The sequence below is a fragment of the Crocodylus siamensis genome, chromosome 13 (assembly GCF_052110815.1).
Source record: "Crocodylus siamensis isolate JL-2025a chromosome 13, ASM5211081v1, whole genome shotgun sequence".
Taxonomy (NCBI): domain Eukaryota; kingdom Metazoa; phylum Chordata; order Crocodylia; family Crocodylidae; genus Crocodylus; species Crocodylus siamensis.
This window is the reverse complement of record NC_143407.1, coordinates 36284763-36840429: the sequence shown is the minus strand read 5'-3', so window position 1 is coordinate 36840429 and position 555667 is coordinate 36284763. Positions and strand designations below refer to the sequence as shown.

The window sequence follows — 555667 nt, the reverse complement described above, 5'->3', positions numbered from 1 at the left end:
CCCCGTTTACCTGAAATAATCCCTTTGTGTTCATAGTCACACTGTGTCATGTTATAAATTTCCTCTGGTGTTTTTGTCTCTTGCCAAGCACTAAATACACCACTCTTTCATGGAAAATAAGGGTTGGAAGGGACCTCAGGAGGTCACCTAGCCCCAACCCCCTGCTCAAAGCTTTGCTTATAAGCCTCCAATTTTTCTTTTTGGTAACAAGGTTCTCAGGGCACCTTCAAATCTGTGACTGTGAGGTGCATGCTGCCTAAATTGCATTGGCTCTTCTCGGTGCTATATTGTGTTGTAACCTTGAGTAATGTGATGTCCTCTGCTCCCAGAAATGAATGGAGCTAGTTACTGAAGCAGTCAGTGTGAAGTGTGTTCCTGCACACGTACAAATGTGATAGTTTTTGTGTTGTGCTTCAAGCGTCTGGGAGTGGGAGTAAGGATCTTCTCTGAGGGTGAGCTACAGAGCTTTTGTAAATGCCACTGGGAAGTGTTTTACCCCCCAGATCTCTGAATTGACTCCCACTGCAGATGCATAATCGCTTCTCGGCCTCTTGAAGGCTCAGATCGAGCGAAAACATTTATACTTGAAAATTCCTGTCTGCCTGGATGCTGCTCCAGGGCTCTTTATTTCTTCTGTCAGAGGTTCACAGCTCAAACACCAAAAGTAATTCAGCTTCTTGAAGTGCTTGTGCAGCTCCCAACCCTTGTGGAAAACGCAGAGAGAATGTAATTTAATGTAAAGTTAAATGATCTCCTACAGACACTGTAGCACACATCCCCTTCACCTAGTGATGTTTGAATTCTTTCCTCGCCTTGCTTCACACTGCTTTCCAGGAAATTATTTTCCTTTTGATCCTCTTTTTTTCCTTCCCCACCAGGTTTTCATCCGCCTAGATGTGCAGCCCGACAGTTGCTTACACAGCTGGTTCTACTGCAGTTTTTCCTCTCTTCCCTTGTCCCCTTGCCATCACCAGCTGGCAAGACAGCCCTGCCACAAGCTTAGCTTTCATGTGTAGTCCCAGTCAGTCCATCCATCTCTGAGATTAGCTGTCTAAGAGTGATAGAAACAGGCTGCTTCCTTGAGTCATAGCCTGCATCTGTCCTTTCCCTTCTGACAGGCACTTTATTAAATAGCCAGCAGGCTCTTGCTAACTGCTTTTCATGTATGCAGAGTAGTGGATGTAAATTTTTTAATAGGCAAATGGTTTAGAGAGCTGTGTGTCCTCCTTTTTTAACAACTGCCTTCACTCAGCACCGCTCCAGCTCCCCAGGCTTAGGAGACTCAAACTTGCCTGTAATCTCAGGACACAAAGCTTCTAACATCTTGACTTTGAAATGCAATTTGTCCGTGGATGTGGTCATCTTTGAGCACTGATGTAGCAGAGCTACTTTGGTTCTAGCTTCTTATATTTTTCTAAGGGATTTGATTCATCAAAACGTAGGCAAATGTTAACTTTCTTCAACCAGAAATGGCCTGTGAAACTCCTACAGTCTGTTGAGCAAAGGCGTTCAGGGAAAGAAAGGATTTTTGGGTCAAGTGATGGGAATTCTGATATTTTGTCTGGAGACAGCCAGGTAACGCTGTTACTGATGTTCCAAACCAGAATGCAAGCTTGTGACCAGTAATGCTGCAGGGTAGGATTTTTCCAGCGGGGTAAGTTAGCCTCAAAGAGCAGATACTACTATCATCCCCCTTTTTTTAATCGTAGGATAGGAACCATGGATTTTTTCAGGACTAATCATCTTTTCACGGTGCAGAACTACATCCAAATGCAAACTACACTTAATTCCTCCCCATCTACCCTGCCTCTTGCCATTTCTCTCCTGCATGTGTTGGGCCCCCTCTGATGCAGGTTGCTCATTGTGAACTTTGTGGGCCTATTCTTGGTCTCATTTCAGTATGAAAAAACTCTGCCACATTTATGTCTGGTTTGGGTGGTGCAATACCAACACGGGGTTCGGTGGGAACATTTTGGAAAGGCACTCCCTTCTCTGTAAACCTGCCCACTAGGACACGAGACATTTGCCTTTTCAGAGCAGTCTGTGCAAAGTCCTGGAAAACACGGTCAGAAGTAAATGCCTGGTAGCAAAAGCAGATAGTCCAGCGATGAGCCGCTTGGCACGGGGCTGTGGAGTCTCGCCGGCTCTTCGTCCGAGGCCTGAGACGTGGAGCTGCAGCCACCTTGGAGAGCTCCGCAGCTGCGCCCACAAGATTCTGGCTCCAGGGAAGGAAGGCCGTGCACCGCGGGACTTGCTGTTGGCTTTGCGAGAAGTGGCGCGTAAAATTCCATCTTCGTTTGGAATAAAAAACCTAAATTATTAATCCAGCTACATCCTCTTTCCAGCTTTCTAGAGAGTCAATAATTTATAGTGGCACAAGAGGAAGGCTTTTCTTTAACCGTCAGTCTTCAGTAGGACTATTGTTCATCTCAAGAACCGGTGTCCTTCTTGATGACATCAAACGCAGCACATATTCATGCATTATGAATGAGCCGTGCTCCAGTTCGTTACTCCTACTGAAATTCTGCGAGAAGGTTTCCTGTTGAAAAAGGACTGAGCTTTTCACTGCATGCTCATTAGTGGAGACAGGAGGCATGTAGGATCTTTGTGCTTTCTCTGCTCTTTCCTTGAAAGTGGGGAAGCCTCTAGGACATGCAGCATCATGGGTTTCATGTTCAAGGGTGGAGAGAAAACCTCAACATGCAGCTGAGAGATTTACATTTTCAAAGAACCATCCAAGCATTGCTGTGTATCCGAAACATGGCTCTTCAGACAGAGACATTGCATAGGCCGTGCACGTTGCTTCACCAGTGGCAGTAGCTTGGGTTATACATTTATCTTGCCGCCTTTTGGAGCTGTTCAGAGCTGTCTTGTAAGTGTGGGCCCCTATGGATTACTCTCTCTTTCCAGCCTCTGCTGTTCATGTCAGACCATAGTGAAGCCAATGTCTCGTAGCTGAGGGGCCCTTTGCCGTATAGAAGATTCCCGTGCATGTCAGTTATGATAGGAAGGTGGATTATGGGACCTCCAGAGTAAAATCTCACTGCTTCATTACTATGAACAGTGTCCAAAAAATCCTTACTGGTTGCAGACAGTGGGCTGGATAAATCTGCAGCCCCCTTGGGTTAATGATCTTTTTGTGTACTTCGTTTCAGTCTTTCCTTTTTCATGCAGAACCTCCTGTCTCGATTGCCTTTCTCCTGCTGGTGCGTCTTGCTACCGCACCGCATGCTGCTCTATGTGGCCAACTCTTTTGAGTTTCCTGATCCTCTTCCCTTCTCTGTAGCCATCTTCCGTCTTCTTCCTGAAGGAGCCCTAAAGTTGTGCTAACTGTGTTCCTGTAGTTGCTAACTGTGCTTCTGCAGCCTGACTGTAATGAATGTCCCCCGTGTCCATGAGCCAGCACTTGCTGTTCTCTTATCACCAGTCATTTTCTCCTGGTGACTACAGGTTCCCTTGAGTGGGTCCCGCGTAAATCAGTGGTATGTTTCTGGTGGCATTTGTGATTTGTGTTTCTTGAGATCTCGCATCTGGGATGTCATTCCCTTTATCTTCCCTTTTCTCCAGCTGTTCATGCTGTCAGACGCGCTTTTCACCCTCCTGAATGTTTGGCTTCAACGCTGTGTTCCAGCCAGGGATGCACTTGTCCTGTCCCTTGTCGGAGTTTGATTGTTGTCATTTTGTCAAAACATTGCATTTCTTTGGTTTAATATTTATCACATTGTGGCATCAAGTAGCTCTGCTCAGGAGCCACGGCCTTGCAATGCGAGACTATCTGATGCATTTCAGGTGCTCCCTGTGCTTTTCATTAGTCTCCAGTAAAAGTCCATCTACACCTGTCAGAAGGCTTTCCTTAATGGCGCCTGGCACACTCGTCTTCCAAGAGGCAGATGAGTGATTGCTGGAGGGGGAGAGGTGTAGCTGGAGCATGCTGTAACCATCTCCCTCCTCGTGATGGTGCTTTCCTCACTTGCAGAGCGAAGGGAGCAGTGTTCCTGGGTGAGAATGTGGCGACGTTGCCACTTGGTGCCACAACCCTCTGCAGCACTTGCTCGCCTTGACCCCCTGACCATCTCCACTGTGACAGTGGCTCAGGCCACTGCCCTGGCACCCCTGGAAACTCAGTGTGTGCGCAGTACCATGCGTCCCTCAGCATGGCCCTCGCGGGCCCTCCAGGATCTGCTCCTGCTCCCAGATGTGCGAGACGTGCAGGGCAGGTGTTGTCCTGGAGCTGTAGCCCAAGGGTTGCGTGGTGTTGAGAGGCTCAGGTTCTCATCCCCCTGCTCGGCTGCCCTGTAAGGCAGCACTTTTCCGGGAGTGGTTTTGAAGGGCCCTGGGGCATCATCTCACTTCCCCCAGCAGGAGCAAGCTATCGGTGTAATGGGAGGCCTTCGGGATAGGCGGTGGGCCCTGCGGGGATGGGGCTCTGGGACTCTCTCCTGTGCATGTGGGCAGTGCGCTCTCGGGTGGGGGGTTTTCCAGGCATCGCCCACAGTCCCCGAAGAGCTAAGCAAGCTGCTGCCCTGCTGGCTCTTGCTCTCCCTGGCCTGACTCCATCCCTCCCACAAGCTGACACTCGCCTTCTGGGGAAAGCCGCGTGCTCTCCCTGCAGTTCAGCAGATCTAATTGCAGGGATATGGAGCCTATGCAGGGAGATCGCTGGCCTCCTTCTGTGCTGCTCTGTCAGGAAGGCTTGCGGTCCTGTTAGTGCCAGCACTTCCAGCAGGGACTGCTAGCGACTACAAGCTGTGCGTCCTGTTAACCCCTTGGAACTACGACTTCATGAATGGGGAGGTGGGGAGAGGAGATGGATGTGGAGGCCCTGCTGCAGCCGTGGGAACTCTGCTTCCTGCCTGTCAGCAGCTTCGGGGGGGTGGCTGCTGCCAGGCAGGAGCTGTCCCTGGCGCTGGAAATCTCCATGACTCGGCTAATCTGTAAAGCCAGGAGAGCCTGGCTTTCTCACCTGCCTCATCCCCTCTGTTTGTGCAGCCCTTTCTTCCCACACGATTTCCCACCTGCCCTAGTAGCAGATCTGCCCCATGCCCCTGTGCACCCTGGCCTGCCTCTCCCAGGCCACGCTCCTCCCTGCCTGCTCTGCCTCCTCTCCATTTCCAGGGCAGTTCTGTACATACTTCCTGCTGATGGAGCTGGGGAAAGGGGTCCTCCGGTGTTGGCTGAATCCTGGTGGGGAAGCTGGAGCTGTGTCCGTAAGTAAGTGCAAGCACCTTTCATCACAAAAATCCTGCAGCATGGGAGGGCGTCTTCAACACTTTGCTCTTGTTGGGCTTTGATTTTATTGTGGTTTCCTAGCTGCTTGAGCCCTGGTTCTGGGCCTGCGATGAATAATAGTGTGGCAGGTTAATTGCCCTGCCTTGTCCTGGTGCCCAGATGAAATTGAAATGATAATACATTTGCATTGATCCGAGTTGGGAAGGACTAGGCGCTCATAACGGGGGTTTATGAAACTGGGCCCGCAGTCAGATTGCTGCAGAGTGTAAAGCAGCTCCTACCTGCCTCCAATTAAACCCTTTGAAGAGGTGTTGAGAGAGACCAGGAGCTCAGGCGCCTGAGGCACTTCATTTTGAAGACTTTCCATATGTTTTTCATAGTGGAGATTATTAAAGCAAACAGCTTAGCCAGCTTGAAAGAGTCAGGCAGTTACTGGACCAAGAATAACATCTGCCTCGACACCAGTGAGGCTGGAAATGACGAGGCCCATCCATCTTCATGTTTCAGAGCGTAACCCAAGAGCTGAGCTCAGGAAGAAATCCCCGCTGCCAAGTGCGTTAATTTTTTTGCAACTATTTAGTTGGTCTAATAAAAGATATCACCCCCACCCAAGGAGTTTTGTCTGCCTATGGCCTTAGACCAACACGGCTACAACCAATATCCCTGAATTGAGGGGGAGATGTTCATCTTCCTTCAAGTGCATAGCAGTGACACCTGCCCAGATGCACACCCCCACTCGGTGACAGTCCCTCACTTTGCAGTTGTGTAACCCAGCCAGTAATCCCAGTGCAAGAGATGATGGAGACTGTCCTGGTCCCCTGGTAGGCTGCCAGCTTTAGCTCTGAAAACATGCTCTGCATGTGTGTATATATCTTCTTTGGTTAGTCTAGAAGGTGCAAATCTACCCTGTCTTCCACTTGGCTTCACACTAACTGGGTGCATCTACACATGCAATTAGTGCGACACAGTAAACTCGGTGCAGTTGATTGCAGTTCCCTGGGACTGCAGCACCTTGCGGTGGGGTGGAGCAGCCCCGGCTGCCAGGGGCCTAGGGCTGCTCCTCCCTGGCTCTGTGCTGTGGAGGGGCTGCCTGGGGGGAAACCGGTGCTCCAGTGCAGGGCTAGTCAGCAGGCAGCCCCCGCGCTGACGCATCATTGTACCCCAGCCAGCGCCGCCACTGTCTACATGTGCATTTTGTTGCATGTAACTACACTGCTGTAGGATAATACTTGTATCAGGTAGTACAATCCTGCAGTGGCCTTAATTAATTGACTGCGGCCTAGTAGTGCCACACATGTAAATGGTGATGCTTTACTGTGGAGCTAATTAGCTCCGTGGTGAAGTGTCTTGTGTAGATGCGCCCAGTGCGTCTCTGACATGGCAGCGCCTGGGCTGCGCGGTGAAAAGTCAGCTCTGCTCTAGGCCGTCCCGTGCTGAGCAGATTGCTGCGCTGTTGCTGTACGGCTGTCTTTGCACTCAGCGGGAGCGGGAGCCAGCTTCCAGGGGGCTGTGCTGGGCACGGGTGGGTGGTGCTGCATGTCACAGCTCAGGTGGACGTGCCGTGTGTGCCCAAAGCGGCGTGGCCAGACAGTTTGATTGCAGGTCATTCCCAGAGGTGCAGCTGCATCCTGGCGGGGGACAGAAAAGGTCTGAGTCTCTGGAGCCTGGAACTGGCAGTGGCAGAAAGGTCATTTTTGGTGTTTTTGCACGTGACCCAGAATTGGCGCAAATTCCTTCAGCAGTGAGGAACGTGAAGAGGCAAACGAGGCTGCCCTGAATGTTTGGTAGAAGCTGCCTCTGACATGGAAATTAGACGTAAACCTCTTGCCATTTCCTCAAAGATCTATTATTCATGGGCACTTTGGGTTGGCATATTAATAAAACAGGAAGCTAAAACATTTGGTATTCCCACCCCTTTAGTGCAGCATTTGGGAGGAGGCTGTCGGCTTCACTCTGTGCCAGCCCTGTGTTCCACATCTGGCCAGCTGTCTGAGCCTTCCCTGGCATAGCCCGTTGACGTGTCCTATTGTGGGTTTCCAACAGCACATGCTTCCCCAGTTTTCAGTGCATGCGACAGGGTCCTGCCCCGGCTGCACAAGGGTTCCTCCCTCCTGCTTCCCTGGGAGTGCTGAATCCAGCTGGGGTGCAGTGGTGCAGGGAGAGGGCCAGGGGCAGTGTGACAACCTGCCCTGCCACCCAGGGTTGTGCACAGAGATCTCCGAGCTGAGGCCGGCCACGCAGACTCTGCAAAGCTCTTCTCAAAGAGCCGCTCCGTCCAGATGACGTATTGTGCATGGGTTTGTAGTGGCAGCACGTCGGGGTCCTTTCTGTTACCCCCTGTTGCTAGATACAGAGCGGAGAGCCTATATTGGACTGTGGACACGTCTGAGTCTGCACAGGGCAGGCCCTCTTGTGCCTTAGGCGCCCTGAAGATTTGCACCTCATGGAAACAGGAGGGGAATGGAAGAGGTGCTCTTTCATCACTGACACAAACGATCTTGCATTTTAAACCTGAGAAAATCATTAGCACAGGCTTTGTGCCACACCTGGCTTTAACCTCGGCCTCTGGATATGGGCACTGGGGAGATGGGTGTCAATCTTGCTGCTCTTCTCCTCTGAAGGGAGGAGACTCAGCACAGCGGTAGCAGCTCTGCACTTTTCTTGGGGGGTGCACAAGGATTGGATCTAATTGCCTCTGAGGTTCTGAGTGCATGGTTTTGATTTTGCAGTAGAAGAAATTACAGCTCTCTTCTCTAATGAGGAAAGGAGCCTCTAGTGCAGTGCTGGCTGTTACAGGAATTGGCAGAATGGTGCCTTGCCTCAGCACATGCAGCCCGAGAGCTGGGGCTGAGCTTTCAGCGCAGAGACGTGATCCTGAACACCGCCTCTCTCCATCCCTACCCCGCATCCCTTTGCATCCAACCCAGTCAGCACATCCTAAGCAAAACCCCAGCTGCCAGTACTCGGACAAATGACGTCCACGGCAAGGCTTGCCATTGGGCTATTGCCACCTTGGCTGGAAATGCTGCACACTGCAGAGCCCCGAGTTTTGAGCTGCCTGGAGGAGAGCAGTCGTAACGCAGCGAGCAGGGTCTTGCAGCCCCAGCAGGAGCGGGTGACAGGCCTCGAGGATGGGGGTGGAGGGTGAAGCCTTCCGTAATTTGCCTGTAATCCGTCATGGTGCGGGGGGTGCCCCGCTGCTGTTTCTGCCCGGAGAGTCCTGCCTGCCAGCGCCTGTTCCAGGCAATGCTGTTACGTTCCCCGCTCGCCGCTTCGCCCCACGGCTTGCAGGAGTTTCCCAGATGTCAGCACTGCTGCCTCACAGGATGAGAGGGAAACGTTTTCTGTTCCATTCAGGCCATTGCTCTGATGGGCTCTGAAGCGGGTATGTTGGATCAGAGCAGTGGGGGGGATGACTGTTACCTTCTTGGCATAGGGAGAGCTGGTGAGCCCTGGGGGGCAGCACACAAACAAAAGCCAACACTTCCAGGCGGGGGGGGGGTTAATCACCTTGTGGGAGGTGTGGGACCTGGCCCGGGGAGGTGGGAGGCCTGCCAGATGCCCTCTTTAGCCAGGTCTCGAGATGAAGAGCTGGACAGGCACTGCGTGGGGCTCTGCTGCAGGGGAAGGAGCTGTGCAGAGACCTTCCTTCATGTCTCGCTGGCCGCCATCATCTTTCCTAGTTGATGTCCGCTGGATGGAGCGTTTTTGTTCACCTGGGGATGCAGCTGGAGGAGGGGGCTCGCAATTAACTGATGCACAGGCATTTGGGTGCAGGAGCATCAAACGGATATCTTTGCTTAACTAGGAGTTGCGCCTTAAATGCTACTGGGCTGTTAGAGACTGTTGTACTTGGTGCACAGACAGGCAGTCCAGTCTAGGCGCGCTGCTTGACAAGGCCCTCCTGGGACCGGATACATTCCCAAAAGTGACTAGGAATGGGGGTGCCCAGCTTACGAAACCTTAAAGGGACCTGATTTTCAGCACCTCCTGCAGATCCGTCCCCTTGCAGCTTTTTTAAGTTGGAGACCCAAAGTCACCAGTCACTGTTAAAAGTCCTGGCTGGATCCTTTGGTCTGTGCGAGGCTGCAGGAAGGTGAGAAATAGTCTGGGCTTTAACCTGCCTGGTGGGAGGCGTATGTCTGGGTCACGGAGGGAGGCCCTGTCACCAGCTAGGCTGCTTTCCCCAGGCGTTTGGTCTCCTCCCCTCATCGGGACTGCCAGAACTGGCCTCGGTCTTGCTTTTGGGCGCCTTCAGGTTTCAGGTGTTCTGCCTCTCGGGTTTGCAGATCCTTGATCCGGTTCCCTTCAAAGCATCTTTGTGGCAGAGCGGAGTACCTTGGCTGCAGAGCCCTGGTAAATCCTTTCCTTTGCAAATGTGACGGCACCCGGGGGAGTGAGAGGTCAGCTCTTCAGGGAGCGCCCCAGTAGCCGTCCTCTTAGGCTGGGCAGGACGCGTGGTCCGTGCAGAGAGCAGAGGAGCCGCAGTCGGGCGCAGCGCAGTTTTGTCCCGGCTCCGCTGTGCGGTATGGTTTCCCCGCCTCTCGCAGGGGAACGGATGCACTCCCCCGGCTCTGGGAAGCACTGCATAAACGCGAAGGGCTGTGATGGGCTGCGGCGCTGCACACTGGGAGCAGACACCCCTGCATACATTCAGTCCCAGCTCGCAGCTCATCCAGGAGCAGACCAGGCGCAATGGTCCCAGCTGCTCCACGTGGGAGGTTTCAGCGCTGCTTGCGCTGGGCTGACTCCTCCCGACGCGGACCCCTCGGGCTCCTAGCCCGGCGCAGGGGCGTGGGGAGCGCCGCATGCCGCACTCGAGCAGCTGCACTAGCTCACGACCAGCATGCGCGCCTCAAAGCCACAGCGGAGGTGGAGGGTGGCCGTGGAGTTGTGCCTATGTCTCAGTTCTTGCTGCCTTCTCTCTGCCACACGCATGGCAAGTTTTTTAGCCCCTGCTCCCCTCAGGGGAGGTGTGGGCTATTCAATGAAAACTCCCCCCCCGGCATGCCCTCTCCCTTTCCCCAGGGAGCAGCCTGGCTGGGACGTGGCCTCCACTTCCCATCCCCGCTCTTCCTGCCACGTCTGAAGGCCCCCTTCCCCACCAGGTGCAGGAAGCAAAGCCCAGGGTCCAGTTCCTATTTGCTCCTCACTTGAACAGAACGAGCCAGCTCACTTTGGACCATGCAGGTTATGTTTTATTTTATTTTTTTCTCATGCCAAGAAATACAAAGGAAAGTCTGAAAGATACAGTCCCAGCGCCCTGCTGGGAAAAGAGCCTTTATCAGCAGAAAAGAGCCCCGAGCTGGAACTGCTGACGTGGCCGTGCTGCTTGCAGGGAGTGCTCTGTAAATCCCTAGCGGAGGGGGATCCTTTGCACCCGTTTTCAGGACAGGGTGAGCTGGGAGCACGATGTGCTCACGGCAGCCACGAGGAATAGGCCACGGGCTTTGCGTAAAGGATCTGAGATCTTGTCATCCCCTAAAAAGGACCGAAACAGAAGTGACCTGCTTAGCAGGGAGGGCGCGAGGTCCTGAGCTCAGACCTAATTAAAGACGGCAGGATGCCAGCCCAGCGGAGGAAGTGGATAACCCAAGCTTGGGATTCATCCCTTCCACTCATCATTTGCTAGAACCAAGCACATGCTGAGTGCTGGTTTCTTTCCTTCCCATCTGTGCTAGAAACCCTTTAGACTCGTCTCTGGGCACCTCTGCACCAAGCCGACCGTGACAGCGAGCCGGCTGCGGCAGCCAAGTCAATTTGTGTAGAAGCTCTCGACCCTTCTTAAGCCCCTGGTCGCAGCATCCTGCCGGCACAAGAGCTGCTCCGTTCAGAGGGCCCGGATCCCTCCTTCGGGGCTATTCTTCATTCCAGCATCTCTCCTGCTGGCAAGGGACGGCCCTCCAAGCTTGTGGCGGTCAACTCGAGCCAAAACGAGCCGAGTCAGGGACTTACGTCAGTCCACACACACCTACTACTCTTGCACGAGCAGTTTATATCTACTGACATACAGACCTCCAGGACCTTGTGCTTCCCACTGCTACCTGACTGAATTTATACCTGCTTTTTCTACCTTTTCCTTCGCTTCAGCCTCCCACAGCCTGTTCTCAACATCAGGTGGGGCTGGATTTCCTCCTCCTGCCTCTGCCCCCCCTTGCCTTCACATGGATTCAGACCAGGAGACCCAGAGTAGGTGGTTTCCCATCAATTAATGCGTTTGAATGTTGGAGAAGTAACCGGTGGGCAGAGCTGCCCAGGCCCTGAGGCTGGCATAGCCCTTGCAGTGGGGAATGCTGACACGTGGGGCAGCAGCAAGGAGACGACGCTGAGAGATGGGCACAGGGAGGGGGAAGGAAAAGTCCTCTCCCTTTGTGTATTGTGATGAGGTCCTGCGTGATAACAGCTAGAGGAGCAGCACTGATTGCAAGCAGAGAAAGAGGTGATCTGATGGCCATGATCTGTTCTCAGTGGTGACCGCAAGGAGCAGTGGTTTCAAGTTGCAGCAAGGGAGGTTTAGGTTGGATATTAGGAAAAGCTTTCTCGCTAGGAGGGTGGTGAAGCCCTGGAACAGGCTACCCAGGGCGGCGGTGGAGTCTCCATCCTTGGCAGTTTTCAAAACCCAGCTGGACAAAGCCTTGGCTGGGATGATGTAGTTGGGGCTGGTCCTGCTTGGAGCAGAGGCCTGGACTAGATGTGACCAACCCTTGTTTTCTATGATCTATCCAGTTATATAAATGGGCACGGTTGGGGAGGGGTAGGGAGATACCAAATTCCTTCTGGAAAAATGCAGGCTCGTGTGTCTAGGCCGAGCAAATCAGGATGGCAGAGCTCAGTGGGAAGCTACACCAGGGATGCTAAAATGTGGAATGACCCAGGGAAGACGCAGGCAGGGCAGTTTGCCACGGGGCACAGTGGGAAAAAGATCAGGACAGGAGCATCGTATTGTAGAGCAGGGAAAAGGCTGGCAGCCTCCAGCAGCCGACCTCTACAGCACTGCCTGCCGCCCCAGGGAGCCGAGCGTGGATGAGCTTATAGGTGGCTCAGATTGAACTGGGAAGAACTGAGGAAGGAGCGAGAAGAAACTGGAAAGATGAATATATATGCAAGACTGGATGGGGGCATGGCCAAATGGTGAGCCAGTGACACGGGGTAAGCTGCTGGCAGGCAGCATCCATCTGTCATGCACCAGAGCATGCATTTACCTTTCTGGTAAACCTCCCTAAACCTCCTCCCTGGCTCACCTTGAGGTGCACCTGCAAGCAGCTGAGAGCTGTAGACCTGAGCGAGAGAGAGGTGACATTTGGGACTGGACAGGTGCGGTGAATGAAATGAAGGGCAAGCAGAGGAACCCCGGGCTGGCGCGTTAGGATCTGTTTCCAGACCAGAGCTGTCCCTGCCTGCCGTGCTCCCCTGGGGCCTTACACAGCGGCCTCGGGACCGCGATTGGGACTGACAGGGCAGCGTGCTCTGGACACAAGTGGGTCTAAGCACACGCGAAGGGCTGAGGAGGGAGCTTTGAAGTGCAGAGCACTTGGAAGGAAGTCTAATGGCTGGAGCAGCTTAGAGAGAAGAGTAAATCACTAAGGAACTTATTGCCTTAATTCTTCTGTGTTATTATATTTAAGAGTAAATCAAGAAGCTGTTGCCTTGGCAGTCTGATGATGCCCAGTAAGGCAGAAAGCAGAGCCCATTTGGAAGCATCCGACAAATTATCGCTGCAACTGTCTTCTGAAAGCTTTTGCTTTCGCATGCATTCAGATGAGTCCTGATTTCTCTGTTCCACTCAGCTTCATCAGACTGGAACCCCCTTCTCGAACGGATCGTTAAAACAGCAGCTGCCCGGAAGCCCATTCCTGGGTGGGGATGAGAGGTGTTTCTACAGTCCCCCGTCTGCACATACATCTCCTCTGCAAAATCCCTAGAGGAAACCAGGCATTCAGCCCTTTATGTTTTTCTAGGGAGGGGAATGCTCTCCTGGTTCCTGGAAGACCTGATAACTTGTGCCATCGGTTTGTGCAGCAGGTTAGTGCTCAGCTGCCTGGTGCGGGGCTGCGAGGCATACCGCGTTCGTGGTGGTGAAACGTGTCGCACGGTTAGAGCAGCGTTTCAGCACCTATTTAATAAATATCTGGCTGTCGGGCATTAGCATTTGCTAGTAAAACTATCCTTCTGTGTCAGCGCCTCCCGTTCCCAGGGGCTCTCTGTTCAGGTTCCCAAGTCACCCCCAAGCCATCCATCGGGTTGGCATGGGCAGGCCGAACACGGGACAGGGAGCAGCGGTCTGGTGTCAGGAGGGAGGTAAGGAGCCTGAGAGCCCTGTTCTGTGGGCCTACCAGCACAGGGGAGAAACTGCTCCCGGGAGCCCGCTCTGGAAGCAGGCCCTGCGTGCAGCCCTCCAGCAGCTCCTTGGTTGCCACCAGGTGAGAGAGGAGTGGCCGGACCAGCTATTTGCTTGCGTGAGGCATGTGGACATCAGCCCTGGGATGTTCCCCTCCCCTCCTGCCGCGGGCCAATGCTCAGTGAACAGCGGCTTGCCTACTTGCACAGAGGGACGGCTAAGCACACCTGTGCCCTGTTACGCTGCTCCCTTCTCTGCTAAGCTCAGCACCCTGCCCTCAGTGCCAGCAGGCGGAAGGAAGCTGGGCTGCATTGCAGGTGCTGTGAGATTGAACGGAGGGGAGGGAAACGTGGCTGGGGAAGTGGTGACAATGCCACCCAGGCCAGAGAGGCAGCGTTGCAGCGTGTCCAGGGAATTCAGCGTTGTTGTCACCCAGATTTTGAGCCACCCACCGTGCAAAGCAAACACGCTAATGAGGAGCGAGCCAGCCCGTGGCAAGAGACCTCCGAGCAGGGAAGTGACTGCGGGGGAAGCTGGGGTGCATGTACGGCAGGCTCGCTGGTCCACACCGAGTCCCAGCACAGACTCGGCGTGTGCTAAGTGGGAGGCCGCATGCCCCACCGCAAAGCGTGTCTGCAGGAGGCATCACTTTGGAGACCTGACAGCACCGTCGCTTTGCGCTCTGGCTTCCTGCGCAGGAACTTCCCCACGGGGATAAGCCCTGGGTGCCCGTAGCTTTGGGTCAGATCTTTCCAAGAGGCTCAGAGTTGCACCGGGGGGACAAGGCAGAGGAAACAGACTGTGCTTTGCTGCAACTGGGGGTGGCCTCTATCTGCCAGTGCAGGCCAAGCTGCCTGGCTCGACAGACAAAGACATCAGTCCTAGCTCCCCAGCCTGTGACTTAGCAGAGCATGATGGAGGGGGGGCTCAGCCAGCGTGGAGGCCGCAGGACATGGAGCCACAAACTAGTCCCTTGGACAGCGGTGCCAAAGGCCGGGGGCAGAAGAGGATGCAACCCCAGGGATTGGCGCACAGGAAGGGCAGAGCAAGGTGCAGCGGTGTGAGGCCACACGAGGGAAGGGGGCGGAGAGGCCAGGAAGCTGCCAGGGAAAGCGCCACGGGATGCAGCATGTTGCAGATGCTCGGGAAAGGCCCTGGGGAAGGTGTAATGTAAAACATTTAGGAACCAAACATCTGTGAGGCTGACCCTGCCTGCACACGTGAGGGATCCAGTTCCCGTGGGCTAGGACCTGGTGCCCATATCCTCTTTGCGCCCTTGAGCCCCTCCCCAGACAGTCCAGTCCAAGACCAGCCCAGTCAGCCACGGCAGCTGCTGGGTCAGGCCTTTAGCTCCTGCGGTGACGGATGTGACATCGGCGCTCAGCAGACAGACTTGGCTGCCGCAACTTCCGCAGCCCGCCGCCCCCGCCGCACCAGCTCACGGTTTGGGGCGCAGATGGAAGAACCGCCCTGTTTCCAGCAGAAGACATCGCTCCTCCCACGAGCACCCCTGCCAGGGCTCGGCTGCGGGCGGATCGCCGGCAAGCCGGAAATTCCTCGTGGATCGGGGCCGGGCCCTCCCAGCTCTGGGCTGCTTAAATGCTGAGAGCTTGTCTGGACAGCCCTGGAGCAGGGGGACTGTGAAGCTGCATGCAAATGGTCTTTGTCTTTTTTTTTTTCATCAAAAATACAAAACCCGCTGAAGCCGTGGTCGGCCCTGGTGCCACGGCTGTGGGGAGGCGCACGCGGTGTCCCCGGCGGCAGCGTGCTCCTTCCCCGCTCGCCAAGCAGACTTCATCTCCCAGTGGCAGCTGGAGCTTTCCCAGAGAGACGACTGGTTGATTTAAAAAAAACAAAACAAAACAGTGATTTGTGCCAGGATTGTCGAGAGGTTTCCTCAGAGGGTCCCATTCGCCCCTTTGCACCTTGGTGGCCCTTTTCTCCCCCAGATCAACCTCCTTCTCCCCTCCTGGTCTCCACCCCTCCGTGTTGTTCACTGGGCAGGATCGAGGTAGCGGATCTCCCTCTGCTCCACTCTGCTTGGGGTCGGAGACCTCTCCCAGGCCTTGTCGAGCTCGTGTATGCGCCGCTCAAGTTGTTCAGTGTGAAATCATTTTCCAAGAGGCTGAGAAATAAATGCATGCACTCCCTCAGACGATGCTCCAACAGCGACACTTCCTAGCGCCAGCCCTTGAAACGATCGCATTTTTGCTGCGAGGTTACAAAATAGAAGCCCCTGAAGGAAAGGTGCCTTCTTCGTCAGGGCGTCTGCATGCTAGTTCCTCTTGAAAACTGCAAAAGAAAGAGTGACTTAGAGCATCCTCCACTAGTTAGTGTATTTGCCCAATGTTCTTGGCCCGTTCCTTCTTTCAGCTAGCCTGAGTCTTGCGGGGTCTTTGATGGAGCTGAAGCGACTGAGCACGTTGGCCCTGGGGTAAGCAGCTTGCCTCTGGACTCGTTGAGTCATTGGTTAATACCCTCCAGGTCCAATGCTCCAGCCTGTTTTCTATCACTTTATAGTTCCAATCCTTACTTCCAAACATAGCGTTGGGATTTCCTTTCAGGGGGCTAGAAAGGGAGGGCACCGCTACCACGCAGCCCCGGTGTCTAAACATGGGAGGTCCTATGTTCTCAGCCACTTTACTTGCTACTTGGCACTTCTTATCCCTCAGTCTGCCAGCCCAGGTCCCAGCAGATCCTGGGAGACCTCGCCTGCGGGGCAGTATGCTGAGCCTTTCTAGCCCTTGATGCCACAGGGGCACAGGGTGAATTCAGGCTAGACGGGCACGTAGCACTCCTGCATGCCAGTCTGATCGCAAAGGGATTTGTTCCGCACACCTACAAGCCATTCCCACGCAGACACGACAAGGCTGATCCTTCAAGGAGCAGAGGAGCCTAATTCCCTTGATGCCAAGGGCACCAGCTGTCTGCATGCATTAGAGGGTGCAGGGCTGGGACCTCCCAGCATGCTGGGTGCCCCCTTGGTGAGCTACAGGGCAGGGCAGGTCTGGGGCTTCCTGGGGTGCATGCTTGGCTGGCAGGGGGCGAGAGGGGAGCGGGAGTTACCTGTAAAGTTGAGCGAGAAGTAGAGCACGATGATGATGGTTCCCAGGATGATGCAGACTGTGCTTATGAGCCTGGCCATGCGCCCCAGCCTCCAGGCCCCATCCATGTCCCCTTGCTGCCTGCTCTTCCTTGACTGGGGGAAAGGCACAGACACAAAGAGAGGCACTGGTGAGGGACTGCGGATCTAGCTCCTCCGCCAGTTTAGGTCAGTCCTGCCCCTTAACCCGCGAGAAGGGGGACCCCCTGGTTGGCACCATAGAAGCCCCTGGTCTCTCAGGCAATGGATGGTACGAGGCCGGTTTGCAATGGGAGACTTCGTTACCGTTCAGAAACCAGCTGCCGTGCAATACGGGGACTGACACTGCTGCTTTTTCCTGAGCGGCGGGGAGACCCGCTCAAACCTATGCATGAGTGGGTGGGAGGGAGTGGCAAGTACCCGCACGAGCTGAACCAGCGCCCAGGGCCGCTGGAAACCACAGCAGCCTGGCGTCTCCATAGCCGTGCTTGTTCCCGTGACGGCTACGTGACTGCCAGGCCCACCTGCATCTGAAAGGTGCACGAGTTACAGCTTTTCCGCTAAGCGCTGGGTTTCAGCTCACCTTGGAGTATGCCCGAGCACTTCGGTGCCTTCCCACCCTGTGTCCACTTCCCAGCCTGGTTTCAGCCTCTGATCTGAACAAAACCCGCCTGCAGTGGTTTCTTTCCTCTCGTGCTGGCTGCAGGGAGCGAGGAACTGGCTCTGCAGCATCTTTCCTTGGCTGCTGGTTTCGTTCTGCTTTTCCCTGCTGCTCTATTGATTTCTTAATGCAACCTGCTGGAAGCTGTGCCCTGCCTGGTAAGCAAACGTATTGGCTCCCCAGATGTGGCAGGGGTGAGCAAAGGGGAAGTGGAGGGAAGTCACTGGGAGGCACCTGGAAATGATTCACACGCAGAGTCACAGAAGTTTAGGGCTGGAAGGGACCTTGTGAGATCATCGTGTCCAGCCCCACTGCTCCTGGCTGTGTGGGGCTGTTCGAGGATGAACGGAGGTCACCAAGAGCCCCTTAGAGACCGAGTAGGGGCAGCCTCTTGCCAGTGTTAAGTCCACCTGCTGCATCCATCAGCAACTGAATTGGAGTCCAAAGGCTGGAGCTCATTAGTACAAGGTGAAGCAAACTGCAGAAGCCCTTGTCTCTGGATGTAACGGCAGCCCAGGGGCTCGCGGCCAGAGCCCAGAGCAAGATGGGGGCAGGCCTGGGTCCTCGGGCTGAGCACTCATGCCAGGAAGCAGAGCTGTGAAAGTGCCTTTCTTGAGACCGGCCACAGGGACCCTTTCCCCAGGAGTCAGGAAGCGACGGTTTCTGTGCCCCCGGCTGGAGAAAGCAGGGGGAAGGTCGGGCTCTGAACCACGTCGCGAAGGGACCTGTGAGCAGTGTCACCCTGGCAGGGCCCAGGCTACACTCCCCCCTGCACGAATCAGCGGGAGGGCGTGCATCCCTCATTGCCAGCCCGGCAAGGCTGGGGACAGGCCAGCCAGGAGCCGCGAGTTTCCAGGCTCCTTCCTTCCACCCTTGCCCCTCGGCAACTCAGGACAGATGTCCTGCTGGTTTCTGTGATGGGCTCCTGAGAAAACCACACTGAGACCTGATGGGGCTCCCAGGGGCCCGGTGGAGACGACCCCTGGCCAAGCAAAGAGAGGCCCGGTGTTGAAGAGCAGTGCACTCATGTGCCTTTACGGAGACCTGCCTCATCTGTGGTGCCCTACCGCTAGCAGGAGACGGCTCCCTCCACCAGGCCTCAGTAGCAACTCTTTCTCCAGCCCTGCAAAACTGCCATCCAGAGAAATGCGCTGAAAACGCCTCCTGCACCCGAGGCCTCAACACCAGGCGCAGGGCTCTAGTCCCAGGCTGGTACGCAGGGCAGTCGGGGGCTGCACGCGCCTCCACAGGGTGCGACTGATGAAGCCGCCAGGATCGTTTTGCCATTGCAGTTGGCAGCGACCTGGATCCCAAGCGAGAAATACTGGAGCCAAAAATTCCTGGTGAGGGAGGTGGATTAGCACAGAGCCCAGTCAGCAGTGTGCTGCTGCGGTGGGGTCGCTGTGTTTAAGCTGCATGCAACATGTCAGCACGGTTGCACGTGTGACGGGGGAGCAGGGGCCCCTCCATCGGCATGGGGGAAGCCAGCCATCTCAGCGGAAACCTCCCAGTCCCCCATGGACAAACCATTCACCGTGGACTCGAAGCATATTGATTTCTGGGAGGTTTTGGAGAATGAAAAAAAAAAAAAAGTCAGATCAGGAGTTGGAAATTAGGTTGTATAAAAACTGTCCGTCTTGGGGAGCTGGCCAGGGAAAGACAGAGTGTACCAGGATGCTGAAAGGCCATGTATCTGCCCGGCCAAGATCTCAATCTCTCGGCACCACAAAAATTAAATGCTGTGTTGCAAAGTTTGAGGTGTGAGGCACAAGGCATCGAGGAGGAAAATGTGAGCTGAGGCAGAGTGCAGAATCCGACTTCCCTCACCGCTCATACCTGGCACTTATTAAAATACATGCAGTAGTGGAGCAAACAGCACTAGCTGATATAATCCCATTCCCAAGTGGGTTTATCGCTAGCAGCATCAACCTATAGATGTGGCTGTCACTAAAGAGCCAAACCCGGCACACCAGACGTGCATTGATGTCGGCACTGTGCAGTTCGCAGAGCTAGAAACACAACTGCACACGAGCAACGCATCTCGGACTCTCAGCTGGGCTGGCCAGCTCCAGCCTATCCCAGCAAGTATTCTGCTCCCCCAGTACGGCCTGTCCCCAGCGCAGCCGCAGCCTGATGCAGCCTGCGCACGGAAGAGACGCTGTCTGAAATGAAGCTTGTGCATCCCGCAGCCTAGCTCCCTTACCGAACAGAAGGTGACAAAAGTCGGCCTCGTACGAGGGACGGGAGTCACTGACAGCTCGGCAACATTTGGGCTTTTTAAAGGCACAGGCCTTTGTAACCAAAGTGCGGTATCTTTGCAGGCTGAAGCAGGCTTCCAGCGCTGTCCTTTTTGTTCGGAAACACACCAAATAACGAATCCGACACCTACCACTAGAGCTTCTGGGTACTTTTTTCTGTCAAGTCCTCTGTTATGCAAGGAACACAAGCCTTTGCGGGGAATGCTTAAGCACTGATGTCTGCCCATTTATTATTCATTGGAATGGAGAGCTCTGATTATAATTTGCTAATGGCAGGAGTCGTGAATGAACAACAACCAAAAAAACCCCTTGTTGTACAGTGACATTATTAGCGAAGGAAAGTGCTTGGAAATGTCAGAGTTACTCAAGGGCCCATATGAGTGCCTTTCAGAGGCTGTAACAAGGAAGTCGGCGTTAAAATAAGCCATCAAGGGCTTGCAAATAATCCAAGAGTCCAGGAAGTGGAGGGCTGGGGAGGGGTGGTCCTGAGATGGCTGTCTAGCCTAGTCTCTGTTTTGAGGCAGTCTCGGGAGGATAAGGGATTAGGGAAGCCAAGGAAGGAGGAGACCTAAACCTTCCCGATGGCATCTCTCTCTACATCGTGCAAGCAGCCTTCGCTTGGAGCCCCAGCCCGGATATCCAGGGGCTCTTTGGTCACTGAGCTGTTGCAGAGATCCCGGGAGAAGGAGGGCTCCGCTCCCTCTGTGCGTCCCCACTGCACCCTCTGAAACGGGAGGGCTGGTGAGAGCAGGCTGCTCTTGGGCAAGCAGAGGCGGGGCTGGAGCGAGATGCACCTTAGCATTAGCAGAGCCGGCTCCCAAATGACCCCCTTCCAGGAGACTGGAGCGGAGGGAAGGAGGGAGCCCAGGGCTTGGGCAGATGAGTTTTCCGCTGGCCCAGGGCCCTGCCGACATCTGAGTGCAAGCATCTGAAGGGTGATTTATGAGACTTTCAATGCAAAGGCATTCAGACGCTTTCTTCCCAGCCACTGCTCCGTGCCCGGAAACGGCTTCATGTGCAGAAAGCATTGACTGGGGAAAGAAAGGCGCATTCCCCCAGTGACTGCGGGGAAGTCAGCACATGCTGCAAACGCCCTGCTGCCTCCCAGGCCGGCTGCAAGCGGAGTGCAGAGCGCGCTGCTGGGGGGAGTGCCCGCAACCCCTGGGAGCCCAGCTCCGTGACGGTCTCCGGCCCACCCGCGGAGCCTGCCGGCAGGAAGCCGAGGCTTGATGAGAACCGACTGCGGGGCGCTGGCGCCTCGCTAGCCTCCAGGGACGAAGCTCGTTTCCTGGGGAAGCCGCCGAGATGCCCGCTGGTGCCCCGGGGAGCTGGGCCGGCGCGCACACAGGCTGCGTTCACTTCCTCGGGGATGCCGGTCCGCCCCGTCTCCCCCCGCGAAGCAGCCACGCATGAGGCTGTCGCCCTGCTCGAGCCCTCGGAAAGCCAGGGCCGGTGTCCCCCGAGCCGTGAGGCTGAAGCGAACAGAGCACCTGCTCGCCCGTGGCACTGACGGTTTGAGAGGCACGCGTGTGCCCAGACGTGCCAGCTGGCGCCCGCCCGCCCGGCCCTGCTGCGGGGGGGCCGCAGCACCTCACGCTGCGTCTCTCCGGGCCTCTGGGGAACCGGCGCTCGCGGGCCCTGCGCGGCGTTCCCGCGGAGCTGGCCACGGAGGGGGCCCGGAGGGGCTCCTCGCCCGAGACCAACGCGGGGCTCTGCGCGCTGAGATGCCCGTGCCGCGGGAGGGACGCAGACCTGCAAGCGGGTGCTCCCCTGCCCGCACGTGGCGGGACGCAGTGGGGAGCGGGCGAGGGGTCGCCTCTCAGCCGGGAGAGGTCGGGGGCCGGCTGCTCCCGGCGCTGCGCGGGCTGGGGGCGGTTCCCTGGGTGACACGGAGCCCTTTCCCGCTACTGCTCGTTACCCAGCCGCGGGGGAAGTCCCCCCAGGCCGCTCCCAGAGAAGTGGCGCCGGGCGGAGGGGGGGTGGGCGCGCTCTCCAAGCCAGGGGTCTAGTCCGGCTCCCGCACGGACTCGCCGCACGCCGCGCTCTCGGCCTCTCCCTTTCTGCACCTGGTACTTCTACTTCCCAGCTGGGGATGAATGGCTGCGGGAGCGGGAGCGGTGCAGCCGAGGGAGGGTGATACCGGTGCTGCGTTCCCGGCCGTGGAGCCCGGCTAGCTCTCCTGGGCTGCAGCGGTGCCCCGGCCAGAAAGCTGAAGGCGGCCCTTGCCCCCTGCGAAGGGCCGGAGCCCGCTGCCCCCGCGCGGGACAGCCCCTGGAGAGCAGCAGCGGCCGGAGCCCCGCGCAGCGGGTCCCCACGCGGGGATCGCGCAGCGTCTCGGCGTTGTGCTCCGCCACGCGAGGGGCCGTGCGGGCCCGGGGCTCCCGTGAGCCGCGTCTGCCCGAGCTCACGAGGCGGTGAGCGGGCGGCCACCGCCCTGCTCCAGGGCTCGGGCAGACCTCTCCGGCCGAGCCCGCGGGGCTGTGCTAGTGCCACCCTGGCCCGCGTGTCCCGGGAGGTGGTGAGGTGTGGGTAGGACGGGGGCTTCCTGCTGCTAACGAGCATCAGCGTGGTGATGCCCGGGGAGCCGGGCAGCCCTGGGCGCTGAACAGCGATGCGGAGCTGCGCGGCCCCCGCCCCGAGGAGCTTAGCCCCCCGCTCTGACACGTCCCTGCGAGCGTGCCCGCGGTGCACCTCCTTGCCCCCCGCGAGCGCGCCCCCTCAGCCCCCGGGGTCGCGGGGTGCCCGCACGCGCAGCCTGGCTCGGCGCGCGTGGCGACCCCCGCACTGCCCCGGGCCACGCGGGTCCCGGGCGCTCACCATGATGGAGAAGACGAGCGCCACGACGTTGACGGGCCAGACGGGGCAGAAGCAGGCGAAGATGGCGAGCGGCAGGTAGTCGGGCGGGCGCGCGGGCGGCGCGGCGGCGGCGGCGGCCGAGCCCCGGCGGGACGACGAGGGCGACGGCGCCGCCGGCTGCAGCTGCCCGGCGGCGGCGGCGGCGGCGGAGGCGGAGGAGACGGAGGCGGCGCGGCTGGGCGGCCCGGGGGGGCCGGCCAGGCTGCCCGAGCAGGACCGCGACCCCCGGAGGCTGCGCTCCGCGCCCGCCAGCAGCTGCTCCGTCTCGGGCGGGTCCGGGGGCAGCGCCCGCTCCGCCATCGCCGCGCCCCGCCGCGCCCCGCCGCGCCGCTTTGAGCCCGAGCCCGAGCCGCGGGCGAGGGAGGGCCCGGCCCGGCCCGGCCCCCGGGATGCGCGCGATCCCCGCCCCGCGCCCGGCGCTGCGGGCCGTGGGGGTGCCCCGCGCCCCGGCCCCGGCCCCGCCCCGCCCCGCCCGCCGTTCCCTGCCCGGGGGCGCCCCCTGGCGGCCCCCGCGCCGCACCGGCACCCCGCCCGGCGGCGGAGAGGTGCAAGGAGAAAGACGCGCAAGCCCAGGACGGGAGAAGGAGCTTTATTGAGCGAGCGGGCGGGCGGGCTGCACGCAGCCGCCGGGGCAGCCGAAGGGGCTGGCGGCGCAGAGCACGCCGGGCGGCCAGGGCGCGGGTCGGGGGGAGAAGCGCGGCCCGCGGCTGGCGCGCAGACCCCGCGCCCGCGCCCCGTCCCGCCCCCTCCGGCCGGCCGGCCGCTCGCCTGCGGGGCAGCCCGGGCCCTCCCGTCCTGCCCGCGCCGCCCGTGCTTGCAGGCCGGCCCAGGCGCCGTCGGCGGGACAGGGCGGAGGGGAGGTGTTCGCCTCTGAGCTGCCCGCGGTGCGGCCCCGCCCGCTCCCGCTTCCCGAGCGCTGCCCCAGCCCCTGCTCCTCGCGGCGTTCACTGACCCGGGCCGCTAGCCCTCGCCGCGGGGCGCCCCGCCTGAGCCGCAGCCTGCCCGGAGGGAGAGGGGGGGAGAGACGGCGTGCGGCCGCGACCCCGGGCCCAGGCCCCGCTGCCCTCTTGGCTTCCTCCGCCTCGGCGCAGCGCCAGCCCGCTGCCCCGCGGGGCGCCGCGGCTGCGTGCCCCCGCGCCGCTCAGTGCGTGGCGGGGCGCTGCTGGCCGCCCGGGCCGTGCAAGCGCCTCGGCTGCCAGGGGCAGGGGCAGGGGCAGGGGCAGGGGCAGGGGCGCGGCGCCTCTCGGAAGCGGCCCGCGGGGCCCTGCTGGCCGGCGGCTCTGACGCCGAGGGCGCGGGGATGAGCCGGCCCAGAGGCGAAGCGCTCGTCCCCCGGCCGGACCTGCGTCCCGGGGCTGTGCCCGGCGGGCGGCGGGCGGCCAGGCGCCGGGGGCAGCTGGGGGGGCCGGGCGCGGCTGCCCGGGGCGCTCTCCTCCTGCCCGGGCCCGCGGTACCGGAGGCGGCACTCGGCGTGCGCGCAGGGCCAGCGCAGCGACACGGACAGGACGGCAATCCTGTGGATGGCTCTGCGCAGCGTGGCGATCTTGGAGAGCCGCTTGCCGCGAAGGTCGTGCTTGAGGGCCAGCCGCAGGGCGTTGAAGGCTTGGTTGTAGTCCAGGATGCGCTTGCGTTCCCGGACGTTGGCCGCCATCCTTCTCGCCTTGGAGCGCACTGGCCTGCTCCTCCGCCGCCCCTGGGGCTCCTCGCCCTCGCCGCCCGTGGGGCCCCACAGCGCCTGCCTGAGCCCCGGGCTCCGGGCCCCTCCCAGCTCTCCCTCCGAGCCGCCCGCGCCGGGCATGGCTTCGCCGGCCGGCACCGCAGCCGTCCCGCCGCCTGCGAGCTCGGGCGGACACTCCTGCGGCGCAGCCCCGGCCCTCTGCTACGGACTCGCCTGCCGAGCTCCCCTGCGTCACGTGCTTCCCCGCCCGGGCCCTTTATGACCTGCCTCCAGGTGTGCGGAGCCGCGGAGGGGCGCGGGCAGCGTGCGGAAGCTTGTCGGGCACGGCGCCGCCGCACTCGCCCTGAGCTGCACCGGGGCGAAGAGCACGCCCACGTGCTGCCCCGGCACCTCCCGTCCTCCGCGTCCTGCCCCCCGGCAGGGGCCCGGAGCGGCAGGGCAGGGCAAGGCCTCCCCTGACACTGCAGGTGCTGCACTGCGGGGCACACCCGGCCCAGCCCGGGCCTTCCCTCCTGCGGCCTCTCCCGAGCGGCTTGCCCTGCACTGCCTCTGCCCCACCGCTCCCCTGCCGCAGCTAGGCTTCAACTCTCCTGGGCCATAAGCCATGATAGGGCCAGGACAGATTTCCTGGGAAAGGGGGGGTTTGCAAGAGAGAGGAGAGAAGAGAGCAGAGGCATGGTGAGAGGAAGTGACTGGGCCACGAGTGTGTCAGCACCGGGGCCTGACACCGAGCCCTGGGTCCCGGGGGTGCCGGAGCGTGCGTCTACCCCTGACAGGAGGTGGGAGCGCGTCTCGAAGGGGGCTTGGATTGGGATGGTGGGCAGCGTTAGAGAGCCGTGACCCGCGGCCCTGCATGGTGGTGGAGAGAGAGATGGGTGAACGCCGCGGGCACCAGCGGAGGGGCCTGGCCTTGGGGGCGGAGATCCGTGGTGCAAGCAGCATCTGCCTCCTACTTTGCAAAGGGGCTGACTGTGCAGATGCTTCGGCCTCCTGTGAGCTAAGATCAAGTGTAGTACTGGCCTTTTATGGGCTAAGACTGAGCGTAGGGAGTGTCTGAAGTCCCGGACCGAAGAGTCTGGGATGGAGGATGCTTGCCTGTAGCATTGGATGCCTGCCAATGGACTTGGGAGTATATGAAGGCCCAGGGTGAGAGGTCTGGGTGGAGGATGCTCACTGGTTGTAGCCCCATACCTGGTGTTAAGAAAGATTGAGTTCTGCTTGCTCAGTTGATAGGGTTTGGAACTGATTTGGCTAATCTGACCTGGAACATGAACTATTATTTATATAGATATATATAAGACAGCCCCTGGAAGCAGAGGAATTTGGCTGGTGGCCGCAGGGCAGGAAGCAGGCCTGTGGCAGGGGGATGGGGTAGGTGATAAAAGCACCAAAGTGCTCCCTCCCTCCCCGGGGAGCAGGGGCAGGGCAGGCGCCTGGGGGCAGAGCTGTCTGGGCCAGGATTTATTCAGGGAAGACAGAGCTGCTGGGGAGGAGAGAGGCTCAAAGAGACCCATTGTTCCCCCATCCTCCTACCTGATCGGCCAGGCAGGGCCCAGGGCAGGCCTGCTGCTGTGGCTGTGTCACGGGGTCCTGGCCAGGCCCCAGCCTCGGCACTGCGGGGAGCCACAAGATGCCGCGAATGGCCGAGCACAGCTGCAGTCCTGGCCGCGGGGACCTGGGGCTGGGCGTTGTGGATCGCCAAGCACCCAGCCTGCAGGGACCCCAGGAGCTAACCTGGTGCTCCAGCAGTCCAGCCTCCCGCCAGGGCTTGGCCAATACCTCTTTTCAGGCTACATCTGCCCTCTTCTCTGCTCCTGTGCCTTGATGGGGGGTGAGCACCCCTCTCCCCTGCCAGGAGACAAGCCCCATTATGTCACCAGGCCATGGCTTTGCAAGGTGCTGGGGCAGGGACCTGCTGGGCATCACTGCCTGTTCACTGCTGGGCCGCTCTGTGCCACCCCGCTGTGGCACCGCTGGACGAGCAGGGAGGGGCCTGGGGGCGATGTCCACGCTCCTTCCCGGCACAGAGCACCCCCCTTGCCCTTAGAAACCAGGACCCGTTTGGTTGAGCGGAGTTTGGGAGCGCTGTCCCGGTCGGCGGGGCCCTGCCCGGCTTGTTGCCCGCCCTGTGTATGGTCAGCGCAGGTCAGATAACCCTCCAGGTGCCCGGCCGGCCGTCGCCTTGACAGACACTTGTCCTCGCCAATAGTTTAATTGGCGTCCGGCTGCGGGACCCTGTCAGGCACAGGGCAGCGGTGTGACAAACAGCCTCAGCCCCTGCGCGACGAAGTCCAGGGGCGCTGGCCGAGTGCGGCCCCTGCGGCCGGCCCCCTGCGTCAGCGCAGCTCTGGCACAGCTCCAGCAATTAGCACGGGGCTATTTGTCTATTGCCCTTCTCCCCTCCTGGCCCTTTGAAGCCACAGTTAATTTAGGGGCCTGCATTGGAGAAGCCCTATAAATCAGGGGCCGGGGCCTCGGGCAGGGAGGGGGGCCGGGGCAGCGGGACTTCAAAGGGGAGGCAAACGCTGCAAACATGTATGAGCGCCCACCTGGGCCCGCCCATACTGGCCCTTCCCACTGGCGCAGACCGGGATCTCCCCCTGCCCAGCAGCCGGGCCACGCAGGCCCAGGTGAACCGCCAGCCGCGGCGGTGGGTCCCCTGCGGCTGACTGCCCTGGACCGGGCACTCAGGGGTCCCGGGCAGTCTGTGCCCACCCCAGTATGGCCCCCTGGGCGCATCGTGGCCAGCACCCCGTCCCCGAGGCCCATTCCTGGGGAACCCCCCCTGCCATGCATGGGCCCAGGGCATCCCCGAGCCCCGTGGCTGCCTGCAGAGAGCGAGCTTGGGCACTGATGGTCCTATGGGCTGATCCGCCAAGGGCGAGTCTTACGTCCTCGCTTCTGTCCCGCCAGCCCCACGTGCTGGCTCGGCCGTGGGCAGCCTCCTCTTCCCCTCCGCTGGGGCACCGGCCTGGCCCAGGGGAAGTCCCAGCCGTAAATCAGGGCCTGCGGATGGTCCCCGCTGCCTGTAATTAGGGCGCTGGCGGCTTCCTCCCCGTGTGCCCCCGCCGCCGGGGGCTGCTCTGATTTATCGGCCTCCTGGAGAGATTTACGAGCCGAGGCAGGGGCCAGGAACACGGCGGGGCCCGATGCAGGACAGGGCTGCAATTATGCGGCACGGCCCGCCCTGCCGGAGGTGCTGCGAGGCGGCTCCCGCCTGCTTCCCGCCCTGCTCGGTGCAGCCCCCGTGGGCTGGGCACTGCCAGGGGCTCCTGCAGCCCCTCAGCCCCGGCAGTCTCCCGCCCTCCGGGCTGCATCCCGTGAGGTGCGGGGCAGCACCCACCCTTTGTGCTGCCCGGTCAGCCATGCACCCCCGGGCTGCTGGGACTTCCTGCCCTCGCTGGGCTCTTTGTGCCCCATGGCGCAGCGGCTGCTGCTCCCAAGCTTTTCCCCCTCTTGCCCTGCGGGGATTGGGCTGAGACCCCCCCAGTGCACTGAGGTGCCGGCCCCAGAGCTGGGGATGAGCCCTGCTGCATTGCCAGCTGCGTGCACTGTGATGGCTGCCCGGGGGCATCTGCCTGCCACCTGGGTGCAGCCCCGTCCCCACGGGGTGCGAGGGGAGAGAGCTTGGGAGCAGCAGCCCCTCCCCAGCGGGCACAGCCGGGCTCTCCGGCCTGCGCTCCCGGTCAGCGGCCGTCCCGCTCAGGACCTCACCGCGGAGGCCGTGGGCCCTGGAGACGGGGACTCGGCTGCTGGCGCGGGACACGTGGCAAGCACCCACGCACCCGGCCGGCTGGGCCCGGGGGCTCTGCCACGCAGGCTCCTCAGAGCTAGGGTTAGCCCGGCTCAGAGGCTGACTTCTTGCCATTAATTGTTGCTTTATGAAGTGCTGAGGCAGTGACCTGTGCCAGCCACTGCTTAGTCCCCGGGGCATCCTTGCCGTGTCGTGGCTCCCGCTCTGCTGCCGGGGGGCCGGGCCGGGCCGGGAGCCAGCACCCCGCGCCATCAGCGTCGGGCCGGGACCCAGGAAACCACTTAGGCTCATGACTCGCGCGTTCCTCGAGCTCGGAGACCTGCTTGGAAGTGATTCTGGCTTACCGGAGGCGTCAGGGCAGCCCTGGAAGGAGGCCAGCGCCGTGCGGCCGGGCCGGGCTGGCGGGGGGCTATCTTCCACGGAGCCCTTTCGCCCCTTGGCCGGGGCGTGGCGGAGAGGGGGACCCCGGCGGGCTGCTGCGGCAAGAAGTAATCGTTTCCTAAATGAGCGTGGCAATTAGACGGCGCGTTAACACGGGACCGTCTGTGGGCACGGGGGGCCGCTGGCGCCGGGCACGGCGTGCGGGGGGGGCAGCCGCTGCGATGGGAGACCCCCCGCAGCACCTCCTGCCCCACGCTGCAGGAGCCCCGTGCCCTCTGCCCCCGGGCACAGGGCTGCGCAGGGGCTGGTTGAAGGGCCAGGCAACCGTGCGGGGCGTGGGGTGCGTGTCCTGAGCTCTGCCCCCGGAGGAAGGGGTGGGCAGCTGTCCGGAGCACGTGGGGACAGGCGCAGATGCTGCGGGCGGACTCCTCAAATCCTTCACGGGAGCTCCGTGTGGGGAAATGCCGGAGCGGAGACGAGCGAGGTGTGTCGACAGCCGGGGCTGGTGGGGCTCAGGCGCGGCGCTGACTTCCCCCGCGCTTCAGCGCCCAGGGGCTGCGGGCCGAGGCAGGAGCGGGGCTCCGGGGAGCCAGTGCCGGCCAGACCGGGCCTGCCCCACCCCTCCGTGCGGGGAGCCCTGAGTGCGACCGCAGCACGGAGGGCGGTGGGAGTGGCGGTGATTTACAGGCGCCAAGTGGTGCCCGGTCCCTGGGCCTTTGCTGCACCGTCACGCCGGCTGGGCTTAATGCGGGGGCATCCGGGAGGACAAGCAGGGCGGGAACAGGCGGCCAAGGCACGCACCCCTTCGTGGCTGCGCGGGGGCGCGAGCGGGCCTGGCGCGGGCCGGGCGCCTGCAGGACTGGCCATGTGGGTAGCGGCACCCCTCCGGACGCGGAGAGCCGGCGGGAGATGCGGGGCGCACCGAGGCGCGTGCAGAGGCGGGGCACGTGGCTTCCCGTGTCAGCCCCATGCCGAAGATGCCTGCTTCTCGCTCTGCCTTGCCCCTTCCGGTAGGCATTTCGAAGGGTGCTGGACCTGCCCCAGGAGAGGAAGGCCCCCCGCTGCAGGGCTCCGCCGTTTACGGAGCCCGGACTTGGGGCCGGGGCCTGGCATCGAGCCGGGGTCGCGACGGGGCTTGAGGAGGACTCCGGAGCGATGCCCAGCTGCGGGGCCTGCCGGGCCTCCTCCGCGGCGCCGCCGCTGCTGGCCGCACGCCCCGCACGCCTGTGGCCGCCGGGGAAGGAAGCCGCGGGCGTAGGCAGGGCCCCGGAGGCTCGGGAGCCGGCGTGTGCCGTGGGCAGGCGGCTTTGCCCGGGCACGACGCCCCGCGGGCTGCTCGAGTTGCCTTGGTGCCCCGGGCACAGCCATGCGGGGCTTACCGGGCAGGCCCTGCCGGCGTGGCACCCCCCGCGCGGGTGAGCGCAGCCCAGCCCCGGGGCGCGGCCGGTCGCTAGCGCGCTGTCGGACGCTGCTCGGGAGCCCGCTGCCCGCAGCCCCCGCGGCGCGGCCGTAGGAGAGCACGGGGAGCGGCGGAGCTGTCGGAGCCAGCGCCCGCGGGGGCTGCGGGCGGCGGGTCCTCAGGGCACGGGGCCGGCGGGAGGCGCCTGCCTGGCCCTGGCGGGGGCTCTGGAGGGGTGCCGGGCGGCCTGGCGCTCTCGCTCTCGCTCTCGCTCTCGCTCTCGGCCGTGCCAAGTCGGCGAGGCGGGGCGCAGGGCCTGCCGCGGGTGCCCCGGCCCGGCCCCGGCCGCAGAGGCAGGGACGGGAAGGCGGCCAGAGGGAGCCGGGGCCGCGACACTTGGTGCGCTGCCACAGCCCTTCCGAGCGGCCGCGGCCAAGTCCCTTAGTCTCCCTGGGCTGCTGCTTTCCAAAGGGGGTCGCGGCGCCGGCGCCCCGCCCGTGCGGGCAGGCCGGGGCGGGGCGGGGCGCCGGGGCGGGGCGCCGGGGCGGGGGCGGGGCAGGCCGGGGCGCCGGGGCGGCGGCGGCGGCGGCGGCGCGGCGCGATGTGGGAGGCGGCGGAGCTGGCGCGGCAGTGGCGGGCCGCCTTCCCCGGGGAGCCGGCGCCGCGCCTGCAGCTGCGGCCGGGGCGGCAGGCGGAGCGGGAGCTGCAGCGGTGCCGGGCCGAGCTGCGGCGGCTGCAGCGGGCGCTGGCCCAGGAGCGCTTCAAGGTGCGCTACCTGGAGGCGGTGCTGGGCCGCGCGCCCCCGCCCGCCCCGGCCCGGCGCCGCGGCTCCCGCGCAGGTGGGCCCCCTCCCCTCCCCCGCGCCGCCCCGCCCCGCCCGGGCGAGGAGGCGAGCGCGGCGGGCCCCGGCGGCCCGGCCAAAGGTCTCTCCTGGAGCCGGGCGCGGGCGCTTGGCGGGCCAGGCGGAGCCCGTTGCTGGCTGCTCGCCCGGCCGAAGCGCAGGGGCCGGGCCCGCCGCGCCGTGCGGCGCGGCGCGGTGCGGTGCGGTGCGGTGCGAGGCGCCCGCTCTCCTTCCGCCCTGCAGCTCCCTGGAGGCTGCGGCTCCGGGCCGGCGAGCGTGCGAGCGCTGTCAGGGAACCGCCCTGCCCCTGCCCCTGCCCCTGCCCCTGCCCCTGCCCCTGCCCGGCGCGGCCTCCTCTCAATCCGCAGCCCACCCCTCCGGGCTGCTCACGTCTCCCGGGCCGGGCCGGGGAGCTCCGTCCTCAGGCGCGGCGCCGGCTCTGGCTTCCCGCCGCGCGACGTTTCGCAGGCCTGCTTGGGGCGGCCCGCCCGGAGCACGGTGCATGCGGCCCGTCCGCACCAGCGCGCCGGCCTTCACGGCGGGACCGCCGAGGCAGTGCAAGGGCACGGGGGCGTGAAAGCGTGCTCGCCGGGGTGCCGTGCCCGGGGGCTGCAGCGGGGCCCGAGCGAGCCGGCCACGGCTCCCCCTCGCTTCCCGGCCCGGGCTGGAGGCCGAGGCGCGGGGCTGTGGCACGCGCGGGAGGAAGGCCCCGCGCGTGGCAGGGGCGATGGCTGCGGGCTCGCGCCGCTGCCGTGCTGCTCGGCCGCTCCCCTCGGCCCGCGACGCGGGCCGCCGGGGAGTCGGCTGCGGCGCCCACAGATGCGGAGGGGCTGAGATTTAAAAGGCGGAGCTCCGACTTCTGGCATGCGGCCGCTCCTGTGCGCGGAGCTTCCCCGGGGCCCGCGCCCCGGCTCCCTCCGCGGCGCTGGTCCTGCGGGGGTGCCTCGTGCCGCGGTTAACGCCGGCGGGTGCTGCGTAGGCAGTGCGGCGGCCCGGGCTCGGCGGGGATCTCCGCGGGAAGCCGCGGGGCGCACGTGCGCGCCGCCGGCTGGGCAGCGAGGGGCCGCGGGGGAAGTGCCTGGCGGCGGCGGTCGTCTTTGAGCGAGCTGGGTCCCGTGCAGAGACAGACGAGGAAGTCCCCTGAGCGTCCCCGGGCTCCAGCAGCTGCTTCTGCTCCGAGCCGCGAGCCCCGGGTCGGGAGGCGGGCGGCTGAAGCTCCCGCAGCCGCGCCGGCGCCTCGTGCGCGTCGCCTCCCCGGCAGGCCTGGTGCCGCGCGGGGCTGCGCTCTGCCGGGGTCTCTGTCCGGGGTGAGGCCGAGCCGGCCGAGGAGTGGCCCTGGGGCCGGCGGCTCCGGGCAGCCCCGCAGCACAGCGGGAGGCACGGCTGCTGTGCGGTGCGGGGTTCTGCCCCTTTGGGAGGCCCCGTGTGCCCTGTTGGGCCTCCTTCCGGGTGAGGTTTTGAGCGCAGGCTTCTTAGCGTTTTTCCTCCTTAGCCTCCGTCGTGCCCCTCTGGAGCAGCACCGCGGGAGCCCGCGCGTGGGCCGCCGGGCCGGGCCGGGCCGGGCGTGTCTGGCTGCGGCCGCGTCCTGCAGCGGCTGCTTGAGAGCCGCCGTCCCGTCTCGCTGGAGTTACAGCTTCCGTACTGGAGCCGGCCGGCGCCCCGCGGCTTGCAGCGAGGCCTGGGCGTCACCCTGCCGGCCTGGGCGCTGCCGGGCCTGTGCCAGGGCAACGGGCGCGTCTCGGGCTGTCCCGCCGCCCGCCCTCCTTGCTGCGGCTGCAGGGTGCCGCGGGGCTGGGCCGCGCGTGGGCTCTGAGCCGCCGCCTCGCCCGCGCCTGTGGTGCGGGTGCCCCGAGCACTTGGGTTTCGCCCTTCGTCGCAGATGTCGCTGCTAGGCTGGATGTGGGAGATGCTCTCATAACGCTTCCCTTGCCGGGTTTCATCCCGCCGGCCTGCGTTGCACCTCGAAGCTTGCCTGCTTCCCATCCTCACAGAGCCCCCGTGGCCTGGGCAAAGGAGGGTGAGATGAAGGGCGCACTGCTTTCCCTCCATAGAAAGGCTTCTCCTTCTGCCTGGGGTGCCTCCACGCTGCGCCGAAGGACGGGTGAGATCCACCCCTTACACACAAGCTCTGCCACTGACTAGCTGTGGGGCCTTGGGCAAGTCATCTTGTCCTCCGTGCCTCGGTTTCCCCAACTCCAAAGCCAGGGTGTTCCCTTAAAGCGGCTGCGGTCTTGAGCGGTGGCAAAGCACTCCCAGACCTGTGGGTGCAGGAGGGGCCAGCGAGAAGACATGGGACCCTCTCGGTGGTTTTTACCCTCTCTTGGGGGGAAACACCTGGCTGGTTCTGAGCAGACTGGCAGTTCCTCGGCGAGTACTGACGTCAGGGTTTTGCAGTGTTTAATCATAACCACTGGATTCATCATCACCTCGATCTAAGACACCCCACGGCCGTGGAGCCCGTCACATACCTGCCCCGAGAGAGGCAGAGTCCAGGGAACTGCCGGCGAGCTCGGAACCAGCCGGGTATTTCCCCGAAGAGGGGGTAAAACCACAGAGAGAGTGATGAAGGCCCTGTCCTTGCTGCCCCCTCCTGCCCCCACCGATCTCGCAGCACTTTGCCACACTCGAGACGGCACCGCGTCAGCGGAGCAGACTTTCTCTGCCCACCCCCGGGTGAGAGGAGCTGGCAGGAAAGTGTTGCTAACGCAGCTTTCAACCCGCTCGCCCGTGCGCAGGTGGGGGAGAGGCTGGCGGTGCGCGGGAAGCCAGGGCAGGAGGGTCTCAGGCGGGTGAGAGGAGTCTCCTCTTGCCCCAGGCAGTGTGATCTGCTGGAAGACATTTAAACATGGGAGGCAGGTCTCCGGAGGAAGTTGATAGCAAAGGAAATGCACGGCTGGTGGGAACAGCTTTGTTCCCTGACGGCCTTTCTTGGGGGAGCCGGTGTTTTGTTCGCTGCTCCCAACCCCGTGCCGGGCACTGTGGGCTGGTGAGCGCCACCTGGGCACAGGGCGCTGTCGCCTCGTCTCTTCCTCACCCCTGCGGCACAGGTGATCCCAGGGAGAAGCTGCCCCGCTCTGGAGGGATGGGGGAGTTTGTCCAGGCCCCCGGAGGAGGGTGCTGGCGCATGCGAGCCCCCCGCGCGTAGCAGCTCCAGGGCGGAGGGGATCTCCCGCGTCACCGAGCCCAGCCCAGCCCAGCCCAGCGAAGTCCGTGGTCTGCTCTCCCCGTCTGCTAGGCGTTCCTCCCAGGGCTGTTTGTTTCCAGGAGACTGAGGCCGTGCCTTTGCTGTTGGAGTCTGCAAATATTGGTCTTGGCCCAGTCCACGGTGCTGGGCTTGGCTCGGGCCGAGTCCCTCTGACACTCCCACATTCGCTGCCCCGACACGGTGGTGGTGGGTGTCAAGCGACTGCTCGGGTCCCTTGCGCCTGCGTCTTGGGGGTGCGAGACCCGTGGCCTCGAAGCCAGTCCGGTCAGCGTGCTTAGCCCACGCTGCGGGTTTCCTCGGGCAGGACGGCAGTGCCGTCCGGCACGTCCCCTCGCCTCGCCTGCTGCTCTCGGGTGCCTTGCGCAGCGCTTTGCAGTACAACCTGCTTGCAGAACCGGCCGCTAAGAGAAGACAGGCGAGGCCCGGGTCCATGGTGGGTCCCAGCCCGTTGCTGCTGGCCCTGAGGGGGCTGGCAGCTCTGGGAAGGACTGGAGCAGCGAAGGCTGCCTGCTGTGAAGCCCTGGCTCCGGCCCAGCTCTGGGACATGTTGCAGCCCCTGTCTGGGTGCTTCTCAGTCTAACTCCTAGCAGGCTTCTCGGTCCACGAGGGCAAGGCCCAGTGTGATGCCATGGACCCAGCGGGGTGGGCACGCTTTTTGGATGCCCAGACTTCCTCCAGCCCGGGGAGTCGTCTCTCTGTTGTCCTGACCAGGAACGCTCCCCGCGGTCTGGGGGCGATGGCTGCAGGCCCTGGGTGTGAACGGCCCGCGGCGGCACTGTTGGGTCCCTCTGGGCTGGGTGTGTGCCAGCGTCCCAGAGAGAAGCCATCGGCCTCGGGCCGTGCTGGGGTGCATGGCTGTGACTCGAGGCAGAAGGAGCGTTTGAATCTCTGCCACGTTTCCTGTGAGAAAGCTCTAAAAATAGGGCTGGCTGGTATGGCCCTAATCCCTATATCAGTGTTTGCTAACCAGAGTCATTTGCATATGCAGATTGGGCCGCGGCGAAGGCTCCCGGCACTCTTCGCTTTAAACCTCAACGCAGAAGCCGGACAGTGCCTGAATCGCGGAGCAAACCCCCGTGGCGCGGCGGGGCGTGATGTGTTGGGGGCATCTGTCGCCGCACGCTCCCTCCGCAGGCATCTGGGTGGGGTGTGTGAGCACAGGTCCCCACGCTGTCCCCCAGCCCCCGTGTTCGCCCTCCACACCGACCAGTGAAATCGGGGGCTTCTCATCCAGGAAACCAGCTCCGTCGCTGGAAGAGCGGTGGCCGCACTCGTGCCGGAGGGCAGGGGCAGTGGCCTCCGAGTGGAGGCAGCCTCCCGCTGGCGCGACGGCCCGTGCACGGCGGTGACCCCCGAGCTGCCGGGCACGCCCGAGGCACTGCCCGTGGGCAGGCCAGAGCCACGGGAGCGTCCACGCGGCTCCAGCGCATGCCCACACGTTCCTGGCAGGGGAGATGCCGGGAGGTCGTTGTACTGACCTGGCCGGGGAGACGCCGTTCTTGTTGGCCGTGAAGGCAGGCTGACCCCTGCCAGAGTCTGCCAGCGCCTGCGAATGTGGGGATCTCGGCTACACAATTCCTGGCGATGGGGAATGCTCTCGGGCGTTCCTGCTAGCTCGGGCCTTTTGGCCAGGGCTCCGCAGTGATGCCGTCCTGCATCAGAGGCTGTCTCCGGCTCCGGCTCGTTCACGCTTTGCTTTCCCTGCATGTGCCCCATGCCGCCCTTCGACACCAGGACGAGCGTGCGATCTCCGCCGCGAGCGCCTGGATCTCGGGGCAGGAGGGAGCGCAGGGTGCTGGGGGACGGGCAGGCCCCGGTTCCCCTGGGGCGCGTTAGCTGTTTGTGTTTCTCGCTGGGCTTCTCCCCGGGCGCGGCTGCATCACACTTTCCCCGGTTCCAGGAAGGCCGGCTCTCACGGGCGCCAGGCAGGTGCGTCCCCCGGGTACCCCGCCGTAGGTAATGCTCTGTGCTCTGTGTCTGAAATTGGCTGCTCTTGGCTCTGAGTCACAGGCAGGGCCCCAGCGGCGAAGCCCCGGCAATGGCTCAGCGCGCCCATGAAAGCAAACGGCAGTCGGCGTGCTGGGCGGAGGTCTAGTTTGCTCTGGAGGGGCAGTGGCATCCTCCTCGCACCGGCTGCGGCTCTTGATGGGCCTCTGGGACTCATGCAGCAGGTCTTTCCCCTGCGGCTGGAAGGGCGCCGGGGCAGGTGGTTGCTCCCTGTGCTTGTCTTGCCCTGTGCTCAGGGGTAGCGGGGGGCGGGCGTAACCCAGGAGCCTCCTGTCTTCTCTGCCAGCCGGGGCAGAGAGCAACTCGAAGCCTAGGCCAGTCCCGGCTCAGCTCTCCCGGCCCCGGGTGGCTCGGAGCAGATGGGGTGAGCGGTGGGGGCTTGTCAGCAGGCTCTCCGGCCCCATCCCCCTTCCAGCCCTGGGCTCAGGGGCACGGGCGAGCCGGGGGAGCCACAAAGCAGGTGATGGGCAGCTGAAGGCGAGAGACTTGCACAATAGCCCCAGAAACAGAAATGCGTGGGTTGGCCAGCCATGAGTAAATGGCACGGGGAGGAGAGGGGCATCCTGGTCCCGGGCAGCTGCCACACCAAGCTCCCATGCCCTGGAGGCATGGCAGGGCAGGGGCACAGGTAGGCAGGGCCCGTGCCACGCGGCACTGGGGCTTGAGGAGGTGGCACCTGGAGCATGTCGGAGCAGCCCTCCGTGGCTGGCTCAGGGAGGTGGCAGGCGCAGCAAACAGGGTCTTTGGGGTCTCCTTGCCAGTGTCCCCCCTTCTCTTCTAGGGTCCCACTGGGCCTTTTTGCAGCAGGGGGGAAAGTGCCCCTGAAACCAAGGCCCCCTGCGGGCGCCGGGATGCACAGCGTGGGCGTGCAGCGCGCGCTGAGTGTCACCCTGCACAGGAAGCGCTGCAGCGGGTTGCGTCATGCAGCTAGCGAGCCCCGAGAGGCTGCACGGCCAGGTCACACGTGCTCCGGGCACGTGCAGGAGCGTGTCTGGAGCTCGGTGCGGGTTGCCTGCGGGTGGGCACCCACGGTGCTCGCTTCGCTGCCCGCTGGGCCGATGCCGGCTGGCACGTGCGTGGCCGGCACAGGCCCCTTTGGGCTCTGTCTGCGCAGCACGTGTGTGTGGGGACAGAGGGTCCTGCGGGCTGGGCCGGGGGGTGGCTGGACGGTAGCGGCACACATGTGTTTCCTGTGGGCTGCTGAGTGTCCGGCAGGCTCTGGCCACCCGGGGCTGGGCTCGAGCCCGCTGCCAAGAGGTAGCAAGCGGCTTTGCCCTTTAGAGGACTCCCCAGGGCCGCTTTCTCGCTCTCGTTTCTGCTGCTCTGGTCTGTGGTCCTGGCTCAGGGCTTTCCCCGGCTCCTTCCCGTCTCTGTGTTCCCCAAGCGCCCGAGCTCTGCCCCGGGCCCAGCCTGTCCCCGTGCGGGTGCCTCGCCCGGGTCTGGCTGGGCGGCGGGACCCGGCCTGGGGCCCCGGGGTGCTCCGAGCAGGGCCCTGCCCTCCAGGCCCGCGCAGCGGGAGCCGCCCCGCAGCAGGGCTGCCTGCTGTGGGGCGGAAGTGGGGGTGCGTGACCCGGCCCTGAACTTCCTGCCCTCGAGGCTGCGCGTGCGGGGGCCGCGGGAAGGAAACCGCCTTCCCCGAGGCGGCTGGCGGCCTAGGCTGTGGCCCGCTGCTGACCAGCCGGGCGCGCCCGACGCCCTGTGGCCGGCCGGGAGGGTGCTGTCAGGGCGGGGCAGGGGCTCCCTGCGAGCGGCCGCCGTGTGCTCGGCGCAGCCCGGCGGGCACGGGGGGAGGACGTGCCGGGGCGCTGGGTGCGGGAGCCCGCCGGCGGCACGGGGGACGCGTGGGCCCCGCTGGCGGCTCCACGCCCCGCGCAGCACGCGGCGCCTTGCCCCTGCCGGCTCGGGGGCCGCGGCCGAGGCCTGCCGGGCCACGCAGCGCTTCGTGCGCAGCCGCCCTGGCCCAGGCGCGACGAGGGGGCGGGCGCGTGGCCTGGCGTCGCCCCCGCGGGGGCCGGAGCGGGCCGCCAGGCCTGTGGCGCCGCGGACCGCTGCCCGCGCAGGCGGAGGGCCGGTGGGCAGGGCGACGGGGCCTCTTAGCAGCGAGGCGGTGCAGCGGGCGAGAGGCCCCGGGCCAGGGGGTAGCGGGCCGCGGGCAGCAAGGCGCCTTCGTGTCCCCGGGCCCGGGCCCGCTCTGTGCTGGCCCGCGGGGTTGCACCCGTGCCCCGCTTGGGGGTCCCCAGCCCCGGGGAGGCGCGCTGTGCCACGCGGGTGGCGGCTGGAGGCGGCCGGTGCCCTCGGGCCGCGGGCTGTGCCCGGCTCCGGGCGCTGGGCGGAGGCGGAGGCCACCCTCAGCCCCCCGGGCGGCAGGGGCAGGGGGCCGGGCACCCCCTCCCGCCGGCGGGGCCGAGCCGCTGCGGCGGGCGGCGCCCGGCCCCGGGATGCAGCCGCGTCTGGGGTGGAGCCGGGCGGCCGGGGCAGCGTCTCCCGGAGCACCCCCGGCCCTTGCCCATCCCTCATCCCGCCCGCCGCCGCTCCGCCCCCGCCGCCTTTGTTGTGCGGCAGCCGGAGCCGAGCCGGAGCCGGAGCCGAGCCGGAGCATGGAGCCGCTGAGCCACCGCGGCCTGCCGCGCCTCTCCTGGATCGACACCCTCTACAGCAGTACGCGGGGCCGGGCCGGCGGGGGGGGCAGGTGCCCGCTGGGGGGGGGCAGGTGCCCGCTGGGGGGTGCTCACCTGCCGCCCGGCTCGGGCCGGCGGGTCACACGGTGGGGGGGCCGCCTCGGTGCCCCCAGTGCGGCCGGGCCCCGGGCCCTGCCCCTGCCCCCGGCACGGCCGGCTCGGGGGTGCCCCGCGGCTCGGCCTGCGTGCGCCACAGGTGAGCTCGGGGCCGGCCCCGATCCCCCGCTCTCCGGCCCGGCCGGCAGCTCTGGGCTCCAGCAGCTTGGCAAGGCAGAGGGGCTCCCCGTCGTCTGAGCAGGGCCCTCGCCTCCCCCTTCCCCCGGCTGGGGGGCTCGGGGCTTCCCCCTGCTGCGGGGCCCTCTGCGGCAGCACAGGGCTCCTGGGTCCACCCCGGCCCCTCGCCCTGCAGCTCCCGGCACGGCCCTCTCCCCTGCATCTCGCCCTGGCCCCGGGGGTGCTGTGGGGCCGGGTGGGCAGCACTGCCGCCTGTGCCCTGGCTACCATCCCTCTGCCCTCCACGCCAGCACTTCTGCCCGCCCAGGAGGTCCTGCGCAGGACGCAGGGTGGCGAGCCGGGGCGGATGCGGGGGGAGGAGGGCTGCTGTCTAGAGGGCATGCGTAAGGGGACTGGTGCCCCGCACAGCGCTCTGGGGAGGGGGCAGCGCGCTGTGCCCGTCAACCCCATGCACTCGACGTGCCCCCCGCCGCAGGGTATGGCGGAGCAGAGCGCCCCGGTGCTGCCAGCACTGGCACACGCGTGTGAGCAAGGCAGCGGGTGAACGGTGGGGCAGGGCAGGCCCAGGCGAAGCAAGGACCGGGCGTAGGGGCAGCCTAGGGTGCGGGGGTGGCCGGCGGAGCTGCACGTGGAGCAGGGACCCGGTGCGGTGTGTCAGGACGGATGTTGGAGCAGGGGCGCGTTGCGTGGGGTGAGCGCTAGCAACGGTCACTGTGACCCCTTGATGGTGCCAACCCCCAAAGTGCAGAGAGGCGAGGGGGCGAAGGATGGCGGGCACCAGGCTGTGGCTCGAGGGCCTGACTTCCAGCAGGCTGAGCCTTGGGGCAGGAGTTGTAGAGGCCGCTTCCAAAAACATAGGACCCGGGGTCTGGCCTGAGGCCGTGCCGTGAGCGTGTGGCAGTGCCCGGACCCCAAGTGGGTGGTGCAGCTTGTCCCAGCCCAGAGCTGGGCTCTGCCTGCCCGTGTCCTGGTGCGGTCCCGGGGCTGTGTGCGGGTGGCAGAGCTGCGGGGAGCCTGGCAGAGCGCGCGAGCACCCCGGGCTGGGATAAGCCATAGGGCCTGGCTCTTCTAATGACCATGGAGGAGGCAGGCGAGTCCCCATGGCACCAGCTGAGCAGTGCCGTGCCATCCTGGATGGGCCAGGGCACCTGGTCTGCAGCCTGGCAGGAGGGTGCGGGGAAAGCGGCGCGGCCTGTAGCTCGCCTCAGGGCTCGGGGCCAAGGTGGGGCGCGTGAGGACAGGCGTGCGCGGCGTTGCCCGCCAGGCTGGCCAGGTTCACGCTCCCTGTCCCGTGTCTGGTGCCACCCCAGAGACAGAGGGGGTGACGGGCCAGGCCAGCCCTCCTGGCATGCAAGGGCCAGTCTCTAGAGGCTGGGACCAGAGCACAGCTGGGCCTGCTGGGCCAGCGAAGCACCCTACGCCGTGACGTCCGCGGGGGCAGAGCCGGATCTGCCTGGATCCCCTGAGCTCCCGAGCCAGCAAACCTGCTGGCCTGTTTGCCAGCTGGCGCGGGTGCCTGGTCAGGCTCTCGTGCCTGGGGAGGGGGCCTCTCGGGGCCACGGCCCGGGGGGCTGGAGGAAGTGGCTTCCACTCGCCTCCCGGCCAGCGCTGTTGGGCTGCATCCCGCTGGGCGCGGGTGGGCCACCTGCTCGCCTGGGGCAGGACACGAGCACCAGGCCGTACCCCCCAAGCCCTTGCTTGGAGCACGGGCCGGGGGGCAGCTTCGGGCGCGGGTGATTGCCCCAGCCCGGCTGCAACCGGAGCGCCTGGGTCGTGGCTCTGGCCCGCAGGGACTCCTGGGTTCCCCTCCTGGCTCCGCAGGTCTCTTCTTTGTGCCTCAGTTTCCCCACCCGTAGAATGGGCAGCCTCCATTCCCCTTGAGGCAACCCTGCACCTGAGCTGGGGCCACTGATGCCTGTCGAAGTGGGGAGGCTGGGCCCTGGGGCACTCCGAGAGCCGGAGAACGGGGGCTCGGCTCGCCTGCCCATGGGCGCTGCCAGGCCTCGGGGTCCGTGCGCCCGTGGTGCTTCTGCACGTGAACCTGCAGCCTTCGCCGCGTGCTAGCCGGCGCCGAGGGCAGCCCGCGCTCCCCCGGCCCCGGCGCAGCAGGCAGGCGTGTGCAGGGCGGGGGCCGGGGCGGCTGGTGTGGAAGCGACACGCTTGGTGCCGGGGGTCTCCAGCATGTGCCAGTCTGGGGCGGTGGGCAGCTGCGAGGCGGGCTGGGGCAGGCCAGTGGGGAAGGGGCTGCTCTTGTCTCCGCACTGGGGGGGGGAGCAGGTTTGGGGCGATGCCCCCAGGATCAGCCTGTCCCCCTGCCCCGGGGAGCCGGCCTCCCCCACGGCAGCCCCTTGCCGGCTCGGGAAGGGGAGGACACGGCTGCGCCCGCCCGCCTCCATCCCAGCGCTGGCCGGGGGAGGCTCAGCGCGCAGCTGGAGGATTGCATCAGGCAGGATCGTGCAGGAGCCCGTTGCCATGGAGACGGCGCCGGCCCCGAACCGGTGGGAAGCCGAGCACGGCGCTGCGCGAGCGCCCGGCGGGGTCAGGCGCTGGGGACGGCGGCCCCAGGCCCACGCGGGCCCGGCTCGGCCTGGGCCGGGCCGCAGATGCCTTCGGCAAAGGCGAAGCGAACGGGAGCCGTGGCGCCAGCCCCCGGTGCAGCCGTTCTGCAGCAGGCGGGAGCCTTTCGCACGGGCCTGGGCCTCTCGGGCCGGCACGCGAACACACGAGCCGTCCGTGTGCTTGGCGTGCCTGGCATGGAGCGCGCGTCTGGGCTGGGGCCTGGCGCAGGGCCCTGCTGTGCATGCCGCAGCAGCCGCCACCCCTGGGGCCAGCGTGCGCGTGCGTGTGGGGGGGCACAGATGTGTTGAAGGAGGTGCTGGGTCCCGGGGGCTCCCTCGCCACCTCTGTCCCAGGGCCGTGGGCTTTGGAGCCGGGCACATGGCCACGCGTGGCCGGGCTGCCACCTGCGCCTGGGGCTCTGGCTGCGCCGCACTGGTGTTGGCTCGCACGCAAACACCCCTCGTGTCCCGATCCCCTCCGCCCCTCCCCAGGACCCTGCCGGCCGGCGAGCTGGGAGCTGAGGCTCCATCCTACAGCCTCACTGGAGCTGATGGTGTCCCCGAAACGCCCCGTGGGGGCCAGGGGAGCACTCGGGGTGCAGCGAGGGCTGCCAGCTCCAAGCGGGACTGACGCGGGTCCCGTGGTGCCGCCTTCCACAAGCCTGGGAGCGGCCGATGAAATCTTCCCGAGGCAGAGGCTTCTGGCGAGGCCGAGGAGCCCTCATCTCTGTGGGCCTGGGCACCCCAGGGCGGACCCAGCGGGGCGAGCATTTCTGGGGCTCTCCGTGCCATGGCCTTTGCTCAGCTTCCTCTTGTGCCGGGCAGGATGGGGCCCGCAGCTTGGAGCCCCGGATGAGCCAGGCCGGCTGATGTTTTGCTTGGGCTGTGTCCTGAATCCCTCCTCCCTTGCCTCGTTAGCATCTCGGGGATGCCGCGTTGCCTGTGCCGTGCACCACAGTTTCCATGGCAACCGATTCGGTACCCCAGGTCCCCCCCTCCCCCCCCGCTGTGCCCTGCAGCCTGTGAGAGGGGCGGTGCAGAGCGCCGCGCAGGCCCCCGGGGCGCCGGCCGTCCTGTCGTCAGCGCCTTCACGCTTGGCCTGGCTCCCACCCCCCAGCAGCCGGGCTCCAGCATGGCGGGGTGCAGGGGTGGCGCCCAGTTGCTTCAGAGCCAAAACAGGGTGTTGCTGCCAGCACCGGTCACTGCTTGGAGCGTCGCGAGCAGCTCAGGCCTCAGCTGGTGCCTGGGAGACCCGTCCGGCCCTCGTCCTAGCCTGCGGGGTGCTCGGGGTACCAAGGGCAGCAGGGAGCACGCGGCTGCCGTCAGCGCGGGGTCGGTAATCCCTGTGCCCCCAGCTCGCCGTACTGCTTAGCAGGGAAACTGAGGCACAAAAGGGGCAGGGTGGCAGCGTCCCCGAGACCCCGCAGCCAGTCAGGGATGGAGCTGGGCAGACGACCCAGAAGTCCGACTGCCTCACCCCGGGCTTATAGGATGAGCAGGGGGCGACTGTACACGGCACGGATGCCAGGCCGGAGCCGATCCCTGCCTGGAGGGGCAGGGCAGGCAAGCGAGGCCTGTGGCTTCCAGCCTGCTGTTAATTATGCAAATATAAGGAAGTGTGTCGATGGCGGGGGCGCCTGTGTTGCGCTTGGCTGGGCAGGGAGCCCTGCCAGCAGTGTCAGCAGAGCCCTCGGTGCCTGGCTGGGGAAGGGGGGGAGGGCAACAGCAGGGACTGCGCACATGTGCTTCTGCGAGGCCCAGCCTGCGTGTGCCCTTGCAGGTGAGAGCGATGTTCACGCAGCTCCGGGGCCGGGCTGGGGTGGGGGCACCAGCACACCCCTGCCCAGGGCGCAGGCTGGGCACCCATGCACTATCAGGCAAGGGCTCTCCCAGGACCATGGGCCTGTGACTCCGCCCTCTGCCCAGAGACAGGCCCCTATTGGCTGCAGGAGTGGGGGCAGAGCAAGGGAAGTGACCTCACTGGCAAGGAGGCCCTGCCCACCTGGGCATATAAAAGCAGGGCCCTGGGGCCAGGGCAGGAGAGCGCTCCCTTGGCTCAGCCTGGGGAGGGAGCGGGGCAGCGCCATGGCAGGCAGGGGTACCGCACTGGCAGCCCTGGTGGCAGATGCTCACCGGCCTCTCCTCTTCCTCCTGGCAGACTTCAGCTATGGGGCGGACGAGTACGATGCTGAGGGCAACGAGGAGCCCAAGGCGCCGCCTGAGGGCTCGGAGACCATGCCCTACATCGACGAGTCGCCCACCATGTCGCCCCAGCTCAGCGCCCGCAGCCAGGAGAGCGGGGACGGCGTCTCGCCCACGCCCACCGACGGGCTGGGCACCGGGGTAGGTGCCTTGCGACGTCGCGCTGCCCGGGCGCCTGGGTACGGCAAAGGGGGGGGTCTCTGCTGCAGCTGCCCCACGCGGTGTGCAGCGAGGAGACGCCGACCCCGTGGGCCCCTACCCCGGGCGAGCCTCCAGGCCCAGCCGCGGCAGGTCGCGCGCCTGGGCTCTGGAGGCTGCGGCTGTTCCCCGCGGCGTCCCTGGCCCGGGGGCGAGGCCGTGTGCGGCTCTGGAGGGTGAGGCGCACCGTTCCTGCAGCGGGGGACAGGAGGGACCCGTTGCTTTGGGAGGCCTCCCCAGCGTCGCGGCGTCTAGCGGTGGAGGGTGGGACCCGGCAGCCTTGGGTACCGGGGGCCTGCGTCGGGCTTTGCGGGGGCCGTGCTGGAGCTCCCCCCGGTCTGGTAGTGTTTGGGGGGCCTTGCCCGGCTGCGGTCACGGCTGTAGCGTGGTTGTGGGGGGCTCTGCTCCCATGCGGTGTTGCTGTCAGTGTGAGGGTGCTGGGGGGGTGCTGTGGCCTGCATCCCCTTGCTCTGTGACCCCGGGGTCCTGCATCCCCCGCTCGTGGCCCAGCCCGTCTCCCGGGCTGCCGGCACCCCTGGCGGCAGAGGGCAAGACCTGGGTGCAGGAGCGGCCTTTGGCGTTGGGAGGGGAAGCTGGGGGCAAGCTGAAGTGGGGGCATTGGCACGAGCAAGCTGGACCCGGCCGTGCGGGGCCGGTGGCCAAGGAGAAGGCGCCCCGTGCCCGCTCTGCTTCTCTGCACCTGCTTGGTCCCGGGCGAGACAGCCCTGTTGGTCGGCTCCGCCGGAGCCGGGCCCGGGGCTTGGGCCGGGTGCAGGGCCCTGCCTGCGAGACGGGCACGTGTGGTGGAGCGCTGTTTGGCGGGCGCAGGCTCTGGAAACTCCCTGAACGGCACGGCCGCCCGTGCTGCCGGGGTCTTTCCAGGCCCGTGGACACAAACCACGGCCACCTCTGCTTCCCCTTCCTCGGGACCGGTGGGTGGGCACGGCGCACGGCGCATCCCTGATGCAGCCCCGGTCTGGGCTCTGGGCCTCGGTCAGGCTAGGCACAGCCGCAGTCAGGGCCTCGTGTCCCCGGCAGTCCCGTGCTGTTCCCTGGCCGGGTGGGGCTCGGTGCCCCCGTGCTGCGCTGCCCTCCTGCTTGGGGTCTCTGCCCTGGGCAGCAGCTGAGGAGCAGGGCAGAGGTGCAGGGGCTGCGGGCTTGTGGCAGCAGGACAGGCAGGCTCGGTGCCCAGCCGCGCCTCTCCCCGTCCCCTGGTCCGTGGCCGAGCGGGGTGCAGTGGGCACCCGTCTTCATGCCTGGGAAACGCCTGGCGCAGGGTCCCCGTGGGGCCGCGAAGCCAGCCGTGTCTGGACAGGGGAGCAGGGCTGGGGGTGGGACCCGCCAGGCACGTGGCCCCTGGGGAAGCCGCAGGGGCGCGGGAGCAGGGGGGTCTCCTGTGGGGCTCGTGGAGGGGGGGCCCAGCTGCACCTCGCGCTGGGGTGCGTGTCCCTGGCGGGTTCCCTGCCCCCAGCCCGTGCCCTGCTACTGCCTGGGTGGCTGACAGCAGAGCCGCTGGTTCCTCAAAAGCTCCTGCGCCCGCTGCTCTGCCTTGCAAAACCCGGTTGTAAAAAGCCAGCGCTGGCCACATGCAAAAGCCCAGCTCCACCTCGGGAGGCAGGCCGTCAAGACATGCATTTCCTGCATCGGGTAGGGCGGAGCTGCGAGGCGGGCAGGCACGGGCGCCGGCGGAGCAGCCAGGAAGGGTTAATCGGCCTGCTCTCCCCTCCGCGGCTCCGACAGCCCGGCGCTTCCGCAGAGGCTGGGGCTGCCGGGGGTTTCCTCTGCCCTGGGCCTCTGCAGCGTCGCTGGGGCAGGCGGGAGCGCCGGGGCTCCCAGAATGGCTCCTTTCATGCAGCTCCGGCTGGGCGCCAGGGCCGAGCCAGGCCCCGCCGGGCTGCTGGCCTAGGGGCTCCCCTCCCCGGCCCCTGCGGCTGGGCTGGCCATGGAGGAGGAGGAGGAGGCCATCGGGTACCTGGACAGGGTGCTGGAGGGTGAGGAGGACTCCGAGCCGGGCACCCCCACCAGCCCCGTCCCGGGGTCCTTGTTCCTGGCCTCCGAGAAGGTGAGACCAGGTCCGCCTGCCCAGGCTGGGGGGGTGTGGGGGTGCCGGCGGCATGCGTGCAGGCACAGGGAGAGGGTTGGGGCAGTGCCGTGCTCCGTGGCGGGGGGCCGCAGCCTGCCAGGCTTGGGGCCACTGTTTCAGGAGGCACAGGGCACCGTGGGTGAGCCGGCGCGCTGTCGTGGCCCCCAGCTCCCCACTGCAGAAGGGAGCGGGACTCGGGGGCACGGCTGGTGGCTGGGATCCGGGTGCGAGCGCGGGACGAGGGGGACGAGGGGACAGCCCCATCTCTGGCTGCACGCGGCGGGGGCCCGGTCAGTGCACTGCCCAGCTGTGTCTGTCCTTTGCTCTGGGGTGGGGAGGGGGCGGTACTGGGGCTGCCACTGCCTCTCTGCACGGCCTTTGCCAAGTCCCCTGAGCCCACGGGGACTCGGGCTGCCCCGCTGGCGACAGGCAGCGCAGGTGACCTTGGGGGCTGCTGAGCCACAGCCCTGCACAAGGGGACAGGGCCCTGCTCCCTGACGCGGGCCGGGGGAGGAAGGCCCAGGCCCCCGTCCCAGATGGGGACCCATGGGGAGCGCCGTCTTGTCCCCTGCACTCGCCCTGCTGTGGGGAAGCAGGAAGAGCGTGAGCTTCAAAGCAAGCACACGACAACCGCTGGCCCCCCCCCGGCGTCAGGCCACAGCCATGTCCTCCTTTAAAGGCACAGGCTCATCCGGGGGCTGGTGTGCAGGGGCGGGCAGTACGCTCGATGGGGGGGGATACCCCCAAGCATCCTGCCTGGGGTCCTGGGGTGGTGGGGGGCTGGCAGACAGCACCCCTTCCCCCCCCCCAGCTCCCTGTCCTCCCCAAGGGACAGGGGGTTGCTCCCCTGGGCAGTCGTGCCCAGTGGGAGCAGCGAAAGCCGAGGGCAGCAGACGCCAGTGTGAAGCTCGAGCTGCCAGCACTTCCTGGCACGACCGCCCGGGCTGCCAGCAGCTTCCTCTGGGCATCGTGGCAGCCGCGGCGGGGTGGGGCCAGCTGGGCTCTCGCCCTTGCTCCGCGGCCGTGGCCAGGCCCCGGTCACTCCCAGGTGACTGGCGCCCAGCCTGGGTCCCGGGCAGATGGGCTGGCTGGGGTTGGCCTGTCCCCTTGGCCGGTGTCCCGGTGCAGGAGGGCTTGTCCCCGTCACAGCTGCCTGGGGGAGGCTGTGGGGGCCCGGGGTGGGGCTGGCAGCAGGCGTGCTGGTGCGGCAGGCCCCGGCGGGGGCACCGTGGAGGCTGCGTGCCGCCCCTGCCTGTCTCCTGGAGCCTCCCTGGGCCCGGCTCGCGTGGGGCCCCCGGCTCGGCGCTGCACCACGTGCGCCTGCCTTGCTCTTCCCCTAGTGCCCCGGGGCCCCCGGCGCCCGCGGTGAAGGTTGTGCAGGGAGCGGGGCTCTCGCCACAGCTCGGGCCAGCCCCGCTGGGCAGTGCCAGCCACCCGGGAGGGGACGGTGGCTCCAGCGGGGTGTCACAGGGCAGCTCCTGGCACCGAGCAGATCTGGACCGGGATCGGCCCAGTTCCTGCCCTTGGGCCGAGGCAGGGATTTATCCCGTGGGTCAGGGTGGCCCGTTATAGGGCTTTGTCTTCCTCTGCCCGGAGCAGGGGGCTGGACCAGGTGCCACTTCCCGCAGGCGCTGGGGGGAGCCTTGCTGGGGCCGCAGGCACGTGGGTCCGTGCCTGGATCTCGCCCCGGTGTTCAGCAGCGGGGTGCTGGCTGTCCTGGGGGCTGTCCCTCCCGTAGCGCAGGGTACGCATTGCAAACGCAGCCGGGCTCGGCCTAGCGCTCCTCCCGTGGGGAGAGCCCCACTGGCCCGGGGAGCTGGCGCGCACCTGCCAGGTGTGGCAGGGGCATCCCCTCTCCGCTGGGCTGGTGACTCACGTCCAGACGCTGCGGACTTTGCTCCCTGTGAGACCGCAAACGCTCCGGAGCGCTGCCAGGACCAGGCTGTGCTGGGCTCGGACCCGCGGCCCGGTCCCTCCCCAGGGGCTGTGGCCGCCCTGCGGAGTCTGCCATGTCTCTCGTCCCTTGCAGGGGGAGCAGGATGCCGGGAAGGGGCTGGAGATGCGGAAGCTGGTGCTCTCGGGCTTCCTGGCCAGCGAGGAGATCTACATCAACCAGCTGGAGGCATTGCTGCTGGTGAGCAGGGGGGGCGGGGGATCACGGGGCAGGGAGCTGGCACCTCCAGGTGGGGCCTGTCCTGGGGTCTCGCTCCAAGAGCCCTAGAAGGTGCAGAGCTGAGGCACCAACGCCCAGGGGTCCAACACCGGCTCCCCCTGCTCGCTGCTGGAGCCGGGCTCCAGGAGCATTTGTAGCCCGGTCCCAGCTGCTTTGCCCCCCCACCCCCCCCAGCTCCAGTGGCTCTTACGTAACATCCTGGGGCACGGGGGACGGTCCTCCCGGGTCTGGGGAATGAGGAAGTCTGTGTCGAGGGACATGTGAACTGGCAGGCACCGTCTGCAGGTCCCACGCTGCCTCCCTGGCTTCCTCCCTCGTGCATGCAGATTTTGGGGGGCTGGGGCAAGGTGCAGGTCAAGCCCTGCCCTGGCGGTACCCCCTTCGTGCCCCGGGGAGATCCCAGCTCAGGGATCTCCTGTTCTCCCGTCGCCCTCCGCGAAGCCGGGAGGGAGGGTCACTCCTTGCTGCGCTGTGACCCAAACTCAACGCCGGGCACCAGGTGCGATGGAGATGGGCCAGCAGGCGTAGGTGCCACGCGTGCCTGGTGCACGGGTCCGCTCCCCTGCCCGGGGGCCAGGAGGACAGGAACTGTGAAGCGCCCACATCCTCACTGCCCTCCTCCCCGCAGCCCATGAAGCCGCTGAAGGCCACGGCCACCACGTCGCAGCCGGTGCTGACCATCCAGCAGATCGAGACCATCTTCTACAAGATCCAGGACATCTACGAGATCCACAAGGAGTTTTATGACAGCCTCTGCCCCAAGGTGCAGCACTGGGACAGCAGCGTCACCATGGGACACCTCTTCCAGAAGCTGGTGAGCGCCGGGGGGGTGGCGTGGGCCGCACCTCGCAGCTGCCCCTCCAGGGATGCAGCCCAGGAAGGAGGGGTCGAGCCAGCCGGACATGCCCAGAGTCGTGCTGCGGGGGGACGCGGACCCCCGTGCCCATGGTGGCAGTTGCGCCCGCGGGAGCGGCAAATGCCGAGGGCGGCAGACGCCAGCGTGGAGCTCCAGCCTGCCGCGTCCCAGCCCACCCCGCTGCCTGGCCAGGGTCGGACTGCCCCGCCGCGCGTGTGCTGCTCCTTGGGCACCAGCCCCTCCTAGCCAGGGTGGCCTGGGTGGGCGGCCGTGGAAACCCCTGAAGACAGCGGTTCAGAGGAGGGGTCCGCGTGCCAGGCCGCGGGGGGGTTGGCGTCCGGCGGGGCATCGCAGTAACCGCGCTGCTCGCTGCAGGCCAGCCAGCTCGGCGTGTACAAGGCCTTCGTGGACAACTACAAGATCGCGCTGGAGACGGCCGAGAAGTGCAGCCAGAGCAACAACCAGTTCCACAAGATCTCGGAGGTGCGCGGGGCCGGCGGGCGGTGGCCTCCCCCCTCCCGGCCAGCTCCCTCGGGCAGGCGCGGGGCTCTCGGGAAGTACCTGGCACGACGGGCAGGGCCCCCTGGTCTGAGCGCTGGAGCCCCAGTCCCCTTCCCGTGTCTGTGGGGTCTCCTTGACTCTGCAGGGTCCCTGGTGAAAGGGCTTTTGGGGCTGCTTCCCACGGGGCGCCCCACCGAGCTTTGGACAAGCCGTGCCTTCTCTGGGCTGGCTTCTTCAGGCCACGCTGGCAGGGAGCCCAGGCCTCGTGGGGGGCTAGCAGAGGGCCTGGCTGGGCCAGGGAGCTGCCCCATGCCCGCTCCCAGCAGCGCTGCTGGGTGCTGGGCCGGTGCTGGGGTGACCACAGCCCAGCGCAGCCGGGCTTCCAGCGACATCCAGCCCGTGAGCCCCGCTCCGGTTGGGTCGGCCCCCAGGACCCTTGTAGAGGGGAGCCTGGTGGCGGCCGGTGTGGAGGGGAGTCCGCGGGGCGGTGCTGTCCCTGCCCTGAGCCAAGCGCGGGGCTCTCCGTGACCTGTGTGGCAGGCTCCAGCACCCTCCGTGCCAGCCGGATGCTGCCTTTACACGTGAAGACCTGGACACCGGAGTCTGGGCGGGCAGCTCTGCCCTGCGGGTGTCGGGGTGTTGCCCGCAGCGCAGTCTGGCTCCTGGCCGCGAGGCATTTCTGGGGACATCGTCCCCGGAGTCTGGTGCGGATGCGGGTTGGGATCTCCGCCGGGCACTGGTGGGCCTTGGTGTGCCTGGGGCGGCTCAGCCCAGCGCGGCTTCTGCACCCGGTCCGAGTTGCCCGGGTTGCTGGCGACTCTCGTGCGACTGGGGGGGGCTGCACAGGCCACCTCTGCTCTCTTGGACGAGGGGGCACCTGTGCCCTGGTGCTGGCGTGCCCACCTGGCTCGAGAGAGACCCAGGAGGGCCCTCTGCCCTGCTCGAGCCTGGGCAGCGCGGCAGCTTCCAGCGTGGCCCCAGCCGGGGCAGCAGGAGGGGAACCGGAGCCGCCACAGCCAGTCTCCCTAACCAGCCTCTCCCCTGGCAGGAGCTGAAAGTGAAGGGCCCCAAGGACTCCAAGGAGAGCCACACGTCCGTCACCATGGAAGGTATCGCGGCGGGCGAGCGAGCGAGCGCGCGCGCGCGGGGAGGGGGCGCGCGGGAGCCTTTGTCTGCGACCCGGACCGGAGCGCGTGGATTATTGCTGTGCGGGAAGCGAGCCCTTTGTGCTCCCGCGCCCCTCCCGAGGATGCTAGCGGCGTCGGGAAGCCCCCTCGCCCCAGCCCCTCCCCCTGCCCGCCGCGTGTAAGGGAGCTGCCGAGGGGAGGCAGGGAGCCGGCAGACATGGCTGCACGGAGACGGGGCTGCCATGGAAATCCTCCTCGTTGTCCGGCTCTGCTGTAACTGCACCTACGGTGAGCGTGGGGGCCGCGGGCTGCCTGCGGGCAGGGGTGCAGGCTGACCTGTCTGGCTCCGGCTCCGGCTCCGGCTCCGTCGGGGCTCGCCGATGGGTGGCATTCGCGGGAGGCTGCCCGGGGGTCCGGGGGGGCGTGGTGCCGCTGCCAGTGGGGTGCCAGCCTTGCCAGGGCTGGGGGTGCCCCCTCCCAGTGCCCACAGGCGCTGCCTCCACACAAGGGTGGGCTTGGCTGCCCGAACTTGGTAGTTTCTTTGTTCCAGGAGCCGGAGGGCGGCTCCTCTTGCATCGCGGCGCGAGCAGCTCCTGCCTGGGAAGGGCGACAGCTGGCAGCAGATCTGGCCGAAGTGGGGCTGGGGGGATGCCGGGGGGCTGGGTGTTGGGAGGGGGTAAAGGGTGTGGGGTGGGGCGGGGCGGGGGTCTCCAGGTGGCATGGTGGGTTCAGGGGCACAGCTGGTAGGGGCTGTGGGCTGGGCACGGGTGCCTGGGATCATCCCAGTGCCCTGCTCCAGCTGCAGCCCGTGGGCATGGGGATGCTTGCAGCTGGGAACGCCTGTGGGCTAGTGATCTGCGGGGGGCGTGCCCCACGTCTGCAGCCTCCGGGCCGGGGCGGGTGCATCCGGCTACCTTTCTGCCCAATTCCCACCGCAACCACGGCTGCTGGGCGCCCGGCCTGCGAGGCGCCCGGTGCTCTGGACACTCCCCTGCCGATCCGGCAGACACGGGAGCCTCCGTTGTCACTCCCCTCTTGTGCTCGGGCTTTGCTGGGCCACAGCCCAGGAGAAAGGGAGCTGCCGGTCTCTCCCTGGTGCGTGGCACTGGGCAGGGTCTGCTGTGTCCCACTCCCCAGCTCGTCTGCTTCCCAGGGGGGTGGGGAGCGGGCACCTTGCCTCCCCCACATCCCACCGCACCAGCCTGGGTGCAAGGGCCCTGCCCGGCAGCATGACCGCCCCATGGGCTCGGCCCCCTTCCCCGGGGGAACTGGCTGGGAGTCTGCGTGAGTCAGTCCGGAGGTCGGGGGACCAGTTCCCTCTGCCTGCTGGTTTGGGGAAGTGGTGGGAGTGGAAGGGAAAAGCCGGCTGAATCGCGTCTGGGTATAAATAGCTTGTATGACCGTCCAAGCCCCCACCCCCACAAGCTCCTGGGCTCTGTCCACACCCTCAAGCTACCAGGGCTGGAAGCCCTTGCGGGGGCTGGAAGGTCTCGGCCCTCTGCCCCCCAAGTGCCAGGGTGCGGGCACGGGCCAGGCTGGGACCACACAGGCCTTGCCCCCCAAGGCACCGTTTGCGTCCCGGCGTCGGGGGACGAGGGGGTGCTGTGCGCCGGACAGTACCGCGTGTGGACACGCAGCTTCCCGCGCCCTCTGCTGGGGTCTCCTCCTGCCGCGGAGAGGAGTCTTGTGCCGGGCGCGCTGGCAGGGCTGGGCATCACTGCACCTCGGCGCTGAGCCCTGGGTGGCTCTGGCACGGGGTCTGTGTCGTTGGTGGGCCCTGAGCCCAGCCGGGCTGTGGTGCGGGGAGCCGGGCGGGATCTCCCCGCCTGCGTTGCGCCCGGAGTCGGGCAGGGTGCTGCCTCGGGCACGCGCTGCCTTGCACTGACCGAGGGCAAACCTCTGTTTGCTCCCTCCTTGGACCCCAGTCCCCAGCTTGGTGCCGGGCTGATGCCCCCGGCGGTGCTAGGGGCCACGGACATGGGCAGAGCCACGCAGGGGAGGCCCCGTGGTGCTTTTCGTGACATCGTGTGCCGCGCGGCCCCGTGCCGCCATGCACCTGCTCCCCCAGGAGGGACTGGGCAGAAGTCCAACTTGAAGGGCACAGCCTGGCTGTCCCACGGGCAGCACCTCTCTGGGACCCGTGCGTCCAGGCACAGGCATCTGGGATGTGCTGGGGGGGTTGGAGCAGGGGCGAGGCGAGCCGTGGCAGGCACCCCCTCCTGACGGCTGCGCGTTCCCCCGCAGCGCTGCTGTACAAGCCCATCGACCGTGTGATGCGGAGCACCCTGGTCCTGCACGTGAGTGTGGCACCCGGCTTGCCTGGGGTGCGGGTTGGTGCCAGGGCTGCTTCCTGCTGGGGACAGCAGGCAGCTGGGCGCTTTCCCGGGGGGGGGCCTCTGCTTCCCTGCCGCGCACGGGCTGGGCGTCCCCCCAGCTCTCCCCCGGGCCCGTGCTGGGGGTGCCTTGCTGGCCCTCACCGCCACCCGTCCCTTTCCCAGGACCTGCTCAAGCACACGCCGGCCGACCACCCCGACTACCCGCTGCTCCAGGATGCCCTCCGCATCTCCCAGAACTTCCTGTCCAGCATCAATGAGGACATCGACCCCCGGCGGACGGCCGTCACTACCCCCAAGGGCGAGGTAGGGGGCTGGGAGCTGGCTCCACAGCTGGGGCCCTTTGTCAGCAGAGGCAGCAGTGGGGGACCCAGGCACGGGGACGGGCCCAGACTCGGGGCTCATGCTGGGGCCCAGCACCTACTTCGCAGCTTGCAGTTGCTTCCCAGCTTGCGGGTCTGGAAGCTGCCTTCAGTGGCGGTCAGGGGAGGGCCCGGGCCCGGGGGGGTCCGACACCCCTGCTGACTCTGGCTCCGGCTTGTACGCTCAGGCCCGGCAGCTGGTCAAGGACGGCTTCCTGGTGGAGGTGTCGGAGGGCTCGCGAAAGCTGCGCCATGTCTTCCTCTTCACCGACGTGCTGCTCTGCGCCAAGCTGAAGAAGACGGGTGTGGGGTGAGGGCCGCACGGGTTGGGGCAGGGGCGGGGACACGCAGACCCTGTTTCTGGGTGCTTGGCGTCCTGGGAGGGCCCGGCGTCGGCTGGGGTCTCCCCGGCTCAAGCCTGCCTGTCGGCCGCAGAAAGCACCAGCAATACGACTGCAAGTGGTACGTGCCGCTGGCCGACCTGGTCTTCCCAGCGCCCGAGGAGACGGAGCCGTGCGCGCAGGTGCACCCCATCCCCGACCACGAGCTGGAGGACATGAAGATGAAGATCTCAGCCATCAAGAGCGAGGTGCAGAAGGAGGTGAGCGCCCGCTGGGCCGGGCCAGGGCCGCTCGGAGCCCGCGCGGAGCTGGGGGTTGGCGCGGGACGCCCGGGTTGACCTGGCCCCGGCACTCCCTGCTCCCTCCCTGCAGAAGGCCAGCAAGGGGCAGAGCCGGGCCATCGAGCGCCTCAAAAAGAAGATGTTCGAGAACGAGTTCTGGCTGCTCCTCAACTCGCCCACCATCCCCTTCCGCATCCACAACCGCAACGGCAAGGTAGGGCCGGCGCCCGCCTGGGCTTGGGGGGGCTGCGTCCCTGCCCAGCCGGCACCTCTCCCTCCCGCCGTGACGCTACCCGTCTCTTCCAGAGCTACCTGTTCCTGCTGTCCTCTGACTACGAGCGGTCCGAGTGGCGGGAGGCCATCCAGAAGCTGCAGAAGAAGGGTGAGGCACTGGGGGTGCTGATCCTGTCCTCCCAGGGCGTCTGCTGGGGCTGCCTGTGGGGCTCACGTTTCTTGCCCTGGAGGCTGTGGCCGCTTGCAAGAGCCCGTGCCCATGCGACGTGGCCTGGTGCTGACCCGCACCCTGCTGTCCCCCGCAGACCTCCAGGCCTTCGTGCTGAGTTCGGTGGAGCTGCAGGTGCTCACGGGGTCCTGCTTCAAGCTGCGCACGGTGCACAACATCCCAGTCACCAGCAATAAGGATGGTGAGCACCTCCTCCTGTCCTCTCCCGGCTGAAGTCTGGGGCTGGGGGGGAAACCCTGTGGCCTGGGTGAGTGCCTCTTGGAGCTCCTCGCTCGTCCCCAGCTTGGGCCCGTGTGCCATGGGCAGTGCCCCATGGGTGTCTCCGTTCCCAGCCCAGGGCAGGGCCACGTGTGGCCTGCCTTTCACGTGCCGTGGCCTTGCGGCTCCATGGCCCTTGCTTGACGCTAGGTGGTGCTGCGAGAGCAGGGCTGGCCCTGGGACAGTGGGATGGGAAGGATTTAAGCGGAGGTTTTGTGGGGTGGTATGCATGGGCTGTCTCCGGGTCGAGCATGGAGAGCCTGATATGGCCGGCACTATGGTGGGTGATGGCGCTGCCCCGTGCAGCAGATGCTGGCAGACCCAGGAGCTGGATGCATTCAGTTGCTGCCCCCGGGGAGGGGAGGCGGTGCTGGCGCCAGGCGCTGTAAGCCAGCGCCCTACCTGCTTCTGGGGCCGGGACTGCGGCCTGGTGAGCGCCTGTACTTCTCTGTGCTGCAGATGACGAGTCCCCGGGGCTCTATGGCTTCCTGCACGTCATCGTCCACTCAGCCACGGGCTTCAAACAGTCTGCCAGTAAGTGCCTGCCTCGCCCTGCCCCTGCCACCCAGCTGGAGCTCCCCGCCCTGGGCACGGAGCGGGGTCTGGCTCTGGCATGGAGGCCCTGCTGTGCCCACCCAGGCTCTCCACGCCTCCGCGTGTGGAGGTGGGCCCAGGGAGCCCTGCCCCGCAGGTGCCCGCGGTGCAACGGGTGCTCTGCCGGGGCTCCTGTCTCTGCCCCTCGGACGTGGCCCCGCTGGGGGTGTCCCAGGGCTTCGGGGTGCAGCAAGGGTCACCTTGATCGTCCGTCCGAGCCCTGCTGTCTCCTCCCCCAGACCTGTACTGCACGCTGGAGGTGGACTCCTTCGGGTACTTTGTCAGCAAAGCCAAGACCAGGGTTTTTCGGGACACGGCCGAGCCTCAGTGGAACGAGGTGAGAGAGAGGCGCCGGGAAGGGGCCTTGGGCACACGCAGGGACGCGCGATCCTGCCGGCCGGCCCCAGGCTCCCGTCCTGGCTCTGCCGAGGCCCCCGGGGGCCGAGCCCGGATTCTCCTGCACGGAGTCCTGCAGCCACCGCTCTTCCAGCTCGGGGCTCCCCGCGCGCCCAGCTTCGCCACGGCCCCTTGCTGGGCAGGCCCTGGATTTCTTGTGAACGGAGCCCCTTTCCCCGGCACCAGCCAGCCCAAGCCCTGCTCCCAGGAGCAGAAAAGCTGGTGCCGGTGCTGGCCACCTCCCTGCCCTGCCCTCTGTATCCAGCCTCGGTGCCCAGCTCTGCCGTCCCATAACTCAGCCCTGCTTCCTCCCTTCCTGCGGGCCAGGAGTTCGAGATCGAGCTGGAGGGCTCCCAGTCGCTGCGGATCCTCTGCTACGAGAAGTGCTACGACAAGACCAAGGTCAACAAGGACAACAATGAGATCGTGGACAAGATCATGGGCAAGGGGCAGATCCAGGTAAGGCCGTGCGGGGCGCGGTCCCGGTCCGGAGCAGCCGCAGAGCCGGTCTTTACCCGGGACACCGTGGCCCTCATCCCTGCCTGCACCGCCCCCGCCTGGGACATCCTGCCGCGGGCTTTCTGTCTGGCGCTCGCCGGATCTGCTGGGCTCCAGCGCCAAAGCCATCTGCGCGCTGGCGGCCTGCCCGCCTGCCTGCCAGGCATCCCCCACCCAGCGCGGGCCAGGCTGCCGGGATGGGGAGCTCTTCTGGGTGCAGATCTGGCTGACACGGGAAGGGAGGTGCCTGGATCAGGGTGGGACGGGGCAGCTGTCTGGCACGTTGCCTGCCCTCTGCCCAGCGGGCTCCCAGCACCAAGCCCCGGGATCGGAGGGTGCTGGTTTGCCCCGGCCCGTGGTGCTCGTTCCTCGCTTGGCCAAGCTGCCCTGCACCCCCGTGCTTTGCCCCGGGCGGGGAGCACGTCCCACCTTTGCTTCCACCGTGTGCTGCAGTCGGTCCTGAGCAGCACGGCCTTCATTCATCCCTGCCGCTGTTATAGCAACCAGTTGCTAGGGGAACAGCTCGGTCTCCTGGATTGGCTGAGGAGGATGCAGGAGGGAGGACGGAGCGGTGTGATGGGGAGGGTAGCGAGCTCCTGGCTGCCCCGGGCGTGGGGCTCCGGGCACAGCCAGCAGCAGGGCAGGGGCCGCCCGGGCGGGGGATCCAGCACCGGCTCCACGGCCTGCGCCTTGATGCTGGGCTGGGCGCACGTGCCCGCGAGCTCGGCATCCCCGGAGCAGCCGCCGTGCGAGGAGCTGCCAGGCTGGGGATGATCCCTGAGCCAGAGGTGCTTTGTGTGCCCATCGGGGTGGGGCAGGGTAGGTGGAGGGTCTCGGCCCTGCCCCAGGACCAGCCGGGTCCCATCACTGAGATGGACTGGGCCAGGCATGTCGAGGGATGGCTTTCGCTGGGCAGCTCCTGCCACTGAAGGATTAGCTGGCTGAAAGGGTCCTGCAGCCAGGCAGAGGCTCCCCCAGGCCCCAGCAGCAAATTGGGAAGCCTGGGGCCTTCCCCCCACAACCCCATGGGCAGGGCACCTTCCTGCTGCCCGTCCCCGGGCTCGGAGCTGGGCGTTCCCATCCTGGACGGGGCAGGTCCGTCCCTACCCGCTCCATGGGAAAATGCATGTGCCGTCCGGCCCCTGGGGAGCTGGGGGTGCGGAAACGCGGGGGTGAGCGCGGAGCCAGACCCCCCCCGTGCGGGGCGCGGGGCCGGGCCGAGGGCCGTGCGGTCCTGCCCCGGTGCGCGGGGAGGTCGGGGGCGGCAGGAGCAGGGCGCAGGCCCCGGCTGCCCTCGGAGAGCCGCGGGCGCTGGCCAGAGCGAGGGGGCTGCAGCAGCTGGAGGGCCAGGGAAGGTCCCGGCTCAGAAATAGCCTTGTGTCAACAACCAGGCGTCAGCCCTCGGGTCTGGGGACGTGGGAGCGGGGACAGGGACAGGGCCGCAGGCCGCCCCGGGGTCAGTGTCCCAGGGGCCGCGGTGGGGGGCCCCTCGGCATAACGCGTGCCCCCAGAGCAGCACCAGGCCGGCAGCCCCTGCGCGGTGCACGCGGGCTGCAGCTTCCAGCTTCAGGAGGTTGGGCTGGGCACAAGGGGCGCTCGCCGGGCTGCAGGCAAGAGCCCCTCGTGCTGGGGGGCTGCGGCTGGTTGCACGAGCTGGGGCCGGCGGCTCCTGGACCTGGCAGCCGCAGGTGCGTGGGGCTGGGGGCAGGGGGTCCTCCCAGGCAAGGATCCCGGCAGCCCCGGCTGTGCTCGGAGCCAGACCCGTCGTGGAGCCTGCGCCCCCGGGACCCCCGAGGGTGGCCCAGCAGACGGGGGGAGGTGCCCCGGGCGCCGCAGCCCAGCCGCCCGGGCCCGTGCGGGGCCCCCGAGGCGGGGAGCCGGCAACGGGAAGCAGATGTGGGCTCTGGGACCGACTGCGCTGCCCGCGGCCCCGTCGGGAACTCGCGGCTCCTCCGCGGGGCTTCGCTCGCCCGCGGGCAGGCCCCTCGGCGCCGGGCACGGGCAGGGCCCTGCGCCCCGCTCCGGGAGGGGGCCGGGGACGTGGGGCCACGGCGGAGCCGTGACGGGAGCCTGGGCGCAGCCGGGTGCGAGCGGGGCATGCGTGGGCCATGCGTGGGGGGGACGGGGGCGGCACGTGGCAGCGCCGCTAGGAAAGCACCCCCCTTGGAAACGGGTTGCCGTGGCAACGAGCACCGCCGGGAACACTGCGGGTGCGGGAAGCAGTGTGGGGGTATCGGGGGGGGGGGGGGGGGAGGCGAAGCCTAACCCTGCCGGGTGTCTCCTGGCTGGGGGGCTGGTCCTGAGCCGCAGCATCCCCCAAAGTGGGGGGCTGCGTGTCGCCCGCTCCTAGCAGGGAGAGCCCCCCCACCTTCCCCTGCAGCCTGAGCCCCCCGCACATCTCCCCGGGGGTGAGGTCGCCCGTGCCAGAGCTGTGACTCGCACACGCGGGCACCGCCCCCCCTGCACACGCATGTGAGCACTGGGGTGACACTGCTGCCCCCACTCAGGTGCATCAGGGTCTTGCCACATGCTGGCACAGCTGGGGGGCAGCCCCGCCCCCCCCCGGCTGGGAAGGAGTTAACAGCAGGGCTGAGCAAAACTTTCTGCAGCAGCTGGGCGGGGGGGGAGGGGGGCAGAGCAGCCTTCCCCTGTGGCACGGGAGGGGTTAACAGCGCGGGTGCGAGGGGGGGCTGCTTTGAGTCACTTCCTTGGAAGGGGAGGGCTGCTTGGGGCTGGCTGCTCGCACCCGCCTGGCTCACTCTGCCGGGAGATGCCTGCTGGAGCCAGAGGCAGCGCCGCCTGCCTGCTCCTGCAGCCCCGGGGCCTGCCGGCTGGGGGCTCTGGTGCCATGGGTGCCCCCCAGCGCCGCTAGGCCGTAGCCGGGGCAGCACCGCGCTCCCAGACCCGCCACCAGCTCCCAGCGATGACGGACGTGCTGGTGCAGCCGGACTGCAGCCCGAGCGCGGCCTGCGAGCGCTTGGACCACTGCTGCCTGGAGGCCAGCAATGAGCCCAGGGCCAAGCGCCCCCCCAACACGGGCGCCCGGCTCTGGGGCCGGGTGCGCAGCAAGCTGCTTCGCCAGAAGGTGCCTCGCTGGGCCCGGCGGGGGGTGCCGGGGGGGTCAGGTTTGCATGCAGCTCGCAGGGGTGCCTGGGGGCTCTTCCTTCCCAGGCCGGCGCCTCGGGGCTGGGCGGGAGATGCTTGCCGGGTGTCGGTGCATTGCAGCGCCGGGGGCTCCCGCGCTCTGCCCCCTTCCCCGGGCGGTGGAGGGGACACGGCGGCCGTCGGTGCTGGTGTTGGGACCGCGTCCCTTTGGCTCTGCTCCCCGCCAAGCTCGCTCAGCACCTGGCATGTGGAAAGGGACACGGAGGCCAAGCGCGTGGCGGCCAGCCCGTGGGCACGTGCCCGCTTTGGCAATGTCGGATGGGAAATGCTGGCATTGGACGTCCCCTGGGGCTGCCGACTGCCTACGGGGTCTCGGTGCCAGCTGCTGCCCGGTGCCACGGCGGTTCCCCTGCCTGAGCCCGTGGGAGCAGCTTGCACGTAAAGGTTGCTGGGTGTGGAGGGCCCTGTCTCGGGGCCCCTGCGGCCTGAACTCGTGGTCCCCGGGGACGTCCCAGCGGCTCCACACCCACGCTGCAAGAGCATTAACCTACTTCTTGTGCTGCCAGCGTGTTCGTGGCCAGGCCCCTCCCCGGGGAGGATTCGGAGCTGCCTGGCCTGCTGTGCCGGCCTAAGCTGGGACTCTGGGGGTCTTGCCATCTTCCGCTGGATGCATCCGCGGGGGAGCATCATTGGCTTCGCTGCGACGCAGGCTCCTTGCAGGGTGCCAGCCTTCCTTGGCACCTGCCCGGAGGCCAGGCGGAGGCCGGCTCCCAGCGCCTCCCTTGCCTGGCTGTGTGCAGAGCCCAGGGGATGCAGCAGCAGTTCCCCAGGGTTTGGTCCCCAGGGCGGCCGTGGAGAAAGTGACTTGTTTGGAAGATGCAGGATGGCCTTAATCCTCCGTGTTTGCTCGGAGGCTGCAGCTGGCTCCGGGCCCTAAGCACAAAGCGCATGTGTGTGCGTGTGCGTGTGTGTACACGCATGTGCCAGCCTCTCGGCTTGCTTCTGTGCCGGTGAGGCGGTGCTGTCTGTCAGGACTCAGGCTGCATCCCACGTGCCCGTAGCACATCTTAGCAGCTAACGCCCGGTCCAACGCCTGGTCCTCAGTCAGGGCACGGAGCTGGGGGGTCGCTGGCTGGGCTCTGCCGGTGGGCCGCAGCCTGTTGCTGTGAGGAGCGCAAGGGGGAGGCATGGGTAGCAGGTCTCACCGGGAGGACCTGTCCCTGCCGGGGCTGCGAAGGTGCGGGCTCAGCCAGCACGAAGGCCATCTCCTACTGCATGGCGGGTGAAATGGCTGCGACAGGCACGGGCAGTGCCCTTGTCCCTCCCGCCGTGGTTCTGCAGCCTCGTGGCACCGGAGTGGGGGATGCCGTGGGCTCCCCGGTGGCTGCCGATGCTGGGCTGGGCTCCGTGGCCGCGGTGGTCCCTGCCTGCCCGTGTCCCTGCTCGGAGCTGGGTGACGCAGGTGGCTCCCGGCCCAGGTTGGCACCGACTCAGCCCGGGGTCCCCGAGCTGCTCAGCAACGAACCCAACGAGCCAGTCTGCTCCGGGGGCGGTGGCACGTGGGTGCAGCGAGACCACTCTGCTCCTGCCAGCAGCTGCCAAGATGGCACGGCCAGAGCACTGGGGCGAGGGGCCAGGCTTGTGGCTGAGCCCCTGGGGGATCCCCAGCCCGTGCCAGCTCTCAGCCCCCCGGCGCGGTCTGACTTGCAAGACTTGCAGCCCATCACCAGGCTGCGGTGCCCCGGGCTGGCCGGGAGCCCTCCTGCAACACGGCGGTGGAAGTTGCCATCCAGATATTTGGTTTGCAAAATACTTATGCGTATCTGTGGCTGCGCTGCTCCCCGACGGGGCTGTGTGGGCCGGGGGTGGGTGCTGCCTCGGCCCCCCGGGGACTGTGGTGCCTTTGCATGCTCCCCACCCTCGGCTGCGCGCGCCCCGGGACGACCAGCCCCTGCTTCAGGGAGGCTGCGCAGGGCTGCTGCAGCCGGCACGGGTGGGGTGCAGGAACGCGCCTGGCTCTCGGGCAGGCCCCCGGCACTAGCAGGATGCTAACCTGGCTTTAATAAAGGCTGTGCTTGGGGGCCCACGGAAGCCCTTCCACATGTGGGCTTCAAGGGACTTCAAAGCTGGGGCGGGGGGTAGCGGGCGGGGAAGGAGCCTTACTCGGGTTCACCCAGCGCCGCGGGCTCAGATCACAGGGTTGGGGAGGCTGCACTGCGGGGCTGGGGTCCTTCGGGGTCACGCGGGAGCTGGAGGAGCCCTGCCCCCAGGGCAGAGCCGCAGCTCCCCGTCCACGTTGCCGGCTTGGCGGCGGGACAGGGCCGTGGTCGTGGTCGCGGTCGCGGGCGGCTCGTTGCTCCCCGGCCCCGGCGGGTCTTGCGCTCGAGGTCTGGCTGAAAAGCACCGGGGCGCGCTCAGCGGGGCAGGGGCGCGGGGTCGAGGGGCACCGCAGCCTCCAGCCTCGGGCTGGGTCCCCCGACGGGGCTCGGAGCGGCTGCAGCTCCTGTGCGGCTGGCTCTGGGGAGGGCCGGCTGGCAGTGGGGTGGGGGTTGCTCCTGTGTGCTGTGGCTGTGCATGGCGTGACGCGCTGTGGTGTGGCAGCCGGTGTCCTGGGAGCTTTGTGAAGTGGGGGTGGGGGCAGAGACCCCATCTTGGCAGGCGCGGTGGGCCGTGCAGCCAGATGGGCCGTAGCTGGAAGCACTGCCCTTGTGACCCGGCTCTGCAATCAAGGTGGAGGCCACGTGCTCTTCCCATCCTCCCGCTCCTGCCCTGCCCGGCTCCCTGCCAGCCACAGGGCTCCTCGGGCACGCCAGGCCGGAGGGCTGTTTCCCACATGCGCCGCCTCCCAGCCCGCTCTGTCCCTCCCTCCGTGGTTGGGGTCTGCCTCCGGGGCAGGGGAGGCCTGGATGCTGCCCCCGGGGCCCGTGGGAACAGCCTGGGCCTGGCCACAGCATCCCCCCGGGCTGCACGTGAGCGCCGCAGCCGGGCTCCTGTCCCCAGACGCCAGGAGGGCTCTGGCATCCCCGGGCAGGACCCGCACTCCTGCCCCAGGCCTGGCCTGGGTGCCACGCTGGGTGCCCGGGCTGGTGTACGTCTGCTCGCTGTCCACCCGGGAGCCTCCCCGCAGCGCTGGCAGCCAGGACGGGGAGCAGCTGGAGAGCGGGAGGCATCGAGCTGCGTGGCGCGGCCTGGCTCGGTCCCTGCCGTCGCCTCCCCGCTCCGGCTGCGCTGCTCCCCACTGTCCCGGGCCGTGCACGTGTGGCGTCTCTGCCCCCCAGGCTTCTGTCTGGGCAGCAGTGCCGGCGTTAGGGTGGCCCCCAGCCCCCTCCAGGTCCCTGGGAACGTGGGGCCTGGGCAGGAGCCGGCCGGGGTCCCCCGCCAGCCGGAAATAGCAGAGCCCGCCGTTCCCAGGGGCTATAAATAGCCGTGGCGCACGGAGCTGGGCTTCTGCGGAAAATGCTGCCCTGGGTCTGTTTGTCTTGTTCAGCTAGGGCCAGAAATAGCCTGGCTGCGTGGGGACACCGCTGCCATGGGGCCGCGGGGCCGCTCGCGGCACGGTCCGGCACTGCACCTGCTCCTTCGCCCCCGCTTGGCTTCCCCACAGCCCCCTCCTGCTCTCGGCTGCCGCTCCCGGGGCCCCCGCGCTGCCCACGTCCCCCGCTCCTGTGGGGCACGGGGGGACATCACCACCTCCCGTCTCTCCCTGCAGCTGGATCCGCAGGCCGTGCAGACCAAGAACTGGCACATGGACGTGATCGAGATGAATGGGGTATGTCCCGGGGGTGGGGTGGGGGGCTCGTGCTGGGGCAGGGAGACCCCACAGTGGGGATGCTCTGTGTTGTAGAGCAAGGCAACCCCCTCCCTAGGGGCTCCTGACTCCGCTGGCTGGGCCTGGATGGGGTCAGGGCTCCTCCGAGAGCTAGCTGCTGTAGCCCCCGCCAGACCCGGGGGACGCAACCCGGGGTCCCCGCCTGAGGCAGCTGCCTTCCCACCGCGACCGTGCTGCACCTCTCCCCGCAGATCAAAGTGGAGTTCTCCATGAAGTTCTCGAGCCGCGACATGAGCCTGAAGCGGACCCCATCCAAGAAACAGACCGGCGTCTTTGGGGTTAAAATCAGTGTCGTGACAAAGTAAGTGTGGGGCTTTCCCAGGAGGGGTGATGGGGCGTGCGGTTCCCCACGTCTCTGCTCCAGCTTGGCTTTCCCTGGGGCGAGCCCGGCCCGGTCCCTGCAGATGCCCCTGTCAGGCGGGGCGAGGCTGGCCACCACGTGGGCCCGGGCCGTGGCAGGCGGGGACGTGCCAGGCAGCCGTGCTGACCGTGCCCTGCTCTCCGCGCCAGGCGGGAGCGCTCCAAGGTGCCGTACATCGTGCGCCAGTGCATCGAGGAGGTGGAGAAGAGGGGCATCGAGGAGGTCGGCATCTACCGCATCTCGGGGGTCGCCACCGACATCCAGGCACTGAAGGCTGTCTTTGATGCCAGTGAGTTGGCACGGCAGAGGCGGGGGGGCACAGGAAAGGGGTTTAAACCTGGCACAATGAGCTCTTGGCTCAGCTCCCCTGGTGGAGCCCAGCCCTGCTGGAGCCCCCTGGCTCCGCGGCCCAGAGTCCCCCAAAGGGAGGGAGCACCTTGGCCAAAGTCTGTGGAGGCATCTGGTCCTCGCAGATCCCCTGTGGCCTGCGTCTCCTCAGGGCCACGACGGTGCTGGGTGTGCGGGTGCGGCCGAAAATGGGTGCACTGGGGTGACACGACTGCCACGTCCAGGCAGGTGAAGGGAACCCGCGCCCTTCCGCAGGAGCAGCCAGGGCTTGTAGCTCCAGCCCAGCACTGGGGACAGAACATGGGCCCTTGCAGCTGGGGCCTGGCAGCTGTGGCAGGGCTCCCCATCCCTGAGCGCTTCGCTGGCTCTGCCCTGGTTCCTGCGGCCGCTCCCTGCCTGGCCGGCGCTGGAGGAAACTCTGAGTCAGGGCAGCTTTGCAAGCCGATTTGCAAGTTGTTCCATGTTCCCGGCGCTCCGAGCTGGCTGTCCCCGTGCAGAGCTGCTGCCAGACCCTGCCGGGCCTCCCTGCTCCCCAGCCTCCCAGCCAGCAGGTCTTAAAGGGCACCGCTGCCCTGCTTTGCTCCGCGGTTGTAACACGGACCTTCCTCTGGTGCCTACCAGCTCGGGGGGGGGGGAGGGGGGGGTGAGAGCCTGCTGCCAGGCGGGATCCCCTCCTGCCAGCACAGCAGGCACTGCTGCGTGGGGCCTTAGCGGCACCCAGGAGCAGTGCCCCGTGTTCAGTCTCCCACAGAAGGCACGAGGCAGAGGAAGGCCCCCGCGTGCCCAGAGGGGCAGGTATTGGGGCCCGGCACCGGTCACAGCCTGTGCTCCCTTCCCCGGCACCGAGCACGGGTGTGCACGAGCTGTGGACTAGGGGCAGTGTGGGCCAGACCCCGCTGGGTGCACCCCATGCAGATGCGGGGGAAGGCGAGTGTGACGCTCAGCATGGTTTCTGCAGACAACAAGGATATCCTGGTGATGCTGAGCGACATGGACATCAACGCCATCGCTGGCACGCTCAAGCTGTACTTCCGCGAGCTGCCAGAGCCGCTCCTCACTGACCGGCTCTACCCGGCCTTCATGGAGGGCATCGGTAAGGCTCCGCAGCGGTGTCTCCTGGAGGCTTCCTCCTTGCGGTCCCGGAGGCATCAGAGCCGACTGCTTCCCACCCCAAGGGGGGAGGGTGGGGCACGGGGGGGTGGGTGTGTGGCCGGTCTCAGCGCCGCCTCCTCGTCCTCAGCCCTCTCGGACCCCGCGGCCAAGGAGAACTGCATGATGCACCTCCTGCGCTCGCTGCCGGACCCCAATCTCATCACCTTCCTCTTCCTGCTGGAACACTTGAAAAGGTAACACGCCGCGGCACCCGGCAGGGGCGCGCACAGCCCTGGGGTCCTGCGGGCCAGGCGGGGGGGGCTGCTGATCGTCCATCAGCACAATGGACACCCCGCCCGCACGATGCCCGTGCATTGCTGGCGTGAGGCCCCCCCACGGTACCGCGACCCGCCGAGGACCTGGGAGTGGGGAAGGCGCTGGGCTCCCGCACGCGGGGCCGGGCGGCTCGTGTTACTCGCTCCAGAGGCGTTTTGCTCTCTGGTTTGGCGCGAAGGAAACAGAACAGGCGGGGGAGGGGACAGCGGAGGGGCCTGGAAGGAAACTGCGTTCGGTTTCCAGGCTGGGAGCCGGGCACGGCCCGTTCCCACATCTGCTCTCCTGGCCGGCCCCGCGTGGGGGGAGCGCAGCTGTCTTCTGCTGTGGCGTGCTGCGACCCTGGTCTCCCTGGCGCTGCGCGAGGCTGGGGGGTCGCAGAGCCTGGAGGAGGCGGCGCTGGGGGTCCTGGGCTGTTCCCAGAGCCACTTCCCACCCCTCCCTGGGCAGAGAGGCCAGGTCCCAGCTCTCCGGGAAAGGTGGCCAAAGCTGTCCGGGCGCTGGCCCAGCTCGTGCCAGGCTCGGCAGCCAAGCCAGGGACTGGGGAGGGGAGGTGGGAGCTCCGCCCCCGCTGCCTGGGCCGAGCCAGCCAGGCACGGGGCCGATGCCTGCACCCCGCAGCGGCTCACGCACTCCCGATCCCCGCAGGGTTGCCGAGAAGGAGCCTGTCAACAAAATGTCCCTCCACAACCTGGCCACGGTCTTTGGCCCCACCCTGCTGAGGCCCTCGGAGGGGGAGAGCAAAGGGCACCCCACCCTGGCCTCCGACATCTGGTCCCACGATGTGATGGCGCAGGTAGGAGGGGGGGGATGCATTTCCCTGGGCCCCCAGTGCTCCCTGCTGGACACAGTGTGCAGGACCAGGGCTTGCTGCCAGCTCCTGGTACCCACCCCGTGCCACAGCCCCCCAATGTGGCACTTCCCTTGGGGTCCCAGCCTGTGCCCCACCGGCCGCCTGGGGCACCGTGATGCCCACCATGGGAACCAGCCGCTCCCTCGGAGGTGCTTAATCACCCAGCCTTGCCTGCTGTGGTGTCCCCGCCTGCCCGGAGCCTTCCCCCGTGGCACCCCTCACCCACTGCCCTCCCCAGGGGTGGAGGTTTTTGCTCCAGAGCAAGTGCCAGACAGTAGTGAGGGGTGGGGACAGCTGCCCGTTGAGTTGGGAGGGGGCCGTGCCCCTGCTGCAGGCGACGTAGGGGCCGCAGGCTCTTCCCCCAAGTGCCAGGATGGAACAGAGCCAGCGCTGGCCTGCCCCAGAGGAGGTGGACATGCACATGGGGCGACCCGGTCCTGGCTGGGCCTGCCGCTCGGGCGGCGACGCTCCGGCCTGCTCCACGCGGCCTGCCTCAGAGTGTGCGGTCCGGCCCCTGCCCGTACGTGCCTCATGGGGCAGGGCTGCTGGGTCCGCCTAGCCTGGGCTTCAAGGGGCGGGTGGCTCGGGGCAGGCCTGGCCCTGACGCGCTCTTCCCGCTCCGGCAGGTTCAGGTTCTGCTCTACTACCTGCAGCATCCTCCCATCTCCTTCGCCGAGCTGAAGCGCAACACACTCTACTTCTCCACGGACGTGTAGGCGCTGGGCGGCGCCGCTGCGAACACTCCCGGCCTCCCGCCGCGGGGGCAGCGCGGCCGGGGCGCGCCTCGGCAGGAGGGCGGCGTGCTCCTGGGACTGTGGGAGCTGCCCGCGGTGCCCGGCCCTGCACCCCCTGTACAGTAGTCGTGTCTTACGTACCTTTGTGTTCAGGAATCGTTCTATGTATATTTGGTCGACAGAAGAGGTCGTGACGGCTGCGGGCATGGGTGCCCCCCCGCGGCCCGCTGGCCCCCAGACTGTTCCTGCCCGCCTGGCACCCCTCCTCTTGCCCAGCTCGAAGCCTGCAGCCTCCTGCCAGCGCCTGTCCCCGTGCCTGCATGCGCGGCGCCGGCTTGCTTCAGCCGCTCGGAGGCCGAGGGCTCCCGGCAACGACCAGCTCCGCTTTGCCTTGCTGCCTGTGCGCCCGTTGGACCCCGCGACTGGACTGTGCTCCCCTGGTGAGCCGTGGCTCTGGGAGCGGGGGGGACTCGTCTCCCCTAGGTGCTTTGTGGCCTGCCCCGTGGCCCTGGCCTTTGCTTCTTGCCTGTCTGTTGTGTAGCACTGTGGTTCCCTCCCCGTTTCTCCTCTTCCTGTGGGGAAGGATGCTGTGACCCAGCCTGCAGCAGCTGAGTGGGGCTGTTGGGAGGGGGGCACCCACGTCCTCCCCTGTCCACCAGCTGCCCCCACAAGGGTGGGTCGCCCTGAAGCACCACGATCGCTGCAGGTCCCCCAGGAGTACGCCGGGGCCTTGCTAGTGCCAAGCGTGGGAGGACTGCCTGTCCCTGCCGGCCCCATCTGGGCCTTTGCCTTAGCTGTTTGCACATGTTCCTCTCCGGCCAAGCACTGCCACTAGGGCAGCCACTGGGCTGAGCCGAGCCAGCAGCAGCTGCCTTCCTCGTGTGGGTGTGAGACAGGGCCGACCCTGCTCCCGCCATGCCAGTGCCAGCTCTGGTCGGGCATGAGGAGAGTGGAGGTGCTGCCTCACTGCACCTTGGTGCTAGGCAAACATGGGTGGGTGCTGGCTCCCTTTGCCCCGCAGCAGGGTCACATCTGCGGGCTGGCCCCCCACTGCCCCTTTCTGCAGCAAGGCAGGGGGTGTCTGAGCTCCAGGGAGGGAAGTGGAGGCAGAGCTGCTCCAGCCCAGAGCTGCCATGGAGGAAAGCCTTGTGTGCTATAACAGGGCCCAGGGTCACAGCTAGAGCACTTCTCTGCGTCATCCCAGTCAGTGGCTCCTGGCCCTGGAGGGATGTCTGGGGGCTGCTCTGCCACCCTCCTGGGACAGCCTGCAGAGGGACGGTCCCCCCTGCTCTGGGAGGTCCTGCCCCATCTCGTGCCAAATGACAATGGACACTCCAAGGCTGGGCCCAGCGGCGTGGCCCCTCACCCTCACTGTTGACTGCTGCAGGGCGAGCTACCTGCCCCCTGAAGGCACCAGGTACGTCCCCAGCACACCGTTCCTGGGGCGACAGTACCTGCCAGCCCCCACACCAGCGAAGGAGGGGGAGGCCTTTCCCCCCCTCTCAAGGGCTCTCGCACTCCAGACCCCGCTCTGCTCAGAGCGGAAAGGAAACGACATTGTACAAAGTACCCAGGCCTCTCGCCCTCCCCTGGCGTCGGACTCCGGAACCGGGACGAGGGTGGAGCTGACTGCACAAACAGATCCCGCGTCTGTCTGATTTGTTACATGTGTCCAAGTCCCTGTCCACGATGGTGTCCTTCCACGTGGTGACTGTACAGCCAGCCAGCCCCCGTGACTGCCCATGCAGGCCCCGGCCCCCAGGGGTGGGGGTGGGGGGAGCTGGACTCTTGCAGCTACAGGTAGAATAGAACTGTTCATTCATATTGGACTTTTAACGAGCTGTTAAGGATATATTTTTTGTGTTGTTAAACATATGTAGATTCTGAACTTTAAATGGATGTTAATAAATGCAAAGCCCTGATGTTTGCACAAGCGGAGCCACAGTGTCCATGCTTGCGCCTGCTCCGCTGCCCCCATGTCACAACAGCTGCTATGCTTGGTGCTGTCTGTGTGGCCAGGCTGGGCTGCAGGGCAAGTCCAAGGGCCCAGAACTAGTCCAGCCTCAAGAGAGACTGCCTGCTGCAGCTGCTTGTTTCAGGGACACTGCAGCGCTTCTGGGAGCCAGGAGTGCTGGAAGGCAGCACAGAAACCCGGCTCTCAGACCTGCCAACCCTGCTCCACCCTGCAGCTGGGAGAGGAACTGATGGACACAGGAGACCAGAGAGCAGCCTCCTTCCAAGAGGAGCACTCAGCCCAGCACACGGGTGTCGCCACAACAGGAGTGGTCATGGGCCTGGCCTGCAGTAAGATGCCTCTCTGTTAAGGCAGATGGGTAAAGTGGTCCCAAGCCCCTGGGCCAGTCTTGCTTGTTCTTGCAGGGCAGCACTTTGCTTCCATAGCTCAAGCCCGTGTGGCCCCAGTTACTGCACTAGCATGTTGCTGTGCAACTCCAGCACTATGGGGAGGGCAGGGCAGCATCACAACCTGCTGCACACCGATGAAGAGCTTGCTGCCACCGCTCATCACAGCGAGCTGCAAAGGGCCCCTTCACCTGCCCCTTCCTGCAGGCAGGCTTAGCTGGGGCTGCAGAGCCACAAAAGGGAAGCTGCAGGGCATGTGGATGTGCCTACCCAGCTTGTGCTACAGCTGCCAGGGCAGAGCGTGGGAAGAACCAGCTGCCCATGTGTCACCTCAGCTTAACTGGGGGGTTTGCAGCCCACACGACCATAGCTGTGCTGTGCTCGGTGTCGCAGAGGCACCCTCAGGCACAGCAGATAGGCCTCTTGCAGTCAGGGCCCCCGCACTTCCCAGCTGCACCTGCCTTACCAGAACCTGGACTGGGGGTGCGGGGTGCAGGCTGCCCAGTATGTTCCAGCAGGCTCCCAGCCCCCTCTCCAGTCTCTTGCAGGAAGTGCTGCAACTCCTTGGTGGGTGGGGGCAGTGCTGTGCTGTCACGGGACTGGCTGAGCCACTAACCACCCACTGCGCTGCTGTTCCTTGACAAGGTGTCATTACTGGAGCCTCCCTGCCCTGCCGGCCAGGGGCAGTTATTCACTGTGCAGCTGCCAGGGGTTAATTCTGCAGAACCAGGCCTTCTCTCCATTAAGCTTTTATTTCAGTGTGACCAGTAATTAAGCAGCACAATGCCAGGAGAGGCCTTGCTGAACCCAGGGATACCCAGCTCCCAGGTACCTGAAACAAGATGACCTACGCAGCTGGGCACTGGCCGCGAGTTGGAGCCTACGAGTTCTCCCCCACGATATTGCACTGCAAACCAGGTACCATTAAACATCTGCAGCAAGTCACAAGATGGGTCAGCCGAGTCTCCGTATCCAGGGAGTGCCTGCAGGGATCTTTCCACATAGGCGATGCATTTGATAGCAGTCAGATCCCAGAGGGTCTGGAAGGCAGGGGGAAAGCAGGCTCTGTTCCTGGAAACGGACACAGCCGGCCAATTCATTTGGAGGATACTGACCACTGAGCCTGGCCCTGCTCCAAGAGGCTCCAGCAGTTGTGCCGGAAGGCAGCCTGCCAGCGCTACGGGCTGGCCGATTGTCAGCTGTGTAGGAAACGCAGCAGGCAACATCCAGCTTGCTCTGGTGGACAAGCGCAAGGCAGAGAGGCGAGGCTGGTGGCCCCACTGCAGCTGGGCTGCACTCCTCCGGACACCGCTGTTACCGCAGGTAGTAATCGATCACCGCAGAGAAAGCGGCAAAGCCACCACAGCCAAGGGCCCCTGCTTTCAAACCAGCTGCAATGCAAGAAGAGACCCCTTTCAGTGAAGCTCCCTGCATTTTGCTTTCACATGCATCCCATGTCGTACGCATGACCACAGAGGCCGAACTCGCATGAGGTACCGACTCGGCCAGATGTCGTGGTTTCTCCGCTCCAGAAGGGCTCCAAACGTGTTTTGCCAGGTCCAGAGAAAGGAGCATTTGACTGGTCTCAGGTGCCTTCATGGGGCTGAACACCACAATGGAGGCGGATAAAAGGACTAGCTTGTCCCAGGCAGACACAGATAACGAGCATAATTAGGGGAGTGCTTGTGGGCCAAGTGCTTTCCGCACCTATTTGTGGGTGGGTCCCTTTTAAAGAGGGGAGAAAACACCAGCTTTTCTAAAAGCGCCATAACAGCAGGATGTCCCCACAGGTGTTTCAAGCGAGCCGATGGGACCTTTCGCCCTCTCTCCCTGCCTACACGTGTCCTTGGCACAGCGGAGGAAAGCAAGGGCCAGAGCAACCCCTTGAACTCGTGAAGGGAAGTGGTTTGCGCGCTGCTGGGGCAGCGTCCCCATCCCCCCAAGAAGAGACCCCGCAGGGGATCGGGGACGAGAGACGCTCCCGGCGCCGACCAAGACCCGACCCACCTCGAAAGCCGATCGCTCCTCCCGTGATGCAGCCGCTGGCGACGCTGTTCTTCCAGTCGGACTTGCCGCGGTACTGCGGAGCGAGAGACGCGCGGGGGTCACGGGCGGGGACGGCAGCATCGTCGGCGTCAGATCGGCCCGGGAGCCGCTCGGGATCTCACGGGGTGCGGGCGGGGGGGCGCGGCACTCACCGACTCCACCAGGCACTCGGTGCAGGAGAACATGGCGCCCACGATGGCGAAGTTCTTGGCGTAGGAGACGCCGCGCTGCCCCATGTCCCGCAGCACCTCCCGCGCCGTAGGCGTGCGCAGCGGGTCCTTGGGGTCGAAGCCCACGTTGGTGTCGATGCCGGCCGTGAACACGCCGAACGCGCCGCCCAGCACCAGCCCTGCCGGAGCACGCGGGGGTCAGCCACGGCGGCTGCTGTACCCCGCCCCAGGGCAGCACCCCCCTCTTGGGGTACCCCCACCCCACGGGCACCCCCTTGGGGTACCCCCACCCCACGCCTGGGGCACCCCCCCTAGCAGCGGGGGGCGGGGGGGCACCTCCGACGCAGGCCAGCGCGGCCTTGAAGCCGCAGCTCTCGGCGAGGCGCTCCACGAGGCGGGAGTCGGCGGGGGGCGCGGCGGGCAGGACGCGGGGGGCGCGGTGCTCGCCCACCAGGTGCTGCAGCACGGCGCTGTATTGCAGCGGCGCCGCCTCGGCCCCGTCGGGCCGCGCCGGGTTGGACCCGCCACCCGCCGCCGCCCCGCCGCCGCCGCCATGATGGGGCGTGTGCCAGGCCCCGGCACCGCCCCCCATTGGCCGGCGCCAGCGGCAGCTCCCGGCCTGCCCTGCGGCGCCGCCCGCGCGGGGTCTCCTGGGCGTTGTAGTCCCCGCGCGCTGAGGGGGGGCGGACTACATCTCCCGAGGGGCCCCGCGGCGGCGGCGGCCCCTGGCGGCCGGGAGCGGCGGTGCAGGGGGCCGGGTCCTTGTTGCTGGGGAGCGTCCGGGAGAGCAGGCGGCAGGTGTGTGGGGCGCGCAGGTGGGCTGCATGGGGCTGTGAGGTGCACGAGGGGTGCATGGGGCTATGGGGTGCATGGGGGTGTTAGGGGTGCATGGGGCTATGAGGTGCACGAGGGGTGCATGGGGGTGTTAGGGGTGCATGGGGCTATGAGGTGCACGAGGCGTGCATGGGGGTGTTAGGGGTGCATGGGGCTATGAGGTGCATGAGGCGTGCATGGGGATGAGGGGTGCATGGGGGTGTTAGGGGTGCATGGGGCTATGAGGTGCATATGGGGTTATGGGGTGCATGGGGGTGTTAGGGGTGCATGGGGCTATGAGGTGCATGAGGGGTGCATGGGGATGAGGGGTGCATGGGGATGAGGGGTGCATGGGGGTGCACAGGTGCTGCCGGAGGCATAGGGATGCGGGGTGCATGCGGCTGAGGGGTGCGCAGGTGCTGCAGGGTACACGGGGGCTGGTGCACAGGTCACCGCAGCAGGCCCCAGCACCCCCCCGCAAGGCGCACCCGTGGCCCCAGCACGCTGCGGCGGGGAGACCAGCAGCGCGTGGGGTGGGGTGGGGTGGGGCGCTGGCGTGGGAGCCGGACCCCCGAGGCTGCCCCCGCCCCAGGCGCGGAAGAGCGCTGGGCCAAGAGCAGCCCCGTGCTGGCTGGCTGCGGGGGGTTTGGGGGCTGCGGCTTGCCTTGCGCTGTGCATAGGCGATGTTGGGCGGTCTGATAGACGGCTCCCGGAGGCGCCTGCCAGCACAGGCTCTCTGGATCGCGGTGCCCTTCGGGAGTCCAGGCTGCGCGTCCCCGCTCGGGGGCAGTCCGGCTGGGTCGCGTCGGCTTTCTGGTTCTTCGGTGCTCGGATGCTGCTGGGGGATCAGGGGGCGTTGAACCCCGATGCAAACCTGCTTCTGCTGCCGGTATAGCGACCCTTTGCCCTGCATCGATTTTTACTCGAATAAGAAAGGTCTTCGTTCGGGGGCTTGGCCTGGAGGAGAAGATGGGAAGCGACTGGGAAGATACTGACACGATGCTTTGATGCAGCACATGTCAGTTTTATCCAGCACCTCAAAAGATTGCTGAAACGCTTCATCTGCGGCAGTGACGGGGTCTCCCTGTTGCCATGTAGCAGGGTGGTCCTGGCTGCCCTGGGGCATTAGGTCCTTCGGAGTCACCGAGTCCTCTTGTGCTCGGCCCTGTGGCGTGTCCGTCAGGGTGCTTCTTAACACGCGTGTCGAGCTGGAGAAGCCGGTGACGCTAGGTTTGACGTGGTAAATTGATCCGGTTGCTGGTGCCTTCAAACGTTCACACACCAAGTTCGGCGAGTGTCCTGGTGGATTTCATCTGCCCCCTGCTGGCGGCTCGCGGCTTCTCTCTGCCACAAAAGCGCTTCAGCAGCTGCCAGCCTGCGGAGAGATGTCAAGACCTAGTGCAGCAGCCTCGTTACATTAACGAGAAGGAACCTCTAGCAGGATGCTCTCCATAGCGAGCACTGAAGTTCGCTCTTCCCTTCGATCCTAAATAGTCCACGTTGGCTGATCTCCGAGCCACACTGCAAAGCCAAGCTATTTCCTGCGATGTGCTGGGGTTGGGATTTGGGCACCAAGAGCTTGGCTGTGCGGCTGGAGTAGCGTTTTGGAGGTTTTCCCCTCCACTGTTGGGGAACATGCTGAATTGATGTACGTTCGTGTGTGCTGGCTTGGGTTGTTAATGCCCAGTGAAGGACTTGGGGTCCCAGGCGGGGCGTTCCTTGACAGTGCATGGGACTGAGATTTTCTTCTCATTCGGGTAGCAGAGATGGGTGTTTCAGGATTGATTTTTAATACCCCCAAACACATTGTTGGCTAAATCTGTGATAACGGACATGTTCCCTCACCCCCAAGAGTGTATGCACTAATAGTTTTCTGCTCTTTTCCCCACCATACTGATTTATTTTCAGTATGAATGTCACGATGTCTTTCTCCTCATCCCTTGCCTACAGATCTGTTTTCTGTATGCAGACGAAGGGCCTGACCCTCCAAGCATTTCAGCACGCGCAAGTCATCCCGTCAACTTCAGTGGACTGTTCTGTGAGCAAACCCAGACACTCGTGTATTGCTTGCAGGGTCGAGGCCAAGAGAGGACTGAAAGTTCTTGCAAACTTGGAATAAATGTAACCCTGCGCTTCTCGAGTTGCCCACACCAAACTTCTCTAGAAGCAAAGACCCTTCTTGCATGCTATCTCGTCCCAGCCTCTGTTGACAGGTTCTCTGTTTTTGTGCTGTATGTTCCTGATTTGAGTATTCCCAAATGCACTTGTCTCTTTTCCTGCTAATGCTTGGGAAAGCCCATAAAGGTCAGTCCTTACTTTATATTCCCAAGCAGACACATGCTGATTGTTACAGGTGTTCATGAGCTCTCTGCTCAGTTCCATTAGAGGGCAAACCACAGGAGCTCCTAGATGTGAACAGGCTTGGATTGGCACATTCATAGGAGACTGGTAGGGGGGACATGGGGGTGTATGTGCCCCCCTTGACGGGGACAGTGCCTCTCCTGACGGCCGACACTGATGCCCCACCCCGACAGGGTCCGTGGCTTCTGCAAGTGCCCCTCCAGATTCAGGAGGCACCGGTCGCTCACGGCAGATTTAGCAATGACATTCAACCTTTCACTGCAGAATATAGAAACATAGGGGAGTGCCCTCGGGATATAAAATGCAGAAATAATACTGCTGCCAGGAAGCCTGGTTCTGATGCATACTTTGCTTCTCATCTAGAAGCTGAGGCCCTCTTCTGCATAGTCTTGGGGTGTCATTTTGGGTATTGCTGCAGTGAAGGTCTTAACAGGACTCATCTCTGGTCTGTGAGCCAGTCATCTGAATCCCAGTATTGTTCCTGAAGTGATCTAACTGGGAGGGAAGTGGTTGCAGATGGAGACGGAAAGAATCTGGTTCTCTCATTCTTTTCACTCTCACTCCCACTCTTGTGCTCCCCTGGAGACAGACACAAGAAATGTTCTGAGCAGCAGTGCTGCCAGCTTTATAATCTTCTGGGACTGTGGACGGCTGAGCTACAAGCACTTCTGCATATGGGGCTATTTTTGTAGCTACCTGTGACTCGTTAAGCTGCCACTGCCTCTTTCTTGAGAGGTGCAAAACTGACTGAGCCGAAGTGTGCCCCATGCTCACGTACCCTTGCATGGTATTGCACACCACAAATACACAAGACCATGGTAGACCTGAGTGGTGCAATTGCCTTGACAAGCATCAGTTTTTAGAAGTAGCCCTTTTTATCTGCCTTCTGCTGATTGAGTTTTGAGGGGTCATGTTTTCCAGCTTTATGTGAATGCTGAGACTCTCATCTGATAATGTGGTTCTGGGAGCTGGGGCAGGATGCACAGTAAAATCCTGAGACCCGGCAGCTTGTAGTGGCAGATGCTGCTAGGCTGTTTGCTGAGGAACTCTCCATCGCCGTCATTTACTTGCCTTGCATGTGTATGAATGGATGTCTGCAGAGGCCATGGCTGGTATCCATTCCCTGCAGCGCTAGTGTGGGCTTGCACCTCCTCTGGAAGAGAGCGTGCCCTGTGCAAAGAGAAAGCAGTGGTGGCAGGTTGTACAGCGGTTTGCAAAGCATCTCTGCAGAGTCCTTGGCACTTGAAGCCAGATTTGCATGGGGATCAGTTTGTCTTCCCATCGGAGCCCCTGTCCCACCTCTTGTGGTAACTCATAACCTTTTGCAAACCTTTCTTTATACTCAACGTAGATGGATAACAGCGGAAATTAGGAGTTGGGACTTTTACTTTTGTTCCCAGTTCTGACTCACTTGCTGACCTTGGCTGTGTGTCTCTCCTCTTCTTCCTCTGTTTACTCATCTCTAAACTAGGGGTGATGATACTTCCCTAGCCCTCCCTTACGTTGTCAGCTTAACTACTGTTTACAAGGCGCTGGAGAGCCCAAGAGACAGCAAATTGCACGGTGAAATCTGCCTTAATTCAGTAGAGTTGCTCAAGTTTCTGAGCCACATGTGCGCTTTTTACAAAGTGCAAGCCAAGGCTTGGGGTAGGTCTGGGTGAGGGGTTGATATCTCCACCAAGCTAACAGGGCTTTCCATTCCAGTCACACATATCGTTGCTCTGCAGAACCACCATGCCCCTAAAGGATCGTGGCTCCAGAAGGCAAGCTTTGGGCGTTCAGGCTGCTGAGACATCCTAAGGCACTGCCCTTGTGCCCTGGGTTAGCACAAGGCAGTCTGCTGTCATGTCTTACCGTATCTTCTCTGATCTGCTGGGTCTGCTCCCCGTAAGTGAGTTTTGCGGTTTGGGGAGAAGGAGCAGGGCTTGGGGTTTTCTCTCTCTAACACACGCTAGCTTCCCAGCACACAGGTACTTCATGCATCCTCTTTTAGGAGACAGTTTCTTAGATGGCGTGGTTCTCCCACCCCAGTTACAGCCACTTAATTTCTCCTGGCCTCTGATATCAGACACAGCAGTGCTTTCTGCCATGGGCTGGCATTTTTTAAAGCACTTGTGTCATAACTCAAATGCTAAAAAAGATCTCTCTCAAGTATCGGCTGTCACCTCCCAGGGAGGTAAACTGTTGCTATAGAAGCCCGAGGTCTCTTTCAGGAGATCTGTGCTAATCTGGAGAGAAGCTGGCGTAGGAGGGAAAGTGCCTTTGGGAAAGATGCAGTGAAAAAGCAAAGGAATCCTCAGTTTGATAAGCAAGATGCAGATTTGCCAAGCAGGTTGGTTGCTCCTCGCACTGCTAAGAAGCAGTGGCTCTGTCCTGCCACCCCACTGCGTGATATTCCCATCTCTGTAGGTAATACAGCAGATTAGAAATCTGAAAAGGACATTTAATTAAATGTCCTTAGAAATGAAGAACCCTCCTAACTGAGCTATCCTGACACTCCGCGCTCAGAGGCATCTATGGTAGCTTGCTCTTGAACAGGCAACATGGCCCCATTGTCCTCGGGCCAAATTGAGAACACAAGAAAAACCCTTTGTAGTTGAATTTGGGAGTTATCACCTCCATTGCGCCTTTCCTTCCATGCAGGTGGAGCAGGTGTGAAGGGCCGGTGACTGGGGGAATATGCATCATCCATGCCCACCACAAATCACCTTTGCTGTCAGGAGACCCCCAAAATGAGGTTTGGTAACCAGGGTATCAGAAGCCCAGCCCCGGTGGCAGATCAGAAGCCGCACACGCTGGGATTATTTCTTCGGTAGCAGCAGGCCTTCTGTGTGATACTTGATCCCAAATCCCCCTTTTCAGCCTCAATGTCTGCATCTTGTAATACCGCACGGGACGATATTGTCAGTTTACAACGTGACGAGGTATACAATTCTGCATGGCTTCCCTTGATTGCACATAGGTTAAAGTCAATGACTGTTCAGACGCCCGTTGCTTTTTATTTGACAGTGACTTTCAGTGAAAGGATCGATGAAGCCACAGCTGTTGAAATGAGCCTTACAGAATCGACATGGCATTATGACTAAGGTAGCCTGTGATGGCTCATTCTGCAAGCTGCTCTTCCCTTTCAGATTTGGATCGAATGGGCCTTCTGAGTCAGACTCGCGGGTAGCTGAGGCTGGAAGAGCACCACACAGACTGCAGTGGACCTGCTTACACCCTTCGCAACCATGGCCCCAAGTCAGGTGCGCGTCCTTCCTCCTAAATCCTCCCGGTGTCCAGGAGCTGCGATTATGAGTGAATTGCCTTTAAATATCCATTAACTTTGTCACTATGGTAACTGCTGCAACAGATTTTCTGGCCGGCTGAAGGTTTCCCAGCTCCCCAAGTTGTTGTAGGTTAATGTTCTGCCTGCTGGATTTGCAGTTTGGAGGAAGTTATAAATGTGGCAGGAAAAATCCTGTTATTTTGTTTATTCTCGCTACAGTGCAGGTTAACGGTGGTGGAAGGAGAAGGCCTGGCCTCCTGGGATGCTTCTGCCCTCAAACTCTAGAGTAGGGACCATCCAGGTAGCAGCGGGACAAACTTCCCCTAGGCACAGCCTGCTTCTCCCAGGGCTCCAGTAAGAGTTTAATGCAGGCCCGGCTGCTGGGGTGGATTCATCCCTTGTTCTTTCTACCCAGACTGTTAACAAAGCCATCAAGCCGCGTTCCTGTAGTCGTGAGGGTGGCAGCAAACGTGGCTGAGACTTGCCAACCCGTTTCATACAGCTCGCCCTCAGATTGTAACACCTTCCAGTCACCCTTCAGATTATAACCAGGGAGCAAGGCTGTAAGGACCTGATCCAGAGTCCACCAAAGGTGATGGAGAGATTCCCATTGCTTTCACTGCACTTCGGATGTGGCCCTGCACTTCTCCCATCAACAAGAAAAACAGTTTCTGAGTTTCTTATTTAATTTGGAGAACAAGTGTTTCCTCTTTCTGTGGAAATGGGAAACTCACTGGTTCCATGTATTTAACTCTCTGTTTGTCCCCCCTTGTCTGTGTTCCCCAGAGGGTGCTTGAACTCATCAGTGGCCTGAACCAGGGTGCAGGATGTAGGAGCTCCTGGCCATGGACCAGACCACTGTGATGGTTGACTACCCAAGGCACATACTGTAGCTGCTTGCTTGCCTTTGCCTTGACAGTGGATGCAGAACAGTGATATCCTGCTTGGCAAGGCAGATGACGAAGAAGAAGGATTTTTAAGGTTGGTTTTGTTTTTCCCCAAAGGGGAACAAAAGTACAGACTTCCCCACCCCACAGCCTGCGAAAGGTTTCATGAGTTCATGCTTGTGGGGCTGGGGGAGGAGAGGCCCACCAAGGGCCTGTCCTGGTGAGCTGCTGGGGGTATGCTCTCCCCTCTTCTCTGGTTTCCAAACTGCTCTTTCGCGCTCCACTTCTCCAGCTGCCCTGCTCTGCCCTGCCCTGCCCTGGCACTAGTAGCTGAACAGCTCTGTCAGAGCCTGTTCGGTGACCCTTCCCTGTGATGACTCTTGGCTCTTCAAGGATGATGTCCTGCTTTTGCTTGCAGCAAAACTGCACAGATTCATTTCAACACTTCCTTTTTGGCCCAGTGATCTGCTCTTCTTGCAGCAGTGCTGTTGCTATATTTGAACCTTTTCAGCAGATGACTTGGAAAAAGTGACTTGCTTTCCAGGGACCTTGGAGGAGACCAACGTGCACATGTCCCAGCTCCAGGGAGAGTATGATTCTTCCAAGCTTGGTCTTGCAGCTTGAGAAATGGGGAGAGAAGATGTGTGAGCAGAATGATGAGTATTAAACAAGGAATTAGCCATGCTTCACGCTCTGAATGATAGTTTATATAACCAAATCATCCCAGCTTACCCTTCTTAATGTTATTGTGCAGCGTTGCTGACCCAGAGGTAGTTTATAGGCTGCTTATACAAGAGCCTTTGCAGGCTTTTGAGTTCTTTTGGGATTAAAGGACTTGTAGACATGCAAGAGGTTATTTTATTTATTAATCATTTATTAGCTTGCTGGGCCAGCTCTGCGCAACACCTAGTGTCGCCTAGCTTTCCCAGAGGCTCAAAATGTTTCTCTGCTCATCATGTCTGCTGCCCCTGGATTTTGAAGGGTGTGGGTAAGCGATATTTCTGGTCGTCTGTCAAACTCATGTTCGAGGTAACCGTGCTTTACAGAACGTGGGAGGGCTGAGCCACAGACCTTCTAGACAATGGGAATTTGCATTAATTTTCTGGGGCTTGTGTGTGATGACAGCTGCTATGACAGAAAGAGCTGGAGCAGATGGTATTGTGTACATCTGTAAAAATAGACTTGCCATGTGTCTGAAGGAGAAGCTTACACTGCTGACATGTGAATCCAGAAGCATTTGCTTCTAGCTTCTTCAGAGGCAATTAAAACGTGATCCACTTCCCACCTGGACATTCTTTCTGTTCAATATAAACATGTTCCCAGTTGATCTTTAGATGCTATAAGCTGCCTATTGTGTGCTAAATAACAGTGCAGTGGAGGTTCCAAATAGGCAGTAATGATCGTTATTTATCACGTAACACAAGGAAATATTTTTTTAATGGAATCATACATTTGGAAGCAGTTTCAAGCATCATCTAGCCCAGGTCTCCGCGCAGATGCAGGATTTGCTGTTCCAAACCCACCCCCAGCCACTCAGGCAGAGCCAGAGTCTCAGGATGGAATTTCCTTGCATTGCATAACTGCATATTTGTTACCGAGCTGTAATGTGAAATTATAGTTAGTTCTGGGAAAACCTCAACCTTTAGAGGTGTCAAGGAGGACCCCAAGTTTCGGGGCATGTTCCAGTTTCCCAGGTCTGTTCCACAGTCCTAGAAGCGGTTCATTCTGCAGGGCAGCTTTGGCAGGAAGACACGAGCACCTCTTTGGGCATAAGGAATTGCTAAGAAATCGTTCAGATCCTCTCGCTGATTCTCCGGAAATTCGCTTGCGTCAAGCAAAGGCCAAAATGTTCAAACTGCCCCTAGCTTCAAACAGCCCGAGGCTGATTTACAGAGCTGCTGAGCTCTGAGAACTGCACGTAAAGTCTCTCTGGGAACTGCGGACATTCAGCACCCCTGAAAATTAGGCAAGTATGTAAGTATCTCCTTGTCTCCATTTCTGTGTATAAAACGGATGCAGTCGATCAGCATCACCAGTTGTTGTGGGGCTTAATTGATTCCTATGAAGCTTTGGAAGATCCCGGGGTTGAGCACAGCAGAAGCTCAGGAATTTTATTTAGATAACCACAGTCCAGCCTCACAGTTAGCTGTTTGCAGAAGTCCCGCTCCATGCCATTCATCTCCGGGGATGTGACGTTTCTGTGCTTCGTCATTTTTTGTTGATAATTTGTCCTAGTCCTTGTGGCTGCTGTATGGAAGTTGTGCCCTGCAGTTCTGCTTCCGATCTGGGAATGTCAGCAGTTATGCGGGGAGTCTCTTCAAACCAGAACTGACAGATCAGCTCCTTGTGTTTGCAGCAACCTAAAAAGCACCATCAAATTTTGCACGTAGAGGCCCCTTTCCACCAGCGCACCAAATTCTTCATTTTCAAAGCAACCTCAGATCCTCATCTTATTCTCTTTTCTGCTCTCAGACCCGGTGGCCTGCAGCCGCAGCCGAATAAGATGATTTTTTCCAGGAAGGCTCCTGTCAGTGTCCATCCTGATTCTTTTCTTGCGTGAGCCGGAGGCGGGTGTTGTGGCCTGATAAAATATCACTTTTTCTAGTACCTCATTCTGGATAGCACAGAGAGAGTGCATCTGCCTGAATATCCTCACTACATCCTGGTAGGGCAATCGCTGTGGCTTTCAGCCTGGTTGTTCTCAGCTGATTGTTAATGAATAGTGGTAGCTCAGTGCAAAATTAGCAGATGAAGCGTTAAAGACTTGGGACCTCTGTTTTTTGTCAAGTTGTACTTGTTGTGCTGTGGTTTTTAGTTTTTCTTGGGACACAGCGGGTAATGTCCTTCCTTCATGCCTTTCCCAAAAAGCCCTGCAGGTGCACTCCTCCCTGGGTTGTAGCTGGACACTCACTTCACCTGTCCTTTTGAATGGCAGGGATAGAAACACTAAGCCACCCTTGCTCTGGAGAGGGTTTCCCCCTCCCTTGCCTGTGTTGGATTGTCATCACAGAAGCACGCCACTGCCTTCAGCTTTCTGTGATTCGTGTTTTTGTCAGCAGTGTAACCATGGTGCTGCTCAGGAAAACCTTGCCTCAATTAAGGCTGTTAAAACCAGGAGGGAACTTGTGTTTTATTGTCTAGATCTCGGTTTGCTTTGTAATTTGGCACAGCCTGGTGGTTCAGCTCTAGTCCATTGTGATCACAGATTTTAGCAACTGGCCTTGTTACTCCTCAGTTGGATTCCTGTGTGCGCCAGCCCCTGCCTGCGCTCTCTACCGGGGCTGTTTCCCTGCGCCCTAGGCTGCAGGTTATAACCTAGCCCTGAGACTGGCACTTCCTAGTTTTCCCTGTATCATCCCAACTGCCTGTGGATTGCCTGCGGCCACAACAGCATCTGCTGGACGTCCTGCTCCTCTGTGAACCCTTTTTCTGGGTCTGCTGTACCACTCTAGCACATGGTACTAGAGTGACTAGTGCAGGATGAGGCGTGCTGCCAACAGAGCAGCATCTGGAAATGGATATACCAGTTTACACCAGATCCATTTGCAGGATCCAGTCCTCTCTCTCTGTGCCCTGTCTCTGGACTCATCAGAAAACACTGCCAGTCTGTAAAGTGATGACTTTGGGTAAGTGAGTGTCCAGCTGAAGCTGTGAAGGAGGATGCATTAAAGGGCTTTTTAAATGCCTTGGTTCAGAGTGGAGTCCTCAACGTGTTCAAGTTGCAGTCTGCTGTTGCTTTTAACCTTTCAAACTGATCTCTGGAGTCAGGGCTGGTTTGGTAACTGAAGCGCATTTGGATGTGATGTTGCTTAACACACACAGTCAGGAATCATTTTCCCGTAGTTGCACGTGAATCGACGCAGCCACGGACTTCTGGACGATAAACGGAGCGGCACCGGAATTGGCGGCACTGCCAAGTACAATTGCAGCCTTATGTTCCTATGTGAATGTTGTGACCCTGCTTTGCGCCAGAACAAAAAACCCTTGTTGTGCAGGTTCATCCCCTCTCCTCATTTAACACTTTATTAATGAGATGATAAACCCCAGGTCAAGCCTTCTCCTTTGCCTTAGCTGCCCTTGGGATAAAGCAGCTCCAGACCCTAGGTTTGTCTTTCCAGAAGGGCTACTCTCTCTGTCCCCAGGTGTGTTAACGAGATGTACCCCCCACGGTGAATCAACAGAGCTTAATGATCATCTGCTCACAGGGTGCGTCCTTGCACAAAGTGGAAAGGACTTGTCTTTTACCTGGAAGGACCTGTCACACTTTCTACAGCATCAGCATGAGATGTTGAACAATCCCACCCACGTGTAGCAGAAAGCATTAGCTCCAGCCACAGGTCAAAGTTGATGGCTGTGGTACAGGCTGAGATCTTGGAGTGCACGGGTTGAACCTGAGACTGTATAGTATTTCCCTAAACACCAGGATTACTTGTTCTTTGTATACTTGGCTGTCTCGCGGACAACTTTAGGAGTTCACTTTTTACGCCCTTTCGATCAGCATTCTCTTGTCAACTGAGTGGCGGTTTCTTTTTTATCATCAAAATGGGAGTTGATTGATTCATTCTGCAAATGCTCTGCCAGCTATTTGAGCTTCCTTCCTGTCATCAGCAATGAAATGGAGCAAAGAAAAATAAAACAGAGTTTGTATGAGATCAGTACAGAGCGGGGAGGAAGGGGCAGGGTGACTAGTCACAAAGCCACAGCCCTACTACTGCCCTGGCTAGCGGCTTATTGACTTTCCCTTGTAATTACTGTACTTCTTGGACTTACATTTCCAGACAGTAATGTTCTGTGCTTCACAACAGAATTAGAAGCTTGCTAAGAAACTACATTGCTGTTGACAGATCATGGCTTTACTCAGGGCGTCTCTCTTTGCAACTCCTGCTTAAAAATGCCAGTCTTCAGCTGCAGTCACCCTGCTGTGTTCACTGCCCGAGCCCCTTTGCCAAGCCCTCTTCTTCCTCCCTACATCTGTGCACCTGCAGGTCAAATGAGAACCCAGCCCTCGACCGCCCATTACGTCGTGCCTTCTCCAGAGCTAAGGGGCAGGTACTGTGCCAGGCACGGCACACAATGCTTCATTTCCTGGGGTGCTCTGCTTTTCTGTGCTGCGTTGACGAGGAGGGTTTGCTCATCACGGTGCTGTTCATAACATGCTGCTCCAATTCTGTCCCTGCTGTGAAGCGATCACATTGTGCCTCGTGCAATGTCTGTTCAAGAAGATGATGGTGATAATACACGTGGGTGGCGATGGATTGGCCAGCTTGCATGCAGTTCATTAGCTCTGTCTTTGCAGTTACACGTTTCACTGGCATGCCACCCATCTCAAATGAATATCTTGGCAATTCTTTACTTTTGTCTCATTTTATAGACTCATTTCTCACCGTGGCTGGCTGAATGAAAGGCATTTGGTTCAAGGGACTGGACTGGGTCTCGGGAGAGCTGGGTTCATGGTATCCTCTGACACTTTCAGTGTGTCTTGAGCAAGTCGCATAATCTTCCGGTACCATGACTTTGTTAAATGGAGTGTCTTTTTCCCTATTCCATCAAGGAGTTGTGAGAATAAATTCATTAGTGCCTGTGAGATAAATAGCAATGAATGGTCTCAGGATAAATGAATACCTGTTATAGGTTTGGTTGACTTTGAGATGATGGTATGGCAGGGTTCCTCAGATCCCGACTGGCTTTAAGACGAAACTCAAGTGAGCAAGTGTTGTGGCTTTATCGTGCTCATGCCAAGCATTTTCAGTTTTGGGTTTTGGTCAAGTTATATTTGTCACGGCTAAAAATATCTTGGAGAACAAAATTCTTTTTTCCCCCCTTTTTTTCTTTTGGCTGAGGGATAGGAAAAACTATTGAGCTGACAGTCCAGTGCCGGTTTCTCACTGACCCCCATATGAAGTCAGCAGAGATGGCAAAGGACAGTGATGTGCTTCAGTCCAGAAACACTGCATATTTTCAAACAGGGAGTCTTTTCAGATGGCATTTTCTGGCCTAGTCCCTGTGCCATTTATTATTTTCAGAGTCTTACTGGAATTAGACCAAGAAGGCCAAGATGCCCTTTCATTTTGACACCGCCACCTTGTCGCTGACCCTTTCTGGCTCCGAAGGCAGCCCCGTAGCGAAATCGAGGGGAGATTTGAGTACAGTCCCTACATTGCATACCTGAGTGACTATGTTGTCTGTGCATGCATCACTGAAATAACACAACTTGCCTCTCAGGAGGAGCAACAGTTCGTTTAGACGAGAATATCCATTAGTCATTTGTTATCGTGAATGGCAGAAAGCTCTGCCTGCTGGTGATAGCTTGGAGCCGGAAGAGGTCAGAGCCACGTGGAAGTGGGCAATGGAAAAGTCCTGTTACCTGTGTTCACTTAGACTGGGCTGAGCAGACTGGATAATGTTTTTGAACAATATATGTTTAGGAGCCTTGTGTGCACCTCTGACCATCCAGCTGAGTTGTACACTTGCAAACCTCAGAAAAACGGAGCGTGATCGCTTCCTAAATAGATGCTGCTGTAGCGATTTCCGTGCCCAAAGGCTTCGAGACCTGAATGGGGCTGTCTCTGCTTCTGGGTGCATCCCGAGAGAGCTGGGTCCAAAACCTGGCCTCTTCTCAACGAGCTGGGACCCAAAGTCCAAAGCTGACTACTCTGCAGTAAAAACAGCCAGACAAAGGATCTTTTTTGTGATGAGCTCCCCTTGGTACCTCATTGGCTTCCCGTAGGTCTGCACCGGGACAACCTGGCACCTAGAATGAGGGTTGGAGGGTTGCATGGTCCAGAGGCAGCCACTGCATTTAGCCCTCAGTTGGAAACAGATAGCATGAAACCTCCCTGGTTATCTTTTATGATCCAACAGCAGCTGCCTTATAACTGTTGCTTACATCCTGTGTTCGAATTGCTGTGGAAAAACAGATGCCTCATCCTAAAGCTGGATGCAGACCAGCCCCCTGGGTCTGAATGTCCTAGGATGCCGGTCCAGATCAGAATTTTGCAAGTGCTGCTGTCTCTTTAAAGGCTGGAACCGAAACCCTGGCTCTGAGCATTCCCAAACTTCAGTGTGTTGGAAATCCAGACGTCGAGCTGAGTGTTTTTCTCCCCCCATCTCAGTTTGACCCTACATCTGCCTGATTCATCTCTGCAAAGATCTCTTTTGGCCTGCTTTCTCTCTCTTGGTGCACAGGATGTGCAGTCGGCATGGTGTTCTCAGCCTTCGACTCTCCAGGGAGCTGTGGAGTTCAACTCCTTAGCCCCCTTGCACGGTAGATCATGACTAAATCCCTGCTTTAATGTAGCCCCTTCCTCTCCCACCCTTACACACATTTTGGAGGCAATGTAGTGGGTGAGAAATATATTTTAGTGCTGCTGGATTGAACCATTAGGACTTTGGGGAGCATGAGGCCCTGGGGTTCAGCTCCTGTAACTTCCTGCAGAAAGCAACTCCTTTTGATGCCCACCTCCCTATTTTTTCCTGCAGTATACATGCCGCACAGTTCAGCTGATCAGATTATGCAGACTAGACAGGCTTATCATGCCATCTATCCAGTGTACACTTGTGCTCTGAGGTCTGAAGGAATACGTCCGGGAAAGGACCCCTTTCCTGCCTTGCTAACAGCACTGAAGCCCTTTACATCTCTGAGTTTGGGTATTAATGATTCCTCTTGGTACAATGGAAATATAATATTTCTCTTTCCCCTGGGCAAGCAAGTATGCATATGTGTGCGTGTGTGTGTGCTGAATGCCAAAAGCATTGGTGAAGCCAGCTTGCTTCCGTATGTGAATCATTTCTCAAGCAGCTCTCTGTGTCTCGTTGCAATGTGGTTTTCCTCTCAGGGAAGTGCTGAAGCCCTGAATTCTCAGTCTGGTTTGCACATGCTGTCAGAGGCTAGCGGGAGACGGTTTTCTTTTTAATACGAGGAGGAGAAAAGCTTTCGCTGTAAGTATTTCATCCTTTTTTTTTTATCTGTAAGGTGGGAATTAGATGGTCTCTAGCAGGGTTTTGTGGAGGGAGGTGCATTCTTAAAGCAAGCCAGACCTCGTTTGCTCAACACCTGGCTGTAATGTTGGACTCTAATTAATACTAGATTGGATGAAGCTGTAGAAAATGTATCGTGGGGAGCAGTCCTGCATTGGCAGGGAGTGGGACTGAATGACCTAATAGACATTAGCGATAGAAAAAAATCTGTGGTCTTTGCAGAGCTAGCTACTGTATATGCTTCTGCTGAGCTGCATAGAGTTATTGACTGAGAGAGGAGTAAAGCTGTCACGGTGCCTGCCTCTGCTTTCTGTTCTCCTTGGAGTGAGGGAGCGTGTTCCAGCAGCTGCATCAAACGGGAGAGCTAACGGGCTTTCCCTATGCTTTTCGGAGCCCAGAAAGGGCATGAGAGGAGCAGGCTGCTGAGCAAACGGGCTCAGGAGAAAAAAAATTGGCAGCCAGCTGCTCTGCAGTGACAAGCAGTACAGACACAGGGGGTGGCACGCAGGAGCCATGCCCTCTTGTGCCACCTTGGCACGGGGCTGGTGAGCATCTCTGTAGGAACCTCTGATTTCAGCAGCGTGGTAATTGTCTGTACAGATGTGCTCCGGGCTGAATCTGGATCCTAACAGCAGTCGCAGGTACGGTGTTCAGCATTTACATAACACGCGGCAGGTTTGCAGAGCTGTACAAATGCTCGTTAAGCCTCTGTGTTCATCACAGGCTGGCATCGGATGGCAAGCCAAAATCTCTTCCCTTGTTATGCCCAATCTGCTTTCTTGTTAGATGTGCCGCTTAAACTGGGCTGTTTTACTGGCGTGCTCTCTGCCTACAAACTGGAAATGGTTCTCTTACCCATTTGGGCCTGCGGTGAGGAGGGGGTATTAGACTTGTTTAAATGCACTGCTCTCCAGGAGCATACTCTGTTGATTATTTAGTAAGAGTCATCCTGTCTTTGGTGTGTTTCTGTCCTAGCCCTGGCCCCCTACCCTACTGCTTGGTTCTCTAGTGGCTCCATTATGCAGCCCCCCCAGAACTGGGCTTTCAAGTCCTTGGAGATCCACAGGTCATGGTTTGCAAATCAAAAGCCCCGCTGTTTGAATCCAGCCAACGCTGTCCATGTGCGGAGTGAACATTTAAAAAAAAAAAAAGGAGAAGTTTCGATGTTTCTCTTGCAATTTTACAATAGGCAAATGGCTTCCTCTTACCAAAGAGACCCTGCAGTCTCCTACAAGTTCACAGTGCTGCCCATTGATGATCATTTCAGAGTTAAAGGGCCAAGTATATTAACATTTTTAAATAGGCTGCTGCGTGCTTTTATAGAGTACAAATGTCTCCTTTCAGAGCTCAGTGCTGTGGGGGGGTTGGATGGAAACTAGGCACAGGGACTGTCCACCACATGACGGGCCAGGATTATTTACCCATGCTCTAGGAGTGGGAGAGGCTGACTTGCCTTTTTATTTGTGCTTCTCTCTCTTTTCTGAGGGACTCCTTAAGGCACGTGGGTGTTTCTCCCACATCAAAAGCTGATCTTCAAAACAGGCTTTTCAGTGGCTGAGACGTATCCCCATTCCACAGATGGTGAATTACAGTAATTCATAGGAAGGCTACACGACTTGTCCAAGGTGGCACAGGATGTCTCTGATGGAGCTAGAAATAGCTGGCCCATGCACCACATGGAAGAGAGCAGCTGGGCTGCTTTGCCTGGTACATGTAGTGGTTGGGATTATTACGTACTTGCCTGCTACATGCGGCTCCCAATCTAGAACGCGTGGCAATGCCTTTTCTCCCTTCTAAGCATATCTGCCCCATATGCTACAGGGTAAGGGCATATGACAAGGCATTGCTGAGCAAAACAGTGATGATTCTTCCCTTTTCTAGCCGTTACGCAGCTGCGGCCTATGTAGAGAGAGCCACCTTCTCCTTATTGTGGATTAGTAAAACGTACAGTATTAACCCCGTGTCTTCTGCCTCTGGCTCCATTGCTAGGATGGTAATCCAAAGAAATGGGCTCTGATGACTCCTTTACCCCAATGTTTTTGCAACCTGCCTATGTTATACTTCAGGGAAATTAAACCTTCTGCTCCAGCTGGGGATGTGTCAGAGAAAGCTCAGAGTGGCTTCACTTTTTTTTTTTTCTTTTAAGGTTACAGCCTGGATTTTAACTTCCGGCAGCTAGGAAATTTGGAATCCAGGTATGACTTTCCACCTCCCTGTCATCTTTTTTTGCCTTATGTCACTGAACAGGGGCCACATTCATTATATAATCTGAGACGCCTTCAGCCTGGGGGCCTGAACTGAGCTGAGCTGACGCGGGACTTGCAGCTGCAAAAGCGGTGTCTCTTGGCTTCTGTGGAATGAAACTGCCTCCTGAATGTAGTTTTTTTGTGCGCTGTGATTATGTTTGGCATAAACTGTATAGCCTTGTTGGCTGCACGCAGCCACCGCAGGCTCCGGTACGCACCATCGCATCCTGCCTGTGTGCACGTGCATTCACACTAAGGCAACTCTTGTTTTTCCCTCCTCCCTCTTCATGCTTTATCGATGCTTTATTGCGGCATTCCTCATGTGCCTCTGTCAATACTTGACTAGCACTATGTTCAAATGCAAAGCCTTGCCCCGGAGTAAGAAAAAGATTATACCAGCCTCTTGTTCAATCCAGCACTTGTCACTTCTTAACCAGGTCATGTAAACACCATGGCCTATTTGTACAGAGAGCCAGAAGCAGTATTTGACTTCTGCTCTAACAGATCACCAAGCAGCTGGTGGTTGCCGGCTGCCAAAAAGCTTTGCCAGCTTGTCAGGCTTTTGTAGCCTTATCGTGACTATCAAGTGATCAGGGTGGAGAGACGGACCTACTCCGGCAGGGTAGCCTGGGTTAGATAATCAGTGGCAGTGAGCAAGGGGAAGAGCTGACTGTCTGCGTAGAAAGGGGGATTACTGAAGTTACTGGAGGGGAAAACTCCTAGATGCTTTGAAATAACCTTTTGGCTTGACCCTCAATTGCTCTGCTAGGTGATGTGTAGACTTCTCGTCTAAGACAGATCCATGTGTTCTAGCTGATGAGTAGGAAACTCTTTTCCTGCACCCCATGTTATGGGCAGGAGTGGAATTGAATGCAAGAGAAATCAGACTGAGTATATCATAGAAAACGAGGGTTGAAGGGACCTCAGGAGGTCACATCTAGTCCAACCACCTGCTCCAAGCAGGACCAGCCCCAACTCGATCATCCCAGCCTCTTGTCCATATATCCCCTGTGCCCTTGTACAGAACGAGGCGTTTGGTTCCTTTCTTGTATCCAGCTGGAAAACGGGGCATATTTGGGAACAAGGAGTTCATATGTTGCAGGCTCAAGGGAAAAGCTGTGTAGAATGGGAGTGGGCAGAAGGCCTCCTTCGTTGCCTGCCCGGCCGTGTCCGTAAAATCATAGATGACCCCCTGGTAGCTGAAGGAAGGGTGTTTATACTAGGTACAACACTGAATCCATCCAGAGGTGTATAGGGCCTAGAAGTCTTGCTAGGATGGCTTATCTTAGTTGATACCTACCCTTTATGATTACTTAGAGTTTTTTCTGTCCTTGATTATAACGTACAGGCACTTCCTAAGGGTCCGTGGTGCCTTTGTAAATAAATACCTTTTAAGTATAAATGATGGAAAGGAGGTTACGAAAGAACATGATCAGCCTTAAACACACAAAAGATAAACAACGTCTGGAGACTCAGCAGTAGGCTCATGACCTAGTCCCAAGACCACCCCATCTACACATGGTTTCATGGTTATCTTTGACCATGGATAACCACCTCCAGTCATCCTATTGCTCTATCTGGGGGGTCATTCATTACCCTGAAGCTACAGAAGAGCTACTGTGGTCCAAAAACTTGAGCACAGGGCTAGGCCCCCTGCTCGTGACTCTACTACTGATGCCGTGTGTGGCTGTAACTCCTCTGTGTCATTTCCCATCCATAAAATGGTGACATCTTAATCTACGATTGTAGCGTATATCAACATCTTGGATTGCAATGTGCTTGTGAGTGTCTAGTTTCATCGTTGTAGCACGTCCTTCTGGACTCCTGGAGGTAAAAGGCTGTGCTTGAAGCATGGCTATGACTAACACAAACCTTCTTCTTGCTATTACTTGCAGGCTTTCAAGTCATTTCTTGTCTCTTGGTATCTTTTTAATGAGGCATATAAAGGCCCCTTCTTAAGTGGTGAAGAAATGGTGCTGGTTGGGAATTTTGACCCTGTAAGCTGGTTTGAGGTATGCAGTATATGTACTAGGTTTATGCTCCTCCCCAGTGCCAGTGCCCAGCAAGGGTCCTAAGAGCATTAGCTATGAGCTGCTGTTGCAGTGTGCGCGTTGCTGATGTGAGCTAAGCTTTGGGCAAGCAAAAATGCAGCCAGGTTTCCACTTGTGAGGATTACACAGGGACAGCCAAGGAGATGCTAAAAACTAGGCAGGATAATACAATTTAACCAAGAAGGAATGACATTGCCCTCTTGCAAGGGCAAGTGACTGTCTAGAATAAAGGGCGCAATCAATCTAGAACTGATGCACACTGGGCTGGGAGGGACTGGGGCTCTAGGAAAGCAGATCGAGATGTGGTTAGGAAAGTAACGGAAGGTTTTATTTTTAATTAAAAGCTCATCCTGGTTTTAAATGGTTTTATCTGTGCAGCCAGTCTCCAAGTTGGCACCTGTCATGTTGGACTGTCATTGTCTGTGCATTATGACCCTGGCTTGAGTCCTGGTATCAACTAAGAAGTCAAGATGAGTCATATGCAGGCATCTGTCAAATCTACAAGTGGTGCTTTTTAAGTGGGTTTGTCGGCAAGGCTGAAAAATATGTCCCCGTCGGCTGTGCTACCACATCACGTCCTACGCTCCAGCAGGGAATCCTTGACAGTCTCCCGGACCGGTTCAATCTCTCTCCCTTCCGGCTGATGGCAAAGCGAGGAAGGGCAATGGTTTAGAGGGACAGCAATCTAAACACAGCTCAGATTCAACGTGGGAAAATCCCAGAAGATGTTCTTGCTTCCGCTTAAAGGCCGTGTTCAAGGGGGGTTCTGGAGTGACCTGGTTCTCGGGTGTAATATAAATAACTGTGAGCAAGTGGGACTACGGATCTGATTTAAATCTACAGAAGTCACAGAATTGCGTCCTTCGTGAATCCCATCTGACCAGCAGGTAGTTGTGGCCTGGTTTTCTAAAAACACTGAATGTTCACGGCTCTCGTTGAAGCTGCCGTCTGGTCTGTTACTTTGCATACCTGGTGATTAGTTTTCATAAGAGCGTAACGTGAAGGACCCTGGCTAACTGAACTGCCCTGTTGATTAAGCATCACTGATTCAACATGTAATATGGGGAAGGAAGTAAAAAATGGAGGGGCTCTGCTTATAAGGCCTTGTTCAGAGCCAGGAACAGGACCTTTCCTCTGACACCAGTTGCCATACAATGGGCTGAAAGGCAGGGAATTTTAGATTATTGCATTTGCAACGTTTTGTTTGACTGCCTCTATATTGGGACATTGCTTTCTCTTACTGCCTTTTCTTTCTCTTGGCTTTCTCTGCGAACAGCCTAGAGATCAAACCACAATCTCTCTGGGGTCCTTTTGGAAGAAAATGCTGACACTTATTTAAAATACAGCAGACTTGTTTTTATCGATGTATCCGAGGCCATAGGGATCCATTGCCTGTTGGCAGCTTATCTTCACAAACACAGAAATACACGGTCTAGAGCCTTCTGTGCAAATAGGTATTGAACAACATCTCTTGTGACAAAGGAATATTAATAATGTGCCTTCGCATCATGCTTTTCCTCAAGGGGAATCATACATGTGCAAGTTATTCTCTAGGGGAAAGGGACACGGAGGGAAAGCTTTTTGCCTGTAAATAGATAGCAAGCTATTGATGGGTTAGGAATAAGATGCAGGGCTCCTGACTGTCCTTTGCTTTACTAAGAGGCCAGTCTACCTAGTTTGGCCAGGCTTGGAGGTGCAGCATGATGGTGGTATGCTGTCTCAAGCTCTCCCTTGACTAAGAAGCCACCTCTAATTTGCAGGGATGATATTTAAGACCCAGTCAGCTTGGCTGACATGTTCGTGGTAGTGACAAATCCAGCAGGCAGCCAGCGTCTGCTCACTGAACCTTGGAGGGGCGACACCTGCAAGTGCGTCCTATTCCCAAACTTTCATGTGGGCAGTTAATCACAGTCAACAGCAAGTTTTAATATTTTACGCCGTAGGACAGACCCTAGCTAAGGCTGGGTGGCAGAAGCTGCCTTTAATTCACATCCACCCTTCTCTCTGCCCTTCCACAGGCTTGTGTTCTCGGCCTCTGACCCAAAGCCACGTCATGGAAGCAGAAGGTGGTGTTTAGTGGTTGCGTTGTTCCTGACAAGCTGCTCTTTTGGTGCCGTGTTTGAGACAGAAAGGCTCTGAAGTGGCAAAATCCTCTGCCTGAGGATCTTCAGAAACTTCCTTCCTCTAGTTTATATTTAATGACACCGAGTCCCTCATCCTCTTTCTTATTTTTACATGTTTCAAACTTCTCCCTGTGCTGCAGCAAACCTCTTCTTTCAACTTTTTCAAACTTTAAACGTTCGTTGTCTGTTAGCTGGGATTCCCGATCAGTTGCCGGTGACCCTGAGGAGGTGGGTCCTTTTACTCAGGCTATCATCTCTTCTTCTTGGTGGCCAAAAGGCCTGTGAGCGAGGAAGGCAGCACAAATGAGATTTTCAAAGGCGTATACCACTGGCAATCTAAAAACATAGGTGGGAGATGTGTGCATTGTCTTCTGTCCTTTGGATAATGACCAGTCACTTTGGGGTACGTGTTAAAGGCATCACTTTTAAGTGCCAGGAAATACCCAAAACTCCCACATTGTGTGTCTGCTTTGTTTTAGGATTTGCATTTCATAATGAGCATGCATCAAAAATTAACTGTGGTCATAAAGCCTTGATGCAAACCTGCCCAGTGCCCTATTTTGCTATTGTTAGAGCTGCTTGCAGGCATTTCCCTGTCTCCACGCTCACCCTGCCATGCTACCCTCTCGACCTACAGCTGGCATTTTGACTTGTCTTTCATCGCCGACCGAGGCAGTTGAGGCCCATGACACATACCGTGGAGGGGATCATTATCTCCCAGAGGTTTCCCAGTGTTCCAGCTGCCCACGATTTCTGGTCCTGTATTTTTTGTTCCCATTCAAGAAGTTGCCCTCGGAGAAAATGAATGGCTGCTGTAGACTCCAAGGGTGGGTTTCCTGTCCTAACCAGAGAACAGCAGGGCATTACTTTTCTTTTCTTAGTAATTTGTTATTTTGTGCTGTTCTTGAAACAGTTCCTTTAAAAGATCATGTTGCCTGGCAGTGAAAGCAGCTTCACAGAAGATGGACAGAAGCAACCTGGTTTTGTTCTTTCCGGTGCATTGACAGCCCAGAAGCTGACATCCTCTTTATCCACAGCACAGCGTTGGTTGTGTGATTTGAAGACAGGTTTGTTATGTTGGGTCTTGCCAAAATCCCTCCTTCGTACCCTGGAGAGACTCTCTCAGGTGGCCCATTTAATCTCTTTGTGAAGGTGCCACAAAGTGTTGTGGTGGACTTGGTGATATGACCTGTTAGCCGCTAAACTAGGACGGTCGATCCCTTTTGTGTAGGGCATCAAAGGGATACTGAATTGTGCCAGATGCTGATCTCTGCTGACCCCAGTCAGATCTGGATCTGTGAACTCAAAATGAAAGGCTGTCTACTCCGGAAATTGTGCTATCTAGTTCTTCGTCTGCCCAGCTGTTCATGCACTTCGCTTGCTTCCTGGTCTCGTAGCTGGGTTGTTGATGATTTCGGCATAGCAGGCACAGAAAGAGGAATTCCCTGTGTGAAGCATAATGCCTGTTTCGAATTGGGGACTGATGGCTGCGTAGAAAGAAACATTTGCAAAAAAATATTTAGGACTGATATTCTCAGAACCAAGACCGAACTTCAGCCGAGCATCCGGGCCGGCTACTGTCTAATAGTTTCTAATCTGTTCTTGCTCAGAGGCCCCGTACTATATAGCGAGGATTTCAATGCATGTTGAATGTGCTTGGTAGATTATTTTTCTTTGTAATGGTTTTACACCTCTCTAGGTCCCTTCCTGAACTGAGAAGGGGCCTCATGATCAATCGGACCAGATCATCTGCAATGCTTGCTTCAGAAAGGCTAATAGGAGAGATTACTTCTTTGCCCTCCTCCCACCCCAATGTTGGTTGATGATGCAGTGATTTCCAGTTTTTGCCACATAAGACCCCATCTAAATAGACCTTGATGTTTAGTGATTTCCTTAGTTTCACCTGCATGGCCCAGTGAAGCATTAACATGGCAGCGCAGATATTCCTATTTATTGATTTAGCTTGTAGTATAAGCTACTGTTGCCTGGGAGGAAAGGGCAGGAGGACGGCTATTCAAATGGTAGCTGCCTTCGCTGAGGTTTATTCCAGCTCCTGCTCTTCTCTTTTCAACATGACTATCCAAGGGCTGTAACCTGCCCTAGCCATCTAAAATGTGCTGGCTGATTCAAGATAAAATCTGATCGGATATTGTTCACCAGAGAAAGGATCATGATGCAGCAGAGCTGGAGGGTGCTGAGCTAGGGCTCTGGAGAGGTCCACAGGGAACAGTCAGAAAATTGCAGCCGTAAAATCCACGTGTGTGTAAAGCCGGTGATCTCATCGGCATGACTATTTGTATGTGCAGTTGCTTGATTTGTACATATGAATGTCAGGAAGCATACGTCCATTAAAAATTAATTGCCCATTAAATACATTTCAATTGCCAAAAAGCTGCTAATGTTACTCTGAAATCATAGGGCACAAGATTACTTAAACGTGATTGTATACTGTGTTCTCTCCCAAACATGAATTGCTTTAGAAAATCAAGCATATGTACACAGTAATGGCCCTGGAAAGAAATAGGTTGTTTGTTTGTTTTTTTACATCGATGAGATTAGCTCATGCCCCTTTACCAAAAGGTTGGAGCTCTTAATAAAATTGATGACCACGCTTACTGAAAAAAGCTGGCAGGTTGTAGCCAAGGGAAAATAAATTGATTGTTTTTTTTTCCCCAGTGTGGTCCAAGAAAAAGTCAAGATCCTCTAAGGCAGAATAGGAGAATTGCTGCTTGCTTGCTCTGCTTGCCCTGAAACAGCAGCAAAAGAGAGCGTGAAGTTCTTTCATGCTTGTGTGCAATGGAAAACACCTTTAAATAGTACATCCGTGACACCTGGAAGGTGTGTAGGCACTGAATGCAATTAAGCCCTGAATAGATGGTCTCCCAGGAATCCACCTTCATTAACGAGGAACACAGCACAAAAATAATGCACAAATTAAATTGTGAGGCAGAGAGACTGAGCCCTTCTCATCATGGCTCCTGCTGCCTGAGTCAGGAGGAAGCTTCGTTTGACTCATCTCTTTACATTTCCTAAGACCATGAGCGTCCTGGTTTCTACTCTTCTGTGATAAAATTCAGTAGATGCTTAACAGCCATCGCTTCCTGATGAGATTAGCCTGGTGTCCTGTGGTTTCTGGGCACTTGTGTGCAGACACAAAGCAATGTGCTTGCATCAGAGCCATCTGCTCCTCATCACCCCAGTGTCCCCAGGGAAGGGGGATGAAGGGTGAAAAGTCGGGCATGTATGGATCTGCTTAGAGAGCCAGGCCAGCTTTTTAACCTGCAACTGGGGGAAATGGCAAATGGCTCTTGCTGGTACATCCAGTGTAATTGGTTGTACCCAGGAAGAGAGATTTGCTTCTGTTCTGCCAGAAGGATTTACTTCCCTCCTGAACTCATCCCTGGGGAATTCTGGACTGAATCCAGGCCTTGACTTTCCCTCTGCAGAGGAGTTGATTTTTTTTTTTTGCCTTGTCTCTTCTTAACATTGGTATTATGAAACCTCACTCCATCACTGTAGCAACACCGGCTACTGCTGCTCTCGATGAATCTGATGATCACTTAAAAGAAATGGGGGTCATCTGCTTGTGCTACCTGAAGGGATTATCCAAGAGAGAGGGAGGCTGGATTGACAATCTGAGAGGAAGTCCTCTCGTCATCCCCAGGACAGCTACACTGCAAGTATCCCCAGCAATTCACATGTCCCCCAGACTGTCTGTTCACTGTGTTTCAGCCCTAAAGTGGAGGTCTGGTCTCAGGGTAGAAATGCCTCTGGTGCACTTAGTCCTTGTCCTCTCCAGAGCTGATAAAAATGCAGCTTTTATGATGTGGGCACCTTTTCTGCCAGGCACTAACTAAGAAATTGGCTGCTGATTCATTTAAAATAGGCAATCCTTGGCTATTAATGACTTCAGAATTCAGAACATGATCAAATCTATTTCTGTATCTCCGGCACTGAAGTATATGATCTACAATCTGCAGGTTATAAATTTCCTTCTCTTCCGGCAGTTTTGACTTTGAAAGAGAAAGGAAGGCAGCTGGGAACCGGTTCTAGAGTATCAGTTTAAAACATTGGCGCTGTCTAAGTTTTTTGCACACTTGGAACTTGATGGTGATGGGGATATTAGACTAGTGAATACATCTTGTTGGGTCATCAGGACCCATTCCCTTTATTGGTGGTCCCCAACGTATGCAGTGGAGACTGGTTTGTCAAAGAGGTGGAGAGTCGAGGGAAAGGGCCACGCTCCAGGGCAAACTCATAGTTTTGCCCTCATGCGATTCGAGCATGATGAGCAAAGCTCGTCTTGCAGATCTGAAACCTGTGCTCTAAGAATAAGAACAGTGGCACCTGATTCAAAGCTGCATTTGCATCTTGGAAATGTGTGGGCTGTGCTTAATTGGTAGCTTCCATCTTCTTTTTTTAATATTGGCTGGGCAATTGTCTAAGACCATTACAGGTCCCAGCAAAATGCAACTTCCCCCCCACCTCTTTTGCATGTCGCAGTTGTGTATCAAAGCCATGAGTGGCCACAGGCTACTTTCTAAAGCGCTGTGTTTGGATGTATGATCTTGTGTATGAGGGCTGGGAAAGAATTAAGTATATCCGTTTCCGCCCTTTAAATTGATGCCAGGTATTTCCACTGCTCTCTGGTTTCCAAATGCTTTGAAACCATTAATATCCTTTTTCCTTTCTTTCTTGTGTTCTGCAGAGTGACCGTTCCTCTAGAAAGACCATGAAGAGCGCTGCCAAGCCTTGGAGTGCAGTGCCAAAGCAAGGGAGCCACGGGATTGACCGAGGAAAACCTCTTCCTGCTGCCTCCTCGGGCATGAAGACCTCCAAGTCCTCCACTTCGCTCGCTTTTGAATCTCGGCTCAGCAAGGTACTAGCCAGGAAGCACTGTGCCAGCGTAGCCAGATAGTGTGTCCCTGCACGCTGAATCAGGTTCATGGGGGCCCAATCCTAGTGCACAAAGACGGGCAAAGGGGTAGTTCGGGGCCAGGCAGAAGCCTCCCGCACCTAAAGGTGGAGCACCACCAGACTAATCCATGCATTGGATGCATCTATTGTGCATGTTGTATAGAGAGAGTTTAGTCTCAACACAGGGGGTGTTACAAGCTTGCAGAAGCTCCAAGTACCTTAGGAATGGGGTTTTTTTAGGCTAGGGGGTCCAGCCAGTCTGTATTTGTCACTGAAATACCATTCTTCTCAGGCACTGGTATTTCTGAGCAAATGCTGGGGAGGTGGGAATTCCAGGCTAGCTGTGGCACCTTGTATAGTGGATGGTGCATCCTCTTAAAATGTTGTGTCCCATCTTTAACTCCATCTGTGATCTGTAAGCTATTGAACACTTGGAAGTTAAAAGGTAACCAACGTGAGCAGGTAGCACGAGGCTGGGGAGAGATGTAGGCAGTGTGGTGATGTGTGTTTCTGCCATGGAAAGTGGTGAACGTGTTAAGAGCCACTATTAAAAAAACTTGGATGAAGCCTTTTCTAAAGGTCAGAAAGCCACATTGTTCTGTTTTAGTTTTAAAAATAGCTGGCAAAAGCACTGCCATCATGCAGAACTTCAGATGTCTGGTTTCCTGCAGTAGATCAATGCTTTGGCTATCAACACTTGTTTGCTTCCAGGGTCCAGGAAACCACAGACTCTGAATCAGATGAGGAGATGAAAGGAGGGAACAATTTAGAGTTGAGAGAGATTGGGTTTTACTTAAATGTGTTCCAGCTCTGAACCGACTAAACCGCTTAATCCTGCTCTTCAGAGACACCCTGCAGAGTTTTGCTTTTTAAGATGTTTAAAAGGTTTCTGTCTCTAAAGGGTTACTAATTAAAGCCTGAGCTACGGAGAGGCACAAATGGGGTAATGCAGATGACTGTATTCCAAGAGGGATTCTTTCTCCTTGCTTTGGACCAACATCATTTCAGGGTTTTCCTTGTGAGGCATCTGTTTGGGGTGGTTTGTGTTGCATGAGTTTCCTGAATTACGCCTTCAGAATGAACTTGTATTTACCAGCAAAAATAATTACCACTCTTGCTTATTCAGATGCAGTAAAGTTTATTGAGTAAACTATGGTGGTGGCAGCAAGAGGTGGATTTTGAATATTATCCTCCAGAGGGGAGCTGGCTAGGGGAATTTCAGGCAATAAAAATATGAAGGTAGTTCTTTGAATATCCCTTAAGTTTCTGTGACTAAAGTCTTGTAGCTCTGGGTGGCATCTTGCCATGTGGCTGGAAAGTTATGGTACTCATCCCCCGTAGTACACTGCAGTTTGATACTGGGAGAGGAGATGAACCAACTTCCAAGAGAAGTGGTGCAGGCTCCTACCCTGGGGGTGTTTAAGAGGAGGTTAGATGAACACCTTGCTGGGGTCGTTTGACCCCAGTATTGTTTCCTGCCATGGCAGGGGGTCGGACTAGATGATCTGCTCAGGTCCCTTCCGACCCTAGAAACTGTGAAACTATGAAACTACTCTTAACGGTGCCAGTCTTTCATCATAACAGAAAAGGTCCTTTTTTGCTCATTTTGGATGGGTTGTGCAAGTGTGTGCTCCATGGCTGTAGTATATTGTCCTGCCTGGTATTTCCCATCTCAACAAACAGTAAAGTCCCAGGCCCTGCGGGAGCTATTTCTGAGCACAAAATGCATTTTTTTTCCTTACAAAGGCACTGTGTTGTCAGAACTTTAGTCATGGTTTTACAAAAGATTTTTGGGGGCTTCGAGTAGGAAAACTTGATTCAAACATGTGACTCGGGAGTGTCTGAGCAGCTCCTCATACATCCTTCCATTTTAGGTTTGTAATTAGATCACTTGTTCTGAGGTCTCGCATCTGTTCTACCCCCACTCCTGAATGTCTGGGAAAGATCAAACTGCAAAAGGCACTCCCTGATCCACCCATGTAGTTAATTTCAGTGGTTCCTGCATTTTTGAGCATTTTTGGGTACCGTTTCTCTGCTCAGTCTTCTGAACAGAAGATCCTTATTCCACTCTCACTTGGAGACCTTGTAACTGCTGCACGGTTTCTATTTCCAGGGCAGTAACCACCTTTCTACTCGAATACCTTTTTAAGACAGACCTTGGAGGAACATGGCTTGTTTTTCTGCAGGGTTGCAGTGGTGACAAATTGCTTTGGCTGATATCTTTTACTGGACGAACTGTGTTGTTTGGAGAAATGGTAGATAAGTTTTCAGGAACCTTTGTACCAAAAGTGTGTTGGTCCAATAAATGATACTGCCCCTTCCCTCCCTACCAAAAAAAAAGTTCATGCCTCTCATATGTTTCCTGGACACTACAGCAAGCCTCCAACCATGCTATGAGATGTGTATAAAGTAATGTGGAGATTTCTGCAGCTTGTTTTTCTAAACCTGGGAGCTGATGCCTTCCTCTGCTGCGATGGATTTCATCCAGCATCCCCGAGAGCAAATCCCGCTTTTCCCACTTCTTATCGAGTCGCATCCTGCCGAGCAAGGACACTAGCAGCAGTGCCCACCAAACTGTTATCAGCCAGCTTTGCTCACTGCTGTTCAATAAATAAAGCCCCTGAAGGCGTAAACAGCCCAAACGATTTCAGCTTTCAGATGACATTTCCCTTCAGGGGAGCCACGTTACTCTGCTCTGCTCTTTCAGTGCAGCAGCATTGCAGTCCTCAGCAGGGCTAGATGCTGAGTTTTGGGGTCTGCTCAGCCCCTAGCGTGTGCCATTTGTTTTTCGAGAAGCAGGATCTGGTGCAGCTAAGCTTGGCAATTCTCTATTGACAGGAATAAACTGGCAGCCACTCTCCGCTAGAACCACTCCACCTTCCTGGGAGAGGAGCGAGGTCACTGCTGGAGAACAGCAGCATCCTTTGTGTCATAAGTGAGGATCCGGTGGGGTGTGTTGAGTCAAAGTTAATTCATCTCACTTGCTTCTCAACCCATGGGCTGTAGATAAATAGACTCACAGACAATGAGGGTTGAAGGGACCTCAGGAGGTCACATCTAATCCAGCCCCTGCTCAAAGCAGGACGAGCCCCAACTACATCATCCCAGCCAGGGCTTTGTCAACCAGTGTCTTAAAAACTTCTAAAGATGGAGATTCAACAACGCCTCTGCGTAGCCTGTTCCAGTGCTTTACTACTCTCCTAGCAAGAGGTTTTTCCTAATATCCATCCTAAACCTCCCTAGCTGCAACTTGAGCCCATTGCTCCTTCTGTCATCTGCCTCCACTGAGGACAGTCCAGCTCCATCCTCTTTGCAACCCCCCTGTAGGGAGTTGAAGGCCCCGCTCAGTCTTCCCTTCTTCAGACTGAATAAGCCCAGTTCCCCCAGCCTCTCCTCCTAAATCATGGGCCCCAGCCACCTAATCATTTTCATTGCTCTCTGTGGACTCTCCCCAATTTGTCCACATCTTTTCTGTAGTGGGGAACCCAAAACTGGACGCAGGACTCCAGATGTGGCCTCCCCAGTGCAGAATAGAGGGGAAGAATGACTGCCCTCGATCTGCTGGCAGTGCTCCTACTGATGCAGCGCAGGATGCCCTTAGCTTGCTTGGCAACAAGGGTGCACTGCTGGCTCATATCCACTGTCCACTGTCCACTGTCACCCTCAGGTCCCTTTCTGCATAAATAAATATGTTTGGGCATCACACGCCAAGGTAGGAAACCTTCCTGACTGTGGGGAGAGCACTCTTCTGGGTGCTCAGCAATGGCTCCTGACTGTGTTCCCAATGTCCTGTTTCCATGGGTTTCCTGAAAGAACTTTTTATCCCTCAAGGTTTCAGCACTTTCACCATCCACGTCTGTACCATTAACTTGTTCACCAACAGAGCGGAGAGTGCTTTCTTCTGGTTGCTCACAGGGTGGTTTTTCTTGCAGCTGAAGAGAGCCAGCAGCGATGACATGCTCACAAAGCCAGGGGTAACAGCAGGCTCTGGGGTCTCCAGACTGAAGAAGACCATTACAACAGGAGCAATTTCTGAACTTGCTGAGAACCGGCTGAAGCCCAGTACAGGTAGGAATAAATTGGAAGGCAGATCAATATATATGGCCTTTGTTATCGGTCCTGCTTACCGTCTTCTTGATAGGGCATCTAGGGGAGGTAATGAAGGAAGAGACATTTCTCTGCCTTGCAGAAAGCTTCTCACTAATAACTGGCACCTTGGGATCAGTTTTCCATGACAGTGCTGGAATCAAAGAAAGGTATCATTTTCCACACGCTTTGTCTGGAGAGTTTTGCTTTTCCTGTTAGTGATTTTAGGTTACAAGGCCCACAGTGGTGAATTTCTGCTCCTGGAAAAACATACTTTTTCCTGAATTTGAAGTTAAATAAAATGTGAAATAAATGGGAAATCAATCACCTTTGCCTTTGGGAGGAGGGAAGGGAAGGCTCAAAGAACACTCTTTGGTACAAATGTGATTCTTTTCCCCACCTGCTGTGCTTTCATTGCTGGATTGACTACACCTGTCTTGGCTTTTGAATGCAGATGTCAGCTATTTGATTGATTGAATTAATTTTCACCTAATATACCTTAAAGTCGGTGACTTAACCGTGGCATAAGAGGCCCTTAAAATTGCTGATAAATCAGGGCGTCTCCTGCCTTTTCAACATACACAGTTGTCTTTGCTTTCAGAGGGTTTTATTGGATTTGTCACGCTGTGTTTTTGCAGTACTGGTCGAGATAGATAACAATGAAAAATAACTCTCCTTGATATAATTCAAGGGTGGAAACAGCTTTTGTGAGTGCGGTGCAAGTTCTCGGTAGTGTCACTAATCGAATTGTTGTTCTTGGGTTTCGGGTGCGTTGTCGTTTTCAGTCCAGGGGCAGGAGAACCGCATGCACTTTGCACACTGCCGAGGTATGAAGAAGAGCCACGAGGTGGCAGCAGGAGCCGATCCTAAAAGCATCTCCCTCCTGATATCCTCAGTTCCTACCGGCATAAGCGGTTCTTCCATGCCGCTGTTGAAACCCAGCAGAGGAATTTGGGTCCTAGGAAGCGGGAAGCCTTCTCTGTCCCACCCGGGATGCATGCAGCAGTATGGTCAAGACCTCTTCAAAGCCTGGAGAGGAGTAAAACAATGAATTAAATAGGGATTCTCAAGTTATCCTTGCATGGCCACATCTTAGCAGAATGGTTGTCCCGTCTCCTGCTCGCAGCTGTGCATACCCTGCTATCCTCCTCCTCTTGGAAGAAAACCGAGGCAGGGAGAGGCCCTGACACAAGCAGTGGCCTAGCAGCCTTCATTATGGCGTGTCGTGTGCTTTCTCAGTGCTAACCCCCTCCTTCCCTCTGGCTTCAGTAGTACGCTAGCTTCCAAAGGCAGCGACGCCGCGTGCATACCAAATACCTCTGTGCAAACCCTGGCTTTGCCCGATGAGCTCAGCAAACACACGCTTTTGTCTGCTCTCTGGTGGCATTTTAGAGGGAATGTGAGACCTTATTAAATCTGACCGTGACCTCCCTCTTTATCGCGGCCTCTGCAGGGTTCTCCAGCGTCCGAGCCGTGGGGAAGGCAGTGTTGCTAACCAGCCAGGGATTAAAGCACTTCAAGAAATTTTCTTTTCCTCCTTCAGCTGAGTGGTGCATAATGTAACACTGTAAATTTTTCGCCGTAACCCAAACACAGATCCTATTCTTCACTGAAGCAAAGCCAAAGCACTAGAATTTAATGGAAGCTTGTCACATCACATCTAAAGGAGCTTGAGATTTGTCAGCTAACAAGGAGTTGTGATGCCAGACAAAGATCCTGGGGGGCTTAGTGAGAGTGGGAAGCAAACACATTCGGATATTGCAGCATGGGAGCTTGGGAACACAGCCGAGGAAGCAACACTGCCGGGGTCCCCAAAAGGAATATATAGGTGTCAGATATAAAAACGCAGGATGCGTCCTGAAGTGTCCACATCCCTGTGCCTACCTAGCTACTGTGGATGGGGGATGAATACCTCCATATGAAATTTCCAAAGGAGTTCATACCTGCATTCAAAATTTTTTAGGGGTCCATCAATGAAAAAAGGTTGAAAACCACTGATCTAGTGGGGATAGCTTCAGGTGCTGCAGAGATTCTGCATGTGCATATATGCATACGCAATGGGCCTGATCTCTTTATCATGTAAATAGTTAGATGCTGGAACTTTGTCTAGGACTTGTCGTTACGATTTACTCTATTTCTGGCTGTATCTTGACAATGTTTGCTCAGTGGAGTCGGGTGTTGGAAGGGTTTGGATGGGACTGGGTGTGTTTTTAGTGGGCAAAAAGTGGGAGAGAGGTTATAAAGAAGAGCACCCTTGTTACAAGGTCACATTTAAGGATGGATACCAAGGGGGATATTGTAATCCAGTGCAGCATCATCTATAGAAAGGTTAAGATTGGAAGGCACAAAGATCATGATGGTCTCCTGGAACCTCTCAGGTGTGGAAGGGCAGAAACGCATCATCCTTGTCCCACCAAAAAAACTTATGGCAGGACAAAACATGAGCGGGACAAAACAGACGACCTTTCCCCTTGTTGTTGTACAACAATTCCTACTAACAGCTTTTGCTGCTTTATCATCGCGAACGTTTATACATTTGGGCACAAATCCTCTGCAGGGGATTCCCAGGGTGGGCCCCAACCCAGCATTTCACGTTGCCTGGCTCGAACCCTGGGTTTGCAACTGCAAGCATGGAGTGGAGTCCCATGGGGAGTTCCTCGGGTTGGGGTCAGGCTCACAGGGCCGCAGGATCGAGCCCCTGGAGCAGCAGGGGACCAGTCCCGCAGGCCCCGGGTGACATCTGCACATGCCAGTAAAATGGATCAGATGAGCCAGGGTACATCTTGGGGCAACACATCCCAGCACAAAAACAGCATCTGTTTGTAGCCTAAGAAAACCTCAGTAGAAAGAGGCGTTAAGGTCTGGGCATAGTTGCTGCAGCGCTTCTGAAGAAGGTATTGCTAAGGGAGCTTGGGCAGTGGGCAAGCTAAGCTGTAGGCCCGACTGGAGAACCATGGGGAGTGTGTTTCTGTGGGGAATGTGGACACCAACCTCTTTTATGCACAAACAGCATAAAAGAGCCTATTGCCCACATGCTCAACAAACTTCTCTGGTTCCTTTTTTTCAGGCTCTGGTTTGACCGTTTCTGTTTTTTTAAACTGAGCCTCACTTAGAGCTTTTGTCTGCCTCTTTTCCCTTGGCATCTCCCTGCGTCATCATCCTTCTCCTTTCTTTTAAACCTCAGCTGAAGTTGGAGCTTTTTATCTCCTTTGCTTATAACCATTAATTTTGCCTTTTTTTTAAGTCTGTGGTGGGATGATTTGGCTCTACAGCAGTTTTAGCTGAAGGGCGCTCTGTGAAAGCAGATGAGGCACAGCGGTGGTTCTGTAACAGAACATCTCCGACTGAAAGGAAAAGAAACCAAGTTACAGAAACCAGAAATGCTGAGGTTGCCTGCTCCCCTGGGGGGAACCCTCCCGCATGTGTGTTGGTGACCTCGAGCAGGAGTGTGCGTTCCCAGCGTCACAGGTAATAAATAATTGACACCAGGCCTGCCTGTACAAACATGGTCTATGGCGTGTCGGCTGGTGGAGTTCAAGCCACTCTCCTGCCTTTTTGTGCTGACACAGGCTCCCCTGTCTGCCTCATTAGAAGCTGGCGCAGTAAATCACAGAAGGATGGGTCCAACCCCCCTGCCTCTCCATCACTGGGAAGCGGGGGCGAATCAATAGGACTGGAGATGGATGCAGAGCTGGAATTTGTGCCTTGTGATGCCTGGCCATGTCGAACGCACACGTAAAATGCAGTGCTCGTAAGGAGAGCTGCGTGGGTTCAGACTTCTGTGGCCCGGTGCAGTGTCTCACTGTGTTGTGCCCTGAAGCGGAGAAGCAATCTTACATAAAAGCCAGATTTCTAAAGCTCTTACAGCTGTTACTCAAAGTGTTGCCTTGTCCCAAAAGGGGATGGAGGAAAAGCAAAACAGGAGGCAGCTGGGGGAAGGGTGGCTTTGGAAACACTTATTGTTTGCATCTATGAAAACTGTTGACCCTATGAATCCAAACCCATATGCTGGTTTAGCATGTGGAGACATACAGGTATGGGGAGATGTTGGATTTGGAGACCCCTCTGCACCTGGGTGGCTGACGCGCAGGAAGGTCTGCATTTCTCAGATCGTGGTGATTTGTAGGTTTACAAGTGGAACTGGGTAATCACTTGTAATGTCCCCTCTCTCCTGCCACTGAGGAATTAGCACTTCGCACTCGGGGCTATTTGCTACCTTGGAGGACCATCACTGTACAAATGGAGGAGCTGAGGGATAGATGTGGGGGGAAACGCTGCAGCAAGTTGGTAGAAAACCGGGGTCTGTGTTTCCCACAGCTTCCTGCGAACTCCGAAGTCAGAAATGTTCCAGATTCTCCTTGTGATTTTCCTAAGGGCCATTTAGTTGAATCCATCTCACATTCTTCCCTACTGTTATTCTAGCATCAGCAGCTATTGCTCGTCTGTTTTACCCACCATGCACATATTTGTGATTCTTGTGCTGAATGGAAGACGCCGAAGCAGACTAGGGGGTGTGACTGGACTGGGTTGGGGGCATGTGCCAAGCCGAGCCAGGCACCTTCAGAGCATCCACCAGCAGCGAACACATCTGGGAGACATTCATTTATATCAAGCTCTGTCAGGCTCAGTAGTGTCAATGAGCCTCATAATGGAAATAGCAGGGAAGGGTTATTTATTTTCCTAAGCTGCGGTGCTGGCTCATTTACTTATTCATGGTGGGGCCTGAACATATATAGAGCTCTTCGATTTGCCTGCTTTTCTCCTCCATGCTGGCAGCCGTGTTTTGATTTTCTAATATACAGGAATGGTTTATGCCTGGAAACAATTAATATGAATATTGGAGCTCAGTAAAGATTATAACAAAGGCCAAAGATTTCTCTCTCCTTTCTGTCTCACTGCCATAGAGTAGAAGGTACCTGTATGGGGCCTAAATCCATCTGGTTCGTCTTTATTCTACACACTTCACGCCAGCTTTCTGAGCAAGTCTTTTCACCCCCGCTGAGGCATTATACCAGGAGTTACAATCAGCAGGGCCCTTGCACTCTCTGATCAAAAGCCTTTTGGCTATTTGTGTTTATTCTTAAATAGAGGAAACAATAATGGGCACTCTTTCTCAGCCAAGCACCAGGACAAGCGCATTATTGTCTGTGCCCGCGTGACTGCTGAGTTGATTAACTGTAATGGTCGGAGACAGCACCAGTGTGTAAGCATTCAGAAGGCAAGCCCTAAGGAAATTAAAGGTTTAAATTATCCTCCACATGTCCAGCATCCTCCTAAAACGAATCCAACCTGCGGGTTGCTTGGGCAGAAGTGCTAACAGCAGAATGAAGCATTGTTAGCGCAGTAAATGAAGTTGCATAATAAATTATGTTTAAGTGATCCCACTCTATTAAGAAGTGATTGATATGTATAGATGTCAGGTAGAGCTCTTTGGAAGCAGGCTTTCTGCTTCCATCCCACGTGGCTCTTCGGTTTGGGCTCGTTTTCCTTGCTTTCAGTACACTGCGCGTATAGAAACAGCAGGCCAAGCAAGGCCTCATGTTTAACAAGTTTCATGGCTTTCACTAAGCCAGCTTTCCACATTGGGACCGATGGCATTCAGATCTCATCAGTGCATCTGATGGCATTCAGATCTCTTCCCTTGCTTGTGGGAGCAGATAGTAGCTTTGATGTGTGCTGCCTCCCCTCTGAAACCTGGACCAGAAGGGTTCACTCGGGGTTGGTTCGGGAGAGGAATCGGACCATTAGTTGTCATGCTGTCATATTTCCTATGTTAATCCTACAAGGCATCTCTTCACCTTCAGCGTCACAAGTCCTCTTGATTGAAGGGCCCCTGAGCTTCATGCTTATGTACAGACTTGTCATCCCAGGATTTCCGCTGGCGCTTTTGTGTGGCCTTTTTGACCAGTGCTGCTTTTTTTCTCTCGCTCTCACCCAGAGTGCGGCGTTTCCTGATCTGGAGTGACTGTTTGTGCTAGTGTGAAGGCTTCTGGTCCACATTAGCTTCTCTGCGGTGAAAGGCTCAAAGAAAGAGCTGTAATACAGGGCTTTAAAAACTCCTTGACGGGTCTAATTGCCAATTTAATTTTTTCATAAAATGCTAATGGGCCCCAATTAGAGCTGAAAAACGGAAGGTGATCCCTTTTGAAGGACAGGTCTTAGTCAAGCTCGGGGCCTTTTGAACCCACTATACGTCAAGTCTGAAGGTGTCTGTTTCTTGTGATCTGTCACATCAAAGGGCTGTTGGGGGTTTGCAGCAGGATGACTGCACCTTGGATTCAGTCAAGCTCCTGCCTCATTTTTCCTGTAAAAGATAGACTGGGACTAGTGCGAGACTCACTAATGAGGACGATATGTGTTGATCCATAGCAAGCTCTCACTAGAAACCAAATGACCAATTTTAGCAGGGATTTCCAGGCGACAAAAAATATGCGCTTTCCTCTGGAAAGCTAGCTGGAGTCTACTGCCTTCTACATGGCAGGAGCCACTATTGCAATTTTTCTGGAGAAAAAGAAGAATATAGCTCTGGAAAGAAAATATAAAAACAGAATCCCCTTGGCAAAAGGGGATCCTTTCCGTAGTCGAACATTTGGAAAACATGTACCCCTGTGCAAACACAAGTACATGCATGCATCCACAGCTCTGCACTAGTAACTGTCCTGTGTTTAATAAATATATGCACATCTGTACATATTGGAAACATGCAAATTGATTCAAGTATGAAGGTTAACCCTGAAGTGCCCCCAGTTTATTTTAAATAACATCTTTTCTTTTCACCTCTCGTTCCCTAGGCATGATTTGGTTTAAATGCAAAGGTCAAATGTTTCAAAAGATGAAGGCCTGGGCAGGTATCTAACTTTCAAGTACTCCTTTTGAAAAACATTGCCAGTAACCTATAAATGGAGCTGGGTGTCTTTATTTCAGTACACATCCCTACAGATTTCACCCATAAAAGGAGATAAAGGAATAGTTCCTTCAGTTTTACAGGTGTAGCAAACTGTGCTTACAACACTTGCTGTCATCCATGCACTTCAGCAAAGAAGGGCTGAAATTTGGCATTTCCCCTTCGAGTCCCCTTCTTGCCACCATTCTCTTGTCTTTATCCGTGATGTTATTCTTTTAGTGCCAGCATGACTATTCACACTTGTATATTCAGCACTAATGCACATATTAAATAAAATTAACACCTGGAGTTATTTGAATGTATTACAACAGGCTATCTTGAATTGCCAGTGCTTGTCTTCCTTGCCTTTCTTACCATTACCTATGGAGGACTCTAGCTTTTGGGATTCACTGGACCTGAGCTGTTTAATGTTTGTGTCCTACAGAGATCTTACTGCCTCTTGAAAAGTGGGTTACCTGGTAGGATACTTTGAGCTAACTGGGAAAAAGATCAAGTCTTCCAGTGGGCCCCTTCTCACCTTGGCACACAAACAAAGGCTTTGCCTTCCTGAAACAAAGTTCTCTAATTTACTTTTCAGGATCTTATTGCCCAACTTTCCTAAGCCCAAAGGATTTACTGCTGGACCCTTTCCTTACCCCCAGAGGCGGCAGGGAAAGGATGACTGTCTTAACTAGAGTGTTGCTCTGTGCTACAATCTTTTTTACAAGCTCCCCAGTGGCTGGGGGACAGATTAGAGCAATGCAATGCAGTGGCTCTGCCAGGACCTCTGATAACTGACTGCTGTGGATAAATGGCACACCATCCCTTTAGAAGGCACCTTCCAGCCGGCTGGAGCCACCTGCTCAAGCAGGAGCCTTGTTTCCTGTGATGTGTCCCTTCTCACGTTGTTGCTGCCCCGCCTGAGCATGACGTCTGAGCTCCTCAGATGTGCCCTAATGTGTTTACACTCAAGTTTTAATACTTTGCCTGTGACTTATTAATCAAGCAGCTCATGTAATGAATGCCACTCTCTCCTCCGCCTGCATATTCCCCAAACCATCACTTTGCTGGCACAAGTCTGCCTGCTGGGATCTGAGCCATTTAAGAAGATGCAAGTATGTGGTGCGGATGCTGCAATGCTAAACCTTAATGACTTGACTGACTAAATATGTTGACACTTAATTGGCTCAAGCGAACACATTTTGGGGTGATACATTGCAGCTGTAAACATGTCAGCGAAGGTTGGAGAAACCCAGCTTAAGGCCACCATCTGAACAGAAGGGGAGCGTGCTATCATCCACCTGGAATACTACAAATCCCTTGGTTTGTTTCTGGTTATTCTTCAATCACTTGCAGCAGAGTCAACATGAATACCTGTATTAGATTAATTCTCAGCTTTCCTCCAGCTGGTTTGAAAAGAAGGGATCCTTAACACTGATCCCCTCTAGGTTTAAATGCATCACAACCAGGATGGCTTGGCAGGTTGCCATTGTGTTTGCACTCCAAGTTTGGGAAGGAGAGAGAGGAAAGAAGGCAGTGTTGGTCTAGTTTAACGCGTACATTCAAGAAAGCACTTGGTACTGCTTCTAGTTTTTCTCCTCCAGTTTCCAACTACTTTTGGCTCAGATTGGATCTCATACTTGGTAAAGGAAGAAGGAGAGTTGCAGCTTCTCAGATGAGTTTTCAGAAGGCTGTGGTTTGGTCGTGTGAACTTGGTCATGACCCTCCCAAGTGCCCTGACTGCAAAGATTGGTTTTGAACTCAATGGAAAATACAGCTTTGCCCTTTCTACGGGTTTCAGTGCAGACAGTGTGGCCCATTGAGATTTTTGCTGCTAATGAATTCCTCACTTCTCTGGGACATGCTATTGTGCATATTATAGATGAGACTTAATACAAAGTCTTGAAAAACCCTGGAAGCTAATACTGATCTCTAGATTGGGCACCACCTTAATGCTGGTATTCAAAACGCTCTCATGAGGCCCGGTCATGACACTTGAACCCCCACCAGAAAGGCCAGTCCCTGAAGAGTGAAATCTCAGCCCTTGCCCCCACTGCAGAGACCTCCAATGAGTTTGTGATAGCTGTGATGAGGTTGTGATCTGGACATCTGTCCACGGGGACCTGGCCTAAGGTGGGTGTAGTGGTATTTTTCTCTTCTGTGGCTTCTGCCTGAGCTATTAGAAGCTGTACTCACGTTGATTTTATTTTTACCTCCCTGCAAATGATATTTTCCAATATAACGCATGGCTAGAGGAATAGAAGTGTGTGGAGAGCAAGGTCCTACATTGGTGAGGAGTTGAAAAAAGTGTGTGTTCTTTCCTCCTCCCTGTGTGAAATCCTCACCTGTTCTTCACCTACAAAAAATATTTTTCCCCTTGGCAGTGCCATGCCTCTTAATGAGAGACTGACAGGCCACAGGACTGTGGAGAGGACTACATTAATTCTTTCTTGCTGCTGGAAGGAATTCAGGTTCTCTCGTTAATACATAATTTCAGAAGGGTAAAATGATTGGTGTTGTTCATTGGGGTTTTTTTCTGATTTTGTAACTACAGGGAAAAGTTAGGTAATGGATTTAGAAGCCTCCTGTTAACCCTGTTGTTTTGCTGCATCTCTTCACTGGAGAAGTTGCAAGTGTGCTGTCTGCACGTCAGGCTGGAAGTTGCCCCCCACCCCTGTTTTTTTTGTTTGTTTCTAACTATAGTTCGATGGGTACACCCACAAATGGCATTCCTGTCTCCGTGACTTCTGCTCAGGGTGGCTGTCTCTAACAGCCTTCAACTTCCTCTTCCCTGGGGCTTTGGGCTACTGCTGTTTGTCTTGCTGTTGTCAAGTTAACGAGTCATTACCTGTTATGACCCCACTGGAAAGTTAGATTTCAGGTGCGTCTGCTCCGACTCGGTGATTTGCTTTTTGCAAGCGCTGCCAGCTGCATGCAGCACTGCGCTCCACTCCATGGGACGTTCTTCCACAGCTGGTTTCATAGTAAAGATGGCTAATGTTACAGCACGAGAAGCAGATGGTGAAGTGTGAACTGCTCAGTGTCAGGATTTATTGATCCAGGAGGCTGTGTGTCGACTAATGCATTCCCCGTGGTCAATATTATTTCCTCTTGAAGAAAACCAGAAGTCGTCACACAGTCTACAAGAAAGTAAGATCTCCTTGTCTTGGAAGTGTTGTATTTCACCACTAGTCAGAAAGAATTCAGACCCATACCGTGTACGTGTCCGAACGTAGCATGGCTGGGACCCCAGCACAGCATAGCTATTCCCTGCGCTGCTTGGGCTAATGTGGCTGCTATTTCCTGTGGCAGGGCTTGCACGTACTCCAGCAGTTGGACTGTGATGACCTCTGCCACAAGCAAAGCCTGCTTCAGCATCCCATTTTCAGACCATTGCAAAAGCTACTGGTTTAGGCTGAGCGTGAGTGCCAAAACAACGAGCCAGCTGGTTTGTGACTGGTAAAGGCATGAATTTCAGCCATGTATTTAGAACAGGCAATGGGAGAAAGCTTCTCTCTGTGCTTCAGGGCCACGTGCCTATGCACGTTTCATGTCTCTCCTTCTCTCATTTTGCTTGCGTCGGGGGTCTCCCCTGGATTTTTTAAACTGAGGTTTTCTCTCGCCCTCCAAGCCCATGTCCTTGTACTGGATTTTCAATGCTGAGTTTATAATCCTCCTCTCCCCTGCAAAAAATAGCCTTGCATTTTGGTATCAAGCATGGCTTTGCTGTAAGGCCAAAAGTGTGGGTAATTCTTTTACTCGGAGAAAGACGAGGCATTGGCCTGAAGAGGTGACATACAGAAGGGCAGGGTCTTTCACCTTACTTCACTGACATCCTTGCATCCCATTTACCTAGTGATTTTTTTCCCCCCACCTCCTCTTTGGATTTGCACTAGTTCTGTATCAGTTTCCAGGTGATTTTTAAGGTGTTACAGATGCAAAGGAAATCCCAGATGGTGTGGGATGCACCTACCATCTGTCTGAAAGAGGCCTTCCTCATATTGCTTCAGTTCTGATAAATATGGAGGTTGTGGGCTTGCAAGGCAAACTAAGGAGCTTTGATGAAAGCAGAGATAAGGGTTTTTTTTTCTATTTTTGCTGTGTGGATGTTTGTGGATGGGGGCTGTTTGTGATTCTGACGGTGGTGGTTGGCGGTTATTGATCCTGGTTTGTGTGCACCGGTGTTTGAACAAAAATACGTGCAAAGAAACAGATGAATAGGGGGTACTAGTAACAACCTGTGGCAGTTCAGAGTACATATTTATATAGACAGTATTCTTTACAAGTGTATCCCAGGACACCATAAGGCTGTGACCGTAGGTCCTTTGCCGTGGCAGTTGAGTGCTACTCCGAGACAAAGGTCTCCCACAGTAGGAATCAAATGGCAAAATGTCAGATTAAAATAAGTGCATTGAAATAGGAAGAGGTATGGCCTCTAAGGAGGCACCCAAGGAAGAGGTTTGTATTGGGTTCCCAAAATCTACTGTCTGATGTCCCCCTTGCTGGACTGTGGATGTAACAAAATACACATTACTCTAGGAAAAGAAAGACAAAGCCAACCTCGACCTGGGTTCTGAAGGTTGTAAGCACGTTGTGCAAGGCCTCGGGTAGTGTTTCCAAAGTCCAGAATAAAATCAGGAAGATGGAAGGGGGCTTGGTGACTAAGAGGCCAGTAGCAAGGTGTGGAGGGGATGAGCGGAAGTTGTCACACTGCAACACCCACTGACATCATGGAAAACCCTAGGCAGAGAGAGACGGGGGGGACTCTGTTTAGCTCCCGATATCTAGGAGGTCAGAATATACCCTTAAACTGATATCCTACTTGGGAATCTCTGGGTCAGGGAGACCAGTACAGTGGTGGGAGTGGGGCTGTAGTGCTGTCCATATCCTTTTCACTGGCTCATGGAGGACTTCACCATTCTGGCAGTCCAGTGCCTCTCGCTACCAGAAAATTCACATGTGCAAAAATGAGAAGGCGCTGAGCGTAACTTGGGTGTTGTCAGCCTGGAGGTGCAGGGGGTTGAACGCAGGAGGAGCCTGGATCAGGAATTCATGCTGGAAATCTTCTGTAATAGTAGGAAGTCAAACCCAGTTGTACTGGTAGAGGATCTGGAGGCTGCTTGTGGCATTAGTCAGTTAGCTGAGCACTTTGTAGTGGAAAGCTGGCTGTTTTACCTGTACGGGAAGGTACAGCATGGGCTCAGTGGAGCCCGATATTGTGAAGACCTGTGTGATGCATGGCACTTTGTCTGTGCAGGCAGTAAGTGGTGCATTGATATAATGCCTTTTTAAGGCTGTATTGCATGCAAGGTCTAAACCAGACGATGTTCACAACATCCATTCATTCCTGATGAGCTTGTGTCCATATCCTTTAGCCTCCACCTCATGCTCCACAGTTCCATGTGATTAGCACATTTTTCTAAAGAAGTCTTCAGGATTAGCCCAGCAGCAGGTCACGAGACTTGACATGCGATGCTTGTGGGAGAAGCCCAGGACTGGGAATTGCAAGGGTGCCCTTTCCTTTAGGACTGAGATGCGGCAGGAACCGTGTCAAGATTCAGGACAGGGCTAACGTGAGATGCCACAAGTCATTATTGAGGTACCGTGGGCAGAGCTGCGAGTGAAATCTTGCAGAGCACCAGCCCTGCGTGTTGACAGACTATTTCTAGTCTGAATAGTCTCCCTTTCTATGCTGGGTTTCTTCAGTTCCCGGCAGAATTTCCTTCCTTTCCAAACCAGCAGCAGTTCATTGGTGCAACTGTATTAAACTGCAGTTTAGCATTTAGTCTGGTGATACCAATTTAAACATGACCATCAAACTAAAAACGGCCCATTTCGGGACAAAATCTGACATCATGGTTTTGTTGCTATCTGGAAGATATCAAGCAGGATCCCCAGAGATATCACCTGCACTGATCTCCTCCTGGCTTCCACAGACAGTTGGCTTGCATGAGCCCTGAATGACCTGAACTTGCTGTTTAGGTTTTATCATTATAAATCACTGCAGATAGACCTTGGATCACCACAGATGAGCTCTTTTTACAGAACTTATTCATTAATCAAGGCTTCTTATCATGTGGAGTGGGAGATGAAGGGAAAAGGGAGTTTCATTGAACAGTGTCCAATTACATGCAAACAGCTGCACCAAACAGCCTTGAGGATTTTAACGTCAACTGACAATAACAAAGAAGGTCAGGGTTAGGACTGGCACATAACTTGCCCCTCTAGATTGAGATATTGGAGGCATTTTGGCCCTGTCTTATTGTGCAGTGCCCAGGCTCCCAAATCTAGGCAGAAAAGGGTCTGAATGGAGTGGTGGTGTGAATTCTGCATTTCCAGGCTGTTTTCAGACCAAGGTGGACACCAGGCAGCATGCTAGAATTTGTGGGCGTTTTAAAAAAATTTCTTTCATTCATTTTTAAAACTTCTACTGAATTCAGGACTGTTTCTAAAAAAACAGAAATCCCCTTGCTGGAGTGGAAAAGGACCCCTGTGCAAGGTGAGAGTCCTCATTGCAGATACACTGCAGCTGCTCCCTTCACAAGGTGCTTTAGGGGTGCATTTTGTCTTCCTCTGAAGCCACAGATATCGGCCCCTTGCCACAGACAGACACAGAGCCGGACCTGATACAGCTGTTCAATGTACCACCAAACCATAAGCAGTTCCCGAATGGTCTAAATTTCAGGCCTTTCTATATAAGGTCTTTTATACCACATTTCAAATTGGCTTTCAGTTTGCAAGGTCATTCATTGCATTTAGTGTTTGTTTGTACAGGACTTAACATGTTGAACACCAGTCTGGTGGAGGGACTGGGTCCTACTGTCATGCAAGCAATTTAATAGTAACAATTACCACCCACCCCTACTGCTGACACATCTGTTGCCCCAGTTCTTCCTGTATCTTATAATGGACCTGGTTCTGCCACGTAACGATTCTTCCCAGTTCCTGCTGGGGAGGAGACAAATTGGGAACTGCTTTGCCCTTTCTGTGGGTTTCAGTGCAGACAGTGTGGCCCACTGAGATTTGGGAATAGTGGGTGCGTCTACATATTCATTAATGCACCATAATTGTGGGGCATTAAGTTGAGTACTTGTAATAGCAAGTACTAACTTAACGCGCTGTAAGCAGCACTACTAAACTGGCACGCGGTTTTAGGTGACGCTAATGCACAGTAGACTCATTCTGCTATACAGTAACATGCTTTTTGCCTGCCACGCTAATGCGCAGTAGAATGAGTCTACTGCGCATTTAGTGTCTCGTGTAGACGTGCCCACTCAGGAGCATCAGATTAGGTCTGGAGGGCATTAGAGCAAACTGATGCAAAGAGCAGAATTTTCTGAAGGTTTCAGCATCCAGCTCACATGTAAGCGTCTGCATTTTAAAGCGATTTCAGCAATATCTGTCACTGAGGCCTTCTGGAAACGTGGCCTCTATCTCCCAATTCAGCAAGGGCCTTAAGAGCAAGCCTAAGTTCATCCCTATTGGGCAGAGTCTTTAAGGACGTGCTTATGTTCTTCTGCGTCCCCGCACGCTCAGCACCGCAGCCTGATCTCTGGGCAGGGAGCTCGCTAGAACAGTGTACGATTCTTTTCTTTTACTCGATCGAATTTCATTCCCCAGTCCTCCAGGGCAGGACCTCTCTGCATCTGGTGCATGTTAATAGGATGGACTTGGTGAGGCCTTCTGGCCCCACTGGAGCGAATGCGTGAGAGCAGTCTTGGGTTTCTTGCCGGTTTTATGCAGTCGTTGCCTGCAGTTTGCCTGGCTGCCTCTGTGCGGCCTGCATCGCATGTTGAGTCATTCTTTCTTTCCCGTCTCCCTGTCCACACCCCCCTTCTTTTATTCCAGCATGCAGGCGGCTAATTAAGCACACAGGACGGCCTTCAGCGCATAATATTGTAATGAGGTAGGAGGGTTAGCCACAGCTGCCTTAGCATGAGCAGCAGGCTGTGTTCCTGGTGCCAGGAACTAGGAAGGAGCTGACTTTTCCTTTTAAGTTGACTAGAGCAGAAAGGTTGAAAGGCAGACAGGGGCAAGGTCTGCCTCTGATGCGGAGCGTGAGCAGGGCGTGGGGATCCTAGACCGTCTCTGACCGGAGCCAGCGGAGTTTGCTGAAGATGGGCAACCAGCCTGGGAGGCCCGAGGAGCAGGAGCAAGGTCTGTGCGCCCCGGGGAGGCTGTCCGGATGACCTGTGTACTGAATGCAGTTGTTTTTCTGCATCTCTGTCTGCATGCTTGCTGCACGCGTGTAAATTGTTCCCTGGACAGTTAGCTGTCCTGCCCTAGTGAACAGAAAGGAGAGGCTGCTGTCAGGGACAATGCCAGTCAGTGTCTTGGCATGGTCTCAGGATGCCCGTTGCCGGTGTTTACCTTGCCGCTAGGAAAGACCGGTGATTATTGGTGCATACTTGAAATCTTAGGGAGGATTTTTTGAATTTGCTTCCTGGAAGGAAGAGATTACCAGGAGGGACCTTTCATGCCTGACAGATATTGTTCCACGTCGCCTACATGATGCAGCTAAAAAGTTGTAAAGCTTATCTCTGGACGTACAACTTGTCAGGGGCTGCTGCCTCATTGTTTGTGGCCCGAGGCCTTGGCTTTTCGAGGCCTTTATAATTCAAAAGGATCCTTCTGTGAGCGGGTCTTTCCCCCATTGTCCTGGCTGCAGCCTGGTGCTTCAGCGCTTGCAGGTTTTACACAAAGCGGCGGGGGGGGCTAGAGGTAGGACATTCACCTTGAGCAGAGAAATGTCTATGCTGCATGCTCAGAAAAAGGACAATAACGTGTCTTTATTGCCTTATCACTGCCGTGCTACCCTGTGGTTCGTCCTGTGAGCCTCTGTCATTTGGTGCGGGGAGAACAGTACCTCCATTGATCTTTTTTTTTCCTTCCCCCCCCCCCCCCGCCTAAGTCCCATTTGAGCATAAATCCTTCTAATATTCGGGCTTATGTACTAGCATTGTTGCTATGGGGAGTTCATTCACAGAATTCCCTGTTTTGGGGAAGCTCTCTATAGCAAGATGAGCATAGCTGGCGATTTCAAATGCCAACACAGGTAGCTGACCTGTTGGCTTGGTGGAGATGGCGCTGCCCACTGCCTCCCGCCGTACCCAGTTAGGTGGAAATTCTTGAGCGGTTTGTTCATAACCAGTCTAATGAAGAACAGAAGCACTGCCAAGAGCCAGTCACCAGAAGAAATGCTGCCCCAGGGAAATGCCATGCCTGCCTCCACCCCACGCACCAAAATGCCCTACAAGTTTGACAAGTCTCTTTGAAGTTAAGCATGCATTACTATCACTGCAGCTGGGGAGAAACAGCACGATAATAAAGTTTAAGGTGTGGGGTGGGTGGCGGGGTTCCCAACGGGCTGAGATTTTCAGAGCCAGCAAAGGGCTTTGAACACCCCTTGGCCATTATAAACAAGGGGGCCCAAGTCTTCACATCCCCTAGGTGGCTTTGAAAATTTCTACCAGCTTTAGCGTTCATGTCTTAGGTGATATTTTCTGTGCTGAGGGGGCAGGGTTGCTGCTGTTCTCCACAAAATGAAAAGACATTTCAGCCTTGAAGTGGGGTCGACTAGACCAAACCGTGTCCTGAAATTTTGCTTCGGGGGGTTTGTAGGACAATGGGAAATGCAGTCAAAAGGTGCACGCATGCTTCAGTTGTAAACCAAGGATTCATGGCTCATTCTTGGATGTGGGGAAACACCCTTACCAGATCTCACAAAACAGAAGAAATTAAAGCCTGGCTGCAAACCTGGACTTCAGGGGCAAGCAGTGGATGCAGAGGTTGCTTCAGATAATGTCTTTAACTTGATGACGAGAGCGGGAGTTGACGGCTCTGCCCTTTGCTGCTTTGGCAGGAATGCGAGTGTGTGATGATTTCGTTTTTATTTAATAGAGATTGGGCCCAATTCTCTCATTTATTTTTCAAAATAAATTTCAATTTTTTATCTCATTTACACAAGTCTAAGCTAGACTTTGGTCTTCTGAGAGCAGGTATTTAAAGGTATTTAGGCAGCTAAAAACTCCTAGTGGTTTCTTTAGGAGCTAGTCTCCTACATACCATATAGAAATCTTGGATACTTAGTCTGGTGGAAGCCCAGTTCTTGACTGAAGTCCCTGTGCCCGTACATCCAGGAAGCCTTGCTAGCAGTCGGTGTATTTAAATAGGGTATTCCAGATTCAGTCCAAGTGGTAGTGTGGTCACAGGTTGGGTGAACAGGGAAGACCTATTAGACCAGGAACTACTTAAATATCATGCTGGGGTGAAACAAATGTTAGAATATGATCTGAAAGGGCTTTTCTGTTGTGAGCGAGAGGGGGAGAGAGAGAAATGTGGCCAGTGCAACAGGAATGTGTAGCGTTCGTCTGGCATGTCTCCAGTTTGTTTTTAGCCAGAATTGCCTTATATCGTAGTTTTGGAGTTTATCTTCCCCAAGTGCCAAAGGCTCAGATATGAAGTCTTTCATGGTACAGGTGGGATGATCCCACTTTCTTGCCTGGGTGTGCTGGTGCTGTCCAAGAGCAGGAAGAAAATACCCTTCCCCAGGCAGAAAAGTTTGAAAGAGCCAAAGTGAAGAAGGATCACCCAGAGAGCCTTAACTAGATGAGGATGTGATACTGGAGAGGTAGAATTAGAGGAGAGAAGATCCCAGAGGGGGATGACTTTTCACAAAGTGATCCAGTGTTGGTGTCTAATCTACTTGGAGATTATGGCTGTGACCAGAGATAAGGTTGTGAGCAGAGCATTAGCAGAGCTATGGTTGCTGCGGGAGAGCCCCTTGAATACTCATTCTCACTTAGGCTAGTCTACATGGTGCCACAGTGATTAGTGTCTAATGCAGAGACATGGTCGTTGCCTTACAGTCTCTCAGGCCCCGCACATTTTTCAGTCTCCCTAATTCCAGAATAATTTTGATCTCTTCTGCCAAGATTTGAAAAGCTTTTGTGTTGTAAAGCAGCTTGTGTCATCGGTGCCTTGTTCCCATCTGTAAAATGGGTACGGGGTAACTCTTATAACTCTGTCATATTACATTCATTATATTATATTACATAACTCTTATGTTGTATTATGTAACTGTGTCCCGAGCATTCTGGTTTGTAAAGCACCTGGATGTGTTGGAATGAAAAACCATGTGAGATGCAAGGGTATCATTGCTCTTAATGGGTACTTGTAATTTCCCAGTGCCAAGTGAGCCCTCCAGATCCCTGGAAAGCACGAACATAACCACCTAGTGTAAAATGAGGATGGAGTACCTGGCCGGTAATTGGAGATCATCACAGGATACGTACCAAAGAGTACAATATTAAGTCATTATTTGAGTCCCTCAAATATCCAGCATGTGTTAGCAGTAGGTAAGCAGGGTTGTTTTCCGAACAGAGGCTCTGTGTTTCCTTGACCATATCGGTGGAAACAGTGAGAGATTTGTGGTGTTTTTGTTTATACTCTTCAAATTAGCAAACAGTTTGATGATGAAGGTCATTAGGAGGAGGTGGAAAAAATGGTTCATTGAGTAGGAAACTGGCTTGAAAAGAGCAATGGTCTAGTGGAAATATTAATTGCACTAGCTGGAAAGGAGTGACCAGTGAGGTTATCCAGGGGTTAGGGATTTGGGGAGGGCAGGGGGGGATCTTGGTCTCTTATAAACACGTGTTTAAATAGCTTGAATGAGATTACCAAACATAAGCTCTGGAATAGAGTTGCTGCACCCTTTTCCACATCTGGCTGCACATCAGATTTGAGAAAGGATTCGTCTGGGTGGGTGGGATGTAGTTCGTAAGGCATTTGGGATCCCTCAAGATAAAAGGTACCATAGAAATCGGCTGTTTATCATGATTGTTCATTTCCTTTCTCGTGCACTTATTCCTTTTGATTCATTTCGGATCCCTCCCCAAATCCCTGCTTCCTCTGCTTCTCCCACATTCCCTCCTTTCATATGAACCCTGTGATGCGTCAGCATGTCACTTCTGCCAAAGAAGAGCTCGAGAGCCCAGATGCATTTAAAGAGGGCCCAGGGAGCCAAGCAAATGAATGAATCCTGCTAGCAGTTTGCATGGCTTGTTCTCCGGGAGCTCGGGCAGTGAGCTTTTGACTCTTCCCAGTGGACCCAGCAAATCGCAGTTTGCTCTCCAGTAAATGGATGCATTCTCTTCCTCTCACGATTTGTTCTAGCCGATTAAATGGTGCTTTCACAAATGCTCTCATTTGCCAAGGAGGCCATTGATTAAACCAGCCTTTCAATATTTCATTAGCCCAAGGAGAGTCGTTTTAATTTTAGTTTGACCTCTCTTATGGGGCCAATTAGTGTCAACCCTGATGGGGGAATTTGATGCGACCACTGTTGCATTTGACCTGGATAAATCACCCGACAAATGCTGATCTGCAGACAGCAAATGGCAAGAGTCACTTTGGTCTGTAGGCTAGTGGTGATCCACACCTTTCTTAGACCCAAGGCCCCTCTCAGAAAATGCCAGCTCTTAGCTTTCACTCATTTTTTGACTATGGGAAAGGAAGAGTACTGTAGTTCTTCTGCTGCAAAGAACTCGGAGCACAGCAGGTCAGTGTTCGCGACACCGTGGATTCCTGTATGACATCTACCTTGGGACTCACACGGGTAGGTGCTTGCACACCTAACGGTGCTGATACTGCACGGCTCCGCAGAGCACCCTTCAAGGACCTCCCGGCCCCCTGCCTGGGAATCGCTGGTCTAGACGGCGCTCGTTCCAGTTATCTGTGCATCACGGCTTGGAATTCCCCTTTGGAGACGCAGGGGTTTAGTCACACCTCTGACTAACTAACTGACTGTCTCCCAAGTGATGTGTTTGTGGCCACAAGTGATTACCTGCTGGTCATGGGGTTGTTTGTTGAAAAGCCAGATGGCAGCTGAGTTAGGAGAAGAGATCTGCAGGAGCCCCCCGGCGCGAGGGGAAAGGGCCTGGGCCAGGGCTTCTCGCCAGTGCTAGGTGGAATACCAGACTGGAGATACCTGCTGTGTGGGCAGGAAGAGGATTTGGGAGGATCCAGGCAGCAGGATGTGGTTAATGCGTCTTGCTTTGTGTTGGCCTGTTTGGATCCTGAAAAATAAACACATCCGTGGAGAAAGCGCTGCGATTCTGCTGCTCTTGGGACCGGCATCCGATGTGCAGGCCACTAACTTGGCCAGTCAGCTTCTCCCAGGATTAAAAGCCTCTGCATGTTGTGCCTGAGCTCTCCCGTGCTCCCCAGCTGGTGCGAGATGGTTTCTGTTACAGGGACAGAAAATAGGATTTCTGCTAGCATAAGTAAGGCAAAAACCCAGTCTCCTGCTAGGGACTTGATTGGCTCAGTGGTTCTCTGACTTTTTTTATCGAGTACCTTTTACATTGTTGTGCTGCTGTGGCCCCCTATGGTTCTGCAGATTGGATAACGAAGAATACTTTGTCACAGCAACCCAACTATAACCCCTTCTACAACCTGAGAAAGATGGGAGAGATTGCTCTTTTTTTTTTTTAAACGTTGTTCCTTTTCTTTTCTTTTATATTTCCCCCCCTTTCTCCCTTTTTCCATTCCCTCCTCTCACGTGTCCTCTGGAAATTGGCTGCATATCCTGAGGGGTGTGCACACCCAGTGTGAGAAACACTGGAGAGAATAATTAAAATGGCTGCAGCTGGCTCGACAGTGATGGAGTGAAAGGGAAACAGGAAAGGATGGGGTAGTGGTGTGTCTTTTTCATGCTGGCGCTGACACACTCTTAAATGATTCATCTGGGGGCAGTGCTTTGCTCTTGGAGGAAAGAGAAGGCTAACTTATGTTGCTTGCATTGCATTTAATTCCTCAAGGTCTTCAAGTTACAAGATTACTCGCTGAAACAGGATGGCCTGAAACTCCGTGTGAAGGACTCCCATCAGACTCCAGCTCTATGCATGCCCTTCTGATTTAAGGTCAAAGAAAATCTTGCAGTTAGAGCTTAAGTGTCTCAGTTTTTTAAATTTGGCTTCTTGGCTTCCCACCTCTTGTTCATGTAATCAGCCTTCATAAAATGTCCTGACTTCCCTTTGGAATTGAGCTTTCTGAGCCATCCAGCAGTAGTGGGGGGCACGGACAAGTAAGCGTGGCTCTGATTTGTTTCATTGGCACTGCACTTGCTTACACACAACGCGAATTGGGCCAGTTGTGTGTTTGTCACGGTAGCAGGTAGGTTTATTTGTACTACACCCTCAGTTGTAGGTCCCATTGGACACTCATTGAAGGTCCTTGATCACAGTGGACTGTAGTTCAGACTTGCCACATGTCTTAACATGCCAGCTTCGCTTTCTGCCCTGAATACATATGAAATCTATGCATATATGGTACTTGGCTCTCTTTCAAAAGGTGGCATTTGCTTTCTTCACTAGGGCAGCAGTATTTTTCCATGACCCCGTGCCTGGAGGGACCTTTGGAAGATATGGGTTGTATGTGCCAAGGTAGCTTCTTTTGTCTGAGTGTGCTGGCCTTTACACAGGGTGGTCTGTGACTCATCTGTCAGCCCATACAGCAAGAGAGCTGTAGATGTCTGCCCTTGTAATGAACATCGATTCCATGACTTTCAGCTAATCAATAGCAGTATGCAGACATAAAAATAAAGGGATGGGCCTGCTTTGGTGATGAGGGAAATGTATCCTTGGGGCAACCTAAGACTAACATGAGCTCACAGGGTCTCATGCTGAGTGCAAGCCTGGATGTGCTGCCTGCAGCAGGGGTGTCCAGCTCCCCATCCACTATCAATAGGGATTAGCTGCAAATACAGGAGACTTCGGTCTCTACATCTGCATTGAATTTGCCCAGTTGCTTCAGAAAAATACTGGAGCACAAGCTGAGTAAATAGGCGCTTGTCCTGGGGCAAAGAGTTGAATCACTTCTATCTCTTTTATGCATGCTCATCTTGCAAGTATTAGACCCTAAAGATCTAATACTGGGGATCCTGGGGGATTCTTGATCCAGTTGAAATCAGTGGGATTTTACCAGTTCTCTGAGGCCAAAACTTACCCTAAATATTCATGAGGTGGTACTCCTTCAGACCCAGCTCGCAGCTGGAAGTTTGGCTGACTTCTCCCCTACTCCAGTCCTGCATACTTATAACACCATTGTGCATTTACTTCCAGGGGCATTGCTTTCTGATGCCAGGGGTATTGAAGCTGTTCATGAACCTGGAAGCCAATTCCAACCCTCCACGTGACACAGAATGTTTGCTGCTCTTCCTTATTGTTCCTTGTAATGGTTGCGGTTTATTTTCCGTACTGCCGTGGCCCCTACAGACTCAATCAAAATGGTATCATTGGCTGCAGGAGCTAACAGTCTAGGACAAGACACCTGAGAATATAAAGGCTGCATCAAAGAGGACAGCAGTTAGTAAGCAGGATGGCTATATTTCCTCCAGAGTGCTGCTTCTCTATAATCACATACCTGCTGCTGCCTCTAAACTTTAATTTAGCAGAATAAATTGAGGCAGTGAAACCAAAATGCCTTAAGACCAAAGCTCTTAAAGTGCCACTTCCATGGGTAAATAATTGAGCGATAGCCATTTGCCCTTTGCTGAATGCACTGCAACCTTATCCAGGTAAATGAGGGAAGCCACCCTACACAGCAGCACTTCATGCTGCCCTGTGATGTGTGAGAAAAGCAAAATGCAAAAGAAATTCTTCCTGCACTGTCCTGGAGGAATCTCTGCTCCCAAAGCGTCACCTTTACACTGAAGTTGTTGTGATTCTTTGCAGTGCCGTGTGATTTAAACCTGATGCAATCACTTCTGTAGAAGCTGCTCCTTCAGTTGCGTGGATAATGATTAATCTATTGGCAGAGGGCTGGTTCTCTGCAGGACAAGGAAGGAAAGTGCATTGAAAAAGGAATTTTAATATTTTTTCCCACTGACAAGAATGCAAGTGTCTGCCACAGTAAAGCAGCAATAGGGCCCTGAGCTCACGTGGGACACCACCAGCTCACCAACATGGCTTATGAATCCCAACCCACAGAGAGACAAGGAGCCTAGCAATGGGACAGGACAGGGAAGATCCTATGTGCAAGCCATCCCTGCAGTGAGTGGGGTTCATCCCTATAGGGTGACAGGGCAGGGGAATAGCTCACCAACCACCTGCTTGCAGGGCCTCTGTTACCCCTTGGGTTTGTCTGTCCAGGGCCAAAATGAAGCCGTCTCTACAGCGCAACACAGGCAACAAAAACACGACCCTTTTCTCCATGTACAATTGTACAAAACCATTCCTCCCTATGGAAGAGATTTTGGGGAAAATCTCTGACTTATTTTTAAGTTTTTTTATTGTTATAAGCAGGCAGTTGAAGCTCTTCCTGGGTAAGCTTTTATAGACAAACTTCCCATTGCATGGTGGAGTACGTCTTCCTGCTTCCCTTTGGCCCTGGTTCCCACCTTCACCCTGGGTGCTGACTTGGTTTCCTTTGTTGGGCCACAGAGCCTGAGCTCGCTCTCTCTCACCTCTGGAAGTCATCGCCTCAGCTCAGAGTTCAAGCCCATTTGGCGGAGAGGGGAGTGCCCTGTGCACAGTGCATGTGCTGTTGCCGTACCTTTCCTGATCTTCGGAGGAGTTCGGCCTCCAGGGCTCTCAGCCCACCATGTTTTATCAGCGGTCAGTTATCTTTGTTCCAAAGGAATGGGGAAAAAGTGTCGCTTTTTAGCCTTCACAGCACTTGGCTTCTCAGCAGCTGTGTTCAGGCTCTCTCAGGAACATACAGTATGTCTAGAGATTTCAGTCTCCTGCATATTCATCTTGTTGGGAGATGGGCAAAGCCCCAAACTCCACTCCTAGAAATTAGCCCCGTGCAAGGAACCACGCTACGAATGGCCTCTCCTTCCCCTCGTGCATTGATTGCAGACTTGTTCGTGTTTGGCTCCCGTCTCTGTGTTGCTAACCTCCCGCATAACCTACCGCTCATGCTCCCTTTGTTATGGCTTTTTAAGAGGATATCTCTAACCTCCCTCTTTTTCTGCTACCCCCATCCCGGTTGAACTCGTCATCCTTGTAGCAGCTGCTGGATAAGGAGGTTACAAAGCGTTAGCAGCAGGCTGAAAATTACAATGCCACCCATTTATCACGTGATCAGTACCTGCGATAAAACGCCAATTCCGTCATTAAAAAAATGTGACGTCACAGCTCGCGATTTCAGCCAAGGGGGTGGGAGCAGGGCCAGTGTCTCTTGCTGTGGTACTTGCCGAATTTTGAGTGGTGCAGCAGATTGTCTCAGTGTGGCCGTTTGATCATCTTTTCTGTTGCCGAAGACGCATGTTTTTGTGATTCTAGTTTGGGGTCTGGAAATGCCGCAGCAGCAGCCCCTGCTTCTTGGGGGTGACAAATACGCTGTGCCCCTTGGAAGTGGCCGCTTGACTAACTGTGGAGCGGTGTTCAGGATTCGCAGTGCAGTTGCTATAGAAAGCAGCATGGTGCAGCACCAGGGCAGCTTAGTTGAACATCATGCGGCTGCAAAGCTGTGAATTTGATTTGTGCATTTTCCAGGTAATCTGCGCACTTGCCTCAGCATGAAATGTTGTCCGCCACTGCACTTATATTGGTATTTTGATGGCATGAAATTCCCCTCCTGGGACAAACAGAATTGTTTTGTGTTTCCTACCCGGCCCCCCCGAGTTGCACATATGCTCCCTACACACTGGCAGTGAGAAACATGGAAAATCCCAGGTGAACGGTGAATCACTTTGCAAATACGACCCGAGGTTGATGATTCTGTGGCATTGTGAAGTCTTTCTCCTTCTGTTTTGAGAGACCTTCAGGAGTGTTCTTGCGGTCACGGGGTATGGGATATAACTCTTCACGCGTGGGCTGCTTCTTCCCTTGGGCGCAACATGGGTCAGCGGGGGTGGAAGAAGTCAGGGTTAATTTTATCCCACAAGGTCCTTTTTTGCATCTTGTAATTGATATATCAAGTGTTTTCTAATGCTGTGAGTAACAAATTCAGGCTGCTTCCAGGGCTGTAGTGGTGTGGAGACAGCACGAAGGAGAATTTGATGGTGCCGCTTCCTTTTTTCTGGAGTTGAACTGCTGTAGCCACCTATTACTCCACGAGGATCATCGCTTGCTGACTTCCCGTAATCTCTCTGGGTTTGGTTTCATTGCCTTTATTTTCAGTGAGCCTGGGAGCCCTGAATGCTAATGTGCTCTTTCCTGTGCTATACAAGGAGCCAGGTGTCCTGTCAGCAGTGCTCGACGGAGTAATGAACTTGCCAGCCTGCGTCCTGCATGGGTTGAGGTTCAGAGGGTAGGTGGTGTTTGAAGGGAGGGAGGACCACCTATTAAGCAAAGCTTTGAAGCCCTGAAGATCCTGCCCTGTGCATTTTAATCACCTCAAACAGCCACTGGCCTCATCCCAACCCACAGGTTGGGAGATAAAGTTCTTGCTTTTCTCCCACTTCTGCTCAGCTGCTTTTTTGAGCAGTGTCTCCCTGGAGGAAATCAGTAGTCATCATGCGAGTCCCCAAAGCGAAGCTAGCCTTTCTCCAAACAGTGTGAGACGTGAGACTTTAGGATTGTTGTAAGAAGGGTGTTTGTGCCCGAAAGCTTGCAAAGAACAACTTTTCCAACTATTTAGTTGGCTTAATAAAATATATCGTGTCTCCCCAAAGAACCTTATCAGCCTGAGACATGAGACTGGCAGCGTAGGGGGGTGAGGGGAAAACCCTTGCATGGCAGAAGGCAGAAAGGTTGTGCATAGAAAGCTTCAGGCTTGTGTTTTGGCTTCTCTTCACTCCGTTATGCTGTTCAGGTGCCTTTGAAACCTAAAATGGGCTGACCTCTCTCCTCATCACGTCGCTTGGTGCACTTTTGTTTGCAGAGATCAAATGTATATGTGCAGTGTGGATTTTCCCTGAGAATTTAACACCTCCAATAAAAGCCTTGTTACTTAACTGCTGCTATTTCAGACCTTGGTGCCATCCATGTTCTTGGGATCTAATTCTGACAAGTAGGGTCACACAGGCCTTCAGCTGTTTCAGCAGGCCCCTCTGAACTCTGATTCCCAAAGGACCTTAATTGCATTTAGAGATGACGCTGACTGCAGCAGCAGCAACAGCTAAACCATGCAATGAAGCTGGACAAAGGCTGCAAATACACCTTTCAGGCCACACCACCCTAATCTCATCTCGTCTTGTGGTTCCCTCTTTGTCTCTCTCCAACGGTTCTGGAACAGGGGCTGGTTTCCCATGCGTTTCACTGCAGGTTTAAAACGATTGCGTCAGATCTAAGCAAACTCCCTTCCATTCACGAGGTGAACCCAAACGAGCCCTGAATTTTTGTATTCAAATCAGAACTTGCAGTGCAGACCCATGCCAAATGGAGCCATTAATCCAAATGGCCAAACTTTGAAGGAGGATGGAGCCAGATGCAGGCTTCAACTTCCTGCCCTGTTGGGCAGGAGTGTTCTCAACCCTGGGACTTGGTTTTGCTCATTCTCTTTGGCATCTCTTTTCCCCAATTACTGAAGGTAGAGCAGTCATTCTCAGCAAAGGTGCTGCCGCACTGTGGGGTGCTTTAAGATCCTGTCAAGGGTGCTGCAATGGTGCCATGCCATGTTAGGTGTGCCAGCATGATTTACAAGTTAAATAGAAGACAGGGTAGATTTGCAGCTTTTATCACAAGATGAACCCAGAAGAGATTTCCAAGAGGCATCCATAGTGCCCAAACCACTCTGGCCTGTTACGCTCCTTCTGAGTGCTTTGCAACAGAATCGCTCTATCCTATTTCTGTAGTCAAAAGTAAAGAGCTGGCATTTTCCAAGTGTGCCTTGGGTCTACCGAGGGGTGCGGCGAGTCACAGAATCATAGAAAATGAGGGCTGGAAGGGACCTCAGGAGGTCACATCTAGTCCGACCCCTGCCTGAAGTAGGACCAGCCCCAGCTACATCATCCCAGCCAAGGCTTTGTCAACCCAGGTCTTAAAAACCTCCAAGGATGGAGACTGCACCGCCTCTCTGGGTAACCTGTTTCAGTGCTTTACTACCCTCCTAGTGAGAGGCTTTTCTAATCCCCAACCTAAACCTCCCTTGCTTCAACTTGAGCCCGTTGCTCCTTGTCCTGCCACCAGCCCAGCTCCATCCTCTTTGCAACCCCCTTTGGCAGCTGAAGGCTGCTATCAAATCCCCCCTCAGTCTTCTCTTCTGCAGACTGAATCAGCCCAGTTCCCTCAGCCTGTCCTCACTGGTCACGTCTCCCAGCTCCCCAAACCATTTGCATTGCTCCCCACTGGACTGTCTCCAACTTGTCCACGTCCTTTCTGTAGTGGGGGGCCCACAACTGGACACAGAACCCCATATGTGGCCTCGCCAGTGCTGAATACAGCCGAGGGCTACGGGGGTAGAAGTGGCTGATGACTTTCTCTGTGGCTGGGATGCTGAGTCTGCAGGAGCTGGCGCGAGCAAGCTCTCCTGGCCCATTTTCAGGCCTTTCGGTATCTCATTTTGACAGGCGCATAGGCAGGAAACGTTCTGGAAGAAACAAATAAAGTCTGCAAGGGTCCTGGGTCAGAGAAATGCCTGTCATTTTTGCATGGTAATGCCCTAGGTATAGGAGTGCGGCTCAGTCCTTATAAGGATTACAAAAATACTTCTTTAGTCAGCCACGAACTACTCAAGATACAGAACTGGCAAATTAATTCTGGCAGTTGAGCAAGCGGAGGGCAAGTTTGTTTGACAGTCACCGGACTGCTGCAGATTGCACCAGAATAGCTGTGGGGAAGTGCTGCACTGAGGGGAATCATGTCTGTCCTCTGGGTTAGCAGCGAGCAGGTGAGTGGAGCTCTGGGGGCTGTTTTCGCAGCCAGGACTCGACCCACAGCCACTAGCAGAGCACGGTGCAGGCGGCAACATCAGAGGAGAGATGAGCACCTTCAGGCCCATATTTCCTTCTCGTTTCTGTGGACTAGGCTTGGGGGCTGACTTTTGTGCAGCCGTGCAAGTGAGGGCCTGGGGGTGGGGGCTTCAGGGTGAGGATTTGTGATTAAGTGCTGTACATATCTTCCTCCTGCCCGGTCTCCCCAGTGCACTTAGCAGCCCCCTGTTCCTGCTTCCTTGTATTTTCCTGAGCAAAGAATGAGTCCCTCTTGTACCAACACAAGAGCTGTGCTCATTTTGCATTGCAGTCTATACTTGGACCCTCGCACACATTTTCAGTTGAGATCCAAGTTCACTTTGAAGGCCAATCTCCAGTACCAAAAGCAAGGATGGGGAAACTATGCCATTTGCTGCCTGCATACAGTCCCTTTTGTTTTTTCTCATTCTGAGCCTCATCCAAAACTGACTGAAGTCCACAGAAAAGAAATCTGTTGACTTTAATAGGCTTTGGCTCAGAACTTGTATTATCCTGGTTCCGTGACGGCGACCACCACTTCCATGGAGTAACCACAGTATGACTTGAGCTTTTGTAACTCGGCCCTATTACGGATTAAATGAACTTGGTTGTTGGCACCATTAGTTGCTAGAGATGGTCACAAGTATGGTTTCCATCCACAACTGGCAGAAACCACCGCTTCAGATTCTGCTGAGTCCGTCAACCTGGACCCGAGATGTAGGCCGGCTTTAGGCAATGTCCCGAATCTGAGGAGTTGGGTTCTGTCCCTGTAGAAAGTTGTTTCCGTTCCAAGGTGGGGCATTGAACAACATATTTGGAAATGTCGGTTGCTATATCACTAGGCATTCGAGCTGACCGAATATGTCTCAAGTCTGTCGCTGCTCCTGTTGGGTCTGCATTCCTACCCTGGGGGGTGGGCACCTTTCAGAAGAATGCCCGACCTGTTCAGTCTTTTGCAGACTTGAATCGGTGGCAGTGACTCTTCTGTGCATTAGTCCTGGAGTGTCTAGAGCAGCAGCTCTTCTTGTATTCCCCTCACAGACAGTCCCTCTCAGCAGGGACCCTGTTCTCTTGGTCAAGAGCTAAATATTATCCAAGCTTTTTGAAGTCAGAAGTCTCTATATTCCCAAGCTGGCTCAAATTGAAGCACTTACTGCATCTTTCTCTTCTATATCTCTAGCGCTGACACTACAGACTTAGCAATCTGTTGTCCTGTAAGGCCAGAAGTCTTTCTCTTTGGTCGCCCCCTTCTATGCCACTGCCTCGGTCTCTTCCAAAGCGCCACTAGTCAAGCTGCTTTCATATTCCTGGACTTTATCATCACCTAAATCAGCATCTTAGTGCAAGTCTCCCCGTTTGCCCCGTCTGTTGCCTATTGTATTGCTGCCATGCGGAATGCAGGCAAACAAGCCAGACAATCGGACAAATCGCTGGAATACCTCAAAGACTGGAGGTCATGTTGTAACTATTTTTTTTTCCTTTTTTTAACTTTTTTCCTCATCCAGCCCAGAAAGCAAACGTTCCAAATAAGGAGGTGGGAGCAGCTGCTCCGCTGCCACAAAAATAATTTTAGCCTTAGTTCTCCCTGAGAAGGACTTTCGCCAGGCTGGAATGACCTGTCTGGCTTCAGAGGGTCGGGGAAATGAGAGAGATGGAGCCTTGGACCTTCCCAGGGAGAGGTGGAGGAGCTAAAGTAACTTCTGAGGAGCCTGTTTAATAAAGAAGGGTGGTGCCAGCACAAGTGTAATGTCGTGGCTGGGCACCCAGGCAGCTGTAACCCATGGTGGGGCAGCAGCAACCTCTGCCTGCCGCCCTCCCTTGGAAGTCGGTGCCCAGGGTGGCTGCCCCAGTCTCCCCACCCTAGTTATGCTACCACGTGCCAGTTCCCTCACGAATGGCAGGGTCTTATTATTCGTGCTACGTCGGCACGTGCAAGCTCCGGCCAAGACCGCACATCTGCATAACACATCCCATCCCAGAGCTCCTAGGTTTTCCGTGGGCCCCTACCTGTGTGCTTTCTTCTTCTGCTCATCCTATTGCAAGTTGCTTTTGCTCAGTTGAGCAGTTAGAGACCTTATCTGAGCCACTGGCCTTGTGCAGACTGGCTGGAGCAGTTCAGTGGCCATCTCCCCAGGGCCAGTTTTTATTTGGCTAGAGTCCTTTAGGGTCCTCCCAAGATTAAGGGTGTGGGCTGCATGACCGATATTCTCCAAACACGTCCATTTGAGGGAGACGTGCCCAGCCAAGCCTACCTTTACCATGTGCACTATTGCACCCAGGCCGGGGGCCAGGCGGCAGTGTCCTTTCTCTGGGTCTAGCCTGAGCAACAGAGGGAGAGCACCATCTGCTCCTGACTTCCTGAGATATTCCCAGTGGCACAGCCATAGAAAAGCATTGAAAAACACAACCCGCACAGCAGCAGGACGCTAGCTGTCGTTGTCCCCCTGCTTTACCTGGGCCACGTTCTGCACCAGTTAGCCCCATCACATAGCCACGAGACATAGAGCAGCCTCGCTCTGCCTTGTGCCTGTCATGAGGTTGACTGCATAGTTTTAGTAATAAGTTAGACAAGGATTTGTATGGGATGGTTTGGACAGGGGTGTTGGGCCCAGCTGCCATCCTTCTTGTTCAAAGCTCCAAGAAGCCCCGGCGCTGGTTTAGAGCTGATTTACTCAATCTGTGTCATTTCTCAGTGTTGTTTGTGCCCCGCAAGGTTTGATAGGGCTGTTAAAATATATTCTGCCAGCGCAGCAAGTGTAACAGCATTCACATGGAGGGAGCCGGGACTGTGCTAAAAGCTCTGTCTGTCTAGATCAGTGCAGAGCAGGGTTACTTGTGTGTCTGCCCTTCTGCTTATCAGTCACTAATATCTGCTCATTCCTGTGCCTTGATGGAGCATGTCTGTGTCCTGCCAGAGCTGGCTGCTAATGGGGTTGCAAAATCTCTGGGGAGCAAAGGAGTCATTTTCTGCCCATTGCAAATGCTTGAACAATGCGTTGTAAGAGATGAGAGAGGCCCTGTATCTGCCTGGCAGCGGCAGTGGAAATGGCTCACTTCTAAAATTGTCTGTTAATTAAAGTGCTTCGTTGCAGCACTGAACAGGAGCTGTACAAACACGTGGCCCAAGGCATCTGCCCTTGCACTGTATCCCAGACTGCGTACCATCCGCGTTAGCTGATTACTTAGTTGGCAGCCACAAGAACGTGGGGCCTGGAGCTTGGCAAGGGCACATGAGCTTTGCTGTGCTCTGGCACGAGTAGCCTTTTGGATGCTACCTGCTGCTCACGACTCCATGGGGTGTAACAGAGCAGCATACTGCTGCGCTGAGAGTCGGATCATAATTCTGCGCACTTTTATTGTGCCTTTCCATCAAGGGTCTCTGGGCTCCTCTGCATCTGTTGTGGGTTAACCTGTCTTGCATATAGACATGGGTCCTTTTGGTGGATCACCTGGTGTTTTAACACATGGTGGAAGCAGGTTGCAAAGGTAGGAGGTGCATGAACCTGCAAGACAGCGTGGGTGTATGTATCCCTACTCTGACAACCAGTGTGCATCTGCCATGTCCTCTGACTAGTACTACATGCTTCATTGCAGCTTCTCCGGGTCATCCTGCCTCCTTACCTATGTGCCCTCTGCTGCTCTGGGGCCATCTCAGCACGAGGTCACTGCCTGGCTGAGCTGTGGTATACGGCCACTTACTGTCCTCTGCACTTCCAGCTCAGAGCTCACATTTCATGATACTGCCTGTTATTTGGCAGCCGTGGTCTGCACCTTGGGGTGGTCCCACCCTGAGATCCTGGGCTTTGTTGCATTCAGGGCAGATACACATGTGCGTCCATCTGAACAGCAGTCGCTACTCACAGGGCAGCCAGTGCCGGAGCCAGCCAAGGAGCTCCAGCTTGGCTGTAAGAACACTGTAAGGACTCGGGGAGAGCTCAGATGACCCTCAGTTAGTTTGAGGAGCAGGAAGGCATGTTTGCTAAGAGCCCCCACAACTCAGAGCACTCATCCTGCAGACTCTCCATCTGATCCCGAAGTCTGGGTGAGCCCCAGGACAGGCACCCTGAATCGGCCAGGGAAGGGCTCAGTGGCAAAGTGGCTAAGGCCTTTTGCTACAGATCCAGAGGTGCAAGTTCCAGTTTTCCTGGAAAGCTGCTCCCTGAACCCTGCTGTAAATAGGACCTGGCCATTCAGGCTGGGGAATCCCAAGCAGCCAAATATGATGGTAGTGGCCTCACTTCTTTGTGCTCCATTGGCTACAGAAACAGGCGTGTGTTAATTATACCAGCCTGTAGGGCCACCTGCCTTTGGGTGTAACTTTGACCCCCCCACACACACATTGTGAGTGTGCAAACTCCATCTCTCTCACTGTGCAGACCGGTTGCTGGATCCTGGCACGCCCTGAGATGCTGCTCAATTGCCCCCTCAGGAGAGCGGTGCCAGGTGGGCTATCAAGGAGGCTGTCAGAAGAAAAGGCAGCTGTCTTGTCTCTGCAGACGCATACAAGGGAGAAAGGCTGGAATTTTTCCTGGCTTCTGGTTTCATGCCTGCTCTCAGCTTTCCACCAGCAGGAAGTATCAGGAGGTAAACTGCCCAGTTTGTGATACATGAACATTTAAAGAGGTGAGGGATTGCCTGGCATGGAGAAGCATGCCTCTCTGGGCAGCTGCCATGCAGAAGTCTCCAGTGCACAAAACCGCAGGTGTTAGCACTTGAGAGCTTCAGCCAAAGCTCATCTGTAATTTGAGGTAGAGACTTTATGGCACCCTGGCAGTCTCAGTCCTGCACCAGCTGTGTGGAAACAGGTTGTATCTCCTGACTTGCCACTGATTCTTCAGCAGAATACTTTCGTGCTATTTGGGCTTGCATCACCAGCTGATGTCCCCCAGAAGAAGGGCAGCCTTCAGGCTAAGATAAAAAGACTGTTGCTAGTATGCTTCTGATGGACCCCTACACCCATCACCACCCACCATCTCATGCATACACCATAGCTGGCATCCTCTTTACCTAGCCATTCATTCATTTTTGTCGGTTTTGTCCCTCCATCCCACCAGCATAAGAAAGGGAACTGGTCAGAAAAGGGAGGGAGAGAGTAAAAAAGGCAAGTCTGTTGCAAACGCAGCTTTTGGGGAGGACCATGGGACAGAGCCCATAAAAACACAGTGACTTGTTTGCAGACGCTTTTTGTCATTTTGCCGTGTTAATGACTTTTAACTTTGCAGCCCTACCATGCTTTGTGGCCATGCAGTAATTTATTTTACTGCTCTCGACATGCAATGTGTTCACTGTTGCTTGTTTAAAAAAAACCCAACCACGGAAGGTATCGTACCATTGCAGTCTGAGTCATGCACTGTATGGTTCACCGAATGTCCAGCCTCACTGTCTTAAAGTGCATGCATGCACTAAACTAAACCTCCCACAAAGCACACGGAAATACCCACGTCCAGCAGGAATCGTGGCCTTCTTGCACCTCTGAACCTTCGCAGGGGAAGACGTGTGGTCATTCTGATTAACGTCTTGCACAAAAGCGCAGGTATTCTTCACAAGTGACTCCTAATCTACGCATAGAAGCACGATGGATCTGCGTCCGTCCACCTGTAAGATTTTCTCCCTTGCTCTCGCAACACGCTGTGCAAAACAGAGTACGCAGCTATCATAAGAGGCAGATATTTCTTATCTGCCTCCCAGCTTTGCTATCAGGCATCCACTGGCTTTCTGCAGCTACTCAGGTTATAGTTTAAAAAAAAAAATGCTTTTTTCTGTGTTGCCAGCATACAATAACAGGCTTCATAAGCCAAGCAAGCAGAGGGTAAGATGGATCTGAGACCAGCTCTTGTGGCTTTAAGCATTGCCAAGATATTTGCCACCTTGCCTGGTCCTTGCCTTATCGGTATTAGTCATGTCTGCAACTGCCAAATCCCGCGGGCTTCATTTCTAAGCAGAGGCCTTAAACGAGGCAGTGATTTCAGCTGGCTTGCATTCCAGCCTGGAGCCAGGGAGTTGTGCCCTTCCACTGGGTGCCCCTCACAAGCTCCTGTGACAGATGTGGGGAGCTTAGCACAAAAATAGAGTGGAAGCATAATGAGGAAAAGCTGTGAAGTGCCACCCGAAGCATGCCTTCTAAGGGAGAAATGCTGCAGCAGGCCTTAGCGATGGGATTGAAATGGCTCCAGACCATCTTGAGGAGCCAAGCCTTATCTCATTAAAGTCCTGCTTCTGGCAAGAACTGAAAGGCAGGGAATATCCACTGGCAGGGGGTGCTGTGAGCTGGAGAAGGAAGCAGCAGGTGGGAGCCAGAAACTCTTGGTTTTCTTATCCTCCCCAGGAGACCTGCATTTTTACCTCCCTGTGCCTCTGTTTCGCCACCTCTAAAGCAGACATGACAGTTGCCCATGTCAAAGGACTTGAGGATAGCTCGGTCTGGTCATATTAAAGCACTTTGAAAATGCAAAGCAGTGCCTGAGCATCACGAGTTACTTCTGAATAACTGAATAGAGTAGCAACGGCATCCCAGGGCGAGAGCAGGCAGCCCCCCAGGAGCCAAGAGCCCTCACGACAGCACCTGCTCCGAAGGGCAGCATTGATCAGAGGCAGGTGGGATTTGGGGACAACAGGGAACCGGAGCTGTCCTGCATTTCCGGTGCTTTGGGGTGGTCCTCAGCCTGGCTGCATTGCTCTGCAGTGGCCTCAGGCTGCGGGACTGAGTAACCATGGGTCCGCTCCATCTGAGGTGGGGAAAGCATCCTCCGTGGAATGAAGTGTAGTGTGGTGCTTTGAGTGCACCTTGGTGTATGTTCTGGGGTGTCTCCCTTCCTCCCTTGTCTTTGCAACCCCACAAGGAGGCATCAGGCACGTGAACAGCAGGAGAAAGCAGGCAGGGTTGTCAGTGCTGAGAGATGGCAAACACGTGGTGATTTATAGGGAACAAGTCAGCAGAGCATGGAGCCTGAGAGCCTTGCTGGCACGTTCAGCTGGGTTTGAAGCCTGTGCTGCTTGGCACGCTGGTGAAGTGCAGCCTGTACTGGTTAGATGTGCTTCGTTTGGATACTTACGGCTCTCTTCTGTGAAATCCTCGTCATCGTGCGGTGGAACGAGAGGCCGGCTGGACCTGGAACGAGAGGCTGCCTGGGCCTGCCAGCAGAGCCGCTGCGTTGTTCTCAGGGACAGCGTTGTTTCATCGCAACGCCGGGCAGGTGCATCAGTTGTGACCACGTTGCTCCACATTGTGACGCAACCTCCTTGTTGGGATTAAGCTGGCAACGAGGTTGTGTCACTAGCTTTGAGGGGCCCAAACTTGCTGCACATGGAACAGCCCATGGCAGGGGTGATGCTCCCTTTCTGTCCTACCGTGGCTCAGGTGTGCCCTGATGGAAAAGTGGCTGTGTTGCCCAGGCCCGCTGGCTGAAATAGCCCATACAGTGCATCCTGCCCCAGCTCTGACTGTATGGTTTGCAACTGGCTGTAACAACCCCCATGCTTAATAACCATCCAAGAAATAACACTGGGCTTTAAATTCTCCCCTCGGCCTGTGCCCATCTATTTTCACCCCTAATGCATTTCCATGCCTGAAATCTGTGGTGTGATTATAGTTGCTTTGACCGTGCTCTACACACGTGGTAGGAAGCTGTTGGCTTCGAGCAATGCACTGTGGAGCATGAAAGGTTCGGCTAAGGTTTGGACAAGGCCCCTTGCCCTCTGGGGCTCCCGCATTTGAACCTCCGTTGGAGATAAATTGTATTAAGCTTTCCTCAGCTGGGCGTGACACTTGCCTCGCATCACACAGATCATTTTGTTTCCCTACATCCTCCGTCTTGTGGTCTTAGTTGCATAGAAACCAAGGGCCTCATTCTCCTCCTGCGCTGGATGGGAACGCGGTTGAGAGGTGCCAGCCCTTGGCTTAGATAGTGGGACCCTCCCATGGCTTGAACAATGCACCTGCACTCCCTTAATGTGACAAGGGAAGTGAGCGTGAACCTCCGGCACCCTTTGAAATGCAGTGGAAAAACAACCATCTCTGCTTGCGCTGCACTTCAAGGCGGCTCCCAGCTCCCTGGCGGGACGTGCTGCCTTCTCCAGCTGTAGATGACTAAATGCAGCCTGGCTGTGTGGGCTGTCTGCAGTTGGGCCAGAATATTCCTGCTATCTCTTCCCATAAACACTGCAGCCTTTGTCTTCTGCCTTATCATGCTTTGGCCATAACAGAGAAGTTACTGTGCTTCCTCCAGAGAAAAGCCCTCTCTGTACTTCAAGGGGTATTTTCAGCCTGCTCATCATTCCCCCCCCACAGTGCTTATTGTGCTGGCTGCAGTGCGGGTGTGCGTGGAAGAAAGGAGAAGATGCCCCTGGTTGTGGGGGTTTCATAAATGTATTGCATTCCCTGGAGAGCTGCTGAGCAAACACTGTGTGGGCAACCTTAACTCTTCAGCGCCCCGCCAGATCTTCGCTGGGGCTTTCTCAGTCCTGGGAGAATCTGGGCTCTACTTGTTGGGTAACACGGGAGCCAGAAAATCATCTAGCAGCTGAGTTTTAGTGTCTCCCCTTGGCACTAGTAGCCCTTCACATGTATAGGAGCTTCATGTGTGTCATCCAGCGAAAGGCTTCCAAATCCTACAAAACTTAACTTCTTCCAGTGCTTGGCTAAGATAGTTACAGTGCGAAAAGTTCTGGGTGAATTCCCTATATTGTTTTCTGCGTTGTTGTGAAGCTGCGGAGACAGCATTTTCCTTGTTTGCCTTTCCAGTGGTAAGACTTTCTCTAGTCCAGAAACCCTTTGTCACCAGCTCTGTATGAGGACCCAGCTCCCTTGCTGAGGACATTGTCTAGCTGTCAGGTCAAGATGTTCTCCAATAAGCACAGGACAGCATGCAAGAATATAACTGGGATGATGTGATTTTAAGATACCATCTCATGAACTTTGAAAGATGGAGGAAACTTCCATCTATTAGTGGAAAGCAGGGATTCCCGGCTTTCCAGTGAGGCGTGCCTTTGGTTTCTATCTTAGGTGGCTCTCAGGGTCACATGCCTTGAAATAATTGCTGCTTCCAACCAAAAAAAACAAATACAAGTCATCTCCCAATAAACCCAAGATGCTTTCTGTGCTGCAAGCAGCTCTCTGATCCATCTGCCCTTCGTGTAAGTCGAGCAAACCATTGCTCCATTGAGCGTGCTGGGAAGCAGTGCTAACCAGGTGGATTTTGGGCCCGTGAGTAACATAAGTTGCACCTTCCAAGCAGATTTTGAATTATTTCTTTGAACAAAAACCTGTCCCTGCCCATTATCCATCTCTACCTGTTGGTTTTCAGTTAATTTTCTTTCTCATTAAAACTCTCCAGTAGTGATTAAAATGCAAATATGCTAATTTTGTACACGCTATTAAAACCCATTTTGATAATGAAAGCCAACAGCCTGTCCTTGGTTAGTGGGCTTTCTTTTAGGAACCGTTAGTCAGTTTTTAATTAAGCATCTCAATGCAATTAGCATAATGTAATTAAAATAATCAAAGACTCCATTGTTTTTGTCATATAATTAATATTGTGGCATTTGGGGTTGGACTTTAAAAACGCTGTAGATTATGCTTCCCATTGCGCAACAAGCTAGGCTGGCAGGCTCTTCTTCTTTCTGGGGGAAGGAAGCAATACAACATAAATACGAACGTCCGTCAAGTAGAAATCCAGATCTCTGGCCAGGTGTGAAGCTATTCCGACACCCAGGTGTTTTCTCCTGCTGGCTCTAGGCCATAGCTGTGTTGTTATGGATCACGTAGATGTTGACTTGTCTGGCATATGAGGTAATTTGTCTCCTCTCTTCTGTCTTTTGCTTCAAGGAGCTGTTTCATCAGCCAAGCGCACAGGGATTCCAGCTCCTCGGGAAACCCCGTCCACCGTCTCCAGAGAGAGGGCAGTGTTGCGTGGACCAGCTAACACTCGGAAAACTCAGCCCAGCCCGACTTCTAGCGGCACGCCTACGCCTACCAAACACCTGCGCTCCTCGGCCAAGTCCAAGCAAGAAAATGAAACCGGGGAGAAGGCCGTTCTGGAATCCCAGGTCAAGGAGCTCCTGGCAGAAGCAAAGACAAAAGACTCGGAGATTACCAAACTCCGGAGTGAGCTGAAGAAATGCAAAGACAAAGGCTCACCTAACTCTGAAGGGGTCAGTGTGTTAGATCAAAACTTAGACATGTTGCCACTGTCACCTGGTGACATGGACCCGCTAATACAGACTCTTCAGGAAAAAAACAGGACTTTTCAAAAAGAGCTTGCTAGCCTGGGGGAAGAAAACCGCGTTCTGAAAGAGAAGCTGCTTTATCTGGAGAACTCCCCCCTCTCGGACACGACGGTGAGCAGTGGAGGGGACAGCAGTCTCCCAACCCCGACCACCCAAGAGTCGAGTTTTGGAAGCCCAACGAAAAACCTAGTAAGAGGTGAACCTGATGAGGCCAGGCATCGTCCAAACGGAGGGGCTTTACGCAACTCGGGTTCTTCTAGCAGTGACGTGACTAAAGCCTCCTTGTCGCCCGATGCATCTGATTTTGAACATATAGCAGATATACCTTCTAGGCCAGTGTCCTCAAACAGCAACCCCTTCAAGGGTTCCAGGTGCTCCACCTCAGGGAGTTCTCCAAATAACATCAGCGACCTTTCCGTGGCTTCGCTGACCGAGAGGATACAAAAAATGGAGGAGAACCATCACAGCACTGCAGAAGAGCTGCAAGCCACTTTGCAAGAGCTGTCCGACCAGCAGCAAATGGTGCAGGAGCTGACGGCAGAAAACGAGAAGCTGGTGGAAGAGAAGGCTCTACTGGAGAACTCCTTCCATCAGCACAGAGAGAGAACAGAGCAGCTGAGTCAAGAAAATGAAAAGCTCATGTCGCTCCTCCAAGAGCGAACCAAGAACGAAGAAACCAAAGCGCAGGAGGGGAAGGTCCTGGAGCTGGAGCAGAAATGCACAGAACTGCTCGAGAAAGCGCAGTTTGAACGAGAGAAGCTGCTCAACATCCAGCAACAATTAACCGGGAGCTTACGGAGCTTAGAAAGAGAACACCAAGATGCCCAGGAGGTGATCAAGGGCCTAGGAGAGGAAAACGAGAAGCTCAGTAGGCTTCTAGAAACAGAACGGCAGAGCAATAGCATGGTGACAAAGACTCTGGAGGACTGTAAAATCGCCTTAGAAGGCCTGAAGATTGAGAATGGGTCCCTCAAAACTCAGCTAGAGAGTGAGAAACAGAAGGCTGCAGAGATGAGTGCGGTAGGATGTACTACTGACAACTCTGAGGTGCAGGAGATGTTGAAAGTGGCCCATGCAGAGAAGGATCAGTTGGAGCTGGCTTGCACTGAGCTCAAGCAAGAGCTGTTGAAGGCAAGCAGCGAGGTGAAACAGGCCCAGGGGCTGCTGGCCAAGGTAAGGCAAGAAGAGCACTACACTTTTATGCTGTGTGCCCTCTTTCCCTGCACCAAGCAGAGGTGTCTTCAGGCCCCAAACACCAGTAATAAAGTAGAGGTCAATGAATAAGCTCTAGTGACCAATCAAGTCTATGAACTTTGCCTTCTTTTCTGGTGACAAATGATCTGCAGATGATTTTAGGGGATTTAAAATGTATTGCCTATTCAGAATTTGCCAGCTGAATAATCCCTCCTTGCTAGGTTGTTTGTGAGCAATTCATGGTATTCAAGATTTGGTATTTGAGAGAAGTGACTTAGTTTTGATGGCATGCACAGATCACGTGATATTGCCTACTCAAAAAACAGAAACACGTATAAACTCCTAGAATAGTTTTTGACATAAATAGTTGTTTTTACAGATACAGCATTTTCTTTCTGTAGTATCTGGCTTAAAATTCACTGTTTTCACATCAATTCTCGCTAGCAAATGCATTTACTGGAATAGTCGGGGAATGAGCAAACACTCAAAGCGAATTAAATGTTTCGTTAAAGAAACATATCTGAAAATGTTTTTGCTATTTAACCCAGCTCTGTAATCAAGGCAAACTCAATTGCTGAGGGTTAGTGAAGGACAAATGTTAAGTTCGGGCTAAATGGTGGAGACAGCTGGTTTATCAAATCATGAATTCCGTGACTACAGATCCCACAAATGTCCCTACGCATGAGAAAGAAATGGCCGGATGCCTTTGAGTCAATTGACTTCATGGTGCAGGGTCAAGCCCAAAACGAGATGTTTTGTAAAAGTAAGAATGTGCCAGTCTTCTAGTATCTTAATTAAATTCATGGGAGGAAGTATCGCATAGCACACTGGCAAACCTACAGGCTTCTGGTTAGAGTTACATGAGGCCTAAATCCTGTCTGGCAGGAGAATGGACTCGTTGGCTTGATTAGTTGCTTTCTTCTTAAATGGCATTGGTCTTGCTACGGGATGACTAGTTTCGCTTGCTGATATCGCTGCATCCAAGACAGTATGCTGCTGCCTCTTTTCATGAGTTTTCTCCTCCTCACACATAGCTTTCCCTGTGCTCGCAGCCCCCCGGCAGTCTGCTGTCATCAGTGGTGCAATTATCTGGACCCAGGTGTTGAGAACGTAGCTGCTCGGCGGGTTGTCACCGAGCAAGCGTAACTACAATGCGCGATAGCGATTAACATCCTGCACCGCCGGGGGAGCAACAAACAGCATCTACGGCGGTTCCTGGCTGGGGGAGGGCATCGTGGGAAGAACCATAGAGTTGACTAGTTGCAGAGGAAGAGAGCGGTGCCAAAAAGCACCTCCTGCCCGGGGTGATTTAGGAAGTCCAGATGTCCATTCGCCTGCATAGGTGACCACAGCAAGTGGGGAGGCTCCCGGGGGCTTTGGATTTCTCGCTGGGGCTGATCTGTATGAAGAAGAAATGTAAAACCTGTCAAGTGCTTGGTCTCTGCCCTAAATTTTTATTGCTGGGTTTTAAAACCACAGATTCCCTCCTGTTGAGTTAGGTTGTTTTGTGTTGCTGCACCTTTGTGCCACCCAAGCAAGACCACAGGCTCCTGAAGGCTTTTCTGCAGCCAGGCCCTGCCTGTGCTGCTCACTGAATGGGCAGCACCTGCCTTGCTTTTGTATAATCCACTTTTCCATTTGGCGGGAGTCTCTCACTTCCACGGTCCGTGGATGCGTGCTCCTGACGCCCGTGCCTAGGGGCAGCTCACAGGACTGTGTGCATTCATCCCTTCAGTAACTCCACATAGAGAGAGATTTTGATGATCCAGAGTGGCAGCAGGGAAATATTAATCTGGATAAAACAGCTCTCTTTTAGGCTCCAGTTTTTCCGCACCACTCTCTTAACGTGTGATTCATTGGTGGGGTTGTGGGTTTGCAGCTTCAGGAGAGAGCGTTGCTCTAGCAGGCCATATCTGCCGTGGTGCAGAGTGATTTCATTGAAGAAACAAGGGTGGACTTTGCAGCTTGCTTCCATTCCTTCCAGGTGGAGACAGAGTACAGTCAGCTGAAGGAGCTGTGTGACCGGCAGGCCGAGCAGCTCACCAGAACCAGCCAGAAGCTGCAAGAGAAAACTTTGGAGTACGAGGCCGAGATCAAGAACCTGAAGGAGACCATCTTTGATTTGGAGGACCAGGTGGAGCAGCACCGTGCCATCAAGCTACACAACAACCAGCTCATCAATGACCTGGAGAGTAGGTGGAGCAGACGTGGAGCTCAGGCAAATGTGTACAGGGGGAAGGGCTCAGACGCAGCTTGCAGAAATAACTGAGTTGGAAGATTTTCATGTTGGTAACCTCCAGCTGAAAGGAGGATCACACAGCCCCAGATGCTGGATTTTAAACTGGGCATGCTGGCCTCCTTTGTAGAGCACTTGTGAGGCTTACTGATGAAAAGCACTTATAAGTTAGCGGCTATTATTAATTTTCAAGGCACGGGAATGGGAAAGTGCCACCTGGTGGCCTAAGCCTCTATTTCTCCTGCCAATCTTATACGGTTGCAGTGTTGCCTGATTGATGGTCCGGGAAGCATGCAATAAGCAAGGGTTTTTTGGCAACGTCACTTATTTAAAACTGTATACGGTTGGTTCGATAAAAGAAGTCCCCAAAAACGCTTTGCTTCTTGCAGTGCTTTATGGAAAACTGAAAGTACCCAGTGGCTACATACCGTGCATTTGATCCTAGTAATTCCCATGTCTTGGACAATGTCCAGGAGCTGGCCATTCATTTCAGATTCACTGTTGATTCTGTCCCTGGTATACTAACAGCTGGACACAGCGAGTTTTATTCAGTTTAATACTCCAGTTCTGTTCCTGCAAACATAACCTAGAATGCCGCTTCGCCCTTTTCCTAGGCTGTCCTAGACAAAGCCTTGGCTGATCTAGGTGGGGCCAGGCCTGTTTGGAGCAGGGGGTTGGACTGGATGTGACCTTCTGAGGTCCCTTCCCTTGTCTGTGATTCTGCGACCAATGATTGCTCCATCATTGTCTGTGATTCTGTGATCATCCCACTTATCGTATTTTCCCTCCTGACTATTCCCAGGTAAAGTGATGAAACTGGAAGAGCAAAAGCAGGATCAGGAGAAGCAGCTGAAGACTCTGACCAAACAGATGAAGGTGAGGCTCATGCTCCTCACGCAGGTGAAGGCACCAGCTACACTTTCCCTGGAAGGCTAGCTTTGCCAGAGGCACAGCATGCTGCTTCAAGAGACTCATTCACAGGCTATCAAAACACCTAAACACACCTGTCCACCCCATTTTCACTCTCCTGTTTGGTTCCAGCTGAGTTTGACCCATTCTTTGGCTAAATGGGGAAAACATGGTAGAGACTGGTCTAGTCGCTTTGTATCATTTGGCTGGATAGCTTCTGTCAGTATGCTTGTTAAGAGGTGGCAGTCTCTTATCAGATGCCATTGCCCTCTGTCAGACACAGACTAACACACCCAAGTTTGTATCTGACTGGGTTCACCACTGCCAGCTACAGGTGCCTGTGCCAGCACCAAGGAATCAACCTATTACTTTGGCATCTCAAAAGCGTTCCTTTACAAACAAGTAAGAATAATCATTATCACTTGGCATATTGCCTTTCCAAAGCCCTGCACACGCAGAAGATAATAACACAAGAGTTCTTCAATAACAGATCACTGACCATCATGGCAAGCAAATCCCATTTGCAGTTGGTGATAGAGTAAGCTTGCTAAAGTTCTGCTACAGACCTAAAGATAACGTGGCTTTGTGTCTGTGCTCTGAAAAAGCCCATGTGCACACAGCCTCCGGCATCAGTAGGAGATCTGTGTGCTGACATGGCCCTTAGTCTCCCGAAGCAACTCCTGGAATAAATATACCCACAAAGTACTACATTCCCATAAAAAAAAATGCTAGTGCCCATAAAGATGCCCATACCAGGGTCTAGAATTGCCAGCATCACCTGGTTCCTGTGTGTCAGAGTACATCTTGTCCCCAAAATGGGGAGCAAGTAAGGGAGTGTTTGAAGCAGTTGAGGAATTGCATGAATGTCCCTTTCATTTGCAGCCACTGTCTTAAAAGATCCAGAGGCCTGGTGGTACTTTCCCCACTTTGGAATACCCAGTGCAATGTAGCTGTTGATGTGAAACAGAAATAAGCTCTGCTCCCCCTCACTTCCCATTTTGGCCATCCCGTCACACCTTTATTGAGTCCAAGCATCTAAAACAGGCTTAGGACTGTTCTGAGGCCTTTCACAGCCTTCATCAGTGATTACTGATGAAGGAATCAGTCGCATGTAATGCACCCAACTCTAGTGGGTCCATCCATCCTGATGCTCAGCTTCGATGTATCTGCCACATTTAGGAGGATACAGAGGAGTGGAGGCGTTTTCAAGCCGATCTGCAGACTGCGGTGGTGGTGGCCAATGACATCAAGTGCGAGGCCCAGCAGGAGCTGCGTGTGGTGAAGAGGAAGCTCCAGGAGGAAGAGGAGAAGAGTGCCAGGCTGCAGAACGAGCTGGACGATGTGAAGGGCAGCAGCAGGTTGGTCACTCACAGGGATCAGGTCCTTAATCTCCATGATTGCAAGTGTGCATGTAGACAGTGCTTTGCCTCTAACCATACTTTGGCCTGGACATGCATGCTGTCTGTTTTCAATCCCTCTAGCAGGTTTTGTCTTTTATTCTAAGATGTGTCTGGTTTTGTCTTTCTTAGGTCCTGTCCAGCTTTGCTAATAGGGCCTTGAGTGCAGGCTGTAGTCAACAGGCAGCTCTAGGATTTGCCTAGTGTAGCACTTAGTGTGGATGGGTCTAATCTTAACACTGTCGTGTATAGGCAGCAGAGTAGCTGAACATATTTTATAGGGTTCCCTGAAAATACATTGCTTTTTTTTGAGCTGAGAAGAGAGGTTGCACCGTATTAGGCTAAAATGGGGACTAATGCAGTGGCTCTGCGAATGTGGTATGTGCTGACTGAATGATCAATGTGAATTTTAGGAAATCATCACCTGAGGCAGCCCATCCCTCATGGGAGTTCCCCGTGTCTCTCTAGCTTAGCCAAGTGGTCTAAGTTTTGTCCCTCAGTCAGTGTTAATGTTTCATGCAGGCATCATTTTGTCTTGCAGTGAGACAGCGCTTTACCCAAGACTTTACCTAACACACAAGCTTCATACAATAATCATAAGAGAGATGTCACAGGCTGTGTGAGAAATGTACGCTGTGCTCTTTTGGTGGAAAGAGCTGCTTTACCAATACAGGACAGCTCTGAGTTAAGCGGAGTTGGAGTCAATGGAGGGGACTTTATATCAGGGCCTTTGCACAACGTGAACAGTGTTGTCTAGAGACATGGGAAATGGATGCATCGAGTAGGGGCGGTGCCCCTCTAAAGGGGAGCAGGGCCATGCAGTATATTTCTTGCTCACTGACACAGCCAGATCAGAGCTCCAGAGGCTTAAATTTCTATCGAGCAGTGAGAAGAGAGCTGCACATCTAAGCAACAGAAACAGTGGCACCATTTACCTGAAACATGCCAGGTTTTCTGTGCTTCTCTGGACCTGTTTGCTCATTCTCACCCAGTCGGCCCATAGAAGATGAATGTGGCAACCACTGGCCATTCCTTTCAGGGGACATAGGGCAAAGCTTGTGCTGCCTGTGTTTTTTTACTGCTCGCTGTCTGCAGGGCCCATACATAAGCCGGGAGAATATGAATAGAGTGCAACTGGTAAAGGATCAGGAAGCGGGAATCACAACTCCTGGCTTAGATGGACAGAAGTGCTTGCTAAAAGAATAAAAGCGTGTGTGTGTTAAGATCCAAGTTCAGTAACAGGGTCCCCAGTCTGTGCAGAGTGAAAAGCTACCAGCGAGTATATCTTGACTTAGAAGAAGAGGATGAAAATCATATCACCAGCCAGGACTCAGATTCAGAGTCTCCACTGCTGTTAACGATATCACAGATGCTTGGAGCAGGGCAAGGGAAACAGCTTCTTGTTCTGCTTTAGACATTAGCCCAAGTGCAACAGTAAGATTCGAACCAGCTCATAAGCAGCCCCTCTTTCAGTTCCCTCAAATTTTAAGGGAGGCTGGGGAAAGACTCTTGATTTCAGAACTGGGTTGTTTTTCCTAACTGTGCTATCACAGCTCTTAGGATAGAGCATTAATTCTGATCAACTGCCTAATTCTAAGAAAGTTTGGGGAGGAGCTGGCCTCTAACGGGATACATAGAAAACCTCAGTTGAGCATACGCTAGTTATAAAAGCAGAGTGCTATCTTTCAAATGTGCAAACGGTTCCAGAAGGGCCTGTTCAGACAGACTACCTTTCCTGCTGTGGTAATAAGAGGAGCTTCCAACCAAGGCAGAGAAGGAAATTCAGGTCTAATCCGATTCCCCAAATGATATGCTTTTAATTAAGAAGTCAATTCCAGCTTGTGTTTATATCTGTCTGTCTCTGTTTTGCTTGCCTATCTGTCAGACTTCCTTGTTGTATTACTTTGGACATGGAACCAGAAATGTAATCTCAAGTAGGCAACATAAATTCTTCGTGAAGGGAAGGTGTTGAGCTGAGTTTCTGCATCTGTCCCACATTTTTGGTAAGAGATTTGACGGGGATCACACGCCGCCTGTGGAGAAGCTGTTCGAGGTGCAGTTGCAATGCAGAGGGGCACACAGGAGACAGAAAGCAGTATAAATCCGAGTCTAGAACAGCCGACTGCCCAGTGCTGGGCAATGACATTTGAAAACTTGTACTGAGTTTTTGTTCAGCAAATCCCTGAAGCCCCCAAAGCTACTAGTGGTAACCAGTGCCACACTCCCATCTGCCCTCCCATTTCCGAGGCCACTAATCCTACCCAGGTCCCAATCCGCTTTTATTTGATAAGTCTTGGGGCAGCACTTGATCTCAATGCAGGCAGAGTCCGTAAGCGCTACTGCTCGGAGTCAACACTGAATTCTTGTCCATGCGGTGGCTTTTGCCACAGCCTGGGCCCTGGCAGAAACCTTCTGTAGCACAAACCAGATCTATAAAATATCCCTCCTGTTTGCTAATGCTGAGCAGCTGTGCATTCAGCAAGACATCAGACAGTCCCAGGTGAAAGTTTCCTGGGGAATGCACCTTCCAAAGAGTTTGCTGCTCAAAGGGGTTGTTTTTTTTTGGCAATAGCTCCGCCATCTCTCGAGGCTCTTTGGAACCCCTATCATAAATTGATCTTGAAGCCAGTTTACCTCCCAAGAGATCCTGCCTTTTAGCGTTGGCTTGTGGCTGCCCGAGTTCCTGTCTCCAGCTAAGTTTGGTTTCACCGTTACGTTCTTCTAATCAGAGAAAAAGTCATTTTTGGTTCAGGAACAGCCAAAGAACTTGCAGAAAATGCCCTGATGAGGTCATCAAAGCTCATCTGAATGAAGGTAAGAGCCTCTCAAAGACACCTTTAACATGGATTAACTGTCTAATTCTGTGACTAAGAATGTCGGAGGGGGCGGGGGGATAAAAGATAAGGCAAAGACGCGAGACAGGGAGTGGAGGAGTTACTTCAGTACTTCAATCCGGAATTAGTGTTAGCACGTGCCCCAACATCAGTCCAAGTGAAAGGAATAGGCCAGCACCCCTGCGTGTTTGGAACGGAGCTTTTTATGATGCCTTGCACCGGATGCATGGTTGTTTTCTGACGTAAAAAGCAGAAACTGTGCAATCTGCTGTTGCACAAAGTCCGTTCACGTAGGTGGTGATTTGTTGCAGTCTCATCCACTCAGAACACAGGCCTGAAGGTAGCTGCTCTATGACCATAAATATCAGTGCTGGAAAAGCCATCTGAGATTGGGTCCAGTGCCCTGCCAAGGGAAGCAAGTGTCCGCAGGACACGCGTAGGCCCAGTTGACTTACGTACGCACTGACACTCCGGACCCATTCTGCCAGTACCGTGGCCAGCAGCAGTAAAGCGTTGTCTTTCTCTGACCCTTGTGCTTCCTCGTTAAGGTGGCGAGGTTGTTCCGCCATCCCCCATGCATTGCTACATGTGCAATGGGATGCTAATACTATGCACTGCAAGTCAAACCCAGGCTGGAAACGGTTGGGCCAGGACGTTATCCTGAAGACCCACTTCCTAGAACAGAAGAGAACATGCAATTGCTCAAAGGGAGGGCATTAAAGAAGGACTCTCCCCTATCCCACTAATTTGCTTCCACCCTTCCTACTGTAGCCACATCTCCAATGCCGCAGCATGGCAGTGTTACATGCTCTCTCTCCTGGAATTAAACTTGTATTATCTGTGTATTAAACCCTAATGTCAGTCTGTATGTGCTGATGTGCTGCTCCTTTGTGCCTGTGTTTTTGCAGCTGTTCTGTCTTAAGAGGTTCGATCAGTTCACGTTGTTCTCTCTTAAAATGAGAAAACCAGGGGCTTCAGACAGGAGCCTGGTTGAGTTGTGGTTTGCTATACTGAGCCACTCTGCAGGGTTTGGGGGCCACATTAAGATTATCCCAGCCCTTTTGGTGTAAGAAACCAGAAACGGGAGCCCTGGCTGGAGCAGACAGAGTCTCATTGTAGTTCCTGAGTAGGTTCTACTGCCCGGGAGGAAGACAGCCAGGAAAATGCTCATAAATGCCCTTTAAAAATATACCTTCCCATCCAAGAGACATGTTTCCCTTGTTGTTCAGATCATGACTTGCTAATGGTGGCCCACTGATGCTGCTTGCCTCTATGGGACAGCAAGACAGAGCGACTTCAAGAAGTCTGCAGGACCATCCCAGTCCCAGAATGTCACCCCAACCACTGATCAGTATAAATGGGGAGATGTAAGCCTAATTGACTTTCCGCCTTAATGAATAAGGATTCTTAGATATAGGAAAAGAAGAAATAAATGAGGTCCCAATATCCTTTCAACTTTGATTTGAGACCTTTCTGACTTTCTAACCACCCCCCCAGGTCAGTGGTAGTCCAAGCAATGTGTGCCTAGGTGCCAGTAGATGACAGTATTGCTTCCCCCTCTGTATTGTTCACCATTTGCAGCCCACCCCAAGGGGGATCGTCCCTGGGGAATTTGGACAGTGCATTGTATTTTCCCTTCCCCTCCATCATCTGTGCATTGAAGAAGACTGGGTGAGGGGCAGGGGAAATGCAATGTAGCATGCCTGGCTGAGAAGCAGTCTCTTGGATAGTGTCTGGCCCCTTTAATCTCCCCTCAGGAGGAAAAAGCAAGTTGTTCTTGAATTGTAACCACTGCTCTGCTGCCCCTATGTTTAGCGGGGAAATGGGAATTATTCTAAAACACTGATGATTGCACTGCTGAGCTTTGTTTTATATAACTTGTTTTATAATTTGTCTTTGTTTCCATAGGTGCCTGATCTCTGCCAGTTAGCAGAGCCCTGGCATGCTGCAAAGCCAGGCCTGGGGGACTCCTCAGACAGTATCTTCAACCCAAAAAAAGGAAGTTTCAGCTGGAGAAAGCACCTCAGATTATCACTGCCCTGCAAAAGTCCAGTGCATCCCAAAGTGTGAATGCTGTTCAGACCCACCTTCTCCCCTGCGCAGGAGCTTGATCCTTTGCTTTCAGCAGGCTTCTGTCTCCTGAGGATGGTTTGAGGTGGAAACCCTTTTGAACCTATTTTAAAACAATGTCAAAGGTATCTTAGAAGCCCAAGCCTTGGGACTGAACTGCCTGTTGACTCTGGGGGATGGCGGTTTCTCTCAGGTGGAAATCTGAGCTTACCTTTTTTTTTTAAGTTAAAAAAAGAAAAGTGTTTCTGTGTGTGTGTCTCATCTGTAATATTTTGTGCACGCACATGTTATGTACTCGATATATAACATGGTTTACATATATTTTCTAATGGCTGTAGGGTTTTGCAGGTGGGTATGACAAAGAAGTGCAGATCACCCATGGAGACTAGGTTACTGGCCTCCGAGATAAAAAGCCACGCAGGGAGGTGCAGTGTTTGTTTGGTTGCCTGGGTGTTTCGGAGGCTGTGGAGGCAACGGTGACAACAGACTTGCCGCTAGGTGGTAGCATCTGACTCAAAGTACATTTGAGGTTTGGGCATTTCTCGCTGTGGACTTCTACTCAGAAGAAAGCATCCATGAGGTCAAGACAAGCTGTTTCTCCTGCCTATGTGGATGGCAGACAGAGCGATCAGGAGGAAAAGCAAGAAATGCATCAAGCCCTCAGGACAAGAATAACCCTCCCCTGAAAGAACCTCATTCTCATCCCCTTAACTCAGGTGATGTATACAGTCAGGGAAGATTAGCCATTGCAGTACCTGAAAGGTGAAGATACCAGGACAGCTTTCCTAGACACCAAGGAGGAACAGAGAAGTACCTTCTTCGTCATGAGACGGTTGGGATTCATTCCCTCGTGGGACTGGGATCCCATGATTTGGGCCTGCGGCGCCCACTCCTCCTTCAGGACAAGAAGACGTAGTGGGAGCCTGGCCTCAGGACAAGAAGACGTAGCGGGAGCCTGGCCTCAGGGCAAGATATTGTAGGGAAGCGCTAAGCACCAGCGTGACTTTGGCGTGATCTCTGTGCCACGTTACATGCGTGTATGTGCACTCGTGCTGCCTCTCTACCATCTGTGCTGGCAATTGTTGAATGTTTTTATATGTTGAAAAGTGCATTGAAGTGCAAAATAAATACGTAACTGTGTGGCAGTGTCTGCTGCTTGCTCTTGGCCTCTTTTCTGTTCTGTGTATTAGCTGCTGTGTGCATCTCTTCTTTGTCTCCCCTGGAAGTTGGGAGGATTCCCAAGCTGCTTTGTGATGATGGCAGTGTCAGGAAGTGAAACCAAGGAAACCACCAGCTCTTTTAGAGTACACAGTAACGCATTGCAGACAACATTGCTTGTAGGAGCCGGTCAGAGCATTACAAACAGAGCCCCCCCTCCACCCTCCCATCATCTGCTCTGCTTAGCCCCATAATAAACGCATTAAGCACCCTGAAGTTTGCACCTTGTTGACTCACTATTATTCATGTAATCCAGACCTGAAGAACAAACACAGTGACCAGCTGCTGGCATTAGAGGAAAGCTCATTGCCTCAACTCTCTCACACTCCTGGGGATCAAGTGAATGATGATGGTATGTAAAACCTCTCTTAATTCCCCTGCGGCTGAAGTGCTTTGGCTTCCTCTTGAAGCCGCTGCGCTGCAGCTAGTGGCACTTGCTGCCTCGAGCTGTGTGTAGCATTCATCTGTGTTTGAAGCAAAGCACGCGACCATAAATTACTGTTTTGCACAGGTTCTGCCCTTTCTGTAGGAAGGCTTCTTTAAGAAGACCCAGGATATCCCCTAAGTCTTTGCCAAACCTATATCGTGCACTGGGAAAAGTTGTTTTTGGTCTTCAGCTCTGGCTTGGCACTAATCTTACTGGGTCATGTTCTCATGCCATCTTTCTGAATTCTTTCCTCTTGCAAGATTTATTTCTGCCACCTTAAATTTTGAAAGCATGCTGGAAAGCCAGGTCCCCAGTAACATCCAGTCTTTACTCTTTTATATAAAGCTTTTGCTTGTGTTTTGAGTGAAGGGCTTGGCACTAAGGCACACAAATCTCATATTCCCCATTGCATCTTGGATTGGCTGGTGGGATGTGCATTGAAGCCGAGCCCAAATGCCTGAGCACTGCTCCACATGGCTTCAGTCTAGAGGTTTCCACTCAGGAGGACCTCTGTGTTGTGAAATGCTTGAGTTTAATAGCTTCAGGGTATGTGTATCTCTGAGTCAGTAGCGTTCACCCACAGCTCATGGTGTGCATCTCACCATGGACAAAACCTAGGACTGGCTTCCAGAGTTGGGCTGGGGCTTTGATCTATCAAGGCAAAACCTCAGCTTGGCTTTGCCCCCAAGCTGTCGCAGTTTTTTCAGGTCTGTGGGCACTCGCCAGCCTTTCAGACTCTGGTTATATGCAGTGAACTTCACTCTCACTCTGCCTTGGAGACTGCACAGCCCTTCTGCACAGCAGTCTCCTTTAAAGAAGTAAAGTAAAGGACAATGCATTGACGTGGCCAGCTGGGCATCCTGAGATGGGGCTCCGTCTCAGCAGAGGCCAGCCTCCTCTGGGCCTTTGTACCTCCTTACAAATAAAGTTCAGACACTGCTGCCTCTTAACAACTTGCTTGTGTTTCGTGAAGCCGTGCGGGGCAAAGGAGGTGGGAGGAAGGGGATTTAAGGCTACCCATCAAAACCTGGGATGGTATCCCTCTGACCTCGGCAAATGTCACACCCACTGTTTCCTTCTCTCCTTATTAGCCTAGCCAGAAAACGGGACTGAAATGGATTTTTCTTGAGCCATCTGCATCCGGAAGCCCCCGGCACGCAGGAGCCCGGGTGAACTAGCAAAGAAGTACCCAGTGTGCGCTTAGACAGCACATCCTTGAGCGCTGCCAGCAACACAAGCATGAGTCATTCTTCTCTGTCGCATTCACGGCACCTCCAGCCCTCTTGCATTTTGTAGCCTCCCGGTGATGCCAAAAGGGAGATAAAATTAAAGCGCCTCTAACTGCTATTTTTAGCCCAGCAGGAGTCATGCAGCCCCATAGGCAGTTTGAGAAAGGGCTTCGTCCACCGCTCCATTCTCAGTTCATTTCTGCCTGTTGACTACTTTTTGCACGCATCTCACCTGTTCATGGGGGGAGCTGTGGATCAGTCCACATAGCTTTGGCTGCTGGCAACCCCTGAACATAACGTAATACAGGCTTGGTTTGTAATGAATCGGTCTCAGCCACCTAACTCGAGCTTTTCCAGACCCAGCCTCTAGTTGACTGAGGTCCAAGTTGGGCCCCAAGGGCTCTCAGGAAAGTATACTCAGCTTCTGGGTAAGCAGGATGTTTAATATGAATTTATTAGTCTGTGTATAAATTCTGTTAATCTATGGATAGGTTCTCTGATCTTCTAGTCTGATCAGCATGACACAGAGCAAGGACTTCCCTGACTGTCCCTGCCTTGGGTGCGCTTGCCGTGCTTGACTTAGTGTGTGTGTTGCAGAAAGACAGGCGGTTTTGAATTACAGACTTTCAGTGTTGAATCAACCACAGCTCTTGGTAATCATCAGAACAGTTTAATTAGCCCCACTGCTAGAAAAAACAAACCCCTGTGCTTTATTTCTAGTTCAAACGTGTCCAGTTTGCTTTCCCACCACGAGCCTTGAGATGCTGGTGTCCACTAGACTGAAGAGACCGAGGTTCTTTTCCACATAAGGGCTTGTTGGTTGTGAACAAGACATACCTGAACTTCCTCTTGAATAAGCTGAACTGTTGAGCTCTTTACTATATTGTAAGGCAGGTTTTCCAATCTCTTAATCAATCTCCTTACTCTTCTCTGAGCCCTCTCCAATTTACCCGCATCCTTCTTGCATCATGGACACCAGAGCTGGACGCAGTATTCCAGCGGCGGTGTCAACACTGCCAAGCACAGAGGATACAGTAACGTGGCTAACTGCATTTGGGCAAGTCAGGTCTCTTCTCTCTCCCTCGGGTTCCTCACCGATGGGATGGACCGGTATTTCTGGCCGCACGAGGGATTTATGCTGGGCACTTTGAGGACAAGCAGGCAGAACTCGTGCTCCAGCAGTTACTTCCCTTTCCTGCCGTGTTTGAGGATCCTTCACCTCAGCCTTGTGCTTCCTGTTGCCTCTGACTTTGTTCTGGTTTCTGCTGTGCAGGCTGACCGCGGAGGAGGTGGACCCCACGGAGGCAGACACCACCAACCGCTGGCAAGGAGTCTGCGTGAGCAGGGCGTCCCCCACTCCCCCGGAGTCTGCCGCCACTGTGAAGTCGCTGATCAAGTCCTTTGATCTGGGCTGCTCAGGTACTTGAGTTCAGCACCTGGGGTCAGAGCCGATTTCAGTTTCTCACGGAAGTTACAGACACTTAGGACGCAGCAGTAAACAGCACGTGCTTATGACATCTGTTGCCCTCATCTAACTTCCCAATAGAAATTTTTGGCAGTGCTAGAAGTGCACAGAGGCTACTGGGTGGCTGCCAGTTGAATACCAGAAAGCCACTGGGTCCCTATTCTGAAAGGAGGGGGAGAAAACGTCATGCCCCGTTTTTTCGGTTGGATCTGAAAGGTTCCCTTTTGCCTTTTCTTCTCCTTCCAGGTAGCGCTGGGCAGAGCATCCCAGTTCACAAAGTCCCGCGGAGCCCTCTGAGTGGAATCCCAGTGAGGACGGCCCCGGCAGCTGCCGTCTCCCCTATGCAGGTACTAACAGATCTTGAGCTGGGTAATCGCAGGGTTTGCTCCGGTTGTGGTATACCTTCAGCACATCAACATGCACATGGCTGCCTCGACAGGAAAGGGAAGCCCATCTATTTATTTTCTGTGGAACATCAAACGCTGGAGCCCTAACAAAAGGGATCAAAGCGAGCTGGTTTTCGTCTCCAGGCGGAGGGTCCCAGTGGGCGGGTGTGAACTCCTTGCAATCCAGGTCAGAACTTTAATCAGCATTGACCAGAAAAGTAAGTTGTGATCGTTTAGATTGAGCTGTGATAAGCATCAAACTAAGCCCGGTATTTAGCCTGTGCGTTTGAGAAGGGTAGGGAGAAGAGAGATGACAGATGTGCCTGGGGAGCTATCCTGCAAGTGCCCATGAAACGAGCAGCTCTTCAGGGCTGATGGATAAGCTGTTACATCTTGGTTTCTTCCCAGAACAACCCTCTTCTGGGACGCGGTGCTACTGATTGTCACAGCATCAGTCAATTAGCATTCTCTTAGTAGCCTTCAGGGCTGTTATGTGATATTTCCAAAAAAAAAGAGATCTGTGGGAGTGATGGGAAAGCAAATACAGTGACACTCTCTGACTTTTGGCGGTAGCATGCATGCCATAACATTACCAGCCCCTATAAAAGCAGCTGGGCCTTTGTGCATCCGTTTGTGCTGGGGTCGTATGAAGTCTTTATGGATATTTAATGAGTGCTGATAAGGACTGATTCCAAAACAGTTTCTTTATTGAGAAGCAAATACAAAACAGGAATAAATTACCTATTCCCTGGAAGCCAATCGCCCCATTATTACCAAGCATTGCTAGTTGGTCAGGTTTCTAGTGATGGGAAGCAGTAGAATGACGAGTGGAAGTCAGGTGAGTCCTGGTATTTATTTACTCTACTATCTCCCCTTAGGGGAGTAGTTGCTGCCCCTTAACTTCCAGGCCTAAGCCTCTGGTTTTTGCTTTAATGCTGTTCATGTGTCACGGGATCAGATTAACTAAGGCAGGATGCTTGAATAAGGGCAGGTCTGCTTTAAGTACACCCAGAAAAAAGTCAAGGTCTGCTTCTCTCACACTGGTGTGCTGTAGCTAGTTAGTATGATGGACAGTTTCTCGGGTGATAGTTCCTCCTCATTGCCTGCAATTATTTTCCAGAAGCTGGAGTGCTTATTTTCCTGTATCAAGCCCCGCTGGTGATTATATAAAAGCCAGAAGCAGCTGAGTCGATATTCTAGGTTGACCAACTAGGGAGGCGTTCACTGAAAATCATGGGCCACTGGAAAAAAAAGACCATGACAGCTATGAGACAGGTTGGCAAATGAGCTCAGATCCCCAAAAAAGCAACCTCAAAACAGGCCATTTTTAAAAGTCTGGTCCTGCAAGCTGGTGAACTTCGCACCTCATGGGCTAAAACAGGACTTTGAGGTCCTTGCCATTTTCCAGGACCGAGGCCTAAATGTGTGACAGATTTCCCAAAAAAGAAGGCAGAGGATGCCTGTTTTGGTGGCTGCAAGCACGGGACATTGAAGTGGTGATTGGGAGCATGGGGGACCCCAGGAAAAGTACTTAGCAAGTGTGAGCGTGCATTTCCTTTGTTGACTCAGAAAAGGTAGCGAGAAGAATGAGATTAAAGACTTTACACGACTGGTGAGGCGAGGCTGAGGGAACTGGGCTTATTTAGGCTGCACAAGAGAAGACCGAGGGGGGATTTGGTAGCAGCCTGCGGTGGGCCTGCAAAGAGGAGGGAGCTGGACTGTTCCCAGTGGGGCCAGACGACAGGACAAGGAGCAATGGGCTCATGCTGCAGCCAGGGGAGGTTAGGTTGGATACTAGGAAAATCTTTCTCATGAGGAGAGTGGTGAAGCACTGGAATAGGTTACCCAGAGAGGTGGTGGGATCTCCATCCCTGGAGGTTTTTAAAGCCCAGCTCAGTAAAGCTTTGGGTGGGATGATCTAGCTGGGGACGGTCTTGCTTTGAGCAGGGGGTTGGACTAGATGTGACCTCCCAAGGTCCCTTCCAGCCCTCATTGTCTATGTTTCAATGATTAAACATGCCCTAGCAGCTTCTATTAATGCCAGACTAAGCGGGCAACACTAAGGGTGGGAACTGGGCCTGGAAGTGAAAAGGAGCTCTTTTGTGTCCGATTCCTGGGGCAGTAGGTGGAGGAGGAGAGACTGGGCAGAGCCCGCGATGTCCCCTGGGGCCCACAGCACTAAATTGTCTTTGGCATTTGGTTAAGAAAAGAAAATTCCTTGAAAGGAGCCAAACCGCTTGGTACTAATGGAAAAGCGTTATCCCAGGATCTGGCCAGCTGCAGGGCTCTGGGCAGGTTTATTTCAGAGTGCTCTTTGCCCTTCTTTCCGGTGTTTCATCCCTGGGTGAGGAAGACCTTTTCTCTGATTAGCCATTAGACACGCCGGGCACATTTTCTGATGGATTTTTCTATGCTTGCTTCTTTTGCAGAGACATTCTGTTTACAATAATGCAAAGCCAGCCAGCAAAGGAGTTGCCAAACACTCGGACCTTCCGGACCTTCCCCTTGCAGGTAAATCACAATACATACATACATACCAGCATAGCGTCTCTCAAATGCTCCATCTCCAGCTAGACAATCCTTCCACTTCATCTCTAGTCCAAGCAACACAGTGAAAAAGGAACAGTATCTTCAAAGTGCCTTTAGATTTGAGAGATCTTATCAATTTTACTTTGTTGCTGCACTCCCCTGAGGATTGGACCTCGAGAAGAGCTCTGGTATGTTATGCCAATGCAAACCTGCCCTCTTCACCCGAAAATATCCCCGGCACCTCCATAATCCAGCCAGTGGAATAGGAGATGATTGTGTTTGCTGCAGTATGCCTGTATCTGGGACAAGTCCAGAGGGTTTTCTTTGGGGTTTTGTTTGTTTTGCAGTAGGGTTTCAGCTGAAACGCACCAAACATCTTCAGCTCCAGATGCACCCATTTTAAGAGCCGTCCATCTGGGCTCCGAGTAAAGTCAGTTCCCGTAGTTCTCGAGACAGGCGTTTGTTTTTGTTTCACGCGCTGCTTTTTGTTCTCTTGTCACGTAATAGTCGTTTCTGCCAGCATTTGTTTTTCCTTCCTCCTCTGCAGTCCCTTATCTTTATTATCTCTACCTATTGTTGCTTCAGTATCAAAACCATTATCTATGAATTTGAAGGCCAGAAGGGATGTTCTGGTCATCTAGATTCATAGATGCTAGGGTCGGAAGGGACCTCAGTGAAATGCCCCCAAACTTCGGTGAGCAATGGACACTTGGTCTCCACCCCTTCGCTGGCAGAGGTGGCTTTGGGCATTTCTCTCTGTGCTGATAGCAGTTCCTTGCCCGGTTCTTTTAAATACCTAGTTAAGATTTCACTGTCACGGCTCAAGACAAACAGGTCAGAACAAGAGGAGTATGGCAGCATTGTCCCTGCTGCTGGCTTCTCCTGTCACACCAAGAACTAGAGGGTGGAGGTCACAACACCACTGGAAGGGCCTGGTTGCCTTTGAAACCCAACCCAATTCTGTCTGGGTTTCTGGAGGGCGTCTTGCCTGGGACTGTACATGCTGCTCATCAGTGCAGAAAACCAGTTTCAGCTCTTCCAGCTGTACACCGGTCCTTGAAAATAAATGTAGCCCCCTTTCACAGCTAGCCACCAGCAGATCTCTGAACTGGTCACTGTGCCTTTAAAATGTCATTTGAGTTGAATTTTAAGACTAGAGCAGTTGACAGCTGACAACTTCACAATGCACCAGCAAGCCAGTGCTGTTCTGTCCTGCAAAGCCAGGGCATACCAGAGAAAAGTGGTCTCTCCCGCACCACTCATGTACACCAATGAGTAGCTCTCAGCCATCTCCAAACCATCAAATGAGGAGGTGGTGGGGCAGTAAGATGGAGACTGCACATGGGCATGTCCCTGCTTCCAGCACAGAGCTCGGCAACTAGATCAGAAGTTAGAGTGGCAAAAAAGCATGTATTTTCATACTTGGGAGGGAAAATTCCTCTAATTAAGAAAATACAAACATTCAGCTTGGGACTTTCAAGGACTGCATGTCTCGAGGGAGAGTCTTTGTGATGTGGACAGTTGTCCAAAGGAAAATATGCTGCAACTAATACCTCATTCCATACAAGCCATTTATTGGCAGCAGCTCGTGGTTACTTATCAACTCTTCTACAAGTATCTCACGAACCCCAGTATCTCGCTGTATCTGGGGTTTATCCAGTCCTAGTCATCCTCAGTGAAGTTTCTCACAGAAATGAAATTGCAGTGGCTGTGTTTCCAATCTAAATAATCCCAGAAGGCAGTTGATCTAAGCCCCAAACAAACAGTACTGAATTAAACAATATCCCCAAGGAGATTCAGAGTGAGGCAGTCTCCATAATAATAACCTCCAGGCTGGCTCCGTTCGACTAACATCACAACAGGGTGCTGTGGGGTCCGTAATATGACCCAAATGTACCCAGTTGCGGATACATAGCTCATTGTCTATGAACAGAGCATTACTTTCTGGTGTCTGTCCTGCAGTTTCCAGCAGGAAACTTGTAGGCAGGGACAAGCTGGAGGAAGTGTGGGATACCTGGTGCAGTCCAGGCCTAAGGTGTAGGGTTGGTATCTCATTGCTGTCACCGTTCCAGGCAGTGCTGTCTCAAGCCTGATATCACCCAGCCCAACAACCACAAAGTCCCTGCACTGCAAATATCAGTAGATAGTTTGGGGGCGAGGTGCCCTCCCCTGTGTCCCATGCTGTCTGTAGCATTATTCCACCCCCTCTCCTTCCAGGGGGCTCCTCAGGTGTCCTGCACTCTTCCTTCTCGCTCTGCGTCTGGGTCCCTGGAAGCTCTCGTGTCTTCTGTGCCCATCCAGGATGATCTCTTCTCCTAACTGTGCTTGTACCACACTTTTCCCTGTGAATCCACATTGAGTTCCTTAGCGTGGCCTTCCAGGAGCCATCCGGCACGTTCATGCCAGTTCACCACAGCATGCATTTGCGGCTCTCAGACGCCAGCAAGAAGTTTTCATCTCCCTGCTTTACTTCTCTAATTGTATCAATTGCTGCATGTAATGTGGTATGTGCATTGCCATAGATAGGATATTCGTCTGCTTAAGGCAAGAGTCAGTCCATGGGTGTCCATCTGTTCTCTGTGGCTATTTAAATTGGGAGAAATGGTGGATGGTTTCCTGTAGATGAAGAGCAAGGAGGCTCTGGAGAAGCCAGGCACAGATGGAGTGCGTGATGGGAAACTGGCCAGCAGCACAGACGCAGTCTTCAAATAGCGGAGAGGGTAACGCCTGGAGGCTGCAGCGTGAGGAAACTGCTGGGCAATCGCTCAGAGCACATCAGGGCCAGATGTGCGGGGATGCTTCTGGACTTACTTAGTCCAGCAGAGTGGAGGGCTCTTTTGGAGTAATTCTGGTGTGAGCTCTTGGCAATGAAGGAAAGCCCAGTGTTTCTTTTCCCGCTTTCCTGCATCAAGCATTTAGAAATCGGGCATTTACTTTTCCCAGTTTCTAGGGAATTCAGGTGATCCCCAGTGGGGGACTGGAAGGAAAGGGCCCAGGTTTAAATAAGAACCAGGGGATCCAGCCCTGCCAAGGACAGAGTTTCTGGAGCCAGACTCTGTCTGGACTGACACCTTCCCCTTCCCATTGGCATTCGCAGTAGGGGTGAAACCAGTGAGTCCCGCTCCTCATGTGATGCCAGAGGGGCTCTCCCCACTTCTGTTTCTTCCCTTCCAAGTATATTTGCTGATGTGCCCACTGCTGTGAGTCCTGCTGAGCGCAGCCTGCTCCCTGCGGTTGGTGCAGAACTGCCTGCGGTTATCAGCGTGGGAGAGAGAGGCCAGCCAAGCAGCTGATGGGGTATTTCTCCTTCTCCCCCTGGAGATACCTCTAGTTCTAGTCGGGGTGTGTGGGGAGCATCAAGGAAACTAAAACAGCCCTGGAGCAGGATGAAGCCCTTTGCAGAACTGAAGGGAAAAATACTCCCCATAGAAACCATACCTGTGAGATGGAGTTGGGAGGTGGGTGGTTAAGTCCGTGGTTCTCTGTTAGCTACAGTGTGTGAAACCAGCTTTCTACGCTGTGCCGCATGCTGCTTGCCCAGAAATGTCAGTACGTCACCCCCGACGGGTGTTGCCCTCAATTGATTTTGCTTCCCAGAATAACAGTCGGCACAGGCAGACAGCAGTGTTTCTTCCGTAACAGCGCGGAGCCTGGGACAAAACCCAGCACCCGCGAGTGTAGACCAGGCTGTCAGCGGCATGCCCATGGGGTTGCTGTCGCTATATCTGAGGGGGGCTGTAAGCATTATATCCACCACCGACTGACTCCTGACGGGCCGGCCATGCGTATGCTCTGCCACCATTCTCGTAGCTTGTTGTGCCAACGAGTGCTTTGTACCTAGCTGGGAGGCTGCCCTGTCTGGGCAGAGCAGGGGAAGCCCCAACATTAGCTCTCGGCACTCCTTTCTTTCTTCAGACCTTATTTAAACACCAGGGTTGGTATTGCTTGCTAACACTCAGGACCTGTCCACGTCCTTGACGCGTCCCGGGGTGTCCAGCCAGACCACGTCAGAGCCATCTGGCTGGAAGCTAAAGAGAAAAGGACGGTGTTTAACGAGTGACCCCCAGCCCTGCCGACTGGGGCAGAAGGACAGGCAGAAGCTGATGGGAGGTCATGGAGGTGGTGGGGTGAATCTGGGGACTTTGTTCAAAAACCCTTGGATCCTTTCCAGATACACCTCTTCCATCTGACTTTTATCCCTATTCTTTTTCCCCAAGGCAGGCACTTGGGGATAGTTGAGACAGTAAAACTGACCACCAGAGACCTAGCGGAAGAGCCAGCCTAACTCTGCGTGGATGCTGTTGCAGAAAAAAGGCGACTCTAGACTGGAATAATTATTCCACTTAACTGTTCTGCTTCTGCCCGGCTATCTGTTTCCCATGTAAACAAGCCCTGAATGGAACAGCTTTACCGCTTTCTTCTGTGTACAAGAACCATTACCTTAATTGAAGGTATAAACACTTTGATTGCAAAGAGCAGGAGACCACAAGTGGCTGCAGTGGTTGAGTAAATAGTCAATAATGATCCAGGACTCTCCTGCCCTGACAGATGGTTATCAAGGTAACTGTTTACTGTAACAACAAACGATTAGGCTCTGCGGACTATTTGCTGTTTGGCTAGCGTTGCACACGAGCTTGGATAGAGTAATAGGAGTTCTGAGACTTCTATAGAGCTAAGATTAATCACCTGCTTTATTAACTCACGCTTTGAGTAAGAAAGTGTAAGGTCTTTTCCGCGCTCTCAGTACAGCCCTTGCAGGAGGGCTGCCCCCAAGCAAAAACTGCAAGCAGTTCTTTGGAGAAGGTCATGGGGGACTGGATTTAATGGCTAGCTTCGGCAGTGTGTCTCTTGCTTGAAGACCTGTCATCCAGAGGTGGCACTTCTAGGCGTGATGGCACAACGCAGTAGCATCCCCTAATTTGCTCTCTGGGCACCCAGTGGACCCTGTGACTTGGTTTCAGCTCTTGTTGAAGTGGAGGTGAAAAGAGATGGAAGCATCCAGTTAGTGTGCAGGTATTTCATATGTGCAGAGGGTAAAAGAGAAGAAGCAGTTAAATGTCCTGGCTTCAACGAGCTCTAGTGCTTGGTTTAAGTCATCCGGATTTACTGCAGATGATAGGGAAAGGCTTGACAGTCCTTAAGTTTGATTCTTGGTTTCCCTGAAAGAGACAGGCCAGTTAACTCGTGCAAGCTTTCCCTATGCTGCTGCCAAACCACCTTGGATTTGCATCTAGAGGGGCTTGGTCTCCATGGCTCACTTAACTTGAGTGGTCCTGCAGAGACCATCCCCTGGGAGCCCTGCTAGTGGTAACTGTGGTGTCCTCCTGATACCTCCTAGGAAGTGGGCTGAGACTTGCCAAACTCGTTTCCAGCTGAGCACAAGGAATTGGATGTTTTTCACTTCCACTGCCAGCTGGATTTGAATCGGCAGCCAAAAGGTGAAAGGCTCTTCACCAGATGGCTGAAAGGGTTGGCCCGTCCAGCTGTCTGGTGAAGATGCCTCAGTGTCAACTTCCGAACCTTTCAGATTGTAGATGTTGGTATTTCCCTGTATTCACCTGAGCCCCCGCCCCCGGCAGGAACATCAATCGCAGGAAGCCGGCCAGCTCGCGCTGGTGGAATCATCAAAGACGCTGCTTGTTACCGTCACCTCTATCTGCTCAAGGTTTCCTAACCCCGTGCGTGCTTAGCGAACAACCGAGTCCGTTTGTTTAGCATCAAAGCAACAGGCTCTAGATTACGTGTTGTCTGGCAGGCAGCGATTAATCAAACTCCTCAAGCCGGGGCCTGACAGCTTGTTCTGTTCCCACAGACCTTCTGAAAGGGAGAAGCGAAGATCTGAAGCCTGACCATTACCTCCGCAAGAGTCCCTCCCTGGAGTCCCTGAGCAAGCCCCCCTCCATGGCCTTCAACAGCAGAATGCTGACTTCCACCCCCAGCGGCCTGAAGCCCCAGAGCAAACTCAGGTACTGGTTCATGGGGCTGGGAAAAGCAACATGTTGGCAGGAGCCCCCAGCCAGTTGGCAGCAAAATGAGTGTTGAAGCCAGTGGTTCCCAGGCTCTTCCTGCTAGGCATGCTAGCTAATGCCTTCCCATTCAGATGGGCTTGTTCTACCTGGCCGGGGGAGCAGACTTCCCCAAGCCTCCGAATTTCTTACCAGAATGGCCACTACTGTACAGAAATCTCTGTCCTCTGCTCCTTGCCCTGGCTGCAGCACAGCTCCCATTGTTGCTAGCACCAGTGAAGAAAAAGGTGTGCAGATTTTCTTAAGTTTAGTCAGGAATTTATTCTGCGTGGACATGGCAGGAGATGAGTTCACTGCCCCAGAATCATTAGGGAGCTTCCTTCAGTGCTTTGCTCAAAAGCCCTAGTTTTACAGGCACCTTTTCAGATGCTCCTTGAAAATTTGCCAGTGTCTGAAGGGGTGAAGGCTGGTGGAAGCAGTGGTACAAGAGTCAGTCAGTCCCATATGAACCTGCTGGCATTGTACGGAGTGCTCCCCAGATGGGCGTGTGACGCAGACTTTGCTTCAGGGCTTTGTCTCCAGAGGTCCGTACCTAATTGTGTCCCATCTAAATGCAACTTGAGAATGTGTCTGACTTAGGACATCTTGGTTCCCATGAGAGGACCTGGTGCAGCTCTTTTATCATGGGCACATAACGCATACAGCCAAAGGAAGGAGGGACTTAACATATTTGCTACTTTTTTCCCCTTTTGATTAGTGTGGAGAGAAAGGACCCGTTAGCAGCCCTGGCCCGAGAATATGGCGGCTCCAAGAGGAATGCTCTGCTGAAGTGGTGCCAGAAGAAGACAGAGGGCTACCCGGTAAGGGGACACAAGGGTTGGTTTTTCCCCAGGATCTGGTTTGCACACTCCATGGTTTTCTGTGAGCTGCCGCCATATCAAAGACATGCCAATATCCCGGTCTGCAGCTCACACTGGTCCCTGGGCACTTTTCACCCTCCTTGTCTTCAGGTCTGTCTATAACAGTGGTTTTCAACCTGTGGTCCACAGACCCTTGGGGGTCGACAGACTATGTCTAAGGGGTCCGTGACACATGACTGTGATCAATCACAAGTATGTGAATACCCACACTTACAACTCAAAGGGGTCTGCACTTCTATTCAAAATTTCCAAAGGGGCCTGCAAATGAAAAAAAGGTGGAAAACCAGTGGTCTATAACATTTCTGTCCCCAGTGTAACATTTGGATAAAGTGCCTTCATTTTACCTGCCATCAAATGTCTGCTTCATCCAGCAGTTCAGTGTATCAGAGTAGTAGCTCCAAGGTTGTCTCAAATGCCTTCTTAACGTCTTTCCAGGAGTCTCCTTTCTAGGCTCTCGGGAGATGTCACTTCATGTGCTAGTCCACTGAAACCAAAAAAACCCTTCTGCAGGTGGTCTTACTTCGCTGATGGCCCCAGCTGATTGAGTCATCAAAATCATGGTAACCTGGAGAGGCAGTGTTGCTGTGTCATGCCATGATTGGGGTTTTGAGCTGCAGTCCTGTCATTGTCTCAAACAAATGTGAAGAAGCAAAAATGCAAAAGCTGGATTCTAAAGATTATTTGTTTCTCGGGAGCTGGAGAGGAGGCTAATAACCGAACGAATCCCAAAGGGTTGTCTGTCTCTGGAAGTATTGTGCAGAGTAGTATAAACTTCCCCTGTGCAATGAAACCTAACTTCTGCATTGACTGCGCAGAGCATTGCTAGTGCTCAGGCTTTATAGAGCAGGATATGAAAGGGACAGCGTGAAAAGAAATCTCTGATGGACTGACTGAGGTTCTGAGCATGCGAGTCCCCAGCGTAATCGCACTGGTCCGGGGCCTTCAGTCACCCCATTGCTGAAGAAAGGCATCGGTGTGTATCATCTTACTGATCCAGCTGTATTGATTTAATTTGTAATTTATTTTGCGAGGGTCTTTTGCGTGAGACCTCGCTGACTGAAGCCTGCCTGCAGCATGACATTTGGCAGCATACAAGTAGCAGTTTTCTCCCGTGGCCTGCTCAGAACTACCCCTCTTCCTGTGCGGTGCGGGATGGTGTGCGTAGTGTGTTTGCTGCCCTTATTGGATGCTGCATGTCAGTGTGTGTGCAGGCTGACTCACTGTGGGATGAAAGGCACTACAGAAAGTTTTTAGTAACCCTGAGTACCTGTGTAGCTTAGGAGCGATTCCACTTCTGGATGTTTTACAGTCTGTCTGTAAAGATTGTAGCACATTCTCATTCATGTCATGTCATGTTTTTCATCAGCATGTTCTTTTTGCATTTGCCAGTGCAAAAAGAGGTGCCAGGATGTGATGCCTGCGTTGAGATGGGATTTTAGCTGTCCCAGGTAGGAGATGTGACCTTGCTCTGCCTGCAGTCTGCTCTTCAGGGCAACTGGCATTGTGTGCAAAGCCAAATGGGCACTTGGAGTGGAAATGAAGGGCAAGTATGTGCCCTCTACCCAAGTGATTCATTTCCAGGCCGGTACAGTGTTGTTATTGCCAGGATCTCTGTGTCCAGACCAGCACTTGGTTTCAGCATTATAGAATTACGTAGTGAGAGGATTCCAGCTTCGCACCTGGTTCTTAATCACCTTTGTTGTTTCCATGGTCCCATGTTTCAGAAGCCAAACATGTTATCAAAGCTTTGTGCAAAGCAAGAGTCGATCTGGTAACCACTATAACTCTGGTATGTCCCTGCCTGTTGTCTCTGTTGGGCCTGGCTTGTTTGATTCATGCACTAAGGTATGTCTTAGGGCCTGCTTCTCACAGGGTTTTCGAGCAGTGCCAAGGTGTGTGGAAGCAAACAAGTGGTGGTTTGAAAGCTGCATGGGAAGTGCCCTGTGCAGCGCTGAGATTTTTCTTTCTTAATAATGTATTGTTGTTACTCAGGGCATGAGACAAAAAGGCGTCTCACACGTGCACCCAGCCAGAGAGCGAAGCTCATCGACACAAAGCAGATCTGTTCAAGCAAGCAAGGCCATGTTTTCTCTATGCAGCCAGCCCCTTCTGGGGCTCCCGGTGCAGGGGGGCAGCACTTTGGAAGGAGACAGACTGTAGCTTTTCCTCTTTATACAAACTGATTTGGACTCATTTTTAGTCTCACAGTAGCACTGGCACGTTCACTTTGCTGCGTGCATTCACTCTTTCCTCCTCAAGCAGCCTTTGCATGTCGCTAGGCGAGCTGTCGCTTTCCAGAAGAGCAAACTGGGCCTGAGGTGAATGAAGTGATACAGAACCTGGCTCAAGAGTGGCAGGGTTAGAAATCAGGTCTTGCAGGTTCCTGACATTGTGTTTCAACCAATAACCCCCGGGGCCTCCTGGACGGCTGGAAGTTCTGCGCGGGGCCGGGGGTTTAATTCTTCTTCAGTTTCCAGCAGCCTCTTGAGCTTGAAGTTTGTCTTTTCCATTCCGCCATCAGAAAACGCCAGATAGAAACTGGGCGTAGAAAGTCTGCATTGGGTCAGCAGGCCCATCTCCCGATGCAGATCTCTTCCCTTTAGGGTGGTCATGGCTTGTTTTCAGGAGCTAGATGTGATGGGCTTCAACTTTCTCATGGGAGAATTCTTCCCAGTCAGAGCTCAGTGTTAAAAGCTGTCTCCGATAGTCGGCCTGTATGTTCGTTTCCTTAATTTACTCTCATCGCTGTTGTTTTGGAACGATGCTGGTGCTTTTGGAAGCTAGAGCCCCTTTGTCCATGCATGAAGCGGGTCAGCACCTGCAGGTAGGAGAGAGCTACATGCTCCCGCGCTACAGGAGAACAAAGGGGCAAGTAAGTCCTGGTTTGCTCTCCTGAACCCAGGTGGTGGGGCTAAAAGATGCGGCGGATATCAGGCCACCCAGGGAACGTGCAGGACAGCCGGAGTCTGTTTGTTGTTTTTTCCTTTAGGAATTAGTCTCTGGAGGAAAAAATATTTGTGGTTTAACGGGTAGCGAAAGTCTTTGCTTTATTTATGGCTACTGGAGCGATGCTGCTACTGACCTGACTGCCCAAGTAGAAGTTCAAAGGAAGCTTTATGTCACTTTGGGCCTCTGGTCTGATGCGGCTCTTGTTGGCCCCCTTCCCGTCACTGTCCTCTCTGAAGCAAACGAGTTGTCAGAAGAAGGTGTTTGCAAGGGCAGCCAGGCTGCTTGTAAGCCATGGGTGCAACAGGGGAGGCCTGAGGATTTGGGAGTGGGAGGAAGTCAGAGAGGGCTTCGCTGCCTAAAGGCAGAGGTCTCGGAGCAGGCCAGCAGAAGGGAGAGGAGCATGCCGGTTTCCGTGATCTTCCTTCGTCTCTTCTGCAGCAGGCCTCATCCCTGCTGTACTGAGGATGGTGTTTTCACAGGGGCACTTGGACCATGTCTGCCCCTGAGCTCCGGCTTCCTGGGCCTGGGCTGATATCAAGCTTCACAGGATGCTTTTGGGATCCCCAAGTATGATGGATGCCATCCTCCCTCCTGCCTCACTTGCCATGGTCCTGCGAGATGACGGCAGAGCTCCCGTGCAGAAAGCTCAGGCCCCAATCTGCTCTGTCAGTGACTGGTATTACATTTCCCCTGATGGGAGATCCTGGGCCGCAAGACATGACTGTTCTTGAATGAAACCTAGTTCAAACCCTATCCATCCATTAGCTACCAAGGAAAGTAAAGAGGGGGCCTGCCATCTGACTGGGCCAGCTTTCAGTACTGGAGCATGGTGTCTTTTAAAGTCAAATATAGAGCTGTTGGGCAATTCTGGATTTTCTAGGGGTGGGGGGTCCAGCCCACTAAACTACGGGAAGTTCAAACTGCTTGAGCAAATGGGATTAGAGTAACTGGTGCTCATGGGACAGCCAGGAGTGCTCCCACCCAGGCCACAGATCCCCCAATGAAGACTGGATTAGTGACTGGGGACCAGGGAATGAGGTGCCAGCTTTTTCATGCGTTGACTACAATGGGACTATTCCTCCCGCTTTGATTTGAGTGCCTTCCCGAGAAGGAAAGCTCCCCAGACAGGGGGGAGGAGAAATTGGAAGGAGGTGAGAGAGGAGCAGCAGAAACGATTAGTGGTCTGGGGGGCTTGATTTAACCGTTAGCTTTGCAAACACCTAGACCGTGGCTGTGCTGGAGGAAGATCATAAAGCGCTGGCTGTACTGTCTGTCCTGAACCTGTGTGTGGTTTTTCTGAGACACCTGCCACGCGGGTACCTAAGCAGCTCTTGTCTGACCCAGAGCCTGTCGAACACAAAGGACTGCCCAGAGGAAGCCACTTCTGTCAAAATAGGGATTTTTTTTCTGTTGTCTGTTGTTTTTTGTCTGCCTAAAAGGGTTGTGCATGGTAGCAACAGCGCGAAGAGAAATGTGGGTGCCAGTTGTGGAGTAATAAGTCCCATTCCCCCGAGTCTTTGCTCTCGGAAGCTGCCGAGAGTCCGTTTTGTTGAATTATCACCTTCCATAATCATCTCATTAGTGACTGTGGTGTTATTTAAGTGCTCCAGTTCTGTTTACTCTCTGTGGAAACCATCTGTCAAGGGGCCAAACCTCTCCAAATTAAACCTATTACCAGCCAGAGTCGTATTGTGAGAATGCAGAACATCAAGAGGCACTTATCCCCAGGCCATTAAATATGAGGATATATGGCTTCTGCCGTGCACGCCCTCCCTCGCTGAGAGTGCTCGAGTCTCACCGCTGACTCGCTCTGCATAGTAACGGTGCACCCAGTACCAAGTTAATGAAAACTGGTGGCTTATAATAGCTATTCATTTCTGTGTTTTGTTTCCCTCCCACCCCCAGGTACTAAACTGCTGCCCTCTAGGATGGGGTGGGGGGCAGGGAAAGACATATGAAGCTGAATCCTTTCCACTCAGTGAACCCGGATGATCGTTTTTGAGCCTATCCCCCAAAGCTCTTTGTGGCCTCCTTGCTAAGGTAGGAACTATTTTTGAAGAGCCAGCGTCTTTGAATAGGGACTTCTCTTTGACATTTCTGCCCGAGTGGCGGGCTAGTGACTGGGCACCAGGCCCAGGAAGACAGCAGTTAGAGCTACCAACACCAAAGGTCTTAAATTCAGGTCAGATGGGAGTTTCCCACCTGCACACTCAGGCCATTGCATCACATCTGCCGTTGGACCGCAGATCTCTCCACATACGTGGCACGGGTGACTCGCCTCCAGCAAGGAGATCAGTGATCACCAGCAGTACTGGCTTCGGTCTGGGGGGGTTGATCGGAGTCCCAGGTACTTTTACACGTTGGCTTCAGCATGAGCTCTGCCCCGCCGGTCAGGTCCAGCACCGTGCAGAGGGCTCTCCGCAGCACACAGGAGCTGCCAGCAAAGAACGGCTGTTGTGAGCTTGCATCGGGCCAGACCAGCAGATCATTTTTAGGTCAGCCATAGATTGCATGTAGCCCAAGTTCTTGGTGGTCACCGTAATTGCAACCATGAGTAAAGCTGGCACACAATAGTTGTCTTCCTTCTGTGCTTTATGGGCTCATTTGACTGTGGAGTGAGTCATAAACACTGCAATTTTTAGGAAGTGCAATTAGGAGCTGTAGGAACTATGTATAGGACAGTCATCTCAAATACTGCATTGATTTCCACTGTTTAATTTAAATTAATGGAGTACGAAAAGCCACATGCCTACGGCTTTCCCAGCCCTTTTTTCTCGAAGTTCGGACATGTCTCTCGAGGCTGCCTTGCGACAGGCCCCAAGATTACCGGTCGGTGCCTTGGGAAGGTGGGAGGTGAAATACATCGGGGAGGAATCCATCACCCCTTCCAAAACACGTTGCTGCTAGAAATAGGAGGCCTGTATTGCTGTGAAGATGGACCGTGGGGACTTCCATGCCCAGGAACTGTAAGCACAACCCTCAAGCCTCCCATCAGGCTACTCCAGCTTAGAGAGAGAAATTTGAAACAGATTGCCTTCCATTTTCTGCTCCAAAGCAAGAAGTGTATCTGCTGAGTGCTCTGCCTGCCAGAGCTATACCTCCGGTCTTTCTGGACATGCATTAAGCCAGTAATTCAGGATCATAAGATATAGTCTAAATGCAATAAGGATGCAAAAGCTGACTGTGATAAGGCTGAGCTTGGGACTCTGGCAGTATTTGCTGTTTGTCAAGAAATTACGACCAGGGACTTGTACGACAGGCAAAAAAGGCAGGAAGGAAGACCTGGGAAACTATAGGCCGGTTAGTCTCACCTCGATCCTAGGCAAGCTGTTCGAGAAAATTATGCTGGCACACATCCAGGAGGGGCCAGCAGGGGACTGCATGCTGAGGGGCAACCAGCACGGGTTCATCAGCGGCAGGTCCTGTCAGACCAACCTGGCGGCCTTTTACGATCAGATCACCAGATCATTAGATGTGGGGGTAGCGGTGGATGTCGTCTTCCTGGACTTCCAGAAGGCCTTCGACACTGTCTCTCACCCCGTTCTCATTCAGAAACTGGGGGGCTGTGGTGTAGACACCCACACAGTCAAATGGGTCACCAACTGGCTGGTGGGCCGCACCCAGAGGGTGGTAGTGGATGGGTCCTTCTCACCCTGGAAGGACGTGGGCAGTGGGGTCCCCCAGGGCTCGGCCCTCGGGCCCGCACTGTTCAACATCTTCATCAGTGATTTGGACGAGGGGGTAAAAAGCACCTGTTCAAATTTGCTGATGACACTAAGATGTGGTGGGACGTGGGCACACTCGAAGGAAGCAACAGGCTACAATCAGACCTTGACAGGTTACAAGGGTGGGGGGATGAGAATAGGATGGGATTCAACACCGACAAGTGCAAAGTGATGCACCTGGGGGGGAACAACCGGCACCATACCTACAGGCTGGGGAACTCCCCTCTTGTCAGTGCAGAGGCAGAAAAGGATCTTGGAGTCATCATCGATACCAAGATGAACATGGGCCGGCAGTGTGGGGACGCGGTCAGGAAGGCCACCCGCGCCTTGTCGTGCATCCACAGATGCATCTCGAGCAGGGCCAGGGAGATGATCCTCCCCCTCTATGCGGCACTGGTCAGGCCACAGCTGGAGGACTGCGTCCAGTTCTGGGCGCCGCACTTCAGGGGGGATGTGGACAGCATGGAGAGGGTCCAGAGGAGGCCACTCGCATGATCAGGGGGCAGCAGGGCAGGCCCTACGAGGAGAGGCGACGGGACCTGAACCTGTTCAGCCTCCACAAGAGAAGGGGGGATTTTGTGGCCTGTTATAAACTAGTGAGGGGGGACCAGCAGGCATTGGAGGAGTCCCTGTTCCCCCGAGCACCGCCAGGAGTGACCAGGAATAACGGTCACTAGCTGGCAGAGGGTAGGTTTAGGTTAGATATCAGGAGGCGCTACTTCACGGTCAGGGCGGCTAGGGTCTGGGACCAGCTTCCAAGAGAAGTGGTGCAGGCTCCTACCCTGGGGGTGTTTAAGAGGAGGTTAGACAATCACCTCGCCGGGGTCGTTTGACCCCAGTACTCTTTCCTGCCCAAGGCAGGGGGTCGGGACTAGATGATCTGCTCAGGTCCCTTCCGACCCTAGAAACTATGAAACTATGACCCGGAGCTTTGGCAGTGGGCTACATGTGCCTTCTACTCTTTGGTAGCCAGTTTGAATCCAGTCCTGGCCTATTGTGTCTGAGACAGGGTGGCAGCCTACCAGGACAATTAGAATGGGAATGGCAGACAGGCTGCCTGGCCCGGTATGCTCTGGTCCAGTGGCCAGATACTTTACATCCAGACCAAAACCTGCATAATGGGCTAGTGTGCACCAACACGCCTGAGCTGGAAGTGCCTTCCCCAGTCCCAGGAAGCCAACGGCCTATGTCTGGAAGCAGGAGGTCTAGTTCCCTTTTCTGTGTCTTCATCGTGGGTAACATAACAGCAGCCCTTTTGCTGGGTCACATCATTCTGAACATTTTTCCAGTCCACATTAAGCATCTCGTCTTGATACATTATCCTTAAGTTGTCTCAGACTATATGGCAGTGGGCAAAGACCTACTAGAAAACCCCACATGAGGGGACCAACCAAACTGAATCAACCAGGGCTGAGACACATGGGCCATCCTGCTCCTGTTCTGTGCATGGCGTGGGATTTGTTCACCAGAGCACCCAGGTCAGCGCTGCCATAACAGACCTTAGTGGAAAAGCTCTGAGAACCGTCCGTGATGGCCATGCGAATCGCAGCAAAGCTGCATCCCATCCCTAGCAAGCCCCCACGGCGCTTTGGATCCTCAGACAACTCCAGCCTAGACTGCTTGGGGTGGTATGTTGGCTGTCTTCACCACTTTCACTTCCATCTTTATGCGTCAATAGGGCCTGATAAACCTCAGCCTGGTATTATTCTCTGTATCGTAACATCGTCAGCTGCATCCCTGACTCTCCACACAATCGATCGTTGGAGCGCATGAAGCAGAAGCGTTTCGCAGCTCGGTCGCAGTACATGGAGATGGGTGTGCGAGCCAGCCGGCCGCATGTTAGAACGTGCCTTTGCAGCGACAAAACAGTAGTAAAAAAAGAAGTGAACCCTGTTGCCTGTCGCCAGTGGTTTATGAGCCCTTTGGAAAGGCTGGACTTCCGCAGCTCTGTGGCCTGCACTCGAAAGCTTGCCAACAAATCAAGCGCATCCCAGCTAATGTGAATGGGGCAAAAGACATTGTGGAACAAAAATGATGCAGATTTTGCTGCCGCCCATCTCTCCACCTTCCGCACAGAGAACTTAAGATCGAATCGCTGCGCTAGGAAGCGAGAGACACGTTCTCTTGCTGCACCCTCTGTCTGGTGCCTGGAACCAGAGATCAATGCCTCTTGAGAGGTTGCTAATTAAATAAAAACCCTCTCTTTCTAAAAGAGTTTTTTCTGCAGATTAGAGTTCCACTTTTTTAACTCTACCGGCATCTTCTTCTGCTGACTACAAAGGACCTTGTTGGTGGTATAGCTCTTTCCATCCAAAAGGGGAATTAGCTTCATGGGTACCGGTGCCAAGGGCTGTCCTAGTGTGTCTGTTTAGGGGGAGGGATATATTTTTACCTGTTTTGGGGTTTTTTTGTACCAGCATAACTATTTATTTATGGCCATCGTTTGTGACATTGCTGCCTGAGGAGCGGATAAAACCCTTTGGTTCTTGTTCTGCCTCCCTGGCTCCAGTAACAAAGTTTTCAGCTCCTGGAAAAGGCTGCTAACCTCAGACAGGCTTTTCCTTTCCACGCAGAACATGAACTCCAGTTGTAAAGAGCCATGGTTCAGAGCCCCGCTGACACTTGCGGAGAGGACTGGCCATCCGAGGATTAACCGAGCCCCAGGAATGAGAAGATCTGGATTTTACCCCTAGCTTTTGCCACAGGCCCTCTCTGTGGCCTTGCTTATGTTGCTTGATGTCTCTGCCTCAGTTTCCCCAGTTCTGAAAGTAGTTGTGAAAACAGATACTACCAAGCCACTTACAGGGGAGCGGTGTGAGTCGGTGCTGTTTGGGAAGTGCTTGGAGCGCCTCTGATGCAAAGGCAAATTCGTTGTTCGTTTAAGATTTTAGAATCGCGTGCCCTGTATTTTTCCTTCTGCATTCACTTCCTTCCCAAAGCTCTTCCTTCTCCAGGGAAAGCGGTCCTCCTCCAACAACGCGTCCATCTGACTTCTCACGTGAGACACCTCCAAGTCTCCAGCTGCAGAGTGGGGGCAGGCGGCTGCTTTAGAAACATTTGACTTTGTAAGTGCGGCGGGGAAAACATGGCTCTTCGGGAATAATCGGGCCAACAACTGATGCGAGCTGCCCTCACAGCAACGCCCACGTGGAGATGTGCTTGTCTGTACAGTCCCCAGCCAGATTACTCCCCCTTTCACACAAGGGGCTTTATCCTGTAAACAAATACAAGCCTTTTAGTCGGCAGGACCAAACAGGCACCCAGACTGCTCTCCCCTCCACTGCTTTCTGTCCTGCTGGGTACTTTTCAAAATCGCATTTACATTCCCAGAGTCCAGGACACTTTCCTCGCGTTGCCTGGAAGCGGTGACGATCGGTGAAAACACTGAATCCATTGGTCCCTGGCTGGAAGAGCTCCAGTGCCTGATCCTGCAGGAGCAAGTCAGGAGGCTGATCAGGGATACAGGCAGGCAGTAGATTTCATAGATTTCATAGTCATTAGGGCTGGAAGGGACCTCGGGAGATCGTCAAGTCCAGCCCCCCGCCCAAAGGGCAGGAAGTCAGCTGGGGTCATAGGATTCAGTAGGTGTGTCATTGCGAGCCACAGGGGAGAGCTCGTTTCCGCCTGCCCCCTCTCCCCTAATATCTGTGTGGTCCCTGGAGCTGTTGATGTGGGCTCACTATTACAGCCACGGGAACACAGCCCAGGCTGCTGCTTTTTTTTTTCATTTTGGCAGAAAAGCAGTCCCCATTCAGCAGTGGCGTAACTCATGTGTAATGCGTGAGCTGGTCAGAAAATGGATGGAAGTATTAATTACGCGTCTGGCAGTGGGTTAGCTTTCAGCAGGTGAGCACGGCCAGCTTCGCTCGGGCTGAAGGCAGAGGGGAGGAACGTAGCTGGAACAGAAAGTCCCCAGAGAGTTACTTAATCTTACCCCTCTGTAGTGGTTCCCAGGCCTCCGACCTGACCCCTTCTCCCCTCCGTGCGTCTGTCTAGCACGCCCCATGAACGCCAGATGGGTGCATGTTGCATGACTTCAGCACTCACACCCCACGTACAGCTGCAGCCCCTGTTACCTCGCCCCTGACCTGACCCAGAGATGCTTGTGGGAGCTGCACGTACTCGCACCAGCTTGACGTGTGGGCCCGTACCTTTACGCATGGAAGAGCTCTCGGCGCACGTAACATCACCTCTCTCTTCCTGGTTCAAGGGGCGGGGGGATACAGCGAAAGACCAGAACGAGGCGTCTGCATAAACCGTAGGATTGTGTGGAGCATCAGTAACTGCTGGATGGGACCTCGAGCGTGAATTTAAAACAGGGAAATCACATGTTAGGGGGACAGCTTGGATGTGCCCCTCTGTTGTGCCAGCACTCCTCTGTTTTCTTTGTCTCCAGAGTGCCAGGGCGACTTGGCTGAAGACCTTGGACACGGCCCCGGGCTCGAATCTAGCGCCCTTTGTTTCTCATTTAAATGAGGAATGAGAAGCAGTGCAAGTGGGCAGCGGTGGAGCTGAGGCTTCTTTGTAGCCAGGAAAGCAGTAAGGTCATCTTTCCATAACCCGGGCTGAGCCATTGTCATCCCACTGTGCTTAAATCAGGTGGTCCCCACCCATTGATACCTGCACTGCACGAGGTATATTATGACCTGCAAGTATGATCAGCAGTAACACGTCTCTCTAAAGTGCTTGGCAGGGGAATGAGAAAGCAAGGTGGTGGGGATACGAGCACAGCGCGTGGACTCGCAAAGTCGGCCCCAAACAGTTGCCACAGGGGCTGCAGCGTGCTTAGTCATTTTGGTTTAATTGGCTGCTTTGGGTTGGTTCCTGGTGAAGGTGTTTAAGCCTGGAGGATGCCAAAGGGCTGAAGGTCTTTTGGCTTCTGCCCAGCCTTACCTGGCCATTTAATCTCTATGGTGCAGTATCGCTGCTGTTCAAGTTATTCTGGGTTTCTGTGTTTAATCCGAGGTGTGGGGTATTGTGTGTCGCATTTAAGGTGAAGTTCCTTTGTTTGAATGCGACACACAATACCCCACAACTCAGACTAAACGCAGAAACCCAGAACAACTTAGCAACAGCAATACAGTTTAATGGTAGCAGCTTCTGGGAGATCTGATATGCAAACCGTTGTAGCCTCCCCAACCACAGTTGTGTGAAGCTGCCTGTAAGTCATGCTGCTGCACTACGTAATTCTGGAGAAATCTGGCAGCTCTTAATTGCAGACACTCTTCCCTCTTGTCGGTGTTGACTGGATGCGACCACGCTCTTAACTGATTCATATTCCCAGTGGATGACATCCAGTTGCTCAGGCATTTCAAATCCCTGGTGAGACGCACCAGAGTGGAGTGTTTTGTGCACTGAGAAGACGGGGTCACCATAAAATGAGCAGGAGGAGCCCTTTTCGGCTCTTCCTGTTTCTCAAGGAATATTTAGGAGTTTGTCTAGCCGAAGTTCAGAGCCTGCACAACTCTCTGGATGCAGCTTCTGCAGCTGGAGGCTGCTAAAGTACCCCCCACCCATTATGAGCTAATAAAACCCAATTAGATTTGCAGTTTCGTGGAGCCATCGTTAACGTGGGCCTGGCTGAAATGATCTCTGGGGTTGCCTTTCAAAGCACCTCACCCAGATTTTACAAGAGGAAGGTCGAAGTTCCCAGGTGCAACTCTGTGAAAGGGAGGGGGGGTTTTCAGACATTCGCTTCTAAATATAGCTACCTGAAAGGCTTCCACGCTTTCGGTCGATGCAGATGTGGCTTCCCTGTTGGCTGATAAGGAAGGCAGGGCTCCAGCATGCGTTGCTGGTGAGATGCTATTAAAAACAAAAGATAATTTCCTTAGGTTTCTTCTCCGTATTTACTTTAGCTAAATCTGCGCAGTGTGTGTTAGTTTATATTCTGTCTGAGACTGAGCCTTGGTGAGTAGCCACCTCCCCAGTGCAGCCTTTCAAACCACTGGCTTGGGTGGCAGCAGGGAGTTTTGTACAGCAGGAGGAAGGGAAAGAGCATTCGCTGGGGATGTGTCTGTCGGTTATAATCCTGTTTTGCAATGAGAATGATGCCTCCGAACTCTTGCTAAGAGCACTGCCTGCCACCTGCCTGCACAGAGCGGTTTGTGGTAGCAGTATAATTTCTGCAGGCTAAGGAGCAGTCTGCAGCGTCTGATTTACCGTTGTTTCACATTCAAGGCCTGGAGTCAGAGGCAGACATTGAAATCTGAGCAGGTCATTACTTTTCCCCAGTGGTAAAATGAGAGTTTGTTTTTCAGTTGAAAAAAATTCACGCTGCTTTCCCTCTGTGCCCACTAGGATGGTGTTCGTCGGCAGGTGGGGTCTGGGTCGTGCCACGGGGACCTCAGATGAAAAAGGACCTAAATGTGAGGAGACCATCTGGTTGGGTTGGCGATGTGTTCGCTCCTTCCATCCATTTTGCATCTGGGTTATGCCGCAAGTGCCTCCTATACCGAGCCTAAATCACTTGGGAGGAATGTGTATAGGGTGCAGATCTCCCCCGTCTTCTACTTGACTTCAGACAAACATGGCTAACGACGTCATGCAAATGAAACCTATTTTGTTTCTGGCATGACCCCGGGGGGGGGCATGTTTTCCCCAGACTGAGTCAGGCTGTTCTGCGTTTCGACCCCAGTGAAATGCTTCCCCCCTGCCCTTGCGCTCATGCCGTGGCTCGAGGGTGGAGGAGCAGGGAGGTGTGGCACGAGGCTGGGATCATTTCACTGCCAAAGGAATCAACAGAAGCAAGTGGTTTCCAAGGTGCCCATCCCCTGAATCCCGCACTTGTGTCTGACGGCAGCGGAGGAAAGAATAAAGTGGAGCTCGCCGCTCGCAAACGTCACGCGAAACGGGGTTTAATAGGGAACCTAGCACGACACCGGAGAGCAGGTTGTGCCATGTGTGAAATAAGAGTCTGTTCAGAGAAAAACAGCAGCTTGTGGTGCTCAGGAGGCTGGAAGAGAGCGACTGGGTGGTCGTGTGTGCGTGGGACCCTTGAGTTGAAAGGACTTATGCTGGGCTTGGCCTTGAGACAGCAATTCGGGCTGGCCTTTATTTCCACTCACCCATTTCTCCCAGGTGGCTAATGAAGTCCCAGACACTTTCTAGCAGCTGCCCTTGTGTAGTGTAGTTGTTGTCAGCCCAGCCTGCTGGCTGTTTCCAAGATGTGGATGCAAGGGTTTAGGTTGCATACCTGTGCTGGAGGGGTTGGTTGGAGACACGAGGGGAATTTTGAGGTGCCTTTTGGGCTTTGGGGTTTCTGTCTTCTACATGTTGCCATCTGGGGAAGGGTTAAGCATAACTGAATCTACCAACCTAGGTAAAAGGGATCAGTGGGGCACAGGATGGTGAATTATTGCAGGCGGGCGATGTTTCATCTCTTGCACGCGTCTGCTGAGGCAGACTAGCGCACAGCCCATCTGAAGAATCCTGCAGAATTGGAAAAGAGGATTAAAAAGAGGATTCTCCTCTCCGTCCCGTCGCTTGGCTTGAGCATTAAAGCATTGCACGGGGTGAGGTGGTGGGGACTTTGCAACTTCAGACTCCCTGGTGTCCTTCCACCCTTCACTGGCACAAGGTTGAGGCTCCTGTGTGCAGTTCAGCTGGTCTGTCCTGCTCTCGTGGCCTCCCTGGTCCTGAACATCTCTTGGAAGCAGGGTCAGGGGCAAGGAGAGACCGTCGCAGATCCTTCTGCTGCACATGGAGGAGTGTCAGGCCGTGCATTGTGCTTTAAGGGGAAGCATTTGCTCCCCCGCCAGCTCCCAGCTGTGCAGCTTTTCCTGCCCCACCCACCGCACAGCTGCTTCTAATGTCGGAAACATCAAAGCGACTGGATGAGTTGGAGCGCTGCATGCGTCTCTCCTGGGGGCTTCTTTTCATTTCCTGTTCCAGAAGGCGAAGTCTTATCATTCCTCTCCACTTGTTCACAAAGCGTTGTCCAGCGCTGTGAGCCCCACATCCCCTTTTCGTCTCGCTGCAAGTGGAGGCTTGGATGTGAAGGTTGAGGTCTCTGGGTATGGGGCTTCCTACTTCTCCAGCGCAGGAGACTGAGCTCCTGAATGTATGGAGGGCAGAACTCCACCCCCCCGCCTGCATTGTAGCTGGTGTTTCTCCTAGCAGCGTCTAAAGCAGGTTCAGGAATTGGGAATATTTCAACCTGTTTGATTTCAAAGTGACAGCAGTTCGCTCTCTGGCTGGCTTTTGCTCAGCTTTTATTCAGATATACCATCCCCCATTAACGGAGGAGTTCTGCCATCCTGGGAAGATAACAGCACTTAACATGACAAGCCCAAACTTGATCCTCGGAGCATGATCATAAAAATGAAGAGGTGGAAAATACCTGTCATTGCATCTAGTGTGTCCCTCAGCCACTTATTTTCTGCAGGGTGCTTCCTACTGCGTGGCCCAGACTGATTTTAAACTTCTCGAGAAATGAGGCTGCACCGTTTCCCTAAGAGACTGTAATCGCACTGTTGGCTGAGGCTGAACGGTTGTTGGTAGAAGAGCATCCAAGCAGGTTGCCCCGCTGCCCAGGTCTACTGCTAGCAAGTGGGGAAAAACCAAATGCTGAGAAAAGTCAGACTTTGCTCATTTTCACTTCTGTGGTCACTAGGAGATGCAATCGCAATCTCCATGCTCAGCTCGAGTCATTTCTGTAAAATCAAAACGAGAACATGGTAACTGCTAGCGCAGGCAAGCAGACGGGCTTCGAGGACTGAAGCAGTGGATCTTTCCTCAGGCAACTGTAAATGGATTAATAGTGGAACTTGTTTCTCAGAAAACTGCAGGGAAGTAGGGTAATCCAATCTTGTCCGACCCCTTAATGCAATTAAATTGCTCTTCATTAAGGCTTGGAGGCTGGAACATGATCACCGGATAATGGTCTCCTGCTGGTGCTTTGAGGCTCAGGCTACATCAAGACACTTATTTTCATAGCAGGGGACGGTGGTCTTGTGACCGCGTTCAGCCCCAAGCTCTGTAGTCCTAGTATCTCAATCGGCGATTCCTTGCGCGACAGGTGACCTGCACTCTGAGTAGATTAGACGGCAGATCTGCATTTGTTTCAGCTGATCAGGAGCAGTCTTCTGAAGAAGAATATTTGGGGGGGGTTAAATTGCAAGATACTGCGTTTTTCAGCCAAAATCCTATTTTATGAAATGTTTGTATGGATCACGGAGTTCTGGTCAGCTGTTGCTGGGGTCATCTGACCCCAGCAGTCTTTCCTGGCGCTGGACCCGATGATCTCTGAGGTCTCTTCCAGCCTAATGTCCGTGAATCTGTGAATCCAGCACTTGAACTGGATGGACTGATTGCAAGGATACTGCAGTGAAGAGTGCACACTAAAACCCTCCTGTCTGTGTCAGTGGGGCACACTGGGGATATGCTGCTCTTAGGGTCCTTGTCTCTCTGTAAATGTTAGCAGTATGTGCAATACAGCTACTAAAGAAAGTGGCATAAAGTTTTTGTGTGAGGCTCTGTAGACCATTGCTGGAAGAGCCTAATGCAGTGATCCTCAGCCAGGGTGCCTTGAGATGTTTTCCAGGGTGCCGTGGAGTACCATTCAATAGTAGCGCAGTGACGTGGGCAAGCATGATTCATAAAGTAAACCCAGAGATTTCCGATAGGAATCCCTGGTGTTAAAGCCATTCTGACCTGTTGTGCTCTTTCTGAGTTTTTTGCAGCTGAAACGCTATTATTTTTTTCCATTGTCAAAAAATGAGTGAAAACATGATGAAGGGTGTTTGTGTCAGAAAGCGCTAAGGAGAATTTTTCCAGCTATTTGAGTTGGTCTAGTAAAATATATCGGATTTACCCAAAGAACCTTGTCTGCTTATGAACTTAGACCAGCGCGGCTACAACCTACACCCCTTAAACAGCAAAGAGCTGGCATTTTCCCAGGGGTGCCTTGGGATACTGCTGGTCTAGATAACTTTCGACCTACCTGCAGGGTGATGGAGATAGTCATTGCCAGCACGCAGTGACTGATGGGTGATGGAGGTAGTTGTTGCCAACGTGCTGCAAGCAGCTCAGCTTACACATATTGGCATCCAGAGCTGAGGCTTCCTGCTCCCCCACATCACTGCAGCTGCAAGAAGCTGACCTCTTTTGTTTGGTCTGTAATCAGCATTTTTGGACCACAAACTGTAGGTGAGAGAGTGCCTGGCAGACTGCCGTAGCTGTAGCGAGGCACCAGGAGCCTGAGAAGGGTCACGTGGTCGCAATGGTTGGAGCTAGCCCACAAGCATGTCTTCAACTCCAGATTTTCTTGAGAGGAGAGGCCCCATAGAGGCCCTTTGCTCCCTGGACACCGGCGCACTCTGTCTCAACAAACACGTTTGCACAAGAAAGTTCCCACATGGTTGTCCGGGGACATGAGGTCATGCCAGCATGTCACTTAAAGCCCTCAGATTACACTACCCAGCAGAAAAAGCATCTGCTCTGCTAATTGCACCCTTTAGGGCACAGGAACAGGAAGGAGAATGGACCTCCAGGGCTCAAGCTGTATCTACATTAGACCATTTGTCTCTTAACATGTCCCCACTTTAGCACTATCCATGCGGCTCTGCTAGCATTAGCGAGCCCGGGAATGCTGCTGCGTGCGGCCACTGACTTCTCCATAGTGGCGCCTTCAACACCAGCTCAGAGGTCGAGTTGCAGGCGCGTCTTCCACTGCTGCGTGTTGGGAGTGGTGGGGTAACGGGTAGCTGAGCTTCTGCACCGAGGTGCGCTCTGCAAGGGTCATTCCTGTTAGCAGAGGCACCCATGCATTTATTTTATGCTGATGCTGGTTAATAGGTGAGAGAGCGGCAGGAAACCAGCTGTCCTGCTGCCTGACCTTTGACAGGCCACATAACAGCCTGTGCCTTAGGCTCTGTGTGCTGCAGCTTTTGCAAAGCAAAACGTGATGCTCCGATGGAAGGTGCTGGGTACGTACAGGCTATGAGGATACAGGCACGCATGCATGTAAATGAGCTACATCTGTGAGGATCCTGGGATGCTGCCAGCGCAGGCTTTGACGCCACGTTCGCACGTTCCTGTTCGGTGACCACGTGCATCATTTATTTGGGGCTTACAGAGCAGCTGCTACTGCGATTCGGCAGGGCAGAGGCCCCTTGGCTGTTGCACTGAGCTGAGTGTTAACTAACAGTCAGTTTGCACGTTCTCACTAAAGCAGGGCTCTGGTATATGATGTGGTCACCCGTATCAGTGATACCAACTCCACCCCTCTGCGCACTGGTGACCCCGGTGATGTAGCCCAGTTGCAGGGCGAGAGGAAATGAAAAACCAAAAAGTGTTTTTCAGGGTGCCTGACTGCGAGTGGAGAATTTATGTCTTGGTTGCTGGAACAAAGTTACCAAGGTCACCATATATTATACGCAGGGTGCATAAAATTTTTCCTCCTGACAGCGCTCCTGCCATGCCACATTTTGCCTAGGGCATGTCTCGCTGTCTGGGAGGCACTGCCCTGACTTGGGTGGCATGTGGAACTAGGTTTGCTTTTCACACGAAACCCGCCACCTGGGCTCCTCCTCCTTCTGGGCTGAGTCTGGCAATGCCCCTGCTCTCCCCTCCCTGTCTGCCCAAACCCTAAATCAGTATGTGCTCCGTGCCCATCATTAGCACCTTTCAGCACTGGGTCTCGTTTCACCCCACAGAACATCGACATCACCAACTTCAGCAGCAGCTGGAGCGACGGGCTGGCCTTCTGCGCTCTCCTGCACACCTATCTGCCAGCGCACATCCCGTACCAGGAGCTCAATGGTCAGGACAAGGTAAGCAGGTGTGCTGGCAGGGATTGCCTTCCATTGTGCTGGTGCCACCCAGCTCAGGCGTAAAAAGCCCGGCATTGCTGCAGGCGTAACCTATGGGGGTGGGCAACAAAACTGATAAAAGCAAAAGTAACTGAAGGTGCACAAAGCAGATTGATGGGGAAGAAAGAAAGAGGAGGCCTGGAGCAGCAACAGAGTGGGTGCATGGCATCCTAGGGACTGGGAGTCACAAGGTTAGAGTCCAGCTTAGCAGGAGCTGAGCCCGTTCAGTGCTAAGTGCACATAGGAAGAGCAGTTCTAGCAAATGCTTCCACGTGCCTCCTCATAGCCTAAGAATGCACGTGTGGAGGTGGTTTTCTTCCGGCTACTGTTAATAACCCAGATGTCTCTGTGCCAGCCTTTCAGGGCCAAGCGTTTTTGCAACCCAGGTGTCATGTTTTGGGCCTCCTGACTTTCCACAGCGTTTCAGTCTCAGTGTGAGAGGGAGTGTTTATTGTCGAGCTGGGATTTCGAGCATTCTTGCCCCGTTACTGCCCTGCTGCTTGGGGCCAGCTCCCCTCCCTGTGATGCATGCTATGGCACTGACTCACTGCGGAGGAGAGATCCATCGTTGGGACTGTTTGCAGAACAGCTTGTCAAAAGCTAAGCCGCTTCAATGCATTGCTGTCACACGGCGCGCTTTCTTACCATTTGTCTCAGCCCCTTCAGGTGTAAATGTGCTACCGACAGGCTGTGAGTAAAGGGAGCCCAGGGTTTCCGTGATGAGCAAGTAGAGGGCAGAATATCGATTGTCCCGTGTGCTGGAGAGTTCTGAAATGTTAGATAACTCCTATCAAAAGCAAGCTTGCTCTCCACGTGATGACAAAGCCCCCCAGTGTCAGGATTTAGGGCGAAGCTTATCAGAACCAGCTGATAACCAGCTTTTCTGTTTTCCAAGGACCTTCCCCGCCCTTTGGACTGCAGGTTAAGAAAACTTTTGCTGGGAGAATATTTCAGGAGGGTGAAGCACATTGCAGTGGTTAGGTTTGCAGATGAGCTCGATTCTTGAGGGGGGAGGCGGGGTAGCAGAGGCCGCGGGCAGGACGACTGCATGGTACTCTTTCACAAGGGAAGGGGCAAGGGCCCGAGGCTCAAGTCTGTAAAGCGACTTGCAAATCTAACCCTTTTCTGTCTGTGTTCCCTGTGTCTCGCCCCTGTGAAGCAGGCTGCTCTCGAAGTTCAGCGGTTAAATACAATTCGAGCTTGGTCAGAAAAATCATGTGTGCCCATAACATTATGGTGTCCCATGAACCACTGAGAGCAGGCCTGTTACCTGCAACAAGCAGGCAAAGGAGAGCAGCGTGAGCCGAGAGCTAGCGTTGTGGTTCCTGATGGGAAAGGGGTGAATAGCACGTTAACCACGTTGAGAGCCCAGCCGGGCATTGCCTGCATGAAGCCCCCAGTACAGTCCTCTCGAGTGCGACAGTTAGCAGCGTTTTGCCTGGCAAGTAAGATCCACAGACCACAGGCTGCAGGTGGAGAGCTACAAACATTACACGGGGAGAGGCGAGGAAAGTTAATGCGAGAACAGCAGCAGCAACTTGTGAAAGTGGGAGGATATTGTGAGTCTGCTGAGACGGAAAAATGACAGCTAAGAAAGCTGCAGGTGCTTAAAACCTGAGAACCTTACTCATTTTGGCCATTGCTGGAGGACATGTCTCAACCCACAGAAAGTCCTTTGGCTGGATTAAATAGCTGGGCCAGAAATGTAATTCTTCCCCACCGCGCACATGTTCTGCTTTATTTAAAAAAAACCAAAAAAACCCCAGCATTACAAGCCAACTGCAGGAAGTGGTTCTCGCTTTGACTTATCAGAAGCAGCTCAAAGCGCTTACAGTTTCCAGACCAGCAGTGAACTTTCCACCAAGCAAAAAACAGAGAAATGAAAGCAAAGAATTTGACCTTGGGACGTAATGGATTGCATGTTGCAGGGATGGTTTTGTGAATGAAATCACTCATTAGGTGACTTGCCTTTAGTAAATCCCCTTGGAGACATGCAACATGTTTGGTGTTGCTATAAAACAGTACCCTTACCTGAGAGCCCAGGTAAATCCAGGCACTTAGAAATCCATGCCATGATAATTAGCCGTAGAGGAATTCAGTTCCCCTGCACCTGAGATGTTCTGATGTGGAATAGGGCTCCGCTCAAAATCTGGGATTGCACCTGAGGTTGCCACAATTCAGGAGCATCCTGAATTCAGTTGGGCCTAATTTCTAATAACATTTGTGTCTTCCTGCCCCACCTTTGCATTAATATTGGAACTCAACTGTTGATTCAGGCTGTCTTGTCTGGTTGAAGATCTCAAGCCTAGCATTGCAGATGCACTTGCTCATTAGGGCCCATTCATCAAGCCAGCCTCAGGGCAGGCTTTGGGAGCAGAGTGCACTTTGCTCGTCCTCCTGACAGTCTCTCTTGCTTTCTTTTCACAGAAGAGAAATCTGCTGTTGGCTTTTCAAGCTGCTGAAAGTGTGGGCATCAAACCCAGTCTGGTGAGTACCCAGGTTCTGGGCAGGGAAGAGATGTTCATCCTCCAGTACAGTGCAGCCCATTGACCTGCACCGAAAGTGTTCATGTATTATTACAGGGAAACTTTAGTCATGAGCCCAGGCTGCTAGTCTAGACTTTCAGGGCAGTTCCCAGCTGGTATGGATGCTCAGCTTCAGACTGAATTACACCCAGGCATTGAGAGCTTCTTGCTATAGTATAGATGGTCCCTGCTGTGACCTCCGCTGTGCGAGGGGCCCTGCCGGTCAGCCCACGTTCCACCCTGCTGCAGTGCTGATTTAACAACCTGGAGGAAAATGCTAATGTTTAAACTCGTGGTCTAAGATGCTGTGGGTAAAGCCTCGGGTGCGATGGCAGGTCAGGCACGAGGAGAATGACATGCAGAGAATGACCCTTCAGGGGGCCGTGATAAGGAGCTAGAAACATACCTATCTGCCCAACGGAGCAGGAGCTCGGGAAGGGCAATGGAGGAGGGTAGAGCATTCTCCGCGGATGGATGAGTTCCTTGCGGGGCAGCGGATGCAATCCATTTAGTGCTTTGCACAGCATAGTGCAGCTAGGCCAGCGGATAGTTTTGGCAGGCTGGAAGTCAGGATACATCTCTAATTGAAGCAGCTCTGGAATAGAATAAGGGCTTCTGCGTTAGCCAGCCGTGTCTGCTTCGAAGGTCTCGCCGCTGCCGGCTCTGGTGAGGCTGTGACTCCACCTTAGCAACACTGGGAAACTTTGAAACATGTCCATGGTAAAGGAGGCTTTTGCTTAGCAAACCTCTGCTGTGAGGGAGCAGGTGTTCAAGGCATATAAATGGTCTTAATAAGGGTGGCAGTTCTCCCTCGGGTCTTCCCTAGGGAGGGGAAACCTCCTGAGCGGTATCTGACCCTTTACGCTCTGTATTGCATCTGCGACGCTGAATGCAGTCCCGCACCCCTGGTGCTCCTGCCTTTACCAGGGCTACGTGCAAAACCAGGGTCTTCAGAAGCATTTGAGGAACTGGGCTCTTCATTTGTCTGAAGTACATCCCAGCTGCCCCGTGCTCCTCTGGGCATTGCAAGTTGGCTCTTGTTTGCCTCTTCAAACTGCACTGCCGTTCTTTGCCATTTGCCACTCCCCTGCATTGACTAAAAGGTGCTGGAGGTGCCAAGTGGCTGTTTCCCCTAACTGAAAGAGAGAGCATTGCCTTTAGCTACGTGCCGCACAGGCCCAGCTTTCCTCATCCCTGCTCTCCCCTACAGGCAGTGTTTCAGAGGGGAGGCAAGTGTTAAAAAGCCCAAAGGAAACACATGCAGGCAGAGCTTCCTGAGATGAGCCCTCTAGTAGTTTTTACTTAGCCTGGTAAGTGGTTAAGTGTATGAGCTAGAAGCCTGGTACTGAGAAAGGGCTAAATGCACGTTGGAGCAGGACACGAACGCAACCCAAAGCAGCTCAGGGAGTTGGGGGGAGCACGTGAGCAAGCAGCGCATCCAGGTGGGAGCCTACACTTGCTGCTTCCGTCTTTCTCCGAGCTCCTCAAGGTTGCTCGTAGGTTTTATCCTTTTAGAGAAAGTCCATGGCCTCGGGAACTTGTCCCCGTATTAACTGAGAAAGTGTGTGATGAATCAGCTTGCTCTGTGCAGCAAGAGGGCACGCTGCGCAACAGCAAGATTCCCTCGTTTCACAACCAGGTCTTGCTCCGATAAGGAACAAACCCACGGCAGGCCTCACTTCCCATGGGCAGGGAAAGCATTGGGGTTTAGGACTCTAGAGCAGTCTGCCTGGCTGGAGCCCTCGAGTCACGTGCCAGGGTTAGTCACCCCTGGCTGTCTGCGTGATGGAGTACAGCAGGGCTGCAGATCCTGGAAGCTCTTGACTGACCTGGCAGGCTCAGGCCCCTCCATGGGCCGACCTGATTGCCTGTCATAGTTTCATAGTTGGTCGGGTTGGAAGGGATCTGAGCAGATCATCGAGTCCGACCCCCTGGCATGGCAGGAAAGAGTACGGGGGTCAAATGACCCCAGTGAGGTATGGCCTTGTCTTAAAGCCCCCCAGGGTAGGAGCCTGCACCACTTCGCTTGGAAATTGGTTCCAAATCCTAGCCACCCTGACCGTGAAGTTGCGCCTCCTGGTATCTAGCCTAAATCTCCCCTCTGCCAGCTTGTGACCGCTATTCCTGGTCACTCCCGGCGGTGCTCGGGGGAACAGGGACTCCCCGAGTGCCTGCTGCTCCCCCCTGACTAGTTTATAACAGGCCACTAGATCCCCTCAGCCTTCTCTTGTGGAGGCTGAACAGGTTCAGGTCCCGTAGCCTCCCCTCGTAGGGCCTGCCCTGCTGCCCCCGACCATGCGAGTGGCCTCCTCTGGACCCTCTCCATGCTGTCCACGTCCCTCCTGAAGTGCGGCGCCCAGAACGGGATGCAGTACTCCCGCTGCGGCCTGACCAGCGCCGCATCGAGGGGGAGGATCACCTCCCTGGACCTGCTCGAGATGCCTCTGTGGATGCACGACAAGGTGCGGTTGGCCTTCCTGACCGCGTCCCCACACTGCCGGCCCGTGTTCATCTTGGTATCGATGATGACTCCAAGATCCTTTTCTGCCTCTGCGCTGACGAGAAGGGAGCTCCCCAGCCTGTAGGTATGGTGCCGGTTGTTCCTCCCCAGGTGCAGCACCTTGCACTTGTCGGTGTTGAATCCCATCCTATTCTCGTCAGCCCACCCCTGTGACCTGTCTAGGTCCGATTGCAGCCTCTTCCTCCCTTCTAGCGTGCCCACGCCCCCCCGCATCTTAGTGTGGGGGCCTGGGCCTCGCGCATTACAAGGGGTAGGGTGCAGGGCTGGTTGGCGGCTCACCTTGAAGCCACAGACTGGGAAGACTGGGGGTTCGCTGGCTTGGGTTTGGAAGCTGCTGGTGCTCCTGAAGAGCTTCAGAGCAGCCTGGCCTCAGCGGCACGTATGGGATTTCCTTGAATCAACAAATTAAGTGAAAAGAACCGGTTTTGTCAGAATTTTTCTGCCCACCTCTCTCAGTTAAACTAAGCTGGTCTTTGCTCCCAGGGATGTCTGCCAGCTCACAAACAGCTATCCAATAGATCCCCTGTTATTCCTGGCTATAATAGCCTATGCTCAGTGTTGCGAGTAAGACCAGACTCGTTACGTTCTCTTGTGTTGTCGCATGAAGGCTTTGGCATCAGCTCTGGCCAGCTAAGAAGGCTGGAGATCAGAAAGCGACTTTCTCCAAAAATTCACAGGACCCTGAGACCTGAGGGTGGAGATGCTAAGATGGCATTGACTCTCCTTAGCCTTTATGTAGTGCTTTGTATTTTCAAAGCACTACACAAAACAGTGCCTCATATTGTATTGCAAGGATCTAATGAAGTGGAGCCCAAATACTGCTCTCTGTTACACGGGGCAGTCCTCTTGACGTCGCCGGGCCTGCACTAGCTTAGCTGAGCTGAGCAGATTACATCTCACCCTGCCCACACTAGGGCTTGCAAGCACAGCTGTACCAGCAACCCCTTTGGGTGCAGACCCTGTTTCCACTGCTAAGAGGTATTTTGCTTTCCAGATCAAATTAAACGCTCCTGGCAAAAGCACTGGTGATGCCAGTTAGGGAGAGGGGTTAGCTATGTCTCTAGCATAGCAATGCCAACAAAACATGGTGTAGACCAGGCCTGAGTCACATGCCTCAATCAAAGCGTGGCTCAGAGAGCAATGGCACCTTTTCTCCTCGGGTCACAAACACAAGTTTGGCACAGGTGAGCGGTGACTAAAAGGGGGTCTGTGTTAAGTAAACTGAAGGGCTCTGTCCACTCCTGCGGCACAGGTGCTCCGTGGCGGAGAACTGCAAGCCCTGCGTTTACCACACTGGATGCGATCTTAGCGTGTGGCTGGCAGAGCAAGGAGGCTGCTATAGCAGTCTCTGCCTGAGGATCAGCCATGCAGGGGTGCTGTCAACGTTAGCCACGTTCGTTTGAGTCTGAGACCCCCGCGCTTCTGCACGGAGCCACGCGGAGGGGCCCCCGTGCACACCGATTCACTGAGACGCTGCGTACTGGGTGGAGCTTAGTTTGGGATAGGGTGTTACATGACAGTACTGACTCATTTTAGCAGGCTCTGATTGCCCGGTCCTCTTTACCTGTCCTCGCTGGACTCAGATCATGGCAATTCAGCTTTTCCAAGTGGAGATGTAGACGTGTTTCTCCCCCAGGCCTCTCACCTGCAAAGAGCCAAGGACAAATCGGTCCATGGGACGGCAGCTTTGAACTATAGGAGTCTAATTATAGAGAAGTAACGTTGTGCAGTGAAGAGCCAGTGCAGGGACTTCTGGCTGGACAAACACCTGCTTTCTTCTCCCACCCGGATGATGCTCTTAGCACAATAAGAGTTTGCTGTGATCTGGGCCAGGGGAGACGAGAACACATTGAGTGAAAACAAAGGATGTGGTTACTGTTCATGATGAAAGCGCTCTGAGGCCGGGCCAGGGAGAAATTCAGCTGAGCGTGTTCTGTTCAGATGTTTCAGAACTGAAATGTTTAACAGGAAAGGCTTGGTTTGGGCTAATTTCCCAACTAAATAGCTTTTCGTAGCTGCTTGGCTTTTGTACTGGCAGCTTGTGATTGCTTTGCTGAGAGGATACTGTGCTTCCAAAGTGAGGCACTCATTTAACGGTCTCTATTTTAATTCTGTAGTAGCTCCATTTCCCAGTCAGGCCGCACTGTTCATGCAAGAATGGTGGTATATCAGGGTGTCCTCGTTTTCCATGGCTCTGCTGAGGACTCTCTGCCCCTTTCTTAACTGTCTTTGTATCCCGTGCAGGAACTCAGTGAGATGATGTACACGGATCGCCCAGACTGGCAGAGCGTGATGCAGTACGTGGCCCAGATCTACAAGTACTTTGAGACCTGAGACCCAGGGCAGAAGGTGGACAGAAGTGGGGAGAGACTGAAGAATGCCACGGAAGCACTCGATCACTTTAAAACCCCTCATTTCTATTCCACAAGTCAGCCGAGGCTCGTAGGTGAAAAGAAAAGCTCTTCCACGGTTTTGATCACATCTGGGACTGCAACCAAATAAAGAACCACTGTCCACCTGCACAAACCAAATCCAGCTGTAAGTGTATTTCTACATGGAAACGGCAACGCATTTTATGCCAGCTGTGGGATATTTCTGAAGAAGATGCCCTTGTGTTAAATAGCAATTGTATCTCAAACCAGCCTCTGCCAGCCGGAGAGCTGCACAGTATGGAAGGACTCCAGTGCATACATACTCATTGGATGTCTGGACCAACGCTTGAGAGATGCTGAGAGAGGACGGCTAGTGCAGCAGCTCACCAGATGGCTTCTCTTGCACACTTACAAACAGATGCTTTGCTGCTCCTGAGTGTCGGTGCCCCCACCCAACCTGTTTTATATACCTGTTCCCTGAGCCACCAGGACAAACAGACATGTGCTCACACGCACGGTATGTGTAGGGCCTTTCGCACACACTGACTCAGACTTAGCTGAGCTTGCAGGGTCTGCAACAGGACCTCTTATTGCCCCAAAGGCTTTCTTGGCTCTGTATTTTCACCAGACGGCCACAGAGCACAAAGGGAACCGCTAGGTGCTATGACTTCATTTTGGGTCCAACAAAAGTAGCTTCTTTTATGATGAGAAAGATAAGCTCATGGCTCCAGTGAGCAGTGTGGTAGGAAGCTGGAGTCCTTTCATCTCTATGGGCTGTGCAGGCCCAGTCTTTTCAGCAGTGCTGCCTTTATTGCACAAGGCATAGAGGTGACAATTCTGGCATCTGAGCAGTATGGAGATCAGTATTACACCTTTGTCACGGGTCAGACGGGAGCAGCCACACTGCCTGCATAGAACCTGAGTGCATGGTTTTACTGTGTGCCTACCTGCCACATAGATACACGGTACTTACTGCCAAGGAGTCATGTGTCAGCTTGTGCCCTGTGCAATGAAGCACAGCCCATTGGACATTAGCAGGTGGTCTGAGCTGAAGTTACAACGCTTGATTGATGAATACAAATTGCAAGATGCAGCCCCATTCATTAAGCTACAGGAAGTCTAGTCGGCAGCTCTTCTCTGTCATGGAAACCACAGCAAAGCCTCCCGGATCCCAGAGAATAGCATTTTAGCCTGCACACTTCCTCCCTCTGCTCACAAAGGCATGCGTGTTTTAATTTGCAGTGTTGAGCATCTCTTTTATTTGACCCCCAGAAATGGGGAAGCTTCTGCCTCTGGGGCTCGTGAGAAGCCACAGGGAACCCTGGGCACAAATCTGATCAACCTGGCCAGACCTCAAGCCTGTGCTTTTGGTGGTAATCTTTCCTAGGGCGGCATGGCTGCTCCAGCTGGTGCTGCTGAAGAACAGTTGTTTGGTGACCACGTTTAACCCTGTGGGCCCATCCTAAGGCTTCGTAAAGCTGTGTGAGGGGAAGGGAGGCTTCCGCCCTACATAGGGAGCAGGGTGTGCTGGTAGGTCCCAAGCCTGCTTGCTTCACTGCAGTCTGGTGGAGCAGACACAGGCGCTGTCAGAGGAGTGTTTGCTGCTTTCCAAGCCCGCCGAGTACTCTTCCTTCAGCTCGGTTTCCCCTCCGAGTGCTTTGGGCTCCCCCAAACCAGCGAACCTTGCCTTCTTCCAGCTCTCCTCCTCCTCCTCTCCCCAGTGATGGATACCAGTTCCCCAGCCTGGGGGATATATTTAGAATGGGATTCTTTTCCCCTCGTGTTTATCTTACCATGTTTATCTTCAGCATCTCCCATTTAAGCCCTTAGCCCCACGAGCTCTGTCTGCAAATGGACTCAGTGCTGAGTGCATTGCCGTATCCAAAGCAGCTTCCAAAGCAGTGGAGATGATGGCACAAGCCACCCCAGGGAGAGACGGACCCACTGAGCAATGCATTTGTCTCAGGGGCGGTTTATCAGAGCTTGACCCAGGTGCACAGGCAGCAAAAATTTATCCGAAGTCCTCCTCTTCCTGGAATCGACTCAAAGAGCTTGATCCTTGGCAGACCTTGCTGCTTGCATGTGCTGAAGGGGGTGTTGGAGTGCATTTGTGAGACCCTGCGCATTGGTCCCCCTCCACTTGCTGTCATTCTTTTGAAATCAAGTCACTGTGGGGAGATCAGGAGATTTATTCTATCTAGTACATTCAGCTGAGACGTCTGAGCTCTAGCCAGGTCTGAAGGTAAGCAGTTAAACTAATCCTAGGGGCCCGATTTATCTCCTCAGGGCTAAAAGCTTTCAGGTGGGAGGACTTGCAAGGCGGGGGCGACATTGTTTTCTGCATTTGCTAGGTGTTGTCCTTGCACTGGGGCCCCGCTTTGCAGATTTCTGTTGTGTTGCTGGGACAACAGGATCTGAATCTGGAGTCAGTATGGCTTGATGGGAGGCAGCGGGAGAGGCCAGGGGCCTTTGAGCTGTGCCAGAAAGAGATTTCAGTGTGTTAAAGCTACTTGTTGTTGTGTCACTCAGTTGCTGGCCTTTGTGTCCTTAATAATGCAGCAAGAATTGCGGGGGTGGATGAGAATGGATATGGCCAGTGGGAGAGGAGGTTGGGCGAGTCTGGTTGACATCTCTCTCCTGAGAGGCGTGAAGCATTGCCAGACCCTGGCTCCAGTCTGCAAGTGTCCTGGCAATAGGGATAGGAAGTGACCCAAGCCGAACTCTTCCCCGGCGGCCTGCAGAAAGCACCTCCAGGCCAGGGACAGTTGTGTCTGCTGGGAGATGCCGATAGCTCAGGCTCCTGGGAAGCGCGCGTGCTCACGTGATGCGCTGCACAGGGCCGTCAGCATCTCTTGATCCAAGCTTTATTCTGACATGGCTCTAAGCCATTGCCCAAAGATCTGTCCCAGCCTTCGAGGTGCTTCAGCTGCTGCAGGTAGCTGCCTCTTTCTTTAAGCCAACCTGCCAGAGAAGTGTCTTTCCCGTCACCCTGCGCCTGTGGGATTCCCTCCCCGCAGAAATATTGTAGCTCCAGAATCAAGCAGAGCTCAGACGTGGCCCAGAGACAAGGTTTCTGTAAATAAAAACGTCACTTCAAGTAAGCTACCTTCCAGCCCGAGGCCCAGAAATAGAAGATTTTCCCGGGGGAAAGGTGGATGGAGACTCAGCGTCCCAGCGGGCGCTAGCGTTGCGGATGGAAAGGCCCAGCACATCTCCCCTTGAAGTCTGACATTCTGCGATCTAGAAAAGCCCTTTTGGTGAGGGTTTGTGGAGACAGGGGCTGTTGGTTTTACAAGTATTACCTTTGAGTTTTGATTCCCTTTGTGGTTTGCACAGCTGCCACTACGGATCTCGCTTTTCGGAGCCGGGTGATGGTTTCCTGTGCTTCCATGTCTGAATAGCCACGATCAGATACCATGTTTGAACTGCAGAAAGCGTTGCGCATTTGACCCTTTGAAAACAAGGCCCTTTTAGGGTGTCTCAGCTTAGGCGCCCAGAAATTGAAGCACTTGGGAAGACTAGCAAAGCCCGGGCTGTGCTGACTGCGGCTTTACAGGTTCAGGGTTACGGGAACCAGGCCTGATAAGATTGGCGAGTGAGGAATGTAAAACATCCTTGAATGACCGCGTACAGAGTGCGCAACGGGGTGTGAGAGGTTTTTCCCAGCAAGAGCGGGGTGTGAAGCGCATTGCTCCTCTATGGCTTTGCCTCTTGAAGCTAATACGTCCTTCCCAGAGCAAACACCGGTGAGGCCCACGCATCCTCACGGATGTACTTCTTGCATGCATGCCTATGCATTTAGTCAGCGTCGACAAGACGCTAGAAATTCAGGTGAACGCTACACGTTGGCTTGGGCTTGGCAGATGGGGAGAGGCGGGGAGACCTGTTGTGAGCTGGTCCCAGGAGGCCGGGGTGAAGGGGCCGTGCCGTGTGGCTCCCGGGCGGCCGCTGTTGGGGAAGCAGGGACATGCAGCATCTTGCTCCCGGGGCCGCCGAAGGTGCAAATGCTCGCGGCATGTGGGAGGGGAAGGCAGAGGTGAATTGGGAAGTCAGGCCGGGCTCTGGGCCTGGCAGGAAGGAGGAGAGGGCTTGTAGTAAAGCTGGCGTGCTGTTTCTGAAACAGTTCGAGAGCTCGAGTGGACGTGAAGGAAGCGCGTAGATGAGGCTGGGCCCGTGTGAGAGAGCGGAGGAAGCCGGTCCGCATGACCCCGCTGTTGGCTGCTTGGCTTCTTGGTCGTTGCCCCCTCTTGCGTTCCTCAGAGCAGCCGTAGGCATTGGGGTGCCGAAGGGGCCGCGCGTGCCTCTGCAAGGCTCCCGCCCCACGTGCTCAAACCCGTGACCTGGGATGTAATACGGAGGGATCGGCGGCAGAATCCGCCCCCTTCGTCCGACGCTGCAGCACGAAAGGTGGAAGGGCAGGCCGTCGGACGGTGAAATGCGCAGCTCGACTGCCCAGACTCCCCCGGTTCCCTCTTACTGAGGCACCTTCTCCCCTTGGGCAAGTCGTAGCAGTCTTTAGTTGGGAGGAGGGAGAAGCCAGCCAAGCTCTGCTGCTTGTCTCGGGCCCCCGACAGCCCTTTTACATCCTGGAGTGTCACCACGCTGCCGGGCTTCCCAACCAGACAGGACCCGCCTCGGGCCTCCGTGGGCGATTCTGCCTCTGTCGGCCCTGAAAATCTGCTGCTGGCCTCCCCGCGTGCCCTGCCGCCTTCCCTGATCGCAGGAGCAGGAGGGAGTTTCCAGATTTTGGACTTTCTCTTTCTCTGCTCCCGGCACCAGCACTTCTTCCAGGAATTGTCCAGTGAGGTCAGCGCTCTCGGAGCTTTCCCCCGTGTGTTAGGAAATGTAGGGTCTGTGGAGCATGAGACCGTGTTTTCCTGCCAAAAGAGACTTTCATCTGGCAGGGCTCAGGCCACCAAGCATCGTGACGCTTCCCAGACCCAGCAATAACTTCTGCCTCTCTGAACCTCGCTTGCTTTCCACCTCTTCTAGCTAGTGCCAGGTAAGCCCAGAGACCCACGTCTTCACAGAGTCCAGGCTGAAACCCACCCACCATTAACGAGTGTCATAACCAAGGAGCTCTTCCTTTTTAACTTGCACACGTGCCAAGCTTTGCTGGGCCGTGCTGAACACAGCACTTTTATTGCTTTATTTTTGTTGGTTTTTGGCCCAGGCTAGAATTTTGCCGAAGAGAAAAACCCTCTCTACTTGCCGAGTGAATTTTAGCTCTGTCCGTCGGATACCGTCGTTACACCGTGACCTAATTTATACGAAGAGCACATTCAAATGTATATAACTAGGCATTGCCAGGTTTGGACGTGCTAGTACAGATGTATTTAAAGATTAACATTATGAAAGCGTCTGATGCAGAAGCTGTGTAATATTTCTAATAAAGCCTTTTTGTTTCTGATGGCGCCCCTTGTTTTTTGCCTTCCTGATGTATTTACAGAGAACGGTCATAGCCCTGCTCCACTGTTGTCTTGCTAAGCCAGGCAAGTTGCATACCCTTAATTTCCTCCCACATAGTCCCCATGTTCTCCTAGAAGGCCCTAGTCTGCCCCGGTCTAGTTTGAATTTGTCTTTCTTGAATGTAGGTCACAAAAATGGCAGCTGGCATGCCAGATACAGTTTTACGAGGGCCTTGTATAATGCCATTAATATCTCCTGTATATCTGGAGAGACAGGGCAAGATGCCAGGTGCATCCAAGGATTGCTCTTTCTGTTTTCCTGGTTGCACGGTCGGTGGCTCTGTGTCATCCTGTGGCCAGCTGATACGCCCAAGTCCTTCTCCTCTGTCCTTTCCGGGTGGTGTGTTCCAGCTTATAGCAGACACTCTCGTCATTTAATTCCTTACTAACGGAGCCAGTAGACAGGAGGCCTTTGGGGGCCTTGACTGCGGGATGCTGGCCTGCCACGGAAGACCGCTGGAAAGAGATGGAGTCCATCTCGTACACAAGAGGAAGGACGGTCTTGGGTGGAGGCTTGCCACCTAGTGAGAAGGGTGCGCAGGTAGGATTTGAGGCAGCCAGTGACAAAAGCCCGCAGGTGAGAGAGGGAAAACAAGTGACCTGGTCGAAGGGCTGGGGTTGCAATGGGGGCACAGGAGAGGCAAGAGAGAATCACGGGACGCCCAAACAACCATCTGAGATCTGTCCAGACACAAATGCCGGGATTCGGGAAATAAATAGCAAGAACATGGATCCCCAGGACGCAGCCAGAGGCATGGGTGAGTTGGTGTCCCAGAGACGTGGGTGGAAGTGATCACGAAGGGCACGGTTCACGATTGTGAGGAGGAAGTGAGAGTAGCAGAAGCAAGGTAATGGATTTCAGCAGACTCGGCAAGTGGCAGGTAGGATGTGTGGGGAAGAGAATCGGATAAAGGAATTCAGGAAAGCTGGTACTTCCTGAAAGCCCGAAAAGGCACACTAGCCTGATGTGGAGGAGATAGGGGACAGTGCAAGGGCCAGTGTGGCAGCCCCTGGGCCTCTTAAATGACCAAGAAAACCAAAGAGCAGTCGAACACAAAGTGGAGACGAGGACGTGACTAGCAATGGGGAACGCACGCCGGCGTGGATAGACTGAGAAGCTGAGGCACAGAAATGAGTCCCAGCCAGCAAGAAGCAGGTAAAGCAGAAGGAAGAGGTTCTGCACCGTGGAAGTGTAGGTCTGTTACTTAGCAGGGGAAAGCAAATGTTGGACGATGTAAAGATTAGCTTAGAAAAAAGTTCATTATGGCCAAATACTTGATTAAATGCATTTTACCTAAAGGAAAGCAGCAGAAAACCTATTCTGGAGAGAGCAAGGTAAAGACTATTAAATGTATTCAAGTTGGCAGGGCCTGGGGATGTTCATCCTGGATTCCTGAAGGAACGGGTTGAAGCAATCTCTGCACCATTAGCAATTGCCTTTAAAAGCTGGTATGAAGTCCCAGTAGACCGGAGAAGGACAAGCATAGTACTTGGGTTGAAGAAAGGGGGGACCCAAGACGTAGTAGAGCGGTCAACCTAACTTCTGCACCTGGGGGAGATGCAAGGATAAATGATGTGTTTAAAAAAAAAAAAAAAAAATCAATTTTTAGCACGCAGCTGATTCAGCCATAGCCCACAAACAGCATGGACCGAATTGTAGAGCAGAAGGGCTGGAAGGGACCTGGAAGGGCTTGCCAGAAACGAGTTGTACCAAACCAGTCTGACTTCCTTTGGTAAAATGCCTGGGTAACGGGGAAGAGGTAAATGTGGTGCGTTCGATGTCAGCAAGGAGGTTTCCTCTGTTCTGCATTCTCCTGAGTCAGCAAGGAAACACGGGCCAGGTGACATCCCCACGAAGTGGGTGCACACCAGGTTTCCAACCCACACCATCAGAGCGCGCTTATTCCCGGGGTGCTGTCAAAGCAGGCGGCAGGGTGAGTCGTGGCCTTCCCGGGGTCTGTTCTGGGCCTGGCCAGCGTCCGTATTTTAATTAAACAACTTGCACAATGGATCAGAGAATATGCTTGCGAACCGGGTGGCCGTGCCAAACTGGAAGAGGTGGCTGGCTCTCTGGCGGACGGGACCAGAATCCCAAGTGGTCTCTGGAAATCGAAATGGAGCAGGTGAAATTCAATAAAGTTAATTAGACGACGCAGCCCTTGGAAGGCAAAATCCACTGCACAAATACAGCCCCCTGGCTAAGCCCCACTACTGCAGCAGAGGAGCTGGGGCCTGCCGCAGGTCGCAAACTGCATCTGAGTCAGCAGTGGGCAGCTGTTGCAAAAAGGGGGACGTTTTGACCCAAGAAGCATTGCCAGGAGCGTTTCCTGTGCACGGGAGGTCATTATTCCCTGCCATGCAGATCTCACGAGGCCTCAGCCAGAATCCAATACACGGCTCAGGGGGCCTCGGCAAATTGAAGTGCATCTGGAAGAGAGTAACAAAAATGATCGGAGGTTCAGAAAAAGTGACCTGTAGCCCTGCATTTCTATGAAGTAATGTCTAGCATAATGTAAATGTTCACTGTAAAGCTTAAAAGCCAATGGAGCGGGTCTGGACAGGGCTGCCCTGCATAACACGCGCATGTCTGCTCTGCCCCCATGACAGCAGAGCTGATTTTGAAGAGCAGGAGGCATGGGCCGAGTTCAGGACCCAGGGCCTTCTGAGTTTTGATCCCAGCTCCCACACCACCTTCCTCTGTGGCCCTGGAGAGGGTGGCTCAAATGCAGCTTGCACCTGCTTCCATACAGCGCGGGGAGGAGAAAGCGGTTCATACTGGGCGGATGTACGCTGTCGGTTTGTATTGCTCCAGCAGGTAAGTGCCCAGCAGTGCATCTGATGAGAACTATCCTTCATCCTGATGTGGATGGGGATCTCTCCGGCTCCGTGGAGGGGCTGGGCAATGGGTCCTTCGCCGATCGCGACAGTGAGGGCTCGGTGAGGGTTGCGTTTGCGTCCTGTAACCTCCTGCGCATTTCAGAGTTGCTGCCCGGTGCAGGACATCCTCTCCGCGAGCCGTCGTGCTCCCGTGAGTTACAAATGTCAGCTCTGCCGAGCCTGAGCAAGCCCCGATCCACTTTCCTTGTTCTCCGTGTTCATCCTGTCAGTCTCGCAGCAGAAGGGGCTATGTTGGCTCCTTCCAGCTTGGGACGCTGCTAGCCTGCAGCTGGGGCCCAGCAGCAGGAAAGGCTTCGTGGGTCCAGGTGAGCTGTGCCGATGTCCTCAAGCACTTGGCTGCTGCTTCTGAGCACTGGATTTGGTCAGGCAGGACAGGAAATCTCCCCAGGCCCGGTACCTCCAGCTCCCAGGATAGCAGTGCAGCATCTCACATCTCGTGGAGGCATCTGCATGCTTGTGGCCCGTCAGAACTGCAGAGACAGCCAAAGAAAAACTAACAGAAGCAACAGGTGACCCGCTAAATCCTTTTCCAGTTTCCCAAAGAGGTGCTGGGGAGGGAGATGCTATTAAATACCATCCATACGGGTTTGCCCCTTCTTGCCTGTCTGGTTTTCAGCTTTAGCTTTCTTAAGGCTAAATTTTAGCTGTTGAAACAGAGTGTTATCACGGCAAGCTGGGCTGAGCTTCTGTCCTCTGCCATGTCACTGGCAAAGAGGACCTAGTCCTAAGCCTGCAGCGGGGCTCCAAATAGGCTCCTGGCCCTACAAGCCGACGTGGGCACGAAGTTTGATAGCAACAGACTGCTAGAAGGTGCTCAGCTGGACTAGCCGGCTGTCTTGCTTTGTGTCCGGGAGTCGGCAGGGTTTTCTTCTTCCCCAAGCTGCAGGCAGCTCCAGGCATGGAGGTTGAGTGCACCGGGGTCTTTCCCTTGTGCTCGGCGACCCAGAGCCCGCATCTCGCCCAGAAAAGGACGTTCTTCTGTTCAGAGCAGCCGGGCTAGGATTCGGGTCACCTGGGTTCATGCATTGTGTGACCTTGGGCAGAGCACTTAATCCTCTCCCAGCCCTTGTTTACTCGCTCCACATGTGCAGAGAGAGGAGCTGTGCAAATCAGACCTTTCCTGTTGGCTCCCTGGTAGGTCACTACCCAGGAGCTGCCAGTGGCCCCCCGCACTTTCGTGGCAGGAGTGTGGCTCGACAGAGATCTCCCCTGGCCTCCCCTCCCCACAGCCCATGCAATCTTTTTGTAACTGCATCTGGAGGCCACGTTCCTGCCCGGAAAGCATGCCGTGAGTCTCTTGAGGCGGCGCCTGCCGGAGCTAGCCAGTCCTCTCTTCCCAGAGATGCTAACAGGTAGCAGGATTCCTGTCCTTGCACCCGCTCTTTGCCTTTAAAATAAAGAGATGAAACAAACCCCTGGACCCGGCAAGTCCCAGTGGTTTGAAACCTGCCGCTACACCCCGCGTTCGGGCTGCAGCTGCTACAACAGGCGAAGCCGGGCTGTTGCAAGTGACTCTTCTCAGCATCAGCCCGAACAGCAGCTCGTAAAATAAAATGTTTGCAGTGTTTTAGCAGAGACGTTGTCTGGGCTGCTGCACTCGCGCCGCTTTCCTGACCTTCTGCCAGTGCCTTCTTCGGGGCTAAGCCCAGGGCAGCTGGCAGCGAGCGCTAGAGGCCCGGTGCGGCCCGGGACCCGCTGCAGCAGGCTGCGCTCTGCTGCTGCATCGCTGTGGGGTCCCGGAGCCCGCCACGGACCAAGACCGTGTTGTGTGAGGCACAACGGGGATGTGGTCCCTGCCCCAGAGACCGGCCGCGGCTCCTCGCTGGGGCTCTTGGCCCAAAGAGGATCCGTTCGCCCTGCCCCAGCAGGCGAGAGCCAGGGGCTTGGGCTGGCTGGGACTTGAAGCTGCATGGGCTTAGGCCCAGCTGGGCCCGTGCTGCCAGTCCAGCCGGAGAGCGAGGACCCTTGGCCAGAGCCTCCTGGGTGCTGCTATGGCGGAGGAGAACGGGGGCTCAGTCTGGACGGAGGGGCTGCTTGGCACTAAATCAGGTTTCCAAGCTGCTTCCTGCTGGGCTCCAGGTAGCCGCTGCCATGCTCGTCTGTCTGGAGACCGCCGTTCCAGCCCTCTCCAAACAGGAGGGGACGCGGATAATCACGCAGATACTGCTGCTTCCAGCCTGTCTTTCCGCAGCTGCGTCACGCCCTGAAGTGCCAGGCTCGGGGATGTGAAGCAAGTGGGTAGTTGTCACAGGATGGCTGGGCAAGACAAAGGAGATCACCAGTGGAAATCTTTCTGCTGGGCCAAGACTTCCCACGGGGCCAGCATTCAAGATGCCGTTTCTTTGAGTTGGCTTTTCCGATGGTGTGTGGCTGGGGGAGATAAGTGGCTGCAAGCTGAGCCGACAGGATGTGGTTCCTTCCTGGCCCCGGCGCGGTCCGCTCCCACCCTGGGGCCAGAGCTCGGTTCCCGCGCGCGTTCTTGGGTTGCTCATCTGCCAAAGCAGCCGAGGTCCGTCAAGTGACTGCTCTGTATCTTTTTGCTTTGTAGGCTTCTGCTGGTCAGGCGGGCGGCGGGCGGACAGGAAGCTGAGGCGGGTGAGTTTTGGTTGAGAAATTCTCCTGATGAATCAGAGGCAAAAAAATCACACCGCTGGCTCTGCTTGGGCATTTGAGCACCATCGCGGTATATTCTGTAATCGGTATGGTGCGCTCGGGGGGGCTTTTGTGCACGTTTTTCTGGCTTTGCGCATCCCCTGCGATGAAGCAGAAAGCAGGAGGTCTGCTCTGGAGACGGGCACGACCTGGTAGGGAAGCTTTGTGCATCCTGATGGCTCATGCATGGTTTCAGGCTTGCAAGTGGGAAGCTGCTCGTCTCCGCTCTAGAGCAGGGAGTGCGCTTTTTCTATGGGTTTGAGCAGCACCAGCACAAGGGCACCAGTCCCGACCTGGAGTTTGGATGCTACAGTCGTAGGAATATTAGTTGTGAAATAGTCTCGTGACTTTGCCACGTGGCCGGGAAAGCCTAAGCAAAGGTGGTAAAACGTGCGCGCGTGCGTTGTCTCTGTGTGCGTGAGACTACTGGCTGTGGGGAGAGCTACTGCTACGCCAGCCGAAGGCACGGGGCTGTGTCCAGACTGTGCGAGCGCTGAGGTAGGGGGCTGGAGAAACCCCGACCTGGCTGCAGCAGGTTAGGAGGCTGGAGGTGGCTCTGCAGCTCGGGGGACCGCTATCGGCAGGGTTTCCCTTGGGAGCGTTTTCCCTGCCAGCACCCCCCGCAACATGGCACCAGGGTGCTGACTCGCTCCTCGCGAGGGGTGACTGTCTCATCGAGGTGTCTTGGAAGGGGGGTTTGCGGTCATAGTTCGTGGAGAAGCACCAAAAAGCAGCAGCCTTCCCGAACCGGAGCCTGGCTGCCCGGGAAGGTCAGAACCAGGTGCCGCAGCTTTTGTGCTTGCGCCTCGTGATCTCCTGATGCCCCTGGCTGCAGGCGTGAACCGGGGGTCCCGAGGCCCATGCAGGCAGCGCCCCCCAGCCCTGCTCGCTGCTGCAACGGTAGCGTGCTCGGCAGGAACGACGCGGGGAGTTGGGCCTGCGCGGGCCGTGCTCGCGCCTGTCCCAGGACACTGGTGGCTCCCATCGCGTTGCTAGCTCCCTCCCCCATGCTGGGCTGAGGCCGGCTCACGGGACGGAGCCAGGCTGTGACTGGGAGCGGGCGTCTTCCCTGGGTGCTCCGTGTCCAGGGGCAGCACGGGGGGCTGCCCTGAGCCTTCAGTGTAGAACAGGCTAGAAATCCAGTCCCTCCCCTGGTGAATCCCCCGTAAACCCTAAATCCCCTTCTCAGAGCGGGGCTTTCTCAGGGGAGAAAACAGTGGCGCCCGCGGCTTCAACCAGCTCCCGGGGCTGCTAAGGTTCTCCCCTGGGGACAGCCCAGCCCAGCCCCAAATCCTCCCCCCCAGCCCCTCCCGCGTCGCCGAAGCCCGGGAGGCGAGAAACCCTTCGTGACTCAGCGGCGCGCACGTACTTCGCATTTTCCCAGCAGGGCCTGCCTGCAAGCGGGGGGTGTCTCCCAGGCGCTGCCAAGCTCCCTGCACACCTGCCCGGGCTGCCTCTTCCACCCCAGCAGTGTCACCGCCTCGATCGTTTCACGCCCTGAGCGCAGTCTGAGCCGGCGGCCAGCCCCAGGGGCCCTGCAGGAAACCGAGCCGGCCCGTGCAGCCCAGCTCCGGGGAGCAGCCTGCGCCGGCGCTCGGCCGTCAGCACCAGCTTTGGCAAGGAGGCCGCGGGCGTAGTAGCCTTTCTTCCGCAGCCTGGCGCGTGCAGCCCAGCCCCCCCGCATGGCTTGGCCCTGCTGCTCGGCCCTCCGAGGAGGGACAAGATCTCAGGCTGAAGCTTACAAGGGAGCTTGTAGTATTAACCATGAATAACGTGCTGCTGTTTGAAGGGGGCCAGGGTTTCTTCTCTCCCTCCCCTCCAGTGGAGACGCTGTATTTCTTGCAACCAGGCCGCAAAGGGTTTCCCGTGCACTTCCACGGGCACGGAAATGGCACTTCCTTGGTGCCCACACTGCGGGTTTGATTGCCAGCTGCTGCCTGGAGCTCAGGCCTGCAGGGGAGGGTGAAGGAGGCTGCAGGACAAAGCTGGGGCCATGCCCAGGAAGAGAAGCCTCTTCTGAGAGCGACTTTGGGCAAGGCCTGGCACTGCGAAGCGCAGCCGCCCTACCCGCTGCTGCCCCACCTGCGCACCTGTCTGTCCTGCAACCTCGGCCCCCGGGCTGTCTCGGGCTGCAGGCGCCGCGGGCGAGCTGCCGGACAACAGCCAGCTGCCGAATGGCGATGGCCTCTGCAGGCCTGGGCTCTGGACTCAGAAGCTGCAGGTGGAAGGGAGCTGGGGAGGGCACGTCTAGTGCAACGCCCTGCTCCGAGCAGGCCCAGCCCCAGCTGCATCATCCCAGCCCAGGCTGCGTGTAGCTGGGCCTTAAAGACCTCCAAGGAGGGGGATCTGCCACCGCTCTGGGCGACCTCTTCCTGTGCCTTGTCACCCTCCTCGTGAGGGTTTTTCTTAAGATCCAGCCTCAAGTTCTGCAACGGGAGCCCCTTGCTCCTTATTTCTTACGGTTTTTCTTGGATCTTTCCCCCTTGCCTTGCACCCTGTCCCAGCTCCGTGCTGGGCTCCTGGAGCGGGTTTTCTCCACGCGCTTGTGCTCTGTTCCCCGCTCCAGCCTGGGCGCCCTTCCCCGCCGCGACGTGTGTCCGCGCGGCCTGCCCGCACCCCGCGGGCAAGGCAACCGGCGCTCCCGCGGCCCCGGGAGGGCCCCTGCGCCGGCCGCAGCCCGGGGGCGCGCCGTCTTGGCCTGCCAAGGGAGCCGAGCGCGGCGGCGGGCAGCGGGGGGCTTGGGACGGGCCCGGGGGCAGGGAGCGCGGCGCCGCCAGCGCCTCGCCCGGCTCCCGCCCCGCCCCGCCCGCACTCCCGCGGCCGGCGCTGCTCGGCGCCACAATACGGTAGCGAGCCGGGCGCCTCCCCCGCGCCCGCGCCCATGTGCGCATAAAGCCGCGGCCGCGGCGACGGGACCCGCCACCGCCCGAGGTGCGCCGGGGCCGGGCGGGGGCGCCGGCACTGCGGAGGTGTAGCCTGGGACCGGACCGGACCGGACCGGACCGGAGAGGTGCGGGCGGCGCTGGGGCCGGGGCCGGAGAGGTGCGGGCTGGGACCGGACTGGGACGGGGCCGGGGGCGGCGCTGGGGCTAGGACCGGGACGGGGCCGGGGGGTGCGGGCTGGGACCGGACCGGAGAGGTGCGGGCGGCGCTGGGGCCGGGGCCGGAGAGGTGCGGGCTGGGACCGGACCGGAGAGGTGCGGGCGGCGCTGGGGCCGGGGCCGGAGAGGTGCGGGCGGCGCTGGGGCCGGGGCCGGGGGGTGCGGGCTGGGACCGGACCGGAGAGGTGCGGGCGGCGCTGGGGCCGGGGCCGGAGAGGTGCGGCCTGGGACCGGACCGGGACGGGGCGGGGGGGTGCGGGCTGGGACCGGGACCGGGACCGGGACCGGGGCGGGGGGGTGCGGGCGGCGCCGGGCAGCGGCAGGGACTGGCGCCCTGCCCTGCCCTGCCCTGCCCTGCCCCTTCAGCTCTCTCTGGTCCGGGCAGGCCGGTGCGGCCGTGCCGCGGGGCAGAGCCGGAGGGGACCCGCGCGCGGCACGGAGCCCCGCCGAGCGGCGCGGATGGCTGCGCCTTGCTGCCAGGCTGCGGCCCCGGGGAGGCGCCCGCCGCGCCCCAGCGCCTCGCCATGAACAGGCCGTACATCGCGCTGGAGCTGCTCATCGCCCTGCTGTCCATCGCGGGCAACGTGCTGGTGTGCTGGGCCGTGGCCACCAGCCGCCAGCTGAAGACGGCCACCAACTACTTGCTGGTGTCGCTGGCCGTGGCCGACATCGGCGTGGGCGCGCTGGCCATCCCCTTCGCCATCACCATCAGCATCGGCTTCCGCGCCGACTTCCACAGCTGCCTCTTCCTGGCCTGCTTCGTGCTGGTGCTGACCCAGAGCTCCATCTTCAGCCTGCTGGCCGTGGCCGTGGACAGGTACCTGGCCATCAGGATCCCGCTCAGGTGAGGAGAGGAGGGGCACCGGGCGCCCCTGGGTGGGGGCGAGCGGGGCACGAGCTGGCTCCGGGGTCCCGTCCGCCCTGCCTGCTCTCCTGGGGGGACGGGTCTGGCCCAGGGCAGCCGGAGGGGCCTGTTGTCGGTGCATACGGCCGTAAAAGCCGAGGGGCTGTGGCTCGTAGCGACCCGGCGGCTCGTTTCGGCCCCCGAGCAAGAGCCGAGCTGTTTGTGTGCGTCCATTTCTCAGCCAAGAGCTGGATCGCGGCCAAAGCTCCCACTTGCCGCACGAGTCAGGTTGCGAGCGGCCTTGCGGTGAGTCACCTTGGTCAGAGCTCGGGCCCCCCGGGCTCTAGCCCCAGCCCCGAGCGGCTGGAAAGGCTGCCCGTGCTGGGCAGAGCGGTGCTGGGAGCACTCGCATACATGCAAGGTTAACAGAAAGACGCCGCCGGAGCAGGGAGGAGATGCAAAACCGGGAAACCTGGAGCAGATCTCTCCTTCCTCGCTGTCAGCAGGCTTCCTCCGGTCGGGATGGGATCATGTGAAAGAGAAACTTGTCACGGGCTGTGTAGAGGGGCAGTGTCATGCGCTGGGCCAAAGGGCCTTGTGAGCGGGGTTCAAACGGTGCCACAGCTTCCTAGTCGCTGGAAAAGTGCCACCAAAGCCGGGTCCTAAGGTCACAAGCGTAGCGAGCCTCGAGCTGTCGCAGAGCTGGCATGGCCGCACCTTAGCACGGGGGGAGCTGGCAGAGAGAGAGCCATGTGCCCGGGGGCTGGGGGTGCCCAGCTGCATCGTTGCAGTGTATCCACCCAGGGCCTTGCTTTGGTGGCCAGGATTCCCATGACGATGCGGCGGCCTTGAACGAGGCGACCCCCGCCGGCCCTCTTCCGGTACATCAGAGCGTGTCGGTGCGTTTGGCAAACGTGATTCCCCGTCAGGTAGGGCCGTGCGGCTGTAATGGGAGGGCAGTGCCAGAGAGATGCCGAGCAGGACAGCCCGCAGCGCGCCCCCTCTCCGGGAACGGGCCTGCGGCGCCGGCGCCTTCGGGAGGGCGACGGGCTTAGGGGGTTTCAGGGCTGCCGGCCTGCGCGAACCTGGCTAATCGTTTACCTGCTACCTGCTGCAGGGTAAGCAGAGGAAATTGCCTTTGGCCCGAGATAATGATTTATTGCCTATTCTGCGTATTTCTTTCTCGCTCCACGAAGTGGATCTACCAGCTCCAGAGGGGCTAAAAGGCAGCCTGGCTTTTTTCTGGTGTGCTGTGCCATGAAGCCCACCCCCTCCCTGCGAGACGTGGCGGCACGGGCCGTCCAGGAGAACTTCCTCGCCTCAGACCCCCAATTTTGTGTTTGGCTGGAAGGGACCTGGCGGGGGGCGGCGGGGTTCAGTCTCCGCCTGAGCAGAGGCGCAGCCGAGCCGGTGTTCGCCTGCCGCGGGGGGTATTTTTAACAGCTGGTAGGAAAGCAAATCGTTCCTCCCCCTTTTCTCTCCTCCTCGCTGGGCAGCCGGTTTGGTGGGACGGGGCAGGCCGATGCTGCCCCGCGGGATGCGACGGCCCCTTGTTTCCTGTTGGTCTCCGCTGCTGTCCTGTAAAACTGCGCATCACCTCTGCCGCCTTCCCCTCTGCACGGACGTCTTCGCGACCGCGGTTCCCCTACGGCCCGGAGGTGGGAGCCAGGGTTGTTTTCCCGGTCCCGGCAGCAGCGCAGGGCATGGCGGGATCTCCGTCTTTGCACGGAGGAATGTCCGTGGGCAGGCCGCGTGCGGGGAGTGAGAGTCCGTGGTGTGTTTTGGAAAGCGGGGAGCAGCCTTCCCACCATGGGGCCCTGCAGCGGTCACCCTCGCAGGGGTGCCCCCGGATGACCGTTCGGTGCAGGGCGCACGCAGGTACCTTGCCAGTGCAACGCTGCCACTTCAGGGACTGCGTCCCTGCCGGCTTGGGCGTGGAAGTACGCGGAGGCCTGGCAGCTGAAGGCAGCGTTGGTTGGCAAACCCTGGCAGGGAGGAGGTGTGAGGCTCCCTCCCGCTTCAGCCTGGCCGCGGCCCTTGGATAATCCAGCTCCCGACTCGCCCGACTGGCTGCTCGAGTTCAGCCCATTTGCTGCTCCTCTAAGGAGGCTGGAGACGGGGACGCAGAAAGCTAGAGAGGAAAGTGCGGGAGAGGTGCGGGCTTTGAGAAGGGCGCGTGCCGGGCGCTGGGCGGTCTTTGCTGCCAGGGAAGCGGTTTGCCGGCAGCTGCGGGGCTGGGGGGTTTGTCCCTCTCGTGCAGCTGTCAGAGGGTCGGTGTCAAGCAAACTCCCTCCAGCGTCCTCCCTCCAGCGCCTGGCCTGACAAGTCAGGGCAAAGGCACAGTGCCACCAAAATCCGGCTGGCTTTTTGGGGTGAAACAACAGAAACCCTAAACCCCGGCTCTAGCTTCGGCTCCACGAGGAGCGAGTGGCTTCGTTTACCTCGGGCTGGTTTAACCCTCGTTTCCTCTCTGACGTGTCTCCAGAAACGCCCGGCTCACGTGCCGCCTGTACTGTCCCAACCTCCGGGGCTTCCTGTGGCTGAATTGCATGGGGGAAGAAACCCAGCGTTTCCTCCCGACGGCTTTGACTCTCCAACCTCCTCGCCGCTCCGCCTGTCCTGAGCGACTCGGGCAGGGCGGGAGCCCGCCTCCCTTCTCCCGTCTGCTCTGACTGAGCCCCGTGCCCCGCGGCCTGTCCTTGCTCCGTGCCGCCCGCAGCGTGGTCAGGGCCCCGCGGGAGCGGTGAGCGTGGCGTGTGGGAGCGGGGGGAAGCACAGTTGCAAGGCGAGGAAGCTGCAGTTTTTCAGAGGAAGCTGATGCCATCCGGCTGCACGTGGCAGGGTGGCAGGGCTCCCGTCTGCAGTCAGGGCATGGACGTCGGGTGCCAGGCAGGGTCCCCTCCTTGAGTCACCGTGCCGCCCAGTCACAGCTGTGCGGGAATCGCGCAGGCTGTGGCGCGATACCTGCGGGAGGACGACTGGGCTTTGCCACTCCGCCGTGCGGGGAATCAGTTTTGATGCCTCAGAAACAGACGTTTCTCCAGCTTCTCTGGCAAGGCAAAGACGTGGCGAGCGCGGTCAAGGGACGAGCCACGGGCTGCATGCTGGGCACTGCCAGCTGGGGTCTGCGGCCCCTGAAACCTTCTCCCCAGAGTGCAGGTCTGGTCTTAAATGGCAACCGCCCGCTCCCACCATGAAGGGCAGAGTTGTTTGCAAAGACATTTCAAAAGCACCAGGTGTTCGTTTTTCAAAGGACTGTGCCCCATTTTTTGCCCAAAACTATTGGCCACGTTCAGTCCTGGTCGCCCCGCAGCTGCACAGAGCTGAATCCCCCGTCCCTGCTCTACCCAGGCCTCTTCCTACACCCAGCTCAGCCAGGCCCTGTGCTGCCCACCAGCCCTTCCAGGCACCGCCGCCCTGGGCTCGGGGTGCAGCAGGCAGCTCTGGCCTGAGAGCTGTCAGGAATTAGTGGCGCCAGCTGTGCCTCCAGATGTGCTGCCCTGAAGCCACTGGCAGGCTCGGGGGACTGGCATGTGCTGCTGATAACCCTCGCGGTGGTGTTGCTGCCGATACCCACCGGGGCTGCACTGCCTCTGCAGCCCCCGCCCCTCCGTGTGCACTGCGCCGCGCCGCAGGGCAGGGCTGTGCTGCGTGGGCAGGGCAGGGGGGTGTTGCCTCTGCGGGTGCAGAGGGCGAGCGTGTCGGGGCAGGCTGCATCTCCCTTCGCCAGCACGGAGGCTTGGAGCTGCTCCTTTCCGTGAGGGCGGGTGTGTGTGCCACCTCTCTGCGGCCTGGGACCAGATGGCTGGTTCTGGCCACCCTTTGGCTTCTGGGCTCCCCCAGGTCCATCCGCTGCGCTGCCCTCTGCTACCCATGGGCATCTCACAGGGGACAGGGGGCTGCAGGGAAAAAGCCCCAGGCCCAGCCACCACGGTGATGCAAGCTCCAAATGACCGCCCTGGTGCTGGTGGGCAGGCAACCCCAGCGGGGCTGGGAACCCGGTGCGAAGGGCACAGAAGGTGGGATCAGTGCGGTGCTGGGGGAGAGCCCCTGTGGGCTCCACCTGGGTCCCTGCTCCTTGTGCTTGTGCAAGCCCTAGCACGGGGATCCCCGCCACGCCACAAAGACCAGCTGAGCGGGAGGTGCCATGTGCTGAGCGGCTCGGCTCGCCTCCCCCAACTGGTAGCATGGGCTCGCGACGCGCCGTTCACCAGCTGGCTAGGCCATGTGGGCTCTGCCCTGCGCTAACCCGCCGTTATTTACTCAGCAGTTGAGCTCGGAGGCCTCAGGCCAGCGTCGTCATCGGGCATAATTCAGGCTCTGGCAGGGCTGAGGGTACGTGCTCCACGAGCAGGAGCCGGACAGGCCAGAGGGGCAGGCGGGAGCTGAAATGGAAACATGGAAACATGTGCTGTGAGGACAGGAGCTGGGGGGTCGCGGATGCTGGAAGGGAGCAGCGCCGGAGGCGGATGCGAGATGGGGGAGCCGGTCTGGCCATGCCCAGACGAGGGGCCTCTGTGGTGGGAGATGGGGTGGCTCCTCCAGGGAGCACAAGGGCAGATGCCGCAGCCCTGCAGCGCTGTCCCACCGCGTGCCCCAGTTGGGACTGGGGCCTCCAGCTTGTCCAGAGCCCTCCAGGCTGCAGGGTCACCGCGGGAGCCCGCGCCGGAGATGACTCAGTTCCTGCCGGTTGGGAGCCGGCTTTCTGGCTCTTGCACCAGCGCGGCTGGATTACTGACTGCTGGCCCCGCGCCCTCGCCTCCCCCGGCCGGGCTCAGCAGAGCCGCCCCGCAACGGCCAGCCGGCCCCCGGCCCAGGCAGCAGCGAACGTGAGCGCAAACGGCAATGGCGAAGGAGCGATGGTTGCGGCTGGGCCCCGGGCACTTGCTGGTGCTGCCTTGGGCGCCTCTGCTTTGTCACCGGAGCCTCGCACCTCAGGTGTGCACCCCGTGCCGGCTGCCTGGCGCTCGGGCAGGACTAGGCCGAGGTGCAGAGTCCCCGTCTGTGACCCTGTGCTTCCAGCCCAGCATCCCGGCTCCAGCATGGGCAGGAGGGAGAGCACCGGCTCAGGTGCATCTTGAGGGCTCATTACCTTCCCTGGCCTCCGCGAGCTCTGGGTTAGCGGCGTCCGGGTGCTGCCCGTTCTGCTCTTCATGGATCTGTCGCCCGTGACTTTGGCTGGGCGGCAGCAGCAGCAGGGCCAGGCTGACAAAGGGCCCAACAGGGTTTTAAAATGCATCTGGGCCCCTACGTTGTCGACGCTGCAGGGAAGCCGGAGGTTTGGGGGGCGAGAGCTCGGCCCTGTTCAAGGCGGTGTCAGCTGGCGCCTGGCAGCACTGGGCTCAGGCTCGGTGGCACGTGCGGGCTGGCTCCCGTGGGCTTTGCAGGGCGGGGGGGTAGCTGTTTCCCTGCCCATTCATTCAGCTGAGGCTGTCGGCGCTGGGACTGGTGTGTGTTGCTCACCACAGCTGTGCTCTTCTCGGCCCCCAGGTACAAGAGCCTGGTGACGGGGAAGAGGGTGCGAGGCATCATCGCCGTGCTCTGGCTCCTGTCGTTCGCCATCGGGCTGATCCCGCTGATGGGCTGGAACAATGCCATGGGTGGCTGCCCCAACATGACCAACGTGTCGGCGGTGGCCAGGGAGAGCCACAAGCCCTGCCAGGTCTTCTGCCTCTTTGAGAACGTGGTCACCATGAGCTACATGGTTTACTTCAACTTCTTCGGCTGCGTGCTGCTCCCTCTTGCCATCATGCTGGGCATCTACATCAAGATTTTCATGGTGGCCTGCAAGCAGCTGCGGCAGATGGAGCTGATGGGCCACTCCCGGACCACCCTGCAGCGGGAAGTGCACGCGGCCAAGTCCCTGGCCATCATCATGGGGCTCTTTGCCTTCTGTTGGCTGCCCCTGCACATCCTGAACTGCCTCACCTACTTCAAGGGCTTCAGCCACAGCAGGCCCGAGTGGATCATGTACACAGCCATCATCCTGTCGCACACCAACTCCGTCGTCAACCCCGTCATCTATGCCTACCGCATCCAGGACTTCCGCTGCACCTTCCGCAAGATCCTCTCCCAGGTGCTTTGCAAGGCGGACAACGGCCCCAAGTGCCCGAACGGCCACAGCCAGCACCTGACGGTCAGCAGCATCATCAGTACCACCCCCACGTGCGTTTGACCTGACCCGTCCCGGGCCTCGACGGCCTGGTCCTGGGAGCAAGGATCCTTGGCTCCCTGAGAGGAGTTGCGCTAGGAGCCGTGTGCATTTGTACTGGTTTTTATGTGAATTTTTCTATGACCACAGTGCCTTGTAGAGGGAGGATGTGACTGGGGCCTCTGCACGGCTCACCCTGGAGGATGCCCGGGGTGTGGGGTTGGGACTGGGCACCATCTCCTGCCCAGTCAGAGGTTGGATCTGAACCCCTGCCCTCCCAACGCAGGCTCCCCTCATCGTGCTGCTCGTCTCCACCCTTAATTTTATTTTCCTCCCCTGTCTCCTTCCTGTAATGATCCCAGTTACTCAGGGCAGTGTGGCCCTGACGGCATGTTAGTCTGATCCTGGTTGGGTTTTTTTCTTCCATCAATTGTTTGATGCAGCTTGTATTCTCCCATGGGAAATCCTCTTCCTGTCACCCAGTTGCTGGTGTGACCCGAAGCTGTGCGCCAGGCTCCAGAGGAGCAGGCCGTGAGTGGGAGGCCACTCAGGGCAGAGCTGGCCTCGCTCCTGTGGGGGTGTCAGAGGAGAGAGGGGCTGGGATGGCAGGAAGGTGCCACTGCCTCAACCTCCTCAGCTCCCCCGTTCCCGGCGCGATATCCTGCCCTGGCAGTGGCTGTCGGACTGGGTAGGGCCCCTCTGAATCCCACCGGGCAAGGCTCTGTGTGTTCAGGCCCTGCAGCCAGCATGGGCCAAAGCCCAGCTGCTATTCTGAGGCTGCTGGGGGAGTCCAGGCGGTTGCAGATGCCTTTGCCCTTGCGCGGGTGTTTTGGATCCGCTGTGTAAATGGCTGAGACGTTCCCAGCAGGGAGTCAGTGGCCGGAGACGCTGCTGAAGCAGGCACCCCCGTGCCCACCTGACTCCGTGCAGCAGGCCCATGTCACGGCCAGTGCTGTAGCTCGGTGTCCAGCTCGTCCCCGGTCCCTGCACGCGGTGTGTCTCATCCATGTCTGAGCCCTGTTTGGTCTGCGTGTGGCGCACGCAGCTGGATAAAGGTGGGAAGAACCAGGCCCTTTGCAGCCGTGTCAGCTCTGTGAGGCATTTGCGTGTTTTCGGACGTCGAGCTCTGGGGTTGAGGAATGGGCGGGGGGAGTGCTAGTCCCCCAGCAGGGCAGGCGTTGGGGAGCAGGGTCCTGGGCAAAGTGGCAGCAGGTGGCTCTGAGCCTCCCGGCCCTGCCCAGCCAGAAGGCCGAGCTCAGGGGACAGATCCCGGGGTGCGGAGACGGAGCCGAGCACCAGCCTCGCGCCTGCCCTGCAGGCTCCCAACTCGGCTCCTGCCGGCTGGCTCTGCCTTTTGCTGCTGCCGTTTCCCAGGCACGGTCCACAGGGCAGAGGTCTCATGTCTCCAGTTCCCAGCTGGTCTCTGCTGCAGGAGCTTTCCCCATGGTTTAGTCCTCATCTGTGACCTTCTAGGCAGGGTTCGGTGCTTTTATCCCAGTCTCGTGTGTCTGCTCTCGCTGGCTGCATCCTTCGTGTTCATTGTGATCTCAAAGCAGCTGCCCTTGCTGCACCTTAATTTGTGAGAGAACGCAACCAAGTGCTACAGCAGAGCCAGGGCCCAAGGGCAAAGGGCTGGGCTTCCCTTTCTCTGCACCTCTTATGGGCCATGAGGGCTGGAGAGCGCCCTGCCACTGGCTGCTGTGGCCACTGCCCTGGTGTGGACATGCTTCTGGGCTCCTTTCAGTTAGTGGCAGAGCTCCAGTGTGGGGCCAGCCCCGAGGCCATCAAAAGTAAAATGCAAACGGGCAGATTCTGAGCCCTGACGAGGTCCTTAAAAAAAAATCTGTCAGTGCAAGTGAAAAGGGCCGAGGCAGTGCTGGGCACCGCTTCCCGTGTGGGGCTGGGCAGGTGGGATGTGCACCCATCTCCACGTTACCAGGTTTGGCGCTACGGGAATGCTGCTGTTTGCGTGCAGGACCCACAGCTGCTGCCACGGGCTGAGCCTGGGCCAGGTCGCTGCTGCAGCAAGGGGGGTATTGTACAAGGGGGACATGCACACCCGTGACTCCTGCTGCGCCAGGGTGGGTCTGGCTTGTTGCACCATGCATGGACTGCAGGGTCAGGTCCTTTCTCTTCCCTCACTGGGTAATGTGGGGCAGAGCGAGCCAGGCCCAGCTTGGAGCGCAAGTGCCCCCAGCTGTCCCGCTCCCAATACCCAGCGGTACCAGAACCACAACCCAATCGCAGCGCCCCCGGGTGGACGCTGGGGCCTGGGAAGACGGACAGGGTTACCTGGTTCTGGCAGCACTGAGCTGTTCCTGAACCCCAGCCCTCCCTTCAGGGCCCCCAGCGGGGTTTCTCCCAGGTGCAGCGAAGCCGGCAGCCCCTCGCAGCTTTGCGCTGCCAGTGCAGCAGGGCTTGGCTGTGGCCACACACGCCACGTGCCCCGGGCCTCGCCCTGCAGCACCTGCCGCTGAGAACCGGGCTGCCAAAGGTCTCCATGGAGCCCTGCCCTGCTCTGGCCTGCTTCAAGGGCTGACCCAGCCATGGCACACAGCACCTGTGGGTGTGGAGTATGGCAGCCTGGCCCGGGGCAACTGCTGTTTCTGCCATATCCCAGCCCCCGCCCCAGCAGCAGCCACCAGGATCTCAGCCGGCACACAGGCTCCGCAGGTAGGTTTATTAACACTGCAACTAGCACCTGGGCCCCGGCGGGTGGGCTGCCTGCTGCGCTGCCAGCCCGGCTCCAATTCCCGAGGAGAACTGGCAGCCCTGGTACATGCTTGTTCAGCTCGGGGGCCCAGGCACCTCACGTGCATGTGCCACCAGGACCACAGGTGCTTGCAGGTGGGTGTGAGCACGCAGAGTGGGTCCTTCATCCATCCTCGTTTTCCTCCGCCAGCAGGATGTTCTCCAGCTGCTGGTTGGAGACAGTGAGCTCCTGGCAGGCGCCGGTGGCCTGGCTGAGGTAGACAGCGAGGATGTGCTTGCACTGGGGGTGGAAAGTTTGAGCAGATGAACAGCAGGGACAGCAGCAGGGCCCCCCCCCACCCCGCACTTGGTTTGTCTGGGATCAAACAGGTCCCTGCTGCTGCCCCTGGTTCCTGCTCTACTCCAGGCACCGGCCCCACTCCAGCTGCATCCCAGTCTTTCACTGATCCCGTGTTTGCAGCCGGAGCACTGGGGCTCCCTGCAATGCCCCTGTGAGCTGCTTGGCTCCCACCTCCGCGCAGAGCCCGCGTCCACCCCCGCACACGGGCTCCTCACCAGCAGGCTGTCGGCCTTGCGCAGCACGGAGAAGGCAAAGGCCGGGCACGTGCAGAAGTGACAGGCGGCGTAGCAGGTGTAAAGCCTGCCGGAGCTCCCCAGCACCTGGAACACAGGCGGCCAGCCAGGCCGGGGTCAGGAGCAGGCCACGTCCCCAGCCCCATCCCGCAGCCAAGTGAGGTCAGGCAAGGACAGGTCACCCTTGCAGGGGGCACCTAGTGCCCAGCCCTCCCCCTCTCACCACCACCTCTGCTGTGCTGCCCCTGGTGTGTCCTATTTGACTCCATGAGCACAAGCCATGGGCAGACAGGGCTCCAGGTCCCTTCTGGAGGACCCTCTGATCCCTCCCAGCGCTGCAGCTGACCCCACAGCAGGAAACAGCTCCCCAGCCTCTGTGCACTCCTCCACTTGGGCTGCCTGGAGCACCGGGTGCTCCCTTCCCCCACACAGAGGCAAACACCCCAATGGCTTGGCGGCTGCTTTGGTGGTGGTACCCATCATGTCCCCTACACTGGGCCCTGCGGGGGCCAGGAGTGGCATCAGCTGGGTGGCTGAGACATACTCTTAGACCTGCCAGGCAGAGGCACTCCCAGAAGTGGGCAGATGCAAGGGGGCTAGCGGCTCGGACACTGGGGCTCTGGCCATCTTGTTAGCACGAGCTGCTGCAGCTGCTTGGAGTCTACTCCAGTTGTGCAGAGAGAGTTTGCACTTCCTGCGAGGGGCCTGGCAGCTCCGTTTCTGTCCTGGGGACAGGCTGACATGGCCTGTTCTCACAGCCCGGGCTGGGGAAGCAGTGGGGAGCTCCGTCCCTCACGGCTCTGGCCGGAGGAGGTTTCCACACTGCTCAGCCTGCAGTGGCATTAGCTAGAGGCCTCTTGTATCTACCGTGAGGAGGCTGGACTTGATGCCAGGGCAGTGACTGCCTGCCCAACCCCATGCCCTGTTGACCAAGCACTCCAGAGGCAAGCAGGGCTCCTCTCTATTTCTGCTAGAAGCCAAGTGCCCAGGTTATTCAGAGCCCCGCTGCAAGGAAGATCTGAGGGAGGAGGGCTTGTCCTTGTCTGCATGGCCAGGGCTACACGAGCAGACAGCGACCGCCACATGCTGGAGAGCCTGAGCAGGATGAGGAGCAGGCGTGGTTCATACCTGGTACGCTGCCCGTCCGCTGGGGGACACGACGCGGGTCACCGAGCGCTGGTCCACCAGGTCCAAGGCTGGGACAGCAATCGGGCCGAACACAAACTTGAGCCTGGGAGAGGAGCCGGTGGGTTAGGGCACGGTGCAGGCAGTGCGGATGTGCCACCCCCCAGCTTGCTGCTGCCCCAGTCAGGTGGTGGCCACCTTCCCCCCATCCCATGTGCCTGGAGACATCTGAGCTACGGGCCACAGCTGCTGGGACTTGAGGCTTCCCAGGCCAATGGTCAGGCTAAGAAATGACTAGAACATGAGTCTCTCCCAGTGAGGCTGCTTTGCACTGTCCCTGCTGTGACAGCAAGGCCCTCAAAGCAGGACGGAGACCAGAGCCCTCCCACTGCGTGTTTATGGCCTTTATCTGCAGATAGATAGCTGCCATACCTGCTGGGAGTCACGTAGGGATACCTAATAACCTGCTGGGGGGGGGCTGGACACCTGAACCCGGCACCTATTGTCCAGGCAGCTCCTAGGCTTAGGTGTGCTGCTAGACGTGCTCTTCCTGCCTGCCTGGGAACCCGTTCCAAGGAGCTCAGGGGTGAGAGAGAAGCTTTGGGGTCCTTTCATCCCCAGGGAAAATTCCCCAAAGCCTGGGTCAGTGACAAGGGCAAACAGCAGACATTCAGGAGAGCCACTGTGGGCAAACAATGAGGACAGGAGGAAGCAGACGTGCCCCCTCTGCTCTGGGAAGAAGGCTGGGAATGAGAAGTCAAGCCCAAGTTCAGCATCTTGGCAGCACAGCTGCCGTGAGTTTCTGTGCCGGTCTGACTGGCCACGGGCCGAGCTGACCGACTCAGTCCTTGAAGAAATTGGAGGGGATCTGGCAGGACCACGTCAGAGGAGCGAGCGGGGGCAGGGGAACACTCCTGGCAGGAGGGCACGTGGTGCTGGGAAAGGGCCCGGCGGGGAGTGGGGCAGGAGGTACTTACGCCAGCAGGAGTTCATCAGGGACTGCAAGAAAAAGAGAAAGGAACATTACTTTGCTGATCTCCTGCTCCCTTAGGACATGTGCGCCCGGCCCTGCAGCCACTGGCCTCTCGGGCCACAAGTGGGAGCAGAGTGGGTCACTAGGGGAGTATCACTATGGGAGACTCCTGGTGCTGTTAGAGGGCAGAGGCAGCACTGGCAGGGAGGGAGCAAGGCTCTCCAGCCCCTTCCATCACAGCAGGTGGCTCTGGGGCTCCAGCTAAAATGGCTCAGGGCGCATCTTCCACAAACCCTCATGAGAGACTCACTGGGAAAGGAAAGACAGAGCCCCAAGGCCTGGGTTCATGACATGCTGCTTCACAAAGGCACAAAGAAAGGCCTGGCAGCTTAATCACCTGGACCATTGTTTTAATGAACTGACTGGGAGGGGGTTTCCCCCAAAAAACAGAGTGGTATCTATGTGCTTCCTGCGCTGCTTTATTTTGGAATCACTCGATGAGGTCAAAATATCTAAAAGCTCGTCTCTCTGCAGGGCCTGTCCCTTCCCAACACAGTCCCAGAGGGCTCGGGCCAGCTCATAGCAGCTTATCTGGCACATGGAAAAACTGACGCTGCTACTGAAGAGGGGAACTGGTTAAGGGAGGCAGTTGCAGTAAAGAAAAGCTCTTGAACCCATTCACATGAATAGTTTTGGCCCCAAACCTGATCTTCTGCTTATCCCTAGTGGAATCCCAGCAGGACTTTAAAGTTGTGAGGCTCCCAGTGGTCTGGTCGTCCATTTATCTGGCTCTCGTGTCCAGTGCAACATCTCTGGTTTTAGTCACCTTAAAACCCCTAGCTGTTGCTTGATTTTTTCACATTAGGGCTTTATTAGACCCTCTGAAAAGACCTACCCAGCTCAGGCCCGGGTTCTGAACCTCCACTGCCCCAACAGCATCTGCCACGTGCCAGGCAGAGCTCTGTGCAGCTCTCCTTGGTGCCCAGGGTGGTTGCGCCTGTGCCAGGCTGTCCCGAGCCCTCGTTCCTTTAAGCAAAGCATTCAAACTGGCTTGCCTGCTTTCCTGTTTGCTTTGATTAGGGCGTAGGGAAAACAGATCCCTTAAACAGCAACTCCATTTGTGAAGGTGTCACCGTGAGCTGCTTGGCGTGTAAACATACCTAATGGGATTCTCTCGGCAGGGCTGCAGAAACATCCCGGCAATGCAGCGTGTGGTTAGGAGCTGCTGTTCCCGCTAACTACTACTGCCAGCCAGGACTTCACACTTGGCTTGTATTGCTGCCCTCTTCCGCCTGAAGGGGAAAGCAGCCCCTTGTTCAAGGCCGTGGCTCCCTCTCCTGGGCAGCGGTGAGAACGCTTGTGTGCGTGTTCAAAGCGCCCAGACGGAGATGAGCCTGCCTACTGGGGAACAACAGATAGGCTAGCTTTCCTGTCGGGGCTCAGCACTGATAGCACAAGCGTCCCTGAGACTGGACAAGGGTGCTCCTGCATGCAGGTCTCCAGCATGGATGACCAGCCACAACGGGCCGCAGCGGGGAGCAGGTAGGGCCTTGACGCGATAGTCTGCAAAGTTCGGACTGAGGAAGCCCCACGGTGCCGCCTGGCCCCGGCTGCTGAAATGACGACGTGCTCACGACAGAACCCGTGCTCGCAGAAGTCGCGGGTCATAGAAGAGCATCCAGTCTGGGTCAATGCGCGGGGGATGGATTCGGGGCACTTTCTGACGCTTGGGATCACTGAGATCATCGCGAGCGCCTCACCCTAACCTGCCCCCACCCTCCAAGGCACTTGACCTGGCTTGCACTGGGGAGATTTGAGACCAGCCATGGCTGAGCGAGCACTGCAGAGCAAGGGCACGCTGCCTCCCCCACACGGTCCCAGGCAAGCACCGCCGTATTGGCACTGATATATCCCCATAGGCAGCTGGCAGCCCGGTGGGACGGGCGGGAGCTACTAGCTAGGGTCACCGAGCCCTGTTGAAGGCTCAGACGACGGCCAACGCTTCACAACAGCTCCCTCCTGGCTTCGTTTCTCTCCACCTACCCTGCGCGGTCTCCTGGAAAGTCTTCTTTATCTCTCGGAGAAGCTCCTCCGCCACCGCTGGCAGCGTGGTGCCCAGGTCGTCAGATATGCAGTCGAACCCTGGAATCAAGACAGCAGCGAGAGGCTGGAGCCATCGCAGATACAGCGGACAAACGAGGACAGTTTAACAGCGTGGCCAGATGAGGCCAAACGAAGGGCACTGATCAGAGTCCACCCGCCCTGCTATTCCCGAGGGAGTTTTCGCCTTTCTTCTTTGGGGTAGAGGGGAGCTGGCAGACATTTTTGAAGCGTGGCCTGCATTTCAGCAGAGCCTCTGTCACCCGTCCGTGCTCACGAACGCACACGACACGCCCCGCCTCCTGCCCACGAGGAAACCAGGCATCTGGGGAGCTTCTAAGGCTGTGCTAGTGCCACTGTACCTACCCCGCATGGGTTAATCCTCACAACTCCCCTCCTGAGGGAAGAAAGTACTGTTGTCCCCTCTTCGGCTGAGGGCAGGCCGGGAGTGACCAAGTGACTTGCTTTTCCTCCCCTGCCGCCGCTGAACTCAAGGAAGGGGATTCACCTCAAGCCAGGTGCTGAACATGGAGGAGTGAAGGAAAGAGCAGGAGGAAAACGGCAGGAGACAGAAGCTGGGGAGTGGGAAAAAAACCACCAGACTGATGGTGGGCAAAGCAAAGAAAGGAGAAGTCATGGGGAAAAAATACAAGGGCATAAAAAGAGGGATGTCAGAGCAAAAGACAGGTCCCCTACTTCCCCTTTCTAGTGTGGTCTTGCACTGCTGCCAGCTCGCGAGGCCTGGGACAAGGCAGAGGGCATGCAGCACGACCTTGGCTGCAGGAGGCAGCCCTGCAAACCCGAGCAGGCTCCAACGTAGGTCCCCAAGGAAGGGATGCCCTTGGCCCCAGCTTGGATGTGATTGCCAGCCTGTGAGCCACCAAACTAGAGAAACTCGAGGGGGAGCTCCCCACCAAGCAGGTTGTGTACAGCTGGCTCGGGCACTTGTGGCATCACCATCTGGGCCCCTGCAAACCAGGCTGCTGAGACCCGCCTGGCGGGTCGTAACACACCTGGTGCTGCGAGGCCTGGGCTGGAGCCACTGGAGCGCCCCTGGGGCAGGCCCCTGGGGCTGCTGCACCCGCCGGGGGGGAGGCGCGGGCGTGAGGCCCAGAGCTGAGCCAGGGCTGCGCCTGCACCCCGCGCTGGGCCTGCAGCTGTGTGCACGGCGTGGGTCTGGGCAGCCCACGGCGGGGGGCGTGTGGCTCCGGGCCCAAGGCCAACCGGGCTCAGCCGCTGCTTCCCAGCGCCTCGCCGCCCGCGCGCCCGCGCCCGCGCCAGCACAACCGAGGCGGCCTCGGGGGAGGCTCTCGCCCCCCGCCCGCCGCGGCCCGGCCCGGCTCCGCCCAGCGCTTCCGCCGCCAATCCGTGCTGCCCCGCCTCAGCCCGGCCCCCCGCCCCGGCAGCACCCCCGGAGCCGCCGCCCGGCAAGGAGGGCCCGGCCCCCGGCGGCAGTGCCGGGCTGTCGCGGCGGGCGGCGGGGGGGGCTCCTCGGGGCGGGGCGCGCCCGGGAGAGCAGGCCCCTGCTTCGGCCGGGGTGGCGGGGGTGCAGGGGGTGCCCCCAGCCCGCGCCCGGGGCCGTGATCCAGCCCCGGGGGGGCCCCGGCCGGAGCAAGGCTCTGCCCCAGCGCGGCGCGGAGGTCCCACAGCGGCCCCGGCCTGCCCCCCCCCCCCGCCACGACCGCGCGGGGCGGTGAGCGGCCTCCCGGGCGCGGCGTGGGGCCCCCGGGCAGCGGGGGGGGGGGCTGCTCTGAGCGTGGCCGGTGCCCGCCCGGCTCGTGGCCCTTCGCCCGTGGGCACCTCGGGCCGCGCCGGGCCCGGGGGGCGCTCGGGCAGGCGGCTGCCCCGGGCCCACGCCGCGCGCGGCAGGGCCACTGCTGCCCGCGAGCCGGGGCTGGGCACGGGGCCGTGAAGCAGGGGCAGGAGGCCCCCGAGCCCCCTTCTCTGCCCCCCTCGGCCGGGCTCGCGGGGGAGCGGGACCCCGCGGCAGCCCCTGCCCGGCAGCCGGGCCAGACCGGTCCCCACGGGCCGGGGGACGTGGCGCACGGCCTCGCCTTGTCCCCGCCGCTCCCGTGCCCGCAAACAACGTCCGACGTCTCCGGACTGGAGCGCAGACAAGCAAGTCCTCCCGGGCACGGCCGCCACGCCGGCCCTCGGCCCGCAGCGGCTGGGCGAAGCCAGAGCGAAAGCCGGGCCCGGAGGCCGCTGGCCCTGCGCAGCGCCAAACCCGCGGGCCCTGCCTGACCGCGCGGGGCCTAGGCCACGAGCCAGGCCGGGCCACCGCCGTCCTGGGGCTCCCCTTGCCGTGGGGCCAGCGCGTGCGCGGGGCAGAGTCGAGGGGCCCAGAAGTGAGGCAGGCGCCCAGCCAGGGCCTGTGGAGCGCGGTGCTGGGCCCCTGGGTGCGGTGCTGAGGGCCTGGGTTCAAGTCCTGGCCTCTCCCTGTTTTGCAGCGAGGCGCCCTCCTCTTTCTGCAGCGGGGCCTGGCCGCTGCGCCTCAAGGGGCCCACGGCCGGAGCAGCTCTCGGCCTTCCCTGGTGCTCCAGCGGTAAGGGTGCGGCCCTAGGTGGCAAAGGTGGTGGGTTCCATCCCTGCCCTGGCTGGAGCCCTCAGTGGGTGCCTGTGACTAGGTGCACACAAGGAGGTTTTGGGGGGATGCCCTGAGAATGCAGGGTTTTTTTTTTTTGCACTTTGAAGCCCAGGTTTTCCTGGTGCGCCACAAAACCAAGGCCAAAAAAACCCGGCCGGCCGCTGGGTGGTTCAGGACAGATCCAAGTGGGCTACAACCTCAAGTCCCCTCCGACTTGCAACTGCCATCACCCCTGAGCCCCAGCTAGAAGGCAAGCGCAGGAGGGGGAAACGGTTGCGTAGTAGATGGTGGCCAGGGGACTCAAGCCGACCAGGGACTTGAACCAGCAGCCCCTGCCACCGGCGGCAGTGCCCCGAACCACCCAGCCGTAAAGGGCCAGCATCTCAGCTCCCCTTCCCGCGCCTCTCTTGACTCGCCTCGCCCGCCGCCCTGCAGGCAAACAGTCATAGGGGCCTTCCCCCCCCCTTAAAAGCAAAGTGCTGCTGGCACCGAGACATCAACCCACAGCCCCAGGGCAGCGCCCCACCACCTGGCTCCACCTGCCCCGGTCCCCCTTGCCCTGCCACCTCCACCCTGCACTGGGCCCACCACACAGGCACCCCTGGGCCGTCACCCCCCCAGGGCCCAGGGGCAGCGCACAGGCTGGGGAGCTGCCCCTGTGTGGCCCCGCCAGGCACGGCCTTGACACACCCCGGGGCAGCTGCTGGGGTGGGCTCCCCTACCGGGGGGGCGGCTCCCCCCGCCTCGCGGCGCAGCAAGGGGGGCTCCCAGGCCAGGGCCCCCCGCACACTCCCCGCCCCGACACAGCGGCCGGGCCGCGAGGCCCCGCGCTCCGTCCCGCCCGCACCAGGCTTTGCCTCCTCCGCACTCCGGACCCCCGCCCCCGCCTCCTCGCAGCCAGCCCGAGCGCGCGTGCGCAGAGCCGGGCTCCGGGGACACGCCCCCCCACGGGCAGGGGGCCATCGGCGGGGGGGGGGGGCGCGGCCCTGCGCTCGGCACGAGCCGCCCCTGCCCGCCCGGCCCCGCGGGAGCGGCTCCTCGCAGGCGCCGAGTGCAGCCCCGGGGCCGCCGCGCCTCGCGGGGGGCGGGGAGCCGCTCCCGTCAATCAAGGCCGCTCGGGCGGGGCCTCCTGAGCACGGACTGGAGCCCGGGTTCAAGCGCGGGGCGGGGCGGGCTCTACTGCGCACGCTCCGGCTGGGCCGTGATTGGCGGGGGAGGTGCAGCTCGGGCCGGAGGAGCGCGGGGGGGCCCGAGGAGCCGCCTCCCCGCGGGGCCCGGAGCTCGTCCGGGCGCGGAGCGGCGCGTCCTGTCCCGGGGCTGCGCTGCGCGGGGCCGTGCCCGGAGCCTGGCTCTGCGCACGCGCGCTCGGGCTGGCTGCGGGGGGGCGAGGAGCCGGGGGCGGCGGGCCCGGGGCGGGGGTCCGGAGTGCGGAGGAGGCAAACCCTGGTGCGGGCGGGACGGAGCGCGGGGCCTCGCGGCCCGGCCGCTGTGTCGGGGCGGGGAGTGTGCGGGGGCGGCCCCTGGCCTGGGGGCCCCACTTGCTGCACCGCGAGGCGGGGGGAGTCGCCCCCCCCGGTAGGGGAGCCCACCCCAGCAGCTGCCCCGAGGTGTGTCAAGGCCGTGCCTGGCGGGGCCACACGGGGGCGGGGTGGGCCGCTACCCCTGGGCCCTGGGGCGCCCGTGTGGTGGGCCTAGCGCAGGGGGGAGGGAGCAGGGCAAGGGGGCCGGGGGCCCAGGGCAGGTGGGGCAGGGTGGTGGGGCGCTGCCCTGGGGCTGTGGGTTGAAGTCCCGGTGCCAGCAGCACTTTGCTTTTAAGCAGCGGGGCAGGCCCGTGTGACTGTTTGCCTGCAGGGCGGCGGGCCAGGCGAGTCAAGAGGGGCGCGGGAAGGGGCACTGACATGCTGGCCCTTTACGGCTGGGTGGTTCAGGGCACTGCTGCCGGTGGCAGGGGCTGCGGGTTCAAGTCCCTGATCGGCTTGAGTCCCCTGGACGCCATCTACTACGCAACCGTTTCCCCCTCCGGCGCTTGCCTTCTAGCTGGGGCTCAGGGGTGATGGCAGTTGCAAGTCGGAGGGGACTTGAGGTTGTAGCCCACTTGGATCTGTCCTGAACCACCCAGCGGCCGGCCGGGTTTTTTTGGCCTTGGTTTTGTGGCACACCAGGAAAACCTGGGCTTCAAAGTGCAAAAAAAAAAAATCCCCTCTGTTCAACCAGGCTACTCTCCTTGTGTGCACCTGGGCACAAGGGACTACCTGAGGGACAAGGGGCCTAGCCAGGGCAGGGATTGAACCCACCACATTTGCCACCTAGGGTAGCACCCTTACCACCAGAGTACCAGGGAAGGCTGAGAGCTGTTCCGGCCGTGGGCCCCTTGAGGCGCAGCGGCCAGGGCCTGCTGCAGAAAGAGGAGGGCGCCTCCCTGCAAAACGGAGCAACCAGGACTTGAACCAAAGCCCTCAGCACTCGCACCCACGGGCCCAGCACCATGCTGCACAGGTCCTAGCTAGGCTTGCCTTTCACTTCTGGGCCCCTTGTCGTGGGGCCAGCACGTGCACAAGGACAGAGTCAAGGGGAGCCTCAGGAAGCTTGTGCATCTAGCCAGGCTCATGGCCTGGGGGGCAATGCTCTGTCCCTTCAGGCAGGACCTGTGGGTTTGACTTTGCACAGGGCCACCATTCTCTGGGCCCAGCTTTCACTCTTGCTTTGCCCAGCCGCTGTGGGCCAAGGGCAATCATATTTGCCATGACAGGGAGGACTTGTTCCAGCTCGAGTCTAGAGACGCCAGGCTGGAGGCCGGGAGGTCTGTCTTTGTTTGCGGCCATAGGAGCTGCCTGGGCAAAACAAGGCTGTGTGGCATGTCCCCCGCTGCAGGGACCCATCTTCTCTGGCTGCTCAGTAGGGACCACTGTGGGGTCCTAACTCTCAGGCGAGCCCAGCCAAGGGGGTGCAGAGAAGAGGGGCTCAGAGGCCTCCAGGCACAAGGGAATCTGGATCCCCAGCCCCCCAGCTCTGGGGGAGACTTGGGGCTGGGGGGCAGCAGCAGCCTTGGGCTGCACTCTGGGAGCTGAACAGCCGTGTCCTGCAGAGCATGGTTATGTGGGGACCCAAGGAAGCGCGAAGGCCACCTGCCCGAATACCCTCCCTGGGGCCTGGCTCAGACCAAGGTAAAGCTGCGGAGCTGCCTCCAGGGTCCCAAAGGGCAAAGGGCCACCAGCCGGGTGGCCACTGGGCAAAACCTAGACCAGCACCACAGCGCCTGCTGTCCTTGGGGAGGGGTTCCAACGCTGCACCCAGGAGGCTGCTCACTGCCCCAACGAGCTTGTGCCGAGCGAAGGCGCACAGGAGCTGCGCAGGGGGCAGGCCAGCAGCCCCCGCGTGGTACACCCCCCTTCTCTCTGCGCTGGGAGCAGAGCGTTGCTCCGGTTGTGGGGGGACTTCTGAGCCTGGGGGACCGGTGCTCCGTGCCCAGGGGCTGCACACAAGCTCCTCTGTCCTCCTGGCAGGGCTCCTGCCCAGTGCTGGATCACGACCACCCCTGGGCACGGGCTGGAGGCAGACCCGCCTGCAGCACCCCCGGTGCCAGGAGAAGCCTGAGTGCTGGAGGCAGCAGCTCTCTCTCACCGCCTTTCCCCCGCAGCCCTGTAATGCAATCTCCACGGCACGCCTCGGGGGTGCGCGCAGGGAAGTAACTCCCGGCAGGGCCCGGCTGCCTTAGCAGTCATGAACCCCCAAGAAACAGCCAGGGTCTTTTGCCCCGGCTGCTCCAAAAGACAAACCAGAGCTATTAGCCTTTCCCCAGGGAGCAGAAAGAATTAATCCGAGTTATTTAAAGACGCTGCACGTTTGCCAAGGGGACGACAAAAGGGGGCTTATAATAGTTGCAGCAAAGCGGCAGAGCCTGGGACTGTGACCTCGGGAGCTGTGAATGCTGACGTGACTGGACGGCGCTCTGGCACCGTGCAGCCAGGCTCCAGAACGTGCTTGAATCAAGCTGGAGCCATCCATGCTGGGACATGAGGGTGCCTTCAGGGGGTGCAAAGCATGCTGGGAGACCCTGCCTCCATGGCACTGGACCAGACCTCGGGACATCTCCAAAAGGCTTCAAAAAGCATGCGCTGCACAAGCATGCTGGGATATGCCACACCCACACACTCAGAAGTTCAGCTTGGTCCCTGGGCCTGCAATGCATGCTGGGAAACACTCCTCAGGGGAACCCACACGGTACAGATCGGTCATAGCAGTGGGCCCGCAATGCATGCTGGGAAACGAGTCCTGCCCCACCCCCAACAACCGCACGGCATGCTGGGCCAGGTAGCCCGCTCGTGCCGCAACGCATGCTGGGAAATGCTACCCGTTCCAGGGGCCAGCGCTCACACTGGTGCAACATTCTCCCGCAGTACATGCAGGGGTTTTCCTGCAGTGCGTTGGGCGTGTAATGCATGCTGGGAAACGGGAGCCTGGCCCGTCGTCCGCGCGCTGGACCCATCTTGCTCACGCTGCAACGCATTCTGGGATATGCTCCCCTCCCCACACACGGGCTCACACTTTCCCTTGGGCCTGCAATACATGCTGGGAAAGGGCAGCTCCGCCCCGCCCCCGCCATCTTGCGCGGGCCGCGATGCATGCAGGGAACTACCGGCCCGCAATGTACGCAGGGAAGCGCCCCTCCCCTGGGCCCGCAAGGCACACCGGGATAGCGCCGCGGGGCACTTACCGTCTCCCGGGGCCGCGGCCGCTGGCCCAGGTCCGGGCCGCTGCATCCCCCTACGCCGCGCCGGCCTGGCACCATAGCAACCGGCCGCGTCACCGCGGGGCCGCTTCCGCCGGCCGGGGTCACGTGACGCCGTCACGTGTTCACGCAGTTAAAGGGACAGCGCGGGGCGATGCTAGCGGCGCTGCCCCGGGCCCGGGCCCTGGCGCTGGCGCGGCTCGCGGCGGCGGGCGGGTGGCGCGGCCGGGGCCGGGGCCGGGGCGGGGGGGCCGCCGTCACCTGGGCCGCGGGCCGGGGCACGCGGCGGCCGGGGCCGGGCCTGGGCCTGGGCCTGCTGGCGGGTGAGCGGGGTGGGGTGACGGGGAGGTCAGGGGACGGGTCCTGCCCGGTGTATTGGGGGATCACCGGTGTTGCGGGGTGTGGGGCCCTGGCCCGCTCCGGCTCCGGCTCCGGCTCCGGCTCCGGCTCCAGCTCTGCATCTGCCTGCAGCTTTCTCCATGTTCTCCAGCGAGGCCGGCGAGGCGCGCGCGGACCCCGACGACGCCATTATAACCCTGCTGAAGAAAGCCAAGGTGGGCAGCCGGGGCAGGAGCCACCTGCCTCCGCCCCCTCGGGGGCTCGGGGCTCCCGGCGGGGACCAGGCTGCCGCGGCAGGCCGAGCTCCCCTTGGTCGTGGTCTCCCTTTGCAGCTCAGCATCGTGACAGGCGAGCTGGAGGAGGCGGAGAGGCTTCTGCACCAAGCCGCCCGCCTGGCCCAGCGGTCGCAGCACAGGCAGGGCATCGTCTACGCCTACACCATGGTAACCCCCCGCCCGCCCTGTCCCCTCTGGGCTGGCTCGCGGGACGGCTGCGTCGGCCCCGGCTCGCTGCCAGGCGCCTGCTGCGTTGGGCAGCTCTCAGCGCCCGTCTGCCTCTCTCCTAGATGGCGAACCTGGCGCTCCTGCGAGGGCAGCTGGACAGTGTGAGTGAAGCCCTCCGGGGCGCGAGCCCCGTGTCGTGTCCTCCCATGCCGGGGCGCAGCTCGGTGACGCCGAGTTGTTCCGCCACAGCGAGACGCAGAGCGGGGCTCTGGAGCCAGGGGCACTGGCGTGGCGGCAGCTTTGGGCACAGGGTGCGAGCGGGGTCTTGCATCTCCTCCAGGCCCCTTCTCCCCTCACCCGGGACTCGCAGCGAAGCTGGGTTGTTCGCTGCCGGGCCCCATCCTGCGCTTGGGCAGCGTCTTCCTAGCGCAGCTCTTCCCCTGGCTTGTCGGGTGCGGGGGCCCTGGTGCAGGCTTTGCTACTCCAGTGCCCAGGAGTGCTAACTGAGTCCATGCAGGGATCAAATATATTTCAAAACCCCTCCCCGCCCCCATGAAGTATGGGTGGTGCTTGCCACCAGGTATAGCCCAGAGCTGGCTCCTCACCAGGCACCTGCTCTCATTGCAGGCAGAGAAACTCTTCAAAGCAGCAATAAGCTTCTTGCTGGCTGGGGACACTAAGCCGGTGAGTCCCCTGCTGTCGGCCGCACGGTTTCCTGCTCCACATAGGGTTATCTCCACCGCCCCCATCACTACCCCCACTGCAGTAGTCCCTACCTCTCTTGGGGCGACACACCTGCCACCTACCTCTTCAACAGCCTGTGGACTGGTTCCTTCCCCTGTAGAGCCTGGAATCTGCCTGGGCCGGGGCCACAGCTCCAGCAGTGTCCACTGCCGGAAGCAGTGCCCCTGCCTCATGCAGGACACTACCTTGGCCTACACCCTATAGGCGTGATCCTGAATGCTCTGGCTGCTGTGTCCATGTGCCTCTGGCTTCTCCCCTGGCAGGATGACAACGCGATCATCGAGATGTCCCTCAAGCTGGCCAGTATCTATGCTGCTCAGAACCAGTGAGTATCCGTCCCAAGCTGCAGCCTACCCTATTCAAGAGCTCCAAGGCTTCCGTGATGGTTTGGGTCAAGGGAGAGTCTTGTCCCCAGGAAGGAGGGTCCTGCTGGCACAGCTCAGGGGACAGCTTCAACTCTGGCTTCAGAGTCCATGATGGCCTCAGTCTCAAGAGAGCAGGCCTCTGGCTGCTTGGCCTGGGCAGCAGGTCAGTCCCAACTGCAGTCATCTGAGGATGAGTCCCTGCAGAAGGTGGCCTCGGAGACTAGCGTGCTGAATGTGCACAGGCTAAATGGACTTGGGTTTTAGCATTTAGCATTGGAGCTAAGCAGTAGAGCACACCTGCCCTGCAACACTATCTCCAGGGATCCTGGAGCCCTTCACCAATTAGCTGAGCTGATCCAGAACTGGTCCATGGTGTTAGGGGCTGAGGCTGGGAGCAGGTGCTGTTTGCCCAGAACTATGGCACCTTCCTAGGGTCTCAGTGGGGGCAAGGATGAGATCGGGATGTGCTGCACTCAGCCTGCTCTGAGTGGGGGGTGGACTTGCTTTGCCAATGGCTGACTTTCGCCCACTGCTACGCAGAGATCAGCAGGCTCTCGCAGGCTACAAGTTCTGCATCCTGACCCTGGAGGAGAAAATAGCCGCGCAGAAGGACTTGCCTGAAAACATCCTCCCTGGTAGGCAGCTCCTAGGTGCTCTCTGTGGCCAATGCGGCACTGTGCCTGCCATGTGCTTCCCTGCCCAGTGACTTCCAGCCACTGCCTGCCTTAGTGCTGACCCTCTCCCACTCTTGGCTGACAGTCTTGTACTCAGTAGTTCCTTGGGAGCAAAGGGCAATACCTCAACCCATCTTCTCTGTTCTGCTTGCAGCAGGGGAAAGAGCCAACACTCACCTCCTGCTCGGATTGAGCCTGGACTCCTACGGCCGTTACCTCGTCGCTCGCAACCAGCCAACCGTGGCCCAAATAATGTATGAGAGAGCCCTGCAGATCTCCAAGGACATCCAGGGAGAGACCCATCCGCAGGTGAGCTGGGCCCAATGGGTGTGTTCAAGGGATGTGTGCTCACAACAGGATTGCCTTGGAGCTGGGCTTGCTCCCCTTGGGGCCAGTATCCAGGATCAGGCTCTGTGCTCAGGCAGCGGAAGACTGAGCATGAAAATGGTCCTTGTGGGCGAGCCGGCACTGCTGTCATCTTGCAGAAGAGTCTGTCACTTGCCACGAGGGCAAATGCTCCATGCCACTGTTCTCTAACCCCTGCACTAATGCTTTCCTTGCTGTCTTGGTGCAGACGGTGGTCCTGATGAGCGACTTGGCGACCGTGCTGGATGCGCAGGGACGCTACAATGAAGCATACACCTATGCGAAAAGGGCAGCGGAGTTGGCAAAACAGACGAAGCATCCCGAGGAGCACGTGGTGCTGAACAACCTGGCTGGAATTCTGATGCATAAAGGTAAGGACTGCCCGCACAGCCAGCTGTTCCTGTGTGTGGGGGCACAAGGCCTGTGCCTACACAGTAGCAGGCAAGGAAGACTTGAGTGGGGTTGGGGAGATAGGTCAGAACAGCAACATGCAGGGAGGCAGTGCAGGAGCTGTGATCTGCTTTATGGCCACACCACGTGGTGTATGTTACATTAAACCACTCTCTGGGCTGGGAGATAGTGGGGCAGGGCTCTGGGTGCCAACTCTTTCCAGATAATCCCTTTCTACCAAGAGCTAAACACTGACCCCCTCTGGCTTATAATCCACAAAGTAGAATCCAAGAGTGGAGAGAGAGGCTCACGGTGAGTTTCCTTTCCCCTCCTTAAATGCAGAAGACTTTCTGCAAGCAAAACATGTATATGAAGCAGCCCTGAAGCAGGCACAACAGAAGGGAGATGATGCGTCTGTCCAGCACATCCAGAAGGAGCTGGCCAAGCTGGCCACATGGAGAAAGGCACAAACCCCATAGGTGGCAATGTACAGAGGTAGCTTGAAGCATCACAGGGGGCCAGGAGGTGGCTTGCGCACAGCATGGGCATGTTGGGATCTCGGGGGAACTAAAAGGACAAATTACGGGCTCAGCGCTGAGTGAGCTGGGGAGCATGGGAGGTGTTGCTGTGGCCTTCTTTTGTCTGGCCCCAAATAAAGCATTAACTTATAGATGTCCAAGTGAGTTCTCTCCTGTACTTTGCCTGGCCGGAGGTCATTTAGTATACATCTCAGCCTTTGACGTTGTATTCTTGTGCTTAAAGGCATCCAAAAAAGAAAGATTAGCCTCCCTGGGGGAAAACACATTCTGCTTCCAGGCTGGGTCACAGCCTGGGGGCTTGGGAGGAACGTCTAGGTCAGTCCATGCTTCCTGTCGGCTCTGCTCATACTGCACTAACAGAGCCACAGAACTAACTGCAGCAACTTCCTGTTGCAAAAGAAAAATCGTAAGTGCTTTCCGAGCCTGAACAGAAAGCGGCTACTTCGCGTTCTACCCCAGCAGGCAAAGAGCACGGGAGGTGTGCGGGCAACCGTTACTTTATCACAAGTCTACTTTATCACAGAGCTAGCGGTGGTATTTTGGTGACTGCTAAGATGCTGAGGCAGCAACTAGTTAAGAAGCTGTTCTTTGCTAGTGATCACAGCTCTGTTTAGTTGTACAGCAGAGCAATTATGCATTCAGCCCTGGTCCTCTATATTACAGTGTGCCCTGCATTTCTTCAGTGTGAATGTTCATTGAAGAGCCCTGACAGTTGCAAGGAACTGAAAGCCCGTGCATTTCCTACCACACTTACTGGAGGATGAAGCATCTTACAGGTGCCCAATGCACATGTCTAACTGCTCCCATGTCAAAGTGTCACACTGCTGTACTTTAACGCTTACCATGGCATAAGGGTGGAGGGAGCTCAGAGCTCTGTGAGGCTGCTTCCATCACTGCTGTACAAGCTTGTGCCTACTATTCTCAGCTTGGCTAGAGGCTGTAAATGAGATGGAGAGACAGGCAAAGCAAGTGGAGAACTGATCCCCTTTATTGATTGGTCTGAATCCAGAAGTCACTGTCTACTGAAGACATTGTGTGAAAAAAGTATTAAATTTTATCATGACACATGGGTTTTTCAAGTCTTGAATGTTTTCGTATCAGAATCACCAAACATACCAAGATTAAAAAGTTGTGAAAGCGCTGATCAGAACACAGTTAAAAAGTTGTCATAATTTGCTCCTTGTAAACGATGATTTACCGTAGCCTCGTTTTGAAATGGGGCAGATGTCATCTGATTAGTGAGAGGCTACTACAATTGTAATGAACCTGCGTTTAGGCTCTGGGCATCGGCAACAAAGTTAAGGGCAAGGGAACCATGCCTGGTGAAAATGATGAGAATTACATTTAATGTGCAAATGCTACAAAACCTGGCTCACGGGAATCCAATAATACTCCACAGCTAGGCCACCTTACAGCAGCTATAAGGCAACAGTACAGACTTCCTTGAAAGTTATGCCACATGTATCCTCTGTTCTTTACTGTGCAGTTAACATGAGGCTTATGGTGTACAAACCTCTATTTCATGCTGAGCTCGATCACTTAAGCAGGTGAATTTTAGAATGGGACGGAGTTCTCTACTTTCCCAACACTAACTGTGCGCTAAGGATAGATGGACTTATTTTCCAGCACACGCTGCTGGGGAAAAATAAAGGGAGAATTAAAAAGTCAGGGCACAGGTCTGCACACACAAATAACCCAATGGATGCTTTAGTCCTAGAAGCCAGAATTGTTTAGTTCTTTTCAAACTGTGAAGACACTTAGAGGAGATGTTAACGCACCCAAACTAACTGCAGGATACAAGATGCAAAGACAGCCTCAAGGCAATCCTGTAATACCTTCAGCATATCATCAAGGGCCCAAAGAGAAGGGTTAAAAAACATCTTTCCTTTCTCCTTCCTGGAACTGGGGGAAATGGATTGCTCGACATTTACATGACTTAAAATATCCTATACTAATTCAGTGCTGCTTCTGGTCTGTAACACAGACCTCCAAGCTCTTCCATAAAATGTGGAGCGTGCATGGACGCTGAGTTACAGACCACCACCTTTTGTACCTTCCAGATGCAAGAATGGCAAATAGAGCAAGTCAAGTTTAAGTTTTTTGACAGGTAAATCACTGAAGCATGGCATCTGACAGCTCTCTGCTAAGGCCCTTCAGAACAGTCTAGCTTCTAAAGGGGATGGACATTGTTTAATCTGATACTGGAGAGACATTTTTCCCTGAATTAAATAGCGTCCTCCGCTAACCAGCACAAATTTCCTTTTACCTCATAGCAGCCAAGTAAAAAGGCTGAGAATCCAACCAGCTGAGGCAGCACCAGTCAGATGCACATGAACTACAGGAAATAGAGCCTGCTCATTGCAGCAGGAACTGGCAGATGAGTGATTACAGAGCCCCTCTTCTAGTACCATGATTTTTTTAAGAGGCGATTTCTCTAGAACTTACTGCACATTCTACGGCAGGGGCGGGCAATTATTTCGGGCAGAGGGTCGCTTACTGAGTTTTGGCAAGCCATTGAGGGCCACATGACAGGCAGCCAGGGGTAGATAAATATTAATTTTCTAAATTTTTAGAGGCCCCACAGGCCGGACAGAATGGCCTTGCAGGCCACATCTGGCCCATGGGCCACATTTTGCCCACCCGTTCTAGGGGCTAGCTCATGCAAGACTGGGTTTCCACGGACGACCTCTCCCTTCTGGAACTGGGGTTTAAAGCCCGGATATGCACTTTAAAATAAAAGGGTTTGCAATTAGAGTGAAGTAAGGGGGAATCACAGTATCTAGTTCAAACTGGCTGCAGATCAAAACCAAAAAGTCAACTTGTACCTTTTGGTTTACTCAAAGCTCAACAGCAGTTTGTCGTTTCTTTAAACCAGAGCTGGCTGTTGCTCCGCTTCTCTTGACAAACCAATTAATCACCCAGAGCCTTTGTTCAGACCAGCGGTTTGCTGCGGTTGTGCATGGCAGTGAGATTTGTTTCAAACAGTAGCCTCTTCGGGTTGCATACAATGCAGAAGCCAGGAAACGCGGAAAGAGTCCCCTAGAACGCCACTCGGTCACCAGTGTGGAGAACAAACAGTGAGGTATGCTCCCAGAAGCTGCTTTGGGGTTTTTTCCTTTTAAACTGAACCATAAACATACCCATGCAATAATAGTTCTGCAGTGTTGCTAAATAAAACTGACCGCACTGAAAATTTACAATGTGGCAGAAATTTAAAAATCAAAGAGAAATATATCATCTTCCTCCAGTGGACCAGACGATGTTAATGTACAGAGTTCATTAAGGGGGCAGTCTTAAAAACAAAAAAACATTTTCACAAGCGCTTGAACACCACTGAGAAAATGTGTCTAAGGAGAAATTAGATCAAAGCACAAGGCCTGTGGGAGGCAGCACAGCATTAGAGGGCAATGCTGCTGCTGTAGGCAGGCTTGGGTTATGAGGAGTATTCTACACTTGAGAAGATGTTTAAAAAAAAATTACAAAATGACCCCCAAAGTTTATGCATTGATTTGAACATAAGTACACCAGATACTACAGCAAGGGGAAAACCACTGCAAAAAGTACTCTCTATTTACAGAAGAATGATTTAAGGACATGGTTTTCTTTACAAACAGATGTAGAACAGGAATAGTCCATATTTTTAAAAACTCTTTACATATTTATCTTTAGTACGTCAACCTTCCTCAATCACAATCCTCTACATGGGCTGTGCAGAAGGCATCTTTCAAATCGACTCTCCAAATAAAAGTTTCCGTTGCTTCTCCATCTCATATGGCCCTTGCTCTCTTGGAAAGTCTCTTTGGGCACAAGTCAAAAAGAAGATTTCCTTTGACCCGCAAATTTAAAAAAAAGAAGAAAAGAAGAAAAACCACCTCTGCATAGTTCAGTCGTCGCTGTCAGACAGAGTCTCGTATTGTGCTGAAAGCAGTGGGGCAGGCTCTCGCTCCCAGATCCTGTTCTGTTGGTGAGTGGTTGCTTGGCTTATGGATGGTGGAGCACATGCGATGGATGTTGGCGGTGTACTGCTGAGCATCCGCATCGTCAGGGGGTTGTAAGGGAACTGTGTGGATCCTAAGTCAAAGAAAAGTTCACGCAGGTCAAAAAAAGCACGACGTTCCAACCAGCTTCTCCCTCACTGACAGAAAAGTCAGCACCTGCTTGTTTTAAACAACGGCCACCCACGAGAAAGGAAAAATAAGTTAATTTCCTCAAATCCCCATGACTATTACAGCCGGGATGATGGGCAACTTATTTAACTTGAAGGTATGCAGAACTTGGCTAATTTTCATAGCTTTAATTCAGAGCACCACAGGAAGCAAATTACCACATTTCTTTGGCACAAGGCGCTTGATACAATACAGTGGACTTAGTTTCAGGGACTAAAAGTGCTCTGGAAGAAGGAAAAAAAAAAAATGTTTTTCAGCAGCCGGCTATGCTTATACCCCTCACTGTTCCAGTCAATGGAGGTCTGATCTTGGGGGTTAGATAGAAATTACTTGATTTCAGTTCTCAAAGTTAAATAATTTCACATCTCTGGAGGTGGCTCAGCCACTGGTAGAGAATAGGAATCACTTTGGGGAAAGCAAATTAAACTCATTACAGCCTGACTGACCTCTGGCAGTGGTCTCTTTTGGAAATGCTCTTGCCTCCTACTGAGACCATTTGTTTCTCTGCCAGCATCCAATTCATAAAGTTCCCTGCTTGACCTTGGATGCTGCGATTGTTTGAGCCCACACACTGAACGCGTGTTTAGCTGTGTCTAACTTCCCAATAGAACTGCCCTTCTAGTTGTTATTTTTAGTGTTTCTGGCACTGTTTCTCACCTGTTGATGAAGGCCTGTCCTCCCAGGCCCACACTGGAGTTTGTCTATGGTAATCTCCTTCTGAATGTACAGATGAGACAGAGGAAGGTCTCTCAGTTCCTAAATATCCCTGCCCAGGAATAGGAGATTTAGACTTCCTGCTACTGGACTTGCCGATTAACTTCTGCTTGCTGACTCCCACTCCTGGAAATAGAAGCCACACACCAAAAAAAGTTATTTATTGATTTTCTTCAAAAAAGGCATACTGCATTTTAAACTCAGCAGGTTTTTATAAGCTGACATCTAGGAGACTAATCTGTCTAGAGGGTTTCGCTAGAACAAACCAATCTGGTCAGGAGCTGCAGGCTGATGCTCCTATTTGCTGCCTATGCCCCATTGCTACTAAATCCTGACTCCCATCATCGAGGGGGCCATTTCAGCTGAGATGGCCACAAAACCAAGGTTCTTTCAGAGGCTGCCTAATTTCATCCAGTGCTCCCTGGTTACCACACATGCTGCTCCAGGTATGCATCTTCTGTACTGCAATGCTGAAGGTGCAGCACATGCCCCCTCATGCCCTCTGCTCATCACAGCAGCTGTGCTCCCAAAGGAGTACTGGAAAACACTCTTTCTGGAGTTGGTGAATCTGCTTTGTGAATGGGAAGAGCCTTGACACTGGTGTCCTCGCCCAGAGGGCAGGAACACTATCTCTGCAGCACTGCCAGCAGGCACGGATTCGTGTTTTTGTTGCTTCAAGTTCACTTCAATCCTTCTGTTCCACCCCACAGTTACTGTCTCCAGGCCCTACAATTTGACGGAGCTGTAAAATCTCACCTGAATTGGGCGATGGATTAGCTTCTTCTCTACGGGTCTCACTGTTTGCTGATACTGCAGGGTTGGAACTGCCAGGTGCTACCCCTATAGGTTGTGACATTACAACTCCATGATCCTCCCCTTTGTCATCAAAGTTTCCCATCAATGCCTTCCTAATAATGTCTTCCAGACCCAGATTACTGGCAGGATCTGCAAAGGAATGACCCCTAGAACTGACCGCACCTAGGAGGAGGAAGAAAACATATGGGGACGGGTGGGAGGGGAAGGACAAAATACACCTCAAAAGATTTACAAAGGGACGTGGGAGAAGATTTGAGAGAGAGACAGAGGAAGAGAGAGATGGAAAAAACAAAGGTGAGCAATTTATGCAAAGCTACATGCTCCAAGCAGCTCACAACAGCTAGGAGTTAGACATGCCAGCACATGTTAAAAGAGCCATGTCAGTTATGCCACTAAATGTCAGCGGACAACATCTACTTACATGTGTATTGAAAACAAAGAGCAGAGGAAGTTAAATATGCCAATTTGGACAGAATATTATTAAAAAATTTGCAGCAATTAAGATCTTTCGGTTATATGGGAGGAGACCCAGCAAGAAGCACTTCTCTCATGAAACATCCCAAGCTGTGTTGGAATTTCATTTTGTGAATTAAAATATTAAATTTAAAGGGAAACATTTAACCTTTACCACCTTTCTCTACCTTAACTTAGAGGCAACAATCTTAATATGAATTACACGTTAAACCAGGTCTGTCTTGGATGGGGAGTTACCAGAGCATTTGCTATAAATGCAGCAAGCACCTCATTCATGATTCAATGTCTTCCTTTCTAACAATCACACTTACATTATGACCAGGCATCATAACCTTTTTTAAACTATAAAATGTTGGGATTTTGTGAGTATTTATAATCCCAGTTAAATGAGATGCCAAAGAAAAAGTGCTAGCATGGTTTTTGCATCTGTGCAAAAAGTAAAGCTACAGTAAAAATAAAATAGCATTCCTGCCTAAACTCCAGTTGAGACATTTGCTTAAATTCCCTTTACAATCATTTTTCTTTCCCCTAATGTACTGAAACAGGATTTTTCCCAGTTAGAACTTCACTGATTCAATGCTACATTTTCCCATCATTTCTCAGCCTCCCAGCGCACCCATAAAAAAGGCATTATGCCATTTTTACACTCTCCATAAATTATTATGCCACTGATGTTTCTCTGAAAGACTTACCTGAGGTAGTGACTGCTGGCAAATTGAATATTTCAGTTCCTGGCTGAGCAGCTGCTGTAATTAAAGCAGAGTGGTGAAGTTAGTTTTGCAGTACTGGTGCCTGTTGCACGTTTTATGCACAGAGTGTAATTAAACAGGCTTCTGATTATTCGTCCCCTTTATCTGTTTTCACTTCACCACTGGAGGTTCTCAGGACTAGAGAGGTGCTATTGCTCGGAAGAGTCAATCCATGTGTAAAAGGTTTAGCTTTACTGTCTGGTTATAAAACAATCACCGGCAGTCTGCTTTCCTTTAATGGTCTTCCAGGGACTAGATGGACCGATGGCTTTTCCATGTTTCACATATTTCACACTGCACTTGAAAAAGGCATATATTTTTTGACCTGAATATACCTATTTTTGTGCATTTTACAGCTTTGATATTACATCTGTATTTACTTAACACTGTTCACAGATACGCTGGAGTAAGTAGGGGAAAAAAAAAAATCAGGTCAGTAGACCTACATGATAAATGTGATAGGGACATCTGTAACAATACAAAAATGCAGACTGACTCAAAAGTGACACGCCGCAAATGTCAAACAAAGTCAGTGGCATATACTACATTCGCTTACTAGAATTGTAGATGTGAGTTAAGCCAAAACTTTAGTGCAGCAGAACAAAAATAGGCTGCATACCCTAATGGGGCCATTAGAAATAAAAAGGACATTTACCACCCTTATTACATACCCTAGGTTTCTCTTCTCATTGAATGAGACAACATGGGTTTAACATTGGTACTAAAACACACCCACTGAACTCACTTATAAGTGAAAGACTTTTTACAAGACAGGCCCCATTCTGTCAGCTATAACAGAGCAACATTTAAAAGACTTTCCAGAGCAGTCATGTACTTCTGTGGAAGAAACACTACCTTCCTGCTCATCACAAGAGATGGGTTCTGACCGTAGCATTCAAGGGTTAGGAGTCAATTAAATTCCCTTCAATCCAACTTTGAAAGGCCATGTGTGTTGACTAAGGCTAAGTAAATCTGTTACAACAAGGGCTGGTGGTATGCTGCACCACATCGGATTCTTCAGCCCAAACTAGTTGCATATTCAAGGGCTAAAGGCTGCCATCATGACACCCTGAACAGCGGTGGCCAACAACTAGAGCAGTTTTTAGAACACAAAAATGAGAAGCCTCCAAGGAACACAATACCAAAACTGTGGACAAGCATGTTTTTACATATAGTGGGTATCAAACTGGAAAACCAAGTAAATCCCATGAGATAGAAGTGCCAAGTTTTCAACAAACATTTGGTAGTTCCACGCTTAAATACTTGTCCTTGGTTTACAGAAGCAAGATTCCTCCCTCTCAACTACAAAAGTAAATAGAGCAAAACGGTCAGATTTTAGTTGTGTTTTTTATCTATACTTTTATTTCTAGTATTGTTTAACCAAAAACTGGCTAGATTTTTTAGGACTGCAGTTCAGGGGTGACTTATGTTGGAAAATACAACGTAAAGGAGAAGTCCCCAACTCACTTACCCATGTCAGAGTCACCTCCACCAGAGGAGTTCAACTTACGAAATATCTCCTGCTTCTTGGACTTCACCATTGGTGATGTGCTTTCAAGCTTGGTGAAAAACGAAGGCAAGTAGCTTATACTCCCAGGAGAGCGAGAGTCAGTCCTGTTGAGACCAACAGGTGTCAAGAAGGAACTCAACATGTATTACTCTTCTCAGCAGTTTTAAATGTTACAATCTGAGTCTGTACCAGGGGGCTAGGTCCAACATATTTTAATACACATTTGCTCCCGTACCTCAGTTCTAGACACTCAGCTACAGTCTCCAACTTCTTAGACACACTGGGGTTTGCCCAAGCACCTGCCAAACCAGCAACTTGCCAAGTGCATTTAATTTTCAGATGTTTAAGTAGTTTGCGCTACTGATAGGTGTCAACCTTCCTTTAATATACACAAGGAAGTTGATGGATGGAGAGATTACTCAGGAACTGAACTAAGGTCTCCTATCAGAAAACAACGCCCTAGCTATTCCACCATGTTGCCTCTAGAATTACTGTAATTAAAACAAATTCCTAGTTTCCTATCCACTTTCACTCTAGGCCTAAACAGTGCTGCTAATTTAAGAGAGGGAAATCAATCTCCAGTTCCAAAAGAACTGGATTTTTAGGAAAACTTTTGGAAACATCTACCCTAAATTAAAAGCCAAACATGAAAATTTTTACCAACAGGAAAACCAACCCTCGTCAAACAGAACACGCACACACACTACTCTCCTTCTGAAAATCAGAGCTGCTGTTTCCAGGCAGAGAACTAGAACACTTGCTCCCTCCCCGAGGAGCTCAGGTTTTAGACATACCTCTGTTCAGTAGGCTCAGATCTTTGGGAAAGCAGCAGAACATTGTCTTGTTTCTCATGCACAACTGGGACCTGAGGGGGTGAGATGGGCTCGTAGGACTCTGAAGAGACATGACTTCTTTCTGGCGACTTCCCAGGTCTACATTTACAAATGCAAAGAGATTATATTCTTTACAAGCAAGAACACAAGCAGTTCACTTGTTACAATAACCAGTGATCAATCCTACATTGTCTATGACGAATTTAGGTCTGTGAAAGGCTTTGGGATATTTCAGGATCTTTCAAAAACAATCCACATATTTATTTCTATGCTTAAATGCCTTCCCTCTTTCCAAAGACTGGAGATGATGTGAAGGGAATCTAGCACAATGGGGAAAAGGCTGTAAACTATGCTGAATAGCTAGACTGCACTTAACTGTAAGACATGTACTGTGCATGCCTCCAATATGTTGAAGATCATGTAAAATGCAAGTTGTCTCAAAACGGCTAAGAAGGGTTAAGGGATATACTGACTTCAAATAACTGGAACCTAAGTCAGAATTAACTTTGGTTGACTACTTATCCATGCAATAGACAGATTTACAGTCAAACTGGAAAAAGAAAGTCATTTTACCTTCCCCTGCCTTTGTCGGAGAGATTCTCAGGAGATACCCTAGCAGCAGACCGCTGGTAGTGGACAGACTGTGACTGCAACTCGGGACTGTAGCGGTTGGGTGCCTTGGCCCGAAGGGGCGTGGGACTTGCAACAGGAGCTGAGTTCTGGAATGTACTTGTGGGAGGCTGCAGGGAGGTCTGGGAGGCCGACTGGTTTCGAGCAAAATTTTGTGTAATAATTTGCTAATTGAGGGTGGAGAAAAAGGTCAGTCAATGGTTTGGCAACCCTGAGTGCATTTAAAAGAACTGAAATTGGTGCTATATGCCAACATAGCTGTAACGCCCATAATGTGCTTGCAGAACATGCCAGCGCCACTCCTCCACCCCCATCCACTATAACTTACTATTGTAACAGAACATGTAACGCTTCTAAGTTCCAGAAACACTAACCAATTTCAGAAAAGGCCCACACAAAATAACTTACACAGATATGGTCATTAAGGGTGATCAGACGATGGGTCTTGGGCACATGTGCCACCCCTTCTGCCTGTGAGGAAGGCGGTGGAGGCTGCTGGGGAGATGGAGATTCTTGTTGTGCCCTGTACCGATGAATCGACCCCTCATACTGTCTGTTGGGATCATCTAGTTTTCAAATAAAAGAAGCAGACCAGTCTAATGAGACACTAATGTTATATAGGGCTTGTTACTGAAGCTTAAGATTTACAAAAACCTGTATTTTCTTGAATACAACATTCACCTTTTCCCAAAAACAGCTGCTGGAAATTGGTTCCCTAGCTCCTGGTATTCAGTTAACTTACTATGGGGAGAGATTTTTTCCTTCTTCATTCTGCCTTCCAAAACTCATGGTGTGTATTATATTTTGAGAATGTTGTATGTAAGAAAATACAGTACTTCAAGTACTTATAGAAAGGAGTATTTGAAACATTCCCCACATGAGATTTCATGTAACCAGAACAATTAAGAGCTTTTTTACACTTCCTCCCTTGCTGCTCGTGTATCGGATCCTCTGAAACAAAGGAGCAACAGAAAGTTGAGTTCTAGTGTTTAGCTAGATTTCACCGCATTTGCTTAGAACTCTCAGTAAACTATCACTAACATCTTTCACCAAGATTTTAAACCTTAAAGTGTTACAGCCTTGCCCCACACAGTCTGCCAGATTTAAAATGTTTTCCTAGACAGCCAATATACTGGAAGTTTAAAAAGCATATTTTTCAACTGAATAAAAGCATTTTCTTAACAGTGTTTAATCAGAAGGTACTCCACTGAGGAGCAGTACAGTTAAGTGAGCTTAGGCTGGGACTAAAAACCAGAAATTCTGAGTTTTCGCCCTAACCATCTCAAACTGTCCATTGGATGTCAAATCATTCTATTTACTGCATTTTCCCCATAAACAAAATGGGAATAATACACCCAATCTCTCTCATAGGAGTATCGGTGCATAACTAGGGAATACTAAAGATCGTTACACTTTTGATGCACTGAGCCGATGTTCTCACTCTCTGCAGTTCACAACACGTACTTTAGAGAGAACTTCTGAAGACTGAAGCGTGCCTTAAGCTATAGCTTAAAAGGCTGCTCATGTACTTAAAATGCATTTGCTTTCCTGGCAAGTGATAAAAAGGAAATGTCTACCCTAGGCACATGACAAGCTTTTTTACAGCTACAAAGCAACTCACTCTCTGCCTGGTTTGGTTTGGGCACCTCTTGTTGATAGGGCTGGAGTTTTTCTTGTGCAGGTGCTGGCGAACTTGCAGGAGTGATCACCTCAATGGCATCTCCAGGTGGCTCATACCGGTGGGAGGATACTGAAGTTCAAGCAATGGAGAAGTTTTTAAATAAAATACAAAATCAGCACACGTCTGAAACCCCTTCACTGGCTGTTAACACCAAGCCCCATTCATATGTTCCAAGAAGTGCAGCTGCATAAAGAAGTCATTTTATTTTTATGACCGTAACATTTAAATAAGCTCTTTTCTCCTCATTTCCACAGAGAATTTTCTGCTGCATATGTAAAGCTATTATTTTTAGGAAGCACACTGTTATTGCTAGCTGGTTTAAGTTTTGTTTTCCTATGACTTAAGACAAAGAAGAGAATGGCTAACATCTCCCCAGGCATTTGCAGCAAATTTGGACTTGGTTGGATGTCAAGGGTTTTTTCCAAGCACCAAGACTCTCACAAAACCTGGATTTCTCTATGAAGATCCTCCCATTCCTCAAGAAAAGAATACTGTTTTGTCACTTCACATCCAGTATTGAATTCTGTGAAGGAAGGGAAGTATAGCACCCACCTTGCTTAAGTATCACAGCATTTAAGAGTTTTCAAGAACCAAAACCAGACCTCTTACAGAACAATGCAGCAAGTGACATAAGACAGCACACACAGTTAAAGGCAAAGATACTCACAACTGCTTGAAGAATCTGAACTCTGCGAGCCCCGATCCCGTGCATCCTTGTCTGAAGCAATCTGCCGAGTGATGATCACATCGATGAAGTTTGCAGCAGTAATGGTGGTCTTCCCTCGGGTTCGTAACTCCTCCTCGTACCTGGATTTAGAATGCCCCTTCTCTTTACCAGCCTCCGAATAAACTACTGATGACGAAGACTGCCCCTGGGACTTCCCACTGGAAAAGGCTGCTGATGTATAGGGACACTGAACAGGTCTCTTTTCCATGTCCAGCACTTCCTGCTCCACCTGTGGCTGCTGCTCAGTAACCACGGCTGACCTGCGCCCCATGTTCTCTTCTATTCTGCCTCCTTCATGCTTATTCTCTTTTGCTTTGGCAACTTCCATCTGAGGAGCAGAGGCTGCAGCATCTACAAGTGCAGCCAGGGCATCAGCTGCCGTGTTGTACCGGGAAGCAGGCAAGCCTGGAGTGATGGTGGGGGCCCCAGGGGTGAGCTGCCTGTTTGCAAGCAAATATCTGCATTAGAGCACAGAATAGGAACAGAACACACCTCTCCTGGCCTCCCGAAGACAAAGCTAACATTTCCAGTAGCACTGGTTGAAACTACAAGTTCATTTCCCAGACATCAAAGAGCCATTTCATCCCTACAATTTTTCATGCTAATTTTATATATATATATTTTTTTACTAACGAGCTCACCCCGAAGAGGTTTCTTTGCAACAGTAGTTTAAGAAACATACATGATACGTAGCTGGGCAGCAGGGTCCAGAGGTGTGATCACACTTGTCCCGTTGGTTCCTTGGAAAATACTGGGCCTTTGCTGCAGTATGTTCTCTTGTGTTCTGACGGAAGGAGAAGGTGAGCGAACGTACCCATGACTGCCAGGTCTACCAGGCTGCTCTGTACCTTCAGTGTGCAGAGAAAAAAAAATATATTCATAACATGTAGTGTAACTGTGGAGATAACCACGTTGCAACCGTGGAGATAACAATGCACCACTGTAATCATACAACTCTTCCTTCCCTCCATCCTTTTTTGTCAGAGTTTTTCCAAATACATGCCAGTTTTTAGACGTTCTAAGGACTGGAATTCTCCAGCTGGCATTGTACTAAATGTCACTGTATTGTTGACACTATCTGCAGGGTTGATTCCATCCTACACCATCCAAACCAGAACAGACCCAAGAGCACGCAACTGTGGAAGCTACAACTGCAAGGAAAATCTCCACATCTTGGGAACTATCCTTGAGATCATGCTAACAGGGCTACATGGTACCACAGAGCTGAAAACAGCAAACAGCGAGTAAGCCATTTAGTTGCACTTTAAGAAGACTGATCCAAGCATGGCAATAAGCACTCACCAGGCCGAAGGTAGAGGTCAGCGGGAACAGCAGCTATTCTCTCCCTTTCTCGCTCTCGCTGCCTTTCCTGCTCTCGTTCACGTTCTCTCTCCCTCTCTCGTTCCTTCTCCCTCTCTCTCTCCCGTTCCCTTTCAGCATTTGCTGCAGCTGAAGCGGCCAGATGTGTAGGGTGTCCTGGAAAAATACATGAGGTGAAACGTCTTCAGCAGCAGTAAAGAGCACAAAACACTTGAAGAACAGCAAAATGTGAGATGTGCTTGTTTTAAGTGGGCAACAGAAACATATGGATTTTCAAGCTCATTGTCATGCCACCCTACTCCACACACTTGCCTAAGCAAGCTGACCTTAATGTGCACTGTCAGGGAAGGAATCAGTCAATAACCGTCTCAACTTACTACATGGCTTCAGTGTCAGAAGCTTGCCAGCTGGCAGAAAGCTGGAGCTAAATTCCATCTTGAATACACATACCTGAAGTTACTGTGCCCACATGTCAGATGGTAGAACCTGGCCTCTGGTGCCTGAGAGGCACTGAGTTACCATCACAGTATTGACCATTTTGCTTTGTTTATCCCTTGGTTTGCTCTTCAGGGCCTTCAAAAGGTATGTGCAAAGCATTAGGGACCTGACTGGGGATCTTTGGCTCCTATTATAACAATATAATACACTGGAAACAGCATCCCCATCATCCAAAGTGAACAGGCAAAAGCAACAAGAGCATCACGCTCACTTGCTGCCTGTCAAGGAGGGTCAACTCTCTCCATATATAGGAGGATTCAAAATGATGCATAATGACCCAAGTACTTACCTGGTGACAGAGAGGCAGGATTGTAAGGCCTGGGAGGGAACGTAAGCTGGGTGCCAGGGATATAAGTGATCCTCTCCATAGGAGGGGTGCTTGTTCCTCCTGGGTGTGGCACTAAGATAGTGGGAGCCATATTATTCAGGTCAATAATTCCTGTTAGAAAACAACGAAATGAGAATATACTTACTAGCATCCACCTAAATTAGCCAGCAAAACAGTTACTAAAAAGTAAGTATGCATCAAGATTCTGCTACTTCTACAATACCCTTTTTAGTTTTGCTTTTACGTCTGTAGAGACCAGTCACAGTTTTTTGTCCACACGTTTCATATAAATCAATCCCCTTCCTCAGAAGCGTGTTTTAAGAGTATCTGAAGGCAGCAGACATACCTCTGGCTCCTGCATATGGGAGAGCTAACGTTTGCTCTCTAGGAGATAATCCTCGGGTTACATCAGGGCGTAAGTTAACCTGCATCTGCTGTGAGGTAATATAGTCATTTAGGATTGTCTGCCGTGTGTTCTCCATCGCATAAAGCTGGTACTGACTTGGGTAACCTGGGGTGGGAGAAAGCTGCCTCTGAAACAGGTATGCAGCTGCAGCTGAGAATGAGGAGAAGCAAGATTTAGTGTGCAGCAAGAGTGGCTTGACATTTGTAATGAAGATATTTCTTAAGCTTAAATGAGAAGTGTTGCCAAACCTCCCAGGCCAGCTCTGACAAGGCCAAAGCCAGCATTGCCAATAGTGATAGTCCAATGAGAATGAATTCATAGTCTAATGGAAAATACGTTGTTTTATGGAAAAAGCCATGAGAGGAAACAATATAAATCCCTAAGTACTGCAGAAGTAAATGGCTGAACTAATGAGAAGTAGTCATAAGAATGGGCAGGGGTGTACTATAAATGGAAATGTGATTGAACTCCTGCGATCCATACTCTCCAAATTAACGGAGGTAAACATTAATGTTCAAAACAAAACATAACATGTAAAATATATTATAATCTGAATGTCCAACTTACAGCTTCACTCCAAAACACAGGCTTTTCTGTGCATTACCGAAGATCATGACAGTACTGACCGCACCACTTACCAGGATCCAGAGCCCTGTGAAATGGCATGGCTGGATCCAAATGAGGGGGAAGATGGCTTCTGTAGCCTTCTGTAGTAGCTCCTCTATGATGGGGGTCAAAGGGACTGTGAGCTACTACTGGGTCGACCCCTGGGACTGGTGATTTTGCTGGTACACTCTCTCTCTGAGTTGGAGTGAGTGGTGTTTTCCTTTCATGATTTGTAGACTTCCCAGAAGACATTCCAGCTGAAGGGACGGAAGAAGGGGAGAGGGAGAAGAAAAAAACAACTTTTTTTTAGCAACACAATCTTGATACAGGAGATTGTAAATAGAATTGAGCTCCAAAGGGAAGTGGCTTATGCACACCCGGAGCCCTGCAATGTCACCTGTGCTCAACACCACCCAAGGAATCAGAACTTGTATGGCTATGACCTGGAAACCAACAACACCCAACACATTTAGATGAGATGTACAGTTGCAACTGAAGGCAGGACATTGCTAAGTGGCCTTTCAGCTTAACATGCCAGCTCCCTCACACAGATAATGCCCAATCATAAGTAATAGTCTCTATTTTAGAAACCTGAAGCCACATCTTTAAAGCTTTAAAGTGCACATGGAGAGAGAATCTCCTCCCTCACCCCTGTAAGTGTACGTTTGCCTCGAGCAGAAGTTTAGAAGCACAATTATGGATACTGCATCCATCACAACCCCGCTGCCTGAGGTCAATATACAAGCAAAAGTTTCAGGCTCATCTAATAATCTCTTCTTACATCCACAAGGAAAATGAATGAGATGTTTTGACAAACAAGTACGGTGACTTCATGCTGTTGGTTTTTTACTTTTTTTTTTTTTTGTACGCCCTTAGGGCTAGTGCGTCTGACAAAGAACCCCCAAATTACATTTCCAGTAAGCCAGTGAAACCTCTGAGTTCCTACACAGTCGATTTCTACAAGGGCAGTGAACATCCTGCTTAAATTATATTCAAAATATAAATTTATTTGCCATGACTTTATTCTCTTAAGGCAAATCAGTTATGAGTCCACTCACATGGACAATGCTATTTCATCCAACATCCGATACATGGTATAAACACATGTACAATGTGCATTTGATTAGATAAACTGAGTGCTTGGAAAGGGGTCAATGGACATAAATCTCAGCTTCTCCATCCACAGGGTGGCAGAGCTCAGAACATAATAATGTGACACTTGCTCTTGAGCAGTGAATTTGCCTCTTCACTGAGAAACAGCCATGAGTTTATAATGGGAATTGCATCAATAAGGAAAGGCTGTTTCTGAAAGAAGCAAGATGAAAGTAACTTACCTGGAACAGTAAGCAGATTTATCCAGGATAAAACAAGCAGAAAGCAAAACTAACACCCAAAAGTTTGGACATTCAGAGAGGACAGGCTGATACAAGGCTGTAATGAATGTACAAAGCCTCAGGCAAATGCCAGTATAGGAACCAGCACCACTGGAGTTGCATCTTCAAGGAAATTACATTTTTATTTAAAATGTCCCATTATTGAAGCTTTCTCTTACCGGTTTGAAGTGGGGGGGGGGGGCGGCGCTGTTAAAACCCTTTTCTACATGGCAAAACATGGATATTCCCCCTCCACCAGCCCTTTTCCTTTGCCATTTCAAATACCAGCAATGGACCTCAAATGGCTGTACAGACCTGCATAGTATCCATCACTGGAAGCATCACCACACCTTTCACAACAATGTTCAACTTGTGCTTTTATCTCTATACAACAGTGGCCTTTGATTTTTTTTTTAAATCTTACTGATTTGAGAGAGATTAAAATAAGTAATCCAAAGGACATTTGTATCAAATTGTAATAAAATGATGTCAGGTTTGGGGGATAACTACTAGACAGTATCTCCAAACATTTCACTCTGGCTATGCATATAAGTAAGCAAAAATACATCCAATCAAATTTCTAGATATTTTAAAACAAACACCTATTTTACTACAGCATCTGTATTACGTACAGGGTGGGGCTCACAAAGATTAGCATGATTTGTGTATTTATAAAGGTGCTTTTCCTTTTTGAGAAACAGGCTTGAAGCAAAACATTTGTGCAGTTAAAATGCTTGAAAAGGGGACAGGGCATCCAGTGGTATTCAACTCAAAACCTGCTGGGTGCTACGCAGCCTCAAAGGATGCCAGTTATGTCCCAGTGTTTACAGTAGGAGGGCAAAAGTAGAGGAACTACTAGTAATGTGGGCACTGATAACGGTACCCAAGATGTCCCAACAGCTCCTCCCCTACCTAACTCTCTCAAGTCATCTGCCTAATTTCTTGTACGTACGTGGGCAGAGCTAAGTCACAAGGAGCACTATGACTGGAACAGCAGTGTTCTGGGAGAGCAGCTCAGCAAGGTGTTTCTAAGGGAGAGCATACAAAATACAGGGTACAAGGCAGCTCTGGAAGAAAAACTAGCTAGCTCAGCTCTCCTTGCTAGGAGAAATATTATTTCGTTTTATGCTCTCTTTACAAAACTACTTTCAGTCCAGTTCCTGACAATTTAAACTAATAAAGAGGCTGAGGTCACAAAGAGAGATGGTGTTTTTAGTGGGAGCCTGGCAAAGGCCGTAATTACCCCCTGAAGCAAACAGGTTCAACTGAATTAAACCAACTTCAGCCAACAAAAACAATTCTAGCTTAAAGCTACTTCCAGGTCCATCACATGTTCCTTGTTTTATTTTTCAAGCACAAGAGCTAAAAATCATGTGTGTGTAATTAAGTTTATCTTGCAGACTTAACTTTCTAGGTATTACCTGGCAGCATTAGTAGGCTACGACCAAATGGCAGGGTGCTCTAAACAGAATCCCCTACGATAGCAACGACAATGGCACTTGTGTAACTTTCTAAACAAATCCATTTAAGCACAACTTAATAGAGCGAGATGAAAGTGGTTTTCGAGGTCAGGACAAACCAAGACACAGCTTCTACACACAGTAAAATGCTATTCACAACCTTTCACACTATTTTGCTATTTCTTTTTTAACCTACCTTTGGTACTTGTTCTCCAGACACCCCCTCTCCCTCAAACTGCTCCTTACAACTTGCATGGAATTGCCAACAAAAGCTAGTTTGCCAAGAGTGAGGATGTGGAGTATTATACAAAACTGGACCATTAGGCAGTGTACATGGCATTCTTACATTATAACATAATCTGTTTATGTAACCTGGCCTGACTTCTTTATAAAGTAAGATGTTATATTCTTTCTTTTGGATATCATGCCTTAACCTGCATTACAAACTGTGGGCAGGGCCTTTCCTTCTTTGCTTTCAGACATCCAGCTCCTTTTTAGCAATAGTTGAAAACATATTACTAGCAACACTTCACAGGTAGATGTAACTAACCTTACAGTTCTCTCATTTTCAGCTTCTAACAACAAATACTTTGTTGAATGAACTCAGATCATTTTACTGAAAGATCTGGATTCTCCCAATCCAAACAGATCTGTTCCTCTCTCCTCCCACCGCCCTCCAATACAATTAAATGCATAAATCAGTTCTATTGCAATGTTAGAAATAAGTGACTGGGGACACAATCCCAGACCCATTAAAATGAGCAGATCTGCTCTTGCTATTGGTTTCAATAAAGTTAGGATTTCACTTAGCCCTAAGGCTCTTAATCCCAGCCTAGTCACCAGTCCACTGTGACCCTGGATAAGTCGTATCTTTACGCGCTTCATTATAGCAGCCTGTAAAACAGCCACATCTACTTGACAAGAACGTAATGAAATGTAACTCAATGTGGTTAGATCATTGGTAACCAAAAGCACTATAGAAGCACAAAAAGTAGTGAATGTAAACTTAACATTATTAAAAGCAGCAAGTGGGGGACACTTTCAAAGATGCTGTGGCCAAGACCTTTATAGTGAAGGTTACAAAGCCCAATGTGCAGACAAAAAAAAAGTTAATTTCAGTTCAAATAAAAGCTCAGTTTTAAAAATTCCTTTGTGGCTTGCAGCCCAGAGTGAACAGAACCATGGCAAAAACCCCAATCAAGTGAACTGTTAAAATATGATTTAATAAAAAATATTTTTAAAAATATTCTTTAAAAAAAAAAAAAAATATCAAATGAGTAAGTTTTGAAAATCATTCTGTTTGTAAGTGGAAACTCTATGCTGGGCAAGAAAAGATAGCGTACCTTCAGTAACTCTGTTCATCATTGGGGAACTCCTGGACATAGAGCTCTGATAGTTCACAGGTGTCCTTCTTGCATTGGTATCATCATAAATCCCAGGGCTCAGCTGTGATTTGGGAGCTTCATGAAGAGTTGACCTGAGAACAGAGGGACCAGAACTGACCACTGATGTATGGCGGGGACGTACAGCCTCCACATTCTTCACATCTTCATATTTTCCTCGTTCAACCACTTTCATGTTTTCTGGCATCATTTCCAGCTGAGGCATTCCACGGGGTAGTTTACTTGGTCCGGTGATTAAAGATTTAACGTTGTGTTTGATGGCAGACTGGCCAGAGTTACTTTCATATTTTATAGGTGTACCCTAGAAAGGAGAAAAAAAATCCACGATCAGCAAAGGTCACCCTGCCAGCCAATCACAACTGCCCAGGCAGGTGCTTGTAACTTTTGGATGAACATATAAACATGTGTGGGAGAGGAGGCAGCAGAATCTTATATATAGCTGCTTATTATTCTTCATGCAAATTACCCAGCACACATTGCTAACCAGATATGTAATCCCAGGTTTTTACCCCAGCATGAACTGATTCCGGTCACCTGAGAAATGGAGCCTTCTATAATGGGCCTTGCAGTCTGCACTATTTCTGGAGTCTTGCGACTTTCTTGGCTCAGTAGGTCCTGCCTGGGGATTTCGTGGATAGAACGGCCCATTTCTTTAATGGTAGTGACTCCATCATAGGGCTTTCCCTTGGTAATGGCTCCTTCAAACGTCCTTATGGGTGGAGATTCTCTCTTAATCTGCTTGGGATACTTCAGACCGTCTTCAAAGCTCTCCGCCGTCGTTCTGGGTGTGCCTTTCACAAAGAAAATACAATTGACCAAATCTTTAGTATGCTGCTAGGTAGTGGGGCTCTCGCAGATAAATTTGCTAACTTAAAAATCGCAACTACTGAGCAAACTGAACACATACCCTGCAGATGGAATTCTGACTGGACACTACCAATGAGTCTATTATAAAGCACAGATGTCTAAGACAGATGGACTGCCCATGGACTTAAGTATGTATTTTACATAATGAACTAATTTTACCACTAAACAGGATCAAATAAGCCTTTAAGTCACTGGATGGGTACCAAGTTAGCTCGAATGTCAAAAGTGCAGACAACAACATATCTTTTCATATGCTTCTATGGGAGATTTAAATAAAGTTCTGTATAAATACTAATGAGGTCTTAAGAGCCAAGAAGTCATATTAAAAACATGTGCCGTGCTTTTGTAAGTTTCCTTAGGTAAAACAGATCCCCCATTTCTTGAACAAGAACCTTACGAACAGCATAGCAAAACCTGCTGATAAAAAGGTGATGCTTGAAAAACATTTGGACTAGGTTTATCTTTAAAACACAATTACAATTGTGGGCAATTGGTTTAAGGGTTAGAAATCCAGGCTGCTGGAATCAATGAGTTACCATCAGCCGTCTGTATTACTAAAGACTTTACCTTGCATTATAGAGCCAGACAGCACAGTTCTTTCTTTCAGTTCAGCATGAGGGCTGCCCCTGGGCAGTGCACGGCATATTAACCCTGAAAGGATTATTTGGATGATTTAGAAAATTAAAGATACAAGACAACAAGAAAGTACATTCTACTGCTACTTACATGATCTGTACTGCCCCACTGTGCAGTCTAGTTCAGTCTCCTTCCCCAGTGATGGATAACATTTAAGAGAAATGTTAAAACACAGTTCCAGCACCACCACTCTCTCTTTAAAGCAGGGTTATTAGAAACTGAACTTATGAACCAAAGGATAAAAATACAGCTTAAATCATGAAGACCCAAAAAGGCACAACTCTGGGCAGACTGTGAAAGAAATGGGTTGTAGTGGTTACACCAGCATTTACTACCAGGCTTCCCCCTTGCCTTCCCCAAACCTAACATACCTCAAAAATGAGGAATATATACAGAACATGCCAGAAAGTTAGGCCCTTCTAAGACACAACCTGTGAACTCAGTTAACCTACACGTTCCTATCTGATAAAGAGGGGACCAAATGTCTTTTAACTGTTAACTACAGAGGAAACAGAGTTGGTGTCACTGGCAGCGGGAACCTCTGCCACTCAACTCCAGTGTTTGGAAAAGGAACGTTTCCTTGGTGCTTCCCAAAAGGCATTTAGAAAAATTCAAAGTTTATGGTTCAACTCTAACCCCATTTCTCTGGTCAGGTCACGGTTTAGGAAGTTAGTCATTTTGCGAGGAACCAAAAAAGCCCCAAAACACAGTGATACTCTGATAGAAGAAGTGCCAGGTTTACAAGTCTTTTGTCTCATATTGTTTAACTAATACAAAGTAATACTAGCAGTGCCACTGCTAAAATTTACAGCCAATACTAGCGTAGCAGTACTGTACTAACAAGATGTCTACACCAGTACCACTATCTTCTTTTACTGCATCGCTTAATGTTAAGTTACAGCAATTTGATTTCTTGCGTGGGTTATGTCAGTTTTATCTCCCAGTTTACTGCAGAAGTCATAGAAGTCAGCTCTTCTGTCAGTAGTTTACATCAATATAAAAGGTCCTCTTTTGTGTTTACAGCATGCGCTAGATTTCAGGCAGTCGTTTTTACCTTCTAATGGTGCAGAGACTGGAGACTCCCTCATGGGCATTCCTTGCTTTATATTTCCTTCCATAGTATCATAACTTCGCTTTAAACCCATTTCATGAGCAGTCCGTGGACTCCTTGTTCCTTCTCGGACATTCTTAATAGCTGCTGGATTATACAAACATGGTTGAAGAAGGCAGAAGCATAACAAAAGCCAGCAATTCATTGAACAATGAAACGAAAAAGTACCCACAAATGACTAACAATTTGTACCTAAACATTAAATCTCAACACTGTCACCCCTTTAATCCTCCTTAGCTTTTCTCACTTGAATACATGTTTTAAACCAAAAATAATGTTTTGATATGGTAAACAGAATGTATAACAATCTGTAGGTCTTCAATGATGTGTTCTCCCTGTTGCTTCCAAATTGAACTGATTAAAAAAAGATCAAATATTAAGTTACTATAGAAGAACTGCCATTCAGACTAGAACCAGTTTAAATTTTATTTTAAATATAAAGGGGCAATATCTTATATTGGCACACCTATTATATCTTTGTTTCCAAACACAATGTTTTCTTAAAAAGTGACATCATTCAGTAAATAAATATACAGGACTAGATGCTGAAAAATGAACAGCTTCTCTCATTCACTGAACACTGCCCAATCTGTGCAATGAATACAGCAGAGGTCCCACGGGAAAACAGTTAATTTATGGAATCATAATATATACTTTTAAATCAAGATTACCGCATTTTAAAGTACTTTACACTGCATCCTTCATATTCATTCAGCAGAGGCTGAATACTGTGTAGAGACGTTCTTTTCACTTAGTATGGTATTTACTACGTAAATCTAGAAAAACAACTTATTCTTAAGCTATCCAGTCTGAGACAGGACTCATTCGTGGACTTTATCAGTAGAAACTCTACTCCAAATCTTAACTATGGATCTGTTACACCACTCAAATATACAAGTACTTACTATCATAGGATAAGATATGCCCACTCTTGCCTTCATAAATAACATGGCCTTTGGCTGTAGACTCATCTCGGCACTTCTCAGGGCTGCTGTCTTCGGTAGCCAGTCGAGTGATGGTTCCTTTCAGTAATGCATCAGCAGCAATGCCAGATTGAGACAGAGCTGGAGTACCCTGTAATCAAATCCATGAAGTATAATCTGACATGTATAAAGACACCGAGGAACAAGCACAACAGAACAAGTCTAGCTTCTGTATCTGGTATAGTTGGTGTTTTTGTTATCTCAAGTATCAGAGAATTATAGAAGAACAGTGTATTATTCACTGCCACGGTTGAACCAAAAATGGAGTATGCTATATATTACAGCACTCTTCTGTGACCTGGAGTTTTTACTTTGCACACTGCTAAGCCATTTTTGAGAAAATGGACAATTTGGCTTGCTAGTTATTATTTCAGGACTATTAAGTTACAGTTTCAAATAACACTGGACACCATGTAGAAATACTTTTAGAAGATGCTATTCTGTGATTCTCAATTTAAGAACCCTGCAAAGATGTTAAGAGAATGTTTAAAAAGTACCTATATTTACATGGAAAGGTAGAAGAAAATATACCTGAGTAATGGATCCTCGCAGCGAGGACATAGTTTCGACAGAAACCTTGTTGGTTGGAGTTCCTCGTGTTATACTTCCTTCTTGTATGGTTGTTGTGGTACCTGATTCAAAATAAAATAAGAGTACCACAAAATAAGGCTACCTGTCAACAGTTAAAAATCTAATTACTTGCTTGGAGTGATAGAAAGCTCTCTCTCAGGAGAAAGAGTAAATATTAAGAAATTACTGCTATAAGTCTCTACATGATAGAAAGATAAGGAAATACTTGGTGACACTGTGCATTTTGCAGTACTCCGGGTAGGGCCATTTTCACTACTCCTTTTTTTAAAAACACTCAGCAATCAGGGAAACAATGGTGACACTGTAATATAAGCAATACAGTTTACTTAGCTTTTATGTTTGACGTTGACAGTTTCCCTTTAGTTTTCACTTGTAAACTTTACAACGGTATTGCTATACGCTGATATTTCACTGAACATACCAGATAAATCAGGTTCAAAGACTTTTATTGTACAAGATAATTCACTATTTAATAATATCTGCTTGTTGACTCAAGCAGATTAGGTTATAGGGCACTCCCTGCTTTGAATAGGTCAATGCATATGTGGTGAATCATTTAAGAGTAGTGAGGACTATAAAAATTGCTTGACTTCATCCTTGACAGCCCCAAAAAAAGAAAAAACAAAAGCAGTCAACCTGTATTAGTCAGCCCTTACCTCTGACTACGCCTTCATGCTGCGCCCTGACCAAAAGACCCTCAGGCTGGGAATTCTGGCCTCTGGGAGAGAACTCTTCTTGCTTGATATAGGGTATGGCAGCTATTTAGAAAAAAGACCAAATTCATTCTTCAGTGACTAATGATCATAACTTTATATGCAATGTTTACACTCCCACTGGTCTTCCTACCAGGTTTGGCAGACTCCTGTTGCCTTGGCAGTCCAAGAGATATGGAACCCACAGAGGGCTTCGCTGGTTCTTGACCATAAGAAGCTTGACTATGGGATGTTAAGTAAGTGCCAGGTGTTCCCTACAAGAATAAGACATACAGGAGGTACATTTTTTGTTTGGGCATAAGAGTTCATTTCTATTTTACTACAGATAATCATATTCCAAACAGCTAATACACTATAATAACAGATAATATATTCCAAATATAATTACACAGAAGGATGAGAAAAATGTATCTACTGAATTTAAATCACCTCTGCAAGAACTCTAGCTACCCCTAACACTTCTAACATAGTATTTCTACTTGTATTAAAATATTTAAGAGGAACACGAAAACCAGTTCAGCCAGCAAGCACCTATAAAGTATCCTCCCATTGTCACAGGTTGTTCTTGTGGGTCTCCCTTGTGAGAAGTATCAGCATCTTGTTTAGGCTATAACTAAATATGAAACCATCATCAGTTCAGTTTTAATACTGGAGCAAACATTTGACACTGGCTGGACACCTTGCAGCTTTGTTTCCAACTGCTTGCCCTACAGGCACTAAAAAGTGGTGTTTAACACCACTCTACGGACAACAGAAGTCACCCCTTCTTAGCTCTGTACTGGCTTTGTGTTCACTGTTAAAAATATTTTAGCACTGGTTTATCCAAAAGTGAATTAGTGTATTCATGCTTTTACCTGCAAAGTTTCTCCCATCTTTAAAAGCTTCAGAAAAACAACTGAATGCAGCCTACAGAGTTTCAAAATACAGAATATATTTCTCTTTTCTCTTTTGTTCAAAGACACAACTCATACAAACTAGGCAGCTCTGTGAAAGATAAAAAAAGGCTGGAACTTGCTCTATACCATAAAGGCAGCTACAGTTCTTGGGCTTTTGGTAGGCTGCCCAGCTGGGAAGAGTACAAGTGTATCACTGAATATACGCAGTTAAGAGCTAGTAAGAAACTGTAGAAGAAATGTATTTGCGCGTACATAAACCCCTGCCAGATATCGTTGTCTTACTTGTGAGATTGAACCTCCCATAATGAACGATGGCTTTTCTGATGGCACAGAAGTTTTGGAGGATGGAATGAGTGGCGGTGGTGGTCTGGTAGGTCGGGTTGTTGAGAGCCGGACCCCTTCCGGTATATTTGTGATTACTTGATGAGGAGCAGGCTGGAGGACTTTTAAAGAAAGCATTGTATTAAACGTTACAGCACTATTATTCACTGCATGAACATGAGTAACAGAAATACCTAGCACAATTCATTTTGCAGTTTACAACTTCTGTCATACACAACACCAACTTAGCTACATTTTTCCTGTGCCGTTCTTTGTGCACGTTCACATGCAAAGTTTAGAAAACACTGAGGAAATTAAACCTGGCCTGAAAGTACGAAATTAAGAGGTAACATCTACACTGTAAACGGTTTTCAATTTCAAACTTTCAAAAAATGACCGAGGTGGGTTTTTAAAGCCATTTTTTAAAACTTGATCAAATCTGAGTTTTAGTTAATCTTCCCTGAAGTTGTCTTCTGCTCCTGTTTGACAGTCTGCCCCAGAGGGAACTGTGGTAATTTAAAGTCATGCAATTCAGGAGTTGATGCGAGAGCAAGAGCCTCTTATAAATTAGTTCTAACCAGAAACTGATGTCAACTCCAAAAGGTTACTCTGCTTTTTCTCCCTCCCCCTCATTCACCTGGTACTGATGAATTTATTTTCTGCAAGCGTTTAACTTAGAGTGGAACAGAAAGCTTTCATTTCCCCTACGTGATGGAAACTTGATATATAATCACACTCAAGATCTTAAGATTTTATGGCTGGCTAATAAGATACACATCAGAAGAGAAAAATCAGCTGATTTCAAAATAAAAAAGCACAAGGGCACAAGCTCCTCATGCTGAGACCATGCCAAAGAATGCCTATTTTCAGAGTCGCTCATCCTTTCGTCACTGCAGAGAGACGACTCCAAAGAACAGTTCAATACTATGGTAAGCCATGGAAGTCTAGCCTCAGAAGGCAGACAACCGATGACCATGGTACAAAACAGACAGTATTTACCTGGTGGGACACTATAGCGAGCGGCATTCATATCAGGCTGAGGAGAGGCTTTATTGACTTCTCTTGGAGATAGCCTGTACGGTGATGCTGACCTTGCTGCTGTATTTTGCACCTGTGCTTCCTGCTCTATTGCTCGTTTGACCTCAGCATAAGGCATATAGGCAACTGATTTTCCTATGAAATTTAAAGTCATCAGAAAGAGAAGAACCCTAGATTAAAATGTTTAGTGTGAAAAGATCCGGTCCACCGTAGCCATGTGACAAGACCATCTGCTCTAATGTCAACAAAGTCCAAAAGCTTCTCCTATTACAAAAAACACTTTTAGACCACATAAGAAAAGGGTTGCATTCAAAATACCACTCAATCACAGCAGTCAAGTCAAGATTTCAGAGCTAATAAAAATAGGCCTTTTTGAATAAAAGTAACTTCTAAATCGGTTTCTCTCACCCATGAGAAAGGGTCTGCAAGTAACATTTTTGGATAAAGAGAGTTCAGACAGTTTTGCATGTGAAGCCACAACCATACCGAATTCTGAGCCAGCTCCTGGATGCTTAGTGCTATTCAAATGCTACCACCACATACTTAGCATTTTAGCCTCGTTCGTTTTTTGCGGTATTCCAGATTCAGGCATACATTTCAAATTTAAGGGATATAAGTGATGCTAATTGTAGAACAACTGACAAAGTTTGTATTTTTCAACTATGTTTCAGCATTTATAACTACAGCAAAAGCACAGTGAAAATGTCTGCCATGTTGTATACATTTTTTCCTGTGTGGGCAGTTCAAATTAAAAGGATAACGAATCTCTCTCTCTCTTCCCAGGGTTTATTTCCCCCCACTTTGTACTTTACAAAAACCGATCCAGATTTTCAGATTCAAACCTTAAGCACAATTGTATTAGAAACAAACACAGTTAGTTTTACTAGAGCCATGAGAAAGCTTCTTTAATGAAGCTTCCAATTTTTGGTTAAAAACAATATTCCCTTCCAAACTCCGCCAGTAAGACTGATTTTAAGAGTCAACATTGCCTTAGACAGAAAAACACTTGCTAAACCTCGTCCACCATTTAAGGGCTACTCCTAGTCAAGTTCCCAGCAACAATATCTATGATCAGTGGGATTTCATACCAAAAAAAATGTTTAAGAGAAGGGAAGATATATTTGTTCTAGAAACTGAGGAATTAAAATCAATATTTGCCTGTACTTTAGAATCTCCATTTCATTTGGCAAAAGACATGAAAACCCAAGAATTCCCAGTTATGAGTCAGAAGCAACCTACTGTAACTGAGAACTGCATCTGACATGCAAAGAGGACAAGTAACACGGTATCAACTCTTAAAAAATATATCCGCTGTGTCCTGCTTATGTCCTTTGTGGACTGTCCAGTCTGCAACATCACATGACCTTTCATTTGGTAAATCGACCTTTAACTCCTGCACCTCCTGTAAGTCTCTTGACATACATACCGTTAACATTTTAAATAGACTGTGTAGGCTGTCACCAATGCACTGAATACTCTGAAGAAAGCCAGTAGCAAAATAGACATTAAGGGAGCAGTGGCTATTAAGAGTTGTAGATATCCCAATTTATTCCAATTTTCAGATTTTAAACAATAAGCTGTTTAGGACTCAAATACATTTTACCATATTCTTCCCATCTCTTTGCTGGCACAGTAGCAATCTTTAATTTTGCTGGCAGAGACTTCATCCTCAAAAACTTTCCCACACTTCATAATAAGCTGTTGCCAATGCCAACTATTACTCAAAGTAGTGGTATTTTGGCTAAATGGCATTTTTAATGGCAGCCACAAGTTTTTCCACCTACTCTAAAGGAACAACCCTAAAAACAGTTTTATCTCTACAAGTTCTCTTCTGGGATTGGCAGAGAACAGGTATATATATCACTGTTCAAAATAAGCACAGCTCATTAACGTAGCAATGATTGTTTCATTTTACTTTGGCAAAATGAATTAAGAATATGGCATTCAAGCAAGTGCATTTTAAAACTGAGGCACATGTTAAAAGCAGAAAATTCAAATCTATTTTCCAAAAGTAAAGTAACTGGGTGGTTTCACATGAGATTATTTAACAGGCATTATCAACAAAGTCTGATGCTGAGTAACATTTGCTCTACACAAAGCAAATACAGTGAATGAGGAAGTATTCCTCATGGTCTCTTAGATCAGTGGTCTCCTAACTTTTTTGATCGCGCACCCCTATCAGTAAAAAATATACGTATAGTGGGGGTGCGTGCTCAAATTTTTTTTTACATATAAATAGAAGTTCTAGTATTTTCTTCCCGCACCCCAATGGATTGTCTTGCGCACACCCCACTTTGGAGACCACTGCCTTAGATAACCATTTTAACTGTAAGATTCTGAATAACACCCTAGCTTTCGACTGCAAAGCTGGTTTAAGAGAGTTGGATCAGTCTTTCAATGTTTTACACCCCTGATTTTATTAGCAACTCAAAAAGAACAGAGATTACACATTACAGCATTCACCAAATTAAATCAAGACCAGTTTATAGTCCTGCAGGAGCATGAAGCTCTTGTAACTGTCACTTTCTCAACCGGAGAGACCAAAATTAATTCAAACTAGGTATTATTTAGAAGAGAAAATCCTGCATGCTTGCCTACCCAGAAAAGGATTACTTACAGAATGCATTTTTAAATATACATATTTTTAATTTGTTCATTAGTTATAGCATGAAGCCTACTCCATGTGAGATCACAACTCGATGATCAACTTTCACTGACAGAAAACGCCAGCCGTATGTTTAAATCCAATCCAATAAATTTATCATGGCCATTGCATACAGAAGCGGACCGGGGGTAGAAGGTGCACCAAGTCAAAGGCATTGTTCTGTGGTTGACTATAACGAGACAGGCAAGTCCTTTCAAGGACTAGTTTTATGTTATCCACTTTTGGATCACAGGTAGATTTGACAGCCACCTTCCCCATTCAAAAAAGAAATCCTATTATTATCCATCTCAGAGACTTATTCGAGCCTTGCTTTGGAACATTATTTTACAATCAAATCAATGTAACCATCAGCAGAAGCTTCAGAAAAAAATAGTTAACATCTTTCCAAATTGGCAGAAATGAGGATAGGGTAGCTCTGCAGCTCCTTCACGCCCCTGATTTAAGACCCCAATCTCCAGGAAATCCAGTCCCCCCACCATGTTCTATGCTGGCATTCTCGAGTCTCCACCCCCCTTTGGCAAACCTCTGCTCTTCTTGCAACTCTGCCATTTTCACCTTGAGGCTCCTGGCACATGGAGAGGCCCTACAGCATTCCACTCCCAGGTCCTTTTACTGGTGAGGCCTACCCCTGCTGAGCTCCCTTCCCGATTCAGTGCTTGCTCTTGGGTTTTACCTGCCCTGACTGAGCTGGTTCTCGTCCTTGGGAAGGGGTCTACGTATGAGACTTCTACTCAGCAGTGTTCTCAGCACTCTTCTCTCTAGACACTCTTCAATACTGCTCCATTGCCCTTAGGCCTCATGAAGCTCTCTCTAGACAAGTCTCATCAATTTTCTGCTGCAACCAGGGCCTTTGCAGTGACCAGGCACCTGGTAGAAGATGTGGTAAGGAGGCATCTATCCAGCTGAAGTAGAGCTGTTTCCTTGTAAAGGGGCCAGACACTAAGACAAGAGGGGTATGTATCTAGGATTTTTTAAAGGCTGAACTTTTTCAAATAATTCAACCTACCTTCCCACTCCATGCTGGGGCTCTTGGATGTGCCACATGGGCTCGCAGAACTTCTGTATTCCATATCTAGCTGCTCTTGCCTTTGGCGCTGCTCTTCCAGCAACGCTGACTCATGCATAGCTTTAATGTGCCGCTGGTAGAGAGCATAACCGCTCACTGGTGTGCCAACAGGTACAGTACATGGGCTACAAGAGACCTAAAATGGAGGGAAATAAGCACATGGCACCTCTTCATTACACATCACAGACTGACCCAGCTAGTACTTGACACAAGCAGAGTCTGCTGGACTTGCTTCAAAGAATGTCATCTACTGCAAAAGCAAGCACCAGACCTTTTCAAAGCACAGAAGTATCTGTCCTGCATTTATCTGTAGTTAACAACTACAGTCTGAAGAGTTCTCGAAGTGTTGGGATAACGACAAACAAACTAAGCGTCATCATTTGTTTTATAATATTGACAACCTACGATTACATAAGATTCCCCTCACAAGTCACTTAAAACGTACCATAGGAGGTATGACAGCAGCTCGATGGTGAAGTTGTTGCAAGTCCATCTGTCCTTGTTTTATTGTGGACGATACTAGTATTGATCCAGTTGGGTTTAGTAGTGAAGGCTTTGAGTCCATAGTGAAGATCCTAAAGAAGAAAAACAGCATGAAATAAGCCAGATAGACAAAAGAACTCTCCTGCACTTTAAGCCAAACCCCTACCCCCACCAAAAACAAAGTGAGAGGTTGGGCAAATTATTCACTAAACCCAAAACCTTCAGGTTAGGAAAATCATTTTTTAGCTACCTCTTTAGGGTTGATATTTCAGTACAATCAATACACAAGGCCACCTACTTCCTAGAGGTGTGAAAACCCAGTTGTTATAATGCAGGTCAAGGTACTCCTGAGAATTAATTTACGCATTTGAGAATTTAAGACCTTAATAATAACAAAGTTTTAGAGATTTATAAAACAGCTAGTACAATGGAGTCCAAATTCCTCCTTAGAGGAAGTATACTGCAATATAAAGTTTTGAAAGATACAGAAACAAATAGACGAATTCAAAAACTGCTAGATTTAAGTTTGCTCTTATACATTTTAAATCACACTGAAAGATTTAAAAGGCCATTTTTATACTCACATAACTACAGTATTAATCTCCTTTATACCGTTCTTTGAGATGTATAAAAGCACTACGGAAAACAGCTGGATACTACCTTTTCATTATTGCAGGAAAAAAATTGTGGAAACTACCTGAAAGTATATTTATGCATTTGTGAAGTGGGAAGGAGATTATCCAAGAGTTAAAGGAGTAAAGAAAGATACTAAGACTTTAAAAAAGCAGATGCAGAACAATGCAATTGGACAGTTTTGACATTTAATTTCTATGCTGGGGGATGAACGCTAAGGCTGCTTGGTGAGGGACCTTCAAAACACTATGTTAAAGTTACACGAGAAGTATATTAATATTGAGGAAGTTTTCCTGAACAGTAGAATAGTCATGTTATCAATGATATCAAATCTCCCCCCGCAAAGTAAAATGTTCCAGACATGGAGCACTGTCTTTTCAAGTGTGGTGCAATCTTGTGGGTTCTCCATCCAGTTTAAGTCTGTGCTGCACTGAGATGCCATACAATTTAAAGAAATGCTATACCAGTTTCCCAGAACCACTTACCAACCGGTTTACAGATTGAGGGAGAGGTGGGTGTGGGAAACATTTTCATGCCATTATAAGACAAACAGCCTGTAAGAGTTCCAATTCTACACTCAAGGCATACAAGTCCCATAACTGCAACTGGGTGCATATTTTAGAACAAACTCCTGGTACCATAGTACTGAAGGACATAAGCAAACTGAGGGTGGGGTGGGGATTCGTGATGGTATGTCTGTTCCTAAACCCGTGGCATCTCTTGCTAAAAGGCGTATTAGGCCATTCGTGCTGTAACTACTGCAAGAGTTTCAGCTACATTCTGCTAAGGTGGCTTTGTGAAAAGCAGCTAGTGATGCAAAATGGATTCTGCTGGGAAAGGCTGGATTAACAGTACTGTAGCACAACCTTTAAGCACGTTCAACAACAATAACCATTTTGAGGCAATTATCTGGTTTCAATTCATCATTAGATACAAATTAAATTTGTTAGTACTATTTACAAAACACAATGACACCTATCAGCTAGCATGGAATTCAAGAGCAAAAACCTTTACAAGGTACTGCCTGAATCATTAAGCCACTCAGAAGTGAAGAATACCAGAAAGGCAGCTCAGCTGCACACTAAAAACAACAAGAAATATTCTATGCATTGGGACAGGAACTGCCAGTTTAACTAGGAAAGTTGCTTATCATCTAATATGCTCTTTCCTCTGCAACAGACACAATCTAGAAACTAGTTTCGTACACTTGCTCTTTTAGCAGTTGCTTTGCTATTGACTTAAAAACTCAAAACTCAAGCTAATAATAAGACAGCAATTAGTCAAAAATACCTGAGCTAATATGTGCAGAACACACTAGCCAAGCTTCCCAATATCACCAGTTAAATAAGGTATTTCTCTTTCTAAATGCTAACAGCATGAGCGAGCTCATCCTGTTTTATAATATGAAGAACGCTTATCTACAAAAGAGCACCTACAGCGAGTATAAAAACACTGCACACATCTCTGGCACTCTTAATTTTGCCATTAAATTCCTCTTAAAATGCTACATTCGGCACTTCTTTGGCTGGTGAAATAAAACCAGATGGAGAAGTCAGGTTCAGATTTTGTCTGCGCCGCTACAATTTTCAAACTGTTTGGCTAAAAATCTTTAAAATATTTTCTTGGAGAGAAGTCATCTTCAAGGTTTGGTGCCCTGTCCAGTCCCCATCTATCTGAAAGGCTGGTGATAAAATCCAGTACAAGATATAAGATTAATCTTAAAAAGTGATTGCTTGTTTAAACCCAAGAGGAAGCTGCATTCTGAACCACTGCCTAAAGGACAGGACATCTCTTACAAGTTAGGACTTACTAAGTCCTGGGGTGCAGGAAGTATTAACAATGCCCTATTGATCATGCCAGCACTTCCTGGAGAACTGGAAGAAGAGTACTAATACAAATACTTTCTACTGCATTTGCAAAACACCCTTCCCTGCCGATTCTATGCTCCCTGGGTTGCAATTACCATCTGAAGTTCAGCAAAACTTCTGTCACTATTTTGCCTAGCAGGAGATCCAAGTCATGGAGGAAGTCCAGGTCTCTCTGCCTTCAAGCTGCCAGTGCTTACTACATTAAGAATTATCTCCTGTACGAATGAGAAGCCATAATTCTCTTCCACAAAGGGGGAGATGAACGCTCCATTCCTGCTACTCTCCCAAACTAATGAACATTACAAAGATCATATCAACTAAATTTTTCTCATTTGTGCAGAGAAATACTTCACAGTGTAACTACAGTGAGAATTCTTGCGTTGTCTTTGCTGATGGATGTGGGATGTTTACAGACTTTCCAAATTACCACTTTGGTCTCAAGGCGGCTCGCTGCCTGCCTTAACTGATTTTTAAACAATAGCTGTGCTGTGCACCAGAAAGGCTTGGGGCAGCAACAGCCCCCACCTCTCTCCCTCCTCCCTCAAGAGTGGGCACAGGATTACTCATGGAGAATCACACCAAGAACATCTCGTCTTTTTCTTTCTGGACTGGAAAGTTGTTCTCATTGTTTTCAATGACAGGTTATCCTTTCCAAGGAATTGCTTAACATGTAAGCATATTCCATTTTCTGAACTGATTCCCAAATGGCTTTGTTTCTTTCCTTCTTCAGCTTTCCAGATAGGAGTGAAATTTTGCTGGCTGGCTATCCATAGTGTATTTCCACGTAATTTGGTTACAATTTGTCTTGAGAAAGATAGACACTTTGCCTGAATCCACTTCTTTCCAAAAGCCCCTCTACCAAGGCATTCAAGCTACCTGCAGAATCAAGCAATGCTGCCACTGATGACACTCAGACATTTCCAAAAGTAGAAACTGGAACTGTCTAAACCCTACTTAAAATCTGGTTTTCCATTAGACTATAAAATAGGGTTGGTATGCTCGCAAGTGCTCAAGCCCTCAAAGACATGGAACAAAGAATGCCTTAAAACAGAGGCTGTTACTAAACCCCAAGTTCATAAACTATTTGAATCCTTTAATGTGTGTAAGCTGCACGCTGTCATTAAAAACATGTAACTGGAAAGTAAGAGGTACCTGTAAAAATCTATTAAACATTTGTCTCTCAGATACTATGGTAAGCACTGCAAGAGTTTTAGCATATCAAAGTTAAAAAAGTAAGCTAAAGACACAGCCTAGCCCAAATCCTACTTCAGATGTCTGTGACAGAAGGCAGCCAATGACCTAAGCCACTACATACATTCAGAAAAATACTTTTTCAGAACTGGAATATATCTTAGAGCAAAATAAGGAACATTTTCGGTTTATGCTGTCACCTTTCACTGCTACCGCTCTTCTACTTCCCTCTCTGCTTGTTCATACATTGTGATTCTGTAAGTCTTCCTCCCTTGCATGTAAAATTTCACTTCTTAGAGCCAATGCCATTCCATGGGCTTAATAGGAACACGTGGCACAGAAAATTCAGAAAGCTTTAACAAGGCCCTGGCAAGACAGCCGAGACCAGCTTCATGCTATCACTGAAAAAAGCATAATTAAACTCACCTTTGTCTTTCAGGTTCTCCATCAACATCCTCATCGGCACTACACGTGGCGCTCGAATCATTGTCTGAATGGGTTTCCTGTCTTGCTGTAGCAGACTGCTGTGTGAGACTGAAGTCCATTTCCTCAGGTTCTGACTTTTCCTTGGGTTTCTCCATATCCCTTTCTTTGGTTTCACTTTCTATTTTCACTTGAATATTTTCTGGTAACCTCATTTCAGTGTCTATAGGCTCTGCTTTGGTATGCACTGGAAGGTTAAGCATAGGTTTAACTTCAGCTGCGTGGCTTCTATTGTCCACCTCCATAGGCTCTCCCACCTCATTATTTATTTCTTCTTTAACCTGCGGCTCAGAGTTCTGAGTTTCAGCTGTTTGCGTGCACTGGGTTGCTGCAGAAGGGGAGGCACTGGGTGCAGTTTTAATGGCAGATTCCTGCTCTGCTGCTGTCTCGGTGGTGATTCTAGAAACAGTGCCCTCAGACACAGCATCTTCACTAGGTTTAGCAGCTTCTGCTGGTAAAGGAGATGGAGCGCTCTCTGTATCTGAGCTGTTTTCGGCACCTGAAAGACATGGTTCCAGCATAAGCTCTCAGAAGAGTTAACAACCAAAAGTGTAGCAGTTGCCCCAAAAGTTCCAATAAGCCGATGAGGCCCCTGCTCCAAAGAGTTTACCAACTGCTTGAAATAACAAAGGGATAAGCGAACAGAAGGAACAGTTTGAAGAGGAAGACTGGAATCAGAACGCCAAGGTTAGATAACGAGGCCCTGATGAGCAGAACTCCTTATGCAGAATCTCAGTACTTCATACAGCCCTCTTTGCATGATTTAGGTAGGTCTCAGCACAAACTAAAGTATAGCATGGTGGAGCAAAACTTTAATGAATTAAGTATGTATATTTTACAGGCCTCAGAGGAAGAGCAGAGCGTTAATTTTGAGTAATGTTTGCATAATTTGCAAACAAGTCTAACCAGTTAATTTTCATGGTATATAATTACCCTCATCTCAAACTTATTTGAATTTTAGGCTTTAAGAATCTTAGGCTACAAGCCACAACCTTAAAAATTGTTCCATTCCATGACTTGACATCCTTCTAGAATTGGCATCCATCCACCAAAACAGTGTGCAACACAAGCAGTCTGCTATTGCTTTTCATGCAGCAAAAGGAGACTGTTAGTCATGAAAGCAATGCCTATTGTGGCTACAGGCAAACAAAGGCCCTTTAATCTATAGCAGGAAGTACACGTCAGCATCACTAATATTTTGTGCCACTTCAAAATGAAGTTTAACTATTCAGCTTTCACCCTAGTAATTCTATCCACTTTGTATGACTTAACTGTATCATAAATAGCCTCCAGATTAAGAAACTTTGATAAAGTAAACTAAAAATGGTTAGGGAAAACTATGGTTGCATAATAAAACACAGATTCTACTCAGGAGATTCATGTTCAAGATAAGCACACTGATTAAAATCACTTCAACAAGAAATATTTAAGCTTAAATATAACACACTTCCACAAACTTTTGGTATTTTTTAGAAAGCAACTACATGCCTTTCCCATTCAGAGGATGTTTCCAATGAAAAGGAAACCGAATTCTGTACAGCCAACCATGCAATTCTAGTTAACTGAAAGGTTCAAGGTTTCTAACCTATCATTCATTATATAACTTTTTATAGACAAGGTATTCACCTATGGCTTATGGTTATGCCCCCAAAGGAAAGAAGTCGCAGGGGATGCGTCTACATATGCGCTTTACTGTGGAGCTGACCAATTAGAAAGCATCACAGTCTACATTTGTGCTCATATTAGGGCACAGTAAATTCAACTAACTCTACCGTAGGAGTTAATTGTGTATACAATGACTGGGGCTGGCTAGTCCCACACTGTAGCACCATCATGGCCCAGCCAGCTCCTGTCACCCAACGCTGCAACCCAGAGCCTGGGGCTGACCCACCCCACTTACCCGAGCCTGCTGCCAGCCCAAGGCTGCTCCACCCTAGCTATAACTGCTGCGGTCCCAGGTGCACATGTATATGCTGCACCTGGGAGCCGCTGACACTGGTGTGAACTGCGCCGGAGTTCATTGCTCCATGCTAATTGTGCATGTAGATGCACCCAAGTTTTAATAAGCGTGTTCACGGAGAGGGGTTTTTTAACATGGTATGCTAAACAGATAAGTAAAGCATAAAGATCCACCAATTCTCACCACTTAGATCCTCTCCACTAATTATTATTGGCTGTCTTTCAATGAATTATGCAGACAGCAGCATGAGATACTACCCTAAACTTTCTGATTCAGTTTAAGAATTTACTGGACGGTTCTATATAAGGGTGGCCCATGCCAAACACAATGGCAGGTCTCTGATGTTGAAAAGTTGCAGCCAGAACAAGGAGCTGGTAGCTGCCTGCCTGCTTGCAGCCTTTCTGAGACCAGTAACCAGTTAAAGACTAGAAATCTTGATTCTCCATCATTTTAAATGGGCTGTTCACTCAGGCACATGCTGTAGTACACTTTACTGGTAGGGTAGTAAAGGGCTTCTCAAAATGTTACATATTAGTAACAATCTAAAATGGTTTAATGCCAAAAGCAAGGGTCAGAAAAGATCAGGGCCAGTCAGAAAAAGATACAGTAACAATTCCACCTGCTAAAATCCAGGTCAAAAGTAGAAATTGAAAAGCCAGTAGACTATTTTAATGCAACAAAGTGCAACTTTTGGGTTACTGAAAACAACAACTTTTGCAGGTGACCAATAGGACTGCCAACTAAAATGTAGGACCATTTTGGCACAAAAAAGGAGCTTCTTTCCAACTTAACTGTTACCTTCACTGTCTTCCGGATTTTCTTCTTCATTGGATGCTTCAATATCTTCATCCTCCTGAGCTGACACAGTTGATGCCACACTTTCACACTGAGATACATCCCGTTCTTCACGGGGCCGTCGTGAAGACTGTCAGAAAGATGTGACACTTACTTCATTTTTTCTATGTCCATATATTAATTTTAAATGCATTGTACTCTCCATTTTATAATAGATTTCAAAGAAAGAATCTCCTCATTAGCAATGATCTTTTTCTGCATTGATCCACACATTGATTTAACTTCAGGCTATACTGTCAAGGCCAACGAAAATGCAGCACTGCCAAATGCATAAAAGCTTTTAGATACTCAAAATTAGAAGTTATTTTGCTTGTTAGCATCCTTAAGTAACTCCCACTGTGTCAGCAGGTAATCTATTGTAATCTACTCATACAGCTAAAGGCAGAATACAGCCTTATGGCAGACTGCAAAAAGCTGCCAATTTTGGCCTAGCAATGTTCCCTCAGTGCAGCATAGCTGCTATTTACTTCAAGGGGAATAAATTCCACCAGCTAGGTATGCAGAAGCCTTCAACCACTAGACTTCAAGTGGCTATCTTGACCCTTTATGCACTCTTGGTGCTGGCTGTTTAACACTCGCATGTTCCATACCATAGGCCTTTCCATGCACACACACAGCCTATATACACAAAGCTCATGAAACATGCTGGGATTTCAGATCAAATGTCGTATGTGGATGATGCAGACTATTCTCCTGCATCTTTAAAAAAACAAAACAACACAAAAACAAGCCAAGCTGGTGTGACCAATACCTCTGAACTGTCTATCTGAAAGGGTACTGGTCAGCAGCATGAGCAGCAGAAGAAGCCTCAATGAGTTATAGATTAATCCCAGCTCTCCCCCTAAAACCTCTGTTTACTCACTTTCTGCTTGTGCTGCTGAAGGAGGTTGTCCAGATTATGTCTCCTTTTGTAGTTGAAGTAGAAGTTTTTACACTGAGCTTCACTTTTAGTTCCAACCATTTTGGCAATTGCCGCCCAATTGCGACCATGTTCCACTAATCCTGTTTAAACAAATCCAAACTTAACACTTATCAAGCTAAATAATCAAAAAAACTGAGAAATCAAATAAACCAAACAAAAATACCATGCCAAAAAACAAAGAGACTAGGAAACAGTGAGTTTAAAAAGTGCTGCCTTTAAATGACCTTTATCATGACCACATGTGGGAAGGGTGGCATATAAATCTAAAAAAAAATCTTGTAAAAAATTTTTTTTTATAGTATATACTCAATCCCTTATTTTATAACATTTGATAGCAATGAAATACAACCTTTCAATAACTGATTCAGTACTGAACTGTTAAGCTCCCTCAACATTTATGACATGCTTTTGCTCAGCACACTTATCACTTGGCATATGTGATACTAGCGCATTGAGGAGGAGTTGGTTTTGTAAAATATGTTGGAGAATATTTTTAGCCTGTCAGGTAGTTCATAAGAACGTGCTGAGAACGTCTTTGTTTCACAGCCATTTTAGTCTGTCTTTGATAGAAATGACATTACTTAGTTGCCCAGAAAATGGGCGATAGCTGCTGAAGCAGAGGAAGTCAGATTAATCATTTAAGCAATTCTTAATGGATAATAAATACAACCCTACTAAACAGATTTAGGGGCTGTCTATGTTGTCAGTTTAAATAAAGTCATGCCATGTAGAATTTTACATCTAGTCAAGACAGAAAACTAGCCCTTATATTGCATATATTTTGTTCCTGTCAGCTCTACATTGAGAAGTATTTTACGGTGACTGGTATTGGTCTCATCTTCCAGACAATGAAACAGAAGTGCAGCAAGAAGTTCAGACTGTGCAAAAAGTCAAAGTCAGCGAACAACAGCTGTGACTAAAACCCCAAGCCTGATTCCCAGTAGACACTGGTTCATGCTGTCTCCCCAGTTAAAGTTCATCTGATTTTTCCTGGGACATAAAAAAGACCCCAATGCAACACTATGACCACCTCAGAGAAAGTACAGCTACTCCTCACTTATCATTGTAGTTACGTTCTTGAAAACCGTGACTTTCAGCGAAACAATGTTAAGCGATTCCAGTTATGTCACAGTAGTTACCTTAGTGCAGGCAGTGGCCAAACAACGTTATAACTGAACACTGAGCGACTTTAAATGAGTATGTTCTCTAACAGGTCAGCAGCGTAATAACAAAACAACGTTAACCGGGACGACGTTAAGTGAGGAGTACCTGCAGAAGACTCCCATAAAATAGCAGTAAAGGGTGCAGAAGCAGGGAAGAAAATGAGAAATTTGCAATGGCATCATTAGTACTTACAGACTAAATATACTTTGAGTTCAGTCTTGGAAGCACATTTACTTTTAATTAAGCTAGTGTTATTACATATTTTAGCTACAATCCAAAAGGTACTAGTGATTAAAGAGTTAACTGGCAATTTAAATGATTTTGAAAGCCTGAGCCTGCTGTGTCTCTCCCCATTTATAAATACCAAGATGACCTTGGTAGTCTGACTACAAGATAAGTACACATCAAACAAATTACCTAGTCCCTTCTAACTTCTTGCTTCTGAAAAAGTCAAGTACAAAACACTTGCAACAACTGCATGTAAACATGTGCACAATGCTACTTCAGACAACATTAAGAAACAGATATCCAAGATTCAAAATTTAGAAAAGGGTAAACTTTCTTGGGCTGATTTGTGGCTATGCCTAGTCACGTAAAAAAAACCCAACAAAAACTTTTACAAAATCTTTGAAAGGTAGTTTTTTGTATTACAGCACAGAGTTATACATACCTCCCTCCAAAAATGAAGTAAAAATCAAAACCTAACAAGAGTTGTTCTAAGCTTCACATCCACTAACATAACTACTCACTTCAATGTTCTTTTTAAAAGAATTTTAAAAAAACACTTTCTTGACTACACAAAAGAAGAGTGACACAATGTTCTTATAAAAGGCAAAGTCAAAGTTTCAAAAGCTCTCATTAACCAGCTTCTACATTTAGTTGACAATGGTTAGGAGAACTGTTCTTTCTGATGTAAAAAGTTCTTTACATCATACTAGGCCCCTGCCAAGAGTATGACTAAACTGGCAGTCCTCAAAAGAAAGTAGCCTCATTCATTCAAATACAAAACTAATTTGAAAAGCTATATTCTTAATGAACCCATATAAAATAGGTCACTAAAATTTGGATTAGATTTTCTTTTAAAATTCCCCTTTAGGGACATTTTAGTTGCACCTGAATTAGCATAAAAATGTTGCTTAGGGTCTCACACAGCATCTATTTTAAATGCTCAGAACTTGGACGCAATTTGCAAACAGCAGAAACAATGTATATTAGGCAATGGCAGAGAAGCAATTTTTATTTTAGTCCGAGGGTTATACAACACTTAAAAGCCTGGATGAGTAAAGGAATATGTAGGCCTGACTAAGAATTAGTGAAATCCTAAACTTGAACGTGTGCATACTGAAGTCTTATTTGAACAGCATATTTAAAACGCTTTCTGTAGGATGCATGAACATTAGTTTTCAGAAGAGCTGAATTTTGCCAACCCTTGCAAAATGTTTAGCACAGAGTAACAGAGGAGCAAAGGAAACGACCAGGTCCTACAAGAAATCCTCTACTGCCTGCTCATAAATACTTCAAACCTAAGTCCCTGCTGTAGCTAACAGCTACCACTAAGTTTTGCTAGAATGCAAATTACACACACAAACATGTTGTGGTGAGTCAAAATGTAAATTAACACTTCAACTAAAGGAACTAAATCTCCTGGAAATGGTATTTATGTAGCTTATAAAAAAGAATACTTGGTATTTATACACATTTCAGATAAAGTTTCATTGACATTAGTTTCGGAATTTATACATGGTCTTTGGAAAATGGTTTTACACCAAACCAAATACAGCTTTAGCTGTTTGGTGAAATCAAATAGCTCTCTGAGATCCATGTCCCACAAAAAAGTTACAATCAGCATGATTTTTACTGGCACGGATATTTCCTTCCCAAGAAAAAAAGCCTCTTTTCAAATAGCAAAAGGTTAGAGTTCTGTTGCATTCATTCCAAGTAGTGCTACTAGGCCAAATTAATGACCAGCAGCAAGCATCAATGCTTCAGAAGGTTTACCTTTTTTAGCAACTTCCATTTCTTCTTCTGTCCAGCGGGAGGTCTCCACAGGTTCTGCAGAAGCTGAAACAGCAAACAGCAGATCCCATCAGACAGAGAAAACACACAAAAACCCAAGATTTGCCCTTTCAGCACCAATCACACCTCTCATAATCTATTAATCTGTTTACATTAAGGTCTGTTCAAGCCACTCTAGGAGAGTCGCCTGTGACGCTGGCCGGCAGTCAGGTTCTATCACACCATAGCAGACGTGCTGAAGGAGCCTTCATGTGCCCAAGCAGAGAAAAACATTACACCTAGAGTCGCTCAAAATATTTACCTCTATCAAGGAAGATTTCTACATAAAGCTGTACATCATTCATAACCTAATATGCCAAATTCTAATGCTTGTACACAAGGTTCACCAGACTCGTAAACAGCTACTGAAGAACAGCATGCTCTGGTATCCTGGGTGTACCACTTGTTTTCCCCTAACACAACCCATTTCCTTCTAAAATCTTCTGTCTAATACTGCATTACAGAGGGCAATAACGTTCTTACAACACATCTCACACTGTAACATTTTTCACAGGAAGCAGAAACCCACTAGCAAATCCAATATCATTCTGGATTACCTCCATTTCCAAGATACACACTGAAGTATTACTGTAGTACAATACATTTATGTAACATTATTTGGGAGTCTTTTATCCTTCCAACATCCAGGCAATGTAAGCAAATACGTATTATCCCAAATTTATGACTGGAGTGACAAATCTTAAAATGACATAGCCTAGGCCAAAACATAAGCCATTAGGCAAGTCTGAAAATGTAATGCTTCCAGGTCTATGTTTAAACCCCTAAGATTCCACTGCTCTATTTCAATCATCATACAAGATTTCTAGCTACCAAAAACAGTGTTATATTTATTTCCTGTCCGTAAGTATCCAGACAAGTATGTACCTTTTTCAAAAGAAGTCAAAGGTTGACCTTGTGTCCCTTGCGTAATAAAGGGTAACCTACATAACACTGTGAACTCCTGAACTCACAAAATTATTTGCTAATGCTTAAAGTTACACATAAAAACAAAAGTTTTGGACGTTATTCTGCCAAGTGCCATGTTAATATTATACTAAAGAAAAACTAAGCACAGTCTTTGTACAAGTACACTGCCAAAAATGTCAGTGATAGTTACAGGTCAAGGGTGCTTATTTGCATTTTGTTTTAAGCATGATGTTTCCATAAAATGATTCATTCTCACAGAGCCCCTAACTGCATATATGGGTAACTCAAATCAACTAGAAATACTTCCAATTAACAGATGGGAGAAACAGAAGCATGAGAAGGTGACGACTGGTCCAGAGTTACATAGCAGGTCATGGCAAACTAAAAACACTCATCTGACTTCCAGTCTAGTGACAAATGTGCCACAGCAAACCGCCTTCCAAAGGCTACAGAGTAGAAAGCCAACATTAATTGGAAATATAATTCCAAGTGGAAGGAGACAGGGTAGTGAGAAGTGCTGAACTCCAGAAGTTCTGGCTGCCATGTCACTGTGCCGAGACCAAAATGGCTCTTGAAATACCAAAGTCCCTACCCTCTGACAACAGAAGGGAACACTTCAAACTTAAAAGCTAAAACCCAAAAATGCTCATAGCACTAAAATAAACTAATGGTGATAAATATATGAAGCATTTAGTGGTTTTTTTGGGTTTTTTTTTTTTTTTTATAGCTGTAGACAACACAGCTAGAACGCAAGGTTCTTCCTGGAGTCTTTTACAGTAAAGAGTGCAGCAGTTCTTTACATTAAAGGTACTGCATACGGCAAGTCAAACATGCAATATTTGCTTCTTCAACGTGAGACGGGAACATTTCCAGCTTCTCTCTGTACAACTATCCATATGTTTGTCCTGATAAATCATAATCATAAAGAAGTTCTGTACATTTTGTCAAGTCTTGTTTGGCTCATTAGATTCTGGAACATCTGATGGACGTTATGTAGGTACTGTGAGGGATTTTGTAGAACCTATCTTCTATTCATTTTTGTAAGTCTATTTGAATGCTATATCATAAGATACTACTGAACAGATGAGAAAAGGGGGGGAGGAGGGCCCCCAAAACACACCTAAGCATATTGCGCAGGGAGAAAAAAGAAAATTAAGACCAAAAAACCCCACAGATCCAAATCCAGGATGCTATAAAGTATTTAAAAGGGACTTTTGAGGAATGGGCCATGAAACTTGTTCTCCCACATTCATGTCCTAGATATGAATCTCCTGCTCACCCAGACAAACCACCACAAGCAAAGGAGAAAAATAAAAGAAAGTAAAAGCTTAGATTAGTCTAATAAAACAAATGGGAGACAAACTGCAGCTACAGCAGTTCACAGGGCAAAGTATTCTCCACCTCCTTTATCTCTTGAGATTTGATGTCATTCAGGTCTAATACTGCTCTGAATGGTCTTTAACCACTGTAGACAGCTCAGGTTCTTTAAAGAATAGAAGCCTCCTCCACATTCTTGCTCCATCTGTTAAATTTAGCGCATGCTATACAGGGCCTTAGCAGCACACAATAGGAGCCAGCGAGACAAACAGATATAGTACGAATAGGGCAGAAGATAATAGTTGATTCAAAACAGTTAAAACCTGTATGTGGAAGTTCACTGTCCTAGTTCTGGAAGAAGGGGAAAAAAGGAGGTCATACCTGCTGAGAAAAATGTACGTGGCAAGCTTTGATGTTTATAGTCTAATGAACACTCGCTCACTTCCTTTAATGGGCTCTTTTATGAGGTTCAGGCTGCTCAAGCAATACCCAGACAGATTTGCCAAAAGCTCTGGTGGCACAATCAGTACACGAGTGGTGCACACCACTCCTTCCAAGCACTCAGCCCAAAAGCTGTCAACAGAAAGTTTGCACCGAGGGGAGAATTACCTCTGCTCTTGTGGATAATTATTTACTATCTGCAAACTAGTGTACAGCTCAAAGTAATCTCTTGATAGGGAGACAGCATGTAACAGACCCATACCTTTTGTTGACAGCTGCCACCTTAAAGTCCCTTTAAAACAATTTCTCTTCTACTTGCAAGAACTTCCAAAATAAAGACCGTACACCTAACGAACAAGTCTGTATTTCTAATACAGAAAACACATGTGCCTCTTTACCTCCTTGTTCCTGCACACCCATGCATTCAGAGCAGGAACACGCACACCTCTAAGAAATACAGATAGCTACAAGACCCTCTATACTATCTAAAAGTGTGCCACAAAAGTGCTTCTTTAAAAAACACACATTCCCTAGATACAGACTAAGACAAACTTACAGAAGATCCATTCTATGCTATAACAATTTTAGGCAAATCAAATTCCAGGTCTATGTTGCATGGTAGTAACTACATAGGGCAGTGGTTCTCAAACTTTTTGGATCTGAAACATCCCACACTGGAGCAGAGGAACCCCTCTATAATTTCTGTGAACTGAACGGCATGCAATTTCAAAAACTAATTTTTTTAATTACAGTGCTTACCTCTTGGCAACAGGGGTGGGTAAGGGAGTGGGGAAATCCTCCAGGCAGAGGCAAGCCTGAGCCTGTGCTTATCTACTTATCTCCTCACACCTTGCTTATCTCCTCAGACCTTGCCGTACCCTTCAAAAGATGCAGCACCCCAGGGCACCTTGGTTGAAAACCAGTGCTCTACAGACTAGGGCATTCAAACAGATCCATATCAACACAGTGTTCTGCCTGAGCCTTTAGCTAGTAAGTTCTAAATACCATGATTCCTGCCACATAAGAACGAACACAAACCATCTGTAATCTGATTTTGTTCACAATGCTCACTGTTTAGCTTCTGGATGTTTGAGAAATACTAGCTAGCAGTTCTGTCTGTGAGCGTGTGAATAGTAAAGAAGGTATTTCATTGATAAAAAACGGCAGCGTGCTGCATGTGTGACAGAATGGCCTTAGCTTGCTTATGTGCCCTGCTGCCGGATGGACCCCAAAGTATTTTATAAATATTGCTCACAAGGTTCTGGCGGCGGTGGGAGAGGAGGCGGTGGTTCTTCAGTAGCAGCAGCTGCAGCAGCATTTGCAGCCGCAGCTTCGTTTGTCATTGACCTGGTGATCCTGCCCTTACGGCGGCCTTGGCTGTTGGCAGTCTTTCGTCCCCTAGGAGTTGCTTGCTCCCTTTCCTCAGTTTCTTCTGGGGCAACTTCTGTTTTGTCCTTCTCTTTGGTGTTCTCTCTAGAGAGAAAGCAAAAATTAAGAAGGATTCAGAGACCTTAATGAAAAATATTCTTCACAGGCAGATATTCACGAAACTAGTCTAAGAACTGCAGGTCAGCTCACTTTTCAGTTCCAGCTGAAAGAATAATCATACAGCAATTTAACAGTGAAATGGGATCCCCTTTTTTCAAAAGTTAGAACTCCTATTTAAAAATAAAACGTGGTCATGCTCCATTGTTGACTCTTAAAAAAATCCATTATTTTTGTACTGCTGGTACAAAAATATGGAAAGTAGCAGCACCAACAGCAAGCAATGTAAACGATAAACTTCGCAAGGCAAGAAAAATCACATTAAACCTGTGGGATTTTCCATGTGTCTGATTAGCTAAGAGTATAATCAGCACAAATAGGCTTTATTTCTTTTTGAAGACAGCATTAAATTAACCCTAACCGAGGACAGTTAACAGACGATTTCACTGTTATATTCACTGAATCTATGTAACGCTAATTTCCTAAACAAATGAGAAAAAAAACTAGAAATGCCTGCATTAGAGAAAGTAAGTGCATTCTCACTAGGTATACTCACTTAGATTCCTCCTTCTCATCCTTTTCCTCTTCATCTTTCTTTTCTTCCTCTCTTTTCTCTGTTTTTTCTGCTTTCTCTTCTTCTACTTTTTCTTCTACTTTTTCTTCTTGGGAAGGACGTGCAATTTGTTGCTGAAATAAAATAATATTTACATACTAGGATTCTGCAACACTTGATTGTGCAGAAGAGATGTAATTTTGTCTGAAGAGAAGTACCAGAGATACCCATGTTGATGGTAACTCCTTTCCTTCGATATGATTTTGCATTAGACAGTACAATTTACAAATAAACTTTAAAAAATTAGGTTTAGATTTCAAAAGGTTTACAACTGGGATATATCTCTATTTGCAAATTAAGAATATAAGGAAATGGTCTAAAGGAAAAAAAAGGCCACTTGGCATAAAAACAATCTGCTGTAGCTTTTAAGTTTTCAATCGCCACATTTTAATGTATCCTTCAGTCCTTCTCAATATGCAACTTTTCTCTTATGCCTGTTTGTCTCTTCAACAGTATTTCACTACTGCACTTAACTCTGTAGATTGCAGGGACATACTGCCTCTCAGCTGAATAAGGATAGTGATGAAACATACTGTACACACAAATTATTCTTCACCTAATGCTCACTGATAAATGTGCGTTCCACATGAGCAACACAGTAGCTTTGTATTCATCAGCACTATGGTTTTCTGCATATGAAATCTGAAAATAAACAAGGTTTTAAATAATTCCTTAAGTAGTAACAAAAATCAAATTCATGTAACAGAGTACATTAGTGCTTCTATCCAACAAACAGTAAATGTTATATTTTACAACTCAGATATTTTATTAAAAACTATCCACAGATCTAATCCTCATTCTCAGGGCAGTCAGTTGGATTAAATGAGTATAAATAACTACTTTAGAAATCTCTTAAGAAATGTCACATCATGTACAGCTATGTTAAACACTTGAGAAGGACAGATCTAACTCATAAGGAGGTGTAGCAGGATGACCAGCAAAGGCTTGTAACAGACTGCACACTCCAGGGTAGAGGAGTTTGCAGGCTTGTGGAGGATGACAGCCAGCTGCAGGCAATCAGGAGTGATTGCAGGCTGCCTAGAATTGGACCAGCTGCAGAGGCTAATTAGCCACCCCACAGAATGCTAAAAAGGTCCTGAGAAGAGGAGACAGAGGGAGGGGGGGGGTCGGGCTAGCACTGGCAGACTGAGCCAAGGACTCATCCATGGTCTGGTAAGAGACCTAGTGTGGCAAGGCTGGAGAAAGCAGCACTGCAAGGCTATGAGACAACACATCTGAGTGAGAGAAGGAAGGCTGCTCTGTGGTGCAAAGCTAGCAGCACCTTCTCAGGGCCTAGAGAGACTCCAGGACTGCAAGTTCCCCTCTGTGGACTACATTTGGTGTGTTGTTGACCACTGATTGGAGTAGGATGCTTCCTACAGAGCAAGTGTGTCCAGCAGACAAAAGACTATTTGCACTAAGCAAATCCCTGAACCCACTACAGGAGGCACCTACCTACATTGGGGTGAGATGAAGGGGTTTTATGGCATGCAGAGCCACTTTTATAGGCATTTCACAGCAGCCTTGCCACTGATTGGCAGAGGGCTGCCCTTCACATGGTCCTGCCCCTCGTTGCTGACTGGCTGCTCCCCTGTATGCTGCTCCACCAGCTGGTGCCCCCAGAGCCCCAGCTGCCTGTGAGACCCCTGGCTCCCACTGGGGATCCAGCACTTTATATTTAGTAAAGTTTGTTTGGTTTTGACTTCCTTTTTAAATGTTTTATTTGGGGAGGTTATTCTAAGGGAAATCATGGCAAATGCCACTTTTCACAGCAATTGTGGAAGCCGTTTTTACCGTTGCTGTGAAAGTGCAATCTAAGTAGGTTCCTACATATAAAATTCCTTTAATGTATTTTTTCAGTGAGGAAAAAACATTCTACAAACTAATTCATGTTAACCAAGGCAACTTAAGTGTCAAAGTAACTACTAATAGACCCCTTATCTCTGTACAACTCAGCTCAAAATGGGCATTAATGCAGTGTTAAGCCAGCCTAACTTTTCCAATAAGCCTCAGGTGGGCATCTGCTTCTGCGACAATAGTAAGTTATTTGCTCTAATCATAGTAACACATTATTAATGTAATGCAGCAACTTGTTTGTTGACTTAACTAAAATCATAGGTTCAAGAATTTATTGCATACTAATCCTTAAATGAGTCTCAGTATTTGAACAAAGATTTATTCTTCTGTTTCAATGCTTTCTTGGGGTCCTAAAACACATCACAGAATTCAACTGTATCTGATCCTTCCTGGAGTTGTTCTAATTCAAGCCTTTCTAATCCAGTTATTTTTCCTCATTTACCCAACACTACAGTCAGTTATTCTGCAGCAATCGAGACTATCTATATTCAGGTTGCACATAATTATATTTGTGCAACTCTACTGCAACCAGCAGAATAGCAACAGGTGCTGAAAATTCCCTCTCTCCTATATGGCAGCAGCAGCTTCAGTTTTTTAATGAACTGATATTCCCACTGGTAGCCTGACAAAACCTGAAGAGATTTCAAAACCACATCCCCCCCCCCCCCCGCGCACTTTAAAAGATACTATTTTACTCTTAAGCAAATGATTTCCTACAGCAACTTCCACTGTCGCCTGGGTGTCACCCAAACTACCCCACATAATGAAACCGTGAAGGAGGCAGCCTCCTGCACTAATCTTCCAGTTCTTATCTCTGTTACATCACAGTTACTCTCACAAGTCAGATTTTGATTTGGCTCAAAACATGCTGCTTCTGCGTACACAATATGATTCTGAAATGCTGCCTACACTTTGGTAACTAAATTTTTTTTTTTAATTTTGTCCATACCAAATCCTGCTAATTATTTTCATGTTTGTGTATGAAGAAATGTATTGTTTTGCAAACTCCAAGAGATGATCATTAGCTCATGCTATACTTTCTGAAATTAAGATTATACACTTTTTCTACAAAGACAGAGTTTCCTTCAACTGGGAAGCATTTGAGGGCACTCCAATAGCCTGTATTATCAAGGTAACCAGCCTGAATGATCACAATGGGCCCTTCTGGCTAGAAAATGTACCAAACCAACTGAAAAAAGTCAGAGAAGGAATTTGTGACACTCCTCCCCTGTACTGCCACCCAAACAAGAACTTGAACTTCCTTGCCTGGCGTAGTTGTTAGGAACAATCCAATATTTGCCAACTCTTATCACATGCTGTTGCCTAATGGGTTAAGGAACGCACAAAATTCTGATCTTTTTTTTTCTTTGTTTTGGGGGGGTGCGGAGGAGGATTATCCTAAATTAAGAAACATAACCTCAGTGTAGCTGGAAAAAAATAAAACCTTCTCAGCCATAGACTAATGCCCTTATGCTCTCCACTGTGTTATATGTAGCCTTTGTTACACAGCAATCTTAGGACTGAACATTCAGATCTGCAGTCAGGTAAAGCAGGGGAAACTAAACAGTTTATTTTACATATCTAAATTATTACATGTATATACTGCAGCATACCAATTCCATAAAATTTTAGAATTTGTATCTGTGCAACAGCTAAAATTATGTATCTCATGCCTGAGAACGTAAATGTGGTTATCAGAAAGGAATTCCCCTTCTCACAATGCAGAGGACTGGATACTTCCTATGTGCAACACGGGGTAGTTTATTTTTGGAAAGAGAGTTCAGTTTCTATCCAGAAACTTAGCAAAATGAACAGCTGGCTTATCTACCATGGCAATTTCTATTTAATATTTATTATTTGTATTGCAGTAGCACCAAGGAGTCTCAATGAAAGACTAGTCTTGCAATGTGCTGAACATCCTGCAAACAAATATAGCAAGAGACAGGTTTTGACTACCAGAGCTCACAGTCTGTACTTCCACCCTACCAATTTTTTTTCACACTGGAACACTGAATCTCAGGTTCTTCTCGTTGAAAATTTAATACTCTTCTATTTTACGTTAGGAGTATCAACAACAGTTGAAGACCGTTTGTAACTGACATGGTAGATTAAAGTATACTATACATAGTGACTTACACATGAAAACATCACACCATTGTTGATTAACACAGAAAAAGTGTCTAAGCAAAGTGCTCACAATGGAAGAGCAATTTCTTAATTGGTCTGTTCCTATGAAAAGCCACAGAGGTAGCTCATGCCTGTACAGTAGTAACATCTAGCTGTGGGTATTGTAAGCATGGGCATTATAAGCAAGCCATAAGAAATCTATTTTTGGAAACCTTGCAAAATTTACCAACGTCTAAAAATTTCCTCCTCGCTCACATCCACATAATTTGCAACACAGGCCAACTACTACTGATGGAGTGAACACTGTGAATGGTGCTTTCTCGGTGAAGTTCCAGCTCTCGTTTTGTAGAGTTTAACGTAAAACAATTTGGTGCTTGTTTACTACTGGCGATTGGCTCCCTCCTGTGCATATTCCTTTTTGTTTGGTGCAACCAGCCAATGGAGCACCTGCACAATCAGGTTCAAAATACCCACAACAGGGTAATGATGCACCAAATGAAAGGAAAAGACAGGCAAGAGACAACATCGGTATATGGGTCTGAGTAATACAGGTCTTCCAGTAATATTGTGTTTGCAGGCATATATGCATTACACAACATAGAGCATTATACTTCAGGAGCTTCCTCAAACGTTTGTTTTGGGAAGGGACTTGAAAATGAGGACCAGGGCAGAAAGCCAGAAAGGGCTGAGAGGAGAAAACTAATCACAGGGCTCTACATAAAAGAAACAAGTAATTTCATCTATAGACACTCCAGACCCAAGCATCAATAGGATGTAGCATTCAGTTTAACTTCCTTGTCTGCAAGATTCGAAGCACTCTGATACCACTAACTGCCCAATATGCTTTATTATCTCCTTTTGCAGATACAGGTTCACATTAGAAAGAAAAAAAAGTTGAGGTGGTGGTTTTCAACGTTTCTAAGTGTTAAGGTTAATCTACCTACGTCTTCCAGAAGTCCTCAGAGCAAAAGTTAGTGTGTTACAACAAACAGGTGCAACATAGCTACAGGATGGGTTTTGTTTTCTGTTGCTTTAATATACGACACTCTGCACGGATGGGTATACTTTGTTCTCTATCTAAATATATGGCAGAAGTTAAAAATATTTCTGGACTTAACTGCCTAAATATTTGCCAACTCTTGGAGAGAAAAGAAGGAAAAAAAGTTCCAGAAATTATTTTCCTAGAAGCCTGCATGTCATGTAGTTTGATTGCATTTCATAATGCTTTAAAATTCCCAAGAACAGGGATGGCAGCTTTCTGTCAATGCTACATGAACAAAAGTGAGCTTGAAAATCAAAAGCTTTTGACATTTCAGTAGTATAAAGAGTAGAAATACTAACTGCTAACCGTTATTTATAACCTCACCCTGCAAGTAATAACATCTCAATATTGGCATTAGCTGGTTATCCCAAGTATTCCTTTAACAAGATGTCAGTGAGACATGCCAAGGTAAGTGGCTTTGACTATACTAGATGTAACAGTCTGAAAAGAAAGAGTTAAAGTGTACTGCAGCTTCAGTATAAAGTGGATTTTATATAATTCTTCTGAAAACGAGTTGATCAAAAGCCCCAGTGCTTTTACCAGCCTAATTTAAGCACTGCACGTTGTCAACAACAGATCTTAAATCTGTTTTCCACAGTGAATGTATTTATCATGCAGACGCTTAAAGGCAGGTTAAACACAAACCTTAAACAGCTGAAGCCTCAGTCAACGACGTACCTGCACATTCATCTGTTGATTAAAATTTTTAATATCCACAGCAGGGGGTCAGGTTTTAATAAAAGTTAAGACTCAAAAGGACAAAAACCACAGCAGCACCATCGCATAGCTCCTTAGTAAGGGCTGCCTGACCCAGCAACGTGTTTATTCCAGGAAATTGTGTCATCCTGCCACTTAAGCTGGCTACAGAAGAGTTGCCCATCTCACATGCAAGCTTCTAATCTCTCCAGGGTTACTCAAGGTAATCCCCACTGAGCCGTGCTTGATTGGCTGTCACAGAAGTACAGCAAGTTTCTGTCTAGTCAGATCACTGGACTGTACCACCTGCTGCAAAGACATACTGGCTGATCCACAGACATGAGCTTATGCTGACAATGCAACTTGGCTATGAAAAAGAATACTCCCCTTACTGACCACTTCTCTCAGCCCCCTTTCAAATTTTTAGTTAAAAAAAAACTTACTTAAAAGATTGAGTATTCAGTCCTTCATAGAAGGTATACAGTGACATACACTACCCTCTTTGGCTAATATAATAAAGTATCCTTGGTGATATTATTTTTGTAGTTCTGCATTTTTCAACCCATGGGTTGTGACCCAAAAGCAGGTTACAAGAATATATGAAAGGATCATGACCAACTTTAAAAATGGATCAGCACGCTTTAAAAATTGAAGGGAGGAAAACATGGCTTTACCCTTGCAGGCTGGCAGAGTCCCAGCCTGCAAGGGGCTGCTTGGGGCTCCCCAAGTCCCACACACTGGGGGGCTCAGGATGGGAGGCAGCGGGTTGGGAGTGGAGGGCACTGGGTTGGGACTGGCCACTGATGTTTATAAGTGGGTCTTGGTACAAAAAAGGTTGAGAACCACTGTCCTAGTTGATCAGTTTTGCTGCCTAAACTGGTGGTTGTGAGCAAAATAAGTTTACAAGACTGCAGTAAAAGAAGGCAGACAACTCCTCCCCACCCTTCATCAAGGCACATAACATACTGTGCACATGGAGGAGAAAGTGTAGCACCCAAGCACTAAAAAGTCTGCGGTGTATCCAAGGATTCATTTAACTTATATGCATCACTTCAAAGAAAGATACCGGCAAGCTGGGATCCTATGATCCCTGCTGACTTCCTGCCCCTGGGGCAGGGGGCTGGACTCGATCATCCTCTGGGGTCCCTTCCAGCCCAAATGTCTATGAAGTCTATGAAGCTGGAAGTTCCCTAGTAAGCATCTGCTTTTTTTTTTTTTTTTTTTTTAAAAAGAAAGAAATTTAAATTATCATATCAGAATGCCCCTTCCACAAATTGGAAGCTTTCAATCAGTCTTATCATTTCTATCCATCCCATTTCCTATTCTAATGGTAAAACAAACAAACAAAAAAACTAAGATACTCCTTTTATATAGAGCTCATTCATGTGCATAGAGACCCGTCATGCTGCCGCCTCAAGCATTCTGAAAAAAATGTAGCTAGAGGATTTTAAAATGCACTTTTATTAGAAGCTCCAGCTCTTCCCAGGTTTAGTTTGAACAAATATAAGTGTGTTATTAACCAATAAAACACTATATTCCTTAAGCTTTATATACCATAATCCAGTACTCATGGTCTTCAAAGTCCAAACAGCCACAGAGATCTTTGGTGCTGGCAACGTTTAAATGGTTGCACTTGAAATAACTAAAAGTATCACTGGGCTTTCAAGTTAAAATCATGATTAATCCATTCTAGTGTCACATCTGCTGTGTGCTCAACTGAAGGACTGAACCTACCAGTGTTTGCTATCTGTCCCACTGCACTATTACCGCTTTCACCTCCAAATACGACACTAGATGAGCTGCTAGGAAGCTTCACTCAAAACACCTCTTTTGCTGGTGCAGCAAAAGGTGTTTTGGTACATAAATCCCAGACATGCTGCTGTCAGTCAATGAGAGAAATTCCTGATATGACTTAATAACACTCACAATAAATAAAATTCTTCCAAAAATATTAGATGTTACACTGATAAAAGGAGCCCCAGGCAAACAAGGCAATTCAAAGCTTTCCATAAGCTTATTACCAGACTAAAAATGTCTGTGTTATGCCTACAGTGAGATGTCCTATTAACAGGCACAGTAATTATAAGCACAAATACAGTTACTGGTGGTTTCGGCACAATTTTCTGCAATCTATAGTATAAACAAAACCGTACTACAAATCAAATATTAACGAGTTTTTAAAAGAAGGCAACAGAGCTCCGAGTTACGGAAGATGCGTTCAAGAACTGAACAAGGTGTCTAAAAAATATTTTAATATTCTTTGTATTTACAGTGTTTCAGATGCCCATGTGTGTTCTTGCCAATTTGTTTCCCATAATTCCAGGATCTACAATTTAGCCAAAGTGTTTAATCTGGACTGACAACTGACAGACAGACTCCAGTTCTGCAAAAATATGCGAGTCAAGTTCTTAAGGAAAAGCAGTTGCTGCAACTTCCATGGAACTACTCTTAGATTTCAAGTTATTAATAGCAGTCAGTGTTTATAGGAGAAGGTACAAAAATCAACCAGAGCACACTTGTTTTAACCATATTGCATTCCTGCTTCATAGTAGTGGATAAGAATGTAAGCAAACTTGTCTGATATTTTTATTAGTCAAGCTGAAAAAGTTTCAAAGCAAACAGTGAAACTGGTGAAAAACACATTAGAATTTTATATTCACTCGGTTTCAATAATTTAAGATTCAACAACATAGGTAAGGGAATTTTTAAGCTGATTATTTCCATATTTAAAGCATTCCTTGAGTACCTCAAAACTTAGGGACTGACAACTGGCTAGATTCTTCCCACTGACCAGCACTTTACTTCTCAAAGAGCACAACTGATGACTGTGGAAGTACTGCTCTCAACACAAGAGATAATACAATCTAGCTCTTTACCACGTAACTTTTGCGCTGAAATAATAATGCTGAAGTTAGTCCCTTATTCCACAGGCATTTTCTGTTCCACTTTCATTTTTCAAGGTGACTGAATAAACATTTGGGAAGCGTGATTTATTTCAAGTCAGTGGGTATTTTCCCCCTTGGAGTCCTCTCTCTATATGAAGCCACTGCAAGTAATGTTTTGATGGACTCCAATACAACTTGTAACAAAAAAAGAAGTCCACAATGACTCTCGCTTTGAGAAGAGTTCTGGCAAAGCATGATGCTCAGTACAATCTCTTGATAAAGCGATCAATGATTTGTCACAGGTTGGTTAGCTCTGATTAAAGATATCTTCACAAAAAGACAAAAAACCCCAAACAACCCTATTTCTAGGGAGCCCTAACCCTACTTGCAATAGGGCTATTTTTTCTACCCGAGGCGATCAGTGAGAATAGAATTCAGAACAGCTTTGCCACAACAGCACTGACAGAATTGCAAGGTGCTGCCTGTTTTAATTAGTATGCTGAAGCATGTTTTCTAATATGTTTTGATTTGCGATGATTTCATCTTAGTCATCCATGAGACTTCAGGAAGAGACTCAAGTGTTCAAGTCAAAACGTCCACACAGATTCCTCTGTGCACTTTTTCGATACATGTACGAGTTAAGACGCTGGCCGACTTAGCACTCTGTGAAGAATTAGAAGTATTAGAGAGAAGGGACTCCGTCACCTGGGATATTGGATGATGCGTAAAACAACAGCTTTCCTGCAACGTTTCACTACAAAACGACTGGCTCAGCTAATGGTAACGTCAAGATTTTTCCGGCTACTGGTGGTGGTATCATACCATTTCTTTTAGCAGATGTAATCTGTACCGTGTGTAGTTTTCAACATTTCTAAATCCCACTTTTGAGATTTGCCATTTTACAATTCCCCATCAGTGAAGACAGGGTACTTCAAATCTCACTGGGTCTTCCTTTTCAGTATTTCTGCCAGGATGTGAGTAACAGAGAGCTGGAATGAGTAGACTAATTTAGGGTTTTCCAAATGCAATGGTTCTGTTATTCCACATTTCTAAAATCTTCTTAATTTAGCAAGTTAACCAAAAGAGCCCCCAGAAGACCTGTCAGTTTCCAGATTGTTCACATTTCTTTTAAAGAGGTTTGTTTTAAAGAGGTTTCTTTTAAAGAGGCCTTGGTTGTCAGTCATCTTAACGATTCCACCCCAGCAATTATGTTCATATCTTATCTCAAAACCATACCCTTCTTTCTTACCCTATCAGAAGCACTATTGCTATTTTTCTAAATGCAGCTTCTCTGCTCTTCCAATTCTGAGTTTCCCCACACTTAACACATACATTTCTTACCTTTCACCAAAATTGTTAGTTTCTTTAGTTTTCACTACTTTGCAATTTTTATCTTAACCCTGGCAGCCAAGTAAACATACAAAACTATCTTCATAACATGTTACTCTTTTCTCCAAACATCTCTAATACTCCAAAAAATTTATCTGCGAATCAGCAGATTTGTTAATTTGAATGTAGTAAAAGTAACTGATCTATTTTTACTTTTGCTATTATATTCCAGCTTGACCACCAAATAATGAGCACTCTTAATTTCTGTTTTTGACAGACATTGTAAAGTGATTATGTATTTTCCACTGAACATCGTATGCCCTACCTAATTTCTACTGGCTCCTTTATACGATTTGCTGATTGATCTGACCTCAATAGCTATTGCTAGGTCCTCAAAACAAATGAATTGCCTTAGTGAGAACCACAAATGAGCAAAGACAAAGTATAAGACGACAATAATATTTGAAAATATTATAAAAATAATATTTGAAAATTTGTTTTAAATTTGATTCACATTTGCCTTCATTCTAAAAGTCACTTTCACACAAACAAGCAATCTACCTGGTTTCTTCCTCTACGTTTTCCATAATTTCTTCGCACAAGCGCTTTATAATTCTCATTTTTCTTGGTTAGATAATAATACAGCACACAGTCAGGAACATTCTATGATGAAAGACCAGAAGTAGTCAGTTTTTGCAGCTCAAAAGTCCAAAAAATTAGATGTGGCATTGCACTATTTACATTAGCTAAGTCACTAGATTTAGCAAAGTTTGAAAATGTTGCTCAGTAATGAAATGGATGAGCAAACATAAATCTGAATAAAACTGTTATTGCATATTAAACCTAATCCCTATACATTATATTCATAAAACCTCTCAGCTAGTTCATTCTGCATGATTTAACTAATATCATTAGCAAGTTCAAGCCCCTCTTTATATTTTTGAGGATCCATGTCATAAGCAACTGGACTGATCCTGATTGTTAAATAATTTGTGTTCAGTTTTGTCTTTCAAATAGACCATGTAGAACCTCAGCCCCAACTTAAGAGTCTGACTTTGCCTTCAGTAAAGTCCGATTGATTTTCTGGTGTGGGATGAGAGTCCTTAGACATAACATCGCTAACTTAGTTGAGGCTTCTTACCTGCTTCAGATAAAACAAAATTGCAACATCCTCTCTTCCTTTATTCTTAATGCACAAATGTAATGCTATAGAGGGGGTTGTTTTTAGGTGTTTGTAAACAACTTGTTTTTAGGGTTCTATTTTGTCTGAAAAATAATTGCTACTACCACACTGGATGAGAGATTTGATTTTGAAATTCTAAATTATTTCAAGATGAGAACAGGTCACTGGGACAACCAAAAAGACTAACTAAACAAGCTCATGTTCAGAAAATAAAAACCAGTACACAGTGTTTATACTCTGAAACATCTTACCTTTCTTTCCAGGTAGGAGGCAATTAGACCAAAGTTCTTGGGATGTTGGACAAACCTTTTATAAAATCAAAGAAATATTTCACTGTAACAGCATAAAACATGATAACATCAATCTGAAAGTCTGGAACACAACTGTGTCCCATCAGCAAGCTTCTGACTTCCCCAAATGAAGCTAGTCTAATCAATGTATGCAATTTTTAGATCTAGGCACATTCTAGCTACAACTACTTCTGGATTACCAACAACAAGAGCTGTACCTAATGTTAATGTGTTCAGTAAATTAACTTTTAAAAGGTTTCCTGTACAACAACTAGAAGTACAAATCAGCAAAAAAGCGGTCCTCGACTTAACTGGGAAGCGTATGTGTATGTGTTACTGGACACTTACTTTTAGCAGTGTGAACTGAAATTGGTTAGTTTTTACTATGTATTTAGACATGTATGTAACTCAAAGTGTAATGGAGACAAAGATAAAAATGCCAATTACTTTTCCTTGAAGATCTCCTTCTCATGGTCTGTCCAAACATTCATGAACTGTCTATCTTTATAAACCTTCATGGGATCCTCCATCAAACCATTCATATTAATAAACTTCACTCGTCTTTGTTCTGCATCAAACATCATGGGAGGAATGACAGAGAGCTGACGCATTTGTTTTTCATTGTTCTAAGGGCAAAGGACAGATAGTAGGAGGCATTAAGTGTTTACATTAGGAAATAACTTATATTGGCAACATATTACATCCATTCACTATGACTTAAAATAGCAGCACCTCAGTGCTCTGCCTGCATCTTAAATTTTTCCAAGCATTTTATAATTTCTCCTTTAAAAGTTATGCCCATCCAAATCAGTAGCATGATACTGAAGGGATGACAAAACAGTGCTCTGAATTTCATGATCACTGACATTAGTCAAATATTTTAAAAGCAAAAAAAGATACATCTTAAAATCCTATTTGCCTTAGAAGTGGGGAGAAATAGGACAGTTACAGGCCACGTGACATGCCAAGACAGAAGTCCTTAACAGGAAGCTAGGTCACAGAGCAAACACCCTTTTCAGGACAAGGCTCACAAAAGCTATCCTAAACTAAACTATCTGAAGGGGATATGAGTGCACACACATATATCCAAAGATGTTTTTCAGTATCTAAAGAAAGAGTTATAAATCATTTGCTGCGCTGATAAAATGAAGTACAAAAAACAGTCTCACCTCCTGCTCAGAGAGTCCATCAATGATTTCAGAAATCTCATGTTCACTTCTAGCAATGGTTGCTGAAAGACCAGCCCCTCTTTGACCAACCCTAGATTTTGAGGAAAGGAAAGGGGGTGGGGATGGTGAAGAGAAGGGGAAAAAAGATCCATGTCTAGATATTCTGTACAAAGGAATACATTTCAAATCATTTAAATATAGTTAATTTAAGACCAGTATCTGAGATGCCATTCTTTTATAGAAGAAAGGCTGAAAGAATACCCAATCTAAGTTACATGGTGCATTTTAAAATGTAACTAGGAAGAACGCATTCAACAAGGTGGCAGGCAGTAGAACTGCCCGTGTCGATACAGGAAGTATAAGAGGTTTAGCACTGACTTCACTAGAAGCAACTGATTTTGCAAATCTTCCCCTCTGCTCTTGTTCCACTCCCCGCACCTGCCAACACACGCACACAAATATTTGCCTAGAAAAGATTTAGTCATTCCAGGTACCAATATAAGTCACCAGTGCTCATTTCAGTGAAGGGAAAGAAATTCAATAATTGTGAATCATTTCTCAATTATTTATCTCTAATTTTAAGCACATCACACTAACTCATGATAATAAAATGCAGATCCCTTCATTAACTCAGTATTTTTTAAGATTTCAGCACTCAAAAAAGTGCAACAGGGAATAATCCTGGGCTAACACAAGGATTAGCACAATATCCAATGGACCTTTCCCATCACTATAAACAGTTCTGATGAAAGTCAAATGACACAACATAATTTCTAAAATAAATAAATAAATAAATAAATAAATAAATAATTTCTTTATACAAACTGGGCAGTAATATATAGGGACCCCAATCACTGCCAGGGATTTATCGCACTTGATACTACATAAACATAGGCAAAAGATCTTTTTAAAAAAAACAGAATATAGCACTTTACTATAAGAAGGTTTTTTTCATAAGTTCCCCTCCCCCCCCCACATGAGATCACAAAACAGATTGGGGGTTAAGAAAGATGATGGTATGAGTTCTATATTAGGTTGAGAGATATGGGTCTCTTCATCTAAAGCCTAAATCTGCATATATAATTTGTCTCCACACTTCTTGAGAACTGCGGTAAAACTGAAAATTTTGATCAAATGGTATTCTTTCAAAAACAGCTTTTTAAAATTAATTTTTATTTTATTTTTTTTAAACAGACCTACGGAAAAATGTTTATAATTATGAATGAGTTGCATTGTACACTTCTTAAAACTATTTATGTATAATTTTACTTGCTTAATTTTGACCTACCAAGTGTTAAACAGCAGGGAGCTATAATTATAATTTCACTTAATGTCAGTAACCACAGCTTCCTGACTGAAAAAAACATGACATGTCTAACAAAAGGTCATTCAATAACAACCTTTAATTTAACCAAAAAACCCCTACGTAAACTCTGTGCTTTGACTTCAGGCTATGGAATTTGAGTGGTCATTTGAGTCAGAAAGGAGTAATATAGGTATCTACTGACAGGGAAATACTGGCTACAAAATGACTTCTAGATCTGAACTCAGTTTGCCCATGCTAATAAATAATTTAAAAATGAAGGTATACCCCACCCACCACCCTGGCTGCAAGTACTTATGCCGGTCATCTAAGTGAGAATAACCTACCTCTTTGAGTCAGCCATCATTTAATTAATCAATTCCTACATCTATTGAGGTGGTGGGATTTCATGACAGATTTACAAGGAAAGAGATGGAACAAGGGACATGGTGGAAAGAAGCAGAGATGTCAGTAAAAAGCTAAAAAAACAAATCAAGGAGGTTGGAAGTCACTAAGCAGAAGGGAAAGGGGAAGCACAAGACATGAGGGAAGAGTGGACACGCAGTGAGAGAAGTTATGAAGGTTCTTGAGAGGTGAAGAGACGCTTGAATCCAATGCTTTGAAACATGAGGAACTATGCAAGGGCATGCATTCAAATATAAAACAAGCTGACATTTCACTTTCTCTAAGAAATCATGGGTATAAAAGCCACATTTCAAATTATTGCACAGGAGAGGAGTAGAAATAGTTTGTCATGAAACAAATGTTTTGCATTTGACAAAATTTAAGAGCACGATGATCACCCTAGAAGAATATCAAGAGTGCATTACCTTTGAAATCGTTCTTGCTGCTCTCTCTGTTTTCGGATTTCTGGGAACTGTTTCTCATAGTACTCTCTTGTTTTACTCTCTTTAGCTTTCCTACGAGGATTATTTTCTATCCTGTCAACTTTTTTCTCCCATGCCTCCATCAATTGATCGTAACGTTGACAAATCTTCTGTTCCTTTAAAGTTAAGGAGAAAAAGAGTGAGCTGAAAACAAATACACCAAGTTATCAATGTATTGCTAACTCCATGCTATGACATGTTGTACAGAGGCCACAGGGTTTAAAAATGGATACTCAAAACTCATCCTAAATTGATGCCTGTCTATTCTGAAGAGGTAGTGCCCTCAGTTTTAGGCAGGAAGGAAAAGAAGAGGATTCTTCATTGCCAAAACCTCTTCTCTAGGTTTAGCTATTTCATTCTGGTTTATGCACATTGTTATGATTTTGGATGACACCATCAAATAATTTAGTTATAGGTTCTGGATGAAGCAATGAGATTCACTGAAAACAATTCTTTTAATTCAAACACTTGTCCATGGGTTTGCAACCAAAACATTGCTGCTTTATGCAACAACATGAAGAGAAAGAGACCAATTAGTTTATTTGCATTGTTCTTACTAAATTAAAAGCAAAAAGTATGTAAAAAGCATAAGCGTGAAAAATGAAATACTGTAAACATTTTAATTATCTTAGATTTTACCAGTTTCCAGACAGCATTCTAACCTAAATTTACAGAGCAAGGCAAGTTAAGAGGAGACTATTTTACACTTAAAATAAAATTGGGAGTGGAAAATACAACCTTTTCATTTAGTCTGAAAAATGCCGTTGGCAAGATGCAGTGACTCTTACTTCATTCACTAATTAGTTTGGTCTGGTCTTTACTCAAAAAGCCTTAATTAGTCATTATTTGCTCTCTTTTTTGAGGTTATTGTGAAGAAAAAACATTTCAATTTTATGCTAGTTAGAATTTATGTCCAGCCCCTTTCTCTTACTCCATATGCACTCTTGAAATAATACTTCTTGCATAAGCCACTCCTGAAGACTAGCATACAGTGAATATGAACATTAATCTACACTGTGCAGTTTTCTACAGCTGATGTATATTAATGTAAAAAAAAAAAAAAGAATTTGAGTCTAGTGTCAAATGGGCTTAAGTCACTATTCTGATTTACACAAAGGCACTGTAGCATTACCCTTTGTTTCCTTGCATGATTTCTTCTCTTAAAAAATAAAATTAGCTTCTTTCTCATCACCTGGTTTCTAGAAAACAAAATCAGAAAAAATATTAACTGTAATTTAACCAACATATTTACATACAACATCCAAGATCTCAGAAAAAATTACATTCTTTAAAACGTTCTTAAAGTTGTTGTAAAGTCTTCTGCGCACTAGACTGCTTCATTTTATAGTTTCATAGTTGTTAGGGGCTGGAAGGGGCCTTACGTTTGATGCTGTTTCCTTTAACACACCAGAAAATGTTTGATAAAGATGTAAAATCCTGCTCCAGACAACAAAGGATATCCCTGAAGGAAGGAATCGCTAAGAAACAGAGAGAATCCTGGCTAGCCTAGGCAAGTATGAGCTTTCTCTCCATGAAGGAGATGGTGCAATTCGCTGAACTTGGGAAAGATGGCACCAGGCAAATAAAGGACCCCTGCAACTCCCTCACATTGCAAGTTTGCCAATGTAGGTAACCTTATTTGGTTTTGCACTAGCTTTGTAAACACTACGTAACTTGCATATGCAGGAACACCATAAATGATGTTGGTAGACAGTTTCAGATTTTGGTTGAGGGTTCGATTCCAGTAGTTTTATCTTCTTCATTCAGAGATATTTTTCAGGATCGCATTTGTCCATCACCTTACAAGCGTCATGAACTGCTGTTCTCATGTATAAAACATTTGCCTTACTACAAACTTTTACTACCGAGACCTAAGGAAGTATATACAATGGTACCTGAAAGCTTGTCTACATCCCTTCCAACAATCAAGTTGGTCCAATTAAAGCTATCACTGACAAAAATCTTTGCCTTCCGCATTATGAAAATGAGACAAATTATTAGTAAGACTTACAATGAAGCCAGAACTCCAGAGAGTAAAGGTCTCAACACATTGCTGTTTAAGGGTTTTTTCCAGTATTTTAGAGCACTTTGGGTTAGATTACCAGACGAACAAAATTTTAAAACTAGGCAGCCCCAACACAATTAATCCAAATTCCCACCCATCTGCCTCACAAATAGCACATCATTCAAGACACAGTGCTTATGTACTATGCACAGTATGGGACTGAATTCAACTCTGTAAAATGATATAGTTTATTTTGAGTGTCTCAGTGGAAAAACAAACAAATACCTGCTTAATTAGGCAAGATACTCTGAAAGAAGGGACCATATGTAGTATTACACAGATGCGAGAAAAAACATTGATTGAATGAGTCTTCTTATGTTCAAATCTTCCCGGTTCCTACTAGATGATCTCTTTAGACATCATGGCAACTAGGCAAAAACTAGGTTGCGAATGGAGGGATTTCAAAAATCGTATTTCTTAACTTTGAAACTTTTAAGAATGTCTACAAGGAAAATTAAAGAGCTAATAATCACAGCAGATTGTAAAAGCAGTTTTATCTTTAGCAAGCACATGGGAACGAACCAGAGTGCTCTGAACGCTGCACTGCAAACTTACTTTAACTCTCACAGCAACTTGGGTTCCTCAATGTTAGACTTTAATCCCTATTAGCCAAAATGTATAAAATCTTTAGTTCCAGCCTGAGACCTTGGTATTCTAAAGCTTTTTGAAACAAAGTAGCTTTTGTTCCAAAACAAGCATCCCAAATGAAGAAAATAATTAGGTTTTAAAAGCTTTAACCTACACAACATTTAATTTGAGCCTTGTGTGCGTCTTTTATAAAAAAAAAATTTAAAGTACACATGCATATGTACAAGAAAAGAGTTGTTTAGACACTGCACATTAAATAATTTTGTAACCATTGCCTTCACCAGATTAATTTTAAATGAAGAACTGAGTACTTATGTTCCACTCCAGGTATCAAATCAAAGGTTTCAATTATTTCTTAAGTTTGTTTCAGCTTTAAGTCAACTGTATGATACAAGCTCTTGGTAAAGCTAAAAAACCTCAAGCATCTATCTGCGTGATCAATGCCAACACAAGTACTTGCTGCAGAGAGATACAGGTCTCCTTGCAGAACCAAGCCATTATCTCAATAAAACTAAACTGAGTCTCAAACTTCAGTCGACTTCATCCCTTTTTTTGTTTTTTCTTAAAGAAGCAAGTATTGTTTTCCCTGGTGGTTTATGTTAATCAGTACGTACAGCCTGCATAACTGTATATCACTCATTCCCCATGTTTCCTCTCACTAACACCTGCAATATGATGATATTTTAATTTGTGCACTCGTCTACAAAAAGCAAATCAGTAAACACTAACAATGTATATAATGGTATCACCAGCATCAATCTAAAAGTATTATGAGATTTCAGCATCCTAAGCACCCATAAAATAGCTCTCTGGAACCATTAATAACACTTCAGTGGAAATAGCTCTTTTCTGTAATTCACAAGAAATGTAACAATTCAGAAGAGAGCCTTTTAATACCCTGCATATTACAACCGACCAGCCATAATTTCCGCATACAGTCTATCCTAACAACAGGTATATTCACAAAAAAACCATTTATCAGTAAATAAGTGACTTTACAAAAGCCCTTAGAAGGATAGTATTATTTTGGCTTGGAGACTGTTTCTGGGAAGACGTTATATAGAATTAATTAGCAGTGTCATTACAAATTACAAACTACATAAGTTTATTAAGGAGGCCATCCTTGAGGGACTGGCCCAGGCTAACATCCTAAGGGACAGCCAGCACGGGTTTGTTGCGGGTAGGTCTTGTTTGACCAATCTCATTTCCTTCTACGACCAGGTGACCTATCACCTGGACGAGGGAGAAGAGATTGATGTCACATATCTTGACTTCAAAAAAAGCTTTTGATCTGGTATCCCATGGATCACCTCTTTGCCAAACTGGCCAGTTGTGGCCTTGGCTCCACCATGATCCGCTAGCTGGGAAATTGGCTTCGTGGTCGGACCCAGAGGGTTGTAATTGATGGCAGTCACTCATCATGGTGCCCTGTGACCAGTGGGATCCCTCAAGGCTCTGTCCTTGGACCCATCCTGTTCAACATCTTCATTAACGATGTGGACATTGGAGTCAGGAGTGGACTGGCCAAGTTCGCCGATGACACCAAACTTTGGGGCAAAGCATCCACGCCAGAAGACAGGCGGGTGATCCAGGCTGACCTAGACAAGCTCAGCAAATGGGCAGACGAGAACCTCATGGTGTTTAACACCGATAAATGCAAGGTTCTCCACCTTGGGAGGAAAAACCTGCAGCACCCTTATAGGCTCGGCAGTGCTACGTTGGATAGCACTACAGAAGAAAGAGACTTGGGGGTCATCATTGACCACAAGATGAACATGAGCCTGCAATGCGATGCTGCGGCTAGTAAAGCGACCAAAATGCTGACTTGCATCCATAGATGCTTCTCGAGCTTGTACTCGGCCTTGGTGAGGCCGCAGCTGGAGTCCTGCGTCCAGTTTTGGGCTCCACAATTCAAAAAGGATGTGGAGAAGCTTGAGAGAGCCCAGAGGAGAGCCACGCGCATGATCAGAGGTCAGGAAAACAGATCTTACGATGATAGGCTGAGAGCCATGGGACTCTTTAGCCTGGAAAAGCGTAGGCTCAGGGGGGATCTGATGGCCACCTATAAGTTTATCAGGGGTGACCACCAGGATCTGGGGGAACGTCTGTTCACCAGAGCGCCCCAAGGGATGACGAGGTCGAACGGTCACAAACTCCTGCAAGACCGTTTCAGGCTGGACATAAGGAAGAATTGCTTTCCTGTCCGAGCCCCCAAGGTCTGGAACAGTCTGCCAGCGGAGGTGGTTCAAGCGCCTACATTGAACACCTTCAGGAGTAAATTGGATGCTTATCTTGCTGGGATCCTATGACCCCAGCTGACTTCCTGCCCTTTGGGCAGGGGGCTGGACTCGATGATCTCCCGAGGTCCCTTCCAGACCTGATGTCTATGATGTCTATGAAATCTATAATCTAACGAGCCATGGTAGGGCTTCTGATCTGGATGATGTTAGACAAAAAACAAAGTTACGTATTCAAGCTGACTTCAAACCAGGATACTACCCCATTAATTAACATGTGCCAACGTAAGCTCCTAGCATTTGTCTAATGTGGACTAACTACCAGGAAATAACCTTAACAAATCTTAAAATGACCACACATTAAAATGTGATTACTTGTCTACAATAACTCTTCTCCTCAACTGGACTGCCTCCACATAGCTACACTCGTAAGAGTGATGTGGCAATATGAGAGACTAATACAACGAGTCTCTTTGGAAACCATGTCAAGAAAGAGAACATAGTTTTAAGCAAACATCTTTAGGCTACACTTGCAACTGCTTGGTCCTACAATACAGGTGAAGGAGAATAGAGAATACAAGAATCACAGAAGACAGATTTATAAGATTATTCTCATGTTGCCTAGGACACAAACATTGTCTTGCCAACAGTAGCATCATGCTATTGTACTCAGCCATCAAAGAGTTGGGTGTACTAGAAAAGCAAATGCAACTTGAAAGGAATGCAAACCTTGTTTGGTAGCCATACAACCCTGGAATAACACATGATGAGACAGGAATCTTGAAAGAGTATTTTGGAAAGAGGCACAGGTTGCTTTGTTACAAGTTGAAGGTCACACTGTTATTCCACAACATCCCTAGAAACGTGGAGCTAAATCCTTAATCATTTTGATGCAACCACATGAGCATTTGACATCTCCCTTTATTTTTTACCTATGATTTTGTGTGAGGTGGGAGGGAAGGCATCACTGCCTTCCAGTAGAGAATGTCAGTACTGAGAAGGCACGGCACTTGAAATGATTGGGCACACTAAAGAACAAGCTGGATAAAATCTATTTTTAATTGACAGTTTTAGTTAACACATATTCTTTCACTTTGCTTTTTTTAAAGAAAACAAAATCAAACATGATTTGTGAGAACTTAATATTGAGGCCTAATGAATTAAAATCTTTTTAATTAAATAAAAATATGAAAGTACTGCATGTATGCTGACAAAGTTTTAAAGAAAAGTTAAACCACTGAACTGGGGGAAGGCATTAGCTAAGCTCTTGAAAACAGTGTTTACTGAAGGGATAAACTAGCTTTTCACAGCTATAGTTTCACAGTTAGTAGGGTCGGAAGGGACCTGAGCAGATCATCAAGTCCGACCCCCTGCCATGGCAGGAAAGAGTACTGGGGTCAAATGACCCCAACAAGGTGTTCATCCAGCCTCCTCTTAAAGCCCCCCAAGGTAGGAGCCAGCACCACTTCTCTTGGAAGCTGGTTCCAGACCCTAGCCGCCCTGACCGTGAAGTCGCGCCTCCTGATATCTAACCTAAACCTACCCTCTGCCAGCTTGTGACCGTTGTTTCTAGTCACCCCTGGTCGTGCTTGGGGGAACAGGGACTCCCCCAACGCCTGCTGGTTCCCTCTGACTAGTTTGTAACAGGCCACTAGATCCCCCCTCAGCCTTCTCTTATTGTAGCCTCCTTTGCAGGTGCAAAGTGCACATTTCCTTCATTTCATAGCCAAGTGCAACAACAGTTCATCCAAAACTGAGAAACTGACTAAGAGTGGAGGGAACCCCACCTCCTCCCCACAAAACAGGAAAGCTCGTTTTCCTACTCCAAGCTGTGAATAAAAACTAGGTATGGGAAGCTCTAAATAACATGCTCTAAATCTTGTTGTATTCTTCAAGAGCAAATCCATTAAACAAACAAACTAGATACTTCCTTTAATAAAACTATTTTAAATACAAAATGTTTCAGTGTGAAAAGGTTATGGATCCAAAACATTTAATGCAGCTTTCCTTAAATTGAACTTGAATTTCTGCCCAAAATCAGTTTAACTCAAGCCACCAATAAAATGGCCATCATTCATCAATTCTTCATATAATATATAAATTTAAAATTTCAGTAAGTGGATGCTAGGCTAGACAGTTGTTTGAATGTTTATATCATGCATCCTCCTGTGTACTGGGTAACTGATTATGTACGTTCTGGGTTTTTGCTTGCTGATCACTCTGTGTTTATACTGGTTTTGTTGTTGTCTGGTTAAACAAAAAACAGGAAGAGGCACCTAGAAATAAACAGGAAGCAATAAGAGGTACCCTTCCGCATCAAAGTGCTATGGGTAGAAAGATGGCAAAAAATTAATGAAGATTAACTTGCTTCTAGGAAAGGTCAGGAGTTCACTTGATGTTGCTAAATTCAGTACGTCTAAACTAACAAATAACGGAGAAATGCAGAATAAATGCAGAATACAATCACAGCCTGTCACAGAAAGTACAACAGCATTGTACAACAAAGAGAACTCCTATTTTTTATTACCAGTAGGGAAGGTTTTAGAAGTTGCTAAACATGTTCAAGGAAGAAAGCGACAGTCTTTTTAAACTACTCTGGTCTTAAAGTTCAGTTCTGGAGAAAATATCTTTTACAATGCCTAAAACATTCTGTTTTTTGATTCCAAAGGGAAGTGTATTTCCTTCTCTTACAGTGTTTGCAACCTATTTGCTGCAGCACTGACTTGTATACAAAAACTAGTACTTTAAAATGAATTAGAAACTATAAACAAAATTGAAAAGGTCCTTTTAAGTTCAATTCTCGCTCTGTAACACTGATAAAGTAACAAAAAAACTTTAATTCTAAAAAAACACTGTTTAGCTCCATGACTTTTATGGCAAGAATACAAATTCCAATACTTACGTTTTGATGTTTTCATGGTACACCTTTGTGTCTGACGGCTGGTTGTAAAGTGGCTACAAAGCAAATTGGTAAACACATTAAAAACACTGGACTTGTTTCCACTCCAGTGAGTACAGAAGAACAAGATTATAAAAGGGTATTTTTTAAAAATTATAAAGCGCTGCCTACTTTATATTTTCTGGTGCATTGCAACTCTATTGTCCCCCAGGCATGCACCCATCAGCTGATGTTTGAGATGTCCAGAAGTGGACAGGCATAGGGCCAGATACACAAAAAGCCAGAGGCAGGACGGACTTACTAGTTCAACTTTTGGACCAAGACCTTCAAAAATCTTGTGAGCTTCTTCTGCTTTTTTCTGTAAGAGATCAGTTTGTATAGTCTAAATAAATAGTAAAGCAGTTGCAAACATTAAAAATGCAAACTGGCAAAAATGCACAAGATCTTCCCCTGACCTCATCTGCAAAATTTCTATCCTTTCCATATTTAAGTCTGTCAGCCTACTTCTGCCATCCTGTCTGTAGCAAGTCTGGCAAACTCATACATACACTGTACATGGCTACACAATCTACTTGGTAACTCTACATTGCAAGCCCCTCTGAGTAGGAACCCTCCTCTTCTAAATGTAAAAAGTAAGCTATCACGCTGGAGGAAATCCTACACATACTTACCCAAAAAGGAGAAAAGTCCTCCATAGCAGAGAAGCATAATTTAGAAAGGCTAGCTTAAGACAACATTAACTCATACACCAAAGGAAAGAAAGGCAGATGCAAAACAGACTTTGTCCTACCAGTGCTTACTACGGAACAGCCACTACAAAACGTTCACTTATAATACGAAGCTATAAAAACAGTCCTGTTCCTAAGGAAACAGAGCTGAATTAGACTCTGCTATCTCTACCCATCCTTCCAAAGACTTGCTTTGGTAGACAGCCTAAGACTATCCAATACATTAATTTTAAGCCACGTCCTCCCTATAAGTACGTCTACATGAGGTCCCAAGGGGCAAACATGCCAGCAAGCGCGCACAAAGCAAGACGAAAATGATTATTTTTAGAAAGAATGTTCTGCTAAACTTTACTACTTTTCTACATGTTACTCTAAACCTAGAAAACTGACAAACATTTTGGAATCCACAGCTGTGGAAAGTAATTATATATCAGGCAAATGTTATAGTATTACCCTGGTAAAAATGGTTTGCGTGGTTTGAAAACACATTTTGGGACTGAACTTTACCCCTGTTATTTCAGCTAAATCTTATCAAACTGGAGTTGAGCATTAAAAAAAAAAAGCCCCAAGATTTGTTCCAACACAGCTTCCAATTTCTAACCAAGTTAGTGAAAGAAAACTACTTTCTTGCACAACTGCAGAAAAAGTGATACCCAAACACAGATTATGTACACAGTCACAACATTTGTTTAGCAAGTGTTGTAGAAATAAATTCATAGTATCTGTACTCTGGATAACACAACTATTTGTATTGGGCATCAATATTCTTAGCTTTGCAGAAGCCCTAAAATAAACACAGTCCCTGCCTTGCAAAGTTGACCAAGTCTCAGCAATTTTAAACCAATCACAATCAAACTCTTTTTCAGAAAACAAAGAGCATAAATGTGAAACAAGATTAAAACTGATTATTTAAGTTATGGTTTCTTGCTTGCTGATCACTCTGTGTTTATATTGGTTTTTGTTTTTTTAAACAAAACAGGAAGAGGTACCTAGAAATAAGCAGGAAGCAATAAGAGGTACCTTTCTGCAAAGTGTAAATAGTGCTATTCGTAGAAAAAATTAATGAAGATTAACTTTCTTCTAGAAGTCAGAAGTCCGCTTGACACTGTTAAATTTATTATGTCCTAACTAACAAATAATGGAGAAACATAAAATTGAGCAAATCTCAGTAATTTTAAACCTAGTTCAGTAATGCTTCATTTTTGGCATCTTCCCCATGGGAGACCACTTTGTAACCCAAGGAGCAAGTCAGGCAAAAGAAGACGCAGCAAAGGTGACTGACTAACTGCTCAATCATGATGTTACGCCCTCAACCATACGGCAAAAAGGCTTTCCCTGTCTGCTGACTGACACAGAAGGTAGAGTGGTCCAAAGCAACCTCAGCATGTGGTCATCAGTGGCCAAAATGAATGTATTTAAAAATCTCTGGCTGATAACCAGAACAGCCAATTAAGTTATTCGCTACACATATTCAGTCATTAAGTTTTGTGCGTGCTGCTTCACGGGACTTGGTGCATTGAGGAAATGTCAAGCACTATTAACCACATTAATAATTTACCCAAATAACTACCCCAAGCAAGAAGAAACCTTCAGGCACCCCCCTCCTCACAATCAATTAACCACAGAACTACGATAGGGTGAAAATGGACTCTGAGATGTCCAGGAAGTTTGGGGCCCAGGGAACCACAGCTGGTACAAAAAGGGCATTTCTCAACTCCTGTACCTTATTAGCCACTTACACAACACAAGTATCTCTTGAAGTTGGCCCCAATATTTCATTCTTACATTCATCTACTCTCCCAAACCATGACGTGTCAGAACTCAGATTTTATATAAAAATCATAAAGACCACATGACACACCCAGATTTACTCACCTACAAATTTAAATGAGACACTGTCAGTCAGCCCTGCCAGGATTTGTGATTAGAGGGAATTCAGATCAGATTCCCTGAGGCACTAAAACCATATCAAAGCACAAATCTGGTGAAGAGGGGGAGGAGTCAAAGACTCATTTTTCATACACTATTTTCTAGACACCTTCTGGGTTTAAAATATTTGGAGATGAGGAAAGAAAATATCATGCAAGCAATAACTTCTTTTTTAATGACAAAGTACTTTGACTGAAAAAAATTATCAAAATGCCCAATGTTAGAAGTGAAAAGGCTGCACGTATTTACAAAGGTGAACTGTGATGTAATGAATTTTGGCACAATGGATAAGATGCATAATCATGCTCAGTCAACCAACCTAAAAAAAATAAATACACAGAATAAAAAGCTTACCCGATTTTCATCATAAATAATTTGGACAATACTGCGGTGTTTCTGTTCCACTGGAGGAGGGGAGACAGGCCTCTCTGGCTCTGGAGGCTTAGCAGCTTCTTCTTCAAGTTGTTGCTAAGAGACGAGAGAAAGAAAATCAGCCATCCGCACCATGTTACCCTAACCAGTAATTAGTCACCAGAGATAAAATATGCATGTGATCAACAGTTTGCTGTGCTTGTCATTTCACTGTTTAACTTGCAAGGTATGACGGATCAGGGTTTAATGCCAATGGGAGATTTTTAAAACTGCGTGCACACTAATATTAGTGAAGTCACTCTTTCTAAGTCTGAACTGTCAAACAACCAACTCAGTTTCAAATGACTGATATTTAAACTTTCAACCAAAAATACTTAAGTTTCACAAAATTTTGCAAACTTTCTTGCAGCACAACAATCCCCAAACGTGGTAAATCCAACAATATGCTAGAATAAATCATTTTAAATTCTGGTTATCAACATCTTTGCTATCCTAAGAGTTACTGTCATCCTAAAATTCCACAGAGATATACCCATTCTAAAATGACACTTTATGGCAAAAATAAAACACAGAGAGATTTAAAGGGAATCAACCGGCCAGTTAATTGGTGCTTTTATTTTTCACAGCAACTACACTTGTGTGTTCCTTTCATCTCAAAGTATTTCTATGTACTCAAAACGATGCCAACTTCATCGTTATGCTTTAATAGCCTTCCCTTGTACAAGCCAGAAATACACAATAAAAGAATAAAATACATTCCAAGGTATGACATATCATGTTGTAAGATTACATGAAAAAAAATCAGCTTTTAAAACTTCACAAAATGCCACATGAAGCATGTTCACGTACCAAGTTGGACTGAGTCTAAAGCTTAAGCTTACTGAAATTCAAGGTCACACACACACTTTTTCAGCAAGGAGTTTGCTAATAGTCTTATTATCTGAATATTCACAAAAAGCTGTGACACCACAGTAGGTCATTCATTTTGTACACAAGAAAGGGAGAAAGTGGCCAAAAAGTAAGTGCTCCTACATCAGTACCATGTCAAGATGGCCACTGACATGCTCTTTTGTTGATCTAATTCAGGTTGTTTTCTAGCTCATTAAAATGCAAGGCTGATTAATTCTTGCAGGACCATGACACAAAACTGGATTTGAAAACTTACTCACTCACTCTGTTGCTAACAGTCAAGACAACTTTACAGCAAAGTGATTAATGGAAAGCTGACTTTGATAAACTATACTACAATACTGGGGGGTGGGAACTGGGGAAGTAACATAGCGGTAACAGAGCTGGAGAGTCAAATCCTACTGAAATTCTTCCATTTCAGTAATTTATTCTTAACATTTCAGGATAATTTTTACCAGGACGTTGTAAAGAGGGTAGCATTTATGAACCGGAATATTACACTCAATCCATTTAGAGGTTTTAACAGACCACAAGTTTAGCCCATACGTTTTAAAAAAGGTGTTTGGTTCATTTACTTCGTATCTTATTTTAATGTTGCCCTTTGCAACAGAAAGAAACAGTAATTGTAATTGGTATCCAGGTGCTTGCTTACTTGCTTCTTCTTCAGTTTAAGGATCTGCTGTTCCACCTTTGCAATTTCTCGATCTACACGATCCATGCTCTGTATAAGCTCTTCCTTCGACAGTTTTGAAGGTGAAGCATTCTGGTCCTCTCCACATGGCTGACCAGGGATGGGAGAAGATGGCCCTTCATGCTTGCCTCCAAAAGCTGGTTCCTAAAATAAAATAAATTGATAAAAAGTCAGCTGCATGGACTTATCTTCACACGTGGTAGTATGCAGCTAAAGTATTGGTAGTTCTCAAACTGTAACTTAACCAGATCTTTCAACTGTATGTAGTACTGCCTTGTACATCACTAACACCGTGATAGATCTAAACAAATGCCTACAGTTCTGACAATATTCCGTTTTGGGTATTTTTCATAGTAGCTAGGGTCAGGAGGGACTGAACAGATCATCTCGCCTGCCCCCCTGCCACAGGCAGGAATGAATGCTGGGTTCACAAGACACCAGACAGGTGATCATCCAACTTCCTCCTGAATTTGCCCAAGGTAGGGGCAAGGACCACTTCCCTGGGAAGCTGGTTCCAGATTTTGGCCACCCTACCTGTAAAATATTGCCTTCTGATCTCTAACCTAAACCTATACTCCATCAGCTTATTACCATTGTTCCTTGTCACCCAAGGTGGTGCTGGGGACAAAAGGGCTCTACCTATTTGCTGTTGATCTCCCCTGAGGAGTCTGTAATTTTTACTTGAAGGTCAGCTAGCAAAAGAGAAACTGAAAATGTATACCCAAATTATTAAACAATAATAGTTGCCTTGAATTTCACTCAACCCTGAATTAATGGGAATAGATCAGGAAGTTACCCTGTTAAAATACATCCTAAAAATGTAGCCACCGTTTACATTTCAGCAACAATATGTTAGGGCCTATCTTCAATTTTGCATGCATTGAACATTTGAGTAAACCTTTGAAGTGAAATATGATGAAACCCTGAATGTAGCTATGACTAATTTGGAAAATGCATCCCTCATTCAAGCCAGTCTCAATGAAACAAATTACGTGCTTTAGTTCGATTTTCCTTCAAGGTACTTTTAAATTGTGTACAACTGAGAAGGTGCATGTCAGTATAATACTTAGATAAAAGTCATTCACATTTAAGTGAAAACATTACACTGCATGCATCTGCTTGATTCTTCCAATCCCACTTTGATCTTATCTTTACAATGCAGCAGAGCAAGTTATTAAGAAATCACATACTGACATGATTTCCTAACTTTAGTTCACACATATTAGCTGTACAAAGATTGTGAAAAGCGGAATAAATAAGGCAATATAAAAATATACTGATTTTAGAAATCTGGTGCCTTTTACCTGTTGAAACGATACATACAGAGGCACCACAAATAATGCCTTGATTTTTTTTAAAATGATAAGCACCTGGCACATTCCATTAAACTGGGAGCTCAGCTCATTCAGAAATCATGTGCAAACATGCATTTTGAAGGTTTGTAAAGAAAAATTTAAAGAAACTGCTTGAAAGCTTGGAGTGTAATTCTGGTATGTACAAAGGTCTCTGCAGTCCCATTTAAATGAGAGGAAATATGGGTACTCAGCAACTTCCAGGTGAGGTTTGAGTGGCTTTCTCTGGCAAGACCCAGTGATAGAAAATAGTAAAGAATCTAGACCACGGTTCTTGAAAACTTAAAAGACTGGTTTAAGTTACATGTTCTACAATTCTACACTAGAAACAATGAACCTGCAAACATATTATGTAACTGAACAAAATGCCTTTTTCCTCATCTTCAAAACACATGACTAGCAATAATTCTACTCTTAACTTGCACGCTGTGTGTGTTAAAAAAAACAGGTACCACATACTGAACAGTCAATATGCCAAATGTTGATTGCAAACTGTTCACCTTCTTGACAACTCAATTTGAATACTATTTTATTCACCACAGTAACTTCTGAAATAAAAACGGCCATCCAACTGAATTTTTAAGCTGTTAGACCATGCCTTCAGTCTGACCATAAAAATCATCTTACCTTCTTAATATCTGAAGAGCGCAATCCCTCCTGCAGAGGATGTACTAAAGGTAGGACAGCAGCAGTACTGACACGCTGAAAATGGGAATCAGAAACTTGTTCAAGACGTGGACGCTTAGTGTCCAAAGAATCATGATCTGTCTGTGATGGACCTGGATGAAACTGCTGCTCATATCCAGTTCTCCTTTCTTGAGGCCTAAAATACGGAAGATTTTTTAAATGCACTTACTATCCAAGAGAACCCTATTTGGTGCTCAGTTTAATTCATCACCTTTTACTAAATCACTTAATATTTCAAAGCTTAAATGGTGAGGAGACAAAAGTTTTAGATGTGTAATTCTAGACCACAAGCTTTTATTTTATAAAATAAAATATACCTATACCCCTGAGAGCATAAGATTTTTAATTAAAAAACTATCTATAACCAAGTTCATTTCAACCTACAAAAGGACAATTTAAAATAGATTTCCATCGCGCTAAAGCAGTAACAGAAGTTTATGCCACTGCTAAAAGTGTGTTTAAAAGAAAGGTTTGGTGCAAAGCAGAACAAAATTCAGATTGGTTAGTTTAATCTTGCACTGCATAAGAACGATGGAAAGACACAGCACTTCAATTAGTTCATTTTTACCTGTTGAAAAAGTTTCAAATATAGATGAAAGCAAACAAAGATTACTTGGCAACTTGCTTCAACACTCCCTCTCTAATTCAGTTGTGACAAACACTCTAGCATTTCTGCTATGGAGTTGAAAGTTATTTGGAGATGACTCCTGGTCATTTTCTGAAGTAAAAGAGTAGCTTCATTAGATGCTTTGCACCAGTTCTCAAAAAAGGTCTCTCTCATGCTTTATCACCTATTCAGGGTATTTTACAGAAGAGATGTCAGTTCCTGTACTTTGCCAAGACTAGCAAATGAGCTTTGCACAATTTCAGATCAACGTTTGTACTTCTGTTACCTGATACAGGGTTTTCAAAAGGCCTTACAGCCACTCTTTTTTGGGGTAACGTTAACTGAATCCAACTGACATCTTCAGGAAGATGAAAAATGAAGACAACAGGTTAATCCTTTACCCATGATTATGCACTTATTTCTGGGAATACTCTAACTAGCAGCCAGAGCCAGAGTAGTATTTATCACCAGAATAATGATGAGCAGTGGCTCCCTCACTACACTGTGACCAGAATGAGCAATCAGGTATGGCACTGGGTTTGAAGTTTAGTATATAACCAAGACAGAAAAGCAGTTCTCTCTCACTGCAAGGAGTAGCACATGCATAAATCTGTACATCAGAATGTAATTATACCTGTGAGTGAACAAAAAATTAAATTATACCAACTTCTCTGACTTGGCAAGACAAATTCATGGCAACAACAAGCTATAGTTCTAAACTCTACTTGTCCACAGTTAAACCAGTGGAACCAAAAGAAGCCATCTCTACTTATATGCAGGCAGAACTGGCATTAAAAAAAAAACTGGTAAAATTGTTCCAAAAGCAACCAATTCCAAATGGATGGTAAAGTGACTTCCAAGAAGACCAAATGACAAATTCCTTTTATTCTCCCCACCCCTCCCCACAGACAATGCAATTAGCTTGTATTCTTGCACCACACTTGGATGCTGCTTTCCTTGACAGAAAAATACTCAGTTACATATTCAGGTTTATGAATTTTATTCAAAAGGAATCTAGGAAATATAAAAAAACAATGTCGAAATAATGATGACTCTTAAGTGTTGCTGCGTAAGCCCCCTCACCCATGTAGCTCAGTGAAACAAAAACTACACACTTTTGCCCAGAATATTCTTATAATACTAGTTTGTAATATGCCCTTGCGTTCTCAGTTGCTTGCTGAGAAAGCATTGTTGAAGGAGGTACAGGGAAAGTGAAGCACAACCATCATTTCCTGTCTGTGAACGAAACATCTCATTTGAGCCAAAGGGCTTGAGAATTATGCCACTCGTTTAAGTGAAGTAGGCCTATCAGGATGTCAAACAGCATAGCAGCTCAACACCTAATTAATGGAGAACATTAAGCATAAGACCAAGTTCTCAAGCAAAAGTTGTTGAAACTTTTTAGTTATAAATACACAATTTATACAGAAGTCTCATTTAGCTTGCTACCGATACCTTTTATCTTTAAACATTTTAAAGACAGGATGCCCTCACCTGTCAGAGCCCGGGTGAAATTCTGAAAGCAAGGAAGGCCGTCGCCGAAGCTGCTGCTGCTGCTGTTGCTGTTGCAAAAGCTGAGTTGCCTGACTGACTTCCAGATGAGAAGAACGATAATCAGGAACTGCAAACTCCTGCTCACAAAAATAATTGTGACACTTCAGCAAGAACGAACATTCAAAGACATCAAAGACTGAGCCAAGAATGCTAAAAAGTGCTAAAGGAATCATGGTTTCTGAATTATTCTTAAAAACCTTGCTACAAACCAACAGCTACAGTCTTAAAATGGCAGTTTTTCCATTTACCCAAGTAACAAGTTATTGAAGATTCACTGCAAAAATTGTTCCTACAATAGTTATAGAAATTCAAAGATATTTGGGGCATGCCACCACATCTGACAAGGGACTGCCTAGAGAAAGGGAGGGAAGGGGTCTGTCTGAAGCAGAGGCACAATAGAAGGGAAACAAAATTTGTGTCTCCACTCTGTGTGAAGGTCTGTACTCCAGACATGTCTGGCGGGAAAAACACAGATTGTATCTATATGCTGGCAGGAAAACACAGGTACTAAATTGCACTATTTTGAGGCTCAGGGCTTGACATACTTTGTCATGGACCAGAGCCAAAAAAACATTGTTAACCAAAGTCTGACACCAATGTAAGATCAGAGATTACAAGAACTAAAAGCTCTGTACCACCTGAAAGCCTGAGATCCCAGCTTCCAAATGGTATGACATGAGTCCCTGGCGCCAGTAGTTCAAGAAATTAGTTGCTAGAAATACATAGGAAACAATTGCAAAGGTGCTAAACTGAGAGTACAATGCATTGTACTGAATGGATGCAACTGAGTTTTATGCGTTCTCCAGACGCATAAAACTTTTTCCAAATATGATTGGATATAATGAGAAGGAAAAATGCTATCATCTTCTACTATAGCATAATACAGGATGCTCTTCAAACTAGCATCAGCACCGATGGGCATATGGCATTAAACCGCCCAGTTAACAAACTGCTTCCCTCCTTCTGTAGATCCTTTGACAAAAGGGGACTCCAAAGGCATTAAATAAAAGAAAAAAAAAAAAAACAGAAAGAAAAAAGATAACCGTGTAATTCACAGATCATAGAAGTAGGGTCGGAAGGGACCTTGTAGCTCTTCAAGTCCAACCCCCTGCCTGGGCAGGAGAAAAACTGGGCTCAAATGACTCCAGCAGGTAGGTATCAAGCCTCCTCTTAAAGACCCCCAGGGTAGGAGCCAGCACCACCTCCCTTGGAAGTTGGTTCCAGCTCCTAGCCGCCCTGACTGTGAAGGAGTTTTTGCGGATGTCTAATCTAAACCTACTCTCCAATAATTTGTGTCCATTATTCCTTGTTATGTGGGGGGGTGCTAGGGGAAACAAGGTCTCTCCCATACCCTTCTGGTCCCCCCCCTCATGAGTTTATAGACGGTCACCAGGTCCCCCCTCAGCCTTCTCTTGTGGAGGCTGAACAGGTTCAGGTCCCGCAGTCTCTCATTGTAGGGTCTGCCCTGTTGTCCCCGGATCATGTGGGTGGCCTCCTCTGGACCCTCTCCATGTTGTCCACATCCCTCCTGAAGTGGGGCGCACAGAACTGGACGCAGTACTCCAGCTGTGGCCTGACCAGTGTCGCGTAGAGGGGGAGGATCACCTCCCTGGCCCTACCTGAGATGCACCTGTGGATGCACGACAAGGTCTGGTTAGTTCTGCCAACCGTGACCTCGCATTGTCAGCCCATGTTCATCTTGGAGTCACTAATGACTCCAAGATCCCTTTCTGCCTCCGTGCTCTCAAGAAGGGAGTTTCCCATCTTATAAGAGTGCTGCTGGTTACTACTGCCCACGTACAGCGCCCTGCACTTGTCAGTATTGAAACGCATCCTGCGTTTGTTAGCCCACCCCTGCAACCTATCCAGGTCTTGCTGCAGTCTTTCCCTCCCTACTAGCATGCTCACCTCACCCCAAATTTTTGTATCACCAGCGAATTTAAACAGGTTGCATTTCACCCCATCGTCTAAATCGCTGATAAAGAAATTGAACAGCGCGGGCCCGAGGACCGAGCCCTGGGGGACTCCGCTGCCCAATCCTCCCCAGGCTGAATATGATCCGTCCACCACCACCCTCTGAGTATGACCCTTCAGCCAATCTGCAATCCATCTGACTGTGTAGGAATCAATTCTTTACATCTCAGCAAGCCTATACATTTGCTTAAATGTCCAATATGTCACTAGACATTCCTAACCAGCACAACAGCACGGGATAGGCAATAAAACACCCCTCAGAACCGACAGCACATATACGTAGGGGTTTTTTGCCTCAAGACTTCCTACAGTAGCATCTCTAAGACTACATCTACATGATAAACTTACAGGCCCTAATGGTGATGACCTTGAATCCACAGCACAGGGCAGACTGCCTCCTCCTAAACCTGAAACAGTATACACACTGCCTCTGTGCAGCAATAGGGCAGGCTGATGACAGTGTCAATAAGCCCACCGGGGCTCCTTCTGGTCTATGGGACAGTCTACTCAAAGGAACTCTATGTGCTCAAGGATACCGCCACTACAGACAGTAGGTTTATCTTACAGATTAAACTTATGCTGTACAGAACAGAGAGAATCCTTGACCCAAATTTTATAACCTAAGGAGGAAGGGCCTAAAACAGTAAACCAAACAATAACATATTTATTTTAATTTACAGATCGTTATCCAATTCTTTAAGAAAATATGGAAGCAGAACTAATGCTCGAGAGGCTAAACCACTTGTAACAAGCCATGAAAGAGGACATTAGCTGCAGGATGTATCCTCCTCACCACTGGTAATTTAAAAAGCATAATAGGACGGACCTCAATTGTTCTCAAGTTCCTTTGCAGAGCTACAATGGCTAAGGGACCCAAAGCTACCTTAACGCAGTAGCCAAGGGTTTTGCTAAACCAGGGGAATTCTAAGTTGGCAATTCTGCACAGTTCACCTTGCACTGGGGAAGCTCCAGGGCAGAGCAGAAGCTTAACAGTGATGAGTAAGGATAGGATCAAAGGATCAAAGTGAAATCCTTTCAGGTGATCTGTGCCAGCAAATCAAGACAATGAACAGCAGCTTTGGTTATGGCTTACAAGAGTCAAAGCTCTCTTTGATGGCCACCCTGGTCCCTGCCACCCTGACACGATAGGTGGTGAAGATGTACTGTAAACCCATATTCTCCCCTTGCTCACAAGTGCACTGAAGCCACACTGGGTTCTTCAAAGAAGGAGGAGCTGGGCAACGATAAACTCTCTGCATCCTGTCAAAAGCACAACAGAACACACTCCTGCCATAACCTAGGCTGAGTTTTGGTGTCACTTGTAAGCACTGTTCTGTCAGTATTTGACAATGCACACCATTCAGTGCACTGGCTACATCTGGTCCAATGATCAAACGTTATTAGATGAAAGAACAAACAAAAGAAAAGAATTTGGAATATACAACCCCATGATAAACTCATTCAAGTTAAAATAAAAACCCATTGCCAAGAGAGAAAATTTATATTAGTTTTCCCACTGGAGCATGTGTTACTTATTCAAAAGGAAACATACAAATCTTCTTGATTGTCTTCCAAAAAAAGTCAAGCCAGCAAGCAGAAGATAGACGCAGTTCCAAAAAAATCAAACATTTTCAGCAAAAAAACTTTTAAACCCACTATTTATTCAGCTAACTTTGGCAGCCACTTTGCTCAGTGGCCAAACATTTCCTCTATCGCTCCAGGCTGATTTACACATATTTATGCTTGAGCTTTACACTTTAAAAATAAAACTAGAGGAAGTGAGACTGAAGAGACTGTCCTATCTTGGAGAGGACTCTTTCATGTAAAATATATTATATTACTATTCCACACTTTCTAAGACAGACAAACTAGATACTGAAACTGATCAGATTCTTCTTTTTTGAAGGGATTTACAGAGACAAAAACAGGAAGTACTGCATAACAGACACTAAGAACATTTTTCTTAGCGTGCTTTAACATTTTTCACAGATTGGGTAGGCAACTATTAATATACCACATGCCACTTTTTATTCAGAGTAGCAATGTTAGCTTTTGCGCCATGGCATAATTGTACATTTCCCCCATTAGTTTTAATTGGGTCCAATACTTAGAAACTGCATTGTTTTTCAAACATCCTTGACCTAGATTAAATTGGTAGAAACACACACCTGACAAATGGATTAACTGAGTTGATAACACATAATGGAATAACCAAGTTACATGAGTTAATGGTTCACGTAATATCATCTGCTCCTTACCTGCTGATGTCGGGTGCTAGGGAAGGTGTACTGGACAGAGTGCGTAGGGTAACGACTCTGTTCTGTGCTGAATGCTCCTTGGTTAGGAGGATAGCCCGAACTTGACATTATCAGAGAAGAAGTCTTCACACAAAGCTGTGAGATCAAGACCAGCAAGCAATCATGTTTCTAGGAAACGGCCTAAAGAAAAGAAAAAAAGATCACTGATAAAGTACTCCCAATACATTATAGCCAGTTAGCTAAGCAAAAGAACCATTACTAGTAAAAGGTTTTTCCCTATGTTTTATTTAATAGGTTGCTCTAGTTTGAAAAATGTTAGCTCGTCTTAAAATGGGCTCAAAACATAGGTGTCAGCAATGGCTACACACAGTTGGGAGGATTATAATGTCAGAACACATCATTTTACTATTTACCAATGGCATTAGGAGAATTTTACTTTGAAAAAAAAAAAAGTCGTGTATGTTAGAGATGTTGTTACTATAATACGGTCTACAGTCAGACACACAATTGCTCATAAATAGCCTTAGGATAAGGTGTAGGAATTCAATTCTGCTTCTTCAAGAACTATTTAAATAGCTAGGAACTGTTCTCCACTTTCTCATTCAAGTGAGTCTTGACACCAACTTCCCTAAGCGCAAAGGCATCCTTCTCAAAGACAAAAACCAGAAAAATCCCATGCAACTGGTAGTGTTGCATCTTTATGATGCTATACTGAGCCTTATACCAAGCAAGGAGACTAAGACATGGCTGTCCTAAACCAAATGTCCTAAACTAAAAGCAAGTTTCCAACATTCCTGTTCCGTCCCTTAAGCCAGAGTGTTATGCAACATACTGAACAATTAAGAATAAGCATGCAGCAAACACAGCCGTTGGTTTAATGCCAGGCCAGTATTGTCAAGCTGGGCCCAGAAGCCTCAACAGTAGAAAACGCGTCTTTATTCCTTTAGCTAGTCTCTTGTTCACTGCAGCACTAGTCAAATCAACTGAAGATGTGCACAAGTGTACGTTTCTGTAAATCAAGTATAACGTACAAGACTAGATCAACGGCTACAATACAAATATTTAACATAGCAGAAAAAGTTAAATGATGGGTAATTAAACACCTTACATTAATGGACACACATGAGGTCACTTTCAGAGACAGCTTTCAACATTTCTTATCTATATATCCTGACATGCAGATATTTACTAACATATTCAGCTGAATTCAAGGACACTTTCCAGTCAACTTGGCCTGAAGTTTGGGTTTTGGAAATAAAACGCTCTAAAACAAATGCAACAACTCTTGTAAAAAAAAAAAAAAAACCCCACAAAAAATGAGGACTTTTGAATTTTAACGTATTTAAAAAAATAAAATCAGTGGCAGTTTTGGCAACAGGAAGGCTGCACCACTCTTTGCAATACACTAGGTAATGTGACAGCATGAAAGTGAAACTGACAGTCAAGGAGAACTCAAGAGTCTACATTCAGTGCGCCAGCTGAGTGAACAAGTGTGAAAATACAAATACTGGAGAAGATGGGAATTTTGAAAGCTATCGATAATATTAGTAAATTAACTAACACATTTTTAACAAGTTATTCCTTGTTTTAAGGCAGGAGAAGAGAAAACCGGAAATGAGCAGAAAAGTAGGTGCAAAAAATTTCAGACAGTTTGAGCGTATAATGCTTGAGCAACGATGTGCAGAGATGTGGGGGCGGTGACAGGTGGAATCTGCACCTCTGGGTGAGAGTGGTAGAGATGCAGGGGGAAAAAAAGAGCAGTGAATATCCTCCTCAGCTCTCTCCAATGCTTTCTAATTAGAATATTGTACCACCAGCAACTAAAACTACTAAAAGCAACTCTGAAAAGCTGTTTTCTTTCCTTGAAGAAATGTAACTCCCCAAAATTAAACAAGCTGCTTATTCGTGAAAATAGCAAAAAATGAAAGAAAGAGAAACTGTAATTGAAAAAAAAAAGGGATGGGGGATTGGAAACTATCACAAAGGGAATCAAGGTCTCTGGGAGACAGGACATGGGGAAAAAGAAATAAGGATGTATAAACAGCTTTTGGGAAGAGGTTGGGAACATTAATAAGAATGATTTCAAGGAGTACAAGGAGCAGAAGCCATACTAAAGGAAGTTTAGGATGGAATTGGATTAGGGTGATATTGGTGAGGAGGTCAGCATTTAATTCTTCCCTTCTCCATCTTTTTCTGTCACTGGACAATATCACCACCATGCTGGCTGTCAGGCCTGTACCTGGATGTCATCTTTGTAGCTGTCTTGTCTGGATGGTTACATTCAGTCCAGGCTTCAGCCATGCAGATTCTTTTTGCATAGCATCTCCTGACTGTGTGAATGGCCAGGAAAGCCCATATTCTTTCACCATTATCCAGGTTTTCATCATCTCCCCTCTTGATTAATCAAACAGCTGCTCGTCACTCTGACATACCAACCTCTTTGAATGCCTCTACTGCCTCCCTATTCTACTGCTTCATATGTAGGTTCCTTGTCTCTGCCCCGGAGGCCCTTCATAGTCTATCTTCTCACATGCAGGAATGAGAGGTCAGCACCAACTACTAAAGAGCCAGTGAAGCCCACCAACATCATCCCCTTGCTCAACTTACAGATAAGTGTTTTTATGCTTCCTCTCAGCCTGCCCCTTAGTCTTGGGAGGAGCTGCCCATAAACATCTGTAACATCTCATTATCCTCCTCCAAAACCCTGCACACACAAGGCTCCTTTGCTGTGCTTTGTCTAAGAAACATAACAGTCTGGCCACTGGTGGTGACACTAGGGCCAAGTATGATGATCAGAATTGTCTCAGTTTCTCTGCACTCCCCATCTGAATATACCCAGATAGTGACACCTGCCTCAGGTTGTTTTCTCTTTGCAACAGGACTACTTTTGTTTTGGCAGTGGGGTCTATGGCTAGAGTTCCCGTGGTACTGTAAATAAAGGCTGAGAAGATGGCTACAGAGTAAGAAAAGGGGTATGTTCTTCAGCCCTGTACTGCGAGTGATTTAGGCAAGAAAATGATTCTGCAATGCTCGTTCCAAAATAGACTGCGATACTTCTCCCTGCTTTGACAGCTCAAAATGGCTCATCGGATTTGGTTCAAGCAACCCCAAAATAGTTGATCTTTGTGCTGAAACCTGTCATTCTTGGGTAATTCCTGAGAAAGTTAAGAATGAGAGAAAACAAGATATTATGAGGCTACAATGTAACTGCTATCAAAGTCTGACCCTGCAAATGTGTATTCTCTTTGAACAATTCTTAATCGTTAGTTCTCAAAATGCTCCAGAGAGAGAATTATGGGTTATCCTCATTTTACAGGGGATGAACCAGAGTCACAGGAAGATTAAGTAGCACAACCAAGAGTACCCAGGCAGTCAGTGGCCGAGTCAGGAATAAAGCCTCCTAGATCACATTCCAGCACTCTATTCACTGGACTATCCTGCTTCCCCTGCTTACGTTCACTTCCATGAATAAGGACTATTTATATGAATTTTGGTCCTTAACATGTTTTTGCAACTACAGAAGGAAAGTGCCAGGTGTTGCCTTGTTTCACAGTACCATTCATGCAGTTCTGAATTAGTCTCCCAACACTTGCTAATCAACTATACATCCTTTAAGGATGTTGGTCGTAGCCAGGTTAGTCTAAGGCAGGGGTTTTCAACCTTTTTTAAGAACTGTACCCCTTCTAGTGGTGGTGGCTGGATGTGAGCAGGGGGGTGCTTGCACATGGAGCCAGACACAGAGCAGGGGGGTGTTTGCACACCGCTACCCACCGCCCTACGAGCTGCTGACAGACGGTGCACAATTGACCAGGTGCAAGGTCTGTCAGCAGGCCGTGGAGCCCCACAGCAGCAGCACGCAATGGTGGGCGGCGGCACAGGGCAGTGGGCCATGGCAGGTGTGTGAAAATGCAAACGCTTGGCCGGGAAGATCCAACGGGATAGGAGTTAACAGGCGTGAAACAGGTTGGCAGGGGGAAAATGAACAAAAGAGGGGAAAGTCAAGAGGTGATAAAATGCAGCTGGGAAAGTACAGGGAGGTTACCTGGGGTTATCGGATAGGGTTACATGCGCCATAAATCCAATGTCTACATTTAGTCCATGATTTTTTGTATCTAGTACCTTTATGAAGTGAAGTTCATGGACTCATTTATGAAAGGTGTTTTGCAAATTCCCTTTGAGGATTAGAACTGAGAGATTAGAGAGACTGTGGTCATTTTGTGAGACATGTGCACTCACAGGTAACTGGTTATTCTGGTCTTTGATACATTTTCATTGTGCATTCATTCTGGTATGCAGTTGTTGTTTGGTTTCTCTGACATAGTTTCCATCTGGGAATTCAGTGCACTGGATGAGATATATTACATTGCAGGAGGTGCAGGTATAAGATCCAGGAATGGTGATGGTTTTCTTGTGAGGTGTCGTTATTGTGGGAGCGGTGGAGATGTGTTGGCAGGTTTTACATTTCTTGTCCCAGCACAGTCTAGATCCATTTGGTATGAGATCCAACCTGTCTCACACCCATTAACTCCTATCCCCTTGGATCTTCCCTGCCAAGCATTTGCATTTTCAGACCTGCATTTTGCATATTGGCTTAAGTTTCTATTCAGATCCTAAGGAGAAGACAAAGACCACCACGCTCTCTCTATGCCTAAGGAAGGGTGCCTGTGCCCGAAAGCAAAGAACTTTTTTCAGTTATTCAGTTGATCTAATAAAAGATGCCACATTTACTCAAAGAACCTTGTCTGCATACATCCTTTGAGTCATTTTCCTTGTTTTGTCATGGAGCAAACTGAGGGACAGAAATGAAAAGGGGTTTGGAAAACACCAAGATCATATCAAACTTTGTTTAATCAACAGCTCCTGTTGGACTGGGTATACTGTGATATTCCACTACTCATTATAGTAAGCGGTACACTCCAGTTTAGTCAGTCTGTAATCTGCCCTGCCTTCTGACTGAGTAGTACACTCGCCATAAGCTGTACCCAATACAGCTGCTTCCTAGAACAAGTGCCCTGACTTCATCCTTAAAGCAAGCAGCTGTAAAACTGGAATTGTAAAAGGAGAGCAAGCTTTGAGACTGAAGTATTTTTTTAAATAGTTACATAACTGGCTTCATGTTTGATAGCCGTTTTTCTCTCAAAAGAGCAAACAACATAGGTCACATGATCATGTACTTTCAAGTTGTACCAAGAACAGTTAAAAGCCAATTCTGACACTATCATTTGTTTCCATTACTCTATAAAACCCATTTTTCCTCCACATATGGTAATCAAGACAAATTAATTCAGTGCTTTATATTCCCAAACAACACAGAAAAAAGATTTTGCTTTTCTGGTTCATTATTCTCAGATATCTTTTCCCACCTTCAGCTTCAGCATATGCACCTCTCTCAAAAACATTTTCTTTGAAAAGCTGAAAAATCATTTTAGAAACCAAGTTAGGGATTTTCAAACAAAAGTCTTCTCTGGAAAGAAAAGCGAAATATTAGAAAGTGTTACTACAGTGACTGGAAAGATTTAATCTAGACTATTACAACTCAAAAGGCATCTTTTAATCAAATCACAACATGTAAATACCAGACCAGACTTAAGGGCCCACTTTTTAAAACGGATTCATATAGTCCGGTTTTCCATTCAACAGCACAGTTCTGCACCCACAGTCTTGAGAGGTCTAGTTAGGATCTTACCTGTGTGCTTACAGTAACACATGACTGCAATTAAATGTAGTAGAAGTTGCATGTGTAAATCTCTGTCTCTCATATTCACAGGTAGGATAACTGATAGGATGCTAAAACAGTGGATAAATATGCCAGAAACATCCCCTGGTAATGCTTCTGTATTGTCAGCTAATCATAGTTTAAGTATATTCAGCAACTAAAGTACAAATAGCACGTTAACACTTCTGAAAAATGGGCAACATAAGAGGAAACAGAAACAACATCTGTTAAATCAACAGCATTCTAAAAATAGCTTAATTGATCCAACCCTGTCGAAAAATTAGCTTCCAAAACCAAGAAATATAATACAGATGAAGAAACTAGAGTTTACATTTCTACTAACTCTCAATAGTTACAAACCATTACTTACTGTTACCAGCCTCTATGCTTTAATACATATTTTTTGCATAGTTATACATTTTTCATGGAACATATCAACTTTGCAGTCACCCATTTCCTGCCTCATTATCACTGCAGTCATAAAATTGCTGTTTTTGTGAATAGTTATGAAGAATTTCAGTTAAACTACAGATAGTCTGGGCTCTCACTGATCCATTTCAAATCCCCTTGCCTTATATCTAGGAACTTCCCTACTACATATTACAGAATAGTGGGACTATTTAGCTACAGATCCCTTAACAAACATGGCCAAACAATTTCTGCTTCACTGCAACTTAGGAACTGCTCAGTAGGTAGGTTCCTAAATACACTTTAAATTATTTTGCACTTCATCTGCAAGAACTCTGAGAATCTCAAAATATTCATTTCACAGCACACAGAAAAAGGCGGAACAGGTAACTTCAGAAAGTTAAGGCAGTTAATCCCGTTAAGATCCATAACAGGGGCAACCAACCTGCAGAACAGGCCAAAAGTGGCATGGGCAGCTTCTGTTTGTGGCACACAGCAGACTGGGGACCAGGTCGGCAGCATAGCAGCAGACGGGGCAAAGAGCAGAAATCAGGAGAGGAGCAGAAAGCACAGTAGCAGAGTGGGCAGGGGAAAGGGATCAAAGTGGCAGTCAGGGAGGGTACAGGGCTTAATTTGTGGCACACCTGCCAAAAAGGTTGGACCAAAATAATGTAGCATACAATGCATCCCAGTCATGCAGGGAAAATAAAAAGGTAGTCCTTAAATGGCTAAAGATTGCTTTCAATCCTTCACCTGTGCTGGGGCCATTTAGTGCTAGGTCTCATTCCTCAGAGGTGGGTATCTGCGATGTTACTGTGACAAGTTAACGGAATGCCATTTGTCATTTTGTCCAAATTAAGCTATTGCTCCCTTGCTGTAAATCCAGACATTTACATCACTTTTCCCATTTTATGTGACAAAGCTGCTAAAAATATTCAGCTACCCATGAGGACTTTAGTCTCACATAGGTTGGAACAACAATCTTCAAAGGGTTGGGAGAGCAATTTTTATGCTTACTTCTATTAAGAAACAAGCTAAAAGGGCATACACCAAGCCCTATTAATACATGCTATAAACAATGTGTTGCTCCTTTCATTAGTCACATCTTAAGAACTGGGGCCCCACTAGGAATACTCTGTTGTCCAAGAACTAATAGCATGATGTTGGGTTTCTTTCTTTTCTTAACTTCAAAGACCCTAAAATATTAAGTCCTTATCAATATAGTATTTATCAGACTTTTAGAATACTCATTCCTCCTCTAAAGAAGAGCTAGAGTTTTAAGCAAAATGCATACAAATATTACAATGCAACTTGCTAGAAAAGTTTTTTGACCTCTGGGCTTAAAATAAAATTATTTGGCAAGGGACAGAGGTAAGTGGATATGGAGACAGCAAATTTAAACCTTTATTGAAGACAGCTTGAAAAACAACCACTTAAACTACTGAGAATTCTCAGTCCAATTCTCAAAAAATAATCATAGAATGGCAATAGAACTACTACATGTCATTCTTCCTAGTAGAAGTTGAGTGTAATATTTCACAATTGACTGCAACAGCTTGAGAGAAGTAGTGCTTTAAAATTACAAAGAGCATTTACATTTTTCTCTCAAAAAATGGGGAAAATTTGTTTGCGGCTAGGTGGGCAAGTTTTATTTAATCTTCCTCCTATACCATTTCTTGCCTAGATAGATACAGAATCAGCTGGATCATTTTGGCTTCTGCAGATTTGACTAATACATATTTTCCCAAATACCATAAGCAACCTTTAAATTTCCACAATGACAACTCTATGCAGCATTTCACTCTCAACTGCTGGAAAACATGAGCATATTGCAATGAAGTACCTAAAAGGCAGCCAGGTGTTTGTGCCCAAAAGCTTTGCAAAGAAGAATTTTTTCCAACTCTCTGAGTTGGTCTAATAAAAGATATCAGATTTACCCAAAAAGCCTTGTCTGTCTAGAAAGCAGCAAGACTCGAGTGTGCTCTCTTCCCCACTACATCTATTGATATTGTTCCTAAAAATGTAGGCCAAGCTCAATGTAAAGTTATTTGGTAGTTAAATTCTCTATACACTATAAACCAGCTTATTCCAAAACAGAATAGTTACTCCAGTCAATCACTCCATGGAGGCTAGACCTAAGGAAAATTATAAACGAATGTTAGTTACCAGCAACTCACTTTCATCAAAATTTCCCTCTTGGGCCAAAGGCAGGCTAGAGTTGCATTTTATAGATCAACTAAATCAGAAATGTATAAGCTTCCATAAGCAACAGTTTTCTTCATCAGAGACAAAGCTTTCCTCATCTTTTTGATCCAGTGTCACCATTTCAGTATCAAGAACAAATTTGACTAGAAGTTTATAAAGGGCAATTCCAGTTTCAGTTTCTGTGCTAGAATGTGTCACTCATTCAGCTGTAGTGATTGCTTGACAACAGAATGGAAGTCTGCCTTATTTTAAGATGCTTGAAAACAATGTTTCTTTAACACAAGATGCATTTATTTGTTTAAATTATGCTACACCAATCCTTAGCTCTAAGCACTGTATAATAAATTAAATATGTAACTAAGTCTATATTGTAAACATCTCCCTACCCACCCTCTAATGCTCTTACTCCTTCACCAGTTTATAAGACTTTATCTAGAAGAAAAAAAAAGGCAGGAAAACAAAACAAACATTTCCAATCTACCACAGAGGCCATCAAATTAAGGTTCTGATCAATCAAGAACTGGCAAGTATCAAGCAAATGATTACACAGATGGCCTCAGCACTGAACCAATCAAACAACTGTCTCTCTCTCAAAAAAAATAAAAATATGCATGCACAAAAAGCCACAGTTGCTTTCTTCTTAAGGCAAAAGTAATTGGAAGCAGAACGAGACAATATAATCAGCACCCATTTGAGTACAGAAGGAAAATGCATGGAGTAGGATGACTTTTACAACTCAACACTGGTCCTGTAGAGCATTTTAAACATATTTTTAAATGCCCCTGCAGCCCATCCAGCATGCAGCTACTGGGGCCAGCAGAAAACAAGGGTTTGAAGCAGGAAATTTCCTTATAGCAACGTTAGGAACATGCATACTGATCAGGGATTCGGGAGCACATTTTATAAACCATTTGAATCGCACTGTTATAGCAAATCCAATCAAATTCAAATGCACGTTTGAGTACCATGGCTTATCAGGAAACAAGTGTTAATAAACCTCCAAAAGTTCCTGTATTTTCCCAAGGAGCTGCAATGTGAAGAACATAAACACAGCCAAGAAGAACGTGATAAGCAAACTACAAAACCTTTACTCTTAACTGCAGGCTTTGTACAGAAAGATAGAGCTATATTATACATATGTTGGATGTTTAAAAGTTCTGCTTGAATCCACGTAGGAAGTTACTTTATGTACTACTCGAAAGCTCAGCTTTTTTCTTAAACCACAAAATTAAGCTGATGTCCTCATTACAATGAAGCAGGCTGTTCAAACTCTTAGGGAATAACACTGTCCCCAATCCACTAAGCTCAACAGGACTTGTGCTCACAAAGCGAGCACAAGCATACTCTGCTTCTCTCCCAGTGATCCTGAATGTATTCACAGTAATAGCATCTCTCATTTCCTGACCCTCTCCTGAGTCCTAATGTTTTCTTAGCTAAAATAAAGATTCTCATTCCCCTCTTTCTGAAACAACGTGGGTGACTTCACATAGCCACATACTGCCCTCCAGCAGCAGACTGCTTGAAAGGGGCATCAAACAAGGCCCAAGGATCACATCCAGATTTCTGCTGGTGGATTTTGGGGACAGGGCCAATAGGGAGTGGGACCTGCCACAGAATCCATGGCTATGGGGCCCATCAGCAACAGACAGGCAAGCACAGTTGGTGGCAACGCAGCTCCATTTGCCCTGCAGCTACTTATCCCATGACTGCTGGGTCTGTGGCTTTGTGGCCTGCCACCATTCACCCTGTGGTCACTTGGCTCGTGGCCGTTTCACTTTTGGCCTCCAGCATTTCTCCCGTCATTGCTGTTTGTGCCTCCTCTGCTGCCACTTGCCCTGCCATGGGCCCCGTTGCTAGGTCTAGATCAGTCCCACAAAGAGTCGCATGGTCTGGATCTGGCCCAGGGCATGGGTGAGTTTGACACTTGTCCCACTGGACAAATCTGCCTTGTAAAGCACAAGTCTTGCAAACATGATGCATTTGCATGAATGCTAGTAACATGGAGAACCTTGCTGAAATATTTCAATCTCAGGATGCTCTTTTCCTACAATCTCTAAGAGAAGAACCTTTCAAAAAATGATTTCCAAAGCCAAAGATCACCTAGTAATAGCCTGTTAAGAGCTTTAGAGGTTACATGTGCATTTCATGGCGTGGCATCACTTTATTTCTAAATGCCCAGACATGTAAATTACAGATTAGGATCTCCAATATCTGAGTCACATTCTATGTGATATGAAAAGGAAGCACTGAAGGCTTTAGTTTAGCCAATGGTGTGAAAGATAGGAGTCAAAGAGCATTACAGCAGTCAAAACAAGATGCCATTTGTGATCCATTATCACCAAATGTGGAACGCTGACAATTTTTTCAGCTGCTTTAAGGCTGAAAAAAAAAAACCCCTACATCTAAAATATAGCATTCTAACATATAAATAAATAGTTTTGATGATCAAACTGCCCAATTATTTTTTAAAAACATACTCTAATATACTTCTGAATTATTTAATAAATACTGTTTCAACATAAGTTATTTAAAATACAGTTCAGAACAGATTTTTATTGCAGTTCCAAAAAACTGAGTCCTTGCTGCAGGTTGTACAATTCAGGATTTTTAAGTTATGTTTGAAACAGACACAAGACATAGTTCCTTAACAGCAATGACATGAATTAATACCAAATTAATGCTCTACCAAGAAAGTTATCAGGGAAGTACAGTATACAGATGTTTTTAATCAAGCAAAATTCTATTCTAATCTCAGAGCTATAATTTAGGATCTTATATAAAATAGCTCATATGAATAGAAATGTGATGTCCAGGTTAGCTGAAACTGCACTGTATTCCAAATGGAATGGCATATGAAAGCTCAGGTAATTTAGGTCTCAGACTGTCTGAAGTACAATCTGTTTTTGGAGCTGTATTAACATCTGCTTATTAGTATCTAATCAGCCACCCCTCTTGCTTTGAGAAAAATATGCTGCCTCTAAAACAGCATCTCTCAAGCAGTGGTAAACATTAACAGAGCCAGTATGCAAGAGGCAAAAGCCAGCATGCACATTTTTTTTTAGTTTCTTATTTTCTGGTTTCAGAGAGAGCCCCAGGACAAAACACTTCATCCCTCAAGCCACCCCTTTGGCTTATCAAGGTGTGGCCCTGAAGGATTCTGAAGTAACTCCCATTCAGCTCTCCTTAGCCAAGGAAAGGCACAACAACACTAGAAGGGGAGCACACTGCAGCCAAAAAGGCCTGCTGGAGTGCATGATCTATACCGGGGTGGGCAAAATGCAGCCTGCCAGGCCATGGGGCCCCTAAAAAAATTAGGAAATTAGTATTTATCTGCCCCTGGCTGCCTGTCATACGGCCCTCGATGGCTTGCCAAAACTCAGTAAGCGGCCCTCCTCCCAAAATAATTGCCTGCCCCGATCTATACAGATGTGGGGGAGCCAGGTCAAATTAATGCGCTACTTCTTCCAGTAAAGTGCTGTTTTGTTTTTTCACATCTGTCAGCAGCCTAGGTGGCTACGATTAGGCTAAGTGACAAGTTAGAGACAACCAATGAGCAACGAGACAATGCATAAAAGTAAAGCATTCTAGTTTTAACACATTTCACATGAAAAGCAGACAATAGTAGAATCTTTCATCCCGAAGACATTTCCGGCATCTCCTGGTCTCCTCAGAACCAGCCTTCTACTCTAATTAGATTCTAAAATTGGGACCAACATGTAACTTAAGGACACTACAGAAAAAGAGTTCTCATGAAGGGGATGTTAGAAGCTTGGCCTGCAAATGGGCTAACACAGAAAATGAAGGTACTCGGACCACATTCTAAAATTCACAATAACTTGTACCTGAACACATCTAATGGACCCAGATCTTCTAAACCCAAATGAAAATGAAACCATTTCAAACTCCATATCAATACAGTATACAAAGGTATCTCCTTTTACGACGTACTGTTCAGGAACTTGGACAAATAAAAAAATAAGTTTCAGCTTATATTTATACTTTTCTATTGATAAGCCACTGCCAACTAAAGTTGCTTTTAAATGACTTAGACAAGCAGGAAATTGGTTGCATGGTCACCATTCTCCCAACCTTCATCCACTTCATAGTTTCATAATGTTTAGGGTCAGAAGGGACCTAAACAGATCACCAGGTCCAACCCCCTGTCCTGGGCAGGAATGGGTGCCACGGTCATATCACCCCAGCCAAATATCTGTCTTGAAGACCCCCAAGGTAGGAGAGAGTACCACCTCATTTGGGAGCCCGTTCCAGAGCCTGGCAGCCCTAACTGTAAAGTAATGTCTCCTGATGTCCAGCCTGAACCTTCTCTCTAACAATTTGTGGCCGTTATTCCTAGTAACCCTGGGTGGTGCCCAGGGGAACAGAGCCTCCCCGAATTCTCGCTGGTCCCCCCTGGTGAGTTTGTAAAATATTCCCTACCCACTTTCCATGTAAAATACCCCATATACCCACATAAAATATCCCACTTCCCATACCCTAATCTCTTTTAAAGTAATATTTGAAGTAGCAGATTGTAAAGAGAGTTTGAACTTGAACAATAAAAGGATTTTGACTCACCAGTATTACAAGAAAGCACTCACCCTATACATCATAAGTTGTGAACACTTCAGAGGAAAATTGCAGTTTAGGAGAAATTATACAAGGTGACTAAGTTTACCATCACACTCAAAACTGGCCCAATATTGTCCAAAACACTATCCCAGATTATCTGAGTCTTTCGAGAGTCACGCCCTCTTCTAACACTTGGAAAAGACTGAAAAAAGTTGCAGTCATACCTTTGCCTTTACCAGCTTTCTGGAGAGAAAATTTAGTCAGGTATGATCCAGTCTTGAGCTGGGGGCTGAACTAGATAATATCATGAGGTCTCGTCTAGATCTATTTTCCTATGAACTTCCATTCAACTTTCTTTTTACAACTACACATACATTAATGTCATGTCATGCTCCTTCTATTAAGTTAATATTTTTTAAAAATGCTAATCCTATTAAGTCTAAATCTACATTTTCAGAGTGAAGAAACCCCAGAACCTTTACTGTAGCTGCTGCTAACTAGATGACAGATGTCCTAGCAAGAGATCTCATAGACCTACCTTGACATGCCTTTGCATGTCATTTGTCAAGCACTTAAGTGTTCACAGCGACAGAGAAAGAAAATAAAATTTCAGTTCCACCAAGCTCCAAGAAAAACAAAGGCCTAAATAAATACAATACAACCTAATTGCTTTAAATATTTTGTTCAAGTGTACGTAAGAAAATATTTATGCTTCTATTAAGATACTCTAGTTTAAATCATCTCAAAAAAGTTACTTCTATTTACTATATTTATTACTGTAGTTGGGACATGCATTGCCCAATAGAGAACACGTCCACAGGTAAACACAATGCTGTTTTGAAGACTGAACCACAAACTCCAGTGTAGCCATTGAAAACTGCAAACTAGAACAAGATCACAAAGCTGACTGGTACAGGTGAATGCTTCCTCTATCCAATGTTTCAGAGTAGGACTCTGTGTGGCTGTACCTGTTCTCCTCCACAGACCACAACAAAGCATCAGCACTTATATTAATATAGGCATTACTGTCCAAGCTGTTAAAGATGCTCATTTACTGAAAAATATAGTGGCAAACATTGACCAGAACTCCCCAGTTAAACCATTACCTTACTTGGATTTTGTGACAAAGAACATAAACGTTACTTCCATGACATGGATGGCCAATGTTTCAAAACACTGTCAACTAAACTTTAAAAACAATATATGCATCCAAGATAAGATTCTATAATACATACCAAACAAGGAGATACTATTTTTCCTTTTTAATGTGTGTAGTAGGCTAGCTTGCAGAGCCTTGCAGCAGATTGTACACATCCAGCTGTAGCACTGTGCAGATTTGCATGGGCTACAGCCCAGTTGCAGGCAGTTGCGAGTGATTACAGGCTGCCTAGGAGAAGTGGGCTAGCCGAGAAAGATAATTAGCTGGCCACAGGAAGTTAAAAGACTTCCAAGAATAGACAGGAAGGAAAGAGGAGTCTCAAGGGGTCCAAAGGCTGCAAAGTTGGAAGCAGCTGCACCCCTACAGAAGTGGAGTCAGGGCCAGGCAGAAAAGAAAGACTATAGTGAGGAGGAAGCAGCAATGAGCTGGAGGCATCTTCTCGGGGCCACAGTAGAATCAGGACTGTGAGTGCACCCTGTAAGGGCTATGTCAACTTAATGAGTACTGACTTATGTTGATGATGGTTTCTGAGAGGCAAGTATGTCCAAGAAATAATAAACTGTTTGAAGTGTAAAGGCTGAGCAAACCCCTAAACCCACTACAATGTGCTTTTCCCCAGAATGTTTTCATAACTCTAGTACTGTTAACTTGGTACATAACCACAACCTGCTCTGCAACTCTACCCACTGTTTTGTTGAATGATGCTTTAAAGCTGTAGTGAAACTATAAAACTTAAACTTCTAATGCTTCTAAATAAAACCAGTATCCATACTTTCCCACATGTAAGGTGAAAAAATAACTATTTAATCCAATGCTCTTGATACAAATTAAAACACTTTATTCTGTAAGCCAGCTACCCTGAAATGAGAACTGGGTTTTTGGTTTTAGCCATGTTGGTCTACGGACATAGGCAGGCAAGGCTCTCTGGGTAGATGTGATATCTTCTATTAGACCAACTGAGTAGCTGGAAGAAAGTTCTTTGCAAGCTTTCAGGTGCAATCACCCTTCAGGAAGCCGCAGCTGTTATGAAATGAGAACACTTTCATAAATGGACCAGAAAGCTGTTTCCTTTCATGAAAGCAGCTTCAAGTTCTCTCCTGGAATTCTACTAACTTCCTTAACTTTGTAACCCACAATGTATCAAAATCAATTTCCCTATCACAGGATAACTATATAGGGCTTATTTTCCACTCTTTCCCCCAAGGGATGCATACATCTCAACATCACTCCAGGATGGCTTTTAGACAGAATTAACCAAATGCACTTCCTCTGAAGTACAACATGAGATGCAACTCACAGAATGGAAGCAAAGAAGAATTTAAGAAAACCTCAAAAGACCAAAATAGGCAAGTGTTCTGTTCCTGGATAGTCCCTTTGCTTTTCTAAGTGTTAAAAAGCCTATAAGAAAGATAACTATTCTTTATTTTCATCCTGGTATTTGTTGATCAGTCAATGAACCCAGGATTTGTGCATCCTGGTCAGCAGCTTGTCCAGGCATTAGTGTTTTGCCTGTATGCAGTTTCTGACTTGTTCCAAGCTGTTGCACAATAGGATTTTTCAGACATTGCCTGGTGCACCTTCATACAGATATAAGGACTCAATTTTGCAATAACCATCCAAGTCATAAAGGGGAGGAGTCAGTCACTTTAAAAACCACATTGACCGACATCCTCCTCAAGCCTTGAGAAACACACACATCATATCAAATCAGACTGGGAGTGGCACCACTGGTTGCATGGTTTGGACACAGAGTGATTCAAGGACAAGTATGTTTTTCCTTTTGGCATCCTCAGGTACTTGGCTCCAAGGTACACTGAAATTATTAGCGTGCAGGCTAACACTCCAAATGGAAACTCCGCAGGGTCCACATGACCTCAGGCTTGTTTCAGTAGAACAACTGCTAGAAATTACAGCAGCAAAGGGATTTTAGCATCACACAGCACCATCACCAGACAGAGAAGTAGAGGGAGTTAGACTATAAGTGGGAAATGTATTCCACACATTCCTGACTATTTGCATAATTTAGAAATAGCCCAACCTAAATATTTACAGACAGCAATGTGCATAGATCAGGATTTTCATCTGCTTCATTGACAGTAAAGGGACTAAATGGCACCTACAGTTAACTTTTTAGTTTTTCATGCGAGACGTTGGTTCAGATTTGACTAGACATCACAAGTGAGTTCAACACTGTGAGATTATCATCCAGGAAATGATTCTTCACATTATGAAACTATTATTGGGTTAGCAGCCTTTGCTAACAATTGTACTGTGCTGCACTGTACTTGCATGCATAATGCTTCAATTTCCACTTCAGCAATACTTAAATTTTAAAATAAGTTGTGTGTAATAAAAGCGTAGTTATATCCTGGCCACACAAGCAAGCAAGCACTAAAACAAAAGGGAAGGCTGACCTAAAGACGAATAAAAATGGCTTGGAGCTTTTTTTTAAAAAAAAAAAAGACTAGACGGTACTAATTTTAAAAAGGGAGTTAGAGCAACACTGAAAAGAGAAATACCTGAGCAACTTCATACAAACAAAACTTTATGTGAAAGTAGCATTTAACATTACTGTAACTTAAAACAGTTTCTTTCACTGTTTACTTTCTCATTTGACAGCCATCTGAAGTCAGCTTTCCCCTGTTTACAAGCATGTCTCATGTACACAATAACAGGGAAGATAAATATTTTAAGAAAAGAGGAAGATGCAATTATAAAACCACAACAGGGGACCAGGGGAAAGAGGCACAGGGACAGCTGTAGAACCTGAAGCCACTCCAAGCTCTTCATCCTCTGAAGTTTACTACATACAGCACTGAAATATGAAATAAGGAAAAGCTTGCATCGGACTTCTCTCTAAGCCAAGATGACTTTGAAAGGTTGACAATGTATTTTGTTTGAGTTTTGAGTGTGCTTAGACTATATTCTTAAGAAAGCAGAGAAAAATACAGTATATTCTGACCTATTAAACTAGAACAAAGCCTTCATAATACATTCAAAGCAATTCTGCTCAACTATTATTGATTGGATTGGATTGGATTCTAACGAACCAAATACACAGGACTAAACAGGAAATGAACACTTCAATTGAAGTGTTCTCTTTATTTCTAAATATAAATTGTAACTCAATGACAAAAAAGCGCCTAATGATGCTCAATTCTATGCATCAGTAATACATCTCAATATGCATTAATGAGGAATGTCATGCAAAAGGCAGACAAGGTTCTGTGGGTAAATCCGATATCTCTTATTAGACCAGCTCAAATAGCTGGAAAAATTCTTCTTTGCAAGCTTTTGGGTACAAAGACCCTTCGTCAGGCTGAGGAAGCATCTCCAGTTGGTCTATGCTCTTCCTGAAATATCATACACTTTCACAAGAACAGGGTATACTGTATCTTCTTAGATGTATTTACATCAAACTTTTTACTTCAAAGAAAAGTACAGGCTTCTACTCTACAGTGCAGCAAGAAAAATTAGCCACATCTTCCCAAAACTGCCCCTGAACAGCTAAGAGGCTCCATGCTTCTGAACTTTCTCTGCCCAGGAATAAACTTCAACTTCTTCCATCCCCTAACATATAAACTAGATTTCAGCTGACTAGAAATCCACTTCAAATATTTTATACTTCCTCTCCAAGGCTCACAACTGTTTAGTTAAGGAGTAGTGGCAGAACACTGAGTTTGTACACAGCAGTATAAACCCAATAGCCTTTGACCTAGTCCTTATTACAGGCAACTGGAACATACCCACAGGGTCAACTTCATTCAGGCTCCTACACCACAGCCATTGCCAAATGACGGCTGTTTGGCACTGTCGCACGGTACGATAAGGAAACCCAGTGCAAAAACAACACTGTGCAACTTTGCCTCACAAATGGAAGCCCATAATAGAAAATAAAACAAATGCAAAATCCTCTTCAGCTCCACAACACTGTGCAACTCTTCCTCACAAATAGTACCGATTACATAAATAAGTAATACATAACTTTTTAAAACTCCCTAAAACTCCTACTTCAGGTCCAGCAGTTATCTGCAGCCTCTCAGTTTTGAAATGCTACCCCATGAAAAAAGTGAAGGGAAAACCAAATCCTGGCCTACAGCCTACCCTCCCCAGTGGAAAGACCTGCAGCTTCTGCGGCTGGGTCTGGGGCTCCAAGATTGGACTCTGCAGTCAGCCCAAGACCCATCTATGAGCTGAGGCGCAGATCATCCTCCAAACGAGGGGCTGCTGCCGATGAAAACCAATACTTGCTACTAGTGATAACAGAAACGTTTATTGACTATCTATCCCTTTTTTCCACCCCCCTTTTAATTTCAGGCCATAGGAATGGAGACCAAAGACAGCTAAAAAAGAGGTTCCCAAATTTTTCCTTACGGCACACCCAGTTCCAGATGGACAGTGGCCTGTGTGTACCCCCACCAGCGTACACTTGATATTTTAACACCCTAAGTGCCAATTAGTCACAGACTCATAGAAAATGAGGGCTGGAAGGGACCTCAGGAGGTCACATCTGCTCCAAGCTGGACCAGCTCCAACTGCATCATCCCAGCCAAGGCTTTGTCCAGCTGCATCTTAAACACCTCCAAAGACAGAGAGTCCAGCACCCCTCTGGGTCACCCACGATGGCTCTCTCCGTGCTTCACCACCCTCTTAGTGTTTCCTAATATCCAACCTCAACTTCCCTTACTGCAACTCGAGCCCACTGCTCCTCTGTCACCTGCCCCCACTGAGGACAGCCCAGCTCCATCCTCTTCGTGCCCCCGCCACAGGGAGTTGATGGCCACAATTCAACTCCCCTCGGTCTTCTCTCCCCGGGAGAGTCCCCTTTCCGGGGCTGGACCCCATGATGCAGCAAGCTCCCTCCCGGCCCTAGCGCCTATGAAACCCATATTATAAACTGGCCCGGTCCCCTCCGCCTCTCCCGTGCATCGTCGCACTGCCCTTGCCCTGAGTGGACCCTCTCCGACGCGCCCCCCTGCCCCTCCTTTCTGCATCGGGGCAAAACTCAACGCGGCAATTAACGAATATAGTTATAAGGAAATGAAACCCGCCCCGGCACGGGCCGTATTTCTTGCACTAAGGATTTTTTTTTTTTTTTTTTTTTTTTTTGGGGGGGGGGTGTTCCACATTTGACAGCACCACCGAACTCGGAGGGGGAGGGGGAGGGGATGCCCCGGCGGTCCCATGCCCGGCCCGGAGGGCGCCCCCCGCTCCCGCCCCGCGCACAGGAGGACACAGGGTGCCCCCCGGGAGTGAGGCACGGCGCCGCGCCCAACCCCGCCGCCTTACCGGCATGCAGCAGCGCGGTCGGCCCGGTCCGGCGGCGCTTCACCTCCGCCTCAGCCCCTCTGCCGCCGCCGCCATCTTGTCTCCCCTCCCCCCGGCTTGCCCGCTCCTCCCTCCGCGCCGCGTCCTGACAGCTGCGGAGCGCGGCAGCCCGGCCCCGGAGCGGGGCGCGAGCCGGCCGCGGGGAAGCCGCCCTTCACCGTGGGCTTACCCTCACTACTGCCCCGCCGCGGGCCCAGTGCTGGCGGGCCCGCTCCGGGCGGCGGAATAGGAGGGGGCTTCACTATACTCCTGCCAGGACCGTTCGCTTCCCCCTTCCACCCCTCCCGCGGGGTGTTCGTGGTTCGGCCCATGGGGAGGCAGGGGCAAGGGAAGGGCGAGTCCATACGGTTGGGGCGGGGGCTCTCGGGCAGGGCGCTGGTGGGCATTGAACAGGGGAGCGGGGGCTGCAAGGCTGCACTGGCGGGGGCGGGGTGTTACACTCGCTTGTAGCCTGTGTAAAACAAGTAATAATAATAACAACAAAAGAACATGCCAATTAGTCCCTTAATAATAACAATAACTAAAGAACATGTCAATTAGGCCCCTCCTAGTAGTAATAATAATAATAGTGTCAATAATAACAAAAGAACATGTCAATTAGGCCCCTCATAATAACAATAATACCAATAGTATCAATAATAGAACCAGCAAAACAAGAACTAGAACAATAGTTGTTGTTGTTGTTGTTGCTGTTGTCATTGGCGAGAGAGCCGTCAGGGAAGGAGCACAGGGTAAAGTTCTTGAAATGCCATGCCCCAGGGAAAGGGAGCTTTACACAATATCAGTGCAAACAAGATGCTTTAAACAAACAAACAAACCCCGAAGAGCAAAGCAGGCAGGTTGGGAAGACTGGAATGAAGGAGAATAATTAATAATCATGAGTGAGAAATTTGTGGTGTTTTGCTGAAGCAAGGAAAGCCACATCCTGCTGGGAAAAATGACCTTAAAACCGTTTTTCCTAATGAAAGAAGCTCTGCAAACGTGTTTGAATTTTGGAAGGTGCCCCATGTATTTTACTCTGTGCAAAGGGTAAGTAACTTTAAGGTTGGGAGTTCAAATATGGGTGAGGGCAAACAATCTTTAGTCTCAGTTTGTGGCCCTGGTTGGGTTTTTGACAGAACAAGGAGCAATGGGCTTAAGCTGCAGCAAGGAAAGTTGAGGCTGGATATTAGGAAAAACTCTCTCACTAGAAGGGTAGTAAAATATTAGAAAGGGTCCTGAGAAAGGTGGACTCTCCATCCTTGGAGGTTTTGAAGTGCTGGCTAGACAAAGCCTTGGCTTGGATGATGTATTTGGGGCTGGTCCTGCTTGGAGCAGGGGTTAGACTGGATGTGACCTCCTGAGGTCCCTTCCCTCATTATCTGTGAGTCTATAACTGCTGCTCAGGTGTAGGGAAGGGGAGGAACAAAGAGAAGTCCACCTGCCAAATCTAGGGCGTGACACTCCCACATTTCATTTGTATTGATTTTTCTGCTTCTTCCCATGCCTCTCTCCCTAGTGACAAATGGCTCCTGTTCACCTGCGTCAGTGAAACTTTTAACCTCTCACCTCTCATTTTCCTTTCAGATATACCTCATATAAATTGTCCTTATCTGCCAGCTTTAGCCAGGAGATTCTCCAGGAGGGCTGTTGACCTTGTGATAACACATTTTAAATCAATGACGTGTTTAGAAAGAACGTATCGTTTTAGACGCACTCAAGTCGCAGACCAACCCCCATTATCAGCCTCCACGTGCAGGGGCGAAGGAAGAGCAAAGGTTCTTCCTGCAAGGTGTCAGATGCTCCCACTGGGGAGCGAGTCTGCTCGCATGCCCAATCCTGGCTGTGGGCTGCGAGGCGGCCTGTGCAACTACTAAAGCAGACCTTTATTAGCACTTGGGCAGGCCTCGCTACGATTCACGTATTCCTCGCCGTCCTTGGGGCCCGCTGCGTTAGCGGCTGTACAAACGCCTTTGCACTGACACCTGGGCTTCATGAGGGGGGCCGCAACGCCTTCCAAGCAAAGCTGAACCCAGCACAAATCTTCGCGCGGGGAAGACCCGACGGCCCCAGCGGAGAAAGCGAGCGCTTCAAGGAGCGCGTGGCTGCTGGGCTTGGTTTGCGGCGTCCCCCCGTCTCCCGGGCTGGTGCCCCGCCCCCCGGGCTTCCCGCACGCGCCGGGCGGGAGCTCGGAACCTTTGTGCCGCGGGCCTCGTTTCCGCCCGGAGCGGCCGGTCCCTTCCGAGCCCGCCGCGATGGCGCTGCTGTGGCTGGGCCCGGCACTGCTGGTGCTGCTGTGGCTGGGTTCGTGCGGGCTGCGGCGCCGCCGCCGCCGCGCCCCCCGGACCCTATTGGCGGCCGGACCGGCGTGGCCCGATGACGTTCGCGCCCTGCTGGTGACGGCGCACCCTGATGACGAAGCCATGTTCTTCTCTCCCACCCTCCTCAGCTTGGGCCGCCTGCAGGCCCAGCTCTGGCTGCTCTGCGGCTCCTCAGGTGAGGGGAAGGAGTGCCCCGGATGTCCGGGTGCCCCGTGACGCCACGGCCCGGCAGTGACGTCATCAGTGCGGCGCCCTGCCTCATGACGTCAGGAGAGGGACGTGGGAGCGGTGAGGTTGCACAAAGACCCTGGAGCCATCTCTCAGGGGTGGCCTTTGACAAGTCTTGTTAAAACATTCGCGTGTCGGGACGTTACACAATGACATGACGTGAGCTGATGCTGCGTCGTCATACCTGGTGCGTTTGAATATCACCGTGCTGCTTAGGTTAGGGGTGGGCAACGTGGTGCATCCGGCTGGGGGCTAGACTCCATTACCCAGCAGCCCCTGCTCATGACACTACAGCTGGTTTCCAGGGAGACCCCAGGAGCGGTGGCGCCATGGCAGCGGGGGGCCAGAGTCTCCATGGAGACCGGCCCCAGCCGCACTGGAAGGAAGTTGCTCCAGGGCCAGGGCTGGGATCTTACGGCAATGACGGCGTGGTCTGGAGCAGGGGCAGAGCGGTGATCCGCTGCCTGCACGGCCCTGCTTGGGCCCGGACTTGGCCCTCCCCTGGCCTTGGTCTTGTACAGCAGAGGTTCCCAACCCCCCAGCCACGAAGGGCTGGCTGCCACTCTGCAGGAGGTTTGGCTGCCGGACCAGAAGTCCAGAAGTGACCAGCCTACTGCAGACCGGCGGCCAACCCTTTTTGATACTGAGTATGAAAAGGGGTATGGGGTATATTGAGTATAAAAAAGGGCTGGCTGCTGGTCTGCAGTAGGCCATCTGCTTCTGGTCTGCATTGTGCTGGTCCGTGGTCACTTCTGGTCCACAGTCCAAAAAGGTTGGGAACCACTGCTATACAGTAATTGGCCCTTCTGACACCTCTTGCAGAGCTGGAGTTAGTGACTTGATTTAGGGACTAGCCCACATGTAACTGAGTGGGAAGTGGGCAGTGGCAGTTCATATGCACGCCTTGCCACTCAGGTGTTTGTTATTAAGGCAAGGAGGATAAATCTAAAGTATCATTCATCAGAGCCTGAAATACCAGTACTGTGACAGGCAGAAGGGATCAAAAACCACTGGTAGGAAGTCTAATAAATATCTTGTATCATAACTTTCAAGGAAATTACGGATCTTAGAACCAAAATGTATATAAGCAAAACTGAAAATCAGTCCAAAGAAAGAAACAAATAAATTTATACGGAAGGCAGATACATCATTTATAAGGTATTACAGACTGTGCGGTGCTACACATATAAAAGATGAGGTTCACGCCCCAACAGGGATCTGATGTAAATTAAAGACTCGGTGTCACTTCATTATGGATTACTTTACAAGAAACTCAGTGGTGTCAAACTACATTTCAAACCTCCAGACAGTTTTCTACTTTCCATTCGAGGCTTCATACCTCAGCAATCTCTATAGCTGAGAAGATTTAGATGCACGTATTAGGGTTTCTTTTTTATTGGTCAAATCTACAACTCAACAAAAGCTGAATAAACAGCCTCCAGCATGTTTTTTGCTGGCTCAGATCTTAAAACCAGTTCAGAGCATGTCACTTGGCTTTCTCACAGCCATGTGGAAAGGTTACCACAATGCTATCCTGCAATCCATTTCTTTAGGAATATTCCGGGTATTACAGATCTTTTCCAAGGGAGAACATCTCTTTTATTATTATTATTTTTTATCATTTCCTTACCATCTCTGACAGTAATCTTAATGTAGTGAATTCATACATTATAAAAAGTTTTTATGGTGCTGCTTCAATTCACTTGCGCGCATGTTTTCCGTGAAGAAAGCAGCCTTGTAGGGGAATGGATTACATAACGAGATCCTTAGCAGCTCTTACAAAGATCCTGTGACTCACCTAGTTAGTCTTTCATCCATGCAATAAGTGATGACTAGTAGGCCTGAGCAGAGATGGAGTGTTTAGCGAAATTGTAAAACAGATTAAAAAAAAAAGCATCATACCACTTGCAGTTGTCAGATCACAACCACAAATGCAATTAGAAATACAATGAGAGCACTGTACGCAAATAATCTTTGGTGGTGTTCTGTTCTCCATAGTAGGGGTTACCCTGCTGGGAGCATCCCGCGGGTGGGGCTCAAGACCACTAGCCATTCAGCAGTTGTCAGTAGTAATGGCATCCCAGTAATTCTAGTATACATTGATAGGTCGTTGTAAAGCACTCCACAAGCTGAAGGATATGAATCTGGTCTTACAGCTTGAGGTGATGTTTTGTGCAGAATTTGACCCCTTACACGTAAAACGTTGCTGAAACTAAACACCCAACTGGTACACAGCATAACATATCCCAAGAGAAGAAATTTTGACAGGGGATAATAGGACAAACCCCCAGCCATATGTATGATGCCTCATAATCATTAATGGCCATGCATCAGAGCCAGGACCTCTGTTTCTAAAATATTCCCCCACAGTAAACTCCCCGGATCTCCTGTAATTTACCAAGGGAAAAAGAACATGGTCTTTAGATGTTCTGACAAGGGCCTGGACCACTGCAGAATACCAACCTGACATACAATCTTCTGCAGCTTCTTGAGCTATATCATGGCCACTTAAAAACACCTGCTCCAGGGCTACGGTGAGAGAATTTAAGTTGTAATATAATAGGAAAAGTTTTCTCTTGTGAAGTTAATGCTTCCATCTTTGAATGACACACACAGCCTAGTTTGACAGCTCAGATTGCAACACTCCACCAGATAAACACTACTCTTTGATGACTCGCCTCATAGTAATAAAAAGTTAAATGTAATTTAGAGTGCCTGAGTGCAAACTTGAATCATCCGTTAAGATATGGCAGTACTTTTTCATGCTATGTTTTGGAAGTTACACCAGGGTTGCAACTGCTGCACTGAGCAAGGGCATCACTCTTGCAAGGACTGGCTCAACTCTCACCTGGGTTTTTCACAGTTGATGCCAAGGAAAGTACGAGGTAGCATGAGGGCAGGATGAGATGAAACCAATTAAATCAAGAAGCAGCCCATGTCCTAAGATAATGAATCCTGGTTCCCTGCTAGCTGTTGGTCCCAGCATGTCTATTGTAAGTTTTCCAGAATTCTGCTTGCTGAATGTGGGTTTGACAGCTGTTAACAGACCTTTTCAGTTCTGTAAATGCTTTTCTGTTCTGCTGCATTAGATCCTGCACCAGCATTTCCTGGTGACTGCGTGTACAAGTGATGCAGACAACGGAGGAGCTAGTGTCTCAACATAATTTACAGCAGTTAGAGTCTATTGAACTTCCTCTCATAATGAAGGAGGCATCAATGTATGACCTCATAAGGATCCCAGCTATTGCTCGTTGTGGTATATCAGTGTTTGTGTTCTAGCAGGTGAATTGAGACCCATACCCAGTTTCATAGAGCCCACCCAGCACATACTGAATTGTTACAGGCTATGCTATTTTTTCCAATATGGTCAACAAGTGTTTGCATTGTACAGTATTCAGGATTCCGTAGAAGTCAGGTATAAATAGTGACTCTCGTTTTATGTTCTTGCAAGAATGATATTAGATTAGAAAGAGTAAATACTGTTTTCCCCCAAAGCACAATTAACCTGTGGAACTCACTGCAACCAAAATGTCATTGAGGCTAAATGCTTAGTAGACTTCAACAGACTACTAGATATTTATATGGGGGAAAACAGAAGAGCTACAGGCCTGCCTACTGCAGGGCCTAGCTTATCCACTGTTTGCTGAGGAGGCAGGAAAAAAATTCCTCTTAGAAGCTAATTATTGTATAATTGTCCACTTTAGGGGTTTTTTTCCCCCCTTTTGCTGAAGAATCTGGGATATGGCTGTTGTCAGAGACAGGGTGGTGGACCATGTGAACCACTGATCTGATGTGGTTTGGCAATTCCAGGCCTCCAGATGAATGAGCTCATTCTACTCTCAGATACGCATGTGCATTTGGAGTCAAGACAGGCAGGTGGGTGTAACCAAGAGCAGAATTTTGTCCTAAAACTTTCCACTGGCTGAAGAGAGTGTTGCCTGGCTAAAGGCTATATAGGGTTTGCCCCCACAGTGTGCCTTGTCCTGAGATGGGGAAGCTCTGATGTTTAGTATTTTCAGATCCTGCATAGTGCCAACGTGCTTTGAGATTTATAGTGCTTATGTCAGGAGATGTTTGCCCTATGTAGACTTGAACTAAAGGATCTTGCTGCTGTATTTGTTCTCCTCAGGAAATTACTACAATCAAGGAGAGATTCGTAAGAAAGAACTTGAGGAGAGTTGTGCTGTTCTGGGGATCCCTCCTTCCAACGTAGCAGTTATTGACCACAGGTAACCAGTTTGTAATTCTAGCACAATCCCCTTGCTGTTTGTGAACAGCTACCATTACCTTCAAACTTCAGGGAAAGTTCACTTAGTAGCCCATGACATCAAGAGGCTGAGGAGTTCCCCCCTTGAAAGCACAGTAGCGGAAAAGGATCTTGGAGTCATTGTTGACTCTAAGATGAACATGATGCATCTCAAGCTGACCCAGAGAGGTGATACCCCCCCATGTGACATTGGTCAGGCCGCAATTGGAGTACTACGTCCAGTACTGGGCGCTGCACTTTAAGAAGGATGTAGTCTGTGTTGAGAGGGTTCAGAGGAGGGCCACCCGCTTGGTAAGAGGGCAACAGGACAGACCCTATGAGAAGAGACTGAGGGACCTGAACCTGTTCAGCCTCAGCAAGAGGAGGCTGAGGGGGGACCTGGTGGCTGCCTACAAACTCCTCAGGGGAGATCAACAGCAAATAGGTAGAGCCCTTTTCTCCCCAGCACCACCTGGGGTGACAAGGAACAATGGTAATAAGCTGATGGAGAATAGGTTTAGGTTAGAGATCAGAAGGCAATATTTTACAGTTAGGGTGACCAGAAACTGGAACCCACTTCCCAGGGAAGTGGTCCTCACTCCTACCTTGGGCAAATTCAAGAGGATGTTGGATGATCACCTGTCTGGTGTCTTGTGAACCCAGCATTCATTCCTGCCTGGGGCAGGGGGTCAGGCTAGATGACCTGATCAGGTCCCTCCTGACCCTAGTGACTATGAAACTATGAAACTACTCTCAGTCAGGCTGAAGCATAATGTAATATTATTTGCTTAACTCACTGGTACAAGGAAGTCGTGTGCACTAGGAAGTGAATTCCAGTGTATCTTGGTAACAAAAGCATTTAATTTAAGAGCTGGCTGCAATGCATCTGAAAACATTACAAGCAACCAGGTAGTTAGATTCTGACACAGCATCCCTGGGCAGATTAGTTGGGCTTTCTTTGCTGTCCAAGTTGTCATAGATCATCCTTCATGCCAAGTCATTTATGTTTCCTACAACTATGTTAAATATTCTGGTTACGTTAAGAAAACCAAACAAAAAAACCCAGTTCTGTTTACCTACTCATTTTTCATTTGCTATGTTAAACAAAGGAAGAATTATCTTTGGGGAGGAAGTTGAACTGATTGTTTCTGGTTACCTTGTCCATAAAGATAATAGAATTAAGAGATCCCAGTATTTCACGCCTAGCTTTTATTCATGATTGGAAGAGGCTATCTTACTTTTCCAACACCTACTTTTTCAAGAGCTACTTGGTGTCTCAGCTTTCAGTTCAGTGGCCATTGAACTGAACCAGGCGAATAAGCTGAAATGAATAGCATATTCTTTCTGATTTTGCTGTACGAGGCTATTGCTGTCAGAAGTTGGTTTAGCAAGCCCTTCGCCAGACCTTGATTTCAGGGCCCAAACCTATGACTTTCACTGGTTTACTAGCATTTCAGACTTCAACAGAAATTTTTTTGGCATTTGATTTAAATTATTGGAATAGATTGTAATAAATCAAGGCCTTAATGTGGGCTTCTCAGAGTTTTACATTTCATTTGACACTGATATTTTTAAAAAATCAAAATGGATTTAATTTAAATAAAAAAATCCAATGTTGTTTCAGTTGAGCAACCTTGATCCACTCTGAAACACTCCCAAGGTTACAATCTGCCTTTTCCAAGCTGCAGTTAGGTTCTGTAACGTATTTGTTAACATGGTTTCATCCTACCTATGCAAGCACAAGTGAAGTAGTATTAAAGCCAGGGCATCACCCTACATTAAGACGTTTTCCTGGCACTACATTTACCTATCTGCAGTCAACTATTAGGCTTTTCCATGTTGTGTAACTGCAGTAGTGGTGAAGTTGACCTTTCTGTGTTTTATGATTATTTCAGCAACTTTCTTCTGGAGAGGTGCTTTAATTAACACATTGCACCAGTGAATCACAGAAGCCATTGATCATAAAGACCCATTATGTAACTCAGTCCACATCCATGCAAGCATAGGCTGATAGCTGATACTAGAAGCAGCAACTGGTTAGTTGTACTGGAGAACAATGAGCAGATGGTGGTTTTTGAGTCACCTGAGATAAAATGTCTATGAGAAGGTTCCCTTTTGAATGAATGGAGAGCGGTTTTCCCTTGTTTTCTCATGAGCTGCTTTTAGGTAAGACTGTTTTGTAGTATTGTCATATTACAACACCCACAATTGTGAAAACAAACACAAGTCATTTTGATCGGCCAAGTGTAACAAAGGAGAGAGGATCCTGTTATTGAAGCAGGCATCACTTGAAATGTTCAGAGGACACTCAAAATACAGAAGCAGTGGTCATACTGCCCTTTTGCACTCTATTGCAGTGTAACATTGGTTGGTAGATGATGCAAACTTCCTGACTGTTCGTTCTTTCCCATCAGTATGCCCAACCTAGACCATTGCTCTATGGAAGCAACACCGCTTTCCTGACAAAAAGTGTCCAAGCCATTTCAGAAAATAACCTCTCCTGATCATGGAATATGTAATTAGTGATTGATGGGCAACCTTTGTAATGGATGTGTCTCAAAGAGACAGAGTTAGCACCCTCCAGAGCTCCTGGAAACGAACCAGAACGTTTGGATATTAACTTGCTTGTGAGATTAAAAGCCAGGACCTTATTTCTTAAAGACCTTAGTTCAATATCCAGTACTGGCAAATAGTCTCGCTTTCTGCCTTCCTTGTAAAAGGCCAGCTCCTGAAGTCCTTACTCATTTCTTGCTCAGGGCTTGTCGTTAATTTTCAGTGCCTTGATTTCCCCTTCCTTAAAAGGGGATTCTATAAAAATATTTAGAATGAATTAATACCTGCTGCCTGTCACCATCCTTTCTTGAAAATTTGGGGCCAGGAAGGAGCTGTCAGTCAGAAAATTGCTCCTCCTTGACAGTTTGTCTTCACAGGCAGTGAACAAAATCTCCTGCAGTTTGGGTTTCTTTCCTAACTCTGCAAAGAGAAATTTCCCATGAGTTCCTGCCTGAGTTGAGGACTGTGGCAGGCACTCTGCCACTTTGTGTTCCTTACCCGGCCTCCACATACTTTACAGAATCTGAGCTGTGGACTCATATTTTGGTAAGGAAAATCCAAAAGATTGCTACTCTGAATCGGCTCCAGCCATTGCAGCATGGAGCTGAGTCATGCCGGTTCCTCCTCCTTTGTGCAATTGAGTTAGTAGAATTTTGAAGACATACAAGAGAAACAGATTTGAAATGTAACATTGATTGACACAGTCAGTGCTTTGTGCTCTCTGTGAGGCATAGAAAAAGAAAAAAGAAAAAACCCAAAAAATGATCCACCAGTTCATGGTGACGCCTCCAGTTGGGTTGTAGCCCCTCCTAGTCTTGAACAATGTTTTTATGGTTCCTAGAACAGTGTGTGTTCAACATTTAAGAATAGCTTTTCCAGATAATTACTTCCTATTGATTCTTGGGGGAGCACTTACAGCCATTGTAGTCCACGTGCCCTTAATTGAAAGTGACCCAGATCCACTGTACAAAATATATTGCCCTACTGTGGGCCACCTTATGACCTTCAGGAACCCAGGTGACTTTCCTTTCTGGGAAATCCTTTTCATATAGGGCATACCTGGGTGGGCAGGAGTGCAGCTGGTCATAGTGCACTTACTTGTTTTGAGCCAGCAAGAATAAACAACAGGTAGCTCATTAAAGACTGCTGTAATTAAGAGCCCTCCTTTGGGGCTGTTTTCATGTGTGCTGGGCAGTATGGGCCAGCTTCAGAATTTGGAGGAGTAGGTCCTGATATGTAAGTTGTGTTAGGTCCAGCAGTATATACCGGCTGAGCATGCGGCCAAAGAGCACAGAGATGACTGAATGCCAGCTTTGTCTCTGCTCCGCTTCACCTTTAGAACAGCATGGCTGAGAATCAGGCCTGGTAACTTTGCAATTGCAAAGTTAATTCCTTCAGTTGAAACTTAATTCCTAGAACTGATGTGGAAAATATCAGGAGAATTGGACAGAAATTATGTGCAAATTGAAAATTAACTAATAATATGAATGATAACATAAAAAATATTTGACTCATTCCCTTTTAATGTGCATAAATATTTGGCACACATTAATCAAGGCTTAAATACTACAACACTGAGCTCTTTAGCAATATTTAGATGATTTTGGCAATGAAGAGAGGAGGGCTTTGTCATAAGACATGTTTTGATATTAGCGTTAAAAGAGATGTAGAATTGCTCTCTAAAACCTGTCATTCAAGCCAAGAAGATGCAGTGTAGCTAAATTATGACATTCATATAGAATGCAACGACCACTCATCCTAGCGCAAACACAGACTAATTCAACCAACATATCTGCTGCCATGACATGTCTAAAATAGCAGGCCAATCCAGTTCTGGAAATATGTATGAGAGCAGACAGGGCTGGTTTACAAAGCATTCATCTGTTGAGTAATCAGAGTAGGAGATGCAGGTTTTTGCCAGAAGTTCAATCATTCTCTAAGCCTGTTCTGGTGTTTCCTGCTGGGTTCCATTTATTAAAGCATAAATTGCCATGGTTGACTTCCAAGAGAACAGTCCACTTTAAATCACATCACGGCAGCTCTATTCAAGTGAACATACAGAAGGATACATCTACCCATCTTCAAGGGTCAAATTCAGGTAACTGGTTTGTGAATCCCGCTGCTCTTGAGATAGCAATCCAGTGCCCCTCCAGGCCATTGGTCTAAAGTTACTCTGAATTTGCAAAGTGTATGTGGGGAGTCGTTGCACAAGGAGATAGTTGGTCATGAGATGGGGGTTGGTTATAGCAAATGGTCTGGGACCACCGAGCTGGGTTTCAGTCTGTGGACATCACTCAGCTACATTGTCATACTGCCTCATTGCTAAGGACGCATCACTTCCAATTGGCATCTCTTTGGGCATAAGTATTCAGAAGGTCACTACAACACCCTTCTCAACTCAAGCAAAAACACAGTGGGCTGTCCCAGAAGCCTAGTGTAGGGACCCATGCTTCTCACTACACTGAACCAGGAGTGTTGCATGGGTAAATAAGATCATCTCTGGGTGGATAGAGAAGATCCTGAATGCATCACAGTATACCTGTAGGTCCAGAAACAGCCTCACCAGTGAGTTCTGAAGTCTACCTTGTGCATTCCCTTTCATCAGCAAGAAGGGCATCATGGTGCAAAACCCCTCATGAAGCCAAGCGGGTAAAATGAGGGAGACCGAAGAAAAATTTGAATGTCTACAACTAGACTGATGGGTAGTGACTGAATGCTGTCACCAGCTGCTGGCAGTAGCATTTCTGACATTAGTGAGTTTTTCCCATGATACAGACTACTTTTGTTAATGCCCCAGCTCTTGGAGTTTTGTGATGAAATCAGAATCTCCACTTTCACTATAAAAGTGAGTTTTTGTTTTATGTTTCCAGGGAAACACTGGAAAGGTGAACCTGAAAGGCTCAAAACAAAAAGGCAAGTGACAAAAGAACGAAATATTATGTTCCAGCCAATCTTGTGCTCTTTTAACCCTTGTGTTTGACAGTAATGTGGCTGTTCGCTTGTCAGGATGAACAAGCATTTGAGACTAATTCCAGTGGAAAGGTGTCCAGTCCACATCACAACTGCCTGCCTTGGACCTTGCCGGATTTCTTAACTTGAGCGGGCTTTGGGAAGGCATCTGTGGTCTCCCATTCAGAGGCAATGCTGCTGGGGAGCGGGGAGGTAATCACACCGGCAGAAAGAAATGGGGAGCTTACACTGCCAATGTCTTTTCGGGAACAAGCAAAGGACATAGGTGACTGGGGCTGCGCTCTTCACCAGCACTACGCTTGTGCACACAATGTGAGGGGAAGTGGGGGTAAGGCAAGCTCAGGCTGAGAAGTTGAGAGTTTCTGTTCACTCTTACTTTAGGCTGCACAGAATAAAATGGGTCCAGTCACAATGTGAACAGAGAGAGCTTTTACACGAGAAGGGCTCTGTGAACAGTTCTTGGGTCTGTTGCTGATAGGGTGGTGTCACTCAACCTGTCTGAAGAGTGTGGTGCGTGACACCTAGAGATGGAGGTTAGTCTCATCTTCAGAACCAACAGTCAGGTCACAAGTTGCTACCAAAGCTGGGGAAGTGCAAGTGCATCACATAGGAAGGTTATTACAAGCTGTGGGAGCAGGAGCTGGCAAGATAACAAGAGCAAAAATGACATAGATGACGATGATGATGATAGAGACTGTTCAGTTACATTAAGTCTACTCCAATGAATGCTCCATTAGGACCCAGTCCTCTAAGGCATGAACATCATCAGATTTACTGAAGCCTTGAAATAGTTGAGATCACTCAGTAATGTGCAAGATGGCTCAGGACCTCAGAAAACCCTGCCTTTTGTTTACAGAGTGACAGGGCAGCGAGTTAGGCTACTTCCACATTCTGCAAATCCAGTATAGTCTCAGAAATGGAGTTTGTTGAAGCTGGCAGTTGGATTATGAATTATTCTGTTTTGACACAGCCGGAGTTTTCTCTTCTCTTTTCCATGCCATTATAAGCACAGCAGGGAGCGCAGGATGGTGTGTGTGTGGAGTTACCCATTACAGCAGCCTCTGCTATGCAGAGAAAAGATTTCAGATGTGAGAGCTGAAGTGCAGCGCCTTCCTGGGTACTATAAGACAGCATGGTCCCTGGTTTCAGGCGTCGAACAGAGAGAGGTATTAATGTGGCGATCTGAACTGGGACAGCCTGGTAATCTGCTTGTTCCCAAGTAAATCTCAATTGGTCCTTATGAATCAGTACTAATCACAGGCACATCTGCTTCCCAGCCCACGCCTCCCAACCCTGCAGCAGACTGCAGCATCACAGATTGCAGATCGGGTCTTCTCTCTAAATTGAATGCGGTTCTGTCTAGGGTCTAGCTGATGGGTAACAGACTGAGGAGATGTAATACAAGCAGAAACTCATTCTCAGGTAGCTCAGCCACCTTTATTAATAATGGTTCCTAAGGCTATCGCTGTGCAGTTCCTGGGTGAGCCCTTTCTTGGGAGCAAAATTCTAATTTAGAGAATCAAAACACAAGTGAACACTTTTCCCTTGATTTAATCTTCAAATGTGTGTGCTGCCCATCTGTACCTTAAAACAGCATTACCAATGGAGTAGATCTGGTAATCTGGCTCTGTACCTGTCCTGGTCACAATAAAAACAGCACATTGCAACAAGATATTTTGAAGCCTTAAGTAAAGGTCGGTGCCTGACTTTGGTGCAGTACTTGTTATTTCAACAAAGCTAAAGATTCCCCAAAGAACCATAAAAACACTGGTAGCACAGACATAAGCTGTGTGATAAATGTGCAGTTTACTGACCGTGGGACTGCAGCTAGCAATAAAGAAAGCTGAGGCCCTAATCTGTCAGAAATAATTTTGTAGTTGGGATGACAAAGGGCATTGTTTAAAGCTCATAAAGGGAAAATGTTTTTGGATGCTTACAGAGCTGATATACCTGCAGATATATGTTCTTGAGTGTGCAACAGTATATGCCTTACCTCACCGTATTTGGAAAGCAGTAGCATGTAATTGATCTAATATTAATAACTAGTTAGGTTCCTGTTAATGTTGGGCACATCTGCCAACGCTCTGGCTGACTGCCAGTCTACAGTGTTGGATGTAAACAGGAGACATTTTCTAGGCTGCTTTCACCTTCTGGTGAGGATTAGCAAAAAGAAGCCCAAATCTTTTCTTTTCTTCCCCCCCCAATGTCTTTAGCTCCCAGCGAGATAAACATCAGGCTGTGCTTTACAGCAGCTTTTGAAATTTTGTGTTGACCATTGTGCTGGCTGGAAGATAAAATCGACTTTTTGCAGCTTTAATATGACAATGTTTGGCTCGAGCTTGTGCTGCAAAGAAAATAATAGCTGGGTTTTGTGTAAACTAAAAAACTTTCCACTCAAAGTACAAAGGCTTGCTGCAAATAACACTATGTCTGCTCCAAGTTTCCATGGAAATTCCACTCCATGCCCATTTTGTTATTATTTCTCTCCAATCCAGAAGAGTTCTTCTGATTAGACGATGCAGCACATCTGCCCAGGCAGTATCACAAGCTATCTTCAGGTTCAATACCGGGCTGCTAAAAAGTGCAAGCTTATTTTTCATGGAATGGTTCACTGTTGGCTCTGTTCCATCCCCCCCACCCCAAGGTAAATACATGTTGTTGAACTTCCTCGTGCTTAACTTCTCACAAGCTCCTCTTACCCAGGGAGCTGGTGGAAGGAAGTGAGTCCATAGGGTCATGGGAAAAATACATCCTTAAATAAATAGTGTGTGTCAGATTGTGATGATCAGATGGTTATAAAAGACCCTTAGGCCTTTCAGAGGATGAGCCTGTGTAACTGGAAGTACAGGCCTTTTCATTTGGATTTGAAAGCATTTATGCAAAAGCAATGCAGGTAGGGATTGTGGCAGATTGTACTGGTTTGGGGATAGACAATCTGTAAATGGCCCTGTTGATTTTAATGGTTGGGGCTGCCCACCTCCGCAGTCCCAATGCTGGAGACACACACTCTGTAAATACAAGCTTTGATTGTGATCTGTCTGAGACCTGAATTTTGAAGGGCACCAGGGGAATAGACTGTAGGTGAAATAGTGGTCCTGTGGAGTCTGGTGGGAAAATTGCCATTGATGTCCCTGGGTAAGGGTGTCACAGCACACCTGTCCTTCCCCTTTTTCGAATTTGGGGTATCTCACTGATTTTATCTTTGGAAGGGGAAGAAGGGATGATTCTCCTAGATTCCCCCACCATTTCCTTGTTCCTACTCCATGATCTGGCCCAGGAGGACTGAATCTACTCTTCATCTCTCTGTCAACAGTGAGAGTTAAAGGCACGGGGTACCTGGCAGGATCAGTGTGTCTCTCCAGTTGGATAGCTGGTCGCCTCCCTCTTGCCAGTGGAATTGACTTTCCATCAGGTCAAGTCAGTTTTTATTAACCTCCTTCGTGGATGGACTCCAAGCCATTAAATTCAGCGGGCTTTTCGCTTTCATCTCAGTTAGCAGCAGGATTGCTGCTTCTTGCAGTTCCTACGACTGCATTGATTCCAGTGATATTCTTGGTCATGAAAATTTCAGTAACAGCATTAACTTGTACTTATTTACTTTCCTTCGGGGACAGTTTTTTCCCTGACATTTTGGGCAAATTCTTTTTATAACAGTTCCGTTCTGTTTTCTTAAATTCCTCCTGCAGTTATATAGTTCAACAGGTGATTCTTTCTTCCTGTTCCAAACTGGGAAGCATTAGTGTGTGCTGTTTGAAACAGCTGCCATGCTTCAGCCCAGAAGTGGGCGCATATAGCAGTGGTGAATGGAAGACTTTCTGTATCCCTTCCTTACCTCAAAGTAGGGTTACAACTTCAGTCCTTCTAAGGTCATCTTTAATATATGGAAGGATTTTCTTGAATTGCAAAGGATTAGGACAGGAGTGAAGTAGGAACAAGAGAGTGTCAGATAAAAATGCTGCAGAAGTTCACTGTACTGTGACTCAGGCAACCTCCTCTCTTGAGACCAGCCTATAGTATCTCCATTCAGCCCAAGTACAGATCTGCTTCACCTTTGTGAAGCCACTGCTGTTCTGGCCCGTAAGTAATCACTCTGGTCAGATTTCATTTTAATGTGATCTGACTCTTAAAATCCTGTAATTCTCTTTGGGGGAGGCCTTGTAATAATGCACATGTTGAAAAAGCCCTTGTCTTGGCTAACTAACAGCTGCAAGCTAAAATTTTCAGTACTTGGGCCATGAAGTTCTTATTTAAGCTTCTGTGGTACCTGCCTGATTTTATGACATGCCGAACATGCAGCAACCTTGATCAAATTCATGAGAGGCTGCCTGGTGTTCAGGACTTAAAACATCAGGCTGATCTGTGTAGGACTTAAGGGTTCTGTGTTTGAGCATCCGGGTCTAATGGAAGAGCTCTTTTTGGAACAGGGAAGCTGTCTGTGAGCCCAGCAAGAAAATCCCTTTCAAATGCAGGTGGCTTTGTCACAGTAAGTTTGGTTTTAACCATTTTGTCGTAAGTAATGCCCTCCCCAGTACAACAACCTGCCCTTTGACTTCCCAGGGGCTCCTGCGAACCCGAGTCCTTTCTCAGTTTTCCAGCCTCATTCATTTCCTTGATTTTCCACAAAGGGGCTGTTGCGAAAGCAACGACCACCCTTTCAGTGCTGAGGGGCCCTGGCCATCCCCCAGATCACCTCCAGAGTGCTCTGAGCTCTCATTTACCAGTTGGGACTTTTCACACCCTGCAAGGCCCTTCCTCTGATGTAAACAGACCTATCAGACCCTGTGACTGCAGAGTCACAGCAGGGTCTGATATAGAGTAAATGAGCTAGGCCAGAGCTCGGGCAAAAAGCAGGGACCCGTATAGGAAAATTAATAAAAGACAAAGACGGTGAGGTTGGGAAGCCTGATGAGAGCTACTACAAAGCACCATGGTTTTTACTCCTCTCTCCAGCGTGTGAATACTCAAGATGATCTTAGCAGAGTGAAAACCGTGAAACACCAACCCCAAGCAGGAATCCAGAAAAGAAATGGGGAAAATGTGCATTAGGCCACCTAGTCCATCCTTCCGGCCAGCACATGATCAAGGCAGCCCAGCCTAAAAACTGTGCTTTAGGACTCCAGTAAAATTGTTTTTTGCCTTTAGGGCACAGACACAAGTCAGGGAAACCCACTCACCTCACTTTTCTTAAAATGCCAATAGAAATGATGCACAAATCGCTTGTTGTTCATTGTGTTAACTGATAAGGCCTTGAGACTTTGTATTGCCTTGAGTTATTTATTAATACCCCCTAAAAGTATGCATTATGCCCGCAAGTGTGAGATAACAGGTATGTCAGCTTTGCTGGTGGCTTACTTTTTCCACCTTCTTATGACTAACAAAGCAAGCTTTGCTAAAGGGATGGTTTATCTTTATAACAAAGCTGATCATGTTCCTGCAGAAGGGAATGTCTTTCTGCTGGTTTTCAATATACTGGTCGGGTTTCCGCGGCTGCTGTCCTCTGCCGAAAGTATCTGGAGTTGAGATGTCTGGGTGATGGGCCTTGGGACAGTTCCTGGGCAAGAGCGTGAAAAACGACATGCCACAGACAATGGGACTGCCCTGTTGATAAAAAGTTCGGATTTGTGGCAGAAAATGCTGATTCAGCCTCACTGAGGCTTTTTGCAGCAATACACTGATGCCAGCAGCCACTTCACAAAGTGCCGTGGGCCCCAGACGGAGGTGCTCATCAGAGGGAGGGAGACGGGCAGAACCATACAGCCATCCAGGACTGCCAGCAGCTCAGAAGGGAGGACACTCCGCTAGGATCTGTGGGACCCAGGGGAGAGCTTTAATCACTGGGCTCTGGCCTGGCCTGGCCTGGCATGGCTTTGTCTCTTGACCTGTGTTCTTCATGGAAAAAAATGTTGCAAGATCTCATTGTCATTCCCCATTGGAATGTAAACTGAGTTTGAATCTTCCCAATTTCCGGAACATTTGTTTTCCAGCCACAGCTAGCGCGAAATTCCTCGGTGCTGACCGCCACAGTGAAAATGGCCCCTGCCTGGTCCCCCACTGTGTCATTACAGCCCAAACTGGCAGCAGGGGCAGTGCTCAATGAAGCAGGGCTGAGAGGCAGGATTCCTGCGTTCTGATCCCAGCTCCCACTGCACGACCTTTTGGTAAGTGTCTTAGCCTTGCTGTGCCTCAGTTTCCTTATTTGCACAGTGGGGGTCATGCTGACTCAATTGCCTCCCAGGGCTTGTGCGCTTGGCTTATTTAGCATTTGTAAAGTGCTTGAAGGGACATTATTCCCTGAGGCTGGCCATAGAGAGGCAGGGAGGCCAAAAGAAGAGGAGTGGAGTCACAACCCTAGGTGCTTTTTAGATTCAGTCTTATTGATTCACAAGGACAAGTATTCCTGTGCCGTACAGCCACCCTATCTCGTAAGAGTTGAGGACATTGCTGATGTGTATGAACAGGTCTGCTGCAGGAAGCAAATTGTCCATGTTTTATTGGCTGTTGGTGGTGTTTGTAATTCATGTTGAGTTTGGATGGCTTCATAAAAATTACTAAGGACAAAGGTCCATTGCTCCTCTGCACTTCACTTGTTGATTCAAATACAGTTATAGCACAGAGCTGAAAATGCTAGTGGTTTCTGAGCACTGCTGGTTCTGTACCTTCTTCTATTAGGGTGGTCATTTTTATTTAATCTCTGTTCTCTCTGAGAGGGCTGCTGGTGCTACCGTTTTTCTGCACTGATAGACTGTTATGTGGTGCAATCCATTCCCTTCCCCTGTGCAGTTTGTACAGATCACAACTGTAGCATATCGTACTCTGTTAGACTTGGAAACCCACGTCTGGCTTTTGAACTGGCTCTGGTGCTGCCCATGGAGGAAGTGCCACACGGCTGCTGTTCACGCGAGGGGTGGATCCACACAACCCCATGTGAAGAACACCCCAGCGCATTCTTCTTGAGAGCAATACTAAGAATGTCCAGCAACGGGATTAGCAATAATGCTATAACATGTTGCTTAATAATAGAGCCAACACAGCATGTACCTAGCCTCCTGTACCCCAAGGAATCCCAGGTGGTTACAAGATGCTCTCCTCTGTGTTTCCCCATGTAGCTTTGTCTGTCCTCTTAGTCTCCGAGTTCCAAGTACTTGCACCGTGTCTTCCTCTGTCTTGGACGCACTCTCCGGACTCTAATTTAACTTCCTACTTACTGTGGAACCCACCACAGGATGCTTAGAGCCACTTGGGTCACTCCTAGTTTTATTTCTCATCGTAACAGAACCGTATTTCTCAGCAGAGTGGTCCTGGGTGAGTATCCCTCTTCCCTGGATTTGTAGTCTTGGATCCATGGCCTTTCTCTTCCTCTTGGCTTTTTTTCTCCATTTTCCCTGCCAGTGTTTGAGATTACATTGCTTCAAAACTGCTATTTTTAGAGTGGGGGGTTGGGATTGTCAGAGCACCACTCCCTGGAGGGAACTATAAGGTGTTTGTCACATGGCGCTGAGCGCGTTGCCTCCCCTGCCTTCCCATGGCACTGTCTGGCATGTGTCTAAAATTATTCTTGGCCTTGGAGAATCCACTTCATTGTTTTTCATCCAGCGTATTCAAAATGTTGCTGAAATTGTTTGCCTCCACCCAGATATTGCCAATCACTATAATTAGCCCAATTAAGAGGGCTAATTGGGAAGCACCAAATTACTTGAGCTGGTCAGTCAAAAGATTAAAGTTGTTTTCAACAATTAGCCCCAAGAGTCTCCTATTACATATGATTAATTGTAAAAAACCTATTTATTTTCCCAGTTACGTTGTGGAAAAAAACAGTGCATTTTGCCAATCCTCCTCCACCACAAGCACTCGGAGGGACAGCTGCGGACTGCAAAGCATTTCCCTTCTACTCATGGAGGGTTTGCTTTGCCTTCTGAATGTGCTGAAACGTTTTGATAACATCTCTTCTGTTCGTCACCCATTGGGGCACCTACCTGTAGTTACACAACACCTGCCTTTTCAGGTCTAGGTAAGGGCCGTGCTTAAAGAAGTATGTTGTGACGAAAATCATGATTAATTAACGGGAAAAGGATGACCAGAGAGTTGTCTAGCTGAGGCTTCAGCCAAGCCTTTGGACCCCTGTGTGTGGAGCCCAGCACGCTTGGAAGAAGATCCCTAGCTACTTCTGGAGCAGCTGTTCTGAAAGCCCTGCTCAGAACGAAAGCCAGAGCCAACTCCTTGGTCACCAGAACCATGTCATTTCGCTGCCTCTTCTCCTAGCCCTGTTTTTAATAACGTCCTAGTTGCATTGTGAAACTCCCGGTGTCTCGGTCAAAAACGCGACTGCAAGGTCCAAGGTTACAGCAGGGGTTGGGGACAGAGGCCGGTTGCATCTTGCGTGTGACTGACCTGCGTGCTCTCTGGTGTGTTGCAGAGTTGGTCAAACTCCACTTTGGGGTTTGAGCCAGTGAGACGCTGAGCTGTTCCAGCTCTCGTTGTGCTTCAGGGTCAAGGTCCTGAAAGGTCTAGTTAATCTGCACATTCATTTTTTTGTTGGTGAATACCTCGGAGTAGCTGTAGAGACTCTAGGAGTCGTGACTTCTAGAGCTCTGTCCAGCAGCCTCTGTTGTTGGTGCTAGCATCTAAAAACCTCTCTCCTCATTTCTTCTCTTCTCTAACTTTTCTAGTGATAAAAGTCATTAGAGGCTTTGAGGTATGTTTACAGCATGACCAGCTTACAGTTGTGCAGAGCGAAGCCCTTATTAGGCTAGTTAACGGCTAAAGATGGTCTGTTTCCAATTACGGGGCATGATGTTGAAGGCGGTAGGGCCGCTCGAAACACCACAGCCTGCTGCACTACTGAATGCCAGCAGGATCATCTTTGCTTTCTTTAATTCATTTTCAAATTTCCTACTAGAATTGTGAAGCGTCTCCTGAGCTGGCAGCAGCGAGGAGTGCTGGAGAAGCGGCACACGCAACCCCTGTGGGGTGGTGGAAGCATCCTGGCGTTCCTCAGTAAGTCCCCCTCTCGGACCAACTCAAAGAGCAGAGTTGATGAGCTCCAGAAGGAGAGTCTCCTCAACTCTGGGGCTTTTGAGAGGGAAGGAAGGGATGAGAGGAAAGAAGACATGCCCAAGACCTTCCCTTCTCCCTAAAGGGGACTTCTGAGGCTCTCAGTCGTGGACCTCCTTTATTTAGAGAGACATAAAAATAACATTTCACTTTCTACCTCCAAGTCACCTCCAACAGTAGACTGTCACAGCTTAGTTTGACTTGTGCTCTTAGTCGTTTCACTGGAGTTTTGTGGGAATGTTTCTATTGAACCGAGACAAAGAGTCTTCAGGCAGCCTGGCAGGACATTGTCGGTTGGGCAGTCCAGGCCGTAGGCTTTTAGGAAACCCCTGGCGGTTTACTTGGGGCCATCTTCTGGTCCAGCCAAAGTCAGGAGGAGGTTTTCATTTGACTTCAGCGGAGCACGGCTTGGCATGCCAACAGTCCACAGGAGTAGACAGAGCCCGTCTTTAAAAAATGTTGGTGCAGGGAGAGGCAGAAAAGGGGCTGCACAATGAACGTTGTGTAAAATGTATTTTCTCTTAATGACCTTCCTGTTCAAATTGGCTCTGTTTACATACAAATCAAAAGCTGGTTTGTCGGCCTGCCAGCAGTGCAGACTCAGTCTGGGATCTCAAAATCCAGCTGTGTCTTTCTGCCTCGGACATCCTCACCAGTAATAACAGTTCTGCAGTTGGGACTTGACTAATGTTGTTGACTACATGTGAGCCAGAAATGAGTCCAGCCTGCTCTTCCTCTGCGAGACAATGGGGGTAAAAACTTGTTTGTGTCAGTGAAATAAGTATTTGCCACTCCAAGCCCCACAGGGAGCTGATATGTTGGGGACGAAGATGTTCTTTTTCCATAATTACTTTTCCAACTCAGAGCAATTTTATGACTAATGAGGCTTTGAGAACTCAGGCTCTCGTTTTGTTCGTGTTGCAGGCACAGCCAGAGACTTTGAGGGCTTTCCCCGTATAAAATGTTGCCTCCCTGGAACAGACTGCCATCTTTTGCTCTTTGTGGAAGCTGCTGACTGTGTTTTGCCTATAAACCAGCAGAAATGGCCAGTGCTGGTTGCAGGATTTTACCTGGGTTCCTGAGAATCAGCACTTTCTCTTAACAGGTCCCCTCATGTCAGCTCAGTCAAGTGAAAATACAGTAGCTTTTTCCAGAGTTGTGCTGTGGCCAGCCTGCCTGTTAGGTATGCTGAACCCTTTCTTGTTTCTTGCCCCAAACTGACCTATATCCTTATTTTGTCAAGCAGCAACACCCAAACTTTGCATGAAAGCATTTTCCTTTGATAGCTTGCCAAGAAGCTAAGCATAGCACCTTGCATGGAGTGAAGCCCATTGCTATTGCCCTTCTTTAGGGAGCAGTGGCTGGCAGCAACTGCAGGTCTCTGCGTGCTTGATCTCAGCAGAGCCGTCTCAGTTCATAAAGCAGAACTGCATGCTGAAAGCTGTCGTCTCCACAGGGCCTCCTGCTTCTATTGCAGATGACCTCCATATTTGCAAGCAGGTTGCACGGGTATCACCTGCTGCGGGGGAGCTTTTGCAGAGCTGTATAAGGTTTAACCATAGCAGGCTGTCATTAAGGGAAAGAGTACTGGAAATACCTGTCTCAGCAGGTGAGCAAAAACTTGCCTGGACGACTCTCTCCCTGAATGCCCAAATGGAGGAGGTGTCCCTAGCCTGCTTCAGAATCCAAGGCTCCCAGGTGCTCACCTCATTGCCTGCAACCAGCTTTTGAATGGTCCAGCACAGAGAAACCTCTCCTCTGTGTTCCCTTGGCTGGGTTTGCCACAGCACATCCTCTTTCTTTTGCAACCCATGACCTCCCCAGACACAAGGAACGGTGCATCTTAGAAAAACTCAGTCCATTACCAGCGAGTGCTTTTGCTAAAGCGTCAGAGCAGAAGCAGCCAGTTCGGACCGTGCAAGTTCATGTTAGATAGTGCCGGGATTACAAAACTCGGGCAGAACAATCGTCCTTCCTCGAGCTGTTCAGCGGAGCTGTGTTGCAACAAGTAGGACGGCCCAGTTGCTCTTCCCCTAGCGCCAGTGACGTTATGTTTGCAGGGATGAAGCATGCACAAAGGCGGCTTGTCTTAGTGGCTGGAGCACAAAGCTGGGAAGCAGAATTCCCTCCCAGCTCCACCAGGCAGCCTGACCATGTACCACCCCTCCATGCCTCAGTTTCCTATAATTCCTACCTTTTAGGGTACTGTGAAGATTAGTGAGTTTCCCATCGTGTGTCATCTTAAAAGTACAAAATGCTGTAAATGCCCCCCTAAGTATCATTACCAGGACTTTTCTTTATAGGGTTAATTTCTTTTTTTTTTCCAAATGAGATCTGATTTAGGTCTGAAATGAGAGCAGAGAAGGCAACGGATTTTCTGCAGGAAACTAGGTCAGCAGGTTTTTATTATCGTGCTTAACAGACCAATATGGTTTTCATTTGGGAATGAACTCAGTTGACATTGTGTAGGGTCTATTTCCTCTTCCCAGAAACCAATCCTCAGACATCACTTCTTACATTATGGCTTTCACAGATCGAAAGCAAGGAAATATTTAGCCAGAGAAGCTCAGGTCCTACTGAGTGTGTAAGGCTGTTTTTAGAGCCATCTGAGTCATGGGTGGTACAGAAACCCAGAAGGAAAGATATTAGAGAATTGGCGAAGGGGAGCAGTAGGATTTGAATCTCCTTGGTCACAAAAAATGTTTGCCTTTTCTTTTGTTCTCTGCCCTGTTTCTAGCTAGCACTTCTTACAACCTACTTGTTTTATGTATGTGCTTGAATGGGGACAGGTTTTGATTTCAGGATCAGAAAACTTACTCTAAATCAGGTAAATTTAGAGGACCCCCCCATTCCTTTTACTGGAGCTACTGAAAATTAACACATTTGCCTGAGATCGACGTGTGGCCTGCTGGACTGTCTTCAGGTGGGAAGCATTCTGTGATACTTCTGCACCAGCACCGCTGATACAAGACTGGAATTACCTACTGTCTTTGAGACTTTGCTAGACTTACTTTTTATTTACAGCTTCCTTGGCTACCAAGCCTGGTTAACAGCAGACATTGGAGGATATTCTGTTCATTCCTTCCTGAGAATACACGTGTGTGTTCTTTACTTCTCTGTACTCAAGTAACACCAAATTCTGGCAGACACATTACCTAAGTGAGACCTCAGGACTGCTTTCTTTGCAGACGTCCTTATCCTTACTTAGTAAGAGTGAGTTAAAACTCTAGTGTTGATCTCATTTACAAATCTGCTTTGTTTGGCATTCTAGTCGCCAGGTAGAGACGGCCTAGATTTGAGTGGCTATTTTTAATGTTTAGGAAAGTTCTGAGTGTTAGGACTGAAGGCTAAACTGTTATTTCCAAATTTATGCTCTTGTTGTTTTACAGACTTGAATGTGATTTAATGGCTTTTCAATGTAATGAAAACATCTAATTCTGTCCTGTGCCAGTCTTTATTCAGTTCTGGCACCAAGAAACCCAGACATTTTTGCAAACCAAGTTTGGCTTTTAAGGCTGAACAAGGAAAATAGAGGCAGTACTGAGAAGAACAGACAGCAGCAGCTTGCCAGCAATTCCTGGAAATAATAGAGTTTCACAACCATTCCCTACAGATGAGACATTTAGGGAGGAAAAAAAATCTGTGTGGCTTACCAGGCAGCATAAAGAAAATGCGGGCTCTGCTCTGAAGGTTTATTATGGTAATAATGCAAATGCCGTTCTTGGGTTTAAACCAGAGAACAGACTTATCAACTGCTTCAGAATGACGACATCTTAGAAATCGCAGCGCTGGGGAATACAGACAAGAAATTCACAAAAGCCCACTCCCAAGCCTGCTGTTAGGCTGCATGTTTCAAGTACCTCTGAATGTTTAAGTAGCTTCCCTGTCTCAGCTGAAACAAACGTGCTCATGTAACTGTGTGAATCATGGACATGCCAAACCAGGCTGGGGAGAGTTGGGCTTTGTGAATAACGTTGTGCTCTTGTCCTCAGCTGAGATGTGTAACAGGACCAGAGGCATAGCAGCCCATGTCAGACAAAGGCTTTGGTAGGGCTCCCTGCAGACACACATTCATGCACAGGCAAAATAAATACCTCAGGCGGAGGAAGCATTTTGGAAAGTGCCTACTCTGTCAAAACAGAAGGGACTGTGGGAGAAGTTCCTTAGCACTCTCCAAAGATGAAGTGTTTTTTCTTGCATGTGTTAAATGGCAACTTATAAAATGACTCAGATGTTGCTGGGGGGTTTCAGTTTCATTAATATCACCGTAACCTGAAAAAGTGTCCTATTAAACTTACTCTGGGATCACGGGAGCTAGCTATGGAAGCAGTCTCCTGGGTCCTCCATCCTGAAGCCCCTTCCTTCCAAGTAGGGCAAGGCTGTGCCTATACATTTGAGGGTAGATCTTAAAAGCTACAGCCTAATCGATAAAACTCCTGGGGCTGCATGATGCTTCACATGGCTGCATGCAGGGCTGCGTAGTGCTTCACGTGGACTCGTCTGGCCAGGTAAGGAGCACTCTTCATAGAGTCATAGAAAATCCAGGTGGGAAGGGACCTCAGGAGGTCGCATCTAATCCAACTCCCTGCTGAAAACAGGACCAGCCCCAGCTTGATCTTCCCAGCCAAGGCTTTGTCTACACAGGTCTTAAAAACCTTCAAGGGTGAAGAGTCCACCACCTCTCTGGGTAGCCTGTTCAAGTGCTTGACCACCCTCCTCATGAGAGAGTTTTTCCTAATATCCAACTTAAACCTCTTTTGCTGCAATGGGAGAGCATTGCTCCTTGTCCTGTCATCTGTCACCACTGAGAACAGTTCTTGTCTGGCTTTTCTTCTGGTCTTCCTGAGCATCAAAGTATTTGATAGCAGAGGTGATGCGAGACCCCAGACCAAGGGGTCTTAAACACAGGAGAAAATGTTGGAGACTTTCATATGAATTTTCATTTCTACCTAGGAGAACTTTTATGATCTCTACTCTCCTTATGCCTGATGAAGAGTCAGTGTGCCCGAAAGCTTGCAGATAAATACAATAATTTGTTTGCAAATATCTAATTGGTCGAATAAAATATATCATCTCTTCCACAAGTTTTGATTCCTAGGGGATTTTCAGGCCTTCAGCAGCAAGGAAGCCAGCCTGTGTTGCATTCTTTTCCTCTAGAGTTGAGGGCATTGGAGTCAGCGGGGCACCCACTGGCACTTGTATAGCAAAGGAGTGTACTCATGTTCTTGCATTTATATAATAGTTTTTGTTTTCCTCCAAAGGAATCCAAAAGACTTTAACAAATTACACGCGTGCTGGAGATGCCACTGAAAATACAATAAACCTCATCTGGGTTGAAATATAGCAACTGTCAGTGACACTAAGCAATGCCATGCATTTCAGAGAGCAGTCTTCTGTCCTAGATTTGTGTTCCTTGGGTTAATAAACTCATGTCATGTATGTCAGCAAAAGAACAGATGCTTGCAGCAGCCTAGTGGATAAACAGATGCTGGATAATGCTAGTGAGTGAAATAAGCCATTTGTCCCCATGTGGGAGCTCTGCTGCATAAATGATGCTGCCAGCAAGTGGAAGTAGGTTATGATGTTCTCTCCCAGGGCTGAGCGGGGAGGCCACTCTCTCTAAGCGTGGAGCATTTGCTTTGCAGAATAAACGTCCGGGAATAGAACTACAGCTGCCATTTGTGGGACAGTTGTGACACACTGGTGTGTTGTCCTTCCCCTTCTCTTCAGTGTAACCCTTTGCCTTTGTGGTAGAAAGTGACTGCTTTAACAGTGAAAAATACCGTCAGGAGGCACGAGTAAAAAGGCTGTTTTTCCTTCAGTTGTTTTCACTTGTCAGTAGTACTGCTCCCTTGTTTTAGCTGGAAGCTAGCATCAGGCTTTGGCCAGCAGAGGTTGTCTGCAGCTGGATGCAGGGCAGATGACAATGCTCCTCTTTGTTTTGCTGCGGAGTAGCACGGTGCTGGTGTACCAGGCAGCTACGCTGGATCTGCTTCCCAAATACCAAGTAGATCTCCTTTGGCAACTACTGCTGCAGTAGCTAGGCAACATAAGTTTGATCTTAAATATAGGGCCATTCATATAGGAGCCTCCCTGGAAGAGGTGCTGTGCCAGTGAGTGAACAAGAACTTAGTGGTGGTGGAAGGTGCTGGATTGACAGCCCTGGGAATGGAAGCACAGGTCAGCTGCAGCCCGACCCGCACAGTGGCAGCCTTCCCCTCGCATGCATGCCCATATACCTTGTCCTGGCTTTAACTCGGGTACCTGTAGCTACTCCCTGTTGTAATCCATCTTTGACTCCCGTGTTTATACCTGTTGTACAGGTTTGTGTGTGTTGTAATGGACCATTCGTGTGTAAAGAGCAGTAGGATCCATCTTTCTGTGAGCTCCAGCTTCACCCCTGCCTCCCTATGGATTGGCCCACAAGCATGTCCTGTAGAGCAGGGCCCAGTGGGGTACTGAGATTGCAGACCCCCTACCTGGGGCTCTTCTGCTGCCCTCAAGGGCCCATGTGGCTGCAGGAGGGTGGGGAAGGAGTGACCCAAATTTAACCCTACACCACTATTCCAGAAGATCAGGCAATCTTGCCAAGGGCAGAGGGACAATCCCAACAGGTCATCTGCACGATACCTCTCTTCCTGCGAGCAGCGCTGCCTATTGGTGCTCACTGTCCTATTGCACTTAGCTCTTGCTGCTGCCTGCACTTCCCACAGTTCACAGGCAGCCGGTCCCTGCATTTCTGGACTCTCCCCAACCCAGGGTTTGCTTTATTACCTGTGTACTCGACACCTGGACTTGGTAGGTGAACCTTCTGCTGACCTGTGATTCTTAGAAACGGCTTGGGAGGCTTCCTAGCGTTGCCGTTCAGCTCCTGTTGTTTACAGCGACAGTCACTAACTCCTGACATTTATTCAGCGCTCCTGCTCTGCCCGTGAGCCTTTGAGACCTTCAGATAATGTAGGCATTTGACCTTTCTATTCTTAACCCCCTTAACATTTAGAGAGGCTCTCCTCGTTCATCCAGGCCATGTTTCCTCCTACCCCTCCCTCAATAGTCCTCCATTCCTAGCCAGATAAGGTTACTCCTGGGTTACATTGGCTAAGAACAGAGTGCCAAATGCTGCCAGTCCTGTTTCAAGGACAGACACCAAATCCAGATGGGTGAGCTCACAAGCTTCAAGTCAGTGATGAAAAGGTAGCAAGCAATGACTTTCATAGCCCAGGGGACCTGAGCCGGCAGTGAATGTTTGGGTCCCGGCTCAGTCTCAACCCGGCAAAGTGAACATGATGGCTGTGGTAAGGAGAGTTTAAATGACCCATGCAGCGTCTCTAAGCTGTTGCCTTTTTTCTGCAGTGCTCGCTAGCACTTGGGCAGTCAAAGGATCTGAAGCAGTACCACAAATCCAGCTTCCAGATGTGGGATAGCCTGGTTGTCTGAACATGGAAATGGAAACAGGATGTCAAGTGTTTTAAGTCTAGCCACTCCCTTTGTCAGTCCAGTCCTTGATTAAGTGTCGTCACCTACCCCTGTCGCTTGCCCTGTCTGTTAAAAATGGAAGAAATGGAGAATCTGATAGGAGGCTTCTGCATTTCTGAAGCACAGATTTGCTAAGGGGAGCTAGATGAATCAGTGAAAGATGTACGTAAAGCCCAGTGCAAGCTCCCACATCTAGGAGGAAAGCAAATTGGCACTTGTACAACTTGAAGGATTGTATCCTGGAACAAAAAGACACTGAAAAGGGCTTAGGGGTAACTAAAGATCCCCAGCTGAATGTCAGCTTCTAGCAAAGGGCCAGAGCTAAGAGGACAAATGTGATCCTCCAATCTATCAGCAGGGAATAACACATGGGAGTAGGGTGCTGGTATTACTTCTGTACATGGCATTAGGAAGACCATTGCTGGAATACTGTCTTCAGATCTAGTGTCCACCTGTCAAAAAGGATGTTGACAGTTGGGAGAAGTCTGCAAAATTGCTACAAGAGTGATTCAAGGTCTGGAAAACACAGCTCAGAGTAGGAAATTTAAGATAGTCAAACTATTAATTTATCCAATCAAAAGACAAGAGGTGACATGAGGATGGCTTACAGCTATTCATGTGAGGAAGAAATTTTCAATAGTAGAAGGGTCTTAAACATAGCAAAGACTGAGATTCAGTGGTCAGGAGCTGATGCTGGACAAACTCAAGCAGGAAATAAGATGCCAAATCCTGCAGAGAAAGAAAGTAAGATTGTCGAAGGATGTGATAGCTTTTCCATCACTTGAGGTCCGTAAATCAAGAGTGCCTGTCTTTCTGAAGTACATGCTGTAGTTCACAAGGAACTGATAAGCTTGCTGTAGCTTTTACTGGGGAAGTTTCTTGGCTTGCATTATGTAGAAGGTCTCACAAGATGGTCGTAATGGTCTGTGACAGCCTCAAAATGAAAATGTGAAAATGGAAATGAAGACAGTGATGAATATCCAGAAGGATTAATCAGCTTTTAGGTCTGATTCTCCTTTGTAAAATCAAGGTGTCCGCTGAAGCCAGATGAATAAAAATTGAGAATTAAAAAAATATTTAAATATATATTATTTTATTTTTTGTTTATTTACACAACTGGTTAATTTAATAGTTCAGTTAATTTTGAATGTCTGATAATCTGTACTAATGTCCTAAACTTAATCTATTAGAATAAATGGAATTAATTAAAGTAATATTCAAGCAGGACATTTTTACTGATGAAATTTTAAAGAGAGTCAGACGACTGAGCTTGTAGAGGTCACTGGCCAACCACCTGAAACCAGAGTTGGCTGAAGAGCAGAAGCAGCTTTTGATAGCAGTAGGCTCTTGTGTAAGTTCAGAGGGAAAACTCTGTTCATTCTGGATAATTCATTTAGTTCATTTTATTAAAAAAACAATTGGGGGTTGAAAAAACAGGGTAGGTCTTTTTCTCCTTCCAATCTATGGATAACATCATATGAGAACCAAAGACCCACTGGTTCAAAAATCCTGAAGGTCAGAGTAACCAGAAGCAAACAGTCCAGGTTCCTCACTAAAGAGAATACTTCATTCGTTTAATAAATCAGATCGTTCTATATGCAAAGCATGTTTTGATAACCGTATCCTTTATATAGCCAGCACATTGAATGTACCTTTAACTAATAAAAACATGATAAAATTCTGTTCTGTGCACTTATAATTGAAGCCCAATTTCTGTCCAAAAGCAACTTGACCCAAATTGTGAGTAAATTCTTTAATCATCTAAAAAAAAAGTAATGCAGCATTCAGCATCAGCTAACATAAAATGTAAATGTTTAGAATCTGCATAAATGTGTGTTTAACCATGTAGTTGCATAAATGCAAAAACAAAAAAGCATCAGATTAAATGTAGAAGTTATATTTATTTTCAGATCAACACCTGTTAATGGCCACTAACCAATGACATTAACCTTTACTTTTTTTTTAAAAGAATTTAAAAAATATAAACACAAAACAAAATCAAAGCTGATGCTGTAAACAGAGGTTTCTTGCTTGCTGATTGAAGGCAGCTTGATTTAAATCTGTCCTCTCCAGTGGAGTTACTGGGGGTTTTGAGCACACAGGGAATGCAGAACTGGGCCCACAGCTATATTGTACTCTGAAGGTGAAAAGTAGTGTGCCACTGCAGAGGATTATTACTATGGGGCTGAGCACCAGTCAAACTGCTGTTGGCAAGTTCACCTGTAAGGAAGTCACTTTTGTCTGGTCTCGGAAAACCATCAGCTGTTTGCGGAGCATGATTGAGAGAGACAAGTCGTAGGAACTGAAACCCACCCTGCCACTCGTTTCCCCTGGGCTTTGGGGGTTCGGATTTAGGATGGCTGGCCTTTTTTAAAGTGCTCCATAAAACAAACTCAAAGCAACTCAGAGCAAAAATAAAATGTCAGATTTCTGTCATAGGATGTTAGTTGTCTGGGCAAATCTTCAGTGTAAATGGTTTTGTTGCCTCATCCCAATGTACTAGATTTGCTGAGATGTAGGAGTACAGTCCTCCAGGTAGGATTAACAATTCCATAAATTTGGACCTCCAAAACAATTGAAATGTGTTAGGGCACACAAGCGAGGGCACATTCAGCAGCTTTAGCGACTGTGTTAAATGAAAGTCCAGATACAGGTATAGATATCTACTGAGCTAATAACGTCCTATTCTTCAAATGGACAGAACATTAATTGATAAGAGATTACAGAAGTAAATCTGCAGACTTTAATGTTTAAAAATGCATTCTAGATTAACAAGACCTTCAAAGTGTGCTGTGTCAGCAGACGACCCATTGTGTAAGCTAGGTCCCGAGGGTTTCAGCCATGCCTGGTCTTTGGGAGGGGATTCTTTAGTGGCTCTAGGCCAGGGCAAGGAGTCTGGATTTCTGAAATCTGCTGCTGACTGTGGCACAGAGTGACTCCAATGAGGTCAGACAGCGGGAGTTTCAACTTTACTGCTCATTCCCATACTGTTCAAAATGAGGGTAACGCCTGCTGCGTGTGAGAGGAGGACAGGGAGGCTGGCTTAACGAATATTTGTAAAAGTCTTTGAGATCCTTAAATGGCAGATGCTTTAGAAGTGCAAAGCCATGATATGGAAGTGGTCTTTCATACCTCTCTTATCCCCTGGGGATCACAGAACAGAGAGATAACGTTATCTTTGTTAAAGTAGGATGGACTAGGGTGTGATTGTATCTGTAGCATGAGGCAGGCTCCAGAGTGGTCCATCTAGCTGTTTTTCTGTCAGCTGCTCCAAAAGGTAATATGAAATAGAAGCTAGGAAGTCTTAGAGCCGGGCCTGCAAAGCAGCACAATGGTCAGAAGGAATCAGAACACTTGGTAGAGGTGACATCTTCTGTGCCCGAGAGCTTGCAAATAAAGACCTTTTTAAAAAAACATCTCGTTGGTCTAACAAAAGACATCACCTCTACCATGAGGTCTGATTCCTTTTGCCTCTAGACTAATCTGGCTACATCCTGGATACCTGGTACTAACAGCCTTGATGGAGACTCCTGTAGTCAAACCCGATAAAACTTCTCTGGCTGACTGGGCTATTTGTAGCTCTTGTCTTTGCCCCAGTCCATTCCAGAAGATGCATTTCCGTTTTGATTCAGAGATGGCCCAGCAGAGCAATTGCATTAACACACCGGGGGTGGCTGGATGGGACAGCTGTGTTGACAGTCTCTCCTGCTTGGGGCATTATAGACTCTCTATAATCAGCTGAGATCTCTGCATGCTCCAGTGCTTTAGCACTGAACTGAAACGACCTTTGTCTGTTTTGGATGACGAAGGAAGTGACCGAGTTTAGAGATTTGGCAGCCAGTTTGTGAGATCCTGCAAAGGACATGCAAACTGCAATGCCAAATAAGGGTGCGTGAGTCTGTCCTACTGTAGCAAAGTTCACGGGCAGCGTGCAGAGCCGGCTAGTCCATGGCTGGAGGGAGAGGCGTAAAAGGGACACAGTCACCTTGAAACCCTGTTAATAAAACTAAAAAACAAAAATCAGAGTTAAAGGGATTTGGGATCCTGTCCTGGCTCCTCGGACCACAGCCCAGTTATAGTTTTACAGTTGTGTTCTCCTGTTTTTTGTAAGTTGGTTTCTCCCTTCCCTTGTGCTGTGTGCTAGACAAACACGTCCAATGGCAGAGTGCTTTTTCAGTTATAGTGCCTAGTATTTGTATTGCGGTCAAATCAAGGGGCGCGGCGTGTGTGCACACACCATGGAAAACTCTGTGCTTGGGTAAGCTGACAATCTAAGGAAAGGAAAACAGTAAATTGTCTGTTCGCAGAGTGCCGGCCAAGTTACTAAGCAAACACAGGATAATTCTTCCTCGACCTCTTGATAATATAGGACTCATAGGAGTTGCTTGTCAGAGGAGCGTATACAAGCACTTGCAGGCAGAACGGGCTTGTTTTTAAGTTGACCGTGTTCCTTCAGATCCACTGCTGCATAGCGATTTTGTTCTCATGTGTGCTGTGTGACATTTCAGTCCAAGGGATCAGAAGTCAACACTGCCTTTCTTTCAGTTTAGAAAAATGCTCCCGTCTAATGTTCACTGTGATTGGTATAAAAACTGCAAGCGACACAGATAGGTCTGATAGGCACCAACATCGTAAATGGTCCCTTATACCGCACAGGATCCTTTAGATTAGAAAAGCTCTCTCATCCCTCTCCCCTAAACTTCCCTCCTTCCCTAGAACAAATGTGTGGAGACCTGAGCTGAAGGTCACCTGGTTGAGGCCTTGACAAGGGAAGCTGGATTCCACAGTCAAGGTCCGTGCTCCGATTCCAGCCTGGGGACTGTTTGCTCGAATATCTCAGATGCAGTATCACAAAGGGAGAGAGACAGTCTCCAAGGTAACCAGGATCCAATCCATTTAAAGCTTGATAGGTGAAAAATGCACTTGAAATGGCACCCCAAAAAACAAGCTGGCAGTCCATTTCTATCCTGGAGCGTGGGTGTGATGTTAACCCCTCTGCTGCATTCTCCCCAGTGATTCCAGGAGCCTGTCCCAGCCCAGTGCAGCGATCTGGCCTCGTGGTGGCAAAGCTCTCCAGCTCCAAGATAAGGAGGACACAGGCTGTCCCAGTGCCAGTGCTGAAAGCTCAGCAGGACCCTTCCATTGTGAACAGGAGTGACGAATTTGAGCGCGCTCCCTTTGGTGAAGACGTCTAAACGAACTAGCTCTGCTAGTTCCTGTAGCAGCATCCTCCACCTCCTCCCTGCAAAGTCTGGCTGGTCCAGGGTCCATTTCCACCACCTCGCTGCTAATCCAGGCCCTGATCTTGGCAAGGCTCTGGGCAGCTCATCACTGTACTGGCTGGTTCTGTCCAATGGAGACGGGAAGCAGTGTCAGCATTTTGCAGACGCTGCTGCCTGTATGACTTCACAACTTCCTACCTCTGCCCTTCGTACACTTGCCAGACAGAAGGAGCAGCAGAAGAGGACCTCTGGACTCCCCGAGACAAGGATCTTGATCCAAACAAACAATCGTCCAACACCATCTCCTGGGTCCTCTGAGCCAAAAGGGCCTGACCATGGTCAAGGACACCTAACAGCTGCAGGCACTGCTGGAGTTACTGGCCAGCCTTCTTGGTAACACTCCTGGTCCCCCGAGGACACGAGTCCCCAGGAAGGAACAATATCATCAATGTCATAATGAGATGTCTTGAGTAAAGGGCTAATCACTGCTTCTTTGGGAGAAAAGGGGCAATTTCAGTGTAACCCTATTAAATCCAGCACTTTATCACGTAACTGAGCTCCCTTCAATTCTAAAAACAGCAACAAGACCTTCTAGAGAGAAGGGTCACAGCTGCAATAACTGATGGCCAAGTACAAAAAAAATCAGTGTTCCTAGGGGATTTTTTTGGTTTCACAAGTCCAATAATCAACGTGGCCTTGACTCTGGCCGGGGACCTGATGGGAAGTTTCAGAAAGCTGTCAGCATGAGGAAGTCAGAGCTGGTTTATGCTTTGAAAAGGCCTTGGAAAAGGTCATGATACAGTGTAACTAGACAGAAGAGTATCATGCAGAGCTGTGTGGGGAGAAGGGACAAAAGGTTTAATCTCCCATGCCCTCCATTTGCAGAATTGTCATCAGTTTGTCAAGCATTTTTTGCCGCAGAATTGTAGCCTTGGTATTAAGAGTCCTGAAAACTAGAAGAGCAAACCAGTCTGACCAGTGAGGGGCAGAGTGGGTAGTCTCAGCGGTCCCGTATCTGCAGGGCTGGGTCTGATTTAGCCCAGGTCCCATAACAGGCATCCCTCTGGTTCTCCAAGAAGCATTTGGCATGCTCACACCAACCCAGGATGCGCAATTACCAGCAAGCAGGAGTTTGGGTGTGCAGATACAATTCCTCCGGAGTGTCAGACCTGGGGGGAGAGAGTGAGGATGTTCTTCCCATTACAGTAAATGCTTGAGCATGGTAGATAATAACACGATCCCTTCTCTTCTTAAGATGGCCAAGAGTATCTGGAAGAAAAGAGTTATTCCAGGGCTGGGGGTGAATTTCAGGAGAATGCTGACAGTAACGTAGGAGCCTTGAGACTTGCTCAGGGTAGCAAAGTTTCACTCCCAGGTAAAAGCTGGCAATGCACCAACCTGGCAGGAGGAGCACTGTGGTGCAGTGGGTTGAGCTGGGAGCCAGGAGCTCACTTATCCTGCTCCTGATTCAGCCAGTGACTCAGTCACTTGCCTTGAGCAAGTCTCTGGAGCTCTTCCCACCACCGTTAGGAAATAGGGATAATATTACTGGGAGGAGACTAACCCTACTATTACTGGGGTTGGTATTACCCCTCCCCGCATGGGAAAATTCACTAACTAGTATCTGGAAAACACTGAAAATGCAAAGGGCTGCAACAAGGTTTTGGTTGTAGCCGTGTTGGTCTAAGGGCTGCGACAGCGAGAAGTCCTGTTTATCGGGTGACCCGCAGGGGCCTGGGCTCTTGCTATAAGTGCGCAGTGACAGTTTTTAACAGGGCCTTCTTCGAAGACTCCTCCTGTGCCTCAGAGGTGATGGGGAGCTGTGCTGGTGCATTGGGAAGGGCTTTCCAAGCCGGGGGGCAGGGAGCTGCAAAGGAGCAGCAAGGACTTCTCGAGTTGTATATCATCGAGAGGATCCAGGGAATGGGGGCGCGTATTCATAGCAGACGGTGCTTCTGTCGAGCTCTGCTCTCCGCTCTCGCCAGTTAGTCCTCTGCATGTGAGGCCTGTACATACATTTTTTAAAATATCGAAGATTTTCCTGGTTTACAGCTTATTGGGTTTTTTGTCACTGATTTTTGTGTCGCTGCTGCTTTCCCTTTCCAAGGCACCATGCAGAGGCTTTGCCTCGAGCAAACAATCTCTGATGCCGGGTGAGATTGCCTTTTCCTGGAGGAGTGACGAGAGCACGAAGGCCCGGCCTGAAAGAGTTAATCCAGTCGAGGCCGTTGGCAATCTTGACCGGTCTTGGAAATACTGCTGGGTCCTGATAGGCTGCCAGCAGCCTCCCTTTCACCCCACCATGTGACTAGTGTAAACAGCCTTTAAAAAGACTTGCCAATCAAAGTGGGAGGCTTTCTAGTGGGCCAAAGTTCAGCAACTACATCACAGTCCCTGTGGCAATGAGACGTTCTCGCTGTGGAGCAGCAGGCAGTAACAGGGGTTACTATAGATCACTGGAGCTGTTGCTATAGCAAACCCATTGCATAATGTTCGCGTTAAATCAGACAGTGAGAGAGTCAGCTAAATGATACAAGTCGCTGTGTTTCACTCGTTGCTCCTTGTGCAGAGCCAGAGCCCCTCTTCCCTGCCGGAAGTGAAGTTACAGGTCCCAGCTGGGCTCTCATGCAGTCGGTGGCAGAGCTTCCAGGAACTTCATGGGGTGGGGTCTGGCCTGCTCTTCACTGCTCACGTGGGCCAGACTTCCAAGACGCTGCCTGGCCTGAACAAGGACTTTTCTCGTTAGCAACGGTTGCAGGATCGGGCCCCCGGTGGGACAGGGGTGTCTTCACTTTCAAGGTATTCTGATAAACAGGAGCGACCTCAGGCACGCCGCGCACCAGTGAAAGGTCTGCCCAGCGGGGAGCTCACAGCACGTCACGCTCGGCAGGACTGGATGAGTCCAGTGTGGCACAGGGAGAGCACATCTGGGCTGGAGTCAAGTGAGAGCAGGGAGCCTGGTATTTTGCGACATTGCAGGCTGCATTTGGTCCCTTCTCTGCCCCCCTGGGGTCCATGCCATGTTAGAAGATAGTGCCCATGACTTCACTGCTCCCTGAGAAGACTCACAATTGCTGATAGCTTGCTAAGTCCGCCAGCTCCTCAGCTTTCCCCTGCAGCCTGCCTGGGCCTTCCTGGGGTCAGGAGTGGATGTTGAGCCCCTCAGCATCTGGACGGCCTGATTTGGCACTGTTCAGTTTGGTGACAGATCTGCCCTTTACCGAAATGGTGTTGGGTCACTTCCCATATAACGGGGTATTTGTTATGCTGTGAGCAGACAGACCTGGTATTAAGAGCGTGCTGAAATGGCTGCTGAGTGTGTTTGGCACGCAGAGGAGGCTGCGTTTCAGTCCTGCCTTTCAGCAGGATTTTGCTGGGGGTCATGAGAGGCTTGCCGTTCTTCCCCCAACTCCTGGTCCTGCTCCAGTGCGGGGCAGGATCCTGTTCCCGTATTTCAGCAGGAACTGTGCATGCCAGCATGGTGGGAAAGAGCCAGGTAGAAGGAACACATTGCAGTCCTGTTCCACAGGACTAGTTGCCCCTTCTGTGGTGTCAGGAGCGTGAAACCTCCTGCCTGGTGCCTTGGGATTGGAAATGCTTGCATGTCTAGAAGCAGCTGTGCCAGGCTTCGCCACCCCAGCATTTCACTGCATGCAAAGATGCCTTTTCTACAAAGGGTAAATCACCCTATCCTCCTGCCCTTCCAGCCTCCAAGGTCTTTGGTTTGATTTTTATAAGGCTTTTTTGCCTAATATTCCTGTGTTGTGGGGCTTCCAAGCCCCAAGTGGATTTTTGCCTAACTAATGTTGATGTGCCGTGGAGTTTCCAAGCCTTGCTCAACAACAACAAACCAGCCAACGTGGCTGCACCTCCAGCGTGCTTCGCACAGCTGAGACATGGTGCCGGCTGTGCAGTGTCTCTGGGAAAATCCAGTGAGATGCTTCATGACGGCTACGCTTAACGGCAACTACGTCACTGGGAATTAAGGTTATAACAGTAATTAGGAAGGGGCTTATTAATGATCAGATCAAAGTTTGAGGCAATGCAGCTGGTGGCTGAAGTCCCTTGGGTCGCTTGTCAGGCACTTTGGGCGCAGGATGATAATGTGGACCGACCATGGCAAACTTTGTGCTGGGCCTAGGGAGGCATCGGACTGAAGCACTGTGTTGCCTATGCCTTGGCCCCGTGATTTTCCTGTCAGATGCCGGATGGCTGTGTTCGAAGATGTTTCTGCTGCAGGTGAATCAGCATCTGATGCTAGTGGACCAGGCATTTGGCAGTGACGTCTGTTCTGGAGGATGACCAGGAATGCGCTTTACCAGTAAACACGCAGCCCCAGAATGGGCTGGCACCCACTAACGCTGTAGATTTCCTGTTATTAGTCACGGTCCTTGCATGACGTGGGGACCTGACCAATGTGCTCTGCACTACGCCTTTCAAAGGGGTGACCTGACTTTGCTGTTGAGAGTCTACTGCTTATTACAGGCTGTGCTGTTACCTACAGGCATTCGGGAGGTTGTCACCACTCAGCTGTTTTGACAGACTATTTCAGCAAATGCTGGGAGCCAGACTGGAGCTGGGGCATGGTGGCTGCATCTCGTAGCCCCAACAGATTCCCCAGGGTGAGCTTTGCTCAGTTGAAGCACGTGCTCTCAGGTGAGGCGTGCTGTCCCAGAAGCTGCCCCTACTTGGCCTCTTGCTGCTGTCCCCAGCACGGGCACACATCTCACCGTGCTGCTCACGTATGCAACCCCCTGTGGATCCGTGTCTGGGCTGACACAGGTGCCTCTTTTGACAGTAGGTTGGGCTGACAGAAGCAGAGTCCCTCCCTTCTTTCAAAGCTGTGCAGGACCGCCGCCTGGCACTCCAGCGCTTCTGCACTGCATCAGTCAGCGGTGTGTCCTAAATGCCTATTCTCTTCTACACGTCCTTATTCTGCACTCATCACAGTCGTACCCAGGCACCTTCTGGGATTGGATTAAGCATCCTGAGTGTTGTGTGCACATTGCCCTTGAAGCAAGAGGTGGGGAGGCCTGTGGTGGTCCTGAGTTCATTCCCAGTCTTGGCCCACACAGATGAGGTTTCCCTTTGTTGTGGGAGGCTCCATTATGCCTCACAGGCAAGGTTGTTGAAAGCACTCTGCTTCTTGCACCTCACTTTAGATATGTGGGTCCCAGGCCATGGGGAGCCTGGAAGACTAGGACTGGGCCTGTGAACTTGACTTGCTGCCCTGTGGGAAGGAGGGGAGGACGGGTTGGGTGAATTTGTTGTGTCCAGCACTGCTCAGGAATACATATGTGCTCTAGATCCTACAGGATGCTGTAGGAATAGCAAAGCTTCCATAACACCGTTCCTCCAAGGGCCTGAAGCTCCTTCCCCATGCACCCATGTGTATGACTAATCCTATTTTGCAGATGTCAGAAGTGAGATGTGGAAAGGTTGTGAGTAAGTCAGCAGCCAGGTGATGTAGCATCCTGTTTGCTGCCCTTGTCACTGGACCAGGCTGGCTCTTCCCCACGATAACTGAATAGAGTCCTTAACCTGCACAACCTTGATCTCTGCCCAGTTCTACCCCTGAAAGCCACCGCCACTTGTTTGTGTTTCAAGGCAATGAATATGAACTTGTTCCTGCAGAGCCTTGTGTTGTAATTTATCAACAGGGCTCTGAGGCACAGACGTCAAATGAATACCAGATTTCAAATTATGATAAGCAATTGTGTCATCTCTGTGAATAGGCATTAAACTCTGCTGAGAAATCATCAATAATGCGTTTTAAAAAATCAGACAAGTGCAGGGGCACAGGGATAACTTTGTGTAAAACAAATGACCCTGTGGTTTGTAGCAGTCCCTTTAAATTTAATGCGGATTGTGCTTATTTCTCAACCAGTGACTTGCGATCATGCCCGAGACAGAAGTCTGGGACCTGAAGATCTAGCTCACCACCTGTTTCCAATAAATTCATGGCAGGTATCTGGAGTACTGACAGAGGCAGATGCAGTGGGATTTTGCCTAGAACAGTGGAGAGGCACATACAACCTGCATAGATTTTAGATGAAGCTGAACTGACATCATCCAGTAACTTGCAGATACAGCCCTTCTCTCCCCTTAGTATAAGAGGTGCCCAGCATGGTCACTTATAATCTACGCCTGTAGATTTCTTTCAATGAAGCTCTCCAGGGATAGATCACAGAGGTCAGAGATGGAAGAGGACCGTGACATCCCTGTATAGTACTGTTCTCCACGGCTTGGTAGTGTCTTGTCCAATCTTATTTTAAAATGTTTTGAGCCCTGGCGTTTTCACCACTTCCCTTGAGAGCGTGTTGCACAGCTGGGCCAAATCCTGAAGCCCCTACTCAGTACCTTGCCAGGCTGGTCTTGCAAAGAGGCTGCTTGTTTTCCAGGGTTTTACCAGTCTTGGTGTTTTAGGATAAGCCCATGCTCGTTGCATGGTTTCCCACTGGATCATGGGACATTCGTTCCTGGTTCATTCTGTATTTTAGCGCTGCCCTGTTTAACTGCGTCTCAGCTATTTCCCAGATCCTTTATGACGTAGGGCCAGAAGGGCCTGCTGGGTCGTGGAGTCCGATCCCATGTATTCACAGGCAGGCATTTGCCTTAGAATTCCCCAAAATAGCCACTGCAACCCCCCAAAACAGAAATACCAGGCACCCCATTGACAGGCAGCCATGGCCTGGCCTGTGCCTTGCTGCTGCAGTAACAGGGAAACAACTTGGTATTTTTCCATGTACATCCTGGACTTGTGCTGAACTCTAGATGACAAGCTCCCCAGTAAGCCCGCAGCACCTGTTTTTCAATATGACATGCTGGTGGACACAGGTCGGATCCTCAGATCTAGTAAGGGGTTTCTCAGAGGCCCATGTGCACCCAGTCAGGATGTTCCCCACTGCAGCTGATACCGAGTTGGGTACCTACCAATGCAGGGGCTTGCAGGCTCTCCCCGGCCGTCCCTTTACCTCAGCCTGTTCTTTAAAGTTAAAAATCCACACTGAACTTCACAGAGGGTGAAAGAATAGCCCCTCTTAAGCTGACACTGCAATCAAAAGGTCTCCTGTTACGTCTGGTCATCACACAGCTTCTCTGCGTACTAGCCTTGGTTTATTTTGTGAGTCCTTTGCTTTCTGATCTGGATTCAACCTCCCAGATGTTCGGTTAACTCCCTTATTTTAACGGTATACAAAGGGCACCCTTTGTTCCAACAAGCACACTGCAGTCATTGTTCTCAGCCGGGAACCTACCGCGCGACCGTTCACCTGTTTCCTATGTGACCTGCCATCCATCTCCCAACCTTTGTGCTGGCTTGATGTAGAATTATTCATTCAGGCAGGGAAGGGGAAAGGAATCCATGCAAAAGTTGTTTCCTGGTCAGTAGCCTTGGATTGATTAGGGTCATGCTACAGGACAAAGAGGCAGCAAGGAAGTTAGGCTGAATGGGAAACTCTTTCATCTTTACCCTTTTGGAATTCAGTGGAATGGAAAATCAGACCAGTACCTTGAATGTTTTGCATTTGATATGTTTGAGAGGAAAGGGGGCAACTTCTTCCAGGAGCAACAGAGCCAAGACTATCCTAAACACAAGTGTCTCCTCTGGGACGTATTTGGTAGTTGGTCTAATAAAAGGTATCATTTCTGAACCAAGAGTTCTAGATTTTTGCATTCCCCTGGGACAGCCACTTCAGTAAGTCCTGTAGACTTCGCACAAGCTGGCTGTTCAGTTCATCTTAATCTCCAGAACGATCAGGAGAGCCTGGCTTAGGATCAAAGACATTCCACCAAGGCTGTAGGAGCGACTCCATGTGCAGTGCACTGGCAGCAACGAAAAGGCCTCTATAAGATGAACAGAGCAACTCAGGTCAGAGGCAAGTCAGCTGGCCTACAAAAAGGATATATAGCCAGGCCATGTACGGCAGGCGAAGGTCTTACAGCCTCCATCAGAAATACAAAGCATTCCCTCCGGTTTTGCTGCTTCTCTCTGCCCTTCCTCCGGTGAGGGTTTGCAAAGGTTTTTTTTCCCCCAACTACTCGGTTGGTCTAGTAAAAGACATCACATCGACCCAAAGAACCTTGCTCTCCTCCAGCGATGCGTTTTCTCAGAGGGGTGACCTCGCAAGGTGACTAAACCTTCAGGGTGGGCCAGTATCGCCGGCATGGTGCTCATTGTGAGAGCACACGGTCAGATGGTCCAAGCAAACCAAACAGACAAAATACAGCAGGCGAGAAAAGAGGGCCAAAGAGAAGATTTACATCAAGCGTTGCCTTTCTAGCTGTTAATATATTTCCCATCCTGGGAAGCTCCATCCCAGACTGAATCGTGTGTTGCCCACCACTGAACTGCGTGGTGCATTTGCTGAATGCGAAGAGCCTGCCCCGCCAGGAGAGAGCAAGTGGATGGGGGACAAAGGGGAAACAAGCCTGCTCTGACAGACAGCATTGGCACCACCTGGGACCGGACACGGAGAGCTTTCGGCCAGGTTTTCCTGGTGGTTGCTCTCTGGACTGGTACCTTTCCTCAGAGACTCCTCAGCCTTTTGCATGTGATGTCCCTGGGGGGGACCCCTCCAAACAAGCACTCGGTTGACATCAGGCTTTTGAACTGAGCCCCTCTATCCCATCCCATCCCATCCCATCCCCCATATCTCCCTGCTGCCCCCCAGCAATATGACCCCAGGGTCCTGTGCAGCCTGTGATTTATAGCTTGGTGATTGACAGCAGCAACAAGGAGATCTCTGGGGCAAAGGCCACAGGGGGTAGGGAGGAGGGAGGTGTCTCCTGGGACCAGCTCTAGTCTGCCCCTGGGAATGTGCTAATTTTCACTCCATTACAGTCCTTTATCTCAGCCCTGCGACCTTGAGCTCAGAGACATTATTGCTGTAGTCAGAAAGGAGGAGTGCTGACTTAACTGCTTAATTACCAAATGCTTCTAAGGACCTGGGCAAGGTTCTTTGGGTAAACGTGATATCTTTTAACTATTTAGTTGATCTAATAAAAGATACTACATTTACCCAAAGATCTTTATCTGCCGTCCTTAGACCAATACAGCTACAACCAACAACTCTTGAGAACCAGGAGCGTTTAGGCTTATGACAGTCCTGTGCTACTGCCACCTCTTGCTGTTCAGGATGGGATGCAATTCACAGTGGGTTAGAGCTGGTTTTTAGGGTGACTTCTCAATGGAGTGATAATTCATAGAGCAGGGGCAGATTATTGGCAGTATTTGTATTGCAGCAATGCCTTAGAATTGCCTAAGTGCCAGGCACAGTGCACACATTTACCAAAGACTGTCCCTGGAGTCAAGTGATCAGTATGACAGTCTATATATATGACTCTCTCTCTCTCTCTCTCTCTCTCTCTATATATATATATATAAATATATATATGACTGTCCTTGGAGTGAAGTGATCAGGTGCCCAGTCTGAGAGTTTACAGCCGGTGCAGGAGAGTTGGTGTCTGGGGTCAGCTGTGCTGCTGACATCTCCTCATGTTGGACAAATCACTTCCCTTCTGCCTTTCAATTTACCTGTCTGCAAAAACAAGGATGATGATGTTTCCCTTGCTGCAATGTGGGGGTTGACAAGCTACAAGCTGCCTCTGTTCTCGTGCATTTGGGTGGACAGCATTGACATCTCCTGCCCCACTCCCTGGCAAGGTGATGTTATGCAGGAAAAAAATCCTCTTGCTTGCTAGGCACAAATATGTCTCTTCAGGGGACCCTGATCCAGGGAGAAAAGCATGGCCACTTGCAAAGTGGGCCTGTTTTAATTGGTTTGGTGTGCATGGGGTTAATCTCCACATGCCTTCAGATTTTGTTACCAGGGATCCTGAACAGTTGCCTCCAGCTGTTGATTTCCATTGAACTAGGGTGACCTTTATCTGTCTAAACTAGTTAAAACCTGCTCCACTACCCAGCAGTGTTTCTGGAGGCAGCCCAACAAATGGAGAGCAGCAGCGGTGACGCTAGCAGCCTTCCAGACAGTGCTATTTCCGTCCTTCCTATTTCCTTCCTGACCTCTTTCTGTTGGGGCTCACCAGAGGTTTCCACGAGACACTTTGCTGGCCCTCCCTATCTTTACGCTGGGTTGTAGAGAACAGACACTACCCAAGCCATGTAAACGAAGAGTTTCTGACCCATCGCCTCAAGCTGCTGCCCATGACAGAGGGTGGTGTTTCCACTCTAACTGGTCACCAAGTAATCCCATTTAGCCTGTCTTCACTATTAGCAGGTTGCCCATTCGTGTGTCTATCAGGCTTGAACAGGCTGAACCTCCATTCAAGCAGCCTGTTCAAGCCTTGCTTGGAGCACATGCCACTTGGGATAGGATCACCATTTTAAGACCTGATTTGGTTTGAGCCGGGAAGCCTCCATGACATGCGGTCAGTGATACCTGGGGGCCACTTCTTCACTAGGGCAGGGCTGAGAAGCATTTTATTTTATGCAGGGTAGCGGTAAGCGTGGCAGGATGCTGCGACAGGCCAGATTTCAGAACGTAGGCATTGATTGCCCTGTGATGAAACTCGGACGCCCGGGGTTAGGTACGTCGGACTAAGATCTTCTCTCTGGTAAGAGGACTTAGCAAAAGTTCCCACTGTTGTGAATTACTGGGCAAGGTTGAGTGCCAATGGAAAAATGGTTTCCATTGGTGCTGCTGCCGTATCGATCCCTTCAACCTGCTCAGAGTAGGGCTAAGCAAAGCAGTAAGTGAAACTGCTGGCAGGCAGTGTGCAGGAGGGCTCATGCACCTCCAGGATTAACAGCAGTGTGGGTGGTTGTTTTTTTTGCCAAAAAGCCCTCTTGTGTCGCTCTGGTGTGACCTTGACCTTGGGATGTGAAGAGCAGCATGCCAAGGAGATGCTTTTGTGTTGCCTTGATGCAGAGGTTACCATCCCTTTCATCCTGGGAAGTGACACAGTGCCTTAGGAAGTGGAGTCTCTGCTCTCTGCAGCCAACAGCTGGGACCGTTATGAGTCGAAACCCCATGTCGATATGAGAAGGTTATGCCTTAGCGGTCTGCTAAGCTGCCTTGAGGCAATAATCAGACTAGCACAGGACAAGAGAAGAGTTAGAGAAAGAATGGCTTAACCAATCCTCCTGGGTCTCCATGGCCTTAGGCTGTCCTAGCGTTGCTAATGGCTGTATTATTATCAATGTAGGACCCCCCCAGCAGAGTGCTAGGCACTGGGTGATGCTTGAAAACTGGGAATCAGAGTCTGCTCTCAGTTACATCGTTGTCAGTCTGGAATAAGTCCGCTGACTTGAGTGGATTTACTGCAGCGTACCCTCTCCTCCCCCATGTTCACGTGGAGTGTTAGGCTTTGAGGAAGTCACTTTAGGGAGACGGGTGGTTTTCTTTGGTCCACCAAGTTGTCTTGGTTCCCGTCTCCAAATAAGATAAGAAGAGTGGCTTTTCTTCAGCCTGGTCCGAGCACTGGCAGCGGTGAGGTGATGGACTGTGCTTTTGTTTCTAGGGCTCTTCCGGACAATCCAGCTGTCGAGTGGGACAAGCAGCTCCTCTCCACCTTTGTGCTGAAGCACATAGAGACCAACAACATCAACCTGGTAATGTGAAACTTTCTGCAGAACAGGGGTTTGTCCTGAAGCAGGCTGCTCATGTCTCACATCTGCTCTTTCCTGTACAGCAGTTTCTGTAGAGTTTTGTTTAGTTTTTTTTTAACTGCTGGAGGCTCCCAGGAGCAGACAGAGTTCTTCCCCCACCGTGAATCAGACGCTATATGATCTTGCCTCTTGCTGTAATTGGGTCCTGTGGGGCATCCTTTATGTGGGATTTTTACCAACCTCAACCAGACGTCACCACCTTTATCTGAACTTCAGCTTCTAACTCAAATCTCAAGACAAAAAAACTTGAGGCAGTACTCTGTTGAGCCTGGGAAGTGGGACCATAACCAAACCCCAGGGTTGTTAATGGAAGTTAATCTTTGGCTGAGGCCTTCACCTGAAATGAAATGAAACCTGAAAGTGTTGCCTCCCATGGTTTTACTTACCGATACATTGTGGTGAGCATTTGTGCTCCATTCTTGTTTCTAGTCTTCTGCGGGTGCCAAAGCTCTTCCGTGGGTCTTTGCTAGGTGAAGCCAGGTCAGTTTAACCCTCTTCTAAATATATATGTTAACAACTGCTAAAAGTCCAGAAAAAGAGTAAAATAGCCTCATTAAGCAGAATGGGAAAGGATGATGTTGGAAGTTAATGAAAGATTGCACATCTAGAAACCTTCGTTCAGGTCCAGGTTGGGCCATAGGCTAGTCTGGAGATATCTTATCGTAGGCAGAGGTGAATGTTTGTCCACATCTTAAAATCACAAGCTCATCAGAGCTGTTCATCCTTATCCTTGAGGAACCCAGAAGATAGGGCTGGTGCTCAGGTTTGAGGTACTCTCTGCTCAGCCTGGCTTTCATCTTACATGAAATACAAAAGCATCACTGCAGTACGCATGACAGCAAAGGAAACCAGAGACTCTGCAGTACGCACCCTGAGTCCTATGTAGCACAGGAACTGAGAGCCCCCGGAGCGCAAGAAACAGCCTTGTACTTCCAACCGTCTATGGATTCGGAGCCTAATTTCCCATGAAATCCATTGTGGAGCCCAGAGGAGTGGCATGCAGCTCTCCTGGCGTCTTTCTGTGCGTTCTGGCCCTGTGAACAGACAGAGTTTTAATTTGATCTGAAAGCTCTTAACTCAGGGGGACTTGGATTGCATGTCGGTGACTCTCCTGGGCAGCAAAGCAAACCTGTTCAAGTCCCAGGAGAACCCTGAAAGCACTAAACCTCCCCCTGCCTGAGCAGGAAAGGCTGGCCCCCTACCTGAAAGGAAAGCAAACCCCCGCTGCTCAAGAGCAGAGGAGGCTGGAGTCTGCTCCTTGCATAGCGTGAGCTGGAAAATCACGCATGTTGTTCTTGATAGGAAACATGAACATCAGAAGTGCCCTTCGTGCCAGGCTGCTCGCATGGTATGTACCTTTGCTACCGATGAGAGCAATGGAGCGGCCCCCATGACTGCCTCACTCTGCGGTGTTCAGGACCTGCCATAGTCTCCTAGCCAAAGAACTGGGGCAGTAGAAATGTAGGGGAGATGTTCCCAGAGAGGACTTTCTCCTAATGACACAAAAGCCACCTTGGCCAGAGCTGGGGGCATCAAGCTGGCAAGGAGACATACAGCATTTTAAACCTCCTAAATAAATACTCATGACCCAGATTTCTGCTGAAGCGTCTCTAAAGCAGGAGCGAAAATAGCGTGTCAGCCAAGGAAACAAGTAGCTCATTTACCTAGTCCACCCCTGCAAGCTGGGGGTCTTCTCCATTGGAAGACTGGATTGGTACGGGTTGCAGGTGGCTCTTGGCTACACCAGGATCATCTCTGCTCTTCCAAGATGAGGGCCCTGCATTGATGGGGTAAAAGAAGTGCATGCGTCAATCATCCCAGCTTGGGGGAATTAGCTTAAACCAAGGGAAAAGCCCCCGCAAGACTTAGGCTGACATGGCATTAAACGTATAGAAGCTAACTCCGTGGAGCTCTTGTGATTGAAGAACATGCAGCATTTTCACCTCTCAGGATGGACCCCAGGTAGAGAAACCTTTCCCACTTGTCCCCATGGTCCTGGTGTAGGTAGTGGTCCCTTTTATTTCCCGAGTGTTGGCAGCAGGGAGGCAGGCTGCAGCTCCAGCGTGGCTGGAAGGAGGGGTCGTGCGGAGAGGGAGCCGCACCATGTTCCATGTGTTTTTGTTCCATTACAGACTTACTCATTTCCCCAACTGCCCTGGAAGTCGGGGAGTAACTCAATCTCTTTGAGAACTGCAGGGACGTATTTCATCCAAGCTCTACATTAAATAGTGCAGACACAGAAATTAAAGGCCGGTGCGCTCAAAGCCAAAACTAATTTATAGACTTTGGGAATGATTTCCTGCCTGCTGGATTTATAAGCAAAGGCCAGTGCCGGGAGAGTCAGCCAAGGCTCGTCTGTCTCGACCTGGATTAGAAAGTACTTAGTGCATGTAGCGCAAATTACATGGGATTGCGTGGGTCTTGGGCAGCCTCGAGATGATGCAATGCCTACAGCTCAGGATCGCAGGCAAGCGCTTGGTGACAGACAGCAGGCGTGGGACGCGGAGCTGGAGTCCAGACGGTGTTTGGGCAGACCCTAAGCTAGCGCGGCGGTTCAAGGGTAGCGGGACCTTTTGGGCGGCTCTCCATAGTGGATGGGTGGGGCTCCCCCAAGTTCAGCTGCTCGCGAAAGGTTCCAGCCTCTTGGGCCACGTCCAGACCAGATCTGCAAAACAGGCTCCTGCTCGGCTTGGAATTCAAGCTGGAACCAAGACTCCAGGGGCTGGGCTCAGCTCTGGGGTTTCGGATCCTAGTCTCCACGCCCCGAAACTGGTGTGTGCTGGCTTTGGTGTTTGGTGTTGTGTGGCTTTGCCAGACACCCGGGACATGACAGAACCCGCAGAATTCCTTGTATAAGGGAGGGAAGGGTCTTCTGAGAGACCCTGATGCGTCCCTTCTCCCCCACTGCCCCTGTCTTTGCTCAGGGTATCATTTTATCCTGTATATTTGAGGCAGGCGGGAGGAAGGGCCTGGGGGCTTTCAGGAGAGCTGGCGCCCACTCAGACATCTGCAGCTCCTGGCCAGCCAGGGCCATGACACAGATCTCCATTTCATTTGGATCCACCAGGCCTGTTTGAGTCATGTGGGGAAGAAATGGGACCACAAATCAGGTTGCTCCTACAGTGTTTTCTGGGATGGCCACTTCTGAGGAAGGAACAGGGAATCTGCTCGCCCGGGAAGTCTCCTTCCGATGGAAGATGTGAGCTGTGCTTTCAAGCGCGGCATGGAGCCAGGAAGAGTCAGGAGACCCAGAGCTCCAAACAGTTTCCCTCTCCCGTGCATGCAGAGGAAGCATGGACTCCAGACCTCTTAGGCAATTCCTCTGCTGGAAATGGAGCAGATTTCCTCCCTCCAGACCCCCCCACCTCCGGAAGGGATCTCTTGTTCTGTGTTTATCTTGGCTGCCTTGCTGGCTTCCACCAGTGAAAGTCCCAGCTCCTAAATGCCAAGGTCATCCAGAAAAATAAATCCCAGGAGCAGTTTCAGAACAGGTGCAGAGGGGGAAACCCCCAAGGGTTTGACAGCGTGAGTAGTTCCCACGTCAGGAATGTTTCCCGGCCAAGCCTGTTTTCAGCCTAGACTGTTTCAAGATGTGTATACTTGTTTGCTTGGTTTCATCATCAGTTGGGGTTGGGTTATGCATTTAAATTAAATGCATGAAGCAATGCCCTCCAGGAAAGCTCTGTGAACTCTTCTCTAGCTAGTGACAGAAGAACTGGAAAGTCAGATTTATTATCAAATGAATGAATCCCAGAGGCCTGAAGAACGTATTTCAATATGATTGATTGCTGCCTGCTTTCATGAGGTTAGCAGCGATGAACACAGAAGTCTATTGGTGTGGAGTCAGCACCCAGTGTGAGAGACGCTGCATGTAGGACAGATGTGATGTCCATCCATCAGCAGCTGCACATCAGCTTGAGCACGGTGCCTGCCGATACAAGGCCAGCCTTGTAGATGTAGCCATGCTGCAGGTGAAGGTCGCCGCTGTACCTGTCACGTCTCCAAGACAGGTTGCTGCATGCATGGAGGCAGATGCATGCACAGAATGGCATGCTGGAAGGTGCCGCAGATTGATAGGCGGATGTCTTGAGAGTAAGGTAGGCAGCACCTCTGTAGCCCATTTAAACCCAACAGCTCCCACCAGCAAGAGCTCCCATCCAGAACAGGTGCAAAGAAAGAAATGCTCCAGAGACTCCAGCAAGCCAGTAATTTCCATGTCAAGAATATCTTCCTGTCCCAGCCCTTTGCTCGTGGAAGTGGCCTGGCCTGTTTCACTACAATAATTTGCAGCTTATCTATTCCACTTCTGGGCTCTTTTCTTGCCCTCATCACCTTGGTATCTGAAGCCCTTCCAGCTGCACAATAACTGCCATGACTAATGCCTGTCACAGATGCTTTTCCTCATCCCCTTCCAGGGGCCGGATGTCATGGGGTGCTCTGTGTTGGCTGCTCAGAGCACAAACCTGTCTGGGTGTCTCCGGTTGCTACATCCTCTCGTTGGGTCAGGGTCACCCACTATCACTGTGCAGAGTAAGCACCTGATGCTGGGGGGGAGCCGAGTGGGACTCAGTGTGACATAAGATACGTGCTGTTGAATGGGAGTGGGGGGGTCAGACTGTTAGTTCTCCAGGACAAGGTCTGTGTCTTATCTCTGGGTCCACCCACTGGTGATACACCAGGGAATGATGTGACCTTGGATCATCCAGCCCATATAACCAGGTGTCTCACAGCCAGGGACAAGGACAGCCTTTGCTGGAGTCCTGAGTGAGCTGAGTGGCAAGGGTAGATCCTCTCACGGCTCTGCCTCTCTGGGCTCTAAGGCACAGCTCTGAGCAATGCCTTCTCTTATCTCTCCCAGCCACAGGCCTGACCCCAGAGAGGCAGCAGGGAAAAATGTAAATCTACCGTGCATGAAAGAGACTTCCAGGAAATGCCTCCTCCCATCTGGCCACAGTGAGGAGGCCTCCCGTCAGACATGTTAGCCAACTCAAATTCACAGCCTGGGGTGAAGTGGGAAGTCCGACTGAGGACATGTGGAAGGATTCTGTAGCAGGTGCCTGTGTTCGCTGAGTATTTCTTATCTCCCTTCTCCCAGGGCACCTTTTGCCTTAGAAAGGGCCTCTCCCGTTGGAAGAGTGGAGCAGCAGGTTGCAGCATGCCCTGGGCCATCAGGCCAGCCTGCCTAGGTGCATGTCCTTTCTGCCCCAGCCTGGGTGCTGACCTGTTGTCCTCTGAGTTGGGAATCAGGGGCCTTTCGGTACCCAGCAACAGGAGGGCAGAGTGAGCCCCAGGGTCAGCTCTGTGCCCACAAGTCATTTGGGTGCCCTTTTTGCACCCTCCTGTTCCCGCTGCCCTGTGACAGAGGTATTGCAGGGGGCAAGCGGAGTAGCTGAGTCTTGCTGCTATGCTCTGGGGAAGCCTTGGCACCTTTGGGATGTGCTCAGTGTCACTTCTGCTGGTTGGACCAAGAAGATGGAGGCCATTGACACGCTGCCTTTGAGTGAAGAAGCAGCCCCTCCCCAAACAGCAACAAGGAACCTGTCTTGTGGGCATCTGCCCTAGCCAAGAGCGTCTTGTGCACAGCTGGTTGGATAGAAGAGCTAATTCCATTGTTAGGCTGTTTGTCCACAATGTGTCTGTGGGCGTGTCTTTTAAGCGGGCTTAGCCTAAAATCTCCACTTTTAAGGCATGTTAAGGCTGCGTGTCTACATGTGTCCACCCTTAATGTGCCTTAAAAATGGCAATTTGAGACTATGTGAGCCTAAATTTGACACCTACATAAAGCAGGTATCAAATTTAGGCACAAAAAGCTAAGTCACACTAGTGCTCATGTAGATGCACTAATGCGCATTAACACGGTGTGCGTCAATGTGCGCAAATGTGACTTAGCTATTCATGGGTAGATTTAATGCGCCTTAATGCATATTAGTGCATCACATATAGACGTGCGCCTACGTTCTCGTAATGTGCCTTAAGCAAAGGCACATTAAGTTTAGGCGCACATAAATCCATGTGTAGATATACCCTGTCAGTAGCAGCGTGTTGGCACCCTGGTGCTGTGCTGCTCTCAAGTCCCTGCTGCTGTCCTAGGCAGCGTGGGCTGCATGCATGCTCAGGAAGAAAGTTCCCGGGGGGGTGTTGCTGGTAAGAAGCTTTGCTCTTCTCAGATGTTGCTGGAAACAGGCATCAGCTGTATTGGATGGGGGCGCATCTTGCTTGTCTTTCAGTTTGGCCTTTTGCTGTGCTCAGCACCAGGGGGTCTGCATTTCTTCTTACACCCGTGGCACTGCAGAGCCCTGGTGCTGCACAAGGCCCCGTAGTTCTGGGTGCTGTACAAGGCCAAACGCAGTGCTGGCTTCCAGCTGAAGAGCGCTGAGTCTGACGGTAGCTGCGAGCATGGCTGTGGGTCTCTGCATCTCTCAGTGTGTTTGTTTGTGGGTTCTTTTGCAGGTGGTAACCTTTGATGCTGGAGGAGTGAGTGGCCACGCTAACCACATCTCCCTTTATGTGGCCCTAAGGTACGGTGCTCCACACAGTCCCCGGCGAGTGGCACTGAAATGCTGTTTGAAAGAGGGTGAATGTGCTTGTGTAATTAAAGGACTGTGAACTAGAACCCAAACTCAGCTGCAGGGTGGTCTGCCCCTGTGTATAATTCCTCTGGGGCATCAGGGTGCTTTTACAAGGGGAAGAGGGGTATTTTGCATGCGGGACCAAACCCATTGCTGCTGCTGCATGACTGAGGTCAGAGCAGACATACCAAGGAGGAATTCATTCCAGTGTGCCCACAAGAGGTTTGTATGCTGATGTGCACATGGGTCTGCCAACTCTGGACTTTGGTGCGAGGGCTCAGGTACCGGCACTACTCATGGCAGGAGATGCCAGACATCAGGGCTGGAAGTCAGGGCCAGTGTGTGTTTTGTCCACATGGTTCTCGCTCCCCATGAGTGCCCTCCATGAGGGCCAGGCCAGTGATGGCAGGGAGGAGTCTGCAGGCCCACGGTGCAGCTGTATGGTACCAGTGAGGATGGGAGTTCGTGGAGCGGGGCCAGAAAAGGGTGCAGCAGGCTGGGACCAAGGCAAGTCTCCACCATGGTTGGGAGGGCTTAAATCTGGGGCCCTTTTTTTCTCCCTTCCTGTCTTGTGTCTGGCCTTGCCTCACAGACAAGCATACCTCCACTCTCTGTGCCCCCGTGGGTTCTCATGCAGGCTGCGTGTGCAGGCAGTGCTGCCTGGCATGGTTGTGACTTTTTCCACGCTGATACTCCTGCTACATATAGATTAACCCTGTCACAGTCTGTCTGTTCCTCATGAGCTATGGCTGCAATCACTGCAGGGGTGCTTAGGGAGGATTTAGTCCCACTGAGAAGAGCAAAGGCCACTGAGACCATCCCAGTATTGCCAAGAAGTCATTGTGAATCCCCGCAGCTTGTGGCAGGGCCCATGAGCTACACGGTAGAAGCATAGTGCATTCTCACGTCCATAAGCATCTCTGCTAATCACAGGATGACACTGGGGAAGGGCTTGAAAGAACCTCTGTGTCAGAGCTTTCCCATTTGAAATGATGGGGTTTTCCACAGATCTGGTGGTGGTCGCAGTCATTTTGCTGTGCGCGAGTCATAGAAATCATAGACTCATAGAAAATGAGGGTTGAAGGGACCTCAGGAGGTCACATCCAGTCCAACTCCCTGCCCAAAGCAGGACCAGCCCCAACTACATCATCCCAGCCAAGGCTTTGTCTACCCGGGTCTTCAAAACTTCTGAAGATGAAGATAGCACTGCCACTCTGGGCAGCCCGTTCCACTGCTTCACCACCCTCCGAGAGTCACAGGATGGTTTGGTTTTAAACAGGCTGTCTTCCCTCCCAGCGGGCGCTCTGTTTGCTGCTGCTGCCCCAGTTTCTGTGCTGTGTGGTGAAGTCCACCTCAGCCCAGCGAGAACGTGGAAGCGGAGTCCCTCTCTGCTTAGGGCAGAGCAAACCGAGTGGAAAACAGGCGCTGCTATATTTAACCACCGTGCATTATGTCGTTATAGCAACTGCATCCATAAAACTTATATCAGCAGCGTCATCTAAAAAGCAGCATCAAGGCACCATTAGCCAAGCCGGTCTTGTCTGTTCCATTTGGGAAAAAAGTCTCTGACTTCCCTAGCTTCCTCCCAACGGGCTGCAAGCTCAGCATGGGGCTTGAGGCTTTGCAGGGAAAGCACGTGGCACTTGGTGTGGTGATTAGGAGGTGATTATGAGGCTTGGCAGTGCCTGAGTCCCCTGGCGTGGCTCTGTGCATGCGTGCTCACTCTGGAGAGCAGCATTGCCTGATCCTGAGTATATCTGGGGCACGTGCATGGGAGAAAAGAGCATTTGCTGTCCCATGCGGTTGCACCAGAGCATGGGGGTGGGTTAAATGCCAGTCCCGAGGAGCCAGAAGGAGACTGCCGTTATCCAGCAGGCCTCGCTCAGATGAGCGGAGCAGAAGGCACCAGCTTTGTCAGTCCTCAGCAGCCGTTTCCCTGGTAACAGTGACCAGATGACCAGCTCTCTCTAAGCAGAGAAAAGAAACCTCCGGGAACGGCATGTCCTCCCCCAGCTCCTCACGGCATTAGCAGTCTGGTCACGTTGCTGATGGAAGCCACGGCCGTCCCCGCTCTACCCCAGCGCCTTGGGGATGAGAGCAGGGAGCAGTGGAGCAGCCTTCTCGTCCGTGCCCTGGAACTGCCCTGAGTCACTGGGTCTTGCAGGCACTGGCAAAACCGAAGCGTGCACAAAGGCGGCAGGCCTGCACGTTGCGAGCTGTGGGAGTTCGGCCTGCCAGGGAATCCCAGCCCGCACAGCCAGGTAGGGAGGAGGCATCTCAACTCATGAGCGTTTAGCTCTGGAAGCCTGACCTGAGATGTCTCTGGACTCCCTGGGGACCAGCTGCCCTTCTCTTCCCACATCTCTTCAGCCCATTAATTCGGCGGATCAGTGGAGCCCACGTTCTTATGCATGCGCTGCATTCCCCTGGTGCGCTGCAGCGACCAACACCATGAAGTCAGACCCTTGCGGAGGGAAGGTCTCAATGTCCCTGCACAATTTCCCATGGAGCAGAGGATCACCAGAACTGCAGACCACCCAGCGGGGCTTGGACTCCCCTGCTGTCTCCCATGGCACCCTCAGTGAGTCCCCCGACAGCCTAATCCTGACGTCCTCACTTGGTTTTTACTTGCTTCTTGCTGCCAGCTTTGGTCCGAGATGCTGGTGCTCCACGCCTCCCAGAGAGTTGTGCCTTGGAGAGCTGGTAGAGAGTTGCTCCTGAGACTGACCAAAGATCAGGTCTCAGATTGCACCTAATGCCTGAACACTGAGGTCCTGTCCTGCCAGCTGCTGAGCACCTGCAAGCCCTTAGCACTCCTGGATCTCAGGGGAGATGCTCAGCACCCTTCCTGCTTGGACCTGCGCAAGGAGGACTGTGCAGGTGGATTCCAGTGCAGGCATGCTGCCAGCTGCAGCGCCTCCTTGTCGTGTTTTCCTGCAACTTACACTTGCCCTACAATGCAGCACGGCCCATCTCCAGAACAGCCTTCCTGAAATGGCAGGAGCAAGTGGCCATCACCTCTGCTCTACTTGGAGGGGAATAGGATGGTCAATGGGAGAAGCCAGGTTTGAGGGAGTACTGTCAATATTACCAGGCGTGCGGGGGAGGCTGAGCCCTGCCGGTGTTGCATGTTCCCACCACAGTGCACCCCATCCTAGTGCTGGGGGGATGAATGAACACCCCGGCGATTTCTCCACAGCACAGATCTCTTCCCCATCACTCCGCACTGACCCAAGGGCAGCCCGTGCCACGCAGCTGGCTCAGGATGGAGGCAGCAAGGACAGCAGCTGCACAGCCGCACGTCCGCTCCCCGCTCCAAGAATAGCTCCTATGACTCGGAGCAGAGCAAGGCTGGAGCACCCTGCCGACAAGCTGCCGTGCCCATCAAGCCTCTGAACACAAGTCCCCTCTTTTCCTAACTTGAACTGTCCTTCCCTGCCAGCAGGGCCCCTGCTCCTTGCTGGGACTTCTCCAGGCAGGCCCTGAAAAGCGAGAGGGGTATCCCCATGCCCTGAGGCTTGTGGCCAGTGGTGATGATCATCAGCTGGCTCCTGGGGCCAAGCTTTTCCTCCTGCCCCTTGCACATCCCCAAGTCCGGGAGAGATGGTGGCTGAAGAGGGGGACGTCAGGTGTGAGTGGAGAGCCACGTCAGTGCCAAGTGAGGCAGAAGTCAGGGCAGACTTCCTACCTTAGAGACTAACTGTGGGGTGGAGAGGGATGGCATAAACATTACCAGGCCTGTTCCCCTGTGTGATGGAGTCAGTCCCGTGGGCTGCAGATCTTGGACTCTGGGGAAGAGACAAAGGCTGCTGGGAGACTCTATCCAGCGCCTCTGCCCCCTGGTTGCTGCGCCCGAGTTCTGCCATGACCCGCATTTCTGGCCGGACTCCAGCTTTGAACTGCTTTGTGTATTCATTACCCAGCGCTTCCTATTTTGTCTATGCCCATGTGGCTAATCCCTTTCCTTGAAACGAACCAGAAATGAGAGATGACGGGCTTTTGAAAGTGACGGGAGGAACACTGCAGTTTGCATACAATGCATGGTTTATCCTGCTGGATTTACACATGAATTGTCACATTGTCCGTGCGCAGTGCCGCGCGGGGACGATAATGATCTCTGTCAGTATTACAGAGGGTGAAGTAACCTTGCTTGGGGTTTGGGGTTTGGGTTTTTTTTGGCAAACTGGCCCCTGTCTGGGTCTGCACAGCCCAGCTCTGGGACTGCTCCTGCTGCCATCTACCGGACACCTGCACGTCTGGCCCACCGCAGCAGGGGCCAGAGGACAGCGGAGTAAACTGGAGCTCTTGGAAGTGCCACACAGCAGGGAGGAAAGAGGCACAAAGGAAAGTGAGCCCCAGAGCTGACAAGAATCAAGGCTCAGCATCTCCCCATGTGCCTTCTGCACGTGCGCTGCACCACACTTGGCATCCCCACAGTCTCATCCCCAGGCTCTCTGGGTTTTCCTGCACTGGGCCAAGATAGAGGCACCCTGGCAGTACAGCCCTGCCGTTACCCAAACTGTGCCTGGGATGTAGGGGCCATTTGTGCTTCCCACACCGCTCACTGCAACAGCCACTAAACCCCTGGCTGCAGCCCTGAGTGAAAGAGGGCAGCTCCCAAAGCGTGGGGGAAGCATCCTGGCCAGCAGTGGGAAGAGAAGTGGGTGGAAGCTCTCCTGTCTGTGCACAGTGATCCAGCCCACCTACATGTGCAGAGGCCCCCAGGGATGGCCCAGAGAGGCCTCCAGCTTCCCTAGGAGCTCTGGCGGGGAGGCACTGCTGCCACACCAGCAGCGCCTTGGTGGGCACACATTCTTGCAGTGACACCAGGTGTTGGGCAGCACCTTGCAGCATTTCCTCCGACACAACACTGGGTGTCAGGGAGCCCCTTGGCCTGGACTGCACGTGCTTGTGCTGAGGATGAGGAAGGTGAAGGCACACAGGGAGAGAAGCCATTTGTGGGCAGCCAGCCCCACTCTGTCCCTGCATCAGTGGGCCCAGGGCACCCAGCGTCTGCTCTTGGAAGTGCATTTCAGGGCATACCACTGCGAGTGCGTGTGCAAGCATGTACGAGTGTGCGCATGTGGGTGTGTGGTCCATCAGACCCTCAAAGCCACTCTGTATGTGAAGCCAGGTTTGCAAGGCCTCCCCTTGCACTCACCCTCTGTCTCTTTTTCTTCCCAGGCACCTGCACTTGGAGGGGAAGCTCCCTGAAGGTATATCGCCCACGTCTCCCCAGTGCTTGCCCCAGGTGCCAGCAGGCTCCCTCTCCCCCCTTAGGCAACACCTTCACTTGCATGTTCTGAATCATCCACCTTCCATTTGCAATGCAAATGAACCTACAGTTGAACTCCCTGCTGCTGTGTCAGCTCCCCATGAACTCCTTCCTGGACCAGGGTGTTGTAGCTGTTGGGGCCAGCCTGGCTGGGGAGCTGGGGTGCAACACCGTGCTCAGCCCCTTCTCGCTGTGTCCCTTACCACTTGCGTTTACCTGCCTTCCCCACTCTTTGACCTCCCCTGGTTTGCTGATCAGCTCTGAGACAAGATGCAGTGGGGCCAAGAGCTTTAGACATGCAGACAGAGGGACAGGTGGAACCAGGTGACCCTATGGCTGAGGGGCTTTCTAGCTCTGTCCCGGCACAGTCCTAGCTCTGCTCCCCTTAACTGCTGTGGGCAAGTATGATGGCCGTGTCTTAAACCTGTGTCCAGCCCCCAGCTGCAGGAACGGCCTCCCACTATTTGGTTAGCAGGGGGCAGGGAAAAACCATCTGTGTCCCTGCTGGGGAACAGCAGAAGCCAAAAACAGAGGAACAGCAGCTCCCTGGCATGGGGTTGCTGTTTGCTGCTGGTCTGATGGAGTGAGCATGAACTCAGACACCAGCGTCTCCTCTGCTCTGTTTCTGACTGGCCCTCCGTGGCAACAGGTAAGTCACTGTCCCTATGCATGCCTCAGTTGTCCTGTCTGTGAAATGGGAGCATTAACACTGACCTTTCCCCCAGGAGTAGGATAAAAACTGAGGACCGGGGAGCTAAAAGAAATGGAGGTTCAGGGGAGACGTGGGGGTTTCATATGTTTGGAAGGCTGTCCAGATGGAAAGTGATTGTTCTCCCCTGGCCTAGAGGCCAGAGCCTGAGGCAGTGGGCTTGAACAGCAGAGTCCAGGACCTGTCGTGAGAAGCTTCTGAGCTGCCAGAACAGGAGGAACCAGCTATTAACCCCGTGGAAGCTCCATCACCAGAGGTTTGGGAAGAGGCTGGACAGGCACGGGTCTGGGGTGGTTTAGGAGCAGCAAATCCTGCAGCTGGGCAGAGGGCTGGCCATGATGGCCCTTGAGGTCCTCCAGCCCTATGGTTCTGAGTTTGTGCAGCACTGGGAAGGGGCAGGGGCAGGGGCAGCTCGTGCTAAGCCTTGCTACAGTCGTCTGGAGAGCGGGCCTTGCTGGAGCAGCAGAGGGAGTTCCAAAGTGCTGTGGACAAGATGCAGCGAGCACCGGTTGTTACTGCCATGCCCTGTGGAGACAGATTTGTACCGGGGGCCTCTACACCAGGCTGGCTTCAGACACTGCTGGAGCTTCACGCTGGTCGTTGGGGCTGGTTTTAAGCATGTCTAAAATTGGTCCTGGGAGTCAGGCTCACGTCTAGGTGGTGCCTGTTTCTCCCCCAGTGTCAAAGGACTCCTGAAGCTATGCTCGCTCCTCTGATTACATCACATCTGACATGACCTACAAGTGCCCATAGAGTGGGGAGCCCCGGCACTGCTGCTTACACTGAGCCTTTCCAAATATAGTCTCCGACCCGTTGACATGCCCGGCATTTCTAATTTGGTCTGGCGGGCATGCGGGGGCCATGCATCAGAGGGGCTTGGTGACAGGAGCATGATGTCAGGAGCACAGCTGAGAAGCACGGGGGGCGTCTGAAATTGAACCCGCCTAAGTGCATGGGATTGGTGGATCCACAGAAAATCCTTCCACGTGTCATTGGGCAGCGAAGCCTGTCTGCGTTGTGAGACAAGATGGCACTGTGTGCAGTGATGTGCCCGTGAGCACCCTACATATCCCACCTGGTCTCCTAAGCCTCTGCCCAGCGTGGACACCTCACACCCAGCTCCTGGCTGGAACCAGCTTCCTCCTGGAAGAGCCCAGGTACAGGCACCTAGCAGGACCAGCATCAGCAGCTCTACTTGCATGTGCTTGTTGGAAGGAGAAAGCCCAACTGGCTCTCTTCAGGCCCTGCACTGCTATTCCAGCTGCCAGCAGCTCCTCTACACTTGCATCGGGTTCACAGGCACAGCAGTCTGCCCCCCACACAGAGGTTATAAGAGCAGATCCCTCAATAGCACTGGGTGGGTGTTGCCTATCTCTGACCCCAGCTGGGAGCAGGAAGCATGTTTTCCCAGCCCTTCCCCTCTCCAGAAGGACTCTCCAGCCCCTACCTGCTTCCTGGCACCCACTGCTCACAGGCAGAGCAGCCTCTGCTGCTAGTGCCTGGTGACTCCAGTCGCCTGGCTGGCACAGAAGCCTCCTGCATGGCCCTGCAGGGTACAAGCTGTGGCTGCCTGGCTGTGCCTGCCCCCAGCCTGGTCAGCAGGACTGTGAGCTGGCACCTCTCACCAGCAGCACATTCCCTGGCAGGGTTTTTACTTTCAAGGAACATGTGGGCTGCTGGGGCGGGAGGAGGTCAGGGCATTTGCTGCAGGAACTGGGGTTTCTTAGATAAAGATGGGCTGGAAGCAGAGAGGACAGTTTCCCCCACCGAGCACTCGTAACCCTAAACCCTCCTCTGCTCCCAGCTTTGCAAGAATGGCTTGGGCAGCTCTGCCAGGCTCATAAACGGTTGGCTGGAAAGCAAGAGGCACCTCACATTGTGGTTGCTCCCAGCCCCTCTCTCTGCCCCGCGCAGGGCTGAGACGCCAACAGGTGCCTGGTGGAAATGCTGGATTTTTTTTTTTTAATAATAATTTTAAAAAATATATATGGTGGAAATGCTGGGTGCCCGGGCTGGAGATTCCAGTTCCAGAGCTTTCCTCTGCTATTCAGCTCAGCAGGGCATGACCCCAGCCCTGCCAGCTGGAACTACCCAGCAAGCAGACTGCTGGGCTGCGGCTGCCTGAAGGATCTCATGTGATCAGCGAGTTCTCCATCCATATCCCCTTTGTGCTGCAAAATGTGTGCAGTCTGCTGGTGGGTACCCCCCGGGGATGGGCTGCAGGTCCTGAGCTGGGTAAGTCCTGGCACTGAACCACATCGGAATAATTCCCTTTTGGGAATGGAGGCATGGGCCTTGTGGGAAGCGGATTGAGGGGATGTTTGCATCTGCCTGTCACAGCAGCTCTGGCAGCCACCAGCGCAGGGTCCAGCCCTATGCAAGTAGCAGCCTGAAGATCAGCAGTGGGGCACTGACACAGCGATGGCCATTGGCCTGGTGAAACAAGCCAAGTCTAAACCTGCCTCTGAAATCAGGCCTGGGGCTTGTTGCCTCAGAGAATGCCTTGAGCCCCCTGGCCTGCAGCCCAGCTCCCCACAGCCTGGCTCTTGCAGGACAGGAGTCCCCCAGGCACAGGCCAGGGAGTGGTGCAGGGTGTCCCTGGCTCACACCTGGTGCTTCCAGGGGGCTAGGTGGCACGGGCGTCTGCTTGTCACGGCCTCACTGCAAGGACTAGCTCAGTTGCTGTTAGCAGGCAGGTGCTCCCCTGGATTGCTGCCCTTGCACTGTGAATTACCTGAGCACATAGGGTGACACCAAAGCCGGGAATCCTGGAGAGCCTTGGAGCTCAAGGCAGCAGGGCCACCTGTTCCCAGCTTATGGGCTAGGGCTCATCTTGGGCTTGCAGCCTGCTTTCCACCATCCCAGAGCTCCACCTGCTGGCCACAGCCCCCATGGCTTGCTCTGGTTTGCCACTCAGCTCTGCTGAGCTCGGAAAAACACCTGAAACAATGAGCATGATGGCAGCAACGTCAGATTTGGAAGCACTGAGGAATCTCAGGGCAGGTCCCAAGGAGCTCTGCTCCCTTCATGGGGCCAGCAGCTGAGCTGAGTTCAGTAGTGAGGACAATTTAGCTGTGAAAGGAAAATTCACAGGAGTCTTAGAAATATCAGCAAAATCTCTCCGACCTGTTCCAGGCACCCCCTGCCTGGTAAGCATCTGACAGTGCCATTACCAGCCTGGGGTAACAGTTGACACCATCCGGACCACACCAGGAAAGCCTTCCCTGCCCTAACAAAGAATGGCAAAGGAGGAGGGACAGCAAACCAAGGGCTGCTCATGCAGGTTTTATCTGACACTGCTTTGGCATTGAAGGCCTTCCTGTGCACCCTGCCTGGAGTGAACCAGAGCAGCTCAGAAATCCTTTAGGTGGTGGGTCTGTGGAGGCAGGTTGCCAGCTTGTAAGTCCACATCCAGCCCTAGCAGAACAATTAAGAAGTAAGGAAGCATTTGAGTGGAAGAGCAGGTGGCGTGAAAGGAGAGGCCGATGAGGCTTGGAGGTAGGGTGCCTGCCTCTGGCATGGGGAACTGTCATTACTGGAAGTTCATAGGGGCAGGTTGGAAAAGCATCTGTCTGGGATGGATCAGACGGAGCTGGACTAGATGTGATGCCCTGAGGGTCTGCTCAGCCCGATCCTTCTATGACAGGGACCCCTGTAGCATCTGAAAGCCCAACCTGGCGATCCTGCAGACTAGTAACCATCCTGCTCTTTTTTGTCTTTGCTCAGGATGCCAAGTCCTCATCCTGGAGTCCGTGAATCTCCTGCGGAAGTACATCTCCGTGCTGGACGTGCCCATTAGCTGCCTGCTGTCCCGGGATGTTCTCTTCATACTAACCAAGGAGGAGTCTGAGCAAGCCAAGGTGAGATGCTTTGTGCCTGCCCCACCAGTTAGATCATGCCATAATGATGGTGAGGGAATTGCCCAAGAGGGTCTCATGCACTTGGATTATTCAGGTTGCATTTTGGCAATTTATGATGATTCAGTAGATTGGCTTTTAGGAATCCAAAGGGCGTGAGTCTTGCACCACAGCTTGTAGCCACCCAGGTATTGGATGCAAAGGTGTGGTCTACAGAGACTGCCTTTCTCTGCATGAAATAATTCTATCTAGATGGGATTGTGCAGGCTGCTCAACTCAATACAGGGCACTGCTTGCTAGAGCCCGCAGTCGCCAACTGCAGCTCCAGGTGGGTGACGATGGCCACTCCTAGCAAGTTGTACTCTCTTAGGGGCAAACCTGGGGATGCTTGCTGTGAGAGTCCTGGTACCCAGTGCTGAGCTGTCACCTATATGAGGGCAGCAGCAGTACACTCCTGGTACAGAAACTGCTCTGAGACTTGAAAGCACCATTAGTTACTTGGGCTTCTGGTCCCTGGAGCCTGTCCTCCTCAGAGGCCCAGGCTTCCTGACTGTCGTGTTACACACACCACCATCAGTGTCCTCCTGGCAGCTGCAGATCAGGAGAAGCCACTTTAAATGATCAGTTCAGTCCAAATCCTGCCAGGGTGGGGGCCCCACTGTTAATCTAATAGGCAACTTTCCAGAAAGGCCTGGGTGCTGCCCTCCGAATGGGTGTGGAAGTTTCTGGCAAAGCTGTCTCACCTTTTTGTCTCCTTCTAGCGGGCCATGCGGTGTCATCGCAGCCAGCTCCTCTGGTTTCGCCATATCTACTTGGTATTCTCTCGCTATATGGTGATCAATTCCCTCCGCCTTCTGTGACGCAGTGCAGAATCGCACACGCCTCCCAGAGTGCTGAGATCCCAGAGAGGGGACCAAAGGAGAGAGGCAGTCTGCCAGGTCAAGCACTACTGAAAGCGCCTGCTTCTGCCTGCTGTGGGAAGCAGACAGTGCCAGAACCCCTTGACTGCAGATGCATGCTGTATGTACTTCCTTCTGCTCCTTTACTTGGGCTCTAACAACTCTTGAATGTTCTCACTGTAATAACCCAGTAGGATCAGAAACACTGAACAGTCTGAGGTTAATTACAAGTGAGAGTTCAGAGGTCACTCAGGTTACAGCACTGGTGTTCTTCAAGGATCTAGAGCTCAGGGTCACCCTGCAATCCTTGCCTTCTGCCCTGTTCCCCAGGGCAGACACCAGGAATGACATGTTCAAGGGCACATAGTCTCCCTTGGGATTTGATCCTGCCAGCCCTCAGGCTGCAATATTGGACCACAAAGGACTACTGGATCATGGAGGACCCCCGTTCAGGCAGCCTGCCACTTCCTGAACTTTAAGATCTCAAACTTGTAAAATAAAACATCAGCAATTACAGATGGATGTGCTGGTTCCTTCCACCTTGAGCCCCCAGCCAGGCTGTGGGGTAAGCAGCAGCTTGTGGGGTGAAGCATTAGTATTTATTCCTACAGGGTGGCAGCACGACAGGCAGTTCTGCAATGGAGTATGTTTGCAGACATCGGCGTTCCAGCAGCCTGGTAAGTGATGGGTCAGCCAGTTCTCGCCTATCTGTGTATAGTGTGTAAGTCTACATAGAGGTTGGAGCAGAGAGCAAAGGAAGACTGTCACCCTGAGGCAGTCGTAATAATGCTCATCACTCCCATTGTGCTTTCCCCTCAATACTGCACCAGCTATTAAAACAAAATTAGGCTTAACTGGGTCCTCAAGCCCTGATCTCATGCTTAAATACATACCTAAGAACATGGCGAGGTCTTTCCTTACGCAGCAAAGCACCTTAGCATGTGGATTTACACAAGAGCACTGCCAGGGAAGTTAGCTTAAGCACGTGCATAAGTATATAGTTGTACTAGAGCCTATCAAGTCACTATAAATGGGGTTTAACTGTAAATCCGGAGGCAGACCAGGGTAACAGAGCAGTGTCCCCAGAGAAGGGACTGCTGTATATAGGAGAATGGTATAAACCAGACAGTAACGCCATTAGGACATGTCTTCATTCGACTCTTTCAGTGGAAGCAAGAATCTTGTTCTGGCCGGTGTGATTTGAACTTTGGTAGGTAAAGTACCAAGGAGCCAGCTTTGGGATGGGTCCAGAACCAATGGGCTTTGAGAATGGAGGGGTAAATCAGGCAGCACCGGGGGATTTACTTAAGGAAAAAAAGCAAAGATTTATTTCCCTCAGAGCTCAGCACAGGACCGCTTGAGCTAATATCACGCGCTGGTCCACCTGGGCCAATGCACACATTTGGTGCCCTGAAGTGGCGTCACGGTTTCGACATGCTCCTGATAGTCTTGTGCTCCTTCACTGCCTTCTCCCACTCCTTGCCATTGATCTCCTCGACGGTGGTGCTGTGCACAGTGCCCTCATCCAAGCAGTGTGGGGCAATTCCTACAGAAAGAGGAGAAATAACTGCCCAGAAGGGGAGCTGGCCCCTTCCAGGGTGGCACAGCTCTTGGTGCACTGTGCTGCCTTGGACAGAGTGCTTGTGGTCCCAGGGGGCATGAGCCCAGCTGGACACTCATTTTTGTTGCCAGCTGTTTGCCAGGTTTCCCTCCCTGTTCCTTTACCTACCATAGCCATCCGGGTTAGAGCGGGGAGTGTAAAAGCTCTGCACACCGCAGGTCTTGCAGAAGGTGTGCTGGGCGCGGTGTGTGTTGAAGGTGTACCTGGTTATGTTATCAGCACCCTGAGCAAAAAGAGAAAGGACAAAAGTTTGCCGGGGGAGCAGGAACAGGTCACTCCCCACTGCCTCCAGGCATTGGGCTTGTAACTAAGAAGTGCAAAATGGCAGGCCCAGAACAGAAGCTTCATTACAGCCAGGCTAAAAATATCTTGGTTTGAGTTACAGGGTTCCTGTGCTGCTGTTGCTCCTTTTCCTCTCTCCTCTCCTCGCAGGACAACAGGCACCAAGGCTTTAACTTCAGCATGGTACTCTGTTGGTGCAGGCCTGTTTTTTAAATGCCCCACAACAAACAAAACTGAACTTCTGTTGTTCCAAGAAGCTGTGGGCAACTGTCTGGGTTCATCTGAGCCAGCAGCATGCTGCAGTGTGGCAAACTGTTCAACTGCAATGGAAAATCCAGGGAAATCTGATTGTGAGGCGTTGAAGACAGATGGAAGCCAAGCTAGGCAATGCCCTGGTAACCATAAAGATTTAGAAGTTAAGCTTGCAATCAGGATTGAAAACATCAAGGTGTAAAACAGGCTAACACCGACCTAAGAGGGAGGCAGAATGAACACTTCGGAGTGACGCTGCCGGCACCCCAGCCAAGACTCACTGAGCCAAGACCGATCTGTCTTCCAGAGCTTTGCCACAAGCCCTTAGCTCGTTAGTAGCATGAACAGTGCAGAAGCCCTGCCCTGCACCACCCCAGAGGATAGCAGCCCTTGCCCACAGCACAGTCTTTCCCTGCCTTGCGTGTTCCCTTTTCACATGTGGAACTTCCCATCCTGAGTTGTGCTAGCAAATGCCCTGCCAGGCTCCAGGCATCCCAGTGGAGTCCTCAGCTCCACACACTCCCCGCCAGCCAGCCACAGGCACGTTTATGATGCCCACCTGGCTACTGCATGCATCTCTCAGGCCCACCCCCTCGTGCGCTTTCCCTACCTGCAGCAGCTTGAAGCGTGAGGCTGGCACAATGAAGTGTCTGTTCTGTTTCTTGGTGCAAATGCTGCAGCTGTAAAAGTTGGGAGAAGAACTTTTCAGCAGGCAGCTCCCGACGTGCCAGGCAGTATTCACAGCCAGCCCGGAGCACGTGGCAGGGGGAATTCTAGGGACAAAATCAGTGTTGCGGTGATAGAAGTGGGCAAGCTGCACCTCTGGTGTGTGCACTGGGTGTGCACATGTGTGGCCTGGACTATAGTACTACAGGGAAGCAAGGTTATCTGCACCAAGGGCTAGGCACCATTTTCTCTCCACACACACAGTTAGCTCTCCGGACACATCAAGGACATGCTGCAGCCTGGACAAATACATCTAACCTTTCAGACTAGAGTTTGCCAACTTCTTCCAAATGCACCAAGATTAATTGATTGGGAGACGTGAGACATGGGCCCTGCAATGACAGCTGAGCTGGAATGGAACGAACGGGGAGTCTGGTGAAAGCAGAAAAGCCTGTCAGGCCTGACATGTGAGCAGAGCTTTGGCAAGAGGAAGCCAGGAGAGGATCATGCCATGCGTCCTTGAGGGCACCTCATTTGGATGCAACAGAAAACTGCACTTGGGATCAACGAAGCCCCCTTGGCACTTTCCATGCAAGTCTGGAGATAGTAGCTAAATGCCGTGGGGATTTTGTACTCTGCCCCCCTCAGAGCCTCTGCAGGTTTCCGGACGTGATGTCCTTCACTCTGTCATGCCAAGGGCCTGATGGTTATAAATAGCTGCTGTGCTTTATACCAAATGTGGTTGCATTTTATTAACGAGGGAGAGCAGCTCCTGTATGTAATAGCAAGCCTGTAAGGTGCTTCCAGGTGAGATGTTCTGTATGCGTGTGAGATGTTATTAACACTGAACACAGCATCATACTTCGCGCTTGTTTAGCACCTTCTGGGTCCAAATCTCAACCTCGTTTTCACAAATATGAATATATTTAGCTTCACAACATCCCTGTGAGGTATGGAAGCATTATGGCCTCCACTGTGTGGCTGTGGGAACAATGACACGGATGCACCACTTTCCCAGGATCACAGAGGTTTCTGGTTACCCCTGTCGTGGTCGTAGGCTGTGTAATAAAACTCATTAGGGCTTTCCAAACAGACGTGCTCTGTAGTGCTCTGAAGTTTCTCTCCGCATCCAGCAGGTCCCTCTGTACGTGTGGACCCGCAGTCAGCGGCATTGTTCTCATGGATTCAGCGGACCCCAGATTGGGGCTGCAGTATTCTGGTGCATTTTAAAAACAGGGAATGTCTCCGAGTTTTCTCTGTGTTCCCGGGAGGCCCATGCATTTCTGGATCACCTGAAGGCTCTCCCCTTCTTGGTTAAGGCTGCCTGTTGCCACAGCATGCTCTTCTCCACCTCCACCCCCGATTTTGTCTGCAGGTATCCAACACCTTGTCCTCTTCCTGACACCTGCAGTTTCTGCCATTGCCTTATTTGCTCTGCAGAGGAAAGAGTGACCAGGAGACATCCCCACCGTGCTGCCCCTCAGCCCCCTCCCTGCTCCGGTGCTCAGTACGGTTGCAGAATCAGCATCTGAAATCATCAGTGCTGGGAAACAAAAGGCACTCACTTGCAGTCAAACACATGCAGATCTGCTGATGCCCAAACCTCGAAGCGGACAGCTCCGCAGTGACAGCCTCCAGCGTGCTTCACCAGGCCGCGGTATTCGCTAGGTGGGGAAAAGACACACACAGCGCGTTCACGATTGACCACTGGCCCGGGAAACCGCGACTTCACAGAGTAAGAGTCTGTTCTGCTTTGGGTACCTACAAACACTGGTGTAACCTGCTCAGATTATTTACCAGGGGCCAAAGTGAGGCGGAACAAGGCTTGCTCCCCCCCAGTGTGTGGTGCCTGCAGTTGTGGTTTTGGTGAAGAGCAGGGAGTGTGAACAGCATCTAGGGACTAGGCCGTGCACTTATTTCCAAATGTACTCGAAGCCTCAGAGCTGCCCTTGAGGACTCTGCCCTGTGCCTTTCTCTCTCCTCTACGGACTTCTCCATGGTCACTCTGCCCAAGCAAATGAAGTCCTTTACTATTTCCAGTGACCCGCACAGACTGCTGGTTCAGATTTATTCCTGGGGGTACTACGTGGTAGCTGTATGACACGCACGTTCACAGAAGTAGCACCGGGGCTGAGCAGAAAGATCAAAACGTGAGTCTGGTGGCCGTTTTGCTGCAGACGGCAGCAAGCAACAGTTTCTCACCCTTCCGTTAAACATTCCTGCAACCCGAGAGGACTCGGCGGGGAGAAAAATCCACTTCCTCGCGGCTCAACAGAAGCCAGCATTTAGTGCTGTAAAAATGTCACAAGGGGAACGATCCACCGCCAAGGCAGCAAGAGTAGTGAAGCAGCGGGACGGTGATGAATTTGCCCGACTCTACCCCCGCGCGCGCCCCACGCCGCCAAGACCAAGATGCCTGTCCCCTCAGAGCCCGGCGGCGACGGCCGCAGGGGCCCGGGGCGGGGCAGGGGGCTCCCCGCGGCTCGCACTCACTAGGTGTCCAGCAGCAGCCGGGCCGCCTCCTCGCAGCTCAGCCCCCGCTCCTGCCGGAGCCGCTCCCAGCGCTCCCGCTGCGCGCCCAGCTGCACGGGCCGCTCCCGCGCGCGCCGGCGGCCGCGGGGCTGCGCGGCTGCGGCCGGCCGCGTCCCGCCGGCTGCCCGCGCCCTGCCCATGCTGCGCGCGGCGCCGGGCCGCCAGGGGGCGCTGCGGGCACGGCGCGGGGTTTCGCCCCGGCGGGCACCGGCGCCCGGCGTCCGGGTCGTGCCGCCGCTCTGCTGCAGCCGGCCGTGGGGGCCGAGGCCTGGGCCAGCCCACTCCCCGTACCCCTCGTCCCCGCCCGGCGCGATCGCTCGAGCATGCATTGCGGTGACTCGAGCCGCAGGCCGGGACTGCGCGCCTTTTCCTTCGCCCGCTCTCTCTCCTCTGCTCCGAGGGCAAGATTCGTAGATGTCAGGGTGGGAAGGGACCTCAGCAGGCCGTCGAGTGCCATCCCCTGCAAAGGCAGGAAAGCGTGCTGGGTTCAGATGACCCCAGCCGGATGCCTATCTAACCTCGTCGTGAAGACCCCCAGGGCGGGGGAGAGCACCCCCCCCTTGGGAGCCCCCTCCAGACCTTGGCCACTCTAACTGTGAAGAAGTTCCTCCTCATGTCCAGTCTAAATCTGCTGTCTGCTGGCTTATGCCCCTTATTTCTTGTGACCCCAGGGGCGCCTTGGTGAGCAGAGCCTCACCAATTCCCTTCTGCACCCCCGTGCTGAATTCATAGGCAGGCACAAGGTCGCCTCTCAACCAGACCTGGACAGGTTGGAGAAATGGGCAGAAAACAACAGAACGCGACTTAACAAGGAGAAATGCGAAGTGCTGCACCTAGGGAGGAAAAATGTCCAGCACACCTACCGCCTAGGAAATGAGCTGCTCGGCAGCACGGAAGTGGAAAGGGATCTCGGAGTCCTAGTGGACTCAGGATGAACACGAGTTGTCAGCGTGAGGCAGTCATCAGCAAAGCGAACTGCACTTTATCATGCATCCGCAGATGTGTGACCAACAGAACCAAGGAGGTGATACTCCCCTTTGTCGGGTGCTGGTCGGACCGCAGTCGGAGTACTCTGTCAAGTTTTGGACACCACACTTTAAAAGAGATGTGGATGACCTGGAGAGGGTCCAGAGAAGGGCCACTCGTATGGTTAAGGGCCTGCAGGCCAAGCCCTACGAGGAGAGACTAAGGCACCTGGACCTCTTCAGCCTCCACCTTGAAATGCTCAGCCACGTGGTTCAGGTTCCAGCACCGCTGGAGTCGGTCGACAGCCAGCTCCTCCCAGCTGGTGGCCGTGAGTCTCACCAGCGCGACAGTGATGAGCATCTTGGGAGCATCTTACTACACATAAGTAAAAGCAAGACTCAGTCTTGTTGCTAGGGCTTGGCAACCCCAAGGCTAAGAGCTCCTGGGTGTGACTGGAAAGCCTCAGGACTGGCCCCCCTCCCACCATCAGTTAGTGTGATGTGAACCCAGCCCCAAGAATGCAGGTCTCCCGTGCGATGCTGCAGAGATGCCTCCTTTGTGTGCTGTAGCAGGATTGTCCTGAAAGGAGTCTGCCGCGGGAGCCATCAGGAGGTATCTCTGGGGGCAGACTGTGCCGAACCAGGAGGGAAGGCTGCAAATACCTGTTCCAGGCAGGCAAATACTGTGACCCCAGCTGGCAGAGTGGGATGAGGGAAACTTTTGAGTCACTTCCTGCCCTTTGGGCAGGGGGCTGGACCCAATGATCTCGCGAGGGCCCTTCCAGCCCTCACGTCTATGCAATCTGTGAAAGTCAGGTAGAGGCATGACATCTCTGGTTGCTGGAATTGTGTGCACGGGTATAAGGAGCAGCTCTAAACCAGCCTGGGAGAGGCCAAATGAGCTTTGATCCAAATCCCCTCCCTCTGTCTCCCTGCAATTCTCTACATGCTTCCCCACCTCCAGATTCTCACCCCATCTCCAAACTTGAAGGTGCCTGGCCCACACCCCCCAGGTCCTCTGCTCCCTCCTTCCACTCAGGCACACGTGCCCTTTCCCTTCACCCTGATAACCACAGCCCCTCACCTAACTCACTGTGAAAGGGGAACTGGTCACCGCCCCAAAAGTGTAATGCACGGTCACCTCCTGAGTGCAGATTCAACACAGCCTTGAACAGAGGCTGGCACAAGCCTGTTTAAAGCAGGTAACACCAAGGAGTCCTGTGCAACGTGCTTCAGCGCAGGCAGACTTGCATCAGGCGATGGGTAAGGTGACTAATGGGAGCCGGATGTCTTCCCTGTGAAAATTATCCTTGCAATCCATAGCAAGAACCTCATATCCTATTTTAATGGAACCTCATATCCTATTTTAATGGCAGGAGTGCTATTTAGCTAGCAATACTGTTTAGGGGGCAGTTCTTTCATTTTAGTTACATGGTGGATTATACCCTGAAGGTTCCCCAAATGCTTTAAAGCATTTGACAGGATACAGGTGACTTGTATGGGTCAATTCTCTGCTTCTGAACTACAGTCATCTCTGGTTTGAAACATGGCAGCTTCTGAGCAGCATATAGCAGCATTGCACACTTCAGTTAGTCCCCACCTACTCTGGGACCTGAACCCAGGTCATCAACTTTCCAGGCAACTGCATTTAAACATGATAGTTGCCAGAAAAGGGCCGTCCTGGTTTCTACAGCCAGCACAGACAGAACTTACATACTTGATCAGAAGAGTTTGCAATGTTTATTTTAAAGAAAGGCATTAAGACTATTCAAAGTTACCAACCTGTATTAGGGAATAGTGGCCTATAAAACCTTACTGTATTCAGCATTAGGAACTCAGCACCATCTCTGCGGTGAGAAAACATGCGGAGCAGGGGGAGGAGCAGTAAGAACCTAGCAATGTTCAAACTGATTTAAACCAGATTTGATAGGGAAAAATATCACTGGAGCTAACCTTCCCATGCCAATTGTTGCCTGGGAGTGGATTTGTTTTGCTGAGCTCCAAGCCCAGCTGAAAGCTCATGGTTACAACTGAAGCACTGAAAGAGGCTCCAGGGTTCGCATGGCACAAACGGAAGGGATTGTAAACAGCTCCCCTGCTAGTCTGCTAATCAATATCTAGAGGGGCTACTGAAGGGTCAGGTCTGCTGGGAGTACGGTAAAGCTTGTAGGTAGTGATGAAACCATCCCCTAAGCCGTCTGACCTGGAAAACAGCTTTGGAAAACATATGTGACCCTGCAAGGTGTGTCACCTCCTGAAAGAGTGCGCAGCAGAACCAGCACAACCACCCGCAGCTCTACTCTCTGACAGGCAGCAAAGGTTACTGGCATCATGCGTTCATGTTTTTTCATTCCTAACAGTAAACTACCGGTTACTAATTTATCCCAGCTGAATCACTTTGAATATACTGCACGTGGTTAAGTTTTTGGCAGGAGAGTTCTTCTCTAGATCTCAATCAGAACCACTCCCAGGTCCACGTTAGTCATTCTCGACTTCACATTAGTCACACGCTATTCTGGGATGAAAAGCACTAGGCCAGAGACAGCTGATGCAGTTCTGCAATGTGGCTATGTTCACATTTAATATGGGGTGGTGGCCTGGGGCAACTGCGGGTTGGAGCATGCATTGCCTTGTCCTGTTCCAAGCAAAAGTGGTTGTATCAAATCCACATGAGTGCACACAAGTTTGTCCAGTGGCTGGCCACTCCATCGCCAGAGAGGTGCCCACAGACAGCTGCAAACCTATGTAGGTGTGAGTTTACAGACGCACCCTCCAATGGAGACCAGGGTGGAGCATGGCCTGTGATGCCTGTTAGGTTTGCTTCCAGCCCTGTCAGTATCTACTGCACAAAGCAGTTTGGACAGTGCTGTGGGGAACCAAATCCTGTTCCCACCCCACTTCCGGACAGCCCAGATACAGACCCCTGTCAGAACAGAGTATTTCTGGGTTCAACTGGCAGACCATGTGAGAGATCTGAATGAGGTCTCACCTCGGAGTGCCAGAGTGGAAACTTCTGCTCAGAGTGGGGAGGTTTGGAGTTAAAAGAGAAAGGAGTGTTCAGGAAATGGCAACGCCAAAAGGTAACATCTGGCACCCCAAACAACCTGAAGGACACAGGTTATGCTCTCAAGAAATCTAAGTCCAAGTGGCTGGTAGGTCAGTTTGGCAAAAAGCTGGGCCTGCAATGAAGGAATAAGAAGAAAATAGGGGAACCTTAGTTAGAGAATCCACTCCAAATTCCTGACCAAGATTCAGGGATGACTAGAAAAATCATCCATTCTCAGAGAATCCATCCCCAGTTTTGCATGGAGTACTGCACGGGGACTGGGGGCATTCAGTCAAAGCTGTGTGAATAGGCAGATAAAGTGAAATTTGACTCTGCAGGGGGCCCATGCACCACATCCCAAGGCTCCTGTGTTGAATCCTAGGTATGATCGCTCTTCCTTCCTGGGTTTTTTCAGATTTTATAATCCATCAGGCTCAAAACAGTTCATAAATGGGATGCCCATGATACTAGAGCTGTACAGTGGTCCTGTACTTGGGGTGAATTTTATCTCCACAGCAGTTACAAGCAATAACTCAGCAGTACTCCTAGTTCATTGTCAGGCTTCAGTACACCTTAGGAGTCCTTCAGTATTCAGGGAGACCCCCCATATATGCACTGGAGGCATAGTTTCTTCTAGATCTGATGCAACCCAATGATCAGTGACTAGAAGATGTGTGTGTGTGATATATATATATATACATATATGACTTCTTATTGAGAGCTAGAGAAGAGCTCTCCTGCCAAAAACTTAACCACGTGCAATATATTCAAAGTGATTCAGCTGGGCTAAATTAGTAACCGGTAGTTTACTGTTAGGAATGAAAAAAACATGAACGCATGATGCCGGTAACCTTTGCTGTATATATATATATATAACAAAAAAGGAAAGAAAAAACCCTTGTTTAAGCTGCAGTCTTTTGTAGGAGCCAATAACCTAATAGAGCATGCTTTTCTGGAAACAATCCAGAGAAGACCAAGGAGGAGGAAATATATTTTTCTAGTTAATGCCCTAGAGGGCACAGGGCAGAAATATATAGAAAATCAGTACATTGTCCAGTTGTCTTGCCAAAGTTCACTCTTTTGGACGGTGTGGTGTTTCAACGGTGACGGTACAAAGTGCCTCTCTGTTCTACCTCTGCTCTGCTTGTATAACACTGATTCAGCAGAACTCCTGTCTAGAGGTCAGCTTGCCTTTGGACTCGGTCTAGAGGGGGCTTTTTATTGGAAAAGCAATGCTTACAGTTTTGGGGGGCTTGTAGGCTAACAAAAAAAGGAGGAAGTATGGGCACTGCTTTTCCCTTTCCAGTGTAGTGCTCTAGGGACCAGACTATGTAATATAATACAGCAATAAATAATGGCAATTAGTACCATAGCTCCTGTGCACTGAAGAAAAATAACATAGCTGTAACACTTTAGGGGAGGACCAAGCTGCCCTAGTTCATGACTAAACAGGTACTATTCCACTGATGCTCTCTTTCTCCCCCTCACTTATACACCATTCCTCACTTATATTACCTTAGGCAGACAAGGTTCTTTGGGTAAATGTGATATCTTTTATTAGACCAACTAAATAGTTGGAAAAATTGGATGGATTCAATGAAACCTGATATTTCCTCAGTTAAGGTTTCATGCCCGGATATTATAGGTCTACTTGGGTTCCCTTGTTTGTGGATTTTAGGGAGCATGTAAAAAGCGCTGGGGTTGGATGCGGGGGGGATCAAGTTCTGTAGTTTGTCTTGTAGCTCATATGGAAATGATTTGATGGTGGGTTTTTGTAGTTCATATGGAAATATTTTGATGGTAGTTTTGAGTTTTTAACCAAAAAGGGGAGCAGGATCTTCCTCCCGTTTTTTGTAGTAGGCAGTGTTAGAGAGTTGTTTGTTGGCTTCTTTTACGTAGTCTTCACAGTTAAGGATAACTATAGGTCCTCCTTTATCTGCTGGTTTTATTACTTTACCTGTGTACTCATAAACCTTGTCTACATAGAGATTTAAAGAAAATCTCCAGCTGTCATAGCACCAGTTGTAAACATTATAAGATCTTGAGTATAAAACAGCCAGAGAGATTTTTATCTACGTTACCTAGAGTTGCTCAAAAAAGTATGCTCAGGCACATTAAAGATGCAGCTCTTTGGTCTCACTTGCACCACAAAGTGAAACGGCTTTAAGCTGGTTGGGAGCAACAATGCAACCAGCTCTTCTTGGTTTGTTATCAATTTTGTGATAATTTGGTGTTTTTCTTACAACTCCAACTCCTGGAACCATGCTGGTCTGTGAGAATCTCAGCTTTTCATTTAAAGAAAAAGTTTCAAGTATTAGACTTCAAAAACAGAAGAAAGCATACATGTATTATTGTTTTATAAATCTCTTTATTTTCAAGTCAAGCTCATGATATTTTGGGGTGTGACACACAATTCTTGGACTTTATGTTTTACAAGTATTTGGACAACCATAATGTACCACTGCTGCATTTGTAGTGCAGATGGAGCTGTGCTCTAGACAGGGCCTGGTAACAAAGCTACAGTTTCTGTTGGGGCATGGGTGTACTTCACCAGCACACATTCATTTCCATCACTGTCCCTACCTGGTAGAATGCAAAGACAGAAGGCAAGGTAGAGGCACACCTTACAGACTAACTGAATCAACGTTCATGAACCACAGCTCACCTCATTAGTTGCTATCTCTACCCAAAGAGACGTATGCAATTTAGGTGTAGCAAGTATGATAACGAACCAGGAACAACAGTTGATTTTCCCCTTCTGACAGAGCTCTCTGCTTTATCTGAGTCAAGGAAATGTACTGGCCTCGCTGTACATACTCAGGTCCTCTAACTGGCTGCCATTCCCTGGTGAGGTTCTATAGCCATAAATAAAACGTTCGTTTTATTTTACAGTGTCCAAGCAGAAATTATTTGCAGCTGTCAAGGTGCTGGTGTGTGTACAGGTCACAACCTGTGACTTTGTTCCAGAATGTACGTATCTGTGTGATACATTTCTTGTGACCATGAATCCCTCTTCTCTGAAAGTAGGTTTCTTTGTACCACTGCCCAGTGACCTAGTTTTCAAACCCCTACAAGAAGACGGTGTTCCCAGCTATGGCTCTGCTTTGTTCTGTCACAGCCTGTACTGTCTTTTCTCCACCTTCCAGCAACAGCCAGCTCCTGCTTGCTGTTCCTTATTCAGCTAGAACTTTTGAGGCAGCATGTGACTATTTCTGTTTTGTACAAAGAAAATGCATTCAGATGAAGATTTAAGGACAGCGAGACTTGCCAAATCTGTTTCTCATATGGGGACATCTAGATATCTGAGGAAACTTGGAGTTCAGGCTGAAACTCTGTCATTAACTTACCAAGGAAGCCAGTTTCTTTACAGCTACAAACGTAGATGCCAGACTTCAGGGAAATTGTTCTATATTAGAACTGGATGTAGCTACCATGGAATCTGACCTACAGCATACAAAATGTACAGTAAATGCAGGCTTAGCATTGTCCAACCCATACATGGTTCTCTGTCCAAAGTCCAACCAGTATTTTATCCTGGACATATCTGAGGAAACTAATTGAGCTTTTTGTGTAGGACTGATTAGTCTCACCCAGGGGTCATATGCACTGTCCTTGTTGTTTTTAACTTCCAGTCTGTATTCCATGTGGGCATGCCGAGGCTTGTACTTGTTTCATGTGATGACATTTCCCTGAAGAATGAATTATTCAGCAACAGTCAACAACAAGTTATTTTAGGAGCTGCTTGTGGCAAAATCATTGAGACAGAAACCTTCATCACAGTGACATATTATAATTTCTTGGTTTCAATCGATAAACAGAAAACCAACAGTGTGGGTGTGGAAGCAGTATGGCTGCATTGTTTTCAGCCCTGGTTAGAGCAAAAGCAGCAGCTCTGGTGTTTTCTGGTTTGCACGTCAGAGCATGAGAGTTGCAGACAATTCCCCCTCCTCTTTACCTTCCTGCGGAGACATTTTGCATCCCTGCTACAACCCTGTGGATGTGGGTCTCTAATGTAAGGGGAATTAAAACAAAACAAACAAAATAAAATGGTGAGAAACACACAAATGAAATCCTTCATCAGAACAGACGCTTTAAAATGTACCTTAAAAATCAGTCCACAATTCTTCCCTTCTAACATGGCAAACCTGAATTTTTCACCATTTCTCTGACTACATACTGGACCCCACAGTCCCTTCCAGTGCTGCAAGGTATTACTCTGGATAGAAAATTCTCCCTTAGGACAAAACCTTCCCTAACTGGCCTGTGGCAGAGATCCAAAGAGCTCTCTGCATGCCCTTCTCATGGGTTGAGAAGCTGCCCAAGAGTTTCTAGAGCTTAAAAGAATTATATTTTTTGCTGACACTGACACTTGCCAGATTCTGTACAAGGACCTTGATCCTAATTTAATTTTTGATGTTGGATATTTAAACAAAAATCGGCTTTAAAGCTCTTCTCTGCTTTTTTCACTGTGTTTGCTCTCACTTTGATGATGGGGTTTGACAAGTTTGAAAGTATATACGTGGCATGTGGTACCGAATATATCAAGCAGTTAGTCCTCTTTTGGCTCTGCATAAACAAAACCAATAAAGTATAGGAAATGGAGGAAGAAAAATCAGACAATGGGAAAAAAACCTCCAAGTGATAGAAATGTTGCTTAAATGCTGAAGTTGCCATAAATTGATGACTATAACATTTCAGGATAGTGGTTATTGCAGTTTCTCTGTGCTTTTCCTGTTGACACTTTGTCTAGCTTTTCTTCCTGTGTTCTCATGCATAAATATACAGTGTGCATGTAATTGTTTGTTTTTAATTCTATTATTATTTAGGATGGCTTCTTTTCCTTCAATTATAAACTGGAAGGGTGGAGCAAGACCTATTATATTAAGGAAACCAAATGCATCTTATTAGTTGGAGCAAAGCAGCATACACAATGTATAACTTTGTAACAATTTGTGCTGTTTGTGCCTGGGAAAGAGTCAATCCTGAAAGATTTACCCACAGGTTCATTCAAGTCCATGGAAAGTACTAGCAGTAAAGGGAACATTGCCACGTGATGGACTGTTGGATCTCTCACATCCCAGCTATAATAACATAACATAACAGGAGTCCAAAGCTAGATCTGAAGACAGAATAAAACTCAATTAGCAGGAATACTAATTCCACATCAGCTCACTGGAGGAAGTGATTACATGACCCAAGCTTCTACTCTACAAACAGGTAAAAACCAGTTTGTATTTCAGATGCCAGCATTAATCACTGATGGGTGTCACGAGCTCACAATAACACATTCATATTTGCAATCTGCTTAAATTGTGAAGGAAGAAAGTTCCAGGAAAGGGGCCACATGATTACAAAAACATTTGGCTCATGCTGAACAATGACACTCTGGGAGGCACAGATGCTTATACTCAGCTGACTAATTTCCAAATAATGTGATTTCCCAGCTCTTCTACACAAGCTTCTCCGGTTCCTGAACTATTCCTCACTCCTTCCCCCCTTCACCACACTGCATAGAAACAGCAGCAGAGAATATTCCAGGACACAATAGCTGCTACTTCATGATTTTAACCAACAAGGGTGTGTGCTTTGTAGGTTGTGTCAGCCAAGCTCATGCTCCTCTTTTTAGCTTTCAGGTTTCTCCTACTTCTCCTACCCTCCGTCGAGTTTTGGGTGGCCCTACGAGAGCATTCCTTAAAATTCTGGGATTGGATGCGAGGCTCACAAGTTATTGCATCGTATGGGAAAAGTGGCTTCAAGTTGAGCGTAGTCTTTGCAAGGACATCCAGTCCTTCCCTGTCACCCACCCTGTCCCAAAAGCTGGAGTCGGTTTGCCCATTGTTACACACACATGGAAACAGAGGGTAGATCATTTATCCATAAAAACACTGATTTTTGTTTTTTAAAGTGGAAACACGTGCCTACAAAACTACAGACAGAGGAGCTGTGTTAGGGGGAAATGAGGGAGTTTCTGACCCCCAAAAACTGATCTATCACCATCATTTCGTGAAGTGGTTTCTGCTGTTCCAAAGCACAAACGGCAGTAAACCATCACCCTACAGCATACAAGGGCACCATCACAAGATGACGCTAAATGCCGAGCAACAATCATGTTGGTCTAGGAGAGGAGTCGGAGCCTTTATTTTTCACTCCACTGACCCTGGTTTACGTGCGGATTGGCATTAGACTCACCCCAGTTCTGACCACCTGCACTAGCCCCTGTACATATGCCGCTTGGTTGACAAGCGCCTCACTTTGGTTAAGGGGTGTAGGTTGCAGCTGTATTGGCCTAAGGACACAGACAGACAAGGCTCTTTGGGTAAATCCGGTATCTTCTATTAGACCGACTCAAATAGCTGAAAAAAATTCTTCTTTCCAAACTTTCCAGTATAAATACCCTTCATTGGGCCCATGGTAGAAATACCCTTCGTCAGGCCAATGGTCAGTCCGCGCTCTTCCTGGACAGAGTAATAAAGCAGCCAAAGGCCCGGAAGCCTGTCCGTTAAAATACAAATTGAGGTGGTCATTTTGGTTAAAACACAAAACGGACCCTGGCTCGAACAGGTGGCAGTGACCTTGTGGCTTCCCGCCCCATAAACCAGTTTGAAAACCCCATGACACTGGACAGGCTTTATGGCATCGGCGACATACTTGTAGGGGCTGCACCCCGGTGCACATGCGCCCGCCAAGGTCAGCTCACCACCCCCGCCCCTCGCTGCAGACACCCACCAGCAGCATCTGGGGTGGTCACCAACTGCCACTTGGCGCTCACCACTGACACCGCCAAAGCTGCCTACAGGAGCTCCCCCCTTGCTGCCCCTGAGGACACTCGTGGTTCATGCTTTGTGCTGAGGAGACATCCCCAATGCCAGCACCACACCCGGGGAGACCGAAGGCTCAGCCGCACCTCATGCCTAGGCCATAGCGGCCCAGGGCGGCTGTAAGGGGCAGTCAGGGCCGTGAGAGCGCTCCCCTACACCCGAGGGCGAGCCCTGCACAACAACCGCTCCCTCAAGCGTAAACAGTCCCAGCGCCGCACATGCGCACCCTCCTTCCCTCCCCCCCGCCTGAAACTTGCCCTAGCAACAAGGCTTACCTCACTCCACACCAATCAGCGGCTAGCACACCCCTCCCACAACGAATCTTCCAGACCATCTCCTCACATAGCCCCCACCCATCAACCCCCCTGCCCGCCAATGAGCGCGGAGAGCGTGAAGCCCCGCCCACCGCGGCAGAACCTTCCAGAACGGGCTAGTCGCAGAGGTATCCCTCCGCCTCCGGGGAGCGCTGGTTGGCGAGCGGCCCCGCCCTCGGCACTACTTTGAGCGGCGGAGGCGTACGCGGAGCTAGAGGAGGCGTGGACTGTGACGTGACAGAAAGCCGATAAATACGTGCGGGTAAGCGCTGCGTCATTAGACTCTGCTCGGATCAGTAGCGTGAGGAGACGTTCTTGTAGTTCGGCTGTGAGGACAAGCAAGCGGTAAGGGGCTAGGAGCGGAGATGGGGGGGGGGGGTGTTTCTCTGAGGGGTCGGGGAGGCAGCTGGGGGAAACCGGGTGAACATGGTGGCTGCTGCCTTCTTCCGCCGTGCAGGGGCTGCTGAGTCATGAGCGGTCGTTGTGACCGGTGGGGGGGCTGTACGAATGAGTCTTAAAGGCCGGATGTTGGTGGGGGTACTGGTGCAGGGGTGGGGGGGAGAAACATGAGGAAGCTTTAGGAAAAATCTCTCCTGAGAGAAAGCAGGTTTGGGGTTAAACACTAATGGGGGGGGTGGTTTGTGGGGGCTGAGGAAATTTTACAAAAAAAAATAAAAAATGGGGAAGGTTGTTTGTCCTTTATGTAGAAAGAAAAAGCAGTTCCTTGGGTCTTTTCTGTTTGAAATGACATGTAGCATGGCTGATAAGGAACTACTCATTGTGTAGTCTCTCTTTCACATTTTCTGAGTGAGCTAACCGGAAGGCTTGTGATTCTCTTGCTACAGTTCAATATGCAGATCTTTGTGAAGACCCTGACTGGCAAGACCATCACCCTAGAGGTGGAGCCCAGTGACACCATTGAGAATGTGAAGGCTAAGATCCAGGACAAAGAAGGCATCCCCCCTGACCAGCAGAGGCTGATTTTTGCTGGCAAGCAGCTGGAAGACGGCCGCACCCTGTCTGACTACAACATCCAGAAGGAATCCACCCTGCACCTGGTGCTGCGTCTCAGGGGTGGTATGCAGATCTTTGTGAAGACCCTGACTGGCAAGACCATCACCCTGGAGGTGGAGCCCAGTGACACCATTGAGAATGTGAAGGCTAAGATCCAGGACAAAGAAGGCATTCCCCCTGACCAGCAGAGGCTGATCTTTGCTGGCAAGCAGCTGGAAGATGGCCGCACCCTGTCTGACTACAACATCCAGAAGGAATCCACCCTGCACCTGGTACTGCGTCTCAGGGGTGGTATGCAGATCTTTGTGAAGACCCTGACTGGCAAGACCATCACCCTGGAGGTGGAGCCCAGTGACACCATTGAGAATGTGAAGGCTAAGATCCAGGACAAAGAAGGCATTCCCCCTGACCAGCAGAGGCTGATTTTTGCTGGCAAGCAGCTGGAAGATGGCCGCACCCTGTCTGACTACAACATCCAGAAGGAATCCACCCTGCACCTGGTGCTGCGTCTCAGGGGTGGTATGCAGATCTTTGTGAAGACCCTGACTGGCAAGACCATCACCCTGGAGGTGGAGCCCAGTGACACAATTGAGAATGTGAAGGCTAAGATCCAGGACAAAGAAGGCATTCCCCCTGACCAGCAGAGGCTGATCTTTGCTGGCAAGCAGCTGGAAGATGGCCGCACCCTGTCTGACTACAACATCCAGAAGGAATCCACCCTGCACCTGGTGCTGCGTCTCAGGGGTGGTATGCAGATCTTTGTGAAGACCCTGACTGGCAAGACCATCACCCTGGAGGTGGAGCCCAGTGACACCATTGAGAATGTGAAGGCTAAGATCCAGGACAAAGAAGGCATTCCCCCTGACCAGCAGAGGCTGATCTTTGCTGGCAAGCAGCTGGAAGATGGCCGCACCCTGTCTGACTACAACATCCAGAAGGAATCCACCCTGCACCTGGTGCTGCGTCTCAGGGGTGGTATGCAGATCTTTGTGAAGACCCTGACTGGCAAGACCATCACCCTGGAGGTGGAGCCCAGTGACACCATTGAGAATGTGAAGGCTAAGATCCAGGACAAAGAAGGCATTCCCCCTGACCAGCAGAGGCTGATCTTTGCTGGCAAGCAGCTGGAAGATGGCCGCACCCTGTCTGACTACAACATCCAGAAGGAATCCACCCTGCACCTGGTGCTGCGTCTCAGGGGTGGCTGTTAGTTACTGTGAATCTTGCCCTACAGGGTTCTGCAATATTGTTTGTGTTTTGCACTGTAGTTCTTCCATGTCTTAATATTGTAAGTTAAATGCAAGCTTAAGTTACTGCTGAGGTTTGTGTCAAGCTAATAAAGATCTGTTGCAAGTGTTTTGTCTTGCTGTATATTGGTAAAAATAAATGTTTATGAACAATTATTGGGAAATTGGTGTTCTCTCTCGGGGGTGGGGGGGAGTGGGAGAGGAGGGGAAAGTGGAAGGGAGAATGGAGAAGGCAAGAAACTTGCCTCTCATTCTTCCTTGTTTAATTGCTAGGCAGGATCCTTACTAGCAAATTTGTTATAGGCTATCATGACTAGAGAACCAAAAGGCATCTTTTAACATGCCTTTTTACATCCAAGACAGCAGTTTGAATTTTTACTCTTCGTGCATAAAGAGGGACTGTTTGTAATGGAATGTTCCCACTGCCAAGGAAATGAAACATCTTCCTTTAGTCAGTGTCAGTAGCTTTTACTGGCTTCCATTCTTGAGATTTGATGCATCCAGCTCTAAAAATGTATTCTTTAAAAGGGCAGAGAGGATTATAGGAAAGGAATGCAAGTTGGTGGCATAGTCTACCTACAGAACACTAGTAAACCGATTTGAGTATTGATTGCTGCTTGTTAATGCTCAACACAAATCTAGGTAGATTTTTCTGGAGGGAGTGGGGGACACCCCCCCACCCCCACCCCATAGCCATGGGGGGGATGGCTGGTTAAAGGGAGCTTACTGGTTTAACTTTTCATGCCATTGGATATTTTTTTCAAAGTATGCAAAAGTTTGACTTCACTCTAACCTTTTAACTGGGTTCTATATCAAACATTCATTGTACTTTAAGTTACTTAAAGTCCTTCCCATAAAAACTCTCCTATTATTATAGGAGAGCAAGAAATTACATTGGGCCAGTGGGTTATCACCTGTTATGCATAATATTTCAAATTCTGGCCATTAGTCAAAGCCTGAATGAGGCTGAAGGAATAGTTGAAATTAAAGCTCTTGCATGTTAGGTTTTATCATATTTCACAAGCAGCTTGCTTGAAGATAACATGCCTTGAATGTTATTCTGTAGATTTAAATGGAGTATTCTAAGCTCAGCCCTTAAGCTTCTGAGGAGGGATGTGGAAAAAATCAGCTTATAACAAATATAGCTTGGGTATCAGAAAAACTGCTGGCAGTGCTTGCATCTATGCTAGAGGCCTAGTTGTCATATTGCTGCCGCCATTAAAGCAGCTGCATAACCCTAGAGTGCAGGCAGCCTGAAAATACTTTCTTCTAAAATGTCAGTTTCCTTATTGGAGCCAGCAGTTCTAATTACTTGCTGTGTCTGGTAGGAAGGTTTACTTGATATAGGAATAGTATAATACACCACCAGAGCCATACACAGAATCTTTTGCATTTATAGTATTCTAATAAAACCTGAGTTAATATTCCCTGCTCTTGTACCTGATTTACTCTGTGGACCTGGACTGACTACCATCTTGGCCCTGTAAGTAGAACAGGAATGATGTATTCCCTTGTTAAAGCGTTTTGATAACCATTGGTGAAAAATACTACACAACATAACAGTATTAGCCATAATGGCTATGTTGGTAGGAGATTCCTGTCAAAAAGCCTGTGTCTGCAGCTTCTGTTAGGTCTTGAAAATTACACGCATATGCAAAGTTATAAGGAACTGAAAATGGTTTTACAATAGCAGGCACCAGATGACCAGAGCCACCAACCCACCCCCTAAATAAATGATTAATTATCTTTAGAGTCCACCAGTATGGTACAATGAATTAGCAGACTGTAATGCAACTAAATGTTCTGGGATTTGTTATAACCCTTAAATTTCAAGTACTTGTGTCACATATAGATGACGGAGTCTGGTAACATCCCTTTTGCTACTGCAAGCTGGGCTTTGTGACGGGCCTCTATTTCTTCCGATAGTGCCAGTTAACTTCGGTTTCAGTTCCTTTCTTCTGGGGTCTGGAATCTTTTCTATATCTTCTCTGCTTATCTGGTGACCAAATACTTCAATCTGTTAAAAAGGTGGGGGAAGAAGACAGTTCCTATGTTAAAGATGGTATTGTTTTCTTAGTACGTTGCACCAAATTCAAAATGACACCTGCAAAGAGTTGCATAGTGATACAGCCTTGATATGTGTGTGATTTTTACTATCTGTAATTGCTCCAAAATATACATTTAAAATTTTGATAGTAGTATGGTTCTTAACCATGCTCTTAAAAATAGCAGCCCCATCTCCTCTTGTACATTAATGGCCCTGTTGGTTTAAAGGGAACTTTTTCTCATTAATTCTTTCTTCAATCATTATTCCCATAATGCAAAATTGTTGAAGTATTAGTAACATGGAAAGTTAAAACAACCTTACACTGTTGCTTTGCTGGATGAGCCTTCATGTGGTCCACTTTCTTGGTATCAGTGTCTATGTTTTACTTCCTTTCCACTGGTATTTACACTGCATTTTCTTTAAATCTCTGTTTTGAAACCTTAATGTTAGTGAGTCCTTCCCTGCAGTCCCCAGATGGTCAGTCCATCCTCTGCAGGACAGCCCACTTAAACTCTTTCAGGACTCATTTACTCAGTGGGTTTCTCTGCACATGTAAATTGCCCAAGTTTCACTTAAAAATTATCTAGTTAAAACTTCATTAATCCCTGCATGGGGGCCATTATATGGGGTTAGAAATGCTCATGCTGGTTTAGTTTGCACCTGTGAATTTACAGGTGCAAGTTAAACCACTGTAAATCAGGTTGAAATTGATTTTTAAAAGTCCTAAGTATTAAATAGATTTTGCAAAATCAGTTTTAAAACCCCCTTGAGTTAAACAGGTGCAACTCTTGAACAGACCAAGTGTGAGTGACACGATACAATTACTGAAAGGCTGTATCAGTTCATCTTTTGCAGAAGTCATGTATGAAACAGTGTGAAAGCAGCGTTCTTCATTGCTGCAATGGATCTACACCCCAATGGCTCTAAGAGGAGAGAGAATGGGAAGTAAGCATCTGAAATACCTCTGCAGTCTTGCAATCCTGGCTGTAGTTCCAAAGCTGTTCTTTGGTAGCTGCATTCAGAGAGCCTTCCTCGGCTGCATTATGTCCATTAACAACTGAAAGTTCCAAACAAGTTGCAGTTAGATGCTGGGCAAACTTAGATAGCAAACTTTTGAACAATTTTAAATTACACTTATGAAATATAAGTGCATGTTTGACAAACTATTTGGTACTGGTCCTTTTAAACTAGACAAGATGTCATAACCACTAAGAAACTACCAATAAGCAGTAGTTGGAAAATATTCTCATAGTATGTCTGCAATTGCCTTTGCTTAATCGCATGTATGCCTGGATATCTCCCCTTAGAATCAGTTTCTTTAAGTCAAGTCGGTCCCAAGGCTGCTGTGAGTGTAAGGGCATCTTAGATGCCGTGGCAACCCTCATAGGTTGGTTGAGTTGCTTTGCATCTCTGGTGATTCTTCTGGCAGAGTGACCTGGTGGTGCCCATCTCCTCTCCAAGTATGGGTGGTTGTTGGCTCACAGGGAGCTCATCTGTCCTTTGACAGGTCTTGTTTTCAGTCCTGCCGGATGTCCACGCACCCTCTTCACCCAGGCTAGCCTAGGTGGGGGTGCTGGTTTAGCTGCCAACAACCTTGTGCAACAGGCTGTACGGGTTTACATGGTACCAGACAGCTGACCGAAAGAGGACTGACTTGACAAGGAGGGGGCTAGTTTCTTAGAAGCAATTTCAACCTTAGCCACAGGATGGCACTGTTGCGACACAAGTGCTACTTTATACAAAAAAACCTACCTCTGGTGTTTGTTTTGTTCACGGCTTTTTCATTGCAATATTCATTCAACAGGATGTAAATATAGAGACAAAGGATAATTCAAGCAAAAAAATTAATTTGGAAAAGTAATTTTTCTCTCAGTCTGATGGTATTAATGGTTCCTCTGGAATATACTTCAGAGACACTGCTGGGAAAGGAGAACTTGAGGAAGTGCTGTTTGGGACAACCAGGGGTCTTTTTTTCTATGGAGCACTGCTCAGCATCAGAATCTCACACCAACATGCAAACAGTTGGGGAAAACATCCTCTACTTTATAAATCCTTCCCCTGGTTAGCCAGTCAGAAATCAACACAACTATAAGAGCAAAGATATGTCCAGGTAGCCTTTTTTTTTTTTTTTTTGTCAATGTACTATAGTAACCTGATTATTCCTATGACAATAGAAGCATGTATGTAGATTAAAGATAGACAGTAGATACCCAATTTAGGAGCGGATTGACCCTGAAAACTACAAATTATGAAGTCTTTAGAGACCACAATGTAATGCTGGTATTAGATGGAACTTTGTAAGGATCGGGCCCCATCCTGACATGAAAATATAATTACTAATAACTGATTCTTTAAAAAAATAATTTTAATCTGGCACTCGTGGTCACCAGTAACAACAGAACATTTGAAAGATTCCACAAATGCATTATACCAAATCCCTCCCTAAGGGGTCCCGCTTCCAAAATTCAGTCATTCAGGGTGGTGTTTATAGAACACTCGTATTAAAAATGCTTATTATCCTAAGTTTCAATGGAGTAAGTAGTTTAAAAGTCAGGTTTTTTTATTCCAGTATAGTGACCTTTACAGGATTTGTCAGAAGCAGTGATGTACCTGACACCCGTGCTGAAGAATTATTTTTATAATTTTAACATGCACATAAGTGTGCCTGAGGCCATGGCTGCTACAACCACTGCTGTGAGGATTGGTTCTGCATGGAAGGAATACACATAAATACCAGATCGCCAGTAAGTAACCCTTCTTTACTATGTCCCAATACATAAAACATTATACTCATCATTTCAGAAAACTACCTTGTATTGTTAAAATGAGAATTCACATGAATAATCACAAGGTGCTTAGGAGACTGCTTGATTCCAGGCTTCTCAGGAAACACTTACTTGCATTTGTAGCCTGCATTATCTGTTCAAGCAGATCCAACGTTACCGTTTTTGCTGTTTTCCCACGAATTTCTATGTTTCTGGACATCCCACTTGTAACTATATGAGAGGGTAAAACGGAGACTGTCACCTCCTCCAGATCAGGAATAAGTTCTTAAAAATTTTTTGAGAGCTAAATAATGAGACTCAACCCTGGTGGAAAAAAGATTTCTAAGAAACTCCAAGAGGTAGTCAGTTAGTGGCCGGTTGATACCATGAACCATGAAGGTTTACATTTCATATATTCTTTTACTCTGCCTCATGTAACTGTGGATGATCTCATTATCTATACACATACCTTGCTCCTTTTTAAATAATTGCAACAAGCTCTTGGCTTCATGAATAAGTCTGTGGCAATGAGTTCCCCAGCCGAGCATTGTCAGTCCCTAGTGGACTGTCTTCTAAAGCAAACTCCTCCAACCAAGTGATTAATGATATTGGAGGAAGCCCAGTTTTTAGTTGGAAATGGTGCAAGCTGGAATGTGGGGTATTATCAATATAAAAGTAAAAGCTGATCATTTGTTTTTCTGTTGGGGAATCCTCCATGTCTCCATCAAAGCCTGTTTGATGTATGTGATAGGAGTGTGTGAACGTGTAACATACACTAATCTTTTAGGAGGTGTTGGTTGTAGTGGGGAAGGTGCAGGATGTAACGGGGTCAGTGACTGCCGTGAAGGTGTGGGTGTTATGAGGCTGTAAGAGAGGATAGGTCCTTTCTCATGTATTATACAGGCATGTTCCATTTCAACAAAGTTTCTACCCAGGGTTTGCAGTTTGAAAGAGGGCTGGTAACTGCTATGTCACTTCAAGGGATCTTCCCCTCTTTTACATAATATACTTCTAGAATTTCTATTTCTAGAATTTTTCTAGAAACAGCTGACTGAAATGGTTCAAATATTGTCCACATTGTATTGTGCCAAAAGAGGGAGGGCAACTGAGATTTTTGTCAGTATTAGCACTTTGGTGCATTACAAAACAATTATGAAATGTCATGGGGAGGGCATTTTGGCTAAGATAATTTCTCTTCCAGGAATATTCTCTTTGGTGACATACTGTAAAGTGTCTTACCTTCCCACAGAGCATGCATCATCCATGGAAAGCTACAAGAGAAACAGAAAAGACAATAGAAAAACAATAGAAGTTTTGTTTTAAAATGTATTTTAGAGATCAGGCTTCGTAAAGTCTCTCCCCAAAGGCTTATGTCAAGGCTGAGGAAGATCAGCTTTTGACCAGCAGATGGAATGGTTCATACAAAAGACACTTGCATTCCTTCCCCTCTGTGTGTCTCACCAACATAGTGAATGTACAATCTCTTGAGCTACCTCTGCCAGGTCTAGCCTGCCTTTGGCAATGTTGTTGAAAAAGCATGAATTTGCATGTTATTACAAAGCAGTCTTCTATAAGGCTGTTCACCCAGGTATATTAAAATACTTTGTGAACATTAAACTGCATAACTCCAGTGGGCTGTGCCATACATAATTATTATTATCCTGGCCTTGCAGGCATGAAAGAGTTCTAGGATGTGCCAAAAGTTGTACAGTAAGACACAACAAGCTTGAGAAGCACTGAACTCCCAACCTTCTGCTGTAGCTGCTGCACCAGGCTCATTTAATTTATGTCTATCTTCTCCATTTGCATTCAAGACAACATAAATGACACGGGTGCAAATTGGAACAGCCCAGACAGTTAGCAAATGTCACCACTTATAGTTTCGTAGTTTCTAGGGTCAGAAGGGACCTGAGCAGATCACTGAGTCCGACCCCCTGCCATGGCAGGAAAGAGTACTGGCGTCAAACGACCCCAGCAAGGTGTACATCCAGCCTCCTCTTAAAGACCCCCAGGGTAGGAGCCAGCACCACTTCTCTTTTGCTGTGGAAATGGCCACAGTGTAACACAGATTAAAAGGTGAGGTGGAGAGCAACAAAAATCTCATTGGTGAAGGATGCTATTTTCATTCCAAAGTATCTGCTGATGGTGGGAAAGGAGAAACAGACTATTAAATCTATTTGCAGAATTATTTCTAAGTAGTCTTGAGAGTTTGCAGTGAAATCTTACAAGCCTATAGCAGAAGCAAGGTCCATTTTTAAGCTCATTTTTAATAAACTCACCGTCATGATTACCCTTTGCTGCTTCTGGAGCGTTTTGATTTCATGTTTCAGCCCACTTATCTGGGCCTCTGCCACCTTCTGCATTTCATAGCGCAGCTGTTTCTCCTGAAAGAGATCATTTGAAATGGTAGAAGTCCATGAGTAGCCTTGTGAAATGGCAAAAGTTGTTTAACATCTAGTTTATCAGCAATAATATAGAAGGCAAAACTCCCTACAAATTCTGCTGTAATGCTAGAGGCGAACAAGCAAATAAATATTTTCCATGCTGATACTTGGGTTCATGTTCTATGTGTAGAATGACTACTGGCACAGAATGACTGCTGTGTATCACTGCAAAGGAACCATGTTTTGTGACAGGGTAAAGATCTATTGCAAGCTGTAAAGCCTTTTAGAATCCTTCAAAATTAGCAGGTCTGTAGGAAGGGATCAGTGCAGAAGGACTATTGTTTCCATGCTATGCTATTGCTCCAAGATGAACAAAAAGGAAATAAAAATTTCAGAGTGGCTCCTACCCTGCAACAGTCAGGACCCCCTCATCTTCTCTTTTCTCTAGATAGTACCTGTGTTAGTTGTTCTTCCAGGTAAACCCTTTGGGCCTCAAAGGTTCCTTTAGTTTCTTCCAACAGCTGTAGCAGTCTGCTCTCCTGTTGCCTATAATTTTATTAAATAGGTCATTTCAGATGATGAAACTTTCAAGGCTTCTTTTTCTTTTATGCTTTGAAGTCTAGTTTATAGTTTAAGTATAGTTTATGTTGTTATAGTTCCATATCTGGGAAGGCTGGGATTTATTTTTTCTTTTTACCTCCTTTCTTCCTCCTCTCTCAACTCCTGCAGTCTTTCTTCATGTTTCAGTCTCTCCTTGTGCTGCTTTTGGACCATCTCATGCTCTTCCCTGCAGGCCAGAACATATGGTGTTCATCACAAAATACGTGTGGGTTCCACCCCTGCTACTGTTGATTGTTTGTCTGGTCTCAACTTTGAACAGGGCAATGTGCTAAAATCAGACTTCAGCTTAGTCGTCTGCTCAGAAGAGAGCATAAACCTGACAAAGCCAGTTAGTGGGTGGTGTTTTGCTTGTTACCTTAACTGCATTGAGTATTGGAGGCTGCCAGTGGATGATGCTAAAGGTTTTGGTCAATTACTGTATTTTGGCAGCAACTACATCTAGGAAAAGATATTAGTACAAAGGAAAAAGTGAGAAAAGGGTGACTGAGCGACTTCACTGAATGGTAGAAGCTGTGTACGTAACTGGAATTTAACTCCACTCAAAGGGCAGCTAGGAAACTACTGGTATATGACTTTTTTTGTTCTATAAGTGAGGTCTCCAATGTTCATGCTTCCTTAGGCTCCCTGGAGGTGTAGTGCCTCTGCTTCAATCCCCACTGTAAAGTATGAAAGTCTGATTTCTTTTTGTTTTACATTTGTACAGGGTAGCAGTGATGCTACAATGTTCTGTTTTTACTCTTTCTCTACACTCACTTTTGTACACTTTGCTTGCTTACTCTTCAATTGGTACTGTTGGATTTGTGATGCAAAGATTTCTGGAAAAAGAATTAAATTCCCCCTTCTACTTTCAACATTTTTCATTGCAATTTACTAAACAAAAATTAGTTGATGTGCAGAAGTATATGGGCCTGGTATGGCTTAATCTAATGCCCTCTAAAGATGATTCAGAGTGGTGGTCAGAAAAACCCCAGCCTCTAACGTGAAAGCAATATGTACCCAAGAGAGAATTACTTTGCCTGTCTCCTGTCCTCAGGTCTTGTTCTTGGAGGTACTGTTACTCTAGACAAGTAGCTCCAGGGAGGCAAAGCTGGAGGTAAAAGCACCAAAAGGCTTTGGTGAGAACACTGCATTTATCAGACATCTAAACAGCACACAGAGGCTGCCAGAGATCTGAATCCATCTCCACAGCCTCTCATGAGACAAGTCCAGATGTTTGTTGATACTGTTTCTATGAAGAATAAGTACTTTTTCAGCTGAACAAGACTATTTTTATTTGCCTAGTCTTAGAATTCTCCAACAAAACTAGAAACATGTATAGCTAATACATACTTCTAGTTTTTGATGTATGTAGTGTTGTGGAATATGTTAACAATGGGTACAGGTAGCTTGTGCTCTCATGTCAGACATCAGAATTAGTAGGATGTCCTGTCCAGAGCATTAATTTACCAACCTTCTTCTCTGCTGGTATTATATTGATTCTGCAGAGCGAGAAATGGGCTTTCTGTGGGGCAGTTGTGATGCACAGTATTTCCACAGTAAGAACTATGCCTCAGGCTAAGGGTGGCAGCCACTTTGTTTTTGGAAGAGCTACAGCCTATACAGGGGAGATTCAGCCATTGTGCTCTTCCCCTAGGAAAACTTTTTTTTTTTTTCTTGTGTTTCCTGGAATAAGCCTTTCAGTGTGAAAGCATTTGGCTGCTATTTTTGGATATATAGAAAAGGCAACATTTGTCTGGAAAACTGAATATACTGTGTCTCTCATTAAAGCATGGTAGTATTCTGTTTCTTCTGCTTATGGCAGTTACGGTCCTGTCAGTGAATTGTATGGATTTGACAGTTGCTGAAGCGCCCTTCATTAATAAGGTGAAAACATAATTTGGGCTCATATACAGGTAAGACTAAACCATCCTATAGTGATCCCTGATGTGCAGCAGTCTGATAGTTTTGCTAATCTAGGCTCCCATATGTTTACAACAGTAAAATTATTCAGGACCAAATAAGACACATTACACGCTAAGGCAGCTTGAATCTAGCTGAGGAAATTGCTTCAGTGACACCTGGTCAGGTGTAGTTCTTGTGTAATGCCATGTGCAGGATGTGATCTCACCTTGGGTGGGGTCATGGACTGGGAAGGGCTCGTTGTCATCCTTGTGCAGCTGTCTGTAGAGTTCCTTGAAGTAGTGTCTTCTGATCGTGTCTTGGAATTCTTGCACAGACAGGGTTGGCCCTTGAGTCTTCAGAGCTGCTTCCACCTGGCCTGGCTGAATCGAGCAATAGGCTGTAATAAAATGGGTCTGCAGAAGTTGTAAGTTTTTGTGGCATGGACTTCTGTTATATCTCAGTTCCCTCTTTTGCTGCTGAGCTTGTTTGTTTTTGAACACTCTGCCTTTGCCTTCTTAGCTTACCCCATATGATGATTTATAAAACAAACTATCATGGAGTGAGGTCCCATGAGACTGCAATTTATGTGAGTAAGGAAATAGTGACACTTACTGACTGACATGTTTTCAGATAGTCCCAAAGGAGCAGGATGAAGACTGCACTGAATTCAGGGAAGCAGTTGTATGATGGCTGGTCAAGTCCAATTATTAGCTGGTCCCAGACATACGGTAATGTATCCATGCTCAAGTAGCCTGTGAAAGGAGCAGCATGTCCTGTTAATCCAGGAAAGGGCTTCTGACCCATTTAGGCACCTCAGACGCGGCCTTACCCACAAAGAGAGTACCGATGGCTGGTTGGAGCACGTGCTTCACAGCTCTCAACAAAAATTCTTGAGCTTCCTCTGCAAAACCACAATGAAAGAGACATTCAGGTCCTTAGGCACACAGCTCTTCTATTCGAAATTGGTTCAGCACAACTGCTGGAGTTTGAGTTTGACTGATAGTTCAAATGGAGATTGACAGACTGGTTTTGTCATGAGCTAGGAACTATTTCATATAAGACAGCCTAAGAAATACAGCAAAAGCTGTGTTAACTGGCACTTTGTTAGCCAGAAAACTATTAATCGGCATCTGAGGGATGCGGCCAAAGTGAAACCGAAGTACCGCTTCTGAGGGCCCTTCCCATTTCGCTGCCAGGAGCCGAGTTTTTCTTTGCCACTTCTTCGGCCCACGGCCCAGGGCAAAGCAACCTGTGCAGGGCCCCCCTCCCTGTCCCCCAGCACACTGACACTGGGGAGTGCACCAGACGATGCACATTTGATTACCCAGAATATTTGCTTAATCAAAATTCCCCGTTCCCCGGGGATGCCAGATAACGGAGTTTTTACTGTATATGCAGATAGGGCAGATCCAGTGGAGCTGTGCTGATACGTACCAGCAGTGGATCTGACGCAAAGCTCTGCTTTCCTTTGCAGTAATGAATGTCCTGTCTTCTGAATCCCAAACTCCAGGAAGATGAGGTTCTGTCTCCCCTCCAAGCAAATGGAATGTTGTTGTAACATCGTACTCCTTACTTTACTACCAAGCCACCTTACCTGACTGACTGTAAATGCCCTGAATAACTTTGGTCAGGTCCCTGTCCTGTTCATGTAACACTGAGCTTATTTCCCCCAAAACATTGGTACCAGCAGCATCCTAGAAAAAGAAACAACATGTAAGAGATTGAAGTGCAAATTGGGCTGAGGGAAGGACACAATGGGACGCAATGTCTTATTGGTATCTGTCATTTCTGAAGCTATTAATGGGTGCTTCACAGAACTAAGGAAATGCATGATCAGTTTTGCTCTCTCTAGCCCAAGCTGAAATGCCTTCATACTGTTTTTATATAACTTGACTGGATGTACCATTTCACTTTCATCTGTCTACAGGATTTGGTACCTGTTGTCTGTTCTGTGGTTTCAGTTGGAGACCGGACTGTTTTTATTACATACCCTTCTGCACTCATATAGCACTTTTCATCCAAAGAGCTGAGCATTTACAGATGTGGAAATTATTTTCCACGTTTTGTGGGTGGGAGAGGCACGAGAGCAGGTTATAACTTGGGCAAGATCACAAAGCTAGCGAAGTCTTCTCTAAATGTAGGTTTCCTGACTCCCAGACCTCTGCTCTAACCACTTGTGTCTGCAGCTGCCCTTTCTCCTTTTGCTAGCCTAGAAGGGGCCCTGTGTTTTGGTTTCTGCCAGCTCCAAGGTAGTTCCCAGGCAGAATGGACAGTGTGAAGGATTGAGGGTGGGGAAATCAGTTCAGGAGCCAGGAGTCTGTGCTGGGAGGTGCAGTGAAGAGCAAGAGATACATGCAGGGGAGCAGAGCGGGAGTGATGATGACTCTGCAGTGACAAAGCCTGTCTGGATACTGGCCTCTTTCTCTGAAAAGTGATGGCCCTGAAATGTGAGAGGCATTTGACTCTACCTGGGTGAAAGAGAGTCTCACAAACCGAGGTCGAAGGTTCATGAACGTGATAAACTCTTCCACCAGAAGGGCAGAAATGGAGTCCATGGATAGGATGGGAGGAGCAGTGTCTAGGACAACTTGCAACAGAGGCACCAGTAGAAAGTATTCCATATCAGGCAGATGTGTGGCTGTGCCCTGAAGCTTATGATAATAGAAGAGGACATTCCTCAAACACCTTACTGCAACTGAAATTTAAAACATCAGTCATTTTCCTGGGTCTTTGTCCTCATCCCCTTTTCCTCTTTCTTGGTGTTGTGTGCATTCCTAAATGCAGGCTGGAAAGGCAACCATTATCAGTGACAACAGAACTACAAGCAACATTACCTTCATTGTCTTTCAGGTGCTGAAAAGTGGGTTCAGTGGACAATAGAGTCTGAGACTTCAGGAAAATCTCCCAGTCCTTTGGGGATTTAGCTTTATTTGCTGTGACTTGAGACAGATAGTCTAGGCGTACTGTGGAAAAAATGGACCATATGGGGAAGACGTTGGGTTTGATTCCCCACCACCACCCATGATTTGTAATTTAAGACAGAGGACTTTATTCTTAAGGTTCCTATTATTTACCAGGCTTCTTCTTGTCACACTGCTGGGCCCTGCTGTGTCTTTAAGCTTGCTTGCTTTAAAAAAGTTTTGAACTATAGTTTGCATAGGACCATTGTCTTCAGGGGAAGTGCATAGGGAACAGATAAGCATCAGATTTGACACTTACAAGTGTGTAATAACCAAGCTGCATGAGACATCATGTCTGATGATATCTTCACAATTATTCTGTGAGCCCCAGAGAGAAGTCCTCTCTAGCAGGGGTGAATGAAGCAGGGAAGTCACTCCAGCTCTCACTTGAGTTTGTTGGGAGAATTTCTTCATGGGCTTCCCAGGAACCCCTTCCTACCATGTCATTTGAAAGAATGACACGTGTGGACCAAGAAAAAAATACTGGGTTCTTATAATTAGCTCTACATAGAACTTTTTATACTTATGATTGGGGCTGTGAACAGCAGTCCCAAGGTCCTCCATCCTTTGCGTTTGTGGGTGTCTGTTAATCCTAGGGTACATAGGTTTGCAAATGTACTCAAAGCCTGGTCAAGAGCAAGAACCACTGAAAAAAATGGAATACCTCTTGGATTAGACAGGTAGAGCCTTCAGGTGAGCCTTCTGAAGTCTGCAGGGAGAGGCTGGTTGAGAAAAGCATGCATTTTCCCTTTTAGCTCTGACCTTTCTTCCAACAAATTCATCTGCAAAACAGGGCAAGCAGCTCAATTCTAAACTGATGCCTTCTAACACAAAAATAAATGCCCCCTTCTATAAGACTTGGAGCCCTGGTGTGCAGTGCAGCTGCTCAGTAAAGAGTTTTCTTACATGAGCCATACAAAGGCAGACCTCGTACCTGTTCCCAGTAGGTAGCCTAGTGAGAAGAAGGCTTTTTGTATCAGTAATCACCTAGAACAAGGTGGATGGTTAATCTAGGTTTTCATATCGGCCTGGTATCGACTTTTGTCTAAGCAGAACAAAGGAGGTGAGCTGGGAGGTGAACTGATCATCTCTGCTGAGCAGAATGATGGAGAAGCTGAAGTGTAGCTCACTAGATACAGAACTGACATGCCTGTATTCGTGACTACACACAGAATTTGGGGCCTAAAATGAGAGTTTTAGCCAAAAGCACAATTTGGGGTTCTTGGCAAATATCTTGCCACTAGCAATATAGATGAAGGACTACAAAAGAACACCTTTTGTCTTTAGTTTGCCCAACTGGTTCATCCAGCTGGAACTGCTGCAGATTACATGAGTTCTTTAGTTTGAGTTTTGAACAGTTTTCATGCAAATAAACCTAGAAAAAAGTGGCAAGAAAGCATACCACTCTGTTCCTGATGTGACTCAAGACCAGGGAGGACTTGCTTCTCAGATGATCACCATCTCTCATCTCATGAGCTCCTTGACTGTACAGCTGCTCCTTTAAGCAAGCGCTAATTTGAGACATCATGGCTTTATACAAGTCTCCTGAAACAATCAGAAGATTGTTATCGGTGCTAATCAGGATAAAGGGACAGCAGCCAAGACAGCAAATAGGAAGGGTGTCTCTTTGGTGATGGGCATGTAGACTTCTAATGATTGTATTAGGACTACAGTTACAAGATCCTCTCGTCCAGAGGGTTGCATTTTGGCATTTTCTCTTACTGTGCACCATCTGAGGCATACAAGAAAAGCCCTTGGTGTCACTAGCAAAAGCTACTGTGCCAGCTTAGAATTTAAATCTGTTTATAAATGAGCATGTCCTGCCATGATTACTACCCAGCTAAACTCCAGATATTCAGTTATAACAGAGCTGGGCATGGTATCATGCCAAGATATATATTATGAAAGAGGCCAAAGATTAATGGAGACCTTAATGATTTCTGCAAGACAACAAGGCACTCGGATGAAAGGAAAGTGTGGTGGTGGAAAGCTAAAATAAGAGGGCTGGATAGTTCCCATTTGCCAAGCAGTTACCTCTTTGAATGGCCCTGGCAGCTCTCTGCAGGACAAAAGCCTCCTCTGCCTCCAAGAGGTCTGTGAAGACATTGATGTGGCTCTCTGTCATCTGCTGCTGGACAGCATCAAATAGCCTTATTGTAAAATCTTTCCACTCCTGCCCAGTACACAGAGGGGAGTCAGTTAGTCCAGACTCGCTTGGGCCCTAGAATTCTTCCCAACTAGGGACTGAGAGTCCTTAGGTCAGGGAAGAGGAGATTGAGGTAGTAGACACGTCCGTGGGGAATGGCCTTATCCTTCAAGCCTCATATATACATGTAACTCAGATACTGCAGGAGACAGGTTGTGGAATTAGTGACCTCGATGATAACCGCTGTTGCTTGCTTTGTAAGTTCATTCCCAAAACATTATTTATGCCCCAGGTTCTTCCTTTTAAATGTGGCTCTTGTGGGTATTTTTAAAATAGCCAAGGGACTTTTGGCTCTTTTGCTTTTTGCCTTTATGTTCTAAAGCATACTTGCCTCTGCACTTGGCAGAAGCTGAAATGCACAGGTAATGTAACAGAGCCTCTAGGGAGCCAGACCTCTGCATGGGGTGAGCCGAAGGCACAGTCTACTCTGTCCCACATCCCACCGGTGGATATTACCCAGAAGACCGTCCCTCCTCCTCAGTGCTGTTGACTTGGGGAAATACGAACCCATCACTTAGCCACTGCTCTCTGAGGCAGGATAAGCAAGATGCAAACTTGGGCTGCCATGACCCATCGAGACATGTCCCAACTTTCAGCGCGTTCATCCTGCCATACCTGTGAGTTCTCAGTCTCTCTTCGGGCACTCTGTAGCCAGTGCAGAGTTCCTGATCTGCTAGTCGTTGCTTCAGACTGTTTCACCAAAGCAGGCAAGCTGTTGCTATTTCCTGTTGCTACAACAGGCTTCACCAAGGCAGCTACCAGTCAGTCTGTTCTGATGGCCACAAGGAGAGTGTTTACTTTCACAAGCCCCAACCCTCCTGTCTGTTCTCTTATTAAGATGAGAGAAGATCTCCAACCCTCAGACTCCTGTTAAGAGTGGTGGTTGATGGCAGCCTTTACTTTCATGTCATGTCCCAGTTGCTGGTCTAATCTCATTTGTCTCACACGAATGAATGTTGGACTGTTAGAAGGGTTCACGCTGCATCTTTTCTTCTTCCTCCAGGCTGTTTCTGTCATCTTTGTCACCCACCAGCTTTCTCCCCATCCAGGCCCAGGGTAGGGATTTTGTTTTTCAGTAGTAAGGTCTCATTTGTGCATGACCAGGACATGTTGTATCCAAATGGGGCTTGGGGCGATGGTCTTCTCACAATCATTCGTAGGGGTTGCCATGTCCAGTGAATGATGATTTTTGTTGGGGGGAGCACCTACATAACAGTCTTGCTGTACTTACCATGGCATGCTACTAAAACAGGTATTTGTGGTCTTGTGCTGCCCTGCTACATCCTGGCATATGCCTTTACTTCTGTGTCTTCCTTGCTTCTGTTGCAGTTGATGGTGGGTGTGTTGGGGAGAGGGCACGGCACATGGTAGACTTCAGATTCTTGCTTCTTTCTAGTATTGTCAGCATCTTTTCCCCATCCATTGGGAGTCTCACTCCTGGCTTCCCTTACTGCAACTAGTTGAATAAGGACTTATTGTACACTATACAAGAAAAACCACAACACGCAGGAAGCCTAGCTCTGGATATCTAAGCACTAGTCATAATAATTAGTTGCATGAGTTTAGTTTATCCTGTGGCTCTGAATTATAGCAGAATAATTCCATTATGTTTAGTCTTTTCACAATCCTTCCTCACTGATCCTAAATAAAGGCTTTATCTTGTATTATAATTATTTATATGATGATAATATATCAAGAGCTGCGTGCCAAGTACCATATGCAGGGCTGCTTCTTCTCCCTCAGAGCACTGAGTACACAACAAACCCTCTAATTAACTTCCTTTTCCCAGAGCAGAGCCTGGTCATGTGGTTTAACTGCCAGCTGGTCGTATGTGGGCATTCAGACTCACAAAAGGAAGATGGGGACTTTCATGTGGGATCTTTGCATGACAACTCTGACCTTTGCGAAAATGATCCCATCCAGGCAGAGGAGCATTCCCACGCTCCCTTTCCAGATTGTCAGACGTCTCTGACAACAGTTCATTTCTTTACATAATGGGCTAATAGAAGCTCTTCTTCCTGGAGACCCCTCTTCAAAGGAGAAGTATGTTGCTTGGCAGAGAAGACTTTTGCAGAATTTCTCTTCCTCCCAGACAAATCTGGTGACTGTATCCAGAGCACTGGGCATCAAGACAGTTTTGTTCTTGGTTCTGCCACTGATTCATATAAACTTGGGCAAGTCACATAACCCTGATGTCTTGCTTCCGTTTCTGTGAAAGGGAACTAATATTTACAGCAACGGTCTCTGTGTGTGTATGTGCTTGCATGCGTAGGTGTTTATACATGCTCAGTGTTGCAATGGCTGAAAAAGTATTTGTCTTTAAAATCATGTGCCAAAAACTTCTTTTCTTATCCTTCTTCAGCAGCTTTGGGATTTGAGGAACCATTGCTAGCAAAATCCATTCCCAGCCTTGTTGCACTCTGCCTCTTCCATTGTGTCTATTATTAAAGCCAGATGCACAGAAAGTAGTCTCCGAATGCAATTCTGTGGCTCTTTTTCAGCAGGACAGAGCATAGAGGTAGGAGGCTACTTCATACAAAACTGTTTACATTTCTGTGCTGGGGTCTGTTATTTTTGGAATGTATAGCACAGCCAATTCCCAACTGAGGGAAAGGAAGCCAAAATAGCCTGTCATTACAAAATCAGCTTCATTTTTTCCCGTAGGTCCACACAGATATCTGAGAAACTGAGACATGGAGCAGATGGGATGTCGCTATGGCTTCTAAAGAGGTGTCTTGCTTCCACCAAAGAGAGCTTCTAGCTGGGCGGGGCACGGCAGATGTTCCTTGGTTGGTAGCATGGCCCCCGGAGCCTGCAGAGGATTACTGTGGACTGTCTCTGGGCCTCTGGCAGTATGGTCAAAAGAAAAATCTGCTGGGGGAAGATGGGAGAGAACTTAAAGGTTGCTGGGTGTTGGCTGAACCTCTCTGCTAGGGAATGTGCAGTGTATCGTTGCTGGTAACTCCTCACTACTGGGCTGATCTGGCTATGGGGCCTGCATTCCAGTTTGCACTGGCAATTCTTGCACTGCAAGTTCCCCTAACTGGGTGGCGACTAGTGACATTTCTCTTCCCATAGCAGAACTCTTGTGCCACAGACTGGGTGAGGGGGGCCTAGATGGGAGAAATCATAGGTGGGTACTGCTGTCATGTCAGCTGCGCACATTCACCATTTCCACTTCTGGTCTGTCTGGCATGGGGTAATGCAGACTGTGAAGTGAGGGGAAAGAAATAGATTCCCCGTTCACCCTCGAGGAAGGGAGATGAACAGGAATGACCCACCTGAGTTCTGTCCCCTGTGCCTTGACTCTGTCCTAGCTATTCTGTTCTCCCCCATGTTTTGCCAACCCGCCTGACTCTTGCCCTGCAGCGTGCCCCCCCCCTCCCCAAGTTATTCCAGTCCTGGGCTCACCTCCAGTGAGAATGGCAAGCTGTGATTACCCTGAAATGGCAAGTAGGTATGGTCCTATCCCCCAGTGACGCTCTCCATCATGGTGTATCTGAGTCAGTCCCCTCCCAGGAAGAAGCTTACAGAAGAAATGAGAATTCCTATAAAGATGTGGCTTCAGCCAACTAAAGTAAAATAATAATTGGGCTGGTGTTTTTGACCACTGTGAGGGGCCTTGCTCAGAACTGCAGTCCTGGTGGCACTGAGTGCCCTGACTCATGGGAACTGGGACCTCTCTGTTCAACTGTCTGGAGCAGTGTCGGACAGATGATTCTCTGGGCTTTGTTCATTAACGTTGTGGTAAGGCTGACTCCCTTTTGCTCTTATTTAAGCCTCATCACAGTTTGGGGGGCGTGAAGCCATGTGTGGAAAAACAACCACTTGGAAACGCCTGGTAGCACATGGTTTTGTAACAGTCTTGTCCGTCCTCGGGGCTGACTGAGTCCTGAGCCTAGTGACAGACCTGGGAGCAGACCCGCAGACTACAAGAAGAGTCTCCACTAAAACCAACCAGCTGCTTCATCAGATCTGAGCCTGCTCTTGTGGCAAAACTTCAACTGGTCTGCCACATGGGGAACTAGTGGTTAATAGATACGTATGTTTATACTCACGATGTGGCCAGCCAGCCATTGCAATAGAGAAGTACGGCGCTCATTGGCTCTCTGTTGAGGTTTTCTTTCTCTGTGAGATCCATCTAGTCACTTCCTGCTAAAACTTCATCATGCTGTCATTTTTCACTTAATTGGAAGGCCAGTTTGCAGTCCACGGCTACCCTGGAGGCAGGCTGAATCTCTGACCATGGATTCATCAGCACATACAGGGAGTGCTAACAGGCAGATCATTTCCTTCCCGGGATAACACCAGTCTTACCCACCGGGAAGTTCGTTTTTTGTTTTTTAAACCCTCATCCAATGATTGCACCTTTGACTCACTTGGCGCAGAGAAATTAGCCGAATTCTGCAACCTCAGTTGCAACCCCTCCTCAGAGCAGCAGCAGTTCTGGGGTGGAGCTGCAGCCTGCGGTAAGTGCCGTGTTCTTCTTTTGACAGCAGGGCTGGCTGTGCACTGGGGAGCTTTGAATGGCTTGGCAGCAACGTAGCAACAGGCAACGGGGTACAGCACTTGAAGGCAGAGAGGAAGGTGCAGCTGGGGATCCAAGAGCATTCTCCAGATTCTCCTGGGAGCCTAGAAAGGGAGGAGTTTGGGATAGGGTCTTTTCTCGGGTGTTTTTTGCTCCTGCTTTTAAAAGAAAGCCAAAAATGGCTCTGGGCAAGGATGAGTGTAAATCATCCTTTAAAGCACCGGGATAGGATGGAAACTGCAGCCAAGGAAATAATTCAGGAGAAAGAAGCCAGAAAAAGGGAAAGCAGGTTGTTTGTATGAAAGTACACCATTGTTTTGCTCTATAGGATTGGTGGCTGTGACAGTAAGGGTGGGAAGATGGAGCATATGTTCCTGCGTACACAGGGATTTTACAAAGAGTTTACACAGAATAGTTATTGTGTCTCAAAATAGTTAATCTTGACTGTGCCATGTGCCTTTGGATTTTTCTCTTGCCTATGAACTGCATCAAAGCGCTGCATAAGCATCCTCTGCTGAGATTTTAATAAGCATGCTTGCATCCAATCTTGAATCAGAGCTCTTGTACTCTGTCTCTGTAACTGATGCAGAACAGGGGGAACCTAGGTCTAACCCTGTTATGTGATATCCCCAAGGACCTGTTAACTTTCTGGGGACGGAGCATGTCAATAAAGCCTGGCTGGTAACAGATCTTTATAGCGCAAGTTAGTGGTCATGGGCGTTTCCTTGTAAGCTTCACAGGCTGCAAATAAATCTACAGTCATATCCTTCTAATGGTTTCTGCTGGCATGCAATCAGAGAACAGATCTGAGGTCTAAGTGTGTGCATGCATGTGTAGAAAAAGAAGGTTCAAAGCAATAGAAATGGGAGGCTGGAGCTAGTGAAGTCTGGTGGACTGGCCAGCTGTCCCAGTGGTAAGTGAGCAGCACTATTGTACAGCAGGTCTAGATCCAGTTTCCCATGGCTGGTTTTTCACTCATTAGCCTCAGAGTGCTATGGCTGCATTGTGCTGTGCCTGAGGGCAGTCTTTATCTGCACAACAACTGGAAACTGGGCAGGCACGTACCTTTCTTGTTGACTACCTGAGCCCATGCTTAGGTGGAGATCAGCAGCTGGCACATCCCACGACTCTGGGGAGGTGCTAGGCCTTTCTTGCTTGTACCCTGGTTTGCGGTGCTACTGTGCACCACAGTTTCATAGTAGGTAGGGTCGGAAAGGACCTGAGCAGATCATCAAGTCCGACACCCTGCCCGATGCAGGAAAGAGTACTGGGGTCATTTGACCCCAGTTAGGTGATTATCCAGCCTCCTTTTAAAGACCCCCAGGGTAGGAGCGAGCACCGCTTCTCTTAGAAGTTGGTTCCAGATCCTAGCCGCCCTGACCGTGAAGCAGCGCCTCCTGATATTTAGCCTGAATCTACTCTCAGTCAACTTATGGCCGTTGTTCCTTGTAGTGGTAGTGCTCAGGGAACAGGGATTCTCCCGTTCCCCGGTGCTCCCCCTTGGCCAGTTTGTAGATGGCCACCAGATCCCCCCTCAGCTTTCTCTTGTGGAGGCTGGACAGGTTTAGGTCCCTTAACCTCCATTCATAGGGCCTGCCCTGCTGCCCCCTGACCATGCGAGTGGCCTCCTCTGGACCCTCTCCATGCTGTCCACATCCCTCTTGAAGTGCGGCGCCCAGACCTGGACGCAGTCCTCCAGCTGCGGCCTGACCAGTGCCGCATAGAGGGGGAGGATCACCTCCCTGGACCTGCTCAAGATGCATCTGTGGATGCACGACAAGGTGCATTTAGCCTTCCTGACTGCGTCCCCACACTGCTGGCCCACGTTCGTTTTGGCATCAATAATGACTCCAAGATCCTTTTCTGCCTCTGCACTGATGAGAAGGGAGTTACCCAGCCTGTAGCTATGGTGCCAGTTCTTCCTCCCCAGATGCATCTCCTTGAACTTGTCAGTATTGAATCCCATCCTATTCTCATCCGCCCACCCCTGTAACCTGCCCAGATCTAGTTGCAGCCTGTCCCTCTCCTCCAGCATGCCCACTTCTCCTCACATCTTAGTGTCATCTGCGAATTTGAACGAGGTGCTTTTCACCCTCTCGTCCAAGTCGCTGATGAAGATGTTGAACAGTGCGGGCCCCAGGAGAAGAAGAAGGAAGTCTGTGTTCGGCAGATGCTTCCTTTCCCGCTTCCAAGGAGCCTGAGCACACATAATGGCCCTTTCCAGAGGGGCCCTGTTGCTAGTCCTCTTATCTCCTTGGGCCACATGGTAACTAGCCTCTGCTGCCTATGCTGCGACGAGAGCAAGGGTGTCAATGCTGTCACTGTCCACGCTCCCGCCTTCCCGCAGTGGTGACCCTGGTGGCTTCCATACAGCACATTTCATCTGAGAAGTCCTTATTCGTAAGAGCAGGTGAGGTTATCTCCGAAGCGGGTGGCTGTTGCCCAGCCCACCTTGAAGAGGCTATACTCTCTCACTTCTTTAGGAATTGATTTTTGGTTGTTCCCCTGCTTAGAGACTTTGCTATTTAAGGCCTGGATCCTCCGGTGAGGTCAGTGCAAGTAAACCCTTAAATGCCACTGAACTCAGCAGTGACTTTGAAAAGACCCAGTAATTAGATCCAACTTAAGGTTTTTTCACTCAAGCAGTAAAACTCGTTGGGGCAGAGATGGTGCTGTCAATTGCATCAGGACAGCCTTGAATAAAACAGCAGTGTCTGATAAATAAATAGCAGAGTTTCACTGTTCAGGGAGCGACCAGACTAGAGGAACCCACGGGCCGTCCTTTAACAACTGCTAGGGCAAACATACAGGGGCCTGTTTTCTGTCTTGTTTGAGGAAAGGGAGCAGCGTGGAAGGGGATGAATGGGCACGTTGGGGATCTGATTCACAGGCTTTAAGGTACGTGTGCTCTTGCTCTCTTACAGCTCTGTTCTCTGACAGGCAGCAGCATCCATGATCTAAAACACCCGCCCTGCCAAACATGAATAACTCTACGCTTGGGCAGCCAGGCCCATCACAGGAGGACAGGCTAATTTGTTTGTTAGAAACAGATGACAGTGTCCAGGAGGACAAACCTGCAGTGGATAAGCAGGGAGAAAGAAGAGAGGCAGGTGGAAAGAAAGAACTACCACCACTGGAGACTCCCTTTGAGAAGGAAAGCAAGGATTTTGCTCCTAAAATCAAGATCAATTTGAATTATCGAGGACAAGTTGCCAGCAAGTAAGTAACAGTGGGTTCTGCTTGTGGGAAATCTGTTACAAATGAAATTCAGGGTGGTGCCAGGGACTTTGCAAGAGGACGAACAAGAATAAAAGTGCAGGAGTCCTGCCCACACCCAAACTGGGGTGGTATGAAACTAGGGCTGGGGACATATTAGCCTTTTTTCTCCAAACTCAGAGGGCCGGTCTGGCACGCACACAACGGTGCGCTGTGGATATATCCAATAGCGCTAAGCAAGCTGACTCCAGTGCCACAGGCCATCTAGCCATGGCAGAAATGTGCTCTATCCAAGTTAATTTACTTTGGGTGGAGCTCCTTGACACTGCGGCTAACCTGCTCGTGGCTGACTGTTTGCTTTTCTTCAGTAGCCAAAAGGACACAAACCGCTTTGACAGAGACCGGCTTTTCGATGCAGTCTCAAAGGGCAACCCAGAGGAGCTGGATGGCTTGTTCAGTTACTTGGAGTCAACCTCCAAATTCCTCACTAATTCAGAATATACAGGTGGGTACCTGCTCAGCATGTTCTCTGCTGCTTTAACCAAGGGAATTTCTTCTTAGCAGCAGTGGAGCACAAAGGCTTTGCTGCTCAGTTTGAGTCTGTGCCAAAAGCAAACATCTGTAGCCCCGCATCTCCCTCTTTGCCTACAATAAGCCTTTTCACCAAACCAGGGCTTTGGTCTCTGGCCCATTCGTAGATACAAACAAGGACTGGGTACAGGCCTGGAAGGCTAGATTCTGTGCCCAGCTGTGCTGCTGACCCAGTATGCGACTTTGAGCAAGTCATTTCTTCTCTCTCTGCCTAATACATACCCACCTGTCTCCATGGCCGCTCTCTGGCTGAAAGGTGCTCATGGCATTTTCTTCCAAGCCCCAGCTCCTAGTGGAGATGCTGCGAGAAAGGCGTTTAAATGTTTGGCTAAGGACTGAGTTCTGGGCAAAAGGAAACCAGTGGTGCAGCCATGTGCAAAACACATGCCTCCTCCGTGCTCTTTTTCAGATGCAAAGACAGGGAAGACCTGCTTGATGAAAGCCCTGCTGAATTTAAAAGATGGGAAGAATGACACAATCCCAGTCTTACTAAAAATAGATGAGGACAGAGGATGCAGACCGCCTCAAAAGATGCTCGTCAATGCTGCATGTACGGATAATTATTATAAAGGTAAGGTATTTGCAAGGGCATGTTTGTAACCTTGTGGTCAAAAGACAGACAGGCACCAGTGTCCAACCTGCATCTGCAAGCCATTAAAAAAGATAGCATTTTCTACCCATTTGATGCAGCCAGTTATACCTGGGAGTCCACAGTTATCTTAGGTGGGCCTGGAAGTCCAAAGAATTGAGAATACTGCTGTTGTCATTTGGATACTTTTGTGGGGGTCTGGTCATGACATCTCTGTGATCTGCTCTTTGCAATGCCATCTTCCTTAGGGCAGACAGCACTCCACATTGCCATAGAGAAGAGGCAGCTGGAACTAGTGAAGCTCCTGGTAGAGAAGGGAGCTGATGTCCATGCCAGGGCCCATGGCACGTTCTTCCAGAAGAAAAAGGGAATTTGCTTTTATTTTGGTAAGCCAGCACTAGAGGCTTCAGTTCACTGTCCTGCAGTATGCGGGGCCCCTGAAACTAGCTGGGTTTGCCTTTGCAGGTATTGTGTGTAATCTCTATCCAACAACCCAGGAGATCCCAACATGTGTGAGTGGCTACAGCTCTAAAAGTCAAAGCTCCCCTCTAGCCAACTGCTGCTTGCCACCTGGTGTTTGGTTGTGTGTACTCTACCCTAACCAGGGGGCTTTAAAACGCAGTCTCATCTGCGACCAAGTGTGACAATGAAGTAAATAGAGGCAGTGGATCCCACTTCACGCAACAAATGCCCCTATCTGAATTCAGAGGTCTTGTGAGGAAACCCCCCAAGCCGTTAACAAAACCACATATGATAAGTATGTTGTTCTTTTAAAACGGATTACTTTTTCCTCAACCTGGCCCCAATCTCTCCAGGTGAACTTCCCCTGTCCTTGGCTGCTTGCACCAACCAGCTCAACATAGTTCAGTATCTCCTGGAGAACCCGCACAACAGAGCCAGTCTCCAGGAAAAGGATTCTCTGGGCAACACAGTTCTCCATGCCTTGGTGATGATAGCAGATGACACCCAGGAAAACACAGAGTTTGTGAGCAAGATGTATGACAAGATCTTAAGGGCAGGTGTGAAGATTGTCCCAACACAGAAGCTGGAAGAGGCAGTGAATTGTGATGGGTTAACGCCACTGCAGCTGGCTGCCAAGGGTGGCAAAGTAGAGGTAAACCCAACTTAGAGGGGTTTTCTGGGTGTGGTGAGTAGCAGAGAGGACACTGGACTGCATTCCCTGCCTAGTGGCTGGGCTTCATGTAGGTGCATCCTACATTTTACTGCATGAGAGACTCCTCAGTGAGATCCTTTTGCCCCACGGGCAGCAGCCTCACCACAGGAGGCATCAGGGAAATCTCCTCTAGCTCATCCCATCTGGAGCTGTGTATTGTGATTGCAATTGGGTGCTGATGCTCTGAGTCTCAGTGTGGCAGGGGCTGGGCTGAGTTTTGCATGAACTGTGCTTTGGTTGGATCATATAGCAGTTGGGCACAATAATACTGGCAAAGCGTACTGTGAAAGAAACAGGGCCATGGGGGTTTGAGGCAGCTGGGGGATTCTGGGGAAGTCATCCTGCTTCTCTGTGGTTATCTGCATAATAAACACAAAGTTTCCCTCTAGATCTTCAGACACATTCTTCAAAGAGAAATTGAGGAGCCAGAGTACCAGCACCTGTCACGCAAGTTCACCGAATGGACCTACGGCCCCATCCAGGTGTCTCTTTATGACCTGTCCTCAATTGATAACTGTGAGAATTCGGTGCTGGAGATCCTGGCCTACAGCAGTGACACACCAGTGAGTGCCGACACCACTTGCTCTAAAACCGAACCATTTTGCCTGGTTATTTATTATAGTGTCGCCATGTAGCTATGTCAAGTACGTACAGTTAACAGGGTCTTTCAGACCTAAAGAAAATTATATTGGCCTACATGTTTCATAGTTTCATAGTTAGTAGGGTCAGAAGGGACCTGAGCAGATCATCAAGTCCGACCCCCTGCCATGTAATATTAATGTTGTGTTTCAGACCATTTGCTTGTAAAGAAATAGTTTCATAGTTGAGCATGCAGATCTGTACATTACTGATGATGTGAAATTAGCATATATCATTAGCTGTTAAACACCTTAATGCTTTCAGATAATGTGCTTTAAGGAAGGCATTTTGGATCTTTCTGTCTTTGTCCCTGTCATGGGACCAGTGCCTTAGTCTAGATCTTTCTATGGGCCTTGAGAGGGCTACGTCAGACCAGGCAGTTCTCCCATCTCCAGTAAGATGCCTGGCTCATTTCATGCTGAGATGTATAATTAAACAGACATGCTGGAATCCCCTAATTCTGGCCATTGAATTCCACCACTGGACCAAGAAGGCTTTATGGTGATTCTGGATTCATGCAGTTGTGTTTATTTTCCCATGCCAGAATCGATACAAAATGGTGGTTTTGGAACCACTGAACAAACTGATTCAGCACAAATGGGACACTTTTGCTGCCAGGAGATTTTACTTGAGTTTTTTTTCTTATTTGACGTTCATGGTCATCTTCTCAGTCTTTGCCTACCATTGTCCCCTGCATGAGCAGGTGAGTCGGGCTCGCTTTGATGGGGTGGAGTAGAACAGTGCTGGGGCAATGGTGGTTACAGCACTGACTGCTGTTCTCACGGTGTTGCTTGAATCTTGCAGCCTCTGTTCCCAATGGAGTTCAATGCTGGAGGCTTCCTGTGGCTCACTGGACTGATCATTAGCTTTCTGGGAGGCATTTACTTCTTAATTGCTCAGGTATGGAGACACATAGCCTGACTACTCCCTCCTGAAGGGCCCATCATCCTGATGTTGGTGCACCCGTCTATTTCCATGATACCATATGGGTGCGCAACACTTCACAGACCAATGGCAGGACAGCTTCCTCCATGAGACGCTTCTTGGATGAGTTGGGTGCAGGACAGCAAAGGACACCATGAACAAGAATGTTGGAGATAATTAGGGAGAGGGTCAGAGCAGCAAAAGATCATGAGATACTTTTGGGATGTGCAGTGGTACAATACTGAATATTACTAGATACATTCTTTACAAAAAACACGAGGGAGCTGTGGCTCAGCATCTAACTCTGTATTTGCTTTGAAGGGGGATTATCTGGATTGTTGGGTTACTGGAACAAATGATTTAGAAGAAAAGGCTGTGAACAAGCCTTTGCTTCCTGTGCAGTGTGTTGTCCCAGGCAGGGATTGAATTCATGTATTCCCTCCTGGAATAAAAACTGTCCCTCTTGATTTTTTTTCTTTCCAATAGAGTCGGTACTTGTGGAGGAGGCAATTCTCTCTGAGGACCATCTTCTTTGATGATTGCATTGAGCTCTTGCTGTAGGTTTCTTCGTGTCTTGGGGGAACTGGAAGCAGGCATTAAATCAGTTCTGTGTTGAGTGCAGTAGGCAGGTGGTGACCAGAGGCAACTGCTTCTCAAACCTTCACTTCCACTCCAGTCCTATTTTGCCTTTTCTACCTGTTGTCATACTCCAACACTGTCATATCTCTGGGGCTGGGACTGCACAAACTGAAAGTGACAGTGTCTGACACGATGGAGCTCTGACCCTTCCCTGGAGCCTCTCAGTGTTAGTGTAAAGCAAATTATAGTAAATTACAGCAACGTGAGAGTGTACGTGGAACTGGGCAGCCATGGTAGCTGAGACTTGACTGGGGAGGGGGTATAGTTTCCCTGGGTTTGTATGTGTTTCAGTCTGTATGTGACAGGTCCAGTATCACACCAGTAACATGTAAGTCCCCTTGTAGAAAAGAAGGGCCAGGTGTAGGGTGTCTGAGATTTTTCTATAATGTAAGATGGGCAAATGCATAACATATCTGCTACACACTTGTGCATGAAGTAGCTTACATGTGGGTTTGGTCAGAACACTTTTGATCCTCTATCCTATTATGCAACCTTTGGCAGTGTGGCTGGGCACCCCCTGTAGCACTAAAAGGATTTGGATCTGAGGCTTTCAGTGCATTCTGTAATGCTCTTTTTCCTCCTCCCCAACCTCCCTCCACCCAGCTTACTTCAGGGACTCTTGCTGCTGCTTTCATTAGTTCTCTACTTGATGAGTTTGGAATACTTCACCCCGTTGATGGTCTCCTCTTTGCTGCTGGGATGGGTGAACATGCTGTACTACACTCGGGGCTTCCAGTGCACTGGGATGTACAGTGTCATGATACAGAAGGTCAGTGCAAAGGGACAGCCTGCATCAGTGGCTTGCAGGTGTGAAGTATCGATACAAATGCTGCTGTTATGTTTCTTTGCATCAAAGCCATGAAAAGAGGAAATGCTGTAGCTCTGCAAATGAAAACTACCTTTGGGATGAGACTAGAGCCATCTCTCTGGGCAGCTGGGATGCTGCACTGAGACAGACCTGTTGGCTTTGCACCTGTTGTGCAGCTGGGTTTCAAATGCTGGCTCAGGGCAAAAGAAAGAATGAGTTTGTTTGGGACTCACAGCTGATGCTGCTCTGCCTATCACAGAAATAGCATCTCTCTTCTGAAGACCTTTCTTATCATTGGTAAGTCTTGGTAGAGGCTTATAGGCATACTCGAGCATGGAGCCCAGTGCTAGAATGCGAGGGGTGCTCTAAAGCAGAGCCAAGGTGCACTAGCAGACCTCTGTTCATGCGTCTGAGTGTACGAGAAGGCAGAGTGGACTGGGTAGTCGGATGTGTAGCAGCAGTCCTGGACAGAATTTCATAGGATGTTTGCATGGGATCTGACTGGTTCGAACTAGCCTTCTTCTTAAGAATTACTTCTTCTCAAAAATCACAACACAGCTTTATTTGACTTGGTTTCCCTGTCCCTTCGGCATGTTCCAGTGTCGTCTCCATCCGGCAGGGTCTGGGGTGAGACATTCCCGAGTTTCAGTCCCCTATTCAAAGCTTGCTGTGTGGACTTAGCAGGTGTATCGGAACTTGTTCACCTGCTAGAAGGGGGAAGTGAGACTTCCTGCCTTCCCTGTTAGCATTAACGAGGTGACATAGCCAGAGCAGAAATCATTGTCTGGCGGGCATGCAAACACTCTGCCACAGCAGCTTTGTGCTACATTAAATGTGAGGAATGGGGGTGGAGGGTTAATGATGCTGCCCCTGCTCTGTGTTCCAGACCATCCTGAGGGACCTGCTGCGCTTCCTCCTGGTGTACGGGCTCTTCCTGTTTGGCTTTGCGGCAGGTACGGATTCACTCGGCACCATGTCAGTGGCAGCATGGGGGGAAGCAGGCTTTCCCCGGATGACTCTGGGTTCTGTTTTCACTTCAGCTCTAGTCACCCTCACTGGGGAGCCCGCGTCAGCTGCCCAGAACAAATCCATTACCCAGGCGGAGGAGGATAAGGGCCGCTTCGCGTACGGCAGGCTGTTTACCACCTCCCTGGAGCTCTTCAAGTTCACCATTGGCATGGGGGACCTGGAGTTCCAGGAGCAAGTGAAATTCAAATACTTTGTCATGCTGCTGCTGCTGTTGTATATAATCCTGACCTACATCCTCTTGCTCAACATGTTGATTGCGCTCATGAATGAGACTGTCACCAACGTCTCTGGTTATAGCAGAAGCATCTGGAAGCTGCAGGTGAGCGTGCTGCGTGGCTAGCTGGGCAAGGCTCCTGGGAGCTCACATACTGTTTGTAATGAACTGTGTGTTTTTCCCCTGGCTCTGAAGCTTGTACGTATACAAAGTGCCGTGAGAGCGCTTACCAAGCGATCCAGATTCCTCTATATCAGTGACTTGTTATGATCTAACACAGATGTTTATCCTCAGAGAACGACTGCCATTCTGGAAGTAGAAAAGCACTTTTTGTGGTCCTGGGGAAGGAAGGCGAGATCTGGCTGCTTTGTGTCTTTGGGCCTTAATAAGGAAGATGAGCGATGGTGTTTCAGGTAGGATGGGGCAAGGGGGAGGCTTCCAGCACTCCCAGTTCTGTGTCCTCTTCTACAACCGCATGTCGGCATTAGCAGAGGGAGATACATGACACCAACCTACTTGGTCACAGAACTCTGCGTATTCCTCCCAGACCCATCACCATTGCATCTCAGTGCCAGGTCATAGTTTCATAGTCTCATAGTAGCTAGAGTCGGAAGGGACCTAGGTAGATCATCTAGTCCGACCCCCTGCCTTGGCAGGAAAGAGCACCGGGGTCAGATGACCCCGGCAAGGTGCTCATCTAACTTCCTTTTAAAAATCCCCAGGCTAGGAGCCTGCACCACTTCCCCTGGAAGCCGGTTCCAGGCCCTAGCCGCCCTGACTGTGAAGTAGCGCCTCCTAATATCTAATCTAAACCTACCCTCCGCCAGCTTGTGACCGTTATTCCTGGTCACTCCTGGCAGCACACGGGGGAACAGGGACTCCCCCAATACCTACTGATCCCCCCTTACCAGTTTGTAGCAGGCCACAAGGTCCCCCTTTAACCTTCTCTTGTGGAGGCTAAACAGGTTCAGGTCCCGTAGCCTCTCCTCATAAGGCCTGCCCTGCTGACCCCTGATCCTGTGACTAAGTCTCCCTAGGATTACAGCCATAAGCAGTATTATTTTCTCTTTCCCTGCCTCTTTTTCCCTTGCAATGGGACCATCTGGCCTGTAAGCTCATTCCTGAATGCAAGTCACCTGAAATCAGCTTGAGTAGTTTTAGGCAGACCCAGCCTGAGTCAGCAGAATTACCAAACCCACGCCCCTCTTTGTCTTATTTGTGCTGGTGCCTTTCCTGCCTGGGTCGTGGACACCTGCAGTTCCATCAAGGGGAGCGATGCTGGAAGCCATGGGGCAGCAAAGCTTCAGGCATCATTACTGGTGTGTTGCCTGACCCTGCTCTGAGCAGGTAACATTGTTGGCAGCTTGACCGCTGGCAAAGCTCTGCCTGGGCAGCACCAGTGACCCGAGCGGCACTAACTTCTGCAGACTTCATTTTTTAATATGCAAATGCTGTTCAGTAATGTTTCTGTGACATCAGTGGACCACAAGATGGCAGCGCTCTTCCCGTGCACAGGACCCTGGGGACAGAGGGACCTGGACTATCCCTTATCCTCCACCGAGCGGGAGCTGAACTCTGAGCACGCCGGAGTCATAGGAGTTGCCTTGTGTTACTCAGTGTGTAAAGAGACCTTTCCCTGTGAGACAAGTCTGGGAAGTCTGTTGTGTTAATGGTGTTTCCTTTGCAGGGGCTAGAGTATTTTTACTGAAGCACCAGAACTATGCACAATGCAGAGGAAGATACAGAGCTTGTCTATCCTGCAGACCACTCTCAATTAGCACGCCACCCTTAATCAGGCCTTGTATGGTGCAGTTTCTGCTGCCTCTACTACCCAATCTTTAGCTCTGTGTTGATAAAGCCAGTGTCTGTCAGAATGAGTATGGCTGGGATGCCGGAGATGCAGCCCTGAGGCCACTTCTGTGGTCAGAACCCGTGTCCCTGTGTCATTGTTGGTGGGACAAGGAAAAACTGTTTGACTTTTTTTTTTTTTTTTATGTCCCCAGAGTGGAGGAGCTTAAATGGACTAATTGGAACAAGGAGCTGGGAGTCCTCAAGGAAGATCCTGAGTACTCCAGGAACTTGGAAAGAAGCCCTGTAGGTAAGTCACACCACGGCTTGTTTGTCTGTGATGGGCCACGCCACGTACCGGGGAGGATTTACTTCTATCGGAAATACCTACACCATAAATCTCCTATCTCTGAAGTGTCCTGCAGCAACGGTGCTTTGCTGTGATTTGGCCAGATCCAATGGTCTGAGTAGGTTTTCACCTTTTCATTAGTTGGATGAGACTAAAATCAAGGCTGTGCATGGCAGATGAAGTAAGGGCCGTTCTTCCTTTCAAGTCAGAACTCAGCCAGTGGCCCAGGGAGTAATGGCTTTAGCAGAAAATGCCTGTCAGACCTCATGGCATCTGCAGCCAGAATCAGGGTGGCAACCTTGGCACCCTGATCCAATTCCACCTTGTAATCATGTTCTGCCTCCCAAACCTTCCTCTGGAGTTTCAGGTAGGCCTGATCTTCCTCCTCACTTCCCCCTCTTGAGGCTTGTGTGGTTAAGCAGCTCAGTGTGGAAAATGGTGATTTCTCCCTTTCAGGAGAAATATGTTGTTTGCTTAACCTGGGTGGGATCTTCCTTTGAAACTGGACCAAACTTTTGACTCTCTAGCTGTGGTCAGTTTTCCAGTGCTGGCATTGAGACAGCAGGGCCAAGAGGCTTACAGCACTGCTAACCAAGGGCTGCCATTGTTATGTCTCTTATTACAGAAGAGAGACTGTGGAGCTGGATGCTACGGGCAAGATCCAGATCACCTGCTCGGGAGAACCAGTTTCTATTACAACCTATCGATCCATGACTGAGGTGATGCCCCTAGAAGGACCAGTCAGGAGGCTGTAACAGGGTTTGGGGTCACAACATGCCCCATATCGACAACAGAATTATTTCTTGCTATAGGCCAGATGGAGGAACCTGAAGAACTATCAGTATTAATATGCATCTCAAAAACTGTGGTTCAGCTTGTGGCTTTGAAATATTTTTACGCAAATGAAATATTTCCTCTGAAAAAGACATTTCTACCTAGAATTTTCGTGGCACAGTGCTTTAAAAAGTCACGTGCGTCCGCGCGTGTGTGTGTGTGTGTGGGACAGTGAGATCTGGGTTGTACATCTTAGAGCCCAGGTAGCTTTGTGATTTGAAATGTCTCCTGAGAGGTACAGATTAAAATATCAGTTGGGCCAAATCATCCCATGATGCTTTTGAGGCAGATAATTCTATTTGTGTGCTGTTTGCCATCTGTAGCTCTTACAGATGAGACGTTTCTAACCACAGGCTGGTTTTTATGCCACAGAACCTTTCATGAGAGGAGGTGTTTGCCCATGGTTTGTGGCCAAAAATGATTTTCCCCTCAGTGGTACGCAGTGTGCAGCATGTACTTGGTTTCCACCCTTCCACCCCAGGGGTGGTTGCATTGCAGCCGGTCTATGTCTGAACTGCTTTGGGATGAAAGGTGTGATGGAGGAATAAAATATGGTTTGAGTTTCTGACTGACTGCATTAGTTTGTGCAGGATAATGTTTGTTGGGTCGGGGGTGAGATAGAAAGCTGCACCATTGAGCTCTGTGCAACAGCCTCTGCTTTAGCAAAGACTGTATCTGTAGGCAGCTGGATAGAATTGCAACCATCCACCTGAGTCTGACATGAAGGTGGCAGAATCACTTGAGGAGAATCATGTGCTTTGATAATATCTCAGCTTATGGAAACTACAAAGTAGAAAAGTGAATTTCTGAAACCCAACTGCTCATTCTCTTCAAAGGGCAGCAGCACCTGAGCTTTGCACATTGAGCTCACTAGAGCCAGAAGGATGAATGCAAGCTGCCCTACATTCGTCACGTTCAACAACTTCCTGTCTCAGTGGGCTTTCTGCCTTGCCCCGCATAGTTACAAAACCGACATAACTTTGCATGTGCAAGGGTGCTGTAGAATTCTGCTGGAGAGCATGAAAAGATAACGAAGGCTCTGCTTAGTGACCTATATTAAAAAAAAGTTGTAACTTGAAAAGTTTCCATGCAGCCCTAGTGCATGAGGTGTGTTTCACTGGAAGAGTTTGTACCTGGAAACGTTTCCCTAGTCTGAAACCCCGAGGCGTGGAAGGCATGTGGTATGCTCTGAAGTAGGGTTGAAGTGCACGGGCAGAGCTAATGGCCTGTAACATGTCCAGCTCAATTCAAGCCTAGTGGTCCTTTGCTGTCACGAGTGCTGCTGTACAACGGAGGGTGACCTCAGGCTTGTTCACGCAAGAATCTTCAAGGTCTAAGAATCAGTATCCCGGTTTCTGGTGTGTCTCTGATGAGAGGAAATACTCAGCAGTGATGCCCAAAAAAGCTTTTTAATGTTAAATCTGGGGGAAGAACTCCCCCACTGAGACAAAGCAGGACTTTCCACATGGAAATCATTGTGATCATTGGCAGAAGTAAAGTGACCATTGCTGCTGTTGTCTCACATTACTATAGTGCCTACGAAATCTAGTTACAGACCAGGCACAAAACAAAAAAATGATCCCTGCCCCAAATAGGTAACCATCTAACTATAAGACAAAGGACAAGAGTTGGAGACAGACGGACAGAAGACAAAAGTCAGTGCACCCACAGCCTTACCATCATCCAGGTTTTGGCATCTCTCATGGAAAAGGGGTTGGAAGGCATTATTATAATCCCTCCATCGGAGGTCAGGCATGAGCAGGTGTATGCCATTTCTTCCTGAAGTACTTTGTACATTTCTTTCTTTTCTGATTCCTTGCAGTTTACACATCAAGCTGTTACTCCAAGGAGGCCAAACACATATACGTGTACAGTATGTCACACTGGGAGCAGCAATGTTCTCTTTAACTTGAAGCATTCTTTGCAGTCATCACTGTGCCAAGAACCTGATCTGATTAAGATAAGGAGTCATCATTTAACCTTGCACCCTATCAAACTTCCCAAGCAAAACCAAAACTCTTAGTTAATGGAAAAGGGAAGCAAGCAGCTTTTTACTTCTTCTTTCAAGGGTTCAGAGACTTGCATGTTGTCTGCTCTGGTCTAGACTTTTACAAGGCCAAAGTGTTCACATACCCCCCCATCCCAGTCTGCTCTTTGCAGCCTATCTTCTGGTTTCTTTTTGTGGGTAGCAAAGGAAGGTTTTGAAACTTGACAAAGCTGGGGGGCTCAACCCCAAGTCAGACACAGACAGACAACCTTTGAAAAGCCAACGCCACAGCTACATGTCTGAATGAGCTGAGAAGAGTTGCATCTTCACTGACACCGCTGGTAAATAATGTTTTTATTTCGGGCTGAGATCAGCATTGTGGTAAAAGAATTGCATGTGCTAGACAAGGGGAAAAGGTGTTTAGAAATTATTGCTCTGGGGTTTTTCTTTCAAATCTACGTTTCTGAGAAAACTCTATTTTCTCACAGCAGAGTGAATGATAGCACGACCCGGCCATGCCCAAGTGCAAATGACACCTGAGTTAACATACGTTTCTCCTTCTCTTCTGCTGGGATATTCCTCAGGGCAAAATAGGTAGCTGTCTGGGAAATGGGAGTGAGTTAGTGCCTTCTGTGCTGTGAGGCCCTGCATTTGTTGCTGAATGTTCATAAAGCACTTTGGGGATCCTTGGAGTAAGGGATCCTGAGGGGGGCCAGTTGGGGTTTTATGAACCTCCTTTAATGAGGAGTAAGTTCCTCGTGGAAAGAGCTGGTGAAAGATGCAGATGCTGGAAGCTAGGGAGAAAACTGTTCCATTCTCCACAAAAGCGGCTTCATCTCCTGCTCTGTTAAGGGATTTCAAATATAGATGAATGGCTCCAGTGCCTAATAATTGCCTATCTGAGAGGCAGGAGGCTCTCAGGGCATTTGTGATAATAGCACTCCACTCTACTACTACAAAGTGCTCAGCCAACATGTATACTAAATAGGGCTTATTCTGTGCAGCTGGGGTTCAGTCACAAAACAAGTGCAAGCAGAAGGCATCACACAGGTGTGTTTCACAAGCATGGCTGGACCTTTCACTTGCTGATCCAAACACCAGTATCGAAGGATTAGCAAAACAGGTACATTTAGTTCTCAAGAGCTGACCTTTCTGATACTAGCACTGAACTACAACAAAGCGAGAACAGCAAGGCTGTGGGTGAGAGAGGGGAAATGGGGTCTAAAACAAGTGCTATCTGTAACAAGGTGACGTGCTATTTAAATCCCTGCAGTGAGCACATTCAGATAGGGCACACTCTTTTTTCCAGATGCTTCAGAGGATGACGGCATCTCCAGGTAGGTAGCCTGGGATGTGGAGAAGGATGCAGAGACTTCCCTTGGAAGTTTTCAGGCATGTTCCAGAGGGATCTTATGAGGATGGGTTTCTGCAGTTGCTGCTAGAGAGCTAGAGGAACTGGTCAGATATCCTTTCAGTACTTGCAGCGTTTTGTTGAAGTGTAATTTCATGAGTAAATCATCGAACCCCAACTAGGAAATCCACATGACACCAAATTAGCTGCATCTCAGCAAGAAGGCTAAAACAGGCAGTTGAGTCAGTGATCTGCGAGCAGAGTGGAGGTAGATTGTCTGGTGGGATCTCCAGTCCTGCACCCTTCACCTTAAAGCCGCGATCGAAAAGATGAAGCCCCTCCTGTGCCTTCTGTCTTTAATAAGTAAGTGAGCATTATTTCTCTTTCCCACCCCCCATAAAGTAGAAAAGAAAAGCCGTGCACTGATTCTGAGCACTCCTGGTTCTCACTCAGTGTGGCTGAATACATACTTTATACGTGCAGCGCTGATGTTAAGAGCCACAGTATTTGCCGTTTGTTTTTAGGAATCTTTGGGGTTTGGGGATTTGTCATGGGTGCCCTGTATACAAGTCCTTGCTTCAAGACTTCTCATTCCAGTGTTTCAGCACAATTAGCCAATGTGATTCCTGCAGCTTGTCTTAGTGGGTGACAGTTCTTGCCATTTTATGGAAAAAGTAAATGCTGGTAGTATCCACAGGGCTCAGTCACTATAAATGGGACAGCTGCTCAAATGCCTGGTTAATGAGAGTCATATAAGTTCCTCAGCAGACAGATGCCCTGCACTGCTATGTATAATGAATCAGCTGAGGCTATGTCTGGGTCAAGTTTTGCTTTTAAATTGTACCAGTAAAAATCTACATTGAGTTAGTGGAGTGTCTCTCTGCTTGTATGGCCATTAACTGAGAGAAGTCTATGTTCATTAAATCTTTGTCTTTATGTTCATGAAATCCCCCTTTTTTCCTACCCTTTCTGATTCATTCTGGGCCAGTCAGTGAAAACTTTCAGCAGTTTGTTGCCCACAGGGTTTGCCTATTAAGTACATTAAAATATTCAGGACAAAAGGAGAACTTTTTTTCTCTCAGTCCTTTTGTTTGGAAAATGCAGTAAATGTAAAATGAGATGCAGACTGGAATTAGGAAATTAACTTCTAAATCGTGGACATGGGCCGATAAATATAAATGAAGACACGAAGTGATTTAAAAATCTGTTTTTTATCGAATTTTGACAAAAGTTCAGGATTTCAGAGACAATAAAACCTGACGTGTTATTGAGAGAGCTGGAAAGCGGTGCTTAAAAAAGTTAAGGTTGCCTAACACTAGAGAGACCCCACTTTTGTATTGCTAATTGTTTTGCGAGAGGCAAGATGAGGGGGCTCATCATCTGCAGCCCTTTGGCTAATACACACACCTCCATATATGCAGCACAACTATGCAGAGAACTGTGCATAATTTCTGGACCACCCCGGCTGAAATATCCCCCTTACACTATTGTAACTGTTTTGCCAAGCTTTAACCAAGCAGGCAGAATTTTTCCATGCCTGTCTGCCTGGGGCTGATTTTATTTTTCCAAACCTTTCAGCAAAATTATTCCGAATTCTCAAAATGTACGAGGAAGAAATAAATGACAAAAAAACACTGCTTTCCTCATGGTGTTTAGCAGCCACTTAGTTGAGAATCTGTTGCACTTCTGTGCTTTGGAGCAGGAGATTGGCATTGGCAGAGATGGCAATTTGGCTTCAAGGGAGTGCCTTGCAGAGGTAACCTTAAGTCTGACGTATCCTAGCTTTTGTCTGCTCGGCGTTGCCACATTAATGTTCTTTAAATATAGTTTTTAACAAGTGCAATATTAAATGGCATGAATCTGAAGTAGTTTTCATAGGACAGCCATGCAAGGGGAGTGTATTGCCCATTTGTTTTGGCAGAGACCTCTGATGTGGGATAAAATACTCAATCTCAAAGTTGACATAAGCAACTTCCAGGCCAAGGCAAGGACCTCAGTGCTAGAGCTATTGAATAAAGCCTTCCACTTCTCAGTGAGATGGTGTCTGTCTAGGCTTTTTTTCTCTCACTGGAAACCTGAAACAAATTACGATGACTAAAAAAGAAACCCGCAACATGCAGTGAGTCTATAGTGGTGCAACTATAGCAAAGGTCTGTAGGAGCTGACAATGCTAACAGGCACGTTCTCAAGACTGTGAGCTTTAAATGAAACAAGACGAACCAATGTGAATCCAGAGGGTGGGATGATGGTGGCAGGCAGGGAGTAAATTGAGATCACAAGGGAGGATCACTAAAAAGGATTAGTTTGAAGGAGCAATCAAGACCACCTATAGCAGTGACCCCCAACTCAAGACTCACAGGAAGCATGTTCCCCATAGACCTTCCAGCATTGCTCACTGCCACACAGGATAATAAAAAGCTAAAACAGAAGTTGATGGAGAGAGCAAAGTATAGTGTTGCCCTCAGTGTGTTACTGACTCAGTATTGTAGTTCATGAGTCAGTAAAGATTGGGGACCCATGAATTGTAACAGTGATACGTAGGGACATCCACATATGGGTTCTTTAATAACTTCTGTTTCTAACCAAATAGTGGAAAGTTCCTTCGGTGTCCTGCATCCTTGCTATTGTGACAAGCTCTGCAGTAATGTCTGCAGTGTACCAGTTTGTCTTAAGGATCCATGTCGGTGTAACCAGCACACTTTCTTTGGAAAATCTCTCCCCAGGAACTATATATGATGATTAGTAGGCTAATAACATGGAGCTGCAAGCACAGAGCCAAGTGCTGAAGGACTGCTGATAATCAGCACAAGTGGTGTTTTTAGAAGTAGAAAATGTTACAGGCTGTAACGGATGGTTTAACGTATGTTTGTATATTTGGTAGTGGTAATAATCTGTCTTTATTTACAGGGGGCCCAGATTTTATATAAATAACATTGTCATAAATCTGGCATTAATCTAATTGAATTCACTGGAATTGCTTCAGGTTAACATCAATTTAATTGACTTTAACAGAATGGGGTTCCAAAATACAACAAGGACTAGAGGTCAGTGGGCCGCACGTGGAAACAGAGGAGCACTGGGCTACTTCAAATGCAACTGTTAACATAGGCTGTGGATTTCTGTGGACACTTTGAGAGCTAGAAATGGTCTTTGCTCTGATGCAAATAGCAAATCAGCAACTAGAGCAGGATGAAGCTGCTGCAGATTGTCTTGCACGTAATGCATGTGTCAAAGGCAGGTTATGTCATGCCAGCCTGCAGCAGAGGCAAAAAGCCTGGGGTTAAAATAACTGTAATTAGATGCAAGAGTGCAGGAGTCAGGTGTCTGAGTGCTAGCGCAGGGTTTGCAAAGCAGAAAGGTGGCCTGGATTAGGCCTCCCAAGTTGCAAAATAAGTTGCACACCAAGCCCCTGTAACATGTCTAAGGAAGAAGAAGCAAGGCTTTAAGAACACAGTCTACCACAGGAAACTGTGTTGGTCACAGTATTTCAGTTCCTAAGCCCAAGCTGTATTTTGGCAGCCAAGTTGGTTGGGCAATGATTTTGCTTCCATGCGTTTTGTAAGATCCACCTCTGCTCTTGGTCACAGGACCATCCCAGCCCCCCGGTGTGAACACAAACAGAATCTGACTCTCCCACAGTCTGAAAAGCAAGAAGGGACAATGGACAAAATCCTGGGATGACTGTTCGAAGGGGGATGTGAGCTACGCAACCTGCACTGGCAGGTCAGGCTGGTCACAGCAGGAGAACTTACAAAATGTTAATCCAGTTTTAGTTTAGGATCTCAAAGGCACTGTCAGAGTTTGGAACCAGAGTGGCCTGGGGGAGCTCATCTCTGAGCAAACTGCCAAATTTTCTGAATTGTCAGGACATTGCAAACACTGGATATTTCAACTGGTGTTTGTCATTGCACCCTACGTTCTGTGCCTCTTTCAGGTTGTCCTGCTTACTAACATTTTCGGTCTGGGACAGCATGGAGTATGCATGACATTTGAGGGCTGTGTATTTAATGGTTTGCCTCTGGTGCTGCATCCACATCCCCACACCTGACTCTATGTTGGGCATTCATTTCTCTTCTCATCAGGACTCTCAAAAAAGGAAGCAAAAAGGGCAGAAGTCCCATGAATTCCACACTGTCATCCCACTAGACTTGGTTGTGCTGGGTGGGGGTTTAAGCACAGATGGTTGGGGGCTGGAAAAAGTGAATCCTGCTGCTGCCCATGCTGTCTTCTGCAGGCAAATGCTTTCAGCCTCCAAGGTTGCTGAGTAACATGTTTTTTTACCAGTCCTGACCTCACTGATAAAGATCCTCAGTGATATGATGCTTGCACAAGCCACAGTGATTTCTTACCAGCTGGGAGCAAGATTGGGGTGGGGAAGGGAATCCAGTTGTACTGAAACTAGGATAAGCTTCGTGCCTTGCAGGTCTTAATTCCAGCTCGGTCCACTCCCGCACTGAACTGACCTCCTAATTACCAGTGCGAATCTGCTCTTAGCTCTCCAAGTGCTCCCTGGCTCCACCCCTCGGATTAGGCCTAAAAAGTCTCTGCAGGGTTGTCTCCTGATGTATTTCAGGGCATGGTCTCCCTGCATCTGCGCTTTGTGAACCCTTGAGGAGGAGCTGCTTTCTGTCCCTTGGTTTAAAGGGAAGTAGTAAAGAGCAGCATTATGGCTCATCCAGCATCTGTCTCCCAAGGTGAACCAGAAAAACTGTGCTAGTTCTCGATCTGAAGCAGTGAGGCTCTTTGGTTTAGCTGGATCATACCCCTGGTTGTTTCCTTGCTGAAGGTGCTGGCCAGGGGTAAGCAGTGACCAGGGCAGTGGTAACTCACCTGGCAGGTTGTGGCCCTTTCTGACATTTTTCTTTTTCAGCCATTGAGCCCCTGAGGGGTTTCAATATCGACACCAACAGGAAGTGGATGACAACTCACAGAGACCATCTTTCTTGGCCCAAGGTCCTTCAGTACTCTGGCCTCAAAGCCTGGTAAGGGTCAAGAAATAACCCCCTCTCGGATCCTCAGGGATGCTTGTTCCCTGGTGTGGGGGCACTGGAAATCCCCACCATGCTCCCGGTACCCACAATGCCAGGCCCTAGTTTAAAGGATTGTGTGAGATACAAAACATCATTTGGCTTCTGTGGAACCTTATAAATTTGTGCATAAGTAATTAGCTTTTATGTCCAGTCATTATAATGAGGAGTCTTCATAACATTTATGCATTAAAGCATTTGTTTCACTGGCTTTGGATTCCAAGCTGCCTTCACTCTTGCATTCCCCCCATGCCTGTACAGCGTGGTGACCCAGTTAACAGCCTGCATGACTAGACCACCGCTCCACTACAACGTTTGCCAGGCTGCTCATTTCCTGGCTTTGTGGCTCATCTCTGTGGTGGCAGAGCATTTCTGCAGAATGGAGGGCTGATTTAGGCTTTGGAGCAGAAAAGAGAACCCCCTTCCCCCTCCCTGCTGCAGCAGACAGAGTGGCTGATGCAGAAAGAGAAGTGTAATTCACCTGGCAGGTGTTTTATGCTTCAGTCCCATGCTTTGCTCTAAAACTGGGGAATTTTATACCTTCCAGAAAACTGCATCTTCCATGATATCTTTGGGGAAAAGTGGTGGCTGGACATGTGACCAGTCACTGGGGGGGCTATGTCCATAGCTCATGGTATTAAAATGACAAATACTCTTAGCTTCAGCATTGCAATCTGGCCTGGAGAGCTGTTGTATTAGCATGAGGGGTGACTTGTTTACTGACCTGGTCCCAGGCAGTGATCACATAAACCCACTCCAGTGGTCAGCCATAATAGTGACACAGTGCAAAATAAAGGGGATGTCATGCTGATGAGGAAGGTTACACTGGTCACTCCTTTGTCTATTGCTTTGTACACTCCTTTGTATATTGTACTTTTTTTTTTACTTCCCCATATCCTTCAGGATTTTGGCAACTTCCTCAGAAGTTAACAGCCAAAGCAGGATGCTTGGCAGGCTGAATAAGTGTACTCTTGCCAAAGAAGCGATTGAGTGTAAGGAGATTGGTCTGAGAGGTACAGTCCAGCTCATTGTTCTTAAGTAGTTTCTTCAAGTAAATTTTGAATAGGATGGGGGAGGAAGGAATCTGACAAACACTAGGGTGCAACATCACCGAGATGATGAGAGGGAGGCAGAGAGGGGTTCATGATACATTAGGGTCTCCAGGTTTTCATGGGGAAAAGAAATCCAGATACACGTTAGCAGGGAAAGGGGGAAGCTGACGAGAGCTCAGAGACTTCACTGGCATGTAAGGCTTGATCCATATCCCATCACCACTGATGGAACGACTTGTGTGCGCTTCCATGAAGCTTATCACCCCAGAGCTGAACCTAGCATATAAACAAATGGGTTAAGTGTATATGCTACAGCTAAAGCCATCCTGGATAATTGCAGCCCTGGTCTGGATTTATAAGGTCAGCCCAAGCATGAGGAATGCTGAGATGATGCGCATTATCATATGCACCTGTCTGTATTTCCACCCTGTTTACTGTTTCTCTATTGATTGATTACATGTAATTTCACTATTTTCAGGAAATGTTTTTAAGTCGAAAAATATCCAGGACGGTGGCATAGCTATAGCTAGAAGTGCAGAATGGATCCTGGTAAGTGACGGGGAAATACAGCAGGGCCTTGGATGTGTTCTTGTAGAGGACAAGTTACATTTTCTGCTATACGCAGGTGGTCAGAAATACCTCATGGAGATGAGCTGCTGTGCATGGGTGGAAGCCGAGGTCTGCAAGCCACAGCACTACTCTGTGGGAGATCGGGGCACCTTCTCTTTGGCTGGGGAGGGGCTTTGCTGTCAGAAGAAGCAGAGCTTTCCTGAAGCCCTCCAACCTGGCAGGGAGAGGCTGGCAGAGGGAACCCTGGGGTGTGGAGGGCACGTATTGCTCTGTCTCTCTCCTAAGAGACTTTCAGCACTTTGTAAGAGAGGTGAATGGTTTGGCGACTCTTGATGAGAGGCTCTATATAGCCTGTTTGATTCTGAAATGCTGCCACTTGGCTGCTTTGGCCATCTTTTGTGGGGTTCTTTTGCTGCCATTCATCAGTAAATCATCCCTCCCCCCACAGGCTTGTCTGCAGAAAAAGCGTCGCCAAGCTTTTAGCACTGTGGAGGACCTGAATGGAATCTGCAGCTTGCTCACTCCTGAATTTGAAGATGAGGCTTTCCTCAACCTCTCCAACATCAGTATGGAACAAAGCCAATGCCATGTCTCTGGGGAGGGACCAGGACAGAGGAGGCAGAGGCTTCTTGAACTCTGGCTGGGTAGCTCCTGCCACCCACTTGGAGCATCTAGGTGATAGAAATTTGGAGCTGAATTCTGCTCTGAGTGACACGCGTGTGTTTGCGCTGAGTTTGTGTGTTGTGAATGTCTGGGCAGCATTTGGCCTTTGACGTTCTGGAATACAAGGGTGTACTTACGTTGTGTTGTGTGCCTTGTGCATGCTGGAGGATTGGGCATGTACAGCCAGATTTAGAACCATTAGCAGGTGCTTAAAGCAATCTTCACAAGTGCCAGGCAGCCAGCCTCTAGCTGCCATTGGCTCTTAGTTTAGAGGGCTGACTCGGGACCCACCGTGATCTGACATGGAGCTGCGCCTCCAACTGCTTTGTTTAAAAATGTGTGTTTCTAAAGACTTCACCTGCCTTTTTTTTTTCATGTGCACAGTTGAGAACAAATTAAACAGCAGTGACCAAAGTAGCAGCAGCAACAAGGACAATGTTAATGTTATTAAACCTGATGACTTCATCAGCACACACAACCCCCTGAGCATCCTTAGTACTGGCAATCACCCACGTGATGATTTAGAAAGCAAACATGTAATCAAAGGTAAGTGCTGGGTGGTAACATAAATCATCTCTTAAGGGAGGCAGGGTAGAGATGTGTGTTTTAAATGCACCTAAATACCTCACACCCTGCAGGTGGGAGGAAGGTGTGGAGGGTAAATGTTATGTCAAATGTGGCAGGCCAAGGCTGACTTGTTCCATGCAGCAACACAGTAATAAGCCAAGAGCTGAGCTTTCTCTGCAAGTTTCTTGCCATTGTTGAAGCACTTGTGGGGAGTGCTAGCATAAACCACAATACAGTATTAACTAGACATAGTCAGCATGGCTGGGTGACAGAGTGGTAAACTCAGCCTGGGTTAGGCTCTGTTGGCTATGAGCTTCAATATGAAGACTCTTTGATCGAAGAAGCAGCTATTTTGGAGGCAGATCACAGTACCCCTGATACGGAATGGATGCTGGGAAAACCATGCCTGTTTTTTCTCCCCCTCGTTCCCTCTCAAAACACTGGTAATGTTTGTTCCTTTTCGGGGTTCTGGACGCCCTTGCTAGAAGCTCCGTCATTCTGCTGTTCTCACAAATGTCATCCTTCCCCTGCCTTGGTCAGCGGCTGAGGATGAGAGAGTTCATGCTATTCACCACTTAACTCTGCTTCCCCTTCATTTATATTCTGCCCCAAGCAACTATGCGTGCCTGTTTTAAAGGGCCTCAGGACTGTAACAGGCCATCTGAGATGCAAGGCACTCATCCATTTCATGCTAGTCTTCATCCCAGACATTAACCTGATCCTTCTTAGACTGAAAGGATGGTGACAGCACAGTGCACAAGCATGAAGCCCCAGAGTTGGCTTGTCACTGGATCATGGCACAGGGTAGAGCTGCAAGGTACATCTTCACACTGAATTGCTTTTTCTTTCAGTAGAAAATCCCCCAAATAAAGAAGGTGGGCATAGAGATGAAAACAGCGACAAGAACAATAATGACTATGCGTCTGGCATGGAGGATAACGACGACATGTGTAAGTGAGGAAATATCTTGCAAGGGAACACGCTGTTGAATATCACTTACTACCCTTGATTTTTGGGCACTCGCTGTGTGGCTGCCAACAGCTCTGCCCTCCATGCGGACTGTGAACTAACAGCTTTGTGGTTTTGTGGTAGCTGGCTATTGAGTCCTTACAAACTTTTTGCGATGCTGGAACGCTGGTGGTCTGGGTGAGGTGCTCTGAACCTCCACGTCCTTCAGCATCCTTTGAATTCTTGTCCCTGGCAGATGCAGGAACAGAGATTGCTATTGTTTTGGATGGGTCCGGGAGCATTGAGCCTGAGGATTTTGAAAGGGCAAAGGCCTTCATCTACACCATGATGGAAACAGTTTATAAGAAGTGCTTCGAGGTATCTCCTTTGCTTGGTCTGGTTGGTCTCGCTGAAGAAGCTGTATTGTGCTATTGTTGCTCTTCCCCCGTTTCATTAGTCAAGAATCAGTCACCGAATGGGAAACCTCCAAGAAAGGCCGGTGCATAGCCAAAAGCTGTGTGTCTGCTCAGTTATACTCCAAACTGCTCCCTCTGCTGCCTGCACATACAGCAAAAAAAAATAATATGAAAACAAGAGCCTGAAAAAAAAATTTTAGTCTGTGCTTAAAATTCTCTGCTCCAACTGGACAATGCAAAATAAAATGTTAATATTATTGAGACCCTGATTTTCCCCAAACTAATCCAGCTTTCAGGTTAAATGCTGGACCCACCTCCTCAGCATGTAGGTGTGATTTCTGCCTGAAATGTTTGTGTTGTCCGCCTCTGCCTTGTTAATGCTGTTTCCTCAACTGGGATTTCCTTGACTGACTGTCATGAAGAGCTGGGGTTCTCTGGATCTGCATTTAGCAATAATGAACACCTGTATGTCCCTTCTTTCCAGTGTAACTTTGCCCTTGTCCAGTATGGCACTGATATCAGGACAGAGTTTGACCTGCGGGACAGCTGGAATACAAATGCCACTCTCCAGAAAGTCCAGAACATCGCCCAGCTGGGCAATGTGACCAAAACAGCCTCTGCCATCCAGCACGTCCTGTAAGTAGTGAAGCAGAGAGAAAAAAAAATGGAGATGCTGAATTTCTGGGGTCCATTAAGAGTGATGGGAGAGCTAACACTGAAGACCTTTCTAGGCCTGCATCAGAAATCAAGTGCAATGACTCTGGTGCTGCACAGCTTTGCAAATATAGATTCATAGATGTAGGGTCGGAAGGGACCTTGTAGATCTTCTAGTGTGACCCCCTGCCCTGGGCAGGAGAGAGCTGGGGATTTAGTAAACTATTTGAATTAAGTCACGAGGCTCAGAGAATTATCCTTACTGCCTGTGTTGCTGGCTTGCTCTCCATCTTTTAGAGCAGTGATTCTCAACCGGGGGTTGCACTATATTAGCCCTGTTGGGTGTGCAAACACCTGCACGTGAGTCACAAGAAAAACCCAGAGATTTCACATAGGAATCCATAATATCAAAAACATTATGACCTGCTGTGGTCTTTCTGAGTTCTTTGCAACAGAAGAATAGCTCTGTTATTTTTGCATAGTCAAAAAATGAGTGAAAGCTAAGAGCTGGCATTTTCCGAGGGGGGACCTTGAGTCTAAGAAGGTTGAGAACCGCTTGTTTAGAGGTTGTTATCTATGGCTTTGCTTCAGAGCAGCTGGCAGTGCCAGAGACTTGTCCCTCCTTTTGGGGCCCTTGGAAAGAAATGGAGAAAAGAAGTTAGAGCCCTCTGAATGCACAGTACAAACCTGATGAGCAGGACCAGGATTTGGGGCTAGCTAGGGTACAATTACTTAGCCTGTATGTATCCTTCTCAGTAAGGATGCCCTAGCAATTGAGAAATGGTGTATGGGGCTTTTCACTTGTAGACTGCATATTCAAATCCAGTCCAGACTGGTGTAGTAACTGGGAAAGCTTTCATCAGAGCTGTGCTAACGGAGCAGAAGTACTGAAGTTACCATGGTCATTAATTTTTTTTACTGCTGCCATTAGAGTAGGGAGCTGGGTTTTACAGACTAATCAGAGACTTCTCTCCTACGCTGTCGACCTTCTACATTGCATAAGCACTACATTGACTGCAAGGAAAAAAAAGTCTGGGTGGCCATATTTGTTTTGAGTTCTGTGAACATGGAAGGGAAAAGTCCAGTTTAACATAATCCCCTCTCTCCTGTTCACAATGATTGTTAGGCAGAAATTTCTTTTTGTTCCACTCACCCCAAGCACTCATTTCTTGACAATTTTAACAGGAACTTTATCTTCAGTGAGGATCAAGGCTCCCAGAAAAATGCTGTCAAGATCATGCTTGTGCTGACAGATGGGGAAATATTTATGGATCCACTGAACTTAACAGATGTGATCAGCTCATCCAGTATGGCAGGAATTGTCCGCTATGCCATCGGGGTACGTTTAGATGTTTAGATCCAGGAGATCCTGCTCTCATCTGGTCCTAATCATAGCTGGCATCCCTCACTGGACTGGGAAAGAAAAGACAGAATTGATGCAGTAAATGACAGCAGTGAGCCTCCACAAACATAGATAAATCAAAGGCAAATAAACCTTGTCAAATGCAGATAAGATCCCAGACTCCTCAGTAGAATACTGCAGTGTTAAGTCTCATGTAAACTCCCTTCCCCAACCTCAAATGCCTTCACTACCTACCAGATGAAACCCAGGGAACATGTGTTTCAGATAACTGATGCCAGTGGTGTTACTCCAGACATGATGCCAGCCAGGTCCTCTGAGACACTGAGCACACCCTGCCTGTTAACGTCCATAAACATTGCAGCTGCTGAGAGCAGTGTGCAGGTCCCAGGACTGAGTCCCTGTATACAAATTCCCGTGGTATCATAGCCCCAAGCATATGGAGGTCAGCAAAGTCACTGTTCTTTCCTTAAACGGCTAGTTGTTCACTGATCTGAGTCTCCCAACTTTTTTCTGACAGGTGGGAAATGCCTTTAACAAATCAAAGGCCCTAGATGAGTTGCGGCTAATTGCCTCAGACCCAGATGAGACGCATTTGTTTCGGGTGACCAACTATTCTGCTTTAGACGGGCTGCTTGCAATGCTACAGCAGAAAATCATTCCCATAGAAGGTGAGGAGAAACCTCTGCCTTTAATCCTACCTGCGTTGTGATGAGGAAATGGCTCACTCTGTCCTTGTCTTACTCTCAGGTACTGCAGGTGATGCTATGGAATATGAGTTGGCGCAAGCTGGGTTCAGCGCCCAGATTTTCAACAAGGCAAGTGTGTGTTGTGTTTAACTCTATTAAACAGTTTATTTGTTCATGCCTAAAGCTTTTGCTTCCCTTTGATGCTTTAGCATGTATAGTTGCTGCTGTTGTCCATTGCCAAAGCTATTTTATTAGCATCGGATGCAGAGTTCCTGCAGCAGTAAGTTTCACAGAAATACCTTGGAACTTCTTCAGTGCTGCTGGTCCCATTTAAAACTGAACTCTCTGCTGATTCAGGCTCCTGTTTGCTACCAACTGCTGGAGCTTTTCCAAAACTTTCTGGGTTTCATGCTTTGGGCTGGGAGTCAGGAGATCCGGGCTTGGTTTCCAGCTCTGCTGTTTTTTATTTGATCCTAGGCTAGGCCTTCTCTCCGCTCTGCACCTCATGTTCCCTGATTCTGAAATGGGAATATTCAAAGTGGCTTCACTCCCGGGATTTGGGGGGGTGAGCTTGAAAACGCTGATGTTCACTGGAGTGATTTGCAAAAAAGGTGCAAAAGAAGAGCAAAGAACTGTAGTTTGTTCCTCTTTTTTAACTTGGCGCACATTCATTCTGCAGCAAGACCTGCTGCTTGGTGCTGTGGGGGCCTTTGATGGGTCTGGTGGAGTCCTGAGGTATGACCCAGTCACCAAGACAGCAGTTTTCCTGAATGAATCCAAGGATGAAGTCAAAGGAGCACAATACAGTTACTTGGGTAAATACTAAACTCCACCCACCCTGAAATAATTTGATTCCGCTCCCACTCTTATTAATGGAAGAAGGCCAAATATATCTGTGTGTTGAGTTTAGCAGACGGTATGCCAGTGTGGCAAGAGTTAACCTGAGGACCAGCAGAGCATACTGGCACTTGCCGATGCAAGGAAAGGGTCTGGTAAAAGTGCACTTCCACTCTTGTTTCCAACAGCATGATTGTCATTCTCACTGGTATCCCATTAATACCCTCTGGCATTAAGTGTACTGTGTAACAGCCCTTGAAATAAATGGCATTTGCAATGGGGTCTAGAGAATAAAGAGCTCCAGGATCAATAGAAAACTTGGCATGGAGAGGCGTAAGATTGTGCTTATTCACAGAAGCATTTTATAGCTTTGTGAGTCATAGATCTCCTGATATTGGTCTTAGCATCCAAAACCTTTCCATTTCAGGTTTTGGAACCCTCAACTCCAGGTTGTCGTATCTGAGATCTTGCCCACCCCCTAATAACCCCTCTTCTGTCATGTAAATCCCATAAACGTTCTGCTGTAAATCCCACATGCAGTAAGGAAACCTCCTTCATCTTTGTGATGGCTTTTAAACCTGTCAGCCTCAAGCAGTAATGGCCAGTTTGAACCCATGTAGACATTTCAGATAGTCTTTTAGGAATGGTTATTTAATGCTAAGGACCATCAAGGCCTTGATTGATGCTATTGCAGAGCCATTTATATGGGGTGCTGCAGTTTATGGCACCCTCTGAGGCAAATTCATTCAAGAGGCCAGGCCATGCAAACTGTTAACAGGAATGACTTCAGAGCTTTGCTGTCATTTTCTCTCAAAATAAGTTCCATCTCCTTTTGCCCCCTAATCGGCATTTTTTTTTTTTTTTTTTAATGAGAGGGCCTTGCACCAAAACCATGAACCAAGAGCAGTCTCAAACCTTGTGCTCTAGGCACAGATCATGGCTTGTCTCTATCAACAAGCCAAAACACCAGATGCAGATACTGTGGCATGGGCTTTGTGACTCAAGAGGAGTTCAGTAACAACCACCCGTTATTTTTGTTCATTGCCTCATTGCACCAGGGTATAGCGTGGCTGGGGTGAATGCACAGCATGGTGCCTTATACGTTTCTGGAGCACCACGTCACAGTATGACGGGGAAAGTGCTGGTGTTTCAAAAAGATCGCTTGAAGGAAACATTGCAAGGAGAACAGGTACTGTGCTTCGCTCACACTGCGGTGATCGGCTAAGTGGGTTGACAAAGTGGAGACTAGTAGCGTGTAGACCAGCAGCTGAGTAGACTGGCTCATTGTATCATTATTACTATTAATGTACAATATTGCATCAACTGTTATTTCAACCCAGCCAGTCCAGACCTTTGTTCTGGTTGCAAGTCTTTTAATTAGAATTTTCCCTACATTTCTTGTACGAGATCAGCTGAAATGAAAACATTTGGGGCAGATTCTCAGTTGGAAAATTCAGGAAATGGGTGTTATCTGGGGGGAAAAAAACCACTGGGTAGAAGATTGAACTGTGGTTTGGAAAGTAATAAGGTCTGAAAGAAGTACAGATAAAGGGGGTTGTACTTTAATTCCATACTGCTTTCGTATACTCTCAAAAAAGAAAAATCTCTAGTTACATTCTGCAGATAAATTGTGTTTCTTTGCCTGTGAAAAAGATTCTGGTATAGCGGTGCTGGCATTAACTGGATCCATCCTTGGAGATGGCTGCATTGTATATTGGTACTGGATAGTGAAATAACCTATATACATAGATAGATGACTTGAGGAGGTTGGGGAGAAGCTCTGATTAGCACCTTCATATGCACAGAGTATGCTATATAGATCTGCTGAGTTTTATTTATGGGAAATCCTAGTGTAAAATTTGTCTGTCTGTCTGGAGCACAGGTTGGGTCTTACTTTGGCTCGGAGCTGTGCCCAGTGGACCTGGACCAGGATGGGGTGACAGACCTTCTTCTTGTGGGAGCTCCGTTGTATCATATCCATGGGGAAGAAGGCAGAGTTTATGTGTATCGTCTTGAGAAGGAGGTAAAGACATTGGTAGCAGCACTAACACTGATTTTATGCAGCTCTTGCTGGGTGGGGGCTTCCCAAGAGAAATTCTTCTAGGACTATGTTGGTGGTGACAAATTGGAGCCTGACCCTTGGTGCTTTCCATCTAGCCTCTATATAAATCTATTTGGTGTCTCATGAACTGTATCTTGGGCTGCAGACTGAAATGATCTGTCCTGCCTCAGCTACTGGACTGTGAAAGACAGACTAATGGAAGTAAAGAGACTATAATGGCCTGATGTAGATTTATTACAAGGCCTGATGAAAAATAGATGTTTGTGAAATTGTTTCTGTCTCTTGTCCATGTCCCGGAGGACAAAGAAACCTACACTCTTGCATAGAGGATTCCTTGTAACAATTGCAATAAATGGATGTCACAGCTGCTCTTGGAACTAATTCCTGGGAACCTTTGCAAAACTAGGGTTTGGGGAGGCCTACCAGCTATCCTCAGTATGATAGAAGGGATGGGTAAATGCCTTGCACCCCAGCTCTAGTCCCTGGTCTTTGCCTTGAAATCCTGTGCTATAGAACATGCTGTTCCTAGTTATTAAAGACCAACTGGACTGAAACCAAACTTTAAAAGGGAGCTATCAATCTTCTGTTTAAAAAAGGAAAGGTCATTGCAGCCTTTTAAATTTGCATTTCAAATACTTTGACATTTTTAAGCAAAATACATGGCAATCTGTTCCTCCTTTGTTTTTCGGGGGTTCTCTGTTTCCCTTGCAAGAGCTGTTGGCATTGCTGATACTTCCCAAGCCTTGCTTACTCTGGGGAGGTGGCCTGACTGAGTACAGCTGAACAAGGACAGAATGCAATTTAACTGCAAATTTAGACTAGTAAAATCTGTGTGCAGAAACTGCTGTGAAAGCTTGCTCAGGACATGCCTAGGGGGGCTGAAAACACCTGGTGGTCCCACCTCACATTTGAGGCATCCTTCAAAGGCCAAATGCTCCTGTGGCTTATATCTGGAAAAGCAGGCCAGAAAGGGTGATAGTCATCACTGTTGTTTGGTGTCTCTGTTGTTGCTAATGGTTTTACGTGGGAGGTGCTCGCAGAGTACTGAGATGGGCAGCAGCGCAAGATAGACAGGTAGGTGTGGGTGTTGGTCAGTAGGGAGAGGAACTACTGATTTTCAATTCCTCAGTCATTTTTATTAGTAATTCATCCCATGTAGACCCTGCCTCTGTTCCTGTTGCAGCCAAAGTTTTCATGGGGAGGAATAAGACTCCCATCTGCATGGTGTCTGGGCCCTTGGACAGGAAAATGCCCTGTTGAAAGCTTTGCTGTTTATCTTTAACAAGCACTGTCATTTTTCTTCATTAAAGAAACTGCTTTCACTGCACTTGCTGCAACAGGAATAACCTCCGGGCTGTTTTTCAGAGTGGTAACTTCACCTTGGCAGGACACTTGCACGTCCAGCTGCTATCTGCTTTTGCAAGGTTTGGGTTTGCCTTGGCCAGCATTGGAGACATCAGTAGGGATGGGTATGTGGACATTGCTGTTGGAGCTCCCCTGGAAGACCAGTTTTCATCCTCTTCTGCTTTTGGCAGCGTTTACATCTTTAATGGCAATCATGATGGAATCAGGAGCCCCTTTTCTCAGGTAGGAGTGCCCTGCACGAATCCTGTGGCTTCAGTGGGGTAGAGAGTGCCTCCATATTCCTTGGCAGGTCTGCTTGTGCATTGCAGGCAGTGATTTAGCTAGCTTTCCTGCACATATTAGAAATGTCACAGGGTGGCCCAAGGGGAACTATTGCACGTTGCAAAGATTTGGAGAAACAGCCCACCTTAGGTCTACTGACTTCCTTTTCTTCCTCCAGAGGATAAAAGCAGTTGAAGTTTCTCCAGGACTCCAGTATTTTGGACAATCCATTGATGGTGGCTTTGACTTCACCGCTGATGGTCTCGCAGATATCACAGTGGGCTCAATAGGAAGTGTTGTTGTGCTCCGGTAGGTAGAGATTGCTCCCTCACGGTCTTTCAGAGATTTTGGACTCCAGGACGTGTAGTATCCATCTCCTGGGTATTGTTCAGTGTTTCTAGCAGGGGTTAAGCGCCAGTGTAGATATACATGACTCATTCCAGCACCAGAAAGATTAAAGGAGCATTCTTTATTTCATATAAATTCTGTATACAACTTGGAAGCTTTTTGCCTTAGAGCCTCCATGTATCAGTTATAAAATATGAATCAATTAAGACAGGCCCTGCTTTTCCCCTGTCTTTATGTCCACTGTTCTGTTTCATAGATTTCATAGACATTAGGGCTGGAAGGGACCTCAGAAGATCGAGTCCAGCCCCCCACCCGAAGGGCAGGAAGTCATCTGGGGTCATAGGATCCCAGCAAGATAAGCATCCAATTTACTCGTGTAGGTGCTTGAACCACCTCCAATGGCAGGCTGTTCCAGACCTTGGGAGCTCGGACAGTAAAGAAATTCTTCCTTATGTCCAGCCTGAAACGGTCTTGCAGGAGTTTATAACTGTTCAACCTCATCATCCCTTGGGGCGCTCCAGTGAACAGACGTTCCCCCAGATCCTGGTCATCACCCCGATAAACTTATAGGTGGCCATCAGGTCACCCCTGAGCTTGTGCTTTTCCAGGCTAAAGAGCCCCATGGCTCTCGGCCTGTCATCGTAAGGTCTGTTTTCCTGACCTTTGTTGGTTCAGTTTGGGCCATTTACACAAGAGTCTGTTTAAGGAGTGCAGGCTGTATGTAGACCGCTAAGTGGCTTTAAGGGAAGTACATTCTGACAAAGGATCAGACATAGTTTATCTTTTTACAAAGGGTGAGGTCACAGGTGCAATTGGTACTCCATTTTCCAATTTGGAAAAGAAATTGGAAAGGGACATTTGAGAGTTTATACCACTGTGCATCTGACTTGACCTGACAAACCCAATAGAGATAAAGGTACATGGTTTTGAAGCTCCTGGCTCGCCGTGTTGGTGGATTTCGGTCATCTGTGCTTCGTCGCTGTACACACAAAGCACTTTGGACAGCTCCTTGCACTTTGGACAGCTCTAGCCACCACTGGATATTCCCAGAGTAGGCAAGACAGGCTCCACTTTGCCTGTCTGTTGAGATTTCTGAAAGGCAGAGAATATCAGGTAAAAGGTCATGGGGGCAGTTGACTTTCCTTACTTTCTCTTGATAAGAGCTCCCAGAACGTCCCTTGAAAAATATCAGTCTGTAAATTACACTTGCTTCCATTTCATGTACTTACTCCCCAGCTCCCATTCTTTCCCCATTAGGTCCAGACCAGTTATCAACTTTAACATCACTCTGAAATTCACCCCAGAAGAAATATTAGTCTTGGACAACAGCAGCACCGTTATAGCAGAATTGTGCTTTAACATAATCTCACCACTTAAAGCGTCCGAGCAAGGTAATGAAATGAGAATTGCAATAAGAGTCATTTGCAGACCTGGCTATCTAAATGTTTGCCACTCGAGCCCCAGTGGCTGTTCTGTATGCTATATTTGTGATGCGTCTAGGTAGTGCTTAAGGGAAGAGGGGTAATTTCTTCAGCTGGAAATCAAGGAGCCAGATTCACTTTTGAGGGAAGGCCCAGCTTGACAGAGGCTAGTAGAAGCCTGGTTACTTACTCCAGTAGCCAGAGTGGCTCTAAGTCTTTGTCCTTCCTGCTGTCAAGGGCAACATTCGCGGTTACTTATCTTTTACTTGCCTGACTGTGGCTATGATGTGTATACCTGGTGAGAGACTGCACTTGCACCTGAGGCAGAAGTATCCCATTTCTCAGTACCAGACATGAGATGTGGTGCTTTTGGGTGTGGGAGAGGACATTTCATGCACCTTTGATTGCCAGGTCAGCTGTATCTAAGAGCCTACAGCAGAGGGACTTGCACATTAAAAGTGTGGGTACTTTGCTTGGTTTGGGGACAGAGCTTGGAAATTTACCACCTCATTTTGCCTCCCAAATTCAACCTGTGAGTGTACAACACAGAGTTCATGATTGCACTTCATTCACATTGGTTCCCCCAAACTTGTTCTGCCTTTGCAAGAACTCCAATCTGTGTTTCCAGGGAGTTTGCATTCATACATTCGCTACACAGTGGACTTAGACTGGAAAATGCAGAAGAAAAGAGCCCAGTTTGAGGATCAGAAAACCTCACTGAGTGAAGTCTTTGCCAGTAACTCAACATGCTCTGAGCTGCAGTTCTATGTACTGGTAGGTGATTTGAGCACACTATGATGGGGTCACTTTTACAGCGGTGAATTGTCCATCCTTGCATTGCACAAACAGCTGTTGGGGGAGACCAGCTGTGTCAGCAGAACAGATGCCCTGAGATTTCCCTCTGGAAAATGCAACATGAAAAAGCACAACAGGGAACAGATTAGCTGTAGACTCTGACCGAGGACAAACCCAATGTGTAACACAGGCAGTATTGGGAAGGGATGGAGTTTTATTCCAGGAAGACTTGCTTTTAGGCTATAAGCAGAGCCAAAAGGAAAAAGCTCCTTTTCTGAAGGGTCAAGCAGATTTTGCAGCTGAGGAGGTGCCTTGTATGCCAGTCCAGAAGTAGGTGGCAGGCCCCCTTAATCTAACTCCAGGCCCTATTTATCTAACACCACTCTTTACCTGTATGTACGCACAGCTTTTGTAATGAGAGCATGCAGCATTACAGCCTAGGGGATTGTATGCGGGACTGTTCCCCAGTATCTCCTGAGCCCAGTGTCACCTGATTTAAGTCATTTCACTGCTTCCCTGCACAGCGTCTCCACCTGTAGATTAGAATGGCCGCCTTCCATGCTTGTAAATGGTTTGGAAATGTATGAATGAAAAATGTATCCAAGTGCCAGGTCTGATATTTTCCATCCTACTCCTCCAGAAAACTAGAAACAGGCAGCGTTCTCCAGTGTTTTTCTGTGCCTGTTGCAGCTGACTGGTACAGCTTTGGGTGAATACGGGATTGCTGAGTAACTGAACAGGAACATTTAGCTTCAAGGCACCATCTGGAATGTCGGTCTTGTCTCCCAAGGAGACTGTGTATTTTACCGTTTAGGAAATGGCTCGGTATTTTGAGTGAGTCGCAGTCTTTTGAATGAATATGTTTTTTCCTGACTTCGTTTGGAATATGGTACATTAGGATGCAGACCGGCCAGCCAAAGCAAGTGATGTACAAATGCTGCTCGGCATTCCAACAGCCCGGGCACCAGTCACAGCAACTTGTTTTTCTCCTTTGTTACAGCCATGTGACTATAACTGTTTCTCCAGCATTACTCTTAAAGTTAGTTACCAGCTCCATTATGAAACGGAGATCATGGATCATGCTGCTCCTATGCTGGATAGATACAGTGAATCTAATGTGTATTTTCAGGTAAATAAAAGTCTTCTAGCCAGGGGCTGACCCTCTTCTTCTCTAATAGTCAAACCCTTCCCCTTAAAAAAGGCTTGGCATTGTGTTTTTCTTGTCTTCTGCATGTCCCTTTCTCATCTCCCACTTGAGGGCCTATAGTCTTAGCAGACTCAGAAAAGGAACTTTTAGTGTCTAGTTCTTCTCTCAGCAGGAAACATGTATATTTTATGTGGGGAGAATCTGGGTCCAAGGTCTAGTTTTCTGCTCCGCTGCTGACTTACTGTGTGACTTTGTCAAGTCGCTTGTCTTACCTGTGCCTTGGTTTACCTACAAGCAAAGTGGAGATACAACCTGCATCAGCAAGAGACGACTCAGGATTATTTAGAACCATGCTGCTGAGAACCATTGCTAGTAATAATTCATTAGAATTGCAAGAGGATAACACTGTTATAGCAGTACTTCTGCACCCATCAGTTGTTGGTTAATTAAAACTGAACTGCTACAGAGGTATTGGTCTTAGAAGTGATTTTATACTGGAGGATAAAATATTGGAAATATTCCCTTTACACACCTGAGTCCAGTTGTGGTCTGATCCTGTTTCTTGTGAATATAAATTAGAGGAAAAGAAATCAGTTGCTGTTAAAACCATGCCGTTTTGACTGCATTCTTTAATTTCAGCTGCCTTACAAGGAGGACTGTAAGAACAAGATCACCTGTGCTGCCAACTTAACCTTGATAAGTCAACTTCACTGTGACTCTCACTCATCCTCAGCCTGCCGGTAAGTTTAAAGAATATTATTGTACAGATTTCCTTCTTAGCAGTTACAATACCTGTAAACATTTTGCTGTAAGGCATTCTATTCAGTGAATCGGATGAAATTGCTAGATTTGGTCTCCCTTTGTTGCATCAAACCCCACCAAATTTGCCCTAACGCTAGTATCCGTTTAACACTGAAACTACATGCCTTCCAAGTAGATGGTGAGAACCCCGCTGGAAATCTCAAGGAAGCCAGTGATCAAACAGGCATAAGGCAGTCACCATTACGACAGGCACAACATTGGACTTGATCAATCTTTTGATCTCATGTAGCAGTTCTTATTATGTAAAATGCTGTTAGCAGATAATGGATCTATTTTAATTTTGTGCCTATTTATAGGGAATTAGTTGTGGGCCACACCAAGGAGTTGACCCTGAACATTTCTTTAACTAACAGTGGAGATGACTCCTACCTTACAACTCTGGTCCTGACTTACCCTACAAATCTACAGTTTAAAAAGATGATTCCTGAGGTAAGACCACAGAATAGCTGTTTGGCTAAAATCAGACTGGCTAAGCAAATTTAGACCTTCTACCTCTAGGATTGACGAGGCAGATCTTGAGCTAATTTCTCCATCACATTTACTCCGTGTATTAAGACAGTAGATACAGCATGGGGGGAAATAGATGCAATATATCCATAAACTACCCAGGTTGTATGGAATTACCCAGCCCCAATGTAGTTCATTCAGCAATGATGTAAATAAAAAATGGGAGCATATAAAGATGTGTAGTTGTAATACACTTCATCATGCAAAGGGATCGCTGCTGTGTTGAAACTGGTGAGACATTTCAACTCGCTGTTTGTATTAAGGGCAAAAGAATAGAAGCCTTTAAGGACTGGACTATTTCCAAGCCAAGGAAGGCTGTAAATAGCAGCAGCAGTAGTTTGCTTGTATCCTTCTGTAATGTTTGAGGCCACAAAACCCTTGATTTTTTTCTTAAAACAGAAACCAGTCTGTTACTTACTCCCATCTCAACCTCTTATTCAACCCATTTTATCTAAAGAACATGTTTTGGCAGCTTGAGACTTACCTGCTTGTTTTGTATTAGTCCCACAGCCAGTGTTGAAAATACTTGATCTAAGATCCTAAGAGGAGGGGTGACAAAGAAACAACAAAGGGAAACACCAGAGCAGCCTTGCAATTAGAGCCAAAGGGATCCCCTATTCAGATCTGCAAGATGTCTATGTTGTGACATAAGCTATTTACATCTAAGCCAGAAATTAATTTGGTGGAAGTAGACAACAGCAAGTGAAATTTTCCTGTCTGTCCCCCCCACCTTCAAATATATTTTAAGAAACATTTATTATTTTGCCAGCCATCTTCTCCTACTATTCTTTGTGATTCTCCAAAACGATCCACCTCCTCCTCCTCATCCCTTTGTGGCATTGGACACCCAACATTCAAGGGGACCGTAAGTTGTTTTCAGTATTTCCATTCCCTTCCCAGTGCCCATTAGATTTTTAACAAGTGCTCCTTTCAGCTGGGCCACGGCCTCAGTTGTTTTCTTGCTTGGGTCATTGTCACTGCACATCACATCCAGACAGCTGATTATTTATTGCACATAACTGTGCCTTGGCTGTTTTTTGGTCACGCACAGTAGTGTTTATCCCACACTGGAGGGAAAAGTGGGCAGTGAAATATATTACCCAACTCCAACTTTATTTTAAAAGAAGTTTTCAGTGAATATAAAAAAAAAAAGCCTTTGTGTATTTGTTTTTCATATTTTTAATACATGTGTGTTTTTCTTCAAAACAGGCAAATTTTGCAATGATCTGGCAACTAGATAAAACTCTAGTTCCATACAAGTTTGCAAACATCACTGTTAATGTCACCAAGTAAGTACTGCTGCTTTCCTTCCCGAGCCCTAATGCAAACCAGAGAGGAATCACGGGAGTTCCCTCTAGTTCTTTAATGCTTCATGAGAAGCCTGTGAAAGCCTGTTCGTCTACTGGCCCCCTTTTTTCAGGCAGTATTTGTACCTTGCAGATGGCACACAAAAAAAATCACTGTGGCTGATCTCCCTATCAACACTTTTAAGCAAGACAGGCAAAATCATACCACCAGTTTAAATGTTAAAACTTGAGTTAGGTTTCTAAGTGCATAGAAAGAGCCTAGTCTGGGTGTTGTTCCAGTGCTGGCAATCTTTAATTATTAGGACACTAAAGATGTAATATGTGGCCATATTTCATTGCAAACAGAAGCTTTCTGTGTGAGTATAACAACATACTGGCAAGCTCTCTGCACATGTGGGAACATCACTGGTAGAGGTGCACTGATATACCGGTTGCATATTGGATCAGCGCTGATAAAAGGAAAATTAACATTATCGGTTTCAGCCAAGAATATCTTCATCGGTGCACCCTTAATCACTGGTCTTTGATAGGGATGAGCCCTGTTTGAGGTGTGTGGCAATGGAAGTGCTAAAGGCAACATTAGCATTCAAATATATAGCCCTGTTGGAGCTCTGACCATTCTAGCATCTCCCCCGTCCAGAGAGAAGGCGGAATGGATTGCTGCACCTTCCTGTCTCCATGCAGGCTGCTGCACAGAAGCAATAATTCTCTTCTTTCCCCTTATGCAAAGTCCCCAGTAGAACCATATAGAAGCTTTAGTGAAAGTCAGACCACCCAGTGCAGTGCAGGCAGAAATAAACACGGTGTCACTTAACCCTCAGCATAAACGAAGATAGCAACAGTCCGATTGAACTCGTCCTCCCTGTCAAATACGCCTTCAGCGCAGTCCTTTCCAAGTAAGTTTTAAATAACAAAATGCTCTTGCTAACACTATTCTATTCGCAAGGGTGGGTGGGAGGGAGCATAAAATCCCAGGTGAGGCTTTACCAAAATCGTTTTTTGAAATGTCGTTCACTTAACTGTCAGTTACCCGTACCACTAAGGACAAATACTTTGTCTGTGCTGTAAGAATATGTTGCAACTATGCACTTCCAACCTGAAGCTATTTAACTTTAAAAATATCTAGATTTCAGGACAGAATGAACTTTCATTGTAGATAAACATGACACTTTTCCTAAAATTGGATACAAGGCAACTTTCTCTCTCTCTCTCAATACCTGCTACCAATAGAGCCAGATAAATGAACTAAACTAGATGGACCTTGTAGTGTTAATAATTTTTGTCTACAGGCCAACATCTATAATATACGTGAATGTTAGTCAAGGGATCTCCGAGAACAGAGAGATCCAGTTTAACGTAAGTACAAATTCAGCGGCACTGAGTTACGCTTCCAAGGTCAATAGACAAGAGGGTTAGCATTCATCTTTGTGCATTTCCCTTTGTAGATAAATGGTGAAAACAGCTTCAGAGCGCCAATTGAATTACAGATTTTGGTTCCTATCAGCATACAAGGTCATAACGTAATGAGTATAAGAAACGCAACTGGAAAACAGGTAACTTTTTTTTTTCCATTACTCTTTCCAGATCCAATTGCCTTGTCTTTAATGGAATCGAATCAAACCTGTACTGATAAGCACATGGTCTCCAATATGCCTTGCACAATGCATTTTAATATATCCCTACTGTAATAAATTAATCCCAAGTTAACTGTAAAGTTTGCCAGGATAAAAAAATTGAGTGTCTAAACTGAACAAGTACCCCAAAGTGCACTAATAGTTGGCCATATCTGCATGGCGCAGAGAAACATGGCATAATAGTGAAGTGCATTAAAATTAATTTTTTAGTTTTAATGATCCAAGATTAGAAGTAGAAAAGCAGTGTAAGAAGAACTGAAAGTTCCTTTAACTTAACTGACTGAGTTCAAAATAAAAAATTGAACAGATAGGAATACTGCTTTTAATATCTGAACATGAAATGTTTCAGTGCTTCATTTTTTGTGCATGTGCAACAGCAGATCTTCAGGCTTAGCTTTAAATGCTAAAATCCATACAGGCTACAGTAAAAACAAAGCCCCCATTTATCAGTCATGGACACAGTAATTAGACGGATGTTATTTGTGCAAATGCCAAAAAACTGTCAGTATCATAACAAGGCTCTGAAAATGCAGCGAAGGACAAATATATTTGGTCACTGGAAAAGTCTGCTGTTGTGTAGAACGTCCTGAGCTGAGCTAAAATTCAGTACTTCGTTATGGAAGTTTTGGAGTCTTTTCTTTACTGCTCTTTGGCTAGAGGTTGTCGGCTTTCGTGCATGGCCCATGCTATTCAGAAGCTTGTCTGCCAAGTAGTGCAACCACAGTACGTTGCTGTGAGGGTGATAGTCAGACCAGCTGTTGGAATTCTCCTCTTTCATCTTCCTGTAGATATCAAACTGGTAGTCTCCTGTCCCTTGGAACAGGTCTTCATCAGTAGAAAGGTCACAAAAAACAGTTAACCCATCTTTTTCCAGTCTAGAGAGTGTGTAATCTATGATGCTGACATGGACCCCATGTGTGGGGATCGCATAAGTCGTTCCGTTCAGCATGTAACTGAGCTCTTTGACGTTAGTTTTCTTGACAAGAACGTTCCCCCAGTGCAAGTCTCTGTGCTCAAAACACAGCACCTCCTCGGCCACAGCCAAGGATGCAGTAACTTGATGCAGGATGCTCTTTGCCGTTAGCACTGAATTTATGGTCTTCATCGTCTCCAAGTTGCTGCCCCCAAATTCAAACTCCAAAACCATGAAGAACTGCTGATTTCCAAACAGGTCTGGCCGATCGTTTTCAGATCCTGCCTGTTTGTGGTATGTGTCCCAGGCTTTCAGGAGATGCTCCGGATAGGCCCCCTGGACACAGTGCACAGAGTACAAGCCAATGAACCCCACAGTCTGGCTTACAGTCTCTTGAGACAGAAGGCTGAGCTCTTTGGAGATGATTATCTCTGGCAAGATCTCACTGAAGCTTTTCTGAGCCTCACCATTGACTTTCTCACTCCCTTCAATGGGAATAATTTTTAAGGCCACAGGCCCTCTCTCGCTCTCCGTCTGGAAAACTTCTCCAAATACCCCTTCCCCAATCTTCTTACACTTCTTCATTTTCTGGGGGGGAATGCATTTTTCAAAGGAAATGGGGCCTTCCTGCTTGCACTCCCCATACACCTTCTCCGCATCCGTGAGCATCACCTCCAGGATGGAGTGAGACTTCATGGGCGTCAGCAGGACAATGGGAGAAGCTGGCCAATTCGTGCGACCAACGCTGCAGCTGAATGGGGTCTTCGGGTACCTTGCAAGCTGGGATTTGAAGGAAGGGGTGCAAGGGATGCTACCGCAGGAACGATCTGCTGCCGCAACTTTCTTTTTTTTGTGAAAGGACATGGATGCTCGAGCCCTGCTCCAGCTCAGGGAATCGTTGAGCAAAGAATAGTCCTTTACGAGAAGAGATGACAGCTCCAGCACATTGTCTCCTCCTCTCCCCCTCATCTGTTCCTGGAAGAAGGAGCCGTTAACCTGCCGCCGATGCCGCCTCTTATTCTTTCCGACGGGATGAAGCCTCGTTTGCTTCCCCCACCGGGTGCTGCTGAACCCACTGATGCAGGCCTTCCGGCAGGTGCCTCCATTGCCGTCTTTGGGAGCCACCTTGCCGCCTTTCTCCTTTTTCCTTGGGGCAAAAGGGGATGCTAGTGGCTGGCAACTGCCGTCCCCTTGGGAGGGCACAGCCTGCGCTGCCTTCTGGCTGGACTTCAAGCGAGCCAGCCACAACGGCACTGCTTGCGTGTCCAATACCACTAGCGGCTGCCGCAGGCATACGCCTGCGTCGCGCTCCCGGCTCCCTTTGGCTCCCTCTCTCTGCACGGAGATCCCCAGGGACCCAGAGGTGTGGAGCGTGGCCTCCGGCACCATCAGACTGCGGCGGTCCAGGGGCAGGGAGCCGGCAGGCGAGTGGGGGGCGGGTGGCACGCCCCCCCCCTGCTCCTCCTCATCGGGCGAGAAGAGCACCAGGCTGGCGGGCTCCGCACGCCCCTCCTCGTCCTCGTCCTCGTCCCCGTCCCCCAGCAGCACCAGGGGGCTGAGCTCGGGCAGGATGCTGCGGCGCGCGGAGCGGCGTGCGGGGCCCGGCCCGTGCGGAGTGCTGCACAGCAGGGGGGGCCGCACGTGCAGCGCCCCCTGGCGGCGGCGGCGGGTGACGTGGCGCTGGCGCCAGCGGGGGCTGCCCGCCGCGGGGCGGGCGCGACGCGGGGTCGGCGGGCGGTAGTCGGGGTCGTCGCCGTCGGAGCTCGAGGTGGAGGCAAAGAGGCGGCGGCGGTCCTGCGGCGGCGAGAAGCAGGGCGCGGCGGGCGCCAGGCGGCGCAGGGCCGGGCCCCGCCGCGCGTAGGTGCGCAGCAGCCGCGCCCGCCCGCCTGCCGCCATCATTTCAAACGCGCTCTCGCGAGAGCCGCCCGCCAAGTCTCGCCCCGGTGCTTCCGGGAGGCGAGTCGCTCTGCGTCGCGTCATAAATGTGCGCCGGATGTTGGCGCTGAGGGGTGCCATGTACCGGGATTGTGGTCACTAATTTCCCTCTCTCTCTTCCCCCGTAGCCGGGAACTGTCTGCAGGCAGTCTTGGGTGCTGCCCCCGCAGGACCTTCCCCGCGCTGCAGGAGCGCAGGTGAGCGTCTGAGCGGGCCCGCCGGATAGCCGCCCCGGGGTAGCTGCGGCCTCGTGGGGACCCTTGAAACCCTGGCTTGCTCCAGCGGCTGCGCCCAGGGCTCCAACCAGCCCCTGCTCCGTGCTGCACGTATTGCTCGTCGCACCGTAAAAGTACACCCAGCGCACCTGCGAAGTCAGGCCAGCCCCTGGCGCGAAGTAACGATCGAGCCACACCCGTAGGCTGGCGCAAAGCAACAGTTGTAAGATTAACTGTGAATCGTGCAATGAATGCGAACCAAGTTAATGACTGCTGGTGAATCGTGCCTTAAGTGTAGACCAGCCACTGGTGCAATATAACGATTGTGCGGTTTGCTGGTGAATCGTGCCGTAAATGTGGACTGGCCTCTCTTGCAAAGTAATGACCACAGGACTTGCCTGTGAATTGTGTAATAAATATAGAGCAGCTGTCGGTGCAAAGTAATGACCACGGGGCTCGCCTGTGAATTGTGCAATCAATGTAGACGGACAGCTGCTGCAAAGTAACCATCACACGATTTGCTGACAAGTCTCAAAGTAAGTGTAGACTGGCCTGCAGCGCAAAGTAACGATTGCACCACTCAGTGGTGAGTCCAGCTGTAAATGTAGACTGGCCACCGGGGCAGAGTAAGTGATCATGTGACTTGCCAATGAATTGTGCAATACATGTAGACCAGCCTCTGGTGCAAAGTAATGCACACGCAACTAGCTGGTGAATCGCACAGTAACTGTAGACTGGCCACACCCACAAAGTAGTTATCACACCATAAAAATGACTGTTGAACTATAGAAAGAGCCGTTCTTGAAAAGGTGCAGCAACTCAGGAGCTGGTTTCTATCCTGCTTTTGCTTGAAGGGGTGGCAGGGTCCTAGAAACGGGTTTGTATATCACGGCCCTGCTATCCCTTGAAATGAAAGCGGGGTAGAAATCAGCTCTGGAGTTGCTACACCGTTTCAAGCACTAACTTTGTAGCTGGTTGGCTCTATATAACTGGATGGTCATTTTTGTCTTGTGATAATTGTGTTGTGGTGTGGTTGGTTTGAACTTACTGTGCAGTTAACCAAATAATTGCATGACCCTTGCTTTGGATGTGTGGCCAGTCTAAATTTATTGTGCGATTCACTAGTTAATTGCACAGTACATGTAATGTGTAGCAGGGGCCTTACTGATTACTGGCTCTGAGTCTGTCAGGGTCTTTGGGATGTGGCCCTTCAGTTTTCTCAGTAGTCAAGGGTAGTGACAGCCTCCGAGGGCCTGCGCTAAGGGCTGCTGTCTTGTGCACATCTTTGCAGGGACATTAACTGTACACGGCTAATGCAGTTCATCGTGTGCAGTCTTGAAAAACAGACAAGTGTTGCAGCTGTGGTGCATACAAAGCAGGCCTGTAGTGTGACTGTTTCATACTGTAGACTTCACAGAGAAACAACATGAAAGGTTTAAATTTACTTTCATGCAAATTGAAATAGTGAAAACTCTGCATACATTAAAGATCTGTTCTCTCCATGTATTTCTCAGTTAATGCCTTTTTTCTGTTCTAGGTCAGTGAGGAAGTAAAGTATCAGCGTGTGTGCTGTGTTTTCACAGCAGACAGAGAAACTATTACTGTGATTGCTGAACTGCCATTAATTGATTCCCACAAGGTATGCGCTGCCTGTACTTCTCTGGCTTTGGTTGCTAAAGTTTGCTTTCTTAGGGTTTGGATGAGAGATTTCTTAAGCGTCTCCAAAGAGATTTTATCCTTCCACACATGAGGGTATTTCCTGACTGCAGAATAAGCATGGGGATTTAACTGTGTTTCCAGTTTCAGGAGAGACTCGGCTCCTAAGAGCTCCAGAAAACAGTAGCTTATGGAGTGCTTGTCTGTGCTGCATTGATTTGTTTAGGCATCATCTCGGTATGTGAGTTGTATGCCCTTGTGAGAAGGAAGGGTTTCAGCTAGGCTGGGATGCTTCCTTAGATCCTATAGCTAGAGCTGCAAGTTCTGGGCATGTTGGCTGCAAGCAGAGTCTGGGGTCTGGGTCAGTAAGGTCTCCTGTGGAGGCTGGAACATATACCAGCATATTAAGGTACAAAAATTGCCGACTGATGCAGCAGAGATCTCCATGTGGAAAAGCACTACATTTGTGGAAGAGGTTAGGAGGGGTCACTTTGTATTCATATGACCCTTATGGTAACTTTTTTCTCATAAAACCTGGCAGGATCTAAATTGTACTGCTTTATTTTTTTTCTCCCCTCCTCCATAGTTTTTGAAAGCCAGAACTGACCTGCTGGTCACTGGAGAAATCACCTTTGACAGACAGCTGTATGTGGGCCTGAAAGAAGAGAACTACAAAGCAGAGGTATGCAAGCTCTATGTAGGCAGCTGGGACCCTTTCTCAGGATAGCAGTGAAGAGGAGAATGTAGCTCATTGTGCTGAACTTCAAAAACTGTGTGATTTAGTACAGCCAAATCCCTTACCCACTGAATTTAACCTTGGGAGCTTTGCCACTGAATTCAGCAGAAAAGGGATCTGGATCACAGCGAGGACAAAAGAGAAGGGAGGCGTGTGCACTAGTGCACACTGGGGTGTTCTCTGCCTGGTGCAATGTCTCCCGGATTTGCAGTAGTGCAGAGAACACCCATCTCTCCAAAAGAAACTTCTGGTGTAAATGACAGTAGAAAGGACAGCCCTAAAGAGGCCTCAGGAACAGCAGGCAAATGTAGGCACCTCCTGAGAAGACTGAGGAAATGCATCCAAATGAGGCAAGCAGCCTTTCCCTCTTGGAGGAGCAGCACCCGAGTTCCCTGCTGCTCACCTTAGTGAATCCGCCCCCCACTGGTTTGGTAAATATGAGGGGCAAAATGTACCACTACTGCTCTAGGTAATGGTTCATCATTCTGTCAACAGAATTGTGGTGTGGGAAGGGACCTCGGGGATCGTCTAGTCTGCCCCCTTGCACCGATGTACTATTCCTGTAAGTGTCCCTGCTGTAGTGCAGGCTCCCCTTTAGGACTGACTTTGATAACACATTGCAAACGACAAGGTCTTGTCCTCACTAGGACTTCAGTGTGTGTTGGTTAGTGTGTTAACTGTACACCTTCCTTCCTAGTGCAGATGAGACATACGTTGTCATGGTTATTATTAAGGGATGTTGATGCAATTGCTGTTCCCAGAGATTTGTTAAGCAAGATGAGTGAGTTTTCTTGACTTGCTTTTCTAGTCTTTTATGACTTCTTTCTGTTGTTAGCAGCTGCTTTGCATGCTGCTGCTGCTGCTTCAGCCTCTCTTCTCAAGTCCACGCTGTCTTCGGCCTTGTCCAGTCTAGTATTTGAAGGTTGGGTATTAGATGGAGTAACAAAGTTATCTTGAATTCACATCTCCTGACACTAGATACCTTATCACATGCTAAATCTCTCTCTCATTCTAGATCACTCTTGTCTTCTTGAAAGAGGAAAAAGTCCAGATCTTGCCTATTGTCGTCGGAAGCTCCATTGGTGGATTCCTCTTGTTGGCTTTCATTATTGGTATCCTTTGCAAGGCAAGTATTCCCATTGCTGTGTCTTCAACAAAGCTTAGCACAGTCCTTGTTCCTCTTGTGACCTCAGCAATGCAGCAACGCAGCCATGACTGCTCAGTTGCATTTAACCAAGACATTTAACCAAGATGTGGAGTGCCTGACCTTTGGGGCTCTTCCTTCCATCTTTTCCAGAAAAAGAATTGTTAAGTGTTTAAGGGTTCCTTGAGTCTGAACTTGTTTTAAACAAACACACAACAAGTGTGGGAGCTGGGTTCACACTTAGTGTCAGGTCGTGGCCAAATTCTGATTTGAAAAGCTACATCCAACCTCTTAATTTCTTTCATGGTTTCATCTAGATACAATATTCCTCTTTACTTCCCGTCTTCAGTGACGGCTGTGTTCCAGTCTAGGTTTTGGCTGCATTTTAGTATAGCAGGGAAGTGGTTCCTTGTCTACTTGAGTGTATCTGTTTGAAGTGTTTCAGGCTGTAAAGTGCCTTGGGTACCATAAGCATCATAATTGAGTTACCTGAGGCCATTACCCCTTCTTTAAGTTTTCATAGACTTTGTTGCAACTTTAATTGAGTGATAGAAACTCAGAATTTAGTTCATGGCAAAGCTGTCTATATAAGCATATACACACAATCTTCTTGAGAACCTAGGACTATTTTTAATCCTCTTCTTGCTGTTTGTTTTTTAGTGTGGCTTTTTCAAAAGAAAGTATCCAACTCAAATGAAGGAAAGCATACTTTCTGAGGACAAGGCCAACTAGAACAGGATCTGTGGTGGAGTCTCATGCTCTTTGTGAAAACTACCGTGTCACAGCCTATCCAGAAGTGAAGGGATTCAGTTTCTCTGAGCTGGGATGGATGGTCAAGGCCATGAACCTTACTACTGCCACTCTTTGCTCTGTGTTTGGAGACTTTGCACTTCTGGGAAATGCAGCCACCTGCCTGTGCAGCTACCGTGGATTGGGTGGCTCCTTGCAGAAGCTGGACTTCCCTAGGCTGATAAAGAACAGACTCCTTATTTCAGATTCTGCCTATGTGCAACTATGCTGTTGAAAATGCAATTCAGAGCTTGCTGAATTTGTCCGTTTTTGTTGCTTTTTTTGCTATTTCAGTGCTGAGCTGCTTTGAAACGGGCTTTAATGGCAGGCAGCTCCAGCGGTGTGGGATGTATGTAGCAACAAATGGGTGGAAGCTTACTGTGCCAGGGTGCTGTGATGAGCGATTTGAGGTCAGAAGAGGCTTGGGACTGGAAATACGATGAGTCTTGAGGCATTGTGAGTCTGAATGGTAAGACGCTGGGAGTGAACTGCGCAGGGTTGCAGCAGGTCACAACTGTGGCGTATCAGGCAGCAGAGTGGAGGCCCACGAATAGAACAGTGTGCTGCACACCATGGGAACAGCAATTTGCAGTGTGTGGTAAGAGTGTGTGGTCAATGTGCATAATAGCTGCTTGATCTGTGATTGGTTCTAGTCCAGACTCTGGACATTACCTCTAATCCCCCACCTCAATTTTTACGTTTTTTTAAAGAATGAGCATAAGTGCCTATAAATATTTCCGCATTTGGGTGTGGTAGACCCTAGCTGTGGTGTTTTGTTTTACTTCTGTCACATTTGCTTACTCTAAAACCACATGAAATCGAATGTGTGTTTGTGTGTAACATGCAGAATAAACGTGAGACCTTCATTGTAACAGGAGGAAGGGATCCCCTGCCTGCTCCCAGTTTAACTACAGTTCGTGGGGAAAAAAAAGTAACTCAGATGCTGTGTGGCTTGGACTGAGGTTCCTTCAATGCTCCTGTGTAGCATCTGGTGGGAAGGCGGAAGGGAATGCATCTTTCTACAAGTTGTACATGGGGCTGTGCTGGCCTTGGGTTCAGCATCCAGGTCTGCTAAGGTGCCAGCAAGAGCATCGCCCCCCCCCAACCCGTAACTCACAAACAGCAGTGGAATTGGTTGGTAGGAGATGGCACATCTGTTCCTTCCAGGCTAGATTTCAAGTGGGAACTGTGCGGCCCCAGTCCTTGGATGCAAAGGAGTTTCAGGATTTCTGTGGTTGGGGCCAGAGCTGGCAATCCAAGCAGCTCATCCTGGCTTGCTTGGGAGGGAGTAAAAGCCCCCATTAAACCACTTTCAGGAACAGAGAGGCTGTTTGTTTCTTGCTGGTTTCTGTGTATTTGAGCTGTGGCTGGCTGTCACAGTCCAGGGCTGGCTGAGTCCCTCTCTGTCTGTCCTGCCCCACCCCACCCTCCTCATGGGTTCAGGTTCATGCCTTTATCTCCCAGTGTGGAGTGATCGCTTACCCGTGCAGTGATCAGTCCCATATGCCTTGTGTGTGCCTGTTCCACCCCATCAGCACCCTGGGCAGTGAGCCAGCAGGAGGCGCTGGTGTACAGCATCTGTTCCCAGACGTTGCGTTTTTCTAGGTTTAATCTGGACTACAGCCACCACTATATATACGTGGGCATCTGTAGTCTGAATTAAAATTGTCTCCAGTCTGTATTAACTAATCTGTGTTGAATGAGGATTAAAGTTAATACAGACTATCCCAGTCTGAACTAGGCAGTTTAAACTGTGTTAATCAATTTTTTCATACCGCTGGTATTTAGGGCTTGAAGTTGCCCATTCCCATTGCCAGGTGTAGCAAGTGAGTGTAGTTTTGTGGCCCTGAAGTGGAGAAATGCTGGAAAACCTCCCCCCCGATGGTCACTGATCATCTATTGACCTTTCATTTCAGTTGAAGTTTTATTTGAATTGTGTGATTTGAATTGGTTAACACGGTTTAGAAAACGGTGAGCACGTCTACAAATGGCCTTAGAGACCTGCTGTTATTCCTGAGTGTGCTGCAGTGCTGCCCAGCTAGGCTAGCTGTTTCCACCCCAGCCCTCTCAGCTGTGGGAAGCGGGAGGTGCTCAGCACATTGGAGACAGGCCTCCTGCAGCAAAAGTGAAAACAAAGAGAACATGGCCATGGCAAACCACTCCCCACTGGTGTTACTCCAGTCCAGTGCTGAAGTCGGGCACACTGGTGGGTGTGTGGGGGGGATGCTGATTTATCCAGGAGGCTGGCAGGTGCCCCCCTCTGAGGGAGCTGGTCACTGCAAAACGGAAGCAGCTGTCAGTGCCCAGAGGAAGGGTACTGGGTTTGAAGATGGGTGCAGTGGCTGCATGAGTCAGACCGCAGTTTGGGCACTAGTATCACAAGCTGTTTGTGCAGACTCCTGACCCCAGCAGGCAAGGCATTCACTTGCTGCCAGTCTGTCCCAGGTGCCAAGCATTGACATAATGAGGCTTGCCAGGGGAAGGCTCTGGGACCTGAGGTCTGTGTAAACCGAGGAGCCAGCCAGCCTCAGGTCTTCGTAGCTGGGTCGGCATCTGAAAAGGTGGGTCTTAGTTGAGCACAACAAGGTTTGCTTTCCCACCTTGTATTTAAAAAAAAACACAAACCAACCCAACAACCCAGTGTCCTGTTGTTTTTGGGAGTTGCCTTGCTGCAGCTTCTGGACAGTGAATCCCAGGGGTGAGCCTTGCATGTGTGTGACTTCACTGCCTGCTCATGCTGGGACCGGAGTTCCTGGCTCTGCTTGAACATGGGGTCAGGAGCTGCGCTGCCGCCACCCCCCCCCGGAGCTGGGGGTTAGCAGAGTTGGAACCAAGCGGCTGCCTCGGGGAAAGCGGGACTCTGGAAATGAGAGGGGCTGAATCTTGGCAACATGCTGGGCTTTGCACAGCAGAACATGCCAGGCATGACAGCCAGCCATGAGCCAGTCACCTGGACCAAGGGGAGGTATCACCAATGGTTGTACCTGGTGGGAAAGGCCATGAAGAGGCTATCTTGTTTCACAGCTGCTTAATTTGTTTTGGGAGACAGTCAGATGGATTTATTCTTGGGGGAGGGGAGTGTCTTCTCTGCTTTTTCTCCAGCAACGGGTGAGCCTCATGCTATTCAGAAGCTCAGTGTGGACAAGCCCCTGGGCCTCCAGCTTTGGAGGGACTGAAAAAGGCCACCAGTGCTTTCAGTCAAGGCTCCTCATTACTGCCTCCCCACCTGTCACTCAGCGCCTCCTTGCAAACCGGATCATCTCCATTTCGCAAGAAAGACCTTCCTTCTGTGTGGTGCCAGAGCCAAGGAGAGCGAATTGCAGCCGCCTTGTACATGGTGAGTCTGGAGTCGCAACAACTGATCCGTGCCTGCTGGCTGCTCCCCTGGTGAAAGGAGGTTATTTGTAGAAGCGCAGGCTAGGAATAGGAAGCAGGGGGTTTCCAGGACAATTTGGATCTTAGACTACGTGGTAAAAACGAAGCATTAGGTCACTTCCTGGATGCCTGCTATGCCCTTCCTTGCACCTGCCTTTGGAATAGGATCTCTGGCCCTGTCTGGGGAACAGCCGGAGTTCCTAGCTTACGCGCACAAGCGCCTTGTGCACATGGGCTGTTTTTTTCAGAGCTCTGTTTAATATGAGAGAGGGATTATTCAGGTATATTCAAATCTCATCACTGCACTTAAGTCTGACCTGCAATGGTCAGGTCAGCAGCTGAGTCTTTCCTTGGGAGAAGCCGTAAATGAAATCTCACTCGGTGTACAGCAAGTGGTGACATTGGGGACTTGCAAGTGGATCGTGATAGTGAAGTGCAGGCTTCTCTCAAGCTAAGGCTGAGGCTTTTTGGGTGTGTTTTCTTCAGCTATAGCTACTGTCCTGGCTGCTTTTCTGGGAGGGAATAAAACCTAGTAAAATCTGGAAAGGTGTTAAGGACCTGCCCAGTTGCAGGTCCACAATGTATGAGTGTCCAAACCCTTGTGAGAGGAACAGTGTGTGTTTGAGCACTCTCTTCTGGATTGCACAGCAGTCGTGCAAAAGGAGGGTTCGTTTGGGCCCCGTGTGCACTATGCAGTTTTGCTGGTGTAGCTGCCGTGGCATGTGTACATCTGAGAGTCATGTCCCATAGCCGTGGACACTGCTGTGCAGCCAGGGCAGGCTGCTGCTGCTAGCTTAGCTAATGTCAGTCAAGGAAGTGGTGCAGCTGTGTGGGGGGAAAACCCCTTTCTGCTGCCATGTGCTGGCAGTCTGGCTATGGCAGAATTGACTCCCTTGTGCGATTCAGCCCGTGGAAGGCCACGTAGCCCCAAAGGAGGAGCTTGGGGGTGGGGGCGGGTCTCGGGAGAAAACATGGAAGTGGGCTGCAGGGTAGGGAGGGCTGTCACTGGAGACCCAAGCCAGCTACTTTGTGGATGGGACAGTTGTGCTTTGCCGTGTGTTGGGGTGGGGGGATCCCATGTGCTGTTTGCTGCCCCTCTGCTTAAGGAAATGGGATGTGGGTGGGTTTCTGCAAATGCACGACACCAAGAAAATGCTTGACTTCACATCGGTGCTTTTTGCCAATGTATTAATTTATTATTGCTTCCTTTACTTAATTGCTATGCTGCCCTTCCCAGCAAGGGCTCAGGGTGGCAGCAGCAGAATGGAGCGGAGAACACAATCGAGGGAACATGCGTTGTTATCCAGGGCAGGGAGCAGGAATTGCTTCTTAACTCCAGCTGGTGATTTGCATGGAAGCAGGAGGGCTTAGATGCTCGTGCCTGACCACCAGAGCAGTTCTTAGTCAGCAGTCAACCTTTTTAGTGCTATTTTGCCTCAGTAATATCCTGCACATGGTCAATTCTGTGGAGTTTCTTCAGTGGCAGTTTCTTTCTGTGGCTTGAAGTGCGCTGCCTTTTAATTGTGGCGTGTGCCCTGATACTCCTGCACTACAGGAGAGGAGCCAGGTTTCTGTGCTCCATTCCTATGGTCTCTTCTGCTTTTGTCCTTTCTCATCTCTCCCACAACTCTCCAACCGCTTCTGTTTTCTTGAAACTTGCAGCAAGCAGGATCGTGGCTATAGCAGGGGCCTCTGCGCTGCTCCCTTCAGGTGGCTTTTCATTATGAAGTGAATTAGAAGACTTGTAAATTGGATGCATCCCATCCAAGAATTTAATCCTTTGCAGTTGCTGTAATGCAAGCCAAATCCATTCGTGGCGATTGGATGGCACTTAAGGGAATAGTCTGGCCTGCCAACATCGTGTATTAACCCAGCCTGCAGCCATGTATCTCATTGGGTCCTGGGGTTTTCCCCATGGAAGCTTGGTTGTAGTTTCTTTTATCTTTTAATAGTAAACCCTTCCAATAAAGTCCTTGGCGCTCATGTGGATCTGAAGCTCCCAGGAGCACAGAAGTTTTCAAAGCTCTGAAGTCTTAATGTTCCCCCCCGTCCTGCCAGAAAGGGAGCGTTGGAGTTTATTTCACATGAGCCGGTTAATTCCCCCGGCAGCACGGGTGGAGTGCAGAGAGGTGGCTTATAAAGGGAATAAACACATGGGCAGAGGTTGAAAGCCGCTGCCTCTTACTGGGGTGCCAGTACTTCTGTGCGGATCTGGATCGTCCCGCCATCGTGGGGTGGGATTGGTGAAACAGCTGCATTCCTGTTTTGGGGAGACTAGCTGGCCATGTGTCCTTGCTTTACTTTGCACTGAACTCCCTTGGGTCCTTCTCCCATGGCTGGACTTGCGCTGTGTTGCAAGCTGCGGACCTAAGCCTGTATTGAGAGTGAGGATTGAATCGAGAGCGTTTCTGTCTCCGGCTCATTCCTCCCACACACCTCCTTCCCTCCTATTCAGCTACCTGTCTGGACTCAGTCCACTCGAGGCTTTCTGGCAGAAATACTTGTGGCTCGGGCCGAGGCACGCAGTAGGAGACCGCCCATGTTGGCTGTTCCTGCCTTTCATTAGGTCCCACTGATCGCTGCGGCCAGGCAGCCTAGACATGCTGCCTGTTTGCTCAGCACTTTCAAGAGAGCGAAGGTCAGCTTTTTACAGAGCAAATGGGAGGAAGCTTCTTCCTGTACAGATAGATATTGCTCATATAATGTGTTGTTCAGCCTCCTCAATTGCCTGCTCTCAGCTGCTTGTAATGGATTAACCCCCGAGGATTGGTGTGGTGATGGGACATGTTGTCATAGATGCTTTTGAGGCCCCTGAGCTTTCAGAGGTGTGGTGGGGGTCCTGTTTTAAAGGACTTAAAAGGGACATTTACACTAGCATAACCAGCTTTTATGCTGGTGTAATCAAGAGCAGGACAAAGAGAAGGCTGAGGGGGATGTAGTGGCCTGTTACAAACTAGTCAGAGGGGAGCAGCAGGCACCGGGGGAGTCCCTGTTCCCCCGAGCACCGCCAGGAGTGACCAGGAATACTGGTCACAAGCTGGCAGAGGGGAGATTTAGGCTAGATATCAGGAGGCGCTACTTCATGGTCAGGGTGGCTAGGGTCTGGAACCAACTTCCAAGAGAAGTGGTGCTGGCTCCTGCCCTGGGGGGCTTTAAGAGGAGGCTGGATGAACACCTTGTTGGGGTTGTTTGACCCCAGTACTCTTTCCTGCCATGGCAGGGGGTCGGACTTGATGATCTGCTCAGGTCCCTTCCGACCCTAGAAACTATGAAATCCTCCCTGGGTGGAACATACTCATGCGGGGTGTAGCGTTGCCACAAAGTACCAAGGGTAAAACTGCACTGGTGCAAGTGTCATCTGTTCTTTTCATGGTGCATTCGGCTAGCAGCAGATCTTGTGCGGATCAGCAGTTAAATGTGTTGGTACCAGGTGACTGGAGGAGCAGTGTGGAGGCTGCCTGCGGGGGAGCACAGTAACCTGAAGGGCATCCCTTATCTGTGATCTCCCAAGAGCTCATAGCAGCACCGGGAGGTGACTATGTGGCATGTGGCTCTGGGAGCAGCCTGGTCTCAAGTGCATGCCAGAGGCCTGTGATAGATAACAAGAGCCTCAAGTAGGGAGATGTGATTTGCAACCATGGTGTAGATTGCTCAGTGCGTGTGTCCGTGATTGCTACTGTGCGTATTTGGCCTCCTTGTTTGAGAGGGGATCAGGCTGCGTGCTGAATGGCTAGTGAGATCTTTGCCGTTCCTGTTGCTGGTGTGAATCTGGCCTACGCTACACGGTGGCTAGAAAGTGTTACCATTTGGCGGTGGCCTGTGAGGAATGAGTTTGGGCCTACATCCAGTTCCTGGAAGTTTCCCAGAGACTAAAACGGTGGCTCCACACGGCAGTCCCTGCGCTGGCTGTCCAGCAGAGCGGGCTGGGGCTGACAGAGCCCTGGCAGGCTTGCATCGCTTCCCCATGCCCACGTGTCAGGGCTGAGGCACTAATGTACTCACTAATGGAGCCGATCTGCCAGGCATAGCCTGGAGAGACGCTGCCTCGTTATGTTAACGTGAAGGCATGCTTTATTAAAAGCCTTCAGCTTTCAGGTCCTTGACTTGATGTTTCCTTTGTGGGCTGCTCTTAGAAAATCGAAGCACCGACTTGCAGCACTGTACAGAGCCGCCGTGCTCTCAGCTGCAGCATTCAGGCTCCCAAACGGCGGGTTTTCTTAATGGGAGCTCTTCATTTCTGCTTCCTGCCATGGTGCCAGCAGTTCATCCATCAGTGTTGGTCCTATGAATTTCCTCAGCCCTGCACCCTTTCCTCCCCTTGACACACTCCGCAGATGTCTCAGTCCTGGCATAGCGGGGCAGGGAAACAGGGAAGATATCAGCTAAGGGTGATTAAAGACTCAGTGGAGCGATCAGTGAGCACATCCCCAAGACGAAGGAAATGATGTGGTGAGACCTGCCTGCTGGTGACCTCTAGACCTTTGTTCTGCTTTTCCCACGATTTAAGAGGTATCTGAAAGGGATTTGCAGATTTCTGGAGCAACCCTCAGAGTTACGAGCTGTGGTCTTAGAAGCTGGATCTTTGAGGTGAACGGGAGCAGGAGCGTGGCCCTACACAGAAAATACCAGTCTATCTCCTGGAGCCGGCAGAGCCACATTCCCCACGTTTGGAGGCAGATTTGGATGCTTCCACGGGAAGGACGGGAAAGCTGCGACTGCCGTTTTCATGCTGTGTCCCCCAGTCACTTGGACGTGTTGTTCTAGTCCAATCGCTTAATTTAAAAAAAAAAAAGAGAGAGAGGAAAGAGTAGAAAGCTAACCAAATCTGCAGCTCCTCGTTTGTAACCATGACAACTCGCAGCCTGGTTCTCTCTCGTGGCCCTGCGCTGCTCTGACTGCAGAGTCGCTGCAGGAGGAAAGGAGACGTCCGAGTTGCATTTGGACGTTTCTGCCTTGGCAGGTTGCACGTGCGTTTCCCTGCTTCTCGCCTCCTGCGGTCAAATCCATCGTCTCCAGGGAGAGCCGTTTGCTCTGTGCTCAGCCCTGCTATTTATGTCTTTCCGCGTGTTCGTCTCATGGCTTCAGAGCAGCTTTCCAACCTCAGTCAGCCTTCTTGTTGGTCACGATGAGTCGGCGTAAAAATACCAGGTTGTGTGAAGGACCTGTTGCCAAGGCACGAGGTTGTCTCGGTCCCTTGCGTCAGTCTGAAATGCCACATCAATCTCGGCGCACCCGGGCCCTGCGTGGAGAAAATGCGTTGCGACTCCTCTCTAACTCCACAATTCATCTGCCCCATCACCTGGGACGCAGAGTGCCTCTGTTTCGTTCGATCACTTGTTGCAGGAGCTCAGGGTTTGCTTGTCCCTAGCCGCCCTGTATGCCGGGCACAGAGGTGCCTGCTGCACACGACAGGTGGAGCTACCGCGACTTCTCGGGGCTTTCGGTGGTCCCAGGAGCTGCCTTTGGCCTTTGCCTGGGGCTAGGGCTCCTCTGCTGCACATTTGTACAATCTACAAACTTGGCGTGAGTTGGACAGGGGTGTTCAGTTGTGCATCTTGCCTAGGTAGCTGCTTGGATCCTTGTTCTGTCTCCAAGACACGGTAGGTGGAAGAGCTTTGTGCAGGCAACGTGGTGGGGAACCACTGGGAGAGCACGAAAATACTCCTCGGTGCTCAAGACCCAGCACGGAAAAGGAGGTAAGGGAGGCCCGCTGACCTTGGGTCACTGTTGGGGGCAGAGCCATTGGACCTCCAGTATGAGCGAGCACGGCAGGGAGAGTTTCTATTGCCTTTGTGGTCGTGCACCGTATTAGCAAGCTGTTTCACTAAAGGACTTCCCTTTCTTTTTTGCAAACAGGAAACATTAGAAGGAACCTGAGGCCCAGATTGATGCTGCGTGATTGCTAAAGCCACCTTTTGGCCCAAGACAGCGGGTGTGCACCTGAGATCACCTCAGGGGGGTAGGCTGTAGCAGGGTTGGTGTAAGGACATAGGCATATCAGGGCTCTTTGGGCAAATCTGATAACTTTTATTAGACCAACTCAAATAGAAATTGTCTGGTGTAATAAAAGATATGAGACTCACCCAAAGAACCCAGTGTGCCCGAGATCACCTGGGACCTCACTCGTGAAGCTCATCTGTTTAGCTGAGGAGCGCTGCTGGGCAGGGACTTCCCTCTGGAAAGTGCTTACAATGCTTTAGATGCTGTTGGGCTAAGGGTGGGAGGTAAAAAGTCCTCCTTACGGCTCTGTTCTTGCTGCATGTTGAAGGGTGTGAATTCTTATCTGGGGAAATCTCTGCTCGTGAACTAAGTGAAAGCACGCCCCTAGTATGGACTGCATTTCTCAGACCTCTCAACAGCAAAAGATGCTGACATGACACGGACGGAAGTAGGTGTTAAATGATCACCGAGAGTGCAAAGATGGCAATCTGTGACACGGCAAATACTTGAAGCAGCGTTATGATGCAGTGTACAAGAGATTGTAACTTGGTGTTGTGGGGTGAAGTTTAGGAGAAAGTAGGTTGAATATTTGCAATGAGAACCAGCAAATTGCGTGAGTAGTCATGCCAGGGAAGGGTGGAAAGCCTTTTGTGTGGGAAGTGAAAGATTGAGCTTTCCACGAGAACACCTTGCTGAAGACAACCCTGTCATGACCTCTGGGGACATACTCGATGACACCTTGCAGCTCTCTGGCCCTGGTTACAGACTGTTGCAAGGATGCTTGTACTGTTTTCTTCATTGTGTCGGAGGACGATCTGGGCACGGGGAACTGGCGAAGGTTGCAGACGGGCTGAGGAGAGATGGAAGATTTAAAGATAATGTTTCTCTCGCTGCTCTCTTGAAGGTTCATAATTTAGATGAACCTGGCACTTTCAAATTCACTTTTGCTATGTGACAACTGCAACTCGCAACAGCCTTGATGGGAGCTGCGTCCATATTAAATGGGGTTAAATTCCACTCGCACGAAGAACCGGGTTACACTGGAAGACTCCTTGATTTGCAAAGCGGATGCATCCCATCCAAGAACTTAGTTCTTTGCAGTTGAGTCCTTTAACTCAGACTTTAAGTACCAATATGTAACTTGTATAATTTAAAAATTTTGGACTTAATGGTAACCAAATGAAAGTAATATCAGCATCTCTGTAATCCCGAGGCCTGGAAAGGTGTTTCCAAATTCTTTAAAAGTGCTCTGCTAGAAACAGTTATTTCAAAAACAAGCCATTTCCTTGCTGTGCTTGTGACCTTGATGTCAGGTGGATAGAAACATGTCTGTTGGAGATGAAACTCATCTGTTTCAGCTACTAAGTTAAGCAACATGCAGATCAACCACAGAAAATATCTACCCATTGCCTCCAAGCCCTTACCTTTGCCCAGTCGGGTGGTCTCACAAGCACAGGTTGCAATAACCCAATATGGCTGAGTTACAGAGAAGTTATTTTTCTGTTGATTTATGTTTTGGAGTCAGCATTTAGCCGCATGCAGAAAGTATCTGTCAGTTGCATCAACTGTTTGTCTTGCTGTGGGAAGGTGTTTTTGGCAGTCAGGTATTTTGGATCGCTCTCACAAGGGCCAAATTATCTGTACTTGGGCGAATTCCCAAGACATCCCATTGGTCAGTGTTGGGACTGCACAGAAACTGAGCGAGGGCTTTGAGATCTGGATCCCTAGGTGGCCATGGAAGCTCAGCTTCGTTCTGGCCGAGTGCAGGGAAAGGGAAGAGACAGCATTTTCTGGGGGCTGCCAGGATTTATCTCTGGAAGAGGAGCTCTCCGCATAGCTGATCTGGGGATGATTCCTCCGCTGTGACTGCAGCACTTGCTCGTAAGGACTGAGCTGCTGCTGCCGTTGCCTGACAGCAGCTGAGAGGAGGGTGGAGACTGGCAGCTCTCTACCGGAGCTGCTGTGTCAGGTTTCAGTGCAGAGCACGTGTGGATCATTCAAGCTGAGTTTACCACTGCTTGCAGCTGTCACCAACGGGCCAAGCAGGGAGGATGGGGCAGGTCGCCTGGAAGAGTTTGTTCGTGTCGCTTTTTGATTATAAAACGGAGAAGTATGTCATTGCAAAGAACAAGAAGGTGGGGATCCTCTACCGTGTGGTGCAGCTCTCCATCCTGGCTTACCTTGTGGGGTAAGGGACATGGTCTCCGCTTCCTCTGCCCACTGCGTACTCGTGGGGCTCACCTGGCCGCAACCAGAGATCGGATGTGCAGCGAGGGCTTTCTCAGGTTGTGGTTTGCTTGGCTGACTTAATGCGAACGCCTGCATTTGCTGATCGTTGCTGGGGATTGTGCATGGGTGGATGCATTGAAGTCCAGGTCCCCCCTAGAAGCTCTGAGAGCCCCCTCTCCCATTTGAGATCCACGTTCATCTTAAGAATGTGATTGTGACCTTAAAAATATAGTATCCCTGCCTTCATCGGCCGTGATGGCAGCCCACTGCCAGTGACCCCGTTGGAAGCTGGAGCGTTTATCGCCGGTATCGCCAGCTCTGGGGAGGTGGCAGGGAAAGGGCAGTGCTGCAGGGCTCCCTCCGGCGCTGGATGCTAGGTGAGATAGCGCCCGCGCGCATGACTCGACTGCAGAGGGGACGGCACCAAGCAGCAGGTTCCTTTGCCTGGAACCGGCTGTGGAGATATGAATGTGGGGAGGCTGCGTGGAAATCACGTGCCCTCCATACATTTCTGAGCAGGGCTGTTGGCATGGTGATGGGGTTAGCACTGCCGGATAATGGCTTGGTCCTGCATGCAACCGAGTGCCCTCGGGTCTTGAGCTCTGCGACCCAGGATTAGTGTGCAATGCATGGGCTCTTCCTCCCTTAGTATCTGGAAGGATACTGCCCGTAAGCACCTCCGGCTTAGCTGTCTGCCCTTCGAGTCCTCACCACTCCTCTCCCCCACTCCGTTTTAACTGAATAAATATAGCAGAGTCACTCTGCCTGCCGGGTTTATTTATAGTCCCAGCACTACTTAGCAGAGCAGAGATGGAGTCTCAGCAGGCTGGCATGCGCTCGCTGCTGAGGAAGCCTTCCAATAGCTGTGACCCCCTTGGGAGAGCAGGATGCTAAAGAGGCTCCTGGCAGGGAGCCTGAGGAGCCGGGGTGCTTGTGATGTGTGTGGCTCTGTGAATCCTTCTGGTACCGTGGAGCCCGTGCCCGGTTACCCTGCTCTCTGTTTCTGGGCTGCGCTTGCATTTAGCAGCCGTGATGAATGTCATTAGCCCGATCGTTTTAGTGCCATTCAGATGAGGGGCTTTGGGCATTGCATTGGGCTTACGGGCCTGTCCTGACCAGTGACGTCTGGGGACAGGATGTTGTTTTCTTTCCCCACCGAGTGGGGAGAAGCCAGAGCTGAGTCTGGGAGACAGGCCTGGCAGGTGCTAGCTGGGAAATGTGCTCATCTTGCGGGGGGATTAGGGAAGTATGAGAATTGGCTGGGAGGAGAGGATGGAGAGAACGTTCTCACTTTTTAATCCTTGTCTGCTTCTGGGAACAGGTATGAATGAGTTGGGCGTGTGTTGTCCCTAGTCCTCCTGGCAGCTGCCAACGCATCCAGGCCCCCCACCCCGATCTGGCCTGCCCCTCCTCTCTGCAGCCTGCCCTCTTGCTGGTCTGAGGGTCTTTCCCGACTTGTGATTGTGGCAGCAGGCAATCCAAGCTCTGCGGCAGCCCGTGGCTCAGGAGCTGGTGGGCACTTCAGTTCTCCGCATAGGGGTCTCACCGCTCAGTTCCTGCCACCGGCAAGGCTGGTGATGCGACGTTTTCTAGGAAGTGGCCACCCCCAGCAGTGAACCCTGCCCAGGGGGTTACTTAAGCTCCCCCGGGCAGGATTCCCAGTCCATTGGCCCAGGAGTGAGCCCAGAGCCAGATGAGAGCATTCCCTGTGGATCGCTCTGAGCAAGGCCCTGCCCGGCTTCCCAAGCTGCGTCTCCTGGGCAATGACTGCTGCAGAGCTGGCAGTCCTGTAGTAGGTGGTAACATGGGTCCAGTCAGCTGGCACTCAGAAGGGCTGCTGGAGTCTCAACTCTGCCCAAAATATGCCCAAATGAGGGTCACCCCATTAGTGCTGAGCACCTTGTAGGTGTCTGGCACAGTGGGAGGAGGCTGACCTGGGAGCAGACCCCCAGCTCTGCCCCATGGAGTTGAACAGGGGCTTTTCGTGGATTAAGTCATATTTAGGCTTTGGCTCATGCTGCCTTCGTTACTCAGCTGTGCCTGGCAACCTTGAGCAGGAGCCTGGGCTCTGCCCTGCACAAGTGGACCTCGGGCAAGTCCCTTCTCACCAGTGCCCTGTGTCACATTAGCCATGGCTGTCTGGGGCTCTGGACACCACAACAGAGGTTGTTCAAGGATTTGCTGGGCAAGTCGGTTGCACTAAGGTGCTTTATTCTGAATTTGGCTGAGAAGTTGGTGTTGCTGGCGAGGTCTGATTTGCCCTTGAATTGCACTTTGCCTCCAAAGGAGCCTTCTCCCTGGGGGCAGGTGTCCTTAAGACCCCTTCTGGACTGGTGCTCGCTGCAGGTGGTTGGGATCAGGCTTGGAAAGGCCCTTGGGTCTTGCTGACCCGCTCATGCACTGTCCCAGCTAACACTGTCGCCGGCTTCTCTATTCGCAGGTGGGTGTTTGTCATCAAAAAAGGCTACCAGGATGTGGACACCTCCATCCAGAGCTCTGTCATCACCAAGCTCAAAGGGGTGGCCTTCACCAACACCTCGGACCTGGGAGAGAGGCTGTGGGACGCGTCCGATTATGTCATCCCCCCACAGGTTTGCTCTGTGGCCCTGGTCCCTTTGCTTTGTCCGTCAGCCTCCCTGCCTGGATAGACAGATTCCAGCTCAGTTGCTACTGGGAAGAGTGACGTAGGGCAAACAGCCTTGGGGTACCTTAAAGCCTCAGGGCTTTCCTGCAGCTCTGGACCACAGACCTGGCTGAAGCATTTAGCAAGGGAAAAACTACATTGATTTCTCTGCATAAAGTGAAGCTGGTGCTTAAGTGTGTTGCAGGTCTGGGGTCAGGCTGAATGCATGCTGCACTTACTCATGCCTGCTCTACCAAGGGGAGCCCTGGGGAGGTGAAGGGGAGGCAGGAGGTTGGTGCAGGTTGAGGATGAGTTGCTCCGGTCGTGTCTAACTACTGTGCGGTCTCACAGAAGTCTATCCGGAAGGGACCCCAGAAGCCATCATGTCCAGCCCCTGTTTGAAGGAGGGTCCTTCCCGGTCTCAACTGTTCCAGGCAAAAGCTTATCCAGCCTGTTAAAAACACCCCAGGGTCCCGCCTGTTCTGCCTCTCTACATGCTCTGTTCCAGAGCTGACCCTCCCCTGGAGTTGGCAAGTTCCTTGTAATGCCCAACCTAAGCCTCCCTCAGTGTGATTTAAGGCCACGGTTACTTGTTCTCTCCCCTGTGGGCGCCAAGCACAAATGGTTGGCAAAGGGCATCTGCCCTTACCCCTCGGGCTGCTGCTTTCTTAAATGACGTTGAAACCGCAGCCCCGGCCTTGTCTCTTCTGCAGCATGTCTGAGCAACGGCCAGGGCAGGGAAGAGCCTGAGCTTCCTTGCATGTCTCAAGTTCTCCTGGGGTTGCTGACAGGTCTCTGTTCAGCACTGAGGCCGGCTTGAGGAAGCAGAGCTGTTTCTTGGGTGTGCCTGAGAACAGCTCCGCCACCCTGTTTCGCCTGATGCAGGAGGAAGCGTTGATGTGCTCTTGCAGGTGTTACGGTGGCCTGGTACTTCCCCCTCTGGCTCTGAGGTGCTTGCGGTCAGCCAGACCTATCATTTTTGCTTTTGTTTTCCCTGCTGCCCCAAGCACTTACTCGCCTATCTGCTGTAGACAGCTTAACCGTGGTGTGAAGCACGAGCCCAGCAGAAGGCTTGAGACCTGCAAGCAGGAGCTTAGCTTTCACTCCCTTCTGGTGCCTGCACCATTCCCTGTTTGCCTTGCTCTGTTGTATTAAAAGCTGCTTAGGGCTTGCATTTCAGGCTGGCTGTGCAGATGACGTTCACCCACACATTTGTAACCAGGAAAGCCATCCCCCCCTGCCCCCCCGCTCTATGCCATGTGCACGTGCCTGTACCCACTGGCGTAGAGCAGCATGAACCAGGCACAGATCTGTGCACCTTGTGGTTCTGCAGCGGGACCCGAGCTCTGATTCTCACCTAGTCATTGTGGTTTATGGGAAAGGAGAGGAAAGCTGTGTCCCGAGAGCTGCGATTGAGCCTACAAGTGCTCTTCCCAGCCTCCCCGCCAGGTATTGCATCTTGCTTATCAAAGCGCAAGCACCTGCCTCGCAAGCCTAGGCGCGGTTGAATGCTGTCCTGCCTGTAGCACAGGGTTTCACGTATGTGCCCTGTGATTAGGATACAGGCTGCAGGACAGAGTGCTGTGCCCACGCTGGGGGGCAGCATGGCCTCATCCGGAGACCTGGGCTCCATCCTCACCCTGCCACTGGCTTTCTGGGTGACCATGGGCAAGTCACTTCTCCCCGTGTTATTGTGACACCCTACGTGAGGCGTTTAGACCTGGGTTTGGAAAGTGCCATGTGAGATCCAGGTGTTGTGCTGCACAGAACGTGTGGCTGTGGCGGGGTCAGCGGGCTGTGAAAGGTGTCTTTTCCTTTTTCCACGTCTAGGGAGAAAGCATCTTCTTTGTGATGACGAACCTGATTGTGACCCTAAACCAGACGCAGAACACGTGCCCCGAGGTAGGAAGGGGAGGGCTGGCTCTCAAATTGGCAAGAGGGAACAGCGGACCCAGGAGGGAGGGGGTTATCTCAGACCTGGAATGGGAGAAATGGGATTTGTTTCAGGGTGAGGTTGGGGGAGATCAGCTGGCTTGATGTGCAGAGGTGCTTGGCATTTCCAGCTCCACCAGACAGTAGTGACAGCTGCCAGGACCCAGCACAGCTGAGAATCGGGCCACTGCAGCCTGCAGTCAGCGGGAGAAGGGGAGGGGAAGAGTCGTCCAGCTGGACAGATGTGTTACAGTAGAGCCAAGGGAAATAGATGGAGGGCCCCATCCTGTCGGTGACCGGTGCCAACCACGCTCCATTCTCACTGTCGCCAGCGGGCTGGAGGGTGCTCAGCACCTAAACCTAAAGGACTGTGTCCTAAACCAACAAAGAGCAGGTCTTAGAAGCTGTATCACGAGGGAGGCAGGAGTCCCAGTGCCAGGATGGCCAGGCCTGGTGCACCTGTCCTGCCTCCAGCTGCACACACGCAGAAATGTTCTGCTTACTAACGACCCTCTTGCCCCATCCTGGCTGACTTTGCTTTGCCCTGCGCTGAGCTGGCCGCACACACAAACAGGTGGGCGTCCGGCAGAAGCCAGCAGGTGAGTAACATTCCTGGCTGAAGCCTTGAGAATGACCGTCCTTCCCTCTCCTCCCTGCTTCTGGCTAGCTGGGCTCCGGGTCTGCCTGCAACGCTGGTGGGGACCCAATGACTCCTGCTGGTTGGGGCCATGCTGCCCTCTCGTGGCCGCATCTCTCAGCTTGCAGCTGGTGGATCAGGGACTTGAGACTACCCCGGGCCCCTCTGCTTTACGGCAGGGTGAGAGAGTTCCTAGAGTAAAGCCATCTGGTGCCCAAACCTCAGCAGGGCATGCCAGACCACAGGCAAGGTGGGGGCGTGGCCAAAGCGCCTGTGTGACTTGGGGGCATGTACCCTGTTGAACGCCAGTGGGGCCTGGTTTTCTAAATCACTTGGGCACTTAGACCAATGAGGAAGGAGAAGAAATCGGTGTTTTACTCCCCCGTGGAAACGCAGCGGATGGGCAAGCAGGCTTCTGTGAGGTCCAGTGCCTCTGCCCTCAGCTGTCTGTCCCTTGCCCATTAAATGACAGTGCGTGCCCCTCCAGCTGGGGGGCCAGGGAGAGCTGCTGTGGATGTGTTTGTTGCCAGTGGCCCTCGCTGGCTGCTACCTCCTGCCTTGCAGAGCCCTGGCATTCCCGACGCGCTGTGCAGCAAGAACAAGGACTGCCCTCAGGGGGAACCCGTGAAAGCTGGCAACGGTGAGTGATGGGGTCACCCCTGGCCCCTGCGCTTCACCTTGGGCAGTCAGCTCCTGGCCTGGGAAGACACCAGGGCGGGGACAGGCTGACGAATTGTGTGGCTCTGGCAGGCTTCCTGGTTGGGGTAGTAGGGGGTGCTTCAGGCTAGGGATGTCTCTAACTGGTAACAGAGCTGAAGCAGCAGCATCTGCATCTCCCTGAGCTATTTATTTGCCATCACTGACTTGTCTACAGCGTCTTTAAACAGCCAAATGGGTACTAGTCACGCTGCCAAGATCCCCTGGGGCTGCTCTGCAGAGCAACAAGGAGGCTGTTTGAGAAGGGAGAGGCCTTTTCACAGCTGGGGGGATGATGGAGGGCCTGGGGAAAGCTGTCTAACATCCAGTCTGCCTGCGGGGAAAGGAAACTGGGTGCCCCACATGACCTTGTCAATGGGCTTCTCTGTCACAGGGGTGAAGACCGGCCGCTGCATGAAAACCGGGAGCAACGTCAATGGGACATGTGAGATACTAGCGTGGTGTCCAGTGGAGAGAAAATCCAGCGCCAAGTGCGTGTCCCTTCTTGCCCTGTAACCAACCATGGCTTATCTTTGGTAGCAGGGTTTCCTAGGGAATAGCTGATGGAAAATTGCTGGTTGCTGGAATGCCCTTTTTGAACCAGGTTAGAAGAGCCCCTGTACTTAACCATAGCAGGGAGTTCTGCACAAGGGTGGCCCGGGGCAGGGACTGCGCTCCCCTGTAGACGCAGTGCATCTGCAGGGGACACGCAGTGCTGCACAGTGTGTGCCAGGTGCCCTCCAGCCCTCGCTGCTCCCTGACTCCCTCTATCGCTGCCCGTTTCTGAAACAACCTCTCTGTGGGCTGATGGGTGGGGCTGAGCTGGGCCAGGAGAGATCCTATAGTGCTGCCAGGGGTTTGGAGGATGCAGCCCTGATTTCTGTCTTGTGAAGCAGAAAGGTGAGGGCAGTGCCTGGAGAGCAGAGGGCCCGGAGCCGAAACCCATCTGACCCCTCTCTTCCAGGAAGGTGCTTTTAGCGAACGCGGAAAACTTCACTGTGTACATCAAGAACTCAATCCGCTTCCCAAAGTTCAAATTCTCCAGGTAAGTGCACGTGCTGCTCTCTGCCCATCTCACTCACAGTCTCTCTGATGTCCATAATCCTACGTGGGCTTCTTTAGTTTTATTTCCCTCTGCATTGCGGGTGCGTGATTCAAATGCCCTTCTAGGAAGGTGGATGCTTCCTGCTGGTAGTTAGAGGAAACCACGTGGCTTCTGGCTGTGGAGGAGCAGGGAAGGGCAAGGAGGGAAAACCGCCAGGCTCCTCAGCACTGCCCAGCCTGTCCCTTGTTGGACAGGACCTTTGACACACACGAGGCCACACGCATCCCAGCCAAAACTGTTCCAGCCGCTCGGTGAAATACAGGCTGCTGTTTCCATCGCAGGTTTTATTGCCCCGTCCAAGTAACCACTGCAGTCGATCTGAATATTGGAGTATTTCCTTGAACAGCCGGGCTAGCCGCCTGACCAACAGGCGCCCATCCAATGTAAAATCTGTTGTGCCCACTGTCGCTGACCTGCCTATTAGAAACCGCTCTACCAAGCAGCAGTATCTGGGGCAGGGCACTTGGAGGGCTCCTTGGGAAGGTAAAACCAGGACGTCTGCCTTTCCACCTCCAAATAATTATTAAGAATGTTCTGCTTGAAGCAAGGAGCATGGTGGAGCCAGCAGGAAGGGTTGGCTGAGCCACCTGCTCTGGACAGCTTTGTGGCCCATTCCTGGTGTGTGTGTGTGCGCCGAGAGCAAACAGGATGCGTCTGGGGTGGGGACCGCAATGGAGGCAATGCTGAAGGGATGGTGAACCCTCCTGCAAGTCCTGGTTTTGTCAGCAGATGGCCTGGGGGAGTAAACGTCAGCCTGCCTCAGTCCGTTCACAGGCCCCAGGGTCTGTGTTAGCATCTGAGCATGCCAGGTGCATTGATGGTAAGGGAGTTGGTAGCACAGCAGGTCTGACAGCAGAGAGGCGCTGCCCTGAAAAGGAAGGTCCCTCCGTGGCTCCACAGGGTGGCAGAGGGAAGGGTTGGAGCAGCTCTCTCCTTTCCCATCTGCAGGACGAATGTGCTGAAAACTAACGACGACTTCTACCTGAAATCCTGCCACTACAGCCCCAAGAACCTGTACTGCCCCATCTTCCGCCTGGGCAACCTCGTGAGCTGGGCCGGGAGCAACTTTCAGGAGATGGCACTTGAGGTACAAACACCGTCGTCCCCTGTGCTCCCCCAGCCAGGGAGAGACCTCCCCACAATGCTGAGACATCTCTGTTGGGTGGATGAAAGGACCCCACAGATGTGACTCCCCCCGCCCCCTCCCTGACCTGACTCAGCTTGAACAGTGTCCCTGTAAGGTCTATGAGAAATGCAACTCCCTAGTTGACAAATCCGCTGCGGACAGGTGCTGCTGGGCTCGGAGAAACGTGGAAAAAATCCGTTGTCACACAAGGGGAGACTCGACCCCCTGTCAAGGAGTTGGTGCAAGGCCTGGCCCCTCTGGAAGCCCACTCACTCAGCCCGTGATGCAGCCCATGTGCTGGCTTTCTGCATGGGACTCGGTCTCACCTGCAGTGGCTAAGTGTCCTGTCTGCTGAAGGCCACAGACTTCACATTTGGATGTGGAAAACTTCATGGCTACACATGGGTCCTTCTGGGTTGGGCACTGCAAGGTGCACAGTGTAACTGCCCCCCAGATTTCCAGCATAGGAAGAGTCTTGGTAGTGCCAGGAGCATCGTGTGATTTAGCTTCAGTGGCATGAATGTGGCTCATCTCCTGACCAGGACGGGGGAGGTCTGCTTTCCTCTCCCCTTGCTTGAGAGACACGTGGCAGAAGAGCAGGAAGTGGGGTTCCAGGATGAAAGAACCAAACTCAGCTACAAGAACAGCCCGCTGAAAACCTCTCTCCCTCTCTCCTCCAGGGTGGTGCCATCGGGATTATGATTGAATGGGACTGCAACCTTGATAAAGGGCCTTCTGAATGCAACCCTCGCTACTCTTTTACCCGGCTGGATAATGAGTCTGGAGAAAAATCCATCTCCTCTGGGTACAACTTCAGGTACGTTACTGCTATCCAGCATTGCAGTCCCAGATTGTAGATTATATCAGACTCTGTGCCTAGGCCTGGGTAGCTTTTGCAGCCATGTTGCTCTGCTTCCATGATTAGAAGACTATTTAAAATGTCCCCTGTCTCTTACACACAGACTCACAGAAAAGCAGGGCTGGAAGGGACCATAGGTCGTGCAGTCCAACCCCCTGCCTGAGGCAGGAATCATCCCTATCCAAACCCTCCTGTACAAATCCACAACCTAAACTCTTAGTAAGACTATAGTGAACCTCGACACAAACGCACGCTGCTACACCCTAACCTGCCACAGGTGGAGCAGGTGAACCATGGCAGCCAGCGTTACAAGTCAGCTCTCTGCAGAGCTCGTATCCTGACACAGCAGGGGTGTGCAGAGATTATAAACCTGGAATGGCAGAAATGATTTACAAGCTCAGCTGAGTCATCCATAATGTGTACCAAGCCTCAGCTGTGCCCATTGTCACCCCCAGACAGGGACACATGGCTGCCATGGAGGTCTTTGGGTTCCAGGCACAGGTGTGGCACATTTTTCCTTCCCTTCTTCCACTGAAATGAGGAGGAAATTGCAGCAGGGCCATTGCGCTGATCTCCTTTGGGCTTACTGATCCCACCGGCTAAGCCTGGACATGAAACACTGTCTCCAGGATTGGACTAACCCTTGGACCCCCACCCCCTGTGCTCCTCTGAGGTGTTGGGTTTAGGACCACGCTGTTCTTCTTAGCCAGGTGTTTTTTAACAGGGAAATATACCCACACCTGGACATGGGAGGGTGAACTGATGTAACCCCTCTGCCGGGCACCGCACAACATGGAACTAGAACACTTTTTAACAGTATAAAATGGCTTGTAGATTGTGTGTGTTGCATTAAAACAGCTTCATCTAGAAGCGGGGCAGGTGCCCGAATTAAAAATCAACGGCCTCATGTTCCCTGCATTCCAGGTTTGCAAAATACTACAAGAACACTAACGGCGTCGAGTTCCGGACGCTGATCAAAGCCTACGGCATCCGCTTTGATGTGATGGTGAACGGCAAGGTGAGTGAGGAGCCTGAGCCGGGGCACTTCTGAGCCTGGAAAGAAACAAGGGCAGGGGGGCCTTGTAAAGCTGGTAAAAACTGAGTGCGTTACAGCAGTGCTGCGCTGAGACCGAAACCCACCCCTGCGTGTTGAGGGGAGGGGCTCCTGGCATTCCAGGCTCGCTGGCATGAGGAAGTAGGGTAAGAGCACAGCAGAGGCTGATTGTAGCAGCAGGCTGAGCAGAGTAAGATGAAGACAGCATCCACATCGCATCTCCTGCAGGTTAAGGAAAGCAGTGCAGACGAGGTCCAGCAGCTCCCCAGGGAAGAAAGGTAGTTTGGTTTCCTGTGCATAAGCCTCAGAACTGTGGAGGTCAGGTTTCAGGAGAGGCCTGCATTAACGCACTGCTGGGGCCCTGCTGCCCGTAGACAGACGCAGGCCTCTTAGTGCAGACACTAGTCTCGAAAGCCAGCTCTGCGAAGAGCTCTTTCCTATAGCCCAGCCTGCTGCTGCTGGAACCTGGGCAAAGGGCCAGATTTCCCCGTAGCCATCTGCTTAGCTCCTGGCGAGCTGCTGAGCTAGCGCTAATTGCTCTGTGTTGTGCGTTTTTGTTTTTGTTTTTCCAGGCGGGAAAATTTAACATCATTCCAACGATAATCAACGTGGGTTCAGGGCTCGCGCTTATGGGTGCAGTAAGTAAAAGCCACTTCTAATTCATTCCAGTCCCAGGGTTGAGGCATCACTAGGGTGTGCTGTATGCTTGGAAAACGAGACTAGAAATGAAACGGTCTGTCCCAGGAGGACTCCTCAGAGAGGCTGATCTGTGGGGTCCGTGTCCACTGCATGTCCCCAGTAGAGTTTAACACATGAGGGAGAACAGATCCCACCGGGGGGATGTAGTTCAGCCCTCACACCACGTACAAACAATGCTGTAGCCTTTCATTTGTTCTCTGAACAATGCTCATTGCAAATTAGACCTGGTCCCCTATTGCTGCACTTCAAACAATGCAATGTGATGCAAAGAACCTCTAATATGCGAAGATATCTCGGGTCAGTTGGCACGGTGGAAAAGCCGAGGGAAGACGGGTCCCACCGTCACTGAACTGTCCCCGAAGACGGGTTAGAAAGCACATAAAAGCCTCCTGTAACTGGTGATAAACTGCTGGCTTCAGAATATGGCTGGGTGTTAAGGAGCTGCTAGCAGTGGGTTTGTGGATTTTAACTGGCAGGGGATACCTTTGCTTTCAGAGACTGCAATGTGTTGCCCTCAATCTTTTGCAGGGAGCTTTCTTCTGTGACCTGGTGCTGCTGTACCTCATCAAAAAGAGCCACTTTTATCGAGGCAAAAAGTACGAGGAAGTGAAGTAAGTAGGACTCTCGTCACGTTTCAATGCGTAACATTGTACTGCACTTTGGAAGGACGTGGTGGTGCACAGGAAATGCTAATGGCAGGGGGGCCATTTGTGGACAGGAAACGATACGCATACAGATGAGGATAGCGAGTCCCTCCCTCTAAGTCGTGGCTGGAGTGAGGCAGGGAACAAGGAAAGCTGCTGCCTCACGGACAAGTCAGTAACGGCTCCCGGCTCGGTCCGTGAGGATGCCAAATGGAATCGATGGCAGTGTCCCAGAGCTGCGGCAGCCTGGTCCCGTGTTCACTTACTGAGATGAAATAGAGAGGCCCAGCCAGGGAGCAGGTCTCGGCAAGGTGACTTTGGGGCTTGGCAGGGACACAGCGGGAGCTGCGTCAGTGATGGCAGAGCAGGCCCTTTAGGCCCATTCTCCAAGCTGCTCAGTCAAGATTGGTGCTAATGACAAAGATAAAAGCGCCAACGCCAGCAGGAGGAACTGCTGCACCATGGCACCATCCAGTGTGATATCTGGTACAGTGCCAGTGCAGCCTTGGAGCCCCACTTTGAAAACAGGGGTCTGAGTTCTCCACTGGCTTTGTATTTCAGCCTCTCCAGTGTGTGGGCGTACAACCCACATCAGCAGGGAGTTACGCAGCTCCCTCCAGGGAGCCAGCAAATCATGGGAACAGGGCTTGGAAGAGGGGTTGTTTTGCTTTGTCTTTTCCGATGCAGCTGGTGTTGCACAGCATGCTCAGTCCTAGCTCTGGAAGGCTGCATCTGCCTCTGGGTGCACATGCAGCCACTGCTGGAGCGAGGGGCAACGTTTGGCCCGTGGAGAATCGCTGTCGGGCCGCTTGCTGGCATTATGCAAAAACCTGCTAGTCAGTGTGACGGCTTGTAAGAAGCTCAAGTACAATGAGCTTGGGCAAGGGTGCCTGATGGGGGTGGAAACAGCTCTGCTCTTAGCTGAGGTGGATATTCACCCAGCCTGGCACCAACGGAAGCCCCCCTAGCCTGTGGACGCCCCCACGGCTTTGTGCAGACAGGACATTGCTGCCTTTGGACCTTTCACTACCACTTTTGCCTCCTATTCCCAGGTCCTGTTCAAAGAATACGGTTCCAGGTGCTACCCTGAGTGGAGATCAGAACGCCGAATCCCTGGCTGGGCTGAGGCAACTACAGGCAGTGGAGACTTAACTACCAGCCTGTTGGTTAGAAAACACATTCCTTACAGATTGTGGGGTTCAAGACAATGCTCAGACTGCAAGGTGGACACAGCCTGTGTCAGGTCTTTGTATCATCTGGCTGCCCAGAGAAGAGGTCAGTGATGGCTGTTCACTACCAGACAGCAGTCTGCTTGCATCTCCTGTCCCAAGCCATTCTGCTCTCTCCCAAGCCAGTGACAGCAGTCATTGCTACAGGACTTTTATTTTACGAAGGAACACTAAGAACCCAAACCACGGTTTTATACATGCCAACATCAAAACCAGCATCGTGATGTGGCAGCGCTCAGCTTCTGCTGCAAGATCAGCACCATGAAACACGCTTAGCATTTCCAGGAGAGGTGGGGCTGGAAAAGCTGGTGCTTCCCACTCCGTTCCGCTGCCTTAGCTTCCAGATCCTGCCAGAGGTGGAAATCGATCGGCCTGCTCACCCCAGGACCAGCAAGTGCTGGCCTTTCGTGCAACCAAGGAACGGGGCTGGGGTGGGGGCTCTTTTGCTTCCAGAACCTGTGCTGCCAACGCACACTGCCCACACAGGGCAATAAACTCATCGCTTTCGAATATAAACTGATAGGCAGAAGTGGTGCTCTCGGGGAAAGCCCTCCCTCAAGGCAGGCTGTTTCCTCCCCTCTCCAGTGAAACATGCTATCAACCTTCCATCATATGGTAGCCTGGGTGTCACCTTCAAGAGCACGAGTGTTTGTGGTAACCATGCGCAGTGTTTATACCCACGAGATTTTCCATTGGTAACCGGGCTGGGTGGTTTCCCACTTGAGGGTGTGAGAAAACCTAGGGTTGCCGCCCGGCTGGCCGGCACAGCCAGTCACCTCATTGGGGAATGTTTTGAATCAAGCCTCTTGCTTTCCAAGGAAGCTGGGAAATGCCTTGGAGACAACCTGTGGCTGCCTTTTTCTTTAGGGAAAACAGCTGCTAGGAGTTGAAGTGGGAGAGGAAGTGAAATCTGTCATACCATGGCAATTGTCACGGTCAGCAGGCTCAGGAAACTCCGTACCAGGCCCCCTCCTGCCCCTGCTTGCTTCAGCAGTGCTGCTCCATTTCCCCATCCTCTTGCCCTTTAGGTTTGTGAACAGTTAAGCAGCACGCAGCACCTACTGATTCCAGTCCCAGGGCAGGGCTTGCTGCTGCTGCTGCTGCCAAACAGACCCTGTGCTGCTGGACTGGCTCCGACCACATGGATTGGCAACAGGTGCATCTGCCCTCCCTTCTGATCCGCAGATAAAGTTAATGACTGGGCCTAAACCAGAAGCCACTGTTTAATTTAGAAGCTGTGTGCACTCATGCTGCTGCTGTTGCATACAAAGCCTCATTCATCTTTACAAGTCTCTTCTCTAGGCAAACGATGCTGTGTCCATAAAGCCATCCTAACAGGCCTGACTTAGTGTAGTCTCTTAGAAATATTTTCCTGTTACTGTAGTATGACTCTTACCTAGCTAGTAGTCTGCTGGATGAGTAGTATTTCCCTTTAATTCTGCTTATGTAGTTTTTAGAAGCTGAAACAAGTGGCATAAAAAAGTGCTATCGAACAGTGAACCAAAGGGGAGTTCATGAAGACCAAACGGCTCGTCACAAAAATTAGGCTGGGCTCATTCTATACTGAAATGAATGTTTCAACATGCCAGAACAATACCTTCTTGTTCAAGGACACAACCCGCTTCCGGAGTCAAAGTCTCTCAATCTCCTCACAAAACTCAATTCCTTGTACTAATCCACGCCCTTTGTTTTCCATTTTGCAAACTCTATACACAAAGAACGCTGTTTTACTGCGCGATTCTCAGGAGTTTTTCTTTTTACCTTGTTTAATATCTCTGTTGATATTTATATACAGAAATGGGATTTTTGTCTATTTTCAGACAACGCTCTTAGACTCTTCTGTACCTTGTGTTATTGCAGATGGCTAATTGGTACTATGTGTTATTCCAGTTCTTCCCTTTAGTAATGCATTGCCTAGGCACTTCCTTTTCAAAAGTTTACGTGGCATTTCTATGGTATGAGGCTATTGATGACCAGGGATCCTGGCTCTCTCGGATAAAAACCCCAAAATCCCTGATTAAAATTTAAAGGCCTACCCTGCAGCCCTGCTGGAGAGGCCCTCAGCTGCCAGGTCCGTAGCTCCCTGCCCCCAACTGGGGGCATGGCCTGCAACCCGTCAGCCCTGCCAGAGGGGTCCAGCCCCCTGGAAGCCCCACTTACCTTGCAGGCTCTGTGAGCGAAGAGAGGGGCTAAGCTGCGCAGTGGCTGATTGAGCCCTGCCCTTCCCTTCCCACTCCAGGCAGGGCTGGAGGTTTCCTGCCCTTTTTGCAATTAGCTCTCGCAGGCCGGAGTTCTGCCACCTGCACAGCTCTTCGCAGAAGGGAGAAATCCACAGGTTTCTGTGCCAAAAGGGAAAATCTGTGTTTTTCTCCGTTCCTCCCTGGGAAACTGAAAACCCAGATTCCTCTTGATGAGGATGCCTGCCTCTGAGTAACAAAAGTGCCAGTCTTTTTAAAAGCTGCACGAGTCAGTACAGAAATCCAGAGCTGAGAACTTGGCTCGACCCTCTGACCTTTGAGGGAGGCCACAGCTCACGTAAGTGATTACATGAGACACCCACCCACTTCCTTCTCCCACAGACCGCTGCGTTACCCTGTGCAGTCAGTAACTTGTGGCAGGGCAGGATCAGACACTTCACAATACGTGAAGGGGGGGGGGGGAATGTGTTGCACTGAATGTCCTGCCTACATTGTCACTTCACTTATTCCTCCCAGAACAGGAAAGTATTGTTTACGGCTGACTCCTCATACCTCAGCTGGAGACAGTGACCTGGCCAAACTCTTTAGAGGAGTTTTGGCAACAGGTCCAACATGGAAAAACTCAAGGCTCACGTAGAAGCGAGTCCACCCTAGAGCCCCGTTACTGTAGAGGAGTCAAGAGACTACGGGCATCTATACATGGGCTCTGGAAGTGGAAACCCATTAGTTAGAATGGCTCAGAGAGCTGCTTTAATTAAAGTGCCTCTTGTATAGCCATATCCCCGTGCTGCAACATGGAGGGGGCTGCTTGAATGAGCTTTACTTAAAGCACCCCATCACCATTTTTCGCCACGGGGATGCCAATAGACAAGACACTGGAGTGGGCCAGAGCGCAGCAATTACCATGCCCCAGGAGACTCGAGTAATCCCACATTAATTAGTCCAGGATCAATCCAGTCTGCTCTGACTAGGTGTAACCTCAGCGCGGCCTCACCACTTGTGTACAAGCGCCAAGGCGCCTGCTATCAGCAGCGAGCGGCCACATGGGATTTTCCCCCTGGCAGAGAGCAAAGAGAAAGAGACTGAACGCTGTCACCTGGGGCTGCAGGTATGTATTCAGGGCGCGCTAACAGCAGGGTTACAGCAGGGCTCGCTCAGGCAGGTGGGAAACAGCCAGCGCCACCCAGGTGCGCAGTGGTGTTTCGGGATGGCAGCGCAAGCCTGGTGGCATGCCCACAGCAGGTGCAACTCGCTGCCCATCGCCATGCGCCCCCCGAAAGACGGGTTTTCACCCCCCGACAGTCCTTTGTGTCTGGCGTGTGGGGCCGTCGCTCACCCGGCTCCGAGTCTGCCCCTCGCTGGTGCCCGTCTGTCCGGAGGCCCCGTCTGTCCGGAGGCGGCGGCGGCGGGCAGGTCAGTACACGTGCACCATGCCGTAGAGGAAGGTCCAGAAGAGCACGTAGGTGAAGAGGCCGCCCACGAGCCCGCCCGTGAAGAGCGGCCGGCGCGACTTGAAGTACTTGCCCCAGCGGCGCCCGGCCTTGAGCACCAGCAGCGCCGACAGCAGCACGGAGGCCAGCAGGTAGAAAACGAAGCCGCGCAGGCCCGTCAGGCCCAGAATGCCGGCCGTGGCGCCCGACAGCGCCGACACCGACGTGCGGCAGTAGTCCAGGATGGCGGCGTTGCCGCGCACCGCCCCCTCGCTGATGAACGGCGGCCCCTCACGCCGCACCCCCGCCGCCGCCGCCGCCGCCATCATGGCGGGCCCGCCGCCGCGCTGAGGAGAGCTCCACCGGAAGCGCCACGCCGCCATCTTGGGTCAAGGCCCGCCGCGCCCGCCCCTTCCGCTTCCGGGGCCCGGCGACACGTCAGCGGAAGCCGCGCCCCATTGGGCGGCGGGGCGGGGTTGGTGCCTTCGAAGCTTTTGTTCGCCGAGGCGGCGGCGGCGGCGGGGCCATGTCCTACGTGCCCGGACAGCCGGTCACCGCCGTCGTGGTGAGTGCGGACCCGCGGGGGCACCGTGGCGCGGGACAACCCCTCTCCCCGCGTGGGGGACGCTGAGGCGAGGGGGCCCTTGGTGCGCCTGCCGGGCGAGGCGGCCCCTCACCCTCTCCCCGTCCCCACAGCAAAGAATCGAGATCCACAAGCTGCGTCAAGGCGAGAACCTGATCCTGGGGTTCAGCATCGGCGGCGGCATCGACCAGGACCCCGCGCAGAACCCCTTCTCCGAGGACAAAACCGACAAGGTCGGGGTCTCCCTGGGGACGGCCGCGGTCGGGGAGGCTCGCCTGTGTTGCGCGAGGGCGGGTGCCCTTCGCATGGGAGCCTGCTCGCGCTCTGCTGCTGCTCGGTCGCGCTGGCGCAGGCCCTTGGGGCACGGGGCCGGGCTCTGCCCGCTCCTAGGGAGCCCGCGCCGCGGGCAATGTTCGCTTCCTCCCTGAAATGCTCGTCTGGCGTTGGGCGGTTCACGGGGTAACTGCAGCCTGGCTCTTGCAGGGCATTTATGTGACGAGGGTGACGGAGGGAGGCCCGGCGGAAGTCGCGGGACTGCAGATCGGAGATAAGATCATGCAGGTAAGGCCCACGCTCACGGCTGAGCCCGAGCGGAGCGTGTCTTTGTTGTGGGACAGCCCTGGGGGCATGCTGTCCTCCCGGCCCCAACGCAGGGGAGCAGGGTGAGGGAAAGCCCGAGTACTTGGACCCTTTTTGTCTCCGTTTTGCTTGTGCGTTGTCTCACTGCTTGCCCTGGGTGCTGAAGAGCCCGCTGCCTTCCCCGCAGGATGTCTGGGCCTTAGGGGGACGGTTTTGCAGCGTGCTGTGGCCTTACAGTAGCTGCCATGGCACCTCCTGGGAGGGCTGAGCTTGGAGGTGGGCTGTAACCTGGGTAAGGGGACGTGTGACCTGGAACGGTCCTGAACGATGACTGAGGAAGCATTATCGCGTGGGGGCAAGGTCCAGGGCAGTGGCTGCTTTGTGCGCCTCCTGGGCCCAGGGAGTACCAGGACTCTTGCTTGCACGTGGATGTGTTGCTGGAGCCCTTTAGTTTCAGCGGCGTGCACTGGAGAAGACCCATGCAGGTTAATTCTGCCCCTGCCTGACGTATCCACGGGGGCCAGCACGACACGGGACTGTCCGGTCCCACTGCCTACAGCAGCACTGAGCCTTCCTGCTCCCGTCCAGGTGAATGGCTGGGACATGACCATGGTGACTCACGACCAAGCAAGGAAGCGGCTGACCAAGAGGAACGAAGAAGTGGTGCGGCTGCTGGTGACCCGGCAGTCCCTGCAGAAGGCTGTGCAGCAGTCCATGATGTCCTAACGGCTCGCCAGGTTGGGGGAGGGGGGACAAGCAGGGTGGGGACCGGAACCAGACTCTCCCCGACCCAGGGAAGCAAGCACTAGCATCGAGCTGGTTGTTAGGAAACACTAGTTCTCCCTGCACGGCTTTCCCCCTGCCCAGAACTGGCGATAGCAAACTCCTGGCCACTAGGGCAGTTTCTCTTTCGGGAAGTTTTCCGTGAGGGTGCAGTGCCTAGGACAGCCTGACCCTGCTGCATGCCGAAAGCCATAACACTACGGGGAGGGGGGTCATGGGTGGGTGGGGGGAAATGTTAGCCATATTGCAAGGAGGGGACACAAGCTGCTTAGGGAAGGAACTGGAGAAATGCTTCTTGGTGCTTACCCTGAACTGACAGAGGAGTCTATTCGCGCACGGATCAGTTTCAGCAGCGCAGGGTCCCTCTCATTCACTCTGCAGGGGAGTGAGGGAGGGAAGTGCGTGTTTGCTAATGAGATTTTTCACAGACCCCTCCTCAAGACTAGTGCTGAGTGGCAGTTCCTCCCCTGCTAGTTCCGGCTCCAGTAAAGATGCCACAGCTTAATTGGAGGGTGTAGAAAGTCCATAGCACGGCAAAGAATGGTGCCACTGTTTTTTCTGCATTGTGCGCTAGCTCGCTGGCTAGGGCGCAGCGCGGGACGTGCAGCATCACAGTCTCCTGCAGGAACGTAGCATTGCTTGTAGCCCCTGCTTCTAGCATGAGGGACACAAATGTCAACCGAACGATGCAGAAACCATCTGCAGTGCAGTAAACGTCTCAGACATGAATTGTCCAAGTGCCTCAGGCTTAAAGGAATGATTTGTCGTAGCTACTTTGCTTTTCAAGTGCCGTAACTGTTGCGCAGGCAGGCTCACGTCCCAAGAGACAGGATTCCTCAAACAGCCTGAACTTAACAACACCACTCGTACTTGCAGAGCTCTGTTTGCTTGCTTCGCTTCTAACAGGGAAGCTTTCGAGCAGAGCGTGCGCTTAGTCTGCCTTGCAGGGCAGCACTCTTCCTTTACCTAGAATGGGTGACCCGGGGGCTGGAAGGAGGCTGCTGCGTGAGTTCACTGGCACAAACACATGCCAAATTCTGGTCCCTGCAGCTATACTAAGTTACAAACGTACAGTTCTTGGTGCACAAGTTGCTTCAGTGCTTTAATTACAGCTATCCAAAAACTACGTCTGGTATTTGATCTCTCGACTGACTGACATAGTATGTGGTTATGCTCTTCTCCACAGGCATCAGGTTATTTGTAAATAAACACTGAGGAGGTGTTAGACTAACTTATTTCAGCACATGACTGCAGTGCCATGTAGGGGTTGACTAATGAGGCTTTAATCTTGATTAACACATCTCCAAGAATATTCTGTCTATGTACCAGCAGCTGCCTCTCTGCCTTGTTTGTTAATACTTTATACTGTATAATTCCAATATTCCTGACTTTTTGTACCTTCAATGACAAGTTGTGGTAAAGCTGTTATTTTTGTTACTGTAGCAGTATACACACTGCTGTTTGTACTGCTGGTTCACTTGATTTTACACACAATAAAACAAGCTGGATTTCTTAAACTGCCTTCTTTTCACATTTAAAACAACTAACATTGCTTCCCATTTCAGCGTGGTCTTCCTGCCTCTCCTGTTTGGTTGCTTTAGAGCAACGGTTGCCTTTTAAACACGTGGCTGCCCACATGAGGTAGAGCCATGAAAGGGCAGTGATGACATGAGTTGCAGCAGACTGTGACCAGGTAGGGGGGTTTCACAGGAAAGATGCCTGTCATCTGAATTTGGCAGAAATCCAGGGTTGGAACAACCCTGCCTGATCTTGCAGTTGAACTGACGGTTTACTACAGCAAGGCCTGGCAGGTATTACTTGCCAGCCTTTCCCGTAAGTACCCATCCCCTCCTGCCTCCCTTCCTTGGGGGACATCCCTATTTTGACATCTACTTGGAAGGGGCTACAACTGCTTAGTTATGGCCCAGAACACTCAGGAAATGGCAAAGGCTTTAAAATGCATTGTACAAGTTTTTAATTCTTAAGTTGTTGAACCCGGCCCGCGTGGAGTTCTCACACTGGCTGTTCTTGTCTCGGTGGACACGCTTCTAGGCACTTCCCCCAGAACCAGGCGTCAATAGCTTGCTATTTAGTGCAGTAAAGTCTCACACTTGATCTGGGCTACTTATCTTAGGACCTTTGGGAGGAAAAGCTGCTCAACTGAACACATTAGCTGAACTTACTAAGTGCAAGAAACCCACTGGCTGTCATGGAATGCGTTGCAGGACTGCGTTGTCCCTTGCTACCTATGTCCAAATAAGTGTCAGCAGCTTGTCCTACTTGTACAGCCTGGCTTGGAAGGGAGAGGCAAAGTGTTGGATCCTGCTCTCTTCCAGAACTACCTGTTCCTCTGTTACTTTATTAGCATTGGTTGTATTAGGGCCCTGATGGCAAGGGATTTTGCTGTCCCGGGTTCTGGCTCTTTGGAAACTAGCATAAAGGAGACCCAGCATAATTGTACCCATGTTAGAGCAGTGAGGGGAGCTGCAGCTAGGACAGCCCAAGCCGGGCTGGTTCCAAAGCAGGTTGAAGAGGTAATCTCTTCCCTGGGTCAATGGGTGCATAGCGTGGTATCCTTTTAAGGCATTTGGCATTCAGGGGGGTGGGAGCTAACCGCAGTCCCTGCCAAAGAAGAACAGAAGTGCAATAAGGCCAACCCATCCCATGCTGGTGTCCACATGGGGCAAAGGCCTCAGTCAAAAGGCTCATATCCTCGTGTCCTGTAGAGGCAGTAATGCTGGATCATAAATAGGATATCGAAGACAATGGAGAAGAGGCCCAGCCCAAACTTGGTGGGATCTCCAAAGATCAGCTTCCATTCGTCTGGAGGAGAGAAATGTTAAGTGAGAAAGCTGCGTGGTCAGGCCTGCTAACTGATCCTACAGTCCTACAACCTGGTCTTGGCCCTTATCAGTAGCAGTAATAGTTATGCCATGCCGTCATCACTATTATTTGAAAGCGATGAAGTGCTAGTGTGACAGCTGTGACTGATCAGCTGCACTGAAGCTGGTCTTTGCCATGCTATGCAGTTTGCCCAGTATGACAGCTTAAAAAGGTGCCAGCAGGTAACCATAGATTCATGCGTTGTGTCAGAGCACAGCTGGCCACGTAGGCTGCCAGGTGCAGCTTCCTTGTCTGGGAACAGCATTGGGATGTGTGTGAGCGACTGCCCACCTGGTGGCAGGTTTCTCTTTAGAGGGAACTAGTACCAGACCTCTCAGCTCTGCTCACCATTGTTGTAGGACTGCAGAAACATCTGAAGGAGGCTGAAGCTCCCACCAATGAAGTCTAGCAGCACGTTTCCGATGCTCCACCCCACCGTGCTCTGGCGACGAAAATTCAGGTATGCCTAAGAGGTGAAAACCAAGTCATTAAATTCAACGCATGTGCAGCGCCCAGGGCAACAGACTGCTAGGCCACTGCTAGGGCTCCTGGGGACCATGGGCACAGGAAACTGCCACTTTTGTTCTCACCCATAAAAGCCAGATGGGATTGCTTGATTCTTTTTAGGGGAGGAGGCAGATTTTCCTGCTAAAAACACTCAACTGAGACAGAAAATGCATGCTGTTGTGACCTTTGCTCAGTCTATTTGCCTTCTGCAGAAGCAAGGTTTCCTGCTTCAACAGTAAATAGCTTCCCACATAATGCAAAAGGGCACTGCATAATCTATGGTATTAGCAGGGAAGCGATCGATTAAGGAGGGGTCCCTTTAATCATGGCTCTAGTCTTAGCATTCTAGGATTATATCCTGTGCCTATTAAAAGGTAGCCTGCATGGCTTTTCCTGCTCTGTTATGTCATCTGAATGACACGAAGCTGCCACTAAGGTACAAGGAATCCTCAGCACCTGGTTTTTACCTGTGGAAAATATTTGATCAGCGTGACTCCCAGTTTAACGTAGGAGAAGAAGAATAAGAACTGTAGCCATGTGATCTGGTCAGCCGCAGCTAGAGACAGCATGGTGAAGGTGAAGATCCATGCAAGCGCCAGCAGCCCAACCACTATTTTGGAGACTTTCTGGCTAGCTCTCTGAAAGACATGGACATAATATACATCTGCAGTCTGTTACACCCGGAGCCCTGATTTCCTCCCTGCTCCAGCCCTTCCCTTAGTGTGTGTTGGGCTCCACGCAACATGCAGGGCATCAGCCGTGCACCCCTGTGCTACTAGCCAGATTGTTCCCTCTTCTTGCAAAACAACTGCCTGGCAGCTTATGGAGCCTGCTACGCAGTGTAACGGCAGACCCCAATTCCCATGGGAACATTGAGAGCCCTGGCACCCAGGCGGAAGCAGGCACAGGCTCTGCATGGCTGTGGGAGATGTGCAACTGGCACTTTTGATCAAGTTTAGGGTTCAGTAACAGAACCTGTGGGGCTTTATGCTCTTGAGACAGATTGTCTTTACCATGTGCTGTACTGGTGGGGGGTGGTATCTGGCTTTGTAATAATGGCCTCAGTTTCTTGCAATTAGGGGCGTTCCCTTCCTCTCTCACAAGGACAAGTGCTGTGAAACGAAGAGTAGTAGCAGCTCAGGGACAAGGCAGCCGGAAATTGGAACATGGCCCCCATGAGGGGAGCCTGATGGTCTGTGGCATCTAAAGATAATTAAGGAGTTCAGCCAGAACCTGGTGACTTGTCAGGCTCCAAAACCATTTTGACCGTGGTGCCTGGTTGTCTCTCTCAGGAGAAGTTCCCACACCTGGCACAGTGCTAACAGGTCATTAAGCTGCTGATTGCACAGGAAAAGGGAGCACCCAGAGCAAAGTGATCTCTCCCTTCTCAACCCCAGGCAGTGGGAACGAAGCAAATGGTCACCTGACAAGGGGGGGCAAAGGCTATAGGAACTGGTCTCTTCCACAGGAGTGAGAAAGACCAGGAGCAGAATGCTGGGTGAGGAGTGGGCTCTGGGCTGCCACACAGGACTCCAACCTAGGCCCGTGTGGTGAGCAAGCTGGGATGGGAAATGCATGTGAACAACTCATTCTGTTTAGAGCAGAATCTTTCTGGTGATAGCTAAAGCAGGGGCAATTGTTTCTGGAGCCTTTACACGCTCTGTATTTATGTGAAACAAGCTATCACGTGGCCCTAAGGAGGGAACTTGTAAACCGAGAGCACCTACAGGCTCTGGGAAAGAGCATGCTACAGTCACTGGGGAGTCAGCACCAGGTCTAGCAAGCCAAGGCAGCTGGGCTGTGAGGTTCTGTTTCCAGTAATGCGAAGGAGAGGGAAGAATCTACTTTGCCCAGAGGAAGAACACGCTGCCCAGGGGGTGGGGCCCAGCTTGGAGGCTCTACCAGGGCTGAGTCACCTTTGTGGAATTTAAGTGCCAGAGGCACCACTCACCTCATATATGCAGCACTGCACTATGATAAAGAACGTGATAGCTACTGCATGGAGACTAAAGAAGACGTCGCTGCTTTCCACAGGGTTCACGCCATTGGGATACTGATGTAGGAACTGCTCCTGAACAGAGGGAAGCAGCAGGTCAGCTCCCAGGCTCAGTTCCACAGGGAAGCTAGTGTGTGGCAACACAAAGGGCACTTACCCTGATGGCAACAATCCAGAAGAGTCCCACGTTAAACACGCTGTATGCTATGAAGCCAGTGAGGTTTAATGCGATGAAGTCAAAGCTCAGCCCAACAACGCTAACAGGGAGAATAAATCAGAACTTGCTTTTAGAGGAAGGAGGGAAAGGAGTCCTCAATATACAGAGCAGCAGGGCCAGGGCAACAGAAACTGAGTTTTCAGTAGTAGAAAGTGCTAATTAAGGGTTTCTGGATTTCCTAGAACAAAGTGCAACCATGTTGCTTTTTAAAAGATCCCTTTGTGGGCTGGGAAGTGGAGGTGGGCTGCCCCTCATGTGGAAAGCACCAGCAATTTGATGTTTACAAAGCTGAACTTCCAAAGGAGGGAGCATATGCAAGCTGCACCCAGCCCCAGTGAGTCAGAGAATAGGACTCCGCCCCTGCCGAGATGGGGCACTCTGCTGCCCTCGTGTGCCAACAGAGGTTGTCCACTTGTCAAAGGCCATCACTTGTTTGCTTGCTCATATAGCTCAGTTTGGAAAAGGAGTTCAAGGAGCTTCCCCAATAGGAGGCTGGCAAAGTAAATCTAGTGTTCAGAGGAAGGCAGTCTGCACAGCAGGGCTTAGATGAAATGCAACCTGCCTTCCAAGAGAGTGGAAACATGGTGCAGGGCAAGGTGTATACCCTACATTAGCTCCAGGGGCTGGTAGAACACATGTGAAATCAGACCCACTCCAGCTTGCCATGCAAGGTGATCACTAGGACACAGTGGAGCCACATCTCTTTGTACTCTCCCTTTCCTCTTCCCAGAATTTATTCACAAGAATTGAAACGGATACAAATGTGAATGGGGGTGAACTTCCCAAATGCACCTTACTAACTCTGGTGAAATTCTAATGACCGGGCTCCCTCTGGTGTCTAACGGGGGAACAATCCAGGCTAACTCATCACCCAATACCTTGACTTCAGTAGCACTTTGCAGGGGACGTTTTGTACAAGTTAAGGGCTTCTGAGCTGCTGCTCTGACAGGCCTCCTAAGCAAGGACTGTATTACTAGGGAATTCAGCTGTTACTGAAATCACATTTGCTCCTACACTAATACCTTGCTTTTCTTTCATGGGGACCAGCTCGTTCATGGGAGAGGAAAACTGTCCCACCCTACCCACGAGTCTTTCCATACAGTGACGTTTCTTGTAGAAAGAGAGCTGTGAAATGCACTTAAATATCCCCTTACCTCTTCCGCCGACAGTTCTCAATAACCTGTGGGTAGAAGGAGATCGACCAGGCTAAGAAGTAGATCCAACCAATCACCTGATCTATGTATCGCAGTATCTGACTATGAAGCACCTGAAAGCGAATCCTTGGGCTGGAAAAGAAATTGTGCCAGTCAGTCAGTTTGTACATGTTGTGACACATCTCTGCATGCCACTAAGTGCAGCAGAAGCAAGCTCTAGAGCGAGTCGATCCCAGTCCAACACAGCACTGAAGATGTAGGGTGGGTTTAATAGACCTTTCCCCTGTGCACCCCTAGCTCCCAGCCTCTGTGCCCGTTCTTCCTTCATTTTCCCCCTTCCCCCCATCCTCCAGCCTTCAGAAGCCTCTTATCTAGCCCCTGTCTTTCAATGCCTCCTAGCACAAGGTTTCTATTGTGTAACTGATGCATATCACCCTGTGCTCTGTAAGCAAGGCCTTGCAGTGTGGTACAGCCTGTGCTCTGGCCTGTCTGACAAGATGGGGTAAGAACTGTGATCAAGAAGCCATAAAAAGCAGAAGCAGAATGAGGAAGCAGCCATACTGCAGCATCCTGCAGAGCTGTATCATCTGGACAAGCAGCAGACACAAGTCAGCAGTCTGTTCTGGTATCAGTTCCACATGTGAGCACAGTTCCCCTCATTAACAGACCCTCTAAGCTACAAGGGGTTTCTGGATGTGCCAAGTGCCAGCGGCTCCTTATGAACCAAGTGAAAGCTGTGGGGGCAGGGATGGCTCTAGAACATGACTCCACGAGCGCTCGTGCAAGATCTGTAGAGCAACAGTGCGGTAGCCCAGGGAGATCTCTGAGCCCAACGGCGCCCTACTCAGGGCACACCTGAAGCCTGCATGGGTGGTTTAGAAGATGCTGTTGAACCCCAAGCTAAAATGCTAGGGGAGGGTAGGTGCTCACTGCTCCACTATTCCAATATAAATGCAAGATACAGAAGCTAAGTGGTACTGTTCTAATTACCCAAGCGAAACAGAAAATGCAAGAGAGAGGAACACAGACCATTTATATACCCCAAGGAAAAGCGAGGTGGTGGTAGGTGGCTTGCTGGCAGAAGGGGAATGCTCCTACTCTTTTAGATGAGAGATGCAGATAATGAGGAATGAAATGTAGTTTCTCACCCAGTTTGGTTGGAATTACTGATATGAAGGTAAACTGTAACTTGGCCAACGTCTTTGGCTTTCACTTGAAAGGTTGAATTAGTTAACCCAGCAGGGAAGTCTACCTGTTACAAAAATGAAAACTGGATGTAGTAGTATTCTCCTGATACAAAGCAAGTCTACATCAGAAATCAGTGCTGTTACTTACTTGCCTGGGTAGTTCAACAATGGTTCCATTCTTGGATGAATAGATAATGTTAAAAGTTATCACCAAGGTTTCATTCACTGAAGAACTGTGAAAACGGAGAGGGCAGATTAGGCCTAAGTGTACATTAAAGGAGGTGTCTAGTCTCCCCGGGAAAATCTTCATAGTCCATGAAAGCTTACCTTGGACAGTCTACATGTAGTAGCTTCTACCTGGTCACCCACTTTGGTACCAACATTATGGGACTCTAGAAATGGAGGCTATTTTTAAGTGACTGATAAAGTAATCTGAACTGAGCAGGGTCCTTACACGTCTCCCTTCTTGCAGATGCGGAAGTTCTTTTGAAAGACAGATACACACTGCTCTAAAGCTTGAAGTCTCCCCATTTCTCCATCCACACAGCAGCCCTCCACCCCTCCTTGCCGCTCCCTCATATCAATACAGGCAAGTACTTGACTTCTGTTTCCCAAGGGAAAAGCTTGTGCAGCTTAGAAAACGGGCCACTGCACCAAGGCAAAAAGTCTCCATGGAGACTGAAGCATGGGTTTCGGCTCTGAAGTGGTTGCTTTCTGTGCTGGGAGTGGACTTGTATAATTAGGGAATGTCTTAGAATCCTTCTAGACAAAGCATGTTATTGTTGGTCTCATGGGGGGCAAAAGAGATTTATCAATGAGTCCATCACCCCGCAAATGCAGAATTCATTCTGCCACTACAGAGAGCTCTGGATCCCTCTGGCCAGAGTCATTAATGGTGCAGCTCCCGAGTGGTGTCGGGGACTCCTCCATGGGATGGCCTTTCATCCCTGGAAGGCCTCTGCATCTCTTCAGTACCGCTTAGGCCGTAAGTCATACTGAAGGGGTAAGTCATGGGGTTGGGTGGGTCACATAGTCTGACCTGGGGCACAGAGGTAAGAGGCCCTGTTCCTAAATCCTCCCACCCACACGTCTGTCCAGTCTCTTCTAAAAGACCTCCAAGGGGAAAAACAAAACAGTTTGTGTGACAGCCTCAGGCAGCGAGTCCTACTCCTCTTACACTCAAAAACTTCCCATGAAGTTTGATCCAAACCTGCTGTGCTGCTGCAGGCAGGACAACGGGCAACGGGTTTAAGAACGAACGATTGTTTTCCTGGCTTATGGCAGCCGTTCAAAAGGAAACCTTCCCTTGCCCGTGCAAGGAATCGCACCCGTGGTCTGGCTCGCTGCACGCAGGCGAAACAAGCAAGCGCCTTGTCCCAAATGTCGTCACGACAGCTTGTGCAAAATCCTCTCCTCGGGTCCATGCCTGTGGGCTTCCTGCATCCCCTCAAATGCAGGTGAAGAGGAAAGGAAGCAAAATCGCCCGTCAGATCTTACCGTAGTGTCATAGGGACGTTTGTGGAGCTGCCGTTCTCGAGCGTGACCACGTCGGGGACAGACAGCCCGCTGGCTCCATCTGGGAGAGAGGACAGAGCTTAAACGCGCTTGTCAAGTCCGCGGCTTCCCCGAAAAGCGCAGGCCGGTCTTTCCGCACGATGGGAGCGGGAGACCCGAGAGAGCGGGCCCGCGAGCTCGGAGGGCGGATGAGGAAGAGGCAACGGCGAGTCCGCGTCACCTGAGGGAGCAGGCGAGAAAAAGACAAAGTTGGAAATCAAGCGCGTCGGGGCTGCCGGCAGCATGCGCAGGGGAGAGGAGAGAAACGTGGGGGGAAAGGGAAGAGGAGGGAAGAGGTTGTCTGGGGACAGGGAGGCGCGGGGAGCTCGGGGCCGGGCAGGATGCGACCCCGCGGGCGGCTGGGCGCGGGAACGGCTGTACGGACCGGGTCACGTATGGACCGGGTCACGTATGGACCGGGCGGTATATGGCCCAGGCACTCACCGCCGCCCGCCGCCGTCCCAAGGGCGATCCCGAGCGCGCAGAGAACGGCCCAACTCATCGCCATGGCGCGGAGTCCGCTCCCCTCAGCAGCGCCGCAGCGCGGACTACCGGTCCCGGCATGCAGTGCAGCCCCACGCACCCCGCCCCGGGCCGGCCGCGGAGCATGCCGGGACCGGTAGTCCCTCCCCCACACGCCCTTCCTCTCACGTGACCGCCCCTCGCGGCCTACCTCCGCCTCCATCTTGAGCGTGGCAGCCGGCCCCGTCGGCCCCCTCCCCCCCGCCGCGCTTGGCCACACTCAAGATGGCGGGTTGGTCTGCCCGCGCCGCCATGTTGGGCCTGGTCTAGGCCTGGGCCTTACCCCAGCTTCCGGCCTTGAGTAATCCAGAGCCAGCCCGGGGAGCAGAGCTGGGCGTGCGCTTCTGACAGGCAATGGCTGCTCATCTGAGCCCGCCCGGCCTGGCCTGCATCCTGGGCATCGACCTGGGCACTACCTCGGTCAAGGCTGCGCTGGTGGTGGTGGGCGAGAAGGGGCCTGTGGTGGCCGAGAGCTGCTCGCGGGAGACGCGAGCGCGGGTGGATAGCCCAGTCACTGGCGCCCAGGTAGGCGTTGCTGTCTGTGACGTCGCCCTGGTTTCGCCTCGTGCCCCAGGGCACAGATCAGCGGCTTGGGGCGAAAGGGGAAAAAAGCAAAGCATCCCTGGGGCAGTGACGCCTGCTCGATGTCTGAGCGTGGAGATGTCTCTGCTGCGGGACGACGCTGAGGATGCGCCGGGCAGCCTGTGCCAAGGAAACATCCAGCTTGCACTACTGCCGCACTGGCAGCGGTCATTTAAACATGTTTTTTCCCCCAAGTCGGGGAGCCACAGCACGCAGGTGGCCCCCTGCACTTTCTGAAGTGGGGCGATGGTTCGTCACGGCCCAAATCCAATGTACAGGCGTCTCCTGGGAGTCCAGAGCAGCGGAGAGACTATTGGGGCTCAGGTTTTATACTGGCGAGAGCTTTAGTATTTGTTGCAGCTCGCTGGGGAAGAAAGATCCTTTACCTAAAGTAGTTTCAGGGAATGCAACTCCAAGAGAGCTTGGCTTACATGGAAATGAGAAATGTGCTGCTAGATTTGGGTCTTATGTGGCTGTTGGTATAACAGCCCATAAACCACAAGAGAAACAAACCTATGCGGGTATATCTCTGCTTTTCGAGCCCAGGATTGCAGTGTGTGTCCTTTGGCTTTTGTGGGATGAAAGGTACTGAAAAATATAGATCTAGGTAATGACCCCCATGGATTGCGTCCCAGTGCTTTGACCCTTGATGTGATGCTTTCTGCTTGCAGGGGATGGAGCAAGATGTCCAGAGAATAATAAGAGCCGTGAACGAATGCCTGGCTGCTCTTCCTCAGCAGCAGCTGCAAAGAGTGACCCGTGTCGGTATTTCAGGACAAATGCACGGGGTTGTATTCTGGAGAAGAAATCAAGGTAACTCCCACCCTTGGGCATACTTGCTTAACAAATTGTAGTGTTGAGAAGTGGCATCAGTTGTGGAAGGTGGATCTTAATGTGGGAGATGATTTTTCTGTTATTATTATTATTATAATTTTTTCTTTAGCACTGGGCTGATCTGGAGAAAGTTGTCATGTGTGCACCTTGACTTTTATAAAGTGGAGTGATCAGGAGATCCTCTGAAACATGCGTGTCCTGTGAATTAGCATAGTCAGTCCTGTCCCGCCACCTCTTCCACTTGACTATGTTCTCTGGTGAATGACTCTATCAGGTCTTTGTAAATCTTTAAGAGAAGCAGTCCCAGTGAAGTCAGTTGCGGTCATCACATGAAGAAAGGTTACATTTTTGGAGACGAACAGTTGTCTGTCCACCTACCGTGTGTCCGTTGCCAGCCAATATGGACTTGCTGATCACTTGCAATACTTTGTTTTTAGTTCCTTCCCACTGGGAGACATTTTTAACTAGCTGTCCTGTGAGTTGTCTGGATACTTTCCAGTAATTCCTCTTTAGTTGTTGTATGTGCACCATGAAAATTAGACAGGTGACTACCTGTATGGAAGCGAGCGTAGCATTAACTGTAATACTCTGCATAGCACTGTGGTTTTACCAAAGCTTCCAGTGTGAAAGGACAATACAAGAAAATGTGAAATTTCACAGAAGATTATTTAAATCAGTGTTAGATTTAAAACCTTCCCCCACTCTTCCAATATTAAACAAACTTGTTTTCTGGTAAGGCAGAGAAGACTGCAACATTGTATTTTTGTCTCCTGGTTTTCTGAGCATTTTGGAAGTGGCAGTGACTAACGTCATTTGTAGGATTGGGGTGGGGATAAGTCATTAGAAACTAAATCATATGGGCCTTGATCTTGCCTATGCTCTTATGTGTGTGTAACTGTGTGCATAGGTGGGCTTGCTTGGGGTCTTTTGATTGTAAACTCTGCACAGAGCAATCATGGAATAGATTTCTTTTTTTCTGGAGCCCTGATACCCCATTTCAGAATCTGGTTCCACATCTTTATTCCTTCTGTAAGTCATGAGACTCGCTTACAGGCAACAATGCAGATATTAACTAATGTTATTAAGTTGGTGAGGTGAAGTAGAGATTCCTTTTAAGTTATAGAACTATTTCCAGAAAGTACTGGTCGCTGCCTGCCAGATGTTGTCCAGATCTTAATTGCTCTAAGAGATAGTAAACTATTCATTACTGGCTATGATTTGGTTTTTAAATACTAAAGCCATCACCAAGGACTATATCCAAAGGCTGATGGACTGGAGGATCTGTTGCTTGCTTTCTAGTTCTCCCAAGGGCTGCATAACGACTCCACGAGTCCATCATACGCCTACATTTTTGTGTGGTGGTCATTAATATTTCATTTCATAAAGCCACATGTCACTTCTTGTTTTGTTTTTTAGTTCTTGTACTCAACAAAGTGAAGGGGAGTGTTTGCTCTCAAATCATCTTAAGTGGCATAAGTGAAGCCACGGACACACCCCAGGTTGCAAATTGCATTTTTAATGGCATCCTTTAAGGTTAGCCTTGTGGTTAATAATATTGCTTAGAACCCATTTTAAAACTAGAAAAATAAACAGATTAGAAATTGGAGTTGAAAAAGATTTCAAAGAAGATTTACTTTGCCTGCTTTGCGTATTATTGCACCTTTCAGCTTTTGTGCAAGGCTGCTTTACAAGAGTTGTGCAGAGTTCCTGATCAGACTAGTGAAGACCACGATCAGTGTAGAAATGATCCCTTTTTAATGCTCTGCCACCTTAGCCTCTTCCGTGGTGTTTAGCTTTTGGGTGTCAAATCCTCACCCCTGCTCTGGTTCTTTTATGCTGCATCACGGGACCGCAGTAGTGTCATGGGGCTCTCAAGGCCTGGTCACAACACGGGTCTGTTCCTAATTCCTAACCAAATGAATGCATTCTGTATAGCATTCTTTTTAGTTCAGAAAAGGGTGACCAGCATTAGGGGAGGGTATTTGGAGCTGGAAAGTCTGAAAGTTCGGTGTGACTACAGTCACTGCTTGCCCATGTGACGTGCATAACACGGGTTCCCCAACCACCCTGGCTTATGGGAAACTAGACTGAGCAAGTGATGCATGCAGTGGATGCCCTACGTTGCTGTCTTCATCAGACTAAAGACACGCCTGTCGGTAGAAAGCAGAATTCCCTGCAGCCATAAGCAGTGTTGGGTGGGGTCTGAACCTGTTGCCTGTGAGCCACTGGGTAGAGACTGCTGGTGCATAATTTATTCCTTTGGTAATGGGGATGGAAAGGGACCTGGCAAGTGGGTTAATCTGCAGGGCTTCTCAACCACTGCTTATTCCAGGTTGCAACTGGATGAAGAGTGGAACAGGTTCTACCTGGGAGCCTGCAGCAGTCAGTCACCTGGTTACATGGCAGGACAGCCGGTGCAGCCCCAGCTTCCTCTCTTCTCTTCCTCAACCCCAGTCCCACATTAGTTTGGCCACAGGATTCGGGTGTGCCACCATCTTCTGGTATTTAAAAAACAAGTACGGCGCTGTTCATTCAAGTTCCTGTATTGAGCTGTTTCATTAGCTGTTGTTTTGGCTGGAACTCAAGTGACAATCCTGTTCGTGCAGAAAGTTACTGCCAGTTCAGAGTTGGCCGCTGTCTTTCTACCTAGGTGTCGTAATGCGTTGTCTGGAGAAGACATGAGAGAGGAACCAGCCCTCCTCTTAATGTTAATTAAAAGCCCCAAGATTGTTTCAAATGGAAGTATTGAATACAGACTGCACGACTGTGAGAGACCTAATTCTTCGCATAAACATTACCACAGAATGCTTAATACCTGACCAGAAAAGTTTGCTTTTCTTAATAGAAGCCACATCAGTTAATCAGTTAATACAGTTCTTGGGCAGAGTGGCTTTGCGTGTTTAGCACAATATCTAATATGTGAAGGGTTGGTTTCAGCTGGGTGCTAAGAGAATGATCCCTAAATTAGCCCTAGTATCTGTAAGAGATGCACAGCATTCCAGCAAGCCTCTGCTGAGGTCCGGCATAACTTGGCATCAGCTGCTACTTGGGATGCAAGCCACAAAACCTCTGTGTTAGATTTTGAAACTGTTTCAGCTGCAGAAAGTTGTTATCACTCTCAAAGCGCCAACACCATCCTGAGTAAGGAAGTCCTGTTATGAGGGAGGAGCGAAAGATGGGTTAAGTGTTGACTCCTTCCAGAAGTTTGGGTAGAGAATATTTGGAGCCTGCCTGGATTTTTCCAGTGCCCGAGCTGTTTTGATTCTTTCCTTATGTAAAAGATGCCATTGCTAAAGGAACAGAACTGATTTTTACGAACATTTAAGAAGCATTTAAGAGTCAGTTCTTATTGAGTTCTACCTAATACATTTAACCTCCCTGACAAAGATAAAGACAGGCATAATACTCAAAGCATATTACATTATTATTATTATTCTGTAAGGATGTCAAGAAGTTCTGTTGGAAAGTAACAATTCACCCTAGAACATTAGCAGTTTTTCTTCAATGAGCAATTGTTTTCCCCGGCCTCTCACTGTTTAAATCCTTCTTTCCTGGACAAGTTCAAATAGCCTAATGGGAATGTTCATCAAAAATGTAATTGCATCATTAGTGACCACACAGCGTTAACAAAACGGCTGCCGTGGTAAAGATGGCTGCTAGAGCTGGTTTGTGTGTTGTTTTTTTTTTGGTTTTTTTTTGCTTTCCTGATGCCTTTCAGTGAAAAATGGACGTTAAACAAACAACATCAATTCAATTTACAGAAGTCAGATTTTGGTGAAATGTTTCAGTTGCCAGAGCCAATTTCCTTTTTTTGCATCTAGGCTCCTGGAAAAGGTGAAAACTTTTGGAGAAGAGTTTTGACATGCACCTTCCTGCCATCAGCAGAAACTTTTCATGGGCACCTGTTTTTGCTATGTGTTTAATTGTTCCAATAATTTAGCTTTCTGGAACTACACAGGTTTCTTTTACTGTGTTACCAGGTTTGTTGTAACTGTTCGCTACAAATGGAAATGATTGACAGTTGAATGTACAACAAAACAATGGCAACTTTCTTTCTTTTGTGAAACAGCCCTGACTTTCTGAAGTCCTACGATTCGGCTGGTACCATCCATGACTATGTGGTTGCAATGCTGTGTGACCTGGAGAAGCCGCTGATGTCTGTCCAGAATGCTGCCAGCTGGGGATATTTCAGTTCCAGAAGTAAAAGCTGGAACACTGAGATGTACGTAACGGGGTCCTCGGTGGATTGTATGTATTGTGCGGACCAGCTGGTGTGAACACATCTCTAGGACATACCTATGAACATGCCGCAGGTGTGCGGTGATTGGAAGCTGCTCCCATGTGACGGTTGTTTTGTCTGTGCTGAATGAATCTTTGGGTGTCAGTCCAGTTTGTCAGGGGTAAAGGCCAACATCGCAGGAGTCTTGTCTCTGCTTGTACCTGCTGGCTTGGGCATCCTGATAAACGCTGAAGAGAAGGTCTGGTCAGGAGGCTCAGCCAAGAGGCCACAGACCCAGACCTGCCCCCTTGCTTCCTAGGATCATCTTTGTAGGGCTGGGATGAGTTTTGTTGGTGCAGCAGAGTGCTTAGCCTATCCTGATGCTACCAATGCTTTACCTGCACAGTGGTTCAAGAGAGAATTTCACTCGAGTTTCTTCAGCTGAGCGTTTCCACAAGCATAAAAACCCACTCACCATGTCAGTTAAAGGGTGCTGGACATCTTGCTTGAGAAATTGGTTCTATTCTCTCTTTTTAATGGCTTCCTCTTTCAGGGGGTGGAGTCCAGGGCCCTGTACAATGCAGGGGTCAGCTTGGGCCAGGACTCTAGTGCGCAGAGATCTCTATCAGTAAAGGTAAACCACATTCTCGCCCACTGAAAGGTTGATAGGTGTGTGTATTTGGCATTGAGCGTTCAATAACTTGATATAGTGGTTGTAGAAAAGTAACCTAGACACATCTTGCAGTTTGTTTGCTTATGGAGCCTGTCCAAGCTAATTTGTCCTAGGTTGGCTTCAACCTGATAACCCCTGCACAAGAGTGGCTAGAAGTTGGCATTCTTTGGCACTTGAAAATTGGTTGCATATCTGTTATTGGGATTGCTCTTTCCAGCACTGCTTAACTGTAGGAGGTATGTGTTGCTGTGTAACCCCTGGTAGGTCAAATACAATGTAATAGTCAGTGAGTGCACTAACTCTCCTCATCTGTTCAGTTCAAAATCAGGTGAGTTTTTTTTAACCCCTGGAACTGGAGGGCTGAATTTATCCAAGGCACAGCAGGGAACAGATGGTGCAAGTCCACAAGCATATGGTCACACCAGCTTGTGACTGTGTGAGGGTGGTCATGTAGCCAGGCAGCATGCTCTTAATGGTAACTAATCTACCTGCATGTTGGTTTGCTTGCAGCTTGAGAGAGTCCGGTTTTCCCATTCACTTGCTTCCTGAAGTGGGTGACCCTGGCGACGTTGCCGGAAGGATGTCCCGTGGCTGGCATGGAATTCCAAAGGGAGCAGAAGTGGGACTGGCCCTGGGAGATTTCCAGTGCTCTGTGTACTCCTGTCTGGCCGAGAGGAGTGATGCAGGTATCTTCCTGCAGCTGGACCATCACAACTAAGACTTGCTGATAGAGTAGGCTGCCACTGGCTAGGCCATGGAAGGACTGATAAAATGTTGCTGTTCATAAGATAATCACGATTTCTCTGTCTGCTTCCTAATTTTGTGCTCGTCTGGTTATCTTACTTTTTCTGTTCAGGGTAGCTTGCTAAAAGAAGGAAATCTCTTCTTTCTTGTCCTAGTTCTCAACATCAGCACCTCTGCTCAGCTCACGGTCTCCATGCCTTGGGGATTCCAGCCTGCAGAGACACCTGATTCATTATCAAGCGTTGCTTATTTCCCTTATTTTGATGGTCACTATCTGGCTGTGGCAGCCTCGCTGAATGGGGGCAATGTGATGGCGATGTTTGTGGATATGCTGGGCCAGTGGATGGCAGAGTTGGGTAAAGTATTCTGAGGACCTTCAAAACTTACCTGGTAGCAAGTCATTGGGGGCTGTGTCGATCCTGTTGTGGGATGCTGTGAGCAGCAATGATGTAACACTCCATTAATTCTACCCAGAGCAATTTCCTGCAACTCTTAGGGCTTGTGCTAGTGATGACATGACTGGAACCTGCATTCAGATTGCGTCTGGATTTTGTTTTCCGACGAACAAGAGCAAAAGGTTTCTCTGCGGCTTCCATTTCAGAAGGAAGAACTTTCAAAGGAAAAATTACAAGTCAATAAATTGAAGTTGGTGGCTCATTTGCATGGCTAGAGTCTAGAAAGGATTTGATTATATTAATTGCCTTGGTGGAAGTTTTCACAGTGCTTTAAATACTTAATGGACTTGAGTGTCACATAAGACAATCATGTCTTGTCTCCAAAGTACTTTAAAATCTGTTTTTGTGGCTCCTTTGATAGACTCTCGGTGGGTTGTCTCAGTGCCTTCTAGAATCTTTATTCCAACCACCATGTGAAAAGAGTGCTGCACTCTGTTTTGCTGGCTGCATAATTTGGGAAGGGGAGGTATATCTGTGCTGACTGCCCCGTTAAGAAAAGATTGCTAGCTGGTTAGTGTCCAAACAGGCAAACTGCTTCACTGTTTGTGCGTAGATTAAGCTAACCCAGTAGCAAAGAGGAGGAAATGCATCTGTTTGCCAGAAATGTCTGTGTTGGTACTCAGAAGAGACTTTGTGAGCCACCACGAGTGGCTGGAGAGGGTCCTTTAAGGAGATTTCTTTAGGGATGGGAGGAATCAAATGCAGGACAAGAACAGTGTCAGGCCTTTTGTACGGCTGGGCAGCCAGGGCCTTTTGTCTGCTCCGCTGTGGACCCGCGCAGACTCAGAGACGCATATTACTAAGATGCCGTTTTCTTTTTTGAAGGGCTTGAAGTTGGGGAGTCCACGCTCTACGCACGAACAATCAAAGCAGCCTTGGCCCAAAAGGACACCGGGCTCTCAATTTGCCCAACTGTGTTTGGGGAAAGGCATGTACCGGAGCAGCTGGCTTCGGTGACGGGCATCGCTCCCTCTGACCTCTCTCTGGGTCACGTGACCAGAGCTCTGTGCCGCGGGATCGCTCAAAACCTACGTTCCATGTTGCCAGCAGAGTGCCTGAGGGAGGCAGGAGTGAAGAGGGTTCTGGGAAGAGGGAGCGCCCTCTCCAGGAACGAAGTCCTGAGGCAGGAGATAGAGAGAGCGTTCCCGTTTCCCGTGGTGTACGGAGAAGACGTGGATGCGGCAGTCGGTGCGGCCCTGGTGATGCTGCACAGAAGATGAAGGTGTGGCTCGAGCCGCCTGGCAGGCTTTTGTCTACTGGATGTGGATTTTCTCTGCTGCTCACTGTTGCTGGAGGGCCTTTGATCTGCCCTCCCTCTCCTCCTGGTTTCATATCCCTTTCTGCTTCCGAGTGTACCCTCCATTCCCTTACGCTGGCATTCCCAATTGTGCAATGAGGGCTAATTACCACATGAAATTGGAATGGAAAGTGCCCATTAATTTTGCTTCAGATTCTTCATCTGTGGTATTTTCTTTGAATGGGTGAGGGAAGCCAGTGTCTCTCACCACTGTCTGTTGGCTTTGTTTTGCAAAGTGATTATGATTTTTTTTAATCGACTCTTTCCATATGCAGTGGCACTCCCATCTTGTGTGGTGCCTCTTTAATAAAGATCAAATCATCACTTGCTGTGTCTCCTGCAGTGGATGTTCTCTTTGTAAAAGGGCCAAGCATGGTTTTGATGTCAGCATGGACCTGTGATGGGTGCTGCGGTGGGTCCTGGCTAGATTCGCAACTAGCTCAATGCAGTGACTTTGATATGTGCATGTCAACATCCATGCTTCAGGGTACAAACTGCTTACCCGCTGACGTTCAGGAAGGCATTTCCCTCATCCTGCAGCAGTATGCACTTGTCGGCACAAACGTGTCTGTAAGTAGAGTGCATTGTGGCTTTCTCTGAAGCATCCAGACAGATAAAAGACTGGTCCCTCCTGTGTGGTGTTTCTTTTGCTCTAGAGGATATATGAAAGTGCCTGAAGGTCCCATTTCTATATCGTCTTTCCACAGCATGACTTGCTGGGCAGTCACAGTGGCTACCAATGAGACATTAAGCAGATCTGCATTTGTCACTGCATTTGTCACATCCAAAAATGTCTTTCTGGACCCCTTGTTAGACAGCTTTATAATTCTGCTTTTGTGTGTTCCGTGGCAAGTGGGAGGCTGGATTCTGACCTGATTTTGGTTTTGAGTGTTGGGCTTCTATCACATGTGCTATATTTGTAAGGCACTGTGCTGGCTATTTCTATCCTCTTTTCTCTTTATGATGAAAACGTTCAGATTTTCTTTTGTCAGTCCAGGAGGGGTTGGGAACGCACCTTTCCTTGGACACTGGAGGGGGAAGTAATCACAGTGGTTTCATATCATCTGGGTTCAATTTTATTACTTAAAGCATCTGTTTCAACTGAAAGACAGATCTGTTTCCATCTTGCTCATTAGCAGCATTGGGACTGACTTAGATCACCTTAATGAGAAATCTGCTTCCTATCCCAGTGGTCTACATTCCCGGACCTTAATTAGAGTGGTGGATTAATTCTTCCCTCACCGCTGACCCCACTACTCCAGGTTAAGTGCAAAGGATTATTGACATGGCCAGGAAATACAGAGAAAGTTGTTGACTATTTGAGGTCCTTTGGTAATATGTTGTTGTCTCTTTGCTGGTTGCTGTGTATTTGTGTCAGCAGTCTTTGTTCTTTCCTTGATGAGTAACAGCAGCAGGAGCTGGTCATATTTCCAGGGCTAGGCAATTGCTGCTTGCTGATCTTAAACCAGCAGAGCCAGTTTCAAGAAGCTAGTACAATTTTGGTCTGGCTCTAGGCTGCCCATGGTTCTCTGAGGCAGTCTCCCTGTCCTACAGGCTAGACTTCACTTCCCCTGTGTGTTAGGACTCTTGCATATTCAGTGTCACTTTTGGGTTAGTTTTCATGCAGCAGTGAAACAAGGTGTTCTCTCTGGGTGCAATTCACCCTTAAGAACAACATTCACCCAGGACATAGGTATTTTGGGCATGTAGGTTGTAGGCAGGTGTTAGTGGCACCCTATGCTATTATTGACCTGGTTCCATAAGTGCACTGACCACTTTTAGTGATACACAGAAACTACGTCCCAGCCCTGGAGAGCTTTACCATCTACCGCAAACTAATAGCATGCACAAGACAGCTGTTGAGGGCATGATACGGTGTAAAGGGATTAGTCAGTGAGGAGAGAGCAGCGTGAAAGCAACATCAGCTCTGCTTTTCCCATGAAGGGAAGGGGAAGTACACAAAGCCCAAGAAATAAGGAGATGCTCCAAAAATGTGTGTGTGCCAGCAGGGGAAGAGTGAAAGAGGGCCTACATCCAGAACTTGGGAAAGGAGTCAGAAGGGGCACTTAGCAGAAAGAGTTAAAAGAAACCTGGGGACTGAGAAGTAGGGAAACCACTGCCGAGCCCTGGGGGGGAAATTTTTTTTTATTTTTTTATTTTTTGGATGTACAAAACAGTAACGGGGATAATTGAAGGACTCTGAACATCTAGTTAGTGCAGCTGGAGCAGTCTGACTCTTGCATGGCTCCAAAAGGCTGCCACGAACATCCTAGCTACTAGCTCAGGGTGATGCTGTTTGTTGCGATTCCCTCCTGTAGCTGTGATGGATGGCTGCCATGCCTCACAAAGCAGTAGATGTGTGGTCCAGACACTAGGCAGGAACTTGGGAGACCCACGTTCAGTTCTCTGCTGTGCCAGGGGTTTTCTAACCCACCTTGGTCAAGTCTCTGTGTCTCTGTATCTGTCTGTTTTACCCCAGTAATGGGGATCAGCGCAGTTTCTCAGACAGACAGCATTTGCTGTCCTCACAGAGACCTGCTAGACACAAGTGTTTGACCTTGTTCTTCTGCCTTCCAGTGTTGATGTAAATTCACAGTAATGTCCTTGAACTGGGACCAGGATTAGAATTCAAGTAATTTTGGCAAGCCCTGCTAGACACGTATCTAATGCTTTTGGCGAGCTGTCCCATTTGTTTCTGCTTCTGCTTGTGAAGGGGAGCTGAACATCAAATCTGAAGCTGCTTTTGCTTTTTAATTTACGTTCTCCAGAACTGTCCATTGTGAGAGGTCTAGGCAGCAGCTGACGCTGTTGAAACGCTGGTACGTAGTGCACTTGGGCAGGACCTTGTTTCTCAGGAGTTGCCTACAATTTTCTTTGGTGTTTGTTCACAGTGAGAAGACAGCTGAAGAGCTGTTGTGCTGAAATGCTCTTTTGCTCTTTTCTTGTCTACGTGTGCTGGGGTTGTATTGGGATGTTCATCCCCTGTTTGGAATTTATAAACATTAGCCTTTTCTGAATTGCTTTGTTCTGTAATCCTGAGCTGCTCACAGAGCTGGCACACAGCCGCTATAATTCCAGAAGGCTGCTTTATTACATGACTGTTCTTTTGGGTTTTCCATGGAAATGGTCCATCTTTCACACCAGTCTTCTACGTAGAGGCAGGGCCACAAGAGAAATTAGACTGTGCAGCCTTGTGTCCTTCAATATAGAAGTCTTTCCTATAACGGGTTCTAGATGGGGCTTCATTTTTCTTAAAGAAATGTTGCTGGACACCCGCCTCCGCAACTTTCCCTGAGACGCATGCAGTGAATTTGATCCTGTGTGGGTTATGCAAACCTATGGGTAAACTCCAATTCTGAAGTGTTCCTTTTATTGCCTTTCCCCTTGTGTGTGTGTGTGAGATCTGATTGTCTGTCTCCTGCTCTTGCAAATGGACACCAACTCAATCCTCTCCTGTCTCTGGTCTTACTTGCTCTTCAGCATCCGTGCTACTGATACCCTGAAATGTGGTGGTGTGTCTGTAACCCAAACTGGAAAACGATGTCGTTGCCTCTGCTCTTTTACTCTTCTTGAAAGCTGCTGGCTTCACAGTCCATCTGGAGGGCCTCCTCTTAGTGTAGGTCTAGGAGCAGAATCAAGCCCGGAGACTTGCAGGTAGATTTGAGGTCTGGTGTGTGGTAGATAGAGTAATTCACTGTCCCACAGTTCCCCATTCGTTCTCCAGTGAAATAAAACCAGCCTACACTGGATAACGAAATACTTCATGTTTTTGAGCTGTGCCGTTTTGCTAATTGCATTAATATTTAAAAGCCAACTAATGTAAGAATGTATTATTTACATGAATCATAGTATGAAAATGGTCTAATAAAATGGCATTAAGATAGTTTGTTGTTATTCAAGTCCATCAGCTCTGTTCAGAACCAAACACTCAAACTCCTCTTTGGATACCACGTAGTTTTTTTATGATAACATCCTCAACAACCAGTGGAAAGATGAAGAGGTACAACGTATTCTACAGATTTCTGTTAGTGGCATGAGCAGCAGACCTACAAAAACCAAGTGATTTTTCCTTGCTTTTGTTTTGTTTTGTTTTTTTGGCCAGACTGAATGTGTTTGTGAAGAGGAAATCTGGAAAGGAGTGTCCATTACTAAATGTAATTTGGGGAAGGGAAAAAAAAACAACATTGAGATTCTTGTAAAGAGCTTTGATACACTCCCGGGATTTGCTGCTGCTGTTGCTTCTGCTTCCAGGATTGTTCTTAATGATTTTATTACTCAAGTCCTCATTTTTTCTGATGAACGTACCCTGACTCAAACCATCTGAGTGTAGAACAACCCTGCAGACAAATGAAGTGGTTGGGAGAACAGTTGTTGCTCCACTCAAATCACCTAAGAAGAGGACTCCCCATGCACTGAAGTTCTTGAAACGGTAGGGGTAAAATCTCCTGCAGATCAAGAGCTCTCACTGAGACTGGACTGCTCTGCAGCTCTCGTAAGTCCTGCCTGTGTATTTGAATAGCATGCTTGTACACTGTTTGTGAATTGCTCCTTAGTAAGACTCGCTAATTTTAGAGCGTTGTAAGCAAAATCTCCTTTTTTTCCCTTGCTGCATATGCTTAAATCTTGATATCCCTGTATTAGAAGAGCCCAAATTATGTACACTTTATTGGGATAGCCCATGCAAAGCTCCAAACTTTGTTCTACAGAGTTTTGCAGTTTCACTTATATTGCAAATTCATGTCTGCCTGAAGACGGTAGCTTTGCATTCAGTGGGAAATCTCAACCAAGTGCTTTTAGAAAGTGCATGGAATGACTAAAGCAAGGTTGAGGGATGTCGGTGGGGAGAGGAGACCAAGCCCTGCTCTTTCCCACTGAACCTGTTCTGTTTCCAGGGCTGTACTTGTACAGTCAGAGCTACATCCCCTGACAGGAGACCACATGCATCTCCCACATGGCTGTGCTCTTTGCCCAGGGCTTTGTATTTTTCTAAACATTTTAAAACATTTTTATTAATTCCTTCTTGAATTTAATTGTCCTTCAGGATTTTTAATAGCAAATTCTAAATGATAAATTCATCTTCTTGCATTATTTCTCATGTTAGTTTTAAGAAATAGTATTTTCTATTTATTTTTGTGAAGGGGGACACAGATGTAGAACACTGAATCAAGAATCATACAGGTGGAAATTTAATTTAATCTCTCGCTCTCCTGTTTTCACCTGCTGTCCATGTAAAGTCACGCATGGTTTAGATCTTTAGATATCTATCCTGCATCATTATAGAAAAGTCAGCTAGGCAACAAAGATCTCATTCTATTTTTAATTTAATAGAAAATCACATTAAGACACTGGACAAAATGGTACTGAAAATCCTGGTCTATCCTAAACTATGGTCTTGCTAACACTCGACCATCATGTATTTGTGAGAACTGAACTTGGGTAGAAGTATGTTTCTGAATCTGATCACTCCAGGCATGTGGAACAATATTTAGCACTGAGATCTGTTTATTGGTGATGGGACTTTCTGTTGCATGGCTTTATAAAATTCCTACAGTCAAATTATTAACGTTTCCAGGACAGCGTGGGGTTTTGGGGAATGTTTCCTTGCATCTTCCAGACCTTCGGAAACCTGGTGGTGCCAGAGCTCCAAAGGAGAACAGTGCCTTGTTTTCTCTACTACTCAAATAGCAAAATGAGCAGTGGTTGCTAAGTGCCTTCTTTTATCAGTTTGGCTCCTTTCCTTTCATTCAGACGGGATGGACAGTTGGCTGCTTATAACACTTCAGTAAGAGAACAGACAAAAGATGTTCTCTGTCTCAATTTTAGCCTATGTACTGCGCTCTGTCATTGTGTTCACAATTGTAAATTGGGTCGGATCCAGGCAGCTCCACTATCTAGTGACTTTTTCATTTCTCTTTTTCTTAGTGTCCCTAAGCTGACTTCCAGTTTCCGCATAGCACTTGCTTCCTGGCTGCCCTTCCTGGGCTCGCTTTGCTCCTTTCTGCTAGTTCAGCGCCGTGGTAGCGCCATTGCAATCCTTGCGTGGTAACTGTCCACACTTGCAGCATGTCCCTTTCTTCCAGCATGGCTGAGATGCAGCTACCTTGTGCTGGGATGGCAGTTCAGGCTCTGTCCATGTGGATGATAAGGCAGCCCTCAAAAGTGCCATCCTAAACTTCTCCCTGTAGAAGACTTAATTATTGCCTCACTTATGATGTGCCTCTGGCAGAGAAACGCACCTGTAGCAGCTCAGCCTCACCTTCGTGGTCCCGTCTTTTGAATCCTTCCCAGCAACACCATACACTGCAAATTGGCTGGACCCATCTGTTTCATTCATTTTACCATCCCTCCTCTCTCCATCCCTTTCTCGTCAGCTCTCCTTAGGATCAGCCCTTTACTTTTTCCGGCATATCCCTCAGTTAACACAGCTGGCCCCTTCTGCTTCTCATGCCCTGTGAATCTTGTCCTATGGACTAAGAGCTGGATGGAGGGCAAGGGCGGTGGGTGACAAGGAGTTTGTGTTTGAGCCTGAATCTGTGTCCGTGCACACTGGGGTAGGCATAACTCCACTGGTGGAAGGAAGTTCTTTAGGCCCTAATCATTCACAGAGCAGCTGAGCTGTTTTCTCCTGGCCAGGCCTCTCCGATGCCTCAAGCTGTTGTGCTCCCTTAACATGGTGCATAAGGATGATCTTCCATTTCTGAGGGAGGCCGGTTGGGTTTAGGGTGAGGCTGCAGAACCCTTTGTTGCTGGGCTGTCTTGTAGGAAGTGTGTCTATTTCATTGCCTTTGGCTAGTGTTCAAGGCTTTTGGAGTGATGTAGTTACACAGTACAGGGCAGTAGTGAGCCACTCATCTGACAAAATGGTGGCGACTCCAACAGGAGAGTGCATTGCTTGGGTAGCTCAGTGCCTCCTGGTGGGGAGAGGCCTGGGTAGTAAGGGAGGTTTCCTGGCTTGTGGGTACAACAGCCTGCTTCCTCCTGTTGTTGAAGGAAAATCCCAGAGCAAGTGATGGTGTTAGTATCCCTGGGTTCCTTGCAGACTGCCCGTGAACCATGTCATCCATCCTGGGAATGATGAAGAAATTCGGCAGCTCTGATGTGGAGGAATCTGAAGTCACCGACGAGCACACGGACGGGGAGGATTCGACTCTGGGGACCCCTGACAGCCTGCAGGGCACCCAGAGCACCAAGTTGCAGCCACCCCCCAAAAGCAACATCTTTAGCCGCCGAGGGCGATTCGTGATGGGGGACAGTGATAAGGACATGGCTCCCATGGACTCCTTCTACCCGATGGACCACTTGATGTGTCCACCCATTATCAAGTTCAGTGCCAATTTGGAAAGAGGAAAGCTTCACCATCATTTTGGCAAGTAAGTTGCTGTTGCAGTGGTGTAGCTTGACAGGGGTTGTTGGCTTACTGTACCACGGTGTTTGACGTCTACAGCAGGTAAACTAGTGATTCCTAGGCTGAAGAATGGAAGAGCCTCCAATACTAGGTTTCACTGCATGACCATTGCCCATCCTGGATTTGTATTCCAGGTAATCACCCAGTGAAGCCCATAAGAGCTGTGGGTCACCAACATGTCTGAAAATGACGCTGTTGGGTATCTTGCTCTTAATTCGTGGCTAGTCAGTCACTCACCCAAGACCATAGAGTGCATCACTAGCAGTGTCAGGAGATTCTGGTTCCCAGGCCTCTAGTCTGACCACTATTTCCTCCTGCTTCCCTGGACTTGAACCCTTAACTTTTCACCAAGGCCTTCGTTTGCCTAGACCTCCGTGACTTTACAGACTTTGCAGCTCCATGCACATAGCAGTGACATGTGCTGCTCTGCCAGAAATTAAGGCACCATTGGCTGATGGTGTTTAAGTCTGGCAGTTTTTTGTCCTTATGTCTCAGTAACTTCAAATTCCCCTTGTCAGGCTTTTGTCCACTGAGTCCATCACAAGCTGCTCAGACAAAGCTTTCAAGTACTATGATCGCAGGAGGATCTTTGATGCTGTAGCCCAGGGTGACATAAGTGATCTGGACCACCTGCCGATGTATCTCAGCCGGACCTTGAAGCATCTCACAGATGATGAGTTCAAAGGTACACCAGTCTACCACCAGTGGTGCCATTGGACCTTGAAGCAAAATACTCTGTTAACTACAGGACAGAGCAAAACCACACCCTGGGTCCTGTTGTCTGCAGTGCTTTTCCAGTTTTCTTTGGAGCTTTTGGGAAAAAAAATTGAGGAACCCTAAGCATGGCTGGTTTTCCCATCCCTTGTAATTGCTGCTTGCTTTGGTAGTGGGCAGGTTTGTAACGACCTCAATATAGCTGTAATCTTTTCTATTCTAGAGCCGGAGACCGGGAAGACCTGTTTGTTGAAAGCCATGCTGAACCTGCACGAAGGGAAAAACAACGCCATTCCCCTGTTGCTGGATATTGCAGAGAAAACAGGCAATCTGAAAGAGTTTGTTAATGCTGGTTATACTGACAACTACTACAAGGGTAAGAGAGGCAGCTGGCATGGCGTGAAACCTTGCCTATTCCTGTGTTAAATGGCCAGAGCTACCCAGAGCTGTCTGGCCCCTCAGCTGTCCCTCTCCAAGGGATCCAGAAGGAGCTTGCTCCTAGGAAAGGAGCACCACGAAGTGCCAGAGACTTTAGTAGTCAGTGCATTCCTGGAATATCTGGATTGCACCTGGGTGTTCACGCTGGTAAAGTGCTAGGGTTGTACAGTCCTGTTTCCGTCCTCCATCTCTAGCTGCACACCAGCGTGGTGCTGGGTGTGGTGTGGTGTTTGTCCCTTCGGTTGGTTAATAGAACCCTGTTAACCCAGCTGGGACTTCTCCCCAGCATTGAGCTAACCTGGGAAGGCAGAGCCCCTAGTGCCTGATGGCTGCCTGCATTAGGGAATTTTCTGGTCTGATGAGTGTTTCCCTAGGTCAGACCGCACTCCATATTGCCATTGAAAGGAGAAATATGTATCTGGTGAAGCTCTTGGTCCAGAATGGAGCAGATGTTCATGCCAGAGCCCACGGCGAGTTCTTCAGAAAAATCAAAGGGAAGCCAGGCTTTTATTTCGGTAGGAGCTTTTATTCATCTTATGGGGTTCAACAAGGAGAAATGCAAAGTCCTGCACTTAAGACAGAGCGATCCCACTCACCAGGACAGGCTGACCAGGGGACTGACTGGCTGGGCAGCAGCTCTGCAGAAAGGGATCTGGGGGATCACAGTAGACAATGAGCTGAATAGGAGCCAGCAATGTGCCTTCGTTGCCAAGAAGGCTAACGGCATCCTGGGCTGCATCGGTAGGAGTGCTGCCAGTAGGTCCATGGAAATGATTTTCCTCTTCTATTCAGCACTCTTCCCCTCTATTCAGCACTCGTGAGTCCACATCTGGAGTCCTGTGTTCAGTTTTAGGACGCCCACTACAGAAAGGATGCAGAGAAATTGGAGAGGGTCCAGTGGAGGGCAGTGAAAATGGTTGGGGGGCTGGGGCACATGACTTTTGAGGAGAGGCTGAGGGAACGGGGCTTATTTAGAGAAGAGAAGACTGAGAGGGGTCCTGGTGGAAGGCACAAACTGTAGGTTCTCTTCTTGTGAGGGATGTGTAGTGCCCAAGGTGCACAGGGTGTGTTTGCTGACAGGCATTTCCGTGTTGCTTGCCAACTAGGTGAGCTGCCTCTTTCCCTCGCTGCCTGCACCAACCAGCTGTGCATCGTGAAATTCCTCCTGGAGAACCCGTATCAGCCAGCCAACATTGTGGCCGAAGACTCCATGGGAAATACAGTCCTGCACGCGCTGGTGGAAGTGGCAGATAACACCAAAGATAACACCAAGTTTGTCACCAAGATGTACAACAACATTTTGATCCTTGGAGCCAAAATTAACCCAATGCTGAAGCTGGAAGAGCTCACTAACAAGAAGGGCCTGACTCCTTTGACCCTGGCAGCAAAGACAGGGAAGATAGGGGTAGGTGGGCATGCATCAGTCACTGACCTACTACCACCTCAAACAATCCATGGTACAGCCAAAGCGCTGTAAGATTTGTCACAACTCCTGCCTGGACCTAGCAGGTGTATGGCAAGTAAACTTTACAGCCCATCCCAAAACACTCCCTGTTCACCATGGCAGTGACCTCAGAGGGATGTGGAACAGGTGCCTCGGGATTTCTCGTTCAGAGCTGAGGGGCCAAAGGCAGTCGCAAGCCCCAACTTGGGGAGAGCAGAGAAGGTCCTTCTTTGTATTATTGCACCTGGCTCTTTGCTATGTTTGCATTGTTCCATTCCCCAGAACAATGAGATCATTAGCTTGGAGCTTGCCATTAGCAGCTGTCAAGCAGTGCTCTGTGGGGCTGACTCGGAAAGAAACTTGATTTCCTGTGCTACTGAAATGCTGAAAAATCACCACTCCACAAAAGCTAAAATCCTGGTTGCTTATTATTCTCTCGTGATTAGATTTTCGCCTATATCCTCAGACGAGAGATCAAAGACCCCGAGTGTAGGCACCTGTCTAGAAAGTTCACCGAATGGGCCTATGGACCTGTCCACTCCTCTCTGTATGACCTGTCCTCTGTAGACACGTGTGAGAAAAACTCTGTGCTTGAGATCATTGCCTATAGCAGCGAAACCCCTGTAAGTATGGAAACCTCCTCAGCACCTTCCTCAGGGAATTGGTGGTCTCCCTGTGTTCTGCACACAGTGTCTTCCAGCAGGTTTGCAGAGGTTTAAAAGCAAGTGTAAATTGGGAAGACGGCCCTCATTTCTTTCTTGTCATATGCATATGTACTGATGTTCCTTTTGCCCACACGCTGCCGCCCAACTGTGGAAGCCAATCTTGGCATTTACCGCTCCAAAAATTCCCATTGGCTTGGGGTCAGAGCTACCACCGGCAGGATGCTCACCCATATGCGTAAGGGTTCCACAGCAGTGCCCCAGAGCAAGTCTGTACCTTGTGCTGCTTCTTTGGTTTCGAACAAGGAAGCATTTTCAGGGCACTGGGGGGCAAGACTCCTGGCTTCTGTTGTTAGCTATTCTCCTGACTTACCGTGAGGTGTCAGGCAAGTCACTCTGCCTCGGAGCATCCATCTGTGAAACCAGGATCAGGGTCTTTCTCTGTTTTGTGGGATTTGGATGGGGGATGCTAGGGACAAAGGGGTTTCACTTGCTGTTTGCAAAGCCTCAAAGCACTGCGGGAAGGTGGCATTGCAGGTGTGCTTGCTCAGCTCATGTGCTTACCAGCTGCTTTGAGACTCACCCTCTAGTTGTCTTTATCCCCTTTCAGAATCGCCATGAGATGCTGCTGGTGGAACCACTGAACAGGTTGCTGCAGGACAAGTGGGACCGGTTTGTCAAACACTTGTTTTACTTCAACTTCTGTGTGTACGCCATCCACATCATCATACTCACCATCGCCGCCTACTACCGGCCTGTGAAAAAGGAGAGAGAAGTAAGTGGCTGGTCACACATCTCGGTAACCACCTAGAGGGCAGCTTCTCAGACCTACTCCCTTTTCAAAGCCCATACTCAAGGTGCCGGAGCTCGTTGGACTCCTTTCCTGGAAGGGTGGAAGGACAGAGGAGGGATTTGTCCCACACCACCTACCTTGGAGAATGGAGGGAGCTGTGCACTTTATAGCCACCCTACTGGCAGCTGAGCCCTTTAAACTGCTGAGCAGATGGATCTGTTCCATCTCCCACCATCCTGACCCCACATTCCTATGTCCAGCAGCCTCCTTTCGCATTTGGCTACAGCACTGGGGAGTATTTCCGTGTCACTGGAGAGATCCTGAGCGTGCTGGGCGGTCTCTACTTCTTTTCCAGAGGGGTAAGACATCTGAAATGTCCCTTCTGAAGCCTTGTGAGTAGGTGGGAGTCAAAAGCAGGTTGCCCCTTGTTGGGTTTGGTGGCCAGAAGAATCCATCCCTCACCCCAAAGCCTTAGGTAGTTTGGTGGGGTCTGATGAGTCACTGTCAGCTTCTTACTGAGTCAAAAAGCTAAGGCAAGGCCCTAAAAAGCCTTGGCATGGCTGAGTGGAGATACCAGCCTGGATAAGGCTTTAGGAGGGGGTACTGCCCACAGCCAGGCTTGCCCCATGAAGATCCTCAGTGCCAGCTTCAAGTCAGTTTGCCCTTCTAGTATACAGCTCTGAGCCTTGGGACTCACTGGGACATCTGTTGCTGTTGGGAGGCTCTTGTGGGCTAAGTACGGAGCAGCTGTTCCTCTCCTCCCAGCCTGTACCCTGCTTGGCCAGTCTTCTCTGTACTTCTGAGGGCTCTTGCTGTAGTAGCATCTCGGACAGTCAGGAGCCTGATAAAAGATAAATGGCGTCGTTTTGTAAGGCTGGTATCTCCTTTTGGCAAGCACTTGCATGAAGATTCAGGCTGGAAATGTATTTGCCCCTTGGATGGCAGCCTTCCCTTCTCATATTCTTGCAGATCCAGTATTTTGTGCAGAGGCGCCCATCGTTCCGGACCCTGCTAGCGGACAGCTACAGTGAGGTTCTTTTGTAAGCTCTCCAGTTTCTCTCTTTGGTGTTTGTGTGAGGCACTCATGAACCTATGTAACCCATAGCCTCAGCTTGGCCTAGGCCTGACCCACAGGGACTTTGTGAGCCCTGATTTTTCCACTAGACCTCAACTTGCCTGCAGGTGAGGAAGAACCAGTGTAGAGATGTCAAGTGATTGGGTTGTGTATCAGAGCAGGGAATTGATCTCAAGGCTCCCGGCTTCCACCTGGGTGGGTGCACTGGGGTTGCGCTGACACCTCGCCTGTCTTCAGGGGGGTCTGCGGCTTGGCAGGATTTGAACCATTTGCCTTGGCCAGCTGGGGGCTGTTACACAATCCAGCCCCCTGAAATGGTACCCAGTTCTGTGCTGAGGGAGCAGCGCTCTGGGACTCGGGGCATGTCTGGTAGAAGGGCTTTGTGATGGCTGCGTCTGCCCCTACGTTCCTCCTTGTATGTCAGGCCTGGTAGAATCTGTGCCCACCACTAAGACCCTGCTCGCCTTTCAGCTTTGTCCACTCGCTGCTCCTGCTGAGCTCTCTGGTGCTGTACTTCAGTGGGCAGGAACTGTATGTGGCTTCCATGGTCTTCTCTTTGGCATTGGGCTGGGCTAACATGCTGTACTACACCCGAGGCTTCCAGCAGATGGGCATTTACTCGGTCATGATTGAGAAGGTGAGTCTGGGCAACAGCTGTCTGTTTTGTAGACCCCCACTAGAGGTGATCCGGCCAACTTACCCATAGAGAGGGTCAAAGAGCCGACAGTCTTTACAAAGTCCAGGGTGCTTGGCACGTTGTGTTTTGTTTTATTTAAACCACATGTATGTTTTATTTTCTGTATGACAAACTTGGCTCTGGCATAGGGCCAGTTCACAGCAAAGGGTCTTCAAGCAACCAGGACTTGCTGCCAGTTGCAAGTGCAGTTTGTATTGAATTTCTGCAAATATGAAAATGTTCCATTTCCCTCTTGCAGATGATCCTGAGAGACTTATGTCGCTTCATGTTTGTCTACCTAGTATTTCTCTTGGGATTTTCCACAGGTAATATTGTCTTGCCCCTTTTTAAAAATGTCAGATTCTTTTAAAGAACAAGTTCAGACAGTTGAGATGTCCCCTTATTCAGTGAAAACAAAGAAATGTAGAAAAGATAAAGAACAATAAAATGTAGCACTTTCCAGGTGCAGCTTTCTTCTGTCCTTCAAGGTGTTTTATAAACCTGGCTTAGCTGCATTATGCTCATTTGACTGATGGGCAGGGAAGAACCTAAGACACCACATTTTTGAATGATCAGAAACTCTCCGAGGGAGGGAGACAGTTTTAGAGTCTTATTCTTTTTCCCCCAAAAGGTTCTGATCTCTGAATTTCCAGCTGTGACCCATGACCACCCCCATATGGTGCCTAGTCTGGTATCCTGTTGCATATTTCTCACTGTTTGCACAACCGACATGGTCTCACCCTTTCATTTTAATCTTGCACTCATGGCTGCTCCTGTCTGCAATAGCGGTGGTGACTCTGATTGAAGATGACAATGAGGGACAAGACAACAGCACTGCTGACTGTCCCCGATGCTGCCAACTGAAGCGTAGCCGCACATCCTACAACAACCTTTACTACACCTGCCTGGAGCTGTTCAAGTTCACCATTGGCATGGGGGATCTGGAGTTCACCGAGAATTACAGGTTCAAGTCTGTCTTTGTCATCCTGTTGGTCCTGTACGTGATCCTCACCTACATCCTCCTGCTCAATATGCTCATTGCCCTGATGGGGGAAACGGTGAACAAGATCGCACAAGAGAGCAAGAGCATTTGGAAACTCCAGGTTGGTTGGCTTCTCCCCTGGGATTCTGCTATTTCTGTTGGCATCAGAACCAGCGTGTGTGAGTGGTGACTGCATTCAAGGGAGGCTGGAAGAGCTGGTGTGTTCCTAAACTAACAGACCTTCCTCATTTTCTGTCTCCTGATTCCTGAACCATCAAAATGCGCCTTTAAAACTTGGCCTCCTCTTTCCCTTTCTCATATACAATGCACTACTTCAGAGAAGTTCCCAGGGCGCCTGAGATGTTTACCATCTAAGAAATTAAATACTATTTTTTTAGAACTAAATATTAATAGAGTTGAGAACAAAGAGGCAATTTTTGGCTTTTGACAATAGGAAATGAAGGTCAGCACTTGGAAGAACAGGGTTTGTGTAGAGGGGCCGAGTGCCTGCTGCTAGTCTTGCAGACTGTGCTGTGTTAGCAATTACTTTGCTTAAGAAAATGAACATAGTCATTCCAGCTACAACAATCCATCTTTTTAAATAACATACACTTGTAGAAAAATTTTGCAGTGGGTGTAATCATTGCCAGTGGGGAGGGTGAAAACTTGGGGATTCTTCTTAAAGAGGTACGACTTGATGTTCATATAAATGCATCTAAACCACAGCTGTTTCGCATTCCTCTCGCTTGTTTCTCCTGGTAGAGAGCCATCACCATCCTGGACATTGAGAACAGCTACCTGAACTGTGTGAGACGCTCATTCCGATCTGGGAAGAGAGTCTTAGTGGGGACGACACCTGACGGCAAGGATGATTATAGATGGTGCTTCAGGTAACCTGATTATGTCCTAAATAGATCACTTCTGGCAGAGATGTGTTCACAGAGCTAGGATAGTTCAATAACAGACACTGGGAAGGGGGACTTTTTTCCTTCCTGGACTTGTGACCACACTTAGGATGAACAAGTGTTACCCTCAGGGTGTTCTTGTTCAGAGACCTGTATGAAACAGCTTCTTAGTCCAGTCCCTTCTTGACTTGAATCCACCACAAAATTAAATATCATCCCAGTGGGCACTCAGTAATGGCACAGTCTTAGCAGAGAGGCTGTAGCCTCTCTGCAGTGGACCTGGCAATGCTGGCTCTAGTCTGGGAGGACTGCATGTGGAGCAGCGTGGCATGCTTGAGGGCAGCACAGTCAACTGCATCCTAGACTTGGGCTTCCTCACCTTGAAGTACCAATTCTGGCGACAGGGATGAAATTGCCAAAATGCTCCCAAACTCTGAAGTCTATCTCAGTGTGGGGCTTGGGAAGGACTGCTCTGTTAAGTTCCCGTTGATTTAACCATGTGGGCTAGACACTGTACTGGTATTCAGTTGCATTTATGACAGTCCATCTGTTGGGTGCCAAAATACTAGACAGACCATTCATCTTAAAGCAATACCACGTCCCCTCCTGCAGTGCTTCCCATCACTGAAATGTCAAGGCAGTATTATAGCTGGCCTGGCAATGACAAGACATGGAAGCCAAGTTGATTTCTTTCCAGGCCTGTTTTTATGTTGCTTTACTGCTTGGACCTCAAAAGTTCATGGTGACATGAAGTTTTCCATGGGGAGAATCTGACCTAAAATATGGAGATCAAGGGTCTGATCTCTGTAACCAGGAGTCCCAGAACATACTGACCATTAAACCTGCAGAGAACTTCAGTTCATTGTTAATGCTGGGCTAGCGCCATTCTGAAACACTTCCAGGGACAGGGCTATATGCATTACATACTCAAACAGTAATAATTGCTGTTCTACATGTGCAAGAAAAATGCATTGTGCACAGTGTCCTTGAGACTCTGGATTGTTTTCTGGGGAATAAATCCAAGCCCTTTGGTAGGCAGTTGCTCTTGTTGTTCTCTCTCCAGAGCTGAGCAGCGAATCCATTTCTTTTTCTCTCTCCAGAGTTGATGAGGTGAACTGGTCCACATGGAACACAAATTTGGGCATAATCAATGAGGACCCTGGATACTTTGGAGATTTGAAGAGAAACTCCAGTTTTTCCTTTAAAGCAGGCAGAGGTGAGGATTTCAGAAACATAACACACCTTCATTCTTGATGTATTCTGACAGGATGGGACTACAGGTTGGTTACAGAGCCAGCAGAGTCTAATGGTTAGAGCCATTTCTACATTTCCTAATGATGGTTGCAATAGTTAAATGAGCTGCTGTTGAACTGATACTATTGTGTAACTGGGTGAAAGTGAGCTGATTCATTATTAATGAAACAGTTGCATTTTTGGAAATTCCCCACAAATTCCTCCTCCTTCTCTCTGGAAACTTTGGGAGGTGTGTAACAGGCAGGAAATCCTGAAAGAGCTAAGCTGGGTGGCAGCAGCCATGGAGAGCTGGAGCAGTGACCTCCTGAGGCTGAGCCTAGCCAAGCCACGGTTCAATAAGCACTGCAAAAAAACCCTGCTAAGGTCTGTCAATACTGCACTTGGCAGCTCAAAGACAGAAGAATAAAACCCTCGCTAAAACTGGACTTCTCACTTCTGCTTTATTCTGTTGTTGGCCTCCCACACTGGAACTGCTCTGTACTGTTTTTCTATGAAAGTGTGTGGTGGGAAACATTAACTGCTTTTTTCCTTACAAGTTTCAGGGAAAAACTGGAAGACTTTAGTTCCCCTACTGAGAGATGGCAGCAGACGGGAAGAGGCACCAAAGCTGACAGAAGAAGTCAAGTTTAAATCTGTTTTGGAGCCTTGTTACGAGTCTGACAACTTCAAGGCACCGACAGATTCAATTCCAAAGTCGGCATAACTGTGTTGTTGGTGTATTTCTTTTATAAGTATTATTATTATTATTATTATTATTATTATTATTATTATTATATTTTTTAGTTTTCAGGAGAAGGTCAGTTCTTATTGCCTCTGCGATCACAGGGTCCCCCCTAGGAGAGGAGGGCTTTCTGGGGAAGGCTTAAAGGGAATGAGGAAGACCCTGTATGTAGTAGTTCACTGACTATGCTAAGTAAACAGCTTGTTGTTTTACGCTCAAGTCTCCGTCGTTATTTTAAACATTAATCTGACAGAAATCAGTCTTTGTTCCTCTTCCCTCGCTAGATATTATTTTCCTCCAGAGACACCACTCAATAAGACTTCACAGGGCCAGTAAAGACAGGAAATGAACCAAGTGATTTTGCACACAGTGGCTGCATCTACACAAGTGGTGGACTGCGCAGGCATTTAGTACTTGCAGAACCAAGTACTACATGACTGGGCAGTAACCGGCATTACTGTGCAGTACTGTTCCTGCACATTTTTTTTTTCTGATGCTTCTGTGCAGTAGCTCGTTGCTACTGCGCACCTTTGCTGTCACAGTTAGTGCCCCCCAGTGCTACAGCATAGTAGCAATGAGCTACTGCGCCATAGTGTCTTATGTAGACGCGCCTGCTAAGGAGCACTTCCTTGCCAACCGGTGGAATATTTACAAGAGGCCCAGACTTTGCAGGTTCCTACCTGGGCCCAAAGAAAAGACCTATAAGTCTATGGGATTCCAGTGCTGACTCCTCGCCTTCAAAGCCTCATTTTCTCCTTGGAGGTGCCTCTGTTCCTTGGTGAAATGCCTTCCAGCATCCTCCTTCCTGCTTCCTTGCCTGGGATAGAAATACAAAGCACTTAGCACCGGCAGCTTTAAGATGTTGCTAAAAAACCCTGCAACTTTTCACTCCTTTCAGAGTCAGGAGCATTTGGCTTTATTGCTAAGAAAATGAGCCACCTCCCAGGTTTTTTCTGTGCCTACCACTGCATTGGTTTGGTTATTGCGTAGAGCCACATCAACTTTGTAAAACCAAAAAACCCAAATTTCCATTATGCCAAATACATGAAGACATAATCTGTTTAAAATTTCCTAAAATCAACGTTTATAATTAGCTGGGATGACATGATATGCATTAAAGAAGGCAAGAGTGCCAATTTAGCATTAATTAAACTTTTGATGTAAACCACCCTGAGCCGCCTTTGAGTAGGGGGGCACATAAATCAAATGCCAAAAATGGAGGAGGTCTGTCTTTGCTCAGGTAATGCTGATGGTTTGGGGGATGGGAGTGGGGGAGCTGCCATGATGCTTTTTGCTTCAGGACCCCAGAATCCACTTCTTGCCCTCTTCATCTTTCCATGTTGTTACATTTAAATTGAATATCTACATTAGTGACATATGTTACAGGTAAACTGCCTTCCTGCTCTAAAACCTACTAGCAGAATCCCATACACAAAAATGTATCTAGAAAAGACTTCTTAATATCATCTGAAAGAACATAGAAAGTATCCTCTGTTACTTTTTGGAAAGTGTGTAGTAGTATAAAGCTTGAGAGGTCAGCATAAGAGCCCTGTGGTTCATTAAAATGACTCGCTCTGGGTTCTTATAGTATATAATCGTCTTGGATCAGAGACAAACGAGGGTCATGGCAGCATAGCCATATAATTAAATGTACACACACAACATGGAATGCAGTAATTTTGCCGTACTGTGACAGCTCAAGTATGCTTTTAAGTCAGGAGACAAATTGTCAGGGTAAATGATTCCCATGCACTGTGTTTGCCTGGCAGAGGTTACAGCTTTATTTTTCAGCACCACATTTCAAACTGAATGTGGCAAACAGAGCTCATTATGTATAGCTGTGCCCATAGTCGAATTATTTACAGGAAAATCTGCAGAGGATATCTTAGCCACGGGATCCTTCCTGCTTATAGGTAAAAAATTCCCTGCTCCACTACATGCAGCTACACTATATTGTTTTTGTTTGTGTCTGCCATGCTAAAAGGTTTTGTGAATATGAAAATAGAAATTAAAGCAACGATTTTTTTTCACTTACCTTTTTAATCATTGTACTGGTATATCCCAGTGAGTTAGCCAGTTGTGATACAAGGTATCAGCCATCCCAGAACTAATACAGACTAACATGTCTCGACTTGCATAAAGAGCCTGATATGCATCCAAATGACCAACAGTACCTGAATGAAACTGAGGAAAAAGAAATCTCTATCACATATTTAGTAACTTGTAAAGGTACCAAAAATATATATAACATATATGTCAGGCAGGGCAATTTTAAAAAGCTATGAAATCACTTCTGCTAAAGCACGCTTAACTGGTCAAGCTAAAGTCCTTCTCTGCTCACATGTTCATATTGCAAGGGATCCAGATGCCTGTCACCCGGGGATCTATAGCTGTTGTCACCTTCCTTGCATGCTGGGTAGCACTGCTTAGTCTTGTTATCCTGCTAAGAAAAAAAAGAGCCTCAGAAACAATGAGTAGTTTTATTTATATTCATTAAAGGGTCACAGAAATTAATTTCATCACAACAGAATCCCAATAAATTAATAAGTAAATATATATAAAAAAGAAGTCTGTAAACACCCCTCAGTTTCTATGGTTTTAAGGGCTCAGAACAAACCTCCTTTTCATTTGAATGTACACTGGCCAAAGCAAGCTAAGCTGTATAGATTCACATGAACATGGTTCTCTGAACAAATTGAAAACCACTATTGTCCTTGCTTCCCTGAATTCTTAAGATGAAAATCTAGCCGTTCATTAGGACGTTATAATGATTTTTGCCATCCCTTCCCTGGTGTCAGATAGTCATTTTCTCTTTCCCTGCAGCTGTCTCCAGACCCACTGTACAGTCCAATTCACAGCTTTCATCCTGCAGCCCTGGCATCTCTCAACTCCCTTTAGGTCTTGGGGGAGTTTGGGTTGTAGCCGTGTTGGTCGACACATACAGGCAGGCGATGCTCTTTGGGCAGATGTGATATCTTTTATTAGACCAACTAAAAGTTGGAAAAATGTTGTTTGCAAGCTTTTGGGCACAAACACCGTTCATTAGGCATAAGGAGACGCTGCAGGCTGTTATGCCTTTAGGTCTTGGGGACTTTTCAGGGTAGGAAATTTCTGAGGTTTCCATGCCTCTCCTGGTCTCCTCTGTGATAGTCACCTCCTGATGGGGGAGGCGATCAGTACACAAAGATACACGCAGAATGACTTCTGTAAGCAGGCTTTTAGGATTTGATCTCCTTCACTAGGGAGCAGACTGGATTGGAGATGTACCTAACTTATAGAAAGGGGCTTTGTGTGGGATTTGAATTGGTTCCAGCTAGGTCTTTAAATTAAGAGTAAAGTTCGAGCACTTGAAACTGAAATAATCAAGGGAAATAATGTAAATCACCGCTAGATGCCGCCAGCTCTCTGTGGAACACGAGCCCCATGTCTTTGGACGGGACCACTTGCCCCGCCTGCTGTGGGGAGGGTCATCACCTGCCTTGCTTTGCCTCTGTTTCATGTTTTTCTATTGAATTGTCTCCTTTTCCTCTGGCTTTGTAATTTAATATCTGAAGAATTTTTCCAACTATTTGAGTTGGTCTAATAAAAGATATCAGATGTACCCAAAGAGCCTTGTCTTTCAATGTCCTTAGACCAGCACAACCACAACCTACACTCCTGTAACCCAGCTCAGAGCTCTTGTTGTGCTAGACCCTGTTCACACTCATAGGAAGAAGCATTTCATTGCCTTGCAGAACTTACAATCTAAATAGACAACTAGCAGGAGAAAGGAAGTGCAAGCCCTCTTTCACAAATGGCAAACGAAGGTGGAGGAAGGATAAGTGTTTTGCCCAGGGCCACACAGGAAGCGTGTCGGAGGTGAGAATCAAAGCCAAAGTCTCTTGAACCCCGGGCCAGGGCCTTGTTCTGCAAACCCGAGCCCTGATTCAGCAGGCAACATCTCTGTCTGCTGTGCATGTCTTCCTTCAGATTTCTTTACATGCTGCAACACATTGCTTCAGGAAGCAGAGGTGCGTCTCTCCCACTTTAGAGCATGAAAGGAAATGCCTATAAAGGCTGTGTCAGTGTCTGAATGGACAGAGAGTACAATGATATAATGTTATGACAGAAGGGCTGATCTACCCTAGATGTGCTTGTCAGCACATGTCTGTACTCCCATGCTGGCATATACTGCTTTTCCCAGATAGCTTAGCACACATCTGTGTCCAGCACTGGCCTAGATGGGGAAGCTAGAGAGGGAGAGTCATCTTGTCATGAATTGTCCTTTGCGTTTGGCTGACCTGGGGAGGTATCGTTCAGTTTGGCCCTGATACTTTTGTGTGGCCCCCGGCTGTTTCCTGACTCGAGGGTAGCCATGTACAGAATCCCTATCAACTCCTTCAGCGCACGGCACTGATCCAGCGCGCAGTTTGTATATCGTGTTCCCTGAATAGAGTCTGATGGCATTACCTGTGTCCTGCAGAAGGGGCAGCTCATAGATCCAACATTTGCGTATCACCTGGCAGTGATTTTTAACGATATTTAGTAACATCACAGGATTTTTCAGATCGCATAGCCAGATTCAGTAGTCATACACTTCCACAGATCTCACTGGGGTTGTGTTTGATCATATCTAATATGCTTAACAACCTTGGTGGTTATTTGTGCTCAGCTGAATAAACGCCAGCTAAAATCACCATTTGTTTTAAAGTGGATTTGCAGAAATTTTAAATGTACAGTAAATAACTTTATTGGGAGACAGAGACACGTATTCTGCCCTTTATTTTGCCACCAATTTGAACTTCATACTTCTTTTCCAGGTTTCATTTCATGAATGGAGGATAAAATCAAGAGGAAAGCACTGCTAAGCTTTTGCTGATCGATGCACCAGAGCAAATCTTTGCTGTGTCTTTTGCTCTCTCCATACCATTATATATATAAAGGAACCACAGAGACCACCTGGGTCCCAGCTCATAGAAAGTAGGGCTGGAAGGGACCTCCGGAGGTGCTTGAGGCAGGATCTTCTTCATCCAAACCATCCCAGACAAGTCCTTGTCTAAGACACTGAAAGAGCCCTCCAGGGTTTAGTCCCAATAAAAGCATCACTAATGCGCTGCAAACCTAAAAAGCCTACTTACATATATAGTGGTACTCTGTAGCTCTGTTAGTGTTTGGTGGAGTCTGCAGTCGGAGACAGAGAGGTCCGTTAGAGGGCTCCCGAACTGTTTAGAAGGAGGCTGGCCAATTCCTTCACCCTACAATAAACTGAGCAAATAAATCAAAACTGTCCTCAGTTTGTTATCACTTTTTTTTAATCTTGTTGCCCTACTGATCAGGCTGGTGTATTATGCAAATTATACTTCCCTTTCTGAGCTGCAGTCCAAACCCACACTTCTCATCACCCTGTTTCTAGCTGGAATACATGTGCATCTCTCCTCACACTGATGCATTTCCCAGAGGAGCTGCTCCATATGCAGGACTCTTGGAGGTCTTTACAACCCCCCTAAAGCACATTTAGTGCTAACAGCCCTGCAGCTGGATGGAATAAGCTGAGCTGATTAAGATGTTGAAGCGAAAGCTTTTCATGCTGCTGTCAACAGCACGCTGAGCAGCACATCACAGAGAGAAAATCAAAAGATTCAATTCTTCTAACAGCAAAATGCTGCCCTGGGAAAAAATTCCAAATGCTGATAAGACCATGCTCGGTACAACCCATAACTTGTGCTTCAGTGCCTTTGGGTATCTGACAGCAGGTTATACATTTTCCAGCAGTGGTTGGGGATGTCAGGATGGAAGGTGTTGCTGGTGGTTACTGTCTGCAAGAATTTGAAGGGTGGGGACACCATGGGAAAAAAAAAACCATTTGGAAGTGCATAATGAAGCTGACAGCCCTGAGATGCAATTAAGACAGATAAAAATTAAGCTGACTGTCACAAAATGTTTCTTTCACTGGATGCTCCATTAGGTTGGAACCGAGTCTTGCAAGGGGAATGGTGGAAGCTCCATAACTCTAGATATTTTAAACAAGACTGGGCAAAGCAGTAGAAAAGAGTTGGTAGAGGGCAAGTAAATGCTGTTCAGCAATGATTCTCAACCAGGGGGTCACAGCATGCTGGTTTAGCACTGTTAGGTTTATAAAGCTGATTCACCAGGTAAACTCAGAGAAACCTATAGTTGTGGTCTTTCTGAGTTGTTGGTTTTTGTTTTTGTTTTTTGGGGGGTTTTCTGCAACAGAAAGGCTGATCTTTTGTTTTTCTGTAGCCATAAAAAGTGTGAAAACTAAGAGCTGGCATTTTCTAAGGGGTGCCTCAAGTCTAATGTATCGCAGGTGTCTATTTAGATCCTGCGAAAGAACCAATAGCTTAGGACTGAAATATCTCTCCACACCTACAAAATGTTGCAAAAGCATTAGCCAATTAACATCCAGGCAGTTTTGCTGGAAAGTCCGAGGTTACATAACCACCATAATTCCCAGCATTCAGAGATTCTCCACTGTCCTTATCCATTCAGCACTGGGAGCGCTGCAGATACCAACATTTTCATGTGAGAAATGGCTTTCTGTGGTGTTATCAAGCCTGGCAAGTGATGGGCTGCAAGTGAGACCCACCACCTAGTTCGCAGTATCAGAAGGAAGCCTCCCAGTAGCTCAGAGCACCGTTGACCCGTGTCAGGGAGAAGAAAGTCATTCTCTTCCATTCGGACACAGAAGATTTAGCCCCGCTGTTTTCTTTGATTCCAGAGGAGGATGGTGAATCACACAAAGAAAAGGGATTATGCTATTAGCAGGCTGTTAGTCAGAAGTGGAAAAGCTATTGGTATATAACCGGGTTGCAGGGAAATACAGAAACACCATCTAATCATAGAAATGACTTGGATGGGTAGGGCCAAACAACCAGGAGCTTCATGCTGGAGCGAGCGTTGTTAGCATCTGTTTGTTTAGAGACAAGCATGCAAGTCTGTCATTGCCATTCTCCTGGTTACACACTCATCACATCTCAGTCCTGGTTATACATGGATCTCACGTGCTGTACATAAGTAATGAGATTCAGATGCAGCAAAATGTGTTAAATCCAGATTTTTAACATTCATCAAGTGTTTCCTCTGCCGCACTTCTCACTGTTAAAAAAATTAACAAGCCATGTCATTATGAATGTGCAATGGGTCTAAACCTCCCAAACAGAAACTAAATTGAGAGGGAGAGAGCTAAATAGCAGCACTGGAGAGACAGTCAAGAGGGCAGTATAGACTCTTTTATTTTCTATTAGCTGGTTTCCTTTACTTTACACTTCCTGGGTACTGTTTCTTTATTCTTTTCTTCTGCTGAGGCAGCATTTGTTCTGCGCTACAGACAGCCACCTTCTATATCGCTTGGACACTGAACAGCCTGCCTGCACGGCCTCACCGAGTGAAGAAGTGCAGTGTTGATGGCAGCTCTGTGCAGGTCCTAGCCCATTTCTAGCAACAAGTCTTTGAGAAATACCGTCATCCAATCAAAACAGAAAAGGATGTTGATAACAGCTTAACTGATGGATTGGAGAGCCAAAGCATATGTATAGGTTTGCAAATTAAAGAATGATTTCATACACAGTATAATCACAGCTGCTTCTCTAAAACAGCAAGAAAAAGACATAGCAGTAAAGTTAACTGGTTACAAATGTTATGAAGGATTATCAAGTGCCTCCTAGTAATATAATAGTCTTTGCTCTCTGCCTGTGATAAGGTTACCGTAATCTCCTTTGGCAGGTATGTTGTTAATGCTTGGGGCCAGTGTTACTGGCAACACTGAAAGCAGCTTAAGGGTGAGAGTGGACAACAAATTAAATAGGACTTGCCATGTGTTATGGCATCTAAAAGGGCAAAGTAATTTTGAGCTGCATGCTATGAGGCGTCAAATTTAAGGGCAGGAAAGTAGTGGCCCCATCTCAATACGTCCCTGCTGTAGTCATGTTTAGTGCGCTACATTTGGTTCCAGGTCTCTCATTACCAGAATGATGTTGGAAATTGGAGTTAAGGGAAGAGCAACAGAAGACCCTCAAGGGACCAATTTGCAAAGACAAATGAAAGAAGTTAAGTAATAGTAACTTTATCTAAGCCCTGGCTACCAGAGACTTTAACGGTCTCCATTGGAAAAACAGAGGAAATACTTCACTGAATAAAGAGGACTTGATAAGGAGCAATGAGGTGAAATTAAAACAAGCACAATTGAGTTTAAGTATTATGAAAATATGACATATGTGTGCGGAGGTGCACATTTTATTAGTTCGCTGCAGGAACTCCTTGAGGGCAGTGAAAGCTCCATCCTTCAGTGCATTTAAATCAACACTGAGTAAAAACAGACATTTATACTGTCAGTGTGACCCTGGCTGCAGGGGAGCCACAGGTCGAGTTGAATCAGTGCAGGCTGAGTGACCCAGAATATCAGTGCGTGTAGTATGACCTTGATCACCTGGCACTCTGTAACCCAAAATCTTCTAGAGAAACTCCTAGGTGCTTCTATTCCTACAATAATAGTGTATTATTCCTATTATATTGTATTTTTGTATTAGTGTATGTATTGCTGAATATTGTATTATTTCTATTATATTGTATCATTGTATTAGTGTATGTATTATTGAATATTGTATTACTCCTATTCCTGTTCTTTCTATTCCTACAAAATACTTAATTGCAAGTGGGAGGGAACAGCAAGGCCTTGAGTGGAAGAAGTCGCTGTAGGACACAAGGGCTTCAGGTCTGCTGAAGTCAGCAGATTTACCCCTTTGGTTTGAAACTTGTAACCAAATAAATGTCAACTGGCT

At 50.2% G+C, this 555667-nt stretch overlaps 22 protein-coding genes and 2 long non-coding RNA genes across 55 annotated transcripts; 13 read left to right on the top strand and 11 right to left on the bottom strand.

The window, feature by feature from the left end:
- Window positions 1-10414: 10414 nt before the first annotated feature.
- TRARG1 (trafficking regulator of GLUT4 (SLC2A4) 1) lies at window positions 10415-23378 on the bottom strand. The gene is made up of 3 exons (XM_090026474.1): window positions 22386-23378; window positions 16634-16766; window positions 10415-15859 (listed from the first exon to the last, which is right to left on the bottom strand). The coding sequence occupies exons 1-3, from the start codon at window positions 22722-22724 to the stop codon at window positions 15843-15845; spliced, it is 489 nt and encodes a 162-aa protein (XP_089882600.1). The 5' UTR covers window positions 22725-23378; the 3' UTR covers window positions 10415-15842.
- BHLHA9 (basic helix-loop-helix family member a9) lies at window positions 23307-24427 on the bottom strand. Its single transcript, XM_090026472.1, has one exon. It carries the CDS (start codon window positions 24220-24222, stop codon window positions 23566-23568), a length of 657 nt encoding a protein of 218 aa, XP_089882598.1. The 5' UTR covers window positions 24223-24427; the 3' UTR covers window positions 23307-23565.
- Window positions 24428-30228: 5801 nt separating this feature from the next.
- ABR (ABR activator of RhoGEF and GTPase) lies at window positions 30229-69433 on the top strand. 7 transcript variants are annotated; one of them, XM_090026468.1, is made up of 23 exons: window positions 30229-30402; window positions 43318-43502; window positions 47672-47776; window positions 48444-48629; window positions 49047-49154; window positions 50221-50281; window positions 52544-52596; window positions 52798-52938; window positions 53183-53304; window positions 53430-53595; window positions 53708-53830; window positions 53923-53998; window positions 54156-54260; window positions 54797-54871; window positions 55171-55268; window positions 55655-55786; window positions 62640-62699; window positions 62951-63060; window positions 63270-63409; window positions 64427-64561; window positions 64709-64814; window positions 65542-65689; window positions 66373-69433. In XM_090026468.1, exons 2-23 carry the CDS (start codon window positions 43395-43397, stop codon window positions 66460-66462), a joined length of 2448 nt encoding a protein of 815 aa, XP_089882594.1. In that variant the 5' UTR covers window positions 30229-30402; window positions 43318-43394; the 3' UTR covers window positions 66463-69433. The 7 variants fall into 7 exon arrangements, with proteins under 7 accessions (XP_089882594.1, XP_089882592.1, XP_089882593.1 ...); XM_090026466.1 differs by having other exon boundaries at window positions 30229-30475; XM_090026467.1 differs by lacking the exon at window positions 30229-30402 and adding an exon at window positions 33864-38347.
- A 141-nt stretch (window positions 69434-69574) lies between these two features.
- Window positions 69575-71664, bottom strand: TIMM22 (translocase of inner mitochondrial membrane 22). The gene is made up of 4 exons (XM_090026473.1): window positions 71394-71664; window positions 71040-71236; window positions 70849-70921; window positions 69575-70232 (listed from the first exon to the last, which is right to left on the bottom strand). The coding sequence occupies exons 1-4, from the start codon at window positions 71647-71649 to the stop codon at window positions 70156-70158; spliced, it is 603 nt and encodes a 200-aa protein (XP_089882599.1). The 5' UTR covers window positions 71650-71664; the 3' UTR covers window positions 69575-70155.
- Window positions 71665-71837: 173 nt separating this feature from the next.
- SPECC1 (sperm antigen with calponin homology and coiled-coil domains 1) lies at window positions 71838-195848 on the top strand. 5 transcript variants are annotated; one of them, XM_090026460.1, is made up of 16 exons: window positions 86254-86324; window positions 88510-88558; window positions 97492-97662; window positions 101633-101768; window positions 139332-140905; window positions 142911-143118; window positions 143965-144038; window positions 145251-145429; window positions 154520-154665; window positions 154958-155058; window positions 157527-157608; window positions 163439-163592; window positions 164350-164452; window positions 182844-182960; window positions 185427-185486; window positions 190290-195848. In XM_090026460.1, the coding sequence occupies exons 3-16, from the start codon at window positions 97516-97518 to the stop codon at window positions 190377-190379; spliced, it is 3171 nt and encodes a 1056-aa protein (XP_089882586.1). In that variant the 5' UTR covers window positions 86254-86324; window positions 88510-88558; window positions 97492-97515; the 3' UTR covers window positions 190380-195848. The 5 variants fall into 5 exon arrangements, with proteins under 5 accessions (XP_089882589.1, XP_089882588.1, XP_089882586.1 ...); XM_090026463.1 differs by lacking the exons at window positions 86254-86324; window positions 88510-88558 and adding an exon at window positions 71838-71855; XM_090026462.1 differs by lacking the exon at window positions 88510-88558 and having other exon boundaries at window positions 86213-86324.
- LOC149854311 (uncharacterized) lies at window positions 76807-79327 on the top strand. The gene is made up of 3 exons (XR_016438978.1): window positions 76807-77476; window positions 78286-78480; window positions 78931-79327. It is a non-coding gene; the product is annotated as an uncharacterized LOC149854311 (long non-coding RNA).
- Window positions 195849-204219: 8371 nt separating the features above from the next.
- Window positions 204220-212600, top strand: ADORA2B (adenosine A2b receptor). Of its 3 annotated transcripts, none has more exons than XM_090025803.1 (3): window positions 204220-204445; window positions 204922-205380; window positions 210871-212600. In XM_090025803.1, exons 2-3 carry the CDS (start codon window positions 205061-205063, stop codon window positions 211553-211555), a joined length of 1005 nt encoding a protein of 334 aa, XP_089881929.1. In that variant the 5' UTR covers window positions 204220-204445; window positions 204922-205060; the 3' UTR covers window positions 211556-212600. The 3 variants fall into 3 exon arrangements, with proteins under 3 accessions (XP_089881929.1, XP_089881932.1, XP_089881930.1); XM_090025806.1 differs by lacking the exon at window positions 204220-204445 and adding an exon at window positions 204702-204721; XM_090025804.1 differs by lacking the exon at window positions 204220-204445 and adding an exon at window positions 204729-204753.
- A 1592-nt stretch (window positions 212601-214192) lies between these two features.
- On the bottom strand, window positions 214193-224088 carry ZSWIM7 (zinc finger SWIM-type containing 7). The gene is made up of 8 exons (XM_090025075.1): window positions 224071-224088; window positions 222324-223292; window positions 220028-221429; window positions 218958-219056; window positions 216919-216940; window positions 215945-216047; window positions 214799-214903; window positions 214193-214523 (listed from the first exon to the last, which is right to left on the bottom strand). The coding sequence occupies exons 1-8, from the start codon at window positions 224086-224088 to the stop codon at window positions 214407-214409; spliced, it is 2835 nt and encodes a 944-aa protein (XP_089881201.1). The 3' UTR covers window positions 214193-214406.
- Window positions 223377-234024, top strand: TTC19 (tetratricopeptide repeat domain 19). 7 transcript variants are annotated; one of them, XM_090025798.1, is made up of 10 exons: window positions 223377-225822; window positions 226802-226884; window positions 227002-227112; window positions 227235-227423; window positions 227740-227796; window positions 228120-228181; window positions 228762-228856; window positions 229050-229204; window positions 229470-229632; window positions 229994-234021. In XM_090025798.1, exons 1-10 carry the CDS (start codon window positions 225615-225617, stop codon window positions 230128-230130), a joined length of 1260 nt encoding a protein of 419 aa, XP_089881924.1. In that variant the 5' UTR covers window positions 223377-225614; the 3' UTR covers window positions 230131-234021. The 7 variants fall into 7 exon arrangements, with proteins under 7 accessions (XP_089881924.1, XP_089881928.1, XP_089881926.1 ...); XM_090025802.1 differs by lacking the exon at window positions 223377-225822 and adding an exon at window positions 226316-226653 and having other exon boundaries at window positions 226821-226884; XM_090025800.1 differs by lacking the exon at window positions 223377-225822 and adding an exon at window positions 226347-226653.
- On the bottom strand, window positions 233738-332274 carry NCOR1 (nuclear receptor corepressor 1). 5 transcript variants are annotated; one of them, XM_090025790.1, is made up of 47 exons: window positions 332133-332274; window positions 312787-312966; window positions 308495-308631; window positions 306334-306529; window positions 304316-304498; window positions 302737-302850; window positions 300027-300083; window positions 299729-299781; window positions 293069-293135; window positions 291880-292052; window positions 289747-289837; window positions 289025-289203; window positions 288539-288593; window positions 287666-287767; window positions 277112-277242; window positions 276326-276543; window positions 272329-272391; window positions 269107-269246; window positions 268188-268314; window positions 265373-265928; window positions 261217-261346; window positions 260712-260907; window positions 257002-257175; window positions 255964-256124; window positions 254919-255039; window positions 254729-254830; window positions 254013-254113; window positions 253404-253572; window positions 252442-252585; window positions 251319-251402; window positions 250419-250675; window positions 249825-250185; window positions 245681-245905; window positions 244983-245192; window positions 244598-244747; window positions 243793-243966; window positions 243173-243338; window positions 242431-242930; window positions 241704-241832; window positions 240491-240648; window positions 240026-240249; window positions 239414-239551; window positions 238581-238723; window positions 237053-237106; window positions 235827-236048; window positions 235014-235196; window positions 233738-234261 (listed from the first exon to the last, which is right to left on the bottom strand). In XM_090025790.1, exons 2-47 carry the CDS (start codon window positions 312892-312894, stop codon window positions 234074-234076), a joined length of 7614 nt encoding a protein of 2537 aa, XP_089881916.1. In that variant the 5' UTR covers window positions 312895-312966; window positions 332133-332274; the 3' UTR covers window positions 233738-234073. The 5 variants fall into 5 exon arrangements, with proteins under 5 accessions (XP_089881916.1, XP_089881917.1, XP_089881918.1 ...); XM_090025791.1 differs by having other exon boundaries at window positions 252442-252582; XM_090025792.1 differs by lacking the exon at window positions 257002-257175.
- A 1532-nt stretch (window positions 332275-333806) lies between these two features.
- PIGL (phosphatidylinositol glycan anchor biosynthesis class L) lies at window positions 333807-395671 on the top strand. Of its 2 annotated transcripts, none has more exons than XM_090026440.1 (7): window positions 333807-334646; window positions 338829-338928; window positions 377699-377789; window positions 384297-384364; window positions 389600-389631; window positions 394126-394259; window positions 395018-395671. In XM_090026440.1, the coding sequence occupies exons 1-7, from the start codon at window positions 334406-334408 to the stop codon at window positions 395114-395116; spliced, it is 765 nt and encodes a 254-aa protein (XP_089882566.1). In that variant the 5' UTR covers window positions 333807-334405; the 3' UTR covers window positions 395117-395671. The 2 variants fall into 2 exon arrangements, with proteins under 2 accessions (XP_089882566.1, XP_089882567.1); XM_090026441.1 differs by having other exon boundaries at window positions 334624-334759.
- A 784-nt stretch (window positions 395672-396455) lies between these two features.
- Window positions 396456-405279, bottom strand: CENPV (centromere protein V). 3 transcript variants are annotated; one of them, XM_090026437.1, is made up of 5 exons: window positions 400470-405253; window positions 399542-399640; window positions 397921-398083; window positions 396885-396999; window positions 396456-396701 (listed from the first exon to the last, which is right to left on the bottom strand). In XM_090026437.1, the coding sequence occupies exons 1-5, from the start codon at window positions 400835-400837 to the stop codon at window positions 396577-396579; spliced, it is 870 nt and encodes a 289-aa protein (XP_089882563.1). In that variant the 5' UTR covers window positions 400838-405253; the 3' UTR covers window positions 396456-396576. The 3 variants fall into 3 exon arrangements, with proteins under 3 accessions (XP_089882563.1, XP_089882564.1, XP_089882565.1); XM_090026438.1 differs by having other exon boundaries at window positions 397921-397990; window positions 400470-403859; XM_090026439.1 differs by lacking the exons at window positions 396456-396701; window positions 396885-396999; window positions 397921-398083 and adding an exon at window positions 398090-399410 and having other exon boundaries at window positions 400470-405279.
- Window positions 405280-411848: 6569 nt separating this feature from the next.
- On the top strand, window positions 411849-414068 carry UBB (ubiquitin B). Its single transcript, XM_090025233.1, has 2 exons — window positions 411849-411996; window positions 412497-414068. Exon 2 carries the CDS (start codon window positions 412503-412505, stop codon window positions 413874-413876), a length of 1374 nt encoding a protein of 457 aa, XP_089881359.1. The 5' UTR covers window positions 411849-411996; window positions 412497-412502; the 3' UTR covers window positions 413877-414068.
- Window positions 414069-414188: 120 nt separating this feature from the next.
- On the bottom strand, window positions 414189-425508 carry LOC149854302 (uncharacterized). 2 transcript variants are annotated; one of them, XR_016438856.1, is made up of 11 exons: window positions 425045-425508; window positions 424440-424511; window positions 424223-424362; window positions 423837-423990; window positions 421806-421895; window positions 421564-421654; window positions 421004-421108; window positions 419964-419995; window positions 418857-418955; window positions 416922-417016; window positions 414189-415929 (listed from the first exon to the last, which is right to left on the bottom strand). XR_016438856.1 is itself a non-coding variant. In XM_090025234.1 (5 exons), exons 1-5 carry the CDS (start codon window positions 425169-425171, stop codon window positions 421852-421854), a joined length of 537 nt encoding a protein of 178 aa, XP_089881360.1. In that variant the 5' UTR covers window positions 425172-425508; the 3' UTR covers window positions 421797-421851. The 2 variants fall into 2 exon arrangements, 1 of the variants encoding a protein (XP_089881360.1); XM_090025234.1 differs by lacking the exons at window positions 414189-415929; window positions 416922-417016; window positions 418857-418955; ... (1 more) ...; window positions 421004-421108; window positions 421564-421654 and having other exon boundaries at window positions 421797-421895.
- Window positions 425509-426173: 665 nt separating this feature from the next.
- On the bottom strand, window positions 426174-428737 carry LOC149854301 (uncharacterized). The gene is made up of 3 exons (XR_016439059.1): window positions 428605-428737; window positions 427235-427352; window positions 426174-426573 (listed from the first exon to the last, which is right to left on the bottom strand). It is a non-coding gene; the product is annotated as an uncharacterized LOC149854301 (long non-coding RNA).
- Window positions 428738-432744: 4007 nt separating this feature from the next.
- Window positions 432745-446657, top strand: LOC149854300 (transient receptor potential cation channel subfamily V member 2-like). Its single transcript, XM_090025935.1, has 16 exons — window positions 432745-433245; window positions 436229-436523; window positions 436889-437025; window positions 437521-437682; window positions 437949-438086; window positions 438516-438814; window positions 439264-439437; window positions 440058-440216; window positions 440318-440413; window positions 440924-440994; window positions 441680-441845; window positions 442771-442837; window positions 442925-443232; window positions 443422-443540; window positions 445131-445225; window positions 445890-446657. The coding sequence occupies exons 2-16, from the start codon at window positions 436285-436287 to the stop codon at window positions 445976-445978; spliced, it is 2319 nt and encodes a 772-aa protein (XP_089882061.1). The 5' UTR covers window positions 432745-433245; window positions 436229-436284; the 3' UTR covers window positions 445979-446657.
- Window positions 446658-449406: 2749 nt separating this feature from the next.
- Window positions 449407-481535, top strand: ITGAE (integrin subunit alpha E). Its single transcript, XM_090025074.1, has 31 exons — window positions 449407-449422; window positions 454307-454418; window positions 455367-455476; window positions 455994-456064; window positions 456534-456651; window positions 457133-457294; window positions 458167-458265; window positions 458520-458641; window positions 459164-459315; window positions 460519-460672; window positions 461214-461364; window positions 461444-461515; window positions 462066-462197; window positions 463278-463408; window positions 464102-464242; window positions 465647-465868; window positions 466086-466216; window positions 467513-467646; window positions 468305-468450; window positions 469472-469600; window positions 470258-470323; window positions 470729-470869; window positions 471717-471812; window positions 472157-472236; window positions 473076-473150; window positions 473544-473610; window positions 473700-473894; window positions 478489-478590; window positions 479194-479289; window positions 480359-480469; window positions 481148-481535. The coding sequence occupies exons 1-31, from the start codon at window positions 449407-449409 to the stop codon at window positions 481217-481219; spliced, it is 3606 nt and encodes a 1201-aa protein (XP_089881200.1). The 3' UTR covers window positions 481220-481535.
- On the bottom strand, window positions 473938-476733 carry HASPIN (histone H3 associated protein kinase). Its single transcript, XM_090025131.1, has one exon. It carries the CDS (start codon window positions 476698-476700, stop codon window positions 474442-474444), a length of 2259 nt encoding a protein of 752 aa, XP_089881257.1. The 5' UTR covers window positions 476701-476733; the 3' UTR covers window positions 473938-474441.
- Window positions 481536-481690: 155 nt separating the features above from the next.
- P2RX5 (purinergic receptor P2X 5) lies at window positions 481691-508125 on the top strand. Of its 2 annotated transcripts, none has more exons than XM_090025136.1 (12): window positions 481691-484613; window positions 495261-495411; window positions 497274-497345; window positions 498577-498652; window positions 499103-499153; window positions 499673-499753; window positions 500762-500900; window positions 501620-501756; window positions 502723-502816; window positions 503425-503490; window positions 504080-504162; window positions 505248-508125. In XM_090025136.1, exons 1-12 carry the CDS (start codon window positions 484611-484613, stop codon window positions 505345-505347), a joined length of 1053 nt encoding a protein of 350 aa, XP_089881262.1. In that variant the 5' UTR covers window positions 481691-484610; the 3' UTR covers window positions 505348-508125. The 2 variants fall into 2 exon arrangements, with proteins under 2 accessions (XP_089881262.1, XP_089881261.1); XM_090025135.1 differs by lacking the exon at window positions 481691-484613 and adding an exon at window positions 491481-492779 and having other exon boundaries at window positions 499103-499199.
- Window positions 508126-508717: 592 nt separating this feature from the next.
- Window positions 508718-509457, bottom strand: EMC6 (ER membrane protein complex subunit 6). The gene has a single exon (XM_090025138.1). The coding sequence runs from the start codon at window positions 509433-509435 to the stop codon at window positions 509037-509039; it is 399 nt and encodes a 132-aa protein (XP_089881264.1). The 5' UTR covers window positions 509436-509457; the 3' UTR covers window positions 508718-509036.
- Window positions 509458-509486: 29 nt separating this feature from the next.
- TAX1BP3 (Tax1 binding protein 3) lies at window positions 509487-512514 on the top strand. Its single transcript, XM_090025139.1, has 4 exons — window positions 509487-509617; window positions 509749-509868; window positions 510119-510196; window positions 510803-512514. The coding sequence occupies exons 1-4, from the start codon at window positions 509579-509581 to the stop codon at window positions 510938-510940; spliced, it is 375 nt and encodes a 124-aa protein (XP_089881265.1). The 5' UTR covers window positions 509487-509578; the 3' UTR covers window positions 510941-512514.
- Window positions 512515-512955: 441 nt separating this feature from the next.
- On the bottom strand, window positions 512956-521110 carry CTNS (cystinosin, lysosomal cystine transporter). 2 transcript variants are annotated; one of them, XM_090025133.1, is made up of 10 exons: window positions 520940-521110; window positions 520439-520517; window positions 519090-519174; window positions 518903-519006; window positions 517755-517886; window positions 516541-516640; window positions 516339-516458; window positions 514855-515025; window positions 514229-514346; window positions 512956-513820 (listed from the first exon to the last, which is right to left on the bottom strand). In XM_090025133.1, the coding sequence occupies exons 1-10, from the start codon at window positions 521001-521003 to the stop codon at window positions 513690-513692; spliced, it is 1104 nt and encodes a 367-aa protein (XP_089881259.1). In that variant the 5' UTR covers window positions 521004-521110; the 3' UTR covers window positions 512956-513689. The 2 variants fall into 2 exon arrangements, with proteins under 2 accessions (XP_089881259.1, XP_089881260.1); XM_090025134.1 differs by having other exon boundaries at window positions 520439-520676; window positions 520940-521075.
- A 104-nt stretch (window positions 521111-521214) lies between these two features.
- SHPK (sedoheptulokinase) lies at window positions 521215-533704 on the top strand. The gene is made up of 7 exons (XM_090025132.1): window positions 521215-521542; window positions 522271-522412; window positions 524766-524949; window positions 526503-526655; window positions 527836-528011; window positions 528225-528425; window positions 529350-533704. Exons 1-7 carry the CDS (start codon window positions 521372-521374, stop codon window positions 529742-529744), a joined length of 1422 nt encoding a protein of 473 aa, XP_089881258.1. The 5' UTR covers window positions 521215-521371; the 3' UTR covers window positions 529745-533704.
- Window positions 522274-547082, top strand: TRPV1 (transient receptor potential cation channel subfamily V member 1). 4 transcript variants are annotated; one of them, XM_090025130.1, is made up of 16 exons: window positions 522274-522412; window positions 536861-537191; window positions 537745-537911; window positions 538164-538316; window positions 538753-538893; window positions 539485-539783; window positions 540269-540445; window positions 541095-541259; window positions 541541-541636; window positions 542247-542317; window positions 542824-542989; window positions 543288-543354; window positions 543815-544131; window positions 544773-544900; window positions 546016-546131; window positions 546706-547082. In XM_090025130.1, exons 2-16 carry the CDS (start codon window positions 536875-536877, stop codon window positions 546870-546872), a joined length of 2547 nt encoding a protein of 848 aa, XP_089881256.1. In that variant the 5' UTR covers window positions 522274-522412; window positions 536861-536874; the 3' UTR covers window positions 546873-547082. The 4 variants fall into 4 exon arrangements, with proteins under 4 accessions (XP_089881256.1, XP_089881251.1, XP_089881252.1 ...); XM_090025125.1 differs by having other exon boundaries at window positions 541538-541636; XM_090025126.1 differs by lacking the exon at window positions 522274-522412 and adding an exon at window positions 526525-526655 and having other exon boundaries at window positions 541538-541636.
- The last annotated feature ends 8585 nt before the right edge of the window (window positions 547083-555667 follow it).

What these genes read in the sequence shown, in the direction of transcription:
- NCOR1 (XM_090025790.1), bottom strand. Translation starts at nt 312,894, where the DNA reads ATGTCAAGTTCGGGCTATCCTCCTAACCAAGGAGCATTCAGCACAGAA. An exon ending in TTTCACCCGGGCTCTGACAG is followed by an intron (nt 306,530 to 308,494) that starts GTGAGGGCATCC and finishes TCCGTATTTTAG; the next exon opens with GCCTCAAGAAAGGAGAACTG. An exon ending in CCCTTAATGACCATATCTGT is followed by an intron (nt 240,250 to 240,490) that starts GTAAGTTATTTT and finishes ACCCTCAATTAG; the next exon opens with CAAATTATTACACAAAATTT.
- P2RX5 (XM_090025135.1), top strand. Translation starts at nt 492,643, where the DNA reads ATGGGGCAGGTCGCCTGGAAGAGTTTGTTCGTGTCGCTTTTTGATTAT. An exon ending in ATCCTGGCTTACCTTGTGGG is followed by an intron (nt 492,780 to 495,260) that starts GTAAGGGACATG and finishes CTCTATTCGCAG; the next exon opens with GTGGGTGTTTGTCATCAAAA. An exon ending in GGCTCGCGCTTATGGGTGCA is followed by an intron (nt 503,491 to 504,079) that starts GTAAGTAAAAGC and finishes AATCTTTTGCAG; the next exon opens with GGAGCTTTCTTCTGTGACCT.
- TIMM22 (XM_090026473.1), bottom strand. Translation starts at nt 71,649, where the DNA reads ATGGGGGGCGGTGCCGGGGCCTGGCACACGCCCCATCATGGCGGCGGC. An exon ending in CCGAGTGCCTGGTGGAGTCG is followed by an intron (nt 70,922 to 71,039) that starts GTGAGTGCCGCG and finishes CTCGCTCCGCAG; the next exon opens with TACCGCGGCAAGTCCGACTG. An exon ending in AGGAGCGATCGGCTTTCGAG is followed by an intron (nt 70,233 to 70,848) that starts GTGGGTCGGGTC and finishes CTTGCATTGCAG; the next exon opens with CTGGTTTGAAAGCAGGGGCC.
- UBB (XM_090025233.1), top strand. Translation starts at nt 412,503, where the DNA reads ATGCAGATCTTTGTGAAGACCCTGACTGGCAAGACCATCACCCTAGAG.
- CTNS (XM_090025133.1), bottom strand. Translation starts at nt 521,003, where the DNA reads ATGGCGATGAGTTGGGCCGTTCTCTGCGCGCTCGGGATCGCCCTTGGG. An exon ending in AGTAATTCCAACCAAACTGG is followed by an intron (nt 517,887 to 518,902) that starts GTGAGAAACTAC and finishes TTTCTTTTCCAG; the next exon opens with CCCAAGGATTCGCTTTCAGG. An exon ending in TGCAGTGCTGCATATATGAG is followed by an intron (nt 515,026 to 516,338) that starts GTGAGTGGTGCC and finishes CATGTCTTTCAG; the next exon opens with AGAGCTAGCCAGAAAGTCTC.
- ZSWIM7 (XM_090025075.1), bottom strand. An exon ending in CCCAGGCCTCGCAGCACCAG is followed by an intron (nt 219,057 to 220,027) that starts GTGTGTTACGAC and finishes TCTTGATTCCAG; the next exon opens with GGTTCGACTGCATATCTGAC. An exon ending in TTTCCAGGAGACCGCGCAGG is followed by an intron (nt 216,941 to 218,957) that starts GTAGGTGGAGAG and finishes TTTTTCTTGCAG; the next exon opens with TCCCTGATGAACTCCTGCTG.
- TRARG1 (XM_090026474.1), bottom strand. Translation starts at nt 22,724, where the DNA reads ATGGCGGAGCGGGCGCTGCCCCCGGACCCGCCCGAGACGGAGCAGCTG. An exon ending in CGCTCGTCTTCTCCATCATG is followed by an intron (nt 16,767 to 22,385) that starts GTGAGCGCCCGG and finishes CCTTTCCCCCAG; the next exon opens with TCAAGGAAGAGCAGGCAGCA.
- LOC149854300 (XM_090025935.1), top strand. Translation starts at nt 436,285, where the DNA reads ATGAATAACTCTACGCTTGGGCAGCCAGGCCCATCACAGGAGGACAGG. An exon ending in TACGGATAATTATTATAAAG is followed by an intron (nt 437,683 to 437,948) that starts GTAAGGTATTTG and finishes CATCTTCCTTAG; the next exon opens with GGCAGACAGCACTCCACATT. An exon ending in GATGAGCGATGGTGTTTCAG is followed by an intron (nt 443,541 to 445,130) that starts GTAGGATGGGGC and finishes TTATGTCCCCAG; the next exon opens with AGTGGAGGAGCTTAAATGGA.
- CENPV (XM_090026437.1), bottom strand. Translation starts at nt 400,837, where the DNA reads ATGCATGCTCGAGCGATCGCGCCGGGCGGGGACGAGGGGTACGGGGAG. An exon ending in CACGCTTCAAGCTGCTGCAG is followed by an intron (nt 397,000 to 397,920) that starts GTAGGGAAAGCG and finishes CTTTTTGCTCAG; the next exon opens with GGTGCTGATAACATAACCAG. An exon ending in CTCTAACCCGGATGGCTATG is followed by an intron (nt 396,702 to 396,884) that starts GTAGGTAAAGGA and finishes CTCTTTCTGTAG; the next exon opens with GAATTGCCCCACACTGCTTG.
- TAX1BP3 (XM_090025139.1), top strand. Translation starts at nt 509,579, where the DNA reads ATGTCCTACGTGCCCGGACAGCCGGTCACCGCCGTCGTG. An exon ending in AGCCGGTCACCGCCGTCGTG is followed by an intron (nt 509,618 to 509,748) that starts GTGAGTGCGGAC and finishes CCGTCCCCACAG; the next exon opens with CAAAGAATCGAGATCCACAA. An exon ending in CCGAGGACAAAACCGACAAG is followed by an intron (nt 509,869 to 510,118) that starts GTCGGGGTCTCC and finishes TGGCTCTTGCAG; the next exon opens with GGCATTTATGTGACGAGGGT.
- HASPIN (XM_090025131.1), bottom strand. Translation starts at nt 476,700, where the DNA reads ATGATGGCGGCAGGCGGGCGGGCGCGGCTGCTGCGCACCTACGCGCGG.
- SPECC1 (XM_090026463.1), top strand. Translation starts at nt 97,516, where the DNA reads ATGAAGAGCGCTGCCAAGCCTTGGAGTGCAGTGCCAAAGCAAGGGAGC. An exon ending in AAGCCCCAGAGCAAACTCAG is followed by an intron (nt 163,593 to 164,349) that starts GTACTGGTTCAT and finishes CCTTTTGATTAG; the next exon opens with TGTGGAGAGAAAGGACCCGT. An exon ending in AGAAGACAGAGGGCTACCCG is followed by an intron (nt 164,453 to 182,843) that starts GTAAGGGGACAC and finishes TTCACCCCACAG; the next exon opens with AACATCGACATCACCAACTT.
- BHLHA9 (XM_090026472.1), bottom strand. Translation starts at nt 24,222, where the DNA reads ATGCCCGGCGCGGGCGGCTCGGAGGGAGAGCTGGGAGGGGCCCGGAGC.
- EMC6 (XM_090025138.1), bottom strand. Translation starts at nt 509,435, where the DNA reads ATGGCGGCGTGGCGCTTCCGGTGGAGCTCTCCTCAGCGCGGCGGCGGG.
- LOC149854302 (XM_090025234.1), bottom strand. Translation starts at nt 425,171, where the DNA reads ATGTTACAACAACATTCCATTTGCTTGGAGGGGAGACAGAACCTCATC. An exon ending in CATCGGTACTCTCTTTGTGG is followed by an intron (nt 424,363 to 424,439) that starts GTAAGGCCGCGT and finishes CTCCTTTCACAG; the next exon opens with GCTACTTGAGCATGGATACA. An exon ending in ATCTGAAAACATGTCAGTCA is followed by an intron (nt 423,991 to 424,222) that starts GTAAGTGTCACT and finishes TGCTCGATTCAG; the next exon opens with CCAGGCCAGGTGGAAGCAGC.
- ABR (XM_090026465.1), top strand. Translation starts at nt 42,597, where the DNA reads ATGGAGCTGGGCAGACGACCCAGAAGTCCGACTGCCTCACCCCGGGCT. An exon ending in AGTTCCACAAGATCTCGGAG is followed by an intron (nt 49,155 to 50,220) that starts GTGCGCGGGGCC and finishes CTCCCCTGGCAG; the next exon opens with GAGCTGAAAGTGAAGGGCCC. An exon ending in TCCACAACCGCAACGGCAAG is followed by an intron (nt 53,831 to 53,922) that starts GTAGGGCCGGCG and finishes CGTCTCTTCCAG; the next exon opens with AGCTACCTGTTCCTGCTGTC.
- TTC19 (XM_090025797.1), top strand. Translation starts at nt 226,485, where the DNA reads ATGCTAGCGGCGCTGCCCCGGGCCCGGGCCCTGGCGCTGGCGCGGCTC. An exon ending in GGGCCTGGGCCTGCTGGCGG is followed by an intron (nt 226,654 to 226,801) that starts GTGAGCGGGGTG and finishes ATCTGCCTGCAG; the next exon opens with CTTTCTCCATGTTCTCCAGC. An exon ending in TCGTCTACGCCTACACCATG is followed by an intron (nt 227,113 to 227,234) that starts GTAACCCCCCGC and finishes CCTCTCTCCTAG; the next exon opens with ATGGCGAACCTGGCGCTCCT.
- ADORA2B (XM_090025803.1), top strand. Translation starts at nt 205,061, where the DNA reads ATGAACAGGCCGTACATCGCGCTGGAGCTGCTCATCGCCCTGCTGTCC. An exon ending in GCCATCAGGATCCCGCTCAG is followed by an intron (nt 205,381 to 210,870) that starts GTGAGGAGAGGA and finishes CTCGGCCCCCAG; the next exon opens with GTACAAGAGCCTGGTGACGG.
- PIGL (XM_090026440.1), top strand. Translation starts at nt 334,406, where the DNA reads ATGGCGCTGCTGTGGCTGGGCCCGGCACTGCTGGTGCTGCTGTGGCTG. An exon ending in GCTGCTCTGCGGCTCCTCAG is followed by an intron (nt 334,647 to 338,828) that starts GTGAGGGGAAGG and finishes TGTTCTCCTCAG; the next exon opens with GAAATTACTACAATCAAGGA. An exon ending in AGACCAACAACATCAACCTG is followed by an intron (nt 377,790 to 384,296) that starts GTAATGTGAAAC and finishes GTTCTTTTGCAG; the next exon opens with GTGGTAACCTTTGATGCTGG.
- ITGAE (XM_090025074.1), top strand. An exon ending in GGAGGATAACGACGACATGT is followed by an intron (nt 458,266 to 458,519) that starts GTAAGTGAGGAA and finishes TGTCCCTGGCAG; the next exon opens with ATGCAGGAACAGAGATTGCT. An exon ending in AAGAGAACTACAAAGCAGAG is followed by an intron (nt 479,290 to 480,358) that starts GTATGCAAGCTC and finishes CTCTCATTCTAG; the next exon opens with ATCACTCTTGTCTTCTTGAA.
- TRPV1 (XM_090025125.1), top strand. Translation starts at nt 536,875, where the DNA reads ATGTCATCCATCCTGGGAATGATGAAGAAATTCGGCAGCTCTGATGTG. An exon ending in CTGTGAAAAAGGAGAGAGAA is followed by an intron (nt 541,260 to 541,537) that starts GTAAGTGGCTGG and finishes TCCTATGTCCAG; the next exon opens with CAGCCTCCTTTCGCATTTGG. An exon ending in ACTCGGTCATGATTGAGAAG is followed by an intron (nt 542,990 to 543,287) that starts GTGAGTCTGGGC and finishes TCCCTCTTGCAG; the next exon opens with ATGATCCTGAGAGACTTATG.
- SHPK (XM_090025132.1), top strand. Translation starts at nt 521,372, where the DNA reads ATGGCTGCTCATCTGAGCCCGCCCGGCCTGGCCTGCATCCTGGGCATC. An exon ending in ATTCTGGAGAAGAAATCAAG is followed by an intron (nt 522,413 to 524,765) that starts GTAACTCCCACC and finishes TGCTTATTCCAG; the next exon opens with GTTGCAACTGGATGAAGAGT. An exon ending in GGCCGAGAGGAGTGATGCAG is followed by an intron (nt 528,012 to 528,224) that starts GTATCTTCCTGC and finishes TTCTTGTCCTAG; the next exon opens with TTCTCAACATCAGCACCTCT.